General features: G+C 39.2%; 3 protein-coding genes across 11 annotated transcripts; 1 reads left to right on the top strand and 2 right to left on the bottom strand.

The window, feature by feature from the left end:
* Positions 1 to 118,889: 118,889 nt before the first annotated feature.
* Positions 118,890 to 476,515, bottom strand: SUGCT (succinyl-CoA:glutarate-CoA transferase). 4 transcript variants are annotated; one of them, XM_075054354.1, is made up of 16 exons: positions 476,249 to 476,515; positions 472,070 to 472,121; positions 471,904 to 471,977; positions 467,856 to 467,941; positions 467,028 to 467,078; positions 461,160 to 461,280; positions 433,183 to 433,274; positions 425,708 to 425,851; positions 406,804 to 406,899; positions 338,690 to 338,761; positions 333,942 to 334,039; positions 321,757 to 321,859; positions 187,563 to 187,626; positions 128,433 to 128,587; positions 119,118 to 119,184; positions 118,971 to 119,035 (listed from the first exon to the last, which is right to left on the bottom strand). In XM_075054354.1, exons 1-16 carry the CDS (start codon positions 476,424 to 476,426, stop codon positions 118,998 to 119,000), a joined length of 1,491 nt encoding a protein of 496 aa, XP_074910455.1. In that variant the 5' UTR covers positions 476,427 to 476,515; the 3' UTR covers positions 118,971 to 118,997. The 4 variants fall into 4 exon arrangements, with proteins under 4 accessions (XP_074910464.1, XP_074910445.1, XP_074910455.1 ...); XM_075054344.1 differs by having other exon boundaries at positions 118,895 to 119,184; XM_075054372.1 differs by lacking the exons at positions 118,971 to 119,035; positions 119,118 to 119,184 and adding an exon at positions 126,188 to 126,790.
* A 4,307-nt stretch (positions 476,516 to 480,822) lies between these two features.
* On the top strand, positions 480,823 to 489,608 carry MPLKIP (M-phase specific PLK1 interacting protein). Its single transcript, XM_075054329.1, has 2 exons — positions 480,823 to 481,262; positions 485,958 to 489,608. Exons 1-2 carry the CDS (start codon positions 480,903 to 480,905, stop codon positions 486,159 to 486,161), a joined length of 564 nt encoding a protein of 187 aa, XP_074910430.1. The 5' UTR covers positions 480,823 to 480,902; the 3' UTR covers positions 486,162 to 489,608.
* A 19,103-nt stretch (positions 489,609 to 508,711) lies between these two features.
* CDK13 (cyclin dependent kinase 13) lies at positions 508,712 to 558,939 on the bottom strand. Of its 6 annotated transcripts, none has more exons than XM_075054275.1 (14): positions 556,958 to 558,939; positions 545,878 to 546,483; positions 542,072 to 542,239; positions 541,654 to 541,793; positions 539,476 to 539,646; positions 530,047 to 530,236; positions 527,474 to 527,530; positions 524,619 to 524,720; positions 524,422 to 524,499; positions 522,105 to 522,221; positions 521,019 to 521,150; positions 518,544 to 518,749; positions 514,946 to 515,506; positions 508,712 to 513,863 (listed from the first exon to the last, which is right to left on the bottom strand). In XM_075054275.1, exons 1-14 carry the CDS (start codon positions 558,178 to 558,180, stop codon positions 513,007 to 513,009), a joined length of 4,608 nt encoding a protein of 1,535 aa, XP_074910376.1. In that variant the 5' UTR covers positions 558,181 to 558,939; the 3' UTR covers positions 508,712 to 513,006. The 6 variants fall into 6 exon arrangements, with proteins under 6 accessions (XP_074910376.1, XP_074910394.1, XP_074910400.1 ...); XM_075054293.1 differs by having other exon boundaries at positions 514,946 to 515,329; XM_075054299.1 differs by having other exon boundaries at positions 514,946 to 515,326.
* Positions 558,940 to 576,716: the final 17,777 nt, after the last annotated feature.

The following is a 576,716-nucleotide window of genomic DNA, read 5'->3' as shown; positions in this document are numbered from 1 at the left end:
ACAACTTGCCAATGACCTAGTAGGCAGGAGATTGCAGAGGAAACAATTCTGAGTTTCCCCTGGGTAAATCCATGCTTGTCTTTCATATCAAGGTCAAGAAAACTCAGTCTTCATACTGTCACAGGTCTACATAGCTAACCTAAATAAATACTGGAAAGGAGGTGAGTAACTATTTTTAACCTTGGTTTCATAGAGAAGCACCCTGGGGCCTTACTCATCATGACACTGTTGGTTGCAAGGTTGTAATTAAAATGGAATTCCTTTTTTTGTGTTTAAAAGAAGGATCCTAGCTTTTTGTCCGAAAGTTAGAGAACACACAGCACAATTCATTTTGTGATCAAAAAATATCAGTAGAAATGTGTCTCCAAGAAATCTGGTGACTTATGTCAGTCTTCTTTATCCCATGTCATTTAACAACAAAATAATGCAGACATTTGACACCTTCCAACATAAAATCACCAGATGAGAGGCTTAATGGTGGTATCAGTGACATGATCTAGGGCATAAGAAGGTTGACATTATGACATATACATTCAATTTACTCCTTTCATTTGGATATTAAAAACACTATAGCCTTCCTCCTCCTCCTCCTTTTTCAGGAGAAGAAAAAAGACCACACAAAATCTCACCTGTAATAATCAAACATGATGTTTTCTCCAGCTACAAAAATTCTTTTAAGAATTTAATTTAAGCCTTTGTTCAAAAGGCTAGTTTCTCTTGGGCTTTTCTGGATTTCTCATAAGTATTCTTTTATCTGTCTTACTATGTTACATACATGGAAAGGAAAAAATGTCTTGCTCATCTAATTTTAGGGATGCCTTTTTCCTTGTAATTATTATTATAGACCACTTTTCCAAACAGTGACATAATTAATAAGAAACTTGGGAGCTGCTGAATTTCTCAAGAGCAGTCTGCTCTTTTGCCTACAGAATGATTTTTGTAAGTCCTTTTCATCAGGAAGGTGCTCCCAGGTCACTGCAAGGACTAGGAGACTTCACCTTATACAATCCACAACACGACAAACAGAGCCACCAAGGCCTGATTTTCACCTCTTTTACCCTTGCTCCAATCATCAGCACAACTGCCTTGAAGCCAGTGGATCCTGGGCTAGGATAAAAACTGTTAAGAAAGAAAAAAAATACCCAAGCATGCAGACCCATGCAGAGAAGGGAAGGGAGCAGCAGGAACGTAATTGTAATTCACTTGTGATGGGAGTCAGCACCTGCCTAGCTATTGCCAGACAGCTCTAAATTACACCCTGATTTCGAATGGGTGAAGCAGCTCTTGGCCATTCCCTGCCCTTTGACCTCTACCATAGACCCCCATACACCCCTGGTAACAAGGGTTAGGAAAGGGAGGCAAAATGTGCAGAGCTGGGAGCCAACATGCTTGTGCCAGCAGGGAGTTTTTCCATGATGGGGCTGGCTGTTTGCAGCTACTTTCCAGCCCCATTCTTCCTCTGGCTACAGCAGAAAGCTCAGATCTATCGTAGGACTAATGGGTATAAGTGATTTCTAAAGAGAATGCATCTAAGTGATTTCTGAATGACCACCACTATATGTTCTTCAGATCAAGAGGAATCTGCTCCTATACTGCCCTGCCCGATCCAGAGTGACTATTCCCAACCTCTGAGAGGACAACTTCTTTTGGCTTCTGTGGGCTTTCAATCAGGCTCCATCATCAGACAGCTGATGAGAAGGGAAAGAATTTAATCCTTTTGTAGGTTGCACTTCGATGCTTACAGCCCTAAAATGTGTTATTCATCTTACTGATGTGTTTATAGTTCTTAAGGTCTATACCTAAAAAGTCATTAGTCAATTAGTAACCCAAGTAAAGAAACAAACAAAAAAACCCCCTACCAGCAGTGCCTTACAGTAGCCTGAACAGGTTGTAGAGGATATGACAGAAAGCAAAACAAATGGCCTTTGGCACCTAACCTGTAAAGTCATTTTCACTCATTTCAAGGGGGGGTGTAGAAAAAGGAAACCCCGTGGAAGGAAACAAGAAGGGATGGGCTCAGCCAGTGTCTCTGTTAGCCTGCCTGGGCATCTTCTGGGTGTTCTACAGAGACCTAGTGACTGCCCTGAATTAGCCTCCCTGTTGCCCCCAGGTTAGCCCTCACACTTCTGGTGTTCTCTGTGGCCCTGTGAATGATGATTATTCTGCTTTGGCACATAACCAGTACGTTGCATAACTGGGAAGAAATCTAGCGTGCATCCCCGCACTGCGAGGATCATGTTCAAGCAGTGTGGGCTGCCCTCCAGAACAGCAACGTCAATCAAGCAGCAGAAGGATGCTTCTTTCCCATAAGGGGGAAAAGATGGCGGGGGGGTGGGGGGGGACCAGCTTTAATAAAGCTTTGACTTCCTTTTTATGCTGTAGACTCAGAGCAGGGTTTTCACTGACATCTCAAAGAAAAAGAAAAGCTACCTCTATCATTACAATAATGGGTACAAGGGACCTGGCACAAGATCTACTTTGCTAAAGCCAGGATTAAGCATCAGAATTGACCCAGACAGAAACAGATATTCATGAAGTCTGAACTGCCTCAGACTGAGCTTAATGAAAGTGTTGTGACATCTTTCTGACAAACCTGCCTACTGATTGCTTGACTTAATGATATGAAGCAAAACACTCATAGCTCAAAAAAAAAATCACACAAATTTAGGTACCATCAAAGGATCCCATCAAAGAAGCCCAAGTCCAAAAAGCCTCTAACATACAGACAGCATGGATGGAACCAGTAGCTCATGTTAACTGGTATCCAAAGCAAACCAGTTGCAGATATATTTCCTCTAAAGGACACAGAAAACTGCCCATGGGCCTCTCTTCTACAGTGCATCTTCAGTTTCTCCATTTAAAAGCATAAGAGTGTTTTTCAGACAGGATTTTCAGGGATAGATGAGCCAAGGTTTGAACAGTGCTCCATTGATCACAGCTTGATTCTTCTGTTTTGGAACATTGATTTTTACATTTCCTGGACTCATATGATCAGGTGTCCAAGGCTGCGGTTAGCTTGCTTGAATTGTACTTGACTCCTCTTTGTGGAACAAGTAACTGTGGTTTGCTGACTAAGCTGTTTGCTGTTTTTCATCTGCTTTTGTAAAGGAAAGTTCAGTTCCATAGCTCAGCTTTAAATTGTCATGGATGTCAATAACACAGAAGGAAAGGTCCTTTACTGAATATCCTTCCCTGAATGCAAACTAAATGGACAAACTGCAGCCTTGTCACTATGAAAAAACACGATAAATCCAGAACTGAGTTTGGACGGCTGCTGCTTCACACAGTTCTCTCAGCTAGCTCTCCCCCCACACTTGTTTGTTTATTTTTTTATATTGGATTCAGTAGTTAGTTAACAAAGGGAGCAAAGAGACTGGAGGCAGCTGCCCTCCGTGTAACCCATGTGCCAAGTGCAGTGCAGACATGAGCAATGCAGACTCACCACACTGCTCTGCTGGTGCACGTGAGGCCTGGCCAGAAGATACAGCATCTTGTGGTTGGAGAGTGACTGTGATACCCACCCATGGCAGTTACAAGAAGTACCAGATTATCACCCCAAATTTAGGTTGATGATGCCAGTGATACTGTAGACTGCCTTCTTCTCTGGGTAGATAATGTGACTGCATCAAGGCAGTGCTTTTGGAATAGGCAGTGCTTTTAAAGCACATGGAGTATCTACACTTGTTACTACAGGAAAATATAGACTCCTAAATTCCAGCTTCATGAACAAAGTCTGACAAGCACTTTTGAAAACCTAGACTGACAGGGACTTAGAGACTAACCTCAGGGGCTTACACCTGAAATTCTTGACCCTGACACATGAATGAGGTTTTCAAATCCTCAGAAAGCATTTCCACTTGTGAAATTAGACATCCAGTAGTAATAATGGACCCCAAACCAAAACAGTTGAGCCCTTCCTTCTTGTCCCATCAAGGTAATGGTCAATTTAGGGTGCTAATGTAGGATAAACTTAGTATAAGTCACCATATAATCAGCAGCTTCTCCTTTCAGGGCTTGGTTTTATTGCTCATTTTTTCTACTCTCTCCCACTGTTGACAGTGGAAGATTATGTAGCTGAAACCACACAGATGCCCACATACTTTTCTCAGTCAGGTTTTAATTCATAAAGCTACAGAAAAAAAGTCAGTGAAGTGGGCATACTTTGTGACCTCTTAACCATATTTTCTGCCTGTTTCTCCTCTTGTCCCTTTCTGCTTCCCAAACTCCCAGCAGCCCTTTCAAGTTTTATAACACAATAGCAGTAGAGCTCTCCAGCTTCTTTAAACATGAAATTTGTTCCTCCTGTATGTAATGATCTTGCCTTGCCAATTGTATTAGGAAAAAAAAATAAATATTTTTATCTCTTGGCCTGTTTCACAAGTTGTCTTGAGCTTACACCACACAGGACAGAATCTAGCCCCAGCAAAGAGCCAGATCTCCCTTCATAAGTCTCAATAGCACAGAACTGATGTCAAAGACCTTTGCATGCACCAATCATGGGCCCTCCCAGTAGGCCTATACAATGCTATACTGACTATAACCAGGTCTTTATATCTAACTACAGTTACAATTCAGTGACTTTTATGAATTTTGAGCTTTCTTTCCCCCCTGCTCTAACTATAAACCCTTTGTCTAGCATGAGACACGTTAAAGGGGCTGAGGGTTTGGGGGTTTTTAAACCTATTTTTCTTCATGCAAGTCTTAACTTACTGCTGATCAACTCCTTTTTTTAAAAAAAATATTTTTAAGCTAGGCTAGATATTTCCAAGACACTCAAGCTTTTTTTCTTGGACCTCACTTACTTGGAGCACAAGAATTCTTATCCTGAAATAAATCTACCCAGACTAGCTTTTAGAGATGTGTTAATTGCCTTAAGTAAATTGGTACTCAGGTAATTGAAGGCAATTAGTGAAAAAAGAAAAGTAGTCCAGCACAGGCAAACGATGGTTGTCCAGGCAAGTAAAAACCATAATAATTTGGCTTGACTTTGGCTGCTGAGATTTTCACAATTACAATTCATGTGGTCTTTCACTCATCTTACATTTGGTTTCCTAGAATGTAAAGGGCAAGTCTGCAGGTAATTAAGTCCCTTACATGAAAACAAAAAATAGGATTTGAAGCAAAGTGAGAAATTTGACTTTCACTTAATTTGGAAAAATACCCACAAAAGAGAAGTGAAAGAAATTAGAATAACTATTCAAAAATCTTCTGAGGTAGAGTTCATGTTGTAAACTGAGAGATCAGTTATGACAGGAAGAATAAAACTTACTTGAACCTAGGAGAGGCTGAAACCCCCCTGACTTAAGAGTAAAATTTTCATAAAGAAAACTCTGGAAAGTCCAGAAATACATGCAGATTGTCATAGCTGGCAAATCAAAGAATCATTAGAGGCTGTAATGAGACTAGATTGTTCTTAGTTACTCAGGACCTTCCAAAAATACTAGCTAACAAGTGTCAAACCCCTGGCAGCCACATTTTTTTGAGTGTGGCGAAATGTTCCAGTTAAACCCTTGAGCATAACTGCTGAAACAGTGCCAATGATGCCTTTATAAGCAAGTGGTGGGTAGACCATTCATACCAAGTTGGCGCTCATTTCAGCGATTCATGGAATGAAAATTATGAAGAAGAAACTTATAACCCAGCTAGAGTAGATGTTCATCTCAAAAAATAAGTTAAACTCATAAAATATCAAGATGTCATATTGAGGTAGTATTGCTAATACTCAAGAGTCACGGTACAAAATGCAAATCCTCTCCAAAATGTTAACAATGACCCATTCAGCAATGCTGGAAAAATCTTGCTACTACGTCAGTGGAGCATTACGTAAGAGTTAGCAATCTGCACTTGGCCAGAAGAATTATTTTTAAAAACCTCGAACTATGAGTTATGGTAGAGTATTAATGGAAACCAAATAATTTCTTACAGAGACTTAAAGTATGGAACAGTGAAACAGTCCAGGAATGAGTGAAAGAGACTGTGTGCTTTTTCTTGCCGACCCTGAACTAAGAGTTGCTGAATATAGGATCTCACTTTAACTGCATCAGCAAAAGTTCAAGGGAAAACTTATGAATAGGAGGAATTGATTTTTTTTTTCCTCATCTCTATCATGAGAAACTATTTCCTAGGTCCTGATACAGCCCTTCACCAACGCAGTAATCTTTCATTTATGAGAGTACCGAGGAAACCTGAACCCTTTTTACCAGCTCTTCTTATGCTTATGGTGAATCAGATCCATCCTGAAATGAGCAGGCAACAACCCTAAGTACCTTTGCAAATCCGTGTCCTTTTGCCAGTGACATCTTCTGGAGTCTCCTTAACAATGAATTTTTACGCACAAAACATCAGTCACAGATTACAAGCATCTACTGTTAGAAGAACACCCTATAAGCATAAACCTGGGTTTTTACCTGTCTAATAAGCCCTTCTATCACAAGTGCAAAAAAGTTTCCAAGGGGAAAATAACTTTATTTTGCCGCTTTTGTACAACTTTCTTATCCAAAACATCCCAGCTTAACTTCAGCATATGGATTTTGAATGCTGTGCGTTCACTCTCTCCTCAAGCTTGGTGAAACACAAGGAGATGACATATTTTCCAGAAGCTCACACAGCTCATCCACTGTCGGGCAGGTGGACCTCTTGGCTCCTCTTCCTTTCTCTAACCGCATGTGTTCCCTTACTCCCCAGTCTGAGATGACCACAGTGGGACTGGAGAAACGTGAGTCACACTGCAATCCCACCACAAAGTGAATCACAGCATGAGCCCGCTTTACAAGAAATCTTTTTTTGGGATGGGGTTAGGGATAGAAGGGGCTGTTTTGCCCTTGGCAAAGGGATGCAGGCAGGGATTAACTTGCAAGCAGCTAATGTTGTGCTAGCAGTGCCTCCCCATGTGCAAGGAGAATAAAAATATCAAGCTGATCACTACCATAAATCATTGTCCCACCAGCTTCATTAGGTTTGCTTACATTAGTAAATAAAAATATTTGGTAGCATACATAGGAGGATAAGGCCTGTAGCAGCTGACTATTGTGACTGTGTTATTAAAAAGCAGTATAAGTGAATATAGCTAACAAATAACATCTTTAATGTAAAAGCAAGCACTGGGTAGAAAACTTCCAGAGTTAAGGTTGACTATGCATTTTTAGCCTTGACTTTTGTGATAAAGCTTTCAATTAAAGCTTACAGTTATGTAGGGGTTTCCCCCTACATTTGACTTCCTATGTTGTATGCCACAGTTGACAAGAGCTTTTACCAAGTCCCCAGAAGCTTGCCATACTTTCCTCTTTCCTGAGACCCTTTAATGCAGGTGACATAGTGGCCACATGACCTACTTCTTTTTTATTTATTTCTATTTTTTTATTTTTTTTTAATCACCATGTATCATGACCACAGGTAACCCTACACCTGCCAAAATCCACTAAAAACATGTAGAGTCAGGCATTTAGAATTGTAGATGTTACAGAAGTAGCATAAATCTAACTTTATTTGTTTATTTATTCAGACATTCCTTAATGATTATACTTAATGGTTAGAACTTCAGAATTATATTAATTCTTGTGAAAAGCTGCTCATTAATCATAGGTTGTTGCATTTGCTCTGTGTGAAGAAAATACACATTTAAATTAAAGAAAAAAGTTATCTTGGGGTCCATTCCAAATTAAGACATTCCAAGGTGAGACACACTTGCGATGTACATCCCACACCCTTGTATGCAGCTGAACCTCAAACCTGGCCAAAATGGGGGGAGCCAGGCTGTGGGGTGTGTGTATATGAAGATACTCCAACTCTGGAATAATATCACGTCTTTACAGAAGCTAAGCTCCAGCCCTCTTTGGAGGAGGTAAAAGTAATACTGGTCTGCTTTGGAGTCAGAGTATGTTAGCTGCTGTTGAGAAACTCCAGGCAGACACCACAGCCTCCAGGGAGTGTAAGCCTAGAAATATCCAAGGATGACCCACTGGATTTAAACAACATCAAATAGCTTCTCCACTTTCTGAAAGGCACTAGCAAACTGATATCTAGCACCACAAAACCAAACTGTAGATGGTAACACTGAGTCTGAAGGGACTGCCTCAGTAACTATATACTGTAGAATATATGCCACATAACAGATCATGCAGTAACACAGCTTTCAGCTGTGTTATTTTGGGTTGTCACTGTATAACACCACGGTGCTACTTATATGAGCTACCTGTAGCAAAGAGGACTAGCGTTCTGCCTTTCTTGAATACTTTGAACAGGACGCTGTTCTTGTGCCTCCTGTTACAATAAATACACGTTTAAAAAAAATTAGGGAGCTGAGGAATTTAAGCAACTTCAAGAATTCTGACAATACCATGGCATTACCATAATTTGTGAAACCTCTAGGAAAATCCTTTTACAATTCCTAAACAATGGCAAAGTCATGATAACATAAGAGTTCACACTGAATTAAAAGAAGGCAAAAAAAAAGACCCCAAGGATTCTTTTTTTTTGTGGGACTTGCTTCCTTTTTTATTCATTTGCCTGGTAAATTTAGCTTAATTTCTAAGAGATAATTAAAACCTTGACATTACATGCTTGAAGTTTTTCATATTGTTAAAGACTTTCTACAAGAGCAATTCTAGCTTCAAGCTAACTCCTCTAAATGAAAAATTTTGATTCTTAGATCTCTCTCTTCAGCAAGCCAAAACTGTGTATTTTCTTCAAATGACTTTTTAATTACACTTTTTTTTCCCCTTTGGATTAGGAGCATAGATTAGCTTGTTGCTAGACAGCCTTTTCTAAAGATGCCACTGTTCTCAAATCCTAGCCTTTTAGAATTCAACTTTTTCCGCCAAAAGGCTAGCTTGTCCGTAGAAAAATGTGTCTTTTCTTCCAAAACTGCCTTCCCATTAGAAGTCCAGTGTTCCATGGTAAACCACTTCTGACAGTAGGTTTTCAGCTAAGTTTGTAACTAGACGCAGAGACATGGAGAACATTGCCGAAGCAGGCAAAACTCTGCCCTTGCTGTCTGAATGTCTGCCGAGGGGTGCGAGGGGGGAAACCGGCAAGTTAATCAGCTCAGCTCCCTCACTGGAACAAGAGTCTAGGCAACAGGAATACCTCCCTTCCCCCTTCCAGTTTCCTATCATAGTCAATTAAATGACTTAAACCCAAGAATTAAAACAGCATCAGGTCCACTTCACAGGTGAGCTTTGGGTCTGCAGGTGGAGGAGGCAAGCCTGAGTTGCTTTTGCCTCCCCAAACTTCTAAGCAGGAAAAGGAGGATAAGACAGATTTGAATCTTCCTGCCCACAGCTGGATTTTCTTCCCACGTTTCAATGGCATGCACTTGTGCATCCTCTGAAGCACAGACTCTGTACAACCACTGGTGCAAGTCAGCCTGTGGAACTCCTGCCATGCCAGGTGAGATATGAAGAGGAAAGAATCCAGCTTTCTTTGGAGTCTGGCATTTTGTTTCTTTCTATTTGCCAAACCTCACAGCTCAATGCAATTATATTTAGGAATAGAGACTATGTGATATGAAAGTGACAGGGAGCAAATAAATGTGGTATTTTTCCACGTTATTTTTCTCCTAGCAAACTTCCCAGACCTGAAGCAAACTTTTAGTTGTGGTAGCCTTCAAGGAATCCACTCGCTGACCTGCCATCCCCAAATGGCCCTGTGCATAATACTATAATCCCTCTGAGCCGATCAATTATCAGCTGGCAGAGAAGTTTTGCAGGCCTACACAAAAATGCAGCAGCTGGCTGAGTGGTCAATCTACTCCTTCCTGTCTGAACATAGGGAAAGAGAGAGAGGTGTAGCATCCCTTCTATCTCCATATTTGCAGTATAATCTACTGATCTTTTTACTCTCATTACTGCTATTGAGATAGACAACTTCTGAGATTAGTCTATTATGGCAGGCATTGCAATCAGATCCCCTTCTATTAACATATGTTCATTGCAGCCTCTGGCACAATCCTGTTTTTCTTTGCTTCTGACTGACAAATTACAATTGCTTGAATTGTTTACTATTTTCTTTTGTGGGCTGAATTATATATTATTGTTCATTTCAATAAAAAGGTTTTGGCTATTTCCAAGAATGCAATGTTTAGGGGCGAGCAGAAAGAAATTGTTTATGTCCTGTTTGACAAGAAAGAAGTTTAGTAATGTTTCTTGCTACAGCTCCAAGGATATGCCTTTTGCCATACCCATGAAAAGCCACTCAAATTATAGGCTTTGGAATATCAGGTGAGCCTTTTATATGTAGCTTGTCAGGGATAGTTCTGTTTAACTCATTTTCTAGATGCCTAACTTGAATGCTGATTTTTGAATTACATAAGTGCTAGTCACATATGACTGCAGCTACCCTGCATTCCATAGATCAAGTTAATTCATAGTACTTGGAAAAGAAATCAGGTCCTGGGCATCTCAGATTTCCCTAAAATGAATGGATACATTTAGCTTAATCTCTCTGCACATCAGTTTCCAGGATACAACCCAGAGATAACACTTCCATTGTTTCACTCGTATGGTGAGAAAAGAGTTCTTGAAACAATTTGCAAATGCACTGATAAGAATTATTAAAAAAAACCCAACAAACAACAACAACAAGACACACACCACTTTTGAGGAAATTAACAATTCAATATTTGAAGCGCAGCCTGAATGCAGGAAATAACTCTGAACCAAAAAAAAAAAAAAAAAGTCATTAACTAGAACTCCAGGAATATTATCCATACGGTAGCCTGAATAATGCAAAGATTATGCAGAAAAAGAGAAGCATGTGACTGTGTGTTTAAGAAGTCTTTATCAATGTAGATATATAAGGGAATGACCTAAGTTCATGCTGACAGCCTTACAGAATGGCACTTCCTACCATCTGAGTACTTGAATATACAAACTTATTAATACCCTCTAAAAGCAGAGGAAAGGTTTCTGCACATATTTTACACTGCTGAACTTGGAAGACCCCAAGGAAATGTAGATGACTGTGCTAAGTACTGTACAAACATAACCAAAATCTTGATGCTAATAATGCACTGTACTAATAAGTGTTACTACAAGCAAAAAGGGATGCTAAGACCACAGATACATATTTCTTATTTCTTCACCTCCTCCATTTTTTCTTAATTTGTCATTTCTTTAAGTTGTAAGAGTCACCACTTTATTTGTGACAAAGAACAGGCTTTCAACTTTTTCTAGCATCTAGAGTTAAAGATCATGTATTTAAATTAAAAAAAAAAGTCAATCTCAACATCTTGATAAAAAGTATTGCAGGTGTTTTGCCCACTGCCAGGAGAACAAATCTACTACATATGCAGATATACATTAATATATTAATATTGAATTTGCCATTGTTGTATGGCTGAATAAACGCAGTTTCAGCCCATTTTTACTTCTATATTTCTATAGTTGTGCTCACGAAGTTAAGATTGTTCAGACACCCTTTCTGTTACCTATAGACAAGTCAGAAAGAGAATATATGTGTTTGTTTACTGCTTTTTGTATTCAGAGCCATTGTGTAAAAGCTACAGTGATGTATCATCTGAAGTTCCTATTGTCTTCACTACAGTGACCTGTGTCTTCACACTGCTCAGACTGCTACTAAAAGCGATGTACTAGATTAAAGAGCCTAGTATTTTTCAAATCCTCTAGCTGAGGCAATTCATGTCTTTTATAGGTAATAAAGCTATCAATTAATGAACTAACCTCCATAATAAACACACATTTTACGCACACACAAAGGCAAGCTACTAAGCACTGTTGAAAATCCCACTTGCCGTGAATTCTACTTCAGAGTATTTTTGTCGGAACATTTTTCATGTCATCCATCCATATTGCCATTGGAGCTACAAAATTCTCAAGAGAAACAGTCCGAGATGATTCCAACTTCTGCATGAATGCACTTGGATATTTTGAAATTTAAAACCCTACAAACTCCTCAGTAGCGTCAAGCATAAACTGTTTTTACTGTCTGGTTATGAGCAGATAGTGTAATGGACTGTACAGGTGACTGAAAGCTACCGCTGCTTGTTCCTTGGAACAGCAATTGCAGAGCAAAATAAATTTGTCAAACAGATTACAGGGCAGGGGAGAAGAGGGGGGAAAAAAAAAAAAAAAAAGCAGATGACAAAACTAAGAGCATTCCAAAGTAATAAAACTCCCTGGTAAAACTGTGACTGATGTTTCTGAACAGACAAGAAAAAGAAAGAAAATACAGTCAAAATACAGTCACCAAAGAACAGTAGGAGCGAAAGAGGATTTAGAAGTTTTAGAACTGTTTTAGAACATTTGGTGAAAATTAGAGATGGACCATAACCAAAATGCTTCATCCAAATACCTCTAAATGTTGGAGGACACTTGATAGCTTGAACTGGATTCGAGTTCTACAAACTTGCTTTTTTACAACAGACTTGTAGCCAAACTCTGCTTCCAAACTCTGGGATAGTTTGAGAGCGTCTTTGGATTCACATCCTGAATCTTCCACCCATGTCAGCTGGAAATCTTACATTAACGCCATTGTTGAAAAACAGCGTTGCAAGCCAGGTTTCTATTTTCAGTGGTTCAACCTCCAGAGCTGTTCTAGGCCACCACCTTCGTCTGCTGGAAATAGTGCGTGAGGTTTGACCAGGGCAGCACAAACGCCTTTCTGCAGCATGCAGACGGAGGTTTTATTGTAAGCTTCTCTTTCCAGCACTTCAGTCCCTCCTACACAGTTCAGTAACCAGTTAATTTATACATTCTGCCTGAAGCACTCCCTCTGGCTTCATAATACAATCTCTCAAATGAAGAAAACGTACATAAAAGCGGATACAGCCGTTCCCAGGCCACTTACTCAGCTCTAGGCTGCCTGCTGGCATGAAGGCGCTCGCAGCCAGCTTGGTGTCCCGGGGCAGTCTGCGGCTGCAGCCACCTTCCCGCCACACAGACACCTTCCTACATCACAGTGTTTCCACTATATTCCCTCCCTGTTCTTGCCAGGTCACTCTGGAAGATTTTACTTTGGAATCGGCTTGCTTGCAAACAGGTTTTATTATACTTATAGGAGATTAGAGAGAAAAGAAAAAAAAAAAAGGAGAGGAAGGAAGGGTTGAAACAAGTAGTTTATGAGCACTAGAGATAATGAAGCCTTATATCCTATGCATTTCTTTCTTGTGGAAGTTCAAATAGCTGCTTAGGAAAATGTAAACACCAATTCCTTTTTTACCCTGCGATTTTAGTGTTTCTGATGGCTTCTGTACCCTGTGAATTTTCTGATGTGTACTATGGGAAAACTCATACTCCTGCCCTTTCCCTTGTGGGGACATTGACAGGGTCTCTGCTCTTCCCACTGCCTTAACTCCTCTATCAAAGTTGTCTGAAGTGGATCCAAAAGTTATTTGGGGGAATACACTAGGAGACATGTTCATGGACAGTGCAACAAAAATAAAAAAGATGAAGATCAATGTGCTTAATGCACACAACTCCCTCACCCCACTCCCCCCCAACAAACAAACAAACAAACAACAACAAAAACCCAAAACAAAACCAAAAAACAACCCACAAACAAACAATGCAAGAGGAATTGAAAGGACCTTTGAGCACACTTAGGTTTAAGAACTTTCTAATGTCCTCCATATGTAGCACCCCTATAGAAAGGTGAACCCCAGGGACCGCCATTTAAGTTGACAACCCAGCGTGTTTGCTAAGAGGACAATAGCTTTTTCTTAGCTCCTAGCTCTAAGATTCTAACAGTTAACTACCTCATTTCAGGTAGCTATTTGTACATACATTGGTAAAACAATACAATACTAACACAGTGCCTTTTTTCAATAAATAATGTGTGGTACGGCCACAAGTTTGTGCCTCTGCATGTAGGAGTGGAAAACAGATTTCCTGTGTTTCTAGAATGTTTACGATCTCAAAAAGTTATACTGAAAAATTGAAGTATCAGACCTTCCCCACAAGCAAGAAAAAAGCCTGTGTATTCCAACTGGTACTATTGAAATGTTATCAATTTTTTAAAACAAAAAGTCAACTTTGAGATTATTTTTTTTTTTAAATATGAATTGTCCAAAGTTGCAAAATGGATAATTGCTTGAAATTTACAAAACTGATTTTAAAATGTAAAATTGAATGATCGGACAAATTTTTAAAAAAATTTATTTTTAACTGGGAGAGCTGTCAAATCTTATATGTAAGCTGAGACTCTAGTATATTTCCAGTTGCAGGAAACTACCCTTTGGATAACTTCAAAGGCAAATCCCACGAAGAACTGGAGCTACCAGTTCTATCACGCTGAAATAATCACTGAGCAAAAAACTGGCACAGACTTACTAATTTATATTTCTATGTTTCACAATTTCCAAAGCAGCAACTATTTCCGTATATTTTGCATACAAGACATTTTAAATTTGACATCTCTTTTTCTCATGCTGAAAGGATAGGAAAAGAAAAAAGTATTTCCTTTTCTCAGAAAAAAAAGTCACATTCATTTTTGGCACACTTCAGTTTCAGCCAGAGCCCCATCAGAGACTTAGGGGGGCTCTTCTGCAGTGTTTTCCTGTGCCTCCTTTGTGATCCTGGTGAGAGTAATCTATGAGTGGAAACTTCAGGCAGCATTTTCCACAGAAGGTGGCTGAAAGGTGAAGGCAGGCTGATGCTTTCATCACAGGAGTACAACAAGAGAAAGAAAACAAGCTGATAACTTGCAGCCTATGATGTTCACACTACACATGAAGGACCTGGGAATTTGGATAGCTTTGGCTTTAAAAATTAAAAAAATCAGCATGAAGACTGTAGATGACTTTATTCCACTACCTAATAATTCTATTTATAGCAAATAAACAAGAGAACTGGTACTCCAGGACAGTAGGTTTTTTTCTTTAACTGTGGAACAGAAGGGGCCTTGGAAGAGTAATCTATACCAGGGAAAAGGTAAATATAGATTTATTATCATTATTATTGTTATTATTTTCATATAATACATACACTTTTCTTTGCTATCATCTGTACACAACAATATGTAAGCTATCATAGTGCGAAATCAGGTTGCAATTTTTGGTTACTTTTTTTTTTTTTTTTGATTACCTTCTGAGTAATTCCTTTTCAGAAAAAAATGTTTTATGAAAACACTCTGGCAGGAATGCCAGAATATTTTTTTGGATCTCTAATGATATTTTGTCTCCTGATTCATCCTGCACAATCTGATTCCAAATCATTGCTTTTTATGTTCAAATATTTTCTTATGTAAGCAGGAATTCATATACTCATGGCAGGGGAAAAATGTGATAAATCATATTCCAACACAATTCTTCTTTTCACATACAACCTGTCATGATTAACTTCCAAGGATTTTTAAATAGCCCAAAGAAAAACACAAATAAAATGCAATGAGAATAAAGCAAATTCTAAAAGTAGAAAGAAAAATACTGTTCCTCACATATATTCCTGAAATGTTATGTTTCACCAAATTAATATTTGTTATTTATATAATACTTAAGTACAGGTCTTCATAGTTTTATTGACAATGACCAGCACTGCATTTCAATACCCTACAGGTAATTCACCAATCTTCAAAATCCTTCTAAGTAAATAAACATTATTTTAGAAATATGGGCGGGCAGGGAGAAGCAGCAGACTACTTTCCCAAGGCTGAACTTGGAATCAGTGAGAATCAGTTCTAAAACCAAAGGGCGCTGAAGGTCATCTCAGCATTCAAGGCATTGGTTTCTTTAACAGCACACAAGAAGAGAGGTGGATTAACCTTAACTAGTGCACACCCAAGCCTCCTTCTCTAAACAAACAGCACACTCTAGGATGACACACACTGCATGGGCACATCCAAGCCCCTTACTGACCAACACGAAAGGTGGTGCCATTCCAGCAAGCAGGAGGAGGAATTCACTCCCCACCACTTGCTCCCTTTTCTGCAGTAGAAACAGGTTTCTGCAGGAACTGATCCAGCTACTGAGCCTTACCCACCACTCCCTCACCTGTCCCTCTAAAATTCCCCCAAATTCCCCTAAACATTTAATAAGATTAGGTATGTTTAGCTCAAAATAAAGAGCTATTTAGTTTGGATTTCATCCCACCTTAAGGATTGCTTCTGCCACAAGGCCTGCCAAACACTGCCAGCCTGTAACGTGCAGCCAAGAAGAGAGATGCATTGGGTGATAGCTATTCTTCTGTAAATGAGCTCATCCTCCCACTGTCCAATTCTACCAACTTGCTTCATCCACATGTTGTTTCTTGTCATTCATCTAGGTTTTAAACTTCTGGAGGCACAATCAGCTCTTTGCTATATCTTGGTGGAATCCCTACTAGAGTCCCAACTCCAGAAAGGGGCTCAAGGGTGCTCCTGCAACATAAACCCTTACTTTGTCCTCCCCAAATTACTAATATAATATAATATAATGACTGATGCCATTATAACTAAATATCAGTACCTTTCTTTTCTGTCTTTAGATGTGTGTCCCCCTGGACTCCTCATCTCAATGATAGGTGTTTTGTTTGTTTGTTTTTAAAGCTTTAAGTCTGATAGAGAAATAATTTTCCTCCCAGTTGACTGGGCTCAGAAAGGTGTTTAACTGCACAGAACCACCACAGGGCTGGAAGAGATCCTAAGGGCTCCCCCTGCCTCTGATGCAGTCCACAGTAGACCCATGAATCCACAGTAACTCCAAAAGTCAACGATACTTACACTTTTATTGACAGATGTTCATCCAATATGGCTATGAAAACACATCCACAGTGCCTACAGACAATATAAAGTTTCCACCAGTCTATGGCAATTCACCAGTATCCGTACCACTAGGAAAGTTTACCTAACATCTCATCGTCATATTCCTCTGTGCAGTATAAGCTCATTATTTCTCCTTATGCGGGCATATTAAAAAAGAAAATAAAAAAAATTCTTTGCAGTTTGCAGCAGTCTTCCAAATATTTGAAGACTATCATCGTATCCTTACTCAGTCTTCTCTACTTTAGATTAAGCAAGCCCAAATTAAGGCAATAGTCCATCACTGAGAAAGGCCTTAAGTCATCTTACTGTTGCCCACTGGATCCCACCATTCTAGGACGGTAGACCCCAAAACTCAGTACCTTCCTCCAGCTTGAGTCTTACCACAACATGTTTAGCGTAGTACAAGATTTCTTCATACCTTTTCCAAGATATACTTCCCCTCAAGTATCCTCGTACACTTTCCATTCTGCTCCCGCAACGTCAATGTATATTTGACTCGTGTTTAGCTTGTAAGGTGCAACAAGCACTACAACAGCCTTTCATCATTCTGAAATCAAGTTCTCCAATATAGGCTCCATGCCCTTCCCAACTTAACATCATCTGCAAATTTAATGAGGCACATTCTGTATTCTCCTCCTGATCACTGATAGAAATACAAAATTTGACAGACAACCTTGGTGATTTCTTTCAAAATATGATTTTCTGATCAGTTTTGCCTTTAGAGTTTAACCCAACCACATCATTTTAATCTTCTGCCGTGCCTCCTCAGCGAGCTTTAAACCACGTTGAATTAGGTAGGCCTGATTTTCACAAATAATCTAGGGAAATGTTGTTGTCACTATATCTTCCCTTTGTTGCTGCAGTTAAGGTACATGAATCAGGGTCTCAAAAGTGACTGTTGTTTCTCATTGCTCATTTTATTAGGTTTGCATAGCAAGGTTGGGGGGGGGGTACAGGGGTGGCTTCTCTGAGAAGCTGCTAGAAGCCTCCCCTATGTCCGATGGAGCCAATGCCAGCTGGCTCCAAGACAGACGTGATGCTGGCCAAGGTGGACCCCATCAGCAATGGTGGTAGCGCCTCTGGGATAACAGATTTAAGAAAGGGAAAAATACTACTGCACAACAATAGCCAGAAGAGAGGAGTGAGAACATGCGAGAGAAACAGCCCTGCAGACACCCAGGTCAGTGAAGAAGGAGGGGGAGGAGATGGTCCAGGTCCCAGAGCAGAGATTCCCCTGCAGCCCGTGGTGAAGACCATGGTGAGGCAGGCTGTCCCCCTGCAGCCCATGGAGATCCACGGTGGAGCAGATGTCCACCTGCAGTCCATGGAGGGCCCCACACCAGAGCAGGTGGATGCTCCCAAAGGAGAATGTGACCCCGTGGAGAGCCCACATTGGAGCAGGCTCCTGGCAGGACCTGTGGACCCATCAAGAGAGGAGCCCACACTGGAGCAGGTTTGCAGGCAGGACTTTCAACCCCACAGGGGACCCACGCTGGAACAGTCTGTGCCTGAAGGACTGCACCCTGTGAACGGGACCCACACTGGAGCACTTTGTGAAGAACTGCAGCCCATGGGAGGAAGGACTCACACTGGAGAAGTTCATGGAGGACTGTCTCCTGTGGGAGGGACCCCATGCTGGAGCAGGCAAAGAGAGTGAGGAGGAAGGAGCAGCAGAGATAACACGTGATGAACTGACCACAGCCCCCATTCCCCATCCCCCTGTGCAGCTGGGGGGAGGAGGTAGAGAAAATGGGGAGTAAATTTAAGCCTGGGAAGAAGGGAGGGGAGGGGGGAAGGTGGTTTTAAGATTTTGTTTTATTTCTCATTACCCTACTCCTATTTTTGATTGGCAATAAATTAAATTAATTTCCCCAAGTCTATTTTTCCTGTGACTGTAATTGGTGAGTGATCTCTCCCTGTCCTTATCTTGACCCACGAGACTTTTGTTATATTTTCTTTCCCCCGTCTGGCTGAGGAGGGGAGTGATAGAGCAGCTTGGTGGGCACCTGGCATCCAGCCAGGTTCAACCCACCACACTCATTTAAGCAAATCTGGCTTAACAGAGATGAACACTTAGTCCTCTAAAAAGAGTCTATCAGGTTTAATATGTCTTGATTTTAGCACCATAAGGTCACTAAATCTTTTTTGACATGTGGTCTCATTAAACTTTTCTGTTTCCTGTTGTTTGTATTTTCTTTTATGTATGTCTAGTTTTGGGAAACCATTGTTTTTCTACACTTCTTTCCCCTGTGCATCTTTAATTAAAGGCCCAAATGAAAAAGATTCAGAAATTAATAATAATAATAATAATAAAAAAAAAATCTATTCAAGTTCCCAAAATACAATCTTGTCTGTAATACCAAAATGCCTTCTACAAGTGCAGTTAGTAAACTGGCAATGATCTGGGGCAAAGAGATGTCCATTTATACATTGTTTTCTCTTGTCAGAAATTTAATTTTTTTCCCCAAGCTTTGCAAGGTTATTGGAGAGAGAGGGAATTAAAGAGAGGGGTTACATCTAATTAAAATTATGTGACTGATTTTATTGAATTAAGATCTGAGAGTCTTATAAAAAACTTTTTCAGTCTGGATATCATACACAACTTCTCTATGCATTTATGCATTTGAATTTCAAATGCTAGCAAAGTTTATCCCTCCGTTGATCTATTTTGCAATAATCAAAGTTAATTTGACAAGTTTTTATGATCTAAACACCAATACATGTCTAACTAATCTCAACATTCCCACAATAATATGGGATATTAAAATAAAGACAAAGATACCATAGTAGATCATCTAAATCTACCCCTTCTCACAAGAATGTCAAGGTAATATTCCCCAAACACCAGATATTCAAAAAGATATTTTAAACCTAAGAAAAAGAAAAAAGAAAAAAAAAGTTATCTGATGGAGGAAAAAAAGGGATGGTCATTTGGGTCTTCGTTAATCAAATGAGAAACTGGCCTCCTTAGCTCAGCATAACAAAAGCAAAAGCTTAGCAGAACACCCCTTTCTCATTCTTAAGAGTTCTGGGTTTCTTTTTGTTTTAAATTTTTTTTTTTTAATCTCTACATAACCTACAGAATATAAAAGCCCAGTGCTAACTCTTCTGAATCAAAGAATTTTATCTGGGCTTGCATCCTTTTTCACATCTTTTTTGAAAATCAGAAACTATGAAAATAGAAGCAGTGTGTCCTTCGAGAATACAAGAACACAGAAGTTGTTTGTGAATTCCCCAAACATTACTATCATCTTTGTTTAGTGGAATACTTTTCCACCCCTTACTCTGAGCACTGTAACCCCTCTCCAAATGCCCTGAGGCCTAAGATACCTGTTTCAATTTCAGCCCAACTTTTCGCCTGCAGAGTAAATGGCAGCAATTGTTATTGCTAACTGTAATGTCACCACACATATCTGTCATCATTCCATTTATTACACAAACAAGATAAGTGAAGACAGGCAAGAAATACATACATGGCTACCAATTCAGTCCTTGGGAATGAAATCACTCTCTCATATGACTATTTTTAGTGAGGTTTGTTTCCAGTCAAAGGCAAGAAGTGTTATCAAGGAAAGAGTTTATTCTAGCATCACATTACTGCTCATTTCTAGACAAACCCCTGTTGCTTCAGAAACTAACAGTATCCAGCAATAAATAGTCCAAAGGTCCTTTTCATTCACTTACTGGGAGTTTCTGTTTGCGAGGAAAGACAAGGATCTCTCAGAGAGGTACTTTCTTCTAAACTTGTCCTCTTGAATTTAGGCAGTTTAAGGAAACAATGACTGCTGACAAGTTCCTTATTACCAGCAATTAATGGCCAGTTTGTTAATTAGTGTCCTGAGGCAAAGTTAATGAAGCATTTCCAGAATAACCCAAAACAAAAACATAGAATATTTTTGGATATGGGCTAACAGCTCTGTTTTATTCAGTATTTTTCTTAACAAGGACAGATTTTCCTGTCCAAATCAGTGGACTGCAAAGTGCATATACTGGGAAAAGAAATCAGCTTCATTAAAAGGAAAAATAATAATAAACTGGTTGTGGTCTTTTTCCTGACCCAGAACATGGCAAGTTCCCAGTACATTCAGGAAAGAATAAAAATTTTAAAAGATGTAGAAGTGTTTTCTCTGCCTTTTCAATGAAAACTCCAATCAATCCTGGAGGCTTTTCTCACAGACCATTTCCCTACCTCAGTTAATCAAACAACAACAACAAAAAAATCACCTATCAACTACTGAAAATGTCTCCAATAAGCTAACACCTTTGGAGGGGAAAAAAAAAACCCAACAAAAAGCCCCAAAACAAAACAACCCAGAAAGCTCATGGGGTTGTAACTCAAAACTTGGTCCCAAGGAGTACTGCTGCTTTGGGGATATCTCTACTTAATCATTACAAAATTATGAACTTTACAAAGGCAAATTGAGAAGCCATCACATACCCTTTCCCCCACCATGACTCTGCCTCTCAGAGCTGTGATGAAATCTTCATCTTTTCCTCATCTAACCAGCAGAGAGAGACAGAATACCTCCTCTCTTATGAGTAACGGTGCTCCTGAAGCAGTGTCTACACTGGACATCAGTATTTTTCCGGATTTCCCACAGGTGTCCCAACAGGGTGGTGCTCAGATACCTCCAGAGCAGAAACAGAAATAAATCTTGAACTGGCTTTAAAACCCACTGCCAGTTGTAAAGACAACAAAAATCCTCCAGCAACCACATGGCAGAGAATGACAAAACTTTCTAGGTGGGACCTCCATTGCCACTATTTCTACATCCTTTAGACTAGTGGTTAAATTAAGCAAAACTGCCGCTGGCCTCTGCTGTGCATAAGAGACACCTTAAAGACCATGGATTTCTCGTCAACTTTCCATAAGGCTAACAGCCAAAAATGAGAACCGGCCCATCTGGCTCCTCTATGAGCCACGCAGACAGTAGTGCCGAGGCAGACGTGCCAGCGAGAGTGACTCTGAACAGCTCATGGGGAGGTTTCTCCAGCAGAGAGGCTGAACTTTCATGCTGCAACAGCTCATTTCATGACTCTCCAGGAAGAGGTGGGCTACAGCTGGCAGCTATAGTCATTACAGGCATTGCTGAGAACATATTCCCTATCACTAAGTGGTAAAACCTTACACAAAAAGTCAGAATACTATAAATATGAAATTTTGTTCGTTAATAAGGCATAGCCAGGCTGATTTAGTTTCAGACCTTGCATCAGCCAAACACAACTTTCAGACATGAAACATTTATAAAATGTCTGCATTTAATTAAAATGGTAAAACTTCTTAAAATGATTCTCTAAACATGTTAAACCACATGAAATGTAATCAAAGCTGCACTACATTTAAAAAAAGTTACACAAGGTTTTTATTGTATAAACTATATTAAATTTTAATACCAGCAATGATGTACTTACAACAAAAACGAAGCAAAGCACACACAAAAAAAAGCTGGTTTAGCAGTATCTCCATATCTAACTGAACCTAGCCACTCGCTGGTGGTTGAGTGGCTACTTTCCCCACAGAGGAATTGATGAAGTGTGCTGTCAGAATACTTCAGAGAGTAATCAAGGTTTCATTTGTTTGGTTAATATATTCATTACTGCTGAGAACTGTGCTATATATAAACGGAGAATAATCAAGAGCCATCTTTTACATGCTTTTCTCCCTGTCCCATCTCCTAATGACTTGTAAATTGGTTTGAAGTTATGAATGACTTCATGATTAAATTAAGTTAGTTTATATATGCTTTTATACATGTACTTATAGTTGTTATAGTTTATAACACAATAAAAAAATTAGGATTTTTAGGATAGCTCTGTTACCCTTTCCTTTTGGGATAGCTATATCAACACCTTTGGGAAGAACGCATTGTCTTTCAATAATATGTCAAGATTTGGCATTGCTGACATTGTTTTGACACAGTGATTCAGCATAAACTGCTGAGTCCATTTATGTAACGTCAGCTACATTTATAAAAGTAAAGAGGGATAACCTGAGAACTCTCATGTGGTTTATGTACAATTTACTCCCCAAGACTGCAATCATAATATATCTGGAGCTTCACCATCATCCCATTCATTTTTAAATAGAAGGTTGTATTGATTTCAGCCGGTTATGGTTTATACCCATAGTAAGTACAAGGTTAACCTGTTCTGTGTGAACTGATTCAAATGTAGCAAGACAGGCTTACTGCTAATATGTTACATGCCATATGATGCCTCAATGAAAGTCTGAAGCTAGAAAGAACATCTTAAGAGGTAATCAAGTCTTAAACTTATTCTGACTGTGGGTTATATCAGGATATTGTCAGATGGCCTAAATAAAGAGGTTAGTGCAAACAAATGCAGAAGTGTTCTGCATAGCCACTATAACAAATAGCTTCCAAGGAGCATTTGAGTAACTCTTTATTAGACATGCTAGCAAATACTAGTTATTTTAAAGTACAGCACATCTCACCCCAAAGCATCCAAAAAACTCTTTACAAAAACATATCAGTCAGAAGATGAAGACATTTGCTACTCAAGAACATTCTGGGGGGGAACAGCAGACTAGTTTTGCCAAACTGTACACCCCCATAAAGCAAACAATCCTCCCTCCCTGTGCTGCCACCACTTGAGGAGTGGATATTAGGCTAATCAACATATCCTTATAGTCCTGACATCTCAAGGATGAAGCCAGAGCAAAAACCCAAGTCTAATTTTTGCCACCAGGCTTCATCATTTTGGAATGCTGAACTCTCACACTCTGAACTCTCCCGAAACACAGGGTGAGTGGCATTCCTCAGGGGTTGGTATTGGGACCGGCGCTGCTTAACACCTTTGTTAGCAACATGGACAGTGGAATTGAGTGCACCCTCAGCAAGTTTGCCGACAACACCACACTGTGTGGTGCAGTCGACACACTGTAGGGAAGGGATGCCATCCAGAGGGACCTTGACAGGCTTGAGAGATGGGCCCATGAGAACCTCATGAAGTTCAAGGTCAAGTGCAAGGTCCTGCACAAGGGTCGGGGCAATCCCAAGCACAAGTACAGGCTGAGCAACAAGTGGACTGAGAGCAGCCCTGTGGAGAAGGACTTCGGGGTGTTGGTTGACAAGAAATTCAACATGATCCAGCAATGTGCACTTGCAGCCCAGAAAGCCAACCATACCCTTGGCTGCAGCAAGAGAAGCATGACCAGCAGGTCGAGGGTGGTGATTCTGCCTCTCTACTCTGCTCTTATGAGACCCTACGTGGAGTATTGCATTCAGCCCAACATAAGAAGGACACAGACCTGTTAGAGCAAGTCCAGAGGAGGGCCACAAAGATGATCAGGGGGCTGGAGCACCTCTCCTATGAGGACAGGCTGAGACAGTTGGGGTTGTTCAGCCTGGAGAAGAGAAGGCTCCAGGGACACCTTATAGCAGCCTTTCAGTACCTAAAGGGGGCCTAAAAAAGCCAGCGAGGGACTTTTTACAAGGGCATGTAGTGATAGGACAAGGGGTCATGACTTAGAAAGATGGTAGATTTAGATTAGCTGTAAGGAAGAAGTTCTTCACTTTGAGGTGGTAAGGCACTGGACCAGGTTGCCCAGAGAGGCTGTGGATGCCCCATCCCTGGCAGTGTTCAAGGCCAGGTTGGATGGGGCTTTGAGCAACCTGGTCTAGTGGAAGGTGTCCCTGCTCATGGCAGGGGGGTTGGAACTAGGTGATCTTTAAGGTCCCTTCCAAGCCAAACTATTCTATGATAGAAGTCCATGAAATTTTTGTTCAAGTAGCTATTCAAGCTATCTTAATTAGATGTTCCAGCATTACAATAGCTAAATATAGCACAAAACCACACAAAACAGAAATGGCAGGGAAAGGACAAAAAGGGTTTAAGTATAGAAGAGAATCTGAATAAAAATCCCACACCACAGGACTGAGTCTGAGGAAAATAACTTTGCTGGAAAACAGCAATTGGAAGGCAAGACAGACACAATGTGAAAGAGTATTAACAACAGGCTGAGGTTTTAGGAGAGTTGCATCAGGAGTCAAGGATGACATACTGTCTGGGTTCCTTATTCAAAATGATACATTTTTTTAGTTGGACATTTAACACCTCTAAACTAGAGTGTTTTTAGTATTGTTTGCTAAAGCAAGCATGGGTGTGCTTTGCCTTTTGGTGGAGAGGGAAGAAAAATGCCTTTTCACTTTCAGTGCTTTTATCCTATTATGTGGGGTGTGAGAAATCCAGCTTAATCATGCAGGCCTATACCCAGGTGAGTCATCCATGTGAAATGTGTACTATCCCATGTGAAAAAAGTTGTCTATTTTGATTGAGATTTTTTTTTTCCTGTTATTATTAGTATTTTTGAGTCATGTGGTAAATGTCTGGATAATGCTTCTACCCTGGTCTGCATGCAGTTGATCTTTTCCAGGGATTAGAAGGAAAACTCTAGTCAGCTAAAAGGATATGCTGAAAATATAGCAATGTCTACAGACTAACCTGCCTCCACCTGTCCACCGACGCAGCTACCTGTATCAGGAAAGAGGTGAGTAATATTTACTCACTCTTGGGAATTTGTTTAACATTACTGAATGATTCATAGAAAGAGAGATGTGGAACAACAACAACCTTTAAGGACAAATGCAAAACAAAAAGAAATCTGTTCAATAGATATACATTCTTTGGTATGGAATATAATTGAGCTGTCAGCCATGGTCTTCTCTTTTCTCTTCTGTAAAGGTATTTTTCACTCTCAGAGTTCTTTATGCAACTAAAGAAATCTGCTTGGTACCTCTACAGCACCATTTTAAAAACTGCATCTGGTCAAGAGAAGCATAAAATCTCTTCTCCATTCCCAATTGAGAGTTCTCCATGATCACAAAATAAAGGCAACAATAAACCCCTTTTTTTCCTGTCATACTCTAATGGAAATAGATCATGTGCACAATTGTGATAAAGCCATGCCAAACTAAAAATCTCTTGGCTTTTCCTGACCTACATTGCTCCTCAGAAAGATTTCAGTGAGAAGAAATCAATACCAAAGAACGCCCTTCCCACTCTTTATGTGGGACAGAATAGGACCACAGGGACAGAATAGGACCACAGGCTGGTGACAGCATTAGACTCCTTAATGCTACAACAGTCACAAAAGGAAGACTTGATGCTCAATTGATTATAAAAGCACTAAGATCATTTTAATGAGCAAGAGGTGAACAACATGATTTTTTGGGGTGAGACGATAAACCTAAAGCCCACACACTTTTGTGATGCCCCCAGTTCCACTTGAAGCCACTTGTCATAAAGATAATGATGCTTTTTCTATCAGGCCAGCTTCACATTGATTAATGTCACATTCCTCAAAAACTTTATTAAAACGGATCAGCTTCTTGCAACATGCTGTTCCACATAAATAGAAGCAACACAATACAAAATAGTGATGACTTTTTTTTTTTTTTAAACATATTTATTTACTTAGGGTATTTTTTGTAGGCCTGAATTCAGGCCAGCATACGTCCCCAGGAGAGACACTTGTATAAGTATTTGCCTATTGGTAGGCAGGTACTTCAGCACTTCTCTGAATTAAGATGATGTTAAGATTGAGATGCTATGTTGTGTCCTTTGCTTATGTGAAAATGCTGAACTTGCCAGAACAAACATTATACACAAAAATGAAGTTTTTAAAACAGTTCCTACTATTTTATAGCTTAACACTCAGTTTTCAAATCTGTCGGACCAAAGTCCACTCTCAGGCACTTTAAAAAGGGCCTTGTGTAATAACATTAAAGGAACATACAGCCCCCACTAACATCCACGCTCAAGTTGCCGGATGTCTTAGCTTGCAAAAAAAACCCCCAGACCCACAACAACAACAACCACCACCACCCACCACCACCCCCCAAAACACAAACACACACCACCAAAACCCAACCCCATCACCCCTTAAGATTTAAGATCTCTAAACTTAGATTTAGAAGCATGCATTTAGGCATTCAAGTTTGAAAAGTTGTCTCTGCACTTTCAAAGAACAGGAACCTGACATCATGCTCTAAATCATTTCCTCTTAAATAATACTGTAAACTAATGCTGACTCTCCACAGACATTAAATTAGGTGATCAACAGACAGGCTTTTCATCAAGTGGTGCTTTGCACAACTGGAAAATCCTGCTCTTTTATTAAACAGCCTAAAAAATAAACATCCATTTAACTTCTATTCCTCCTTTTTTCCTTTCAAAAACACTTCAATACTTTGAAAAAAGAAAATAAAAAGCAATCTACAGAGTTGCTCTTATCTTTTATAGTAAAAATTCCTTCCATGGTATGTTATACCCATATGCACACAGATGTTTCATCAAATTCACTTGTGGGTATGCTCAGATGTGTTTAATGTCTGGCAAATCACAATGTCCGTTCATAACAAACACCAAATAGAGAACACAGCAACTTGTGGAGTCCAGTTCCTTTCAGAATGTAAAATTGTGTATCAGGAAAGTGCACTTTTGCATCTCATTCTGTTTTCGGAAATACAGTATGTCCTCCTGTTTCACTTGACCTCAGAAAGACCTGAGTAGCCATGGTTCATAATTTCTTTGAATTAAACATTAATATTTTTACCTCTGTTTAATTGCTTAGTTACCTCTGCAATTAAAAATAAAAAGACATTTTTTTATCAGCCCTCACTATCAACTTGAGCCTACACTGGTACACAACTGACAACATCAAAATATTTGAACAAACTGGTTTTGGTTCAACTATTTTGGCTTCTAAGAGCAATTGTGCTGCTCCGCTCAGTTCTGGTGAGGCCTCAAATGTAAAATTCAGTTAAGTTTTCAGCACCATGCCATAGGATCAATGAAGGCAAATTTGTGAGACCAGAAAAATGGCCAGCATGAGAAAAGGATGAAGGAACTGGTCTTGTTTACTCTGGAGGAGGCAAGGGAGCAGAGACATGATGACAACCTTCAAATATGTAAGAAGCAGTTACGGAGACAATGGTGGTCAACGTTTTCCATATGCACTTGGAGTAGCTCAGGGACAATTTGGCTTAATTTGCAGCAAATTTTTCTCTAAATATCTATTTGTAATGGTTATGAAGCACTGGAAAGGCTACTTAGGCTGTAGAATATTCTTCATTGGGAATTTTTACGAGCTGATCCAGGTATGTTGATTCCAAGCAAGGGATAGTCTATATTTTTTAATGTTGGACACATCCTGTCACAGACCATGCATCGTGAGAGCTGCAGGGATTACCTCAGGTCTAATTACTGCATTTCCAATTCAAAGGGGAGAAGGGCAAGAACTTCTGAAATTTCAAGAAGGAATTCTGTATTACATGGATCCTACTGCTCCAGTGAGCTTCTTGTTGGAGAGAGAAAAAGCAGCCAAGACCAGGCTAGGAAAGGTCTGATCATGCAAATCCACTAGCCAAAATTACTACACAAGAAAAAGAAAAGGAAGCTGTAGTCAAGTTTACTTCACCAACAGCAACATCTCCCAAGTTCTTGAGAGGAAGATCACCAGGGAAAAACAGAGTATTTTCATGGAGGGCCCCAAACTCCTGGGATCATTGGCCAATATGTGGATTACAAGCATTATTTGATCAATCATTAGTTGATATGTGGATTACAAATATTATCTGAAGGACTGCAATCCACCCCAAAGGAAAGGAAAAGTTACATATCTCCATCTCTCAGTAGTACCATGCTCAGGCTGAAGCCTTGCCTTTATAACTAAAGCAATTTTAATTCCACCTACAAGCATCAGTGGCTTAACGTTCACAAGCATCACAAGATAAAGTAGTCACTCTGGACTTGAAAAACAAAATGCAACATTTGTGTAACAAATAAGAAGTAGGTTCAATTAAATACTCTGGCAGTATTTAGGTGGAGAAACAAGATACAGTTGTAAGAGAAAAGCTGCAGTACCAAAGCACTTCCATGTCCCTGTTAGTTGGATGTTCTCTCTCAGCAAGTAGCTTGCTTAAGAGAAAGTGCGCGATTCTCCGAAAGAGGACATAAAACTCTGACAGTATACCAAGTTGTGATGACTTTGCCCTAGGGAGGAAGTTATTCCTGACTGCACCTGGTGATCAGCTTATGCTCTTGGACATGAAAATGGATCATACTCTATTTTTTCTTAGCCAGTGTAAATTCAGGTGCTGTTCTTGTCAGTTTTCTATAAATCAGGTAGTCTCAGTTCTTTTTATCTATTTATTTTAATACTAACAGACTTTGGGCTACTGTAGCGTTCGCCGCATATCAAGGTGCCACGATTAGATCACTGATCAACCTCCCAGGCCAGGGAAAGAGACAGATAACACACACAGTGTGAGCGCCAACTTCTGCCTTTTATTGCACGGTTAATTCCTTTTATACTAACAAGGGGAGGCGGGATTACAGGTACATCACAAGGCTGCGACTAACCCTCTAACTTTCCATGACATCACGAGATCTTCCGAACACCGAACCCTACAGGCTACCTCCTCTCCCATTCACAAGTGCACTTTTCCTTCGGTGACTATTTAATACCTGTGTGGCAAATACCAGAGTGGCCATATATATGGAAAGCAGGAGCAAGTAGTTCTGCGCTTGTAAAGCTGTCTTTCAATGAAATTCAAAGAATGAAAATAAGAAAAAGAGCATGCAGAAAGGCACAACCACCTTTTTGTAGGCTCCACAGAGCATCAGACCCGAACAAATCAGGTTTCCCCTTCTTAAATAAGTTTACCACGTAACTTCTGCTACAGTGAATAGTACTTATCACCAGAAAGGCCAGTACTAAATTATTTAGCAAGGAGTCTCATGAAATGTGATAAAGTACAACAACTGAATTCGGCCCTGAAGTTTCCGTCTCACTGATTTGCAGAACCTGCTGCCTAAGCATACTAATTACATGTGCAGTAAACGAAGCATTATTTTTATTTGAATGAGTTGTTCTTGTGACATTATGAGAAATGAAATATAGGACCACCCAGTTACGTTTCTTCTTTATTTGTTATTCCAATGTCAGTTTGTGACTCGGGGAAACAGGCATAAGAACTGAAGTAGATACCACCCACCATTTGATAAAAGTAGATGTTCCAATTCCTGATCACAATTGTAATATGGAAAATAAAAAAAGCAGAACAGAAATAACTATTACTTTCATAGCACCCTTTTTGAAACTGTCAAAGCGATTAGCAAGCATTTATTAGTCTCACAACAGCCCTATGAGACACTTAAGATACAATATTATTTTACTGAAAGACTTCTACACTACAGCAACTAGTCCAATATGTAAATTTATGTATAACAAATATATATATTTTTTTAAACAGGTAACCTACTTTCAGTCACATCTTTTCCACTGTGCCCCCCACCTCTTGGGGAGATTTTTATTTATTTTACATGATCAACTACACAGAGTTCATGTAGTCCTCTACTAATTTCCTACAGCTAACTCCAAACTGTACAAAAGGTTATGGGTATGAATCAAAGAATACAGACTATATTGAAACAAATACGGTATGAAGTAGCAAGCCTACTAATCCCCCTGGAACGCAGCAGGTGATAAATGCTACATTCCAGCTGAATTAGCACCTCTCTTTCCTTTTGGAGGGAAAGAAATGGGGAAGGAGGAGGTCATCTGAGGTGATAGGAGAGGTATGCAATTGGAAAGACCAGTGGAGGATTCCTTTGACTCCGGGATATAAAGAGAACTTGAGCCAAACTCAAAAGATATATCTCATTCACCTCAATCGCATCAGCGTAAGCCTTCTCAGAGACAGTTAATACCTGCTCTACATGACTAGCTAAAGGATTACATTTATTCTTAGAATAACCCCCAAAAAGCTGTAAAGACAGTTCCTTGTTCTGTATTATACAAACTTCTTCAGCTCCTGCCATAAGAGCATGTTTAGATGTATGCAAGTCAAAAGCAATGTTAATGTAGGCCCATCTTATGCATCACGTACAATTAATATGTTTGGGTCTATGGATGAGTTCCAGAAGCAAGGCATATAATCATGTTTTCCAGCCAAAGTGAAAGACACAGAGCTTATTACTGCAAAAGCAAAAGCTAGTAGAGAGCAATAGATCATCTTATTTTTTTTCTTAATTTTCTTTCAGATCATTTAATTTTCTTTATTTTGATGGAGAGATGAAAATTGTCATTGTTTATGTAATGTTCCTTGTGCAGACATCCTGTAGCACCTTACCATATGGCAGATATCCATTCTACAGATACCATATAGGCAAGTTTTCAGCCACAGCCGATGTGCTGTTCACAACAGCACAGGTACTTAACATACTGGCGGTTTCTAGCCACATCACTTTTATTATGCTCAACTTCTCTGAGAATTTCTGCAAGAGCTTTTATTTCCAGCTGAAGAACTGGAGATAATGGACAAGAGGGCAAGAGTGTCACCTCCAAGCTTAGGCCAAAGGTCAGATGGGCCCTTTCTGGCCTCCTGGTTGCCAGTGTTTCTGGTCCTTCAGCAGCAGATATGAAGGCGATACTGACGATGCCAGAAACATGCTGCCGTCACTCAGCCGCAAGGGTGCCACACTGGCTAGAGTCACGCGGTGTACCATGGCACAGCAAATCATCCTTGTAAATCCAGAATTTCCCACGACAGCTCTTGTGGGGTTTACAAGCCTAAAGCCAATTCTTGCCCTCGGCTTCCCTAGCGAAAGGTCCCACTGAACACTGCAGGGCAGCCACCACCCACACCAGGTGGTGTCCTTGTTGCTCTATTGTCACTATTGCAGAAAGGGCAGAGCAGCCCATATCCTTCTATGTCCATCTCAGCTTTCACATTTCCCCCTCTCACCTCAAGCATTAGGCAGCAGCCGCAGCTACAGCGCTGTCTGTATATACAGTATTAGAAGCCCTCCGTTTCAAACACTGACTTGGACGGGTGCCGCGCACCCCCTGGAAGCATCTGCATTTGAATTTAAAGGGGTGGGTGAATGACAGCAAAACTAGCTGTTTCTTCTGACAAGACTTTGGCATATCATTGGTTGTCATCAAACCTATTGCGTTTCTTGCTCACTGCCAAAAATTCCACCTACATGCCTGATGGCAATTAGTCCTTTGTAGGTGCTAATGAATAAAAGCAGCACGCACGTTTTACAGACTTAAAAAGAATATCCCAATCCATACATTAATTCCATATATAAAGTCACATGCACACATGGTCCCCCCTTCCCCTATCCACATGCCTCTGTGCACCCACACCCAAACTCGTGCTTAGAAAAAAAAGCAAGTAGCAGTGAGATGATCATCCAACTGTGTGCAAGTAGGATTTTTTTCATGAATCATTATCTGTTTTTCCATAACTCATCTACTGCAAAAAGTATTGCTGTATGAATGCAGAAGGCGGCCTACATTTAGGATAATGAAGCACATTCATCGCATGCTTGAACCTTTCAAAAGTCCAGACATTTCTTACACCCCCTCTAACCATGATTTTTCTGTGGTGTCCAAAATCATCTGGGATGTGACAGTATGACATAACCATACTTCAGGCAAATACACCAACAATTTCCATAGAAGGGAAAAATCTATAAAATAGGGGTACCCTGAGACTTCAGCATCACAATATTTCCAAATCAACAAACGGAGCATTGCTTTCATGTTTGTCTAATTCTGGGTTTTCTGTTCTATGTCAATATTAGAAGACAAGGCATCAAAACAGTATAAGGAAATATACTCTATGTAAAGCTGGTCAAAGGCTCCTTATTACCTTTTCCCATCAGCAAAAATTTAGTTTTATTAAAGGCAAACCATTTTATAGGACTGCATCAACTCCAAAACCAAAAATTTAAAAGGAAATATTGCATTTTGACTTTCATATTAATGCTATATACATAGACAGAATCAGGTTTGAGAGTCAAAACAGAATAAATTGAATGCTACAAAAAAACATCTAAAGCATCTTGAAAACGATTGCATACTTTTTCCTCAGACTATTTATTTTGCATGAAGTTTTAGCTCTCAATTCAAGCTTACAACATTTTTTAAATAAGGGAATTTTGCAACCATTTTTACAGTACTCATAAATTTATCAGAAGTACTGTTCTGTATCTTACCATGACATTTCCAGACCAGATTTCACAGACTCCAAAAGGCTTCAGAAGGTCAGCTTTAAATCAGCACATCATAGAAGATACTTTAGTTCAGCCTCACTAGATTACGGTGGGTTTTACCCTTCTCCGCTGGCTGGAGTGCAGGCAGGAGCAGTTGGAGAAGACAACCAACAGCTCAGGAGTTGAAGCAAAGGGGGCTCAAGCTGAATGGCACTGCCTATCATCAGCCATCATGGGCAGCAGCTGTTGCTGCATTGCTTTGCCTGCATTTAAATTGTCTGAACCGGCAAGTGCTAGGGTCTTTCTTCTCTCCACTGGATACTTCCTGTGTTGCATGCAGTAGCACCATATTCACAATGGCTACTGCAAATTCATCTTGATTGTGTGGTTGTTTTACCTTTCATATTGGTTTTATATAAACAGATAAGTCAGGCAAGAAGTCTTAAGTACTCCCAATGCAGGTGAGGACAGCATTTGCATGGAGCTACAGAGTAAAGAGCTTCTTTACAGCAGTCTCTGGTCCTCCCTACCACAGAGGTACATGGCCTCTTTTTTGTTGCTGTTGCACCCGGGTGAATCCCTTGCTTTGTAACAGGTTTTCAGCAATGCAGGCAGCAGGTGTGAAGGGAGGGAAGGGACAAATTTCAGAATATACCCTTGTGAGAGGCCTTAGCTGCAGTGTCCTCTTATTTTAGTTTCTAGAAGAGGTCTGTAAGTTTTATGCCCAAACAATACTCTTTAGAATTAATCTGAACTGGGCAGGGAGCATTTTTTCAATTTTAATTTCTTTTAGCCTGTGAGAGGATCACTGTCCCAACCCATTCTGATCCATAGCATATCCACAAATACAGCAGGAATCAACAGTGCACACTCCCCCTGCCCCCTTCAAAAATTTCTCCTCCAACTTCCACTTGCAGCTAAGGAATTCAGGCCAAAAAATCTGGCCATTTCTGTCCCTGTACCATATCAACATTCATTGCACCAGCTACTTTAGCAAACACAGGTGCCCACACATAACAGGGTCAGCTTAACACTGATACTAAACACCTGAACGCTCTGAAATGCCCGTACACTACTACCTTGCCCAGCTCACTTTTCACTGGCAGGCAGGACCTTGCTGCCAGGGTAGGCAATCGGGTAATTTCAGGAGCACTACGACTGTAATTGCAAAGCCATTCTTCAAAGGGCTGTTTCCATCACAGATGTTGAAGTACAATTTCTCCAAATAAAGCTTCACTAATATCCACTGGGGAAAAACCCAAGCATACAGGGATGGTTGTGCCTGCAGGTGAATCCCACCTGTGTGCTTTGAGGATAGCCCAAGGTTTCAGGTGCTCCTGACAGCGCAAGGCAGGCTCCTCTGCTTGTGCTGCAGGGACAAACACCTTCTTTGTGAATCCCAAAAGCTCCAGCACATCTCTGGGAAGTCCTTGACCAGCGTGTTGCCGTCTCTCAGGCTAAAAGGACTAAAACCCCTGCCTTTTGCTGCTCCAGGATGCTCTAATCCCTGGGCTATAGCACACTGCCCCTGGAAGGGCATTTCCTACAGGCAGAAGGTGGGGTTGAAGTGTGGGCAAGAAGACAGGACTCCCCCAGCCGGGCCAGCAGCAGGCAAGACCCCAGCTCTGTAGCCTGATGGGCAGAACACACCACTGGGAGGAGAAAAACTGCTTCCTGAAATTATCCTAGGATAATTTTCTTTTTACTCAATGACTGTTTAATGTAAAATGCATTAAAAGCTTAGGAGCAAAATGTGAAAACATGTGGAGTGAAGATGTTTAGGCAAATTGACAAATACAGCCCTACCTCCCTGGAAAAGTCTTACAAAATTCTTAGAAGCTCCTTGGATTTAAATATCCCCTTGGCTTTTGTTGTCCCCTGTTTTGTTCTAGACAGCTTTTGGGAATATCACTGCTCAGAATACTCTGTTTTATAAGGTTTTGAATATCCCCTGAGTTCCACTTATTTTAAGAATTGTCAAATTATCAAGGTCATAGATATAATCCTAGTGTTTACAGAAAACCTAAACTTTTAACTGGCATGTCTTAATGCTCTGAGGGGAGTTCAGTTGCGGTTGATGTTTCATCTGTACTCTCCATTCAGAATCCCACAACTACATGACTACGTTTGTAATCTCCTGATCTTTTTGAGTTGTAAAAGTTTGCTATTTTCTCCCTCACTGAGTCGTTGGTAAAATGGAAAGATAAAAATAAAACAAAAGGCAAAGAAAAACATTAAATAATATTTCAGGAAAGTGATTTCTTTCAAAGTATTTTTAATTTTTACACGATTCAAAATAACTTCACATACAGTAACCACTCAAACCAACTGACTCATCTTCATGTCCACATGCTTTCTTTAAAAACAGAAAACTTTTTTTTTTTAATGTTCAAAACATAACATTTTGCTGGAACAGATGCCTTATTTGAGCTAAGTGCCACATTTCTGTAGTATTTAAAACAATGTTTCAGTTTAACCAAGATGTGACTAATAGTCAATGAGTAGGAAAAGTTACCATGCCCATGTTTTTGTCCAGTATCAGTGACATGACTGTGAACCATCCTGGTAAGTGCTGTTTGACATCAACTCATGGCTAAACAGTACTTCTTGCTTTCTTAGTTATTAGTTTGGTTATTAGCTTTGCTCACAGGAGCTGACCAGTACAAAGTAATGAGGTGAGGCTGTAATCTTGGGTTAATATTGACTTTTTAATGATTCACTTGTTGTTCTTCTATCTTATTTTTGTAATCTCCATCCTATCTCTTCTGCTTTTAAACCTTGTGAAAAACCACTTACTCTAGTAGCTTAAAGAATCCAGCCCCCTGTGAAGAACTCAATGCTTTTAAGTCAGTTTTTGCTTTTCTATTTTTCCAGCAGCAGCACATCTGTCTCTGAAAGGTTTTAAGTGTCTATGTAACTAATATGAGAGGAACCTTGAAGAGTTTTATTTGCTTTGGCTCAGTTAAAGGCTTTGGTTTCTAGCTGCTTGTTCAATCCTCCTGGAACTGCAAAAATAGATGGGGAATCTCAGGATGTTTCACTGTGTTTTTGTCACCTCCCTGCATGCAGTAGGAAATTTCACAAGAGCCTTCTTTATAGTAAACTGACATTTCTGTTAATGGATCTACCTCTTAGCTGTAGACTTAGCTGCAGACTTACACTGGCCAACTTAGCTGTAATCATCACAAGACCTGGGAGCAGAGATGGAGGAATAACAGGCCATCCTTATCCCACGTCTGCTACTTTGGGGGAGAAAATTTTGTTATTGTTTTGAGTCTAATCCAAGAACCCAGGATTACCATGAAGATGACAGCCACTGTGACACAGTGTCAGTGATTTTTTTTTTCCCCCCCAATTTCTTGATCTTTATAGCCACAGTGTGGTTGGGAATTGAGCCTCTGGTCTTTACTATCCAGAAGCTCTCTAGAGATGTTAAAGTGCAATTTAGAATATATTTTTCTTTTGGTAGCACTTTTTCCCACCCAAATGACAAAACCATAACAGTTTATGCAAAGAGAGACACCTCAGGCCCCATTTGCTGGAGAAGACACATGGAGAAGAGTCAGCACGGTGGTGTCATGAGGTTGCACCACTGTTTCGATCATTCAGCTTACAAACAAGGGAAATGAACATGTGCCACCTGATCACAAGAACATAATGTCTAAGCAGCAAGACCATCTATGTTGACTAGAGGCACAGCTAGGCACATAGGCAAGGCAGATATGTGTCAGGGTCCATAGATTATGAGGATACACTGAGCATTGCTGGTTGGCAATGGTCCTTCCCTGCACCCTTACCTGGGCCATCTGCTCCACCGCTGGCTGATGTCGACTCCTGTCTGAGTAGCCTGCCCAGCAACAATGCAATTGCAGGACTGCCCAGCCTCTGTCACCTCAAAGTCAACAAATAAGTGACATGCAATGAATTCTCACTGTTCTCATAATTTCAATAATCTAATAACAACTCTGGTCATTATGGGATTTGGAAACACATTATTTCAACTTGAAAAGGCATGAGAAATCCATACAGATGTTTAATATCTCAGAGCTGAGCATCAAATCCAATAAATCCTTAGTCCAGAGCAATGTAATTCTGTTAGTCCCTAGGAAATGGAGAAAACAAGAGCTCCTTTTCATCCATCTTTGGTTTCCAAATCCTAATGTCTATGCAAATGCTCTATGTCTCTATAGTTATTTTCTGTACAGTATGTTAAAGGAGTCAATAGGTAGTCAAGAATATCAGAAGATTTCTAAAGGTGGATAGGCACTGACCAGTGCAGGAGAAACTCTGGTAGATTTACACCAGTTTAGATCAGCTAGGAAACTGAATTTTTAATAAATCATACTCATGCTTAGGAGCACTGCCGTTGTTTCTTACTATGAAAATTCTGAGTTATATCCTCTGGTTTTACCTATAGCTAAATCTGCCCCCTGAATACCCATGTCCAGCAGCTGTACTGGCCAGTTCCACACTCAGCTGCCAATGATACATCTCATGGTTATAATGAGATTGAAGTTACCTGGGAAAGAGAAGGCAACCTAGATCATCTGGATATCTGAGATGATAGACTGGTGCGCATCGGCAAAACAGAATAACAGAAAGGGAAGACAAAGAAAAGCTCTCACGAGAACACCTACATTTACATTTATTAAAATCTACCAGATTTAGACTAATGCTTTTACATGTCCTTCCAGTATCTGGCCTGGTTTCCACAAAATCCCAATGTGTACACCTCCACTGCATCTTCCATTAAATAGGAATGCAAATGCTGCTAGTTGTTTTACAATCACTAATGCCTATTTTATTAGAGCTCTAAAAGACACTGTTATTCAGGCTTGTTTCCACCCTAATTTATATCAGTCTTGGGTATAACGGCACAGATACTCGAGGAAGATGCATTAAAGCACAAACAAAAGGAAACAAATAAATCAGGGTTTTGGTCTGTAAGCGACTATACCTCCTGATGATAAGCATTCTCCTTTTACCCTTTTCCAAGGCAGATCTGAATCAGTATGGCAAACATGCATTCCCCAGCCTGCTGAGAGCTGGAATTGGATCCAGAGCAGAACTGAAACACTCTGGCTCACATCTAGCTCAGTGCAAAAGACCTTAATACTTGCACAGGCTACAGGTGAACTCTAATCTTTCTCCACAGAGCAGGTCACCTCTAATCCTGGTGTATTATTTCCTAACACTAAATAACTGGAGCTCTTCAAAGAGCTTAGCACACAAATCACATATAAACAATGAAGTAATTTTCTTACCAGAGGTTTATTTTTGTCATTGATAGAAATATCAACAGAAAGTCTTATATCACCAGGTGAGTCATCAGCAGGGAGGTGTGTCATCATAGGAACTGCAGGGTATCTCCTTTGGCCTCCTTATCTAGTCATTTTTGCTAAGGGGAATTAAAAAAAAAAATCTTCTCAAAGGGCAGGAAAACCCCATAATGTCCCAGGATGATGAAGAAAGGAAAGTACAACTTGTGTCATCAAAGCAAGACAGCCACTGCAGTGCATACTGTGAAATGACACAGAGGGATTTCTCCGTAAGAAAACATATGCTGCCGGCTACTTGCAGTGATTAACTGTCTCACAGACAGGAAGTAAGGATCACACATTCCCCCTTTAAACCATCTTGGTTATTTTAAGCATATCAGATCCTCTTCCTGTTTGCCCTCCAGGGTAGCAACAGCAGTCGCGTAAGACAGATATGAGCTCTATTATGCTGGATTTTTCCCTTCCTCCAGTAGTAAGAAACTTCCCGGAATTGACTAAAAGGTTTGTGTTAGTGTTGTGAATGGCAGCTCTCAGTCAATGAAAAGGGAAGTATTTCTCTGCTTATTTTACCATATTTGGACACCCCTTGAAATCTGTGGGGTTTAATTTCAGTTGTGAAACTGCAAAGATCTTTGCTCAGGAAGGGTCATACGCCTGCCCTGGCTTCACTGAAGTCAGCATGGGTCATCTGAGCAGACCTCATTTCAGGACCTAAAAGCATAATTCAAGACCTGTGGTCCAATTTCCATTTGGCACTGGCCAAATGAGATGCCAAGACTAGTTTATGGTTTCAGATCTTATTTTCCTTGTTGCCCTAAAATCACTCAAAAAAGTGTCTTCATAGTTTGCATAACAGCAGACTCCATTTCAGCAATTTTCAATTCAGAAGGGAGGATGAGAAGGGAGAAACTACGGTGCAAAAGTTGAAGCTGAAATTAAACAAATTTAGGCTGGAAATATGTACATTTAACAAGAAAGGCTTGTCACCACTGGAGCAACTGATCCATCACCATTTTCTGTCTTTGAGCATGTCTCAGATCTCTTTCTAAGAGATACGCAGTCATTCCTGAGCTTCCAAACTGCGATACGGATGGCACCAGTGTGCAAGCCATGCCAAGGCAAGGACCTGCTGTTGCTGACAGTAGTACTCAGTAGTGCCATTAGGTTTGGGACATGGGGAAAAAACAAGTGCACGGACACACACACACATACACATGGAAGAAAAGTTAGTCTGCCTTTCCTCAGGAGACAATGTTACCCACTGGAATGAGAAAGCCAAGGTGATCCATGCAGCTCAAAAAGATTTACCAAGTACAGAATCTAAAATGTAAAACATCTTGAGAAAGTCTATAAGCAGGATATTCAGTAGGTCTTACTCAGTACCAACTCAGAAGTAACTCCCATCGAGGTGGATGCTAAATTTGCTCAATAAGAAGTGACTAAGACATAAACTCACAGGTCTCTCTCCAGCTCCCACTACCATTAATGGCAAATAAACTACATACTGCAGAATTAAAATTTCTCTTCTTTTTATGAGTGATGGGTGACTCTCTGGAGTGGAGGCTGAGACTTTACCCTTCACTACAGACTCTGGCAATAAGGCATCTGAAATCTATTAGTCTATTTGAGGTTTATTTTGATCTTCAAAATTTGACAAGGGATGGGCAATGAGATTCTGCCACCAATTCTACTCTCCCCAGTTACCACCAGAAAAAAACTCCTAATTTTTTTATTTCTAACTTTTTTCTTGACCAGAGGCCATAATGGCAAAAGGCTAAACATTTCATTAATCATTCTAGGTAAAAAACTATCTGAACATACAGCAAGATCTGGATTTCAGTGTCAGGCCAAAACCTTTGCTCTGACTGCCATGACCTTGATGCTATCAGGATCAAAAGCTACTGAACTGTTCTCTCTCAAAATATTCTAAAAGTAGATGGAAGGCCTGTTTTTCAGAAGGAAACAAGGACTCAGAATGGACCTCCTCTTTAAAAAAATAAAAATTATCCATTTCTTTTTGCTAGCTTTTTATATATTTAGCATAAATATTAACTTGAGGTTACAAGAGTGTTCAAAGAGTGTTCAGAGAAGTCTCCCATACAAGTATTTGAGCAACATTTCATTCAGTTGTCTCAGGAGCTGGCACTTTGAAACCAAGAACCCAAAGATAACCCAAAGTTATCTTTTCTCTATTTAAGTGCATATATCTGTGTGCTGGCTTCTGAAAGTGGTAACCAGCACACTTGTCATATATCTGTATGTACAAATATATTTTAATACATTTAGTTCCCATCATCTCTCATATCCTCAATAAAAGAATAAATAAATAACATTGCCTCATATTTTCCCCAAACAAAAAGGAAAGGAAACTTTTGTCTGTGTTGAAGCAGAGAAATATTTTGAGCCCAAATGAATATTTTTTTGTTCAAAGTTCAATACCTAAAACATAGTGTCATAATATTTTGTTTTCACAATAAATATACTGTAACTTTTCCTTCCAAATGATATATTGCTGAAAAAAACATTATACTCCTCTCTCTTAGAGGAAGTACTTACTGAATTTCTCCTTTTTTTCACCAAAATGTAGTCTGTCATTATTTTTTTTGACAGTCACATACAAAGTACTGTACTACAGATCACAGAAGCAGATGAAACATTCAGAAGCACTGAATGCAGATGGGTAAATATTGCAATACTGAAAGACTTTTTTCCTTCTTTCCTTTCTTAGTTTTGCTGCTGGAACAAGATTACTGTATACCCACACCTTGTCTAGGAAATGGACCTCAGCTCCTTTCAAATATTAGAAATCCTTTCCAAAAACCTTTGGATTAGGCTGCAAAAGAATCCAAATTGTGAGCACTTCCCACTCAGTAAGTTACCCCACGCACCCCCCAAGTATCAACACAGACTGAATATACAAATGATCTTCACAAACCAAGTGCCACTTTTTAATGTCGGAGAAGAGCAAACACTCCCATTTGGGAGAATTTTACTCTACAAAATGCTAGAAAAAATTGCTTCCCTAGGAAAACTGTGCGGTGGTACCAGAGGACTGGGATGCCCGAAAGCCACGTGCAGGTGACAGCACGCGGTCACCACGGGAAGTCACGGCGGCACAAGGAGGACCCATCCTGGAGGAGGGCTTGGAGGATATGCAGAGGCTTCAGCCCTGGCCTTTTGTTGAAGAAATGCTCTCACACGTGTTTGAATACTGCATCGTTTCAGCAGAGAGGGAAAGGCTTCCAAGCTGCACAATTATGCTATTGTAATCACACGTCGCAGGCCAAATAAGACAGAGTAGCTCTGTTTTCCTGAATCCGGTTTTATAAGCTAAATTCTAGCGGCGCTCCATTACACTGCTACGCAGAAGTGTCTGGCATTGTTTCCATCACAAACAAATCTTTATGTCCTAAATTCATGTTGGATGGAAACTTGGCTTCCAAGGCCTAAACCTAAGAATTACATTTGTTTGTTTAAACAAATTTGAGGGAAAACATACTTGGCCATCTTTGAGTTATATGATGACAAGATGATTTAGATTTCCCATAAAAGATATAATTCTTTTTCCCTCCTCACGCCAAACAACGATTCTTTCTTATAGCTGGACAGTTGCTGGCTAGAAGAACAAACCTATCGAGAAAAGCCAACTTTCAGCTATATTGATTAGGGCAGCAGATGCTGAGCACCTCACAGGATGTGGTTCTTGCTTTGCAAAAGTGAAGACAAAAATTTATCTCCTACATTTATAAGACTGCACTTTCATTTCTCTGATGCTGCTCTGTGTAAAGTTAAATTGGAATTGATGTATTTTGACTGCATCGTGTACTATTGGAACGATTTTATCTTCCCTAAACTGTGTGTATTTACAAACTGCTGCTGTAATAAGCCATTCTTGAAAGGAAACATCCTAAGAAAGATGCAATTGAAATACATAAGAAATACAACCAAAACTCAATTTTCCACTTTTTCACAACAAATTATCCCTTATGCTTACCTAAAGAAATATCAAAAGAAAATGATGGTGGCATTCTGCACCCAACACCAAAAAAAAAAAAATCAGATCTTTGTGTTAAGTCCTTAAACTGATATGTATAAATTTTTTTTCTTCTTATGTCTTTGTAGAATAAGTAAAATATAATGCTTTATATATCACTTAAGTAAGCAAGTTATCCCTTAGAGAAAATATTGTAGTCTAAATGTATTCATTTTCTGTGTATATTGCAGACATTGTGTCATTTTGGGTTGTCTACATTGATCCAATCCCACTAATAAGTGGCACTGAAGTATCATAGAGGAATAGAGAAGTTTGGGAAAATTAGAATCTTTAGTAACCCCTCCTCTGAAACAAGAGAGAAAAGCAACTTTAGCAATGCTTCTTTATCAGTCCAGCTTTATTACCCATTTTATCTCCTATCACATTTCATTTCATTGTGATCTAGACTATACAAGGCTGTATCAAAGAGGAGAATAAACAGGTACTTCAGAGAAAAAACAAATACATATTCTCAGAAAAGCACACTGGATGATGCTATGTATAGCTCCCTTTGAAGATATTTTAGACATTCCCCTTCTGAATGTCTAAAACCCACTTGCACCTTTAAAAACCACTAAGTTAGGACACAATAGAAGTATATGTGAAAATTTAAAATTTATAAAATATATTGCTTCACATGAAAAGCTGAAGCTCTTCTGCTTTACTGAAATCAAGCCTGTAGTATACCGGTACAAGCAGGTCAGCGATGCAGCTCTTGATAGACCTGGGCCTTGACTGAGCATCTTCTTGCTTAGAAAGATTCTCACAAATCACTCTTTACAACTCAGCCAGACCTACCAGCTAATTGCCTTTTCTAAATTATCTCTTAAGATTTAATTTCCAGTACTGAATATTTGTTCTTGGCAGCCTTAGAGAAACTCAGAAACACACAGATTAAACAAACCATTACATGCTTAGACACCTGCTACTCTATGGTATACAATTAACAGAGAGTCAAGTCTCAACAAATGATTTTGTTTGCTCATTGTTATGTTTAAGCAAGTGCTTGCCATTTAAAATAAAGCAATTCCTAGCAGTTTCCATTATGGAGTTATCTGTTCTTAATGTCATCATTCACTACAGCAGCGGCCAGAAGTGGATTTTCCATCCCGACTAGATCATAGTTTACTTTGACATAGTAATTATCTATTATTCCCATGTATACTGTTTGTTTTTAGGTTCAGTACCACATTCTTTCTAAACAGAAGCAGCACTGTTTGCTGAAGGCAAACCAAACAATGAGTTAGCATGAAGAAATGTACTGGTAGTCACTGAAACTCTCACAGTTTAAAGATCTCCAAGCCAGGCATGCAATTGCTTTTGGATAGAGGAGGGAAATTAAGAAGCTGCATGGTGAGCTAAGAAGCTGACACTAGCCAAGAATGGACTTTGCAAGATATTTGCAAAAGTTTACCCAAATTTTCTAAGCCACTAAGGATCACCTGGACCTCCCACCAGGTTTACAAGCATCTCTCCAAATTCACTGAGTCTTCGACACTTCTCTTTGACTTTGGGATACATACCCGCACTCTTCCCTTACAAAGGAAGAGCCTATACATCTCACCAGCTTACTGTGCAAAATCAACCCATAGTCAACTTCTTCCCAGTGCTACAACCTTGAAATGTACCAAGCAGCATGCCTTACTCATCAACTCAAAACATTGAGTTTTACTCTTCCTTGGGACTTTTTCAGATTCCAATAATTTATCTGGCTGGCTTCTACTAAGAAATGCCACAGCACTTCTCTTCAGAACCAGTCTTTAGTTGGTTTCTCTGATCTTCCACCAATAACAACCACTGCTTTCAGAAAATATCCTTTTCCCCACTAGTGCCCTCTTCCTTTTTTTCTCAAAAAATTTCCAGCAATTGACTTTTATCTTCTTCAAAAACTTCATTCATTATCCATTGCAATACCTGACTCCTTTCTGCATGCACTACTTGTTGCTTCTTCCTAAGGAGGGAAGTCAAAATTGATACAGCTGACATTCAGCTCACTTTAAAAAAAGCCAATTTCCCTTTTTGGGGTGAAGTAAATATGTACATTAAGTCTTTCAGCACTAGCTAAATAATTCATTACAGTTTCCTACCGAAGGGAAACGAGGAAGGTGATCTCTATGTGCAAGCATGACAAAGTAACACCTGGAGATTTGACACGATCAGCCCCTGATATTTGTGAGGAAACCAGGGGCAGAAGGCAAGGCAGTTTCCAGTCAGAATGAATGCACACTGGAACCAGCTCAGGAGCAGCTCACATTGATCTGCCCCTGTGCTTCTGTCAGTGCCACAGTTATCTAGTCCTCATGTTAAAAAAATAGTTTTTAAGTTAAATTTGAAACAGGGAAAAGATATCTTAATAAGAAGCATGTGCATGCACACTCACTTGCAGACACACACACACATTTTTTTGACACTAACTGGCACCTGGAGATTGGTTTCAATATTCAGCATCTCAGTTCTCTGCAAACATTTAGAGGGAAACAGAACGCATGAAGTCCTGGGCTCCAGTAAAATCCATGGCAAAACTCCCACTGACTTCAGCTATCTTCATTATTCCACTCAACCTCAAGTCAATGCGCCTTTTTGTTTATTTTCTTGTTCAGATACTTTCCTCTAATGATATTAACACAGGAAAAATAACTGCTTGTCAACAGAGCTCTACAGAAATTGGCAGGTTCTGTTTGAAGGCGTTTATGCAAGTTTCTTCTTTGGTTTGATGAGAGTAGATTCTAGCCGCAGCATTTGGACCCAGATGAAGAGAGAAATTTCAAATTCTGCCCACAGAATGTTCATGTACGGCATCTGAATTGGGCTGAGGTCATGCTGCCTTCATTTTCATGCCTTGAGGTTTGTTACTAGCTTTAGAACCAGAAATTTGCAGTAAAACTCAGCTAAAGCCATCTCCTTTCACCTAGTTTCAGGACCAAATTACCTAACATCAGGAACTACTTACATTGGTGAATATATGCCAACAGTTATCACACAGTGGTATCTGAGATAGAACGTTTATTTCCTCTTTTAACCCTAAGGAAATATTATGATAACAAAATGTCGTCACCCCTGGAAGTTGTTGACTTTTACATGATGAGCACAGGGTCCATTTTTGGACCAGCTGGTCTGAAATTCATTATGCTAACCAAAGATTGGTGGGTTGGGTTTTTTCTATCGTGTTCTAAGAAACTGTGGAGTCCTAAAAGCTTCATGCCATGTGAGGTGGGATAACAGAAACTATGCAAAGTTCCTCTTAACTGTGCAGCTGTAGCCCAGACCAAGAGAGAGTAGTATTTATGGCAATGTTGATTTGTGGATCTCTGAAAATCAGTGGTCATTTAATTTCCATGGCTTCAGAGGAGCCTGCTGGAAAAGAGCCCATGTGTCCTTCAGGAAAACATTTCAAGCTGCAACCAGTGAAACTCTGAAGTGTACTGTGGGGGCACAGAAGTCAAGCTGGCATGGCCAGTTTATCTCTGCTGGATATGTATTCTGAAGATTGATCCCAAAGGTCTCCCAGAAGCACTAAAATAACCTCCAATACAGTTTTTGCTCATTTCTTGTTATTCTTTTTTCCTTGTCACTCTCAGTATGTAGTTTCTTTTGTTGTCCTTACAGGTGTTTCTCTCTGATACATCTTCCTCCCTGTGTCACAGTGCTAATCAAATACAGTGCTGTCCTCCCAGTGATACCATTTGTCAATTCATATAATGTGGACATGATGCTCAAAGACTGTTATGTTGCTGTATCATCCTAGATATTTCAGAGAAGATCCCCTGCAGCAGCATCCTAGCTAGTGGCCATGCAAAGGTCATCCCCATCTATTTGAATGGAAAATCCATAGCATTGATTCATTGTCCATTCACATATATTTGAAGGGCAGAGAAGTCTGGCAACCTGGTGAAGACCGTCACTTACTTGGGCACGCAGGATCTGGTAAGAGAGTGTTCCCATAGACCTGTAACTCCACACATAACCCTGTTCTGTTTGACTTCCCCCTGCCCCCCTTGGTTCTATTTTCCAAATCAAATTTTAAAGGGCTGGATCTGACCTTCTCACCCTGAGAAACAGAGAAAGTGCTCAAGCAGGAATACCTGACCAGTCACGCTATTAAAACAAAAACAATTACTGCCTTATTTAACAAAACAAGCCACAATCTCAAAATGGTAGAGGCCGCCTATTTTGTTAAGGTCTTAATAGCATATTTTGTGGTTCCCTGAGGAGTAATTCTCCTTATTCAGAGAAACACTTATTAACCTTCATAATTTACTTGTGGCTTCACTAAACACGCACATACTGTACTGCATGGCCATTAATCCTGGGAATGAACTTATTAATGATGGGTTAACCTTAAAAGGTTCAGTTTAGCTCAGATAACCACCCAGATTTCTGGATGCCTTTTTGAAATATATCAACTATTTGAGACTCACTACTACGCTTTTTCCAAAGTCCCTGTTACATAGCACACTGTTTCTAGTCAGCCCTCCCAGAAGGTCTCCAGTTTCCTCCCACCATGTTAGGTGAAGTGTTACCTTGGATGTTTCTTGGCTGACACCACAACTTGCTTATTTGGCATGCTGGGATAAAACCTTAGCTGTTAGCTAGAAGGTCCTAGAGTAAATCAGCCTCTATTATAGTCCTAGTCTTTGGGATCAAACATACATGCTACCTCTCCCCTGTAACACTTGTTTCAATGTTCTTCCTCTGAGTGAGCTGAGAGTGGTGGGACTACAGAAATTACCCCATCTAACTCCCATAAATTGTGCATGTGGCTAGTCTATGCTAAAACCGCATGCAACTTTTGTTGCTTCATCTTCTTTTTTCAATAACCTTCTTAATCAATCAGGTGTTTTTTGATGCTTTGTATTTTGATACAGGGTCTCCTGTGTGTTTCTACTGTCCCTGTCACAACAGGATTCTGAACCTGTTCAGGACTCTAAACACAGTCAGTATTAAAAATAATGATTTATATACAAAGTGTTTCTTATATTTCTCAGTGGTTTTTATGTTTCCCAGAAATATAGTCATGCTACTAAAGAGAACAAACGCCCAAATACTGGGAAGCCAGTGTCTCTACTAGTGCCCACTGTAATCTGGCTTTTGAACACCTTCTTATGCTTTTGACTTTTGCTACTGCTTTCAGCTAGTTATTACAACTGAATACGAAGAACTCCTCCTTAACGTATTCCATAATTTTCAGAAAATGGAAGAATCTGATACTAATGATGTTAACTTAGAGATGTTAACACATACTAGCATACGGATATGTCCGTGGAGCCTGTGGAGGGAACAGCCATACCACGGCTATGTGAGCAATTACTGCTTGAACCAGAACTAACTTTACAGAAAGCTATAGTTATTTCTAGCCAAATTGAGACTGCAATGGCAGAGACTAAAATAATTGCTCAAGAGGCTATAGACCATGTCCAAGCAGTTCATTCATTAACAGGGTGATCTCTAAACTGGCATAAGAGTGGCAGGCAGAGTAGTGGTAAATGGAGCACATTTGATACATCTAGAAAGCACCATACCATCTCAACACCCCCTGATACTTCAAAGTCAGGCTTTGATTGTGAATCTCTACTGTGTATTGCCAACTCCACTCTGAAATGAAACCATGGACCTCAGGCAATTACTATATTGAATTATGTGTAGGATAAGGGTGAGATAAGAAAGTCCCAAACCTATGCCTACAGCTACTACACTCAAAGCCATGTGAAGACATCAGACATTCAACTTCTATTAAAACAAAAGCAAAAAATAAGTGAGCAAACAAAAACACACTAAAGCACCTGGGCTTCAAGCCTATGCTGATTAAAAAGAAAACTTTGAAAACATGACCAGATGTAACCAATGTAACAAGCCTGACTAAATCTGCAGATGGGCTGGAGTAGTGGTGCTGAAAGATGTGAACTGCCCTGTGTATATCAACAGAGAATTAACTACTAGAACAAACTCTCCACAGGACATTATCAGCACTGCTATAATGATACACATCTACTACCAGCATACCTCATGGGAGGGACTGGGGAAAGAGAAAAGGTCTTGTTGCTGCCATCTTTGGTTGGCTGGATAAAGGAGACATGAGTGAAGAGATGTTTCTGACTGCCCTTGGGAAAAGAAGGAAGGTGCTAGTCTGGCCAAATCAGGAAGGAAAGGCTACTTGCTTCTTCTGACAGCTCAAATACTTTAACTTGCACTCAGGCGCAGGGCTCACCTAACTGCGCAAGACCAAACACCCCAATAGGACCAAGCAAGAGTGTGCTACTGTTGGAAGTGTAGCACTTGATTCTGTTTAAGCGCCTGAAAAACTGTGCTTCCCTGTAGGTTGCACTAGCCAATATTGACTCAGTGTGAATGAGCAAGACAAGATAAACATACTGTGTAACGCGTTCATACGCATTGGCTAGCTTTCATGCACATAATTAAATACAAGCCCTGAAATGAAAACACTTCCATAGCTTGCTCATTGGAACGGTAAAGGAAGACAACTGCTATCTATGGTGGGGAGGGCAATATGCGTTTTGCTCGTCAACAAATCACCCCATCTTGCTGAGCAACTCAAAGTACGTTATGGAGTACAGTGAGAAAATCTGAGCCTACCTAACTTACAGAAAATGCAGGAAGATCTCCTGATATAAGTATGATGGGTCACCTCTGCCTGGCAGAGTTGCAGGGAACACTGCTCTGTGTCCCACTGAACGCCAAAGCCAGGTGCCTTCAGCTCATTCAGAAGCTGCTTAGACAGTTGGCTGGAAGAGCAATGGCTCAGGACCAGATTAAAGTCCTAGGAAATCCTGTTACTTGCCAGAGGCATGAGAAAGGAGCTGTAATACAGTTGGCCCAATTGTATCCATTGTTCCTGACACGGTGTATTAGGACCTTTTGGAACAGCATCAGAGAGCTTACAGTATGCTACTGCTTGTAACAGACTACACCAGCCAGTGCCTAGAAATAAGCTTTCTTTCTGCCTTAATTCTATAACAGTGCATCTATAAAATACTCCTGTGTTGCCTTAATTATACACCTATTTGGAATACAAGCCTTGTTAGGTAAAAAACCTCCAAGAATAAAATAAACAGAGGAGCTGACTTGTTCTTTTCCCTCTATTTTCATTAGCCCAGCCAGTTACAAAAGTGAAAGTAGGAAAACACAAACATTTTCCTAGAAATGTTAATTTTTAATTGTAAATATGTTTTTAATTCTTTCTTTTTAGTCACTTCTTCAACCATTTTAGAAACTCTTGTCTTTTATGTGCTTAGAGATTGGGGGCATCATTCTCAATAACAATTATTATTTTCCATTGGAAATGTATACAAAATTACTCTGACAAGCTGTACTGAATAAAATGTGTAAAGTCAGCAAATACTTGCTTTATTTATATCATGGTAATCACCACAGCCTGTCTGGTGCACCTAAATATAAATGCAACCCTATATTATAATTCCACAAGTTCCTGTTTGTTATTATATATACTAATCGCAAAAGAGTGTTTTCTGACTGAAAACACTGTGCACCACTGTAATGTAAACATTAACTACAATAAAATAGTAACGGGCAATTGTTGTAGTTTACAGAGCTAAAAATATACATAGTATCTGCAAAGAACGTGTAACAGAATAGGGCCAAAGGTTTTTCATGGGGTTTCATGTGGGGTTGACTGTGACTGAAAGTTTTGTTAATAAATGTATTAAAATGTAAGTCTCGTTTAACACAACTTGCATCCTATGGCATTTGGGAGGACAGAAATGGTCTTTCACTGACTCGCCCCTCTGGCTGCTGGTATAACAGGATCATGAGCAATGCAGCCTAAGTAAATGGGGAAGACTGACATTTCTATTTATTTACAAAGGATATCTTCCTTCCTCTGGTCTGCCTTCTTCCCTTCTTCACCCCCGCAGTCTAACCCTGCCCTGTCTGGTACGTGGGTATGGTATTTGTCTTCAAAACATAACAAATAGAAGTTAACATTCACCAACTGTGACTTATCTGACAGCTCAGCACTCTGTTTCTAGTTGTTCACCATTGCAACTCGATTTCCACAAAGCCCTGCATCATAGAGTGGCACCCTGCCAGGTCATAGGCTGCTCCGTCTCTTGGAAATGGAAATTTGTTAAGTTTGCTGAACTTTTTCCTCCTTCTCTTAATATGTTTTATATATTAAGCAGAAGAACATGCCAAATGGTATTATTGCAGGGAACAAAGATTCATAGTTCAGCAAAATTGTCCCTCCATTTTTAGCATGAAATTTTACTGCTCTGTTCGGTATAGGAGTTCACCAAGTTCCTCTCCTGCAAAGATGTTGTTTTCCTAATATTCTTCCCTGGACTAGAATGAAAATCCTCCTATATGGTTCAGGTGTCAATTACTCCAGTCCAGAGGTAACATCCTCTCCCTCTCTATAACCAGACCTGTTTCAGACATAGTAGGGCATCAGTCCAGACTCCTGCTATGATCAACTACTTCCTGACCTCAGCTGCACCATAGGAACTCTTTTTTTTAATTTAAAGGGCCAATATGTTTTATAGGTTTTTCCTTCCCCCTTTTAAACTTCGGAATAGATCAAGGACTACTTGACAGTCACAATGTAGCAATCCATAACAACACTGACAACAACAAAACTTAATGAGGAAGCACATTTATGTTCCAATATATGGATTTTCCATTATGGCAAAATTTGTCTGCAAGTGTTTCTTAAGAGAGCTAGTAACAGTTTATTTTGTCAAATGTCCATTCGTATTTGTAACTATTCCAGGAAGAATAGAAACTTCTTACTCCCTTGGTGTAATGTCTGAGTCACATTAAGCCAAATCCTATACCCTGGGGGCCTTCAGTATCTTCATGGCAATGCTAAGTTCCTTTCTTTGTTCCTTGCTCCCACATCCAATCTTCCTGCCCAATTACCTCACATCAAAGTGATACTGGAACCTGCAACTTGCAGGTGCACCCCCAGATGCCTAAATCCGAAAGTGAGCGTACCACATTGAATCCAGCTGCAAGGCTGGATTAGCGGGCTACAGCCTTTTCTTGCTTTCAATGCCTCTACACCACTCCAGAAACTCAAATTAACCTGAAAAACCCGTTATATGCCCATTTTGCTCCACCACCTGAGTGGCTGCGCTATCTGCTACGCTGCAGGTTGAAGCTGGCATACGCAAAGCCAGATCTATGCCACATCTCTCTCATGGTCTCCAGAGGATGGAGTGAGCCAGGAGAAGGTACCAATGGATGGACCATCACTAAACCACTCTTGGGGTCAAATCCTAACAAGCACCTCATCTTACTCAGAGCTGCTCTTAGGAAACTGAGTCGTAAATGTAGGACTTGCCCAAGGATCGTGAGACACCACAGAAAAGCAGAATAAAGTCCTATCTCCCTGCTGCGGTCATGTGCAAATCAAGATAAATAATTTCCTAACTGTATATGGCTATGTTCTACGCTATTTTCTGGTTATTGTATGGCTATTTTCTGTGCTATGGTGTTATGTTGATGAAGTCTTGATAGTCTGAGTAATGGGCAGTCCCCATTGGTTACTTCTATCTTTGCGCCCTCCCTGACAACCAGGAGAGAAGATTTCCTCAGTTGAAGTGAAATATGTCCCCGATGCTATGGCACACACCTTCCGTGTGGAGCTCTGTCTCACAGGGATGCAGTCACAAAGACTGTCCTCCTTGTGTAACACAAAAATCCTCTCCTGTTGCTGGGGGACCTCTCCTTGATGATGGAGGCAAAGCTAGGAATCTGGTCCTATCCATAATTTCATTTCACTGATACCTCTTTCAAAACACTACCTCCTCTCTAATGGAGCGATCATACTGGTATTACTCAGATACAAGCAACAGAGCACCCAGCCCTGACTCACTTTCTTACTTGGACTTTGCTTAGACAGAGGAGGATTGAACAAAACCTCAGTAAAGAGCTAAGGACATGGCCTACGGTGATTAATTCTCTCCCACCAGTACAAGTCACTGGGGGTGGTGCCTCACCATAGGTACCAAGCCCTTCCATCTCTCTCCAGGGCAGGAAATCCTCACCCATGTCCTGAAGAAGCAGGGCACCCCCTGCTGACCCTGCACCCAGAAGACAGGCAGCTTTCCACATCCTTAAACCCAACTGAAAAAAACAAACAGATCAGTAGAGCTCCAATTTTTTGTGCATAGTCTTAATTTTATTCTTTTATGGACACATTTCTTTTCAGTCTTCACAGAAAGAGTTACTTCTTACAGCTCAAGAGCTTCCTAAGGTAGAAAGAAGTAAGACTGCTCTTCTCCATCCGGAGCTTTCCTCCATACTCTTGGCATCTTTGGGGAAATTGCCCAAAGTAACAACTGTTACAGAAGAGGAAAGCTGGCTTTTATACACCGCTGTTACGCCTCTCCACCACTGTTGTCACAGTTGAACAACTGGTCCAGAAAATTATTCTTCATACCAATCAGAATTATTAATCTTACTGGTATAAAGACAGAAAAAAAGTACTTATTCCTTCTCTATGAGGAAGAAAATTAGGACTTTGCCCAAATCAGGGTTCAGAATAGGTCTAATCTCTGTATGTCCTTGTACCATTTTCCCCTGTGGGATGCTGTTGGGGCAAAGAATTACTATTGTTCAGGTCTATGATTATGACCTATCACATTCTTTCTTTTAATATAATACAATGTAATTAATTTAAATTAATCACATATGCTTAAAATTGAAGGAAAACAGATTCCCCTTTACTTAGTTTATGATCTTTGGAAGAAGGGGCAGGCAACAGGACTACAAGGATATTGTGAGGTTATGCAGGGAGAAATTTAGAAGGGCCAAAGCCCAGCTAGAACTTAATCTGGCTACTGCCATAAAAGAAAAAAAAAAAAAAGTTTCTATAAATACATTAACAACAAAAGGAGGGCTAAGGAGAATCTCCATCCTTCATAGGATGCACGGGGAAACATAGTGTCAAAGGATGAGGAAAAGGCTGAGGTACTTAATGCCTTCTTTGCCTCAGCCTTTAATAGTAAGACAAGTTGCTCTCCAGGTACCCAGCTCCCTGAGCTGGAAGACAGAGACAGGGAGCACAATGAAGCCCCCATAATCCACAGGGAAATGGTTAGCGACCTGCTACGCCACTTAGACATACACAAGTCTACAGGGCCAGATGGGATCCACCCAAGGGTACTGAGGGAGCTGGCAGAAGTGCTTACCAAACCACCTTCCACCATTTATCAGCAGTCCTGGCTAACCAGGGAGGTCCCAGTTGACTGGAAGTTAGCAAATGTGACACCCATCTACAGGAAGGGTGAGAAGGAGGATCCAGAGAACTACAGGCTTGTCAGTCTGACCTCAGTACCAGGGAAGGTTATGGAGCAGATCATCTTGAGTGCCATCACACAGCACACATAGGACAACCAGGTGATCATGCCTGGTCAGCATGGCTTTATGAAAGGCAGGTCCTGCCTGCCTAATCTGATCTCCTCCTGTAACAAGGTGACCCACTTAGCGGATGAGGGAAAGGCTATGGATGTTGTCTACCTAGACTTTAATAAAGCCTTTGACACCATTTCCCACAGCATTCTCCTGGAGAAAATGGCTGTTCATGGCTTGGATGGGAATACTCTTCGCTGGGTAAAAAACTGGCTGCATGACTGGGCGTAAAGAATTGTGATGAATGGAGTTAAATTCAGTTCGTGGCTGGTCACAAGTGGTGTTCCCCAGGGCTCAGTATTGGGGCCAGTTCTCTTTAATGTCTTTACCAGTGATCTGGACGAGGGGATCGAATGCACCCTCAGTAAGTTTCCAGATGACACCAAGTTGGGAGGAAGGGTTGATCTGCTTGAGGGTAGGAAGGCTCTACAGAGGGATCTGGACAGGCTGGATTGATGGGCCAAGGCCAGTTGTATGACATTCACAGGGCTAAGTGCCAGGTCCTGCACTTGGATCACAACAACCCCATGCAACACTACAGGCTTGGGGAAGAGTGGCTGGAAAGCTGCCTGGCAGAGAAGGACTTGGGGCTGCTGGTCAACAGCCAGCTGAATATGAGCCAGCAGTGTGCCCAGCTGGCCAAGAAGGCCAACGGCATCCTGGCTTGTATCAGAAATAACGTGGCCAGCAGGACTAGGGAAGTGATCGTCCCCCTGAACTCAGCACTGGTGAGGCTGCACCTTGAATACTGTGTTCAGTTTTGGGCCCCTCACTACAGGAAAGACATTGAGGTGTTGGAGTGTATCCAAAGAAGGGCAACCAAGTTGGCGAAGGGTCTAGAGAACAAGTGTTACAAGGAGCAGCTGAGGGAACTGGGGCTGTTTAGTTTGTAGAAAAGGAGGCTGAGGGGAGACCTTATTGCTCTCTAGAACTACCTGAAAGGAGGTTGTAGTGAGGTGGGTGCCGGTCTCTTCTCCCAAGTAACAAGGATAGGACAAGAGGAAATGGCCTGAAGTTGTGCCAGGGGAGGCTTAGATTGGCTATTAGGAAAAATTTCTTCACTGAAATGGTTGTCAAGCTCTAGAACAGGCTGCCCAGGAAAGCGATTGAGTCACCAGCCCCAGTGGTATTTAAAAGACGTGTAGATGTGGCACTTAAGGAAATGGTTTAGTGGTGGACTTGGGATTGTTAGTTTTGCGGTTGGACTCGATAACCTTAAAGGTCTTTTCCAACCTAAATGATTCTATGATTCCATGATTTAGGGGAAGACATAATCCCAAGTCTTATACCTTCTTTTTGTGTATTCAACACCCCTCACAAAGGCATTTAAAATTGCCATTCTATTTCTTACTACATTGAAAAAATACAAATACATGGAAGTTTTTAATATCAAACATGGTTTGATAATTTCTTGTTGTTAATATTTCTATTATTGTTTGAGAATTAAAAGTTTTAAAGTAGTAGAAATTTCCAGTCTGACCATTCATGGTTTTCAATTCAAGATATTTTTTGTTTAAAAATTTTATGTAAAATAACAAAAAAACTTAGCGCAGAATAGATATCAAATGAAGCACTGTTAAATGTTAAGGAATAAAAAGCTGTTGGAACCATAAGTATGACAGATGGAAAAAAAGACAGCCTCTTTCCTGAAGATCAGTCAGACTCAGGGTTTGTCTGATCTTCTTTGCAAGACGATTCCACATTCTCTGATTAAGAAAGTCTTGTATCCGGTTCTCACATACTTTCTTCTGGGCGATGTGTTCTGCCTCAGTCAGTAGGAGTACTATTATCATGATGGTTCATACAACAAAATTTGGATTTGATTAGCTCGTGTTGATTCACTAACCACTCTCAGTACTGAAAGTGACATCAGAAGCTCACCAAGCATCATGAGAGGACTTGAATTGCTATCTGCGGTGTAGCATACACCGTAGAAGAAGAAGGCAGCAACATATACAGACATTTAACACACCACTGGGTAGCTGCATTAACCTGATCCTGAATGTGAGCATCATTTTTACAATCAGATAAAACACATCCAGATCAAATGAGTTCTAAGAACCCAGAGCTGTGTACTCCTGCTCTCAGGTTATCACCGCCTGGGAGGAAGGAAGCGACATTTCCCAGCTAGCTGTGAAATCTTTAGAAAGCAATGCTACCTGGCCATTGAAGCCAGGCAGGACCCAGAGGCTTTGCACAACTTTGATAAATGGAGGCCATATGTCTTCAACGAATGGAAGGTGGAGACAGTGCCTTGGCCCACTCTTCAAAGCATTCCCCCTTTCTGACTAGCATTGCTTTGGTCCTGCCTGTGTTCAGCTTGAGCCAGCTGCTCTTTATCCAAGAGTTTATTTCCTGAAGGCATTCCAAAATCCTATGGCCAGTGTGAATATACTGTCAGATTAGACCATCTAATAGCCCTGTCTGCCCTCAAAAACCTCAGAATTGCTGAAGTATTAGCACCTACAAGGCTCAGCTGAGATTACAGCCTGTTCAGATTAAGTACAGGAAGGCAGACCTGGCCTGGAATAGTTTCCAGATGAAATTAATAAAGTAAAAGCAAAGGCAATGGGGATATAGGATGGCTACAGGGTTCCCTAGGAGCAGGGCAGAAGCACCAGGCGTGTCATCTTTCCACTACTCCAGTACTTATCTGCACCACCAGCTCCCTGACAGAAGTACTTCCCCTCAAAGAACCTCGTGAAAGGAGAGAAATATTAACCCTAATTTACAGCTTCTGAATCCTGAAAGTACCTCAGTCTTAGAACCCTTTTTGCCCTGTAGAAATTCAGGGTTTTCCAAATGAGACCATTTTAATTATTAAATTATTTGCATCAAGAGTATACCGACATTTTGTTTTGTGCAAGACCTGCTTTTATGAAAATATTGCAAGTATCTCTAAACATTCTCAGCCAGCAATATTCCTTTAATCATTTTTTCTTCTCTAAGAAGATATTAATTTGATGATTTCTTGAGAGTTTGTGTATTTTCAGATCAGAAGCAACCAGTATGATCAGGCAGTCTGATTTCCTATGTAACAGAACTTAAAACCATCTTTGGAAATTTCTCTGTCAAGCTCTATATTCCTGCTCAAGTCAGAGGATTTCTCCCAGATCTTTGGCAAATTGGAAAGGCATTCTTGTGGTCTATATTAAGTCACTGAATCCCTGCAGACATTAAAAAAAAAGTAACAACTAGCTCCTGTATTCTAATTCTCACACATTCATTGTACCCAATATCACACATTCTACTTGAATTTTTCACTCTGTATTTTCCTGTCTCACAGAATTAAATGTCAAACAGTCAACTAAAACCTGTATGAATTAATGTTCACAATGTGCACAGATTCATATTAATCATTATCATGTGCGACTTTCTTGTCTATTTTATGTTTTAACTCATCAAAACTGAGAATGACAGGAGCGTTAATGTCAACCCCATACATCAAAATCACAAAACCTTTCTAACATATGCCTGCTGCTATTACATCTTTTCATGGGAAATTCTTATCTTGGCCAGTAGCAACTGAGGGTAGCTGTTATACCCTGTCTAAGAGAACAAGTGTCTTAACATGGGAAATACGATGAAGGGTGGTGAAGACACAGTTTAAGGTCTTCCATGCATCAAGTCACATCCATCCACATTGGCTTTACCTGGCTTGGCATCTCCATGACTGACATCCAAGCTGATCCCCATAGTACCATAGACGCGTGGAATCTTGCTAGCACCCTTTTCCTTATTTCAAGCCATGTGGGAGCATGGTGCAGGTATATCCCAGTGGCTTTAAAACTTAGATTGTGGCCCTGGGGCAGGCATGCAGAGAGCCGAGCTGCAGAAAGCACTGTGCCTCCTGACACCATCCCCTTGTTCCAGTCCTGTTTATTAATGCAAGCTCCACGTCGTAACAGAAAAAAGCCTATTAAAAAATACTACACTACTTTTGGATTTTTTCTATCCCTGAAAATAGCATGGCTACATGTGAGAGGCAATCAATGTTGCTGGACCCTGCACATGCAGAAAAACCTAGCTAATCTCCATCTATAACTGAGAGTTGACAGTTTTCACCTTTTGCCTTTTTAATCATTAAGATTTAGGTTTTTAAGCTTTTCTTTCCTTTACAAGTGAGATATTGTTCTCTTTTTTAGAGGTTTCCTATTATCCCATGAGTCCAAAAATTAGCACTTAAAAAATTGGGAGAACTGGCAACCTTGCTCACCAAAGTTTTAAGTCAGTCCCACAACAAACGTTATATATGATCATTACACGTTGACAATTTCCACTAGTATATTTACCATGGTGGGGGAAGTTGGGAGCAGAATCAGCCTATCTTTATGAATAAACACCTTTCAACAGTTTATAATTAGGCAATGGACAAGATAACACAGAATGACTGCATACCTTCTATCCCCCTACATTTGGATGAAAAAAATAAATGGAAAAGGCTTTTAAACAGATATGTTTCCCACATTTCCCTAGCCAGTTGGAGAGCCAGTATGATTTTTGTTATGTCTAGTAATAGCTTTTCGATGGCTTTCCGGCTCTCATTTATTTCCTATATATTTAGCATAGATCATACTCAACATTTTGGATGAGAAAAGAACCAGGAAAGTCATTAACTTTATAGATCAAAATATATAATGTTATGGTGGGCCAGTGGTATTAGCCCTCCCCTAGCTGGCACTGTGTCAAGGTCACTGTTGGGTCAATGGATGAGCCTTCTTGAACAAAACTGAGAACAAGAGAAAAGGATGGGTCTCCACAAGCCGTAACTGCCATGTCTATAGGATACTGCTCAGGGGTTTCATGGGCTTTATTATATAAGAAGCAATTGAGTAATAAACATAACTATTCCAAGAAAGAACACAGATCAGGAGCAAGAACACAATATCAGTGAAACCCCTAAAGTATATGTCTGTGTGAAGGCCATAACCATCAGGAATAAATGTGCTTTTCTTTTTTTTCCTTCTTCTGCTCCATCACTCCCACCCCCTACCAACATTTTATCACATTTTTGGAGAAGGGTAGGAGAATTCTCAATCCCCTAGGTACATTAAATTTATATTTAGAGAACAGGCTGAATGAAAATCCTATTTCCAAAGCACCTCAATCTTTGCAGGAAATATGGGGTTAGCTCCTGACTGTCACAGCCCAATCCAAATCTTGTAACACAGCAAAGTTCAGAAAGGGACAAAAATGATGGTTATTGGCTAAAGGAAACAGTTATGAACAGTGAAAGTGCAGATCTCTGTTCCAGAAATGCAATGCAAGACTGGTGTAATCTTGGAGACTTTTGTAGGGCCAAACCAAGGCTACACAGCACAGAAGCAGAGTTTGGAACAGGAGGTTGGCAGCGTTTGCTCACATCTCAACACATTTTTCCACCAGGTCTTTCCTAGGAACAGTTTTACCTGATACTTTCCCCTCAAATAATAAAATTTTCAACAAATGATTTTTCAGTTCTCTCTCTCACTCCTTCCCCCCCACCCAAGTGCTATGATCACTGGAAATAATATTAAAAGTTCAAGTCCTGAAAACACTTAATGCCATGATTAATTTTTACAGCTTAAGGAAATCCAAGATGACATATTGTAATTTTACTTATTCATGCAATTGACACTAAGCATTGTTAAGCTGGCAAAATATTCAAATAAGAATAGTGAGCTCATATTCTCAGGAGCATAGAGCATTCAGGTCCAACATTTTGCCAAAAGATCAAGAAGTTGTCTCTGAATCACACACTGGTTTAATCTATGATCGCTTCTTTTAGGAACGTATCAGCAGTTTCCTTTTTACTTTGCTATTAATCAATAAGTGTGAACCTGTGTCCTGAATTTCCAATGCAAAATATACTCCCCAACCTAAAGCAACTGAGATTTGCCAAAAGAGAAGGACTGCATTCACAGTGAGAGCTAGGCAATACTCTTCAGACAAAATATTTTTAAGGGAAAAAGGCATATTTGGCTGTACTAAAATGTTTCACTGAGTAAAATGCTTTCATAAGCATTTAAAAAAACATTTTAAGTTCTCAGAGGCTGAAGATTTGTTTCAATAATTTCCTGACATTTATAAAATCAAAGTTTGGGTACTTTTAACTTAAAATCAATTTTCTTTTAATATATTGAAAAGCAATTTTTGTAGCAGAAAATTAATTAATATTCCATTTTGTGTCTTTTTTTCCAACCTGTTTCATTCAAAACTTCAAGGTGTCAAGACCTCCACTACACTGGAATATATGTTATTCACAGAGGTGTGGTTGTGCCAGTTAGAGGTTTTGCAAATATTGTGAAGCAAGGACTCCAAAAAGTTTGGAAGAGCACAGAAGTAATTTGGCATGCTTGTCTGAAATGCAGGCATAGCAGGACGATTTTCAGTTTGAAGGATCAGGTTGCTTTGGGCTTGCTCGCAAAGGTGGGCTGACACTCACTGGAGCCACCCTAGTGAATCAATGGAACAAGTTTGGTAACTGCTTGCTAATATAAACGAAACGCTTCTCTGTGTGGTTACACGTTTTAAGTTTACTCCTGACCGAAGCTAATTTGGGTAACAATAATTAGCTCCTTTTCTCTCAAATGTCAAACCACAACATTTGCTCTTCTGCTTCTGTTGCCACCAAAAAAACCCCCCAACAAAACCAAACAAAAAAACTCCCAACCATTCAATGTACCTTTAGCAAAATGCTTACGATAAAACAAGATAAGAAAAAGCTTCAAAACCACTAGAAGAGGCAGCAGAATGAACTCAGACCCCAATTGTGTAAACATATTCCTACCTTTTACTCACACGGATCACTCCATTAATTTCAGCAGAACTATAAGCACAAACAGACTGGTGCCCAGGGGCTCAGAAGACAGCAGGGATGGGCCATTACAAAGCAACTGAAATTTGGGATTTAAAGACTTAACAAAAACACCTCACACTTCAAAAAATACCTTCTGCAGCCCCTGAGAGCTGTAAGGGCATTCCCAATACCCCATCCTCTGTAGAGCGTAATTCTTCCACTACAGAGCGCTCCTGGCAGCAGGAACCTCCTCCCTCCTTACTCTCATTGCCACCAGCATGTTTGTACTCTAGCAGGGGCCCGGACACACAGAGGTAAGCTCCAGTTTGCAAAGGAAGAGGTAATACTGGCTTCTACCCCCTCTTTCTCACACAGCTGGAGAAAGAGCAGGGACACCGTGGTGCTCTGCAAATTGTGAACCCTGTCTCCTCTCTCCATCCAGGGGGAAGCAGAAGAAATGTGACTCAGGTGGCTCCTGAAGGCAGGTGCCATCCTGCTTCTCCTCACACAGAGCTGAGATGACAGCAAAGGTTTAGTCCTCAAAACATGGAGCAGGACCTTCTCCAGGAAGCGCCTTGGAGAGGATGCCCTGTGGCCCATAACACTGAAGCTTCCTCCTTACAGAGGACTGAGCAGCAGCCTACATTATCATTTGCAGATGTATACAAAAATGACAGGGTTGGAGGCTGATATATTCTGCTTGTAGCTGGCCAGGGAATCAGAGTATTCATACCAAGCATTACCTCCCTTTAAAAAATGCACATAACCTCTACCGTTGGTTTCCTATTTGTTTATCCACGGGACAAGTCACAGAGGGGTAGTAATTCATCTCCCACTTAGAGGTGTTCCATCCACGCGCTGAGAGTGTACAGGTCATTTGTGAGTGTACAGCTCATTTGCAGACCATTTATTATACCCATGCATCTCAGCCTCTCCCTGGCATTGCCAAGACACAATAACTGCTTTTCTAGTTCTACCAAGCTCCTCATTCCCAACGCATTTGAGCATTTCGGCAATATTAATGAACATATCCTCACAACGCTCCTGTGAGGTGCGTGGATATTATCACCATTTACAGAAGACTTGCCTATGGCTATATAATCTGTGGCAGACCTGGGAAGGGGACCAAGAAGTCTGGTGCTTCAGCCCAGTGCTTTAACCACAGCACTCTTCCTCTGCTCCCTTTTATGAGCTGGACACCTGTTCGCTGGTTGAGGACCACCAAACAGCTATCACATGGTAATAAACTTTTACAGTCACTACAGACCTGAGCTGGATTTGAACCAGCATCTTAGAGGTGCAAAAGCCTTATGTATAGCCCGTTATTGGTCCCTCGAGCTAGGTATTTCTCTTGTGAATGGTTTGTTACCCACCATAAATGTGAGCTTGGGATGCCAGCAGTCTCCAAAAGCAGGCATTGCCATGTACTCAGCGTTATCTGGGTTCGGAAGAGAATTCATACGGTAAGGATGTGTGTCTGTGCCTGTATGTGTATGTGCGTGTTCTTTTTTTTTTTTTTCCCAAGGAAACATTAGAAATCAACCTTAAGGATGTGAGCTTAGTTTAAATGTCAGCTGAAAAACAGCTGCTGAAAAGAGATATAATCCATGAGCCAAAAAAGCGGGGCTGGGAGGAAGTTGAAATGAGAGATGTTTAGTTTGCTAATGCTCCTGTGTGAGGATAAAAGGGTGAGATGTGGGGAATCTTCTCTGGCACGAGGTCCTGCAAAGTGTTCTGGAAGATTCGGGTTAGCAGAATATGATCTCCCCATATGGCAGGTTTGAAAAAGTGGTGAAAGAAGTCCAAGCATATGCAGCAGTGATGTAACAGGTCCAGAAGGGTCAGGCACCTGTGACTTTCTAGCCACATTAAGTTCTTCAGAAGCTGCTTTTTGACTTAGCAGAGCAGAGTTTTCCATCACATATGTGTAAAACATTTCATCCATTACAGGTTTCTTGGCTCTTCTGGATTGATTTTGTTCATGTGTGGGGAAATTTAAGGAAACAAAACAACAACAAAAAAGCTTCTGAAACACATTTCTTCTCCTGTTTCAAAATTTATCACTCATCCCCTTGAAGCGCAAGACTTGTCTTGCATTTGAAAGGTCAGTTTTTCAGTGCTGCGCTTTGTTACGTGTTTGCATGCTGTTTAGCACAATTAACACGCAGGGCTGCAGAAGCCTTCACCTACTACTAAAGTATCTTACTGCTATAATACAAACCCACTAATAAATCACTGCCTTCTATCCACTCTAAAACTTTACAGACACAATGTGTGAACTCTAGCCACAGGCAAAAAAATAACTGCCTCTCCCTCCTCATATCAAAAATGACTTAGAGCAGAGTTTTCCCCAGATAGCTATAATCCTCAAATAATCCTCACTTACTACAACAAAAATGACAGAAAAAATATTCACTGTTGCAATGCAGCTGACTCCTTTACCTTGCACTGTACTCAAGGAGTGAGAAAAGAAGGATATAGGGGCTCCAGGCAGCTATGTGGGGCCCAGAGCTCATCACAGACCTTAGTTTTTATGCAGGTTCAAGCCATCACCAAGGAGAGAATGAAAATGCAGCCTCTGGAGGAGCCCTGGCAGACCTGGGATTACAGTTGTGGCCACCAAAGGATGGTACTGCAGTCTCTAGAGTGGGTTCCCACGAAGAATTCCTCATGTCCCTCCAGCTCAGATCACTGTTCAGGGTGACAGATGGGCAGGCACAAACAGTAACACTAAAATACCTTAAAAATTTAGGATGTCAGCCTTTATAGTGCATATGCTACTCCCACAACAGATGCAGGAAGACAGAACCTGACACCGCTGATCCTGAATCCTAACCTTTTGAAATTCATCCCTGTGTAAAAGTAAAGGTAATGCTGATCCCCATTTTTCTGCCACTAGGTATCAACTCATCTTGTTGGGCCTAAACACTGAGCTCGTACATGATATTTCTGGCATCCAGAACGAGCTAGGCTCAGCATGGTCCCTCAGCACATTGCCTCTTGCCCTCACCATGGTCACTGCTCTGTCTGTAGTTAGTTCATTTGCAGCGCCTTTCAAGATAGCAAATTTTTAAAATTAAAGTAATTAATTCATTATGCAGCACTTCAGAAAGCCAGTTATCAAGTTTTCCACAGCCAAACAGCCAAAGCTGTAAGACCAAGGCTAGCACCTAGCCCATCCTAAAGACCCCCCCTCCAGCTAGAAGAGGTGCAGGAAACACAAGCCAGACTTTATACATGCTATTACCTCACCTTTTGAACCACCCTGAATTCATGAGTCCCTTAGTTTCCTGAAACTTAGGAAATGTTAGGAAAAAAAAAGCTGCTGTTAAATGAGGTGAATTCCTCTCTTGTTGATCCCCTCCTGCAATTTTAGCAGCTGTATTTTATCCTGAACTGTATCACAACATGGAGTGCCTTATCACAGTGTAATAGGTTCTTTAAGCCAGTCTAGGCAATGTCACAGGCATCAGGAGGGTTGCGCCTATCCGCACACTTTCCCCTACCGTGACTATGACCTTTGTTGCACAATACCATCCATAGGTCAAGGTCTTGGTACAAAATTCCCTCTGATACCAAACCTCATTGCAGCTGATGGAGGCCTTGGACAGAGCTGCTCACCTTGCCTGCACATAGATATAGAGTGGGAGAAGGGGACCAAGAGGTTGAAAAGTTTGCTGTTATTAGCAGCTTCGGGGACAATGAGCATCAGACAGGAGCTGCGCTACAAGCCACCCTCTCCATCGACGGCAGAACCCCCCTGGCCGGGCACCAGTGCAGACCCCCCCCTGCAGCAAACGCAAAGGGAAACCCACAGACGGGTGAGTTGCAACCACCTGCATGCCCAGCAGTGCCACCAGGAGCCCCCACGCCGCTGAGGAAGTGGGGCGAGCCCCCCGATATGGCCACCCAGCACGGAGCCCCACTGGCCGCCCCGGCCCGGGGCGGCAGCGCAGGCCAGAATTAAGGCCATTCTCTGGCATTTGACGTTGTTTGTGACAACGCCCGCAAAGCATCACAAGTGGATACTATGAAAGACTACTATTTGTGTGTTAGTGAGTCACAATACACCAGATTCATAAGAGCCAGATGTCACAGCTGACCCAGACAAGGCACTCAGACAGATCCCACGCGTTTCATGTGTCAGCCTTATATCCATTCATAAAACAGCTCCCTCCCAAAATATAAGTCTTGGGAAAATTTAAGATCATTGTGCAATTCTAAGTCAAGTTTCAATCAGTTTCTTAGGTTTATTCCCCCCCCCCTTTTTTTTTTTGTCAACAGTGGTTAAAAGAAAGGAGGGGCAGGAAATGATGTCCATCACAGAGGAGAATATAAAAAAATGAAAAATATGGGTAGGCAGGCTTGGAAAAATGACGACTTTTTTTTTTTCTGCTTTTCAAAATGTTACAGCTATAGAAACAATCTCCTGGACAAAGTCAGACAGATGTTTTTTTCTTCCCACCTCCCCCCCCCCCCCCGCCGCCTTCGTTGGATGGAGTGACTTTCTCAAGAGCACAGCTGAAAAACCTTTGGAAAAAAAAACACACACACAGTCTCAGGCGTTGGAGATGTCTGGGGCTGAGGATTACAGAAGTTCAAATTGGCTCCCCCTGTCAAAATTACAGCTGCACAAAAGATGGTACAGCATATCAGCCCAGGGCTCAAAAGGACTTTTTCCGGTTCTCAAGAACGACGCAGGTCTTGAGAAAATGCAGCTGTGCTGCGATCAGCCAGGCTGTGCTGGCCCAGCCAGGGCCTGCCCCCCCACCGCCCCCCGCCCTCAGACAAATCAGTAAGGATGCCAACCTGCTAAAGGGTGTGATTAAAGAATACCTCCCTGTGCGCATTTGTCATTTAGGGATGATTTACTGCCAGGGCATACCCTTGGCGACTTCTTATAATATGTTTTCTTTGTTTTCACACTTCCCTCCTGAGACTTGAAATTTAATATCTATTCCAGCAAACAGAGTTCTTGCTCCCTTGCCCTCTCTGTCTCGCTCTCCCTCTCCTTCCAGCATATTATCTTTGTCCATTGCCCAGATGAAGTGAGCTGATTAAAATTTATGTGTATTGTCACCGAGGTGATGTTTTAACTGTACAAATGTGTTTCAAGGCTGTTGCACTATTTAAACCCACCCCACCCGGGTGACCCTGCTAATCTCAAACTGCAGCCCTTGTCAGGTGATGACTGCTGAGGGATCCCTTTACAAGCTGCACCACACCATGGTTTCGTGGTTGTGCGTGTGTGTGCGTGTTGGTGTAAGGTTCCCGTGTGTTGCACTTGGACGCTGCAGCATCCACCAGTTGAGTGCAGGTGGAGCAGTTCAGTGGTCTACACACAGCATGGATATTCTCAGTATGATTTGCCAGATATTTTTGCCTACATGTTTTAAATGCCACGTTTTCCCTTCTCCCTCCTTAAAAACACAGATGAGTTGACTAGTTATGGAGAGCCAGCTACGTAGCTGGGTTTGAAACTCCTGAACAGATACACTGGCATAACATGGTCTGACTCTTGCACATACTGCTGTCTAACACACAGGAGTAACACAAACCCCTTCTAGCAAAGGCTCGATACTTCAGCTACAAATCATGCTGTGGTCCTCAGAAACTATTCAGCAAGGGTAAATTACGTTCTTCCATAGGAAAAGCAGCTAAACTATTCATTTGAAATTCCCATTTTGATCACTGGACAAATGGCAGCAGTCCTGAGAACACAAAGATCCTTCTGACCGCTCACTAGCTGCTCAAAACTTATAGTCTCCTTCTCTGCTGCAACTGCTGTTTCTCTACAGTAAGTTTCAAAGGAAATCTCTGTGTTTTACAGATACAGGAGCACCTGTAAATTTGGGGTTCTTCCCTTGATAACCATTTAGGTCCAAAAAATCTTGCTTCCTCTTAACATTTTCTTTCAAAAGTACTGCCGTTCCTTTTATTATATTCTGCCAACTCTAGAATTGATTAACTGCTATTGCCTTCCCTCCTTCCTTCTCACTCAGTAATACCAATTATGCTGCTAAAAAAAAAAAATAAAAATCACCCTCCTCCCCCACCCATTGAATCACATTCTTCTCTTCAAATCCTTCTGTAGGCTTTTCTATACTCAGACAAATTTTCTCATGCTTCCATGGTAATCTCCACTTCTGCATATATCTCTCTTCTCCCTCATTTGTGTTTCCTGCCCGCTTGCCTAGAATTACTCCCCAGGATCCTTCTGGTGTCTTTCAAGCATTGTTCCTGCCTTTGAGCTCCTCCTGACAACATGGAGCTGTTTCCCATCTAGCTGCACACCAAATGGTCATCACCTTTTCACTCTTACTTCTAGGAGGTATATCAGCCTGGAAACAGCCCGTGTAAATCATGCATATCTAGAGAGGTATATTTTGTATGTAAAATATTAGACTGCTCTCAGGCTAGGTCATCTTCCAGATAACAGACACATTATGTGAACAGCATTTCCTCTGAGAGTTAAAATACTGTCCTAAATTACTTGTAACTTGTTGAAAAAGTTAGCTGTGTACCCAAATTTTTCATTTTGCAGCAAAATTTCTCTCATTCAATTCATGGATAGTGGCAAAGCATAAACCTACCACTAGATACACTGTGCCACCTTTGGCAAGTCACTTTATTTTTCACTCTAGTTTGACTCCCTCTATAAAGTAGATGAGAGCAGCTGTTCTCCAAGCCAGCGGTGATGAGACATCTTATCAATAACCTTTACCTGTTTGGTCTATTTATAAATTCTTCAGAGGCTGATCTAGGTCTTGGTGCCAGGTACAATGAAACCTCCAACCTCAGTCAGTACTAGTGTAGTAACGTATCTATAACAGTGTCATGAAAATTAATTAATATTTTTCCAGTGCTCTGAGCATGGAAAACACTGCATAAGTGCCAACAAGGTGCTTTGTTTGCTTTTGGTCAGGACCACTCTGTGGCAGGAGTAGTAGTAAAATGTGTTGAATAAATCATTCACCAGGAATTGTTAAGTCAGATCACAGTATTATTACTGAAGTCAACTGCATGCAATTAAATATATTAAAACATTTACAGTCTTTATTTCAAATAATATATTCTGGATTACTCTCAAAACATTCTCAAATTCATACCATTGGGTTTTACAGTAGCTATATTGTGTAAAGCATACATTAAGTAGACTCCATAATACAAAGACAGTATTTTTGATCAGTGATCTTGAGAGCATATTGCATGTGGCATATGTTTTACTTTTTTTTCCCCAAAATGATTCTCCTTGATAACAAAACTCTTGGAAACACTTGGAGATGAGGGGGATTTTCTACTGCTGCTAACTCATTTCAAAGCCAACTTGAAATGTAGGCTGACAGTCTTCCGTATCATTTTTCCCTTATTGTTTTCTGAGGAGATAGAGGATTAAATCTGACACTTACTGAATTTATATATTATTAACACCAGTTATACCCAAGGACAATGTTTCCAAATTCCCCTACCACTTTTCTTTTAAGCAATGTGTATAAATACAGTTATGATGGAAGGGGGCAGGGGAAAAGTGGTATCACTGACTAAAGTCAATATAGTAGAAGCAGATGCTATGCTAGCTTCTACTCAAAGCTTTGCCAGTACTTTTGATCCAGTTTGTTATATCCTTTCCTGTACCAAGTCTTATCTCTTTCCCAACTGGATCAGCAATTGTCTTTCAGTCCAAATTATGTAGCAGAGCTCTGTAGTTTGCGAAACGGCCTGTACTAATTAGAAGGAGCTCTAAAAAAAAAAGAAGTAATCATGCTTGTGGATCAAAATTTATAAAGGCCAAACCCTTTGCTCTTGTCCAAGACCTGCTAGCAGGGATCTCAAAGCAGAAGCATATAAATGTGGTATTCTAGTGCTGTTGATCCCCCTTGTTTAGACCTATACTCTGTGTGTGTGTGGACAAGACCTTTCACAAGCCTACTGGAAGGAGCAGGAAGCAGGGCCAGAAGCACAAGTGCCAGATTCCCCATGAATCCCTTACACCTGTACAAACCATGCTACCAGTATGCTACTACACTTAGCATGTAGCTAAGTGCTACCAGGTCAAAATGATAATGTTTTGTCTTGCTGTAAAGTCGTAGATGGTGACTTGCGGCCTCAGCACCGCTCTTTCCTTTATGTCAGTTGTTCTACAGGGAGAAATGGTTTCTTTTGAGTTGTAACTGGGAACTCTACATTGGCCTTATACAAGGATACTGAATGGTGTGCCCTCTTACGCTGCCTTAAATGCTGCACACTTCCTTCTGTCTTGTTTCCAATGTCTTATAATTTGCCAAGCTAATCACTTGTGCTGAACAAGGCAGAGATGTAGGAGGAAACAACTGGCATGTGATCACATAGTTAGAGCCTATGTTAATGTGTATATTCATGGTGTACATGGGGCCAAATGAGGGCATGAGAGGCTGCTTTAATATTCTACTTTCTTTAGTTACCCACATCCAAAGGGCAACAATCTGAGTTATACTAATTCTCAGGATTCATTTAGGGAAAAGACAGTATAGCATATGCTCACTGTCAAATACTGAGGAGACTGGCTTTATACACGCTTTTCCCAGAATTATCACGATAGCGATTATGGACACAAGAACAAATTATCTTGAGTCAGCTGCTCCTTAGTAACCACCCCCGTGAATGCTATCAACACATTATAGATGTGTTATAGCTTATTCTTCTTTCACTTAGGAGTAAACAGCCTTGAATTACCTCATCACCACTTACACAAGGACAGTTACACACTGGATACATGGTAGGCTGTCATCCTATGGAAGCCTTCTGTAATTGGCAAACACAAATAACAGATTTTACATCAATTAGAGTAAGCAAAAGTTCACCTTTGATTCAAGAAAAAAGAAATTCAATCATAATACTTGTTGTGGGTGCACTCAGCTAGCCCCCCTTCTTAGCCACTCCACACAGAAGTATTATCTTCTTGGCCCCACTCCAGGTGGGATTAAGTAAAAACACTACTTTATTTTATTGGTTACCTCTTACTTCTTCTGTAAAGGGCATGGCTCCTGTCAAAGATGACATGGGGCTAATGTGGTTTGATGTTGTATAGTAATTACAGTTTTCTTAAAAATGTTAAAATCCAAAATGGTCAAAGGCACCAGAATAGGCAAAAATGTTCATGGTAACAGAAAGTTTAAATATGCTTTGCTTGTAGGACCTTCACAGAACTAGCAGGTACTGTAAGCCTTACCTTAACCAGAATACCAACCTACTGCAAAGCCTAACTTTTTAAAGAGAGATCACAGCAATAAAAGAACCTTTCATGTTGAATGTGCCTCTGTGTTTTATCTTCCAACACTACCACAAAGAACGTCTGTTAAAGCATTGAAGATAAGTCAGAAGATACAATCTTCAGGAATTCACTTATTGGAAGATTAGCAAACAGGAAAGTTTAATTCTCATTGGCTCCTATTCCTCTAGACTGTGCTAATACAGCTCCCACCCTGCTGCTTACCACAGCTAAGACTGCATCAATATGCCTATTATAAATGTCATATTTCCAGTACTTACAAGCTCAGCTGTTGGTATTTTCCTTTGGACTAGCCATGGAAATTCAAGACTATAACCTAAAAGCATGTATAAATGCTCCATTTACACACAGAAAACCTGTACTGCCAGCTACCTAAACAGAAAGCTTCAGGAACAACAGCTAAAAATTACTCCCTACAATATCAGCTTTAACCACCTGTTACTACAGGCAGTTTCAAAGTATAATCCTAAACATGGCAATAGATCAGGCTACAATATAGCCTGATTAGAAGTGACTTGATATATTTTTGAACCTTCCAAGATAGCTGTTTAGCAGTAGTGTTTTAAAATACCTATGATCACTTCAGCACATGATAACCCACAACAGTTCCAAGGGAGAGTGGTAGAAAAACAGCCCTTGACTCAAGAGCTCTCAGATTAATTTGTGCTGTGGTCACACATGTAGCCACAGCAAATTCACAGTGGTCACAGTTGCCAGACACACAACAGAGTAATAAAAAGTGAGTTTTTACACAGTGGTTGCACACAAAGTCCCTGGTGGCTGCGTTTGGGAATTGCTGGTTTAGCAAATACAACTCTTAAAGAGAGTGGGAGCCTCAGTTCCTCTCTTCGTTCAAAGACAAATTTACTTGGACAAGTCATCTTTGCTTGCTATACTTGCCAGTTCCTCCTTCAGTACAGCACCTCCCTCTATGCAGGGCTGAGCTTTTTCTGTCAGTGACTGGAATTGACAGCAAGACTATGCATTGCATAAGCACCTGTAGAAAAAGAAGAGCCACCTTTGGAGTTAAATATTTACTAAACTCTGAACCAGCTTTTCCTCTCTTCATTTGACAGTTCATGATAAAGTCTGTGCTTGTATGAAAAGCAGAGTTCTTAGATGAGTCCAAAACCAGTTCAACTCAGGAACAGGTACAAGCTTTCTAACAGGACCTCACAGACGTGATTCAGCACTGACCTACATACCCCTCGCTGCAGGATGGAAAAACAAAGAAATAAACCACAACATTGTGTCAACTGGCTTCATTTTGGCACCTACCTCAAGAATGTTGTGAGACCCAGGACTGATGCCTGAGAGGCTTCTCTAATGCATTAAATGCATGTTCTCAAATGACCTTTTGCTACTAGAGAAAACTCACCAATTAAAAAAGCTGATCCCTGCCTACTCAGTCCTGGACCTTGTCACTGTGACTCTCACCATAATGGCATTTAATGCCATTTAATACCAAATGTGGTGACAGAGTTTATCGTTAAAGTCGCTTTTCCAGGACTGAGCCATCAATTCATTTCAGCAGTCACCTTTTCTCATAGAACAAATTATCACAAAAAATGCAAAGTATTTGCCTCTTCCAGTAACAGATGGTCCTTAGACAACAGAGAACTGAGTCTTATCAATAACACTCTCAGCTACACAGGGAAAAGAAAGCTTCCTGAGCTACAGTGTAAAGTACCATTTACTGCCGCAAGGGAATGCTTGGTGGGGCCAGAGCTCCTACAGCATGCTGGCTTGAAACAGAAGATACAAGATCCTGGGGGGGGGGGGGCAGGGCAAATCATGCACGTTTTTCTAACCCATGGAATATGTTTCCATGGGGGGTGGGTGGGAGGGGAGAAGGAATATAACTGGGAGTGAAAAAGGAGTGCTGTAACCTAAAGGGGAGATATGAGTTTGGCTGATGGCAGAAAGGTGAAGGACTCGGGTGCCTTGCCCCAGGAGTGGCATGGCTGGATGTCGTGGTTTAACCCCAGCCAGCAACTAAGCACCACACAGCTGCCCGCTCGCTCACTCCCCCACACACCCAGTGGGATGGGGGAGAGAATCAAAAAAAGGTAAAACTTGTGGGTTGAGGTAAAGACAGAGTAATAGAACACAAAGGAAGAAAATAATAATAATGATAATAAAATGATGACAATAATAATAAATAATTGGAATATACGAAACAAGTGATGCACAATGCAATTGCTCACCACCCACCGACCAATGCCCAGTTAGTTCCTTAGCAGCGATCCACCCTCCCCGGGCCAACTCCCCCCAGTGTATATACTGGGCATGACATCACATGGTATGGAATACCTCTTTGGCCACTTTGGGTCAGCTGCCCTGGCTGTGTCCCCTCCCAACTTCTTGTGCCCCTCCAGCCTTCTTGCTGGCTGGGCATGAGAAGCTGAAAAATCCTTGACTTAGTCTAAACACTACTTAGTAACGACTGAAGACATCAGTGTGTTATCAACATTCTTCTCATACTAAATCCAAAACATAGCACCGTACTAGCTAGTAGGAAGAAAATTAACTCTATCCCAGCTGAAACCAGGACACTGGAGGAGCACTCCTGTGCAGCAGGGAATTAAGCCAGGGTACAGCTTGAGCATGTGATAGCAGAAAACACTGGAGAAGTAGCAAAGACTCCAATAAATGAAGAAACTGCTTATCCCAGCTGTCCCCTAACGAAGGTGCTCGCAATTTCATTCTAAAAAGGGGGAAAATGGGAGGAAAAGGAGGAGGAGTGGGCACTCTTTCTCATTAAAATCCTTCCTTACACTGCCAAATACACACCCACGCTCTACCGGCCTATTTATTTGCCGCGGCTGGGTGGTTTAAGTACATAGAGAGAGAGAACCAACACAGGAAACACAGGGCCTTTACTTGCATTTCGTCTACATGGACTACCAAAGCTGTAAACCAACACATGCCTGCCTTTGCACTGACCCTTGCAGAGGACAGTAGTCCCGGAGACCACAGTGTAAAAAATGTGTGATATTAACATCAGTACCGAAAGTATGGTTGTTATTAGTAGGATTTTACCCTCTTCTGTACTTCACACTCCAAAGACACTTCCTTTCCCTTTGAAGCAGGAGCCGTTCCTCCTCTCTGGCTTCCACACACACAGTGTTGCTTTAAGTCTGTTCCCAGAAAAAGGGAAAGAAAAGACAATGCACATTGTTGAATTAGAAAATATTTGTTTCTTCGCATGGGAAAGGCCTAGTATTTTCAGCTAGCCCAAATATGGTCTATCAAATATCCTTGTTATAGTTGAACTTTTTAGAAGAACCTAAAAGATTTTCTTCCAAGAAGTTATTCTAAATTGAGAGTCCGCTTTCTTTCCAAATCAGAGGCGCAAGTCGTATCAGAATTGAGGCAGACAATGTCTTAATATCCCTACACCTGAGAAAAATCTGAATTTCTTGTTAGTGTCTTCTTTCTACCTCCCTTCAGCCTCTTTTGCTCTGACTGGCAGAAAAGCAGGCTTAGTAAAAGATTTGCAACTTTTCTTACATTTTGATACTTTTATTTCTTTTATGCAGTTGGTTTCAAAGCACACCTGCTTCTAGTAGCCTTCTCCATTAAAAATAATGCTTGTTTCTGACCTGAATTAAAAATGGAGGGCAGACCATCTGTGGAAAATCTCATCGTTTGGTCTTAAAACAAACAAAAAAAACCAAACCAAAACAAAACAAAAAAAGTGTTCTGGGTCTGCTGTAGGTTAGTCCCCCAGTTCTAAGCACACAGTCCTGGGCTGAGCATGGCTGCAGCTCATTTTTAGGCACCTGACTCTCACAATCCAAACTGCAGCTCTCAGTTGATTGCCTGAACTTCCTATTTCATGGACGGAGAGACTTGTGTCAGGGTGGACTCCACCATAATCCACATGGTGAGAGAAAAGCCACCAAAATTAGCTGTGACAGCTATTTGTTATATGTGCCTTTAGAAAGGGGAGTGTAATGAACCTGCAAGGTACAGTAGCAGGCAAGAAGGTCTCAAGTGATGCGGAACTCTTTAGGGCAAAACAAGTAGGCAGGGATCAAGGTGTGAAGAAGCATCTTCTTGTGACCAGCTAACGCTTGCTGCTACTAGGAAAATCACCAAGTTGGCTGGAAGCAACAACCAACCTGGTGAGACACAGTGTAGAGGGAAGGTATATAAACTTTTTAAAATTTCTATTCTGTCTGACATCACTACTTTGAGGTCTTTCTAGTTAAAAAAAGTTCTTGGCTTTTATTCTAATCATATTTGGGTTTGTTTTTGTTGGGTTGGTTGGTTTGTTTAAAAGCCCTTTGGTCACTTTGGGTAGCTCACTGCTGGAAAGAGGTCTAGCTGTGGCCAGCAAAAGGTACCAGCATATTAATCAATGAGAAATGCTAAAGACTGGGAGCAGTTGCTTAATTTCTCTGACTTCAAATTACGTAGGTACTTGGCTTACAAGCTTGACTCCTGCCTTGGACTACTCCCTTATTTCTTAAAATAGTCTTTCTGCTAATACTGTCTTTTGTGCACCAGAAACTACTAAGAAACTACCTGGCATAGGGTAGACCTAAGTTAATTTTCTTTTCACCTTGATAAAGGAATGGAGACTAGATCCACTCATAAGAGGCTGTAGTCTCATCTTTACCAGTACCCAACACCAAAACATCTTCAGATGTCTCCAAACCCAAAGGGAAGGAAGTACCTTCTTACAGACCAGAATTAAAGTCCCTAAGCCTGAAAAGCTTATCCACATTATTCCCAGTCAGTTAGCTTCCAGCTGCATTTGTAGCTAGGAATAAATGTGCAAAAACAGAGTTTACCAACTCCCCTTATAGAGGCACACAAGTATCAGCCCACTTCCAGTCACCACACACATAAATTTGCTCCCTTTTTATTTACTGCTGTATCATTGCAGCTAGTTGTTGTGAATCCCACTTTGAAGTTCCTTTCTACTTGCAGCACATACAGCCTTGACGCCTAACTCCAGGTTGAGGCAACAGTACCAAGATGCCTAAAAATTAGAGCTCCCTTGGTGGCTTTAGCTCATAGCACTCAGAATTACAGTTAAAACCATGGCAGCTATGAGAATTTAAGCATCCCTGATGATAAGCCATAAAAAAGGGTTTACAAAAATTTTTTAGTGATTGCCGAGATAAATCTGTTATTGTCTGGAAGATGCTCAGAGATAGTCCAGAGGAGAAGCAGGGGAAATGTACATATTAAACACATTATATCTTGTAAAACTAAACAATATATCTCCCTGGATCTGAAAACAAGCAGCTTGGCTCAAGTGTGGGAAGCTGGAGACGCTTAAACTATTTAGAACAATTTCTCCATTTATATGTTTTTCCTATATGTTTAATCTAACTAATTTTCCTGTTATTGTTGTGCTCAGGTTGTACTTGGTAATGTACTTAGTAATTGAACTCATCAGTAGCATATACTGCATATAGAGCTTTGCTTTTTTTATTTGCCACATACCATCACTACACACATTTATCTTAGATCTTAATCCAGTCAGAAAGGCATAAAAATCTGTAAATATAAGTTTTAGTGTCCCCAATCCTGTTAACTTTCATAGCAATATATAACCTTGTGTTATTGTAACTCCTTCCAAAACAACAGCTAGACCTGCTGCAATAAAAGCAGTCTCAAACCCCCCAGCCACCTTTTCAGTCACTGAATACCTTCAGCACAACGATTAAAAGTACTTCAAGCACTTTTAGTAGTGCTTCAGTAGTTGATGCACTTATCTATCCTTAACTTAAGGATATATCATCATTTTTGCTTTGAATCCACCCTTTTCAGGTTCATGCCCTTGGTGAACAGTAGAGATAGTTCAGAGTGCTAAACTAGTCTGCTTCTGCTAAACAGCCACCTCGAGGAAAAAAATAAAAAAAAATACAATTTAACTGTAGTCCTGTGTAGCTACTGTTGTCAGGCTACTGTCTCCCATGCAATACAAAGTGCATAGTTTGCTTTGGTCAGCCCACTGAAGGTGGTTTCCTGAGTTTCTCTAACCGTGTTGAAGGCCTTGTTTGTTCACCTTCACAGAAATGATGGTGCTCTGTACTCTGTAATAGGTCTCCTAAGACACTGAATATATGAGTTATCAGGAGAACAGTGAGAGGGAGGAGTATGTGTGTAGGAAGCTCATATTAAGGCACATTAAAAAAATTCCTAAAATTCAGGAGGGAAAAAAAGGACAGATGGATTTTTTTAGTAAATACTGTTGCTTCACATCTCCTTGGCTCCATAAGGGAAAACAGTTTCTGCTAAAAATAGTAGCTGGACTGAAAAGGTACCAATTTATCTGAGGGTATAAAATGAGGTGTGAACTATTGAAAAAGGCAACTCAAACTGCATTTGCCAGAAAACAGCCAGCATATCATACCAGGAGGCCAGGGGTTAATCTGATGGTAAATACAGGGTACATGCCTTGGGAAAAAGATTTGAGCAGCAGAATACTTAAATGATGAGGTGCAAATCTGGTAGCTGCACCTCCAACAACCTACTGAGCACAAAAATATTGGTATAGTATTTCCATTTCCAGCTTGGAGCTCTGATTGGTTTTTTTGGTAAACAACCCTCTCAAACCTTTCCACCCTCCTTCTGTTCCCAAGCCCATTCAAAGTGTCGTCTTCTGGCCAGCAGGCTTCTGCCTTAAGAGTAACTAAGTGGCTACACGTGCAAATAAGCAAGAACACACACAAAACCAGGTAGGTATTGCATCTATACACACTATGGAACTACACATTTATTCTATTCTTGTGACGGCTTTATTGTCTACCTTTTATGTGTTAATCTATCTTCTGTGGCACAGGGACTGAGTTAAGCATGGCTTCCTCTTGAAGCACAGGCTTGTAACTTTCGATGAACAGGGTTTCAGGCCCAGAGATGAGCCATGCAGGTATGTGTAAGCATGCTAAGTGGATCCAAAACCTTAAGGGTAGGAATGTATCTAAATACTTACATAATTTTAATAGGATATGTAGACAGAGAGCACTACTGCTTCATGTGTTTTGGTTTTTTTTTAATAGCACCTGTAGAAATGCAAGGAGTTACTTACAGGTATCGGGAGCTTCCAGGGCTTTGACTGGGCACCACTTGGCAAAAAGTTTCTTTCAGGTCAAAATTTAGCCAATTAAATTAATACACTACCTTGAAAAGCCAAAATCTCTGCTACCATCTGTAGAGAGGGAACCGCGCAGTTGCCCCAGAGCAAGTAGTAGCTGCAATGGACAGGCATACAGGGGGCTGGCAAGTGAATGTTATACATACTGCTGCCTGTGGTTATGAGAGAATTAAAAGCATTTGCTGTGATGACATTTTCATTAACAAGTTTCCACTTTGGTCACAAGGGAATATAAACCAGTTGTCTCCACTGGAAGGATCACATCGTGCGATCAGGAAAACATTGGAAAGGAATAGACATAACATGGATGAATTTAATTTTAGAAGAAGTTACATAAAGACTGTGGGATATTCATGGGAGAGGCTATTCAGATTCTTTCCTCTTCTTGAAAGGAAAAATCTCCCCGTGACTGTAGGTTTAAGGCTCTGGAGGGGACACACATTTATTCCCTGTTTCTTTAGCGCAATTGATATAACAGACTCGGAGAACTGTAACAGGAGACAGGCAGTGGTGGTGTCCCCGAGACAGCTGGGGGAGGAGGCAGCAATGACCTGGTGGCAGATCCATCAGCGCGTGGCTGTGCTGCAGCAAGAGGCAAGCGGGGCGCTGGCCGTCGCAAAGCCTGAGCTCGAAGCACAGAGTGAGGGAAGGCTGACCTGCAGCAAAAGGACAGTCCCGTGAATTGGGGGGAAAGATGTCGAGAGCTTGATGAGCTGCATGGCTTGAAGTGAAGGCATGTTATTATTATTGAAATAGTTCCTTTAAAAGTAGGCAAAAAGAAGCAATTGGCTGTTAATCACAGATTCGTTTTCATCTGCTTTCTCTAAGGACTCTTCATAAACAAAAGAGATTGATTTCTCATTCTGTAGCAGGAGAATTCAATAATGTTCATTTTCACTGTCTAGAAGCTGACACTGGAAATAAATGCTGAAACCCTCCCCACTTGCTTCAAGGCTAGGGAGAGCAGGGAAGATGATGTGATTTATTAGAGCATTCTGACTAATGCAAAGCTGCAAGGTGCATTCACGAAATTTGCTTACTCTGGAGGTTGCATAAAAAAAAATTAAATTAAAAAAAAGATGAGAAGTCTGGGGGAGAGTTTTTCCCTTGGGGGTGGTCTGACTAAGAAGTGACTAAGAGCTCTAAAGGAGAAATTATAGTAAGTAAAAGAGCATCCTAGGGTATCTGCAAAAAACTAGCATAAGTGTAACTTTTAGTTAGGCAGATGACTAACATACACATCACTAAGCACTTTGTGTGGCATGGCTTTTCAGGTCACCTCGTGGTGTGTAGGCTCACACTCTGGAAATCTCCACGAAAACTACAAAGGTAATGAAGGATGTGCAGGCGGAGGAAGCAATAAAAGTTCAAGAGTAGAATGATAGGTAGTTATGGTAATATAACTCTAATTGGGTTGTATGAGACATTGCTGTCCTAGTGAGCCAAGAAGTTCACATGCTCTGAAAGGATAGCAAACTTCAATAAAATTCAGAACTCTCACAAGATACAGCAGAGCTGGGGGAGATAATACACAGTGTACTCATGTTTCAGGCTGTTGTGCGTGATTTATGAATCTGAAGGGATGGCTTGCACTAAGCAAATTGTCCTCCTGGTTTCTATGAGTTCACTAACAAACTATATATGCTTTTAGTTATGGATTTACCACAGCATTTCTTCATTCATCTCACCAAAACTGATATTTACTGATAGGATGTACAATACACACGGTTCCTTGTTTACGATGTCTTTAAAACTAATGTAACAGGGGAATGAAGAATATAATTTCAAGTGTTTACAACAAAGAGTGACGGTGGAACAAGAAAAAGGACCTCCAACTTTTTCTCCTGGTGTACTTTTGTGCAGGAAGATGCATTAGAAAGGGGATTTTATTTTCCTGACACCTCCATCATTATTGGAACTGTTTTTCACATGCCCAGCTGTTTTGAAAGGACAGTACCTAAGTTTTATGCTACACAACAGCACAAAACCTTGCCTAAACCTGAGCTTGTAAACCAAATGACACAGCACTCTGAATAGCACTTTAAGAACTCCACTGGCTAGTTGAAGGAGAAGGATATATACTCTCTATTTCTTGCAGAGATAGCACAGGTACCACTCAAGACATAAGCCTGGGGAGTCCTAGAGAAATTCAGGCTGAGCAAAGTGGGTTCCCTCCTGCAACTTATTCTTAATCTACCGCATATCATCTCTGTCCCTCCACAATTATTAGTACACGAATTCATCATCTGTGTAAATCATGAAGTTGGCATGACCGAGTATGATGTCTCTAACTCACATTTGCATTTCTTCTTCACCTTTAAGCCCACTTAAAGTATTCCTTTTATTGAGGAATGGAAGTAATGAGCATGTTTTGAAGGATAGCCTCAACTAACCCTTGCAGAACAGCAGCAGTCAGGACTGAGAATCTGGTAAAAGACATCCACTGCCATGTCTAAGTGAGAAAGGAAAAGTTAATCAGCTTGACTGAAGCCACTGTGGTCTAAGACTGCACAGAGCTTAGGACCTGGGATCAGGAGACCTAGCATATGGAGCTGTAATTCATATTCTAACCATACTGTTGCACAGGAGAGCTATAGCTGAGGACTCTCAAGGTCCCATCATTAGATAACAACAGCAAGAAAAGCAACCCCCTTCCTTGGGCAGAATAAATATTGTTTTGTCATTTGTTGGTGCAAAGGGTTGGATGTTTTTTTGTAAATATTATTCTGGTTCCAGTGGAGGGACTTCTTTAAGTAGGAAAGTATTGAAATGTTTCCTCCATGCAGTAAAAATTAGCTTTTTACCTGGGATGATAATCATTCCATTCACCCCCCATTGTCTTTTGTCCATTTATATTATAAACTCTTAAGGAACAGGGACTATTCCTTTCTACATGTGTATGCAACATCCTTCATACTATGTCTCCCATTTCAAATGGCACCTCCATTTTTAAATACAACCAAGCAACAGGAAGTTTAAGAACTGCTCTGCAGATGCAAATGATTACTAAGGCCAGTCAGGGACAGAACGAGAAACAGAAATCAGGATTTTCCACTCTCACTTAATTCATAAATCCATACACTGTCCAAGGGAAGGAGCAAGATCTCCTTTGACAGTATGGCTTTGTGTGTATTCTTTAATCTCTAAATGGAAAAAAAATTTTTTTACAAAGTTCGATTAAGAAAATAAAAATGAAACCTATAAAACTGTCCCAATTTTGTGGATATTGTGAACTACTAAACAGCTGTTGAACTGACTGTAAGTCTCTCCATTGACTTCTGTGAACCCTCAGCAAGAGTCTTTATGAACTCAAAGCCAGACAGAGACTGGGAGGTTGGGGGGAATGTTCTTGGTACACATATCCCGCTCTGCCCTGGGGATTTGGTTTCTCCACACAGAGGAAAGAGGGTTCAAGATAAAATAGAAGGGGACCTCCCTCCCATCACTTTATTTTAACAGTCAGAGCAATCTGAGAAACATTCTTGTATGAAATAAATCCTATCCTCACTTACACCCATGCAACTGAAGGCAGCATTTGGCCGCAAGACAAGTGTATTTCTTAACTATTTTGAGTGCCATATGCTATATGAGTGCCATATGTTAGCATTTCTTAACTATATATAGCCATTTCAAATTGTATACTGAGCTAAAGGAGAGAGCACTGCCCTGATCTCCCCTTCACCTCTCCTCAGATCTCTCCTCCCCCCTTCCTTTCCTTTTCTCTTCCTTCTGCACTCCTCCCTGCCAACACTCAGCTTCCTTCATCACACTTCCTACTATATTTTAAAAAACAAACAGTATTTTGTATTTCTAACAAACCTCCTCCTCCCCTCCTCCCATCCGACATCTGGCTTTATCCTCCCCCCTTCCCCCATGCCACGTACAGCATGGGTCCCCATTTTGGCAATGCCAGGGCAATGCACCACGGCTGCGGTAAGGGCAGGAGCTAAGTGGAAGGTACAGCCAGTGCTCCCACAACCCTCTACCCCATTGTCTCAGCCTCTGATCTCCTCTCGGTCCTTCCTCCCCACCTCTCTCCATCTCTTTGGAACTTCTGGCTTTCTTCCCTTCCTTGAGCACTTAGCTGAAAGCAGCTGCTTCCCATCAGGTCTGGTTCAGCAGGTATTTTCCTCCAGACTACCATATTTTATTTTAGTTTAAACCTCCTTTAATTTCTTTCCCTTTCTCAGGCAGCACCAGGAGCTAGCTTCCCCCTTTCAAAATGCAACGGAGTGGGAGAGCCTGACTCTGGCATAAAAACATTTAAGGTTTGAACCCCACGTGCTGCAGATTAAACAGCTTCCACCACACACCTCAGTTTGTTTTGTCATCTTTAAAACCACAGAGCCTGACTGCTGTGGCCTGGTACTCCGCAAAAAGAGAAAGAGAACGCCCTTAGGGGTATCTCCCTCATCCCCCCGACTGCGTGCCCCCTTCTGCACCCTCTGGCAACTGCAAAACAGGCAGAGTGGGCATTTTCACTACCAGAAAGGCACACGGTATAAAGTAGAGAATAGGCAGTGTCTGGAGACTGACACAACATATTGCATAGGAGCATGACCAAGCACAGGCTGTGAGGGAGGAGCCCACTCCTGGGAAAGACCTGGAATAAAAACCCCATAACATCTGCCTGACTGCAAAGAAAGAAGTGGAGCTTTTTCACCAGGTTGTGCTTTAACACAAGGTCACCTGTTTTTGCCATTGCTGGTTTTTAATTTGGTTGCGGTCACTAATAAATAGTGGGAATTATTTTGATTGTTGCAGTGGAACAAGCACTTTAAAGTGTTTGTTCCTTGTAATCTGCACCTCTACAAAGCTACCCACGGAAACAGTGTGGTGAAAAAGGAAATAAATGTTTACAATGCAGTGGAAAAGCCAGGTCCACCATGTAACAAACGTCCTTCACAGCCCATACCAAAGAAAGTCAAGAACAACAAGTATCCCAAGGGAGGAACATTAAAGCAGGGTAAAATTCACCTCCATACACATGATCAGCCCAAAATTATATCAAAATTTGTGCTTTTCTTAGCATAGGTCAAGATGAGTGTGATTCAAGGTGTGCGCAGGCTTTTGCACCGCACAGGAACAGATGTTCCCATTTTTACATGAGATGTTTGTGGGATGCTGGTGCCCTCTGGGACCTCTCAACTCCAGACAGCAAAGGCGAGCCCGCCTGTAAGAGGCTGAAGCAACAGCCCTGCTCCAGCATCCCAGTGCAGCTCCATGCCTGCCACCAGCCCTTCTTCCCTCTTAGCAGCTGGACCCCTTGATGCAAAAAATGTCCTTTATAAGGAGCAGTTCTGGGACAAGGGAAACACCACAAAATGTTGGAACCCAAGCTGGCATGGCCTCTTTTCAGCTGACCCCAATGTTTTTTATAATATATCATAGAGCAACAACGCCCATCTAAATGTCACATTCCACTGCGGCTTAACCTCAATTCATACCTTTTGAAGAGTGTATAATGTAGCTTATGTACTTTTCAAAAAAATTGTAATTTATGATTTGCATGCTTTATTGCCTTGTAATTATAATCCAACAGTGCCATCCACTGCTTCTCCAAATAATCTTTGCTTACAGTTTCTTCCTGAAGTCGTCTTTTGTAAGTCACGGCACTAAAACTGAACAGTTTGACTGTGTATACATATACAGTATATATGAATGCATGGCCAGATGTGGAAAAAAATAATTTAAAAAGCAAAATCAAAATTGTAATCTGGTGATGTTCATAAAGGATTACCAGAGCTGTCAAACAAAACCTTTCCGGGCTGTAGATAACACCACGTTTCATATTTAGAAAAATCACACTCCTGAGTCACACAGAGAAAGCTTTTGTGTGTAATTGTATAATACTTCTTGAAGTCAATCCAATAAAACAATGCCTTTCAAATCAAACTTTTCCCCAAATATAATCACCCAGCTGATGGGAACAGAACACCCTGTGCTGTGAAATGCCAAGTAATTCTTGCCGACTCTTTGGGATCGCTGCTTTGGATGACAGCAGCCAGAGCCCCAAAGAACCATAACCTCTACACTGAAATTTTTCTGGTGTGTCCTGTGACTGTTGGACCTCCAGATCTGTTGAATCATTTGATGCTTGATAAAGATCCCGTGAAGAAAGCAGTGTGTTCCCAGGACACTGCTAATGGTATTGCCTTCCCAGCAGGAAACCATAAAAATGTAGCCTGAATTCAATCAAAGCATTGCTATTTTCTCATATTTTGTATGTGTCTTCATGTTATATTTCAGATACTGTACATGCATGTATATATATGGATATACATATACAGAGGTATATATGCAAGTACCCACACAAACACCAACTGCATGTTCTTCATAGACACCTATAATAATACAAAGTAGTATTTAGATGTACATATTTTTAAATAGCTCTTAAAATTTTGCTTCTAGCTCTGCATTTAGGAGCTCAAGTACACACTGCCTTTAAGAGGTAATAGGCTTTGACTGAGTTTTGTCAGAGCTCCAAATACTCAGCTCCCCTGAAACTTTGGACAGCAAAATTCGGCTAGGGTGGTGGTGGGGACACACGGGATGGGACCGGATGACACAACTTGAAATCTTTCATGCCTTAGTTTCCTTGTTTCTAAAATGCAGAGAAAACAAACCATGTTAAAAGCTTGGTATTTACATACCATAAGCACACCAAAATATCTGAGATCTCATATTCCAGACCCCCAAATCTATTACTTTTGTAAAACTAGCACAAACTAATGTGAATGGCCAATTGAATATTTCTTTTATGAGGAATCCTTACCATGTGGTCCTACAAAGGTTTTCATGGTATGACATAAAAGAAGTCAAGCACTCCCTGTGTGTCAGAAAATCCAGCAAGTGACCTACAAGGTCATTCCCAACTAGCAAAAGGCATGATTATCTTTCATTTCATGTTCAAGTTGGATCTGAGTTTGGGGGCCACTAACAAATGCCGCATAAAACAATAATTCTGTCCCTGCCATAAAAATGTGATGCTATAGTAATGCAGTTAGGCACAATTCATAGAAGGAAGTTTCCAAGTCAGGATTAAAACCAAACAACCAAAAAAGTTTAAAAGTAAGATTTTTTTGTATTGCACTGCATAAAAGCTCCCAGGCAGGAAACTGCATCTGGAAATGAATCAGCAGTCTTAGTGTCAATAACAGACAACTATTACATATAGGTTTATCAACTCTGCATGGATGCACATGGACATACACAACATATCAGCTACTAACAAGTGGCCTATTTACCACCTTAATGCATGAAACTGAAATAAACACCCTTAAAATGTATGTCTGTTACACTCCTTGACGCTGAGAACGAGGATGCAAACGTACTGTGTTTAACTTGGTTTGCTAACCCATTTTCTAGCAGAATGCAACAGAATTATCTACAGTTTAAATCATCCTCTGAAAGCAACTCATGACCAGAAGGGACTTACCAAACCTTATTCCAGGGAATGAGAAAGAACTTCTGGATGTGTGCAACTGGGAGTGAAGTGATTTAGTGGTAGTTTTTATTTTATAACTAAAAGGATCATGTTTATACAAGTATTACTTCTGCCAATACCTCCCACTACAGTAAATTTATCTAACCCTTGAATCATCAATAGCACATGAAAAAACTACAAACATCTATCTGGCTGATACTGAGCCAAAACTCAGGCATATGGACTGTTGTATATTCTGTCATCGGGAATAAAGCATTGCAGTACGTTTCTTCTATTTATAGTTCAAAGAAATTAAGAAGAAAATTACAAAACCTTTAGTGTCAGCAAAGGGAGCTACAAAAGCTGCCTGGGCTTATACTGCTCATGACCACAACTTCACCATATGCAGTTAAAAAATAGTAACTCTGATTGACAATATTTATCAGTTTTGTTTATGTGAAACTAAAAGGAAGACTTGTAATACACTGTAGAATGTCTAATCTGACACTGTATTGTATACTTGGAGGGAAAACACTAACAAAATGTGGGCAAGTTCAGTAGCTAAATGCATGGCTTATGACTGAGAAAACTCTTTTGGAACAAAAGCTCTTTTTTCCTATCATGTACCAGGGCCATGCTTTTAAAAGATGAAACCCAGCATGTTTATGAGACCGTAAAATTTTGGAAAATTATTCCTCAAATATACAGACATATGTATACACACCTAACAACTAATGAAAAGCCTTTTCAATCCCAAAGACCACGCAGAAAGAAGAAACAGCCTTCCCTTCCTACTACTTTGAATTTTGCCAGTCAGAGAGACTCTTTACCAGTTACACAGATCATCATGTTACTCAACTATTCACAGTGAAGACAGTGGCAAAATGCTAGCACAGCAGTGGCAGAAAGCACACTAGCGCAGACGTGAATCCAAAGGTCAGATCCTTAGATGGCCTCAGCTGGAGCGACTCTGCTGATCTGAATAACAAGAAACTGAAAAATGAGCCTGACAAATTTCCACAGACCTTCAAAGACTCATGGAAAACATGGCTGGCAGGGTTCTGAAGACATTATTCAGTACATATTACTGACCAAAGGGAGGATCAGATTTCTTTAACCAAAAGTCATTAGCTATTAAACACAATGGTTCAGGAACATTCTTCGGCTCATTCCTAAAATTTGCCAGAAGCAAGGATGTAATGGGAACGCTGCACTCTCCTTATCTTCTCTTCAAAATACACACTACTCACTGCCACAAGACTCTGAGATATTTGAGGCTCTGGTTCACCTGCTCTTCTGGTCCCCTCTCCTGAAAGTCTTTCAAATAGCCTGTTTAAGCATACTCCATCCCTATCCCTGGCTCTGGAGGTTATAATCTCTGATGCAAAACTTTCTCTCTTTCATCAACAGAAAGTGCAATAAAGTCTCAAAGGCCACCAACATAACAAGCTGACAGCAAAGCCAGACTGGTAAAGAGATTAATTTATGTACAGAGAGATTACAATCTACCCATAATGAGGCATCCAGTGTGTGTTCACAATCAGATCCAGCAAACAGATGTTGGATATGAAGGCACATGAGAAACTACAGTTCAGAGGAAAAGATAGAAGTGGTGCCAAGGAAATAACAAATTTTTTTTTTTCCTTAAATACTCAAGTTTTCTTCCCCTTTTTATGTCTGGGAGAGTAGAGTGCAAAACTCAGCTACAAACAAGTGGGAGAGGGAGCCCTGTGATCTGACCTTTATCTTCGCACTGGCTCTCCTTCCCTCACAGTGGAAGAGGGCAGCCCAGCTCACACCAAGGGCTCAGCATCTAAGGAACTAGGACTAGTTTGGCAGCAAAGTTGGCACACAGCATACCAAAATCTGGTCTCAGGTGCACCTACATCAGTCACTCTGCTAAAAATCATACAGTAATGTGACTTAGTCTTTCCTAGCACCAGAATACCATCTCCTCCGTGCCAGGTAGAGGAAGACAACCCAAGGAACAATGAAACAGTTGCCTTCATCTGTGCAAATAAGTCCCGTGGAGTGATTTTGTTCTTCCAAAACCCACACATGCAAGGAATCCATGGCAGGGCAAGCCATACATTATGAATCTCAGTGGCAGAGATCTGACCTTGTAATTTGTTATCCAACCCAAGACCTTTATGAAGGTCTTAGGCTGGGGAAGAAACAGTGTCACAAGCGAATCCCTGCATCACGCTGATCCCCAGTTTGCATAGCTCTGCTTTGGACACATTGCAATTCAAGGCAAATTAAAGAAGATTGTAAGGTTACAGTCTGCCCCAGTGCATGGGAATACAAATTTTCAGGAGTCAGCTGCACTCTCTAGGTTGTGTTGTGCTTCTTTGTGAGTGTTAGTCTTCCCTTAGGTCACAAGCATGTGCCTGATGTGGGATTTGTACTGGGTTGTCACCACTATCCAGCCCATATTTGGCAGACCTTTACTCATTCTGCAACCCAGATTTGCAGTTTCCACAAAGGCCATATAGTATCTATCATGAAGCGATTACAGATTGGCACTCATTTGCGACAATACCTCATGTGACAGCATCGTGAAGTAATGAGCTTATCCTCAAGGTTAACCTTTTAGTTCAAAATACGTATTTCCTTCTCACTGCTGCTGTAGGAAGATTTCTTTTTTTTCCATTGCTATATCTTCAATATTTGTACGGATTTACATCCTGCCCCAACATATTTTTCAGTCTTATAGCTGTCAATGAGGATCAAGTTTAAGCTTTATAAAAAGCTACTGTACATGCGCCTGGAAACTACAGGCAACATGTGCTTAAGTCCACACCTGTGAAACGGAATGGCTGTGAACGTGTTTTCCTTTCCTTGTCACTTTAAGTGCTGTCCTTTAAGGTTTGGTGGACACTCCGCAATTTGTTATTGCTGTGGGAGGGAACTGTTTTTTTAAATATGTTATAAGTGCATAGCCCTCAGGAGTTTGAGCAGTGGAAAAGGAAGGGCTGCTCCTCTTCGCTATCTCAGGAACTACAGAGTCCCTGTATTGTGCCAAATTTTATCATTTTTGCAGTGATGCTACAACTTTCTCACACTCAACCATCTTACAAGGCAGCATTTGTATGGAGAATGGAAAATTAATAACATGTTCTCCCTCAGCTCAGTAAAGGGTGTACACCTGTCTTTGATTTTGACAAATTTCATTTTTATAAAAACTTCAGCAGTAGGAGAATATGATTAATCCTAAATGAAATTTTATCAGCTAAGCATCATAGCCAGAAGGAAACCACTAGAGCAGAACTTAAACTTGTTGCTTAGAGTTCTAAAGCATAAAATAATGGCTGGATGAAACACCAAAGATGGCTTTTATGATGCAGAAAAAAGGATGTTTATATTAAAATGACAAATTTATGAATTTCAGGATACTTCTGATGGGAGCTGGGGGTAAATCAATTATTAAAATGTGATATTATGTGAAGAGGACTAGTTTCACATCTGTCAATTACTGAAAAGAATAAATGGCTTGCTATTGTGACCTTTCACTTCTGGTGTTCTACAGATCCTGCATTAGATGTATAATTAGCTTCACTCACATGTGCAATTCTAGTAAGTTCAGTGGGAATGTTAAACATATTCGGTTACTGTAGGAGAAAGACTCTTCTTACTCCTTTGAATCTGAATAAAAGTTTACATTTACTGAGAGCTAATACCATCCTAGATGATTTGGTTCATTATATGAATCTATTATCAATTAACTGTCATAAGAATTAACCAGTGGTATTTTCCAAATCTCAGAGTCATTTAGAAGCTCAAATTTCATTTATCTGAATCAGATTTACAAGTTGACATGCAAACCCAAGGATTTCAGCTGGTTTTGAAAAGTATAAATACTCTAGTTCCTTCCAGATATTAGGTAAGTGCATTTTCACTAGCAGAAATGTCATGAAATAATTGGTTGGTTTCCCTTTTTCTCTATTTCCTACTTAAAGTGCGGGGGGGGGGGGGGGGGGACCAAAACCACAAAAAGGAGATAATGGACCTTTCAATAACAATTTTTTAAAAAGGTTGTTTTCTTAAATATGTATATAAATGCATACACAATCAGAAATAGGCACAAAAAAATCAGGTATAATATAATGCAAATCTATTGTTCTAACCTCTCCTTTCTGCAATGACATTTGAAAAAAATGTGATAACTTTTTTTTTTAAAGTGACATTTAGAGAAAAAAATTATTCTTGTATTAAATGACTTTGTGAGTTCCACCAAAGTTGTGAGAACTTGCTGTTTTTTATCAAAATAACGTCACTGACTTCGTTAAGGAGGGATGGCAGCTGCTCCAAGTTTAAGATTGCAACAGAGTCCCCACTGGAATCTCAGTCTGGACCCCACAAAAAACATTCCACTAAAAAGGGGGTTTCCCTTGTGCAACCACAAGAGGAATGGCAGAAGAAGAAAGATTCTATACAATCAGGACCTACAATCATGTTTCCTGTTTGGATTGCAAAATTCTGGCTTTCTTTTTCACTGTAAGAACTGACCAACTTCTACTTCCATGTTCAAGTCCTATCTTGCATTTTGCAGTGAGGAAAAAAAGAAATTAATCCATGGGACACAAATCAAGTTTAGATGCTTTGGTGTCCTTCCTATCAGTCTCCTCCTGCAAAAATCAATTCCATGCTGCTTTCAGTTGTCCAGATTTACCCTCCTCAGACAAGTTCCCTCAGAAATAAGGATTTAAGATACCACACTGTCAACCAGTCATTTTCTCATATCGGTTTCTCCCAACTAAATTTTAAATTCCCTGTTCATTTTCAGCCAAGCCTGACAGAATGGTAAGTGTAGGGTGTGAAAATTGGCACACAGAGCCAACGTGGGAAAGGTTGCAGCATATACCTTTACCATACATCAGAGGATACAAACAGGAGACGTGTGGAAATGAGAGGAGCAAGAGGAGGAGTCTTTTAGAGAAAAGTCTGTGGGAAACAAGACTCTATGGGTTGTGCTATTCATGAACTACTTGTTTTATGAAACATGGAATTTGACCTGTCCCTTGTCTCCACATAAGTGATGTACAGCTTCTCCCGTTTTTTAGCACTAGGCATCACTGCTTTGTCTTTTCTTGGATTAACTCAATGTTTCACGTGCCATTAAATTGCCTCTAAATTAAAAATTAAAATGAAAAAATTAAAAATGAAAAATAAAATTAAATTGCCTTTTGTCTCAAGCTACAATGGGCTGGGCTTACTTATGCTTAACTAGGAAATTTGCCTGGAATCAACACTTGCAATACTCCTCAAGGGCTTGTAACAAATGGTTAACAGAGATAATTACACAGCCTTTTCAAACCAAGATACGGTGCAACCCTAACACTGGGAGCAAAAGATACTGTCAGCACAGAAGTTTTGTAAGAGAAGCTAAGACAAAAGATAAAGCTAAGATAAAAAACCCCACAGTTGTCTTTACATGAAAACCAAGGAAAGCAGGGCCAGGCAGACTCTGCTTCTTCACATCCTAGAGCAAAGCCAAGCCCCGTCAGCATGTCCTGTGTGAACTGGCCCCGGACAGCTCTCCTCCCTCTCTCCACAGAATGGCTTAAAAAAAATATTTAGTGTCCTTTTGATCTTTTGGCTCCTTGCCTTGGCATGTCTTATGACTTCGGCCGGAACCTGGAAGAAGCATCTTCCTAATTAATAGCTCAGGAATTATTTCAGACTGCCACCCACCAGGACTGTTTAGCTCGATGGATTGTGTGACCTTTCAGCTGCTTTTCTCCAGCCTTGTCCCAGGGTGCTGCAAGTGACCAGTTTGTGGCTGTGCCCACCAAAATCCTGCCTACCTCAGGCAACCCCCATTCTATAGCAACCCTAAAAAGGCCTACTAGGGCCTGCTACCACTCAACTTTTCCAGTTTATTAGGACATTTTTATATGTTCTTTTCCCATGCTTCAGACACCAGCAATGCCACAAAGCAATGCTGCAATGCCCCATTCCCTCTTAAAATACTTTGTGTGTGGTTAGTAAACAGCTCCGCATTCGAGACCTAACAGATGAACTCTTCCTAGGCCTCCCTTCCCAATCTTTCAGACCATTACAACCGTGTCTGCTCCTGGCAAAGTGCTTCCACCTACATCATAACTTATAAAACATACTGTTAATATTTATTTGTAGAGTCTGTGTACAAACATGTGAGGAGGATTCACAGACAGATATAAACCAGAAAAAAATGCCCCTATGCATAACTTTATGGCTAACACTTTCAGATGAAAACTGATTTTGATAACATCTGGGTTTTCTTGGTGTCCACCATGAAACATCTGTAAGGACCCTCAATTTTCAGAAGGTTATGGGAACCCGTATGCTGAAGCAAAAGCCCTTTTAAGGTATTTTAATGGAGCATCCAAAGAACAAGACATTGAAAACAATTAGTCACTCTCAAAAAATCTTGACCATTTGTATAACCTTATTTTTCTAGTTGTGAATAACTGACTGAGCTTGTGAACCCACACACTCAAATTCATGGCATTTCTTTGTATGTTCATCTGTCTCTCATATGACAGCTTGGGAACGCTGCATTTACTCAATTAAAAATGTTAGAGACTATTCCAGATGCTCACAGCCAAGGAAAACGAGCACAACAGTTATGGGGAACACAAAGAGACTTCATCATCTGCTTTGTGCTTCCACCACTCCCTCTTAGGTCAAAGGTTTGGCTGACAACATTCATTAACGCTTTCTGAAATAACAGTATCACTCCCTCATCTCTTTCCATCCCGTCTTTCCATTAGAATTTATTATGCTGTCCCCCAACAAATGTCTTATTTTCCCAAATAATGGAAGGAAGTGGAAGGTGAGGGACACAAATGCAGGCCTTCAAAGGAAGATGGAGGCTGTGGGACATAGGTAGCAGAATAAATACCCACAGTACATAACTCTTTATGGAAGCACGATTAGTGATCCTGGTGCAATGGAGATGGAGAAGGCTGGAGAAGGGAAGTGAGAGGGAGGAGGTACACATGAGGTGTCCCCCTGCCACCAGGAAGGATTAGTGTAGAAAAGAGACTGTGGGATGGAAGCCTCCAGACCTGGAGGTACAAATGGAAATAACACAAACGCGTACTGTAAGGAGTTCTGAAAGCTTCCTTCAAACTTCAGGTCAAAACCAACAGTTTGGGGGACTTTATACTCAAATGCTGGAAGCAAGGGCCAATGTCAGTAGTTTTGGGACACAATTATACTTTCAAGTTATTTAAAAAAAAAAAAAGAAAAAAGCAAACATCATATGAAGGCCTACTTAGTACTCAAGTTTGTTGCATTTTTCCCCAGTGTCACTCCAGCTAAAACACACTTAGTCTTTGGTCCCGATACAGAGAGTTTTGAACTTTGCAGAGTTCTTTCAACAGTGGGATAAATTTCTTCTCAGCCATAAGCTTACCACTTTCAGCAAAGGCAAACCAAGGATATTTGTGGCCAATAACGTTTTACCTCCTAGCAGGAGACAATATTCAGCTTGCCATTACACGTTTAGTCTGGGATACTGACTTAGGCTGGTGTAGAAAATGTGGCCACTTAACTTTTACATGTTTAACAGATGCATTGAAGGAAACTTACCTAATGACTACCCTACACAGAAGCCTACAGAAAACAAAACAACCTGATGGAGCCGATGACTATGTGCCCCCACTGATTGTGTTTTCAAACCCTAGAACAGTGTGTACATGTGCAAAGTTGACTGACAATCTTGACATTTTGATCATGGCAAAAGAGAAAACATACGAATGAACTTTCCATAAGTACTGTGCAAGCCTCTGTTTTGTCCACACAAATCTGATAAGTGTGTGCACAGATGAAGAATTTGCATGTGCAAGCTGAACTATGCAATCAACAGTTTCACAACAAATGGATGGTTTTACCGACATACTTGGCAGATGAATCAGACATGGGCTTTGAACTTTTGTCTCTCTAGGCTGTTCCCAAGATGCACTGTGGTTATACAGGTAAGCATAATCGTTAGCTTTATAAGTATTTACACATCCTGTTACAGTATCCTGAAGAAATGTAAGATCTGCCTCTTCAGCACTACTGGTATTGGAAAAGACAGTATGAAACTTACCTGAACAGACAGCAATAAAGTCAGTAGCTCAGAAACTTTAATTTCCACCTTCTAAGAAGTTACTACTAATAATTTTTAAAAATAGTGATCATTTATTATAGCATTATGCTTTTCTAAGACATTCAGAACATTCATTAAAAGGTCTTGTTTCTTGAAATGAGTATAATAAACTGAGCACTGTAAACTGATTACACTTACCAAGCACTCTTGATTTCAGCTGTGAAGCCTACACTGCCTCCATAGCACAAACCGATCACTCCAGCTGTGCGGTGCATTGCAAGGAGGAGCATGATAGCCTGGGTTAGCTCAATAAGCCTACCACAACATCTGTCCAACATGGAGAAAGCCTGATGCCTCCTCAGCACTCTTATTTCAGGTTGGCTAGCAGCCTGAAAGAACCCCAAGATTCACAGGGCTGCAAAAGATGGGCTAGAAGAACACTTTCAATGTTTGGTCTAGTACTAGATTTTCCTGCCATGCTGCAGTGCTGCATGAAATAGGAGCGTGCTGTTGGGAGTGGTAGGTGTGTCTATCAGTGTGCAGGTGTACACTGAAGCAGCAGGCTGCTTTATCTTACACTCAGTCACTTTTCTGCAGGACTAACCTCTGCTGAACTGTCTTTGCTAGATCACCCCCCTGATGTGTTCCTGGGAGTTCCTGTTTTGGCTAGCTTCACTGACCCTCCTCTGCAGACCATCCCACTCCCCATCTCTTTTTTTGTAAACTCTAAATACATTCAGCTGCTTTCCTGAACTCAGATTATTTTTTGAGCACTTCAGCCTGTGTATTTCGCCTTGCACAATTTAAATGGGGATCTCACCAATAATGAATAGATGCCTCAGACATTATCTGCTGCTTTTAAACTGGACATTGTACTACTAACACAGCTTAGTAATGGAGGCACTGATTTCTAAAGATACCTGAAGTTGCTGGTGCCTGCAGTTGGAGCTCTGTGGTCTCACTGCTCTTGGAAACCAGGTCCACCATGCCCCAGGTGAAAAACCCATAAAACTAGTGTCCAGAATTCAAAAATCAGACTTGAGACCTCTTCATACATAGCCCAGCCATCTCAGCTTTGAAGGAATGAACCATCAGTCTCATGGGCAGCTGAAAGCATGAACCCTCATTTCTGATGGACTGGAGGCTCACACAGGGCTGACTTTGGATTCTAAGAAAGGACAAGTTCAGGTAGCAACATCTTGTGCACTGGCAGCCTCTGCATTAGTGCTGGCAGTTATGCATCTCTCTTCCTTCTTCCATTAACTGACCACCTATTTACATGTAACTTATGGCACCATAAACAACTTGGAGACTTCCAGCCCTTTCAGTTATATTTATTGCCTGCCCCCCCTTCCCCCCCCCCCCCCAATGGTCAAAAGGCTTAAAAGTCACAGGGAAGATAGACACAAACATCTCAAGAATAAGAGCCCTCAGTTAAAGCTCCAGGCTGGGATTTTGACAGGATATTATGCTTGAATCCCACTGAAATCCAAACTGAGTACCTGACCTTCCTGAAGCATACAACCCTCTTTTTCAAAAGACGATGAAATCAAAGCAGATAATAGTTTTTATAAGTCTTATTTATTTCCAAAACAGCATGAGCAATGATAGTAGGATGCTAGCATAGCTGAAGATTCAAGAAAATCAATGTTGATTTTAATCTGCCATTGTTGTGACTCTGAGCCCTTAATTTTTCTAGTCACACTGGCTTGACATATTGCGAATGGCTGTTCCACTGACAAAGTCATCGCTGCCATTTAAGTGGCCGATAATACATTTGCTGTCATCACTGATGCTTTTATCCTATTCCTTTCAAGCTAAGGAGCATCCATAAAGACTATGTATTTTATAGTGTAAAACTCTGGGAAAGAACCCTTCCACCTTTTGCCCATGGTTGTGTTTGCATACGTGTAAATGTTACAATTTCTTTTCTGCATCTTTACAATTTCTTCCATTCAATTCTTACTCAATGCAGCCAAGTGGGGAAGGTGAAAACGTAATGTAGCCTGCTTGCTCAGCCGAGCCCAGCCCATAACCTACAATTTCAGATTCAAGCAATAACAGTAAACAGCCATCGTGGACAGAAATGATTATATAACAGAGTTCATCTAGCGGATGAGTTCAGAATCGGGGGAGAGGAGGGGAGGTACACGCAACTTTTCTTCATAATGGAAAATGAACTTGGAAAAAGTGGAAATTTTACAAGGAGACATGAAAATGCGAAATGAATACCCTTTGGTTCCCTGCCCCAGAACTCATCCTCCCCAGGCTTTGTTCTGCAGAGAGGAAGTAGGAAACAAAAAGGAAAATATTTCTGGCATGAACTGAGAGCTAAGAGAAAAGGGGAGTGGGGGGCAGAATGACTGCAAAAATTCCATATTTCCACATCTGCTTTCAATTATACTTATGTCAAGTCATTTTATTATTTGACGAAACCAATCCAAGGAATTAGGCTTTTGTCGGATGCCTTGAAATGTCATTAAGTGCTCATACACAAACACACACACAAATGAAGTCACGTTTTCCATCCGATATGAACGTGATTACTAGCCTGGAGGGTAACAGGAGGACTGAGATGTTACCAACTTGCAAACCATCAGTTCCCTGCTCTCCTGCCAGCCTTGCCCTGTCACGTAAGGCCAAAGCCAGGGTGAGGTCCCCCTTTCTCCAGTATGACCTGCAGTGCATGAGCTAGGACTAGCAAGAGGAGGAAATGGGAGAGTGAGCGCTGCTCAGATTAGACTGGGAAGGGGGGGGGGGGGGGGAAGTGTCCATTTACAAGTTATAATTTTGTCAACAATCCAAATCTGGTTTTAAATTAAATATTAGCAATAAACTCAGAGAGAAAAGATTTCCAAAATGCATGACAAAGGAAGTGCTAGGAGCATATGTCTTTTCAACAACTCAACAGATGTCTCTCTTTCCCTCCCAGTTATCCCAGCCCATCTATTTAAGGTTCTCTATACTTTTAAGAGCTGGAGCCCTCTGACTGCTGTTTGTATATTAGCTTCAGAGGAAATCCCTATAGGCCTTCTGTTCCTTTTACACAACCTGAGGTATGGCTTCGGTGGAGGGGGTGGAATTGCTCAACACCTTCTGGAAAAAAAAAATCAGACCCAGTGGATGTGCATCTCACTAGAAACCCCCAAAGTGTATAGCACCAAGGGTCAACTAGTCACTTAAAACCAAACAAACAAACAAACCAACCCCCAAAAAAAACAAACAAAAAAAACCAACCAAAAACACAGAGAAAGAAAAAAAAAGAAAAAATCTTGTCTCTGATCACTTAATTTGTGGCTTGTTTTAGAAAGCAGCATTGCTTTACTGCTCAACAAGATTGTGATCTCTCATAACAGCTGAGGAAATAAAAATCTCTGTTTCTTTTGGCATTTTCTCATTTCAGAATCTGCAGGCTTGTTGATATGTTTTCACTCATCATGCTGATACTACCGCACAAAATGCCCTGGCTTTTCAGTATCTTATCAATGAGGCAGCTTGGGGAATCCATTACTGACACCTATTTGGGCCGTAAAGCATAATCCTCATCCTGAAGATTTTCCTTCCTCTGCTTTACAGGCTCTCCCATGCAAACTTTTGCTTGGAGAATTTTTTGGCAGAACAACATCATAAACTGCACTTTCTTGCATGACAGGCAATGGTTTGCAAAATGAGACTTTTCAACAGACAGCTTTGTTTTATACATTTGTGTGCAATCTATTTTGTTCACCTTGTAAGTATAGGCTGAAAATATTCTTATACCTCTAACATTCATACTCCTGGAGCCAGAGGTCCCACATCCCAGTCTTTGCTCCCTCCACTCCATGTGCACTAGCTCCAGGTACCACGGTACACATGCACTCAATGGGCTTTTATTTTCCCTGCCTTTCCATAGTGACCCACAGCCATTTTCCTTCTAATATCCTAAGCTACACATCTGAAGCCCAAACTTTGACAGACATGTTGTCTATGACAGAAAGATTGATGACTTGACTGCTCTGCACGTGGAACAATGGGGTTAACCACAAGCAGTAAAATACAGAGCTTAGCACATGATCCTGAAACATGTCACAGTGATACTGCCATCACATCTGTGGTGTAAAGCATCAGGATTTATTCAAAACCCATTCAGGTTTTAGCAGAAGAGAAGCCCTAGCAACCCAGTGAGCTGAATGAATAAATAAACAAATCTCCAAGCAACCAGCTTATATTGAAAATTAAAAAAGCTTATCCTTATTAGTTTTCCTAGAGGCCTTTTCTAGACTAAAGTGATCAATACCCCACCCCCGCAAAGGCAATACATGAGACCTGATGAAAAATAAGGAGGAAGGTATTTTGTTAATATGCACCTAATTTCAAATAAGAATAGGAGCACTCAAATATGATCTAAGATTTTAAAAATTAATAGCAGGAGTAGTTGCTTCCTGTTTGGTTGTTTTTTTAAATCCTAAACAAGGAGGTGGGAAGATCTATCCCAAAATACATGCTTAAATACATGCTTCTCAAAAATCCAGGTGCCTCAGATACAGGACCAAAACAAGGACTTCAAAATTACCTGTCAATTCTTGAAAAATCTGGCTCCAGACCTTAGCCCATGAGCTGACCAGCCCATGAGCTGACCATCCAGAGATGCTCTGAGGTCTTCCAGACAGACTTGAAACGTTCATCCAATATCTTAAAAAAAATGTCACTCCAATGGCATGATTTGTACTTGCTCAACAAAGCTCCAAATGGAAGAGGAGCTTTCCTTTGGCAGATTTTCACTAGTCAGAAGACATTGAACATCAGAAACCTGTTGCAGTGCAATGTCCCACCCAATTTTGCTGATTAGAAATGTATAGAACAAATAAATTTCTTTCCTCTTTGGGACTTTTTATATATCCCATCCTTAATTTTAGCATGTATTCTTATTTTTAAATAGTTAATGAGGCCGCAAAGTCTTCAGGATAGTGAAAACATCTGCAGTGTGCTAGGCACTGTTCATACAAAACATCCAGATGCTAATAGCATACGAATAAGCAATTGTTTTAATAAAAATTGCAAAAGATATCAGAAGTGGGTGACCAGGAATTACTTAGACACATGGAACAATTGGAAATCATTTACCATACTTGAGATGTTTGTGTGTTGCATAAGGCTGTCTCTGGTTACAAATACTGTTGGTTTTGACTGGAGGAAGAGAGGAGGAGGTAGCAATTTCTAGTGTGCTCTCACTGATAGTGCTCATGCCATTTGTCTCTTTTGACTACTGCATAAACAATGGTTGAAAGCAAAAGCACAGCTCAGGGATAGGTTTGAGACACTTCAATTCCAAGGTGCCTCTGCAAGTTGGGGCTGCAAGCACCAGCATACACAAAAATACTCAGAGAAGCTACTTCTACACAAAGGAGAGAAGGGAAGAAGCAGCAAGATGGGGGAGGAAAAAAAAAAATCAAAACCAAAATCAGGCACAGAGTTCATCAGCAGAAGCCCTGGGTGGAAACATGGTCTGTAAGAGTCTGTTGGGCAATGTGGCACCAAAGCTTTCTTTGGGACCAAACAAACTGAAGCTTTAAGGGGGGGGGGGGGATCTGTTTGTGGGTTGCATTCCTGCAATAATAAAGTCATGACTCACTGAATGACTGACAAAGTTATAAATTAAATGGTGATTTAGTGAGTTATCTCACACCTACCTTGGAATGCAGTCAGGAGGACGAATGTTTTTAAAGGGACGAAAAAATAGCCATTGCATGACTAGAACTAATGGGGAATTAAGCCACAGTAAACATTCGTGGTAAACTTCTGAGTTTTGGTATGATCTCATATACAATATCACATTTGCTCAGGAGTATGTGCAGGGTAGGACGGTTCTGAAATTCCTCTTATCACAGCCAGGATTAGTGCTCTCACTTTACAAAGCAAAATTTATTTGGCAAGGCTAAAATGCAGTTGAATTCAAGGACATGCGTGAATTCTGCTGTGCTGGAGAGGACTCAGTCTTTAGCTGAAACAAAGTGGTGCTGCTCCACTACATTTATGGTCATGAATGCAGCACCACTACCCTATTCCAGGTGAGGATGTGGCCCATTGCTCTGCTGGGTCACTCTGGGGTAGCCTGGAGAGGAGTCCTCTGCAGGGACCCAGGGATGGCAGATGAGCAGGAACAGGGCAAAGACAAGCTGGGTGGAAGTAACCCTTCCGTTTTAACTTCTAGCTCTTGTAGCCAAAATTAAAGGGTAGTGATAATCCAGGAAGAAAGATGAACCTGGGGAGAGGACATTTGGAGGGGCTGACAGAGAACAAATATTTGCATAGGACAGAGTTGAAATTTTAGAGGTGGCTCAACCCAGCCAGACCCCTATCAGATGGGACAATTTTAAGGATCCTGCCCTTTTATAGCCATGCATCAGCATCTTAAAAATGGGTGAGTTTGGGTAGTGATTTCTCTAGCTTCTAGCCCTGTTAACTAAACTCTGCAATGAAAATGGACCAGCAAGAGGGATGCTGAAGAACTGTGAAAAAAGTTTGAGGGCAAGATGCAAAATAAAATGAAAACCTAAAAATGCAGACAGCACCTTATTTTTAGAAAATACATGTTTCCTTGTGCCTGTAACACACAAAGACATCAAAGAAATCCAGTGGTCCCAAATCACACTTAGTAATGATTTTGCAGCCATGATTATTTGCATAAAAGTGACTTGGCTAAAGTCACTTTCCATGTTGCTCTCTTTAAGCCACTCAAGTCCCATAAGGGATGAATCAGGTTTTTCTCTCAAAAAGAGCAAGCCATTTGACAAGAGGGGCAGCAGAACCTACCAGCGCTATTTTATGGTCTATAACATCTGAAGCAATCCATCTCATTTACTTCCCTAGCATAACGACAACTGCATGCACTAGCAGTCTGCCTGTCGTGACTTGACCTTAACAAGCACCACACAGGGAGACACTCTTCTTCCTCATGTTCTAGGTCTTGTTCGCTTTGCTCAGGACAGACCCTGTCTCCAAGGACACGTTCACACACATTTTTTGAGCCTGTAGTACCCCAGCTTATCCGTACTCACGTGGTTCCCCTCACGGGCTAAGCACCCCGGATACATTTGTCCTCCGTGCTCTTAACCCTATTTCTCAGCAAGGGAGTTGGAGTGATGCAAGGACCAACACACAGGGAGTCGGGTGTGCATCTGGCAGCCTGTATCTCTGTCACTCCTGCCCGAGGCCGGCGACTCGACCACTGAACCATCCTTCCTCTCCTCAAGTTCAACAAAACTCAAGCATTTACTTCAGAAGGCAGTCCCGCCAGATTCGGTTAACAGCCCTACAAGCAAAACATGATCTTTGCAAGTGCAGCTTTATTCTGAGTGTAAAAATAGCACTCTGGTATTCAACAGATATGTTCCTGATTGCACATACAGTCCTGCTTCTTTCTTAGGAGTCAGGGGGCTTGGAGATTTTTTATTTAATCCTAAAAGGCAGAATAACCTTAGACAGGGTGAGGTAGATATTATTCCCATTTATCCATTTATTAATTTCATCTATCCTACAGAGCCCTGCAAGGCTGTCTGCACTTTTTACTGAATAGGAATGTACTTTAAATTTTCTGTGCAAAAAGAGTAGGCACATAAGCAACAATCAAGGATTAACCAGTGTGCTATAAATTTAGACACTAACTCACCCAACTGCAACCTACTGATGTGCTTATCTCCCTAAACAACTAGTTTTCTATTCTCCCTAGTACAATTTCAGGTCTAAATTCCAGTTGCTTTTTCCTCACAGTGCTCTTTTTCCTTTATTGTCTCTTAAAAGAAGTCAGGAAGGTCAGGTGAAGGCTTCAGTTAGCCATTCTATCAAGTGAATAACAATGCTGGCACCAATGAATGGGGATATTCTGGGGCTCTATAGGCAGAATTAAAACCAGAATCCAATTCATAATTTTGTTTGCTGCATCCTAAGCTGTTGCTATGGAAATTAAGGTAAAATCCTATAATTATAAATTGCCTGATGTCAACATAGTGTCTAGTTTTCATTTGCACATACATTTATGATTAAAATTAGAGCTAGCAGAGTGCAAAGCTGAAAAATCACCCAGTGTGTTTGCTATAGGTGGTTTCAGACTTTAATGTTCCCTTGCTGGTTCAGGTGAAATATGTGTCAGAGTAAGTATCTTGGATACAGGCTCTTCCAAAGCTTAGATCCAGAGTTAGAAGTATGCATATTTAGAACCTGAGGCCAGCTCCATTTCAATGCCAAAACAGAAAACCTCACACTAGGAGCAAGAACCGAACTGGGAAGGCCACACTGGATGCTTTTACCCTGCCCATTGGCAGCAGATGACGACAGGCAACTCAAGGGGCTGCTCAGCACCTAAGGGTTAAGGGTATTGCAGGTTAGGAGACTATATGCAGGTGGATACTGCAGGGTAACCAGCACCCAGTAATTCACCCACAGTTAACCAATGCCAACTTATCTGCTCCCTGTGCTAGGTTACTGTGTTCTCACATGGCACTCTCTCCTTCTTTCTCCCTTGAGCTCCAGTGTGCAAGTTCCCCATCAAAGCACGCCCCTGGTGTGCTACGCTGCATTAAGCAGACCCCATCACCCTGCTCTAGCCTCCCGCTTCAGATGCAAACATTTTCAGGTGATCGCGTACAAGGCCAGCAGTCCCAGGGCTAACAGCAAGCCAGTGCTCCTCTAACCTGAAAGCCTGCCATGTGCCAAATCAAACAAAACCACACAATATGAAAACACTGGATATCCATCGGGGAAAGTGGGGGAGAGAGACATTATCTGTCATTCCCTCTCTGCCATCTATACTGCTGTTAAGCACATACCAAACTAGTTAATGCTCTGGGTCTGTTTAGATATGAGGCACCTCCAATTCTAAAGGCTGCTAATGACCACCAGCGCCACTCAGCTGGAAAAGACTTTTAAATCCAGTTTAAGATGGAGATTGCCACACTAGTGAAAAGAGTATGCTCTGTAGGGTTTTTTATTTTTATGTTCTTTCAGTTCACCTTCTGTAATGACTTTCTAATATGGCAGCTCCCCCTCAGAGCCCATCCAATTTTGTGACCCCTGAGAGTTAAAATTACCTTTTTTTTTTTTTTTTAACCACCTTGTCTTGTCATCCAAAGGAACAGGATGCCATGAACAAAAAGGCAGCCCCACTGTCAGGTCCGCTAGGAAAAAAAAAAAAAAAAATGTATCTAAGAAACTTTAAAGAAGTTTTCCTAAAAAAACAGGAACCTGAAAGATCAAGTTTTCTGTAACTATTTGTTATGTATGATACTTAACACAGTAAAACAATTAGCAGTAGAAAATCTGAGAAAAGGGTAGAGCTGACTGAGAGTATTTGGATAAAACAGGTTTTCATTAAACCATACTGATTCGCTGAATCAGCAAGAACACACAGACAAGCGGCCACTTTGGATTCAGCAGAAATCTTCCCAGTTTTGACCTGAAGCTAACTCTACGGGGTCCCCAAACAGCACCTTGTGAGGGCACAAGGGATCTGGCCTAAGCCGTGTTTGCCTCCTTCAGACCAGAGACACACTGACAGGCTTCATACACCAGGCAGTTATTCCGGCCACCTGCCTACTCTCAGGTGAGACTCTCTGGGTTTCTCCTGTGGAAACTTTTCTACTTTGCTAATCAAAAACTCATTGGGTCTCCTGCATCCCAGGTGACTGCCCCACATCTTTGGTACATCTACAGCAGGAGACTACTGTCTTGCTCTTCACAGGGAAAAAAAAAAAAAAAAGTTGTTTTGGAAGGCCTTGGGTTCACTCCAGTGAACAGAACATACCCATCTAATAAAATAAAAAAAAAATAATTAAAAAAAACCCTGATCATTTTAATAAGAATGGAAAAGTGATCTGTCTTCTGTAATCTGGTTGTCCTGCCTGGGCCAGCTTTTGGGATAAACATAGCTATCCCACAGTATGATTTTCACAAAGAGCATTCATAAAATCCACCACAAAGTAAATAGCAGCATATTCTATTGGGCTGTGTGGCAAAATTAATATATAATATGTCGAATTATACTTGCATGTAGCAAGTCCTTCTAATGATAAATAGCGTTTGTACTGTTTTGTTTGTTTTCAGGGAATAGTGCAAAAGAGAGGGCACAAATTACATTTTGATCTAATGAAAAATGCAAAAGAAAACACAGTTTATAATAATCTGCTTAGTAACACAGGTTGCTATGAACACATCGGACCATTACTCCCCTCTCTAGACTGCCTCCTCACTGAGGCAGCATGCAGCTCAGCACCCACACAGCGGACCCTCGCTGTCCCCACAAGGCTCAGCATCAGTCACTTGAGAAGTGGTCTCTCTCTCCAGGACATCCCACTCCCCTGTACTAACAAAACCACTGGCCAGTAAAGGGGGCTTTAAATCTGGGCAGCAGGATTTCCTCCAGAGCTGGATGCAGACGTCAGGGCAGATGCTCCCTGGTCCCCCAAAAATGCCCCAGAGCAGCCACGGATCTCACCACCATCAGAGCTGAAGACAAAACTTACTTTTTCCTTCCCCTTCATCACATTGATACATGTGAACCTATTCTCAGGCAAATGAAAAAGCCACAGTAATTTCAGCACTAGGAAAGACAGAAGATGGTTTAATAAAATTGTATGTATATGTTCCTGCATATAAATAAATACATGAGCAGCACTCAGATATTCCAGCAGTATATACCATGTAAGTACCTGTTAAGTGTAGATAGGCCACAACCCTGCTTTAAGTGATGAAATTTAAAATCTGCCATTACAGAACAGTGGCCTGAAACATTATACAAGTGACATGAGTTAAGGATGGAGTAACAGCCTTTACACTCAATTTCCTGGCTTTCCTTGGTTTGCGTCACACCCTTAATGTTATTTCAACATTGCGTTTTGTCCTCTAAATTAAACGTACAGTAGGTGTTTTGTATTTAATTTCCTTACTGGTTTTTTTCCCCTCCTAAAGGAAAAAGAATGGAAGAGATTCATGAAAGGTTATAAAACACACATTGTGTACTGGAGAGGCTGGAGTAGCTCTTTTGGAGCCTTTTCATTCTCCTGGGAAAATATGTAATTAGGTAGTTTTTTAACATGTGTATTATGTACTGAATTACATGTATTTATACATTTCTCAAAGGAGTATTGCTTACACAATAGCCTGGAGCAACTCTTTTGGAGCCATTTGGGTCTATCATGTAATTATGTACTTAAGACCCGTTTATAGTAAATTTTGTTGTGCCTACGTAGTAGCTTTTTATTTTTATTTAAGATGAATTTTAAGGCTTGTGAGGGGTGCTACATTGACAGCCCTGGAGACTGCAGGCTTCTGTTTATTTACAGAAAGGGAAAACACAGGTAATGAAGGTGTGGGCATCCCCAGACTACCCCTCCAAAATTTACCTTATTGCTGACTTTGGGAACAACTTCCCAAAGTAAGTGGTAAATGATTCAGTATTCAGCTTCTTAGTAATTTGTTATGACAGGTTTTGGGACGAGGACAGTCATCTGCCTGGAACTGGACTAATACCAAAAAAAAAATAATTTCACATAGGCTGCTAAGTATTTGCCATCTGCTAATCTGCAATTTATCTCATTTCATTTTCTTTTCTTATATAGGAAAAAAAACCCCCAACACTTGCAAGCAGATTTCTGCAAGGATTTAGGCACTGTGAAACAGACACAGGCATTATAGAAAAGGGTATTAGATATGGTTGTATCCTCTCAAGATACAGCTTTCTGAAAAGAATTTAAAGGTTCTGTGGCTTTTTTTTTCCCTGGAAAGAAAGAATGTATAAGCCAAAATAGTTTTCTCCTAAAATCATAAACAAACAAACTCCCCCCTGCCAACACAGTACAGCTAAAATGACTTAATGTGATGCTGCCAAGAAAGCATGGTGACAGCTGTAATGTAAATGCATGGATGGATGTATTTTTACATTATTTGAAGTCCCAAGAAAGAAAATAGCTTGCTCTGAATGACAGAAACTGAAGCCATCAAGCAGCAGTGCTGGGCAAATAATAGGCTTTCTTACCTGAAAAAAAAAAGTTGATACCAACTCTCAGATTAGTTTGACACTCTCCTCCCAAATGTAGTTTCATTTTGCTTGGATTTTTTTTTTTTTTAAACTGTTTTGGTTATTTCAAAGGTGTATGCCAAGGGTTTGTTTGTTTTGTTGGTTGTTGGGTTTTTTTTTTTTAACAGTCTTGTTTTAAACAAAGTATCAGAAACTTTTTCAAAAATGTTGAAGGAATTCTGCATTTTCCAAGTAACATTTTTTATTTAAAACATGTTGAAAGAGACTTAATTCTCTTCCTTTAATTAAAATGTGACTGGAACTCAGCCCAATATGTGAAGTCTTAAAACCTTCCAAAACTTATTTTCGGGAAAATCTTCTATACATAAAAAAAGCCTTCATGCCAGTCTCCTAAGGAGCAGTCAAGAGCACGATATTTAGCTCCAGCTTCCCTTTTCCTTAACACCAAGCTGTGGCGGGAAGGCATGAAATGCAAGGTTAATGATGAGGGTCAGTACGAGAAGTGTTTTTTACTCTGTCAGGGCAGTGTTTTCCAGAATATGAGTAGAAACATCACACATGCTACCTTTTCATTACTGCAGTCCATCGATGGCATAAAACAGTAGCAACCCCGGACAATGTGAAGGCAAGACACATTCCCTATCCTACATTGAAGGATATAAGGTGCAAGGAAAAGCAATCAAAAACCAGGGAAAATTACTATAATTGACACACTGCTGACTGGGTACCACTGCAATCTTTTTTAAGGTTGTTTTTAGCTATGCATTTCACCAGTTTAACTCTCAGTATAGAAAGTACCTTTGTGCACAGAGAGTACAAATTTCAGTGAGTTACAGCTGACTCAAATCAAAGCTACCAAAGTACTACATGTCAATCTGCTTCCCAGGAGGCTATTCCTGTGCCTGCTTCAGCTTTTTCTCCTCAGCTTTTTCGGCAATAGAGAGGTCCACCACCAAGTTTGCATGCATTTACTTTAAGTTTTAGGAAAGAGAGGCGTTCCTAAAATATCACTGATAAATAAAGGAACAAGCCTGGGAAGTTTCAGCTCAAAAGGCCAAAGATTCAGAAAGAAATAAGTAACAGAAAACAGGGGGTGAAAACAGAAACGGTTAAGTCTTAAGGGTGCTGTCATTCAAGAGCATGGATGTTGCAATAGGCAGACCATGAGATTGAAAACCAGAAGACTGGCGTCTTGGCATCATCGTGCTGCCCTCCAAATCCCCAAAGCCTCTGTGCTCCGGTTCCTTTACCTGTTAAATGAGTACCATAGTGCTAGTCTAACTGCAGTATAGAAGGAAATGTTTAATCATGAGCATCAAATATAAAGGTCATAGGAATTTTTAGCAGCAGCAGAACAAAATCATTTGGAGTTATGAAAAAGTCTGTACTGTCATTTTTGAGATACTGCTGCCATTTCCAGTCAGGGAAGCTACTTTTCCTCCTTGGGGTTACATAATTAAAAGCCTAATCCTGCATCCCTTCCTTACAGGGAGAACCTTATTGATATGAAAGCCCCAAAGATACAGGTAAGCATTTTGGCATCAACAGTTACATGCACAGGCACAAGAAGTGCTGGAAACTTCCCCAGACCATTAAAGGACATTATTGACATAGCTGTAATTTAATACTAGTGCTTTCATTTTCAGCAGGAGAAGGTACTTCTCATGGCAGGAGACCACCACCGGGTGGACATGCCTGTCACTCCTGTGCCAATGCATGTGGTTAGAAATGCAGCGCCAGAACAAAGCTGTGCATCCATGAAGCCTGGGTCTCTGTGGGCACAGACACCATGTAGCATAGTCCCTCTCAGCGTCCACAAAAAGCACTTTGTGCCCCTGTTGCTGCTACTGGAAGGCAGTTTCAGGACCTCACTATACTGAGGGGTAGAAACTGTCTGATTTCCAGTTTAAGCCTATTCAGGGCCAAGTTTATGACCACTTGTCTTATGCAAATATTGCTCTTGGGTTTAAATAGCTTTTTCCCCTCTCTGGCATTTAGCCCTGGATGTATTTATAGAGTGCTGTCAAATCCTCTCTCAACTCTTTCTTGCTAAACTAAACAAGCCAATCTCTTGTAGTCCCTTCCCATAAGATAGACTTTCCAATCTTTTAATATCCTCACTAGATTTTCCATAGACTTTACATATTTCTAGCTTTAATTCAACTTTAACATAGTTATTTTTAAAAAAAGTATGCAATACTCTAAATTAAGCTTTCTAGTGTCTTGTACTATGGTACCAATGCCTTGCCTGACATATTTGGCTTCCCTGCAGTTTCACCACTGTCCCATTGTCACCATGTCACTAGCTAGAATGGGACAGACAGAGTTAACCTTGAAGATTTAGTCCAAGACTCAGCCACACATGGAAGTAGCACAGTTAGGTAAGCATGAAGTTAAGAGGGTCTTTCCAACCCTTAGCACTGCAATTTCCTAACAGGTCAGAGAGGCATGACTCACTTGCATATGTGCAACACGTCTCATTTTTAAGACAAACACTAACCATTAAGAGACTAGAAAGTGAGAGGCTCAACTAAGGTTAATCTTTCCCCACTCCACTCCCCCGCCCCCAGCCCTAACTTGAAGTGGCTCTGCTTTTGTTTTGAAACCAGAGAAATGCAAAGTTGCCTCCAGATATTAGTCCGGATGCATCCATCCACATCCACAGATTTAGACAGGAACTAGTTCGGCTTACTGTCTTCTACCATCACTGTCCCCTGCACGGGAGAGCACAGCCTCTGTGCTGGAGGCTAATCAACCTTTTTTGTCACACCAACATTTCAAAGGCTGTGCTAGTGCTGCCCAGCCTTCCAGCATGCTTCTCTTCAAACCACAGCTGAGATACAGGCACTCCTTCCTGCTCTCAGCTGCTGTGTGCCAAAATAAAAATCAGTCAAATGAAATAAAAATCACACAGCAGTAGGCAGCATGCTGTTTGTGTCGCTCTAACTGGCTGTGACAGCCATGCAATAGGAGCAGAGCAGCGGGCAACACGCACACACATATGGCAGTGCTACGGCAGCAGGGTATACCCAAGTGCTACCCACAGGCACGCTCCCCTCTCCTCCCTGCACCCCATTGCTCCTCAAGACCCTGCAGCATTTAGTCTTGCTCTCAATTTTATTTTTGCCCTCCCCAGAAGCTGTCCTGGAGCCAGTGCCCAAGCAGGCAATCTCTCAGTGCCAAAGTAAGTGTAGCTGCCCACACGCTACACCTCTTAAGCATCTGATAAGCATGTAGTCTGAATAAATAGTTCTTCAAGCATCCTCAGACACTAACCTTTACAGAACATGTGTTAAGAATACAAATGCATTAATAGTACCCTTTAGATGTTTCTTCTTACTATTATTTTCCCTTTGGTGGTCACCAAACATGCTCTTCAAGGAACTCACCATGGTATGCATTAGGTAACAAGGTGACATCAGGACAGATGTTATCTATCCATTTTACAGCCTATGGCTCCAAGAAGATAGACGAGGTAAACAGCTAACAGCAGATGGGATAACATACAAGAAGTGATAGTGAGGCACTGTAAGTTGGTAGTTACCATTATTACTTGATGCAATCTGTCTACCCTGTGATCCATTTTTTCTTTTTTCCATTTCAACTCACATACATTGCCTGGGCACCTACCCTGGGAGCAGTTTATGCATGGCAGCTTCTGCAGTGTTCATGGTCTGAGTTTTCCATAGATGCACATAGACACAGGCACAGCCCAGGCCTCATTTCGCCAGGCACAGATTTAAGAGAAGGAACTATATTTAGAAAGCATTCTCACATTTTAATGGCTCAGAAACATGGATTTCCACTCACTTGCTCACACTCCCAAATTTGCAATACCAAAAGCACAGTCAGTGGCCTGCAGAATAGATATTTATAGATACTATAAACGCACAAATATGTCAGGTTAAGGTAGAACTAAAAGCATCATTTGGGCCTTGGTTGTGTCTTTCTTACCTTACCACACTTGGACTTCTTTGAAGCGTAAAGCTACCTCTCGATTACAACATTCCTTTAATGTTTTACCCATGCATCATTGATTTGTGTAAACATACAACTTTCTCATTTTTTATTCTTAAAACTACACATGAAACCACTACACAAGAAATCCAAAGAGTTTGCTGCTGCATCACCAAGTCACCAACAATATATGACAGATAGAGTTCATTTTGAAGTCCCAGATTCACCCACCACCATGTTTGAATGGATAAGTGTAGCACTACTTTATCAGGAACTTTACATTTCCATAGCACTGGAAGGTTGCTCAAGTCCCACTAATACACATAAACACAGCACCTATGAGAGCAACAACAAATTATCAGTGAAAAGACAATGCTGGTGGGTCTCATAACAACACTGACTTAGCAGAACTGTTGCACACAGGTTGGATGCTGAGGGTAGCAGCCATCTTCCCCATGTTATAATATGAACACTAAAATACTGCTGTTTGGCACATTTTATATGCTCTTAGTGATTACATACAACTGTTCATCTACATGTATTTTTTCAAATATAGTTAACACAAACCTTAGAATTAAATTTAATGACACAATAGGTTTGAAGTGATAAAAGAGTATACCTTTATAGCTCAACTTTATTACTAGTTCTGAGAATAGTTATTCTACTACTAAAGAAAAGAATGTGGTGCGCTTCCACTCTTACTTTTCAGTAAAATAAAAAGGTTAAAATCCCAGATTTGGATGAGAACAGAACTCATACTCTTGAACAAGAGATGAAACCTCACTATAAGAACTTCCTCCAGAAACAGCTGACATATCAAACTTACAGGTCCTCCTTTTCATTTAAAGCTCCCTGTAGCTTTTTGGAGGGTTAGTATGGGTGTTATTTTGGGGTTTGGGGTTTTTTTTGGCATTCAGTAAATTTGTGGCAATATTAGCGGAGTCATATCAATATCACTTTATATCACCCCAGCAGCAACTGAAGTGTCTTTGAAGATGCTCTCTAACACAATGTAAATACTTGGCAGTCATCTACAGTTAGAGTTGAAACATTTTAGAAATGCTCAAGGAACAGATATTTCAAAGATACCTGCAGATCTGTTCCTTTCCACAGAACCTCTGAATAAATAAATATTCATAATCGGGAAAGTCAACATTCTGGCATGAACCATTTCCACAAAATCATGACAAAGGATTAAAGTTGTGAGATGCAAGAATTTTAAATCTATACATTAATACCTTTTTCTTCATTCAGCCTTCTTCTTGAACACATAAATCAAGTCTGAGAATCTCTTGCAGTCTCTTTATTCCTGAAACCTTATGGGAAAGAAACTTGCAACATGCCTACCCCCATGGCTTGAAGTGTAAATTTCCATCTGGGAAAAATAGTTACTTGCTTTTATATCTCCTTAGGGTCAGTAAAAATAAAAGATTAGCCATCAATTTTACAGTCTCCTCTTGTCATGTGTCTGAGTATATGCCTCATCCTTCCTTGATTAGATTGTGAAAGTAAAAAGGCCTCCATGGGATTCATGGGGTTCTTCAGCTCTTGCTTCTCATCTTGGGGGAAAACGTCCTCCCCCTCCAAAACCCAGAAAACAAACAAACAAAAAAACCCCCAACCAACAAGCTGTGATTCTAAACCAACAGTTGCTACTGCTACTCAACCAAGTTTTATAAAAATTTTAAGAAAGAAAAAAAGCTACTAAAGTACTTTAATGTGCTTGCTGAAGAAGGTTCACATTCTGACCTAATCTGATCTCTGGGACTTGTTCCACTGTATCTTATTGCAGATAACCAAACCGCTTTCCAGACTTCTTGCTCCTCTACCAAATCATGATCTCCTCTCCAAAAGATAGCCATGGGACAGACCACTGTCACAGAGTGTGGAGTTTTTGCAGCACCAGGGTTATAACTGATTAAGCAGCACTAAAAAGCACCAGACTTCCCAGAAGGTTAGAGATGTTTTCAGCTGCATCATCTAGCACTGAGCTTATGGGCATCTCCATTGATATGAGCAGAATATCAATCCAGGTCCCAGATATTAGATACATTGTATTATGGTTACTTTAAATTATGGTCACCTGTTGGTTAAAACTTCTCCTTTGAGATGACGACACCAAGCTGAGTGGTATAGTTGACATACTTGAGGGATGGTATGCCATCCAAAGAGACCTGAACAAGCTTGAGAAGTGGGCCCATGTGAACCTCATGAGGTTCAACAAGGACAAGTGCAAGATCCTGCACCCGGATTGGGGCAACCCCAGTATCAATACAGGCTGGGGGATGAAGGGATTGAGAGCAGCCCTGTGGAGAAGGACTTGGGGGTACAGGTGGATGAAAAGCTGGACATGAGCCGGCAACTTGCGCTCGGAGCCCAGAAACCCAACTGTATCCTGGGCTGCATCAAAACAAGTGTGGCCAGCAGGTCAAGGGAGGTGATTCTGCCCCTCTAGTCTGCTCTGGTAAGACCCCACCTGCAGTACTGCACCCAGCTCTGGAGTCCTCAGTACGGGAAAGACATGGACCTGTTGGAGCTGGTCCATAGGAGGGCCACAAAAATGATCAGAGGCATGGAACACCTCTCCTACAAGGACAGGCTGAGACACTTGAGGTTGTTCAGCCTTGAGAAGAGAAGGCTCCGGGGAGACCTTACTGCAGCCTTTCAGTACTTAAGGGGGCTTAAAAAAAAGCCAGGGGACAGACTTTTTAGCAGGGTCTGTAGCAATAGGACAAGGGGTAATGGTTTTAAACTAAAAGAAGATAGATTCAAACTAGATAAAAGGAAGAAATTTCTTACAAGGAGGGTGATGAAACCCTGAAACAAGTTGCCCAGAGAGGTGGTAGATGCCCCATCCCTGGAAACATCAAAGGTCAGGTTGGATGGGGCCCTGAGCAACCTGATCTAGTTGAAGATGCCCCTGCTCATTGCAGGAGGATTGGACTTGATGACCTTTAAAGGTCCCTTCCAACCTGAACTATTCTATGATTCCATGATCAGTTTTTTTATAGAAAGTTTCTAAGTCATGTTTTGTTCTGATAAAGAAACTAAATGCACTTAGATGATAAATACAGGCTCAGTAAAAATCAACCATGCCTTTAAAATAAGTGCACATGTCTGATAACAGTTCATAAAACAATATTGTTGTTCCTTTTCTCAACAGAAAGAAATGTTAACAGGGAGCAAGCCAAAGGCAGGAAGGGAAGGGAGGTACCAGGGATTCCTGGTATGTCTGATTTACTACAAGTGGGCTCAGTTCCCCAGTGCACTTTGTCCCACAGCAGATGTAAGGGCAAGAAGGTTGAACAGATTGGCAACGGGCATGGCTGCTGGTTTACAAGAAATATACTGAAAGAGCAGCCTAAGGCTTTGTACAATATTCCAAATAACCCTTTATTTTCAGGTTTTTCCACATGGATAAAAGACTGTGCTTGAGCAGCAGTAGTGACAGTTGCCACACCAATAGTTACCATACCAAATCCAATCTGTTTAGCTTCATTTAAACAAGCTAGATTTCTAAAGGTTTTGTTATCCCTTGAGCTGGAAGAAGAACATCTCTTATTTATATTAGTTGCTTAAGACTCCCCTGTGTTATGTGCTGCACAGCAGTATAGTGAGAGCGTTCCATCCCAAATCACTCACCATATAAACAGAAGAGGTATAGGAGGGAGATATTATTTTTCTTGCTTCTAGTAATACAGACCCAAGTCACGGAATGACTAAGAAGCTTGCTTAAGGTCACATAGGATACCTGTAGCACAGCTGCAATTCTTTTTTTTTTTTTTTTTTAAACTCAGACCTGTCACATCCTGCTGTAGCTGCCTACCAACAGGATTGGTGTCATCCCTAGAGAGAGATTGAAGCTGTCACCGCAGGTTCACTGATGCAATGTTCCTGCTGACTTGCAGTTCTCCATCAGCTCCATCCACATGCAGCCTCAGGCTTATTCCAAGCATTAGCATTATTCAAAGCTCCCAGTGAAGCTGGCTTTCACTTGTTTGCTTAGAAGCATTTGTAACACTTCAAAGGTAGTTCCTCCACAGCAGTCTCCTACCACTAAACCCAGGGTGCCTGTTTCCCATTGCAAGCATAAGAATTGCTCTAGAGGAATACCTACATATATTCCTTTAACCACAAACCCAATGTAATTTTAAAAATATAGTAAGATGAGACGAGACAGTTAAATTCCAAGCACAAACTAGTTACTGCATGCAGTAGAAGGGGAAAACTGTCCATTAGGACAGCTGACATAGCTGCAGTGATACAAATCATTTAAGCAAACCCAGTGCTACTGAACCTCAGTAGTGCTCTGTGGGTTTGGAGAATACCACAAACACCACATGAACATTAATTAAGCACAAGGTAAAGCCATAAACATTTTAACAGTAACCACAGCACTCTGGGAGGCCTGATTACCCACTTTGGTTGTGTGCTCTGATCTGGCAGTTCCCTCAGGACCTTCTTGCCATCACACCACCACTTGCAGGCCATGATGACCAGCATTTCCAGAATAGATATATTGTCAACACTGTATTTCCAGGGGCACTCTGGAAATATGGATACGCCTGCCACTTCCACATGCCATTAATTCTGGGACATAAAAATACGTGAGTGCAAATTCTAGCATTTCAACCCTATGACAAGTACTAAAGAGCCATTTGGTGAAAGTGAGCGTATGTTCAACTGCTTAGCAGAATCAGTGTCTTCACTGTAGACATGGGCAATATTACAGTCATTAAAATTAGGCTTGGTTCCATAAAGGTCTACTGCATACAGAATTTGCTTGATAGAAGGTAAACATGGACTGTATATTCTATTACAGCACATCAACAGCAAGATTTTTTTTTTTTTACCTGTACAACTATTACATATGTACTTCTTGCCAAAAAAAAAGTAAAAATCAGAGCTAACAAAATTCACTTTAAAATGTATTGAAGGATCATTACCACAGTCAGTTTAAGAGTAGGACTGACACAAGTGCTAGCACAAAACATCAACAAAGCAGAGCATAAATCTTTTGAGTCCGGAAAAAGACTCTTTTCGTAGGTTATTTTTCCTTCTACAGAGCAACAATGTAATCATCAAGCAAACAGAGCAAGTGAAGGAATGATTGACGGAAGGCCAGGCTTATTTTTCACTAACATAAATGCATTCACTGCCTGGAACAACCAGCAAGTTATTCCTTTCCACGTTCTTCCTGTTATTTTAACTTCTGTAAGGAAAATCTATTTGAAAAGATTATATCTTTGCATGCATACCTACATTATATACATATATATTCATATTCACAGACATGCACATACACGGGGAGCAGGGGTGTTTAGAAATGCAGCCCCAACATCCAACTTTGTCTGTGAACTGCAACAATGCAGGCAAAGTTTATTTCTTCTTTTCAAAGTATGTGGATAATATTTATTGTCTTTAAGTAGCAACATGAGGCTGTTCTCTGGGACAGCAGGGAAACAAGAGACAAAGAACAAACCCAAAGAACAAGTTTGGAAAAACATGACAGACTTTATACACTGGTGAAAACCACGCCAGTAGCATGAACACCTCTATCGGCATTCACTCGTTTGCTGAGGCACAGTTTGCTGTTCTAGCCGGCCTTTAAATCCTCAGCGAGCTGCTGTCTTCAAATCCCCTATACTAGGCCTTCTCCTAGTAAGGACCTGGGCAGCCTCCCACCCACTGACAAGGGGAAAACATGAAGCATGGGAAATTTCAAAGCAGCAGACAGAAAAGGCTTCGCAGAGAAAAGGAGACAGATCTTTATATAGGCCTAGACCAAGCCAGGTATGTAAACTCTTGCACAGCTATAAGCTATAGGAGTACTCCCGCTGTAATCAACAAGATCTCTTAAACATGCTTAACGTGAGGCTCATGCTTACATACCTGGCATAAATGGAGACAGAACAAGCAACTGTGGGGCCTTCTTACAGGGGGTTTCCAGCACACACGGACAGGGAACAACAGGGCCACAGACCCAGCTCCACGTTTGCCTAAGAGAGACTGATAATTCTGGATGGCCAGTTAGGGTAAGGCTGATATTTAGATACTTATTTCAGCATCTCTAAGAAGCATATATATATTAAAATAAAAATAATTTTTTATATATGTGTGTGTGCACATGTGCATTTTTTTATATATAGTTTTATTTAGAGATATATATAAAAATCACACCATAAGCTACAAAACGGGCACTCACAACTTCTGAGGCTCCTAAAGCTAACAGCGGATGCTGTTACAAACTGGGACCCAAATGTCAAGTACCAACGATGCTTAAGTGCTGCTTAATTAAAATGGGAAAGAAAGAGCATTCATGTATTAATTCAGTTATCCACAAGGTTTTTTACATTCACAGCAAGAACCTAACTTACCCTTCAAGCACTCCAGCAACTTTAGGCACTCTCAAGTTTTCACCTAATGGCTTTTTATTTGTAAAAGTACCACATCTCTGCATGTGAACAAAAAGCTGTCATGATCTCTCTAGCTTTGTTAGGTCAAGTATCTACTGTCTAGGTACACCCCATACCTTCCTCTTATATTCGGTAGCCCAGAGCAACATAGTGCATAGGTCACTTGTTCCATAAAAGCGACTTTTGCTCTCAACAATATCCCACCAAGGACACTAATGGCAGAAGAAGAAATCACAAATCAAGTAGATATTCTGAATACTTCAGTGAAACAGACATATTAGTTAAATACAGTTTAGCATAAAATATATTTGAGTCCCAGACAGAGCTGTGAGTTACAGTTATCTGTGCAACAGGAGCAGAACTTTGACCAGTGCATTTTACTGATGGAAATACTAAAGCCTATACTACATAAAAAGAATACCTGATATATCACATACCATGAAAAAGAATGAATTAAAATTAATGGACATATGGAAACCATGTGTGAGTAAAAACTGAGGGTTAATTATTCATATATTATTATACAATCAATGAAGAGAGTTAAATGTCAACCTGCACTCCAGAATTTCCAAGTCAGTAAGAATCTACTATTAATCTTGAAGAACTAGATTAATTACATGCACCAAAATTTTTTAATAACATTATGAGACAAGAAAAAAAAAAAAAGAATTCATCAAGTCACATCATCCAAATCAATATCCATTTTCTAAAGAAAAACAAGGGAAAGAAGAAAAATATCATGTTTAGAAATGGATTTAGAAAACAACTCTTGCTTTTTCCATAAGAAATTAAATTTTGGTTTAAGGAATTTCTTTGCGTCACCAGAATCCACAAATTCAGATTTAGTTTCTTCAAGCACTAGCTGATATTCTTCTTGAAAAGGGAACTACACCACATGCATTTAGAAGTCTTAAGAAAAAAAAATTGACTCTTTCTTCTGCTTTTTGCAAAGAAAGATCAGGAAACACCAATCCTCTATTTTAGCATGCAGAATTTTTTTCTGCCTCTGTAACTCTTGCCAAAATCCATTCTTTATCTTGAGCAGATAAAGAATGTGTTTAACATAAAGCACCTTATTCTTCTAAACACTCACGTAGTTTTCTGAAGGTTAACAGATGCATCAGAAAGAGCAACAAGAAACAACCTTCTGAAAGGTTTTCAAGGTTTGATCTCTTTGTTATATTGCTGTTAGCTCTCATGCAACCAAACAACAGTGGTGTGGCTTTTTAGGCAAAACTTCTGTCATCTATGTCAAACTCAGAAGAATGGAGTCTCTTGATTTAACTTTACCAGACGATATGGCTGCATCTCTTTAGATATCTTCCAGGGATCTCTTTTCAAAGCAGAAATACATGTTCTTTAATAAGGGAGATAGGAGAGCTCCACTATTGCATCACTGTTACACCAGCAGCATCCTGCTGACAAGGATGGATACTTTTCTAATGATGGTGGCAGAGCAGGAAAGATGGTAGGAGAGACCACAGTTCATGGCTCCACTGCATTTGGGACTAAATGTGCTCTTAAACAACATGCCTCTGACTGTTTTTCACTGGGAGGTTAAGTCTACATCCTTTGAGATCTGAGAAGCTGTACTGGAAGACAGGGCATTACTGCCTAACGGTCAGCGCTGCCATGATGGGTACCCAACTGTTAGCTCTAGTCCTCTAGTCATCATTTGTCTCCGTGGAAGCGCCCTGCTGCACACTCCCATCAGCATCTTGTATGGACCTCTGTGGGCCTCCCACACAGTGGAAGTGCCAAGTGAGCATGATCTCTGCGGTTTCCAGTGGAAGAGTTGGAAACCAGAAATCCAGCCACTGGTGCAATCGGTTTGAAGAGCTAGACTTGGTTAAGTTCCCCGCTGTCTCTGCTCCGATTTGGCAAGAGTTAAAGAAGTTAGAGGATTAGAGAAAACAAATGTCCTGTTATTTTAGAAAAGTTAATTCCTGGAATGATTGCTGCCAGGGGGCCACAGCAACAGAGCCAACAAAGAGGGAGAGATTCAGGGCAATTCTTTCCTATCAAGTTGGCCTGCGCCCCAGAGATTGTTCAGCAATTCTCCAGGATCAGCAAGAGAAAGTCAGCTGTGGGAACCCAGCCTTGCCTTTGCAAACATCAGCAACCTTGTAAACACCCAGTAAAAAGGCTCCAAAGTGAGCAGAAACATGAAACCGGGCTGGGTTCCCAGCTGGTGTGAACTGGTGTCATTCCACCCACGGAAAGCTAACCTTCGTGGTTTCAGCTCTCCTGCTGAGACCGTGCTCCCAGGTACCACCGGGTACCACAGGCTGCGATTTGGCACTGAGCAGGCTTTGCAACATGACTGCATGCGAAGGCTCTGCAGGAATCTCCCTCTTGGGCCTGCGTGGGCAGCAGAGTTGCTCCCCGGCTGCAGCAGATACGCACATTTCTATGACGCTATTTCAGACCGTGTTAGTGATGAGGAACTGGCCTTGGGGCACCCTCAGACTGCCTCAGTAGCACAGTGCCACGGGCCACCACACTCAAAGCACTGGAAGGAGCATATTTGCCCCTTATCAACAATAAAAAGGTGGCAAAGGAAGATTTAGTCTTAAGTTAACCACATAGGACTCCCCTGGGCATCATTAGGCAGAGCTAAAAGCCAGGACAGAAACTGAACGGTTAAAATGCATTCCTCTCAGAGTACCCATTAAAAGAAAAGCCCTTGTCTTTAGCCAACTGCAAATCCAGTATTCTGCAAAAGTGAATTAAAGTGGCTGGAACAGAGCTTTTCTAAAGCAGTTTACATTGGACAGATCACAAGAACAATAATCACAAAACATGCTTTCTGTGAACCTTCCAAATTATCACATTTCTTCTTTTGACAACAACAGAAAACATTCAGAAGAGGAAAAAAAGTCTGAAATCTAAGCAGCAAGTGCAAGGCAATTTTAAGGGTTAAGGATCTGAAATAGGGACAAAAGCAAAGAGAAGAGCCAGGTCTTTTGAGTACAGCCCAAAGTCATAGCAATAGAAGAAATCAGATACTTTCTTGGTGACAAAGTCCAAAAGCACAACAAGAAAGATAGCCAGCTTTCTCAGAATTTATAGCTGATGAACAAAACACTAGTTACTCATATCACTGTAACATCCAAGCAAAATCAGTACCTCATTAGGCTAGTCAAACACACAGACACAGGCAGTCCTTGTCCAAAGTGATTGCAAAGCAACTGAATGAACCAGAGAGCAGGAGGGAGAAGATCAACCAAGATGAAACAGGTCAACAGAGTGCTTAGGGGATGCCCTTTTATGCCTTTGCAAACCACCTGCCATAAATTTCTGTGCATTAGTTTCAGGTGAGACACATCATTGCACCTCAGTCTTTTCACACTTACAGACCTGCAGTGCTGTTAATGCTCTGGCAGTTTTGCTGATTTTCTTTCCCAAAGGTAGGCTTCCTGTGAAGCTTGTGAGTAAAATAAATCAAAGAGCAGTTAATACTCACAGATTTGGCTTGACAGAGTGGCTCAAATCATGTGGCTACCAGCCAGCAAGAGCTGCCCTGCCCCACAGCCTAACAGCCCCCCTTCATCCCTGTATAGCTTTACAAGGCATCTCAGCTGCATTGGGCTGAATTTCAGGAGGCCTTTCCTTTCCAAGAAAAAGAAATAGGGACCAAAACAGCTTTCAGTTTCCAAATACCCTACAAGGCCTCCCTCCTTCATCTGGACCCCCAAATCATTGTTCCCCAGCCCCACACCAAGTCCTCCCTGCAGACCTACTTCTTCCCTCACCAGGTGTAAGCTCTGTGAGCCCAGCTGGCTCCTAACCCACCGTGCTGAGGGGCACAGGTATCCATGTCCCCTACAATGCCCATCACTGCCTTCCTCGCAGAAGAAGGGAGGACAACACTGTGTCCCAGGGACAACCCTCATACCCCTCACCTCTGCCTTAATGCTCTGTTTTGGGGCTGCTCTTAAAGGAGTCAAGCTGCAAATCCACTGCTCGGGCACCCACACCTGGCTGCTCCTCTGGAGCAAATACCCTTTGCATTGCCAGGGTAGTCTGGAGATGTAAAAGCAAGGACATTTTTCAGATGGTAATGTCTAAAATAAGTATCTTTTGAGCCCAAATACTTTTCTACATACTTTCAGTTTCTTCTGAACTTTAAATGGGAAAAAAAAAAAGATTTCAGCATGGCAGGTCAAAAGATGAGTTGCTGACATTAATGTTTGAACAACAGCCAGAGTTCCTGATTTCTCTTCCTTTGCAAGCTGATGCAGTTCCATGCCGACTTGCATGGAAACTGAACTAGTTTCATTTAAACTGTATGGTTTGACATGACGGTGTAGGTCATTTAATTTCTCTTAATTTTTCAGTTTGACAGCAGATTGCAAAACTGGGTATTAGCTGAGATCAAATGGAATCCTTTTTTTTTTTTTTTTTCCTGGGTGGATGATTTCAGTGACTAATCAGCAAGGCTCAAATGACAGGCTTAGCAAGTCTTGGGCAGTTTTAAATTTCTTTATTTGAACGTGCAAGATTTCAATCCACTTTTCATCGCTATTCCTTCTTCTGGAGTTCAAATATTTCAGTATTTCCTGGAATGCATATGAGCATTACAAATACAATCAGACTGAAATTCACTTTCAAAACTTTTTGGCATTACAAATTCAGACCTACTTTTAAGTGTAGGCCAGATTTCATGTTCATTTGTGTCCAGGAAGTTCAGAGGGTTCCACACGCACACCTTGAAAGCAGAAACAAACCATCTGAAATTAATGAGGTAAGTGTGGGTCCCATCTTTCTATCGGGGAAAGGTGGAGTGAAAAGTTCAAAACCAAAACTATTTATAAAACCAAGACTATTAATTAAATGCTGAGCCAAAATGTATCAAAGGCAAAGGAAGTAATTCCATGTGCTCCACTTGGCATGGGATCAGGCCCTTCGTTTGAAATTTTGCAGGGTGAGGAATATGGAAAACAACACAGTGTTACCTTCTGCTTTTCAAAAGGCAAAGTCTCTCGTCCACCCTTCTGGGGAATTTTTCTAACCAAGTGATCAGCACATACCTCCAGATCAGGGAACTGATCCTGAATGATTGCCTAGCTCATTTGAGTATATTTTCCAAGATTTGGAGAGCTTCTGTTTGCAGTCAGTTCTCCCTGGATTCCTCCTTGCCCTGGTGGCAGAGGTAGCTCTGCTTGATACTCTGTCCATGTGTCTGTCCTCCCCTGTGTAATTTCACCCCTGTGCTTGGTAACCACCAGGCACACAGGAGTGACTAAACCATGCAGTGCCTAAGGCCTTCCTGCATCCCTGTTGAAATCCCTCCACTGGGCTAGCCCAGGTCACTGCCAGTGCTCTCTGCCTCTTCCTGGCTGTGGCCATTCACCACAGCTTTAATGCTACCTATCACTATTAGAGCTACCAGAAAGATCAACCACAGCAACATATATGACAGGTTTTTCTCAGTATTCCAAGGCCTGTCACCTCTTCCCTCTTTTCTCTCCTCTCCTCTCCTCTCTTCTCCTCTTCTCTCCTCTTCTCTCTTCCCTCCCCTTCCCTTCCCTTCTTCCCTTCCCTTCTCCCCTTCCCTTTTATCTTTTCTCTTCTTTTCTTGTCTTTTTTCTTCTCTTTCTTCTATTTTCTCTTTTCCTTTTCTTTTCTGCTTTCCTTTTCTTTTTTCTTCTCCTCCTTTTCCTTCTTTCTTCTCCTTTTTTCTTTTCATTTTCCTTTTTTCTCTCTTCTTTTTCCTATTCTATTTTGCCTTGCCTTTCTTCTTTTCTTTTTTCCACCTTAGACGAAAAACCATCTTTTTTTCAGCTTCTTCTGGTGCTGCCGGTAGTTCTTCCTGGGAATATACATTGAAGCTAATCTCCCTAACCTTGAAGTCACTATCCCAGTCACAAAACAAGATTAACTTCCTGAACTTTTTGCAGTCGCTGCCAGAAAGTCCAAACTCTAAAAGTTTGTGATCTCAGTTTTATACATAAGCAACCACTAGGTACAAAGATACTATCTGTTTATACCCAAATGATCTGTGGAGGTCTTTCACAAGCCCTTTGGGGAGGCTTCTCTCTGCTTCACTAATGGGAGATTGGGAAACTGCGGTTGTTCATATTGGTTTTACGGGAAAAATAGAATGTCCTCACTTTGCAAAACAATTTAACTTCTCTGCTATGCTGCAACACATGCATTTTAAAATCAACACAATGGCTCTGCAAGACTGACAATGCATTCCATCTGTCTAAACAGAGATGGCCTCTGCCATCAGGTCGGCTTGCAATCTCTAGTTTGTCCTTCTGATCGGAAAGTACCAAACTACATACAGACAGCTTAAAAGAAGGGAATGGGACTTGCCCAGCATCAAACAGGAAATCCGTGGCATGCAGATTTTCTGATAGCCCTCTGATAGCCCTACTGGACCAGTCTCCTTTACAAGAGGATAAATCTTTAAAAGCTATGGAAGCCAACAAAGCTATAATAAATTCCACCATTTCAAGACCTGCTCCTATATCTGCTGCTATCAATCTTCATCCCACCTTACAAGTTTGGTTTCTGGCTCCTTCTTCTGTAAAGAAATTGAAGAATTGCCTTTGATTTTATTTGTAGAAAGAGGTGGGGAATGCACTTGACCAGTCCAATTAAGACTGCTTTCAATCACACAGTGCTTATTTTCATAACACTGCAAATGTTCATATCCAATCTGTTCAAATGCATGCTGCGTAACATGAAAGAGCATCTATTTCAATTTATCAAGTAATATCAGCTTGATTCCAGCATTCAGCTGCTGACTGAACACCCAGGTAGTACTATCAACAACCAGATATTTAAAAAACCATCAGCAGAATTCACTTCCACCAATTTCCTAAAAAACTTCTGAAAAAATCAGCTCCCTAGAGCCCAGAGAACCAAGCTGGACAAATTCCAGGCCTGCAAGGAAGCCAGCAATGACCTGCATTTTGTTCCACAGACAAATACATGTACAAGAGACGTTGCCAGATCTATCAACTTTATAACAAATCTTCCTATTGCTTCTTTTTCTTTTAAAATCTCATCTAGGTATATTGTTCTATCATATTATTTTAGAACTCTCTTCTGAATTTTTAAACTGCTCCTGATTGTTTTAGGGTCTGATTCTGGGTATTTGAGTATTTAAGGTTGTCAATAGTCCAAATTTCTCACAATAAACTACTCACAAAAAGGGTTAGGATTTCTCCTTTCTTCAAACACAGTTCAGTAAATGAGTCTTCTACTGAGGTCACCTACTAACATTGCTAATAGTATGGTCATTAATGCAAGTACAAATATTGTATAAAGCCTTGTGGGGCATTTGATTTAAGAAACACCTAAATTTTAGATCATATTATAATTTAAAGTGAAACGGCAATGACAAGACAGAGACAAAACACTTTTTAATCCTACCAAAGAAACAAACCCCCCAATGATTCTGGGTTTCTGGATGAGAGCATGGAAAAACATAAAAGCTTTTCCCAATAGGAAGTTAAAGAAATGAGGGTTTATGTACCTGGAACGTCTCTAATTATTTTAAAGCATCTCCAGAGATAAAACATGGTAATAGTTTGTCTATAAGCAAATGACACAATCTGGCATATTCAGAAACATGAAAAAATTCATGATGCTGACTTAGGTTCAGACTCAAAGTCCACTGAAATCAATGTGAATTCCCCTTCATAGCCTTCAAAGGGCAATGGATTAGGCTTTTAAGTCTCCAGTGCTTATGGCACAAAACAGACCTGTAATGTTTTCTAATAGTTTTCATGCTTTAGGAGAATCAGTTCCATGGTCAGAGGTACAATGCTTTGGAAACACGTGCTCTAAAACTCTACAAATGCAGCTCTAAGTGCAAAAGAGATAGGACAACCAGTGCATTAGGAGAGAATTTGAGGAAGGCAAGTCCATACAACCACACAAAATGAGGCAGCAAGCAGAAGAGAATCTTCAAAGGTCTTAACAAATGCAAAGTTCTTAACAAATTAACATTTCTTAACAAATTAACATAATTGACTGAGAGTAGCAGGTCCTCACACCTCACCAGGTCTAAGGTAGTTAATACTGGTTTGCAATCAGGGTCTACTCCCATTCTGTTTGGTCATGTAAGCTCTTGCCAGGTCTGCTGTTACAGCCAGAACTGTTCTGTATGGGGAGACTTGGCCCGTGCAAAAGGGCTGCAGATAATGCATCAGCCTTACTTAGTGTACCACAGAATCTGGAGTTTTCTGTTAACACAGATGTAACTAAGTGTAAGCCGCAAGCAGTGTTTTCTCTTTGATGCTGGTTATTCTTAAGGTCCTTTCTCTATTTCAAGCTGTTCCCCATCAGATATGTCCCTTAAAGGACAGAGAATTCAGTAAAGTGGATATGTTACATGGAGTGGGCAGAACTGCCTAGGACTACAGGCAGTTGGACAACGGGTTTTGCTCCTGAAAACTTGAATTCAGAAGAATGGTGCCCCAGTGACTCATGTATAGAGTGACTGCTTCATGATCCCATTTTCCTCTGGCTAGACTGCATTTCCCATAAAGCAGCACAGTATACTCTCATGATAAACTCATGTGATATATCACAGGAGTCCCATGGCCACCTGGCCTGAAGATCAAAGGGGCATGAGATACTTGAACTGTGACTTGCAGGAAGCTCCTCAGTGGCATTTCTGAATCAGTATTTCCATATTTCAGCTAAAAGCCTTCACTTGTGGGTTTGGGAGACAGGAAGGATTTTGATGAAAAGACCAAATAATTTACCAGAGAACTGTCACTTTTCTGGCAAAATGTTTGCTTTAGTCAGAGGCTCAATCCTCCAGGAGAAGAGAGTGTCAGCAGGAAATGTACACAGTACCCTGTATTTTTATATGCAACTTTTTAATGTGAAATTTTAGCTTCTCCTAAAATGCATCTGCAAGACATGAGAGCTACATATGCATTCCTCTACCAAGTTAGACATCTTCAAATTTCTTCTTGTACTTTAAAGCTCTTTTGGCCAGTTTGGGGTAGTTATTAGACAGACAAATAGTGAAACAGCTGAAGCACAGAAGCAACTGCAGTGAAGTGGGCTCCTCCCCAGCCTGCTTTCCTGAGTACCTTGTAAATCAGCAGTGTGACACTGCTCCCTGTAAATTAGACCATCATGAAGGCCTTTTAAGGCATGAAGTTTAGCGTACCCTTTACCCTATGTTTTTTAAGAATTTCTTGTTAACTAAGAGCTAATTGGTTCTTGCTAATTCACTTTTATCTGTAGCTCTGGAGAACAGAAAAAACCCTAAAAATTAACAACTTGTCCCCACCTCAACCCTTGCTTGGCCCCCCTTCAATGCTTGACACAGCCTGTGCAAAAAAAAGAGATCTTCTTGCAAAAGTTTCATGGGTCCTTGGCATATGTGATCCCAGGCATTTTTCCTTGCATGTCTGATCCAAATTCCAGTCACAACAGAAACGTACAGTAATTGAATTGATTGGCTGTCAGCTTTAAAAAGGTGACTATATCACTGTTTATCAGTGTATTTTTATCACATTGGCTGGTATCATGCAGCCCTCTGTGTAGGGAGGTTACTTGATCCTGCAGGAACTGCTCTGAGGTTGGTTGTTTTTTTTTTTCACCAGCTAATAGCGTTTAGCATTTCACCAGACCATATTAAACTCAATGTACAAGCAGTTAAGAAAAGTACTGTATCTGGCACTGTTTAATGTCACTGACATGAAATGTGAGCAGCTGTGCCAGCACTCCTGAACTCTGAAAGCACTTTACCTTTCCTCCGTCTTTTGGCAATTAAATACATTTTAATACATTTTGGGGAAATAAATACATTTTAATACAGTGCTATGTTAGGAAGGTTAAAGGGTTAACTATGTCTTGTCATTTAGATATTAAGAGAAATCATGACCATTTTAGTCTTAGAGATGCTTAGCTACCTTTTATCTCCAGGTTCACCAGGCTGAGGACTTACAGTGCTCTCTGAGTGGCAGAATTGTATGACAATTTAATGAAAATGCTCTCCTCACTTTTTGAGTATGCATGCACACTCACTGGAGGAGTTATTCTGACTGCTACTTTAGCCTTAGCACATTGTATTAGACATCTTTGGGCAGAGCTTTAATCTTTGAAGAAGCAAGGCCAAAACTCTGATTAATATCAACAGGCATCAAAAGCCTCTATTTCAATGAACTTAGAAAAAGAGTACCTTTATATTTTGTCTGTAACTCAAGAATGAGGATATTTTCCATTTCTCTGCTTGTTTTTATATTAAAAAAAGAAAATGACAAAATAACTTTTTTCTGTTGATTTTGACTTTATAAACCTGAGAAGAAAAGCAGCATTTGCTACCCAGCATAATTAAGTGATCCCTTTCAACAGATCTTTGCATGAATATGGCTTCACTGGCCTTTGCACATGGGCTGGATAGCTGCCGAGGCTGGTGGGCTTCTGCTAGCGGGTAACTTTTTCCTCCTGGCCACTAATCAAAAAAGACCTACTTTTGAATGTCAGTTCTAGGGCACCCATTGCAGACAACTGTGCAGGTACTTCCCAAGCATGTGGGAAGATTCTGGGGAAGAGATACCAGGAACAAGATCCGTGTAGGAGCAAGAAAAATCCATTACTGTCCATGTGCCTGTTGTTTGATTGGAATTTTCTTTTGATGCATTAAAATATCCCTCAGCAAGATCCTCAGGCTATGCAAAACCAGCCTGACTCCACCAATTTTGCAGTTTTCTCAATGATTTATACCTGGTGAAGAGCTTTACTAGCTTGCATGGAAAAAAAAGGAGGACAGTTATATGGGGAGGGCTGAAGAAACATTTTTCATGGTGAAGATAACAAGAACAATGGGATCCCCCAACACAGAGAATGGAGCCAAACGGGCCATGGACCATGGAGTCAGAACAGATGCCAAAATAGAAATCTCCCTTTCCAATGGTAGTTACAGCTTCCTGGCAAACAGCTATAGGTGGGTTGAGTTTTGAACCAGACAACAGGTGTGTCCTGTATCTCTCTTTATTTTTTTAATACAGTGATGTGTAAATCAAGCCAAATTAAAGCCAATACCACACACACATACATCATGGCAGCACCAGCAGATTCCCTTCCAATTTAAGCAGAGAAAAACAAACATTCATTGCCAGAGGCAGCTGTGTGTAGTCATTCCTAACTACAGCCCTTCCTTGAAATTGGAGGGATCTCAGTTTATGAGGGCCAGAATCCCATGTGATGGTTGATTTCCAGTTTCGCAGTACAAGCGAAAACCATTTTGAGATTACAAGATTGTCAAAATGTAATTGAGCTCTAGAGACACGTATTTCTGAAGATTCTTGGGAAGAGTGCAGTAAATTTTGTAAATACTCTTTTTCTGCATTTATTTAGTCATTTTTGAAGGAAAAGGGTACTATAACAGCTTAGATATCATCGTGACAATTATTTAACTATCTTCCAAATCATCCAAAATTTAACTATCATCCGAATCATCCAAAATCCAAATCTTCCAAATCAACCAAGGATCAAGCTTGTGAAAGGGCAAAATTTCATGATCAGACCATGGAAGCTACCTGACTTTTTAGGCTCCCAAACACCCTCCTATTTAAAGATTTCAATTTATTTCTGACTTGAAGAAGAGTTAGCAACAGTCCGTGTATGAGTGTATGACTTAAACACTGAGAAATGGTATCGGGATTTCTCCTGTTGCAGTAAGTACTGGAGGTGAGACAATGTCTCTGATTATCCCTTTAGGCATTTGACAGTCAACAGAGCAGAGAGGAAAACACTTAAAAAAGAAAAAGAAAGGGAAACACTGTTTGCGTGTGAACTCTGCACAAAATATGTTATGGAGTTAATAGCCCAATATTCAGCTGATTTAAACAGTATTGTTACGTTAAAGTCAAACAAGCTCTGCCAATTTACTGTTGCTAAGGATGTGGTGATTAGCTATTTCCATTTTTGGAAAAGCACTGAAAAAAAAAGAATTTTTTAGAAAACCTCGATCAAAACTGAAGATTATTTTACTATATCTTATGTATGTGATTCTTAGAAATGGGAAGAAAAGAGCCCTTAACAAAGTAAAAACAGCAAATTTATTTGTGAATGTTATCTGACAGTGCTAAATAGTTTTCATTAGTAAACAAAGTTCAGTTCAATACCAGATTATCCATTTTACGTGAAGCTGAATTCAAATTGCTGCTTTTCTCATTAAAAAAGAGATGTTCCCCTTAGATTAAAAGGAAGGTGGACTATATCAAAACCTATTCCAATCCAGTTTCAATTCTTCCCCTATGGTGTTCCTATTCTCAATTCAGACTTATTTCTATATTTATTTAAGAAGTCACTCTTCCAGGATCTCATGATGTCTTTAGCACATGGACAGAGTATGGAGTTTGGTGCCAGGAATGCAGTGCAAGAGAAAAAAAAAAAAAAAAAGAAAAAAAAAAAGGAGATGATCTGAAAAAAAGAACACAAAACCACAGAGAAAACAAGCAAACAAATGAACCAAAACACACTGGGCTTCAAAAATGAGCAACCACAGTGGGGTTCCACTGCAATTTGATTATGTAATAACCTCTTTTCTTCCCCCAGAAGGTGATACAGAGTTGTGAAGTTCAAATGTAATACAGAGGATGTTGTTTGTTCGAGTGGAAACAAAGCGACAAGCTAGTTATAATGCCAGGCCTGTTTCTGATACTTTGAGATAAATACGGATGTTATGTGTTGAGTGTCAATTTGAGTTAGTTTTATTTAGTTCTAGGAATAGAAAGGCTTTGCCTCACTCCCAGGGTGCACACAACAAAGGTTAGACCCTTCCCATACGCCGAGTTTACTTTAGCTGTAAATTATATACAGCAATAGAGGAGCATGGCATGTCTTCTGTGAGTGAAGTACTGCAAAATTAGTTTGTAGAGAAGAAATGGCTCTTCTTTAATCTTTTCCTTACTATTTGCCATGGATCAAATTCTTCCATCCTCTTGCAATGCATGGTGCCTTACTCTTAAAAGTGACCCTACTGCAGGACATGGTATTACTAAATTTGAGGAAGGTTTGTCAACTCTCACTGTGTTTTAATCATGGGGGTGGGACTGAGTCAAAAGTTTTGCACAGATTTTAACCTGTGTTTTCTTCATAGCGAAAGTTGCTCTGGATGGCAACTAGACTCAGAGATAGGGATGAGTACCTACCCACAGAACCAGACTGAGAAGTCTGGCAAGTTCTGGTATTTGACATTCAGCATGTGGTTTTGTGTGGATCAGCGTTTAATTAACAGTACTCTGGGCCTTTCTGAATAAAATTACAAAAGACTATTCAATCATAGTTTGTCTCTCAACCAGTCTTGGAATAGGCTTGTTTCATAACTGAAGAACTGTGCTAATTTCAGCTTATTTCTGCTAACACACTGGGATTGTCATGACCATGCAATGTAATATAAAGACATATTGGTAATTGGGAATACCAGGGAACAGAAGTGAGTTTTGCAATGGTTACTCTACCCATGATTTAAAATAGAGATGAACAAAGAGTTCACGATTGATAACTCTGTTCAAAATCAATCAGATCAACCACCAATTTGTACATAAATGATTTTCTACTAAAATAATTGTACAAGGCAGCTTTCTGCAAGTGGAGAGTCTAGTGTACAGATTTTTAAGGTTCTGCTTCTTTTCACTAACATTATGTCTTTCTGGGGACAAACATTTAGGCAATTACTGTAATTATGATAAGAACTCCATTTCCCATATGAAGTACAGAAAATGAGTAGCCACACAGGACTGTATAATTACATTTACCACCCTCCCTCCCAAGAAAATCTTTCACTCAGACAGTATGAGATTGTTTATTTGATACATCAGTGTTAAAATCATACAAACACACATGGAAGAAAATTAGGAATTAAATTATGTCTTCTCTTTGAGTCCCATTAGGGGAGCTGAAGGGAGCAAAGAGAGGACAAAGTAATGTGAACTCAGTGTGAAGGAATGTAGCTAATGTTCCTTATCTGACCTCATGCTGAGCCACAGCACCAGTGCGGAGCAGTTCTTCTATGGCATCATCCTCATACCCCAGCATGCCCTTCAGTATCTCCACTGTATGCTGTCCAACAAGCGGAGGTGGTTTTGGATGTGACACAGAAAATTCACTGTATCTGACACCTGGTCCTGTAAAAAAAGCAGATAGGAGGGAAATTATTTTCAAAAGTTACTGCCCATATTTATATTGAAGTGTCTATGTTAGTTTAAAGGAAGCATCTCATTTTCACAGCAGTCTTACCACAGTCCTTATCGCAGAGATGCTATATTCTGGAATTATAGACTAAAAAAAAATCCCAGTTCACAATAATGTACAAATAAGGCAGTTTTAAGTAGTTCACCCAAACGCAGAATTGCTGAATATTCACCCAAGGTTAAAAAGTCTTCCTATTGTTTCCAGTGGTATGTCTATCAGGGTGCTCTGCGTCATACATATCACATCACAGGTCTACCACTCTCTGCTACGGGAACAACACAGGCAATGCCCAGCCCACACAACAGGATGTGGTGCAGAAATCGCCACACTGTCTACAACAGGAGGCAGCACAAGCGCGCAATGAAATGTCATGTTAACACACTGTTACCGATGTTGGAGCAGCACACCGGATGATGGGGAGCACCATCTCCAGTTAGCAACAGCTCAAGTACCTCTGCAGCGTGCTCCATTATCCTGCAGTGATGTAAGACTGACATCACGCACAGCAATGATATTCCCCAGCTTGGTTTACATTTTCTATGAAAAATATAGGTAGCAGCAGCCGTAAGAAAATCAACAATGGTTTATTTACTCTGGCAAGAATAATTTCAAAGGTGGATGTCACTTAGGGAAGCTGGCAATGATACGAAGACTTTAATGTCTATTGCAGGAAGTCAGGTCTCACTTTTTACCAATCCTCTGTAGGGAACTGAACAGAGGTTTCAGCGTAGTTCCCTGCAGACAGATAGCTGTACTATTACTACCAGTTTCAGAAGACAGAATGAGCTACAAATTTACTCTGGGATCAAAACTGAGGTATGCACTCAGCGTATGCATAGAAAGACTAAGTGTTTTATAGAGAAATAGTGGACAGTAATTTCTCAAATTGTCGGTTGAAACCTTTTCTTTAATACAAAATTCAACAACCTTTGATGCTTTGGACAATTGGCAGAAGGATTCCTCTATTCATAGTTATGGTCTTTATTATATCACCAAAAAGAATTTACAGAAAAAGTTATACATAGTTATGTCTTTTCCTATGACACTACAGCTTTACTTAGAAATGCAAAGAAATATATAGAGCATTTTAACAGGTGGAACAATCTTTGACATATTTCTGAAGACATAGAATATCATCCAGCAAGGGAAGTGAACCACAGCAAGAAGTCATCCTATAAGGGCAGGAGTAGGGAAGTTCACTACTTGAAGTTACTACTTATTTAAGGAGAGATGCTGACAAAGGTCATGCAGCATGCCAAAATGCCATTTTTTCAACAGTCCTCATTGACTGTAATCAAATGGTTAATATGGTAAAGGTATCCACCTCCAAGCAGGACAAAATAAGATAAAGGATGCTTAGAAAAAGAGGGGTTTTTCAAGCTGATTTTATACATTCCTGATGAGTATGCTCCTGGAAGAGGGCAGGTATGGTTCCTCTTTTTAAAAAGGAGAGGAGGTAGAGTTGGGAAATTGCAGACCAAACCATTTAACTTCAAGTTCCATTAAATACTGGAACAAATAATCACAATGAAAGTACTGAGGAGATGAGTAACAGCCAGCATGTATCTATTAAGAACAAATAGCATATGCTCAATCTCTTGTCTTTCTACCAGGAGAAGGGCTGGAGGTGAGATACATCCCATCTAACTTTAGATGCCAATAGCCTAGATATAGATGTTTAGTTGCTTAGACTCCCTTTGGAATCACTGCAGATGAAAAGACAAACTTACAGTGTAGTTCTTCTAAGACACTGGTAAATGACTAAACCTGGCCAGATGAATTGTGATCACCTATGTTTCTCCATAAAGGAGAGGGTAGACAAGTACCTTAGATGCAGACCTCTACCACCCAGACATCTGAAGTCAGGTGAGATGACCCTCCAACCACTAGGATTCCAGATCAAGGTTTGACTTTCAGGAAGAAAGTTCTCTGCTATTTTCCATAAACTCACTAAAGAAACATGGCCTAGGTAAATCTGAAGCCAGGTACAATACTGAGAGGGAAATCATATTCAGAGAATTACTACCTGGGATCTTCTAAAACAGAAGAAAGTTTCAAGTGAGCTCCAGAGGAATCTGTTCAGGATGAAGGACTAATCAGTATATTTTTACTGGGTTGGCTGATGGAACTTGGATCATACCTGCTCAGGTTTCTGAGGACTTCAAGCTAAAACTGACTGTGAAGCAGATTTCACAATGACCTGGCTACACTGGAGAAATGGTCTGATAAAACAGGATGAAATTTAATAATGGCAAAGGGAAGGAATTACATTTAATTATATAAATACAGGACAAGGGACAAATAGCAAGGTAGGAATAGCTAAGGGTTACTCTAGATCACAAAGTGAAGATGAGTCAACAACATCATGGTGTTGCGAAAAAGAAAAGCGTCCTACAGGGATGTACAAACAAGAGAGAAGTCTGCAGGATACATGAAATAATCTTTTTGCTTTAGTTAGAGCTGGCAGGTCACAGCTGGAGCAGTGTCTGGTGTGGGGCCCCCACTGCACAGCCCTCTGGAACACCTGAAGATGTTCTACAGGAGAGCAACCAAAATGATCAGAGAAAAGATGACAGACTGAACGAAGCGGGATCGTGGACCTAAAGAGAAAGGCCAGGGAAAAAGGCCTTCAAAATTGTCTTCAAAAAATGTCAAAAATAACCACCACCACCACCACAAAAACACCAAACCCTGCAAAAATCCATGTGACCTTTCTGCAAGGAGGAAGTAAATCCTTTTTCATGTCCTTTTATTCATGATGAATGAGAAATAATTGATTTAAATTGCAACAAAGGAAAGTGAAGTTAGGTACTAGAAAATAAACTTTTATAACGGTAGGGGTAGCAAAATGCTTAAACAGGCCATGCAAGGAGGCTGCAGAGTTCTTACCAATCAGGTCTTCAGGAACAAGAATTATTCTAGCATAGCTGATTCTGCTGGGACTTGCTGATGGATTAGATGATCTCCCAGTCCCTTTCACCCACTAATATTCATGAAAGCTAAGAAACAGCTCACATATATTAATTCCTCTTCCTAGGACTGACTGAGGGCTGAACTGGCACTAGTGCAAGCCACAGAAATGATCTATCCATGCCAACTGAAATGCTTCTGAAGATAATTTCAGAGCAAAAATGCCCCTTAGAGATTTATGAGTCTAGAAATTCAACGTAGCCACAAAACTATTAGGCAATTTCTATTAAAAAATATAATAATATGTAGATATAAAGCAATCTTATTTCAGGTGTCTGTATCTGAGAACTCTTTATACCAAAAAATCAGCAAACCCTTAAAGGAACTAGTTTAGCAGCTATACACTTTTCACTTGCTTGTGCAAATTTTTGCTAGTGTAAAAATTGCATATCTCAAACCCTGGGAGTTTTTGCAGTGATATCAAAAGACACAGAATAAAACCTCTAATGAGAGAAAAACAAAATTGACATTAAGTGTACAACAGGCATAGAATGCTTCACACTTCCCAAAGAAATTAATCTTACAAACTAGAGCATGCTAGAAAATTGCACAGCAATTATAAAACCAGTGTCTTCCTTGAGCTTTTATTGTTTGATGCATAATTCATCACGCTACTTTTCACTTTGATAGAGTTATAAAGTTATCTACATTCATTCAAAGGAGCTACTTGCTAATGATCCATCATTAACGATTCTCTGTTCTTTCCTTGTGTAACTTCTACTTGGCTTCTGTGTCAATTAGGAGGGTGCAAAGCTTGCCAGTCAGGCTTCAGCAATCCCACGCTCCTACTGAACAACGCTCCCGGAGAGCAACCAGCAGAATGCTATGCAAATGCTAATTAAACACAACTCCCTTATGAGGAAACCATCCCCTGAGGCAGAGAGAGGTGAACTGCTTTAATTAAGGCCAGAAGCATTTGCATGTGGGTGAGTTACAGAGAGCCTTGCAGATGAAAACAGGCCTTTGCTGGGGTAGAAGCAGGGTTACTCGTTGGAGGAGGTAAGACAGCAGCCACCTGTGCATCCTGGCTGTAAGCAGGGCCCTATACTCAATTCAGCCATGGAGTTAAAGGGACACATATGATGACCTGAAAAAAGCAATGAAGGAATGAGTGCTAGCTGTGATTTACCTTTGTCCTGTTCAATTAAAAAAAGCCTGTTTCTCTTTTTGCTTTGATTATCATTGCCAGTAAACCAAAGAGCTCTTTCACCACATTCAAATTCTAGGCTAAACTTCTTCTATTATTATTATAATTTTGACTTTGGCACATTACTAAAATACATGCCGTGCACACCACATAATGTACAAGAGCCAATAGTGCAACAATAAATCAAAATTTATATCAGTAACAACCACAATGACAACTGTACCAAGACATCTTGAAGACTTTCCCTGTACTTGAACTCAACATTGTCATAATAAATTGTATTTCTTTGGTGCCTATCTACTATAGTATTGCTAGGCATCAAACTGAGCTATTAGGTCAAGACGTACTAAACACATTAAAGCAAAAGACAAAAATGAGATAAAACCTCTGAAACAGCCCCACAGGAAGGGCCCTGCAAGAATGAAATGCCTTTGAACATTCACTTTAAACAGGTGAAACATGTGGCAGTCTTTGCAGTGTGTCACTGGGCATTGCTGAGATTTGGGGCTGCAGAAGCAAAGTCAGTTTTACCCTAAAAGTAGCAGAAATTAAAGTTGAATTTGAATAATATTAAAGGTGCAAAGCACAGTATATAAAAGTGGATAAAGGTAATAAACTTTGCTTTGTCCTGACAAATAGCAGTCCTGCAGCATTGTGCAGCAGTCACCGGATAACACTTTTTCTACAGCACAGGTTGGAGCATATTGAAACAATCTAACTCTCAAACTACGTAGAGGGAATCAGACCTGGGGACAGCCAAGCTCAGGGAAAATTCATGATTATTTGTTATTATTCAAGTGGGACAAGGAAAAGAAAGGGGAAGTTTGAGCTAATGTATGTGTATACATATCATCTACATTCGCAAAAAAGAGCAATGAGAAACCCAACACTACTTGTTAGTTAGCTCTACCCTAGCTCTCAGTGTAGCTTATATACATGTAGGAATCGCATGAAAACAAACCAAACACTTGTGCCTCTTCCAATAACATGGTGTTGCTACATAACAGTTTTGCAATTCCAATGAAATATCAACAGTCAACAGTGATGGCCCAGAGCCAATACATTCGCACCCATATCCCGTATTCGCTACAGGTCAAGTGTGTGGAGCATGCAATTGGCTGGTTATGAAACTGGCCTAAAGGAGGATCAGCAGGAAACAAGCAGTGACTTTTAAGGCAATGAAAAGGAAAACAATACAGAATAAGTCAGCAAGAAGGGCTTCATGGCTGCCATGAAGGATATTTGGGCATTAGAAGTGATGTGTACAGGGATATGTTACCAGGAGTAGACCAGGGACACTTCATTTTGAGTGTCTGGTCTCTTCCCTTTGGTCCCAGATGTGACTTCCATCAATGTTATTCACAGCTGAGAAGATGGGGTGCCCGAGCACACAGTACAGCTCAGCTTGGCTACACTGCCTTTACACCAGGCTTCTTCCCCTTGATGAAACACAAAGTAGAAAAGTACAGGCAGACAAAAAAGCTCATTAAAAAGACCTGCTAGTATGAGTACTGCACACAGGCTTCAAGGAAATCTCCAGAATAAATAATCCGCTCCATCTTAATTGGGGAAATCCCACATTTTTTCTATTTCTGGCCACAGATTTGAAAGTTTCAGAGCTCAGGGGACTTTTCAGGAATCTAATTGCTGGGAAAGATCCTTTCCTTTTGCATTACGTTAGAGCTGGTGATTTACCTTTCATGAACAATCTGTAATAGATTTGAGAAAAAGCAATTAAGGAGATAATATTCAAAAACTTGCTGCTCCTTCCCTCACTGCAGCTTCCATTTCCTTCCCCACTTACAGCACAGCCACACAAAGTGTTCATTTGGCATCCAGGACAGCTGAGAGGGTGGAAAACTTTGGCAGGATGAGTAGGAATGAGTAACTGAGAGGATGGACAAACTTTTTCAAATGATAATTAAAAAAAGTATACTTTGTTCTAGGTGTCATACAAACACAGATACAAATAAATTAGTATACAGTAATAGTAAACAGTAAAATCAGTAGGGCAGTAAATAGTATCAATACTAGAAATATCTACAAGCCAGCTGTTTACCTTTTCTCATTTGGCCAATGCTGACTGCCACGGGAGAGCCATGAGGACCATCCAACGTCACAAGAGTTGAGAATGTAAAAACTGATGTATTGTGAGGGAAGTTGACAGACAGAGCATAAATGTAGTTTATGTGTGATAGCCACAGATGGATGTCTAAAAATCAGGCCACTTTTAAACCCACACTTAGGCATTCAAAGCATCCATTACATAATTCATAAAACCCTTTGCAAAGTACATTTATAAAAGTACTTTCTTACCTGAAGCTGCACATATAGAAATGCATTAAAAAACATCTTATGTATTTCCTACCAACCAACATCCTGTATATAATCAGTGTAAATACCACTCAACATTTATATAAAGCTTTACATTTTCAAAGTGTCACCATACTAACTGTACCTAATTAATCTTGCATGACTGCTGGAGTAAAGGAAATCATTTATCAGTCACTCTGGTTGCATATTTGAGAGTAATCCTGCATAATTACATCATTTGAATAATGCAATTTTGCAAGAGGACTCTTGGCACCAAAAAGCTTTAAGAAAGTTGCAGTAAGGTGGTGTCTACTGCTTCCCACATGTATCACCTCACAATGCTGAAAATTTGGCCTAACTTTTTGTGCAGACTCACATGGTCCCACTCCTTCTCGAAACCCCAAAAGTCCATAAGAAAAGATTCAAAGAAAGACAGGAAGGAAAATGACTAGTAAGAATACCCAGAGGTAGCAATTTTAAAGAACCATAAATTCCCTGGGTAATAATCTGTAGCTCCATTTCCTAAGGAAACAAGTTTATGTCTCTGTGCTGTCTTTCTAATCATGTTTGTCTGCCTTGTCCCCACCACACACAGTAACTTCTGAACCTGTCAATCTTGACAAAAGTGTAGAAATCCCAAGGAAAATTAAGTTCTTACCAGTGTTGTGAAAACTGGCAACTGCTGAAGGACAGACACCCAAATTACTGCCCTGATGACATTAAAAAAACCCAAAGAACTCAGCTGTTATATATTCTGTTTGGCTGCAAATGGCTCACCAGTAAGTACAGACACAGCTCTGCAAGGGTCACCTAGCACATACTGCCCTTCATAGGGGAGACAAGGCATAAAGGATATGAGAAAAGTTCAGGTTATCATAAGGATTACATATAGGGTTTATAAAGGCTGCAAGTCTGAAGGAAAACAATATTTAGTTCCAGTGTTCATGGAACAACTTCTTCTAGGCATCTTTTCTACAGTATTGTGGAAGGTGTATTCAGGCTGTGCAAGCTCAAGGCAAGGAAGTTAGAGACTTCTAGTTCAACATAAATTGCTCTTGAAGGAAGGAGCTGAAGAACTAGATGGCAAAGAATAGTAACTGGGAGAAGCCCTGCAAAACTCTAAAAGGAAAAACCTACAGAGGCAAGCCAAAACTACTGAAAACCCAAGCTAAAAATGTAATTTGTCTCAGGTCATAATCTAATCAATACAAAACTCGATATATAATCCCACTACAGGATGCGGGTTAACCACAGGATGTGTACCTAATGCAGAAATTACGGAGTGAGGCTGAAAGGCTTTTGCCACACAGGAGGTCAGACTATATGAGCATAATGGTTGTTTCTGGGCATAAAACATATGAGTTTTGGAAATGCCCATAACCAAAACTGTTTCCACACAACAGGGCTGGGGTTAAGATGGCCTATCTGAACCTCCTCTGATACTTAGCCATATACTGTTTCATGTAGACATCTTTACTGTAAATCCAAAGGTCTAATTACTCTATCTTACGGAGAGTAATTAGTGAGAAGCGTGCTCCGAGTATGGAACAAGAAAAATCAAAATGCTACCTGAAATGAGCCTCTTGTAAGGACCGAGAATTGCCTAGTTGCAACACACTCACATGATCCTGCAAGCTGAATCATGCCCCCAGCTGCACAGGAAGGCAAGAAGCTCCTTGGGGCCCTCCTACTGAGCCTGGTGAAAACTATTGCCAAGTCCCATGCCTTGTGGTTAGTGTGACCCTGCATGTTGGAATAAGATACACCAGCCAACCCAAAAGTGTCTGTATCTCCTCAGTACACCAATTTGTCCTTTCCTGTGTCCCGTCTCCAGCTATAAGTTAGATTCTTTGGCTCTTCAGAGACCCCCAAAGTAATCCTCTTGGCCAGCTGTGCATCATCAGAGTGGGAGCAGATGAGCTCTTCCTTGCAGATGAGCTCTTCCTTACTCTTTAGGCAACCAGCTGAAGCCCAGATACCTGAAGTTGATTCTAGTCTCTTAATTCAGGGATGCAAGACAATGCATGCTGAAGAACATACACAGCCTGAACCTAAGGCTGGGTATAATTTTCTCTCTAATCTCTTACTCACTAAAGCGGCACTTTTTTCAGCGCAGGAGGCTTTAAGCTTTTTCCAAACAACTGGTAAAAATAACTAAAAATTAAACACCTTTGGGCCTTTTTTTAACACAAATTTGGAAGAATATTCAAAACATTCTCCTAAGCCATTTCTGAAAATGCGTTTATCACTCCCAAACACCCTGACAAGGTTCACAGGTCTGATCTTCCAGCCCCTAGGGAGCATTTTTCTGTGGCCCGTCCCGAAGTCTTTGTCTCGTTATTGCTGTACCCTTCTATAAGCATGGACATCAGAACAGGGCACAGATTATTGCACAGAATAAAAAGCATTTTTCTATGTCCCCTTTTTATACCTCTAAAGAGCGGACCAGCTCTTTTCAGTATGCCTTGTAATGGGAATTCATGTTAAGATAATTATCTGTGATGGCTCCAATCATGCTTCTCTAAGTCTCTTTTCAAAACCAGAGGTGTCTGTTCCACAGGTCTACCTGGCATTCCTGTTTGATGCTGTTAAACCCCACTGTAACAGCTCCTTTGGCAGCAATAGTTGGTAGCCAGAATAGAGAGCGAGCTGGGTGGCAAATCGTTCATGACAGAAGCAGTCTATCACATTGCTTTGCTTTAGTTCCCTAACCTCACTACAACCCATCTGTATATTAGTACAGATGATTTATTCATTTATTTAGGATGATTAATGTCTTACAACATCCATCTTAGCCTGTTAAGAAAAAGAAACTGAGAAATGAAAGCCTTCTTCAGTCCACCTGTAGCAGAACTATTTTCAATCACTTAAGACTTTTACATTGACTAATTTTTCCTTGACAATCCCTGGTTTTGGCCAAAGGATTAAGTCTCAGAAGGGGTGTATTGTTATAAAAGGGTAAAGATCAGACATGTAGCTAGATGTCATATCATGTGTCTGCCATGTGCTGTGTGCATATTGCCATGCACATTTATTCTACGCGTCTTTAGACTGTTCCTCTGTGGCCACAACACATAGGCATATTAACCTTCACATTTGGAAAATTCAACAGTCGGTCAATACTTTCTTGCCTAGTTAGTGACCCACACCAAGTAAGTATCTGCTGAGTGAGTATTAAAATAATGGAAAAAGCCATCAGCTGCAGCACAGCCAAGGAAATTCTGGTGGTTGAAATTCTGCAGCACAGACGACAGCCAGGTAACTCTATGTTTGAGCACCATGGAAATATTTGGAACTCGATTCTCAAGCAAGGCATCTGTGATTAAGTAGGGCTGAGCACTACGCACAGCCTGATCATTCTTCCAAAAGCTCTCCCACTCCACCCTCCATTTACTTCTGCTGTCCCTTGTGCAGCAGAATGAGGCCAGTTCCAGTGCAGAGGGACTTTCCCTGGCAAAGGAAGATGGGAAGGGATTTGATACTTTGTTTTGGATTACTTGAAGAACTGCAAATTACATTTTTAGCTCTTTTTGGGTAAGGTGCCCAGACTCCTTGAGGCATAGGCTACTAAAAATGCTGGCTGAGTTTCAAAAAGCACTGTGCAATCTGGGATGACTCTGTTTTTGAGTGTCATACTTGAGACATCTTTAAAGGGGTCCAGTTTCCAGAAAAAGCTGAGGACATCTGAAAATCTTTCTCTTTCAGGATGTCTCAATTTGACTATGCAGAGACATCTGGTATTCAAAGTAGACAAGAAGAGCGAGTATCCCGTCATTGAGCAGAGGAAAGTAAAACTCTAGACATATAACTCCTTTTAGCCACTTCTTTTTTCCTATTTCCTATTTAAAAGCAATCATCAGGTTAATCTTAAATTCTTTAAAGGGAAACAGTGCTTAAATGGGAGTCTGGGAGTGGGACTAGAGGGCACGCTGCAGATTAGACTGCTTTTTTCCACTGATTTGTAAGTGACAATTTGATCAATTCTGTCTCAGTGTGAAGGACTGGGAACAGCTTTTTGGCTTTCCATTGTCTGCTGCCAATCCCTGACATGTGATACTCAGCTCATCGACTTGAAAATATCAAAGCAGTATGGGGCAGGAGAAACAGCCGTTTCAAACCAAGCAGCCTTCAGTTTGGTTTTTGGTTGTGCGGGCATGCCGATGAGAGCGTGTGTATGTCAGTTAAGTATAGGCTGGTTCTGTATCTAAGTTCTTGTGGTTTCTAACATTTGCCAGCCTTTACTCCATCAGGAGGGATTTCAGTGTTGCATTCTACCCTACAATGGGCAAAAGAGTCAGAAATCATCTCTCCTCGCCCACGAAGATTAGAGTAGGATTAAGAAACAGAAATTTAAGTCAGACACACCCATGAAGAGGAATGAGGCAAAGGTTAGGAAGCCATCCAAAGCTCGGTTGCCTATCCCCTTACTAAACTAAACTAAAAAGTCTCTTTTTGCTCAAGAAGACAGCTGAAAAGCTGGTGAACAAAAATTAAAATCAGATTGAAACCAGCCATGCCTAAGCAATATCCCATCTTAAATGTGCGCAGATCAGTTTCATTAAAATATTTCCCAATTCTCTCTTTTTCCACCTCCTAATACTTTGGCTGTTTCCTTTAGCTCCCCTTTAAACTGCAAAGCAAAATGCTTTTACTGACATGGTTTGTAATTTTGAAGTCCTATTCTTAAGCAGCAGGTGCTTAGTTTTAATGGAATTTTTCCATCCCTGAATGTCTGGGAGCATCAGTAGCACCTCCCTCCTACACAGCCCCTCACCTTTGATCCTTTGCCATTTGTACTTGTGGGTTTTCATTTACTGTACTTCTTCTGCTTTCCACAATCTGCTTTTTCGCTGCAAACCCTTCGACCTCTCCTCTCCTTTCTTTTACCTCATATGATTGGCAAGTGCTGTCTCCTAAAAATCCTTATAAAATATGAAGGGCCTTGCTGCCTCTGGCCTCGCTATCTCTGGCCTCATTTTCAGCAGCGCTGTGTCTACTTTACACTGCACTGGCAATTTAAAAGGGCCTTAGAGTGGTTGTAAATATTTGCATCACAAGAACAATTATATTTTAATTGCCAGAGGTCCTAGGGCTTCTCTGCACAAAAAAACCTGGAACTAAAATAACAGTTGAATTTACTTCATACAATTAGTTATTTTGGAGCAAGTCTGTGTGTGGGCACTTTTGTTCCATACTAACAGGTTTTGTTTCCATTTAATTTTAGCTTTTTGGTTAATCTGATTTTAGTTAATTTTGTCTTATAATTTCCTATTTTGAGTTAATGTAAATTATTTTGTACAGGCATAAATGCAAGCAAAATCCAAGGGAAAAGCATCCACCCTCAGTTTGCAATGACATATCTAAAAGCATGGATTAAAAGTAGCTGTGTCAACTCCAGTTTGTGGAAAAAATGGGATTTACATCCTAATGTTAGAACTAGAGATGCTATAGTAAGTGAATGTCTGCTCTGCCTTCGTGCTGGTAGATTGCTCCCAAACACAGCATAGACAGTTTAACAAAGACTAATCATCAGTTCTTTCTTATATCCAGGATTGCACCTCCCTAGTTTGTGCTTTAGTTAGTCTTCCAAGTGTATTTGTATTTGGCTATTAAAGGATAGTTTCTTTTTATCTTCATTTGCTTTCCTATTGCTTATCAGATAGACATGCATATCGGTACATAACTCTTGCTCAAAAAGGAATGACATGCTGCAGAAATGACCATAGCCTTATTCCCTAATAACTTGACAGGAATTTGACTGAAAACTCTGCCTTTTAAAATATGAATCCACATTGTGCAGCAGTAAATCACAAGGGCTCACAGAGCTTTCTCATAACTAAATTTTAATTGAGTTTTCCACCTTAACAAGGCAACCCAATTCCATAAAGTCATACCAGCCACTTCCTTAATCCACAAAGCTCAGAGGCTATCCTCTGCACTGACAGCATGCAAAAATGTTTAATGCTAACACAAATACCTTTCATAGATTATTCTGATTCTCAGGCTGATTTCTAAGCCAGCTGTTCTCTGCCTGATTCAATGTGCAGATTTAATTTTAAAACACAGAATATTCCCTGGTTACCTGCCATATAACTAGATCTTACAGGTGTAGGGCATGTTTGTAATGCTTGTTCATCCACTTGCAGGAAAAAAAATCATAAAATAAAATATGTTGTGTAGCTTTCCTGGATTGTAATGTTTTCTCCCCAACTTTCAGATACCGTATCAACTGAAGAATGCCAGGAATTACTTCATGCTTTATATATGTACCTGTTACAGATTATATTCATTAATTTCAAAGCCAGCTGCTATTTTTGCTTAAAGTAATCTTTGATGGTACACTATATATATATATATAAAAGAAGAACTGCTTGCTATGACATACAAATGTTTAAATCTACCTTGATTATAGATCTATTAGTCCTTTGTTCTTTTTCACGTAAGTAGCGTAACCAGCTTCCTGCTCCTCCTGGGACTTATTCTCTGTATAGCAATTTTGACAAACCAGTAACACTGAATATGAAAGAAAATGATGAAAATATAAGCAACTTATCAGAAGAATCTAATAATCATCTAATAGTAAGGTCAACCACAGTACAGACTGCAGAGCTGGGAATCCAAACGGTTTATTTGGCTTCTTGCTCTATCACCAATCAACACTGTGATCACAGGCAAATCACGTTCCCTTGCCATATCCTTGTATTTCCGGTACAGTTCTGTTAGCCTTGCCTATTTAGATTATAAAATGTTAGGGACTGGAGTCATCTCTTACTATTTGTTTATACAGTGTCTGACACAACAGGCCCCACTTTGTATTGGAATGAAATACAAATAATAATTTTCTGATATCCTGTCTCCCAGAGCTGCTTCAGAGGAGTATGAGCCACTGTCCCAAGTTATATCTGATAAATTGTGCATTACTCTGTTGTGGGAGAGATTTCTTTCTAATCCGAAATCCATCTGTCTTGCTGTGCTGCAAGTGATAGTTTCTGGGCAGAGAGCATACTAATTGCAGGATTAAACTCTTAGCTAACTCTTGGGTGGAAACCATTTCCCATAATGTGGTAGAAAACACATGTTGGTTTCTGTCTGCAGATCCTTGAACATTACAGCCCTGATCTCAACTGCGATATTTAGGTTCTCTATTGAACTATGTCTGTGCAATATAACTCAATTAAAATCAAATAATAACTAGCTATCAAAAAGCATTATTGAGATTTTAGTGGCTTCAGTACTGCTTAGCCTGGTTTAGTTCCTCTTTGAAGGCAGAGACAATCGTGCTGAATGTAATGAATTCTGCACCTTCTCCAAATAAGTAGCACACAAAATTAGAGCTGAAAAATGAACTATAATTTTGGTGAGTGTCTTTGGATTGCTTGAATTTTACAACCACACTGAGATTTGAAATTTCTAAAATCTAAAGTACCTCTTTGTATATAACATTTTGCTATAATATCCCTCATTTCTGTGGATGTGCACATTATTTATTATTCGGTGAGGTGAATGACTGACATTACTGATGTGACACAGACCTCATTGGCAAGCTGCAAAAAACAGCTGGCCCCCAGCACCTTTTCTTCCCATAGGTCAGTAGAGGAGGTAGATACCAGACTGCCAGACACAAATGTGGAGGAAATCTTTCAGAAATTATTCTGCTTACATCTCATCTTCTTAGGGCTCTCCAGTCAAAAGCCATCTTGCTAACAAAATACTAAATTTCCCATATTGTTAAAATGTACTGAAAATGCTGGAGATAACCACACTTTTCAAGAAAAGCTAGATTGTTAGATGAAGTTGCTTGTTGTTTTAATCTAATTTTTATGGTTGTGGTTGCAGTGCAACCATGAGACATCACAGGCAGTGCCACCCAATCAGGAGCTCTCCACTATATTTGGCAATATTTGAACCAAATCCCCTTGTCAGAAAGCATTAGTAAACCTAAGAGCAAAGTTAGCTGGGTGAAGGGGGTGAATGGAGCAGGGCAAAACATGCAGTGGGCTGGGGCAATAGGTGCTTTTTATGCTCAGGAGTTCAGAAAAACAGATCTGTTTGGGAAAACACAACTCTTCCAGAGCATGGGATTAAGGATTCTAGAGCAGAAGCTCAGGAATCCTTAGCTTCTGCTCCCACCACCTTCTAACTCCTCTCTGCCCTTATCCTAAGGTGGCCTAACCAATCTCCTGTTACCACAGTGAGGTCTACCTTTCCAACTAAGCTATTTCCATATTTCTCTGTTTGGCACTACTCTTTGCTGTCCTTTGCCAATTAACCACACATGGGCAAACCTTCACCCTTTCACAGAGACTATAAAAGCTAACATAAAAGCACAAAAAACACCCACAGTGGCTCAGTACACTAGACCACTCTCTGACAATCATCAAAAGTAGATGCTCTTAGAGGAGTATGAGAATACAGCAGGAACATCCAATATTTCCCCACAATACTTTCCCAGCCTCTAACAATTCACCATCTAACTTCAGTATCCCACCCTCCTCTTATGCATACTCCCCTGTTCTTCCCAAATCCCTCTCCCTAGTCTCCCATTAACCAACGCCTACTCTAACATCCTGAGGATAATCACCACAAGGAACTTAATACACCATGAGATAATATATCCCTGTAGCTCAATTACTCATCAACCTTCAATGCTCTTTCTTGTTCCCAAAGCCCACAACTCCCCACGGCACTTTCTATTGAACCCTAAGCCCTATTCTCCCTCATTCCTTCTCCTACTCCTTCTCCAAAACCTTCTACTGACCTGAAATATTAAATAATCTAAATGCTTGATATTCTTCACTATTCACATTTTTCCAGTTCCTTCATTAATCAGTGTACTCCCTCATCTATTTCTTACATAAGCTGACCAGTTGCACATTGTACAATGAAAGCAATGCTTGAGACAGAAAGAAAGATTAGCAAGCGCTTCTGACTAAATAGAACATATTTGCTAAATTCTTTCTCTGGATTTGTTAGATCCCTGCAGCTGGGATTTATCCTTAATGATAAGCCAAGTAACTCCACTTCGCAGTATGCAATTCAACCAACATATTTTAAGCAGGTGTGCGAAAATTCAGCAAAGCACTAATGACTCCTAGAAGTCCTAGCAGAACCTGAATTCATGCTGAAAGATGTAATGCCAATTTAATACATAGAGCAAATATCTGTAATTTCTGTGTCTGGGTTATCCAGTCATCTTAGAGGCCAACCACAAACAAAACTAAAACCAGATTCAGATAAAGAAATCAAATAGGGTGGACTTATTTACTTTTACATTATTTAGAAGTTTCAGTGGAACTATGTCATTTATGTACATGCAACAGCAATCTTAGGGTACCACACACTTCTGTATTGGATATGAGAAACAGCCTTTCTCATCAGAGAGGTCCAAATGCTGGTGTTTTGGGTGACTTGGAGGAAAGACATGACTATGGCATCTTTATTCATTCTCCTAGGTCAACCAACAGGAGTGGAAAAAGTCTAGATACTCAGCTTCTTAAATACAGCACTATGACAGGCTAATCCAGGTAAGCATATGCTTCCCCTCCACCTCTATTCCCAACCAGCTTTGACTCTTAATGTGACTAGAGAGAAATAAGGCCACAGTTTTAACAAATGACTGAGTAGGAACTCAGGATGCTTTTACTTTTGGATCTGAGCTGCTTGTGGTAGTCCTAATTTAAAGAAAATGCACTCTCTGAAGTTCAGTCTTTAATGCATCTTCAGCTGCATGACCAAAATAAAAAACCAAATCACTTATCAACTTTGAAAAGTTCATCTTAATTAGTATTTTTGTGCTGTAGCTGTCCTCTTTTGCAAAGACTTCTGAATCCTTTTGAAAATGTTATACAATGTCAGTCCAGTTTCTGTCAAAATAATTATGTCCTACTTGGTTTATAGACACAGCATACATGGAGAACACACGTCTGCTTTATATGGTACGCTTTCCGTGACATGTGGAAACTGCTGTTGAAATCTATGGCAAATGACAGCACGCAAATAATCCTTACATCTGTGTACAAGCAAACCCACAAGTTTCACAGAAGCTGCTCACATTGGATGTTTTTAGAGTGAGAAAGACAGAAAGAAAATCACATTAGTTCTCATTAGTTTTAATTAAAGCAGTGGATGATTTCCTTATTCCCATTCATACTAAAGTATTTTTTACAACTTGAACAGTTTTTAATAGGATTCAGTTCCCAGTTTTTAAATTAAGCTTTGACTCTTGCTATCCACCATATTTAATTAAAAAACTATAAACAGAGCTGCTTTCAAATAAAAGATTTAGGATCAGATTCAACAAATATTTAATCCTTTAAGCTTAGTGTAAAATCAATGTAAAGGATTGTAAAAGGGATTTAGGAACCAACATGTTTTGGTGAATCTGAGCTATCTTTAAGATTTTCTGAGCTTTCAGAAACAAGATCCCTTTCTGAGAGGCCACAAACTGATAACCTAGGGAAAGTAAACCACTGATCATTTAAAATTCTTTCTTTTGTTATTTCTGAATAAAAATCACAATGAAGATACACAAATAATGTGCTATTTTCATTACAAGCTAGTACCAAGTTAACAATAACCTTTCAGGGACAAACTATAGTTAGAGGAAAGCTCTTAAGAAAGAAAGGAAAAAGAAGGGGGGAAGGAGAGAGCAAATGTGAATGTGGGAAAAAAAGGAAAGAAAATGCTATTAAGCTTTTAGAAGAACTGCTTATGTTCATCCACATGTGAATCCTGAACCAGATATGTCAAAATCAATAGTAATAATAGAACTATGATCATGTGGAAAAATTCTTTGACTGCACTACAGCACTGTAGCATAGGAATGGTAATACATTGAAATCAGCCTCTTTCCAAGATTCAGAAATTTTAAATTAAGTGATAGAAAAAGAGGAGGTCTGAGGATTATTAGAAGACTGAACTACAAGGTGTGATATTTCCCTTAAGTGCAAATCAAATACTGTCTCTGATATAGTAATATGCTCTGTAGAATTATTAAAAAAGGGGGAAAAAAGAGAAGAAAAACACTACAGAATTGTAACACATTGTGCATAAGAATAAGTACTTGTAAAAAACAGTGTTTCTGATGGTATGAATTCAGTATCAGTTCTTAGTCTTACACTTCCAGCATAACTGTGAGTATTTCACATTCATTAGTGGTATAAACTCAGAGTTTGGAGAAGAAATAAATTCCATACTAGAACATCTAGATTTCCATTTCAACTAATTACATGTGGATAAGCATCCTATTTAAACATACAGATGTACTGATATTATATAGACACATAAGGACTTGCACTCATACCATGAGATGGTTACAAGATATATATACTTAGACAGCACACATATAGTCACTTCCATTATTAAGACACTGAAGTTTTCAGATGCTTACTGTCCACATGGAGGATGTTATTACCAAAAGGAGGAACATGGTTTTGGGTTGCTTCCTTCTAAAAAAGCCTGACCCTTATGAAATGACATCTTTGACATTCCTAGTACAAATCTGATGGGGAACAACTATTGGACACAGAGCCATAAAATTGTAGCACTTTCACTAACTTGCTATATAGCTTTACATAAAGTAGTTACTTTATGTAAACTTTATGTGGTTGTGGTCCAGCAAACCATTTCAGCTTATGCTTAAATGACACAGACTCCTCAGCTGTAATACAGTGATAATGGTTATTTGCTGACTTAACTCTTAGGGTATTGTGAAGACCTAGGTAACACTTGCATGGAGCACTGAAGTTGCAGAGCAGGAGCTACAGTGTTGTAACCATTATGACTGTTAAACTTTCCTTAGAACAATGATGCTAAACTTTTTCTATGATGCATGCCAATATGCCTGGCTGCAACAGACTTGGGAACTTTACACTTAGTGGGCATGTTCCCCTCCTGGTGTGTGTCCCCCTCAGTCCTAATCTCCTTACTGTCCACAATCAGGAACCTGGCTAGGCATGGCATTGTCTCCTTCCCACTGATACATCCTCTTTTCTTTCCAAAAGAAAGTAGGGCAGGGAAAAGCAAGGGACAATGAGTCCAGATCACAGAGAGCAGGCATGTTTAGCCAGCTGGATCTGTGAGCTGTGAAGGTCCCTGTGTTGCAGAGAAAGACTCATAGAGACCAGACATAAAGAGCAGGGGAAGAGGCAGTGAGAGACCAGAGCCTGGAACATGTTATTGTTCCTCTGCAATGAGGAAAGGATGGCCCAGTGATGAGTAGGTACTCAAGGACTGCAGCACATGAAACTCATTTATTGTGACCTTAGGGAAATTGTTCTTTGTCCCTTCGAAACAGGGATAATAGTTCTTAAATGGTTCCCAAGATGTTAAGGTTTATGATTTTATCTAGTGTTTTGATACAATGGGAATAGACCCACTGAAGTATCTTAGGCAAACAGGAGCTGTATTTTCCAATTAAACTTATGCAAAAAAATTAAACACTGGTACAAATGAAGAGTCAAACTTGCTTTTTATTTTTGTCTGAATTAAAGTAAATAGTACTTGAGACAATAATGAGATAGACTGCTATGGTTACTAAAAGCGTGCTACTATACCAGCATGGACACTTAACTTCCTTCCTTGTTTAAAAGAAAGAGAAAAGCAAGGCCCCTTTTTCAGCTTCTTTGACATGGCCCAGAAGGCATTAATCTTCTCCTGTAGAGACATACTTTTAAGAGAAAATGGGACTTTATTACCCATACCTACTGAAACTGCTAAAATATTTAGAGACAAGTGAAACTGCTATCTCTGTGATGTCAGAGTCAGTCAGGTACCTGCCTATTACTTACCTACTAGACCAGAACAGTCTTTGAAGAGATTTTATGCAAGCAGCCAGAACTGCTTTCAGATGGATATGACTTAACTTTGAGAAAAGGCTTTTAGCAATTCAGATCTCAATGGCAGTATTTTTGTCTGTCATACATGATGGACTCTGCCTTGAGGTGAAACACAGGTCATGTTTATAAATGGTCTAATCATCATGTTTCAATTAACACCATTTTAAGCACAACTTACTGTCCTTGTCTCAGTTTCCTCTCAACATACAGATGATAAGATCCTGAAAAGGACTGAATATTTTAAAGTCTTCCAAAGGACACCTTGTACAAAGGATGAGATGCTGAAAGTAGAGAAAATGAACCTTCATTTTAGCAGAAAGTGTGCCTTTAAGGCATTAATAACAAATGCTAAAACACCAACAGGAAACTTTTCCAAACTGGTTATGATTAGCTGTTCTAATTCTGTATACCGCCCCAAGGAATTTGAACACCCATTGAAACCAAGGATCTTCCTTTACACAAGGAGACATAAAACATAATCCCATCGACTTTAAGGCAAGTAACTTCCAAGGGATTTGCTACAGCGATTTATTTGCAACAGGTTTGCTGCAATAATAACTTTTCACTGCAAGTACACAATGTCTGTCTTTTGCAAAACACTTCCACTTCATTTTCTATCAGAGGGCCACCAATCCTTCATGCCAGGATTTCATAAAATTAATAAATCTACTTCCATAATCCTTGCTGCTTTTACTGACAAATGTAATAAACTACAGGATGCAAAACTCTGGAAGCCTACTGGGATTTATTTTCCTTTTTTTTTTTTTTTTTCCTTGACAAGCTTTACAGAGTAGCACTTCTGAGACATGCTCATGTGCTGTAAACCTAATCCTTAGCAATTTCCTCTTTTCTCAAATAACCCAAATATTTTATGAATAGTGAAGGATTTCCTTTATCAGACAACACTTTGGGTTTTTTTTGCATGTGAGTTGTTCTAAAGGAAATACACTTTGAAGCAATTGGATGTTCTCAGGTTGACATTCACAAGATACACTCCTAAGGAAATATGTAAAACTTGACTAAGAAGAATGTGTCCTGGAGTTTAAAGACAGTACAAGTGGTGAGAGAAGTGAGGCCAAACCTGATGAGACTTGAGACTAAGGGAGCCTTGTTTTTTCTAACCCCACCGTGGCAGGCATTTCAGTGCTACTTTTTATGGCCATCTCTGTAAAAGATTTGCTTTTCTACTGCAGCAAATCACACATGGATTGATTTTTCAGAGTTGATGAGCCAGTGGGGTCACACAGGCTTCTGATATTTTCTGTTGTTAGTCCTCTTCTCCCCAAAATGTGGGTGATGCCCACTGTTCCTTCTGTAACAGAAGGTTTTGCCATATTCATAGAACAACTACACTTATGTGCCTGTCTTCTTCAGCTAGGCCTGCATCTCTGCCTCCCTTCTCTAAATTGACCCCATCCTTTGGCTGCTGTAGTTTCAGTTGGCAAGTGTGTTAGTGCACACACACACACACATATGCCTACAGTGATATTAAGTACCTTTGTGGAAACAATTCCTCAATGCAAAGTTTACTGTAGCACTGATCCATCTGCTAAAATTTCTGATTTTTGCTGCAGAAAGAGCAGTACAACTGGAATACAGCTGTTAATGAAAAAGCCAGCACACTGGTTCCTATCACCTTCCTGCTCCCCCACATAATGGCTGCAATCACAACTCTGCCTCATCCTTCTGCTGCTGAGAGACACCCTTGATTTGCCTGGGAAGTGGGGAATAGGGCAAGGTAAGCACAACTACTCCATTATTTCTTGTTTATTCTAAAAGGACCAATAAAGGGATAAACACAAATCTTGGCTGAAATAACTGTGAGGAAAAATGGTTGAGGATTTTTTTGACATTTGTTTACCTACAGGAAGTCTTAAGATAGTCTAAAACTCACTCCTCAGCAAGAAGAAAAAATGCTCAAAATTTCCTTAAACTGACAAGCAACATTTAAGAAACTAATCAAATTGAAACAATTTTCATTTTGCTACACATCCAGCTCCAAATCAAATATTACAGGAGCACTGAAAATCTCAAGAAAATGTCCCATGAGGCACAGAAAACAATTAGCGGGCAAAAAAGGAGAAGCATTCAGCACACCCCTCACTCTAGAAGTCCAAGCCAATTACAGTGGAAATAGTCAGTGATTCAGCACAAAGGTTCCTTGGCAGACTAGTGAGGAAAAGGCAAGACTCCAGCTGGGTCACTCAAAGAAAAAAAATGCAATAGTGCATCATAAGGGCAGGATTAGAGTTTGCAGCCCTTAAAAAGGGGGACATTTAATTCAGTTCATGTCATCCCTAAAAGGACCTTCTTCATTTATATTTGCTTCTCAAACCCACAAGCCTAAAGTTCCCATTCGAAGTGGTTTGTTATCATAGGGTCATAGAGTTCTGCAGCCATCAAGGGCCTCTCTCACAGCTCAACTCAAAGAATGACATATTTCTGGAGGGGTGGATCTGATACTTCTGGGGAGGAAAGAGTCCAAACCAAAATTTCACCATCAGGGATTCTGTCATGAGTTTTCCTAAAAGGAAGAGTGGAGTCAAAAGGAGGAGCTTCAGGTAATTGCTCTGAGTAGTATGTTGAAGGAGTCTTTAACTTAATTGATAGAAGAAATAATCAGAAAAGGAAGCTTGGGATTTGTTTGGTTTGGTTTGGTTTTTCTTCTTTTTTTCTGAAAGGGGAGCCAAAACTTTGGTTACTATCAGAGAGGAGACAGGATAAGACACAGACCTTCTATCTGCCCCAAGCTGATCACTCTTCAGTTCTTTAGTATGCATGAACCATTCTTAAAATTAATCTGGGGAGAGCTAGAGATTACAAAAAAAGATAATGGAGAAGATAAAATAGGGGAAGGAACAACAAAAACCTGTGGGAGTACAGAGCTATGGAAGCAAAAAAAAGGAGTTGAATGGTTAGAGCAGAAAATAATAGAGAGCAGGAGGAGCAGAGGAGAGTTTCATGTTAAAAGTGATGAAAAGGTAACTGAGATGCTTATCAATGAGATTCAGAAGAAATGTTGATGGAGCAAGAAGATGGCAGATATGAAGCAGACATCACTTGTAGCTGAGGAAGTTCATATGATCACAAGAATTTTTCATAATGTGCTTGGCCAACTGTGGCTGACTCCATGAATAATGCAGCTAGGAACAAGGGTAAAATAACTGAGCTAAGGGACAGTGTGGTAGGAGCCAACAGCTGATTTGACAAAAGACAGCAAAAAGAAAAAAGGCTAATTTGAATGGATTAAGTCTGAAAAAAGTCAACTGCATGGGCTTGAGCTTCACTGATGGACAACATGATAAAGAAGAGGAAAGCAACTTCAAGAAAGATTCTCAACTTCCTCTGCAATCATAAGGTCTCATCCAAGAAGAACAGCTTTTAGCAATGAATTTCTCTTAAAGATAAAGCTGCAGACAGTAAAAAATATATCCTTTAGGAATATTTTAAAAGCATATGTATGTATGATCTTATTTGCTTAAAAATAACAAGATGCAGTTAAAATAAAAGCTTTTGCTGTTTTTTCAAAAAAACCCCACAACTCCATGTCTTCTAACCCTTTTCACCATAATAGAACCATGACATACCACAATACAAATACTGTTCATGCAAAACTATTGTCCTTACAGTGATACCAATGGTGCCAGAAGTGTGAGGTTCATAAATTTTACTATACAGCTGGAAGAGTATGTGCATATGTTACTGTTCCACAGCACTCATATAAAACATTTAGAAAAGAATCATTTTAAGATGATACTGTCAATTTTTAAATAATGCTAGATCTCTTTTTTGTTTTCCCATAGCATTGTTTCAGATAACACCTGGCAATACCGTAATTGAAAGAGAACAAGGGATTTATTTCCTACTGCTCCAACACCGACTGCCTTCAGAAAACAGGTTTCACGAGGGCTTTCAGATGAGGTTGTGGAATCTCCATCCTTGGAGGTTTTCAAGACTCAACCAGACAAAGCCCCAGGTGACCTGGTCTGAATTTAGCGCTGAGCCTGCTCTGGCCAGTGGGATTCTGGGACGCAGAATGTTCGGTATAGACGATTTCAGTATTTCTCTCCTGGTAGTCAATTTTAGCAAGAGGCCCCTAGTCAAACAGTGTGTTCATGACTTACTTCAGCAAGTAAGATTAAAGAACATGTAAAGGTAAACCTGGTATTTGAACAACTTCACTTGATCAAGGAATGAGACTGGGAAACTCAGTATCTGACACAGGGAAATAGGATAAAAACTCACAAAAACTAGCAGGAGGGATCACAAGTAGGCTTCATCAGTGTTGTATTCGGTATTAGTCAGTATTGCACTTGTCTTTCATATGAAAGATTTTAAACATGGTGCTACATAACTTTCAATAAGATTCAGTTCTACCTGCAATGTATTAGATTAACTGACTAGGCTTCAGATTGGCTTTTGCAATCAAATGTCTCATAACAGTCTCCCTTTCATTGGGGAAAATGTGAAACATGGCCTAAAGTTTTCCGAGGTATCATGGAAAGATACTATCTTGACTCTCAAAAGGTTTATGGTCTGCAGTTCTCTCCCCTTTGCATGGGGGAAATCAGAGTGGGTGAAGCATCTTGCTAACAACAAACTGTGGTTGTGAAGACCTCCTGGGTGTCCCTGTCTCATCCTTCATTGTATGGTTTAGGCCTGTTTCAACAGGCTTGGTTTCAATCAGGCCAGTAAGCAATGTCTAAAAATCAATACCCATGTAAGAAGCACCTCAAATCTGACATGCAAAAATCACTTTTGAAAAACTCACAGTGTTTTACATATACTAAATACTTGCAAACCTGAGAAAAACAGAAAAATGTAAACCATAAAAAAATGATAATTTTTCAGATTTTCTGTCTGCTTATGGATTTACACTGCCCCTGCAATATGCCACAAGCATTAAACTTTCAATTGGAAGCAAATGAGAACAATTCTCAGCCATCTCTCTTTTATAAAAACCATTCAATCATTTGTAATATTTTTTGACCAGTAAATAATAGAGCTGCTTCACTGAGCTATTTAAGTCATATTACTTACAGCTGGAGAAAAATGAGGAACAGTTATTTTCTAGGGAGGCCAAAAAATACGATACACTCATGCAAACTAAATTAGATTAGGATTTTTTTGCCATTGGTTTGAGAAGATAAAGGATAACCTTTTCAACTTTTACTTTGCCTGGCATTGCATTTATATTTTCAAATGAAAGATCTCGAACACGGAACTTCAAGAGTGTTAATAGGTTTCAGTCCTATCACCAGTGCGCTGAGACTAAATACAGATGGAACTACTGCAATATTGCTGTAGTTGGAATGTCCATGCAGAGTCTTTTAAAACAGCATTCAGTGGCACTTAATCTTTTCTTAATCATGTGGTGTCAAATTATACACCACTGTGCAAAGGCTTGTTAAACAGACTACTGAGAAAGCATCTTCGCAGATTTATTTTATTTTTTTTTAGCAGGGGTTGGGGGAGAGAAGGTAAATCCGCAGCTTTGACATTTTCCTATACAGTCTCACTGCTCCCCTCCTGTGTGCACTAAATAAATACCTTCTCAGTGGCTGCAATAATGACAGCACCCAGACGTGTAGGTATGAGCTGGAGGTAGGACCTGACAAAGGTCCATTGCTCATGTTGGTCCTGAACATATACCTCTTCTCAGAGAGCACTTGGCAGAGAGATATTTCAGCTACCTGCTTGTACCATTATTATTGTTTTTCAAATCCTGCATTTTGACCTGATACTTACATTGGATGAAATCTGATCACTGCACAGCATGTCTCAGCACAGCTTCCCCACAGGCAATAGAGCCTTGTTAATAAACAAACAGGGCTACTCTCCAGTAATGGTCAATTCCTATGCTGCAATGCTTGCAGAATCACCACCAAGGGGTTTGGGAAGAAGAAGAAAAGTTAAATAAGGGAAGCATAGTGAATCCATTGTATTCTGAACCTCCTGCCATTTTCCATCACTTTCTCATTAAAAAATGGAACACTTGAAAGCATCTTCAGAGTACATACTTATTTTGAGTTATTGCTAATGTTTTTAATCTAGACAGAGGCTCAGCTGAACCAAGAACTGCACAATTAGAAGAAAACAAATCTTAATTTGAAGAGTTTACAGGCTGAACTTACACTATTGAACTGATAACAGTAAAGAGCCTCAAAAATACAGCAAAAGATATCAAAATACATTTATTAAAATGAAAGGTGGAATAAATAGCTGGAAAATGTTCAGGTTTTCAGCATAATCCAAGGTCTATGCTAAACCATCAGACAGAACTTGCTCTTTGCACCTCACACTATTCCCAAACAGATAGCTTTATGGGAGAGTTACAGAATATATTGGCAAATTACCCAGGAGGTAACAGACAGACATCTAGCCTTTCTCTCCTGCATCTTTTAATTTCACTAACAGAAGCAACTCAGGAGTTTCTCAGAAACCTACTCTTCAGTGAGTAACTAAAATATTCATAATAAATTTCACCAAAGAGCTGCGACCATTTGCTGTATGCTGACTAGTATTGTCTCAATGCTTCTTCACACTCTTTATCAATTTGTTTCCTCCTGTATTACCCTTAAGATTACAAACTCCATGGGGAAGGGTCTACTTTTTTATTCTATTTGATTTAAGCTTAGGGAACAGCACATATGGGCATCTGATCTCCAAACATATATATTATAATGAATATATCAAGAACTTCACTACCACAACTAATTTGTCCTATACAGAATTCAGATTTCTAAGTTAACTTCCTCACCAATTTCATGTCAATAAACTATATTCTCTAATTAGAAATGTTTCATATCACTGTATTTAAGAACAGCCAGAAGCTCTGAAAGGTTTAAGTAATGAGAAAAAAATCCCAGAGAGGCTACTTAACTGCACTGTAGAAACTAGCTGACACGTTACAAGAAACATCCATCTTGCTCTAACAATAGATAATCAGTTTTAGATCCTCTCTTCTGGGCCTTCTACCTCTTAGAAACTTATAGCAAATTAAAGGTGTAAATTCATTAAAGATCTCTATGTCTGAGGACATTAAAGAAGTAAGGCTTGCTCCATTATATCTTAAAGTAGAAATTAAGGTGTTTTTCCAAGAGCATGAGAAGTCAAAAGTACAAATTATGGCATGCTCATTTAAAGAGAGACCATCTTTCTCTGATCAGGCAACCCAAATGTATGCAAGAAACTACACTGTAACAGTTACAGTGAGTCTTAGTAATTCTGATCTCTGTGTATGAGCAATGTATATAAATTAGTTAATAATGCACATTGTATATGCAACCTCAATTAATTGTTTGCCTAGTAACAATTTGGAATATCAGGGAAAAATAATATCTCTCAGCTGTGGTGCTGGCTGTGGTTTCAGTTTGTTTTGCTTTTCCATTAGGAATCTGGTATTTGTGGCTGACATTTTTATTGCATTAATGGCAGGAAACAATATGAAAAGAATGCAGACAGAAGTGGAAAGCATTAACAGAAACATTTAGACCCATTGCAGGGACATTCTAATTATGATGGTGAGTAATAGACATGTAGCGGAAAGGGCCAGGTTCAATAAATGTTCATGGAATGAGCTTCACACTTTAAATTTGAGTTTCAAGTCTAAAAAGCTGAAGACTTGCAAAATGCTAATGAATGTTTGTTCTTTGTAGCACTGTACTGGATATGGGCCCCTTCAGCTCTGCAAACTACAAAGTACAACAGCATGAGACAGCAAAAAAATTAAAGCCATAGTCTAAGTTGTATCATCACACAGCTTCATTGAAAAGTCTGATTATTAAAAAATACCTAGGGCTCAATCTCCAATTTAAGGTGCTGTTGGTTGTTTTAAGCTGTTTGTCTTTGCAAACACAGTTTGCGTTTCTGGCATTTGCAGTTAAAGGCTGAGGCATGATGAAAATTCGGGGTCAATGTGTCATGCTCAATTTGTTGTTATAATAAGAAGCACAGTATATTCTGTACTAATAGCATTTACTCACTGCCATTTTTACTTTCATTAACAAGCAACAACAAAAACAACATCACTGTTTAGTTTTACTCGAAGATGCAACAGATTTTGCCATTTGCTGGGAAACTGAATACATCAAAAAAACTTATCAGAGAATTTATGTACAGTTGGAGATGTATCTAGCTTTGTCTTATTAAATGAGGACCAGATCTAACCACCAGTAAAGTTAACAGAAGACTTACCCTTACACTTCAGCAGGCATTGGATTAAAGCATTGTTTTTCGGTGAGTCACAATTTGCTACAGCTGTCATTTTATCAATGTTGCAGACCTTATTTGTGCATTTCAATACATGTTTTCTTTTTCTTTTGAGCTTTGGAAGTTTTCTTGTGGGCTGGGAAGGATGGCTTTTTCAGGAACTGATGTATTTAAAAATTCTTTTTTGAAGGCAACTGAATGTGAAATATATTGACCTAAATGTAATGATCTTCACAGCTCAGCTGTGAAGGATAGCAGCTAAACTCTGTACAGTGACTGCAGTTGGGTCCTACAAACATTGGTACATGTGAGTAACTGTACATATTGACCCTTTCCATAGGTTCGATGGGACTACTTGCTTCAGTAGTTACTGATGTGCATGGCTGTTTGCAGGATCAAAGCCCCACTATGAAGCAGAAAGAAAACATCTCCTTGGAGGGAGCTATCAAACAGCAGATACATGAGGGGTGAGGAACAAAGACATATTTCAAGATGAGGTACTGCACTGAGAGTAGATGAGTCATGGAAAAGACGCTAAGTGATTCATTAATACTAGAAGCTTAGCCAATAAAGAATGCCCAAATATGAAACTAATGACTGTGCTTTTACAATACTACCAAACTATTTGCTTTTGTAAACTTAACATAGGAATAATTTTCTCCCATTTTGAAAATTCATTATGCAATTAGTTGTCACTTTAATAAACTGTATGCACGGCTGTGATAACTGTTGCTCAAAATACTGAGGACTTTACAGTTTTTGTTTTAAAAAAGAAAAACACTAGGAACTTCAAGTCCTGCCAATTTTTCCTCCCTGCCAAGTCCTATTAGCATAAATGAACGGTTTATTTTAAGAAATGCCTGATAAATTACTCTACACAATCAGTAATGAGGGTACTGTCAGCAAAGGAGAATCATTTCCAAAATTTACTTGGCACAAATGAGTGGCTGACTAGCTCACAATCATGTTACATGGCCTGAGGCCCTGTTTTATTCCATAAATCTGACCACTTCAGGGTGAAAATTAGTGATTCTGTAGAAAAGGTAGCTGGGCAAGCCTGTTCTGTTTGTTTATTTTCTCATTTTTTTTTAAAATTAACACATTCAAACTGTATGTAGCACTACTCCTATAGCTTCTTTTTTTTTTGGCAGACTGAAGCTGCATCTTAAAATTATTGTCATAGGTCTTATATTAAAATTACACATCTTTTTCCTATCACAAATTACAAGAAAAAAAAACATAAAGCCAAGAAGGATACAATGTCTTAAGAAAAAATGAGAGGCCATGAGCCTCCATCCTGCTTCAGTCAGTCTCTTAACATGAGTGTGCTATCTAACAAATAAATTCTCTCTCCTTTTTAGAATATAGTTTCAAAAGTAGAGAGGAATCCCTTGGCACGGATTATTATGTCAATTAGCAACTGAAGCCAATAATCATTCATCATCTCTTCTAAACATTCCCTGGTAAAAGTCCCTAAATACTTTACTCGTCATTGCTATGGAATTCATTACATTAAAGCAGGGGGAAAACCTTTCAAAGAAATAATTTAAGATTATAAGATTTTAAAAAAAGGCCTAAGAAATCATTTATGCTCCCCTCTCCCACCACTGCAAATTATTTCCAATTGTCATTCTTTTTTTTTTTTAAACTCTATTGTTAATGCTTTGTCCAGCCTACTTTTACAAGTCCCAAATGATAGTTTTCCAACACTCCCCTTGAAGACCAATTGACTGGTTAAAAAGTTTTTTATTAAAATTTTTGGAATATTTCTAGTAGGGTTGGTTTACTCTAAGTTAGAATACTAGATCAGAACCTTCTGTGTCCCGTAATAGGATACAAAAGTGTCTAATATAGTTTAATCTGCACACACCTTGTGTATCATGTGCCAAGTTCTTCACCTCTAACCATACATTAAATATACGGTTAAACATTCATATCCAAGTACAAGGTCTAATACAATATGAATACACTATATAAAGTACAGATGAAGAGGGAAGGTCCCACAAGTCTTATGAAGTTTCATAGTAAAAGGATACACATCGACTGCCTCCCAAGAGGTCTGCTGTGAATCCCTCTCTGCTTGTCAATGCACAGCTGTGGTACTGTCAGTGAGATGTTGCACTACCTGCCTTTCGACAACACAGCGAAGGGTCTGGAGAGCTGAGCAGATGGCCCTGAGCTGCAGGAGAGCACTGAGCAGATTGACTTCTGGAGCTGAACCGAAACACTGATGGACAGATCCAGAGTATGAGTTCTCCATACCACATCCAAAGGTATCCAGAACTACTATTAAATCCAGGGTGCAAGCAGATGCCAGCACAAAGCACAGTGGACTAGCAATCATAGCACTTCAAGGCTTTGTTCAACAAAGAGGTTCGGTCCTGAGATGACTGTGAGCCATGAGACCACTCTCTAGCAAGGTTTGCAAGGATAGTTTCCCTTCTCTGGGAGAGGGATTTTAGCCATGGTAAAGTTCTCAGCCCAAGAAACTTACATGAGTTAAAATGTAGCCTGATGTTTCAGAAAGGCTTATCTCTGCATAAGCGTAACTGTGTGAAACAGCAAGAAAAGACGTATTCAGAGACTCTGAAATCTCTCAAGCTTTCTCGCTTTTCCATATTAAGTTGATTCCAGGCAGCTGCCTAATGAAATGATTCTTTCTCCAGAGTGGGGTTCTGAACACATAAATTTACTTAACCTGCATGAAGCACATACCACATGTTTTCTGCCAGAAAGAGCACTGAGGACCAACAAAGCAAACCTGCCAGGTCAGACACCTTCCTGGAAGAAGGTTGCATCTCATCTCTTGGATTTGATCAGAAGGGAGAAATGTTTTTCACTTTTGGGGTGTTATTCTGATGTTGTAAAGGGTACAGAAAGAAAGCAGAAACAAATCTGAAGTGCCTCTAGGGATAAATTTTTATTTTCTCTATTTTTATGTGAGACTTGTATAAACAGCTTATGGGTACACCGGACAGGAATGGGGGAATGTCTACTCCACACCAGTGTTGTGTCCTCCCGCAGCTACAGCTGTACAGTCACCAGTTCTGACCACAGAAAACCTTCAGAACAGCCTGCAGAACAGTTCTGCTGAAACTCAATGAATCCAGAGTGTAAGTTAATATTGCCTTTGCCATGGCCATAGGTATTTTTATTTCAGTTTTCCTTCAAGCAAACTACAACAACTTTTGAAAAAAATGAGTGTATTGGTTTTATGTGGCAAGGTTTTGGTAGCAGGGGGGGTTACAGGGGTGGCTTCTGTAAGAAGCTGCTGGAAGCTTCCCCTGTGTTCGAGAGAGAGCGAGCCCATACCAGCCGGCTCTAAGACGGACCCGCCGCCGGCCAAGGCCGAGCCAATCAGTGATAGTGGTAACGCCTCTGTGATAACATTTTTAAGAAGGAAAAAAAGTTGGGAGAGTGAGAAACAGCCGCGGGAGAGAGGAGTGAGAATATGTAAGAGAACCCTGCGGACACCAAGGTCAGTGAAGAAGGAGGGGGAGGAGATGCTCCAGGCGCCGGAGCGAAGATTCCCCTGCAGCCCGTGGTGAAGACCGTGGTGAGGCAGGCTGTCGCCCTGCAGTCCAGGGAGGTCCACGGTGGAGCAGATCTCCACCTGCAGCCCGTGGAGGACCCCACGCCGGAGCAGGTGGGTTCCCGAAGGAGGCTGTGACCCTGTGGGAACCCCGCGCTGGAGCAGGCTCCTGGCAGGACCTGCGGATCTGCAGAGAGAGGAGCCCGTGGAGCAGGTTTTCTGGCAGGACTTGTGACCCCGTGGGGGACCCACGCTGGAGCAGTCTGTTCCTGAGGGACTGCACACTGTGGAAAGGACCCATGCTGGAGCAGTTTGTGAAGAGCTGCAGCCCGTGGGAATGGCCCACGTTGGAGACGTTCATGGAGGACTGTCTCCCGTGGGTGGGACCCCATGCTGGAGCGGGGGAAGAGTATGATAAGCCCTCACCCTGAGGAGGTGAAGCGTCAGAAAATAACGTGTGATGACCGTAAACCCCATCCCTGTCCCCCTTGTGCCGCTGGGGGGGCTTGGTGGAGAAATCCGGGAGTGAAGTTGTGCCCGGGAAGAAGGGAGGGGTGGTGGGAAGGTGTTCTGAGATTTCGTTTTATTTCTCATTACCTTACTCTGGCTGATTTGTAATAAATTGAGCTAATTTTCCCTAAGCTGAGTCTGTTTTGCCCGTGACGGTAATTAGTGAATGATCTCTCCTGTCCTTATCTCGACCCGCAAGCTTTATGTTATATATTTCTCTCCCCTGTCCAGCTGAGGATGGGGGAGTGATAGAACTGCTTTGGTGGGCACCTGGCATCCAGCCAGGGTCAACCCATCACAACGAGATTTTGAGCTTCTGTTAGCATCAAGATTACACTAACTTCTTTATTTTACTTGCCTTGGTATTGCTCATTTACTTTGATTTTGATTTTGCGTGGGTACTATCTTTAGATTTCTCTGCTACTAACTTGAGCCTTTAGTTTTTGCTATTGCCGCAAGCGGATTTTTGACCATTGGGCCAGACCTGTTCACCTACACAATGGTATCAAATCATTGACTTTTTTCACCGGTTTTCACTAATTCATTGCACTGTCTATTGTTTCCCTTTTGCACTGCAGACTTGATTTAGCTGTGTCAAGGTAAAAACTAGAAAGGGAGATGGTAGAGGGAAGGGGAAGAGATGCTGGAATGTGTTAGTTGAACAATGAAAAGTAAGGACTACTCAACCGTACTGTTCTTGTTAACAAGCTTTTCATTGCCAATTCGACCCTCCTGTTGCTCTTTGAGCACCCAGGCTTGTGTGACCTATTCTGTGCTAAATTGTTTGAAATCTGCTGCCAAGCATGTTTTGTTTTCAGACAGTCTCTGGTACTCCAGGCCTTGCAAAATATGCTTTTAGACAAGCCTCAACTCCTGTCACAGTCTTTGCTCGTATGTCCTCCAGCAAGCCTTACAGCAATTGCAGCAGTAAGCTTGTCTGACCATCAGAACAGGTTTTATTCCTTTTTTCTTGCTTTGCATTTTTACCTGGGCCAATATTTCATGAAGCTGTTCAGTCTCCTGTTGTCAGTCAAAAGTCTGAGCACCTCATATTGCTCTTTCTTTGCTCCCACTTGGACATACATGTTTGGTTGACAAACTGCCCAGCTCATTTCATGCAGACCTTTATCAGTAGGTCTGAAGTATATATACTTCAGGCTTGCTGTAACACCCTCTAAGCATTCTAGGACTGCTGTTCAGTCCCCTTCAAACAAAATCCCATTTTGCATGTATGGCTCATCCCCGACAGGTAAACCGGAGTAACTTCTGGTGGCAACTGCAACTACTCCTTCAGACTGCCATGGTTGGTACACAAGCCAATTTACTGCCTGCTCTTCAGAGGACTGTCTGAAGCCTACCATTTTTGTTCCATAAAATCATGTCTATTGTATTCTGGAAGACATGTCCTGTTCAGTGCATCTACCACAGGCAGCAATTTTCTTCAGAAGTACCTTATTTTCAGATCATACTGCTAAAGTTTTAAGAAGAAACAAGACTGAGTACAAACCCACAGTTTTGTCCGGGTTCCTTCTAGCGGATTTTGGACAAACAAGATAGGTGATAGCAGTGCTAGCTAGTGCTGAAAGGTGAATTGCAGGAACTGCACTTCAGAAAGCATGGTTCTGTGTTTCCTTTTTATTTTCTGTCCTTAAGTAAATGTTCTGGGCTGCTTGGTTTGCATTAGCACTGCTTCTAACCTCCTTCAGACCAAAATAATGTTGCTCTGGCTACCCTAACGAGTCTTAGGAGCAGTCCCTGCCTTCTGATTTTGCTCCCTGTTTTGAAGACCTCTCATGACTCTAGAAAAAAATCACTATGGCTAAAAGTGATTGAGCTGCCTTTTCCAGGGTCTTGCTGCCACCTCCCTAGATGTCAACTAAGAGAGAACAACAGTTTTTCTCAAGTTCTACATGTCTACATTCAATTTCATATTTTGCTTATTACATAGTGACATTGACTGTCTCTTTTGTCAGATCATTAATTTTTAATAGCTCTGTCACCAGCTTCAAGCCACATGTCTGGGAATCCTTCCCAGCTTCAATTTACATTGGAACACCTTAGATGTTGGGCCCAGGTTAAAAGAATTTACACCAGGCGATTATCTTCCAAAAGGTGTAGTCAGTGTTGTCACACAGCTCATGGACTCATTTACCACAATGTGGTAAAACTCAGTCTTAGCCTCACAGTGATGTTAAACAGATAATAGATTATACAGTCTATTATGTATTAGTGGTGATAAGCAGCAACTTCTTTACAATAATATATTTAGTGGTTTGGTTAAATGAAGATCCTCAGTTTACTCCAAATTTTCCTCAGCATTAATTAGGCACCTGAGTCATTCTCTGAAAGTTTCAATGGATATAATGATGTCATTTCTTAGCAGAGTTATCAACTTTTTCTTATTACTCTGCCATTATGAACAAAACTGAATTTTAGTAATCACATTCTATGGGGGCTTATTTCTAACTTCCACTTGATTTCTGTGTGTCTGGTTCTTTGAAATACAATCTTATATTTGCTGAAAATGCTTGAGAAAGCACACAGTGACCACTCTCCTCTATCATGCTCAGGAAATTATGAACTTGCACATGTAACATATCTTGATTTTCAGGATTCTTCTCCACAGGCTGCATTTGCTCTTTGACTTCAAATACCTGCATCATGAATACCTGATTCTAATCCTCCAGATTAATGTTGCCACTAATCAGCTTGGTAGAATTAGGCTGCTGATGGCTTCACCATCCAACTGGAGTCAACTGATTAAGACCTGATAGAATAGTTCCGAAAATGAACAGAATAGCTGGCATCCTTCTGTGAATTTAATTTCTCTGGATCTATGTAAGGCAGCCAGCAGACATGTTTCTTTTAACTGTAATCTCTATGTTCTCCATCTCTATTACCACTTTTTATATTTCCTGAGCTGCAACACAATGGACAGAAAGTCTTGCTACGCTCTCTGCTTTTTACATGTTTTTGCAGGAGCCAGACAGTTTTATTTCTGTCTTCTGAATTGTTTCTCTCAGTGCATACCCTGCACCATGATGCCTGCATCCCTAGTCAGTCTGTCTTTGTCCTGCTTCCTAGTTTCCTTTAGTTTGACCATGTGAACTTGTTCTTCACTGATAAAGCTGTTTTGATCCTTTTCCTAGACAGTTCAGCTGCCCTTCCCATTTGAAGAAATTTCTTTTTCTTTCAACAGCTTCTCCTGTATGCTAGAATCATTTGCCCCATTGTCCTGGTTTCAGCTGGGATAGAGTTAACTGTCTTCCTAGTAGCTGGTGCAGTGCTATGTTTTGAGTTCAGTATGTGAAGAATGCTGATAACACTGATGTTTTCAGTTGTTGCTCAGTAGTGTTTAGACTATAGTCAAGGATTTTTCAGCTTCTCATGCCCAGCCAGGGCACCTGACCCAAACTGGCCAACGGTGTATTCCATACCATGTGACGTCCCATCTAGTTTAGGAACTGGGAAGGGGGGGGCAGGGTTGCGCCGCTCGGGGACTGGCTGGGTGTCGGTCGGCGGGTGGTGAGCAATTGCCCTGCGCATCATTTGTACATTTCAATCCTTTTATTACTACTGCTGTCATTTTGTTAGTGTTATCATTATCATTATTAGTTTCTTCTTTTCTGTTCTATTAAACAGTTCTTAACTCAACCCAGGAGTTTTACTTCTTTTCCTGATTTTCTCCCCCATCCCACTGGGTGGGGGGGGAGTGAATGAGCGGCTGCGTGGTGCTTAGTTGCTGGCTGGGGTTAAACCACGACACCCATATATGTTTCTGTCTCTCATTAAGCAATCTTTTATATCTCCAAAAGTACATGTGGATGTCAGAGTATGTGACTGTAAGGCAAGCATCTATTCCTCCTGATTCTTCGGTTCAGATAAAAACACAGTCACATTCCTTCTAGGGTCACAGTATATCAAATACTTTTTATCAGCTGCTACAGTGTTTTAGGTATTATTAGTACCAACAATGTCTCATTCACTTCTCTTTTTCACCAAGCAATAGTAGAAATGTTTTAATCATACTTGTCTCATCTTTACCCTCCCAGTCAATGCTTTATTCAGTATATAATAGTACTGTTATGTTTGGATAAGGATTTTTTGTATGGAAATTCAGCTTTATTAGTAAAGTTACTGTCTCATGGCTGTTCATTGCCTCATGGCTGCTTGTTTTTTGTCTTTAAACCTCTTGCTTTATTTGTCTTTCAGTAATGCTTTACTCTTGCTGCCTCACCCAGCTGACTGTTGTATTGCACCGTTTTTTGCTGCATAAGGGGTAATAAAATGAGAGTGCCCTACGTTTTAAAGTCCAGTGGTACTCTATTGAGAGAATTACCTGCAGAGATCCTTTAACTGCCATTAGCAACCCATCCACAAGCACACAAACTAGCTCTTTGATGATTTCTCCACATCTCTTTTTCCTGTTAAGATCAGTGCTTCTCTCTGCCAGCTCCATGTCTTGCTCAGCAAGGATAAACTTGAGAATGCCAGAAAGTAAGAATCTAATGAATTTCTCTATACTGGTAAAGTAACAAAAGACTGCATTACACGACATGCCGCCTCACAACAACTGCTGTCTTTATGCCATGGAGGCTGCCCATTCTCTCTTAAGAATGCAAGTATTCCAACCACTTATTTTAAACTAGTTGCTGAGAAAAATGTTTTAATACTTATACAAAGCACTGAAAGCTGAGTGTAGGATGAACTGCAGAAGAACAACTCCCCTGCAACAATAAGACAGAGTTTGTGCCATTCATGACCTTGAACACTGCAGCCAGAACCAAGGGGTGAAGCCAATGTACAATGTTACTGATTGTTGACAGCCTCTAGGACAAGCAGAATAAAAGGACAGGGGAAAAAAATCCCCCAAAGATCACTTTCTTTTTCAGCTATTTGTGCATGAGCTATTCTGCCTGCCTATAATTTCTATGACCTCCAAGCCTCCCTACAATTATGAATACCTATTGTTGACTTAATTGGCAGAATAACAAGAAACATCTGCCAAACAAACCCAGTTTCTTAATCTCTGCTGGTCTTGGACACATTATGACTGTAGAGGAAGAATAATGTGTTTTGTCTCTATGAACAAGCCCGGACTGGATGCTTTCATAGTTCAGGGAGCCATTTCCAGTGTACATCAGAGAAACAATACACAACAGAGATTTCACAAAGGATGTCTTGTTGTCAGGTGCCCAACTCACATAGCCCATGAAATATTTCCATAACACTAATGCTAGTATTGAAGGACAGAATTAAATTGATGACAGAAAAAGGTCTTTTTTGCTAGTAAATAAGTTTGAAGGGAGCAGGGTGGACAGACAGGTAGACAGAAGATATAAGGAAGATGTAAATTAAGATGTTTTGAGAAGAGAAGAGAAGAGAAGAGAAGAGAAGAGAAGAGAAGAGAAGAGAAGAGAAGAGTTGAGTTGGAAGTGACTTACAACGATCATCAAGTCCAACTGCCTCACCACTTCAGCTGGCTGGTGGAGGGCTGGATCTGCTGGTCGTCACTGCGTGGAGCTGGACTCCAGCAGGCTACTGATGGGCAAAAGCCTCATTATCATAGAATCACAGAATGGTTTGGGTTGGAAGGGACCTTCAAGACCACCTATTTCCAACCCCCTTGCCATGGGCAGGGATACCTTTCACTAGACCAGGTTGCTCAAAGCCCCATCCAACCTGGCCCTGAACACTTCCAGGGATAGAGCATCCACAACCTCTCTGGGCAACCTGTTCCAGTGCCTCACCACCCTCAAAGTGAAGAACTTCTTCCTTAGAGCTAATCTAAATCTCCTCTCTTTCAGTTTAAAGTCATGACCCCTTGTCCAATCACTACATGCCCTTGTAAAATGTCCCTCCCCAGCTTTCTTGTAGTCCCCCTTTAGGTACTGGAAGGCTGCTATAAGGTCTTCCCAGAGCCTTCTCTTCTCCAGGCTGAACAACCTCAACTCTCTCAGCCTGTCTTCACAGGAGAGGTGCTCCAGCCTCCTGATCATCTTTGTGGCCCTCCTCTGGACTCACTCCAACAGGTCCATGTCCTTCTTATGCTGGGGACCCCAGAGCTGAATTCAGTACTTAGGTGGAGTCTCAGAAGAAAGGAGTAGAGGGGCAGAATCACCTCCCTCAACCTGCTGGTCATGCTCCTTTTGATGCAGCCCAGGATATGGTTGGCTTTCTGGGCTGCAAGTGCATATTGCTGGGTCATGCTGAGCTTCTCATCAACCAACACCCCCAAGCCCTTCTCCGCAGCGCTGGTGTCAATCCACTCATCGCCCAGCCTGCATCTGTGCTTGGGATTGCCCCAACCAATGTGCAGGACCTTGCATTTGGCCTTATTGAACTTCATGAGGTTTGCACATCTCTCAGGCTCCACCCTTCATGCTTTGCTGTCATCAAATACAGGAAACAGTGAAGTTCATGATCAGGTCTTTTGAATTGAGACCGCAGAAAACCATCGTTCAAGAAATTAGTTTCCTTGTCCACATCATATTCTGGACTTCATGGCATCCATGAGGCAGAAAAAGCTCTATCTCATGGTATAGTTCTACACCCCCATCTTCCCTACCAGCTGAAGCTCTGACAGAAGAGCTATCCCCTACATCAATAAATACTGCGCGAAGAACTGCAGGGTAGAAATAGGTAACACAATGTCAGGTGGAGCGCCATGAGATTCTCCTCCAGTTTGGTAACACTGGAGTAGGCAAAAGTTCCTGGACGCATGAGGAGATCACAGGATAACTATGAGCCATGAATGTGATACGGACAAATGCATTCTTTTGTGTCCGGCAAGGAAGGCAAGCATTATGCAAAGCTCTGGTGAGACCTCGGCTGTACCAGTGTGGACATTTCTTATTCCTCAGGTTCAAGAAGACAAACTCTGCCTGGGATGAAGGCAGACAAAGACTAAGCAGTTGATTAGGGGCATGGAGAACCTACAGAAGAAGATGACAACAGGAAGTAGCAAGATAAAGGCTGAGGGGGCTGCCATCACTTTCAAGAAAGGTATTGAGGATGAAGGCCAAAGGAGGAGAAGAGCTATTGAAGTGCAAGGAAAAAAATGGTAAAGAACACAGAACAATTTAGGACTTCTTTCCAAGAAGACCTCACCATAAACAGTGCAGTAGCAAATGTCCCTTGGTGCATTGGTAAGGAATGGTAAGGAAATCATGCATGCTATGTCTCTGCAGAGTTCATGCTGAGGGAACCAAAGCCCTTTCTTTTGCCTCTGGCATCACCACAACCAAATGAATGTCTATATTATAAATGCCCTTAATTACGTAGTCTGAAGTTACATACCACATTTGGCACCAACATACAAAATGACAATAATAGTACCTTACTTACTCTTTTGGGACTCAAAATACTAAATCCTAAAGGAAAAAGAGATTTGCCAGCATCTTAGACAAAATCTGAACATCTTCCCACAAATCGAGATAGGCAAATAACTCTTGGAAAGGTTAAAGTCACAACTGAGCTGTGAAAGTTTTACCCCGTGACTGAAGCATGTTTTGTATCCCATATAAACACGGACAATGGGTGTGTTGAATAGACGAGCTGCACAGCTTGGTTTCAGTGGGACAAGGGGATGTGACAGCAATAGCAGCAATGGGCTATTTTTACATTTGGAAGAATCATCATTTGCCTGGCTGTGCTTTGGTTATGCATTCAAATGATCTACGTCTGAAAATGACCAACCTTTCCACCACACCAGTGTAACCTCTGCGCACTTGTTTCGCAAAGCCTGAATTATTTCCATGGTGGGACGTTGGCACCGTCCATCCCAACCTATGGCTCTGGTTACACTTTGGCTCTCCTCCAGCTTCTGGCTGCCAAAATCACCTCCCTTAGACCTCAGGAGAAGGGTTTGTGTCTAGCCAGATCAAGTCCCTAGTCCCCCTTGCGGTGGAGGAGCTTGTCATCATAGCCGTTAGCTCTGGTGCAGAGAGGGGACTCCTAATAGGGGTGGTCTCTGGGCTGCAGGGTTGGTTTCTGCCATGGCCTGAGAGAAGAGTAACAGCACCAGGTTTGTCCTTGGGAGCCGGGTGGCAGAGGAGGCGTCAGGGACACCCAGCGGCTGGCCCAGTGCATGGCCACCAAGGGCAGGGACAGCCCCCTGGGCCTCCTGGGCACAGGGACAGCCCCCGGGGCCAGCACCCCAAAGGCCTTCCTCTGAAGGACGCTGGGCGGAGGGGCTGCGCGTGGGGGGCCCCTTCACCCCGGTGTCACAGTGCCACCAGCCGGCAGTGCAGCAGTCACAATGCCCCGGGGCAGTATAAAAGGGGCAGCCTCCCGTGCCCCGCTGCCAGAGATGGCCCGGGGACAGCCCGAAGACATCCGAGAGGACGTCCTTGAGGAGCCGGTGGAATTACTTGGAGGGGGCTGAGGGAGGAAGACCACAGGCTGGAACGGGGTGCTGGATGTTCTCTAGTGCAACACCATTTCCCAGCAGGGCCACATTCAAAGCCCATCTGATGGATGGAAACCCTGCTGCAATCTTCAGGGACAAATGCAAGCCCCTCAGGAGATGAGAAGAACCACCAAGCCCTGGCAGTGCCCAAGGCTATCAGGCCTTTTCAGCTGGATAAGCAATGGCCAGACTAAGGGAATACCTTCTTGAGGAGCACTGCGGAGCTCACTGTCCTCATCACCTGCGGAGCCAGTGGCAGCAGCCGTAAGAAATGCAATGCAGAGATGTTGCCAGGGGTCCAGGTGCTTTGGAGCACCCACTGGTGGCCCAAAGGCACAGGAAGGATTCTTGCCCCCAAGGTCGATCAGGCCAGGGGCATTTGGCCACTCTCGGAAGCCCCTGAGATGGCTCCAAGTTGAGGGAGAACAGGGCTTGGGCATCTCCTGGGAGGCGTGACCAGCCTGTGGGACGAGGAGGCAGGTCTTGCTCACGTGCTCAGGGAATAGCCGATCGCCACCTCTGGGGTCAGGAAGGAATTTTCCCCCGGAACAGATTGGGACTGGTCCCCGGGGGTTTTTTGCCTTCCTCTGCAGCACTGAGCATGACCACTTGTCAGGGGTCCTCCGGTCTGTTTTGGCTAGGTTACTGCCTGCTGCTCATGCACCGCGAAGACGGCCTCTCGTGCCCTGCAGCTGGGGGGAGGAAGGCTTTTTTTTCCCCATGGTGGGCTAGCAAATGTCCCTGGGGTTTTTTTGCCTTCCTCTGCAGCACTGAGCATGGCCCCTTGCCAGGGCTGCTTTGGGCCATTGTGGCTAGGTGCCCGCTGCTCATGCTCCATGAAGATGGCCCTCGTGCCCCGCATCCGGGGGGAGGAAGCTTTCTGACTCCCCGGGCAGGCTCCAAGGGATGCTCCCGGGGGTTGCTTCTTGTCCTCTGTAGCACTGAGCACAGCCCCGTGTCCGGGCTCCTCTGGGCCCTTTCGGTAGGTCCTTGCCTGCTGCTCTTGCACCTCCAAGGCACCGCTCGTGCCCTGCCTCTCTCGGGCTCTCTTGTCCAGTGCCAGTCTCTAGCGGGAGCGAGCTCTGCTCTTCTCTTGGCTCCGTTTCCCCAGGGGTTCTTGCTTCTGCAAAACAGCCTGTGCTTGGAAGGGCTCCAGGCTTGCTGCCCCATCAGGAGCTGCCGCTGTTCAGCTCTCCCGGCGTGCAATACAAGTGCAGGGCAGGTGTGAGAGCGCGTTTCAAGCATCACTGCACAAGCAGCACAGCAGCGGAGCAAGTTCTGGAAGGCAAAAAACTATGCTTGTCATCACTAAATGTCATACTTTGGAAAATACCCCACAGTACCACACACCACCTTCTTCTGCTTCTTCTGCATCTTCTTCTTCTTGGGACTGCTTGGCCTGTATTCCTGCTGCTACTTTCTGTAGCTCTGTGACTTGCCTTTGCCAGGCTGCAAGGGATGGTTTTGAAAGCTCACCTGAAGAACGCGTCAGCCTGCTCCTGGCTGCACATGCGTGTTGTGTTAATGCTTGTGAGCATTGGCTCTGAATCAGAATCAGAAAAATAAAAATAATGTCCTGTTTCCACTTGCAACCTTTGTGTTACGCGTCCTTGAAAGTGGTTTTGGAGCTGAACCCCCCTGGCATTTCAGGCAAATAACAGTCTCATCGTCATTCGACTCATGGTGAGTGCAGGGAATAGAATGGAAGGGAATAGAACAGCACAGAACAGGACAGAAGAGCTATGCTGTGTTGTGCCCAGAGTTCCGCATGAGAAGCTCTGCCCTAGGTCTGAGGGCTCCATCCAGGAGAGCAGCTCTCTGCAGTGCAGGTGCCAGGCCCATCCAGGAGACAGGGGCAGGGACGGGCACACCTACAACATGGCTCAGGCAGGGACTGAAGGCCCCAGGCTGAGCTGAGACATGTCCCCTGGGCCCTTGGCAGGAGACGGGCAGGGTGGGGGTCCCAGGGGAGGCCGGGCCCAGCCATTGAGGCCTATGAGCACCCCCAGGACCCTGGCAGAAGCAGACTTGCACGGCTCATACGCCCTCCTTTAGACAGGGATGGTTGGCCACCTTGGAGACAGAGTTTTGGGCCAGAGGAGCCTTCTCTCTGGTGGACTACTGTTGTTCTCAGGCTCGTGTGTTTTGGCATGTTTTTGCACAGGAAACGGGTCAGACACTTCTAAAAATGAGTCCAAGGAGCAAAAATAAAACCCAGGGGTAATGAACAGGTACTGCTCACCTCCAAAAGGTTTGCAACCCTTTAGTTGAGGAGCGTGTCCTGCTTCAGACTGAGGGCTTGATCTCTGAGCCTCACTCGTGTCAGAGATGCGGGGGGTTGCCATCCTGTGGAAACCCAGCTCAACTGGATGAACACAGAAGACTTTCAAAAAACCGCACTTCACACTTGATTTCTGCAGATTTGTGCGGATGGTCCACTTATCTCAAGACGATCCACAGCTCTCACCCCCGTCAGAAGGCACATGCCTCCTTCCTACAACGTGACAGAGCCAATGCCTAGGCTGGGACGTGGTTATGGGTATTGAATGCCTTCTGCTAGTGCAGGGCTGGGCAGAAATGTCATCAGAGATTTCCTTATCATGTACTGGTAGGGAAAGGCAGATGTGGGAAGGAGAAAAAAGAAAAGAAAAAAGAGGAGAAAAGAGGAGAAAAGAGGAAGGAAAGGAAAGGAAAGGAAAGGAAAGGAAAGGAAAGGAAAGGAAAGGAAAGGAAAGGAAAGGAAAGGAAAGGAAAGGAAAGGAAAGGAAAGGAAAGGAAAGGAAAAAGGAAAAAGAAAAAGAAAAAAGAGAAGAAAAGAGAAGAAAAGAGAAGAAAAGAGAAGAAAAGAGAAGAAAAGAGAAGAAAAGAGAAGAAAAGAGAAGAGAAAAGAGAAGAGAAAAGAGAAAAGAGAAGAAAAGAAAAGAGAAGAAAAGAGAAGAAAAGAAAAGAGAAAAGAAGAGAAGAGAAGAGAAGAGAAGAGAAGAGAAGAGAAGAAAAGAGAAGAAAAGAGAAGAAAAGAGAAGAAAAGAGAAGAAAAGAGAAGAAAAGAGAAGAAAAGAAAGAGAAGAAAAGAGAAGAAAAGAGAAGAAAAGAGAAGAGAAGAAAAGAGAAGAGAAAAGAGAAGAGAAAAGAAGAGAAGAAAAGAGAAGAAAAGAAAAGAAAAGAAAAAAGAAAAGAAAAAAGAAAAGAAAAAAGAAAAGAAAAAGAAAAGAAAAGAAAAGAAAAGAGAAAAGAAAAGAAGAAAAGAAAAAAGAGAAAAGTTCAGCTGGAAGGGACCTACAATAATCATCTAGTCCAACTGTCTGACCAGGGCCGACCAAAGTTCAAGCATGGTATTAAGGGCATCGTCCAACTAAATGCCTCTTCAACACTGACAGGCATGGGGCATCAACCATCTCCCAGGGAAGCCTGTTCCAGGGTTTGACCACCCTCTCGGTAAAGAAACGTTTCCTCATGACAAGTCCAAATCTCCCGACAGACGCAGCTTTGAGCCATTCCCACGTGTCCTGGCACTGGGTACCAGGGAAAAGAGATCAGCACCTCCCTCTCCACGTCCCCTCCTCAGGAAGCTGTCGAGAGCAGTGAGGTCGCCCCTTGGCCTCCTTCTCTCCAAAGTAGACAAACCCTGAGTCCTCAGCCGCTCCTCTGAGGACATGCCTTCCAGCCCCTTCACCAGCTTTAGTACCCTCCTCTGGATGTGTTCAAGTATCTTAACATTCTTTTTTAAGTTGTGGGGCCCAGAACTGCACACAATACTCATGGTGAGGCCACACCAGCATTAAATACAGCCAGATGATCGCATCTTTTGACCGGCTGGTTCTGCTGTCTTTGATGCACCCCAGGGTGTGGTTTGCTCTCTTGGCTGCCAGGGCACGCTGCTGACTTTTGTTGAGCTACTGTCAACCAGCACCCCCAGACCCCTTTCTGCAGGGCTGCTCTCCAGCCACTCCTGTCCCAGTTTAGACTTGCGTCTAGCAGCGCTACTCTGTCCCATGTGCAGATTCTGACATTTGTTCTTGTCCAATTTCATGCCACTGATGATTGCCCAGTGCTCCAATCTACCCAGATCCCACTGCAAGGCCTCTTGTCCCTTGAGAGAGTCAACAGCATCTCCCAGTTTAGTATCATCAGCAAACTTGCTAAGGGTGCATTCAGCTCCTGCATCCAGATCATTGATAAAAAGATTGAACAGAACCAGCCCCAGAATTGAACCCTGAGGAACACCGCTGGTGACTGGTCGCCAGTCAGATGTAGCCCCATTCACTGTAACCCTTTGAGCCCTGCTGCTCAGCCAGTTCTTCACCCAGAACACTGTTAGTCTACAGAATATAAGAAGCAACTCTCAATGGAGCTTTATGGATTATAACCCTTCACGTTAAATTAATTAATTCCTTCTAATCCAAAATGAGAGTATATATGGCACTCTGACTATGGTCTGTTGCACAGGATCTCCTTTGGTATACAATATATCGAGGGCATGTGCCCACATGCCAAAGAAACTTGGGTGGAGGTCAGGCCAATAAACTCTAATATACAAGATTAGAAAACAAAATATGAAAAAATATGAAAAAAAAGCATAAATTTAAACTTACCTGGTTGTTTACACAGACAAAATAAATTTCAGCATCATATAGGTAACACAACCACAATACACGGCTTGAATCCAGCTGAGGCCTATGTAGTAGCAGTATAGGGGAGAGAAGAACTAGTTGGATATATATTCTCATTTTTCTCAAATAGATGCAATAGCATTAGAAAATACAATTATGTCCTATCCCGTATGGTGAGTGGTCACCTAAGAGTGTTAAGTACTCTGGTGAATGTACATTGCCTTAATAATTTGTCTTTTTTCCTATTACATAGCTGTCTTACAGCTACATAGATGTGAATCCATTCAATCATCTTTTTGTTATTATATATTATGAATGTTACCAGTGGGAGAACACCACTGGTAAGTGAACTTTTTACCCGTTATATTTTAAAGTTCAGGACAAAATTGTTTTCTCTGCCAGCATGCCTCAGTCATTACATTTCACAGTTGTAGTATTTAGGAAAGACTGGAAATATTGGACCTGTGGAAGAAGCCAATGTATAATCAAAAGTCTTAAGTCTTTCAAAGGCTGTGTGAGTTGTACACCAATTACATCTGCTCCCAGAAATAACTCCTGAATTAAGTATAATCGCATTCCTGCCTGGATTGGTGTCTTTGGCCCATACGTATTGCTAGTTAAGTAGCTAAAAGCAGCAATGAAGTGGAAATCAGCTATTATCCCAGTATGATGAGCAAACCTATATGCAGTCCTTCCTCCCCAAAGTGGTGGTTCAAATGCCACCAGGAGCAGGATTTATTTCTTTTTACAAGATAGGAGGTGGTAATGATTATACTACTCAAATATAAAAGTAAATTTTGAACTACTAAATACTCTTCAAGTAGAGACATTAAGCACTACAAGACAGAAATTTCCTAAATTATGACTGAGTTTTCAGCCTTAACTCTTGACTTTTTAAAGAGCCTCTACAAATGGATCTTCTTAATATCTCTGTGTAATTATCAGTCAGTATACTGCAAAGTGTACCATGAATTGGAATGATTAAATTTTGTCTTCCATATATTAGGTTCCATATTTTACTGTACATTTAAGTTGATTACTGATCATTACTTCTCATTAATTACAGTAAATTTAGAAAAATTATATGACAAAGCTCCTGAAAATAGAACTCAAGTCTTCAGAAAAGAGCAGAGCACTTTTACTGAGGACATGCTTTACTGTAAATAAGACAACATTTGTTTAATTCATTCATCTTGAGTTTAAAAATTATCCACAACTTTCTAAGGCATTTATCTTCAACAGTGCAATCACCAAAAATCATCAGAGCATGTAAATTCCCTGAATGTACCCAATATTTGAAATCTTTATATAAATAAATAACATTTTTTTCCCCATCAATGATATCACAGATAATTTTAATTACACATAAATACTGCTCAAGGATGAGCAGATAAAAAATCCAATATGATACCATGGCTTAGCTTTTTTTCAATTTACAATAATTTCCTTCACACAACAATTTGTAAAAAAAAAAGTTAATATTTTAAACACAAAATATTCAGATTACTGCATTTTCTGAATTACTTTTGCTTATAAATTATATGCATTGAAACTACGTAATTCTTCTCTCACTACAATTTTATACCAAATAACCTCCATGGGTATCAAGATTATTATGTTCTATAACAGTATATAATATACATTCATATGTGATACGCAAGTGTAATACATAATTATGTAATGGAAATATATTATGTTATTTCATTGGAACTGGTGCCTAGTATAATATTGGTCTCCAAGAGTCAGATAAGACCTTAGACTTATAGTTTCTAAATACAATCAATAAAGCATTTTGATTCATGTATGGGTACACCTGGGGAAAAGAATACCAGTCTCTGAAAATATCTGAAAATTAGAAGTATATGCTATGCCTCACAAAATAGCAACTGACTGCAAACTTCCCTCATTTAAAAAAACCAAACAAACAAGACTTGAGGACATCTAGCAGAAAAATCTTGAAAGTAAATGCAAATTCATGGAAATGGTAACAGATTGCCACATGGAGGTTGGTGGTGGATGCTGCTGCTTTGAGTGATGAACCATTGTCCTGGTTTTGGCTGGGATAGAGTTAAGTTTCCTTCTAGTATCTGGTATAGTGTCATGTCTTGGATTCAGTATGAGAGGAATGTTGATAATACACCGATGTTTTTAGTTGTTGCTCAGTAGTGTTTATACTAAGTCAAGGATTTTTCAGCTTCTCATGCCCAGCCAGCAAGAAGGCTGGAGGGGTACAAGGAGTTGGAAGGGGACACAGCCAGGGCAGCTGACCCAAACTGGCCAAAGGGGTATTCCATACCATGTGACATGATGGCCAGTATATAAACTGGGGGGAGTGGGGCTGGGGGGAATCGCTGCTCAGGAACTAACTGGGCATCAGTCAGCGAGTGTTGAGCAATTGCATTGTGCACCACTTGTTTTGTGTATCCCAATCCTATTATTATTATTATCAACATTTTTTTATTACTGTTATTATTGTTGTTGTTGTTATTATTATTATTATTTTCCTTTCTGTATTATTAAACTGTCTTTATCTCAACCCACAAGTTTTACTTTTTTCTGATTCTCTCTCCCATCCCACTGGGTGGGGGGGCAGTGAGTGAGCAGCTGTGTGGTGTTTAGTTGCTGGCTGGAGTTAAACCACAACAACCATCTAGCGAGAATCTAAAAGTCATATTAAAGTAGTAGACATGGTAAATGATTGCTTTCTTAAAGTCAACTGGAAGGAAGGTTCCAGGGTATCTCCACACTAGCCAACATTTTGAAAGACTTAAAATAGGTCAGGATAATGACTTGTAGAAGGTAAATGGCTTAATAGGAAGAAACCAAGGGTTTTGTAATAAATTCTGAGCTGCTACTCCAATTTCTCCTTTTTCCCCCCAGTAGTTTTCTCTACAGTGTCAGTATTACAGAATTACTTGAAGGATAGGTGAAACTGTTATCTTCCAATCTAACATTGCCATGCAGCTATACCAAAGTTACACTTTACCCATGTATTCTCAAAACACTCTTTCAGAGCTGGTGAAAGCTAGAGCATGGTACCTGAACCTATGACGAACAAAAGGACACTTCAACATTTTCTGATGTTTTTTTCTCAGGAAATTCAAACAAAAATGAGGAGTAGAAGGGTAGACTAACTGTGCATTCAGCTTTGAGATAAAACAACTACTAAATCATACAGTGGGACATTGATTTGTGTGTAGTCAGGAAGTTAGGAAATAAAATTCCCTTTCAGGAATTACAACACTAGTCTTTATTCTAGCAATCTAGGAAGGCAGCAAAGGTAAATACTAGCAACACAAAAATCTATGCCCCATCTTTATCTTCTCTATTCCCCTAAGTATGAATAAATGTGAAAACTAGAATGGTTCCCAAAACAGCCTCCTTTGCCAAACTTACTGATCCCTAAAGTGTTCCCCATTGGGAGGTGAAGGCCAGATTTTAAAATGCAGGCATATTCAAAGGAAACAACAGAAGTGTACACCCTTCATTTATTCACATAAACACCTGGCTTGCACATACAAAATAGTAAGTGGTGCATTCACATGATCAAGTATATAACTCACTATGTCGTTAAGGAAATATCTGATAGAACTGTATAGAAAGTTATCATCTTTGCCAAGGGTTTTTTGTTTTTCTAAATGAAGTACTCTAAGCACTTCCACAAAAACTTGTATCCCAAGAGACAAACCACACATGAAACCAAAAGAGTTTCTAATCATTACTTTGTCTCAGACCAGAATTCAGTTTGACCTATTATTTCAAAGTTTTCACTTAACCTTAACCAGAACTGAAACAGAACAAGTACTACAGAACTTCTGAAATTCAGAATGCTGGTTTGACTAAACATAGACACCAATTAGCAAAGATCAATTTAAGGAGAGGAACTTTCTGCACTGTTGCTTGCAAGGCCACAGTTCATTGTAGTATTTTTCTAACACCTCCTTCCTCAAATCATTCCCCATGTTTTCTCACCAGTGTGATCCTTCAGTGCAAGCCTTCTCTTCTCTACCCTGACGCTATGCCATTTGCTGTGAACCACAGGTTTCTTGGTCAAAGCTGTTAGATTTTGCACATGCCTAAGGTGATCTTTAAGCCCAAACAATGACTCCTGTTCTCCAGCAGTGTAGTCCTGTGTGCTGTAGGTCCTATTTTAATTTCTCTGCTATCAGCACAAGCTCTTCTGATCCCTGGCACAGCACAGATACCACTGATGTTTCCAGGGCAGTGCCCTGCAGCTGTTTTGCTTTAGCTTCTCAAGCTCTTAAGATTCAGGTGGCTGAGAAGATGACATAGAAAGGTGCTGGGAGCCCAGATGGTGGTTAGGTTCTGGCTGAGGAATGAGACCTGAAAACTAACAATTCTCCCTATATGAAACTCATATTTGAGGCATGCCCCCACCATATGAACTTCTTCCATTTTTAAAAGCTGTGTTTTCCAGGGAGAAAAGTTCACTGACCATTTCAGTAACCCAAAATGGCTCAAACTAGGTGACACTGAAAAAACATTCTGCATGGACAGTAAAGCTAGGAAGAAATGGCTGCATGGCATCACCAGAACTCAACCTGGCTCAAAAGAAAAATCACTAGCTCAACTCCAGCTGAAAATTGTACTACCCAGTTCTTTGAGAAAAAGAAAGCAGTTCCCAAATGTAACTCAGCAAATTACAGAGCAGTTTTCATCATAGATTTACTCATATAGGAATCTAAATCTCATAGTCAAAGCAAGGCGGCTTAATTTTTTAGTGCTAATCTTGTAATTTCTTTAGAATACCATAAAATTGCTATGAGTTTATACAAGCTTGTTTAAGTATGTCTGTGTTCATGTGCTGGGAATAGCACATGTGTGCATGCAGTTGTGCTTTCAGTATGTGCAAGTTGGACAACTGGAATTGGGTATTTGTGCATGATTGGCTTTGAAATTTTGTTTGCCCCACATGTTTCTAAATTGTACTGCCTCTCTTCACAAATGGGCCTGATTTTATGTTCCTTGTGATGTTTCTAAAAACAGTTTGCAAAGAATATTAAAAAGCTTGTTCTAATCTGCAAGCCCCTGCCTCATTTCATCTCTGCATCCAGTTCAAAACCCATGAGGAACACTCTACTTACACACTAATCAACATAAATTTTTTATTGGCCCGCCACAGGCACAATCTCTAAACAACTTTAATTTAAAGCAATGAGTTGACACGAAATTTTGAAATTCATTAAGTTATCAATCCCTTTTAATAGAACAATTATCTGCTTTTTATATGGGTAAACTGTTTTTATTTACTGCTATGTTCAGTGTAGTTTCAGACAGCCAAAGAAACAGGGATTCTGTGCCTTCTTAAGGGACTCTGCTCCGTACCTTAACAGACTGTGTCAGGAAGATTTTTCTAATCGGGTCTTGACCCAATGCCTAATGTTTTCAATAGACCTTGGATTAAGCTAGTTCATATCTGTTCTGTCTTGGTTTAAAGCTTTTGCACACAATGATAGGATGGACAAGCTAGTTTTATTTGGGAAAAAAAAAAGTTTATGTTTAGCAAAAACAATAGTTTCAAGTTTGGACCAAATTTGGTGAATAATATCAGCTATATAAAAATCTGGAAAAAAAATTCACATTAGTCATAAAGCATTTGGAAAAACTCTTGGGAATTTCCTACCCTCCCAGAGCCCCAGAAGAGCTCCAGAATAGTTAGCCAAACAGCAGGGGGAAAAGAGGTGGCAGCAATGCTTTATTTTTGGTAGCCCAAATTAGTACGGCACCATTTGGAATATTCAAAACTCAGGTCCAAATCACCATGTTTCTTTTGAAGCAGGGCTTTTATGCAAGGAAGATCTGCTGGTGAATGTATCAACACTAACAGCACACACAAGTTTCAGAATAGGTGAAAAGATTGTTGGATTCAAATTTACCCAATCAAAATGTGTCTTCATTGACTACATAAAGGGATCTAGAGAGATAAGAAGCATCAAGCATATTACTCTCTTTTCTATTCATATTAGGGGAAAAAAAGGTATCTGAAGAAAAATAAGTTGAAACGCAGGCACTTAAATGGAAGTACATATCTGGAAATAGTCATGCTGACACAGTCTTCAGGATTAAATTGGCAAGCAAATTAGACATGAGCTTGAAATGCAGCATGACAGCTAAATAGATCAATGTAATTTTTACTGCATGGGCAGACACCTCATATCTATAAGTTAGACATTGGTCTTTTAAAAAGAGATTTTGATGCAACATGGGATGAACTTCTGGGCGGGACATTACTACAAGGAGTTGTGGGAAACAGAAGGAAAAGGAGCAAAAATAATTGCAAGTTTGCAGTGACTAAGAACTCAAATATGCCCAACTTCAGGAGTTACAGATAAAACAATTAAATATATGTGAATTTACTAACCCACAACAGGTACATTATATACTGCCGGTAGGCTCTTAATCACCTAAACAGTAAAGTTAACTCTATAAGCCTTATTTTGCCCCTCATTTCTACCCAATCCCTTCTTCCATAAATTACAGAGAAAGCATAGCATCAAATTTCACATATTATCATTATTATAATTTGGAAAAAATGTGCATATTTATGCTCTGTAGTTACTTGTGAGTTCCTTCATCTCAATTTTTTGGATGAAGAAGTGAGAAATGTAACTTCATGGGCTAAGGGACTTGCCCAGAGTCAGGCAGGAGGTTTGTGATGCACTCTATACAACTGCAATTTTTTCCTGTAAATATGCAGTACACAGACTGCAATAAAAAACGACAGTTACAAAGCTGCTGCACTTTGCATACACAGTGGACCTGAAAAGACCTGGGCAAATTACCCTACATAGTTCGTCAAACAGTCATCTAGATGTGACTTCTGTCATGTAAGTACTTTCATGGGGAGAAAAAAATAGTTAAAGGTCATGAAAGACAGGAAAAAAATATTGTTGCTCTATAAAACCAGGTAACATTGAATTAGAATCATGGCATGGTTTTTTTAACAATGAATCTGATCAGGCATTTAAAGAAAGAGGCAGATAATTGATGAATTTTCCATCTCTTGAGGACTTCTGAATAAGACAAACTGTAGTCAAACACATGTGACAGGAGTAAAACGATGAAATTCTATGGCCAATGCTGTAAGGCGGAAAACTACATGATCTAATGGCCACTGCTGACCATAAAATTGTTCAGTCTAGGTTCACAGAAAACAGTTTAAGTCCAATCATTCTTTCCATTCTCAGGGAGGCAGGGCTTGGGTCAAGATGACATGGTGGAAACACAAATGAGGATTAGTATACTCAGTATCCTAGGGATTACGTAAAATTGTCTAAATGTTTAAAACATATTTTTACATTTAATGAAACCAAACTTTTTCAGCTAACAGTAGATTCCTTTTCTTATCCAATAATTATTAAAGATCATAAAGATATACTTACAATTTATGGGTGTTGAAGTAATTTGGCTGTTTTACAACGCACCCGAGGCATGCAGATATATCTTTACAATCACACACCCTGAAATGTGTGAGCACCTGGCTGTGCTTGTTACAGATTGAGGGTTAAGAAAGTACTTTCTAAGTTACTGTTACTTACAAAGAAAGAAGTGGGAAACACAGTTAAACAGAACAAAAAAAAAAATAAACAAAGCTGAATTCTAGGCCTGTCACCACTGGTGGGAAATTAGTGAGTTTATTTGGCTATTCAGTTAATACTTCAACTTTTATTTTTCTCTGCGTAACAGCAAGGTGATACTGTTTAGTTTACTCTCCATAAGAAACTCTTATGTCCACTTTAAAGGAAATTCTAGTATATTTTAGAACATATGGAGGAAAATAATAAAGAAAATATTCTCCAGTAAGTAGAAGTATAATTACCAATCAACATCCAGCAAAACTTCAACCATCATTTTACTTGACTTATTAGGTACAGAGTAGGAAAATGTCCCCACTTGTCCACTGAAAAATTTTTATTTCCCCTCTGGATATGGCAGTGTCGGGTCCTCGAAAGAAACACGTGATGCAAGAAAAACAACTCTGATTGCCACAATTTAAAGAAAGACAGAAAAACCTAGGGTCTGCAGAGAGGATAGTCCAGCTCAGGCACCCTGAACAACAGTCCTGGAGAGCCACCGCGTGAGTAAGACACAGCGCTGTTGGTCCCAATCGGTACTGTTACTCAGTTACTCTGAGCCTGACAGAAAAGACTTCCACTATTTCTTAATTTCCCCCCACAACTGAAGTCCCAGAACTAGGTAAGAGAAAGCTGGCTTTTCTTCCTTAAGACATTAACTTTACAAGTATCAACTGTGGCACTAAAACCATTCTGGGACGTATAGCAAATTTTAAAATATACAGTAGAGAAATACTCTGGAAACATATGACAGAGGAGCAAAAATATGAAAAGGTTTGTTGTTTATGTTTTACTTTAAAAAAATCTTAGAAGATTCCAAATTAAAGTATCATTCATTAAAAACAGACTAGACTTTTCTATATAATCCTGAAGCTTATAGCATATTCCTTGCCATTCCCACCATCTCTTTTCTGCTTTTGCAATCAGTACAAATATATTGTTTATATATTTATTAAGATTTTTTAAAGTATTTTGAGGATAGCTAAGCAAGCTGTCATACATCATTTCTGCTGAGTTCCTGTAATGGTCCTGAATTCCTCAAAATTGAAATCAGCTCTGTGAATGTAAAAGACATAAACAGTCAGCCCTGATGACTAAAAAAGGCGAATGAGGTAACGGTAATGCCGGTGAAGCTGTTTGTCTCCAATGTACCATAAATAGTGAAGTGAAATTAAAATTTTTCAATCAACATCAGTTATGCACATGCATGCAAGCACACACGCGGACACATATGCATATGAAAAAACTGCCTGATGAGAAGCAGACAGGCTCAGAAGTTCAAGCAGAGGTTTTTGCAAAAAAAAATTTTGGGGAATTTTTATGTTGTTGTTGTTGTTTCTATATTGTGGGATCTCCTAGCTGCAGGAAACGATGGATTGGAGTACAGACTTCCTTAATTTCCTGCTAACTTCCCCCAAGCAGAAGTCACTTTTCTCTACCATATATCTAGTCCTACTGAAGCTTCCCCCACTAGACTTACATTAGATGATCAAAAAAAGATAGCATGTATCACTAACAGCCATATCTGCTCCCTGTATTGAAATGTACTGATCAAACACATAGATACCCCACTGTTATTACCACAACTATAACTGGTCTTCCCCATACATGGAGAAAATAAGCATAAATACATACATACCTAATAAATAGGAATACTTATTTAAAACAATACATAGAGTTTTTCTAAGAACTTCCTTCCCTTAGAAATCAAAGTATTTTTCAACTATTAACTAAGACATGAAAAACTGCAAACGATTAGTAAAGTGAGACACAGAGAGTGATTTGTCCAAGGTTAAGGAAGAAATCTGTGGCACAGTAAGGAAGTCCTATTAGATCTCTTGCCTCTTTGTCTTGTTCCTTAAAACCATTCTTCTAGGAGATTGATGGCAATTAGTCTCCATGGAACCATGACACCATTTAATGAATCATACAACAGGAAAAGCCTATCTCTGAAAAAAATGTCTTTCCTGTTTCAATAGTATATTTGTAATGCACAGTGACAGGAGAAGACCGGAAAAAGGGACATTTCTCCTGAGTGGGTTGATTAATTAACACAGATTGCCTGAATTCAGTCCAAGAAGTCTATGCCAAGGAGGAATCCTTTACTGCCTTTCCTAACTGAGCTTGGAGCAGTCCCCCAAACACATTATCTCAATAGCACAGAAGGAAATCATGAAGCCAGGTATGAAATTGACCTTTCTGAGCAATAAAGACATACTTGATGCAGATCATCGGCCGAAGGAGAGAAAATAGGGTTTATCAACTCAGGAAATGGGGATGAGGAGAATGTACAATGTAAACATTATCAAAACTAAGGATAGTTGTTTTGTCTGGAAGAGGTGTTTTACATGATTTCCACAGTTATATTGTTTCCTGTTTGATGAGAGATGATTCCGAAGTGTAGGCTTATATCCAAATCCCCAATTCGCTAAGGCTTAGAAGGGGTCAGAAATGAGGTTTATTTCACAGAGGTTCCTGCTAGTTAATAAATTCTACAAAGGTTGGTTTGTTAGGGACAGCTGAATGCATTGTGGTTTTTCCTTTAAAAAAAATCATATCACAAACATTCTTTTGACTATAAAAAACTACTGGCAGCTTTTAAAAATCAATATTAGACACTAGATAATGCAGAAGTTGGGAATATTATTATCTGAGTTTCCTAAACTATATAAAATAGATGATAATGGAAAAGGTTTGGGCAAGATTGCATTGCATCCATTAGCTTTTTCTACATAATCAGTATGGGTTGGTATCCATTATGCTCCACATTGCAACTCAGAATAAATTACTCAGTGGCTCCCAGAAACCCACATGCTACCGCTCTTTGGAAAAGTCCATTACTCTTTGGCAAAGCATTTCAAGACTAACTCAGACGCTAAAGCTTCTTGAAATTTTGTCCTTTCACTTAACTGTATTGTCTCTGTGCCATCCAGCATCATCTGCAATCTGGCACTCTATAAAACATCTCTCCCCTATCATTTCTGGCCCTCAAAAGTACCTTCTGTGTTCTACATTTCACATTTTATAAAACTATATAATTTCTCCTCCAGATCTCTATGGAAAGGGCTAAGCACAACAGAGCTGAGTGAGGAGATACTGAGGTTAGTCACAGAATAAGAACATAATCAACATACTCCAAGTTGGAAAGGACTTCAGGAGGTCTCCAGTCCAAGCTTTTGCTCAAGTCAAGGTCAGGTCTGAGGTCACACCAGAATGCTCATGGCTTTATCTAGTTCTTTCTTGAAAACCTCCAAGAACAGAGCCTGCGCAACCTCTCTGGTCAACCTGCTCCACTGCCTGGCTGTCATCATGACAAAAAAGACTTTCCTGATATTGAGTCTGAATGTCTCTTGTCTCTCATCCTCCCACCATGCACTGCTGTGAAGAGCCTGGCTCTTCACGTTGATAACCTCCCTGTAGGTGCTGAGGGGCTGCTGCCAGGCCCCCCTGAGGCTGCCTTTTCCCCAGGCTGTACCAGCCCCTCTTCCTCAGCCTCTCCAGCTGAGATGCTCCAGCTCCTCATCTCTTTGGAGCCCTGCCCTGAACTAAAGATGATTAAGCTGACTTCAGCTATAAAGCCAGAACAGCTTCATCAGTACAGCCCTGCAATCAGATGAACCAGTCCTGCAAAAAATGAGTGCAGTACAGTGCCAGGCCTTTGGGACTCAAGTGAGGCTCTCTCACAGCGTTGCACCTTCTATATATAATATGTCAAGTATATGTATATGGACACGTACATGTATACGTGTACAATAAGTCAGCTCTAGAGTAATTTCATGACATGAATATACTGAACGGCATATGTGAAACATTGTCCTAATGAAATCACTCAACTACCACAGAACCACATTTTTCTTTAAAATGATCTTACAGTCTTTTATACAGTCACTGTTAGTCAGACATGATGAAATCCCTTTTTCACATCCATTCTTGAATCTAAGCTATCTTGCTAACAGTAACAGCAGTGTATATGTGCAAGGACATTTTTCAGTGAATACTTGAAGCAAGAGATATAAAATACAAGGTCTGTATCTCTCCTACCCCCAATACGGATTTTGAAAAGAAAAGTGAATAGAAATATGTTTTTTATAATGCGACTTCTCCCACTCCAGTTTCATCAGTACCTTATGATGTGCTTATCAGCACACAGTATATCTCAGGCTTGGAATTATAAAAAAAGGCAAGGGGGAAAGCATTGACTAGCTGTGGAAAGAACCCAATTCAATACCATATCAAAAGATAATTAAGTAAAGGAGGAGTATGAATCACCAAGTCCAACGTTAAAAATGTAGCCTACATTAAAGCCAATGGCAAAAACCCTCAGAATTTCAAGATGCGAGATCTACAAGTGAGGATTCATATACAGATTAGAACCCACTCTCATAGTGGGGAGATCCCTGGAGAAGGACTACTCTAAACCAGTATGTTAGACACAGAGGCCAACTGTGATACTCAGAGCTGAAATCTGCCAGCATACTCTCACTGAATAAGTGTATGTCACTGGACTCACAACTTTACTTGGCAGCACAAGTCTGACCTCTGTCAAGAGCCTCAAGTGTGATGTTCAATTCAGTTACTGAAATACACATTAAAATCTGGCTTATATGGTTAAGAAATAACAGTCACCCATTTTTATTTTGGGATCAGTCTCCCCAGTGTCTTTAAGGGGAGACATTTTTAGTCTATTCAGTTTCAACATTCACATTAATATCTTAATCTTGCTTAATAAGCAACCCTGAGCCAGAAACTGAGAGCTTAGTACAGTTGTTCTCTACCAAATATAATATATTAAAATATAATCACATTGAAAAAAAGGTTGTTACTATTTAAATAGTCATTGAGAAGCAGTTTATCTACTGGAGGTCTTCTCTGCACACTCTTCCCTGTACTCTTCAGGTATATCATTGACCAGGACAATTCCAGGGTACTTCCATTACCTACCATCAACAGTGGCGAAACTCACTATGCACTTTAATTTGGGGACAAAGTAATGTACACTCTTTCCAGTGATATCAATAGGTCCATTCAATTCACACTGAATGAGTGTCCTTCACACTTCCCTCCCCTGCCTCTCCCCTCCTTATCCTCCCATGCCAGGAAAGGAAGGAATTCTCCTTTTCCTGCTCAAATATCCAATAATAATTTTAGCCATCTGCTTCAATACAAGAAACTCCTCATAGAAGCCCATCTAAATGGCAAACTGTTAGAGATTAAGATGATTTATTTTAGTTTAGTGCAGTGTCACTGGTTTAATAAAATAAAAAATAACTAAGGATTTGGGAAGTACTATGGCTTACTACCTAGGTAAAAACTCACTCTCTTGCCAATACATTCTATCGCTGCTGACAGACATTAGAACATTCCTTTCATCTCCTTCCTCTTCTTGCAGTTTAACCTATCCCCTTAAGGAGTATTTGCTTTCTCTAAGATAGATTATACATTGTATGCAACATGAAAACCTTACGTACTTTCTCTACCATCTGCAAGGCTTTTCTGCCCACTTCTTTAAAAAGAATTAAATCAAAACCCTTATTAGTCTTTTCATTTTGGATAAATAAACCAGGATTACTTTTCTGTTAGAGACTAAAACAAAAGGATTACTATTTCCAGATACAGGTATCTAAATTAGAGAAGCATTTTTGAATACAATCAACCAAACATCCAAGCAGAGTGGGACCAAATGTGGAATGCAAACTGTGATAAAGAACAAATATGAAGCATACACATACAGACACAAAACACCCCCTCTATTCATGCAGAAAATATGATCTAATACAGGATTGATTTCTTTCAAATAATTCTTTCTGCATCCCAGTATGATTCCAGGATGTGCAAATTAAGATAAATTTTATGGGTCAAATTCTTCTTACCACTACATGTGCTCAAGTCAACTGAAATTGATGACAACTGGATGCTGTGTCAGAGGGTGGAATTTGGCACAGAAAATCACAATGTAAGGAGAATATGTTATAAAAATAAAAATTACATGGTGCTTTGAATGAAGAAGGAAACAATTCTCAGTGTGGCTTGGGAGAGAAAAAAGCATAGAGAAGCAAAAAAAGTTGACCCAATAGCTAGTAGATTACCAGATAAGGCTCAGTTGTCAAAACAGAGCCAACTGCAAGGATGTGAATGAGAATGTTCATAATGGCTCTGGATGAACCTAACCCCATTCCATAACTAACTCCAATGGAAGTAAAGCTACACCAGCTCCATGTCCTGATGCACTTAGAGCTTAAAAGAGGAGAGACTAGTTTATTACTTCTATATTCTTTGGAAATCCAAAATAGCTATTTAAGACTTCATTATTGCAGAGCTTCACGCCTAATCTCATTAAAAGAAATGGTGTGATGAAGCCTCCAGTACGAACTTCCCTCCTCTTTCTTCTTTTTTTTTTTTAATAACAGAAATGTCCCTAAAAGAAGCCTGTGTAACTTGCAAAATAGACCTAAATCAAAAACAGATTCACATATTTATGTAGATGATTTAGCAGTAATATTTCTAGCAGTGGGAGTTTGCAAATATTATCAAATCCATGTTCATGCTTTATGACAACTGACCGATGAAAACCAGAAGCTATTCTGACACACATTTTAACCCATTTTTCTGCTACTGGAATGAATATGAGCACAAATGTCTTCCTGGTTAAACTTGTGTTCATTTGAGTGAAATGTGAAGATGTGTCATGTCCTCAGCTCAGTTCCAGAACTACTCAGAATGTCATGTAGCATTTAATTTCAAGCTCCATTTAGAAAAAAGAATTAAACATCTAACCTGGAACAGCTATCTTCCCAGCTGTTGGATGATTCATTTCCATCACAAGTCCATTGTGCAGCACCTAGAAAAAAAAAACCAAAACCCAAACCACGTATGTAATAAAAAAATATAATCAGTTCCTAAACTCAAGAGGAAAAAAAGAGATAAATATTATCATGTTCTTTCACAGAAAATCTGAAAATACAGGGAGCTACAATTCAAGTAATTTGCTTAATCTGCAAAATGAAAGCCCTGATGTTTGACACTACTCTCTATTTATGCACCTAAATAAATGCTTCAGTAAGACTTTACATGTCTAACGTATCTTTAAGCTCTTATATCCAACATCAAACATAAGAAACTGAGCTGCAAGCATGTCATGCTTTCAACCACCAAAAGACAACTGGTACCAACACGGAATGAGAATTAAAACCTTCACCCACTTTCACTTTTAATCTGCAGTATGTATTGAAGGCCTATATATAACTTATGCTCTCTAGGCTTTTCTTTTCATTGTTACTCAGTTGCTTTTGAGCTCGTGATGGATCACACTATGAAACGCTGTCTTAGTAGCTCCTACAAACATTCAGGAAAGATGACATAATTTTGATGTTATTTCTGTTCTTTCGAGTGGGTATGCCATGCCTTGAGAGCCTTGTGTATATCTGTATGGGATGATATTCATCACAATTTCCAGTTCCTTGTTACTAACACCAAGCAGAAAACAATGTACGATACCAAAATTCTCAAATAATAGAGAAAAAGAAATTCATAAGAGCAAACTCACTGCTATTGTTAACAGAATTCTGCACCAAAGCCAATAAGTAATCTTTATAATTTCCTTACCTATTATTCTGCCATCCTTCTAACACTGTTATCTTAATGACATAATCAGAATTCTTAAAAATTATTTATTTTGTTATTGAAGTATCCTCTACAAATAAAAAGCCTCCCATTAACCAATTATTTTTATTTCCAGTGTAACAAGTCTAGAGTGTCTTGCCAAATGTATCAGCTATAGAAAAGCAAAGATGGGCTAAGACTGTTAAGTGATCATGTAATACATCTACCTATTCACCTTGCACCACAAACAACACTAGCAACCTTGACTATTAATGACAGATGTAGGTCTAATTATTCTTGAAATTTCCAGTTAATGAGATGACAATTTTCTTATGCAGTCTGCACCATATTGTCTATTTTTACTATTAGAAATTTTTCTCCTAATACATAATCTAAGTATCTTTGCTTTGTATTATACATCTTTATTCTTGTCTTTTCCCCAACTGGACACAGAAAACCAATCACTAGCATCTTTATAACATTCTTTTACGTACTAGAAGATTGTAATCACATCCTCCCTCAGTCTGCTCTTTTCTAGACTAAACAAAACTAATTCCTTTAACCATTCTTTCCAGGTCAAACTTTGTGAACCTTTTATCTGTGTAGAATAGGATGCTTAAGAAATTCCCATTCCTGAACAGGTGGTGTCAAAAGGTCAGGTCAGCTTTCTCTTAGCTTGTGGGTGAGCCTATTTAGGTGACATTTAGAAATCCAGATATTTCTGATAATAGATGCTGGTGAAGAATGTCTGTTCACTGGTCTAATTGTTTGGCGCTGTACCAAATCATTAATTCTATTTCTCTTTAGGAAGGTTAATGCCAATTTTGGTAGACGTTCAAGTGAGACATCCAGAATTTTTTTCCAAATGACAGAATTGGAAAATATAATTGCTTGTTTTACTCATTTTTAGAATCTTTCCAGTTATTCTCTTAATCAAACAGTATTGAAAGTTTGGCCTCCTTTCTCCGTAACTTACATGGGCATTCTTTATGCATTTAAATGATTATTTGAGACCTGAATGAAAGAAAACATGCTTATTTGAACTTGAAATCAACAGCACACACAAGTGCATAAGTACTTCTTTAGATGGCAAATGAAGGGCTGTACCTAAAAGTGGCACCATTTGTTTAAAGAAAAACATACAGATTCTCTAGCAGCTACTCAGGGCTCCACAAAATTCATGCTTTCCTGTGTTCTGGGTCTCCAAATTCTTATTCTGGTATCTCTAAATTCATATTCTAATAAGGCAGAATTACATTACTTTTAAAAGTTTTCCTTTTGTTAGACTCCAATTCCATCTCCCTTTTCTTTACAGAATGAACTAAGAAAAACCTGCAGTATCTTTGAGTATCACCAATCTAACATCTATTCCCTTTTAAAAGAATTGCTTAAGATGCAGTCAAGCTTCCTTTCTGTTTTCATGATAACTACGGTGTAGATTTTCCCTCTCAAATACATTATTTTCTTGAAAACACCACAATTACCATTACTCTTATTACTCTTATTTTCTACAGTTATTAAGCCTATATTGGTATACTCAGTTCCATCTTTTCTTTTAAAGAAAGCAACCCCCAAGCAATGAATCTGGCCAAAGACTGGTTTTTTTCCCCCACATCAGCAACACTGTTTGAAAGAACTGTGTCATTTCCTGTTTCACGTGTTCCATTACTAGGATTCCCAAAAAAGAAATTGAAAAAACAACTTCACTGACTCCTCCTCACGTGCATTCTAAAAACGGTGAAGGAAACATATAAGATTACTGCATTCTAGCCTTTGGAAGAATGCAATGTTCAGGTTCATTATCATCAAAGACAAGGAAAGTCTGAGGACAAAGTAAGAGACAAAACTTGAAGGCCTTCTCTTCCTTTGTCTTGTACCACTCAAATGGTCATAATCCTTCTGATGTGGTAGAGTCCACTATGCCCTTTGTATTCACCTTAGCTCAGCATAAGGAACTGATGAATCAAGAGAATCATGTAAAAGATGATGGCCATCAGTAGATCCATTTTTAAATTCTTTTTTCCATATGGCTTACTTTCCAGGCTAGAAATACTCTATTATTATATTATCTGTTACCATTTGAGATTTTGTGAATCAAATTAATGTTTGGGTGGCACTTTACACCGATTATAATGAGATCATTGTAAGGGAATCAGAACCAGTCTTCTGTCTTTCAGTAATAACCTTTTCATGACATTTCATTTTATTCCAAATACAGTCATCTTGTTGATTAAAGAAGGAACCTCTCTTGTCTGTCTACTGGTTAATGAAATGAAAACCTGATATCACCATTTTGTAATCTTATCTCAATAACAGTACTAGCAGTGTCCTGCTGTTATTTGTGACATGTTCATGTAGGATTTTTTTTGTCCTGTTCATACATGTTTACCTTTTTCCTCCTGACACTTAGAACTGTAAAGGAAAAGTCTCTCCTATTTGCAAGAAAGAAGAAATTACACAACATGAAACAGTAAAAAAATCTCTGCATTCTACTTAAGTAAATAGAAGACAGGGTTGCTCTGATTTGTGCCATCTGTTATAACGATTCCTGCATCAACTTTTGCTACATAAACTTTTTTTTTGAAAAATTTTGTGTTTTCTTGCAGACTGGATTTGAAAAACTACATAGATATTATCTACACAATGCAGAATATATGTAATCCTCTATCATTAGTTGCTAATTCTACTTTGGTATTATTTTATATGCAGACAGTATCAGATTTGCCCATGTTACAAAACCAAAATACTGTTTGTTAATGGATAAAAACAACAGAAGTACTATATTTTACATTTATTTAGCCAGTATAGGTTACTACATGACTTTATTCAAACTACAGCAAATAGAACAATTCATATGATTATGTCTTCTAACCACAGAGAATAAAATAATTTAATTAAAAAATTACTTTATTATTATTTTCCCAATACTATATGCAAGGAAGTCCACCTAGAATCTTTAAAGCAAAGACCTTAACGTTTTATTTGTGTCATGCAAACCAAGGGTAATTTACTATATTTCATCATATATATTCTCAGTTCTTTCATCATTCTCTCTTAGCTTGGCCTGAGAAAAACTATGGAGGATACTTACATCAGCTGCTATGAAGCTTACAGAAATTCAGATATAATAAATTCAATGATTAATTTTGCTCTTTTCCCTAACCTCGTTAATAACTGCAAGTTAAAAAGTGGTTAACATTTTTATAACAGGCAGCATTAAATTCCCTTAGCCATCTGCTTTCACAAGGAGGATCAAATATTAACTCTAGTTATTTCTTGTATTCTCACCTTGTTCAAAACAATTATTCAACTGACACTACTTTTCTGCATTAATATTTATATTACCAGTGGGCATGTTCAGTTGAATACTGTAATTTTTCTTTCAGTATTTGAGTCTCTTTTGAGTCTCACTTAAAAGCTAAGTGACATATAAAGAAGAAAATGAGAATAAAATTAACTTCAAAAGAAATATAATTATGATATAAAAATATAATATGGCTGCAGAAACAATTTTAGATTTCATCTTCATCTAAAAGACTTGCAAGGCTGAAAATCTAGCTACAAACAGGGGTTTTATCTTTGACTGTTTGGGAGTTAAGACTCATTCTTTACAAGATCATACAGTACATGCAGTGGTGCAAGACAATTTTTCAACTTTCACAGATCCTTCAAGGAAAAAGGTGAAACTCTCATTTTTCTACAACTGTACTGTTCCTTAAGGTAGCAAGACATACAGACTATTAACGCATATGGTAGCTTTCTTTAGGACTTATGTGTGAGTACCTATTTACCTATCTAAAAAACAGCTAGAAAAACTATCACCATGCAGGATATGGCTTCAGGATGATTTAAAGGAATCTGTTTTCTCTTGGACACTGCATAACTTGTAGGAATATCTGATGTCTGGTGATAGGTCCCTTAATTGATAAATACAATAACAATACATACACAAAAGGGTTCTTTTGATAAAAAGATTATATAGCAAAGTAACAAAAGCTGTGAAACAGAAATTAATCATTAATATTATTATTAATAAGCATTAATCTTGCTCACATCCCTCAAAAATGAGTGGCTCTTACATGCTATGGAAGTAAAATAATTAACTGTATTATTGATGCAGCAGCACAAATGGCGGGCAGGAGAATCAGAAACATTGTTTCTGCCTTTTTTCACGTGGATAATGGGGTGTTTGTCCACCTAGTAAACATCTGGCAAATTCTGCAATGACCATAAGGTTCATTTCAACTGTAATGTAACTGATTATGCACGTAACCAATCACCCATGACAATGCACTTTCTCTTTGAACTGCCATCAAGGTTTCAAATCAGTTCTAGGTACTACCTAAGATACAATCAGCTTCCAAATCCTAATCGAAGGAGATGCTGGAATCAGAATCAGAAACATATCAAACATGCTGTCAGGCCCCTCCTCCTGCCCCCCCCCCCCCGCCCCCGCAAGTTTAAAAAGTTCTATTTAATGTAGAGCCATGCATTCAAAATATGCATTTGTACTGACACCACACTCTCAGTTTCATCTAGAGTTTAGTGAAAAGGATTTTCAGGGCCACAAAGGAAATGATGTAACCATTTTCTCCATATTTTTGTAGCCACAAGATAGCCGCCTGTTGGTAAATATAATTACTACTTGTGCCTCCAAACCACAAGAAAATAATAATACTGTTTTTCCTGTACATGCCGAACATAGAGCTATGGCCATAATCACCCCCTAAAGAAGTAACAGTGTGTGTTGTGAACACAATGCCATATTGGAATTGCATCACACATCCTAAAAGCACCTCTTTCCAAATAAAAAGATGTTAACTCATTTGATATTTGAAAAGGATATTAAATGTATCCCTATCTGATGCCTGGTTCTGCTTGGTCTCATATTTCTAGAACAGTGTTACACAGCAGAATGTTTTGCATATCAGCATGTTCCCCCTCCTCTTTTTCAATGCAATAGTCCCAGTATTTTCAATTCCTGTTGCTAATGAAAGTTGTCTTTTATCACTAATAACTTTACTATTATTCTTTCCAAACACAGCTTCTAACATATAGGGCTCACCTGGAGAAGGTAATATCATCTCTCTACTGTATGAGCCATGTAAGTATTGTTTTAGTGAATCACATCTATCTTCACTTTACCTGCACCAACCTCTCATATTTGAAGTATTTCACCATTTCACACTGGAACAGTACATAATTTAAACAAAAGTAATGTTCTTTACAAATTATTGAATGAGTGAAATCTGGGGGGTTTTGTTTCTCGTTGCTTAATTTACCTCTTTACTCCCAGTCACTTATTCTGACACACTAAATGCTGTGAGTATTAGCACTACATCTGTGATACTAAATGAATACAACAGAAGAAAACCACAGTTCACTGGAATGTCCTTATGCTCCATTTCTGCTTTCTGCTAGGCCTGTGTCTTACAGATTGTTTACTCTGGTGAACTTTTTCTTTTCTTTGTGGGTGTGAGGTGATGGCTTTGACAAAGTCCTTCTTATGCCACAGCTTCACAGCTTTTTACACACATGCTGTAGACAAAATTACTTTTTATTGACATTCCTAGGGATGGGGTTTTGATGTCTGAAGCATATATCTTTGGTTCAAAAAAGTCCTGATCCATGTAACCACATTCAAATACTTCTTGCTTTTCTACTTGCCTGCTGTGTCTCTTGTTCTACTACAGAACACCTCAACTGGATTCCCTGTTGATTCTTAGGATTTAATTTCCTTACTTTTTATTTAGTATCTTTTGCCTAAAGAGTTTTTACATTTCTCCAGTCTAATAGTGGTTCTATAAACTAGCTATTGGCTCTTCAGTATTGAATTTAAGTTTTACAGTGGCCATGACTTTAAACCGAAAAGGCCTGCTCTGATACAGGACTTCAAAGTTTCATACCTGCATTCCTGTATGTCACTTAAGTCAAGAATTGCCATTCTGTTTGCATGCTCTAGAACTAAATGTTTCAAAAAGGCAATCACTCAGAGTGATGAGAAATTGCTTCCCTTATGCTCTATCCCACTGTGACATTTGACCAGCTGAAGGTAGTTGAAGCCACCCATTATTACTACTCATTAGGCTTCGTTGATTCTTTGATCTCCTTCAACGTTTTGGACTCAATATCCGTTTCCTGATCAGAAGGCTCAACAGTATAGCCCTAATACTGCTCCCCCAGCTCTATGACCTAATCTGTCCTTCCTGTTCAGTTTATAGCCAGGTATTACACTCTCCTATTGATTTTTGTCATTCCAACATTCTTCTGTAATGGTTACTATGTCAAGATCCTCCTTCTTTGCCAAGAATTTCAAGTCACCTATTTTTTCTTTTACACATCTCATGTTGGTATACAGATATGTATAGGTTTTGTATGCATTTGGGGAAGCAGGGAGTTGGCCTTGTCATTTTTTATTTAACTCTTAAGTTTGACACTGTATTAGTTTTCCAGAATTTCTCAGTTGTCCCTCCTTCAGTTGTGCTGGACATTTCATTCTTGTCCCTTACACCTTTTGTATGACTGACATCATTAGCAGATGTCTTTAAACAGTGTGAACCCTCATTTGTCAGCTTTTCCTCAACTCCTGTATGAGTAACCACACTCATTAATTTCCTACACCAGCAATCTGTTTTTATTACGGTTCTAGACAACCCCTTCCACAGAGGTTCTTCCTCCTCCAAGCTCTGTGTAAGTATCCCAATGGAAATCCTACTTCTTGTCATCCATTAACTGAAATAGCAAAAATCTTAAATTATGAAACCTGCACATTGGACTAAAAGCAGTTCAGCAGTGAGCATAAAGATGATGAAACTTCACCAGCTTTCCTGGATGAGTTTCCAGGATTTTTTAGTGGTTCATAATACTGGCAATGAATATATCCACCACAGTGAGCTCCTCTCAGGCACCCTAGGAACATCTGTTCTTCAAGTTCTGGCCTCACCCTCTTCTGCTCTGAGAATCTACTCAGCAAATTGTTTCTGTGGCCAACATGAACCAGGCAATTAATGTTTTTAGTAATTCAATTTCCTAAATAATCTTTCAAATTCAATAATGGAAGTAAGATATGACCCTGATACTCAGAGTAGTTCTCATATTAATGTTTTTCTTCCCTTAGCACCTACTGCTACAAAATAAAAAAGTCCTTACTGCTAAATCAGCCACAGTATAATGCACAAAAGAGACATTAAATAATCCAAAAAATATTAAACAATGAAAACCATTTGTGACAGAGCAGAAACACCTTTGCCATTGTCTAATCATCAAACACATACTTATTCTTGAGAAAAAGTACTAAATTCAATTTATACCTCACAGTCTAGGTAAATATGAGACAGCTGCTAAATACGTCTATATAAATCTCAAATGTTTTCATCAGATGTATTGGAAAGTAATGAGAGTAAAAGAAGGTACTTTTATTCTAATAGCAGACCATATTCCAGTAAAGAATCAGTTTATTAACTCTTGTGGAGAAGCAAGTATTTCAGAAGGGTTTATTAGCATAATTAATATTTATAATGAATAGCAAGGAGATTAAGAGAACAAAGATTTATAACTCAGGCCAAAATATAAAAAAGTGCAAGGACAGAAGTCTGTAATTAACTGCATAAATTCTCTGATTTTCAAGGTTCCAGACCTGACCCTGACTTCAGGGGGCTTTCTGGGTGCTCAAAAATCAGGCCCCTTCCCTCAGGTGCCCAAGCATAGCTGCCTGATGACCTCCTGCACCATCAGTCTGGAAACGTGGCAGAGGAGAGAATCTGTCCATATTGGTTAAAAAAAATACATATACTTTTCAGATGTGGATTTTTTCCTGAGAACTGAAATGTTGATTGTAAAACCACATTTTTGGTGGGTTTGTATGTGTAAATCCTAAATTCACAGAAATATTCAAGCAAAGATGGTTGGCTGTACAGCTATTTGGATGTGAGACCTGGCTCATTGTGATAGCAAGACGGGGTGTGGCTGTATTCAAAGCACTGGCTCTGGGATCAAAGAGCCTGCCTTCAGCTGCAGCATACCTTTCATGTATAATACTGGTAACTCCACGCTGATCACCTGGAAGGTGCTATAGAAACATTGATTTTATTACTGCAACAGACTGAAATAGAAAGCTGGTTTTGCTTCTTTCAGTCAGAATTTCAGTCAGTTTTGCTTCTTTCAGTCAGAATTGCCAGTAATGTACTGCTAGCAATGGTGTTGCAAACCACTGGGTTTTGATAATATTTTTCCTACTTTTGATTATTACAAATACTATATTCAGCATTTAAATATTATGTTTTTAGTTTCTCTGATCAAAAAGCATGGACAAACCTAACTACAAATAATTTTAAAATATGCAATTGAATGTAAAAATGAAGGTAAGTGCCCTGGATTGTACATGGGTTATATTATTTTGGTGTCAAGAATGTCATGTGAAAGGCTTTCATTTTATTTTATTTCATTGCAACTTATCTCTCATGTTAAACAACAACAAAGTAAGTTTCCAGATGTTTTCCTTTGTGGAAACTGACTTGTAAATGCAGATGAATGTAACTGTATTCCTACAGTGGTACTAACCTAGGACCACCCCGCCTTCAAGCACCGTGTACTGTAAGTGGGAGACTGGTAGCGAGAAAATACTGACCACCTTTCCACTGCCATTGTTTTCACATCAGTTCTGTAGATATTTCATACATTCATTATATTCAGGGATCATATCCAGACTCGCCTACAGAGCTGGCGATGATGAAGAGAAAATTCTGATGGTTTCTGTGGGCCTTTGTACAACTGAGATTTTTTAGAAGTACCTTTTTGCCACGTGGTATAGGAATAAGTCACACACAGTCACAACTAGCAATCAAAATGTGCAATCTTAGACAATATTGGATATTAAGAACACTTCTAATAATTCCGTTATAGAAATCATGTGTTTTCTCAGATAGGCATGCATGCTATGGCAAGAATACATTTATAGAAGGAAAAGAAATCTCAATAGTCAGGAAGTCTCAAATATTCACAGACTTACTGCTGAACTAATAGTAAGCAAAGGAACCATTAACAACAGCATTGTACCATCATGCTAATATATCACTTAGTTTCTGACGGTCCTTGGGGACCTCACTTGTTTCTCCCAGTACAAAGTACATAATCAGTATAGGTTTTCCAATCTTGCATGCCACACTGAGTTCCCAAGAGCTTAAGTACTCCATCCATCTTTCACCTGCCATGTAAGTGTTGTTTATTTATACAGCATTCGTTGTTTTGTTAGAGCTAGTCTGTCAGCTCAGAGTACTCACCCCTTCCCAGGACTGCAAAACTTGCTCATCCACAGAGGAATGCCACTTAACACTGGCACCTGCTTAGTATTGTAAAGTACATCTAGATGGGAGCATCTCCCTGCAGACCCTCAGCCTGCTGCAGGCAGAGATTCACTACATCTCTCCTCATAAGCAGTTTATTCCTGCATACTCTTGCACTGACCTTTGTAGCCCTTTAGAAAAGGAACTGTGACTGTGGTTTGAACTACAGCATTTTGACATAAGTCAAAGGAGCATTGTGGAGAAACACAGGCAGACTACCCTGGTAAACAGTAGAGATGCTGTTCAGTTTGAGTGTTGGGTTCTCCTTCCTCAGTGCTTTAATGTCCTGGGCAGTCAAAGGAACTTTCATCAACAGAAACTCCAGCACATGGAGATCCTTCCTGATTTATACTCTACCCCATTAAGACTGGCCTTTGTAACAAAATAATTTAGGATCGAGAACTCCTAACTGCGTGTACACCAAGGAACTGGGATTCAAGAGTGCTACTTGAAAGACGTGGAGAAGTGTACTGAGGTGAAAAATAATTTCCCACTTTGTATCAGTAGCTTCCACTACTTTCTAGCAGTTCAGTACTTAACAATTTTTATCCACTTGTCCATTATTAACATTTAATTTCATGAGTTTTATTACCCAGCCATAAAATTTCTCTCCAAGTTGCAGTAAAGCAAAAAGAAACTAAAGCCAGGCAGGTATTTCAGAGCTATCAGTGTACACATGAAAGACCTGATTTCTTTCAGAAACTATCCTTGTTAAAAAAAAAGCAAACCATAGTTTTGAAAATACTACATTTCACAGTTACCTAGTCAATAATGTGCCTTAGTTGCTCTGTGAGAATTTAATGTAAAAAGCAATTAGTATTTGCCTACTATACAGAACTGTGAGCAAAATCAATACAGGTTTTTAAACACAGTGCTTCCTATGAACTTTGCAGTGCTTCCAGACTTTCTTGCTTTGAAGTTAATGATCCCATGCCATTAACCTTAACAATGAAAATACAGGACTTAAATTTATAAAACACCACAGAAATATCACAGTTTTGAGTGCTAATGTACAGAGTTAACAATAGCCTGCAATAATGCCACTGGCTATTATACTACAGATTTTACTGATGTTCCCATAAAGAAATCTCATTTGGCTGGAAAATATACATCAACTACTTAATGGAAACGAATCTTAGGAAAGCACTGTTCATTTCCTTAAGCCACAGGAATGTTAGAAAATTAGAAAGTTCTAGACATACTGCTAAAAACACAGAGAACCCGATAAAGCATTGAATTTGCATTTCTGCACTGATCTTCCACATTATGTTCACATTTGTGGCATATAAGAAGCCTGAACCTTGTTTTGCTTTGTCAGGTTCCCAGTGAGGACGCCTCAGAAAGCAGGCACCAGGGCTAAGCCTCAACAAACTCAAAGATCAGGAATTCCATGTGGAATTACGAAGAACATTATCCCTGAAAACTCATATTCAGGCAACTACATGCTGAATATAAGCCCTATCAGTCCCTTATGACAGGCTTTCTTCATCTCTGTTCCCAGCACAATTGCTATCAGAAATCTGTAGAGTTCACAGTGTCTCTATAGAGACAGAAATTCTCACATGCTTTCCAGAAAAACAGCTTCATACCTTTTACAGATCAGTTGTTTAGAGCACATAGTTGCTGAAACAAGTTGTTATAGAAGCTATGAGGGACCAAGGAAGGTAAAAAAAAGGGAAATACTAAGGACAAATTCTTCCACTTAAAATCTTACACCAGTTTGCATGAACAAAGGCATTAGATAGTTCAGCTGCGTAAATTGGTATCTTCAAATGTTCTGACCTATTTTGGAAGTTACACCTCAACAGTGGTACCTGTTATGTAATACAAGGATCTGATAGCATTAAAAGCAGAATTGACAGTAATCGCTCATGACAGAATAGTACTTTTTCCCAATATTTAAATCTAAGCAGAAGTTCAATGTAACTGGAGATGCAATTTGTACATGTCTACATACTGAACCATTTCAGGGCCTTCATAACACCATCAGTTTGCAACACTTCACTGTATCTGAGTTTATTTGAAGCAGGTTGCACAGCGATTAACATTTGCCAGAAGAAATCTCTCATGTCAAGCCATAAGCACTACTCTGAATATTCACTTTCTATAAGACATTTCATTCTAACTAGTGCTATTTAAGCAGACAATTAGAATGAAGAGGAATCAAACTATACAAAATGTACAGAGGTGACATCTAATAAAATAAAAAAAAAATTTAAAAAAAGGAAACATTTTAGGTTTACAGCTGTTTCGTGAGACTAGATCCAATCTGGGTTAAATTTAAGTATAACACAAATGCATCAAAATTTAATGTTTTGAGCCTTCTAATTAAAATGTTATTTTTCAGAAGTCAGAAAGATTTTTCAGTGATGAGACCCACCTCCAGTATCTAGTTTCTGTGATTATGTAAAAGCCCAATATCATAGTATTTCCTGTGAGGATCAGGTCATGTCAGAGACCTACTAGAAATCCATTCCCATAAAACCTTTAGCTTAATTTCCACATAAATAGATATAAATCGGCTTCAGTTAGACAGGCTTTTCTTTTTCTTCAGAACTGAATCTGTGTACCTGCAAATGTTTTCTCACTCATTCAACACCACTATTTAGTTATGATAAATAGAGAAAGAAAAAAATGATTCCAACATTTCCCCAACCTTTACTTCAATCTTGTATCAGAAGAAATATGCTTTTGGAAGAGCTAAAAAGTTCTGCCTTTGTGTTCATGTATTCCTTAGTCTCCTGAAGATACTACAGCTGACAGTATTCGACTGAAAGCTGCTTTTTGAAAGATGACTACTGTTCACTGCACTCAGCCCATCTTCCAATTACAGGAAACCAGAAATTATCCACACATAGTTGCCACATAAAATTAATTTACAGTTACTACTGATACAGACTGCAATGGAATATGTTATCTGGTGAGTTAGTAAAGACAGTCAAAGAAAGGATTTCTCATTGAAAAATGAGCTCACATTATGGGACTTCTTGCTCTGCCATGCATGTGTGGGATGATTTTGGAAATTAACCTTATGACCCACATTCGCCTCAACTACCATTATATCCTTGACTGAGGGTTGCAAGATGGTAACCAAAGTGCCCTCATTATAGTCAGCAGAGATAAAGACACTTCCAGAGAGTGATTATGACTCTGATATTTGACTATGATTATCATTACTATGATTATGATTCTACTCTATTAACCATGGAGTAGTCTTACAACAAGAATGCAGCTACCTCTAAAATCTGACTTAAATGCTTATTTTTAACTGAGATGTATTCAGGACTCTGTACATCAGTTCCTCATCTGTAAAATGTGGGAAATAATATTTCCACAATTTTTCAGAAGAATAAAAGGTACATGGGACACTGAAAGATACAGAAGGGATGTGGTGTTGGGCTAATTTCAGAGCAGTGTACATAAGTCATTTGCCTTCTGATTTACAGCAGCAGAGGTGAGACAGGCTGTCAAAATGAATTTGCACTATATAATAAAATCCTCAGCACTACTGCTGAAATTCACTGTCACTGCTTCCATATACCCATTGACACAGATGTTCCTTATCAGTTCTTTCCTTTTTACCAATAACAAAATATTAAAAGGCTTAGAGTCAATACTCTTTGGGTTGAAGGAAAAAGCAGTGATGCATGCAGAAAATGTGACCTGAATAAGTGGTAAGTGTATAAGGTATAAAAGGACAGCTCAGATCTGTGTATAATCTAGTTTTCCCTTTCAGCACTGACAAGTGCTCCATCTAGTCAAGCCTCTTTGCTTACAGGCAGTTGACAGTTAGGGCCTGCCTGCATTATCTCTTAATCCATCAACACATACGTGAAAAGATACTCCATCTCCAGAACTAATCTGGAGTTTTTTCAAGTAGGGTTCATGGAGACAGTTTACTTCTTTATCTTGCATAAACACATCACTCAAGAAGACAACATCAAAGACAGCAGAGCTGTCATAACTCTGACGCTTCCTTTTTTGTTATTACAATTGCTCAGATATTCAAGGCAATGAAGTCTTTACTGAACTTCATGAAGGTAAACCATGCTAAGCTGGGACAATTTTCCAATTTAAGGAACATGGTACCCCCCCCCCCAAAAAATTTTAAAAGTTTCACATATGTAACTGATACTCAAACATAGCTACAAGATACTTAGCTTATATTTATTTTGTGTTTGATTACTAAATTGTAGGTGCCTAGTTTTGATTGCAGTTTATTATGGGAAAAAAGCAAATGAGGTAGGAATCCAATCTGCTCTCTCTGAGGTAGCTCCACAACGTGGACCAAAGCATGGTAAATGGAGACTTGCTTCAAAAGCTCTAAAATGCTAAAGTAAATGCACCTGCGGTTGCCTAAAGGTTCACTGTAATTAAGTAGGAATAATTTTACAAAGAGAAGTATGTGACTGGGGACCTGGACAAGGAGCTGTGTAATGTAACCTGGGGTTGTATGTTGATTAGCTTGAAAGACAACAGATCCTGCTTCCACTGGCGCAAACAGGAGTCAGAGCAAAACCCAAAACATGCTGGGCTACTGCTGTTCAGTCAGTTATGTGTTTTAGCCTGTTAATGATGAATCCCAGATGGACATTCATAGTTGTCTCTTGGAAAACTGGAGTAGTAAATACATTTTGTTCATTATCATTCATCTATTTAGGTATAAGTTCTAAGTGACAGGCTGAAGACATCCTTCAGGCATTTAGAATGTTTTTCTTTCTACTGCTAGGCTAGTGATGTTAGACTAACGTGATTCTGTCATTGAAGTTAGCTGCCTGAATCTTTCTCCTGAAGTACTCATACTTTTCTGTTTGTAAAAGCTGTCAGAGTTTGAAACTAGTATTAAGTTCAGAAACAACTGATCTTTCAAATTCCAATTAAAATAACATGCTTGAAAACATTTTAGTGCTTTAAAATCAGCTATTTCATCCTAAAAAATATGTGTAATGACAGAATTATTTGAGACTGCAAATAGAGAACACAGAAAACCCTCAAGAACCTCATCTTAGTCCAGTTCTTGTTCTCACAGCCCATTTCTAAGAGGAACCAATCCAAAGGCAAAAAAAGCTTTCTTCTTTTCATACCAGCAGAAATGGTACAGTTTTATTTTTCAGATTTACAAAACAGTATTGGTTTTGGTGGATTATGATCCAGAAAAATGTTATTGAAATTAGATGTTTATATAGTAAAACAGACAACACACAATAGTTTATCAGCCTCATATTACTGTGGAGTAGCAAGACGTCTTTAGAAGTGTATTTTTCTTCTTTTGCTAATTAATGCCAAGATTTTTAAATTAATTTGAGAACAACATGAAAACCATATGTTAAAATTTGATGGTTGTGATCAAATAACAATAGAGATCTGTTAGTTCTCCCTTTAACTTTGTAAATATGTGTTAAAAATTATTCTCAAAATCGTCATAAGGATTAACAAAACGCTCTAACACATGCAAAGACAGAATTCTAGAAATCAGCAATTAAAATTACTATTAATAGTGTTATCAAGGAAGAAAAGGAATACAAACAAAGGACTTCAGCTATATCTCAAAAATTCAATAGCATAATTCACATTTATTAATTAAAAAAGAGTTCCAATCAAAAATTTAAACCAAATTCTCTATCCCTATTAGCTTTAACTTCCATTTATTGTGATACCAAATGGAAGCTTCAGGATTTGATTTTCTATGTTTAACATTTCTCTTAATCTTTGAGTATCACTAGAGAAACTCTAAATGCTTCACAATCCTACCTTCTGCTTCTTTGCACTGATATCTCAGAGTAAGAATTTTTTTTAGTTTTACTTGATGACGATGGAAGAATCTTCCTTGTAACTTTCACTATAGATCTGACAGCAACTATAGCATTAGGGGCCTGGTCCTCATGGCATGAAGGCCACAGCTAAACTTTTTAGTAGAGCCACAGCTTCATTTTAAACTCTGGTCATAATGAAAGACAAACATGAGTGTTGTTTTCTCATAAAGATGTGTTGGCAATCTGAGTGGAAGAGTTCAACTCCATCATGTTTAAATATATTTGTTGATTAATTCTAGCAGACACAAATTGTTTCTGGAATGCTCTTAAAATTTCTTGAGACTTTTATAACTTAATTGTGACTTGTATGCAAAGTTTCAGATATGTAGTTTCATGTACAATGTATTTTAAAGTTGCACTTAAGCCTTGAAAAGGGATTAGTAGAGCCATCATTCTGAGAAAAATTGTAGCTGTTCTCTCAGCAATCTGAGGAGTCAAAAAAATGTCTGTGTCATTCTGCAGTACTGAAATTATGAGGTTGACTGCCAGTGGTGGCACTCTCTGAGGGACAGAATGAGGATCTAGAGGAAAGGCAGACGTCTCCATGACTCCTGCTTGCTAATGCCTGCTGGTAGTTAGTTTTATGCACTGGCATGATAAGGTCATGAAGAAAGTCTGTGGTTGAAGAAAGTCTGTGGTTGTTCCAGAAAAGTTTTCATCTTAGAGAAGTCTTCAATGACATAAAACAGAAAAAAAAAATCTGCAATAACTTGGACAATATGCAATGAATACATTATTTCTAAAAATGGTGGCATTTAAGTGTTCTATAAGAAAGAGCCCAAAATCAAGACTTCTTGTCTTGCCCTAGATCAATTTAACTAAAATGAGTGCTTATCAAATCACACTGCTGTGCCTATTTGCTTCTCTACTTAAGCTAATTTCACTATGGAGAAAGAAAATCCTAATGTAATTTTTGAAGCTCCATGAATAGAGAATGTACATACATGCTTTTTAACACTTTCCATTGCCATACACACATGTATGGCACGCACACACAATTTGCCTGTAATTCAGCTTGTTTAGGAAGGACAGTACTTGTGCTAATGTAGCTTAATTAGTAACAGCCAGAGTTAACTCTGCTATTGTAATTCTATGAATTCTTGCAAGGTTCTTTAAAGCACTGAGGAGAGGTTTGAATGGGGGGACTAGGAAAGGAGTAAAAAATGAAGCAGGCACATGGTTTTCATTTGGGGGGAGGGAGTCTGTTACAAAATTTACTTGACTGCTGCAGGCAATATTGGAGGATTAAATGGAAACTGGCTGAACCTTAGCTTCCAGTTTATAAAGAGCATTCACTCTATAAAGTTTCCTTATAGCACCTTTTTACATAATGAGCTTTAACTAAATTCTGTCAGCACGGAAAGTGGTTCATATGGTTTAAGATGTGTCTTACTTCAGGAATTCAGAAGCTTTTCCTTTCAAAGGCAGAGAAGCAGATCTAAAGGAGGGCTTGAGTCTTGGAAGCGGTGGAAGATGTTGTACCTTTCCCATGTCTCATGCTTTCAACTACAGACTTGAACAATTCTATGCCAGGGTGTTGATCTTGTCAGCTGCAATTGTCTTTCACCTGATTATTCATATGCCCATAGCCCTCAGCCCCTTCAGAAAGTGTGAATTTTTCCAGTAGTACAATAACTGATAAAAAAAGTAGGAGGGACAGATATATAACCTGATGTCATTTATATTTAAGTTTCTCAATTTTCAATTTGTTTTCTTTATTTCTGTTCTGGGCTCAGAACAATTTTACCTATAATGCTCTTTTCTGAAATCTACTTGACTCATCAAGTTGCCTGCCTCTCCTTTTCCTTCCTCTTTTTCAACCGTCAAGAATTTCCAGCAGGCTCAGTCTTGCATAAGTACCACTGGATGTTATGAAGAAAAGAACACAAGAATATCCAGCATCAAGATTTATAGTGTCAACCCCCCGCCCTCTTGTTGTTGTTGTTGTTTTGAGCTAAATTCAACTCCTAATTATTATAGACAACAATGATAAATGATATTTTGTACAGTTGTGCATAGAGAAATACTGGAGTATGTTGTTTCAGGCATTGCGCAGCTGCAAAACCTCTGTTGCCATTCTAAGTAGACACAAAAGCTTAAGAGACTTAATCATTCAAACACTTCTAGGAACGTAAGTAGCTTTATCAGTGCACAATGTTCCTGGGAACTCGAAGTAGTTATGCTATTCACATGTACAACTTGAACTGAGCTTGTATTTCCAGAACACAAATTTTAAAAACAGTAGAATTAAATTCTAATTTTCTAACCACGAATTGTGGAGATTCTGAAGTCTTCTAGACATAAAGGGGTGTTTTTAACAATGTTATTCTATCCTTTTTCAAACCATATTTCAAGCCACAAGGACAAAAAGAATGAATTCTGGGGTCAAATAAAGTGTTTGTTTCAATTGGAAACTAAGAACTGATATTCATGTTCTGATAAAGTATAAATGAACTTACTCTCAAAATGTTACTTGGAGATGAAACATCAAAAATGTTCTACACTGTCCCATTCGAAATGGCTGCAAAGAAATACTGTGCTTAATTCTTCTTTGTCAGATTAATCTATTTAAAGATTTACCAAACAGTTCAGGTTGAAAAATACCATCATCTGGCAAATCGGCTATTCGTTTGAACTCTTCAAAGGACTCTCCTTGTAAGTACTATTCAAATGAAAACACTGAAATACTTTGTAAAGATTAGGTACTTAATGTCATTTGATTAACAAATCTATGAATGTCTTTACAAAAGTAAGGAAAAGCTATAATAAGGTAAAATACAGACAAATGTGTAATGCTAAATTTGATTCATATTTAATCAATACAGAAGACAGAATGCAGCAGAAATTAAAACTATTTGGACAAAAGGGTTGCAACAATGCAAACAGGTGACAGTGAAAATGGAATCAGCCAAAGAACGTTATAATGACACATGTATTCTTCTTTTGTTTGTTTGTAATTCTGCAGCCAGAATTATCTCCTTGAACTCCATCACAATCAACAAAGTTTCTGGCATACTAACTCAGCAAAGGGGGAAAGAATCAATTTTACAAGTGTAATATAAAATGTGATATTTATACTGTTTTCCGGTAGTAATCAGCACTGTCTGATGTGCAAGTAATTTGTTGAATGCCAAAGACACTCGTGTCTGGCTAACAGTTGTTGGCTGATTTTGCTGAAAGCTGTGTGTCAGAACAGGAATCTGTTTGCGGTAAAATTGTTCGTGCAGGAAGGTAGGCAGCCTGTTTCCACATACTGCACTAATGATGCCTCTTCACAGCAACCACATTTTCCATTTTGGACCCCTGCTCTAAGAAGTCCTAACATCTCCACTGAGGGAACACAGGGGGAAGAGGGTATATCCCCTCCTCAAAGTCTCAGTTCCCAAATTCATGAATTAACCAAGATGAAAACAAGATGAAAATCACTCAGCTAAACTAGTAATTGTTTATTTTACGCAAACTAATAACTGTACTTTGTCTTTCTTGCCCGAAGTTCTCAATATCCTTTGCATTAGATAAACAAGCCTCAGATAATATAAGTATTACTTTTTCCAAATATTTCTAATGGGTTATGAAAGAGAAGAATGAGCTGCCATGTGTGCTGCTTTACAGAAACCTTGGGAAAGAGCTATGGCACTAGCTGAATCACAGCTGCCGCCCGGCAGCCCTTTAACTGGGGTGGTGGGTCAGCATGCAGGATGGAAAAACATGGCAAAGATGAGCCTGACCTCTTCCCAGCTCAACTCCAGGTACCAAACTTGAAAGAGAAGTACCAGTCACAAACCCACTAATCCTCTTCTCTTCTCCTTTCCTCTGATGCCCAACCTGGAACAGTCATGAAGGAAACACTAATACAATCATCCTGGTAGGGGATCTGCTTCATACCCTGCAAGAATGCCCCTGGAGTGTATTGCAATCCAGCCCTCACCTCCATGCCAGAGGCCACACAGGAACTGTGTGGCACAAGCTGGGAACAACCCCAGGCTTCCCAGTACAAAGACCTAACTCTTGATCATAAGACTATCCTTTCTTCTTCCTTAATCCTTTATTTTATTTTCAGTAACGTGATAAAGTCTAATCTACCTCATAACCCCATTAGTGCTGCATGCCAGTCCTTTGCCCATCTGCAGCAGACTGCCCTGCAGTCCTGAAACCACTTCAGATGGCACTTTTTCAAGCCACGCTAATCAAAATGAAATATCTCTCAATTAATTATCTCTCTACAACCTGCATTCCAATCCCACTCCATAATTGACAATTACTTGCCCATTCTTCCTCACAAAGCCTGGAGTAAATTGGATAATTTTAGTATTTGTTTTATTTTGACTGTTCCTAAATTTAACGTGGGAAACTCTTTGCACCCACCCCCCCTTCCTGTTTTGGTAAAACAAGTTAGTTAGAACCCATCTCTTACAATTAAATTTTCAACAACACATTGGGAAGGTCATTGCCTCAGTTGTTTATTGATCTCATTATTACAAAAAGCATGCGGTTATGGCTATGTCTGCCCCTTCATCATACTTTTTCTCATGATTTTAAAATGTACTAAACAATGTATTCAAAATATCATATTTAATGTAAAAACTATATATTAAGGCCTCCTCTCCAATTTCTTCCAGACCAACGTGTTGCAAAGTATTTCCCAGTTCATATTAAACACACATGAGAACATTTGCACTTATGATTAGGAATCAGCTCTTGACCTTCCAAACTTGTATTGTTCCCCGATGAATGCTCTGGTTCTAATTCCCCAGAAGGCCATGACCTGCTGTGTATCCAAGGTCAATTAAAATGAAGTCCTTAAAGCTTTTTCATATGAATTCTAACATGTTTTCTAAGAATTATAGGCTCAGATTTAACCCTCTGCTGTATAAGATTTTTCCAATATGAGTTTCTGGTTATTCTGAGCAGCTGAGTGTGCTGCATTTTCTATCATTCATTCCCTGCACAAAACAGCCCTTCTGGCTTATCACCTTCCCCTTCATCACTCTCTCTTGGAATCACAAGAATGAGAAGTGTTAGAAATCTGGTCAGCCATCAAGGCCATTCACTTACTTAGGCCCGCCTGTTTCTTACAGCACTGTTCATGTTAACGTTTTCAAGTCTCATTTCAATCTCCTATGGTTTCGTTCACAGGGTAATGGGTAATATTCAACAGCTCTTCTCTTGGTATTCAATCTACATTTTCCCTTTCAAAACCTACTGTCATCACCCGCAACTTGACCATCTCCCATCTCACTTAACACTGTTTTGCTTCTACTGTGTAATGTTCCTATTCACACAACCCAAGATGACAAATAATGCAGGAGAAAGTAAGACAAAGAAAAAAAATAAGGCAAATTATGAAAAAAAAAAAAAAAGACAAATAAGGCAAGGCACTAGAGAGCCTCTAGCTGGGTGACTTCAGATGATATCAAGGGAGGGGAGAAATCCCCCACAACCAGAATTCAGAATTCAGACCAGAATCAGCAAACACGGCCAAGAGTTGACTGCCAGAACTGACATAAATGACCCAGCTGGGAAATGCACAGGTGATTAGAAAGGAAAATAGTCGGAGGACTGTGGGAATAGGCTGTGAGTCTTGAAGAGAGGCAGCTGGAGCTGAGAGCTGCAGAAAGAGGGTATGTAAGGTAGAGCTAGCAGAGAGCAGTGAAGAGGCGATAGATTGGATGATTCCTGTCAAATAGCGGGACTGTGGCATGATAAAAAATCTCCACTGAGCACACAGGTGGAACAGTCAGCCAGGTGAAGCTCAACTGGAAATGCTATCAATCTCATTTGACAAACTATGGGACTCAAGCAAAAGAGATTTCTGTTATCCTAGTGAGATTCAAAGGCAGAAACACTGCCTTAGATTATAACACCCTCTTAGAATAAGAACGAAGAACATGGAACACTAATTATTACATGCAGCAGGACTTGGAAAGAGAGGCAGTATCTTTTATTAGCTCAACTGATATAGCTAAAAAAACCAGACAAGCTCACAAGCACGCAAGGCCTTTTTTCAGATTTTATTTTAATTATTAAATCTTATAATTGGTTTATAAATATGTTAGTACAACATTCTTTCCAGTGTTACATCTATTATTTAAAAGAAGGCTCCTAGCTTGATAGAAGTGTTATTTGACTCATTGTCTTTGTAGATTTACATTGTGGCATCACAGAAGGTGACCAGAAAGTGCCAAATATTTCAATGCAGTTAAAACTTAACCCACTGGCCTGACATATTTTTAAACTAAGTTTTCTATTTGTATATGGATTTTTCAGCTCACTTGGAGATTTTCAAAAAACATCTTTTGAGGGGCTAACTAATCATCCAGAAAAGCAGCCAGAATAGCTTTTCACAAAGTAAAGTCAAGAGAATAAAGAAGATGAGCAAGAACACTATATATTTATCAGTGTACTGTGTTTTACTTGTAGTGCACTTAAGTACCAGGGATTTAATAAGCTAGTACTTTAAAAAGGTAGTACATTAAGTACTAGGATTTATGAGCTTTTTTAATCTGTGAATTAATAACACGGGAGTAAGGAGAATCTTACCGTGCTATCACACTGCAAGTTTGTTACAAGTCAGGCTGGCAATAACACTCCTGATATTCAGGAATGTCTGTACATACTCAGCTGGCATGCAGGTGGCTAATAAAACAGAAATGGAAATTTGACGGTTAGGCAGAAAGTTACCAGATGTTTCTAGGGGATAATTAGAGAAGAAAGGAGAGAGATGCACTGGTATACATAAAAAGAAACACCTATCATCTTTGCTTCCCCGGTATTTCGAAAGTTTACATGGTAAGAAGAATTCCTCTTTACATTTGAAAAACAAGCAGGAGACTAATTGCAGCATATTGTATACAATTTTAGGGAAAAGAACGTAGGAGACCCTTATAAAACATAGAAAAAAAATAACTGTAGAACTGCAGCACTATAAGGCAAGTAATTGTAAAGATGGGCAGTTGAGATGGAGGGAAGTTCATGGTTCGGTTTGAAATGTACTGAGTAATGAAGACTTCAGTTGCTTTAGATATTCAGCCATGGTAAGCACAAGACCAGTAGTGATTAATTAAAGTTTTCTTGGTAAATTGGAAATAAAGTTTAATAAAATCTGATCTCATTTATACTCACACAGCACTAGAATAACCCACCTGACTTTATCTCTGAACTTACCCTAGACTAGCAAAAATCTACAGCTCCATGTTCCTAAGTCCCAAAAATCTGCCCCAAGTACAATTTGAAAGAGCATAAAGTTTTTGTGCAGTAGCTTCACCAAGATCTTTATAGTTAATAACGATGGTCCCCCAAGCACTTCTGTTGTTTCAATAACCCTGCCTTTATCAGTCTCATCAAAGCTGCTGTCCAGCATGAGGTTGCTAGCAACTATAATGAAGTGATGATGCTGTAGATTTCCTTATAGCTAAAGAATTTCCACTGCTACGCAGGTGACTGCAATTTCCATCACATCAGGACAATTACTTTTAAGAACGGAAGGAACCTTCGCCCTCCCTCCTTTTCCTCTACCCCTCCCAGCTTAGGTTGCACATCATGATCCACAAACTTTCAGAGAATACTTCGCTTGTGATTCTCAACATAACCAGTACTACAGGAAATTGAACTGCAAGACAGAAAAGTATTTTTTTAAAGAAACTCTCTTTGAAAACCTAAGCCTGGGAAACAGATCATGGAAAATACTGTGAATAAGCCTTGATTTTACCTTTTGAACAGGGAGATGATACTGTAGGTCCCTGTAAAATAGGTTTTCAGAAACAATCCTTAAAGCATGTAAAAATTTAGAGTTGAGAAACGGATTTTAATTTGTGCACACTGCAAATCTCCAGGATACCACAATGTTTTCATTCTTATGGCAAACTGAAAACATACTGAAGAATTCTCTCTTATATTGTGAAGTCCCTAAGCAAAAACTTGAAAGAGCAAATCCATAACTGAAATAATTTCCCTCCCAAAGAAGAATATGCAGTCGAACTGTGAAGGCATGGGAATCCAAACTCGTGCCAGGCACAGGAATCCAAACTCATGCCAGGCACACAAGTGTTCAGACTATCAGCTATAACTATTGTCATAATTCCTTCTTTTTTAGTTGACTTGTAGAACCACATCAAGACTTCAAGAACTATAACGCTGGCTATCCAAGAATGGTTAGAACAAATATGGTGTCATTCATCTGCTCTGTTTTCATATCATGTTCGAAAGAAAAGGAATTACAACAGCTTACATTAGTGTATGGGATATGTAAAATGCAATGCAGCATTGCAAAATATGAACATTACTGCATTGTAATACTGCAAAAGCATTTACAGCTTCAAATAACTGTCATCATTGCCAGACTCTATATCATTTATTTATACTGTATTTTCTTTATGGCCTAAATGTAACACCTAAATTGCAGAGCACAGTAACCTCACAAAAGAATGTAATAATATCTTCAGAATCAGTCTAGACCAATGATTTTTTCTGCAAGTCAACCTATAGCACAGTTAACTGACATTAGGTTATCACTGAGGTAGTGATAGAATTGCTCCTACCTCAGCTGATGCGAGTACGTATCTCCACACATCCTGTTGAGTAAGTTGCAGAATAATTTACTCTTACGCTGCAAATTTACACAAAATAAACTGAGGGGTTCTCCCACTTAACTGAACAGCAAACAGGAGCTGCTAAGTTTAAGCTAAAATGTGGCTGTAATGCAAGGCTGAGGTGAATGAGCAGAATGTGTCTACCCCATATTTGGCAAAAGCAATGGCACCCGATAATTACCAATGGGCATTAATGAACTTAGGAAAAACAGGCCATACTAAGAAAATGGTACAGTAATCTGTCACAGCAGAGATGTTAGGTTCCTGGGAAGTATGCTGTCCTTGAGATGAGCTTCATTCCCATTTGGAGGCAAGTCCCACTGAAAAAGTTTGTTTCATTTATTTGGCTGCTAAATCATGGTGTATGTAAACAGGGCCCTTTTTTCAAGCACTGTATCTTAGACTCTAAATTACTTATTTTGAAGAATGGCTAAGGACATGGGGCTTACAGGCAAATATTAACTGTCCCATTTTCTCTTGCCCTTTAATGTACAATCCCATGGCACAATTAAATTTAAAAAATTATCAAACAGCTGGGAATACTGCTGGACATTAGCAGAAAATATTATTTTCTGTAAGTTAACTGCAATGTTTGAGTAATTCTTTGCAAATTGATTTAGCTCAGTGTTTTACTAAAGTTGGAGAACATGCATACAACTTATATTTTCAAATCTGACTTAGAGAGGTGAAATACCCGAAATGGGGTGCCAAAAAGGGGTCTAATTTCCAGAAAGCAGTCCCTCAGCATTTTCTTAAGTCTTTTTAACTAGGGTAGCCTGCAAATGAGACATTGAGAATCATTATCATATTTCCATCTCTTTCTTTTTTTTTAAAGCATTTTTTGGTTTATTGAGAATGCTAATGCCTTTACTTTTATGACACATACGAGCATGATGAAATTATAGAGAAATACATACACATACATGCAACACACAGCATATGGTTCTGAAGTAACCAACTTCAGCAATTTTAGAAGGGGAAACCTGTCCAAGTATGACAATCTTTAACACTGTTCTCAGAACAGACAAGACTTCTTTTTTATTTGTTAATCAAATATCCTCAGCAGAAACTCAGTATATCTTCCTACCAACTATTGAGTCAATCCTGCTTGAATTTAAAACTGTATCCTCATAAAGTTATAGTATTAAAGCTGTGTAAAACTCTGGATCTTGGAAGTCAACAGTAAAATCTCCACTGACTTCAACAAAGTCATGTTTTCACCTTCATGTTTACTTAATACTATTACACGCTGCATTTCTAGAGGATTGTACTTCTGATACATCTACCGAGACCTGATTTTTAAACATACTTCACTTATTAATACAGCAATTTGAAGAATATAAGATTACTACATCTTGGACTGAAATTATCCTTCCTGTTTCACATCTAGTTTTTGTGTTTGTGTAGTCAGTGAATGCTTGAGCTATTCAGGAGGTTTTACTGCTAAACAGAGCATATCAGCTCTTCTGACATTAGAAAGGAATAAAATGTTTCTTCTTTATGTGGCAAGTCTGGTTAATCCATTATGAATCTACTTTAAAAATGACTTGAATCTTGTTTTCCTGGAAAGTGATCAATCAGACTATGTGACAGATTTTAAAATCAATGTTTGCCTACAGGCTGTAATGAAAGCAAAAGGCCGAACGGCTTTGCCTGCACCAAGAGAACATTTAAAAGTTGTTTTGTTTTGTTTTTTATTAAGGTGGTAATGTTTGAACAATGGTTGGAGGACATTAATAGCATCTTTTTTACAATGGAACTCCCACAACTGTGAAGATTAAAATCATGTGAAGTGTATGTCAAACAGAGACTGCTACAATAATGAACATGAAAGCTGAAGCCAGTAAAAATATAAATCCTCAAAACTAGGATCCTTTTTGAAGGATGGGGGACATATGAAGTGGTATTTGCTAAATCAGAAATTTACACTCCAACAGCAATCCATACCCTGAAGCATGTACATGAGAAAGCAGAGCAGAAAGAACTCTACCAGCACATGCTAGAACAAATGGTTTAGAAGATTCAAACACATCTCCTCAGAAAGCAATAAGAAATTTTCTATTGTGTTGAGATGGATAATGTTTACTGAGCTCTGTTCTCTGCTTTTACCTCTTATTCAAGCAAACTTATACTGAAGGCAATTAGAAAGCACATGTGAGAAAATAACTCAGGTACTGACCTCAGACCTAACCTTTCGGAAAAATGATTCAGGATCCCTGACTCAGTATAATGACAAAACATTACTTGAATAGGATCCCAATCTTATTCTCGGTCCTTTCAGTTTTCAAATATGATGATAACATTTAAAGTACAATTTTAATCTGTGATGAGTCTTTTTCATACTGTGACACAATAATATTTTATAAAGCTGGAAAAAATAATACAGCTTTTATATTTGTCCTTAAGTAGGTTATTCAATAGCACAATAATAGTAGCACAATAATATCATAATTTTGACACCATGACTAATGGTGCTATCAACTAAAAACATCTGTGGCCATAAAAACACAGATAATGATAGACACAAATTCTCCGCCTTGAGTTGTCAACTCTTCATCTTGCCAAAACTCTTCTCCCTTGCACACAGGGTTGGTATAGCACAGTAGCAGTAGTGAAGTGTTAACTTTGTACTAGATAATCATCAGCTGCTATGATGGTGGTTACCAGATGTAAAGCACCACTAGTACACGAAGCTATAAGAAACTAACTTTTATCAGCTCGATTTGCTTTGACATATACAAGATGGGAAAGCAAGATTACTATACCAGTACAGTACTGGTCCCTTCAGTATAGCTTTCTGTAATTACGATAAAAATCCCAGTTGTCAACTGTTCCATTGATTAGAGAAAGCTACTACTGAAAACTTGTTAGATTAAGTTGGATTAAGGACTTACTGTTCATCATGGTTAAATGAAACTCAGATTCAGAGCCAAAATTCCATACTTCTTGGTATTAGAATGTATATGAATCAAGCACAAAACTAAACTAAACAGCACACCAAACATTAAGGCAAAACTGCAAGTACTGCTGTCAGGAATACAGGCTGAAGCAGAGACCAGGCTTTCTTGTCCCTAACAATTGCAAAAAACAATCAGAACCTGCACTTCAGCTGCAAATACTATCAAATGTACTTATTAAACAAAACTAAAGATTCTGCCATAAGAAGAGAATGAGTGAAGACAAAAGAGATTTCACTGACACTGAAAGAAATACAACTGCAGTAGAAGTACCAGCATTGATGAACTTAAATTCATCATACATGGATATTACAGGACCAAAGCAGAGTGCAGAAATAGGTTGCATAGTTCTTTAACCCATGCTTCTTCATAGTAAAGTGAACAGTACAAACTCATATAAACAGACAACTAGATAAGTCAGCTGAAATACTGCAGCTGAAGATGTACATTAGTCACCAATAGGCTGGAAAATCAAAGAGATTGCTTATGTAGAGTATTGAACCTCTGTAATAAAAAGAACCACCTTTGATCACCATAAGTGAATTGAGTGCTGGCAGAAGATGCCGAACTCCTGTTCCTGGAGATACACATGCTCTGTTTACCCACAGAAAGGAAACCCACCCTGGACTCATTGGTTCTAGCCATCTACCGCCCAGTATCAAATTTCCCAAGAGCAAGTCCACAGAGAAGCTAGTCAAAGGCCAAGGACATTCTCATCTAATGGAAATTAACCTTTTAGACACAGCATAGGCTGGACTCAAGCCAGGACACACAACTGACACCATCTAGGAGACTGATGAATATTCTCCACCCTTCAATGGGCAAAGGACAGACATCTGTTCCCATCATCTTGGACCTCTGCAGTGAGAGTAGTGCTCTATAATTATTTGAGTCCTTCCTGGAGAAGTACACCCAGTAAGCAGTGACAGGAAACTGTACCTCCACCACTGGACTCCTCAAACTGTGTGGGCAATTGCAGAAGCCAAGAACTGTGGAAATGACATTTATCCCAAATACCATGTTGTTCACACAGCTTTAGTCTGACACCTCTACCCCACCCTACCCCTGCTTTGTTTGGACTGGGAGCTCCTTGGCTACTGATAATCGACACCTCTTTGTTTATCCAGCACCTCGCACAATCAAGGACCCTGTTGGCAGTTCCTTGCATAACCTAACAAATACTCTTAGTAACAACAGTATTTGTGGGGTTTCATAAGTATCAATTCTCCCTCAGCTTATTTTCACTAGCTACATGGGACAAGCAGCAGAAACAGGACTAAATCAAGTCCCAGCAATATGTAGACAGCACACAACTTTATCAGTCCCTCCCCACACCAGTCATATAACCACTGCCACAACAGACCAGCTCCTGCATGAGCAACAGCCAACTACACTGGAAGAAAGAGAGAAAAAAAATTCAGGACTCTGTAGCCACTTTACCATTTCTATGCATGTGAATGGTTAGTCACTGAGTACTGGAACAGTACACTTTGTTTAAGCTGATCTCTGTTTTGACCAGAATCACCAGCAATGTTCTGTCAGCCTACAGATCAGGTAGAAGACTACTCCATAATTACTGACAATGCCAAGGCCCTTTAACTCCTCAGCTCAACTAAGAGCAAGACAATATATCCAAATATGGATATTTCAGAGACTCAGAAATCCCAACAGATGCAGACTATGTTGTATCTCCTCAGAATCAGAGCTGTTACACTAGATTCCCACTTAATTTCAAATCAAGTTCAGATCTCATTTTTTATATTCAAGGCATTTGATGGCCTGGGCCACTTCAGCACCTTCTTTACAAGAATGTACTTCTATTACTTATACATGTGTATATACATATAAAACCACAGTTATACATATTCTAATCTGAATATGTATCACTGTATTATTCTGTTTATATACCATAGGTACTAATCTGTTAGTGCAAGGCATCCATGAAGGGGATGAGCACAGCACAATAATTTATATAAAAGAGAACACAGGCAGTGACAGGATTTTTCTCAGTAATATAGCAGGGTAGCGTACTATTAGCATATTGTAAAATTTCATTTCAGTTTTGATCCACTAACTTATATGCATTTGTTTAACCAATATTTAATCCCTAACTTAGAAAAAGATCACATTGGTGTTTCCAAGGAAGATAATACCATGTATTTTTCAGGTGACTTTTGACTACACCTTTGTATTTTTAAAAATCTTAATTGTGTCTACATTTGCAACGGACTCTCCTTCACCAGTTATTTGTAGGAAGTGTCTCCGTTTATAAGCTCGTTTCTAAACTATTTCTTTGGGACTGGATGACCATGAAGATACAAGGATCAGAGTGAGAAACAGTTTGTCGTCTTCAAATATAAAACACAAAGACTAAGGAATATGATATGCAGTATCTGAGCTACACAATATAAACTTCAGCTGATCAATTTGGAACAGTTGTTGATGAAAGCTAAAATTATAGAAGGTGTTTGGAGTGTTAATATGATATTCAGAAATGCAGCAATAACGCTATTCAAAGCAAGTGGAGGTAAAAACCCCTAAAATTACAGAGTCTATACAGACCTTATATTGCCTGAACACTGAAATGTTAAGCAGATCACTTTGGCTTTCTTAGCAATGTGTTTTATTTTCAGAAGATACTGGAAAGAAAAATTAACAAATATCATAAACGTTAATATTAGGAATTGTTGTGGTTCAATTTTTTTTAAACATTATGTACATTTGTCTATTGTGAGAGCACTCCAAAACACTTAAGGTCAATTTAGTAAAGATTTAAACTTAGCTTGTTTTGCTCTGCTAGAAGGAATATTTAAATAATTTTTTTTATAAAGGTGACTTTTAAAAATAAAGCAATGTATTGGAATTTTATAACATCTGGAAACACCTCCTGACAACAATACCTGACAGGAGGAGCTGCAATGCTGTCAGGGCTGGATGAACTTGTATGGGAATTTGGGAATTACTGGAGAACATATCTTACAGATGATATATATAATGGTAATGATATCATGAATACAACAGAGCTGTGTGAGTTCCTGAGGGATTTGGGCAGGTAGAAAGGTAATCTTACATGTGACATTGTTTGTTTACAGTTCTCTGGAATTGCAAAGGAAGGAAGAGAAGGGAAGGGCTTTAAATGAACATATGTCTTGATCAGCAATCCATGGATCTCTGCTACAGTTACTAGGAGTAAAGGTAAATGACCAAGACTTTCAGAAGAGATAAGAAAAAAAATAATCAAAGAATCCTGCAGTCATCTCTAAAAAAGTCTGTCTTACAGCCACTACAGCTACTTAAAACATTTACAGGGATGTCTGTAATGATTACATCAATCGGTGTCTATGCCTAATTTCATAGCCTTCTGTCTTAGGCTCCATACAACTTGTAAGCAACCAAGTAAGTGGTTAAAAGTATTATTTTCTTTTTTTAGGGTGCTGTATATTGACAGACAACAAGCAAAAAAGAAGAGGAAGTTTTTGATGTGGCTTTGACTAGAAGGAGAAACAGAATTTTCAATAGTAAGCTAAAAAAACCCCCAAAACCCATGTCAGAGAACTAACATATCCACTTCTCAAGTGTAGATGCAAAGAGGTTTTATGTGATCCCTGCAGAGTGAGGGCACAGTCCTGTTCTTTGCCAAACACAAGAGGCCGACAAATACATGTACCTGGGACACAACTGCAGTGACAAATAAGACAGAACTGTATTCCTCCCACAGGGATACCCTATCATGATCACTTCTGACAGTGTACCTGAATGTATTCTGTGCAGTTGTGAAGGTATGTAAATAAAAACTTAATAAGAAAATACTATCAAGCAGGAATAATGGCTGGTTACCACAGATGCTTGAAACATTAAACAGTTTTGTAAACTTAAGGCTGATGGGAAACACAAGTGCAAACAGTTAACCAATCTGTCCAGACATATGAAAAAAGCTTGGTAATGAGAAAAAGTGCACGTACCAATAGGCAATAGGGAAATTGGTTCAGATAGCTGTCCAAAATTTGGAATGATCTCGGGAGCCTGATCCTAATCCAAGGAAGCCAAAAGGCATAGTGAGCGACTGTCCCTTGAGATCTCTTCCCCAGGTGGATGTTCTCAGGATGAAACATATTTGTTTATTTGTCTCTTGGTAACAGAAAATTCAATTCATCATTGGCCTCTGACTACCCATCCAGTTTCCAGTTCTCACAGTATCTAGTAAGCTATTGGGAGATTTTTTTTTTCCCCACTCAAGAAAATCATCCTTTAAAATGTCAGTGTGATTAATAAGAGATTAATGGACTCAGCTTAGCACCTTGTCTGCTCAAATGTCACCTTTTGTGGTGTTTGGCGGTTCTCTTTTCCTGAAGGACACAGGAGGAGACAGTCTTGATCAGACAAGAGGCGCCCAAGTGCACTTGTTGGCACATAAACACAGACACTAACAATTTTCAATTATACAAGTAAGCCAAAAAACCTGGTTTTATCCTTTCTGGAAGAATGTGTAACTCAAGCCTTTCAGAGTTTGTGATGTTACATTTGGCTGAACACCATTAATTTGAATGATTGTACTTGTTGCATGTTGGGTGATTAAACATATTTGTGTCAAAAGAAAGTCTTGTTAGTGTTGTATGGAAAGGCTTCTTTCTTCCTGCTGAAACCTAAGCTTCATTAAGCCTTCATATAAGTAAGGAGGACTTAATATATGAATGTGTACGCAAAGTGAAAATATCTTATTTCTTACAACCTGCATACATTGAGCCATCAGTCTGCCTAGGCCTCAACTCTGATCTCATATCTGTTATTTAGGAAAATGCAGACAGCTACCAGCATTTCTTAGATCAGAACTGTCTTGCGAAAGACAGTATACACATGCACCAGAAAAATGACATGGCTGAACTTAACTAAAAATGGGAGTTTTTATTTCAAAACTCAAGGTTATTTATACTGGATACCATCAGAGTTTGTAGGATTTAATGGCATCATTATTTTAATACGCATAATTTTGAAGGGAGAGCAAGTCTCCCACCACCAAAGATGAAGGCCAAGAATAGTCAAAATGTTGTTCATGTTGCAGTATGGTATATAAGTCAAGAGGATAAAATGGATCTATTGATTTTGGGGCTTTATCCATATTATTCTGAAGTCAGTGGAAAAAACAGATTAGAAGGATCAGAAATAACGACAGTGAAGATGACAGGTCCATTTCATGGCAGATTTCAAGGTTTCATTAAATTTTTTTATTCTGTACTGGAATGAATGCAAAATATTTTGTGCATTTTTGTCAAAATTATATTGTGCTCCCTTTCTGATTGAAACTCGAGCTTTATAACAAAAAAAAAAAAGAAAATGTATGCTTCTCTCTGTGTGGCCTCAGAGAGGGGGCTGTTATATAGCATATTTTTTAATGTGGATAATGAAGTTGTATGGTCAAAAGATCCAGAATCAAACTCCCTTTCTGCCTTATTTGAAACATAATTTTCAATCCCCCAAACACAAATCAAGGTAAAACGGTTAGATTGATTGCCAAAACCGAGAATCAAAGGCCCAGATTTAGCGCTCCAATTAAAATGGGAGCTGTAATGGAGAGCAGACATAAAAGATTGTGTCTGTTTATGGTTGGAACTACTCTAAAAGATTTTAAATTATTATTCTAATAATATTTTACATTTACATAATTTACATGCTCATTTACATCCATAATGGGATTGCTGGGGAAACTGTAACAGGAAAAAAAACATGATAGCTAGTTTGAGATTCACAAAGTTGCCTTGTTTATAACTTCACCTGGTTGGATCCACGTCTTCTGTTAAGGATGGCTGTACAGTACAGTATACAGTAAAATTCTGACACTGTAATTGTCAACTACTGAATAAATGAAAAAAAGCTTAAATTTGGACATAAAAAACCTATATGCAAGAGACATTTTTGGCACACCAATGGAGGTCTCCTCTCAATAACAAGGGCAGGTGCTCATAGCCTGTTCCATTAAAATGATTTCTAGTACATATAAAAAAGAGTGCTGCATTAATAAAAATAATTTGGTAAAATAAGGAAAAGGCTAATGAAAAACTGTGATCAGGGAAGACAGACAATGAAGAATAAGGAGAGATGAATTATCAAGTATATTTTTACATTTCTGTTCAAAGAATCCGTATTAAACTGTAGGACCAAAGCTACTGGTACAAATGGGTCAAATTCTTCCTAAGTGGAATCTTTCAATTTCTCAGTTGTATCTTTGTGTATGTACAAGAGACCAGACTGGAAAAAGAAACTGAATATGTTATAATACAATAATCAGAAAGGTGGCCAAAAGGGAGTTATTCCACTGAATTAAGCACATGGGTTTCTAGGCCAAGCTTTTCTATGGTTTGTATGATGCTTTTGCTTTTCCTTCACTCAGCAGTAAGGGATCAAATATAATGTTTCCTTTTTTCCATAGCTATCCCAAATGAGCAGAAGTATAAAGTTATTCACAAAACAATTTAAACAAAAAATTAAACACTGGAACTGCAGTTTAGTATGGTGACCATATGCATTAATCCTTGAAAACACAAAGCAAAACATTAATTTCCTTCTCCTCTTGGAAAACTTTTGATTGCTGACATAAGCAACTATTACTGTTAAGTGGTAAATTACGGTGACTATTGTTTAAATATGGAAAGCTATGGATGCAATAAATGACAGATGGAAGAATACTGACAGAATCTGCAGATGTAATCCTAAAATTTTAAAGGCTTGTTTCTTTGGGGGAGCGTTAGTTTTTATTTTGTTTTTCCTTACAGTTCCACAGGCATGTCATGTGAGATTTTACTGAAGAAGACTAAATCCCTGTCACAGAATTTATGGAACAGAAAGAAACAATTTCTTGTCTCATTCCAGAGTGTTGGTAAACACTGCTTTGGGCAACCGAAAGTCTTTGCTAGACAGTGTCATTTTTCTGACATGGGGGAATGGAGTGTTCTGTCATGTGAGGATTTCATATTTATTATAGGCCAAGAGGTTGTGCCAGTAGGAATGTTATTTTTTAAAGCTAGCTTTTCTGCTGAGATTCCTATGCGATAGCTTTTTTTCTTCTTTCCCACTTTCCTTCATTGCTGACACTTTACATAGAAGCCAATCTTTTCTTTTGCAAGAGAACAGAGTTCTTGGAAAGACCATATAACTCTTTCACTAGGAAATCTGTGTTTCCAGGCTAACTAGAGACATAAAACAGATATAAGGAATTAAGTATTCATCCAACTACCCCAGCCCTTCTCTTCCTTTCGACAGCATTAGGTTTTCTGGGTACACCACTTACCATTCAGTGCACATCTAAGGCTTCAGCTCCAACAATGAAGCCTATGCTAGCTGTAGCTGGATTTTCAATCATTCAGTATGCTGAAGTGAATAAAAACAAGAAAAAAATGCAGCACAGAATGATGGAATATGTATTAAAGTAGTTCATGGCCTCCACCAAATACCCCATTTACAATGAGTTTTAAAGAAAACTTGAATTTTGGTCTCAGCACCGTAGAATAAAAATAGCTTATTTTTTCCCCTCCTGGTTGCCAAATGTGAATAAAACAAATCCTATATAAAAATCACATTTCAACATTAATGTTCTCCATGCTGATCCTTTCATGGAAGCTTTTTTCAAAGAATTTTTGTCACATCTGCCATGTCATACTCAGACTGTTCAATTAACACTGCCCTAAAATTCTGACCTTGGGGTTTTGGGGTCTTTTTCTTCCTTATCTATGTAAAACACCTATCAAATATCTATTCCTACCCAAATCCCCTAAATTTAGGGTTTAATTCAGTTAAAGAAGTCAATACTTCTATCATATGAAAAACATAGATCATATTTCATTCGGTGAAATGAGCCATTCACAAAGCTAAAAAATGCCAGTGGAGGACTGGATGCATCTGTTTTAAAGAACCTGTTTGCTTCAACATTAAAAATCATCTTTCTGTTGCCAAGTAAAGACAGAAAATACTCTGTTTACATGACGACATTTTAATGAGGACTTGTTTCATAATAAAGTTATCATTTAAGGATCGTAGGGAGCAAACGAAGGTTCTTAATTATTTTGATAAATTCTATGCCAAGTCAGTAAACAATTTTTCCTTGATTTACCTGTCAAGATGAGAAAGCTGATGTCAAAAATCCAAAGCCTGCCAATATCTGTGTTGGGCTACTTTAAGGACAGGCTATCTTTTTAAGGGCTTTTCCCTTTTGTTCATGGGTAAATGAAAAGAGTTTTCCATAGGGTAAGGAGCTGAACAGAGCTGTCACATAGTTCTCTGAAAAAAATAGATCCCCAAATCCCTAGATTCAAAGAAAACTTTTGTTTTTCCTGTTAGGCTAAGCTCTTATGCCCTGCTCCATTGTTGCACTGCATTGGCTAACATTTTGTGTTCAGATCCAATGGTCTAATTAAGAGGTAGAATCTTTTCTCTCTCCTTTATGTATATACACATACATTCACACACACATGCAAACACGTACAAGGTGCTCAGAATATTTGGCCTCTTAACAAAACCTCTCTCTCTCTAGGATTCCTAGGGCTTTATAGCTTTGACATTCTAGAAGGTACTTGCTAATGTAATGACTTAAAAAATTAGATTTGCCAAAGTTAATTATAGGAAAAGGGGTGGGGTTTTTTGAGGTAACATATGATTTACAGTCTACGTATTACTTCAGGCAGAATATGTTGTTTCCTTATGTGTTGACAAGATTGCTCAGAATGAGATACCATCTGACACTGTAAATCTGTATTTTAAATACAAATTGGTCTGTTCACACTGGCCATTTTTCTAACTACTGGAAAATGCCAACAGCCTCTGTGGAGACAACAACTATATTTCTGGGTTTTTCCACTTTATTGGAATTGAAAGATAGATTATTTTTATGTGTTTTTTGCAGTTTAATACACAGAAGACTTAAAATTATTGCTACTGTGAGACCTTTCACTGTGAAAAAAATGTTGGAATATGACCAAAATCTTTGCTAGCAGCCAGGAATAGCCAACGGCATGGAAAACTAGTGTTCTCAATATGGCTTATGACAATCTATGTCAATGCCAATGCTGTTCATTGTGCCCACTTCCATCAGTAAGAACTTCCTATGGTGATCTGTCATTACTCTCTCTGCTAGTTATAATCTTTTAGTCATCCAACATTTTCTTTTCATAAACACACTGGTTTATGTACTCTATAAAAGATTATCATGACGTGACTCCTGATGACTAAATATATTAATGAATATCCCATGAACATCCACTAACACATTGCCTCTCTCCACTGAAAGGATATGTGAAATCAGTTTAAAATATAACTTCTTTGTGTAGTTCACAGTGTGCAATGTATATAAAACATCACTGAGTATATTATAATACATCACTATCTCTTGACCATGAAGATGATGATAAATCTTCCCTTGCCAAATCTCTTCCTGAAATAGGTCAGTTTGCCCCCAGTTATCCCTTAGCAATTACAGTTTTACACATCTATTCCACAAAAAACTCAAGCATACTTCATATCTCTGTACTGACGCAATGCATCTATTCTGTGCACATACAGAGCCCTGTCTGTGCTTAAGAGCTATAAAAAAATTATAGGGATGCTGTAAAAGATAGCTGTTTTGTCGTAGTTATCCAACAAAACTAAAACATGGTCTCGCAATAAATTTCTCTTCCTTTGCCCCCCACATTTACTGCTGCTGCTGACCAGCGAAGTCTTAGGTCACTATAGCCTATTTGTAACAAAAAGCAAACCCACTCCCAGCATGCAGATGAGGACTGATAAAAGTTGAAAGGCAAGAGTCATCTTCCTCAAATTTAAGTAGACATTAGAAATTTTATAGTAATAATTCTATAATGACTGTGTCCATTTTAGCAACAGTGGACTTCTTTCCTTCAGTATAACTATATATACTAATCCCCTGCCTAAATCCAGATCTAGTTCTAGAAAATAACAATTTTCAAAAAAAATGCCTGACTAACAGGAGGTCAAAATTTTTAGGTCAGTCATAACAAAATAACAACTTATTCCAAGGATGTGATATCACCCTGTATCCAAAATTTGCTCTTGCATTCCCTTTGAACAAGAGGGTGTTGCTGGACCTTTTATCTAATATCTTTCATTCTTGGGACATGGACAACAGCTGTGTATTCCCCACTATCTCCACATTGAATGAGTGTCACAGAGAATACAGAAGAGCAAGATGTACCAAACAGCTGAACAACCATCACATGAACTAACAAAAGTATCCTCTTTTACTTCAGTTAGAAAATCTCCTGTAAAAATAGTTTAGAAAGGTGAGGATATTTTTTTTTCCTCACTACCTGAGTAGTGCTGGACAACAATACTGCAAAATATTAACAGAGCCCTCCTGCACTGTCAGGTTTGCTAGACAGAAATTGTTTGAAGTCTAAGATAACATTAAGTTTAGAAGAAACTTATCCATAATACAGTTCTTTTCCTACTCACTAGAAGAGATGTAGGTTTGTTTAAATATTTGAGGTAAATTCAATTTAATTTTTTAATGCTGCTAACTGGTGAGTGAGTGAACCAAAATTTATTATTGTCTACAATAATTGTTTATTTTTACTTGAGGACTGTATCAAAAGAAATACAAACTTTATGTTCAGGTAAAAGCCTACATTTTTTATAAATTATTTCACCTGGGCAGAAGTGGCAGAACAGGTTCTCTATTATTCATCCTCAAATTTGAACTGGAAGCAAATCTTGGGTTTTGGTAAGAGTGTATAAGTGAGTATGCATGTGAGTACACTGAATATGCATGTGTGTATGAGTGACACAACTGCCACCCAGTTTTACTCTGTTTCATAATGTGGCAATCCATAGGAGTAAAGTCGCACAGCAAAGGTGCTCAGTGGGGAACTTGGAAAAGACAAGAACTAGCCATGTTCAAGTACCACTGTCAGATACTCACTCACACCAGATTGTTCTTCCTCAGATTATGGGAATTAGGTCCAACATAACCATTGAATTTCAACACAAGTACGATACTATGCCACCAACAACTCCACCTAGTCCAGCACCTATCACAAATATCCTACTTCCTACAGGAAGGTGGTCTTAGTGACAAACACTGGTTCCCAGGTGGCTCCATTTTGCCTGTGAATGACAAGGTGGTCTTGGTGAAAGAACACAGCATAGAGAAATCAGAGTTCTCTCCTAGTTTTGTATAGTCTTTCCATGGCCTCCTCAAAGCCCCTGCAGCCACTTTGTGCCTCAGCTTCTTGAACAACAAAATTGTCTTTATTTATGAAATCTGCAATGTACACTAAGGGTAGTAAGTGAAGCAAAAAGATATTAGATTAGAAAGTACTACTGCAGCATAGAACAGTAAAAGCACATAATAGCCTCCTGTAACTAGGAAGGGCATTCAAGTGAGAACTAAAATGTTCTGCAATATTTTAATCATTATTAGATTAAGACCTGTAACTTGAGCCAAACAAAACCCCTAGTTTCTGGGTATCTGACATCAGTACAGAGATCAAAATTTTGTACTCTCAAAAGCATTTTATGAATATCTGACAACTTGTTTTTGCTCTGAAACTCCTTCCTGTACCACAGCCTATTAACTTTTTCTGTAAGCATATGCCCTTTAAAGATATCTGCGGATGCTTTAAAGCCTTTGAGAGTGTGTGTGCACGCATGCATGAACTTTCAGTATCTTCTGTAACATTTGGCCTGCATATGGAGAAACCTGTGATTTAAAACTAGCTAAAGATTACCAGACAGGCCTCTAAGCAACACAGAGATGAATGTGCCAAGGGACAATTATTAGAAAAAGAGAAGGAGGCTTCTAGTACTCAGTCGGGGTATGCAGTTTATTGCTAAAATAAGCATATATTTCTTTGGTTAGGAAACCCATTTTTTTTGTGACTTTAAGCAAACAATTCGGTTATTTCTATTTTCTCACTGTGATCAAGCCAAATAAATTAAGACAGCATTTTTCCTAAGTAACCAGTTACTTTGCCTCCATTTTAAAGAGCCTCATTTTTACAAAGGATATATGACCAGCACTTTCAACAATTAAAAATAGTTTTGGAAGCACGAAACAGCAAAAAATGTTCATTCATAGTCTTTGACACAGCACAAGCTGGCACTCTTTTCTTGACTACGAACAAACAGTCTGAACTCCCACACGATGCAGGTATTTGGCACGCAATTAGGGGCTGAGCACTGCAGGTTGGATCCAAGGCCACTTGGATTAGATGGTATCTACAAGATTTTAAAGCAATTATGCATTGCACACAGCTTTTCCTTCTGAAAAAGTCCCCAAGACATTTCATGATTTGTACAGCTGGGTAGTGCTTTCAGTGAATAATGTACTAGTTTTGAGCCCAACTGAAAATGATTTACAAATTCAGGTTGAAATCAGCGATAGTTCAGCTGAAAAAAATCCCCCAAAACCTAAGACACATCACTTAAAAAAATTCCAAAGTGATTGCTTCTAAATTATGTTTCCACTTAAAGAGAAAGAAGGAAAAAACAATGTATTGTAAAACTCAATAAAATATTTTGATTTGGGGTGACAGGGTTACACCCTACTGACTGCAGGAAACCATTTCAGATGACCAGGAAAGGATTTTACCTTTGTCTTCAGTGAAAATAAAAAATAAACAAATAAATAAAAAATTCAGGGCCACCAAACAATCCTGGCACTCTGGGAAGCAAGCCTCATTTGCCTTCACTAGGATCTTGTCCATTCCCAAATCCAAATGCCTCTCTCCTTTTTTGAAATGCAAAAAGGACGAACTCCACCCTACACTTCTGACCACATTTATTCCTCCATTCACTCTTTTTCTTCATCCTAGGCCTCTTCTCCATCTGCCCGTTTGCAGCAGCTGGATGTCATTCTTTTTCTGGGACTGCTCTATCAATCTGGAAGGATCCTGAATCCCTGAGTCACATCCTCTCCCTAAATCTTCCCTTCCTTTTCCTCTTTAGTTTATCTGTTCCACAGCTCTTTCGCGCAATGAGGATGCTACATAAAAATTACATAGTTCTGTAACTGCCTATTTTGAGATAAAGCATTATATTCAAACTCAAGAATTAATTCACAAAAATCATCCGCAATCCTGGTATTTAAAGCACTGTTCTATGAGGGTGGTACTAGCTTGCCAGTTAAAACCAGCAACTGCAGCTGGCAAAAATGCACACATTTCAAAAAGTCTTTAGCTTATATACACAAACTCACTGCCAGCATTGTTTTTTCTCATAGTATGAGAGCTGCAAAAAGTTTCAGAGAAATACAGAAGGGTGCTTCAAAGTTGAAAAACGAGCTCTCAAAACACACATGAATTTATATAAACAAAGATTAAAGCAGATTAAGCAGGACCAACATTTAAAAGCCTTCCTGTAGGTGTATGGCTTTCTTTTTTCTTTTTTTTTTTCTTTTTGAGGAGCAAGTTTGTAATTACCTGTCAAAGAACAAAATAGCAACGGTGTCTGGAAAGAATGCATTATTTAGAGAGAGTGACTACTTAAGAAAGAAGCTTTCATCATAGGATATATTCCATGGAAACATACAGTTTACCTTGTAGCATGAGCTATTTTACTGCAACTTGACCCCTGTCTTGACACTCAGTTCTCAACAAAATTAGCCAATGACTACCTGCCAAGCAAGCATCCCCCAAAAAACAACCTCCTCCCCTCCCCCAAAAACCCAGAATCTCTGAGCGAAATAGTAAAACTACTAAAGAGAAATATTGAAACTACTTTTTAAATTTGCTTTGAATTAAACTATAAAGCAAAACTCACAACTGATCATTTTCCAGTCACACCACATCATGAAAAAACTTACTTGACAAGATGGATTAACATTAACGTGTATTTGGAGACCCTTTACTGCTAGACATCATGATATAAAAGCACTTAATAAGTAACAATCACCACGATACAAAGGTGTGAAATACCACTTTCCAATAACTGTTTCTTGAATACAGAAAATCAATTACAGAATATTCCAATCAGCGTATCAACATTTTCCATTACAGAGGCATTGTTAACATAACTCAAATTGTTTGTCTTTCCACTTAATGTGGATACATGAGACCAAACTCTTAATTTCAGTGCAGTTGCTGAAGAATATTAGGTCATTCTCATTCTAAGCCATTTGAGTTCCTGCAATGAGCAGCAAGAGGTGTTTCAAGGCCAAATTTGTTGCTTTTTTGAATGCTATCAGGCCAGACACTCTCCTGTGCAGAGTTTTACTTGGAGAAGGCAAGCTGGGGAACACTATCAGGAAGCCATTTATAGCTCCCTAATTCTGTGAGCACCTGGTTGAGACACAGCAGAGCACAGCTGCAGAGCGCCCTGACACCCTCCCCCTTCTTGCCTCTGGTACGTGATCAAGGGGTGGTGAGACAACTGGGTACAGTGGCAAACAGCTTCATGCACCAGTGGGATTCTCAGGTGGTCAGGTACAAGCAGGTTACAGGTCCTTTCATTTGCATGCACATGGCAAAGGTGGCTAGGGTGGTCTTAACGAATTCAGCGTATCTGAATAGGTGCATCTGAAGAGAGAGGATCAAATGCTATTAGAATATAAAGCTTCTTGAGAACACTTTTTGTTGATGTTGCTGTTACAAATAGCACACAGGAAGCGATTAATCTTTGCACATTGCCATGGTACTATTACACACACGAAGCTTCCAGCTTGAGGACTATATATGGAACACTTTTTTCCCCTTGCATTTAAAAATAGGGTATTTACACCATGTTAATAGCCATCTGTCTTACAGATTTTCCTTTTTTCTCTGCTTACAGCATTATAACCCACAATGTACCTTTTCCCTAATGCTGTAAACATACCTTCAGATTGTTCTTTAAAAAAAAAAAAAAGAAAAAAACCCACCTCAACACCCTTCCTCCAAAAATACAAAACTCCATCGCAGGTGGAGTCAGAAAAAAAGCAAATTATTTCAGTTTTTTTATTCACTTTGCAATATTCCCCCAACACAAATGTCAAATTGCAGGTGCATATGAAATACTTCTGTTATGACAAGAGCAGCGGACCTTCGTAACCAGCGCTTCTCATAACGATGTGTGAACTAAAGGCTAACTTGAAAAAAATGGATAAAAGCCAAAAAAAGTCCCAAGTGGCAGTCATGTACAGAAGAGGGACTAAACCATGTGAGAACAAAAGGTCATGTGGCTGATAGTCCAAAGGGAATCACCATTTCCCTTTATTTCTTAAACTGCTAGGGCTCCAGGAATAGTGTTTGCGTAGTAACGGTATTTGAGGTCACAATGCTGAGGGGATACTGGCTGGCATCACAATCATCACAGTGAACCACCACAGTGAAGCAGGGGACAACAGAGATGGGGATAAAAGTTCAAGAGCAGAAATTGACAGACTCTTAAACACTGCAGCTAGCAAAGTTTACATCTTTGCTACTTCCATTTAATAAAAAACAGCATGCCACAAACTATCAAAAAAGCATGAATTGACCCAAGAATTTAGAAGATCAAGACTTCCCAGAAGAAACAATAACTATGCTCTCTTCTACCCCAGGTGTCCAAATCCAGGCCTTTGTACTTCAAGACCATAACCTTTTCCATAAACCTATTCTTAAACCCATCAAGCTCAATGGTTGCTAGAATGCTTCCATCCACTACCCCTGTGGGAATGTTCTACCTTACTTTAATTTTCAGCCTAAATATACTCATGAACAGTTTTACTGTGCCTTTACTTGCAAAAATGCACCTTCCGCTCTGAAACTTGCCCCTTTAATTTATTTACAGGGAGCAAAAATAATCCCTGTAACTTCTGTTTTGTCAATTTAAACAAGACATGCTCTTTATAAAGAGTATATCTAGCTAGGAAAATGGAAGTCTGACTGCAGTACAAGCTGGAAAATCTTAAGGAGTTAACTATAACAGAAAGGAAAGCAGATGACAGCACACAGGGACAAGCTTACTTGGGACCTTAAAACAGGTGCTCTGGTTTCTAATCCATGCTGAAGACTGCCACTGTACTTTCATTGCTTGTTACTTGGTTTAGTGAGAGTAAAGCTGGCAAGGGTATCCCTACTTATCTGACAGTCACACAGCTCTGGCAAAACAGACATGAGAAAGGTTAAGGATATAGGGTCACAGTGCATCTCCTTGGATACTAATGACATTTTGGCTAAGGCAACCCAGAACTTGGAATAAGATTTCTTAGAGGCTGTACTCTTATTCAGCCTCTAAGAAATCTTTGGCTAGGGCACTAGTAGTACTTGGTAATTTGCGTAAGTCTACAGTAGCCCGTGGAGAAGTGCTGTGCCAGTGGGACCATGAGGACAAGAACACAGAATATCCTAATCACCAGGCCCATGATCAGAAATCACCTCTCTATTATGTGTCAGTCCCCTTTTAAAAACATACTTTAACATGACATTTTTCATTATGAACAAAATGTTGCTGATTTTCGCCAGTTATGTAAAAAGAAACTAATACAAATCATTTAACATAACCTTCTGACTGTAGCTAGATGTGTTTTATCTTAGGATTTTCCACACATTTGCAGCATATCTATGAAAAAGGCAACTTCACTGAGTAAAGAGTTCATAGTACTTATCTTTGGCCCTTATGATTTATATACGGAAGGAATCATCTACTCCATTGACTTCAAGAGCTAACGAAGTAAGTCTTACTTTAAATTCATTGGATTGTGAAGCATATTCCTCTGTGCTGACTAGTAAAAGTGAGATTCATCCTGTCTAAACTTAGTCAGATGAAAAGCGAGCACCTAGTCTCACCTAGACAGGTGGGATGAGCTGCCATCTAGAGGTGCTCCTGCTCTTTTTCTCTTCACTGAAAACAGAGGGACTATATATGAAACCTGCTTAGACTATATGCTTAACTGATAGATAGCTAAAATTAGGCAAGATGACCCCCACACACCTCACGATATTTATAAAGACCCCTTGCTTTGGGTTTTTTCTGTGAAGCTTCTGTAGTTATTTCTGTATGACTAGATTTATATCTTTACTAATTTCTATATTAGATTTGTATCCTTACTCACCTCCTACTTCTCAAAGTATCCTCTTCACCATATGCTGCAATGAACTGACAAGAACTTCTATGGAAAATGTTAAAATACCCTGATTATGGATGAATGTTACACAGTAATGGCCTTTCCCACTTTGATTCCTTAACCTGTAAGCTCATCCTCAGGCACAAACTATGAAGTTAACCAACTGTGAAGCAGCTACACTCGATTTACAACTCAAACATTGGACACATACCAGGACTTACGAGAGGGGTTACAGTCTTTCATTCCTGAGAAACTGCATTGTAACCCTTTTAAGAAAACTTAATGCCAAGACTAGTATATCAAGTTAACAGCACAAAGCAAAAAGTTCTAAGTAATCTTTTCTGCAAGAGTCATTTAATAACACCTTTCCACTCAATCAGCCTAGAATCTTCTTCATCTTCCTCATGGAAACCGTTCTATACAGCAGTGTTGCTCCACACCACTGACTTGGCTTTCTTCTTAATTTAGGAATAGCTCAAATCTATACAGACACTATTACTTAACTCTGTTTTGCAAGATTTTCCACAGTTTTCCTTAGAAATTCAAGTTTCTTGTTATGCTGGGGTTAAGGTGCAGTGGGAAGGGTGTGGGCAAACAGGGAAGGGAGATGACATTTTAAAATGCTTTATAAAACACCAGATGTTGCAGAACCAACAGAGTGGAACAATGTATTTGCAATTATCAAAAGAAGAGAGTTGTTTGTCCGCATTTTTAAAAACTCATGGGATACTTTTAAGACACTTAGTTGTGGTCTTTCTGTGTGTGAAGAACATAGCAAACGCCCTTATAGATTTGATATTTAAATGACATGCACAACAAGGGAACCGCTTGATGTGGTTCAGCATTTGCTCTTGTTACACTCTGTACTATGCTGTAAACATTCCAGCTGTGTGAATAATATAAAAACTATGCAAAAGCATCTTGCCCTTCTTAGTGTATCTTTCTTGCGCATGTTTAAGTTCTATAAAGTTGACATGGGCATATTATAAGGCAATGCTGGAAACATACTACTATATAGTTCCAATAACAGATGTGGGTAGCCGACAAGAACATCCTACTTCCTAACTTGCACTTACAGCTTCAGTTTCAAAAATCTGTTAGCTGGAAGCCTAAGAGCTACATAGATTTTCTATTCCATAGCTATAAGCTGGGTAATTTCTGTATTTTTTTATCAATGGGAGAAGTAAATATTTTAACACTTAGGCATCCTTTCCTTCTACTCACTAAAGAAAAGACCACATTAATTTTAAATTAACCTGTTCTTGCACATTTAAAGAGCTGTAGCAGATATTTTATGCAATGTGACAGTTATTTTTGTTTGGAAACAATTCTGCTTGCACATTACATCACTTCTATATTGCTCTAGAAATGTTCTGTGGAGGCTAGGAGACAAGAGTCAGAAATCCTGAGCTCTGTGTTCACTCTGTCATTAACCAACTGTACTCCTTTAGACAAGTCATTTAATCTCTCTGTGCCTTGGTTTTCCCTTCTGTAAAAGACAGCAGTTATAAATACTCAGCTGTCTGACAGAGGTGTTGTGAAAGCCAAAATGTAGTACAACTCTGAAAAGTGACTATGCAAAAAGGCATCTTCTGACTCAAAGAGCCTCTCCCTTGGTGAAATCCACACATGAATTCACATGGCCTATACACCACACAAGCCTCATTTTGAGCACTTAAGGAGAACATTGCTATACAGTGGGCTTGTGTAGAGTGATGGATTTCATTCCCCAGAGGATACTTAGCCACATGTGCTGACTTCAGTGGCAAAAAAATATATTTTTATTGATTTTTCACCCGATAGTCATGCAGAACGTAGCTGAGATTGACACAGCTGCAGATTCCATTCCACCCTGTACTCCTTCGATACAATCATTTACTGTTCTTTCACATAGTGCAGCAACAGTGAGGCAACATTATTGAAAGTGTTGGAACTGCCTACAAATCTCCAAGGGAAAGAATCTGAAGGCAGAGGGATAAAATGAGCCTTGAAGCAAATTGGACTGCACAGGTGTAAATAACTTGGTCAGCAGAATCTCTATAACTAGTGATGATGAGTACATTGGGAAGAATCTGGTCAGCTCTCAGGGCAAACACTCAGTTTGCAAGGAAAAGCTTATTTTTAGTTGCAAGCAACAATGATTTGATCATGAGTTACTGAGGACAAGTAACATGGAAGGTTTCAACACCACTTCTGCAGCAGCTTTTCAAAAATCTTTAATGTATTAATACTTGAGAAGTACTGTAAAATCCTGAGATGAAAGACAATGCAGAAAGTATTATAATGCCTCTCCTTTGGGTTTTCTGGTCATTTACAGGAAAACAAATCTTTGCTTCTTAAGAATTCATCTGCTCCTTATATTCCCATTGTTTGTGTTTATGACATAATCATTTCCACAGCAACTAATTAGGAGAAATCAAGAATTATGGCCCGAGATGAGGCCTTCAAGGAGCAAATGAAATCATACGTGTGTTACATAGGAGATTTTTTAGTGGAATCTTTTATCTAGCTAAAAAAAATTGAAACAGGGAAGCCACAATATACTATGCAAGTTAATTTGTTTAAACTGAAGAGTGAATTTTCACCCAAGACAAGTCTGTGTCTTTTATTCACTGGCCCATTTTCTTCTTGCACGTGTAGTACACGTTTTAAGAAATAGGAATAGCTGGACCAAGTCACATCAGAAGTCCATGCAGTTCAGTGGCCAACAGAAAAACGTCTGGTTGTGGAGAGGACAAATATGTGGAGATACTTTTCCAGCATACTCTCACAGTAATTTTCAGCCAGGGACTTCCATCTGGAAGTTCTTCAATGCAAGAGAATCAATCCTACTTCATGTAACGCCCCCATACGAAAGCACACTAGAGTATTCCTTTGCTGACTCTCCTGGTAGCTTGGGATAAAGTGAGAGGAAGAGGTCCACTAATCCCTAAGGTTCTTTGGCACACTTTATTAGTGTTTATCTGTTATTATAGAAAACTGCTAAACATCAAAATTATAAGTGTCTTAGCAAGATTTAAATTAAAGCTATTGATCCTGTGTGGATGGAATAGGGCAACATGCAGGCTGGAAGGATCACTCGGGCAACTACCATCAATATCAGTTCAGTTGCATCTAAGGATGTGTGTCGTGGCAATTTTGGCCATCAAGTGGCCCACCTACCGTTTTAGCGAAAGGTCGGGGAGGGATACTGACGTACATCAGTAAAGTGAAATTAGGACTAACAAAATTCTGCTTTGCCACATTCTCTTAAAACCACTCTGGCTCTCCTCATAACAAACCAGTGCTTTTCTCTAGAGCTGCTAAGCAGCTCTCCTTTTCACAGTCTCTGAGTCAGAGAGATGTCACGTCTCCTATACTGCTTTGTGTCTTCAGCAAGCTTCAAGATAAGAGGATTGTTAAGATCTATCAAAGAAGGTTTGTCTTTCTCAAAGAGACAACTTGAATAACCAGCCAGGAAGGGGATTAAGCAGGTAATAAAACACCTTCTAGGGATAATCAGTTTGCAACATACTCTACTTTCTTCTTCCTGTCACCAGTACTCTCCTCTGAGACAGAGACCATGGGGAGTGAAACAAGGAGGTCAGCAATGCCAACTGGCCTCCATGTTATGTGAAAGCAAGGAAGGATCTTTATTTTCCTTGTTAGATGTGCTGAACACACACAGGAAAAGGAAAGGGTGTAATAAAATGGAGAGAGGCTCCTTGCCATTTATTATGTTGTGTTTGGCCCTCAGAATGAGAAGGGTGAACATCACTGAAAGAGATAAAACTTTACTGTACAGGCTCCATTTCTGAGGTTAAAGGGAGTTTTTATTAAAGTGAATTCAAAGTTTTGGTTACTCACTATAAACATTTCAAGGATACACTGTGTCAAACACCTCCTTATGTTAAATACATGACACTGATGTTTTCCATAGTTTATCATCGATAGAACTGGAAGTGTAATAGCAATGGGTTTTAACTTTCTGGGCAAAGTCATTTTGATAATGGTGGCCACCAGAGACAGGAAGAAGTCTAAACATTCTTGATCTGTGGGGTTAGTGGGAATTCAGATAAATGTGGAGGGACCACACATGTTCTCTTGGGAGAAGGGTGCTGGCAGCCTTGTGTAACAGTCTTTTTTTGGCTCATGCACAAAGGAACAGGAGAATCAGCTCTAAGAAAGTCACACTTCTGGACAGATGCAAGTCATTGCAACTGTGCATACCATATGTGGGGAATGGTAAGGAAGGGACTGAATACAAAAAGCAAAAAAGGGAAAGTGACAGAGCCCTGGAAAGTGGGTTCCTCCTGAAGCAGCAAGGGACTTCAAAAACCACATACCAGTCCAAGTCAGCTCAGGGAACTTTCCCTGCTGCCAGCTGAACTCTCAGGCAGATGAAACAAAGAAACAAAAATTAACAAAAGGGGATTAACAATAAAAGGACAGGAGTCAGTGTGAGATCCAGCAAAATGAAGCCTTTTGTATGTCAGCCTCCTCTTGTTAACCTAACTTGAACTGGCCACATGACTACTTTGGGTCAGGAAACGGAGCGATTACAAGCAAAGAGCTACTGCTCGACACTAGGTAAGTAGTTTTCCTCCTTGCAGCAATGCTCCACAGGGCTGGAAATGGGAGCCCAGTTCTGAAAAGTGTACCAAAGTGTTTCACATTCATGTGCAGCTCTAGCACAGTGAAAGTTGCCTGCTGAGAAATTTACAGGTGGAGTGGTTTATTCTGCTACCAAAACAGACAGGGATACAGATGAGAATTCCTGCTATAATGTGCCAGATCCTCAGATGTACCCGAAAGGCTTAGATTCACCCATTTGGGCTACAGCAAGCCTTTGTCAAACTGTATCTACTGATACTAGTCAGGATCATGGAGAAAAAAAGCCCATCTCTAACTGAGATAGCCTTGCTAGCAAAAGTGGATGCAGCTAAGCTACAAAATAAAATTCTACCTTTTTATTGGGGAAAAATAGTATGACCTATAGCAACAAAACCCATAGACTACGTTTCTCCAGGAGGATTTGCCAATACAGTTTAGCTAGGAAATAACTTTTTGTTGATAATAAAATTGGGAAACACCATAAGATATTGCACCCACAATGTTAATGGAAATTGGAAAACAAGAAGTTGAACCCTACTTATTGGTTGGAGTTTTGTCACTAACTTTTGTTGGGGTAGGATTTCACCCATAAATACATAATCAGTACAGTGGCTTTTATGCTCTGGGTAGTTAAGACTCAGATACCCAGAACCATCCACACACAATTGCACATAAAAAAATTACTTTATTTTGTAGTCTCCATTCCACATATACATGGACCTAGCATACATAAAATGCTTAACATGCAATTCTGGCTACTTATGTTTTTGATGTTGTGATTCATTTCATACAGGCCTCCAGAGATTTTTATTTTTAATCATAAGACCAATGGTGTATTTAAAGAGATTGAAAAAGATCCTGGATGTGAGTTTCACAACTTCTCAAGAACTACATTATGAACTAAGGTTTCCATTTCATCCCTCTGTTATATACTGGCAGGATACAATCCTTCTCCCAGTAAAATCAATATTATCTTTGTCACTGATTGCCAAAGGGGTATATACTTCATTTAGTGTACTGTCATCTAGAAGCTAGTTGCTGCATCTCACATCACAGATTACCTCAAACTTATCAGTTCTTGCCAAAAAAACCCCAAACCCCTGAAACATATTGAAATAATAAAAATATCAGTTTGGAAAGGATTGTTAACAATCAAATGAAAAGTTAACAATGGTTTAAAAACAGCTGAAGTCTTCAAAATTTTCAACACAGTATCCTGGCAAACCAAAATATCATTAAACTTGTCTTAAAAAAAAGAAACCTCTAACATCAAACAGTACTAGGCATTTATCTTCAGAGCAGTGCATTACAGGTGACCTCTATAGATTGGAAATAGGATTACATCAACAAACCTTTCACTTTAAAGTGGTGGATGGTGCGAGATGAAAGGGTGCTCTCCTTAACATTTTGCAGTGCTACTGGCTCAGGTTTAAAGGAAGTATGCAACCAGGTATTCCCTGTCACATTCTAATCTGCAATACTGACATGGATGTGAAAAGCAAAAGCCTTTGAAAATGATACTTTCATATGATGAAAAAACCTGGAGAACTGTGCGTAAATGGGTGTGAGAAATGTGAGGGGGAATACAGATAAGGAGATAAAGAGGAGCCTTTACAATGAACATGGCCACGTACTTATGCCATCAGCAGTAACTCATGTCTGTAGCAGTGTGGATTAGCATCAGATAAAATGATATTAGAGTTTGAGGATTAAGCTTAATACCTGCATTTGGTGACTCCATGTTTCCATAAAGGTTTCAAATATGCAGGTTTTTTTCACAGCAGGCAAAGCATAGAGTTACTTTCCTGGACTGTATTTGACAAACAAAATAACTAGATATTAAAAGATTTAGCAAACAAATAATAATTAAAAAAATTAAAAGCACCTTCAGTCCTGGTATTCCCTTCCAGAACTTGGATGGTCTCCTGATGCTGAGTTGGCTTGTACAGCCCCTGTTCACTAAGTCAGAAATTCCCATTTACTTTGTAGTCAGTATTTTTGTTCTGCCCCCAAAAAACGTAGGAACTGCTGCCCAACTGTGCTGTATTTTCAGGACCATATTACAATAATTCACATCACATCCAAAAGCCTCCATGTGAAACTGAGGGTGGGGGTTTAGGGTCCTCTAAACCCTTGAGAGGACTCTGTCAACTTCCCAGCACTGCTTTTTAAGGGATCGACGCTTTCCCTGAGGAAGCATTCTGATTTGATAGACCTGAGCTGTGTCTACAGTGTCCAACAGGGACTTAGTCATGTCATATGCCATAGTACACTTAAAGCACTCATGTAACCCTACTTCAGCAAGGTATTATTTTGGAAAAAAGTAGAAATTATGACAGAAGAATGGTGAGCCACAAGGCTTCAGGTAGTGATTTAGCACTGTAAAGGTTAAATGGGCATATTGAAGAAAGTCTGAGCACTAAATTATCCAGTCAAGCATTTGGATAATTAAATACAATCCAAATAAGTTGTTTAACTCCCTGCAACTAAACTACAGTTCCCCAGACGTGACATACAGTATGCCATCAATCTCATTGTCCAAAAGAGTGACTGTAACAAAAATAATCCACCATTTTCTTCCAGCACTATATAACAGTGGTACAGAATAGGTTAAACATATACTTATAAAATCACCATATGTGCCTTACTCAGTGACAAAAAGAAAAAAAGTTCTTAACAGCATTCTATGATACTGTCCAATACTTTTAAAGGCTTTACAACGCCCCCTTAGCTCCGGGTTTGGTGGTACACTGACTGCAAGCCAGTTGCTAGTTCTTTATAAAGGAGGATATAACCCTCTGTTGCCAGACTCTTCCTTAATTCCTCATAATTTGAGTTTTGCTGGAAGAGATTTCAAATCTGACCACAACAGTTAAGGAAAAAAACTTGTACTCCAGTATAAAATATACAAATCAGAAAATATATACAACTAACAAAAACAGTCTCAGTACTACTTGATGAGAGGTATTTGTTTTCCCCTCCAACATTCCAGTAATGTAAAACCAGTGTGTAAGGTAGAAAATCATTTTTCAATTTCAGGAAACATCATTACTAGCTGCCAAAAGTCTATCCATATAATAAGAACTATTTGCTAAAGCTGAACACCTGCAGTTTTATAGAAGGCCTCGGAGGACAGCTGTAAGTAAGTATTCCAGTCTACTGATACAGCAGCCAATCAAAACCTGAAGGTTTTGTCCCAGAAAACAACATATTTTGCTAGCCAGGACTACATGTGTGTACACAGATGTTTTATTTAGACAGGTAGACAGACAGACTGATAGACAGACTTATCTTCTGAACATGATATAATGCCCTGTATGCAAAAGACAAGGCTAATGAAGGAGGTCCTAGTCTAGTCCTAAAAGTACGGTTTCCTGCTCCCAAAACGCTTTTGGAAGCAGTCCAGAGTGCTTGAAATTTGCATCGTAGCAAACTGTCACACAAATATGCCTGCATTAGTTGCCTTCCCAAACACAAGGCAATAGTTTTGAATAGTTCATAGAAAAAGATCAGTACAAATGAAACATCTTCCTCATAATCTGTATAAACAATACATCCACCCCACTAACTTTGCTGGCTTCCACAGTTGAAAGTGCTACCATCATTTCAGGTATTAAAAAGAAGTTCTTTTTACTATCTGGTAAGTGACTTCATTAGCACAGTTTTGCTCTTGTTATTTATTAACAGCCAGGCTGTTACTATAAAGGTTATGCTTCTTTAGGGGAAGTTTACCTCCAAAATATTCATTACTTTATATTTAAAGTATATCCACACCTACGAACTACCAAACTGCTCTTAATTAAGCTCACATGGATGAGGTGACTATGACAGAGCATAACCAGAGTTTAAATATGGAGAAGCCGCAAGAACTAGGACTCTCTTCTCACCCCAACAGTGATAAAAAATATTTCCCGCTATTCTGCTGCCATCCTCCTTGGCTGGTGCAGATTCTGCCTCAGAGCTTTGTCTGCTTTAACCACTGTATGACAAGTGTTTTGTACATACATGGTACATTCGCCTTGAGTAAGCAACCCACAAATGACCAAAACTTTTGGAAATGTTACAACAGAGATAAACAGGCATCCAGATAAAGAAAACACTTCTTTCCCCTTAAATTTTTGTTCTGCTGCTTGGAGATGAGCTGAAACGACAGATACTGCTTAACCTGAGGTTCTGCTTCTCACCTCCTTCACAGGCAGAGGTCATGAGCACAGACATGTGCAATGCAGAACTTTTTTATCCCCTTACCACTGAGCAGAGAAAGCAAACTATCTTTGAAAACATGTTTCTGAGCACACCCGCTTTTGCTAACTGCCAACAAGGCTCCACATCACACAAAATGCACGTAGCATGAATTTTAGAGAAATCAGCATTCGGCCTCTAGTAATCTACTATGTCGAATCTCCTGCAAAGAGAAGGATCTGGAAGGCACATACGTGCACACTCAAAAGACTTTGAGATGGAAATAAATAAAAAAAAAAAAGCCAAAGTATGAAACACTCAATGATTTCAACAGGTGTTTACAAAGCCAGAGCTAGCATTCATTCCTGAATTAAACCCAGAAATTCTTTCCAACATACCTCTACGTAAACGAGACAGGCTCAGCTCTTATCTCAAGTTAAGAAGAATGCACCATCTCCCAAACTTAAAGGCTGAAATGAATGCTGTTAACTGCCCTGAAGAAACTCAAATGTATTCCCTTGTTGGCTGGGGAGTTAAAAATTGAGCCATTATGTGATCTCAAGAAGCTCTCCATGGCATCACTACACATTTTGTATGTAATGGAAAGATGTGAATGTGGAAACAGATTCAAGGAAAGCTTCATTAACTGCATACTCTGACAGAACCTCCATCTATGCTGGGACTTGCCTCCCTCTAAGCGATACGTACAACCAAATGAGAGCAGATCAATCGCTCTCCAGAAGAGCCACTGTGAAACTGATTTGAACCACAAGCTTATCTTCCTGTCAGAAAGACTGGCTATCCTTTTTTACAAAAAGGGGTTATGCCAGATAAGCTAACCTGCTTCCTCAAGTCAGGTTCAACCTATATGGTAAAGAAAGGTCTAAAAGCAATTGAGAAACCTGAAAAGAACACCCACTGAAGCAATACCTATTCTTATTTCACTCATTATGGGCCAAAATCTGCATGCTCATCTATAATATCAAATGACGTAAAATCACAAAACCTGAATTTCAGAATAACTGTTCTGGGTGAAACCCTAGTCCCACCGAAGTCAGTCTCTACTGATTACTTTCCTGAGGCCAGATCTCACCGTTGGTATTTGGAGAAGCCCAAATTCTACACCAAATATCTGGAGATACAAGCACAACAGAACACAGGACAAATAGTGCAGTCTGCATTAAATAAAGATATTGGCTTTTGTTTTGGTTTGGGATGGTTTTGGTTTTTTGCTTTTTTCTAACTTTTATATTCCAGTCTATTTTCTACATGAAAACTGTTGCTCCCTCTTCATGCTGCTGGAACGTGATGCTCTTCTCTTGTCCTAAACTCCATCAATAAATACATTTCATTAGGACTATGAGAAAGATCCACAGAATTTAGCAGAAACTATGTAAGTACTAAACAGGAATGTTGTCTGTGGTGACTATAAATATTTATATTACCTACATTATCAGTCATATCAGAACCCCACTGTATAGTTAGGCACTATACAAACAGAAAAATGACAACATCCAAAGAAATTGATATGGTCATTCCAGGACATTTTTTCTACTTTTTTTATTTTAAGCAAGTAAATCTAATAACTATACCCCTATTATACAGAAAAGACAGTCTTCCACAACAACTCAAAACAATTTTTACCCTGTAATTGTAAATTGTACATCTATATGGCTCATAAATATTCATTGACTCTGTTACTGCTGACCATTTATTTTCTCCAGCAAAAGTAACAAGCTCTTTCTTGGGTCCAGGTTCAGTAACAGCTCAGTAAGATGTTATTATGAATAGAGTTCGAAAGAAACTTTAGACTGTACACAGGCAAAAGTTGAATGTTAGAGGCACCTGTGTTTAAAGGGTTAAGTTTAACAAATTATTTTTAATTATGTTAAAAAATTTTAAAAACCTATCACTAATGAAACATTTCATTCCATAGTTTGATCACAGCAAAAGCAGGAAATTCAGAGCTGACATTCCCACAGCAACCTTAACTCTATCCCCTTGTGTATATTCATTTCAACTGAGTCTTTCTTTCTATGACCTCGTAACACACATGAAATGAAGGAAAGTGTTAGGAAAAAATTCTAAAATTCATATAAATCAGAAGTATGTTGTTAAGTTCCATTATTGTAGCAGTAGCATTTGAGTGGAGATAGCATTCTCAACTAAAAAAAAAAAAACAAAAAAACAAACCAACAAACATGTTGACTAGTCTGTGCATTTATCGAATGTTACTGCCTGTGAATGGACATGTTCTACCAACATTTCTGGTCTCACCTTTCACATTAGGATGGTTACTTTATCCAAGTCTGGATGGAAGAAACCTGGAATCTGAAAGGGTCTGTTAGGTATGGGGCTCCAGACAAATACTACTAAACAGCATCCAAAGTTGGCCTCTGGAGCAATACAATCATTTGTGTTCCAACCCAAAACTAGTAACCTGCCAACCCCAATCTGGCTCCATGCATACATAGACCAAATGTTTCTGCAGTGTTTCCCCAGAATCAGAGCACAAGGAAATTCAGTACAACAACTCTCCTCTGCTAATACACAGCATCAGGACAGGTTCATCTCAGCCTATGAGCTCTAGCTCTGCTACATTTGGACCTGCCCTGCACCCATTTCCCCTTGCTCTGGATTTCATGTTAGACTGGATGCAGAGTCACACAGATATGACTCTATCACAGACCTGATATGTACATCCTAATAAGACTATTTGCTGTATTGAAGGTAAATGTGTTGCAGAGCCTCCCTTGGGATTTTTCAGGAATTGGCCCAAGATCAACAAATCCAGTGCTGGGCTGCACCTCACAAGTCATCATTTTGTGTTAACCATCAGACCTGAATGGGTTTTGTGTATTTGTTGCCCAAACTGGCCTGTGCTGGGAGACACTGCAAGGTCTCTGCATTTTACTTGTCATGGTACATGACAACAAATGGTACTTTCTGAAACTTGAGTGCAAGTACTTCTACACCTATATTTAGGCAAACATTTTCATATAGTGCTGGAAGAAGGCCTAAGTATCTAGCGTTCAAGTTTAAAAACACGGCAGATAAAAACAGTGAAAAGCATACCTAAGGAAAACACTTTCAGCTACAGAAACTGGGTATTTCACACCTGAAAAATCAAAATGGCATCTCACAGCATTTTATAAAGCAAATCAGGCACAGGTCACAGATATGCAGAAATAAAATCCAGCAAACCTAACCACCAGGGAGGGAAGGCAATACCAGTGACTTTGCACCTTTATACTGACAATGGAGGGAAGTGATTTGGGGTCCAAGGGTAACTAAGAGGAATCTCAGGGCTCTCATATCAGTGAGGACTTCTGCTCTTCAGAGTGGAAAATTTTGAGAAATGAATGAATACCAGCACAGCTCTGGTCATAAGGCAGGAGATGCATACCTCCTAGGTATACTCTGGCTATTATTAAGAGAGAAGATATATATCACCTTAAGTTTTGGAGATTTTTTACTGGAATGGTGCATCAAAGGCCTTTGTACATGCCTAGAACCTAAATGCTGTTTCTCGTGGGAAAGTCAAGATGTCAGTCAAACCCAATCTTTTCAACTGGAAAACAGCATCTAAACTAAGATATGTCCTACCTATGGAAACTTGAAGAGAGACTTTAGTCTCTAAAGAGAAACTTAAAGAAGGTGAAAATTCTGATGGCACTCTGCACAGTGCATTCTAGAGTTTACAGCACTGAGCTGCTGCTTTGCAGACTAAATGAGGAAGCTGTTTCTTACTGGACAGTGCTACGGGCAAGAAACTCCAGTCATGAACTATTTGTCTTTCTTAAACCAACTAAATTTTTAAACAAAATATGGCAGGTGCTGTACAATGAAACAAATCACACAATGATATGCATGTGAAAAATGTGCTAATTGGAATGACTTCTGGTCACTGAGAACTAGATACTGTATTTTTCTTGAACTAAATACAGATCTCCCCGCGGCAACAGTGGAAGTTCATTGAACAGATGGAAGCCATACGTAGTCTAAAATTGTTGCAATGTTGCCATTTCCATTGTCTTTCAAAATGAGATACAGTTTACACAGAACATAAAGGCCACATATAAATGTTTTCATTCACCTCTGCAGTTCAGCACAGCTTATTGCCTTGCTTATCTGCAAAAATGCTTGTTATTTCTTAGTACTGTTAAATGGATTGGTATCATACAGTACTACAGGGAGATCATCATCTCTTGCCACAGGGAGCTTGCAATGGGCAACTATACAGTGGTTTAGGTGACCACTGCTCAGAAATTTGGATTCAGTTGCTGTGTTGTTCTGCTTGTTAAACAATCAGAAGATTACAGAAAAAGCATGGCTTGGGAAAGGGTTAGGAATAGGGTAAACAGAGAATAAAATCTGACTTAAGACTACTGAAAGCAGGTGAAAGACTCCCACAAGCTTTAATGACCTTAGCAAATGTGCTGACATCATATAATATAGAAATTAGCTATACTGGATACCATGGTATTGAAGACATGCTGCTCTTTCTCCTGATACCTAAGCAAGTTCAGCTATCTCTGCATTGCATCACAGTAGCAATGTAGATACACCCTTGGTCAGGCTATTGCTACTCAAGAAGGCAAGTCTAGATGTGGAAGATGATGTGAGGAGTGGAAGAAGGATGGAAGGTAAAAAACTGAATATAAAGTACAACATGTTCATGTACCCAAAAGATAAATGTCTCACATAAAATATCTATGTATCAGCTGTTTTCCAATTCTTTCAGAATTTTATTGAAATCTGAGAAGAGGCTTTTCCTGAAAGTATTAGAGGAGTTGTAAGAATAAAGTGTGAATCATAAAAAAGTGACTATTTTCTCTATCTATTCCAGTTACCATGAGGTTTTGGATTTTTTAAAATTATCAAATGCTGTACCGATATCTATATAACACCCTGGAAGCAAGAAGCAAATAACATTTACAGGTGAAGCATCCAGCATGCAGAATTGGTCCTCCTAACAATTCAATATAACCATAACTGTTTACCAACACAGAAAACTATTTAAAGCTGGAAGGAAAAGGATTCTATTTGCTCTGTTTCTTTCAGGTGCAAAAAAAAAAAGATTAATTTAATATGGTTTGTTTCCTCTGTCATGTGATAGGAAGCTAACACAGACTACACGGGCATCGGCTGTGTAAACACACGTAATTTTTAAGCTGTTTAAATGTATTGGCACGGAAGTTATGTCGTCTTTTCTGTCTAGAAAGGCAGCCAGCACAACGTAAACCTCACCTGAATCTAACAGCTGACAATTACATACAAAAGGATGTTTTTTATATGTGATAAAAACAAGCATAATGAAAGTTGCTAATAATCTTCCATGGTGGCATACAAATGTTTTTTTGGTAATAGCAGAAAGTTAGTGAGGCACTCATTCTACCTTTAGCACAGAAAATGTAAGCTTTTATTCAGTATTTCTTACAGAATTAGTAAAATTGAATAATGGCCTCAGACTGGCCCAGAGGAAACAAACAAACAAACAAACAAGTGTTAAATCAGTTTCTTTGAATTCTATAAAAACTACCATAATGGGATATATAAATGTTGTGGAATTTTAGGAAAATGATAGCCTTTTCAGATGTCTGCAGGATAAGGAACAGACAGATAGAATTATTGGGACTCATGTCACTAGAACTGAAACTGAGTGATAAAGACATTTGTTTTTATCTTTCCATTCCAATAAAAATGTTTGGAATTGGTTTCCAAAATGATAAATAACACCCAGCAGAATACTAACAGTTCATATAAGAGCATCACTATGGGGCATTTTTGGGCACATTCATTCCCTATTCCTATATGTTGAAGTGGTTTTTGTTACTGTCCTGTAAAAACTAGTGCAACATACATTTAAATAACATCTTTTAGGAGAGATCAGAATCAAAAAAACTTATGAAGCCAGCTGGAAATTCCTCCTAGAAAACAGTACATACAAAACCAGTACCAACAGAATTCAGTGCATAAATAAATGGATTTAGAGTTTGAAAACTAACACAAAGACACAGCAGGTAAGACTACAGTGACTTTTTTTCCCAAAAGCATAGTGGTTTCGGCATTCAACATAATGTATTTCTACTAAAATGGCCATTCTTTAATAACTTATTTCCACTTCTTTTTGTCTCATAACATTCCAGTTAAGAGGCATAATAATACACTAACTACCTTGCTTGTCCTTCCTTTGGACCACTGTGGTGAATTCAGTACTTGAACTACTAAGTGATAACCACTTCACTCCTGACCAACAGGCTCAGTGGTCATTGGACTGGGTCCCAATGCTGCACGAAATTCAGGCAAAACCACACAAAGTTCTACCAGGTAGCAGAAGGTATGTGGGGTAAAGAGTACACTGGTTGAAGCCTGGAAGCTGAAAGATGTGAATGTATGACTGTGGTCTGTCACTGACTGCTCTGGATAGGTCACTTCCACCCAAACTTACTAACTCCAGGAAACCAGTTTTTTTCTTCAAAAGCAATCATGTGCCCATTCAGCACTAAATCTGGACTTAACTTCCTCTGTGACTTAATTCTCTACTTTAAAATAAGGAACACAGCTTCTTCTCAGATTTTTAGGAGGTTGAGTAGACTAAGGGCTTAGAAACATGCAAAAGATAGAACAAGGGGAGACAAAGAACTTTTCAATTCCCAATTCCTGTATCAAAATCAACTTAACACTCACCTAACAGAGAATTAGGTTATTCTAAATACTTTCTAAAAGAGAATTTAATTTTGATAATCCTGGGTGACTTTTCAGAGTCAAAAAAGACCTAAAAAAAAAACCCAAACAACCTTTAGTTTCTAGGTTTCTGCCTGTTAGTGAACAAAGCAACTATGTTTTCTTCCTGTTCTCTTTGAATTATGTAGTAAAAACAAGTGACTTGTAATTTGAACTTCCACAAGTTCTTCCTGGACGTCTAAATATCTCCTGTTCAGAAAATTAATAAGGTAGGAAATAGTGTACCTTCTAGCTAAGCCTTGACCCCAATCAGACTTACTTGGTACAGCAATATAAAGGAAAAACATAAAATGTGACAAGAATGGAGAACATTTACTGTCCTTGCTCTGGCATTCATTGCTCTTAACAGGAAAAAGAAATAACTGCTTGTCCTGTCACTGGTGGACTCCACTGCACAAGTGTTCAACAATTTTCTAAGACTGTGCATCCTACCTTTCTAGAATTTATTTGACTCCTGTGTTACAAACTGGCGATCACAGGTCTGTCTCACCCTCAAACTATATGATTTTTATTAGTTATTTAAGCACTGTGATAAGACAAAATATACATGTCTTCTGTGTAGCCCAGAGATGGGAATGAAATGAGAAAATCCACTCTAGCTCTTGCTTTCTTTAAAAGACACTTAACAAGAATGCTAGTGCTGCAGCATCAAATAAATTGTGAGGACATCAATTTTTTTTTTTACCAACAGCCCCCAGCCCCTGCCCAAACACACATATGTAAGAATGGAATGCAGAGTGTTAGCAGAAGAGGAAAAAATGAAAAAATAGTAAACGTATTCAGCATATGAGGACTACAGGAGAAAAGAAGGCTAACTACAATAGGAAGCTATGTTTGCATACATATTAACAATTCTGACTATCTAGAGTTCAATTATGTGTTAAGCTTGGCAAATGTACAAGCAAAAGAAAGAAGGACTACATATATATATGTATAAATATAATCCATATATGCTCCTCAGACACTACAGTTTACCATCTGAAATGTCTTAATATTATTACTTATTAATATGAAAATGGAAAATGTACATCAGTTCTTTTATTCAGTCCATTTTATAAATATTCACTCACAACATTTCAGTCAGCTATGGCTAGAATGAAAGTGGGACAAACCAGGTTCTGGGATGCACTCTCAAAATACAGTGAAATAATTTGAAACACAGAGAAAAGGAGTCTCTAACAATCTTTTACATACACTTTTCTAAGCCTTTTGTGGAATACTGGGCCTCCAAGGTTATATTCATCTTCACCAACTCAGAATATGGCCTGTTGCACCTACTGCTTGTCAAATACTCCTAGGGAAGGGGCTGTTGTGCTATCTAAAGTACTATATCTAAGTGCAAGAATATGAAAAATAGTAAGTGGTACCTTCATAAAAGATTCTGCCAAAGACTTCACTAGCGGCACATCACTTTCAGAAATCTTAGTGGGCATATGAGGATCTCACTTAGAGCTGGATCATGAGACCAGGCATCAATCACACAGTTATCCCCTGAAGGCTACACCACAGCAATTAAAGGAGGAAAAAAATAGAAAAATTTAAAAAGTCATGGAAAAAGTGGGATGGAACTGAGCGAGGGCTTCCATATCAGCCAGGTGTAGATAACCCGTCAGGAGCAAGAGGAAAAGCTACACCTGGGGAGGGTTTTAGGACAAGCAACAAGACCTGTATTTGGAAAGAACACCAGAATCTACAACAAGGATTTGCTTGCAAATATGCGTGACATAAAGCAGATCCTATTAAAGGAAGGTACGCAAACTAAATGAGTCTTTATGTATTCACAGGGGGGAAAGGAAGAAAAAACAATGGCAACAGGCACATGATCTGAATGTGGAAGGTGATTCTATTACAACTTCTTCCTACATTTGCCCAAATGGGATTTTGGCCAGATTCTGACCTCTGTCAGCAATGGGACAAGGATGACAAGGAGTGAATCCACTGCACTTCTACTAGGGGTGGTCAGAATTTGTTCTTCAGAAGAGATACAAAATAAAGCAAAAATCCAAATTGAGGGAATTGACACATGGAAACCAAAAGTAAATAACAAGGGACATGGCTCAAGTTAACACAGTGCCAATCTTATTTAAAATTCCTTAAAAGCTTGATGAGGTAAAAAGAAATAACCTGTCTGGGACAAGTTGGAAGGTAAATAAATAAATAAAGAATTACAGGAATAAAAAGGGAATTTAGTTAGAACATCCAATACAATATATCACTCAAAGAGTACTGAGCACATGGAGAGAGCTGCCAAGCGAAATCATCAAAGTAAATGATATTGATGAACTTAAAAGATACTCAGACATTTTTATGGTGAGAGAGAAAGAGAAAAGGGGATTGAAGGATACAGTAAATACAAACCAGGCAGAGGGGGATGTAATAAACTTACAGAAGAAACTTCTTGGTTCAGATGTACTTTTCCAGTTCAGAAATTCCTTTTGTCCATACTGGTGATTAAATGAAACTAACTCCTTGTATGTTAAGTATCTGCTAAGCACCATAATCATTGTTCTAGAAGTTATGATACATGGCTGCATGCGGAAAACCCCAACAACTTCCCTTTCCTTCTGACCACAAAAAGCTACTGTGTTCATTGACCAACAACATAACATACATCACTGAGAACAGAACTCAAAATTCATATCCGAAAGCAATGTTTTCCTCTCATCTGGCTTGCAAAGAAACACTCAAGCAAGCTAGACATATTTTTCAGTATTGACAGGAATAGCCTCACATATTGCCACCCAGTAATATGATAGAACAGCACAGACACATACCAGCAAACATACCATGGCAAAGACCTTGACTTAATTCTTACTTGTATCAGTTTTAACTAAGCAAAAGTACAGAATGGGTACAAAATTGGGGGAAAAAATAAAGAAGTCAAAATTACTTGCTTTAAGCAGAGCAAGTCAGCTTTTATCTCACAGAGGCCTTGTAATCATGATCACGTAGAAATAATAGAAGCTGCTGAGAGGGCTATTACATGGTTATTCCAAATAATAGCTGTTCTGTTGTTTGCTTCCTTAGAGGACAGGTACATACTATAAAATTTGACACACCTTTAATTCTTACATCTCCTGCACTTCCCTCTTTTGCTCCATCTTTCCTAAATAACTCTGCAGAACTCAGAGTATTGCTAGCCACACCATCCTGAGGATCGACAGTGTTTCATGCACTTTAACAGGTAGCCTGACATATGCATGCAGAATTCTCCATGGCTCTAAGCAGTTTGAAACTAAAAGCAAAGAAAGTCCTCGCTGCTCTACTATGGCAGGGATGGACCTCTCAGAAGAAACATAGGCTAGACATAACACCAACACTTGCACCTCTTCCACCTCCACAGTATGTACTACACAGACCTTACTGCAACACGCTAGACTTCTTACATATCTGCTGTCCTTGCTTTAGCAATGGTTGACAGCTTGTAGTTCAAAAGAAGGTGAAATACAAAGACTCTCCTATTTTCTGATCCATTCTGATATACAAGTCATTTATTGTCTGTACACAAAGCGTAAATTTCTGTCTTCTTCCTGTTGGAAATATATTAAGAAGAACAGAAGACTAAGTGCAAGAAGTGATACACACCTTTCTTGTTGTTAGTAAATTTTTTATTACTAGCAGATAATTTTAATTTTTCTTATATATTTCATTATTGACCCAAAAAGCTAGCCCTAAAGTCAGAATTTTGCTTTAGTTAACCAGGGAAATCTATAGTCATGTACAGATACACTGTTGTTATTTCAAAAACCATATAGTCCTATTTCCCTGAACTCCGGACGGATTAGATCAAAGAAGTCCTTTCTTTATTCACAAACCCAGAAATCCTTCATCCTATCATCTGACTGAAAGCCACTTCCTCAAGGCTCTTCTCAGAGTGACAAACTATCTGGTCTGCAACTGATGATTCTTGTCTTATCTCCCCTTGTGCCTTTCTTGTACTCCTACATTTGCAGCCAGCCTTTTAATATTCAGAAAAGCCCAAGCCAAACAGTTCTTGATTCCTAAGGCTATACATGTACGCTTCTTTTTCGTGACAGTGACATATTTCTGAGCCTTAGTTTGAGGCTCCCCAAATGTTCCTCATTTTTCACTCAATGGCAGTATTTTCAATTTACAGAATTGCAAAACTGTCCTGATTTGAAGTGAACTGTTTTCCAGACATTCCACAGCTGTAACAATCTGTCCTTGCCTCATATGTCCACAGGAATTAAGTTGTTCAAAAATAAAAAAATACAAACCCCAAATATTGTTAGGGTGGCAAAATCAAGCATATGTATGACTGACACTGATTTTATTCTCAATCCCCTTTTTTCAAGGTGATTCTCATTACAGTATTAAGCCTGACAGCCCTAAAATCTGAAAACTTCTGTTCATCCCAGAATATCAGCAATGACAGCTTAACTTACTACTCTGTCTTTTCCATAAGCTTCAGGTATGATTTGGAGGAATCGCTGTCAGCCAAAAGCAGAGTATTCAGCCTTCAAAACTATCCAAATGCCCACCTTTCATGCTTTAGACTGTGAAACAAATGTGTCCATTATGCAGATGGCTAATGGGATATTACCAGCAATGGTCACCAGGTCAATGCTTCAAATTTATGTGGCTTTCATAAAACGGCTTGATTTCCCAAAGCTAGAACCAAGCATGCCTTCCCCAGGACTCCAAGACTCTGCTGCTACTTCTGTGGTGACAATCACCAGTAAAAGATTTTCTTGTAAACCTACAGGGAACACTTTTTAACTTGTACTGCTGCCCTTCCAATCCCCCCACATAAAAAGTCTCGAAGCATAACCATGCCTCCAGGTGGTTTTATTATCAGGAGATGCTACGAGGTAACAGGCGAAGGATCATTCTCTATATACCCACCACTTTTACTTCCTGCCTAAACAGTCTCCCACTGATAATTCAAGAAAATAGAATATTAACTTAAATGGATCTTTAGCTTGACCTAGGTTTGTCTGATATTAATCATATTTTGTGGGCTACCCTAAGAGACCTGGAGATTAAAAAAAAAAAAAAGAAAAAGTCCCACATGATTCTTACCACACCCTACATCACACTACCTATATAACTTGTAAAAAAACTAAATAGGTAATCAATAGGGTAATTATGTGACAACACACAAAAAAGACATTTAAAGGGCTGTTCATGCAATACTCAAAGCAAAGCACTGGAATTTAGGAAGATTTGGTTATATTCTTACATTCTAGCAAAAAAATGGTAAGGTTTTCAAGGTGACACTTGCTCTCTGTGTTCTCTGAAGGATACTGACAGAGTTGGGTAGAAAATCCTGGGCTAGTTGAGTGAAAAGCAGACTACACATTGAGTACAAAAATCTAAGCTTCAAATAGCCGGTCTTTGCTCACCACAACTTACATGTTTCTAACCTCCATTTCTCAAACAAATGCATTCACATTTGGCAAAGCACATACAGGATTTCATCCTACAAGCAGTGATGGATACAAACAACTTCACTCATACAGAGACGCACTCACTTCAATGACCTACTAATGCAGGTATTAGATTGATGCTCACTCTCTTGTACTGTGCTTCAGTATGTGATCAGTCCCAAAGAGGCTCTCAAAAGAGCAATCACATGAGGAGGACCTCTGCATGGAGAAACAGCACAATTGCATGGTGCATACTTAGCTTGTATATGAATTCTCAGACTATTTTTAGTTTTAAAAACTTCTAATTTCAGTTTTGGTCACTTTTTCCCTAACTATTCTTCTTTACCACCACCACCACCACCCCCCCCCCAATATGGTAAATGAATCAAAAAAATCCCGAACAACAATTTAAAAAGACTCCTTTTCTGTTTAGTGTCTGGTAACAATATACAGGTTGTTTGGGGTTCTTCATCACTTACTGAATAATTTCTGCAGGCACCCCAGGAATTACAGAATTGTCTTTAAGGACAAACAGCAAATCTAACATTGGTATTTGAGATGGGCTAGTGACTTTATACCAGACACAGATATTGCATGATCTTATGTCAGTTCCCTGATGTGAAGAGCATAATTCTCACTGACTCACACATAAAAAGGCATTTACTTCTTCTGGCTTCATTACCTGAAGGTGAGCAAAAGGCTTCCCCCTTTCCACACAGCTATGTAGATGCTGCTCACAGTAATTTGTTCTCAGAAATGGAAGGCCCATTTATTCCTGGATTCCCAACCCCAGAAATCTGAAGAAAGAGAAAGTAGGCCCAGATGCTACCTACCCTCCACATTAGCACACAGAACAGGGAAATTAATTTGGAAATATACCACACATGTACTTCATTCAGCCACTTGTACCCATAGCAGCACTAAGGGCTTGATCTCCCTGGTTTTACCAGTTTATTCTCTTAACGTTCACTATTAGAATAAACATTCCTGCTAACCAAGTAATTCTGTAGAGTCTCCCATGAACACAAGCATTGCAGGGCCAAATGAAATCTACGATTTTCATTTAAGTGATTCTTTCCCCCCTAGCTTTCCCTTCACCTGGAAGAGAGTAACAACAAACCTGAAGTTAGCCAAGTGATTTCATTGTCAGTGGTAGAAGTGGATGCCAAAAAAGGAGAAAGGAAGAGGGTAGGGAAAGGAGAGTAAAGAGAAGAATGCAAAAATCTCCATTTTAAAGCCTGTCCCAGATCATGTAAAGCTGTCAGTGCATTTGGTTAATCCCTCTAGTGCTTCAGTGGAAAAATCACAGCAGGCAGCTGGATACAACATCCAAGGCTGCCCTTTCTTGTGTTTTTTCCATTTCTGGCAGCATACTGTCATACATGCAGCATCTGTCCATTTCCACAGACTGTGGCTGTACATTCAATCAAACTAAAACAGTTAAAGGAAAAAGCAAAAGCAAAGGTTCAAAGGGCAATGAATAGCCGGGGCTCTTGGAATTCTGCAGGTGTGGGACTCCCAATCCCAGCTAGCTAACCCTGCTGCAGAAATCACTGCAATTGCTTGCAGAGTTTTAACATCTGCCTACTTCCACCTGATTGGCATCCAAATTTTGAAAGCTTGATAATGCTGCTCTCAAAGATCTGAAAAAAGTGATTTGTATAACCTGATCTCTGACCTTGCATTTTAAATGTGGAAGGGGAAAAGAGGAGCAATCATCATTCAGGAAAAAACATTATTACTAACACAGCAGTATAAGTACCAGTAATGTAGACCCACAATGCAGTCTTCAGGATGTATTTGTATGGATAAAGCACAACTTCCTTTTTCTATGACTGCTGTTTTTTCTCCAAGAAATATCTAAATATTACAACTGTCAGCTCAGTCAGAAACCTTGTTTTTCATATGATGGAGCTCTGAGGCACTTATAGACATAACTCAGTATCTTTTAGGGAAATCATATGGAGGGGAAACAGTACAGATGTATAAATCCTGTCCACTACTATGTGGACTCTATATTACTGCTGGGTTTTTAAATAATTTTAGTTCTATCTGGTGGTTTCTACTGAGATTATATCTGAGATAGGTACAGTTAAAATAAATCACTGCTCCGAAGAGCTCTCAATCTCAATAAATAAAATGGAGAAAAAGTAGAAAAGGAAGTAGGATTATCCCATTTTACACAGACAGAATGAAAGCCATAGCTCTATGGTCATTAGTACTAGGTTATTAAAAAAAAAAAAAAACAAACAAAAAAACCCAACCAAAACCAACACCTCCTCCCCCCCGAAACAAGATCAGGATTAGGTACAAGCATTTTTTTCTCAAACTAGCCCCAGATGTGATACAAAAGTTACACTGGCTGTGGATGGACGAGTAAGGTTCGATCTAACATAAAGATCTGCCTGAACACCACTCAAGAAGGATGAGTGCCTTCTATGTCCTGTTTCAGATGCTTTGCCACACAGCCATAAGATCCCCCTAATGCTTGTGCTTGTATTTCATATTTCTTAGAGTCACTGAAAAGTATTCTGATGATGCTGAAGTAAAAATTTATTCTATCTTAAGAAAAAAATGGTAATTTTTTCAGTGCTACAGATACAGTAAAGGAGGAAAAAACAGCAAGTCATGTAAGCATGGGCAGCATAAATATTTGTGGCGTGTTTTGATGTTCATACAACAAAGGAAAGAAGCCCCAAGATGTCTTTAACACTGTAAACACATCTTTGGAGTTACTCACTCTAATACGTAAGTATATTTGACAGGAAAATAAAAACAATTAAAAACCCCATACTTTAAGTGTTGAAGTGCTTATTATAAATATTCATCGGGTTGGTCAAGTGTTTGCATAAATGATGAACTCAGATTAGAAGAAAAGTGTTTTAACAGCCTTTGGTCAGCTACAATATTCACAAAAAAACGGAGGTGTAAACGAAACGGGCTCAACAGAGAAAACATATTCTGCTCTTTCTGTCCAAAGTTGTTGGGTGAATATGTTTCTACAAACTTAAACCTTAATCATTATCATAAGTTAGAAGAAAAACAAATAATACTTTTATTTACACAATGTTTAGCTGCCAATGGCATTTTAGGAGTTTCCTACAGAATAACAAACAGATTAAAGAGACAAAAATAGAGACAAAAATTGCACATGATTAAAACCAGAGAGCCCCTTAAAAACATTCAATCACTACACAGTGCTGAAGTACTCAGAAAGGTTTCAAAACCTCTTCAATTTTGTGGTTCTTTTTAGATAAAAAAACAGGACTCCAAAACCTAAGATGCAACTGTTGCCCATCATGCTTCTAAGTTGTTTTAACACCAAGACACCTTTTCATCCTGCTGGCACTAACACTTCCTCCTTCACTTGAAAATGCAAAAGAAATAACTAGAAATATCCACCTACTGCAAGCTGAGGAATGTGGTTCTTCATTAGTCAAAGAGCGGCCAATTCTAACTCAAAAGACCTCCTTTCCTGGTTAACGCTGATCATACCTTCTGACTGACAATGAATCGGTTTGTAAGAAACTAGCTTTTACTGTACTTCACTGTTGTTAGTTCTTCACAGACAACTCTGTTACACATAAATTTTTGTCACAGGCTCCATTCAGCACACCGATGCCTATGCTTACCTACTTCACTTGGAAGCACATCCCTTAATTTTTTTATCAGCTTCCTTTACAGTTAACTACAGAACAACTCTGACAATAGGCTGTAAAAGGTGTATTCTGGAGCTTCCAAACAACAGAATTTTTAATTAATTGACAAATATCAAATCAGTGCTCTCATTTACATACACTGTAAAGAGTAGGACTGTAGGAGCGCAGCTGAGGAAAGGAGGTACATGAGTTGAGTGAAATCCTTAGTGGTTAAGAAGCAATAGAAGGGAAGAACATAGCTTGCCACTAGATCCTGTTTTCTAACAGTTTCTCAAAAGAAAAAAAAATTACTCCTTTTACTTGTAAATGTAGATCATAATAAAGGTCAATTTAATAAAATTACTTTGATGTAATTTCTTTAATTTTCAAGTAAGATCCACACTATTGATATTGTTGAAATAAAATCTAGGAGAAGCCAGCACCTAGCCAAATGAACAAATACCTTGTCATGGAAAAATGTTTTGCTTGTCGTGTATATGAAGTTACAATCCTCTACACAACTAAACACTTGGGAAAATCTTCAAGTACACTTCAACAACACATCCGATTTGAAGACAACATTCACTATGTTTTTTTAAGAAAAATCTGTCTTGATCACTGTTCTTTAAAGCTTCACTGTGTCTCCTTCATCTTGGAATATTTTCATTTCTAAATCAGCACTGGGGTCCTTGGAGCTATACATCTAGTAGGCATTTTTCATCGGGTAAAAGGGAACCCAACTCTTTGCCTGAAACCTCAAGGTTTGTTAAAAAAATAAAAGGGGGGGGGCACTCTTACTCCACACTTCAAGAGCAATAACAGCCCATAGATTAGCTGATATATTAGCTCTAAGTAGAAAACTATAATATTTTACTCAGAAATAACCCTGGATAGTTGCCTTGAATAACCCAAGGCCTGCAGAGTGCTATCTTTCCTACATTTGCAAAGCAACTTTGTTTGTTTTAACTATTGAAAGTAAAACAAATCTCACACTTAAGTCCAAGCAAAATGTGCACAGAGGCACCCTATTTCATAAACCAGAAAATTCTTTCCATATATGGTGCTTTTTGCCTGTCTTCATTGTGATTTCAATCTACAGACAATTACACCACTAGAATGGACAGAAATTTTGAAATTCAACTGAAAATATTTTTTCTGAAGTTAGAAAAAGAAAACTAATTTAAACCAGAACAGATGTTGAAAATGAAATACGATAACTGTTCCAGTACTTGCTGACTGCCACCAGGATCTCTATGCAGTCAAGAAAATGTGTTCTAAATATCTATTAAAAAAAAACAACAGAAAAACAAATAAGGAGAGGAAGAGCAAGGTGGAAGCAAGGGATATGGGATGGCAGAGCTACATTATTGAAAACTGGGAATGAACTGGCTATTCTTGTCTACTGCTATTCTGTACTGAAAATGTATTAATTTAAAAGGTTCTGGACTGACAGAGGACCAAATCCTGTGTACCTTGCAAAAATCCAGAACAAATCCCCAACCCAAACACTTTCATCAGGTTGCTGCACTGGTCCTATACTCCTTAACTCTCCCAGAAAAGCCAGGGCATCTGACCACCTCCTAATCAGCCCTTTGAGAGAAGCCTAATGCAGGAGTTGGAATTTCCCTTCTCAGTAAAGGGACAGACAGGTTATTGCTGTACGTAACTGAAATGTAATAAAGTTATAATACGTATTTTGCCTGCTCTTTCTGTCTCTAGTGCATTTTTCATGAAAGAACCATAGATGGATTTAAAACCAGGATAGTTCATCCATTAGGCAATGACCTCATCTGTAGGCCAATTTTTGAGGAGAACTAAACCAGACCTTATTATGAACAGGGAAAAATTTTACTGTTAATTTTTTTAGACCTGTCAGCTGCATACATGCCATTGAGAATAAGTTCTTTTTTCACTACTGTAGCCTTAAAAGGCAATGAGCCTACTCATATGGAGGCTACTTTTTGATAAAGAACTTCGAAATAAACATGCCTATTTTGTGCGACAGATTACATGCATGTATACATACTCTGGAGGACACTCAGGGTTATAAAAGCCCAAAACAGGATCGAAGAGAGGGGGAAAAGAAAGGATTTCAGTCCTAGAGTACAATCTACATTTCATTCAAGTGAATTGAAATCTTCACTTCGATTTGAAGAGAGGTTGCATTCTACCCAAAATGAGCTATAGATCCCAATTGTTAAGCACAACATTTGGAAAGCTTCTCAGGCAAGTCTACTGTACACATTACAGTTGGCCACTTTTGAGTTCCTCTTATATTCCAAGACTTGTTTCAGCTGCATGTGTGCATTAGTACTATATTACATGTATGTAACATATACTTACACGAGTAATTTTTATTGATTTAAATTTTGACTGCAATACTTTTTTACATGCATTTTTACAATGAAAAATGCAAACAGTGCTTCAAGCAGGCATTCATACATTTCTTTCAGTAGGATTAGCATTAGGTAGTTGCAATTACTGGGGTATTACACTGTATACTTACATATTTTAAACATTATTCTTAATGCTGTAATTGCAGGAATCTCTCAACTTTACAAACAGGTGGTGAACTTGGAAATGCACATGTTTGGGTATCTGCTTGTGAAAAACTGCATATGCACAAGTTGCAGATTTTGGAAACAAGGCCTATAAACCATGTGCTCCAAATGGTAATCCAATGACAGCCATCTAATGACCAGAGATAATTACAAAAGATTCCCTGTTACTACCCTACCCCTGCAATCTACAATACTGCACATAGTACAAATTAATCTGAAAGGTTCTGGCACACTGAATTACAAGACTCAATCAGAACATGATACACAATAAGACAGATGATTGATAAGAAATGATGGATATTGCAGTGTAACTCACTCTGCTTTCCTTGGCACTAGCATACATGCATTTACACCAGCATAAAAACTCCTGCAAAACATACATCAGGCCATTTCTTCATAAGCAAGCGAAAATAGTTCATCTATTCACTAGGCAAGGAGGAAATACTATAAGCCAAGGAGTGGACAGAAATCAGGATGCCCCAAAGCCTTCCTGGAGTCCTACCAAAGAAACTTTGGTGTGGGGAAATTGGCCTTCCACAGCCAACCTTTTCCAGTCCCTCTGGATTTGAATGAGCAACCTTAAACAAAACCTTAAAGTGCTTTGCTTTTTAAAAGAGGGTGTTGGACTGAAATGCTTAACCATAAAGACCAGCTCGTCTTTTAAATCAACAGTTGTGCCCACTTAAGAGGCACCAAAGGGGCACTGTGGTTTTCTTTTAAAGATTAAAAAAGAGAAGCAGAGAAAGAAATATATCCCCTTATTTCCTTAAAATTGCTGGTGCTTCAGGAGCTTCTGAAGCACTGGGCTGTTTTATTAAAATTGCTTCTTGGTAGCATTATAGTGTTGCCAAAAAGTACTGCTCACTGCAGTGATTAAAAAGTTACTCTTTTTCTTAGGAAAGCTTTGAATTGTTTAGTCTGTCCCCCCAACAGTAGCAAGTGAGCAAAGGGCATGTTTTTAAAAACTAAATTAAGACAAATAAAAAGCTTAGCACAATGGAATTGGATCCCTGTCTTCCCCCAGTAAATATATCTAATATCACATGCCTATTCAGAGTGGGAAGAAGGGATTTCCCCTCAGTAACCTCTATGAGAGAAAGAGAGAAGAGAATGCAATTGTTTCCCATCTCATTGTATGCGTTACTAAGCCATGATGCCAGCCACATGCTGATTATCTCTCGTGTTACATAAAGGGCTCTCCTGCGGTGCCAATTGCCTGCCGTGTGGTCTGTATCCTGTTACATAAAGTGTTATCCTGTACCACCATGCGCTGTGCCAAAGCGCTATTCTTTGCTACCATGCTCCCCGTCTTCAGATCTCAAACGCCCTTTGTTTGCATGCCTGCTTCTGCCCACATCTTAAAAGCCAGCTAATGATTAAAACAAAACAAGAATACTTCTCAATAAACAGTGATTTTGCAGTTACACTGTAAAATGAGAAAGAACACAAATAATTGTTGCTCAGGGATCCTGGAGGCTATGAGAGAGCTGTATGAAAATATCCCATTAAAGACAGAGTCACCATACGGTCCTCTGCGACTCGGACATTGCACCTACATGCTTCTATCATTTATGGGTCATTCTGAAGGTAGCGTTTTATCTGCCTCAACGTTTTTCTAAGGCAATCCTGAGATCAGCTGTACTGCTTAAGATGAAAGCAGCCTTGGAGTAAAACACACTCAGAATAGCTGTCTCCCATGATGTATTGCAATAACACATTGTCAAAGGGCTCTGCTGCTCCAGCGATCTGTAAACATGCTGTATCATCAAAACAGTGCAGGAGTGATGATGTGTTACTGGAAAGATGGCAGCAGTATAGGAGGAGCACATCTAGAAGCAGAGTTCACCTGACTGTAGGCTGACAGCCAATTCACACAGTACAGTGTAATAGAAACTGCTCTTTTGGGTGGCCTAGCAGGAATGAAACTGCTAAATTAGCTGCCCTGGCACTACTGTTTCTGGCAAATGAAAATGGCAAGTCTTACATGCACAAAGATAAAGGTTAGGCAAAGGGTTTCCCAGTTGAGGAGAGAAGAAAGAGAAATTGAATTATCAAATTTTTGTGAAGCCACAGAAAACAGAATCTCATCTCCCAGGGCTCATGGCCTTTTCTACAACTGCTTTGTAAAGAGGGAATGACAGCCAGCAGGACTATATATTTTCCTTTGAATCATTGTATGAGGCTAAGAGGTAATTTAGTATAAATCTTTCAATTTGTTATTTTCACTGTTTTTAAAATATTTCTCAGATCTCAAACAGCCCTTTTTCGTGTCTGGTAACATGTTCATCAAATAACAATGCGATTCATCTTCAGGAGCAAAGAAATCCCCCAAACAAGAGCAAAAATAGCTCTGCCTGGTCAGTCTCACTTATATAAGGGTCAAGATTAACTACAGGGATGAGATTTCAACTTTGCTGAATCAAACAGCCTCACTCCCAGTCACATGATGAAGGCTGCGGAAGGAAGATGCATTACTTCTTCATTTAAATCAGTGCCTCTTGAGACTTTACTACAAAGACATGGGGAAAAGTCCTGATGCCAAGCAGAAAGCATGCAGATAGGTTTGTAAGTATCAGTTTCCCTGCAGTTCTACATCAGACCTCATACTAGAGGCGGCAAATACCAAAAAAAAACCCAACACCAAAACCCCAAACACCCCAAAACCAAACCAAAAAAACAAAACCAAAAAAACCCAGCCCAATACAACCTTTCAACACTATTAGTCTTGGAAATTGGAATTGGTGGATTCAGTTTTTCTGACAACTTGAACAGTGTCCTGCAATATTTGACTTAAACAGAAAGTTTACAAGAAAATAACAGCAGGGCTCTGCTTGAAAAGGTTCAAAAAGTTAAAGATTTAAAAAGCATTGAGGAAAAACCTGAACCCTGCCACAAAGCCTTTAGCTTATACAGAAGAACTAGCAGAGAAACAGTATTATTGCCTTCATCCAAAACTCACAGCAGAGACTTTCCATTTGTTACCACTAGTTTGAATTGGGACAAAATTGCTCCTAGAGTCATGCAAGAAAATACAGTGGCTGTGAAGACAGCATGGTAGTAAAAAAGGAAAAAAATCAATAATAGATAGTAGCCTCATGGTGCCTAAACACTATGGAAGTGATTTTTGGTTGTTTTTTTTTTAAAGTTAAAATAATGCAATCAATGTTTCTTGTCTAGATAAGCTTTCTTGCACTGTACATTGTGTCATACTGCACCATACATTCTTTATCCCCCTCTATTGCATCCCTAGGGTCAAAGGTAGAAGATAGAAAAATTCCTGGAATAATATCTGCAATAAATTATTACTAACTATTATAATGCAACATGGGCATATAAACGACACTTTAAAGAAAATTGAATTTGTTGAAAATTAAACCAAACCTGGTGTTACTTTGAACAAGAAGCGCTCTGATTGTTTTCAGATTTCCATTATAAAATAGGCTTTTTTGTTTTATGTGTTATATACCCTCTGAGGAAAGGAATTGTACCTCAAAACATATGGGTGTTCAGAATCTTTATTTTTAAATACAATGCTCCATGCTCATAAAACTCTGCTTGGAAGCCAAGGAATTTCTAACAAGGTGCATAACAGCAAACCTGAAAGAAGTCTAAAGATGAAGAAAAACAGAGCTTGTATTCATTAATTAAAATAAGTAAGAGAGCATAGAAGTGAAAGTGACCTTAATTTGGGGACAAATATCTGTGGTTTAATTTAGTGATGTCTTCTCGCTATCTGTGGGTGTATAGGCACTGACATAGGCAAGAAGACAGAGTAATAAAGAGACATTTACTTTGTGGAGCAGGCATATTGTTTTCAGTCTACTGCATGGTGCTTTCATTTTATTGCTGTAATATGTTACAGTGAAAGCATGAAGAAGGGACTCTGCTATCTGGATTTTAAGGAATTTTTTCATGCACAGCTTTTCTTTTAAAACACATGTTCTGTTAGAACAACAAGCTTACACATCTTATTTTAAACTAAGTGCTATATAAACTGGAATGCTGTTAAATATTCTCTCATAGTATAAGCCATAACTGAGTGTGCCCCACTAGGATTCAGTGTATGTCTTGGGCGTGTTTCAGCCTTGTGTATTAAACCACCTGTGAAGTGTGCTTATAATCCACTAATGCACACCCGGGATAAGCTTTTTACTATTGGGGGAATGGCTCATTAATTTTACATTACAAAAAAATGTAAACACTCATTTTTGGTTGGGTTTATGCAACTTATCCTTTTATTACAGAAAGTCATTTCCAGTGAGGGGTAAGAGCATGGAAAGGTGAAGGCTATCATTGTTTTTTATCTAGGTTGTCCAAAACCTTGGTTTTTTTATTACCTAATGGAGTTATTTTCCCTCTCTGCCCTCAGCTGCAGAAGCTTAACTACTTGTCTATGGCTGTGTTCTGCATTCATCCTTTCATTAAAAGCTGAGACCAATATGCCAAAGGGGCCACAGAATTGTCGTTTAAAAGGAAAACTTGACAAGACATGAAGCAGCAATTAAAAATATTGTCCCTTACAAAGGACACATCCTGCCTCCACTCCTTGCTCTACTATCTATCCCATTCTGATACATTAATACCTTATGTCAACCCATCAAGACTCCTCCCACGTGCACAAACTTAGTCTGATGGAGACATGAAACTTCTGCCTGCATTACCAAGGTGAGCACTGCTGTGATTTTTCTAAAAAGACTCACAGAACCAGTCAGAGTGTAGTGTTGAATAGTCAAAATTCACATCCAGAATCTGATTGCTTACATTTGCAAATGCTTTCTGATATTTCAGATCTGTCTGTTCCCTCCTGGTGATGCCTCTGAGCCTGGCAATCACCATCTTTCTTGCAGGCCTAAGAGCAGGTGGAGAAGAGGAACTGGAAAACACTTCACTTCAAGGATAGTCATATGGCATGAAGGGACCAACAACCAGTAGTCTGCCTGCATGCACAAACAGCTAGTTTGCCCATGCAAAGTTGCACAATTAAACTGCACGCACAACAGTTTTATGAACAGTCCTGGACTTCACAAGTTTTGTAAGTTGGGCTCTGCAACTATAAAATTATACACTTGATATATATTATAAGTACAGTAAATAGAGTATAATTAGAACAGAATACAATGTACTATTTTTCACTGCTTTTTATTCTTACTTCCCTAGAGCTACAAAATGAGCTTCTAATGAGCTTTGGGTAGTCACATAAATAGAAAACCTAACGTTATAATGCCTGATAGTGATCTAAACTGCTTAGATATGTTTTGTATTACACCACAAAACAGTGGTTTGTTCATGGAATGGAACAAAATTTCATGTTACTCATACTTTGGCCCTAGGCACGCATGTGTTGAAACCATAATCCCCAACGTATTTCAGAATATGTTTGGACAACCGAAGTTGCTCTGTGAAAATGACCCAAAAGGAAAAACCCCTATCCATTAAAAACACAAATTACTGAGACCTCAATGTTTAAGTGTAGCCTACAGCACATAAAGAAAAATTTCCAATACACTGCTAATTTTCCCAGTTAAAAAGAAAACGAAGATGAGAAGGATGTATTGAGGAACCACATAGGAAAGCTGTAAACTAGTTGTATATGGATTAACATTATACCATTCTACCCAAAAGAAACAAAATATTCTATGCCAAGACAGGAAATCTCCTATTAAAATGCTTTCGAACATGACTGTACAGATATACACTGATTTCATATAGATGGGTTCTCCCCTAAGATTTGCAACAGCCATTTTCTTTAATATGAAAAATCAGAAAAGAACACTGACAGTAGCAGGAAGTATTTTCCCCCACTCTAGCAGTTCCTTACAGATACTAGGCAGGGAAGTATCTGTGTATGGGAAGTGTAAGTGGCATTACCCTCACAACACCTCTGTGAGGGAGATGGATAAACAGACAGGTGGACAGACATACTGACAGACCGATAGACAGGTATGCAGAGACTAAGTGAATTACCACGAGTCAAACAAGGAACTTGATGCAGTCAAGAAATGGATCCAGATCCCCCAAGTTCTTATCCAGTGTTTCAAATACAAGCTCATCTTCAAAAAGCGGTAATTCTTTACCAGGTAACAACTAATAGATTTATACTATTTCTGTTTATTATTTTATCTGCAGGAGCTGAAGCTTCAGTAGATTATTTCTGTAGCCCCTTAAGTGCCTATTTTATGCAGATGGACCAGAACTGGATCTTAAAAACAAAGAATGAATAGGTTTGAGAAGGTTTAGACATAAAAGTCCACATTTACATTCTTCAAAAACATGTTTTTATGCATTACCTTCCTTTCCCAAACTGGGAACGCAAACAAAACAGAATCCAATTGACGTTACATATTTGGATTAATCCTTTTTGCTTTTACTTCTTCAGAGTAATTCAAGGAATAAGCAGCCTTGTGCTGTTTATATGAGCATTGCTATAGAGGTAACTAGAAAAAGTGTTAACATTTGATTTGAAACTCACAGGGATAAAAAAGGTCAACTGCTCATCATAAAAGATTTACTGTCAGATGGCATACTGTGCATTAAAAATAAGCAGAAAGTTACAGTGATTAATTCTATTGTATTTTTACAACAAGAAAACAAAACTAAGAAGTGAAAATATTCCCCTGAAATTAAAAAATCCTTTTTGGGAAGGGCTCCATTTTGGTTTACATGCAGCTCCATTTTACATGACGTTGGCTGTGAAAAGGGATTTTCAGCTGGTCTTTAGTGGAATTTATGCTAGTTTTAAGGCCTTTTGCATAGCCAGAGGAGTGTAAGGAGCCTTGATGTAAATGAAAATCTGCTTTTTAATGTCCACACTCCTCAAAGTAATAAAGATTTTATTATTTTAAAAGTTATGTGCACCCACTGTGCAATATCAAATATGCATGTTGTAAACACTGTAGACCAAGTTCAGACATGATGTAAGCATGTGTAACTTGATTGACTTCAAAAGGACCACTTGTGAAACAGAATACTACTTAGCACGGCTATGAGCTGCAGGATCCATGCTAAGTAGTCACGTTATTTTAAATAGAATTTTTTGAGCAGTATAGTGTTACACAACATCAGAAAGTAAAGCAGAATTAGGCTGTCAGTAATCTATGGGGTCGAGTACCAAAAGAATTGTTTGTGACTTCATGCAAGACCCAAAAAACATTTCAAACAAACTGAAAAGAGCAGACATTGAGAGTGCTGAGATGTCATTTCAGAGCAAGAATGGCCACCACTGCTTTAAACAAGAAAAGGCTAATAGTTCATGGACACTGATGCTGCATACAAGAAAAGGAGTTGTTGTGTAGGCAATGTATGGAGAAAAGAGAAAAGAAAAAGGGCAAGGAGCAGGACCCCACAGTCTTGGGAGATGGGACCATAATCGGGAAAATGACAAGAAAGACCAGCCAGAACACTGGCGCATGCACTCATACACAGAGAGCAGAAAACCAGGCAAGTAGGTGGCACTGATCTTGTGTGTCATTTTGCAGAACTGCATTCACTCTTTAACCTGCATCTACTGCACTGCCTGGCTGTATTCTTACCAATCAAAGTGCTTTTGGACAATATAAAATGAAGTTGTAGCTTGCAACATGGCAGACATTAGTTAGTTTCTTTTTTTTTTTTTATAGAAGGACTAGAGCATTAGATGATTCACAACCATGAAGGTGTTTCATCATGGATCATCAATTTGCAGACTGAGAGCTTGAAATCAAGTGGAAAAGAAACTCAGCAGAGAAACCACAGGCAAGCAATGCTGCTGAAAAAAAGACATTCAAGAATGGAACCAAAAAAGATGCTCAAAGAGAAAAGGCCTTTGTGAAGTAAATACATGGAACAGAGCTTCTGACTTTCTACACAGATGAGCCTCATTCCCAGGTGTTGCCTTTTTAGCAACATTGGCCAATGAAGACTTCGTCTGGCAAAGCTACTGCAGGATTTGGGAAGAAGTTGTTCTGACTTACAGGACAAATGTACATGGACTTTTTCTTGTGAAAGTTGAACAAATTACTGCATCCTTTCAAAATCCCACCAAAATCACTGTTTTGCTCAGAAAAACTCCAGAGGCATTTTATTTTGTAAATTTAAAAGTTGCAAAAGCAGTCAAATTTCATAAAACAAGGGCGGACTTATTTCTTTCAGCAACAAGGGAAACGCTGCAAGTGTTCTTTTCTCACAACATGAGCAAGTGGCTGACTTACTGTTCCTTTTCTGTCAAAAGATATGGTGACAGGAATAATCTCTGCCCTGGGCAAGAATGTGAAAAAGCAGCATTTGCAGCCGTTTTGCAACTCAGTTTGAAAAAACCATCTAAGATGGCTTCCCAATTTAATATCAGATATGAATCTCAAAGTGATGTGAAAAAGAACCGCTAATAAATACCCATATAAATATAAAAGCTATTTTTCAAATGCCAAACATATTCATACATGAGAACAGCCCTAAATGGTCACACTGCACTGGAATATACTGTGAGAGAGGACAACTCCCAAAAGTGTCAAATACCAATTCATTTTTAAATGACATTTATTGGCCTCAAGAGGAATACAGCTGATGTAGTATTTGAATTTTGCCCAGAGTACAAGTCTTCTTGTTTGAACACTCGTTTGGTTCTCCCCGTGCTTTGATGATATCCTGAAGTTTGTACAACTTGCTTACTTAACTGATACTTTTGCCCAGTCAAGGACTGCAAGAGCATACAACGTATGGGGGAGTAACGAAGCCATGCTTCTAAACACTGATTCTGGGGACTCAGCAAATAAATGAAGGTAGTTTTGACATGTTTCGTGCTTTGGGAGTGTGCCAGAAAGCACCTTCCATTCAAAATGAATATATGTATTATTCATGAAAATTTGACACTGCTCAAATAACCCCCATATGAATAGTTCCCCAGAGACTAATGTAGTGATGAGTGTATTAGTAAGTCCTTCACAACAGTAAGTAGTGATATTTAAAACTTTTCTTAAGAAACATCAGCTGTCTCTTGGAGACGCTGAAGACTTTATCCAATAACTGACCCCAGGAAAAAGGCCTGTAGCTACATGTATATACTTGGCCGTTACAAAACCAGCCAGGAAATAAATGTTTAATGCTTTATATATTGGCATAGTTATATGACAGTGGGTTTTCAATGTTTGGCCTGTTACAGACAATATAAAGGGTCAAGCCTGAAGCTGCCATAGATCTATTGATTCCAGACACTTCCAGTATCACAGCACATTATTCAACAAATGAAATACATCCATACCCTGAAAGATTAGCACAGAGTTCTAAAATTATTCTGTGTATGCAGCTTTGGGGTGACCACACAGAAAAAAAGTATGTGATCATAAATCGGTTGATAATTAAGAGGCTGAAGCAGACCAAAACAAATTTTATTTTAAATTCTGTATATTTCAGCTCAGACCTGCATTACAATGTGAAGAGAAAGACTGCTGTAATTTGAATCCTCGATAATAGAACACCTACTGGTAAACATTAACATTAAAAATTCTGAATGTCTTTGAATGGCAAATTCTTACCTCTATGTAATCTAATATTCACCTGTTTGCCAGTGTATGATCATTTTTATTGTACTCTCATGCCAATACAAATGCTTGCCTGTGTATTTAAATGTCTTTGAAATATCACAATATTGAATCCTACAAAAAGCTATAAAAAGGAAGCTTGTAAAGAGTAAGATGTTCTTCCAAATTTTGTTACAAATTCACAGTCTTGAATGATTCACGTGATGCTTTACTTTTTCTGCAGTCTTGCTTGAAATAAAGGTGTCAAAAGCGTTCCTAGCTATTGAACGGAACATTACTGTTTGTGCTTTTACTTCTCAGTAGCAAGAAATGAAAGAAAGCCTAGCTTCACCCTATTAGGCATAATTCCCTATGCTCTCTGTCTCAAAGGAACATACCGGGGGGTGGGGTGAGAAATGAGATTTTAAATGTGGACTCAAAGAAGAATTTAAAGTATACATTGCTTTTAGCCTGATGACCGCGCTACAGAGGGAAAGCTGGGGGGTGGGGCGCTGGTGGAATTTAATTCATGTTACAGCTATCCAGAGCAGCCTTCGAAATCACGACCCCAGCCCCAAGGGGAGCAGGCAGGCAAGGGGCGGTGGGGAGCAGCCCCCGCCCAGCAGAGGGAGCTCCCGCCCGGGGCTGCCGCGCCCGCCCTGGCTCCGAGCCTCGCCTCGCCGGGAGGATTCGCTCGGCTTCCAGGCCTCGGGCAGGCCAGCCGGGCAAGGCCAGGAGGGGAAGGAGAGGGGACGGGGAGGTCACTTAGGGCAGCCGCCCGGGCAGGAGGTGCTGCCACTTGTGCTGGGGAGGAGCGCTCCAACCGCCTCCTTGCAACGGGAGTTTTGCAGCCTGGCAACCTGGGCTTGAGTACACGCACAAACGACAACTAAGCGTACGTCGGCAGAATAATTTGGAAGTCATCAGACTGCACAGCTAACTCTGAATCCTCCTGGTATAAAAATAATCCTTAATGAGATGTAACAATCAGGAAGACAAAGAAAGAAAGGAATGGTGCATCCTGCCAGGTTCCTGGCCTGCCTGCCTCCTGTTAGATGCTGGAAAAATACCCTGAAATTTTGTCATAGCTAGTAGCACATCCCAGATCTATTTATTGCTTGTTTTCAAACTCATCTAATGTATGTTGCTTTGCCAAAGCAAGTGCCAATTTCAGAAGCCCCCATCAGCCCTGAAGTAAACAAAATAAGTGTACGATTAATGGCTTGCTTGGATCCAGTTCTGTCACCCACAGCATTTCAACTCTTAGCAATTTTCTTGTGTTTACTGAAACCGGGACGAAGCCCCAGTGTCCTTGACATACAGAAATCAGAAGTATAACAACAGAAAGAAGAGCAAAACAATTATTAGACTTTACAGACTACAGGCGACAACCCATAAAATCCATGTATTGCACAAACAGTGCAACTTTAGGAGATAAGGACATTTGTAAAATTCAGGTTGAGATTTGGGTTCTGAAAAAAACACAGTTAGGAAATGGTGGAATCTACAGCTTTTGTTCAGGTCTATCTCTCTTAAAAAAAGGAAGATAAAGTATCCTTCAATGTAGAAACATAAGAAACGTGGTCAGGTTCAAACACTAAGGGGGACTGAAAGCATAAACACTCTAAGGTGTAACAAATCCTGTTGCTACAAAATGTTAGCAGACATTTGACTTAATTCTTTAGCCCCACATAGCCAAAAATAAATTTGCCTCCTTCCTTTTTGCATGTTTACATTTCTCAAAAACTTGTAGAAACTAATCCTATCCAATCAGATTATCTTTATGGCAAGTATAGCATTCCCAACAGCTGGAAACCAAGCATTCCTCCAAGAAGTAAACAATAGCTAGGAGAGGAATTTCAGCCCATTCTTTGACACAGATAATCCAGAAAAGTTTCCACTTCTGAAGTGTTTTGCGGAATACTGGGAGATATACTCATCTGAGCACCCGAGCAGTAAACCCCTGCATACTGAAGGGACTGGCTATTCAGTCACCTGAAGCTACATACTGTGGGCAAATCCATATTGCGGTCAAAGGGAAACCAGAGCCCATTAGAAATCCTAGCCTGGATACTGCTAACAGTATAGAGGTAGCCTACACCAGACACTGCAAAAGTCATCTACCCTGATATCTGAGACAAGACCCAGTTAGTTTTTCCAAGTTGCCCACGGCCATTTATTAAACAGTTAAATGCTGTGCTAATACATGCTCTGACTGTATCACTGGCTGACCTGTTAATGCTCCATGGCATTCATGACTCCATTTGGTCTCCTGCAATCACCTGTAGCATCTTTAAGCAGTACTGTCTGAAACTTCCCTATCACATTGTTAACAAGAGGGGACCACGGGGGGGAATACAAATAACTAAATTATTTACTCCCTCCTTGTATCCACTCCAGCTCCATTGCCTTATTTTTCCAAACAGCCCACACATACAAGCTTCTAGTGCCTACAGACCAGGACAGACCTAGCACAGTTAGAGCTTTAACTTCTCTACTAGTTAATAGAATTTTTTGACACTACTTGCTTGCTCTGCTCATACAGCTGAAATGATCATACTGTACAACATGGTCTTTGTGTCAGTGATTTAACATTGGTATCCCAGTAAAAGTTTCTATGCAGTTCAATGACTTGGAAGTCTTGTAATTCCAAAACCCAAATAGAAGCCACGGCTGTGTATACATATATTAAACAAATCACAAAATTTACAGACACAGTCATTATGCAATTATAGGTTTTACAAAAAAAAAGTCAGAATCCTCTATCAACAAATCTAGGCACTGCAAACTTCCCTATGATCTCCTTTAAAAGTTATTCCATTTTGCCCTGCAAAGACCATTTCTAAAGGTGAGTTACTACTACTACTGGGAAGTCCAGTAGATGGATATGCTGGTGGTAACCCCTGTTGCACAAACTTTGTTTGTGAGGAATTAATTGAGAATACTTTTTCATTTCCCTGAAAAATACCAACAGCCACCAGTGAGCATGAGAATTTTAAGGCCAAAAAATTGCATCTAGGAACGGCCCCTCAAGAACTCACTCTCCCACTGTGAAACCTAAGAATCCTAAAAGCAGCACATCTGTTGGAGGCTGGAAGAAGATGAAACAAGCAGAGTGCTCATTACTTCATTTAAAAGCAGTGAATATTGCAGTAGGTAAGCATGTTGGTTATATAAAGCAGAGGAGTTTTCTCAGCATGTATATCACTATCTTAAAAAAAAAAAAAAGGCTGTTCAAGAGAACAGAGGGAAGGGACTTCTACACCATTAAATCCAATCCTCTGCTACAATAACCAACCACAGTATGCAATCCCTTTTGTATTAGGTTAAATGGAGACTGTAGACTAAGCAACTGGTATTTCTTGCATAAAAAGGGAGTATGGTGAATACTTCCCTCTGAAGGAGTATGTATGAGCTGCAAGGTCTAAACTTACAGCTGGATCCCATACATGGTGTTAAAAACAAACAAAATTCTCTTTTCTCTCCCAGCCCTCCCTTCATTTCTTGTGTACTGCTGTGAATACCAGTCACAGTCTGGCCTGTAATACAGATAGGGAAAAAACAAAAAAAAAGACAAAAAAAAGACATTAACTCTTCTAAGTAAAAATCAACAGATTTGCAGGTGAAATGAGAAATAAATCAGGTCTGCATGTTCTACTTTGCATGAGGAAATGGTTTTCCTGCAAATAAAAGCTGGATATTCTTAAAAACACATCATAACAAAATGACAGGAGAATTATGAGAAATGAGGTAAACTTGCTAGATTGGTATCTCAAACCTGCTCAGTGATGGCTCATTCCCTAACCTGCACCTGAATTAAAACACAAAGCAAATGCTGGGCTGAAATGGACCTTAAGAGAAAGTTGTAATAAGATGAATCCTGATCCCATGTGGTGACAAAAGAAAGATTGCAAGTGTATGATCTTATCGATGGTAAAATTTAGTAGAAACCTCAGGTATTCTATCCTTCCACCAATACTGGCAATTTTTCCTTCATAAACACAAATGAAGGGAGGTTTTTAAAGTCTTCCATTAGCAGTGTGTGTTGTTTTTGTTTTTCTGCTTTAACTGCTTAAAAAAAAGTTAATTGTGACTTGACGATTGCTCTACAAACTCTCAAAGCATTTCAGAAGGGTATTTTTTTGGTGGTGGTGGTGCAATTTTTTGATGATTGTTTTTGTCCTGCTCTTAGTTGACTAGCCAGATGGATACATTTGGTTTGTATAATGGATGCATCTTATCTTCTACTTTACTAACAGTATTGCTACATCACTGATAAGAATATAGTGTGCATGTATGAACACCAGTTTAACATCTGTTTAGGTTGACAGGTTGGACTATGGAACAAGACAAGTTATTTTCCATCTTTGGTTCTGATTCAGTAACAAAGTTGTACTTTGTTCCCACTACTGCAGGGTAATAGTTATTTTAGGCAGGTGCTTTATTTTTGTATTTTAAAATGATGCAAACTTCAAGTGACTAAAAATAAAGTCCATTGAGGAAAAAGTCAATAGAAATTTTACTTCTAACATCAACAGGGCTAGAAGTTAGCCCCTGACATCAATCCCTGAAGTTACATTGCTTCAGGCAAACTAAAGATTACATCTTTAATTACACTTATTCAAATTGCCTCTAAATGAAGACATAAAGACAAAGACTTTTACCCTAATTTCTTCATAATCTGAATTTTTCCAGGATGCTCATGGATCTACAAGTGTTCAGGTCTCTAATAAACTTAGCAGTTACTGAAGTGCCTACACCCATATTGAGGAGGTAATCTGTACAATTTAGGTTTTCAAAATCTCTGCCCAAATAAACAGCCTACTTTGAGGTCTGCCATCTTCCACAAGGGCCAAAACCTCTCAAAACCATGGTAATATTAAAAGTCTACTTCAATACTGTACTATAACCAGATAGTGATGAACCCAAGTCCTCAACTGGAGAGGTCAACATTTTGAATTGCAAGACTAGAGCTCTTTCGAAGGAGGTGCTGTGCTCTTGTCACTTTTTGAAAATCATCAGTTTCTCAAAGTGACCAGGTTACCAGGTTGTTCGAATAATGATATGCAAATAGATATGTTTATTTTCCCAAATACTCTAAAATATACTGTAAAATGTACTTCTTTCAGGAGACTTGCTGTGGACTGATCTTTTAAATGGATTGTAAGTAAAATCCTAAACTCTCCCATGATTCAAAAGGGGGGGGGGGGGGGGGGCGGCGGGAAGTGTGGATCATATTAACTTCGTTCAGAGAAATGATGTAAAAGCTCCAGGGATTGAACAGATGCATGGAGGCTCTCTCATAAAGTCCCAAAACAGATTTGTGCTAACAAGATTAAATTTCATACCTTGGGATGTTTAAGAGTTGATTTTGCATGCCTCTATTGATATAAGTGGTCTCCTTGACTTCAGTGGGTCTAACTGCATGAGCAACGATGACTCGTGAGCTGCATATGTAAAGGTGCCTTTATAGGGCATAATAAAATATGCCCAACCCTAATATACATTTAACAAGAGCCCTCGAGGAAATTAAGATCAGAAAGACTAGTACAGCAACTGAACAGCAATAGGAATAAACCATGAAGTAGAAAAATTTGCAAGTAGGAATGCTGAAGACAAAAAGATGGCTTATACGTTTGAAAAACACCACATCAATGTGAAAATCATGACTTACACAAAGGGAGGGCTGGCTGCTATTTGATAAAACTAAATTATTTCCATTCTCCATGCAGAAAACTTTGAAAATTAATATATGTTTATCAAATAATTACAATCTGGAGATTAATCCTTCAGCATGAATGCTGACCATGTCATGCCTCCAAAAGTCCCTAAAAATTGTGTAAACAGTGGTTTGTTTTCCAAAATCATCTCTCTTACTGAAGTCTTTCACATCAACTTTCTTCCATTTTCATTAAAATGTTTTTTGCTCTGCTGCGACAGAAAAAAAGCTGCTCCCAGTTTTTGGTGAGCAAAATAAAATTATTGTTAAAAAAAAAATAAAATATATATATATATCAGGAAACAGGTAAAATTATCTAATGTACTAGCATTGTCACTATAAAAGTAACAGCCGCATTTGCCTCAGTGGCTAGTGGTATTTGCAGATTGGATTCTGATTGAAGAATTCCAAAGTATTTCTATCCATCTCAGTGGAGTTAGACTAGATGTGCTCCTTTATAACCAATGGAATAATCTAGTCTGGAATTAGCAAGAGACCTTGAAATCATTAAAATTTATACATATTATCATTAATAAATAATATTTGAATGAAAATATATTGTATCTAACTCCCGCTGCAAGCTTGAATTGTACAGCATCATTTCTGTGGAGTTCAGCTGTTCTGGGAAGTCCTGGATAACAAAGAGGAAAAAAGATATCCAGGTGAGGTAAAGGGCATAGCCTTTGAAATGCTATGTTATATCTCCCAAAGGAATGAGTTTATGTTGTACTTCTACCTTGCATAGGTCGTACATGCATTGTGTATTTAAATCTGTCGAAGGCTGAAATGAAATCTAGCAACAAGAACTTGAACATTCGTATTTTATCTGGAGCTTACATCATTTCTGTCACCTCATGGTATACATGTTCTAAGAGAATCAAGGTACTACAAAGAATGAGTTGCCATCAACTGCTCCGTAATCTTGCTAAAAGAAAGAGACAGAAGATGAGATGAGATAGGAAGCAACATGGGTATAATGTATAAGGGCATTGGCATGAAATGTACATTTCTCCAAAATTGGCTAGACTATTGCATGCTTAGGAATGATAGAATGCTGCCTTCTCTGAAGCTGGCATAGATGATTTCAGTTATTATGAAGGCCAGATGGTCTTCATTACTTTTCATCAGCTATGTGGTAGGCCAGAACTTCCTCAAGGCTTCAAATGCCTTCTCTGTGACTGGCCCAAACCATGTCAACAGAGATAGGCTTGGGATGCTTGTTTTTAGGTTTTAGTTCTTGCTTCCTTGGTCACAGCAAGATACTCATGGATTCTGTTGATCTGATCATAAATTCCAATTTTGAAGGCAGCTGGAGATGTTCCAAGAAAGTCTGTTCCTTGCAAGGAACACTTTCAGATATTGTGATCTGGTGGCCATAATTATGACTAAAAATGTCAGAATTAGTGCAAGTTTCTGAGTAAAGTGTTCACAGTTATTTCAGGACTAGCTACATACAGGTTCAGAAGTCATGGGAACAAACAAATTCACTGAAACCCAGCCTGTAAGCACAGTATCAAGGCCTTCAGGCAAATGCTGCCCACTCGATTGACTTCCATTTAATGGTACCCTGGTAACCAGTTTCATAGCATCAGTCCAAGTACTCTCCTTCCTCATTGTAGAATGAAGTAAGAAGAGAGATAATTTTACTTTAATTTTTTTTTTTTCCAACTTTCTGTTGAATGAGGTCTGTAAGCTGTTTCAAGATGAAGAACAGAGAAAATTAGTTGTATTTAAAGTGATCCTGGTAGACTTTCTACTAAATACCATGACCACTGCTAAATAGATTGATGAATCATGCCTGCTACTGATCACTTGTTTTCTATCCACTCATGAAAACACTTTCAACTATAGCAGATTTTTGAAGATGATCTTTTTTTGTAAATTTTTATAGAGAACAGCATAGACATTTGTTTGTGTTGTAACAGACATACTTTCAAACCAGAAACAGTTTTAGCTTTCTTATGCCAGTATAGAAGTGTAGCGAGTTGGTAAGAATTATTTTAATGTGAGAAATAAAACTGTGACAGAGTATTCCAGTTGGATCATTCTCATGATGAAACAGGAAGGCCTATAGAGAAATATGTACTAAAATAATGAGTTTATAAATTAATAGTGATTGCTATATGTCCCTTGACAGTATCTGAATCAACTGAAGCTGTTAAAAAAAAAAAAACAGCAACCTTCACATAGAGCAGTATAAGGACTGCTAGTTACTTCTGAAACTCATCTAGCCACTCTAAATTTAATTTGTTTATACTTAAAAGATTTTACCAGACTGAAGACATGAGTCAATGCAAGAATTTCATAGTTACAAAAGAAAAAGATTCACTACATTAATTATTTATATGGATTTCTTTGCTCTCCCAGAGACATATGCCTAACTCGGGCTCTGAAGAATGGCAGACTTTCTCAAATTAGAACATCAGAGTTTAGATGTTTCTGCTTATTTTCTCAAGCCCAAAGAACCCATGTCCCTTCATAGATGGAGTTCTTTATGTTATTAGCTGTTTCAATCATGCCTAAAGACTGGCCTCTTTGGCACTGAATTTTCATATCCTGTTTGGTTTTGTGTTGGTTTTTTTGGTGGGGTTTGTTGTTGTTGTTTTTTGTTTAAAAGTACTACAAGATGTTTGTAGGAAGGACACTCAGTAAATGAAAATGTCTCGAGAGGATATACTAGATACTTGCTACATGCACACACTCTCTGTAAAATGTACCCCATATGCTAATTCCCATCCACATACTCACCTATGCATATATTGACAACATTAATGCAAACATTACTGCTAGGAAAAGTTAGCAATCATACTATAAATAGCTATTCCAATGCCTAACTATTTTTCAGCTGTAAAATCGTTAATTCTCCCAGATGGACGGGAGGGGGAGGGAGCCAGAGCAGGAGAGGGAAAAGGGGGAGTGGAAGAGGAAATCATGGGGAAATGGAGTCTCTCTAAAGAAACCAGCTCCACAAAGTCATAAACAGAAGAGATAGAGATAAAAGTGTTTAATTCAACACAGAGACAACTTTTTCAAGTGGGGGAGGGGAGGAGGGAAGCATCCTGGCAAGAAACAAGTCCCCAGTGTTTCAATTTCTCCCCAGAGAATAACCATCAGATCCTAAGCTACTTCTTACGAGCACAATTTCCTCATTGCTAGCAGCTGTTCATTGGTTAGCATTGCACAACTGGCCAGGTGCATTATGAAGGGAATGAAGGAGGAGAGGGGGTTGTCTTCCTCTAAACCATCAGATGGACTAATAGTATTCTCCAATACAGCAGTAACTGGCCCACATCCTAGGCTACATCTGAGTTTTACTGAATGTAAATAAATAGTGGAGGAAAAAGGACACCCACAGTCAGGACAAAGTCAGAAATAATTTTCAGGTATGTGTGGTTTTTTTATGCCCCCACTTCCCCAAAAGCTTGGGACTGCAAGATGATGATTTTTTTTTTTTCCTCCTAGCCTCCTGAGGATTCCCGGGAAAGTCTCAGGGACTTGACCAGTCCTTCACCAACTGCTTTGGGGGCAGGCAGCTAGCTGGCTCACGTTCAGGCCTGTCAAGTTTACATTACATACTGTGGCTGCTGACATTAAAATGGACAAATAGAAGTCATTCTGAAAGCTCTCTGAATCGATTGCTGTCAATTTATATTTTCATCTTTTCTGTGCACTTTTTAAAAGAGTTCTTGATGTGATGGGTATTTATTTTCAGCAGTTTTTCCATATCAGTTCAAAAGCTAAAATTATTTTTACACCGCTATTGTTGCATACTATTGAGCAGATGATTCCACCATGACCTTGTACAGAAATAATTGATGGATGTAAGTTCAGACATGTTTATAGTAATTAGAACTACCGAAATACTTCAACTTAAAAAACATTTTGTCAGCAGCCTATCACTCTTGATATCCTGTCCAAAAAGTATCAGACAAAAACATGACTAGCACCCAAGAAAAGAAGGATCACAAGGATCAAGATACTAATGGTGTATGTAAACATGCACATGTCTTAAATCTAAAAACTTCTCTATAATGATTGAAATTCTAAAACAGGCCTCAATTTTAATTTATTTTTTTTTTAAATTTGAAACTAGCTGAGTTTAACATTATGACTACATTGAAATGGGAAAGATACAAAAATCAGACTGAAACAGAGAATGCATTCAAGGAAGAGTCTGCAAAACAAATTATGTTTCCAAATGTCTAGGATCTAACACATAAACCTTAACACTGATGAAACCAGAGCATGAAAAACCTATTTTAACCCTTTCTTTGACAGAGGATAATGTATCCTGCAGGAACTTTTGTGCAAGTAGTAATACGAATGTACAACAAAACTCAGTGAATTGTTTTCTGAAAGGTATACTATCTGCACAAACAAACACACTATTTCATACCTAGAACACCAAGCACTAAACAAGTCAATGAGAGAATGAAACAACACATGGAGTGCCACTTGCTATACATGCTGTCCCATCCATGTCTTGCTGATCTCCAACTACGTGGATACAGATGATAAACTTCATAATATGTTGAGATTGGCTTTATTGCTTTGATCACTATGGAAAATAGAGAAGCATAAATAAAGATAACTATAGACTATCACATAGTAATTAAAAGCAGAAGTTTGAAATAAAATCTGTCCTTACCATCATAAAAAGCTACCATATTTTTCTATTTCACCTCCCAAATCAAGTGCAAAAATGATATCTAAAGAATACCTAAACAAACTTCTACCAAAAAAAGGAAAGTTGGAAAGAATAGATTTTTTTTTACCTAATATTATGACTTCAAAAGATTTTCGTTTGACTTCAAATCATTTTCTTCTGCTGAATTTTCATCAGTTGTATTGTATTTCTGATTGTTTTCCTATATTCTTGTATGCAAATTTAAACGATATTTTTCCACTGCTTTAACCAAATGTTTCACATTGCTCCTCCTATTTCAGAAATCCCAAATAAAGTTGCACTTGTGATGGGAACCAATAAACAGCTGTTAACAACAAGGAGTTTGTACTTTCAAGAAGTAGCTAAATATCTATTCCCTTCAGAAGTACTAAAACCGAGTACTTTGTTGTTGTACTGCTTGACTCAAATGGGGCCAGATTCGTCACCAAATACAGGAGAATCACAAGAAATAGTTTTGGTCCGTTGTCTTTAACATCATTTAAATGTTTGACTGATGTTTTCCTATTTGAATACCTAAATGAGAACTTTAATTAAATATCTCAATTCATGTTTGTATTACCTAATCAGCTCTTCTGGATAAAGCAGACAAATCACAACACCTATGTTAATGGGTGCTAACAACTGTAAATTTACACAAGTTTTTGAAGTCCAATGATAAAAAATTATTCAGCCTAATGTCAAAATCTTTGGCTCTAAAAATCTTGTACCTCAAGGCATAAAGAACCTGATTTTCATTTTACATTAACTTTACTATATCATGTACAAGCCTTTACGTGGTTGATTTCACCTAGTTGCAATTTAAATTAGGTCCATCAAGTCTTTTTTTTCAGATCATGAAATGAGTAGAGAGATTTATCTCAGCCTGACCTATTTGTCCCAGTGGCCAAGGTGACTATATCCAGCTTCCTGGGACTGGATGGTGACTAAACACTACCCTTAAGCTCTAGATTTCTTTAGAGATCTTACAGTTGGCATCTTTCCCTTCCAGTGGGATGCTGTCACCCAGCTGCTCTGGATCTTGATACCAGTGCCTCATTTTTCTGAGTTCATAAATATTCCTGTCAAGTTCCACTCACTCTGGGCTCTCAGGTGGTTTTGGGAAAACACAGCAAGCAAGCAAAGACTACCAGCTTAGCAAAGCAATGTGCATTAACCATTGACACGTCTCGTCAACAGTATTTAGAGCCACAGATGACTAAAAGGAAGAAACAGTCTTGAACTTGCCTCTGCCCCTGTTCCCATTCCAGAATCTATTGTTTCTCTGGATGGGCTCATCAGAGGAAACCATTAAAGGAAGAAGTGCTAGAGTGTGCTGATTTTTCATGAAAGGTATCATCCCAGAACGAATGTTTTAATCCAAAATAAAATAAAATAAAATCCCCAGTACAAACTTGATATGGAACTATTGGTCCAGCAAAGGACCACTATGATGATTAAAGGACTGGAGTATCTCTCATATGAGAAAAGGCCAGGAGTGCTGCAACTGTTTAGCCTGGAGAGAAGTCTCAGGGAGAATTTTATCAATGTATATAAATACCTGAAGGGAGAGTGTAAGAGGCAGTGTAAGAGGGAACCAGGCTCTCTTCAGTGGTGCCTAGTGACAGGGCAAGAGGCAAAGGGCACAAACAGGAGGTGCCGTCTGAACGTCAGGAAACATTTTTTTACTGTGAGGGTGACTGAGCATTGGAACAGGTTGTAGAATCTCCCACCTTGGATGGAGATATTCAAAAGCCAGCTGGACATTATCATGGGAAATTTGCTCTAGGTGACCCTGCTTGAGCACAGGGGTTAGACCAGATGACCTCAAGAGGTCCCTTCCAACCTCAACCCTTCTGCAATTCTGTAACAAAACTCAAGGTAATGCTCTGAAATGGAGGTTACAACACCAAGTGGAATAAAATGGAATACAAAAACCAAATCAAGTTCATATTTCTGATATAGATACAACCTCTGCTGTAGCACAGATTTCTTGATGCTAGTGTCAAATACAGTCCCTTTTTCAGATTTCCGCAAGAAAGGAAGCCTAATTGTGTAAGAAGAGGAGTGGATGAATTAGAGATTTTTAGTATTATTATTTCCCTCTTAGATTATCAGATGAAATCTAGTTTATATCCAAAATATTTTTAAAATCACTGTCTTAGTGGCTGTTCTGTTATCTGCAATGAGTAGGGCTTTAATAACAATACATTAATGCATGCTCCATCCTGCATAGTAATTAGTTACAGAACTTTTTAATCCTGTACTTTCCATGGTGTTTCCAATGAAAATAAGTTGTGACACCACAATATTACATTACTCTCTAAGTGGAATACAAATGCAAGTAAGGCCAAAGCTGAATATGAGAAATACTGGCCAGTTATTGCCTTGGTCCTGAATATATGCAAGTAGTAATGATAAATGGAGGATCCTTGAAATATCCTTTTAAAGTCTGAACAGGATCAAAAACATTTAAACTGCACTAGTGGAATCTTTAAAACAGGATGTTATACTTAAGGTATAATGTAATGTGTTTGTCTTTCATGGAGCAATTAATCACTGGATGGAGGAGTTAAGACCCAATCAAAACGGAAAGGTGTTTATTGCTGCAGCTGGTCATTAAATTATTTCTATAAAGCTTAAACACTGGATTTTATTGTTTTTATTACAGATCCGCTCCTATAAAAAATACATTTAAACTTCCCTTTTTAGATTTTGTGGTTTAGTTTCTTGTGCTTCTGTTAACCAAACATTTCTAGTGAAACACAAATATGTTTCCCCACCCAAAGAAAGGGCATGCTATTCTGTTATCAAGTCAAATTACCACTAACAATAGAAAGCAGAACTACCGAAAAACATCTCACCTTGAATTCCAAGACATGAACCTTTTATCTATGGAAAAAAATACAAATGATGGCAGTAACACAAAATAATAATGATGTGAGGTTCTTTTTCCTTAGGTGGGAATTATTTTCATTCAAGACAGGTAGTTGATTAAAAAATAACAATATTTATTGATATATGGAGGTACTTAAGATTTTTCAGTACTCTGAAGATACCAACTTGCACACGCAATCCTTTTAACAAAGCATTTGTCATTTTGGATGGACACATTGGCTGGTAGGGAAGGAATGAAGCAAACTTCTCTGCTACACTTAACCCTTCAAATGACAATACTAAAGGAAACATAGTTGGGGAAATATCCAAGGGACACCCATCCTCTTTAGTGCATATCAAAGAATTTGTTGTCTTGTTTGTTTCGATGATGTCTTTCTAGCAGATGCAGGTGCTTTGTGGAATTACGTGTTTCTTCCAAGATGACAAGTGGAGGTTCATGTCTTTGGTCTGAAGCAAAACCTACAGACTTCCCCAAGAGAAAATCTGAATCCCAAATCTCATCACCCTTGAAGTGATTGCCATGATGAATGTCATAGTGTCACCACACTACGGCAAATAAAGCCATAGCATGAGTTTGGATGACATCTTAGAGAAGCCAACCTGTAATTAGAATGTTTTCTAATCAAAATGAATGGACTACAAAGGGCATACTGAACTTTTAAATATTTTAAAATATTTTAAAAATACTGAACGTATACACACTGTATTGAAAAAACATATTAAATGCTTTAAATAGCAGACCTGACACTTTCTGGCAATTGGGCACTGACAAAATCATGTTTTGCGGAATGAGTCAGAAATATTGAGGCAAAAGCTGGCACCCTTCTCCTGGGGCTGGAGCAAAGCACAGAACTCCTGTGATATGTGCACAAGGATTTTACTAACCAGAAATCTTAAAGTTTAACTATATGGCTGCAAACAAATCAATAGCAGAACATGTACACATTCTCTAAGAAGCAGCAGCAAATACTGTCAAGATTTATACAAGGTCCTTTTCATGTCCTACATGCCTCCACTTAGCACGTCAATCAAGAGGAATGAATTCCTGATAAATTTATTTGTAATGAGTTCAATGCTTTTACTACAGTATTAAATAATTAATTTCTTTCCTTGGAATCTGAATGTAATTTATTTGCATTGTTGCAGCCGGCATTTTGAAAAAGGATCCTTGAGTATAAACCTTGTAGAAACAGCTTTTTTACTCTGATTCATATACAATTTTTAAGGGTAGGAAACACACACACATAAATCGGCATATACAAACTAGTATAGTTCAGAATCTGAGATTTTGAGGAAAAAATATTTATTGTCAGGCCATCAAATTTCAGGGTGGAAATGGATAGTAATCTAACATCAGGAAAAGAGAAACTGGCAAAGTCTCTTCTGTGTTGCAAAAACCATGTCTTTAACCTTTTGGAAACATTCTTTGCAGTATGAGGAGAAAGTTATATATTGGACATCATATTGCTTATGGGAAAAATAGAGTGGATTAAGCCACACCTGGCTAAGAGGGAAAAACTGTATTTGAAATGTCTGCAGAGCTCATTAGTACCTTGATACCAAATGATTCAAAGCTATCTTTGGCTTTAACTCAAGCTGTTGTCCTCAGCATGGCAACACAACAACAACTGAGAAAGCTTCACAGATGTATACTAGAAAATGATAGCATTTTATTAATTAACAAAGGAAAAACTTGCTAAATAGGCTCTTAGATACCAGCACATTTTGGAAAATGAAAAAGAAAGCGACTGTTAAAACCAGATGGGAAATAGACTACAGCAGCCATTCATTACCTTCACATGCAACCAAGAATTGAGTATTACCAGAACAGTTTGTTCATTTGTATATGGAATTCTATGCTTCTATCACTGCATTCAGTTTTACTTGAAGTTCTTTGTAATACCTAGAGGATTATGTTGAATTAAAAAAAAAAAAAAGTAGCATAAAACTTGCAATAGGTACAGTCTCTCAAGCTGAGTCAAATTAAGCATAACCTAAGACAGCAATGGATTGGTATTTGATGCCTATGTACAATACATATAAATCTACACAATTACCTGAACTTCTACTCACTGTAAAAGGTAATGATAAAATCTTTACAATACTAATCTGTAGCACTGCTTTACTCCTCATCTTCTGCTTGTAAGAACCGTGTTCAAAGTTTGAGCTTTTTTGGCCAGTAGTGCCACTCAGAGTAATGTAACGTGTGTGTTCCCATGCTGTGCTCAGCCTAGTAGTCCATTAGATGAAGAAGGCAGAGGAAGAAAACACGTTACTGCCACAGACCTGGAAACTGAAAATTTTACAACCCAAGACTTTCCTTTACAACACAAAAATCCATGGCTGACATGAAGGACACAGCTCTTTGGCCTCTTGGCATAGCTATAGGAACAAGACAGGCCAAAGGAATTATGCCCTAAGTCTTTTAAGCTGACTTACTTCTGTAACCTCTTCGTTATATTCTCTACCTTGAAAAGCCCACAGACTACTTTAAAACCACTTTTTCTAGTTTGTTTATTTATAATGAGTGTGCCTCTATTTTTAACAAACAGAATTTAAAAACAAAAAATGAACTCAGAGTTGACTAAATTATTTTTGTAAATTACCTCTAGAATTGTATTTTGAGACAGAAAATTTCTGTTAAGTTTCCCTCGTACCGTTAATTTCATTTAAATTTAAATTATTGCTATATTTTCATTAATTCATTCCTGTATTTGGGAAGAAGAATAGATCCTGAACCTACTTAAGTCTACTGTGTGCTAAAGGTGAGCTATGCAATATACTGGTGAAAAGAAAATTAGCATGTCTCTAAGGCCATTCTCCTGTATCAGAGGTCTTCCAAATGGGCTAAAAGTGTATATGGCTTCCCAGAATCATACCCTTCCTCCAGGAAAGATTTCTTCTACAGTCAGAAAATACTGCCATGAAACTCAATAAATTTATTTCAATCATCTGACTAATACCTGAAGAGATATTAGCTAACCTAGGTCTAGCAACAGCTGCTAAAGCTAGGAAGAATATGTGGGGTGTTTGTCCCAACTCACCTGTTTGAGACATGGAAGAGGGTCTTGACTGGTTGTTCTCGATATACCAATGGTCTTAAAACATTATCATTAATATATCACACTCAGCCTTTGCTGTTTGAGTCTGCGTTCCAGTTTTGGGATGATGGGGTGTAACAAAGAAAATGCTGCCATTTCCCTCATTAAAGGGCCTAAACCCAACAAATCTATCCATAGATTTTCTTCTTTCTGGAAAAGAGTTTCATGGGAAAATGCAAACATATATATTTCTTCAGTCCAATATATGCAATTGCACAAATTTTGTGTTTTCCCTATGAAAAAATGAGTTAAAAAATACTAAGGCATTTCATTCAGATTTACTCCTGGGAAGCCACATATTTAAAAAAGATAGTAAGTTGGCCAAGCTAAGGTCTTGTGTAATGCTAAACAGACTTAATTAACTTCTCCACCTCATTAAGGTTTATCCTTATAGACTCTAGCTGGTCTCATGGATTTAGCCAGAACTACCATACTGGCCCAAATATAAGGTGACTTCAAATATAAGGCCACCCTCATTTTTCAAAGGATACATAGAAAAATCAGCAAAATTAAAAAAAAAAAAAAGAAAAAAAAAATCCCTCCTGGCAGTTCTTAGACCACCTCCTCCAGCCCCAGCCTCCTTCCTCCTCATGGTCAGCTTGCCAGGCATGCTGCTGGCTGTCAGCAAAGCTGTTAGTTCAATAGCTCTTTAAGCACAGGGACTAGACTGACCACACCAGTTGTGCATGTCCACAGCTGGATCTGGACTTTGGCAGAACAAACAGGCAGGGAAGAGGGACAGATTAACTACTTTCCTGCAAGGCCTCCAAGCAACGTGGTAGACTACCAACATGTACCCTTCTTCAAAACCCTGAACTGAGTGGGTCTGGGCTGCTGCCTGCCCTACCCCTGCATCTGCTGCCTGCGTCAGGCTGGCAGGTTCAGAAGGTTCATCAATTAAATAGGGTTTTAAAAGGGGCCACACAGTAAACCCATGCCTTACAAATACAGGAGTAAGTTGTTGTGGGGCTTTTAACCTTAAGTTTTGCCTTTCAACCAAGCTTCATAGAAATGTAGCAGAGTACTGCTAAAGTACATTCTACAGTACTTCTACATTTTGCAAAGCAGCATGGGAAACACTTTTCCTTCTTTTACTTCGTCCCCCAGCAACATATCTAAGCAAGTATTGTTTTACACCACTCCATGAATCTTACAGATTCAAATTTTTAATCTTTCAGTTAAGTTTATGATAATTCTTTCATTAGCTACTGATTTGTTGTTTCCCTCATTTCCCTTCAGAGGTATGACTGTTGTTTAAACTTTCATAAAGGCCATGATCATATCCTAGCTGAGGGAATATGAGAACAGTTCTGCACTTACTACCAAACGTAATAGCTACTGAGATCAACAGATCTGCACAGAGTAAGAAGCTTGCAAGATTAAATCCTCCAGCTTTAGAAATAAGAGAAAGGCAGAACGTGGACAGGCACGTATTTACCAAAACATATAAAAACCTCCTTATACAGCAGTATTTACCTCCTTACTGCAGGCGTCAACTAAACTGTGAAGATAAACTCAAGAGGTTGGATACGATCCTCCATGTTCTCAGAATTCGCTGCCTGGCTGTCAGGTATCTTTCTGGTTATTGTGCCCTGCTTCATTAGGATAGTTAGCAGGAAATCATAAAGTAGCCGCTAATTATTTTCTAAAGTAAACCTAGTATCACTTCTTGCAACCAAAATTTGCTGAGATACACACAATCAGAAGCGAGATAACTTCACCTCTGGGACAGAAAAATTAGCCAATCTCTGAGTGATATCTGTGATTCAGAGGAAGCAATTCATTTTTTAGATAATGCTATTTGCAGATAAAGGGGGAACTGCTTTTGGCAAAAAAGGACAAAGACTGCTTGTTCATGACCTTCCATAAAGATTCTGATCATGCCAAAGCCACTTCCCTTTACAGACAGGTGGGCTAACGCCTGGTAAACAGCGGGGGTGGAAACATTGTAGTCAGGCTGTATGAATAATGCCAGTGATTTCTCAGATAGTATCTCAGAAATTTAATGGCTACAGTGTGGCCCGGAAACGAGCCGTAATGAACAGTGTTGAATCATTTCATCTTTAAATACAGCAAGAACAAAGTCTAATAATTATCCACAGCAGCTTAAATTGAGAAAACCACAAATGGATTTGCCATTCAAAAGGTAGGGAAAAGGCTAAGAAAAGTAGCAGCCGAATGCTGAAAGAGTTAATTTAGGTCTCAGTATCAGACTCCTGCTTTCTAAGCACTGGCTCAGAGGTTTCTGATTCAAGTAGATGGCAGAAAAGCCAACATGCTTTTATCAGACACTAGTGTTTATAGAAGCAATACAAAACAGGATTTTGTTAAATGTATATATTACACCAGATCAAACTATAAATTGAAACATCTGTGTCCAAGTTAATCTCAGATACAGCAAGGAGATTACGTGAATTGTGTGTTTCCTTTTGTGACCTTTTTAGATGTGACTTTGTTTGAAAGGGGGAAGGGATAATTTTCTTAAGTTTTTATTCCTAAGCAACAATGCCGATAGTCCAATGTAACAGCAATATCTTTTAAAATCACCCAGCTGAATAGCAAAAAACCTTTAGTAATTTCCCAGTATTGTTATACAGGGAGCTCTAAAAAATAAACTACAGTCATACAAATAGAGGCATGTAGTTTTTAACATGCTACAAGCCATTCATGACATAAGCATTCAATTAAAACTGCTTTTATGAGCAATAATCACATTCTGAACGGCAAAAATGGATGGTTTGCAGATATAGCAATAATGCCTGCAAAATTAACTTTAAAAAACCAGGTAAACATAGTTCAGTCTCTATGCTACTTAAATAAAAGATTTTAAAAGTCTTTTGTTCCTGCCTCCAGGACACAAGGAACAGGAAGAAGAATTATGGATTTCTTATTATTGTTATTATTTTAAAAATATGGTAATTTTTTGCCTTTATACAGTCATATTATCATAAACCAATCTTAGATAACTGAAACAACTTCAATATACAAATTTCAGTTAAGGAAGTAATAGAACAGAACAGCTGTAGTTTCCAATAGTATAAATCAGGCTAACTGGCAACAGTATAGCAGTTTAAAGAAGTAAGACAGAAACTTTTAGCTTTATAGGTTGCTCCCCATTTACTTTTGAGCTGCGTCTTGTGATAAAATTTTGCAGTAGGCACCTCTCCTCTAGAAGCATATATTGTTTTAAGACCCACTCTTAAACCCATAGAAGCCACTTTTATTGCCGACACATTATCTATGAAACAGCCAACAAAGTTTGCAGGGAATACCTCTTCCCCCATTGTCCTCACTCTCCTTTAATCCCTTTAGTCTCTTTGTTTTGAATGCTACTTCTTTCTCAGCTCCTAACCCACTCCCTATCATGCAAACTCTCAGATTACCTATTGTAATTTGTCAGAAACAGAATGAAGTCAGGGCTGAAAAGGGTTCATGTAAAATAAAGCAGAAGATCAATGTTTTATGAGCTGGACTGCGAGGGGTGATATTTGGTATTTCAGAATAGAACTTTTCTGGACCACAATTTAAACATATTTTACCTCAAATATATACAATATATGTACAATATAGAATATAAAACAGAAATCCTCTGAAATTCAGCTGCTTAAGAAGATCATGAAGGGCCTTCTCCTCACCTGTTAAAAGGCATTTTCTAGTTTTTCATATCGTACACTGCATCAGCCATGGTGTCAAACCTGCCAGCAAAGCTACATTCATATTACTGTGACATGAAATACAGCTACTTGAGGCCACTGACTGTTAGCACTGCATACCATACTGCATAGCGTTGAATAAAATGGTGACTAATTTCATCCCTAACTTTACTTCACAAATTCTTCACCATTCAGAGCGCAACAGATACAGAAACAGTTTAATGCACAAAAAAGCATAAACAGTTCAAATGGAACTTTAATGCTGACTTGAACAAAGGGGGACAGAATTATATCCCATTTCCTTTCACTGATCTGCTCTTAACTTGTGTAGGATGGGTGATAGTCTGTATATAAGGGCTATTTGAAGGGATGCTTTGCTTCTCACACCTGAGGGAATGGAGCATTAGAATCTATATTCTCCAACAGATGACTTTTTAGCTTCTCAGATTTTGGGGGAAAATTTTTAAATTTCCAAATGCTTGGAAAATTTACTTGGAAAGAGTGGTAGGGGAGCTTACAAACTTCTGGCTGTAGTTTCTCATATTGATGATGTTTTTCATTAGAAAAATTAAAATTGATCAAAACCATACAGTTTTCACTGACAAAACTGGTTTCAGTCAAAACTTAAAAGCAGACTCTCTATCTGAATTAGATCAAACTTTACTCTTTCAAAATGACAGCCTGAAATCTATTGGTCTCAGTTCCTCCACCTCATAGCTAGTTACAAAGTCAATGAGTGCCTTGGTATGACTTATGTCAAATGAAGCTCCATATCAATAAATATTTGGAAAATCTTCCATTTTTTAGGAAAAGTTGTACTACTACTTAGGTTCACCCTCCCATTTTGCGTTGAAGAAAGTATCGCCTTCATATCACAGAAACATGGGGGTGGGGCAGGGAAAGTGTGATCATCCAAATTTAGTATACAAATCCACCACCAAAAATGATCCATTCAGAATCCTATACCAGCACTGAACTGAAAAGATTCTCGCAATATCTGAAAGACCAGCAGGGCAACAAAAATTCAGGGGAAACAAATAGCTCCATGATCCACTCCCTATTTGCAAAGAGACCTCTTACACAGTAGTTAATTATTGTGTAGTTTAACATATTCCCCTAAATGTGAATATAATATGAACTGGAACTGAACAAGAGCAAACTGAAAGACACATGAATAACAAAGTTTATCTCTCATGATCAGTTGGATTAAAAGGTTTTGACAGAAAGCCTTCCACCCTGAAGTCAGGGCTGCAAAGGCAATGATTTTACGGAAGGAGATCCATTGACATCAACACTGAACAACAACAAGCAATGTTCACTTCACAGGGGTATCACAGTAACACCTTATTTGAGACTGTCTTATGTCTACTAAAAACTAATTTTAACATTCTCGCTAATCACTTCCTGTACACCAAGCTTATCACAATAAGCTTTCTGAGTGGATTTAACAACACAATGTTTAATCCTATTTGATTATTTTTTCAGATTGTATTTTATTCATTCTGTATTTCAAAAACAGAACTATCACTTTATCTGGAGAAATCTTCTGGCATGGAAAGCAGTAGTTTCAAAGGCATTGGGTGGGTGGGGAAATCAGGTTTTTCAAAATCCATCCAAGGAGTGCCTTTCCTATCTTTTCAGATAAAGTAATAATAATCTCTTTAAAACATGAAGCCAAATTCTGACAGATGCTGTACAGCATACAGCCATGTGAACTTGCAGGTAGAACGGTGAGGACAGAGGGGTAATTTTACAACCCCTTTCTGACTCGTTGCCATAGTTTAGGCAGAAAAGACATGACAGGCCATGAGATCATGAGATCTGGCAGCATAATGTGCCAGGCACAGTGTTTCCATGACGAGTTTCTACATGATGGTGACAGAAGTATGACAGACCCACTCCAACCAGTTAAAAAGTGGATCAGATACCCTAGCGCTTGGTATGTAAAGTTTGCTGTAAAAACTGCATTGGCATTTAGAGAATCAGAACCATCTCCAAACAGCTGACTGTTGAGTTCAACTCCACAACTCATGATCATTTCTAACAGCCTAAGTAGTATCTAAATGAGATTTTGAAGTATATTTATGCGACTTTTCATCATCTTCTCTCTATAATGCAAAAGCCATGGGTTTCCATTGCTCTGGATCTACACCTGTACAGACTTCTTGCATGAAGCAGCATTCAGCACTATTTGGCCTAGAACTAATGGGGACAGAAGACACACAGAATTAGAGTTATAACCTGAAGTTTTCAAGAGTGTCAACTGGTGGAAGCTAAATGGTCACTCTGCAGAACTGAACAGTCCAGTTCTTTTCACCACTTTTCAATATATGTGAAAACAAACTTCTTTGACCTTAGCTCCCCAAGATACACCTAAAATAAGATAAACATGTCCAAAAGCAAATATATGAAATCATACATTATTCTTAAGCAACTAATCTCTTCCTCAACAGAAGATAAGTCAAAGAACAAAAAACATGTGGCAGATGTTAGCCACTTTGCTTAATGTTGTACTGGAAGGTTCTCGGTTAAGAAAAAAGGAGGTAGAAGATTCTGCACACAGTAGAAAAAAAATAAAATCCTGGCAGGATAGCACAGAGAACTGCAGCAAACAAAGTAAGGGCTGATACCAGCATTCTTCGAAGCTATTTCCGAATTGTGAAAAAAAAATTCTCAAATTTAAGAAATATTCATAGTGTATTTTTTTGTGACTGATGTGCTTTTCCTCTGAATTCAAGAAAAAGAAGATGGCTAATGGACTGCTAAAATGTTTCAGTTCCAAGTCTGTAGTCATCTATTCTGAGAACTATGTATTATAACTAATTTATCAGGATTTGCAGTTTTTACCTAGCAGCCTTGGGGCTTTAACAAAAGCTTATTATTTATGTGCACAAAGTTCAGACAGTAAAGTTGGAGCTTTTCTGAGGCCTGGGATTGCTTTTAAACTTTTTTTTTTCCTCATCTTATGTTCAACAGTGGTAGTCTATATCCATCAATCCATCTCTCCAAGGCAATTTGAAAAACTCAAAATGAGAATTAAGCAGTTTCTTGATTTGTCACAGAGTCCTTCCAAATACAAAGGAAAATCTTATGGAATATAAATTCATTGGAAATTATTAGAAGAATGAGGTTTTCTTTCCTTAAATAAATAATAAAGCACAAAGACAATAAAACTCCTGGGGATACCTCTGGTCCCCCCATTTGTCTTTAGTCCTGAAATAAAGGAAATGTCGATTCAACTTGACAGCATATCAGATGTTTCACAGTTATATGTCCTGTTGTTTTCTTACCCTGCACCTCACCTCTACTATTTCAGCACTGAAGAGTAAATACAGTCTTATGACATGTAGATGACCAGATGTTCTTCACTGACATAGCTGGAGCCTTCACCTGATTCACTTGGTCACTACCAGTCGACAGTGCTACTGAAACACAAGTCAAGCCCACAGGTGGCAAAACCACCTGTGGTCAGATCTACACCATGACAAAGAAATATGAAATGAAAATCTGTCCAGAACAAAGATGGAGCATGGTATGCTAATGAAGATTTAGGGCTTGAGAAAAAAGGTCAGTAACTGGCAAAAAAACCCCAAACTCAAACCCAAACAATTATTGAATAGTAGCTCCCTCTGCAGACATGCTTACTTCAAACAGTGCATCTTTATATTGTTTCATTTAGTCCCTTTGAAAGGGAAACCACAAAATGGCTGCCTTTGAGAATAAAAGCATCCACATGGCACGTTAGAATGAAACACTTATGAAGCTTTACTGTTGCTTCTTTTGCCAACAGCTTTCTTGTCAGGAAAAAAACAAATTTCAACTTTTTTCACTCAAAGCAGTTTTAGTCTCTAACAGGATTTGTAGCTGTATAATACAATTAACCTCAACAGGCTCAGAACACCCTGGGGTCCACAGTGGCTAAAAGCAGAAGAGATGGCACAATCAAACTACAAACATTTTCTAGAGCACAGCCGTGAAAGCACAGGCAATGCTGGCTGAAGAAGGAACAAAGCAAAGCATCAAGAACACCCAGTTCATTCCTTAGGTAGTATCTGTTGTGAGACAGAAAGCGTGAAAAGTGCGAAGGCTGTATTTGCCTGCACAATGCACGGGGGAACACAATAGCACATATTCGACCTATCCTCCCTCTATAGTAGGACAGTTTGCGTTTCCCTGCTGCCATAAATTGCTCCAACTCCAAGCTGTGTTTAAAAGGAGCTAGACTCCTGAAAGGAAAGAAGAACAAAGGAAAACAAAAATTCTCAGTCAAACCTTGATTTGAACTGTTTCTGGAATTTCAGAAAATGTAATCATTCCCCCTCCCCCTTCAAAATTAACGTGCATTTCCTGCTTCTAAATAAAACAAGAAAGAGAATTCCCAGAATACTATAAGAATAGTTGTTACAGTGCAATCAGAAGAAGAAAGGTCAGAAACTTTACAAGCAAGTATGTTATGAAATTTCCAGTATGGTTTTGCAAACTTTGTGAAGTCCAAATATTTTGGAAAATGATCCAAACTTTTAATGGTAATAAAGCAATAATACTTAACATTTACCCTTTGGGATTGAATAAGTACACTAGAGTATTCTAGAGAACATTAAGTAAGAAGAAACCTGATGATTCCCAGTCTTGATCTTGAGTATGAATCAGATAAAATGAAATTTTACCGGGTATTTTTTAAGGGGCATTTCTGGGTTTCTTCATATGAATCTATAGATAAACAGTTTAGAGATTACTTGGCAGAGTATGGATTATTTTGCATGTGCCCAGTTTTGTGATCCGATTTTAGTTGAATACTGTTTGTGTGTATTGCTTTGCAGACTTACATCATCTCAGCATTTTTCAACTTTTGCATATCTACATAGTCAACCTACACTGCACACAAGAATGGAAGAAACAACCATCCAGAAAAGCTCCAGTCTTTCATGCACACACTTAATGTCTGCATCCTGTACAATGATCTATGCGTGCTTTCTCTCAGCCCTGGCTCCGTATTATGAAAGCAACTCCCGTGATTGTTCTAATCCCAGTATCAGGACTGGGTTGTTGGAAATTAGTCTATGACCCAACCACCTGCACTACATGCAGTCAGAAAACCCACACACTCTTCTTTGCTGCCTTCAAAGCCCTGCAGGAAGGTGGAGAACTCACTACCATCTTAGAGGCACTCCATGTTTTCCACAATATAGTGACTTTTTACCTTGTTAGATTGCTTTGACAAAGAGGCACAAACCTCTGTGGCTTACTGGGGCTTGCACAGTTTGAAAGAGCCATATGACATGCAGATCAAACATTGAGCAGGCAGAGGCAAAACAACAGGTTACCATGGTGGAAGAAGAGAGGAGAATTACATGGTATTCATACGAGGCAGGGGGGGAAGAAAACATGTTTCATTACAAGTATGTTGTTCAGATTAGCCAAACTCTACCTTCTTCATTCAACCAATTCCTTGTTGGACATTGCCTCATAAAATAAAGCACTCCTCCTTTATATTTCTCTATTTATGATACAAATGAGGATAGCTGGAGCTTTGGAGGAAAGAAAAAAAAAAAAGAAAAGAAAAAAAAGGAAAGAAATCTTAACCAAAATGTGACCTTAGCAGATGTAATCCAATCTGATTTCCACTACATTAGCCTACGGATGCTTATGCAACTGCATAGCACAGCAACTGAGAGACAAAACAATGGAAGTTTTAAAGCTTTATTTATTGCTCGTTCTCAAAACATTCAATCGCCATCATGCTTCAACTGCCAAATCTAAATTAGAGAGTTTTTAAAAAAAAGAAAAAAGTACTCTTCAGGGGAACATTAGAGCTCTATAGAGAGGTGTGAGCTCAAGGAGATGGAGCATCTGGCTAGAGACCAACTTGCCTATAAGTCCAGACCAAGTGGACCCATATGGATAGCTTTTAGAAAATCTTAAGTGGTAACAAGCAGAAAAATTCCCTCCCTTCCATGTTCAGCCTCCTTTTTTGGCATTAGTAATTAAAATGTACTTACTGCCTTTAGCAGATTACAGAAACTTCCATCACAATCTAAACAATTTTCATATAATCTAATCACTTCCTTATTTATTCAAGTTTACCCACAATTTTCCTCCTCTTTCAGCTGGATTACTATGTAATATTACAAAGGATAACAAAAGCTGTTTTGCTACCAATTAAGTGCACCAGAGGAGTATATTAATCTCTTCTTTCAAAAGCACAAGGAAAATGCATCAACTCTCACCCTAAAGGTTTAAGGCATATTAGAATTAGCAAAGTAAAAGGTCAAAAAGATTACCACTGAAGTTTTCTTACATCCGACATCTACAGACTGCCACAAGTATTTCATTACTTACACTTTTGCTAACCTACTAACTGTATACAATATTTGGCAACTAAGTTATAAATCTATGTGAGCAACCACTAATACATTTAAACTCATCTCTCGCATAAATTTGGCACTAGCCACACATTTATAATTTGCACAGCTGTTATTTCCTTTTATTTTCTTACTCATTATGCAACTGTGCACTGCTTCCTTCCTTTGGTATTACCCAACTAGTGAACACATGCAGGACATTACTCAAACTGTTAATACCAATATCTCATAGAGTACCCTGCAGAAGTCAGGATTTATCAATATTTCCATTGTAGGGGAAATTGCTCATTTACTTTGGTTGTAAATTTTCTTTTTTCTCACCAAAACTTAGCAGAGGAAATAAATTTGGGAACTAAATTCTGTAGGTTCATTACCTGCTCTCTGATCTATCCTGCTTTTGCATAAGATTAAAAGTAATAATTTTCATAGTTCTTAAAAACCTGTGTGCGCTTCATGAAAATGAAAAAAGTAATAAAGAGAACGAGACAGTTATTCCCTAAAAAAAAATAATAAAAAAAATTCCTCCAACCAAACCCCTCTCCAGTGAATTTAAGAGGCCTTCACATCAAGAAATTTGTATCTTTTTTCTTCTCTGCCACGAATTTTATATATAATAAGTGTTATGTATACACACTAATAAATATATAAGTATAAATTCTAAAAAAATAACTGAGTTATGAAGTACTGTACCTATTTTACAATGGGAAAACTGTATTTTACAGTTGTTCATATCTTCATAAGGAATAATATTGTTCTGTTCCAATTGCTCATGAATGGTAGTTAACACATGGAAAAATTACAGTGAAGACTAAGAAGCTTGTACCAATCGTACCATGTTAATGATATGAGCTAACGCTAGAATCATGCCTACCATTTATCTTACATTTCTTCCCACCTCAAAGCATAAAAAACTATAAACTGCCACATCTCCAATCAGCATCTCAACATAAATTAACGTTATTATGTTCTTTCTTATGTTAACTAACACACCTTTTTACCTTTTGGGGTGCATTGTTAAGTGATTTTCCTAATGTACATCACCCTCGGAACCAAATCAGAACCCACAATATTCCCAGACAGATTTATGCTTAATCCATCAGATACCGCAGTCCCCTAAATAGCATACAGTAATAATCTGTCTGTATTGCTAAGCTGGAAAACAAATACAGCAATCAAACCCCTGAAGAAAGAAAAAAAAATGTGATAGCCTGGAGAAGAAAAGGGAGCAGGATGCAAACCCAGTGGAAGCTAGACTATGATTCAGAACGAGGTACATTCTCCTTTCCTCCCCCTAAAAGAGTGTTACTGATAAAAACATTGCACAGACAGGCATATGTATTAAGATAAGCCCCAGTTATCATTTATGCACTTAAAACTATTTAACTATGCAGGCAAAAGGAAAGAAACAAAAATAGAACAACTAGGGCAACCCCCATGGCACATCCTGGTCACAATGGATGAACAATGAACTGAGTATTTCCAGCTGGACAGGAGTGTCATCTCAGCACTATGTGATGTATTAGCCAAAAGCCAAGCACAGGTTTCTCGTTTCAGTCCAGCATTAGACAGTCAAGTCAACTCTTTGAGAAACTGGTTTTCATAGGAAAGCAGATTTGAAAGTCTCAAGTTAAATACAGTAAAAAAATAAAATAAAATGTAAAAAAAGTTAAAAAATCAGTCACTGCCTGACAGAGTTGTCATAACACGTTCTCTCTCTTCATTTCCTTCATGACATGAACTGAGAACACAGAATTCTCTGCTGAATAGTTTTGATTCACTTGCACACTGCTCACACTTTCTTTATTCAACAGAAAGGTATACTATAAAGTTGAGTGAGGCTTGGGTATTTTTATTCCCCAATCACTGTTTCTGCCAGTTTTTTCATACTCTCTCATTTTGCTTAAAGCATCAGATGCAAGAAAACTTAAATGGTAAAACCCAAATTGAAACCACTATGTTTTATTACATGAACAATCAAAATCAATGATACTTGGCAAAATTTCCGCTCACAGCAGTTAGACCTTGCTGGTTTAAAAACTGACCAGTGTGTAGACAAAAACTCAAACCAAACCAAAACCCCAATAAACAAAATTTTGAAGTATCCTGTACCTTCCCAGAATCCTAGAAGTGCAAAAAAATACAAGCAATATTCTCCTGTAACACAGGAGATCCCATTTCTTCTCCTGACAACCACACGCCTGATGTAAAGCCAACCCAGTGTCCCAGTGCTTCCCTTTCCTGATAAGTTACATGGGGATACTGACACTTACCTCTTCAGCAAAGAGCTTTGAGAGGTACAGATAAAAAGTTCTAGGGAACAGATAAGTGATATTATACAGATCATTATTTCATTTTAAAGTATATGTTTATATCAAACATAGGTGTCAAAACAGTAAAGTGGGAAACCATGAACAAACATTTGGTAACAGAGAAAAAAGTAGTACATTACATACTTTCAACTTTGTCTTTAAAATTTTCTACACCAACCGCTCATATTTTTGGTTACTTAGCAATACCGTATGGCTTCTAGGAATGACTTCATACTAGAAGTTTTGGAAATTTGGGGTCTGACTTCACAACCATGACCAAGAAAAAGGTGTTCTTAAATTTAAGATTGACACAATTGCAGTACGAAGTAATTTTTCTTCCCTTTTGTGACATTCCTTTGTGTATACCATTCTAGATACAAAGTCACAGATAGATCTTATGACTGCTTTTTGAAAAACAATGGCCTTCCTAAGTTCTCTGTGTTGGGTTATACTAATTGCATAGCCAGGCCTTGGAGGGGTGGGGGGAAGACTGCACACTAACATACTGAAATCTTTTTAACTGGTGATGAGTTATTGCACATCAGATGCTTCTCAATTAGTCTCCTTACGTGCTCTTGGCCATGGTAAATGTGATGCAAACTTGCTAACTTTTGTGTCAGTGAGTAAGGTACACTATTGCCTCACTCAAAAAAGAAAACCTCAGCACATGGGTAGAACAGAACACAATGTGTCAGCCCTCAGAGGGGAAAGCCAGATGCTGGGTACAATCCACCCATTCCGTTCTCACCAACAACTGGGACTCCTGAAGTTCCCATGTAGTAAATGTTATCCAATGGCACTGATCAACACCAAAGACTTCCCTCCTATTTTGATGCTCTTTAATAAGTGTAATCTGAATAGCAACTAGGCAAAGTAAATTGAAATATTGGTTATTGTCTGCACATCAAAAGCAGAAAAATGAAATATGGAGGAAACTGCATCTTTTGGGGACTGTGGGTAAAATGTGTCCTACTACAAGAGTAATAAATTTTATTATAAGCATTTCCCTCATTTTTCATTTTTTCTTACCAATTGCAAGGGTCTTAAGGGCAACATGTTGCCCACAGGCCTTAGACTGGGAAGCACTTGCCCTAAAGCATCTTTTCTCTGAATGTGTCTCTCTTAATCTGCAACAATATGGTCTGATTTGAGAAACAGAACATTGCCAGCTTCTATTGATTTCAGCAGAGACTGAGAATGCATTTTCCTTAAAGTTTTCTCAAACTAACTTTATTAGTTCGTCTAATAAAACTATTGCCTTTCCCTATAAATCTCATCTCTGAAAATCAGATGCTCAGCCTCTTTCAGATGCCTTTGAACTAACTTAACTCATAGTGGATATTTAGATGAAGTCTGCAAAACATTTGGCCCTTCCACAGGCTACCTACAATCTGAATTTCCTAAACTTTACAGACAAATCTATACAAGGAGGTATTTCTACCATGCATCTAGGACTAATAACAGTTCACATCTCCTCCTGTATACCTTAACTTCTTGTTAATCCTCTTTGCATTTTGCCCAGAGACAGGTAACTGTAACCTAGGTCTGATACTCTCAAATGAGACAGTAGGGGCAATGTGCAGCCATGAAGGAGAACATGTATGGCTTCCAGATTAAATCTTACTCCTTCTGGAAAGACGAAGCTATAGCTGTTTTAAAAAAATCATTCAGGGTTCATTAGCACACTGTATATTCTCACACTAAACAGTAAAGGGAAAATTAATTTTCTGCTATAGCACAGCTAAAGTTCTAATAACAACAGGCAAGTAGAAGAATCTACTTTTGTATATATATATACACACACATATATAAACAAACTTTACATACACACACACATATATATATACGTACACATACATATATAAAATGTAAGTAGTGGTAAATGCTATTCCCAGGATGAACACAGGAAAAAAAATGAAATAAAAGAAGTACCCAGCTTCACCACAAAGATGCCTTTCTATGGCTTTCACATTACCTAGATCCACCTGTCAGAGCAGACACTGCAATAGGTCATGTAACTGATACATCAAAAATTATGGCTCTGATTCAGAAAAGATTTAGTTCATCCCTGTCCAGTTAAGCATTTAAGTATTTTAAGTACATGCTGAAAGTCCTGTCGAAGTTATGGACACGCCCAAGCAGTTTTCTTGAACAGGAAATGTTGACTTGAGTGAAGCTTATACGAACACATTTATTTTTGTGAATTAATGTCCTCCCTCATCTGAAAACAAGATCATGAATAACACACAAGACTGAGGATCAGTGATGACAATACAGCAAGTGTGAGAGGAAGAGGGAGAGATTTATCTTGACAATCTGCAGGAAAACCTGCATAACTCTAACCAGTGCCAAAAGTGCCAGATGCAAGACTTTACAGAAATGCAATATAAACTGGAGAATCTTAAGGTAGCAACGACTTCAGCCTCCAAAACGTGACACAGGGAATGCATGTCCACAGTGAACCTTGCAGTGCAGCTGCAGGACAGCTAAACATATCCTATTTTTAAACTAGGTCAAGCAATGATGGTACCTGGCCAGGGTGTATGGTGGCTCTATGATTTGTTAGATGAAAGGTAGGAACTGATGTGCATTACAATTGCTTCCTCAAGCTGAAACACAAATAGTAAAGAGTGGGTATATACTGAGTCCCCAGCTGTGGGACTATATTATATATGCCACCTATGTAAGGATGTGTCATCAGAGCAACACCTTTCACATCTAATTTACACTACACTGCAGGAATGAAGCTTCATGAGGAACAAGTTCAAATTGAAAAAAATGTTTGAGTTACCCTTCAGGAGAAATATAGTACTTGTGAGGGAAAGGAAAAGGCCACACCAAAACAAGGCTCTTTACATGGCTTGGAGTCTGTGACACAAAACTCCATTTGGGGAGGAGAGTCACAACATAAGCAGTGGTCCCTAAAAAATTTTAATATTACAGCCTTGGACCTGCCCATTCCAAAGATGCCAGACTCAGCATGCCATTAAGTCTGAAGCAGAAAGCTCGCAAGAGAGGAGATGACGACAAAAATTCACACTGGTACCTGGAAAATTGATGTCTTCCTGGAAACCATAATTTAATTTGAATTAATATACATTTCTACCAAAAAAAAAGGGGGGGGGGGGAATGTTAAATGAAAAAAAAAAGGTCTGGCTCCTATCTGTTTTTTTCCAATCACAGAAAAAACAGTGTATGAGAATAATAAACCAAACTACAAGTAAATCCAGTTTATGGATTTACGTATAGTCAAAAATGAAGCAGCTTCAGTGCTTGTAAAAGAAAGGAAAATTCCTTTCTTCAACAACTTCCAAAATTCTGTGAATTAAATTTTAGCATTCATCAGTGTGAATTCTTTTCTTGCAAATATACTACTGGTTCCTGGTTAGCAACTAGTGAGATCATATATAGTGGTCTATATACATTAAAAGACAAAGAAATGCCCAAGAGTGATTAAAGATGTAACAATACAGACATTACCAAGCCTAGAAGACAATGAAGGAGCCCTGTGTCCTTTCACAGGCATTTTGTTATACCAATCTATATGCATATCTGTAGGTTAGATTCTGCTCATGGCAGCATCAGAAAAACAGGAATATTTTCCAATAGTCAGCTTTGAATGGGCTACCTCAGAAACAAATTCATATGAAAAAGTTGAGCAAGAATCCTTCTCTAGAAAAGCTGCAGTTTACATTCTGCTTCACACTTGGCCTACATAAAATGTGCTCAAGGCAGAACCAAGCACTGCTTTCTCCCCTGGTTTTTATCTTGTGAATGCTACAGCATCAAGTATGACAAAGTTAGCTAAAACCAGAGAAAGTGGAAATAATACCCAGGCCTCTGCTCCAATGCCCAGCAGGAACCTAACAACGAGGAACACAGAACAGGGCTCTGCTTTGCTGCTCTGCCACCAGAAGGCCCTATACACAGCAGCGGGAAGGCTGCCAGAAGGCAAGGGAGAAACCAGACTGAATTTCTTCCGGCCAATATACCCTCTTACACCAATTCTTCTAAGAGGGTAGAGGGTAAGGAACCAACAGAAAGTCCCTCAGTGCCCTCCTGATTCAGTGGGATAAAAAAGCTCCTGCAAAGTAGGGCAGTTCTCTCTACTTCCATTCTTCAATGCCATGCTCTATATGACCAGTCCACCTAAGGCTGGTCTCTGATTCTGTATACTGACTGGCACAGCATGTTGCAAGTGGTGGGGGCTGCAATTCTGCCATTATGAGCTCTATTCTGAGAAAGAGCTACATTAAAATCCCAACACCTCTACAAGCAATTTTACTGTAGCTCCTCTATGCCAATTACATAATGCAAATGTAAGTTTTGAACTTTGCTGGCTGGGGGGAAAAAGAAAAAATTTGAAAACAGCAGCATTTTCCAATTCTTCTACCAACCAACTTGCTCTCTGAGCCTGGCTGTGTTACAGCAGTCATCATGTTACACTCACTGGGAGTATGCCTAAGCATACACATGTACATGCATGTTTGAATGCATACACACACACTAAAGTTATAATACATGTGTAAATTTCATTCTGTATTTACTCATTTGCTGTAAGCACCATTCCTAATGGAAAATAGACCATGTCTCCTTTTTAAGGGAGTGATTAGGACCACATGTTTCACTGACTTATGTTGAGGACCTTGCCGATATTTTCGAAACCAAATTACTAACAGCATACTAAACTTATTTCCCTGGTGGAAACCACTGGCTACTAACTTAGTGAATATGAATACATTTGTCCCTAAACATGCAAGTAATCATCATATAAAGCCAGAGGCCTAAAATGAGTAGGTATGGGGCAGATGAGAGCAAGGTTCATAAGCAATAGTAACATATTCTATAACGGAATGACTTTGTTTATCTGAGAAACCCAGTATTACATCACTTTTCCTAAAGAGAATATAAACAGCGCATTTTTGAAGAAACAGTTACTTAATGTGCAACTTGTCACCACTATCAGCTTTAACATAATAAAATACATGTGGAAAATCCCTTGAAGCAAACCTTCTGCAAAGCAGATTCTTCTCTAGTCTAGGTCAGAGGGTGTGTATGTCTATGAAGGAAATGCTATCTCTCTCTCTTTCACACACCCACTCACTGTAGGTCATACAGCAGAGCTTACTGCTGTGATGTGTCTGCTGTATGCGTGGCATCAGCTCCTTGAGGTAAAGAAATTACCATTGTTTCTTGGGGAGCATCTGTGCCTTGTAAAGAAAACCAACAAATCACACTTCAACATATTAAATAGCAGCACTCATTGAAATTTCAACCAAGGATCTCTAAAGTACTTTGCAGACAATGAATAAAGCATGTTTTAGCAAGGTAAATATTACTCTCCATATTTTGTAAATATGAAAACCACAGCACTGCCTAGCTGAACAACTTAACCAAAGTCACTCCGAAAAAACGTGAAAGTGACAAGCATTACAATCAAGCTCCAGACTCTCTAATTTTGGAACCACCAGAGTTCAACCATTAAGTTTGAATGAAAGTTTGCGCAACCTGACCTGGCTGGGTACAAAGCATCTCTGGACAGTAGATAAGCCCCTCATTTCTCTTCAACTCAATGAGCAATATTGGTACTAATATGTCAGGGGCAGGCAAGCGAGGGCAGTTTGCCCCAAACTCTGTTTTAAGAGGTTAAAGGAAATTTTCCAGTAAATGGATCTTAGCACGCCCTGTGCTTTGCACTAGGCTCCTAGGCAATTGCTGTGTAGGACCCTGGAGACCACTCTTGCACTAACCGCACTTTCTATAACTAAGCAAACTTCAGCCTAGCCTGATGAACATTTCTAGCACAGCTCTGTCAAGAAGATTTTGACAACACAACTTTTATACTATGGCTATGAGCAAAGGTTAATAAATTTTTCAAATTCTAAGAAGCAGAAATAGTAAATATTAAAGAGAAGGCAACCCTTACACCCTTATTTCTCTTAACTTCATAGCCTTAAACTCAGACCGCTGAATTGAGAATACCATCTTTAAGCCATTCCACTATTTTATCCCTTATGGTATCATAAATCTTGAAACTGTTCAAATTATTCTGTGCTACTCTAATTGTTCTCAAAGTTTACGTCAGAATTAGAATAACCTGTTTCATTTCCTTAATCAAAGAAAAAAAAATATATAGCTGAATAACATTAAGAGCAATAGAGAAAACAGATGAAGAGGTATACAAATATGTAAATTTGCCATTTACATATGGCAAATAAGTAATTTAATGCCATTACAGAACTATTTTTGCAGTCTGAGTTGACATTTCTTTCCATCACACAGTAGAATATCTCCCAAAACTGCTGGCAAAAGAGAGTTATAGGTGAGCAGCAGCAATGGGTTAATAAAAGATGGTATGCTATTAGATAAACCTTTTACAGGTTTGCATCTGAAAGTCATAACATAACCTTTTATTTCATGTGTCACTGTGACAGAAGGTTTTCAAGGCAGAGTTCTTGAAACTGCAAGATGTTAAACAGATGTACTGTACAGCCTTCCAGATTTAAATCATGAGAACTGCATTTGCAGCCTGTGTGTTGTATCCCCACTTTTTTCCCTTATCAGGTTTGGTTGCTTTAAATAAAACCGTCTGGTTTATGCACCTTTTTTTTCTTTTTCTTTATACAATGGACCCTAAAAATCACTTCTTCCCCCCTTTCTTTTTTTTCTTCAGACTAGAAAAGGTTATTCAAAAATGTGTCTTTTAGGCAGGGAAATCTCTCTTTCTCCTTATTCTGCAGGTGCTGGCAACCCGATCCAATTTGTTACTGTAAAAAAGTCATCCACTGTAGAAACAGGCAGGAATGATAGCAGTAAAAACAAATAAATAAAACCAGACGTGCTGAAATTTCAGCTTGAACATGCCTCTAAACTACCAAAATATTGATAATCCCCTACCTTTTCAGTTTCAGCTGTTGCTTGCGCTCTGACAAACCTCCATTAAGAAATGTTTGCACAGTCATACAATTTAGCTTGCATGCCTAGTCAGATGCCACCACTTGTACCTTTGAAACAATTAATGCAATCATACTTTAAATACCTAGTTAGAGTAATTCAGATCATCAGGGACCTCTGGTAGTCTTCTGGTCCAAATCCCTTGTAAAGCAGGGCCAACTGTAAAGTCAGATGAGGCTGTTCAAGATCTTATTCAGTCAAGTATTGACTGTCTCTAAGGATGAAGATTTCACAGCATCTCTGATCCAAAGGCTAACTAACTCCACTGCAAAGTTTTTCTTCCTTGTATCTAATCAGAACTTCCCTTGCTGCAACTTGTGTCCATTGTCTCTTATCCTGTCAACATGCACTGCTGGTGCTACAATTTTACTAATTTACTGTAACACGTAATTAGTATTTCTCACAAGGGCACACTGCTGACTCATGTTCAACTTGATGTCCATGAAGATCTTTGGGTCTTTATCTGTGAAGCTGCTTTCTATCCAGTCAATCCCTAACCTGTACTGCTGCACGAGGCTATTCTGTCTCAGGTGCAGGACTCCAAATTTGCTTTTCTTGGACTTGAGGATGTTCCTGCTAGCTCATTTGTCCAACCTCTGAAGGTCCCTTAGAATGGCAGTCCTACCCTCCAACATATCAGCTACTCTCCCCAACTTGGTGTCACTTGCAAACTTGCTGACGTTCACTCAGTCCCACTGTCCAAGTCATTAATGAGGAGTTTAAACAGCATTGGCCCCAGTATGGACCCCAGGGAAACAGACTGTATCATATATACCACTGGGTAGACAAAGGCTGAACTCACAAACCGTGTTGTATGTTCCATGCAACACTGCATGAAATAAATGGAGTTTCCAATTAATAAAAATATGCAAATTCACTGAATTGGACAAATAATTTTGTGGTAGTTAGCATAGTATAACAGCTAGAATTTACACTATATCATAATGGCATTTATGCTTTTTTGCACTGATGCGTATTTTTTAATTAACATTGCTGCTATTGTTCCTAGGTATTCAGTGCTAGAGAGAAATGTGGCATGTAAACGAATGGAGGAAGCACACTCCCTGATGCAAAGAATTTTAAAAAAATCTCAATAAAATACACTAGAAAAAAAAGACAGCATCTATTAAAATCGCAATTACTCGCCTGCCCAGGAAAAAAAAAAAAAAAAAGCCTAAAGAATTTGCACGGCAAAAAGCAGGAATAAAACAGACAGTATTTCCAGCAGAGGGAAGGAAAGACTAGGCATATATGGATGAACACCATAACAAACAATTCTGAAAAAAATGCAAAACAGCAACACCACCTAGCTTTTCATCCATGAAGAACACAGACAACGCATTTGAAGCAGGCAGCTACAACAGAAACAGAAATATGAAAAGAAAACCCTTTATGAGAGGAAGAATATATGAAATCCAATAATGAAATTGAAACTATTAAGTGTTGTAAAGTGTACACTAGTACAAAATAAAAAAAGCATGAGTAATCACACTGCTGTGAATGTAACATTGCACGAGAAGCACGCTGTTGATGGATTGGGGTCAGAAATGCTCAGCACCTTTCAGATTCAAGTCCCTGAAGCCATTTGAGTTTAGGAAAAGTCCAAAGGAAGTGCAAGCAGGTGGAGATCCCATCTTGCTCTGAAAAAAAGCATATATAAATTGTTTCTATTGTAGCTATCTCTGTCTTGGCGTTTACCTACTTAGAAACAAGAAAACATATTCCAAAGCCCTGCCATGCTAAACTGCTCATAAAGCACTCCTCGCAGAAATTTCTGTTTCTCAGGTGCTTGGAAGCAAGGAAATGCACAAAACAGTCAACTCTTGCCACTGTATGCAAAGCCTTGAAGTTAGCCACACTGCTGAAGCTTTAAATCGTCGACTTACTCAAGACAACCAACTTCACCCAATGTATGAAGAACCTTCTGCCTAAAACTGAATGTAAATGAAATAATAGTTTCCGTATTCTGCCTTCTGCTGTTACTCATCATTAGACCTCTCTTGATAGAGAAGTATAAACAGTATAAAACAGCACCAGTTTAAAAAATAGAGAAGCATTTTTAAACCTGTAATATTTAACTGAGTTCAAGTCAAAAAAAACCCAAAACCAAAGCAACTGTTTCAAAAGCATGTATTACTTCTGCAATACAGAAAGATGGATTATGAAGTCAGGCTTTCCATCTGAAAGTCGAATTTTCATTAAAAATTTTTGTTTTAAAAGTAATATTTTACCAAAAAACTAGAGCTGTGGCATAAATCCTCCAAAGATTATGGAAAGTCAGAAAGCTCATTAATATATTTGGAGCAATAAATGAGCAAGATTTCATTAAATAGATGAACGTTATATTTGCTATGAAGTTACTTTTAAAGTTTTTCTAAACACCAGAGCTATGTGAAAAATTGCTAGCCAATCTCGTATCAAAAATTAGACCAATTAGATTTAGAGGTCCAGGGAGGAGGGGGGCAGGGAGGGATTCTCCTCAGTATGAAGAATAAGGAAAGATCTTTGGACTGCACGAGATGTTCTAACTGAACCAAAGACACCCATTTATATATCCCTGCTGTGAACTGCTTCCAGACTCCCTCCATTGACCCTCTCCCTGCTCAGCTTGTCCAAAGTAGCTGGTAGGTATCTTGCAGTTTTCAGCTGTTTGGTAGGCAGCTCATTAGATCAGAAAAATGAATTAATTTAACCTCAGTACTAATATCATTCCTCTTTATGGAAAAAAGTCCCATCTTAATATTATCATAATCATAATAGAGTATCATTATAATATTTATGCCAGTGATCATCCTTCCAAGCGGAGGGAAACATTTCTTCAGACCTCTCTTACGATCCAGGATACAGTGTATTTAAAGAAAATGCTTCATCATCTCCTTACTATTTTGTTCACATCTAAGCTTTTGACAATATTTAAAACTAGTTAGTGAATTTGATACAAATTACAAATAGTTTTATCTGTTCCAGAACCACAATTCCAGTGAACAATTCACCAAAACAGTATTAGCCCAATTCTATTTAGCGTAATTGTCATATAAAAAACCAAAAGCCTAAGACAAAGAATATGAATGAAAAAAACAACATGCTTTTAAGCTATATTTTCCTATCAGGAGAGAAAGTCAGGCCCATACATTAGTGTTTTTCAAGGAAGCAGTGAAGAAATGTTTCTCTCTTGAATACTTCTTTGCTAGGAAGGGTACACGTCAGTACGAGGCTACACACATTAGGAAAAATCCTTTGCTTTGGTAACAGAAAACATTGTTAGGTCAGCAAAAATACTTAGTATTTTACTTTTCTGAGAACAGCTGCAATGACTCCAGTACAAGGGAGTAAGTGGGAGAGGGGAGAACTTCACCGTTTAACTGAATCAACTAAAACACACAGTCACTAAACAGAAAACATGACAGCCATTATCAACTACAGCAATCTCCCTATGCATACTTTTATTACTTTCTGTAACTTCTTTAGATATTTTGAACAAATGCTAAAATTAGAAATAAAACAGGAATTTGGGACATAGTATCTTTGAGGAGATTATAACTTACTTTGTTTAGCATAAATAAAAAGATGGAGGTTTTCTAAGCAAGAACAAATTTCAAATTATCTTTCACCCTCCATCATTATTTCAAATATCAAGCTGCAATGTATTTTACGTGCAATTTTAGACTCTTTCAGAACTTCAGGCAAATGTGATATTTTACTAAGTAATCAAACAGAGCAGCAGGCAAGATTCCTCTTCAACAAGACTATGTTCTCTTATTCTATTTTTCGTCAAATAATTCCTAATTACACTTTATAGATATAAATTTCAAGCCTGTAATTGCTATGTATAGATTTTCATACTTTGGTATAACATTTATTTCTTCCCATTTAATTACATAACATGTACAAATGCAGTAAAAAAGTTCCTGACAAAAATCCTGAAAAAATACTTTATTTTAAAAACATAAAATCTATTTATGAATCCTTAGTTACTTCTGTTGTCACCTGCTGAGCAGTCAAGAATGAGTAATTAGCACTAAACTCTCTGTACGCCCTCCAAAAAAATAGTGGCCTCTATAAATGAATTGGTGATCTAATCTTAAATACTCATGTTGAAATTTATTTCTACCCCCCCAAAGGCTGGCCTACCTACCGGCAGTTTCATCAGAAAAAAGCAAGCAGCGAATTAACAAACCAGTGGCTATCTGTAGAGCAGTTGCTTTTTCTGTAATATACCTTGAAGTCTTTTTAACATCCACATTGCTTGGATTCTGATATTTTATATTCATTTTTAATTAAGGGCATAGCTAAATACAAACCCTATTCATAGCTAAGCAAATACTTAATTTCAGTCGCACCTATCACCCTACTGACTTCTGAGATTATTCAGATGGTCAGTGAGACAGCTACTTCAACTAAGATTGCAGCACTGTTTTTTGATCCTTTGATTTGACACAGGTCAAACTGATGCAAAGGCAAGAATCTCCAAGAAAATACACCTACAGTGAGTGCATCTGCCTTTCCTTTTGAAGCAGCTGAAGGTTTCTATCTACAGAATTTGGTATGTTCAAATCAAAAATTCACTTAAAACAGCCAAGAAGGTTGAAAGCTTTGTATTGTGAAATGACAGTAACACTTCTTTCTACACCCTTTCCTAGATGACTTGTAAAGATATAAACTATCTCCACATGCTTTTCTTTCATGTTTATTTTTCCATCACTCATCTAAAAAGAGAAGTAAGATGTACACAGTGAGAGTGAATGTGTTTGCATTTTGCTCTAAAATAGGAAAAATGCATGGATTGAAGAGTCTTCTGCAATAGCAAATACATCACAAGGAACCTATAATTTGCTGTGATTTTTATAAACCTGCTTGTAATATAGGATAGAGTTAGATATTTACCTGATTAGCAATTGCACTGTTCTTGCTATGCCTTTAATTTCAATTAGCATAGCTGTTTAGCCAAGTAACGTTTTAGTTTTTTAGATTTTGAAAGGATGTATTCAGAGGATAAAGACATGAAAGTGTGTCATTTAAATTTCCAAATATTTTGAAATTTCACTGTGGAGACACTGAATGTCATCTTCCTTTAATAACACATATCTATAACTGACACTAGTTGTAGCAGCGTATTTACTGGAGTTAGAGCTTATGACAGAAAAAAGGCAATAAAACAAAAATCAGTCTATATTAAGGACATATCTTCTGCATTTCAAAACACGTGACTTACAAAAGCCTCAAGTATACATTCCTATTCATATTCTTACACCCTAAGAATAGGATTGTAACACTGAAAAATCCAATGAGTTCTTACAATCAATAGGGCTCACCACGCCAAGTATCTCTCTTTTCAAATATACGAGTTTAGGGTGAAGAATAAGGAATACCAGAATACTGCATCAATATAACTTAAGTTCCCACTAGACTATACCATGCAATAGGATAAATTGTGTATAAATACTGATACTGCATCCAGAAAATACACATTGTATGGACAGTAAAACACAAATTCCAGGTTTAATGTTAGATTCACAAGGGAAATGTTAAAGAATCAATAGTTTGAAAAATACATAAAGATGAAAAGCAATGCCATGAAAGCAGAAAGTAGTAGGAATAAAGCATCTGCATGCTGCACACTGTTACCACTTTTCAGTATCGAGGTACACGTAAGAAATAAAAATGGAAAGTGTAATTTGCTACTGCAGTTCTCAACAAGAACAAATAACATATCCAAAAACAGCTCAAGAAAGTCATTGAAAGATGGCTGATTCCTACATAAGACACATACATTAAAGGTCAGATAGAAAACCTATATGGGAAACTGTGGGATGTAACAGGGATTCCTTTATCAAGACCATGATCTTGATGAATTTGGTACAAACTACCAAACAAGAAGTCAGGTTTATCTGCCAACAGTATCAATAGAAATGAATATAATGATAATAATATGATAACATCTTGATAATTTCAGAGCCTGAAAGATGCCATCTCCCTTCTGAAAATAATGATGCCAGTCTACAACTTCCTTATACCCTGTACATGGTAGCCCCAAAATCTAAAGGAGCATCATGACAGGAATTTGCGAGGGGGAGGTTTCTGCACACTCAAGTTGTCAGTAAATATTCTTCTCTTTTGACTTCATGATAGCTCAGGGGTAGGGGAAGAAGAGGGATATTTTTTACAAAATCTGTTATTACATAACTTATTTAAACATCAAGGTTTCTCTAAAACTCAAAGCCTGTATCTTCATGACTGGAACAGAAACATCAGCTGTTTTACAGAAATGGGTAGCCTTGAGCATCACAGGAAGGACTAGACAAACCCTAACTTCTACCTTTTTCACTTATGACCCTGTGGAAATACAGTATCTGAAAGAACAAGATGTGCAGATATTAAATGGTGTTTCCGGTCATGCCTGCTTCGGCTGTGACTTGAGTACTGTGGGAAGATGCATTTCAGTTGCCTGCTCCAGGCCAAGGGAGCATCAGACTGCATTTGGAAGAAGCTTCTCCCCAAAACCCAGCTCATGGAAATAGCAACCCCTCAAACTGGCCCTCACAGGTTGTTAGGAGACATAGCCTGACTCCTGAAATTCCCAGATCCATGTGTCAAACTAAATTGCAATACATACAGTTCATTGTGGATGATGAATACAAATGTTTAAAACATTGGCATCAAAACAGCAGGGAGGAACTGCTAGTAGGGGTTTTCATTTGTTTTTAAAGAGGCTCTTTTTTTTACTTCCTTGTTTTTTCTTAGAAATTAAACTGGGATCCACAGTGTAAATACCATCTGCTTGGCATCTCAATTCACCCTTGTGTCTTTCTCATGCCATTCCTAAACCTGCCTGAAATTTGGCTCAAAACTCAATTCTCTTTGTCTTCTCTCACATGCAAGTCAGGATCTCCATATTAAACATTACTATTAATCATCTTCAATGCATTACCTTCACAGAGGTGACTCTTTCATTGCAGGAATGTTTATTTTAATAGGCCATTACAGGCATGCATAAAAATAGAAATACATTTTCCTCTTCTGTGAGTTATGATGTGTTTCAGGTGTCATTCTAGACAATTAAAATTCAATTGGGTCATCCCAAAGGCCTGTCTGTAAATCTGAACAAAATTTGGCTTTTTTTTTTTTTTTAATTAACAATACACCTACATCATTTTTCAGAACTTCAAAAAAGTTTTGCAGAACACCCGAGATCACCAACAATATTAATCAAGATTTATAGGTAATTCAAAAGAAGCTCTACCCCTAAAACATATACTACAAAATAACACAACTTCTGGTTTAAATTGTTATAATTAAATGCTATGGTTGCTAAGTAGCCAATTGAAATTGTGTGGAGAAAATTTCAACATGTGGCTGGCTGCTCAGAGTGTTGACAACTGAACACTGTAGCCAGTTTTAAGCTTAGGATGAGTTCTTTAAAACAATCGTAATGCTCCTAGCCTCAGTGACCATGCAGAGTGAGGAAATACTTCCTGCTTCTTTACAAACTGTCTACTTGAATCATACTAGAAACTTACATGAAACCAGTCAGAGATGAGAAGGAAAATGGTAATGACAGAGAAAGCTTGCCTGACTAATTAATGCCTTTTTGTCGTGGATGGAAATCTAAATCTTCAAATACCTACTCCTACTCAGCCTACATACTTGCCTTTTCATGGCTGAAATATTCCTCCTTGTTAGTAAGAGGCATAAAACTAGAACAGTATATTTTTTAAAATGTTATTGCATAAGTACAGTGCAAAGTGACTATCTCAGCATCTCATCTGAAAATATATTTTTTTTTCAGCAGTGAGTGGGACTCCAAGATGAACTTAGGCTGAAGAGAGTGGGAAGTCTGGTAATTTCAAGATGACAGGCCAGGGTCGTAGCTTGAGCTAAGATTTTTAAATTGAGTATTCAGGAAAAGCAGCTGAAGATCAAATGGTAACTAAAGCCTGATCTGCACAGTTTCTGCACTTTTGGTTGTTGTTGTATTTTCCATTTTAGTTTCTCCCTCGCTGAAGTGAAAGATGCCAAATATTTATTCTCCAGATTATCATTAGTATTTTCATGCCTACAAAACATAACACACTACAAAGGTCCACCATGCTACTTGTACAGATTACAAACGAATCTATTTAAAAGTGAACAATACCTATGACAAAATCTAGCCCTTATGGTTTCCAAGAAAGAAAAAAAAAAATCCAAAGTATCTTCATATGAACTACAAGAAGACAAGGTGGAAATTAATTTTGAAAACATAAAAATACAGTAAGAAATGTTAAAAGTGACACTTTGTTAGAGGGAGTTATATAAGAAGCATGTCTAAAATTTAGTCTGAAGTCCCAGTGTTTATTATTGATTGTCCTATAAATTTAGCTTTGTAAATGAATCCACATCTACTTAAGAAAAATATTTTAAAACAAAAAATGGTGGTTTCTTACTTAATTTGGTATGGTCTTGTGAGTCAGGCAACCAAAAGGCACAGACAGTCTCACAATTTACATACTGTGGGAAAAGCAAAGAATAGCAATTTTTAACTGACCATTACTTTCTGACAATGATTCAGTGAATGCTCAGATGAAAAAAACCACCAAACTTCTAAAGAATCAATTGAATCAATTGCTTCAGCATATAAACTCTCTTCAGGCTGCGAGACTTGATGACATAGACATATACATGTATTTTCCCCCTTCCCATACATATAACAGACTTGACACTCATCAAACTTCAGATAAAGGCAACAACTGGGTTAATTAAAAACTCTCTTTCAACCCATAGTTACAAAGTTTATATGAACAGAAGTGAGAGCTAGCCTCACAGTCTGCGAGGGATTTCTAAGAAGTTACACATCATCTAGCTCAGTACATCCTAAAGCTGGATGGGCCTTCTCCTAAGCATACTTTGGTACTGTGAGACGCCAAATAGATTCTTTGAAACCAACTGATGTCACTTTGATGAGCTGCAAGGTTAGGGAACCAGTGTGTAAATCCTGCAAGCACAGAAACTAATCCAAGAGTTTGAGGCGCAAGGGACATGCATTACTGACTCCTAACAATGAGGCCTAACAAAGACTGTGAGGTTTCAAAAATAAGCTCTTTGCTTCAAAACCTGAGCATGGCTTTTTGACAGGTCTCCTCCTAGAAGGGTGTCCTGGATTTGGCTAGGATAAGAGTTAATCTTCTTCCTAGTAGCTTGTATAGTGTTGTGTTCTGGATTTAGTATGAGAAGAAAGTTGATAACACACTGATGTTTTCAGTTGTTGCCAAGTAGTGTTTAGACTAAGTCAAGGATTTTTCAGCTTCTCATCCCCAGACAGCAAGAAGGCTGGAGGGGCACAAGAAGTTGGCACAGGACACAGCCAGGACAGCTGACCCAAACTGGCTAAAGGGGTATTCCATACCATGGGATGTCATGCCCAGTGTATAAATTTGGGGGGAGGCTGGCTGGAGGCTGCTGCTCGGGAACCAACTGGGCATTGGTCAGCGAGTGGTGAGCAATTGCATTGTGCATCACTTGTTTTGTATATTCCAATTATTTATTTATTATTATTGTCATTTTATTATTATTATCATTATTTTCTTCTTTTTCTGTCCTATTAAACTGTATTTATCTCAATCCACAGGTTTTACCTTTTCTTTTTTTTTTGATTCTCTCCCCGATCTCACTGAGTGGGGGGAGTGAGCAAGCAGCTGCATGGTGCTTAACTGCCAGCTGGGGTTAAATCACAACACAGAATGCTCAAAAAGGCTAGGTGACTCTTTGTACCTTTGAACGGCCATGACTGCAATGTAATTCTTTAAACACAATTTAGTATTTTATCACAACAGACCTCTAATGAGGTGCTTCTGAGAACGTAATATTCTCCGTAACCAACAAATATTTATGTTAATCTTTTCTCAATGGGATGCATACACAAATACTACTAGCTAAAGACATACCATTCATATATGTACACATTTAAAAGACCTTAAAAGAGAACTTTAAAAATGCTGCTACTAAGCCTCATCTGCTTGCTTGTACAAAAGAAATACAGTATAATCTTTAAGTGCATGCTCGTTTTTTTTCCTGTCAGGTTCCTCCCTCATTCAGTGAAGCAGAAGATATTCAAAAGTGGGTTTATTTCTCATGAATAAGGTGTAGCTCCAGGTCTTATTTTAATATAGATCACTCAAATCACACAATACAAAAAAAAAATCAATTCCCAAAGGGTTATTTCTCTCGTACTCTCACATTAGAAGCTATACTTTCCAGAAGCATAACTACTGCATCTTTACAACACTGCTTTTTAGATAAGTCCCAATTTCATGGCTAAGAAACCAAAGTACCGGGAAAACTAAGGGTAAAACCACTATTTTAGGGTTTCCAGCATTTTCAACAATATTCCATTTTTAAACAACCAAAGAATACTTTAAAAAGTTTTGTTTATGTCCATGAGAACTCAGTGCTGCTGCGTATTTAGCATACAGTGTCACAAGGCAGCCACTCAAAACATAAGGCACACACATTTAATGACCATCTCTTAACATTTTGATTGAAGTGACTTACCCAAAACCATGTGTGAACTGTGTGGCAGATGCAGGAAGAGATTCCTGTCTGGCATTCAACTTCTCTAAAAATGAAGCCATATTTCTGCAAGCTCTTACCTCTTTCACTACTTTTTATATTCTGAATCAAATGAATTAAGAATCTGACAGACAACAAATTCGTTCACAAGACAGACTAAATGCTCTCCTACTGAAGAGTCAAGTCTATCCTGCACACTTCAGGAAGAAGTTACAGCAGAAAGATGTTACTTGATTTAAAAATATCAGTCTTTCTGAATTAGAGGTTCTTCTACAGCTAATAATGTTGTTGATGAATTTTCTCATGTTTGTGTTGTTCTTACTTATTTATTGTGACATTTTTAGAAATCAAAATTCAGGTGTTGAAAAAGCCTAACCATTTTATCTAGTGTAGATATACAATTTCTAATCCAGGTCTCGAGCAAAGATGACACCTTTGGGCTCATAAAACACATAAAGGACCAGAACATGTGGCAGCAGGTGAAAGCATATCTTTTGCACACACTGCCTGGGGCTCCATTCCTCTTTATTCACAGCCAGCTTCTCTCCCCCACCCTTGAAAACATGGGACAGCAAAAGAGCACAGCTATAACACTGTAGTCAACTTTCTGCCCAAGTCTCTTTGAAAAAGAACTAATTCTCCAAAAATGAGCAGCAGAGCTCCCAAGCAAAAAACAGCTGTAAGAATATGTTGATATAGTAGACAACAGGTTTCTGGAAACTTGTTATCAAACAGGAGTGGATCATTTTATCAGCAATGTTTCCAAACGTACTTCAGACTTAAGCAGACAATCAGCACTGGAAATTTCAGATCAAACCCTGCAAAGTTATAGGCAAGTGAAAACAAAACCTGGTAACAGAAAATGTTGAACTACCTCCTTTACATTATATTTTTTATCTAGACAATAGAGGTATATTAAATGTGTGTACAAACAAAAGCCTATCATTAATATAAACATACATTTTCATTTATAACGCCATCGTATTTCAAGACTTCTCCACTCTAAGCTCTCTACTAGTCATTGTAAGATATGCAGGCCACACAAAAACATGGCATAGCCATGGACCACATTTCACTACAGCCAAAATTTAAAAAACACTTCATATTACAATATTCCTCATACCAAAACACAAGTGTTGTCTCATTTTGAGCCCTTCCTATAACATCTGGATACAGAACTCTCTCATAACACATATAAAGCCTGCATAATTGTGTATATGTGGGAATCACATACTACAAACAGTCTTAGAACTGGATTTTCCATTTGACTTCTTCAAACTATGTTCCATTCCTTAATGCTTTCCACTTTAGAACAGAATCTAAGTCCTAAAATTTCCCACAGACCAAAAGCTTGAAAACATTTGTAATTTAGTATAAAAGAGCTACTTTTGACAAAATTAAAGGGTTGGGTATGTTTGGTGATGTGGTTTCTTTTCATTACATAAAATTTAAAAATTGAAGTAAAAAGTTGGCTTGAAACACTAAATCAAAGTTAGGCAATGCACATTTTCAATATAGCAAGACAGGCAATAATAGAGCTGTTTTCTGTTTCAAAATAGAATTTAATTTTAGACACCTTCATGTGGATGTTTCACTTTCAATGAATTGGCATTTTTAAACGTAAAAACATTCCATCGGAAAATTTCCAACCAGTTTTAGTACTTACTTGATAGACACATGCAAAATTTAATTCCTCTCTTTCTCTTGTCTGTTAGGAATTACTTCCAGACACATTGTATTACCTCAGGCCTTCATCAACTCCTTTTCAGTTGCAGAAAACTCTACATATAAAGAAACTCCCTGCAGTATTATGGACATGAATATAATTTCATTTGACTTGGGACAGCCCTCAGTGGGCCACAGAACTCCATTTCAACAAAAAAATAATAATTAAAATATGGTCATTTTTAAGAAAAAAAACCTAAACAACCAACCAAAACCAAACACTCAAACCAAAACCAATCATGTATAAGATGATTTTAAAAAAAACCAAACCAACAAACATACAAAAAACCAAACAACCAACAGACCAATACACTTGATATCTTTTGCTGTTCTCTGTGTTCACAACACTGATTCTAGAAGCTTCTACCAGATGCTAGGAAATTTTTGCCAGGATGCGTTCAAATGAAATTACTTCCAAAACAAGAGACAATCTGGAGGTTAATAAAAATCTACCACCTTCATAAGTTTCCACAAATAATAAACTTAAAACATCAGATAATTTCCAGCTATCAGATATTTCAATACTCAATATGTGGAGTTTTTTTCTGAGGCATATTCAGAGAAATGGCTAAAGGAACTGTAATGGCCTTCTGGGACAGGAAGACTAAGGTTTCTGTAAAAAATGTTAAATTAATTTTTATAGTGATGCAAAGTCAGGGAAGGGTTGTTAAGGGATGGCCTCTTGCCACAGGGTGGAGTTTTGTTTTGGTATCCTTTTAGAGTCTGCAGGTGTTTGGCAGGAGCTGAAATCAGGGCCAGCTGTGATATTTCAGCTCCGATATTTCCCTCCCCATATTTCTCAGAAGTGATGCATCAGGGTGATGTCTTACACCTGATGTACTCAACTTGTGTGGTATGACTGTAACTGCTTTGGGGGCAGGGGTGTCAGGGAAGTACCACTGCATGGCTTCCATTTTTATTTTCAGCTGGCAACATTCATATAGTAAAATTCATCAACATGAATGGATTTAATCTGGTAAAACATCAGATAACAATTTATTAAACTGCCCATAATATTTCTGGGTTATTTTGTTGCTTCTTATAAATGCCAGCCATTTAATTAAAGTAATAACATTGTATAAGAACAGTGAAAGAAATTACATTGTGAAAGGGGGGAGGGTAATGTTTTAAAGAAAACAAAAAAAACCCCTCACTTAACCAGCAAAGATCTTTGCTCTTTCATACTTAGCTGCAGTACAGCACGTACCTGTTTTTGTTTTGTTTTATCTTTTGGGAGAATTTGAATAGTTTCTATTAAAAATGGTATTCTCTTTTAAGTTTGTTTTGTTTGGAAAACCTCAAACCACATTGTATTTCATACACATGTTCCCCAGGGTATGTTAAATGGGACCATACTGAGGTCACTAGTAAGTTTTTTAAAACGTTTTAAGAATTCCTTTAATGTTTGTACTATGTTGGCCTGGTTAAACAACATATTTTTTAAAAAATAGCTTGAAAAAGTTTGACTATAAAAAGCTTCATTAAAATAGTCTATACTGTACTATTAAGAGTTTCTAAGAACTTCTACAAACATTCTTTCCTCCCTCTTGCTTTTAAGAAAATTGGTCCCTTAACTAGCGAATCTGCTCCTCTTTCTCTCAGCCTTTTTATCCATACATGCACAAGTAGAAGTACACATACACTTCTATCTACAGACTGACTTAGCAGTAGAAAAGTCTGTGGTATTCATTTTAACTTCACAAATGAAGAAAAGATAATCAGTGGGAAAAGTGGACTTTTCACTCCATTCATGGAAAAATCAGTATCACCTGGCACTCTAACTTAGTAAAAAGTTTTTCATGTTTTTTGGCAGCTCACTTGGAGTATGATTGAAGCTGTTAATGATATTAACAAAATGTCCTGGGATCAAAAATGTTTTGTTTTACCTGAGTTTATAGAAGAAGTTATAAAAACCACTCTTGGCCTTCAGAGTTCTGAGGTCCTTTTAGTTAAAATAAAATAAAATAAAATTTGAAAACATGACCCACCTGTAGCTGATTAAATTCCACTAGACCGTTTCAATCACCTCCTTTACTTGTCTTTCCTATCTCCTCAGACTTGCTTCCATTCCTCCTTTGCGTTATTCCAACCCCTTCCCAGGATTTCTGTCTTTGGATTCTACCAGCCCAGTGCACCCTTTGCAGCATTACTGACAGCTGAGCTGGCATATGCTTTGACAATTGTTGACATCCATGCAGCACATCTTGGTCACTAATGGTGCAAGACTGCACTTATAATGAATGATGGTTGCATTATGGATATTAAAATCCGTAGATCAAATAGGAAGGCAATAAAATGAAGTTAAAAAATGGAATTGTGTTTAGGTCCAATTCTGCTGGTAACATCCAAAATAGAAGAGGTTAGCAAAACCCAAGTATTATCTATTAGAGGTAGATTAGAGTTTGTCTGTACTGAAGTATCACTGGGTTCGATGTTTTTCTGGAGTCTTTGCAATGGTTGAAAGCAAATGAATATGAAAAGCTGATTACTACGTTATGATACACTCTTTCATTTTACATAACACTGTTTGTACTTGTTATACAGTATTAGTAAGTAAGGTTATTAAATGCCAGCTGAGTGACACCTTTCCTAGAAATATATTTTCTGATCTAAACTGAGCCTGAAAAAAACCACCATATTATAATGGGAGAACTGTGAAGAATGATTACAAAGTTCTTATATTTAATGATTGGGTTCAGCTTTACATATGAGAAAAATCTTGCTGCTATTACAGTATGTTCTTGTTGGTGGGTGCTGACTTTTCCCTCTTACAACTGAGATTTCATAGCACAGAGGACACCTAGATTACAGATTCTCAGGTGTTGCTAGACTTCTTCCCTAGACTTAGACATAGTCTCAGGACACTATCATGCTTCTTGAGGTTTCAGAAACCAAAATTGCAGGCTGGCTTATGAAAGAGCAAAGCTATACACAAGCATGTGTGTTTATCCCAGATGCATGCTGTCTATACAGCAGCACAAAGATGAGCAAGTGGAGGGAGACTCAGAAAAGTACAACAGCAAAAAACTACAGTTCAGAAGAAATGTGAAGGTGAAAAGGTTTGCTTGAACTGTCCCTAAAAGCCCCTAAATCCAAGCTATGGATAAGTGACTCAGGGCAATGAAACCACCTGTGAAGGTCTGAAGCCTTCACCATCAAAATAAAAATTTGTGTAGAAATTAGAAAACTGTACTTAGGAGGCTGAGTATGCTACTCTCCAAATTCCTGGTCTGCTGGATGGTCTCTCCTATACATGAAGGTGGAGTGGGCGGGGTTAACTTTATATGTGAAGTAAATATCTGGCCATAAGAGCAATACCTTAAAATGTCAACACTTTTCCATATGTCAAGAAAGAAGAGGAAAGAACTGCCATCTTTTTTTTCCCCTCCCCTTGAACAGAACAGTAACTGTGAGAAAATGCTTAAGGAGGCAGGCAGCACAAGAAACAAAACAAACATATAACATGCAGCATCGCCACAAATACTGACAATTCATTTCCAATACTAATAAGAATACAGTGCCTGAGTGCCACTTATTTTAGTAAAGGGTGTAGAAAAGACGTTTTCAAGTAGTTTCATCAAGAAGAGATCAGTATGCCTGTTAACAGGAAAATAATTTGAAAACCCTGCCATATGGGGGTATCTGACTGCAAAGCACTGTGATACCTTTCATAGATAGCTAACTATGTCAGGAAATAACCTGACATATATATATAAATAATATATATAATATAACATATAAATATAAATACTATTTAGGTGAATTCTAGTAAGAGCAAGGTAACCAAGCTAACCTCTCCAATTTGGGAGGTAATGGCCATCCCATTACATACTGTTTTAAAAAGCCATCTCTTTCAGAGTGGACCTGACTTCTTACAATTTGCAGCATCAAAAAAAAGCGAAGAATATTTTTCCAATGCTGCCCCAAGTCAACGACATTCTAAGTAAAATACTCTTGCTGTATGTTTTTCAAAGCCCAACCTTAATCCCTGTGAAAGTTAAGAAGTGAAAAGTTTGGCACATGCATACTTTACAGCATGGTACTACATCATTTTAAGGAGAAAGAGCATATTTATTTAGAAGATAAATAGAAGTTTAGAAAAAAAACTTCTTTCCTTGCAGTAGCCTAAAAAATATTGTCTTATACCTCTAAAAGTGTAATAAACATATTTATAACAAACACATTTATTATATACGTATTCCCTTCTGATAGAGATTGTTTTGACTGTTCTTCTTTCCCAAAGAGTACAATCATATTCAAAATCCTGACAAACGCTGGACATGTACGATATTGGCTGCCTTTTTTTTTTTCCTCCAATGGTCAATCATTTTCCCTGTTACTCTCATTATTAGAAATTAATTTAAAGGAGATTCATCACACAATAGAACAGCCATAAAATACTCTGTTACACTATTCAAGACAGTATAAATTGGTTTGTGCTGGGCCCTTTAACCCATGATAAGCCAGAGGATGAGAAGATGGGGAGGGATCAGGGAATATCCAGGTAATATAACTCTACAGATACTCAAAAGTAAAATTATTGTTTATAATTAAATATAGATGTTATCCAGTGGAAGACTTACATTTTAAAATAAATAAATAAAAACTGACACCAGGGAAACCACCAGGCCAAGAAAAGGTTAAAATCTTTCTGCATTTGACTTTTGTGCTTCCTTTTTCTGTTTCCAGTCAAAAGTTGCCCATTTTTTTCAAACAGTATAGATTCTGATTATCCATACTCCATACAGAAAATTGGTTGCTTGTGGACAGCAAGAAAGGTACTTTTCTGCATATTAACTGACAAAATGCAATTACATAACATATTACAGTTTTTTTCCCCATTTTACCAGCCATTTTTGAAAGACAGACGCCATACAAGACATGGAATACCTATGGTTTAATGCGTTATGGCAAAATCTGTGTTCCCAAGCATATAATTCATTTAAGGATCTGTATTTTTTTCTTATTATGCTATATTATTGGCTTAAACTCAATCCACCATATAACTCTCAAAGTCCCACTTTAAAGTAGGTCTGAGTGGCAGGTACAGTGATCATTACTCAGCATTTGTAAAACACATGTAATAATGTATAGAAAACATTTGGTGAGAACCAACCTGAGGATCCGAGAATACTTGCTGCATATTGTTGATTCGGCCGTATGGAACCCCGCTACCTTCAAAGAGCTGCAACCATTCAATCGTTGCTTTTTCTGAAATCCTAAGAGCAAATAAGAAGCATGTGGTTTCAACTCCATGCTTTCAGATTCTGAAAAATGTATAGCATGTCTCCTCCCTCTCTCAATGCTTCCATACTCTTCCCCACTGATTTCTTCCCAGGCAGTGAATAACATAACGAAAATGTACTACCTGAAATGTAGTAATGTGTTCTTCAGAAATGCAAAACCCAAAGACATAGGGGAAAGAACATAGCTGAAATGATATCTATTTCTACCTGATCATCTGAAGCAATCCAGCAATGATGTAAAGCTAAATTTATCAGCAGTTTCAAATAAAGATCAATGGGTTTCCTCCAGTCCTCAATTACACTAATGTGCTTCAAGTTTGTTTTCTTTTATGTACATATTTAACAACAAAAAGATAGCTATAATGTGGGTGTGAGTTTAACATATTACACTGCTCACTAAAAGCTGACGTAAAGCATCACAATGTTTTTCCTCCATTACACCCAAAATATATGTCAGGATTAACAGCCACTTTTTTGGTCAGGTAACAACATTGATTATACATTTATTTGTTGTATGATTGTATCACACATCCTGAGGACAACTGGTTCAGCATATATACGCTGTGCCTACGCTGGTGAACACAGAGTTCCATGTCCTCGTATCACATACAAAAAGCTCAGCTTATCTCTTTCTAAGCATTCAATTCCATAACTGGTAGCACCACTCTATTTCCCCTCCTTTGCTAGATACTTTTTCTTTCCTTGTCTGCCCGGTAGAGTTATATACATGAAGAAAACACACTTGAAGCAATACCAGTCACTGAGAGATGGTATATTCTGCAGCCATATGGGATTCTGAATCAAAGGTGAACTTATCTGGAGATCGTATCTTAAATTTCATGAAGGTAAATAACACTGAGGTTTACCAGATTATTAGAAAGGAAAGATCTACTTCATGATACGTACAACACAGAAAAGAAATTGGGTGTCATTTAAAGACTTGATGGAAATGAAATTAATAGAAACCTTGATAAGGGACACACAATTACTGGTATGCTATAGCTCACCAGTTCAGAGTTTCCTAAGCATTATCTGGAACAATGTCAGTAACATTCAGCTTTACTTCTAGCATGTTATTATGCAAAAAAACCCTTCCAAGTTTCTGACAGAAAGTTAATAGAGACGAAAGCACAAAACCCCCTAAATCAGTACAAAGTCAAACTTTGTAAACTTCCTTTTATACATATGCAGAGATTGGCTGCAAAGTATTTCATGCTACTTTTAGACTAAAGAAAAAAAAATAGTGATGGCGACAAGTTACAGTTATATTAAGTATATGGCATAGGTATGGATCCAAGCTTCACAGTTAATGTCTTTCTCCCTGTTCAGGAACGATTTCCCCAAACTTTGAGGGAATAAATCCCAATACCCAATGCATTTTGCACTCTAAATGAATAAGAAAATGCACAAGTTTTGCATTGTATTATAAAATGTGTTACATGGTATAATATATTGTATTATATATGTATTATAAAATGAAGCATCACTTCTGAAGAAATGACACATAATGAAGCATCACTTTTAAAGAAAACATGTAAGATTATTGCACTGTTCAACTATAGACATCATCGAATATTATTTCAGGGTATAAATGTAGTCAGCCATAAAGATACTGCCACTCTTGGATACATCTAGGGTCCATCTAATTTAGTACTCTATTGCTGACCATACCTAGGATCAGGTACATTACAGGAAACTTGGGAAAAAAGGTAACTATGGAGAGGTAGATTACCTTCCTTCCTCAGTGACTGCAGCTATTAGGAAAGCCAAAGTAAATATAATTTGTATTTCCCTTCAGTACTCTCTGTTTGGCAATAATTCTCATAATCCATATATTCTTGTTATTCATAGCCTTCTATTATTAAGGTTTGGGGCTCAAACTACTTCACAGTATAAATATGATTCATATGAAAAACTGATTCCCATCAGTTATTGGTCCTGCTTATACAAAACTCTGCTGTTCTCTGCTAGCAACTGAGACACTTCCCTCATGAGATGCTTCATAATTCATGGCCCACTAACTCCCTTTTTATAAATTAAAAGTTTTTTTCAGCTACTACTTTTTTCTGACACCTCAACTTCCACTACTATCTCTTTTCTAACAAAAGACAGCACATCTACAACAGGACACTTGGACGCAGCATCATAACCATGGTGCTGAAGACCATCACTAAGAAATTATTGTAATTCTTAATATGTGTATCATCATTCCCTTGATCTATTAGTAATGAGTAAGACCTGCTGTGTTATGTTCCTTGTACTGCTTTTTAAGAAAGAGTTTATAAATATCCTCCTGAGTTTAAAAAAAGCAAACAACTTCCGGATTTAAAGGATAGTCTGAAAATGAAGACTTTTCAATGGGAGTCTCAATTATCTACATCTACATAATCAGTATGCGACTTCCTGATGTCATGGTAAATCTGAATATGTTTCAAGACATACATTCTTCTTCAGTATCAGTGATTCAATATACAGTGAAGTGAGTGCACATTTTGCAAAATTTCTGTGGGGTGTATGAATATCTAAAATTTTAGCTTCTGCTTTGATTTCTTCCTTCCTATGTAAGAGACAAAAAAAAAATACCACAATTTTTGTAGAAAACAAGTGATGTTCTGTTTTAAAAAAATAGTTGTTTTGAATGGACCTAACCATTGTCTTAGTCTTACTTATTAATTTGTTTATTGGTGGTTGGAGAGAATTCCTAAAAGCTTTAAACTCAAAGATGGAAAATCCCACATTCTATCACCCTCAAAGGAGACACACAGCATTTTCTCTTGAAATTGAAACTCTTGACCTAAATCTGATGTAGAATAGCTTCCTTTATTTGTGGTAAAGAGAGGCTGTTGAGAGCATATTGTTAAGCAAACTGTTTAAAAACAAAACAGAACACCACCACTGCCAATAAAGTACTATTATTCAGATTTTGAGAGCAACAGCCTGCAACTATTTGGTTCATTCAGCTGTGTTTTATATATTGAAATATCTGTTGCACAGCATTAAGGGAGAAATACTGTTTCAAAATCTGATAAAAGATAACGTGAGGATAAAAAAATGCCCAAGTTTACCTCTCTGAAGTCAGCTGCACAAGCTGCACAAACTTTGAATGTTTGGGGGGGGGGGGGGGGGCAGGGTTGCTACCCTGTATGCATCATTCCCTCCATCTAAATGCAACTGTTAATAGCACTTACACAAATACCATAAGCTTTCCTTATAGAAAAAGGCTGATGTTTAGGTTGCTAGGTATCAGTTGATATCATGCTGAGCACTCCAAAACATCAAGTAAAGACCTTCAAGAAAAACTTCTCTTGGAAGCAGAAGACTGAAATTCTCTCCTGAAAATGAAAAGCTCTATCAGGAGTAAATTACTAGGCCTGGCCAATCCTTTTCCCCTTAACACTTGTTTTAAAACATTTTTCTATGCTTTGATATTGTCTTTTATAAATATCCTACTTAGTATATAATTTCCTTTTTTTAACTGAAAAATTTATAGTGTCATCTGCTGTCTTTCAGTGGGAAAAAAGTAATTTTTATATACATATATAAACAAAATAACTGATGGAAACACATACAAGGCTAAACAATGGTCCATCTCCCAAACGTAAGCTAGTAAAAAGCCATCCGAGACTGTACAGCATCTGAACTCTGAAGCATGACACTTGCAAATGAATCTTTATCTGTCCATGGAACCTCAATAATACTCAGTGACTGCAGGAGAGCTCAACCATGTGATTCACACTACAGCTTCACGTATTTGCAGATGAGTCCCTTTTCCCTCTAAAACGTTCCATCTGCTATAATCACATAAATGCCATTTAAATTATCTATGATTTATTTGTAGAATCATTTTAAATCTGCAGCTTAGTTTTCTACAATTACTACCAGTATTTTAGAAGTTCAAAAGGGTTTACTTTTTACCATACTAGTCTGTGGTATGAAGTTTGAATGCAGGCTCTTTCCCAAAACACCTCAAGAAAAAAAGGATATGTACCCTAACAGAGAACAAACCTACTGGTAGGACCTTTACCACAAAGCCTGCACTAAAGCTTACTTCACTAAAACAGGTAGTAGTCTCCATGAGGTCTTATTTGCATTTTAAGCAGTACTCTAAGCCTCCTCTGCACTGAATTATACAGCACTCTTGAAGCTACTGAAGCTGCAATATTGAAATGAGGCATAGGATTCTGAAACATTTAACATTAAAGATATTTCATGCTTAAAAATATTATAAGATTAGAAAGTGTAGCATGAGCTGAACTAATTGAAATGTTATTTCACAGGAAGAAATCCAACTAAATATATTTTTCCTCAATTCGTAAATCTAGCAGGCACTATTAAATGAAAATATCTAAATTTAAACTATACACTCAGTAAATTAATGAAAAAACATTACAGCACAATATAAGGCAGAGCTTTCAAAAGTCCAAAAATTAAATATCAGATAAAAAGGGCTTACACCTTATTTCCTTACATAAACCACAAGTGTAGTTTTGCTTCTTAAAAAGCAAGACATAAATCCCCTTCTGCTTTCTAACAAATTCTATAAAAAAAAAGAGAATGGATTATTAATTGCAAAAAGGAAAGAGAATGTCTGCTTGACTTGCACAAGTTGGATGAAAGGGCTTTAATGAGTTAGAAGCATACCCGCATTCTATTAAAACGTACTAAGTTTCTCATCCTGTTAGTTATTAATGTAAACTTTGTTTCTTTTTTAGCAAATATTCTGTCTTTCAGTGAAATAAAGACTTCTAAAGCATGAATGGATCCACTTTGTCTGCATTCTTTGCATATATCTCCTTTTCCATGTTTCCTAGGAAACCTTCAATCATTGCCACATCCTATGTGGAAGGGCACCCACATTTCTCTAACGGATAAAACCATCCAATTCCACACAAAGTAAGTTTAGAACTACTGAAGCAAAATACTGCTCTTTTCTATAGGAAGCTTATGGCAATTAATTCAGACAAGTAATTTGGACAGCTACCAAATGCAGATGGAATGGCAACATCTAGAATTAGTAATAGCTTTTTACATGCAGTCAATCACAAAAATCTTCTCTGTTCTTGCTAAAGTCCACAATAGCATTCTTGTGTTTTCTAGCACAACCCAAGTTTGCATTATGGTTTTTGCATTGGTTTGTCCTATCAACAGTCTATTTACTTTCAAACATCTACAATATTTTCTCCCTTCACTGCTAATCATCTCTTTAATGCTAGTTAACTCAGTAAAATAGTTTGTACGGTTTCTTACAACAGCCTCTATGGAAGACACTATACAAAATAAAAGTCATAGAAAAAAATTTATTTGGAAAATTCAAATAATGGATCATTATTCCTTAGTGTACAGTAAATATACAATTAGAGTTTTCAAAATGAATACTATAGTATTTACTCAATAGTCTGTAAGCATCTCTGTGTTAGTGTCTAATTAGTCTCCTCTTGGTTACTGATTAATCACTCAGCAAACCACAACAGACCCTTAAAATCTTTGGGTTCAACATGATTGTACTGACATATTTTGCTGATGGATATGCCAACTATTTTAAAAGATGTCACATATAGTAGATTGTAAGTGGTAGCTACATAAAGTACAGTCCAGATATTTGTAGGTACCACAAATCCACCCTGAAACTTGTTTTATATTTCTGCATACTCTATAAATATTACCAGTTTAATAGAACTATTAATAAACCTTCACCTTTATTGAAGAATTTGTGATAGAGATGAATGGACATTCATGCTCCTTTTTGAAGTTTTGCATGCTGTTTTAAAACCATGTATGATTTTTAAGGAATAGCATATCAGAGAGAGGGAAACACCTCCATATTGTAAAATGTGTTACTTATGGTTCCCGAATAGTAAATCCAGCATATTCCAGAACTAGTTCTTTTTGGATTCAGATAATGTTAAACTATGCACATTAGAAATGTACTCCTTTTCCTAAGCCTTCCTCTCTTTTTCTCAAGTAAGCAAAAAGACTGTAGCTTCTATAGTTATGACAAAGGAAGTGCAAATTAACTGAAAATCAGCTAGGTAAACACACATCAGTAAAAAGCACATTGGGAATAATGGAAAGATGTATTGATTTTTGTTTCTGTTCTTTTAACTACTCAAGGGGAGTAAAGAGCTAACAAGGGTCAGGTCAAAAAGCTCATTCAAAAATCAATGAAAAGATGTCCCTTGATTTCAGCAGCCTTGTAGCTAGTAACGTATGTCATCAGAAAAAGATAGCAAGTTCCTTTTCAGGAAAGATCTTGAACTTCACACATGTATGAAAATGCTTAGAGGTGAAAAGAGAACATCGAAAATACACAGTAGCTTACACAGTCCAAAAATCAAATGTTTGAGACATTTTGGATCTCTCTCAGTTGCACACATAGAATTCAACATAAAACTAATAACAATTTAAAACAAAGCATTTTAAATCAAACTGTGACAGTTCGGTAGCTGATGACTACACAGGTCAACCATCTTTGCACTGATGGTGAGGTAGATGACTAGGGAAAGTAAACCTCACCAGCTGTGCCACATTGAAGTCAATTAACTTTCAAACTTCAGATACCTGTCTTGCTGAAGCAATAAACAACCAGATGCTCATTCCTGTAATGTTATCAACAGTGACTTTAGTTTACAAGGCTCTTGGTTTAGAAAAAGAAAAGGTGGGGATGGGGAAGGAGATTTACAGAGACTGGGTGTGCCTCAACAAGTGTGAATTTAACAGTACTCCTCATCAGGCAAATTAAACATTTTACAATACACTTTCCCCTTTAGGTGCTCTCCTCTTCTGTTACTAGGTGGAAACAATTTAGCAACGATCTCATTAACTGAGGATCAGGTTCCTCTGTGCTTCCTTCCTGCTCATTCCTTTTCCCTTCACACTTATATACACAACATGCAGCTGTGGTGCACAGTCAAGAATAAGGGCTTTAAAATATAAGAGCTAGGAATAGAAGTTCCACTCTGAATTGCTTCCAGCCCTAACACTTCTGAATTTAAGTCTACAATAATTTAGCTATAGCTGCAGGAGCACTAATCATGATGAATTTATGTGTTCTTCATCATGTGAGCTGCTTCACTTTTAAAGGCTGAGAGCATGTCTGCTATTCCCCCTCCCACTGCACTCATACAACCCCACACCCTCTGTTCCATTTACAGGTTATTTCCCGAAGTACCTTTGAGTACGTGTTTAGCTGCACTGTCTTAAAACGTGTCTACATTGCTGAGGTGCAGGGTAGGATTAACATTCAACTTCTGGAATAATTTGAAGGAGGAGGTCAACAGATTAAGTCCCCTTCCTCAAAGCAGTTTCTCTTAAAACTGGCATTATACCAGCTTTTGCGCAGATGCATCTCAAATTTCATGTGCACACTATATATGTAAGTCTTGACATATGTATGTATACACACACACACACAAAATAATCCACATTGTGCCTGGTACTATTCTGTTCCAGAGGAAGCAAAGGTAAAAGTGGAACAGAGGAGGGGGGGAGAACATTCCAACAGTTAAAACTTGGTTCTCTTGGATATATGTACATTTAACTCACAAACCAGAAGTTTCCACTGGAAACATAAAAACCAGAGCGCTCTGTAGTCTGTCAGTTCTCACATGAGCTGGGAGTCTCGGGGGCCTCTGTAGTAGCCATTGAACCTGACCTCCACCCAGGTAGGGTCATTTTAAATTTGACTCTTGGCACACACCCAAGAAAGGAAGACATTCAGAAGCAATTTGCTTTTGTCAGAGTTCTGCTTTGTTGTCATTTGGGGAAAATGTAACCTAAATAAAGAGGAAGATACAGAAGGCACCAAAACTTCCTTTTGTGTAAAGCAAATGTAGTAGATGTCCGAATGTCAGCAGTGGGAGGAGAAAGAGGAAATAAGAAGCTGGAGGAGCCATAGGAAGTGGAGGAAGATGATGGGGACAGGAAAAAAAGAGCATAGCAGGAAGAGGACCAGAGATGGAAAAGGGACACCACCACCAGTAGCCAAGCAAGTACAAAATATCGCATAGACCTATATTCTTCTTCCCTGTGAATATCCTATGACCCACTGGTCCTTGCAGCAGTGTACTTATTTCCCTATAGAAGACAGAACTGAAAAACACTCCCCCTCTCAAGATGTCTGGGACTGGTTTCTGTAATTCCCTCCTCTTGCCCCAGTGTGAGAGCTGGGTCTCTCAGAAGCAGCATACCACTCCAGTAGTCTACCTTCCAGTCCCTTTTATCGAGATCTGACAATCTCTGTGGATATGTGAGTTTATCCTCCACTACCTGCTCTCCCCCTCTCCCTTTCATGTGTACCCTACAGAGGGAGTTGAGATGCTGTAAGCAGACAGCAAGCTGGAGTGAAGAGCTAAGGACAGATGTGCTTCACTCTTCATTTCTGCCAGGGAAGAGAGAGGATGATAAAATTCTTCCTGAAATGAATGGAGCAATTCACACCTCTCAGAGCTGTTGTTTCAAGCTACATTTATGTCTCAAGCCATATTCATCTCCATCTTGTATTGTCACTCAGCTCAGGACATCTGACTGTGATGAATAGGTCATTTCACACCTTTCTGAAAAGTCTTCTGTTTAAAGGTCAATTTCTTCTAAGTGCTCTATAATCCCCATGCTTATCTAACTGCCTTGAAATCTGGCACAGTTACTGCAGGTGGTGAGTAGAATTATTGATCTAAATCAGAGGTCATCTGAGTCGAGAATTCCGAAGATACATCCTTTTTTAAAAAAACAGTGTTCCTTAACGTTGTCCAATTGTACCAATGTTTCCTTTGTGCACACATCTAGAACAAAACTGTGGCCAAAGAGTCTCAGTTGCTTAACATTTACCCTAGCAAATGAAAGGCATCAACTGTTTCCTTGGTATTCAGAGTTCAGATGTTTTTAAAAACTTCAGCTCCACACATGCAGCGAATTAAATGCTCCGGACTTCAGGGAGTTCCTGACCCTTTGAGTAGGTCTGAGCATCTCCTTCTATTCCTAAATAAAACCTGGGAAATCTTTTTCCTTAAGAGGAGGAGGTTAAGAATCCTTCTTCCTGCACTTACTAAGTGCTCAGAAGTTAGACATGAATTGCATTTTGAAAATCAAGAAAAATAGGAAAAGAAAAGGTATGTCATACCTCTGAAAATAGTTCAAAAGAGATAGGAGGAAGGGGACAGGTTAGATAGGTCAATGGAAGCCTACTCTAGGCTCTGGTGGCACTCAGCTCAATAAGGTTATAACAGCATCAACAGCTTAGAAAAAAGTATGTACATATCTACCATGCAAACAACTGTAGAGCACCAAATATCTGCCATACAAATGGTGCTTAAAGTACCAATGACTTAGTGAAACAGGAAGGCTGTATAAACTGAAAATGGCAGCAAAAGAAGTTGGGGGAAAGGGAAGGAAACACAAATATATGTTTCCTCTCATGTGCTTCTAGTCACCATAATTACTGTTGAGATGCTGAGACATAGACCATATCCGTGAATCTTTTCACTGGCCTTATCAGCAGCAACACTCTCAAAGGATTCCACTCCTGGACCATAATTCCCATTTATGTTTCCAAGCATGTACAAAAGAGAAGGAACATTTAGGAATGACCAGATTCCTATACATAGATGCAAATTTTTACCCGCTTTTTACTGCTCAGCCTGGCACACCAAACAAGTTTGCTGACTTTTTCCATTGCAACATCACTGGAAAAAAAGCTGCTTTGCATCAAGTTGTATGCAACCTGCCTGGCACAGCATCAAAATGAGACATGGTTGAATGGCCTGACTAATTCCTTAAATGACTTTCATGTTCCTTTTTGCCTTCCACGACACAAAGGAGGGGCTCATCTCAACAAAAGTGACTGTAGTAGAACCCATGTCAAGAAAATCACAACTCTGCTAAGCTGCTCCAGTTCATGTCTCTACAAATTTATTTTGAGGTGGATACCGGTGTGCCTATAGTGAGTGAATGGGAGGGTCTGCAGGTGTTTCTTTCCAACTAATGCACCTTAGGTTTATATTTTCCACATGCTGGAAGCTGCAATACTATCAAGCAATCAGTGATTTAATTAAGGTATTTTCAGTGAAATTCTGCCATTACTACTTTGTCACTTCCCTTCATTTCTCAAGGGTTGACATTTTTCAGCACTAAGAAACTATTAATTTAATTCTCTAAGTAACTTCAAAAATGAACCACATATAATGCACATAAACAACTGTGCATTAGTGAATAAAAGTTACCATGGAACGTGTATGGAAACATACATTAGAATGCTAAAGGTGTTTGTTATAGTCAGTGTTTTAAAATTGAATGCAAGATGAATTCACAGTAATATGATATAATAGAATACTATTGGAAACATCTACTCCAAAAGTATGCATACAGTCACATACTTGCATAGAAATTACACAGAAATTCAGCCTAAATGATGCTAATAGAACATAAACTCTGACAAAAAAAGACATAAAGCAGTAATTGAAAGAGCAATGAGGTAATCTGATGAACTAAACACTACAGATATAAAAACAAATTAGAATTCTAGCAATTCATTCAAAGAACAACTGCTCCTTGAACTTTATCTTCTTATTCAGATATTGCCCATAAAAAACCCCCTGCATTCAAAATTAACCACAAGCAACAACCTATGAAGTAATTGATCTGTGGATGGCAAAACATCACTCTCATAAGGTACCAGACTACATCAGATAAATGCCATATTAAATAAAATGAACTCCAAGTAATAAGTCAACACGAACCAACTTTGATTAAGTGTCAAGAATGTGAAAGCTCAAAAGTAGGTCAAAAGATAACTTTTGCCTTTCAAGGGCTTAAAACTCATAGGAAAAGTGCATTCATCTGTGCTATCACAACACATTTATTATATGAAGGCAAGTAAAAGATGAGTTCCAAAAGTTCATCATGAAGAGTTGTACCATAATTATTTGAAAATGCAAAGTCACCTGATACTTCAGTATTTCATCAGGGGCAGGACACCTGAAAAGGGACAGGTAAGACAGAGACAAAAGTGCACCTGCAACAGGAATACGCAAAGTCACTTCCTCTACAGCCTTTAATGTAAGGTGATTCTGGTTCTCAATATCCAAAAAATGTGTGGGGTTGAGAGGAAGGGGAGGGGTGTGCTACTGAAACTCTTTTCTTAGATAGAATGAAAAGGGGGGCATCTGACTTAATGCTCCTGAAAAAACAAAAAAAATTGCCTGAATGATAACTGTTACACATTTGTTGACAAAGACTCATACGGGCCAAGTGTCAAAACAATAGTGTGAGTTTTCTTGAATCATTGACAACAGTAGCTATACTGTCTCTTCTGCTTGTCCCCCAAAGTATGAAGTGTTGCTGAAACCACCTTTGGGTAGCTTTAGACAGATTAGATTTTTTCTTATGTTATATAAATGTATCATCCTTTCCATTAAACAGAAGAGCACTCCACAGAAATACGGCCTTCTCAAACAGAATGAGGAAGATAACTAAGCTATTTTAATCTCTCAAATAAAAGGTTCCTGAGCTTCCTCTTAAATAATTTTTAATTAAAGTATTTAATAGGATTATTCCCACATAGAACACTAAGCATATATCCCTTCGATTTCAAAAGGATTAACCCAGGGAGAATTTGGGGCACAGAGTACCACAATACAGAACCAGTAGTGAGGGAGTAGCATCAAGTGGAACTCCCTTAGATACAGCAACTCTCGGTGAAAACTTTAAAATCCCAGTCATAGCAAAAGCAAATGGTGCTCCAAGCATTTTATTTGCAGGAGTTACATTCATCCAGGAAAGCAGAAAGCACTGGTTGTTTCGCTAAAATTCAAGTTAACGGTTAAAAATAAGTTAAAATGGTTTCTGAAAACTTAAATCTGTGGTCTGGCTTCTTGCTAGTCCACACTATAGTCTGTGTGCAAAAAGCAGTATATTTAACATCAGTAAGTGTTCCCAATGCCCTTTTTAAAAAATAAAGTATCTCAAAAGAGTAAAGTAAAATTTTCACATGATGAGAGTTTCTTATACATGACTATTTGCATTAACAGACTAAATGTCATTTCTTCCCTTTTAATTAACTTACCGGGTTGACAATATGTCAATAAGTTCTTTTCTGTTCTGGACTCTGAGTGTATTAGTTCTGTATCTGGAATCCTTACTAACTTCAGGCAAATTCAGGATCTAAGTAAAAATAAAGGTGAGTAAGAAATGTGCTTGGCAGAAGATATTTATATAGCTAAGGAAATTCATTACTGATTTAAGATAGCTTTCCAAAAATCCTTACTTCTCATTAATCTTTTAATATAGAGTAGTAAATTAAGAAAAGATAATGCCTCCTGTTTAATGTTACATAACAAGTACAGAAAAAGGCATAAATTAAACTGAAGATCCAAATCTTAGTTGATAGCTTTCACCATTAGCTAGGAGAAATTCTTATTGTAGAACACTAAAAAGTTTGTAAGTTATTACTGTGAGCTTGGAGAGATCTGTGGGATTATCCTGCACTGAGTTATATGTCACAGAATAAGAAATATGACTGTACTTCATATGGTAGACTGAGAAAAGCTAGGACAATGTCTAAGAATACTTCTTTCCACTTCAGCAATTTCTGTCAAAAAGGCAAAAAAAGTGAAAAGATGTTTTTCTATTGAAATGTCATAGTTTTTCTTTATGATTTCTTCCAAAAGAATTAATAAAGAAAATAGGTGGTATAACCTCTAAGAAAGGAGAAATATATCTTCTATATGTAACTCCCACCTGGCACATTAGAAATTTAACCATCATGCAAACACAATATGTATTATACTATAAAGGGAATTAAATGTGGAGAATGAGTCTTAGAAATTTGTAGAGGCATTTATGAGACAGAGTAGCTGTGTGGACAATCAATAATTACTATATATCTATTCATGCCACAATGGATTTATATAGGACATAAACAAACAGAATGAATTGTGCTTTCTAAGTCTAATAAAAAATATCCCAATAACATCAGCTACAGAGGAAGGCAGAATAGAAGCTTACAAAGAAAGAGACTGTCATGTATTCTTCACTTATTTTTACTCACTAACACACACTCAAGATCAATGATTCTTATGATGAGTCTTATAATCATTCTAAACATGCTACATTTTTTTACAGGGCCACTTCCAAGATGGGTTACAAAAAACCAGTACTGGCTCAAAGCTGACGTCCCTATAGCCCATCATCCTATCTCTGCCTGTGGCTGAGTGCAGATGCTTAGGAAGAGCTTAAGAACGGGGCCAGTCCTTAATACTCATCCAAACTCCAGCCATCTTTAGATTAGGGCATTTCTGAGTTGGAGCTGTTTTCTATGTATTTAGCAATCCTCAGTGGATGTTTGGTTTATTAATATGTTCAGTTGCTCCTTGAATCCATATGCCTATGTACTACCACATGTAAGTGATACATAGATTGGTGTCAATCTCTCTGATATTTGCCTCAAACCTACAACTCTACTAATTTCTCTGAGACTGGTTCAGACCAAGGCCACTACCATTTAATTACTCCTCACTTTGCTGGAGTGAATAAGGATATGGCTTCCCCTCCAAGTGAATAGCTGTTGATGACATAAAACAATCAGCAAAACAGATAATCTTTCAACAGATATTTGGAGATATTCAAAACAGTCACCTTTGACATGGTTGTCACCTAGAGTGACAAAACTAAGCATGGAAACAAAGCTATCAGTAAGTTATGTTAGAACAATGACCATATTACATAACTTTTCTGCAGATTTTTATCTGCAAGGTAACATAAAACATCAATCTAGCATCTTCCATCAACACTTAATTCACAGCATATTTTCTTTTCCTTCTATTTTTACACAATCCACTTTATGAAAATCACAACATACCATAATTTAGCTTTAGAAAATGTTCTTTTCCCACCTGAAAGTTTAACAATAATATTGGTAGCCCCTTAAAATTATCTCTTTTTTTTAATACTGCCATTTTGGAGTCACAAATCACTGCTTCAGAGAAAAAAAATCATGCAACGTTGTTCAAAGTAAATGATAGTGAATACTTATTTATGAGAACTGAAAAGAAAAAAAAAACACAAAAAATTAATCAGAAACCTACGGTTCCATTTGATGAGTTATATGAAAAATGATCATATGGAGTTGCTCACTCTACTGTTTTAATTAATGTTACTGACTTCAGCTTTAACTTAATCTCCATCTGTTGTAAAGCTGCATTTCTATATATGTTCTTCTCAATTTTTTTGTGACTAACAAATGCACATTTGAGAAGTTATTCACTAATGTGCCATTCATCTTTCTGCATCACACTGTTATTTTCTTTATTTCACTGTGACCACTTGGAATGAAATTGCTGTTCTCTGTTTCTAGGCCTCCTTCAAGCTCTAACATGCATATTCAGAGTTTACGCTCTCTGCATTTTGTCCCCCCAACACTAGCAAACCTGTTTGTACTCTCCTTTGCTGTACAGAAAAGCTCAGTCTTTTGAAGACTCACACTCAGTATTCCTATTTAGACCAAAGCAGCCACACATTAGGATGTGCTTTTCTAGCACTTGACCACTATGTACTTCAGCCAGCAATGTTACAAAATTTCTTCTGCAGTTATCCAAGTCCTCAAACAAGCTACAGTTAACTGTCATTGATTTTGAAAACACCATAGTGAATTATTCCATGTTTTTTTCTGCTTGCCTGAAAAGATATGGTTGAAGCAGAATGTTTGCAATTGTTTACAGCTTGAGCCAGCTGTTACATCTCTAGAGTATGTGTCTTCCTGTAATAAAGTCCTCTTCCTTTATTGGCTCTCCCCTTCACGGTGTTTTAAATTCCAAATCACCTTCAACTTAGCACAGAACATAACTCTAACAGGTTTCACAGCGTTCCACAGACTTCTGCATCACTCCATTTCTGGTCAACCTAACAGCCCAAATCCATACCTACAATAACTCAATAAGGGTAAAATGACTGCTCTTTTTAAAAACAAATATGATAACTGGTTTAGAGAAAAATCTAACCATTACCCAAAACTTGAACTCTTTTTTCTGGGTTTTTAATCCCTTTGAAATGAGAGCAATCATCATTTTTCCATGTTCTGTACCTCCCACTTTCAATTCTAGAAATACCAGAACACATTTATAAGGATGAAACAAAAAACCATCAGCCTGCAGACTAGGGCTAATATTCATCTCACTTAATTTTAGCCCTACAGATTCTGAGGGAACACAAATCGTAAAAACGTTGCCTCACCTTCTGGGGTACCATTCACTCCTTATTGATTACAGAGGGAGTACATAGCACAAAGTCACACCATAAGTCCCTCAACTGTACCCTGAAGTGAGGTGAATGCATGGTCTGAATTTTTAGTGCCTTCTAACTCACACCATGGTGTCAGAACCTCCTGGGCCAGATCTTCAGCTCTGCCTCACTCAAGGGTGGCAGGATGACCAGTGTTTGGTATGTAATTCTTCAATTCAGGTGACAAAACACCAAGAAGACATTCACAGCTACATCCTGGGACTTTCTGGAAAGATTTCCTTTATGAGTCTTTGATAAAACTGAGTTCTGGTAGGTAGACACTTATGCAGTCATTAGTCTTCATTCATTAAGATAATGACCACAATGTAGTGGTTAGACACCTGTATGAAGAAAACCCACTGAGCAAACTTTGAAGAGGTTAACTTGTTACTTATTAAGCGAGCCAATTCAAGCAAGCAAAAGAGACCCCATCCAGATAGCAAGGTGAGGATATGTACCCCAAACTGTACTAAGAGAGAATCACAACAGCACTGTCTTCTTATACATATTCCAGTTATTACTTGTGAACATCCACAGAAATGTGAGATGTCTGACATGAAGAAATGGACAAACATAATGCTCAATCTCCTAGTGTGATTAATTTAGGTTAAATATCCAATTTCCCAGAGAAAAACCACAATGGCAGGAATAAGGTAGAACTCTCATTTTTAAAAATGCTGTCTAATGGTATATAGAAAACCCCTTACATATTACTGGGGTCTTTTGTTTGGAACGCTGCTATACTTTATTTAGAACACTTTTTTCCCTACAACCACTCCTTCTCTTTTAAAACGTATTCACTGTATAGGGAAAAGCAATTCCAGGTATTTAAACAACAGGAAAAGAGTACGTGAAAAATCCAAAACTATTTTACAACTTTCCAAGCTACTCTCTGTGAAAACAGAATTGCCAGTGCTGTGTTCCTTCAGTTCAAATACCAGATTTTGAATGCAGCAGTCCTGTTTGAAGATTTGTTCTTCAACATCGTATCTCTGCACCACTCCAAAGTCAGCCCACAGTCCTGTAATATTTCTTTTCTAAGAAGTCCACAAGTTTCTCTGTGAGCACAGACCAGCACATACTAGCATTCAAAAAGACTATGCACCCAGCTACGGATTGAAATGGCACAAGAACCATCCATCCCCTAGCTTTACTTCATTAATAGCTGTGCCTACCGTGTATTTTATGGAGAAACAGTGACACATTTCTTCCTGAAAAAGGCACCAGTGTGACTTCTGTGACATTCACCATTCCAGAACTGGAAGGTTGTTAGCTTGTTCATTTTTTAGCTAATTAGCTGTGCAGCTGCACAGACTTCAGAAGGGGTTCAGCACCAACAAGTTTCAGAATTAGGGTGTTCTGAATACAGAGGCAAAGCACAGAACCCGTATCAGTCCCCTAAACTACCAGCCAGAACCCCAGGGTTAGAATTTATACTCGCTACTTATTTTCACATTAAAAGGGAATTAAGAAGCAATCGGTAGTCCAAATGGAAACTATTACACATTTCTGTACTGTCGCCTAACACACCATTACCTTGCACACAGTGACAAACTGCTGATCATTTCCAGCTCCCACCACAATGTAGCCATCCTTGGTCTTGAAAGCCTGGAAGAACAAAGATAAGTGATAAACTGTAACTAAACTATAAAATATTAGCACATGTTTTAAGTGAACTTTGTAAATAATGTTCAAATGACTTCCTTAAACATTTCCATCCAGACCCAATCTCTAGTTCTACAGAAGTGGCTCAAAGTCATCTATAAGGATGGATACGGCCCTACTGATTTTTCTCCAGTTTTCTAGAGTTGAGAAGGTACCTTGGTTAATAGTTTATTTGCTGAAAATGTGCCTTGAGGCATCCTGAAATTTGCAAATGTGTCCCACACTTACAGGGACTGAGAAGGATTTACCAGGATAACACTTACTTGCCAGGAGTTATTTATTCAGCTTCGCTCTTAGCCTGACTGAGAGCAGACAGCTACACTGAGGTGTCACAGACCCTGACCAAATATGCCAAAAAAAATAATTGCCAAATAGCAATGACAAGTTAGGGACTCTCAAGGGGATGAAAGGGATAGACTGCATCTTTCCAGCTCTTCAGCTGGAGATTAAGCTATCTCTCTGGTCAGTGGTCTCAAGACTGAGCTCCTGGAGAAAATGGGACTTCTCTTCCAGCTTTGAGGATTCATTACAGTGGCCTTACTATCACATTTCATGGTGAACAGAGTATTTAACTGGTGTCCTGGTTTCAGCCGGGATGGAGTTAACTGTCTTCCTAGTAGCTGGTGCAGTGCTATGTTTTGAGTTCAGTATGTGAAGAATGTTGATAACACTGATGTTTTCAGTTGTTGCTCAGTAGTGTTTAGACTATGGTCGGGGATTTTTCAGCTTCTCATGCCCAGCCAGGGCACCTGACCCAAACTGGCCAACGGTGTATTCCATACCATGTGATGTCCCATCTAGTTCAGGAACTGGGAAGGGGTGGGGGGGCAGGGATTCGCCGCTCGGGGACTGGCTGGGTGTCGGTCGGCGGGTGGTGAGCAATTGCCCTGCGCATCATTTGTACATTCCAATCCTTTTATTACTTACTGTTGTCATTTTATTAGTGTTATCATTATCATTATTAGTTTCTTCTTTTCTGTTCTATTAAACCGTTCTTATCTCAACCCAGGAGTTTTACTTCTTTTCCTGATTTTCTCCCCCATCCCACTGGATGGGGGGGGGGGGGGAGTGAGTGAGCGGCTGCGTGGTGCTTAGTTGCTGGCTGGGGTTAAACCACAACAGTCCTTTTGGCGCCCAACGTGGGGCACGAAGGGTTGAGATAACGACAAACCTGACCAGAGCTCGTTAAAACAGATTTGTTCTAAGCATTCATTATGTTGATTTATGTATTAGAGTTGTTGCTCTGGTTTTTAAGGCTCTGTTATGTATCTCCTCGCTTGTTGTATGTAGTTCCTCTTCTACTGCTTATCATCTGTGGGAGGTGGATTAAGGTTTTCGCTTTGATGTATGGTATAACTCTGGTTTATGGTATGATAAAGTCATCAGCTGTGGGATTAATCCGGTATTTGCACTTTAGCATTGTCACCTTTATACTGCGGGAGCCGTTTGTGGGAAACTATTAGTAATTATACCATTTACCTTTCCTCCATGGAAAACCAGTCTATGGGTGGGGTACCTTTCTTCCCCTCTCCTTTCTCCTTCAGTCCAGTTACAATGGTGTTTGAGAATTTTGAGAAATTTGAATACTCCTGGAGTGTTGGGACTAGCACGGTCCTAGCCCTACTGCTAGGAATTAGCATACTTCTGAATGTGGTTCAGCTCTCGGTTAAGGTTAAACAGCTATTTAAGAAGATCACCCAGAGGTGTGCCCCAAGGCTGGATAATTATGAGTGGCAGGTGTGTGGGGTAGTATGGGCAGGTACCTAGAAAAGTGGGCACCTCCAATGTTTTGGAAATTCACCTCTGAACAAGTGCAGGATCCAGAAGAACTAGTAAAATATTTGGAAAAGGTATGCTGTCACCCCGGCAGCTCCAGAGAGATACAAATCACTGCAATGTGCTGGGGCCTGGCCCATGCCTATCGAGCCCTGTTCGACACCATCCAGTACCCTCAAGGGGAAGAGAAAGTCTCTGGACCTAACAACAAAATTATGAGCACCGTGGCCACCCAAACCTTGGCAACAGGCGCTGCGGCCCCTCCAGCCCCGACAAGGAGCATTGCAGGCACCCAGACCTTGGCGACAGGCACCATGACCCCTCCAGCCCTGGCGATGAGAACTCGGGCTACCCAAACCTCAACAACAGGCACTGCAGCCCCTCCAGCCCTGGCAAGGAGCACAGCAGCTACCCAAACCTCGGCGACGGGCACTGCGGTCCCTCCAGCCCCAGCGACGAGCACTGCTGCTACCCAAACCTCGTCGACAGACACTGCGGTTATCCAAAACCTGGTGAGCGATACTGCAACTGAACCAGCGGACCAACCTGCGCCAGCATCAGTTGCCCCCATACAGAAAAAGAAATATACAAAAAAAATCAGTTCGCTTAGCGAAGGATGAAGATGAACCAGGGTCATCACGGGAACCGGAGGAAGAGGCAGAACCAGAGGTAATAACCCGGTCCCTATCCTTGAGTGAGCTGCGGGATTTGCGAAAAGACTTTGGCCGCCGTATAGGTGAGCATATTATCACCTGGCTCCTCCGATGCTGGGACAATGGGGCTAATAGCTTGGAATTAGAAGGTAGGGAAGCCAAGCAACTGGGATCGCTTGCCAGGGAAGGTGGCATTGACAAGGCAATTGGAAGAGGGACACAAGCCATCAGCCTCTGGAGGCGACTCCTGTCAAGTGTGAAGGAAAGGTACTCCTTTAAGGAAGATTTATATGTCAATCAAGCAAGTGGACCACCATGGAAAAAGGTATTCAATATCTGAGGGAATTAGCTGTGCTAGAGACAGTTCATCATGACCCGGACAACCCACAATTACCCAAAGATCCAGACGAAGTCCAATGCACACGACCCATGTGGCGGAAGTTTGTACGGAGCGCACCATCATCCTATGCCAACGCACTGGCAATAATGGCCTGGAAGGATGAAGAGGCACCGACAGTGGAGGAAGTGGCTTGCCAACTCCGTCAATACGAAGAAAATCTCTCCTCCTCCCTACAAGCTTGCATTGCGGCTGTGGAGAAGCTGTCCGAGGATTTCCAGCAATTCAAAGAGGATATGTCCTACTCCACACGTGTAAGGACCAATGTCTCAGCTATTAGGAGCGAGCATTCCTCTGCCCAAGAGAGAGAATACAGAAGGTACACACCGCGAGGTGCCCTGTGGTTTTACCTATGTGATCAGGGAGAGGACATGAGGAAATGGGACAGAAAACCTACCTCGGTCCTAAATGCACGGGTACACGAGCTGCGAGGAAAAACCACCACAAAAGGGGATTCTACCAGGAAAAATGCCGCTCCAGTTTCCAAACAGAGTAGAAGGGCTGATCTTATTTCCGATCCTCTTGAAGGAACTTCTGAGCCAATTTTACGAGAAGTGAATACTGGATAGTCTGACCAGAATTAGAGGGGCCCTGCCTCCAGCCAGGTGGAGGAAAGGGATAACCGGGTCTATTGGACTGTGTGGATTCGATGGCCTGACACGTCAGACCCACAGGAGTATAAGGCTCTAGTAGACACCGGCGCACAGTGCACTCTAATGCCATCAAGTTATAAAGGGACAGAATCCATTTGTATTTCTGGTGTGACAGGGGGATCCCAAGAGTTAACTGTATTGGAAGCTGAAGTAAGCCTAACTGGAAAGGAATGGCAGAAACACCCCATTGTGACTGGTCCAGAGGCTCCGTGTATCCTTGGCATAGACTACCTCAGGAGGGGGTATTTTAAGGACCCGAAGGGGTATCGATGGGCTTTTGGTATAGCTGCCTTGGAGACGGAGGGCATTGAACAGCTGTCTACCCTGCCTGGTCTCTCTCAAGACCCTTCGATTGTGGGGTTGCTCAAGGTTGAAGAACAACAAGTGCCAATTGCTACCACGACAGTGCACCGGCGGCAATATCGCACCAACCGAGACTCTCTGATTCCCATCCACAAGTTGATTCGCCAACTGGAGAGCCAAGGAGTGATCAGCAAAACTCGCTCACCCTTTAATAGTCCCATATGGCCAGTGCGGAAGTTTAATGGGGAGTGGAGACTAACAGTCGACTATCGCGGCCTGAATGAAGTTACACCACCGCTGAGTGCTGCCGTTCCAGATATGCTAGAACTTCAATACGAACTGGAGTCAAAGGCAGCCAAGTGGTATGCCACAATTGACATTGCTAATGCGTTTTTCTCAATCCCTCTGGCAGCAGAGTGTCGTCCACAATTTGCCTTTACTTGGAGGGGTGTCCAGTACACTTGGAATCGATTGCCCCAGGGGTGGAAACACAGCCCCACCATTTGCCATGGACTAATCCAGACTGCACTGGAAAAAGGTGAAGCTCCGGAACACCTGCAATACATTGATGACATCATCATATGGGGCAACACGGCAGAAGAAGTTTTTGAGAAAGGGAAGAAAATAATCCAAATCCTTCTGGAAGCCGGTTTTGCCATAAAAGAAAGTAAGGTCAAGGGACCTGCACAGGAGATCCAGTTTTTGGGAATAAAATGGCAAGATGGACGTCGTCAGATCCCAATGGATGTGATTAATAAAATAGCAGCTATGTCTCCCCCGACTAATAAAAAGGACACACAGGCCTTCCTAGGTGTCGTGGGGTTTTGGAGAATGCATATTCCAAATTACAGTTTGATTGTAAGCCCTCTCTATCAAGTGACCCGGAAGAAGAATGATTTTAAATGGGGCCCTGAACAACAACAAGCCTTTGAACAAATTAAAAGGGAGATTGTTCATGCCGTAGCCCTTGGACCAGTCCGGACAGGACAAGATGTTAAAAATGTGCTCTATACTGCAGCTGGGGAGAATGGCCCTACCTGGAGCCTCTGGCAGAAAGCACCTGGGGAGACCCGAGGCCGACCCCTGGGGTTCTGGAGTCGAGGATATCAAGGATCCGAGGCTCGCTATACCCCAACTGAAAAAGAGATATTGGCAGCATATGAAGGAGTTCGAGCTGCCTCAGAAGTGGTTGGTACTGAGACACAGCTCCTCTTAGCACCCCGACTGCCAGTGCTGGGCTGGATCTTCAAAGGGAGGGTCTCCTCTACACATCACGCAACTGACGCCACGTGGAGTAAGTGGATCACATTGATCACACAACGGGCTCGCATAGGAAACCCCAGTTGCCCAGGAATTTTAGAAGTGATCACGGACTGGCCAGAAGGCAAAGATTTTGGAATGTCACCAGAGGAGGAGGTGACACGGGCTGAAGAGGCCCCGCTGTATAATAAACTGCCAGAAAATGAGAGGCAATATGCCCTGTTCACTGATGGGTCCTGTCGCATCGTGGGAAAGCATCGGAGGTGGAAGGCTGCTGTATGGAGTCCCACACGACAAGTTGCAGAAACCGCTGAAGGAGAGGGTGAATCGAGTCAGTTTGCAGAGGTGAAAGCCATCCAGCTAGCATTAGATATTGCTGAAAGAGAAAAGTGGCCAGTGCTCTATCTCTATACTGACTCATGGATGGTGGCAAATGCCCTGTGGGGGTGGTTACAGCAATGGAAGCAGAGCAACTGGCAGCGCAGAGGTAAACCCATTTGGGCTGCTGCACTGTGGCAAGATATTGCGTCCCGGTTAGAGAATCTGGTTGTAAAAGTACGTCATGTAGATGCTCACGTACCCAAGGGTCGGGCCACTGAAGAACATCGAAACAACGAACAGGTGGATCAGGCTGCCAAGATTGAAGTGGCTCAGGTGGACCTGGACTGGCAACATAAGGGTGAGCTATTTATGGCTCGGTGGGCCCATGATACTTCAGGCCATCAGGGAAGAGATGCAACATATAGATGGGCTCGAGACCGAGGGGTGGACCTGACCATGGACACTATCGCACAGGTTATCCATGAATGTGAAACATGTGCTGCAATTAAGCAAGCCAAGCGGTTAAAGCCCCTGTGGTATGGAGGGCGATGGCTGAAATATAAATTTGGGGAAGCCTGGCAGATTGACTATATCACACTCCCACAAACTCGCCAAGGCAAGTGCTATGTGCTGACAATGGTGGAAGCAACCACCGGATGGCTGGAAACATACTCTGTACCCCATGCCACTGCCCGGAACACTATCCTGGGCCTTGAGAAGCAGGTCTTGTGGCGACATGGCACCCCAGAAAGAATTGAGTCAGACAATGGGACTCATTTCCGAAACAACCTCATAGACACCTGGGCCAAAGAGCATGGCGTTGAGTGGGTGTATCATATCCCCTATCATGCACCAGCCTCTGGGAAAATTGAGCGATACAATGGACTGTTAAAGACTACATTGAGAGCAATGGGGGGTGGAACCTTCAAACATTGGGATACACATTTAGCAAAAGCCACCTGGTTAGTCAACACCAGAGGATCTGCCAATCGGAGTGGCCCTGCCCAATCAGAATTTTTACATACTGTAGAAGGGGATAAAGTCCCTGTAGTGCACATGAAAAACATGTTAGGGAAAACAGTCTGGGTTACTCCTGCCTCAGGCAAAGGTAAACCCATTCGTGGGATTGCTTTTGCTCAAGGGCCTGGGTGCACTTGGTGGGTGATGCGAAAAGATGGGGAAGTCCGATGTGTGCCTCAAGGGGATTTGACTTTAGGTGAAAATAGCCAGAATTAAACTGTATGATATTAGTTGCTATATAACCCTGCTACTGTATGTTATCATTACTATAATTGTTATATGCTATATCCATAGTACTATAGTAAGAATCACTTGGATCAAGCAAGAAAGAACTGTGATAAAACTGAGCAAAGCGCCGTAGAGGTGGAACCAGAACTGACTCCAGCATGCAACAATCCAACGGTGCACACCATCCTCCTGCTGCGTCAAATGTCATCTGCTCATCACACCGCACAGAAGCCCAATTCTGCTCTACCGACTGAGAGGACTTTGCACCATCCCTCCTGCCCAGACAGACTGGTATGACAGATGGAGCCCAGAGTCGGAAACTAAATGAACTCAACAAACATTTTATGAACATAACCCATGAACTAAAGAACCGTTATCTCTGTGTGTATATACTTTTATATATATATATATATATATATATCATTATTCATATGTCTCAAAGGGATGGAAAGGTGGTGATGATTGATCAGAATGTAACTAAAGGTATGGGAACTGAGCATGACGTCAATGGTATAGAATGAGGGGTGGATACTGTCCTGGTTTCAGCCGGGATGGAGTTAACTGTCTTCCTAGTAGCTGGTACAGTGCTATGTTTTGAGTTCAGTATGTGAAGAATGTTGATAACACTGATGTTTTCAGTTGTTGCTCAGTAGTGTTTAGACTATGGTCGGGGATTTTTCAGCTTCTCATGCCCAGCCAGGGCACCTGACCCAAACTGGCCAACGGTGTATTCCATACCATGTGATGTCCCATCTAGTTCAGGAACTGGGAAGGGGTGGGGGGGCAGGGATTCGCCGCTCGGGGACTGGCTGGGTATCGGTCGGCGGGTGGTGAGCAATTGCCCTGCGCATCATTTGTACATTCCAATCCTTTTATTACTTACTGTTGTCATTTTATTAGTGTTATCATTATCATTATTAGTTTCTTCTTTTCTGTTCTATTAAACCGTTCTTATCTCAACCCAGGAGTTTTACTTCTTTTCCTGATTTTCTCCCCCATCCCACTGGATGGCGGGTGCGGGGAGTGAGTGAGCGGCTGCGTGGTGCTTAGTTGCTGGCTGGGGTTAAACCACGACACTGGGTACAACATAACAGCTTTCATTTCAGTCTAAATCATCTCTACTTAGATTTTCACTGGAAAAAAGAAAATCCATAATTGGCATCATCCTCAATTTTTACCACTGTGTCATGGCATCTTCTAAAATTGGATAACACAAACAGATTCCCCTTTCCTCCACGCCTCTCCCTTACAAGGGTGTGTAACTGCAGTTTCAGTCATACGTGTTACAACCACAATTTTCGCAAGCATTTGGGAAAAATCCTTTCACTGTTAATTTGACTATAGTGCAAAAGGCCAGCACAGGCTGGTACACTAAGAGTGATGAGGCCTTGCGCTACTTTCTTGCAGAGAGCAAAACTCATGTTCTATTCTTGGTTTGGGTTTGTGTGGCGCGTATTTTCGGTAGCGGGGGAGGGGCCGCAGGGGTGGCTCCTGTGAGAAGCTGTTGGAAGCTTCCCCGGCTCCAAGTCGGACCGGCCTCTGGCCCAGGCTGAGCCCATCAGTGACGGTGGTAGTGCCTCTGGGAGAACAGATTTAAGAAAGGGAACCGGCAGTGAGTAGTGGGATTGGAATGTGAGAGGAGCCCCTCTGCAGACACCGAGGTAGGTCAGTGCAGAAGGAGGGGAGGAGGTGCGCCGCAGGAGGTTGATGCCCCTGCAGCCCGTGGTAAGACGGCGGGCTGTCCCCCTGCAGCCCACGGAGAGGAGCGGAGGCCCCCCAGGATGGCCGGGACTCCATGGGAAAGCCCACGCCGGAGCAGCCTGTGGCTGAAGATCGGCCCGCGGAAAGGACCCATGCCAGGGAAGTTTGGGATGAACTGAAGCCCACGGAAAGGACCCACGCCAGGGAAATTTGTGAGGAACTGCAGCCCGCGGAAAGGACCCACGTTGGAGACGTTCATGAAGGGCTGTCTCCCGTGGGAGGGACCCCACGGTGGAGCAGGGGACGGGTGAGGAGTCCTCCCCCTGAGGAGGAAGGAGCGGCAGAGACAAGGTGTGGGGAGCTGACCCCAACCCCATCCCGTCTCCCTGCGCTGCTGCAGGGGAGGAGGTAGAGAAAAGCGGGAGTCGAGTTGAGCCGGGAAGGAGGGAGAGGTGGGGGGAAGGTGTTCTAAGGTTTGGTTTTACTTCCTAATATCCTTGTTTTGATTTGATTTGTAGTCAGTTAAATTGATTTTGTTTCTTCCCCAAGTTGAGCCTGTCTTTTGCCTGTGACCATAAGTTGTGAGTGATCCCTCCCAGTCCTTGTCTTGACCCACAAGCCTGCCTTTATATTTTCTCCTCAGCCCACTGTGGGTGGGGCAGGGAGGAGCAAGCAAGCAGCTGTGTGGTGCTTTGTTACCGGCTGGGCTGAAACCATAACAGTTCTCAGAAGTCACTTTTTTTATGAGCTATCATGTCCTGATCTACAGGTGTGAGTGCTTACTATAAATTTTAGTAAAATAACACCGTGGGAACATCTTAATAATAAAAAGTGTTCTTAAGCCACTATGGCTTACTCTTCTTCACGAAAAGGAATATGCTGTTCCAACTGGCAATCTTGCATACAGATACAACTACATCCACACTAAGACTCTTTCACCATCTGGCATACTCAAAGCTTCAAAACTATATGTGGAAAATTATGTCCACTGAAATGCAAGTAACTGCACATCATCATTATGGTATCACTTGTTTGCTCTTGCTATGTTTCATTTCCTGGTAAATAGTATTGGTCAGTGATAAAGTTTAGCAATTTATTTTTCGCACATTTAATTAAGCACTTCAGTCTAAGATGCTTAGCAAGCAAAGATGAAATTCAGCAAACATTTAGTCCCAAGCATGCAAAAAAAGTCCCACTGACTTGGCCCAAATACAGTAAAAGTCTAGAAGCATGCATAATAAAAAAGGTACTGCATACTCACGCTGAGGAAAGCAATGAGCACAGAAAAAATTGGGGAAAAGAATACAGAAAATAAAGTTGTATATGAATGCATAAGCATTTTTTAGATGTATCTCTTCATGCAGACTTCTGTTTAAAACAATTGTGACAGAATCTGGTCTAAGAATATGTAAGACACTTCCCCCCTGCAAACAAATGGCTTTTTGTAGGAATACCTAGGAACTAAAACTGTCAGTATAAATTTACTACCTTTAGTTACAGGCAAGATCTTTTTTCTGAACACCCTGCCCAAATCCTGACCTGTCTTTGCTGATGCTCTGAATTCTAAAACCAGCCACACACATTTCACACAAATTATGGGTTACACACTACATGTATCTGTGTGCATGTGTAACACAACATAGTTTTTATTGCTGTGACCACCTACTACTAAACACAAATTAGAAATTCTTTTACACATTCTTTTAAACTTCTAGTCTGGATGCCTGCTACAGATTGCAAAGCCTACAATATATGTTGTATATACTTATATACAGATCCTCTTCCTCCGCACTCCAAAATATATTTAAATTGGTAGTATGGGCAAATCTTAAAGAGTTAACTATTTATCAGCAACTTCTTTTGAGACTCACATCTCTGTAAGATGACTGCAATCGCACAATAGCTGCATACCACTAGGAAACATGCATCTGCACCCGTGGGCTGCCCCTGCAGCAGCGGAAGTCACTCTAAATTTAAGGGCCTGGTTATTAGCATGTGTGCTTCAGTTGCTTTGCGGAATGTGTGGGAAAACTGATTATTCTTAATTGCATTGTATGTCTAAAAAGCTAAAACAACAATCATGTCATCCTTACACAACAAAAATGGTATCATAATAAATGCAGCAATGTCTTTTTCCATGAAGCTTAACTCAAATATCTTCGGCTGCTATTTTAAGCTTCCTGTTACAAAACAGCTGATTATTTGCCAGTCATTGCTGCTGATAAAGCAGAAACTTCCAAATGTTATTAGCACAATATTGATGCCAACATTTAAGGGTGATAACAATGGTTTTATTCATCACCCATAAATGTACGCACACTACAGGTTACCACAGGTTACTGGTCTGGTCACAGAAAACTTCACAACCTTATTATACAAAGGAGAGTAAGGGCAAAGTGCAGACAGATTTTAATGAGATTTTGTTTTGATAAACTGCTGTCCATCACATCGAATCATTTCACATTAGCACAATAAGAGGCACTACACACACAAGGCAAAAGTCTTTTTCCCTTCCCCGTTTTCTGAAGAACGAGGCCTCTGATAAGATTCTTGAGAGCACGAGCATGATTTAACCTGCTACTCCCATGTGGTATTCTGAGCAACAGGACATCACTCCATGAAGACAAGAAACCTTTGCTCACCTTGAGTACTGTGTTCAGTTTTGGACCCTCACTACAGGAAAGACATTGAGTTGCTGGAGCGTGTCCAGAGAAGGGCAACCAAGTTGGTGAGGGGCCTGGAGCACAAGTCTTGTGAGGAGCGGCTGAGGGAACTGGGGCTGTTTAGTCTAGAGAAGAGGAGGCTGAGGGGAGACCTTATCGCTCTCTACAACTACCTGAAAGGAGGCTGTAGCGAGGTGGGTGCTGGTCTCTTCTGTCAGGTGGCTGGAGATAGGACAAGAGGAAATGGCCTCAAGTTGCAGCAGGGGAGGTTTAGATTGGATATTAGGAAAAATTTCTTTACTGAAAGGGTTATGAGGTATTGGAACAGGCTGCCCATGGAAGTGGTTGAGTCACCATCCCTGGAGGTATTCAAAAAGCGTGTAGACAAGGCACTTCAGGACATGGTTTAGTGGGTATGGTTGACAGCTGGACTAGATGATCTTAAAGGTCTTTTACAACCTAAATGATTCTATGATTCTATAAATAAAAAGGAGACAAAAAAGTTACTCCACATCTTATTCATGGAAAAGGCAGAGACAGACTGCAAGCATCCAAAGGTGTAGCTTTTCAGTACGGTGTGAAAATGCATTCAGGTTTCTAAGAAGATAATCTGTAAATTCACATTGAATGATACATAGTACATGACATTAACGTATGCATGTTCAAAGCCAGATCTCAAGGTCCAGTGTGCATGAGTCAATACCTCACACTGACTAATGGATCTTACAGGACCTCATTAAGACTCCGCGCTTTTCCAAACTTGATCCTAGAACACTGTGTATACCTGAGATACTTTGTGTACTGAAACATTTTAACCTCCCTAAACACATTGAATATAATATAAACTCTATCCACCTTCAGAAATGTCCTAAATGGTTTACAAGTATTGTCCAAAAATGTTATACAGACTGTACAATAAAGATGAAGGCCAAACTTAACCTTAGCTTATTATCAGAGCGGACAAAGACTTGCTGAGATAATGTGAGGCCAGACTAGCCAGCCTTTGCACTGCCCTAAGTCAATACTCTTTCAAAATCTGCCAGCTTTGATGGTGTTAATGAAAGACCATCAATCTCTTATATTTATTGCCTGCTTTATGAATTTTAAGCCTATATATGCTATGCCAATCATCAATCATACATAAATATCTTTGCATATGTTTCACTTTGCATGTTGATTCTACAAATAAAACTCTAAAATGTAAGGGACCAATTAAAAGATATGCCAATTCCAATAAAATGATCAAAAGTCCAGGTCAGTTTTCAGTATTTGAATCCAAAACACAGAAATCAAAACAACCTGAACATCTGCTGCTACATATGGTGATGCTTTATTCCACCAGGTATTTATACACATTCATAAGAGCTCCTTGAGCCTCTTCTCCATTCCTTCAGGATAAACAGTCCTAGCTCTCTCAGCCTCTCCTCATATGAAAGATACTCCAAGCCCTTAATTATTTTCATGGCCCTTCACTGGACCTGCTCCAGTATGAGCACATCCTTGTCCTACAAACCCCATAAGTGGACCCAATTGTGGACCCATAACTGGATCCACTGGTTATTTGTCCTCACCAGTGCTGAGCAGAGGGGAAGGATCACGTCCCTCAACTACTGGCAACGCTCCTCCTAATACAGACCAGGATGCTCTCTTCATCACAGGGGCACACTGCTGGCTCATGTTCCATTTTTTGTCCACCAGGACCTCCAGGTCCTTTTCTGCAAGCTCCTTTCCAGCCAGTCAGCCCCTAGTCTGTACTGATGAACGAGGTTATTCCCTACCATGTGCAGGACTTCGTACTTCCCTTTGTTGAATTTCTTTAGGTTCCTGTTAAGCCATTTCTCCAGCCTGTCAAGGTCCCTCTAAATGGCAGCACCACCACCTGGTGTATCAGCCACTCTTCCCAGTTTTGTATATTCTGCAAACTTGCTGAGGGTGCACTCTGTCCATCGTCCAGGTCACTAATGACCATGTTAAACAGTACTGGCCCAGCGTACCGCTGGGGATGCCACTAGCGATTGGCCTCCAGCTGGACTTCATGTCACTATTCACAACCCTTTGAGCATGACAACTCAGCCAGTTTTCATTCCACCTCAAAAATCTAAATCAGCACTGTTGAGGGAGGGCAGAGTGAGGACCCTTCATGGTCTAGTCTCAAAAGCTATTGGCAGATAAATCCAACACATGCCGAAATACAGCCTCCAGCCATCACAATTATTAGGCAGCTTCCCAGTGCCACAAGGACTGTCAAGGTCAAATGCAAAGGATCTAAGTGCCACCCAGGCAGAAACTAGATGTTAATTCCTCAGAGACTTCTCAGGAAAAAGAATTTGGACGCCAAACAATACTTGGAGAGACCAACAGAACAAAGCATTGGGTTTTTGAAATTGGAGGATTATTCCATGTTTAGGAGAGGTTAATAGCTTTAATTATCTGAACAAGCTACTGATTATTTTCATTACCAGTTACCGTATTGGCCCCTCTACTGATAATGGCAGTCAATGGTCAAAATATTTGAAACCTTCCAGGCCTCCCCTTGGAGGAAGATTTGCACTACATCAGGTATGGTAAAAGGGATGTATTACTCATCTTTATGAGTTTTCTTATCTGATGTTCCCATGTGAATAACAGTTGGGATCTGTAAAGATACTTACAATCCCTTTTCACTGGCAATAGCTGATGTTAGAAACCCTCAGATTCGAAGTATCTTGCAAGACAGCACTGCCTTTTGATTCATAAAGTTGAGTAGTAGCATTTCTAAAAGCATCCAATGATGGATCATGAGGGGAACAGCTGAGGGCTTCCGGATAGTCACTATGTATGGGTGAGTTCTGGAGCAGGGCTTAAAGGGTAGTAACTTTTGAATGCCCTCTAACTGCTGTTGGTTTTACAGAGCAACAAGCTGATTGGTCCAGCTGGCATCATGAAGCAGCTTGCTTTGATTTTGGAAAGACGCCATCCTTTTATAAAGGCTAGATACAGTATTTCTGTAAGGTAGGTGTTTGTCAACACAACAAGGAGCACTTTCAGGTGGCATTAAGAGAGAGCACTCTGAGCTCCTTCCCAAGGTTGGCATAGGAGCAAGCAGCTTTGTATGAAGGCTGAACAAATCTTTGGGACTAGCTGTGGACAGTTCAGAACAAAGACACCTACTTGAGAAGTTTGTAAGCATAAAACCAGAAAACGCTAAACCAGTTTTTTCAAACAAAGCTTTGAAACATATCACCAACATTTTTTAAAAAGAGATATGCCACTCCTTCCTCTCCCCTCCATCTTCCCATTTACAGCAGTCTCTTCACTCACTCACAGAACTGGCAAATAACTACTCAGTAAAACACTATGTGACCATACATACGTCTCTCTTTAGGTTCTTGAAGTACTTCCCTGGTATTAACGGGTGTGGTCAAAGAGAAAAGCTGGTCTCTTACAGGCTTGGAACCACAGAAAAATTGCAATGTTACTTTTAATTTACTGCTTAATTTGTCTTTGGTTACACTTTGAAGTTTCCAGTGTGATATTTGATTCAATGCAAAGGTTGCTTAAGGACAAGCATTCTCTAGTCTTAATGTAGATTAAAGGCTGCAATTAAGAAGGTGATGTATTCAGGATTTCACTAACCTGTACACAGGCTCTCTTCTCCTGGCAACCAAATGTATCTACAGCACATGTTGATTTTTTTCTCTCTCTGACCCTATCAAACTCTGGTTCCCAAATACATTGAAGAGTAGGTGATCCTCAGTTTTTCTTCAGATCCAGAACAGTTACATTCCTTCCAGACGTGATAAACTTGGCACATCATTTCTCTACCTTTACACATTGGTTTGAATAAAATGTCAGCTGTGCCACAGAACCATGGAGTGGCCACATTCTTTTTTTGTTCAAGGGAAGGGCACAATCCTTTCATAACAACTTAGTATTTAATTACTGTAACAAATGGGAACAAGACCAAGAAGTTTGGTCAGCGGCAGTTCTGAGCAATACATATAAATCATAAAGACCACACACTTTGAAACTATTTGCCTACTTTGCACTCTCTTCCAGTGAAAGCAAACAGTAAAAATAAAAAATGTAAATTTCATGGACTGGATTAACGTATCCTAAATGCTCTCACTGAGCAAACTGAAGAGCAGCATTCCACACAAAGTTTTCCTTTTTCCCTCTGGTCTTCCCAATCTGCACTAGTCTCTCTCTTCACTGCCATGTTGCAGGACATACTATCCTGCAACTTCACAGCTATCAGTCTACCAGACAGATCAGTATTAAGAATATCTGCAATAATCCTCTTGCAGAGAAGAGAAGTTTGAGTGGATGCCACGAGCTTGTGTGTTTATAGTAAGACTGGGAATGATCACTTTGGTCTCTGAGATGAGACAGAACACTGGCACTGATGTCAAGGAAAGCACACCAAAGACTACCAACCAAGGAGATCATTCGCTTCTACAGAACCCATGATCCATCAGACAATTTTTCTGATCAACTTTCAAGTTCCATATAAGTGTGAGCACAGAAAAAATGACTTTGCCTAACTGATCCAGGAGCAAAGCAGATGAGAGCCATTAAATGTGCTCTGAATGCACCTTACTGAAAGAGGCAGCAAAGTTAACACAACATCACAGCATCAGACAGGGTAATCTACATTTGGCATTACAGTGTATTACTCTGAACACTCACTCAGGAAGCAGGACAGCCTAGTTCTGCTCTTCAGACCGTGTCAAGTTTTTATCCAGTTGCTGCCTAATGTGAGAAGTATAAACTGCTGGGAACAGACTGCAACTGAGGCCTCTCCTATCCCAGCTCACCATCCTAATAGGTTGGAGACAGGATCCCTCTCTCACTCTTCTTCTGGTCATATGATATTTGCACTGTTCATTTCCCAGTTGACTGGATGCAATAAATAGATTTGTATCAGTTGGGCATGCTATTTACCAAAAAGACTTTTATAGCTTTTATTTCATATTCAATAGTGCAATGGATGTTAACTTTGGATTGCATACCCTTATTTTTAGAGATGAGACTTTTCTCCTGATCATCTGAAAGAACATATGCTGCAAGGAAATGAAACCATTTTCTTAATTTTCTAATGAGAATGCAATATACATCTAGCCTTTCCACCCAAAAAGCCATTTAAAAACTCCTGGAAACGCAGTGAACAACTTTAAAGTGGGAAACTTGTCACTTTCCCAGATTTCTAAAATTTTAAATACCTAAACTATACGTCAATTAAAAATAAATTCTCTGGTATTGTAAACTGTCATTAAAACTGTTCCTTGCTGTTGAAAAATAAAGTATCAGGCACAGAATCACATTCTCCATTGCCACATTAGTTTTCCATTCGTTTTTCAACAATGAAATTACACACACACAGACACGCACACACAAAATAAATAAACTTTAATCACAGTATCACACTGGAGCCAGTGTAATTAATGTTGTGTCAGCATTTCCATTTAAGCCACCATTTGCAAGAGGTTTATAGCACAGCCATAAAAATTCAGTTAGGTTGAAATTAAGCAAACAAGGTCTTATACAGCAAGAAACATTGAAGTATATATACAGACAGCAGCCAGTTACTACTTATATGGGAATTAAAATAGACGCTTACTGATTTTAAAGGGCACTGCAGAGCTATTTTTTTAAACAATATTTTTCTCAACATTTTTTTTTCTCAACATTTATAATAATCTCTCAAAAGCCTGAATCCAAGCTATGTTTCCTTACCCTTTTTCCTTCTCACACAGTAGTTCACACAATTTCTTCCAATTTGGGGATTGTAAGCATTGTTTTTTTGTTTCACTTTTAAAGTAAAAGAATGCAATGAAAACATTTCTTTTGAAAAACAACACACATGACCACAGTCTGATCCTGATACAGGCCTCCAAGCATTACTGAAGCAGAAATGACAAACAGTCCTTACACCTTCCAAAAATCATGAAATATAGCCGTCTGGAAAATCTGAGTACTCAGATATGAGGTTTTAAGAGTGCTATTTAGAATTTCATTCTAAATGAGGTCCTATTTCTGTTTTCAGTAGAAATCATCAGAGCAGTATTTTTGTCACTATTTCTGTCCCTTTTCCCTCTCTACTCTTTAGCTTTAACTGATGTAGTGGTACAATTTCCAAAGGTGAGCTTTGTAATACTGACTACCTTTTTGGTAACTCGTACTGAGCCAATCAGCCTGGCATTTTGAGCTGCAGATAGAAGACCCAGTGCAAGCAACCTAGAACTCAGACTGGGCATGCAGTGCTATTAACTTAAAGGTCCTAATAACTTAATGCCCTGCTATAAAGAAGGCTCTTCAAAAAGCTGAGCTGAATCATTTATGAGTTTCTCTGATAACCAGCCAACTGAGAAGAATAAGGGATCAAATTAGCACTGATGCTGACGAAAATCAGCAAAAACACCGATGAGGACATAACAATTACAAGGGTGCAAAATTGGCTGCATTTCACAATTTGACACTTTCACAACTTAAAATAAACAGCACTCATATTTGAAATCTGCCACTTAGCTGCAGAACAGGATGGACAAAGGCAGCAGAAACTCTATTTCATTCTGCCAATGTGCCTTTGCCCTGTTGTGGAGAGTTTTTTTCAATTAATATATCTCTCAAACAGTATGTGATCCTACATACTATTCAGTAGACACAGTATGGTGAACTCGGTTGAAAATATTTCAACCTTGAATCTTCAGTATCCTTGATTTGTGGCTTTAAGTCAGATTCATTGAGGTTTGTTGCATGTAGGTTGTTTTGGTTTAAAACACTACTTTATCTCTAATCAAGGATTTAAAAATTGAACTGGCCAGACATCCAGGACGCACACTACTTAAAGTCCTGAATTTATGCCAAAAAAATCATTGCCAGGCTATAGGAATAAAGCTAGTGAGATCTATTTTAAAAAACTGAAAAATAATGCTTGATGAGTGGAACACTTACATATGTCTAAAAAAGTCAGAAGTCCCCTTCCTCTTCACTTTCCTGTAAATTTCTATTAGGTTTCCTTAAAACTACAAAATTCAGACTTCTGTTTTTCTCTTTTTTTAGCATTCCCCATTAGTCTGAGAAATATTGAAATATAATACCACATTACTACAATTACAGTATTTTATCTACCTCAAATTTCGCATTATTCAATTGGTAAAGTTTGAAAATCACTACAATTAGAAATTAAAACCTTTTGAAGGTTTTAATTAGAAAATTAGAAATTAGAAATTATACCTTTTGACAACTTAAAACTGTGCTGGCCAATATTTAACCAACTCTTCATTCTACCAACTAATAAGTCAAATTATCTGCTGAGAAAGAGCTGAGGAAATCTGCGTGGTAGTAGTTACTATTTTGGTTTTTAACACAGATCTTTACATCTACGGCTTGTAGAGTGCTTTTGCATAATAAACCTAACTATCCTTTACAAAAGAACTTGTTCTGGAGAATCAACACAGTGTAAGTGTGCTTCTACTATCACAGCCTAAAATCTACATCAGATTTTATCCACATTTGTACAAAATCATCTCCTTGCACCCCTTGCCCCTCCCAAAGTCTGACAGACATAGCTATGCCAGTAAAATGGTGGGAGAAGGCAATAGGAATAGACAAAAGGAGGACAAGTAGAAAATCCCACTTTTCAAAAAAGAACCCACATTCTTCCCCTGCAGATTTGAAAGGAAAAAAAACCACTTAGTTTCCACCCACAGGTACATCATGCTGTTCTTTAACAAACATGCTTGCTTCTTATTAATTGCTAGGTTTATTTTGAGGTTTCATCTTGCTTTATGCTGTCATAATTTTGGGGGGGCTCTGGGTGGCCGAGGGACAGCCTCTCTCTCATACAAGAGAGTATGAATACGCAAACGACAATTTTGATTTAATCATGCGAGAATCCTAGGAGCCTGGGGCTTATTTAGGGCAGGATCCTGACTCTGAAGGTCACCCAGTGCCACAGAGTTTTAATTTCTTGGCATGACCAGCCAATCTACTTCCACTGTCAATCTAAACCCTTACTTTTCACTTTCTTAAAGAAAGGCCCAATTGCAAACCACAGTGGCAATTTAAAAGGTTAAGAACCATGACTATATTCACCTCTGCCGAACACTATGACATTAGGAAAAGTGCAAAATGACTGCATTTTTGCCACAGATAATTGCCATGAGTTGATACTGAACACTGTACCAGCATCACTGTACCTCAGTCAACTGACAAATGAGCATGAACATACACTAGTCTTTTGCAAAAAACCCATATTTTTTTACATATTTTCATAATAAATAATTTACAGAAACTAAACCAAAGCAAGTGCACATAGCACTGGAATTAAATTAGATGTCAATGTAGTCAAACAAGTTTAAAGCTACCCGCCTACTGCTATCCATATACCATAGCACAGCCACATTACAGTCTACATGCTAACACCAAAGATCTCCAGCGAGAATGAACATCTCAAAGAACAGACGATCCTTGTTACAGAAATGATCCCAGCTATCGAGGGGCCCAGTCTGGCTATGGCTGAGGGGTGGTGCCAGCAAGTCTGGAGGAGCAGCCTGGCACATAGCCTTCATCATGCTCTCGCCTCCCTCTTTGTTGAGCTAGCGAAGTCAAAGGGCTGGCCTCCTAATGATCCAGATGGCCTTCTGGTGACACTGGGGTTGGCATCAAATGGGCAGCAGCAAGCCTGGCACCCAGACCTGCCGTTGTGCTGGGAAGGACTAAAATGGGCCACTGGCAGCAGCTTGGCCTGTTCTTGCACCCCTGATAACTGCCTGAAGTGCTGCCTGCCCACTGTTCCCTGGAGTTGGCTATGAAATGACCTTTCACAGAAACAAGGTTCTTGTCCCTTGATTATATGAAGCTGATTATCTGATTGCCTCACTTGGGGAGGGGGAAGAAGGAGAAAATAGGGAGAAGAGGTGCATGGATTTGTAAGGGCACTCCTCCTTCCCACAGAGTGCTGATGAAAACACTAGGATGGTTTACAGCTTCCTTTGTAACAGTACCAAAAAATAATTGTGGTGGGTTGACCCTGGCTGGAGGCCAGGTGCCCACCAAAGCTGTTCTATCATTCCCCCTTCCTCAGCTGGACAGGGGAGAGAAAATATAACAAAGGGCTCATGGGTCAAGATCAGGACAGGAGAGATCACTCACCAATTACTGTCACAGGCAAAAAAGACTCAGCTTGGGGAAAATTAACTCAATTTATTACCAATCAATCAACCAGAGTAGGGTAATGAGAAATAAAACCAAATCTCAAAACACCTTCCCTCCACCCCTCCCTTCTTCCCACGCACAACTTCACTCCTGAATTCTCTACCTAACCCCCCTCCCAGCAGTGCAGGGGGATGGGGAATACGGTCAGTTCATCACACGTTATTTCTGCTGCTTCATCCTCCTCGGGCAGGACTCATCACACTCTTCCCCTGCTCCAGCATGGGATCCCCCCCATGGGAGACAGTCCTCCATGAACTTCTCCAATGTGGGTCCTTCCCACGGGCTGCAGTTCTTCACAAACTGCTCCAGCATGGGTCCCTCCCACGGTGTGCGGTCCTTCAGGAGCACACTGCTCCAGCGTGGGTCCCTCGTGGGGTCACAAGTCCTGCCAGAAAACCTGCTCCGTGGGCTCCTCTCTCCACAGATCTGCAGGTCCTGCCAGGAGCCTGCTCCAGTGTGGGCTTCCCACAGGGTCACAGCCTCCTTTGGGAACCCACCTGCTCCAGTGTAGGGTCCTCCACGGGCTGCAGGTGGAGATCTGCTCCACCGTGGACCTCCATTGGCTGCAGGGGGACAGCCTGCCTCACCACAGTCTTCCCCACGGGCTGCAGGGGAATCTCTGCTCCGGCGCCTGGAGCATCTCCTCCCCCTCCTTCTTCACTGACCTGGGTGTCTGCAGGGCTGTTTCTCTTACATGTTCTCACTCTTCTCTCCGGCTGCTGTTTCCGTGTGCCCCAGCAACGTTTTTTCCTCCTTAAATATGTTATTCCAGAGGCACTACCACTATCACTGATTGGCTCAGCCTTGGCCAGTGGCGGGTCCGTCTTAGAGCCAGCTGGTGTTGGCTCTCTCAAACACAAGGGAAGCTTCCAGCAGCTTCTTACAGAAGCCACACCTGTAACCCCCCCTGCCCCACTACCAAAACCTTGCCACACAAAGCCAATACAATAATACATAGAGACGAGCAACAAAATGCATTTAAATGGTTATATTAAGACAAACAGAGACAGCTTTCAGTAACAGTAGGATACTGGTACAATTAATTTCTTTCTAATATATGTTTCCTTTCACGGTTACAAAGCTTGGGCACTTTATTAGACATTGACAAAGCTGTGTTTATAAGTGGGAGAAATTGCTAGTGAAAATTATGCAGGGAGGCATATCAATTTTCACATCAAGTTACATACTGAAGCATAAGACTTTTTAGACAAGGAATATATTTCTCCAGCTACTTGATTTGTCTTTTTCTTTTCAAAATCTGCACAAGTTAAAATAAAATACACCAAGTAAGCCAACAAAGCAACCTTAAACTGCCATAAAGAATGTAAAATCAACTGAAACAATTGGGACATATGGTTGTCCACTGGACTTCACCTTCCAAATGAAAATGGAGGTTGTATAGAATAAGATTTGTGTTCTTTTCACATACAAAGAAAACCCTGGTTTTCAAATGTATAAACCAGGAGGACATCCTTCCCCCCCCCCCCCCCCCCCAAGAAGGTTAAAGCCCACTCAAAATCTTTTTGGTCTTAAAATCTGATGGAACAGGAAAAATAAAAGAAATTCTATGGTGACATATGATTGCCTACCCTGAGTGTTTTGGCATTTCAAAGTTTAAACTAGACAATCTGTGTTCCTCTATAAGAGACTCTGCAGAAGTACTGAGGCCAGCTCAGGCTAACTGCCTTCATTATTTGTCCTGGTTTTCAACGCATCACAGAACATGAACTGAGCCTCATCTTCCTAACAGCCCTTTTTGAGCTGCTAAAAGTGCCATGATACTTGTAAAATGCAATCCACAATGAATACACTGCTAATAGTACCCAGGCTGGGACCTAGGGGTACTTCAATAATACCTGTTTGGACACCAGTGTACATCTCTTTGTACAGCAGTGGTCATCTCCTACTTGGGTGTTTCTGAAAACCCCATGCTGCTAGTCTGCTGTTGACATCAAGAATCATGAACTTAGACAGCAAGAAGAAACGAATCACGTTTTCCACTGATCATTATTATTATATTTACACTGTTAAAATGCCACCTACAAAAAACAGTTTGCAGGAAGACAACTAGCTTCAGAAGGCATGGATTCTTTCCCTCCTCACATCAGTTAGCAGAATGTAAACTTAAAGTTCAGAAAGCAGTTATGTCACAAATGTGTGTTAAAACAAAGGTCACACGAGGTGGGAAAGGCACAGGCATGTCAGGAGAAAGGAAAGAAAAAGCATTATTATGTACCAGGGATCATGTTTGCTCCCATTCAGACAACAACAGAAGTAGCAAACAGCAAAAGTAAGAGGGCTTGAACATTTTCCTGGACAACTCTTCTATCCAAAACACCTCTTCACATAAGAAAGGGAAGGAAGGAAGGGATGGGAATTCTGTGAACCCTAACAACCACAGCTGCCAGTCATTCTGCTAACTGCTCCACAGGCTGCACTTTCCACACAAGTGTCCACAGCCAGATGTCCAAGATGGCAGTTTGGCAAAGAAGTATTTTTTGGATATGGACCAGCATCAGCTTCAGTAATGACAGATGCAGAAGTCCCTAAACCTCATTAGATCCACAGAAATGAGCAAATACCTGATTCAAAAATGGTGTACTCATTCTAAACATGACAGCTGATTTCAGATTTAGACCTGGATATTTTCGAAGAAAAAGGAAAGAATTTAGTTGGCGGAAAAAAGAAAGTGTGCAGTGATTTAGATTAAACTCTCAAACTAGGACAACCTAATCCAATGAACTGTTGTTTTATGTTCTGAGGAACCGTAATATGATTTGTTGTTCTGAAAATCACTGTTCTGTTTTAAAGTATCCAACAGTTTTCCTCCTGCTAGAACCAATAGTAATAGCTGTAGAATTAGTAGCAGCAATGACTTCAGGGGTCATTATTTTAGCTATTAGCATTTTAGGGAACATTTTAACCCACTGAATGCTAATGGACTTAGCTTAAAAGAAGACTAGATAGTCACTGCATAGAGCACATCAGTAGCCTGAAAATCATCTACAGATAGATCAACACCACCGTTCCATGTTAAGTCATCAAAACAAAAACCTAACTAATTCTGACTGGTATCTCCATCCTAACATGACATTTCTTTCATTTTCCCCAGCAAAAACACAGTGCCTGACTCTCCATACAGAAATGATCTCTACATGCTTTTCATGCTGTTCTGTACCCTACTGGCTAAAAACAGATTAATATGGAGTCTATGGAAAAGAGCTAAGGAACCAAAGCTCTTAAAATGCGATAGCAGGTGCGAATTGAGGAGTAGAAGAACAAAGATTGTCCTTTTTGGGAAGAATATGAATGTAAGTGCCTTTGCTGTCTAAAGCAGCACAGGGGTGGCAAGTACTAAACAGAAACACAGGGAAAAAGTATATCAACATTGCAGGGCTAAATGTGGCTCTAATCATAAACTTGGATAGAAGGTTTTGATAAGTGTTCAGGAGATCAATTTGCTTTCTTGGACCAGCTGGCATTTAGACTGAACTAAAACACAAGCTCTATCACTGCTTATTTTTTAGTATGGACATAGTCATAAACAGCCCATAGCAAGATTACAGGCACCAATCTACTCCTAATGAAATCCATCACTGCCCCCCCTCAGATATGTCACAAAGTTTGCATATTTCAAAAACAAGCAGACATATAGGGACTTTATTTCCAAAAGCTTTGTTGGCCATGCCATTTTGCCTCAGTTGGTCAAATCATACCAACAACTTGTAATTATATACTGCTAAGAATACAAAGAAATTTTCTGCTGCCAGGTGTTCTCACGTTTTGCTTCTTTTTGAGGCAGGGTAGCTGAGAATGGTCTAGGTCCGTTAAACAACTGTGCATCTAGTGACTCCACATTTGAGGCAGAAATAAAGTAAACTGCTCTCTAAATTTAAAAATTAAAAAAAAAAAAGTTGAGAACTCCAGATTATCTCTATGTCACACGTTCTTCCTCCTACCCCCATTCATGGACCTTCTATCTGGATTTCCTCAGCCTGCCTAACAGGCAAATATTATCCTTTCTCGATGAAGGCTGGGCAAATTTGTGGCTTCAACAGACCTCTCACACTTTCTCTCAAAAAAACAGATGTTATTGCAGGGAAATCAACATTTTTCAGCCCTCCAGATTTGAAGAAATCACTGAAATACAAAATTCCACACTCTGGGCACCAGCAAAAGACTGGCCAAAAAACAAATCACAGTGAAGCAGCAGAAAAGGCTCGCAGCAAGCTTAGGTATTGGTAAGTACCCCCTTCATCTCTAAGTCCTAGTTATGCACAGGCACAGCAAGCTCTTTACAAAGGTCTAAGAGGCTGTCCTCCATGCTGGAGAATCACCCACGCCACATGTGCAAGAAGATGCATGAGGATTCTGCAGCTATTCAACCTGCATCAGCTGTCTCCATATCTACACAAGAAACCTGGCAAAACATGCTGCTGACTTCTTAGGGCAACAAGCTACTCTTGAAATGCTTTTGCACTGCATTTCATGCCCAGAATTTTCTGCTTTTCCTAAAATGAGAGTTGCATTCATGCCAACAGATGGAAAACATCATCATCTAGAGTTGGACCCATGCCTTGCTACTGGCTGGAACAAAAGCCATGGAAGTACTTTAGTTAGTTGAGTTAAAACTTTTTTTTATAGTGGCCTGTGGATGAAAAGTTCTCCCACGATACACTGCAGAAAAATTCATACAGTGATGTATCTTAGTGAAGGACCTGTAGAGGTTTCTGTGCTTAACACAGTGTCAGTGTAGACACGGTGCTCTGGTCTGACTTACATATGGATTTACAAGTAAAAACATGGTAAAAAAAGTTTACAGCAACTATGCCAAAAAAACCCAAAACCAACCCAACGCCCCAAAAAACCCCAACAAATGGAGAAGCTGAAAAAAGAGACCACCATAAGCAGGTCTGTTACAACAACAGAAAAGAGAATACTCTAGTTCAAATGGAAAAGACTGCATCAGAAAATCAGAGGGAAATCCCTAGTCCTGGAACTTGCAGTCTCATAGACAGACAGAGGAAATCAAAAGGTCACATATGTATGTCAGGGAATATTTGAAGAATCCAAGGATGGGTGCTGAGATGGGAAAGGGGGTGGTTTCCCTTTGCTAAGAGACAATGCCAATAAATGCTTCACTAAAGAGATTACAGGAAAACTAGAACAGAGAAGGGACTGCCAAATCCCCAGCCATGAAACTCCAACATTCAACAGTTCTCTGAAGCAATATCTTGATGGTTGAACTGTACTGTGGGTCTACCATGGTACTATCATTCTATGTAGCTATTATCTATGCTGTTCAGTGTAGCGCTATCATTCATATTCACAAAGCAGTTTTCTTTCTCCCTGTGTCTTCAGACTTTTCTTTTTCATGTGCAAGTCTTTTTTAGCGATATGGTCTGTTATACTGAAGAGCAAAAGATTTATCACCGAACACTTCAGCTCCCTCATCTCATGGACTGCAATTTTTCAGACTGTGGGTCAGGGACCTTTCCATTTTGCTGCAATACCCAAGAGACTAGTTTATCTGCAATGTGAATTTCCCGTACCTTTAGTAATTTCTACTCAAGAGAAAATTTAAACTACCATTCAAAACTGACTAGAGCTCCATCTGTTGCAAAAAAGCTACATTAACTTAGACTTTTGTCTCTTCACCACCCAGATCCTGTCTGCTGCAGCCCTCCAAATCTCAAATAAAGACAAAAAGGGTGCAAGTGACTTGGACACTGTTGAGGTTTCTTCCCACCAGTGAAAGAACAGAAATACCTCTGAGAAAACTACAACCATCCTTCTCTCAAATCAGCCTCAGCTTATCAGATACTAGATTTTACTTTTTGACTGTTTGGCAGGTTATCTCTGGCTTTTAAAGTGCTAAAGACCTTTCCCTGACTTGACTGGAGATTGCTAAAGAATTGCTGATCCTCCTCTTTCGAATCCTTGAAGCAATGTCCTTAGGCTAAAATGTCAATATAAAGTTTGATGTCATTGTCTGTTCTCCTCTGCATTTTGCATCCACAGTCTGACATCCTATAAAGCACAGTTTCTACTACCTTCAGTACAATTTCTAAGAACCAAGGGGGAAACAGAACTTTTCTTAAAAAGTAGGACAGAAATTCAATTAATTGCTACTTTAAAAACTCTGGAATACTTTCATTATTCTGCGTTAACAGTGCTATTAACTACTTCCTTCATCAGTTAAGTGTTTTGGGATTTGGGGCGTTTTTTTAGTCAAGCTTCTGCAGGATTATAGCCATTATAACTTACCACGAATTTTTTAACATTCCTGAAATCCAGGCATGACACTGGCTTCTCTTCACAATTTCCCATTTTCATTTTAACAGAATGTTGCATAGCAGTTTTAAGGATAACTTTTGGAAAAAAATACTATTTATTAGGGATTTGTTTTATTTCAATTGGCAAGAAAACATAAAGAAAACAATTACAACTGTTCCAAAAAGTCTATTCACCAAACAAAGGCAAGCATTAAAATAAAATTATTTTTCTGGTTTCAGCTGCTAAGAGCAATGTAACTCATCGTTCAGGATCAAACCACCAATGTCTACTCATAACAGGGTACGGTTATGTAAAATTAAGGCTGGCACTGCATTGTGGCCAGATATTTGAGGTTTGGATCCTTAACTATGAATTTCCTTCCTTTTATGATCTTAAGCCAGAGAACAATAGCTGTGTTTTAATCTTGCCTTTTGTGAATTTTCTTGGTCTTTTCTTTCAAGTGTTTACATACAATGATACAGCCCTGAGTGATGCCACAAAGTAACACATCATCCAAATCTAGCTGTTTACCACATATGCTATGATATCATTCAAGGTTGAACGAATCAATTCCCCCCCCCATGGAATGATAATGAATTCATAACAAAGAAGTGGATTATTTTTTTTTTAATGTCATTCACCCATGTCTGCATCAGATGGAATGCTTATGATTAAAGTCTGCAATATTATGATTCCCCAAACTTATTCTAAATTATTTTCAAATGGTAAGAGAAAAGATATCTGGAAAGAACCTTCAGCAGCATTACCAAGTCCCTTTGTTCTTCTCATTTTATAAAGACTACATGACTGGAATTCTGCACCAAATTCTCTTCAGCCATTGCAAACCGATTTGACTTTACTACAGTCAACAAACAATAAAAAAACTGTTTCAGGAAATAAAACCAATTTGCACAAGCTCATTATCTCCTCAATCTCATATTCTCTTTTTTTATTACAATACTGGCCACATAAAATATAGGTGCATGAAAAAGAAAACTATAAAGATGATGAATAAGGATAAATTCATCAGTTATTACTGAGAAATTCAACAATACAGAAGGTTTTAGAATTCACATTTTCCAGAGGAACTTGAATAAAACTGTTAGCTTTTATTAAATAAGATGGAAAGGGAACTTTTTTTGCTAGTTGGGCAGGAAGACCAAACAAGTCCCTCCTTCAAACATGCCTGGTTTCATCTCAGAGACACAAAGGAACAGAATTCTAAAAAACAGAACCTTATGTTACAAATAATAACATACTATTCAAAATTACACCATTTCTGGATATCTATCTGATATTTCACCTTCCTGTTAAATGTATTGGATCTGATCCTCATTCTACACTAAATTTAAGTACAATACATAAAGATTCAAGTTTCCTTAATTTTGTCAATGTCACTCCATCTTATGGATTCAGAACTAAGATGCTGGTGCTCTTCAAAGCATGCTCTCTCCCTCTTTATTTTGCAGCTAACACTTTTTTTAACAGCTAAAACAGCACCCACTGCAGAAATCCAGGTTAAAAAAGCTTTTGGTCAGTTCTGACACCACAGTATAAACAACCCAGCACCTTAACCCCCCCAAATTTCATTTAAAACCATACCTTCTGGAATGCAACTAAGAGTAGCACAACCAGACTCTTTGCTTAGACTGTCATTCCTTTGTTTTGCAGCCAGGTGAACCTCTGGACACACTGTTTCCAACACTACAACATTTTTAAACAGAAGACAGAGGCGCCCATTTCTTGCCTCCATTTCTGTGGCATGCACAGAGAAATGCAGTAACAGTCCTGTTGCTCAAGGAATACAAAATCTGTCTTATACTAGAGGCACCCATAGTATTAGTATTGCCAAAAAGGAGGTGAGTTGCAGTGTGTTATTTTCTGCTCTCCTCTTTCAGGAGGAAGAGAAGGCTCCACCCTGGTCTGCATACTCCAGCATAACACAGGATTGACATTCAGATCAGACACAATCAACAAATCTGTGTTGCATCTTCAGTGCTGCTCTCAAAATCAAATTCATTGTCACTACAGAGAGACTGCCTCCAAGTACAACCCCCAACAGAGTTGGGCAGCATGCTCTGGGGTATGTGGGACATCAGCAGCAGACCCAAATATACCCAGGAGCTTAATGTAGCTCTGGGTGCCCCTGCCAAAACCAAGAGATGATCTATATGGATGCGAGGCACACTCAATACTTTGGGAATTCACAGAAGGATGTACAATAAAAAAACTTAAATTAGGATTAAATAGTTCGGGGGGGTTTTAATGGGGTTAGACTTTTCCTAATAGAAACTTTAACCTTTATTTACAACACACAGGGATTGCAGCCATTCTAACAGGTATTGTCTCTGACAGGTAACACCTACCTCCCGGTAGGATCACAGAGGACACTCAAGTCTATGGCAGGATTGGTTCTTCTGCAGCTACTGATACAGTGCCACATAGTAACCTTACATTTTCAGAGGACTACCTTCTCTCTTGTTTTTGCCATGCTTGGCTTTTGCTTGATTTCATTAATGTTTTCTGACTATCTGTAGGGTCCACACAGATGCCATAGTCTTGCTTATTCCTAATATTGTAACAATCAGACAAAGTTTTTAAAAACATTCAATAAAACAAGATGGCAAAAGGAAACGTCTAAACTTTAAATAAATAAAAGAATATTAAGACCTGAAAGATATTTTGCTTTTTAGGTTTTTTTCCACCTTTCAGTAGTTTTTATTTATTGCTCTCAATATATTGCTCTTGATTCCAAATGCTTAAAAGGCCAAACATCCAATAGAGAAAACAGTAAAAAAAAAAAAGAATACATTATTGCTGCACAGAACGTACATATTGTTTTTAAATATCTAAGTCCCATAAATTAATAAAGCTGAAGGAATAGGCTAAGGTGTAAAATAATCTACATAACCAAGCTCTACTGTATTTGCATTCTTTGTGGAAAAATAGACTTTCTAATCAGAATGAATTTGACACTGTTGTCAAAAAAAAAATACTTATCTTGCCTGCATCTTTTCAATACACAAAAGAACACATTCATACTGGTTTGCTTTCCATAATGTATAATATTATTTTGCAAAGTGAAACACAATCTTTCTAATTTTTTTTAAGTAACTATTTATAAAGGAAGCTAAATCTAGCATTAAAATTAAAGTGTGCTTTCTGTCTACAGAGGAGACTTCAGAAAAGTAAGGTCTTCCCACACAGATTTCCTACAGTCAACCCAGCTCTGGAAATACTATACTTCCAGGATGTTCTCCTTGGCCACCCTACTGTCAGGATACCAATGGCCACAGGGATTCATGTAACCTCACTATTTAGAAACCTTCCTGAAAAAAGCCAAACCTTTTTTTTTTTAATTTGTTGTTAATCTGGAGCACTAATAGCTGTTGGATGGTAACAATTGACCTAACCTGGGAAAGACCGATTTAAGGATGTTCTAGCCCCCTTCTGGTTTTGTCTTATTTACATGAACATTTATATGAATGTAAGATGTTAACACTTTATTCTACTAAATAAAAGTTTTTGTTATTTCATTTGTTACCTCAACCACCCTTTCAAGCTATGTTAAACAAAAGATGTTTAAACAAATGGCTGATCAGCAGCTAAGCAAAAGAATGCTAATCTAACACAGCTTCTCTCATCTGCTTCAGGATAAACTTTGTACAGTCTTTTTTTTAACAAGCACAACCAACAGTTTATGTGGCAATCCAAATTGGCAGGAAAGCCTAGAATTATTTATTTTTATTAAGATAAATGGAGCTATGAACACTTGGTGGTCAAATGACAAAAATCTAGGGGAAAACTCACTTCAAAATTCTTTAAAAGTATGTTTCTGTTAACATTTTTAATTTTATACAAGAAAATGCCTCTTAGTTAAAAGTAGGCTTCCACTGAATAATTATTTAAAGAAATTAACCATATCCTAGAATAACTAATGATCTCAACAGACTTAATGTTTCTTTTTTAAAATGAATATCTTGCTCTTTGTTTAGACTGTGAATCCCTGTCCCCTTTGGGTAGGTACTGTCTGTTATCCATGTACCGGAGGAGCCTCTGGCACTGCCACTCTATAAACCAACAAATACCACTGAAAGCACACCTGATCATCCTCTTGTTTTGTTTTTCCTCAGAGGCCAAGCAAGCTATGTATATCCTAACACTTCTACCAACAGCTTAAGAAACAAATTCAAGACCTCCCAGATAGCAGAGCGATGGTAGACCTATGCAGGCCATTTTCCTGGTGGGAGAACAGCCTATGCTGTCAGAAAAATTATTTTGCTGGTACAGCCCATTTGAGTTCCTGAAATACTAACATGCCAGATAAGTGACCCCACTTCCAGTACAACTGTTTACAGTAGAGCTTCTGCCAATATGGCTACGTCAGTTGAACTGTGATTTTTTTCCCACACACCTAATCGATATAACTATGCCAGCAACACTTTAAGCATAGCCAAGCTTAGCATGTGAAGCAATTGCAAAGATCATCTTTTTCCATGTCTCCATGTGATATGAGGTTAATATGAGATGGAAACGTTATTAAAAATCTGTCAACCCAAATGCCCTGTTTGTCAACTGGAAGAAAACACCACAAAAGATACAAGTAACAATAGTCAAAGGAAAATGTTGCTGCATTTTCATCATATGAAGGAAGATTAGGGGGTGTGCAGTATCTTTTTTTTTTTTTATATTAACAGTGTCTTGCTTGCATTAATTACAAGAAACATTTGAGTCAACTGTTCCTGGCTTTGATTAATTTCATGATTCAAATTATCCTGAATTTACAACATATTTGTGTGTGTTTCATATTGGGACAGTTTTAATCTTAGTAAATTAAAAGCTACAATCTGTTTCATTTGATTGTATTCCATTACACTTTGTCCTCATATAATAACTACCCTTCAGAAATCAAAAGGCTTATCATTTTGAGCTGCAGTCAAAAATAAGAAAGACTGACTTCAGTAGCGAGTGGTACAGAGCTGGATTTTCTGATCCTCTTTATTCATGAAAAAGTACCAGCTAGCTTTGGGGCTGCTCAGATTTACATGTGCACCAACCTTGATGGAAAAATGTTCCAAATGTTTTTTTCCCCTAGGATATATATCAGATATGGAAGATATGGAAGAAGCATGAGTTGCTTGACATAAAAATAAAACAAAACAGTTCTATGCAGCTGTAGTCTGCAATAAATACAGAAAGTCACAGACCAGCAAAATTTAGTAGCAAAATGTATCTATGTGCATGGATCTTTCCTGTGCATAATACCATTTGGCTTCACAAACATGCTGCTTCCATGGATCCCAGTAACATGGTGGTTACAAAATAGTCTTGTGACTGTGTTTCAAGAGAAGGCAGGCCTTCTTTTAGGCTAGTGCTCCTACCACTGGAGAAAATCCAGTAGTAAATTAAATCAAATGAAACCTGTCAGAGTAAAATATAACAGTTCTTAAATAAACAAAAGCTTAGACATACAAATTTGAGTTTGAAACACCCTTTACACATTCTTTTCTCATTATTTGCTCTGAAAAACAAATCAGTTCATTCACTATGGGTCAGATGCCCAGTAACTCACACAATCAGAACATAATACAACTCATAAGCAAGACACAGAACTGCCACAGAACCCAAGCCATTTCATGTCCTGAGTTATTTTTAGATTTGTAGATTATCATCAAATCTTGATGATAAATACTTCCACGACAGTGATTTTTGTACAGCTGTGAAAACTTTTGTGAAGACTCAAATGCTTTTTTGGAATATAATTAGGCCACTGGATCAAATGATGATACTTACATACTCACCATCTTAATAAAAGTTTACCTGTCACATTTAATAATGAATCAGCTTTGATACACACATTTAATGAATTACAAAAATATCTACATAATTTTATGAATTCCTTCCTGCATCATGAAACACTATTTATGACTGTAACTTGACTGGAAATCTATATGCATACTCTTCCCATGAGGCTGAAAAGAGTATCGTGAATGATTTCACCACTGTATACTTCTCTCCTGGTAGAACATAAAGCTGGCTCTGAGATTAAAAGGTCAGACTTGATTGCCTGTCTAAATCAATTCAATCAGGACTGTGACAATCACATTTCAACTTCAGATGAAATCATTTGTTTATGTGTTATATTTATAGGTTTACCTGGATACTGAGAATACAAATACATAATGAGATGTATTTTAAGAAAAGCATACTCCCTTACATAAGCAATCAAAAATCCACTGCAGTAGTCACTCCTATGCACTACCAAAACTGTAAGCTTTAGTGTTTTATATTATCATTTTAGAGAAAGGACTTAGCAACATTTTCAGTGTAAAGAATTACGCTATGCTATTACATGGAAACATTTCCAAGGACCTGGATGACCCCTCTGCAGTCCTTAGAATTTTACAGTACAGCGATACAATGTTCTCCCACAAAATATTACTCTCTGAAGAGCCTGATAAATGTTTATCTTTGGCTCTTTTCCCTTCCTGTTTAAACAGTATAGTTTCTATACTCTTCGATAAATATTCCTGTTCAAATTTAATGTTTTCATACCCAAGCTTCTAACTTTTCTACGCTTTTGAAATTCATTCTGTTGTCTGCTGTAACTACACAGATATCACTAGACAACATTGTTGGCTTGACTGATTAAAAATTTAGCTGTTCCTAAAACACCAAAGTCATGCAACTCTATCAGATAAATTCAAAGGTCCCGTTATTTCATCTTGCAATACAGTATCTTTAATAAACTGCACCAGGCTGCATAGTCCAGATGAAGTCTACATGCTTTTTTTTTTTTTTTTTTAAACTGACAGGCCCTATTTTATTTATGAGTACAAAACTTGGATGGGACTCCTTAATTTTAGACAGAAGGACTTTAATGATGTTTGGCTTATCCACATCTTTGCATTTTCCACAGGTCAGCAGCTGAAGGCCTTGCACTTTTGTACAAAATCTAATAAAATTATGGAAAATGACAATGAAGAGAAAATTAATACATCTTAAATTTAAACATCATACAGTCCAAAAGAGAAAAAAGAAAATGGGAAAATGTATGTAAGAAAAGGGGCAGGCTATGAGGAACAAGAAAAGAAAGTCTATGGGAAATAAGAAAGTATATTGGGAAAAATATCAAACCAGCTACACAGAAAGAAAAGATAACCATTTTGAGAACAATAATTTCTTAGGCTGCAGCTTTATACAGTCATCCCTAACTGATTGAAAAGTTGATGTCCAATCTGATGTCTCCAGTGGAAAGCCTATAGTATTCTCACCTCAGTCCCTAGAAGACAGTAGTCCTCAACATTAAAATCACATACGGTTCAGAGAATTGGCCATTCTTGTTCAGAGAAGTCTAGGACTTAAGCTGTTTGGGAACTGAACTTCCTCTCACCCTAAAGAGCGTGCTTCCTGTTGAGCCCTGGTGAATCAACATGGACAACTTCTAGAGGCTGTCAGTTTAAAAAAAAAAGGACTTATGCTTTCAAGCTCTACCTTCTTTCTTCTCAACAAGTGTTTACCATAACTGTTCAGAAACTGGATCTATACTAGTAGAGTTCTGTACTTAAACTGAAAAACAAAGCACTTTTGAACATATGAGATATCTAGCTGAGAGAAAAATGCATACTGCTGCAATGGCTGGAAAGCAGCTGAACTTTGCTTATTTTTAAACATCGTTATCAGGAGCTACGGTGATCCAGTTGGGTAGTTTTTTTCTGCTAATCCTATTTTATTCCTTATTTCTGCACATATGCTTAGGGGTACAGCAGCTGTCATCTGATATATATATTCAAAAGTAGAACCGCCAGGAACACCTAGGATTGAATTTTTTTCCCTACAGAAAATGTTTATTCACCAACAGCAAAACTCACTATAACACATAATGTCTAAGAACAAGGTAAGTTTAAAATGAAAATTAAAATCAAGAGTTGCAGTAATTTAAAAACATTCATTATTTTGACATTTTCAGAGTTAAATGTTTTCAATTTTGAAACAAACTTCCATTTTACCTTCCTTTATATTTTTTGGTTTTGGCAAAATATGCTATGTAATGGAAAAAGTAAAATCAAAGTGAAACATTATTTCAGTAGCTTTAACTTGTGGAAAATAGTTTTTTGTTTGGGGACTGGGGGCATGGAAGTAGGAGAGGAGATGGGTCTTTGTTGTGCTGAGACAAAAGAAATTTTGAAATTGCAAGAATCTCACCACATGAAAGGATTCAGTTTCTGTACAACTGCACACATTAAGTGATAAACGCTACAGATAAAACACTGAAATGATCAACCCTGGCACATAAGCAGCGTAACTCTGTAGCAAAGCATGTTGGAGAGCCTGAGGGAGTACCACCTTCCAACAGGCGGAAAGCTGGGCAAGCATGCAGTCTCCAAACAATCTGCATGTTATAGTGACAGGACTGTTTACAATTCTCTTCTCTCTGCTCCACCACGCTTCCCTACCTGCAGTTTAAAGCTATCAAAAAATAGCGCTCTGTCACATACAGACTGCAGCATTACATCGTACAGCCTTTTCTCATTGCAGAGTAGAAGCACAGCAGGTCTGCAGCATCCCCCTCTGCCATATTAATGGCTTTCACACCATTGTACGCTGAGCCAAGATGCACAACTAAATTACAACTATGCTGGAGCAGGGGTCTGGCTCACACCTCAAGTAACTCCTGATCTTTATTGCACCTTCTTTCCAAAGGGCTGGAAACAGCCCTTATTTCCCATTTGTTCCCTATAAAGTCTCCATTCAAAAATGTATTACTGAAGCATTGTCATGGAAACAGTAAAGGCTAAAACTTTACTTTAAAAACAATCTTGAAGAGTATTGGGCAGTTTTTCCTCAAACCACAGTTGCTATATGTTTTCAAGCAGAGCCATAACAGACATCACTGGCGATTAAAGAGAATCTCCAAATGTTTTTTTATACAACAGGTATGGTGACCCTCTTTATACTACAGAAGGGTGGGGACAGTCTTTTGTCTTCCTGTCTCCTTTTCCCTATTTGTCCAATATTCTCGCCTGCTCTTCCCTCTTAACAACTCGTTTCATGGTGCACGTCATTTTGCTGCCTTTGCCACTCAGCACCAATTTGTAAAACATCACTACCATCAGCTGCTGCCACTGGCACTGCCTTCCCTGTAAAATGATACAACCAGAGTAATCACAGGGCTTGCTCTGCAGTGATTATTCCCTTCTCCTGTTGCTGCACCCAACAACAGAATTGAGGAGAGGGGGACATTCTATTTATCTGCAATTCTGATCATAGCATCATTAGGTAAGTCAGGTTGGAAAGGACTTCAGGAAGTATCCAGTCCACCCTCCTGCAGGGTCAGCTATGAGATCAGAACAGGTTATCTGGGGTTTTATTGAATCAGTTTTTGAAAGTCTCCAAGGATGGAGGCTGCACAACCTCTCCAGGCAACCTGTTCCACTGACTGTCCTCATGGTGAAAACATAATTACATTTGAATATGTTCTTACTGGAACATAACCTTAGGAACATAACCTTAGGCTAAACAATCCCCGCAATAAGCATAAGAAATATAAACTTATTATTTCGATATCATGCAGTTGACCTTACCAAATGAGATGTGGTGCTGCCTAATGGAGAAAACCATAAAATAGACTGGTGGCTTTTGGGGTACTTCTAACAGGACTTTTGCTAGCCTGGTGACTGACTTCGGACAAGTTACTTCATTTCTGTCTCAGTTTCCTCATTTACACAGTAAGTATAATGAGATTTACTTACTCTGTAGAACCTTCTGATGTTGAGTAAAAAAAGTGATAGAAAAAAAGGTAAGTTTGATAACGATGGTGCCAATATTGATATAAGTATTTATTATTTCTAAAGCAAAATATCTAAATATACATATATATGTACAACTATATGCCTATGTATATACAGATGTATATCCTTATGTAGCTATAACCATCCCTAACAGTAACTGCCTCTGAATTAACCTCAACCACGTAGGTAATACCTATATCCTATAAATGTAAAAGTTTATATATATATATATACACGTATATGTATGTATGTATACATGTATGAATGCATATATGTATATATAAAAGCTATATAAAAACTTATTCTGTTTCATGTGCGTATATATAATCTCCTAACTTAACCTTTATCTTTAAACTGTGATGGTCCTAGGAATAAAGTTGCTCACTCATAAGACACAAATCAGATTTCTTCACATTCTACATTCCCAGAAAAAAAAAAAAGTTTCTACAATTGCTGTTATTTTTTTGTTTCCAAGGTCACTAAAAATACAGAAACTGAGCAGTTTGATCAGAATTCCACAGCACTACTCCACCCTTATAAAGGTGTGTGTTGAATAGATCTTTTACACTCAGCCCATGAAAGACCTTTCTAGACAGCTATTGTAAAATATCAGACAAACTAAGCCTTCAGAAGAATGAACATATAAAGCTTATGGGAAGTGTTTATTCTATAAGGGGTTAAACAGAGGATGATCTGAAGAAAACATTAGCTGCTTTGCAGCCTGTACAGAAAACATTTGCTTCCCTGCAACAAGGTTGCAGTAGGAAGCCAAAGGAAGGAGCCAGATTATTAGAAGATAGAACAGTGCAGATGAAACCCTAATTCAACCAGCAATACAGAATCACAGTACAAGATGTTATGAAGGCTGGGTTAAGTACTGTTCCCTCACTTAAAGCATTGCTTTATAAGGTTACCACTGAAAGTGAGCTTGTACATTCTGGCTCCAAGATCTAGTCAAGTACATGGTACAGTTTTCTTGCCAATTTTGCTACACAGACCTTATTATGGAACAAAAATACCCCACCCATAATCAACAAATACTAGACATGCTGAACCATACTAATAATATATGTTCATGACGAATTTTCCTTAAAAGAGTACATGTTGCTTTCAAGCACACTTATTTGTATAAAGCTTATAGAGTGATCGCGCTGTTAACCATTAATTTTACACATGAAATTGGATGCTGCACATCCACCTTTTATCAACTTTTTCCCCAAGAGAGACAAGGATTATTTCCTGGCGTATAATGGGAATGACAGGGAAAATTTATAAGTACAGATAATTTATCTATCAGTGTACACTTCACACCATACATATATGTGTATATGTATATATAAGAATGTGCTTATTGACCAGAATTCCATTTTTTCTTAAAGATTATTGCTTCATCGCTGCAGGGATTGTCCATTGTCCATGCTACCTTTTCTCAGTACTGAAGGAAAAGAAAAAAAAAAGCAGTATCCACTGAATTTCTCTTCCACTGACCCAAACCTGCATGCTTCCCAATTGGATGGATTCACAGGAAAAGACAAGCAGCCACAAGAGGGAGGACTGCTGTCAGGTAAGACAAAAGGGATGGCAGCCCACTTCCAGATCTTCCCCCAGCATTGCTGAAGCAGAGAGGGTCTGCAAATAGTCACCTTGGGGAAGGCGTGGGAGAAAAGCAGCTCTGATCTGAAAGCGCAGAGTACAAGGTGTGGAGGAGGGCCCAAAAGATAGTGCCATAGGTTTCATAATAGTGGGATGAGTGACAGGACAGGATTTGGTTCTAAGTGTTTATAACGACACTATCAATCAGGTAGCAAAGCACACAACGCTAATGTGTATGGGATGAGATACTTGGATTGAGCCAGTAGAATCAACTAAAATGTCAGACAAACTCTCATTATGAGAATATGTTCACAAGACAAACAGGAAACGGAGTCTGATGTTTCCAAAGTGAAGGTGGACACCTAATTAAAATATTTTCATTGCCTGTGACCTCTTAGCACCCACACTGTTCCCAACGTCAGTGGGAGCAGCAGGTACCAAGAGCCTAGGAAATTCAAGACATTTTTATTGAGGTGTTTAAATATGGCACTCCTGTTTGAAAAAGCTGACACTGACTTCCATAGGAATTGATCAGTTTGGTTAAGTAGACGGATTTTGGACAAGTGAGAACATTTTGATGAATGCTTCCCAAAAGGAACGTGAGGACAAAGAGGGAGTTTAAGGGAAGTTGTGAGAGAAACTCAGAATGAAATGGAAGGGGAGAGGAAGGACACCGGGCCCCAGCCAAGCCCTAGTTACTGCTTTTAACATGTGCCTGGAACTGTATATATGTGAGTATAAGAGGGAAATGAGCCAGAACAAATAAAATTGCAAAGCAAATGCTAAACATGTTTTTCTTCCCCACCTCATGGGAGAATAAATATTTTATCCTGCTACAGTTCTATTATTTATCTTCTTCATACCACATCCAACTGGGAAGTGAAACTGTTAAGACTTAATGTCAAGGTTTAAGGGAACTGTTTCATTTTGAGTTCAAATGCTTCAGTTTGGCAGTAGAACATCTGCTTCAAATGTTTCAAAGGCTCTTGACATTTACTACACTATGCCCCCAAAAATTCAAGCAACTGAGAGTATCACTGTGTACATTGTAAAACTGAACATTCTTTGCAGTGTGTCCCTCGTACACTGTATGTCATCCCAGTGCAGAAAATAATGTACCATTCTACACTAAGAATTTTATTTCCACAATGTAGTAATAACACACTCTTTATTACAGTGATAAAAATATCACTCATTTCTGAGTATAAAGAAAGATGACAGGTTATACAAAAGAGAGAAGGAAAATAGGAAAAAATGAAAAAGTTTTACAAGAACCACAATCTGCTCTTCAGTATCACCCTACAGCACTTTCTTTGTGTGTCACTATCTGACTGCAGTTCAGAGTTGTAGTTTTTCCTCCGTGAACACCACTTTGAAAAAAAGGATTAAAAAAATCATGTCTTTTTATGCATCTTATGGACGTTTCTGAGATCACAAAACAAATAAAAAGAATGGAATTTTCTCATTGTATTAACTTTTTTAATTTGCTTGCAAGTGACCTTAGAGCTCATAAATTTAAAAACTGTAGAAATACATTTTAATTGAATCTTTTATATAGTAAAAAGCAGCCAAAGACTCTTAGCATCAAAAGAGGGCAATATGTACTTCAAGGCCAAATTTACTGCATTTGCTTACACTAAGTAATGAAAAACATAATGTGAAAATTCTTTGTCTTTAAAGGATAACAAATACAAATCACAAGTCAAAATGATAACTAAAACCAATCCCTTCCTTAATGTGACAAAATCAGTAAAAAGAACAAAGTCCTCCTCAAATTTATGTCCCACATGCACTGGGTGGGTCAACACCAGATATATAATTTATTTCACGCTATGAGTGCACAGAGTAAGGTTGAACAGCACCTGCAGGCTGCTCAGTGGTCCCAATAAATATCTTATCTACATTCAACAGGGACTATACAAAATAGCAAAATTGTGAGTCTTAATTGCTACTTATCCATCAACCCCACGTGAAAGTTCTCAATCCAAACTGATAGTCCACACCAAGAAATAATGTAAAAAATTTTCTGGGATATTCATCATTTGTAGATAGATATTCCTTAAAATCACAGCAAGAAGGAAAATACAAATATGTGAATATGGTCTTTGGACTTAACTCACTACTACAGTGCGTCCTTTGTGGATCATAAACCCAATCAATGGGAAGACATGAAGTGCTAGAAAGATCTTAAAAGCGGGCAGCTCTTCCCTGGCAGGATGGCAACTGGTCACTTTAAGGGTACGGAGAGAGAAAGATACACAGGTGTCAGAAGAAAATGCTTCCATTGTCTAGAGAACTGTGACCAACATTTAATTATAATGGCATTGATATATTATCACTGGAGTAAGAGTTGCTGCAAAAGACTGTAAAACTGGTATACCTGGCCCTGGCTTTAGCTTTCCAGGAAGAAAAACGAGCCAAAAAGGGCTATTCATAGAAAGTTCAAATCAGTACTAAATTTGGATTTACATTATGCAACCAAATAAAATAGGATATTTTTCATACACTCAGGCAAATGTCAGAGCAGGGAAAAGAGATGCTGACCAGGACGTGAATGAAGCCAAGTCACTCTTCCAGAGAACTCTCAAAAAAATGACTTCATAAGAAGGATTCCAGTTTTCAAACACATATGTTACCAAAAGAGGCTAAAAAATGAGTTAAATTTGTTGATCTAAAGGAAGCTCTGTAGGTTAAGTATCCTGCCAGTGTACTTAAAGTATTACAGTGTGGAAAACACATCTTTGCCTCTTCTAGAGTTCATACACATGGGTGATTTGGATTCTGCTGCCTATATACCAGTTCTGTGAGATACAGACATGATACCTGAGGTGGAACTGGGTCATCAGTTACTGATACTGGACGGAACATGTGCTACAAAGGCTGGATGTGTAGTGCAGCTGCTGTTTGCCATAATCCCACCAAGGCCCTGGAAAGCAACATGCTACCTTCCCCATTTTTAGACACCAAAGAATTGAGTATGAGATGTAAAACAGCAGGTTCAAACCAAGTTTTAGATAATAAAGATAAATATAGGGTACTAATGACCATTTATGTCTCTATAGTACAGAATGAACTACAGAAATGCATTTGCATTCAACTTCAGAGACACTGTTCAGCTATTAATCCCACCTGTATAAAAAAATTGAAAGTGTAATCTAAAATAACCTGATTTGTCCTAACAGTTTAACTTTGGAAAATGCCAAATTTAAGCAAAATTCACCATAACCTTTTTTGACTCATTACTCAGGTTGCTATCTTGGGTCTATGCCAACCTGTTAAACCCCAGATACCACATTTAAGTAAGATGGGATATTTCAAGCAAACGACACAGTGAAAGAAAAGGATGTTGACCAGGTTCTGAATGAAGCTGAGTCATCCTTCCAGAGAACTCTCCAAACAGCATTTTGTAAGTCTAACTACTTCAACAGCTCCAACATAAACTATATTCACTTTGAAATAAGAATCTCAACAACGTATCACAAGATCAGATCAACTTTCTACAAGAGATGAATATACATCAGCTAAGAAGAAAGATACAGAAGTAAAATGAGAGAAGCTTGCCGCAAGTATTTCTTGGGAGCAAGCAGGTATGTTATGGTTATCACAGTAGAAATTTGAATCTCCACTCATTTAGGTCTAAATTTATTTTGTCCTTCTTCCTGTAACTGAAGAACTGTAACTGGGAGAAAAGAAAGATACTGCAATTACAGAACAAACTGCAGGTTAAATACAGAGAACCTGAGCTAGCTTTCAGCACAAGTACTGGCAGACTAGCTGCCACTACATGAATATTCCCTAGTGCTACAGCAATACCAACAATTAGAGTAACTTGTCTTAGAATCAGAAAATCATGAGTATCATGATCCTACAGGCTTAAAGCAAAATCTTTTTGGCCTTAGAAACAAGGGTTATTTCTTTGTTGATAAGTATCATTTAACATTATAAAGATTTTTCTTTCATATTTCTGTTTATTGGAACATTTTCAGGTGAATCCATGTGAACGAACAGTTTCTAGAGCTTTGCAAGTTTTTGATTAATTTAATTGGACACTGAGGAACTGGTTTATATTTTAAGTATTCACATAGTATTTCAAAGAAACTGTGCCTGCTTTGCTTTTAAGAATCCCTTCAAAAATACTTCTTTAGCTCTTTACTGAATTCTGAACTTTATGTGTCTTCACAAGATGAGTATGAATCCCACCCCATTATCTGTAGTTTAAAATGCACTTAAATATATTCTTAGATCCATTTCTGTTCTGTGCAATACTTAAACAAATGTAGGTCCCTTCCAACTGAAAATATTCTATTCTGTTTTGAGTCTCATTGTCTTCAGTAAGAATTTATGTGAATCAAATTAAGCATGTCCTTAAGTTCATCTGAACAAGGACACTTTTCTACATCAGGGTTGAAATGCTACCACTTTCAAACACTACTTGACTGCAAGAACATATTGCTTTATAACTTGACACCATCAGATTTTCTAATGTCTCTGTGCACTGAGTGCGGGGCATACACACAGAGTCCTTATGTCCCTTACATGTCAAGTGACTTAGGAAAAGAGGTCAGAAGTAATTTTCTCTGTCCATAAACTTTAATGAACTAAACAATTTTTTCAGTTACTCATTTTCAGGGTCACAGTGGCCAAATAGGAAATAGAGGCATCCAAAAAACAATTTGTAGCTCTTCAGACCATACTCTCATTAAGAGTAGCACTCCTAGAAGTGCTCATACAAGTGCACAAACTAATTCCAGCAGGAGAAAAAACACATACCTCTGTCAGTGTTACACTCAACTTTTGGTAAACCAAGCAAACATACACATGGATAATCTTACCCACGTGTTAAAACTTCCCAATATTAAGGCAATACACCACAACAAGTGTAAATGTAAGAATAAGAATATTTTCATAACTGATGCATGCACACTCCAGGACTGACACCACCAACCATATATCCAGAAAATAGGTAAAGGACTTCTATATAAGTTTGTACTACTTTGGACCAAGTCAGCCTGGCTTAAGGACCAAGCAGTATCTAAACAATCCAGCATCAAAGCGCTTTGGTTTAGCACTGTTATTAGACAAAGAAATTGGACTTGAAAATGGATTTTAAATAAAAAATGCTATAAATCATTAATCAAAAACTTAGGAATTATGTTTTTCAATAAATTTTTGATAGATGTCAGTTCCATGCAAGACTCAGTACCATACATGCAAACAGATACCATGTCTAACAAAAAAATCCACTATCACTGCCTTGAAGGACTTCAATAACCTTACTTCAAAACTTGTTTTTCAGAAGTCTGTAATACAGCCATTAAAAAAAAAATACACTCCAGGCTGAAACCCCACGTTCAGAAGTTTCAGTCCACAAGCATTCTTTCGGTTTAATTTGGTTTAAATTAGAGTCTTTTCAAGTTATAAAATAGTCAAACAAAAGCTCTATGGTTTTACTTTTTAGAAAAATGTTCTTGTTACTCAAAAATAGCTTTGAATTTCCCTACTCTATTTGATTTGTAAATGAATGAATATAACTAAATTCAATGTGATATTTTATGTTAATTTACCCCTCAAGCACTCTCAGTGAAATGAAACCAGGCTATGCAAGTCAATGACAAATGGAGTCTATGCATCTTCTGTAGATTAAGAAATTAATACTGTTGAACATATATACTTGCCACTCTTCTATAAAGATGTCAAACATTGTTCAGTGTGTACAGTTTTTTCCAGCTATGTACTTTTCTTTACTTCACCTCAGCAGTCTCCTCCATTTTCTGCTCCAATTTCAATGGACAGTAGTTGTTTCTGCCCTGACATCACTTCCATGTACCCCTCTGCCATACTATACGTGTGCAATCAACAAGTCCACCACGCAAGTTCATAGTGTCTAAAACCATTATGTTATCTTACTGCGAAGATCAAATGAACTCTTTACGACTTGGAGCCCCAGTTCCACCTAGACAGAGAATTTTCTACAGCTCTTACATAATATGTAATACAAGAATCATACTTGAAGTTAGAAAAGCCGTTGTTCTGTACTTGACACACAGCTCTGACTAAGCGGACCAGGTTTACAGCATGGAATGCTCCAGCTGGCACATGCTAGAATGCATTAAAATATTAGCCAATGACTCACCTCATTTTGCCAGTTAATAAAGTTAGTATGTACTCTACATCACACAGAAACAATCTTTTCCTTCAGAAATCACTCATGGTTGGGAATCTATCAATACTGCTTAACTTAACTGCTCCTTTTACTTTTACATTATAGTTAATAAAACTTGACGAAGCACCTGTTTTCAAAGGGATCTACCTAATATACTATTTTTTGATTCCTGGCATTAAAATAAAAGCTTGAGTATTTGTGGCACTTTCATAGCCCCAGAAGAATTTCAGCCTTCTTCCGACTAAGATACACATTATAATTCAGAACCATTTAAATTACTACTTGCAAGAACAATTGAAAGCTAAAAAACAAAAGTCACATAGCAAAATCATAAATCATTCAAGAGACCCTTCATATATTGATGGAATTCTTATTCTGTGTACTGAGTGGTTTGTTCTTATGATTACACTATTAAAAGTGGTATTCTTGTCATTCAGATTTGCCTATTTTTCCTTCTTTTTGCCTATGCTTTCTTTCCTTCATTCTCTGTATATCCAAAAAATAAGTGTGTCATAAAACACACTCAAAACCAGAGAAGGCGATTTATTTACTCACATCTTCCAGAAGAGAAGTTTGGCTCCCTTTAAGTCTTCCCCCAGCGAGTAAGAACTGTTTATCACTTACACTTTTTATAATTTTGCTTATATTTCAGTATTTCACTCCAATTAGGCCTGCCTCAGTACAGCTCTGGATTTATGAACATGAGAAAGAAACCCACTTCCATCAACTTTCACGTTCTGCAACTCAAGGAGAAACCAGCCCAACTTAGCGTTGCTCCTCAAGGACTCTACAAGGCAAAGGAACTTTCCAGCAGATTTTTCTGTACATGGAATTCTGGTTCATACATCACTATAAGTAGTCCACAATACAGATTTACCAGTATCCTTCAAAGGGCAACTTGCAAGCCTCATTTCACAGTTCATTCCTTTAAGAAGGCAGAGTTGGTCTTGCAGAGTATCCCTCAAGATCTTAAATGAGTGGTATAACATGTACATAATGCATAACTATCACTCTACTAAATTTGGCTTGAGAGAACTTCAAAAGTGGAGAGATAGCAACACTTCATCTGAAGTGGAACAGGGTATTAGATAAGGTAGGGCAAGGGAAAAAGAAATTTTCCTGGTTTAAGTCTCATCCATACATTCAATCAGCAGCTTTATATGTATTTTATTATCGCATACCTGCTTCAAGATTCTAACAGGCTACATATCAAACTCTTACTAACCACCTCTTAATCATGTCCTAGTATGTCAATAGGATAATAAAATAATTTCCAATAAAGCAGTTACTTCCATTTGTCCTAGTTATGCAGAGGCTTCTGAGAAAATATTTTGGCCATACCTAAAAAAGCATAAATATTTTAAGTCTGTTGTAGCCCATAAAATTGTCTTTTTTTTCTTTGTTTTTATTTCTCACAAAAATACAGCTGCTTAATTATATGTCTATTATGCACCTCCATAGCATTCTGTCCAGTTATTTTTTGGCAGTGCAAAAGGCAGTAAGATGTCATAAGTGAAAAGAACTGATGTAATAAGACTTAGCATACATACTTTATCTAAACCAGATATATAAACCTCATCCCTTTTCTATTCATTTGCTCCTTCCTGTACACCTGGGTCATATTCCCTTCATTAACAGAAAAATCCTAGCTATATGTTCCCATTATCCAATAAACAGAAATGGAAGTGCCAAATTCTTCAGTTTGATAACCTCATCAGAGGTCAGCTGACAAATGGGATATACTCACTTCTACTTACAGGTACTTCTTGCTTTCTACTTGTGTTTTTTAGCAGAACAAAAAATCCCTTTCACATAGCCAATCTTCATTATTGTTTCCTAAGCCTACTCTATGTAGCTTTAATTGATGCTACTATGACAAGTTCTCAGAAGCAGTGGACAGAATCATAAGTCCTCCATTTTCCTGTTTTTTGTAAATATACAGATTTTTGCAGGATGCCATAGAAAACTGGCAAATCACAGCAATACATAACTTATCCATAATGATAACAGAAATCATACACTTAGTCAAGTGCCTGAAAAGGTATTTTAGTCTGAAGGGAGGAGGAAATGGAACTGACTTGATGTTAGAATCCCATAACAAGAAATAAGTTTTCTAGCACTAGCCCACAACGCAGTTCCTTAAGTACTAAAATAAATATAACTTAAGTAATTACTTCTGATATACTGCAGTAATACTAGATAATTGGTTGCAATTTTATTGAGAAAATGTCAGAATGTACTGAAAGAAGAAACAGAAGAGTAAGTCAAATTTTTATGAAAAAAGGGCTGATCTGTTCAAAATATGAAAACACCACTACTTTGGCTAGACATAGGAGTAAATATTTCTCTTTGTAAGAAAAAAAGATGTTTCTGCTTAAATAGTCCAGCATCAATTATTATGACAGCAGTTTAATTTAGTTTTATTCATTGGTTCTTTTATTTTGATATAAACTAACTTGACTGAGCAAAAAAACATCCTTTTTGCACACCAGGATGAAAGCCTAGGCTTTCAAGCTACATAAATGTCCCTACTGCAAACCCTTGCCTAAAATGATGTTCCACTTTTAAATCACAAGTAATCTGAGCTGGCAATTCTTAGCTACTCTTCACTGCACGTTCCTGTGTTTCTTTCTGGTCAACATTTGTTCTTCAGAATACTATCACATTGCACCTCCAAAATAAATCTGTATCATACTAATTTTTAAGCGTCCACATAGAACATTTGAAGGAGACTCTGAGGCAGAATTATCTAATGTAATGCATGCTTAAAACACAAAATTTTTTTACAAGCATACATAGCTAAGAAAACTCTTCAGATGAAAAATCTGTATATCTCTTGATGCAAACTGGTCATAGTATGTACCATGCCTGTAAATCAAATTAGCAAATTTAACAAACAACAGTTGGCAGGAAATGTACAGTACTCCTGCCCCTGGGCTGCTGTCCTGTAAAATAAAACAATGATTTATTAAATATATTAACCTACATGAAAGCAGTCATAACAGCCCTCCACAGGTTCAATCCACTTTTTTTTAAGAGATTGTTTGCTCTTTGGATATAGAATAAGTACTGTCCATAGAAGATGAACACAAAACTATACAGTTACTAAGCCTTGATAATTTATTAAGGAAGAGAAAATATACCCACTAAAAACTATTACTAAAAAAACAGAGCAATCAAAGAACATCTACAGTGAGTGCAGGTTACACTTGCTTGTTCTGTCTCCACCACTCTATTAAAACAGTCACTATTGCCTTGATTCACCAAGTTACTTAAGCATATGTCTAATTTTAAGAACGTGAATAATCCCCTTAAGTCAAATGACTACTCACTTAATTAAAGTTAGACATATGCTTAAGTACCTTGATGAATTGAAGCCTGTAATTGCCTGCAGTTGTTTCTGCTAATTTTGCTGCAAGTAAAAAAAACAGAGTTTTGCCAGTGAAAATCATTGCAGAAATTAACTTTATTTAACATTTTTTTCTCTCACGTTTGTTTTTCCAGCCATAGTTCTAGGCAAAGAGCTCATTAAAGTAGATATGATAAAGAAAATTACATTTTAAACGTAAAATAAATGTGAGGGTTTGGTTTCTCTTCCATTCATTTAGGAAAATCTTTGCTGAAGTATGAAGTGTAAAACTTGGAAAAGACATAGGAGATTTGCTATTTCAAGTAGCTGATACTGTATTTATTGGGCAGAGTCATAAATTGAAAGAGCATGATGATGGATGGAATGAATACAAAAAGAAGCTTCACTTCAGAGGAGTTTTCCAAGATAGGAAGCTCTGCAGTGCTTGCAAGAATTAGGGTCCTGGGCTTACTGCAGCACCCTGTGAAGTCTACAGGAAGATTTACATCAAATTTTGAGAGGTGGATTGAACTGTTACTCCTCACAAACTATCAGCTTCCCCTTTTTTGGAAGAAACCACATACTTGGCAATACCTGCTAAAAGTTGTTATTTTTCAATGGTTCCTAAAAAATAGGATAAGCAATAGAAGAGAAGGGGAAGGAATATAAAAAAGAAATACCTCTATTTATAAACAGAATGAAATCCTTGTAAAGTATGTTACTTAGATCTATTAAGACCTTTATAAACATATTATTAAAAAACACAGCAACTCTAAACAATTTATAACACCACAATTCGCAGCCTTCCTGCCTGATCTAAGGCTAAGGCAGAAAACGGCTGCTGGTTTATGGCTACGGCTTAAATAATTTGCACAAGAGAGATACAATTATCAGTGGCCAAAAGGTGAGAACCAAACAATTTGCTATCCCATCTAAAAAGTCAGTATTCAAGAATTTGCCAAGAACAGATTTTGCTGGTAGAGCAATAATTTTGGTGATCAAGAACTGCATAGATAAGTTGTTAAAAATGCCCACAAAGAACAAATAAAAAAGCATAAATTCAGAAGAGTTTGAGGGATTCTGGTCCCTTATTTTCTGGAAAACATCCTTAAATAACACCTGCGCTAGACTCACACCTGTAAAATACAAACACAAATAGGAATGCTAGCCTACAAATTTCTTCCCTCAGCTGAAGCTGTTGATAAAAAGAATTGTAAAGGCTTTTCAACTCTTCATAACAAATTATTGGGACATCTGCTTTTTTCACTTTCTCCCTGTGACTCCTAACATTTTCTTATATAAAGACAAACTGAGTACAGCTCAAATTTGCCCACAAGGCTTAAAAACATTTAAAATATACCCAGAAGGTAACTAGTTCTACTTTTGGAATTATATCCAAGGGTTCTGAATAAAATTCATGTTTGTGGATAAAACATGCACCCGGCTCCCACTGGGATTATCCACCAAAATAAAACCACTAGCTTCAAAAATAATAGAAATAGCTACAAAAATCACAGTGTGATTTGAAAAAATTGTTTGGGGGGGGAAGGTTAACCTGACCTTATATATGAAAAAGAATAACTACTACTTCCTTCGAATTGCTGTCGCAGGAATTCACCATCAGAATTCAAACCCCACTCCTGAATCACACAGGAGAAATGTGAACATGCAATAGGAGTTTTCAGGAATAAGTACTTATAAAATGAATACAATAAGAAAAAAAGAAAGGGGGTGGGGGGAACTGTTCTGTAGTAGCTTAACCTGCTTACCCCTCCAAGATTACCTAGCAGAGGTAAATATGTTATTAATCTAACACAAGTATGACTTCACCAAGCATACATTTCAAACCATATTCTGTGCTCCTGAGAATACCCTTCCACTGCAAGTCCTCGTACGTGTAGCTATGTAACACACAAAGTATTTATCACTGCAACATACAGTCACTTAATAATTACCATTTTGGGTTAAGATTCTTAAAATACCTTTTAGAATGATTACGGAATAAATCTGTTCCACTGGATTAAAAATCTACAAAGAAATACATGTCATTTCATTGCTACTATATTAACTCACAGTTTTCCCTTGAGAAAACAAAAGAGGAAACTAACCTGATTTTCCACTTTAAACTATGTTCTCTGAGCAACTGTAGTGTTAAAATTTCTGCCAACACAATCATTGCTTCCAATTTTACCCTGAAGCTATGACCATTCATGACCACAGTTTGTTAGAATGATACAGTGAACTTTAAACTTTTAAGAAAATGCCACAAACAAATCCAAATAAAGTAAGAATGCACCTGCTTCTATACTTAATTCTTCTCTGCATTTGGTGAGGTTGTCGAGTCCTCTTGTTCAATGATAGTCTGAATCACATCCTGGTTTAAAAAAAAATCCACAAATAGTTCCTCAAAAATCTCTGGGTTTTTATTTCAAAACTTTTGTAACTAAACAGGGTTCAACCCCTGCAATAACTCTACAGATTGTTTCCACCCACACAAAAAAATCCCATCCTACTTACTGTACAATTTATACTCAAAATGTGTAACACTATTTTGCAACTGAAAACAAAATCAACAGTGTGAAGAAGTGTAGAGTTCATACTAACTCTAGAGAAAACGAAGCCCAATATATCTTGTTCAAATGGTAAGTGAAATCAGAAAAGCTCACAAGGAACAGGAGGGGAAGTTCAACCTTTAACTGAACTATTACAAATGGCAAAAGTAAATTTAGGGCCTTGAGGGGGTGAGAGAAGAGAAGGATGTGAGGGTTGAAATCCTGCAGCAGTTTTACAGTAGGTTTTTACAATTCATTCACTTCCAGATGATGAAGAGCAACTTTGCAGACAAGGCAAGAGCACCTGAAGAGGAATACAAAGATACTCTCACTACAAATTTGTCATCTTTTCTTACTCCCATTAATGAAAATCAGAGATTAAATAAGAACTCATAAAGGAAAAAAAATCAAGCATTTTAAAAGCCCTCATACTAGCCCATCTATGACCAAACAGAAAATCACCTTCTTTGGAACATGTTTTCCTTTATTCTAAAATATTTTCATTAACACATTGAGTTCCAGAACCTACAGTATTTCTGTGCACCCCCACATCCACACTAACAGAGCCCCATGCAAATAATTACTTTTCCTGTTTACGTAAAATAATTATGCAGGATTTCCTGAGAACATGATTTTCAAATTAGGGACAAACCAAACTGAAGAGTCTCTGTTTCCTTTACCACAGGAAATGTAGTGGATTTGGTTTTAAACTCAATTTATATATATCAATTAAAAAGCTGGAAGTTCTTATCTGTGACTGAGTTGTGGCAACTTTTGAAAGTTGGGGAAAACAATGCTCTAACAAGTATTTAGCTGTTGAAAATATCTTTTAGAAATGTTAAGTTTAATAGCTCTCTAGTGCATGTCTGGGATTTCTTTGTAATCTTCTTGAGCAATGTGTAATATTTTGGCAAAATCCCAAACCCACTCGGTTAGTAGTAGTAGAGAAAAGGAAAGGCTATAAAGTGAATTTGTTGTCTCTTTTTTTTATTAGTTTTAGAACCTTTAAACATAAAAGAAATCTTGCTTTACATTAACTTCACCCTGTTGCTGCATTCCAGAAATTTAGTGCAGATTTACATGTGCTCCATATGTATCTTTCCATATCTGCCCTACCTGGCCTAAGCAATTACTGTGCATGTGCTGACCAGCTGTGAAGAAAGAGGGAGGGGGAAGGGGAAAGGGGAAACAACTGAGCTTTGGACTTGGAAAGCAGAAAGCTGAATTTCCTGGCTTACCCTGTGGCCTACTTAATGTCTTTGGTCAGGTGACCAAAAGAGGCAAGTAAATTACACAGGAGCAGGCACTGGATGTCAGACAATAGATTATAGCCACACTATATTCCAATTTCCTTTTCTGATCAGCATAGCATCAATGTGCACGAGCTACGTCCTAGCTAGGCAAATTTTTATGGTTGCTTCTTCACATGCTTCATTTCCAAGAGAAGCAAGTATGATGCTGCAGTCCATATTTTCCTTCTTGTTTTAGGAACTCGGTATTCTTAATTTTATTGATGAATTAATCTGAAAGGACAATATTGGCCTCAGAATGTTTCCCTTACTACTTACATGTGATGTAAAGCAATACAGCTCAATGCAGTATGATAACAACAGATAAAATCACAGTTACATGTAATTGCACGAACAATGATAAAGAATTTGATTTCTTATAAAGTGTATTTTCTACATACTGAAAAGAGGTTTTTATAATCAATCCACTAGTTTTTAATGCTTAACTTCCATTTGCAGCAAGATATTTTCTGTAAGTGAATATCAAATATTGGCTACATGGAAGTTACAGAATTAAAGAAAAAAAATGTATAGTTTGCTTCTGAGTTTATTCTTAGTCTTTAGTACACATATTAGGAAAAACAGAGAACTAGAATGACAGAAAACAAATTCTTAACTTCTAGCACTCAAATTATCACTTCCAGCATCCCTTTTCCTTTAAAACATTTTTCCTATTTTATTTTCTATTGGTGGTTGATATTCATAAAGTATACACACAGAATTACAGGGAAAAAAAATTGTAATACAAATTGCTGTTGAGCAGGAAAGCCTAGTCCAAATGGCATGCAGATATTTTTGCCTCTTTCTTTTTCTGGTTACTTGTCTGAAGGGCATAGCTCTTACCTGGTATTTTAAAAGTCCCATCACATGCACTGGCAGTGTTATAATTTCAGATTTGATGCTTCCCAGGGATAGCAGAGTTTTAGCTCACCAGCTCAAAAAAGCAGCTGTCTGCAATATGGGTTCATCTATTCTCTCAGTCTTTTCTACTTCAAATATTCTTTTTAAAAAAAAAACAAACTGTGCTAATCCCTCAACAGTAAAAAGCAGCACTATGTTAATTCACATGTGGCAAACACAGCATCTTCCCTGCCTGAGCTAAAACTGCCATCATACCATTACTCAATCACCAACTGTTGCCAGTTCCACTGCAGCCACTTTCATAATGGTTCCGGAGACATTCAGTCTGCGGTATTTCTAATTCTCATTACAACTCTTTTACATATATGTTTTAAGACATTCTTGGAGTGCGGCATCAGAACAACAACTACAATGGATTTGAATAGCATTTTAAATATAGCGGACATGAGGTTTGTCTCTAACGGCCTTTCGGACTTGTTAAAGGCCTGCTTATCCACTAGAAGTCATGAGTGCAGAGCTTGGAAGCAGGGTTATCAGAAATGTTTTTGGGGTAGGGATGTCAAGGGGAGCATCTCTTGCTGGAATTACAGCAGATGGTACAGTGAATGATTACACTATGCCAAGCCACATATTCAAAATCACTCGGATCTCCCAAAAAATTTAAGGTTGGCTTAAAAGCCATGAGATGCTCTAAAACAAAAACAATCAGTATTTTTCTCTTTCAGGATTTTTGGAGCTTCAGGGAGAAGCTGCCTTCCGTTCCAAGTCCTGATGAATTGATACATTACCGATGAGTCTGGTGAGTCTGATATATATTACCAAAAAAATACCATTTACATCCAGACAGTAAAGTGTCACTAAATCAAGAACAGGGTCTTGATTCCCTCAAGGAGCTGAAATCAAAGATGCAAAAAACAAATAACTGAGTAGGTTTTTATTAAAATGGCGGGCAGAAAAACACAAAGCCTAGCATGCTGCCAAATCAACTTGGGTGACTATGTGAAAGAGTCAGCTGTCTTCCTTCTTTTTCCACCAAAGCAAGTTTTGGAACTCATAATATAGGAGAAAAAGGGGGCAGGAAGGCAGGAATCAGAAGACTGGTAAAAGGACACAGAAGACATCAATTTTTTATGAATCTCATTATTATTATTATTATTATTATGCCACTCATGCTTTTCAGGACCTAGTACGCTAATTTAATGCTAGGCAAGGAGATAATTGGTACATCTGTCAATATTTAAATATCAGAACCTCGTTTCCACAAAGTTCTATTTCATAGTTAACATGCTGTCTATCCAGTGTCTTAAATTCATCACATTATTGATTACTATTTTACATAAAACCTGGAACTGGCACATTCCTCAAGAGGGTATTGTTTTAACTTCTATTTCCAGACGAAATTCATTAACTCTAGCACAGAAGTTAATCAACAGGTCTTACATGTCCCTGAAGTCATACTTAACTTCTACTTTTAAAGGATTAAATTGGATTTGAGTGTTAAGTCTTCTGAAGATGCTCAGCACAGTAATCAATGCCATCTGAAACTAACTCATAACCCTCTTGACTCCTATGAACATTCACAATCTCCAAGAGCAGCCCATCTGCCTAGTGTTTACAGTAAGCACTGTGTTACTATTTTAACTGCTTATTATTTGCATTAAAGTAATACCTACTGACTCTATTATGCACTACACAAAGATATACTCAGTGAACTCATTAGCAAAGGAACAGTACCACACCAACGTGGCAACCTACAGGTGAAACTTGGGCTAGATTATGAAAAAGCAGTGTTGAGAGTGTACTTCTGAAAACCCAGTGTTTTCAAGCGTCATGACCTGCTAAGATTTCCTTTAGAATCCTTGCAAAAGAGTCTGAGGAAGCTGCACACTAGCAGCTTGGGGACAGAAGTGAGATACTAGAGTTTAGAAATGTGCAAACACAGTGACTGGATTAAAAAAATAATAATAGTAAAATCAAGCAAATTCTATGTCAGCACTTACCTCCCAGAAAGACACACATGCATCCCCCCAAAACAACCAGAGAATGGGTAGCAACCAATATTGACTTGCAAAGTACAAGCATTAACTTAGATGTCTTCGCCTGTGAGTCTACAGCAACGGACAGTACCAACATAAATAAGGCCATATGAGAAATGGGGTTTCCAACTGATTGGGTATCACCCAAAGGACTTATGAACTATTTGTAAACATGAAAGAATACTATCAACTGTTCATGGATCACTTCAATATTCTCATTAATAACCCAGATACTGAAAGAAAGGATGTACATCAAACTTGAAGATGCCACAAAACTAGAAGGAACTGCAATACTGGGCATACTGGATAGAACTGAAAATGTTTGTAACTAACTGGGAGATGAAGTCTGCAAGCAAGAGGATGAAATTCAGTAAGAAAACTCAAGTGGAAGGTTTTAGAATTAGGCATGAGTAATTCACTCATGTGAATAATACACATACAAGAGAAAAGGATCAAGAATTTACATGTTTCACAAACTGAATTAAACAAAGGCTCCTTTGCAACAGCAGGGTAACATTAAAGTGCCATGAACACACAAGATTAATGAAATAATCTTTCTGTTGCACTTCAAGATGATAAAACTGGAGCTGGAGTAGTGTACTACATTTGGTTCTGGATGCCACAAAAATGGTGTGTTCCAAACAAAAAAAAAAAGTACAGAGAATAGCAGTAAGTTCTGGAAAGCGTGATCTCAGGGAGAAGGCTAAGCAAACCGGGAATCTTCAGCTGAGAAAAGACTGAGACATACCAGTCCATAAGGCCATAAAAGACTACTGAAAAGAAGAATGAATCTGGCTTCTCTGTTAGAAAGCTTTTCCTAATGTCTCCTCTGACTCTTCCTAGCTGTAATTTAAACACTTCTTGCCTCGTGTTCCACTGAGATAATGAATAGCGAAACACTAAAATGAACTGCCTGGGGGGTTGTGGAGTCCCAGAACAAGTCAGGCAAGTATCTATGGAGAGCAATATTGTTAAAGATGATCTTACATGGAGAAGGGATAGCCCTGTCCAAGACTGTTTTTCTATGACTGGTCCTTGCTTGCAGCATTGAAACTAGCTCACATACTTTTACATTACACTGTTCAATGCCATGCAATCATACCCTGAAAGACAGGAATAATTTCTTTTAAACTGCCTATGAACAGCTTACTATTTAAATAGACCAAACAGGAGAAAAGTAGAAGGAAGAGGTCAGCTTTTTTACAGAGGAGGGGCACACAAAAGTGGCCTACTCAAATCACAACAGCAGCAGTCAAATCTCAAAGCATAGATAGAAATGTGATAGGAAATACAGCAGTAGAAATTCTAGAAGTAACTACCACTCTGTTACTTGCTGCAAGCTTGAAATGGTGATTTCAAGAAACTGCTCTACCTTGTATTAGAAATGGATTGCGAGCACTCACCCAAAAAGCAGCATCACATTAAATGAGGTTGCAACAAGCACCCAAACCAGAAATAATATAGCTATTTTGCAAGCAAATGCAGAGCTACATTTCTGAGTTTCAGTGCAATCTCTTGACCAGAAATCACTTATATTATCTTTTCAAATCTGACAAAGGCTTATAGCATGAATGTTTGAAGAACCTCACACAAGATGCACAGGAAACCACTATAAAAACCACCGACATTCTCAGTTGCTTTCAGCACCTGGTACTTGAGAAAAGAAACCATTTAACTGTTTTCTCCTCATCATTATTACTCAAAACTGTTAAATGGCAGGAAATAAAATTACTTCAGAATCTCCAAGGAGTTTGAAAAGGTAACAGTGAAAAGATAGCATAATTATGCATGAGTGCTAAGAGGTATCACTAATAACATTCTCTTAAATGAGCTACCTGATCAGATTCTTAATACATGGAACTCTGTTCCTGCCCAAGGCCCTCCTCCTTGTTCGTGGATTAAATACATCAGTAAAAACTGTATCTGTTAAACACTTCCCAGATTCTTTCATGATTCTGACAATCATGTGATGCTCATTTTTGCTTCTCATTTATCCTCCAACTTTGACAAATTGGTGAATGTAAACTGGGTATGTAAAAATGGGTAACATCAGGAAAATCAAGTGAAATCCTAGAATTACTTCAAAACATTCACTCCTATATTTAAAACGCTCAAACAAAATAACATACTGTAAGCTTGTACACAAAAGAGGAAGAAATTATTCGTGGGTTTGTGGAAGCACTAAAATAAGACTCGGGGTCCATTGTTCTAAGCCTCAAGCTAAATTAAAATGCAGTCTCTGCCCCAATGAGCTAAATTTATAACTTGTGTGTACTACAAAAGGCTTTGTTGCATTGTTACAACTATTATTCATGGTCAAAACTCCCTAGTCATTATCATAACCGCATACGCCAAGGATACATTTGACAAGGTCAAAAAATTGTCTCTGTTTAGAAGAGACATTATCATACAGACTAACATTGGTATTTATAATATTTTATATTCCTTGTCTTTATGTTAGGTTTTAACTATGTTACATAAATTCAAGTAATGCTTCTCACTTGAAGTCACATCAACTTCCTAATTGTTTATTATTATGGCCATTCCACATGACAATGGATTGTTCCAAGGCAGAATCACAACTAATATTAACTGACTGCATATCCATTGGACAGCAAATTAAAGGTTAACCTTGTGTCTGTTTTTTTATTTTTATCTAGCAAAGAATAGCCTTTCTACTAAGATAATTTAACTTCTACTCTTTACCTTGATAGTTTTCTAAAATATAAAATAAAGAAAATATAAAATACAAAATACGAAATGCAAGTTGGGTCTTCCTTATCCTTACAAGACAACATTTTGGAATCCCAGACTTCACCTACCTAGAAACACTCAGAAGAAGAAAGATGACTAACAATGTAAAACTAATGTGCAAAAGTTTGAAAAGCTCATTAAACTCGCACATGGACATACTCATTCAAAATTAAAGTGCCCTAAACTTTCTGTAGCTGACATAAATCAAGATCACGGTCAGACCAATTGCTTTGGCTGCTGCTACCTCAGATTCACAGGTCACTCCAGCATTGAGTGACTTCACGTCTGCAGGTTTCACTAGATCGGGAGTCATCAGTGAAACTATTCTGTAAAATGATGCATGGTGAAACAAAGCAAAAACCATGGAACACAGACAAAGGAACCCCAAGAACTTTTTAATAGTAAATCAAACTGAAGCTGTAGCTGGTAACTAATCAGCAAAGTTTAGGCATAGAGCTATGTGCTGTTCTCCTACCCTGGCAGCTGAACACCTGAAAAGAAGGAAATACAGCAATGCGATGCTGTTAAAAAATGAAAGCAAACTATTCTCAGGTGTTTTAACAGCATGTGAAAGCTCTTCATGTTACTCAGAAACATGAAGATCTCACCTAAGGTACTCACTAGATCTAGACACACCACTTGAAGAGGTGACCAAAGTGGAAATCATGTCAGAGAAAAACAAAAAATACAAGAGGTTTAAAATACATAAATGAGCTGGCCTCACACAAACCAGAAAAGAGAACACTGTAGATGAGCTCTATGTATACTTTATGTATGTAAAATCTTGCTATAGACAATATGGCAACCAACTGCCATAATACATCACTAACTATATAGCCAAACACCTTTTCCAAAATCCAGGCTCTCCTTATTGAAAATGGAATTATTTCTTTTCCTCCGCTCAGTGAGCATGGAGAACTAACTAAGCAAGACTGTAGCAACCATTTCAAAACTTCTGGTGTTGAGAAATTGGGACAAACATCTGTCAAAACTATCCTAGATAAGTGAGCAAAGGTGAGGTTATAGACTAGTTAAAACTGGTTGACAACCCCTTGGGGATACAGATATAAGATCAATTTCTCTAGCTTAATTTGTACTGTTACGGTGAATTCCAGTCAGCAAATATTGTGGTTTAGGTTATAGTCAGGAAGTATGTTTTTGTCAAAAAAACTTTATCTCTCACCTTCACCCTTATCACTCTCAATACAACTGAATTAAAGTCTTGTAGCATAAGTCCTGCTTACCTCAAAAAGTAAGCAAATCAAAACAAATTCAGTAATAATAGGGGTTTAATAATAGACAAAGCCTTAGATTGCAATTTCTCAGTCTTTTTTACCATCAAGTTTTATTAGTGAGAGTATTGGTAAAAGTACCTGTTTTAGCATCATGCAACATTATATCTGAATGTAGCCAAGGGCATGAGAAACAATACTAAAAAGCACTGCAATTTAAAGCTTATTTTCGTAAGTAGATTTAGCATTTAAAACGTCAATGTTTTAGTAAGGCAACAGGACTGAGACTTCTTAAGTGCATATGTCATTTCTGAAAATAGAATAGAAGCTCTCAAAAATTCTGCCCTTCCAATTAAATTCCCAGAAGCTGCCTGTGTACTGGAGGACCACAGTTGTTACTCCAGTGGAGCTAAGCTTATTGTAGCAGTAATGAGATATTTTTAGAGGAAACAACATAGCCCATGCCAAATTTATTATACATCAGTGGTAGGAAATTAACTTAATAACTGAATTTGCATGGTATGTCAGCTCACTGTGGAAAGAAAGAGTCATCCTGAAAAGTAGCAATTGGGTTCTACACTACACCTTTATGAAGTAGAACTCAATACCAAATACATCTAGAGATGCCAAACAAGCTTCATAAACTCCACTCAGAGATTGATCCACTCTGTGAACATCTTCACAAGGATATCATAAGCTCGCCCATCAAAAAAATGAGAATAGACAAGATTTATATAGCAACTCCATTCATTAAACTAGCTCTGGATAGTCACGTTTCAGAGTTTCATGGTGACAAAGCACAGACCTCAAACAGATGCATTAATTGTGAGCAGAAATGCAATTCTCATGATGAGAGAAGAAAGAATGTTGCAATGAGATGTGGGGAACAAGCATATTCTAGGGAAGTAAATGCTATGTGAAGTGTTTTACATTCTTGAGGACAATAAGCAAAAGAGTTAAACAGTTTCAAACACTGCTATGTTTCTGATGGCAGATGGTTCCCTTTTGGCTGAACCGTGGTAAAGGTTCTTAACCAGGTCTACAAGTACAGCAAACCTTCACATTGCTGAAAGAGAAGCATCACTCCATTAAAAGCAAGTTCATAAGCAAGTGTTAATCCCCATGCAATGCAGCATTTATCATTTTTCATGCAAGCGCTCATTCCAAGAGGATTATCACTTCCCCATCCTGCCCTCTGGCTGACTACACAGGGCAGAGAAATTCTTTATTCCATATGGAAGGGGAGAGGGAGGTTGGAGGAAGCTGTGATCTCTAGCTTCCAGTTTTGCTGTAGCTACTCCAAGTTGAAAGTGGGAAAGAGCACAGGCCAATGTTGCAGCAGTTGCTCTTCAATGAAAGTATAGATATGGCTTCCCAGAAGCTGTCTAGCAATTAACACATCTCATACTACAAAGATGGGGGAGGGAGGCAGGGGGTGCAAGCACTCTTTGCTAATATCTGTACAGATCCTACCAACCCACCTGACTGCTCAGATGCACCTTTGATTTGTCCACACACAGAGTATTTCATTTAAGCTTGATTAAAGTGATTCTATTTGAAATGCCTCAGATTATTAATAAAGTGACACAAATCAAGTACTGTAAGCACAGTTCTACAGCTAAGATCTGTGAGTATGTAAATCCAATTGGGTAAATTTATGAAATTTGAGCCACCTTTCCTAATTAGATATGTACTTTTCTAAAGAACTGCCCTTTGAGGTGTAAAGAGCTTAGAAAAGAACATTATTTTAGGTGGAATTACATTAGTTACAGGATACTTTTACTTCCCTTGGGGGCATAACGTCCTTACCTCTATACTCATGTCTCCCCTTACAGAACAGTTGCAGACTACGCACAGCTCACCTGGGTGCTCTTATGTAACAGATCTACTCATGGAACAATGTAATTGTAGGGAAAAACATGTAAAGACAGAAGTTCTAGACTAAATGGTATGTCAAACCCATCACAGAGACAATCAGAATATTATTTTGTAACATGCCACACATATATAAAATCAAACCCACTGCATATACACAAAAGCAGCTAATAATGCTGATAATTTGTATCTACCATCCCACATAGCTCCTTAGAAATAAATGTTGCAACAAAAACTGGATTACATGAATGACATCTAGTGGACATACCCTTCCATAACAATCAGTATTTTCCTACCAAAACTGTCATGAGCATCACATAGTAAAAGCAAGCACCTGAACATCAGTTAAACAATGGTAAGAATTTTCCTGGGTTTTTTATTTATTAATTTTTCTATCTTCATAAAGTTAATATCATCAGGTGGACATGCCTTAATCTCTCCTATGCCCCAAGAGTGAATAATTTTTTACCATAAATCACCAAATCCTCAAATTCTTAAGAAAATACAGCTTTAAAAGATTGTGAATACTGCCAAAGTCCCTACTCATTTCAGTCATTTAAAGTAATTCTCTGTGTTTCATTCCCCATTACTGACCAGTAAGAGCTGTTTTGTCCTGCTTGTACAATACCTTGCACAAGGGACTGTGGTGTTTTATTAGGGTTTCTAGCTATGATGGCAATACAAATCACTATTTATATATGCAGGATGATTATGTCAGAAGTCATTGAGTGATACTGCTGCACACAGATTTCCGAGTTCTCTTTCTGACTGTTTAAAAACATGTTTCAGCTTTTGAGTGGCTGCACTGTATAGTTATACAATGACTATGAAATATATTTTCAGAAAAGGAAAAGCAAAGTTTATTCTTCTGCCGATAAGCAGATTAGAGGAAAGCAGTGATCCAGCTACAGCCAACATCTCCTCTACAAGTCCACAGATCCTACTTCTATCACTTTCCAACCAGCTACAATTTGAAGAGCTATCTACTGATCAGGGCTCTGTTATGCTGCCCTTCCTAAGATTTACAATTTGACATGAATATACAGATCTCTAATATTCAGTTACCCTGCAACATGTTTGGAGGCTAACGATGCTGCTGTAAATAATACAAACTAGATCCCTCACCCCAGCAATAGATGAATATGGAAGAAACAATTAACAGCATACATAAAAGACAAATACAACCACTAAATGACACTGAACTTCAGTACACCTGTGTTCTGATCCTAGTTTCATTAGAGTTCTTCTCATGTGACCACAGACAAGTGACAGACTAATAATCTCAACGTACTCCCAGTTTAAATGAGCATAAATACATATATAAATTCAAAACCATTTATAAGTACATATATAAGAACATTTTATGATGGACACAAAATAGTCTGTGACATTTCCCAGGAGGAGATTAAAAATCAGACAGGTCTCAATTATCAGCTACCATTCCTTAACAATAGTTGTGATTATCCATATCTGTTTTGCAAATTCAAAGTATAAGACACATAAAATATCTTGCAGGCATTGCATAAAGTAGCAGGGTGCAGGAGGATTTCCTTCAGGAAAAGAAGTATCAGGTTTTAAATTAAAAATGCATTTCATTTCCATCAGAAAAGGTCCTTTGTACAGGTAAGAAGCTGTCTATTCTATGTGAATATAAGGTCAGCTTCTTTAAAGTGCTGTCTCTGTGACAGGATAGGATATATAGGAATGAAGTTATAACTACATCTCGCATTATACGCCAAGCACGTATCTAAAACTGCCTAAGGCAAACCTACTGATTTGGTTTCCAGACACCTGCTCTGCCCAGGAGAGAGGTTTGACAACTCACTGAAGGACGATCACCAGAAAGGTATCAATATAATGTTGTCAGGTTTGAATAACTAGAATTCATTCCTCATAAACAGGAAGCTTTCTACACTGGTTCCCACAGATGATTACTCTACCTTTTCATTGACTAAAATGGCAAGGAAACAGAATCCCTACTCCAGCACTTCTTACCAAGTGTGGTCACTTATAATCACAATAACACGAAAACGTTTGTGCAGTCAGTAGTTAATCTAGTCATACCACAGTAAGCCACTTCCAAAGAATTTAGTAAGGAAATCTACAGATAGAAACAAAAAGAAAAGAAGAAAAAAAGTCCTGCAAATGATATCCTTATTTTCTTGTTTTACAGAATCCAGGATGACACAGGCCTTTCTGGCTTCTCATTCCTGTGCCTTGTAAGATAAAGACAGAAAGGAAGCAGCTAGTTAAAAAAACAAACCTGTAGGTAAGTAGTTCAAGGTGATACACTAGGCCACTAAAGTATCTGGGAGATTGGGTATTCATCATATGAGTTAAGACATGTGCCTTGAGGATGGCCAAACTGTTCTTTGGAAACTGAAACCGTACAGTGTGAGAGAGCACACTTTTCTGCACAAAGTTTCTATTCAGTTGATCTGTGAATACGTTTAATTTTCATGTCAAATGGGCAATACTTTCAGCAGTGATATTTTACTGCTCAGAACAACAATATAGGACAACGGGCCCCCATGGCAGTCTAAATAGTCCAGGTGAGTATTATGGAGATAAGTGTCCTGGGTTCAGCTGGAATAGAGTTAATTCTCACAAGAAGCTGGGAGAGGGCACAGCCAGGACAGCTGACCCAAATTAGCCAAGGGGATATTCAATACCACATGATGTCATGCTCAGTATATAACTGGGGAGCAGGCTGGGGGTGGGAGGAATAGCAGCTTGGGAACAAGCTAAGCATCAGGTTCCAGGTGGTGAGCAATTACATTGTGCATCACTCACTTTATATATTCTTTTATTAGTATTACTGTTGTTATTATTTCTTCTCTCCTTGTGTTGTCCCAGTAAACTGTCCTTATCTCAATCCATGGGGTTCTACCTGGTTTTTTTTCTTCCAGTTCTCCTCCCCACGCAGGGAGGAGTGAGCAAGCAGCCACATGGTGTTTTGCTGCCAGCTGGGGTTAAACTACAGCAATGAGGTTCACAAAGTCAGAAGGGTCATCTTGCATTTCCTGAGTCTAGAACTCCCCCAGAAAAATCTGTATTTTACTTCTTGCCTGTGCGTAAGTTCCATCCTCTCCTAGACTGAGCCATTACAGAGCAGAAATACTTTCTTCCATAACATCCATTTTGGACTTATTTAAGGAGAGTTTCATGCACAAAACAAAACATTGCAAATGATCCAAGTTCTATCCTTGTTGATTTGGATTCCAAGACACATTAACTGCAGAATTATCCCAATAAAATCACATAAAGAGAGAAGAGAAAATGACTACACTTCACCATTCTTGTGTGGAATAAGCAGTTTGCAATTTCTGAATGATTGACAGTATTCTGTTGCCCTCTGTAATAAAAAAAAAAAGTCGTTAAAAGTTCTCTGAGATTCTCCAGGAAAAGTTGGTGCACACTGTGCCTTTGTGTGAAAAGCATCTCTGCAAGATAAATCAGGTAATTCAGGTAAGTAACAATTTATTGCATTTCTCTGTTCCTGTGACAAGTGACATGAGCGGAATTTTCTTTGTAAAACTCCTGGACAGAATGAAACTCCACAAGCAAGAGGTATGAAATGCAGATGCTAAAAATAATGCAGAGATATTTATACCTATGACTATACTCATCTTCCTACTACCTCATACCTCTCACTTCCTTGTGAGCTTATACTTTGGTTTTCATAACACATTTCAACCGCAAGGCCTTTGACACAGAGACCGTTTCCTCATATGGAGGAAATTTTATGCCTAGTACAACATGAAGTTGATGCTTAAAGAATTTAAGTGATGCTCTAATATAAAAAACATTAATGTTGGGTCTGATGATTTATGACAACGCACAGGTCAGTCAACAGAAAACATAATTGGTTAAAATAATAATTTTCCTGTCTTGTGGTTTCAACTTCTGCGCAGAATAGTTATGCCCTTTGTGTATTCTGAAAATATATTGAAGAATACTTGAGAAAACCCTGTGAGTCTTAGGATCGAATCTGGAACAGAAATAATATCATATTCATTGTGGGTGAAGATATCTGTAAGAACTTGGGTTTCTCAGTTTTTAAAGAGACTTTCATCTTTATGGCCTGAGAGAAAACAGCCCTATACCTTTTGCTGAATGTTTGCCTCTGAAAATGCTATCCAGTTGTCCAGGTGTTTGATGGCAGGGTAATAAGCTGCCACAGGAAACATCCTGTAAACATGCAGGTTACAATAAGACTCTCTCAGGAGAATGAATATCCATTCCAAGTGGGCTAATTGGAAGATGAAAAAGTGAATGTCTAGATCTCACGCGTGGTACGGGCAAGACAGCTACATTGCTCAAACCACAAGAATGAGGGAAGACCTAACCACCCCAAACAAAAGACAGTAATACAACTTTACTTTTCAGCAAATTACATAAACCAGATGCTTTTAAGCCTCTGATTTCCTCTGGATAATCATGGAGCAGCTGCAGCTAAACAAGGTGTCTCATTATAAAAACTTGTTTAAAAAATTGCACTAAATAAATTTAAGATATAGCCCAGACTCAAGGTTTGTATTTTAACACTTGAAACCAAGCAAATTGGGATCTGATTACATGTAATATCACAGGACCAACCTATTCAAACTACATCACTGATTAAAAAACATATACACTCAAAGTAGATAATTTCTCAAGAAGTGTTCAGCACTCAAAAATCTATTTCTGATTTTGGTTGATTAGAATCTAGAATTCTTCATCTTTGTGGCACTTTGCAAAGTTCACCTCCATTGAAAACCTATGGCAAACCTTTACAGGAACCCTGAAAGACATTGTACACTCAAAAGAAGTTCAAATCCTTTCCTTTGGGTTCTGGTGATGAGCACACAGAACTGAAAACTCAGACATTCAGATGATCATGCCACAAAGTCAGCACATTATCAGCAAATGAGAAAAACTTTAAAAGACTATGAAAGTCTTTGCACATGAAACTTTACATCTCTTTATTAAGAGCTTGTTGCTCAGACCAGAAAAAGATTTTCAAAGGTGCTACACATCTTGGTAGTTTCAGGAAAGAGAAAACCCATCTGCCCATTAATGCTCAATTTTTATGTTTTTAAATACAAGGAAAAGAAAAGTCAACCTAGAGAACACATTTAGGGACAAATTATGCTGCTAGTTTTTCAGTCAAGAAGCAACAGGGAATTCAGTGAAGTTAGAGATATACTCAAAGTTAAATTTGGCCCTGTAAATAGAAAAAAAATTGAGCCATTTGCAAAGATATTCTGAACAAAATTATTCAATTGAAGCTCAACGAAATAAAAGCTACAAGAGCATTCAGTATACACTACTGAATGTGCTAAACAGAGCGCTAGAACACTTACTGTAATAATTGTAGGTAAAAAAGTACTATTTATGCACATAATTAAGATGCTTTCAACATATTTTTATCAGATTAAGTACTCTAGCATGACTCTGATCAGAATTCTGTCACACAGAAAGGTGACATAGATTTACTTAGATTTTGCCTTTTTAATATATATAAAAGGAGATCTCATGTTTACCCAATCTTCCATGATTTAACATAGTCTGGTGCTTTTTTGCAGATTGGAGGCTCTGTATCATTTCAAAGTTATAATTTACTACCTGTGTGAAAACTCAAAATACAGCAGATGAAAACAAAATAAAGTTGAAGAAAAAAAAAAACCCAACAGTTTGCTACCACATACTTGTTCTGAAATACATAGAAATTCAATTTTCTGAAATACGATTTTTATTATTTGAACAAATTATAGTTCTCTTGCACAAAATATCTTAAAACAAAAGAAAAATAATTTGTAAAAGTTAGCACTGTGATAGTCACAGTTTAGTAAGCAAAAGACAGTATATTCAATAACTAGGATGAGGGATGAAAGTGAGGTTTCATAGTTCTGTTCTAAACTATATTACAAATGAGCTATGGAAGCAACTATAAAAGCAGCACGATAGCAACAGTGAGGGTTAATTCAAGTTTCTGAAGAGCTTTGCAGTCTAAGTATAGCTTATGTTAGTAAAGCGAAAAACAAACTCTAGAAAGCATAATATACTTATGGTTACAATCAGAATTACAACCACGCTAGCTGATGGAATGTTAACAGATGAGCCATAAACACACACACACACACACACAACTCCACCCATAATAAATCCACCCTAATAACTGGTTTATGAACAAGAAAATTCAGATTAAAATTGTTTATAATACTGAGGCAACATTTCTAATATCTACTACAGAAACAGCATACAGAAACACAGGAACCATAGTTTAGATAAGTTATTTACATATTGACTAATCTAGATTAAACCGGAAGATAGCTAAAACAATCTTCTCGAATTTTGTATATCTAGAGAGCTGTCTATGAAGAAAGAAACAAAGGATACTCAATGTATGCTTTTCTTTTCATTCTGACTGTGGAAAAACAAAGGCAAAAGGACATAAAAGAATGCAAGTTTCACTTATTCAGCCAAATGCAATATGGAGAAGATAAAATGTTTTGGTTAGTCAGGTTTTTGGTTTTGCATATACAAACTCAGACACTTCAGGTCTGGTTTATACTTTCAATATGCCAAAGTTCAAAAAGGGTTGCACCAAAGGTCACATCACAGAAACACAGCAGAATTTAACTACTTGTATAGTGGATGCCTGGTTACCCTGAGTCATGCAGAGCTGGTTCTAGAAAATATGGCCATACTGCTATACCGTGCCAACCAGACAGTAGCACAGCCATAGCTGTGCTGCACTACACCTGACACAAGAATACTGCAGGACCAAACTCATCCTTGCAGAAAGAGCCACAACAACTCCCCATCAGTCTGAGATAATGTGCAATCTGTTCTAGCTAATTCATAAGACAACAGTTGACTATGCAGTGGTATGTACTGGAAAAAGTCTCCTAGCTTAAGTAGATGTAGCTCTTACAGAAACAACTTATTTTTGTTTTAGACCTGAGGAGGCCTGACTGTGACACTATCCAGTCATAATGTTCTGTGTAATGATGGAAGATTTTTGCTTCTATGGCCACAAGCAGCAAATCTTTTAATGTTATGATCACCACCATCTTCACCACTGGGAAGAAGACAACACATCAAGCTTCCCTCACTTTCTCTAAAGAGAAAAGAGACGGTAGAGAAACTGAGTGGTGTTTAGGTGCAGTTCTCCCAGAAAAATGCTGGAAACTCAGTCTCAGGATTTAAAGGACTCCAGCCAGAAATTAAGAAATCCAGGCTCTGCCTAGCTAGTTGCAAACATGACTATTTGATCAGAAGTGCCAAAACCTATGAAATAAAGAATAGACTTTTTTAAACTAAATATGTCTAAGTCTCCATAAGTTAGCATGACTTCCATCAAGAACACAAAGTAATCAGCTAGAAAAGAACAAAATTTTTGTTTACTGGAAGAGTTTCCCATACTAGCCAGAAGATAGATAAAACTTGCCGTAATTTTTTTTTTCTGTGCTTCTTTATATGATGAAGGTCATGTTATTTTAAGGAATTCAACCCTTCAGTAGATGTAACAGACTATGAATGCCACTGGGGAGGATCTGAGGTCTGGTTAATTCCTTTTGCCAACCTGTTGTCTTCACTGAGCCACAGTGATTTGCAGTAAAATCAATAGAAAGTGACAAATATGTAGAACTCCCAGATCTTTATGGTCATTCAGATTGTTCTTGTAGACTCACAAGATAAAAATACTAAAATATCAGAGGCAAAAGTTTTCAGTTTATAACTGGAAGTCAGGTAACCCTTAAAAAAAAAAAAGTTTCTCTGTCCAGTGAAAACCAATCAAGTCATCATGCTAGCTTTAAAGTCATCCAATTTCAGCAAACACCTTTGATCTATTTCAGTGTTCTGTTACTAATCTACGGCTGATGAAGAAATATGCAAAATGCAGAAATGACAATGAACAACAGAACCTTGTCCTACTTAGACACAGACACATTACAGACTACAGCAGGTCATGGGAAAAGTAAGTCAGTTCTCAATCTCATAAGACACAAAATGATGAATCTAAGAGCAAAAAAACCTAATGCTTTCTGCTTACCTGATATGGAACAATACTCCCATGAGCAGTACCCCAGCGTTTTGCTTCAATTTTGCAATTAAGGTAATTGGCTGCTACATGAGTGAGACATGCTACCTGGAAATGGAGAAAAAATAAAGTATTCAGGAAACCTGAAACTTCATTGACAACTTCTCTGAGATTTCTGTCTATTTATATGTGCTTCAGATATGTAAGTTAAAATATTTTATGTCACAAAAGTATCCTTTATATATTACATATTATGTACACTTTTTTTAATATGAAAAAATTCAGGCTACGTCTGCATCATGGAAGTGCTTGTAAAAAAAAAAAAAAGAATGTGTCCTATAACATGAGTAATCCTAGACAAATCTAGCATTAAACTACCCTAAGAGATAAGATAGTATTACCTAAATATTTTGCAGCAAAGAAAAAAAATCAGTATCTCGTCCAAAGTCTAGTGGGAAGCATGATGGATCTGTGGGATAGAACTCACCATTTCCTGAACCTCAATCCCATACTTAAATCACAATGACTTTTTCTCAGTTCCAAGTTTATCTTTCTGCTTTCTCCTATGCTTCTCATTTTACATGTCCATGGAAAATACTTCTGAATTCTTCAGCTCCCCACATGCTCTGTAATATTAATTAAGTAGTAGGCCTTGATAAATCATCTGCCATTAGAAGATAAGGACAGATTTATCAAGTTATTAGTCAGACAGACAAAACTGGAAAAAGATTAATTCTGTGAAAAATATGGCATGATAATTTAGTAACCATATTTTGAGGGGATAAATACATACTTTGTAAGCACAAATATATCTTAGGAGAAAGAAGTGAACATTTATGATGCAGTAATGCATGAAAATTGGTGGTTCTGTTATAATCAATGGCAGATTCTTTATTCTTATTTCTTTGAGAGAATGCAATGTGTGACAACTAGCATGCAAAGTTATCACTAGACCACCAGACACAATGTATCTGTTTTACGCTGTTAACTAGTTGTGCAAGTGCAATTGCTTGCCTAAAACAATAGGCCATGTGACCATTTTTTTCCAAAAATATTATTTTCTTCATATCTCTCCCCTAGATGGAAGAAATTTGCTATAACGATCCAAGTGTTTACACCATTCTGTGCCTCCTAATGAGTCTCATCTATATCAAAACATGCAGTACTTAATTCAGAGTTCACTATTCACATTCCAATATGTGAATTATATCAGAATTTCTACAAAAAGAATGCCAGCTCTTTTTTTTCTCCTTTATTCATGTATGCTGAAAAGGCAATGTGAATGTATCACTCCCATATTCAAAGCAAATATTTAACTGTAAATCATGGATACAGTGAGTTAGTCCAGCAAAAAACCCAGGAAAATATACAGCAAATAAGAATTTAACTGCTGTCAAAAACTATACCCATACATACCAACTACAAATACAATGCCTTATTCCTGAGTACTGTTGGAAAACACTTTGTAGATGGATTTCAGTTGCAGCTTATTATATAGTCCAGTGTCAGCGTCACTTCATTCAGCTAAAATGTTGAACAATGTCTAGTCTATCATTCAGTCCCCAGGAAAATCTCAGCAATTAAGGAAATGCATCTGGGAGTACATAGAAAGGACTTGTTTTTCTGGTTTGCAACTTTCCTCAGCAACACAGAATGAAACACACAGTTATTACAGAGAGAGTTTAATGAGTCACAAAAGTGTGTCATTTAGTAATAACGTATAGCCTAGACCCATCGTTCCTGTCATTTTTCAATTTGGGGTCACCCCATAGTGATATTTTTTTCTACCACAGCAAATGGCTATGCAATGATGATGAAATATTAATCGTTAGATATTCTTCTGTATTTGTGGGCAACACTACACAGCCACTGTATTCCACAAAAATTTCACTGACAGGTGAGATGCACCCACTACAACAGGCTTTTATTTTTAAACACACAAGAATGCCCTCTGTGATACATGCATTTAACTTTTCACACTTCTGAAAGGAAACCAAACTTAACTCTGGGAAGAACATGGCGAATTAAAACCTAGTGAAACAGAAATCCTAAAATATTGATACTGAATATAATGAAGCCAAAATTTCACTCCATTTATTTGTTTGTATCCTATGCTGTAGAAACAGAGCTATGAGTTTCATAAACACAATTCTTCACATGAAGTTTCACAAGAAAACTATCCTTAAAAAAAAAAAAAATCTTTTTAACACAGTGTTGCAAATTGCCTCAGCTTTCTCGATGAGATGAATATAATTCTTTCAATGGTGGAAAACGCATACATCTAGATTTCTCCAAAGCACTTGTTCACATTAAAATATGAAAAAAAAGAATTAAAACATAATACTCACTAGACGTTGGAATTGCTCCATTAAAGCTTCTGCTCAAAGACTTGTTTCAGTAGCAATAGACAGCAAATGCCGGGGAAGTCAGAAGCTTAGTAAAGACAGCAAATTTGGAACTAAAAGTTGCTTAGACTATATCAACGCCTCAGTTCAACGTGATACTTAGTCTGAAGAATAATCCCATTTCAGTCAATGTACTGATCACTTGCTTGAATCCATATGCCTACGTATCCTGCTGAAACTGGTTTACTTATTATTGTTTTTTCAATAAATGATGAAGGAAAAAGGCTTTTGTTTCCCTTTGACTTCCTTCTCCAAGTTGGTATCTTGTTCATAGTCAGGTGAGCCAGCCGAAAAGAATTAGTAGTAGTAGAAGTAGTAGTATCATCATCATCATACAAATAAATGTATTAACTACATAAAAGCAAGTATTTCAGTGCTTTGTGTTTTATGACTAAACACACTTAGTTGAGTGAACTCTGTGGCCTTTCACCCTGTTCATAATAACTCTCTGATGAATTCAGCAGACTTAAAAGCCCATTCTGTTTCTACTGTCCCGTGAAACCATTATAGACAGTCCCAGGACTACTGTGTCTTTCCCTTTCCTCTCTTCCTGGCTCAGTTCATTCTCTCTGGTCTCTCCAAAGATTTACTCTCACTAAAAAGACACTATCCAAAAAAAGCCTTTCAGCATATACATTTGATGTCCTTAATAAAGAACACAAAGAATTTATCTACCTATACCTTACGGTTATTAAGCAAACTGCTGAACTATAAGCATAAAAAAAGATATCCCAACTGAATATTTCTACAGACATTATATCCCCTAGAAAAAAAATGTTATTAACACAATAAGTCTATTTCTCCAAATTCCCCTGTAATTCAAGACTCAGTTAGGACCTCACTACTAGACACACTTCTTGCAGTAGGAATGTCTATAGTACAATCAATCTCTCAAAATGAAGTTTGGGTATATCTGTATTACATATTCAGTTAAGTATTTTTAAAATTATATTTAAAACTGCTGTCCTGAAACCTTATAGACCCATTTCTTTTCTCCTTTAATTAAAAACTAATCCTTAAAAGTAACCTTTGGACTTGTAACATTAAAGCAGATGTAATACTGTGATACAGACAGACATCTCTGTATTCATTTGCTTGCAGACACAGATCTATACACTGTAAATACATATTATCAAATATCTACAGATAAGTGTTTCTTTTTTTCACATCAATAAAGGCAACACACACTTCAACATTCCTTTCCGATATTACTGTTGACAGCCAAATCGCATATTTGCGTTACATACTTACTTAAATCAGAACAAAAATAGAGCTGCATTAAGGTCTGAAAAGTTATGCTCAGCTTACGATGGAATCAGACAGATGGGAAACAAGATATTAAATGCCACAAGGTGAGCAGACAAAGAAAAGAGACAGAATTTCAAAAGATTTTTTTCAAGATAGCACATCAAACATAATTTATTACAATGAGTTCACAGAGTCAGTCAATCATTTACATGCAAGTTCAGCAAGTGTATACGAATAACAAAAGACAAAAGGTAACTGGAAAGAGGAGAAAATAACATTTTAATTATATTCTTTACTTTCTTCTCCCTCCAATTTTGTGTCTGTTTTCCTGCCACTTATCTTAACAAGGCTTTGACTGTCAGCCAAATTAATTTATTTTCTTTCTCATTCTTTGTTTACTTGTCCTTGAAGTAGGTATGTAGAGTGTCTTTTAGGAAATTTGAGACACAGGCATTTTACAGCAGCACAGATCACTTATTTTAGACTATACTACTGAACTAGTAACCCAAATACTAATTTATAACTTTGTAGAAAAAATCATCATACAAAAATTTCAGTGCCTTCTATTGTGCAAAGGCCAATAATTTTCCACTTATGCCTTTTCCATACTTCTGGTGACATGGAAAAAAAGATCTTTACATGAGAAAAATTTGAACATAAGACCATAATCCTCATTTGCTGTACACTAACACTCTGAAAATCACTGATCCTATGCTGGTATTTACCTAATGACTGATTTTACTGTTTTACATGTTTTCCCCTTTCCATGCTCCAACTAATAGTTTGACGCTAATAAATCAACATTCAAGTTTGATTAATTTTGCTTTTGCAGTTACCCTCCCCCCACCCCCGTCACCCTTCTCATTTGTATACTTGTATTGAAGCTGCTTCCATGGACATGTGCATGGGGTGACCCTTGGCTCTTGCTTCTTCAGTGGTTTTTTTTCATTAAAAAAATCAAAAACAAACCCCTCTATCAAGAAAACCCCACTCTTCCAGTTGAAGTCTAATTATGTTTAGCCACAAGGCTTAATGAGAGTAGGATAAGTTCTTACTAGTCTGCAATCGCCTCACTGCTGCCATAGACAGTGCACACATGTTCTGTGTTACACCCTAAGTGTTGACCCAACTGGTTCAGGACACTGCACCACGCCACAACGAATGGTGCTGTTCTACCACTTTTTAAGCAGGCAACTGTATTTCAGACTCATGCAAGAATGAAGTGGGCAGCAGGAATTGCAGCCTTGCACAGAGACAAGCTGCCACGATTCAAGGCAGCCCATTCTACAGCAGGAAACCACAGTCTTCTCAGGAGCTGTCAGCGAACATCACCTTATGTCTGGGCACGTAAGGGCCTCCCATCTAACCTGGAGTTGAAAGCTCTGCAGGAGCTAACAGTCAACTCAAGAGTGCCACACACCAATAGGCTGGGCAGACATCCCTACCTGCAAGTACACAACAAAGCCACTGCCCACAAAGGAACAAGACTTTACAAATTCTTCAGTAGTGTCCCCACATGTGTGCAAGGCAGCAGGTCTGACCTTCTCCTGAATTCAGAACTGTTGTCCCATAATCCCTCTCCACTAGTTTTTTCCCTTCCCCTTCAAGAGCCAACAGTACTGTAGCTGCTTTCAACCAGTGCTTTGCAGACCAGCAAATTCCATGAATGACTTTGAAGAGGTCTGCAAAAGCTAACTAAAAAAGCAAGACTACCATCACATAGGCCAAGGCTTACTGTTAAAGAGTCTACACCCCTTTTAGAAAATGTCTGTGGTCATGTTATGAACACTGTGCTCTGGGTAAAAGGTGTTTTCTTACCAGTGATGCTGATTCACCCTTCACAAAAGAAAACTCCTGGCATTGAAGCATCAGTAAACAGTATAATCCCAGCTACAAATATAATCTTGTAAAGATAAAAATCAAATCCTTAATGACAAATAACTACAATTTTAGAACGGGTCTCATATTAGGTCCTGTTTTAGAGTTTTCCAACCAGATGCTTAAGCAGGTATCCAGTAATCACATGCAGCTTGTGGGACTTGCTGATTAAAGTTAGCCACTTGATCAAATACCACACAGCAAATCACACAGTCATAGAAATGACATGCTAGGAGGTGCTTAATGAGCTAGAAACTAAAAAAATACAAGCAATGAGAAAACCAAAGGTAATGTATTTGAAAACCCTATCTTGAACACGGATTCTTGGAGGGAAAGAAAGCTGAAGAGAGCAAAACAGACTTTAAAACACACAATTGTGTAGATATTTTTTTAGTGTGAAAATGACGGCTGAAAACAACTTTTGCTTTATTAAAAAAAAAGTTTAGACTACATAGAGAAACTGAGGCATCTTCAAAAACACAAAGCATCTGCGTAGCAGAGAGCTGCTAACTGAGTTCAGTGAAACGCAACAACAAAAAGAACTGACCTACAAATGTTTTTTTTAATGAGCTACTTAGAGTTTATGAAAGACTAGAATGAACACTTCTATGCTTCCCACAGCATGGAGATAATCTTCTGATTAAGATTCAGTTAGCATTAACAATAGCAAAGATTGATGCAACTAACAGATGTAGGACTTGAAATTTCAAAACTATATATTATTCAGCAAACATTTTCAAGAGAAAGTAAATGTTAAGTGGACCCCTATCCCCCCTTAGTCTCCACTTTAAAAAAACAAAACAACACACACAACAACACACACTCAGATGAATTTTAGGTGAAGGATCAGAAATAAAAATCCTGACCATAAAATCTATTAGAGAGCATTGGCAAGAAAAAAAAAATTCTTTTAAATGAGTTCTGATTGAAGACAGCAACATTTTAAAATGAAGAATAAATTACATTTCTTCATTAAAATAAAATACTAATAAGCTCTTTTTCTGAAAGTGTAAAAAAACATACTACTACAACCACTGAAAAACTCCTGTTTCAGCTTCACAGTAACACAGAACAGCTCTAAGAAATCTGTCACTTTAAAAAAAAATATTAAAGAGAATTTTCAGGTTAAAAAACCTGAGAACTCCAAAGTTAGTCTGTACACGCTGTACAAGGTCTTGCTGCACTTATACACAAACCTTAATCATATGGTCCTATCCTATTTTTCTATCAACCTTCTGACTCATTTAATTAGTAGGTACTTATTGAATATTTCCTTTTAACTTATTCGGGAATACACACCAAACACTCCACCAAATCTCCTAGAGAGTCCCTACCAGCCTTTATGCACATCGTATGTCATACACATTGCACCTTCTGCCACCCTGAGTTCCTTTCAAAAGACACTTCCCTGAAACAAGGGTGATTCATCTGCTGGATTTCAAGTTTCCACTCCAAAGAATGAAGGCACTGAGTTTCTCAGGGAAAAAAAAAAAAAAATAAAATCAACGTATTTTCCCATAACTTGTTCCTGGAAACAGATGAATCATTTTAACAGTAACTTTGAAAACAAGTCACTTTCTGGCAATTCCATGACATGGAAAATTCAGCCAAAACAGTTAAAACTTTGGCAAAATTATAAAAACTAGAATCGGACTCTGATAACAGACATATCAGACAACCTTAACTACGACACTTTTACAATTGTTTCCTCAAGTCTCCATCTTCTCTGAAGAAAGGATACATATCCACAGAAATATTAAATGCATTACACTCTGTATTTTCACACAAATTTACTAAGTCGAGGCAAAATTCAACTTACAGAAAGTTTCTTCCACTATATTTTATACAGTTTTTTTAATATTATAACACATTTTCTTATGTTATTCCTTAGTTATAGCCTTTGCCACCAAGAATCTATGCATTTAATATGAATTACAACTTATATGTTTTTTAATTCTATGTAACCATGTTTGGCCGTATTTCTTTGTTTATAAAATAGCACAGATCAAGTTCTCTGAGTGGCTTCTGTTCATGCAGAGAACAGCAAGCACACCTGCAAAACACAGAACAATTTGAGTTGTGGGAGGTGCGCCCAGGGAGAGGAACTCCTCTGCTTGGTGACAGGGCTCTGGGAGGAGGTGAGTGGCTTGAGGAGTGTCGGGGAGTGCGAGAGAGAGACTGACTACTGGAATCGCACCCTACCTTCCCTGAGACAGGCACAACAGGCAGACAGGACGCATGATATGGAGGATTCCCTATCCTCTGTCCGCCTGGCTGAACACGGTGACTCAAGGGATAGGGGGCAACGCCGACAAGTTCCTGCCCGGCGCAGCAGGCGCGTCTCGTCCGTGACTACCCCGTCTTCCCAGGTGCCCTGGCATAATAGGTATGAGGCTCTGCAAGTGGAACCGAACGAGGATGATGGTTCATCTAGCACATAGGTGTCACCGAGGTTAAGTCAGCCTATGCCCTGTGTCAAAACTGCTTCCATAAAGAAAAAAAGACTGGTCATTGTCATAGGAGACTCCCTTCTGAAGGGAACAGAAGGCCCCATACGCAGACCAGACCCGCTTCTTAGGGCAGTCTGCTGCCTCCCTGGGGCCCGGGTTAAAAGTGTGAAGAGAAAGCTTCCTACCCCAGTACGGCCCTCAGATTATTATACATTATTGATTTCTCAGGTAGGCAGCAATGAAGTTGCAACAAGAAGTCCGAGGGCAATCAAGAGGGACTTCAGGGCCTTGGGACAACTGGTTAAGGGATCAGGAACACAAGTAGTTTTCTCCTCTATCCTTCCAGTTGCAGGGGTTGATGAGGGAAGAAACAGGAAGAGCCAGCAGATCAATACCTGGCTCCAAGCCTCATGTCACCAGCAGAATTTTGGGTTTTTTGACCACAGGTCAGTTTACAGGACACCAGGCCTGCTGGTGACAGATGGGGTACACCTGTCTTCAAAGGGGGAAAAGGATCTTTGCACAGGAGTTAGCAGGGTTCATTGAAAGACCTTTAAGCTAGATTTGAAGGGGGAAAGGGATAAAAGCAGGCTCACTAGAGATAAGCCTGGGGGCGACATGCCGATGTTTGAGGTACAGTGTGCTAGTGAGGTCCTTTGCTCTGCCATCTCAGTGGAGGTAGGGGATGGAGATCCATGTGGCAGCAAAGATGCAAGGGTTATTCATGTGTTAGAAACCATGGAAGCACCTAAGAATGGTAATGTAGGAATTGGGGCTTCTCCCCCCAAAAAGGTGGCGGGATCAATAGCCCAACTGAAGTGCATCTACACCAATGCACACAGTATGGGCAACAAACAGGAGGAGCTGGAAGCCACTGTGCAGCAGGAAAACTACAATATAGTTGCCATCACGGGAACATGGTGGGATGAGTCGCACAACTGGAGTGCTGCAATGGATGGCTACAAACTCTCCAGAAGGGATAAGCAAGGAAGGACAGGCAGTGGGATAGACCTGTATGTAAGGGAGTGTTTTGATTTTCTAGAGCTTAACAATGGTGACAACAGGGTTGAGTCTTTATGGGTAAGAATCAGAGGGAAAGCCAACAGGGCAGATATCATGGTGGGAGTCTGTTACAGACCACCCAACCAGGATGAAGATGCAGACAAAATATTCTAAACACACCTGGGAGGTCTCTCAATCACTAGCCCTTGTTCTCATGGGGGACTTCAACTTACCAGATATCTGCTGGAAATACAATACAGCAGAGAGGAAACAGTCTAGAAGGTTCCTGGAGTGTGTGGAAGATAACTTCCTGACACAGCTAGTGAGCCAGCCAACTAGGGAATGCGCCTGGCTGAACCTGTTGTTTGTGAACAGAGAAGAACTTGTGGGCAATGTGATGTTTGGAGGCCATCTTGAGTATAGCAACCACGAAATAATAGTCTTCAATTCATGGAGAAGTAAAGAGGGGGGTCAGGAGAACCACTACCTTGGACTTCCAGATGGCAGACTTTGACCTCTTTAGGAGACTAGTTGACAGAGTCCCTTGGGAGGTGGTCCTGAAGAGCAAAGGAGTCCAGGAAGGCTGGACATTCTTCAAGAAGGAAATCTTGAAGGCGCAGGAGCTGGCTGTCCCCATGTGCCAAAAGATGAGCTGGCAGGGAAGACAATCAGCCTGGGTGAACAGAGAGCTTTGGCTGGAACTTAGGAAAAAAAAAAAAAAAAAGAGAATTTATGACCTTTGGAAGAAGGGGCAAGCAACTCAGGAGGACTACAAGGATGTTGTGAGGTTATGCAGGGAGAAATTTAGAAGGGCCAAAGCCCAGCTAGAACTTAATCTGGCTACTGCCATAAAAGAAAAAAAAAAAAAATTCTATAAATACATTAACAACAAAAGGAGGGCTAAGGAGAATCTCCATCCTTCATTGGATGCGGAGGGAAACATAGTGTCAAAGGATGAGGAAAAGGCTGAGGTACTTAATGCCTTCTTTGCCTCAGCCTTTAATAGTAAGACAAGTTGCTCTCCAGGTACCCAGCTCCCTGAGCTGGAAGACAGAGACAGGGAGCACAATGAAGCCCCCATAATCCACAGGGAAATGGTTAGCGACCTGCTACGCCACTTAGACATAAACAAGTCTACAGGGCCAGATGGGATCCACCCAAGGGTACTGAGGGAGCTGGCAGAAGTGCTTACCAAACCACCTTCCACCATTTATCAGCAGTCCTGGCTAACCAGGGAGGTCCCAGTTGACTGGAAGTTAGCAAATGTGACACCCATCTACAGGAAGGGTGAGAAGGAGGATCCAGAGAACTACAGGCTTGTCAGCCTGACCTCGGTACCAGGGAAGGTTATGGAGCAGATCATCTTGAGTGCCATCACACAGCACACATAGGACAACCAGGTGATCATGCCTGGTCAGCATGGCTTTATGAAAGGCAGGTCCTGCCTGCCTAATCTGATCTCCTCCTGTAACAAGGTGACCCACTTAGCGGATGAGGGAAAGGCTGTGGGTGTTGTCTGCCTAGACTTTAGTAAAGCCTTTGACTGAATGCTGTTTCCCACAGCATTCTCCTGGAGAAACTGGCTGCTCATGGCTTGGATGGGAATAGTCTTCGTTGGGTAAGAAACTGGCTGGATGGCCGGGCCCAAAGAGTTGTGGTGAATGGATTTAAATCCAGTTGGCAGCCGGTCACAAGTGGTGTTCCCCAGGGCTCAGTATTGGGGCCAGTTCTCTTTAATATTTTTATCAATGATCTGGATGAGGAGATCAAGTGCACCCTCAGTAAGTTTGCAGATGACACCAAGTTGGGAGGAAGGGTTGATCTGCCTGAGGGTAGGAAGGCTCTACAGAGGGATCTGGACAGGCTGGATTGATGGGCCAAGGCCAGTTGTATGACATTCACAGGGCTAAGTGCCAGGTCCTGCACTTGGGTCACAACAACCCTATGCAACACTACAGGCTTGGGGAAGATTGGCTGGAAAGCTGCCTGGCAGGAAAAGGACTTGGGGCTGCTGGTCAACAGCCAGCTGAATATGAGCCAGCAGTGTGCCCAGCTGGCCAAGAAGGCCAACGGCATCCTGGCTTGTATCAGAAATAACGTGGCCAGCAGGACTAGGGAAGTGATCGTCCCCCTGAACTCAGCACTGGTGAGGCTGCACCTTGAATACTGTGTTCAGTTTTGGGCCCCTCACTACAGGAAAGACATTGAGGTGTTGGAGTGTATCCAAAGAAGGGCAACCAAGCTGGTGAAGGGTCTAGAGAACAAGTGTTACAAGGAGCAGCTGAGGGAACTGGGGCTGTTTAGCCTGGAGAAAAGGAGGCCAAGGGGAGACCTTATTGCTCTCTACAACTACCTGAAAGGAGGTTGTAGTGAGGTGGGTGCCGGTCTCTTCTCCCAAGTAACAAGGATAGGACAAGAGGAAATGGCCTCAAGTTGTGCCAGGGGAGGTTTAGATTGGCTATTAGGAAAAACAACTTCACCGAAAGGGTTGTCAAGCATTGGAACAGGCTGCCCACAGAAGTGATTGAATCATCAGCCCTGGAGGTATTTAAAAGACATGTAGATGTGGGACTTGGCGACATGGTTTAGTGGTGGACTTGGCAGTGCTAGGTTAACAGTTGGACTTGATCTTTAAAGGTCTTTTCCAACCTAAACGATTCAATTCTATTTATTCTAAAAACAGTAGCTATATTTGACAGCTGAGAATGAAAAGAGCAAAACATAGAAATAAAATCCAGACAAACAGATTTTGCTCATATAAAAATTAATTACCTGTGAGGACAGGCATCAGAAAAACTATAGCAATTTTTCTTATTATTTGTAATAGGGTAGCATCCAGAGGCTCTAATTGGGATGCTACACACACTTCATGAAGGATTCTATTGTTTTATTGAATCAGTAATAAGGATGCTTTTCCATAGAAAGCTGCTAATATCCAAAGGAAGCTGTATTAAGGCACTTTTCACTTTTGTTCTTATGATTAGAAGCAGTGCCATTTACAATTAAAATATGTATACACCTAACCATTTACAGCACTCATCTTTTTGTCTCCACATTTATCAGCATTAATACTTGCACAGAAAAAAGAGTATTAAGTGTGTTTGCTCCTGACAATGTCATTTTTGACTTACCTGTAGAGAATTGGCCCTCCACAAAAGTAATAATTTCAACAAGCTTGTGCTGCAGCAGTGCAAGCAGATTTTTAGACTTTTCATTTGATACATAGGGAGGCACGTACAGAAACAAGCCATGTCTATTTGTTTGGGTGAGAAATGTGCAAATATTCCACCCCTTTTATCACAGCCAAATCTCCTCTGGTTGTAACACTATTATCTCAGCAGAACAACACTGGCATTAGTTGTAACACTGAAAGATCTCTGGATACTGCCTATTAAGTACTTACATGCTAATGCACTACAGGGATGACACAAGAAATAAACCCATGCAGTTGAATGAAGTGTTTGAAATGGGATGTTTTACAATGCACAAGATTGTATTTCTGTGCCTCTGCAGTGTTAATGAACGCCCACCATCCAGTCATCCACAACGCTTTTTTTGAGGATTTTAATGCTGTCCACAATGCAGATGTGGTTCATCTACTGAGCTGTTAAACAGCATACAAGTCAGAGAAACGTGGTCCAAAGTTCTATTTGATTTGAGAAATAAATGAGTCTGGAGTCAATATGGCACTTCTGCCTGATAATGCATTTTGAATTGTGACAACAAATTTGTAAATGATTCTCTGAAGAATGAAGTTTTTCCTTAATTGATCTACAAAAATATTTAAATAGTACCACAAAAAACCAAAATGTTATATTACAGAGTAAGCTTGAATGAAAATAACTTCACATATTTTTTTCATAGAAATCTAGTACTACAAATATTCATCCCAAAGAAGGCAAAGCATTTTTACAAATAACTGAACTCTTTTATAAAGGAGCTTAATGGATACCTGGTTTTGAAGTCCTAAACCAGAGTCTGAACACTTTTTTTTATAGCTTTCACTATAATGTAATACATAACTAATGAATTATGACCTCTGGCCTAATCACATGTCACTACTCTGAAGAGTTTGCAATTTAATTGATGAGCCAGAAACAATACAGTGCTGAATAATACAAATATGGAGAAACACAGAGTCACGGCAGCAGAACTCCATCAGATCAAAAACAAGTCATTAGTCCAGGTTTGTTTCAGCATCATCCTTTACTTCACCTTTTTTATAAATTATAATCTACAGAGAAATTTCAGTCAGAGCTATCTGAGGCAATCAAACCACGCAGTCTTAAAACCTTAGCTAGCGTTCCATCAGCATACCCCAAAATGACATACTTGTTAAGGTTTATTAGATTTCCAGAGGTTCAACAGCACACAGAAATCAGTTGTTTTGCTAACTTAAGATTTTCCATGACATAAAATTGAAACCTATTCCATCAAGTTACAGCCCTTTTCCTTGCTATTTACATAAATAAATAGCGCATAAGGTTTTGAAATACCCTATCCAAATTTGGCCAATTTACAGAATGACTTCTGAAGGCATCCATGAGTTCAGAGGGAGGGGTGAGCTTTTGGGGTGCACTAAAAATGCTTATTCTGCTACTAGTTGCTTAAATCATTCCAATTTCTTTTGAACTACCCAGGTTATCCATCTTCTCCTAATACTTAGCATGATCCCGAAATATGATCTGCTGGTAATAAACTACAACAAACATCTTGATTCCATTTCCAGAATTACACCCTTATTCAAAGGTCATCTAAATAATAAACACATTAAAAGAAATGTCTTCCTTTGTCTTCAAACTCTTTCCCCTACCCACTCCAGATAGCCATTTTACTTTTTCTGTGTATTAAAGGGGCATTTTTTTCTATCTCCTTCCTAGTCTTTCTCTAATTGATGACAGAGGTAGCTCAACACAGAAAAATGAAGCTGCAACACATTCAGAACACAAGAACAATAGTAGCAAAGACAAAAAGGCACAAAATTTACTGTCAGATAGCAGCTAAAGAAAAAATTTTCTTGCAATCTGGGTATGTAGTCTGTTTACAGAATAAAGAAAGCTACTAAATAAATCCAAGATCCAGTTGGAGTATGATCTACCAACAACTTTTTGCATAACTAATCATTAGAAATCACAACACACATTCCACAGAGGCCAATATTAAATTGAGTAACTGTCATGTTAGTATGGTCTTCTGGTCTATTCAATAAAATTCTGGCTACTTAAAACCCCGAGGGATAAGTTCTGGTCTTAGTTATACTGATGTCCTCAATGGAAATTATCAAGAATAGTAGCCAAGAAAACTGTTTAATGCACAGTATATATTTAAGGAGATGTTCACATTAATTCAGATTTTACTATCTTTCCATATCAGAGCTATGCTGTGAAAGAGACATCTCCATACAGTGCATACACAATTTTTATCATGACAGTGGTTAAGAATACAATGTTTTGCAAAGATGGTGCTTTATAAGCTTGTAAAAAAGAACCGCTTATTCAAACCATACCCAAAACAAGACAACTGTGTAACAGTCCTCCTAGCTGGCCTCTGAAATCACCAGCAGCAGTGACCTCTAAAAAAGCAGTTTTTCTTTCCATATTCAGTCAGCTTGCAACTCTCAGTTAGCAAGCAGAGAAGCGACAAGATACAGTCAAGACACCTGAACAGTATTTGAGTTCCAAGATTGGCATTTCTCACAAAACTTACTGCTCAGGGATCCTGTGATACCATATATATCCTACAGAGAGTATCTAATTGTTACCAGTTTCACCTATACTCAATAATTTGTAAAAAACATGCCATGAAATCCCTGAATAGAGAGCACTAAAAGCACTTTAAATAGATAAGCCTTAAACACAATCATCTTGGGAAAAAGTGATGCAGAAAAAAAACACTAGTAGTTTCTAAACCTCACCATTATCTCACTATACTGTCAAACTAAAGCACAGAGATGGAATACAGAAAATAATTTTTACCAATTTGCTAGGTTTTTCTAGGGTCACTTCAAAATTTTGAGAAGATTAAGAATTTGCTCTGGCAAACACATAAAACATATTAATCAGAAGCAGAGAAGTGTCTGATGAATAATCATATAATACAAACAATATTAACCACATTATCCTGTCTGTGGAATCTGGGAAAAAAATACAATCCAAAACTGCAGAAATGTTAAACGTAAAATACTTCTTGCAGATTTTTCAGTCCAAGAGAAACCAACTTATTACAGTATTTTTTGAAGCCTGGTTGTAATTAAATACAGGAAGGATATTAAAACTTCCAAGAGATTTTTTTTTTTAAGCCACAACAGAAGAAAAGGCACAATTGCATAATTGGAACCAAATCCAAAACCCACTTCCTTCTTATTTACTAGCATCATCTAAAGGACACTATTTAGATGCTGAAAGGTCTGGAGCTGAGAACTGTAAATCATCTAAAAGTCAAAAATTTCAAAGGAATTGTATGACATGGGTTAAAAGTTTATAGATGAGAGATACAGAAAGCTAGTGCTCACTGCAAAACCACATCCTAGTGGTCACTGTATCTCCCTCATCAACAAAATCCTAGAATTCTATTTTGTTCTGGGGAAAGAAATCCTCTTAGGTAGTAATAAGCTGCTGTAAAGCTATAGCACAAAAGTGTTTGATATACAGAATTTGAAAGAAAGATGTCTTTTTAAAGATATTCTAAAAATAACATTTCTTTAGAGAACAGGATTTCATTTATCATTTGGTTCTACCCAGACCAGTTAAATACTAAAACTTGCCAGTCAGTGGGATATTTCTTTAAAAAGCTTCAGATCATTTTCATTCCCAGTTGAATTCAGTTCAATGCTCTTTGTCATTAGCATATCTGTGCAGAAAATTAATATCAAAAGCATCCTCCAGCTGCCTCCTCCCCTCCCCCACAAAAAAAAAAAAACCAGAATTTAAAAATCCTCTTGCACTTCTATAAGGCATGCAGAAAAGGGATAGCACAGACATAGATGGACATGTTTCAGGGATTTCTAATTATTTGTTTAACCCCTGTTGTTTTGGGGTTTTTTTCCTTTCTGACATAGTCAAAGTCATCAACACTGCCCAAGGAAGATATATGTACAGGCCAGCTTCACAATTCTCAGTTCAGATGAAGGAAGGATGGACAAAAGGTGCAAGCATGCTGCTATATTAGCTCAGTGCATGAAATACTGACAAAAGCCGAAAGTTTCATAAAGGACCCTGCTGTCATAACGCTACTAATAGCAGTACAGTTCAGTAGCGCTTTTGTTTTACACACAGAAAAAGATCCCTTTTTTTCATTAAAAATTACTACACTCCAATGAAACTCACACTGAAGGAAAAGTTATCATGATTCATCTGTTTGACCTCTAGATCCCACCATTAATCAATTGCAACAAGAAGCTAACAAACTAAGTCTACAACTTTTGGTTCCTTATTGTTTTGGCAGCATCCATGAGAGACTTCAAAAGGCCATTGTTTTTAAACATTCATCACATGAGGAAGAGCTAGCTGTAGATATCTCAGCTTGGTATGTAAAACCATAACCCCTTTGAAAGCATGGATATTTCAAGAACCTGATCGTATCACAGTAATTGTCTAACTTTCCTTCAAAAAAAAGCATTACCACCCAAAGTACCACAAGAGCAATTTCTTTTTTTTGTGCTACTCTTTCTTAGTACACTCACCCTTAAAGACTTAAAAGTAACCACCAGTTTTGCAAAAAGAAAGAAAATGAACCAGGAAAACTAGGTTCTCAGAGGGACTCAGCTGTCAGTTATGTTTTTCTTCACTCATTTTAACACTTTTTTTTAATGGGATTGATCACATGGATTTATTTTTGGTACCCCAGCACCTCATCCATAAATATTTTTTCCAATTTAATAGATGTCTTCATTACAGTCTTGGGCCAACACCCTAAAGTTAATTTGGACTGAAGTAATAGGATTATCTAAAACAAAATAGCTGTTTTCTGATTAACAGCTTATACCCATACTCTATTCCAAAATACCAACTTAGTTTAATTTATCCAACACTGAAGTAAATAAAAACACCTATTTTACAATAATAGTATGCATGTATGGAATTACTTCTTAATGACTTTTAGATAACTGTAACTTGATAACAAGCATGGAATGAGTTAATGTTTAAAAAAAAAGAAATCACTAAACTGTTCCTTCATCATTACTTCTTCAGCTAAGCACATAGAAGTCAAACATATATCATGCTTTGTTCACTAACATGTGTCCAAGTCTTCCTTCCCTTTGTGTATGCCAGTGAGTGGCCTAAAGGATGATGATATGGAACTTCAGATAGAAATTTTGCAATATGAGAACACTTGTGCATAGCCAAATCTATCCTAACCAAGGAAAAAGATTCTAAAGACAAATGAGGTGACAAAGTAAGGTGAAACAAGAGAGTTACAGCAACACCTAACTTCAACTCTTCTTACTTTCAGCATTTGATAAAATACCAAATAATAATCAAGAAGGCTCCATTTTAAAAAAGCCAAAAAACAGTGGAACAAGGAATCAAAAAATAAGAGAATTATTCTGGAAATTAACAGAAATTAATGGAAGTCCTTCCAATAAAATTAGTAATTAAAAAGATAATGGAAAAGCTGCTATAATATAAAACACTATGATACGTTAAACAAAAAAAACTGCCATATATATACAAAATACTTATTAAGAGTTTAGCATATATTTAAAATATTTTTCTAAACTGCTTACTACATTTTTCAAATACAGACACAACATTTACAAGTATACATAAGTATGATGAAGAGTTCAGTCCTTCCAAACATTTCTGAAACAAATGAGAAATTCTTTGTTGATTTAAGCAAGGGCTTACCCTCCTTTCCAAATCTGCTTTCAGTAGGCATTTAATGCAGAGAAGTAGGTATTAAAACAAGAGCAACCTCAACCATTAGTCTCAATCATTATTATCATACAGTGATATAGGTGGGAGGGAACCTTTAGAGGTCATCTTGTCCAACCTCTTGCTCACATCAGGGCCAACTATTTGTACAATGGGCACTCTATCACCTCTCAAATGTACTGACAAGTATAATGTGAGGAAAAACACAACTGAATAAAGATGAAAATTATAGAGCACTGCAGTAGCTTTGAGTAGCACTGTATACAGTTTTGATGTACATTTTAAAACATACACAAAAATCCCTATGCACTATATATCCACTTGCTACGAGCAGGGATCTACACCATCAAGACATTGTATCATCTGATCATGTGCAGTTCATACCAACATCACTTTCTTTTTGTGAGTTATAAATCATTGCACCAATGGTGCTTAAATGTTCAAAGACAATTTAAATTTCTCATTATTCATGGTATACGGTATACCTTTCATGATCAAAACATCTTTGTCTTTACAATTTTGATGAGATTTCTCTTTAATGTGCCTAGAAAATGCTGCATCTTCAAGCTTACTTTATTCTTTAATTCCCGGAGCCAAAAGGCAGACCTCATGGATTACATTACTTTGACACTTGGGTGATACTTGATTACTGTGGGTGATTTTGTACAAATCATTCAGTCACTCTGGTAGCAATGTTACCCAGTGCGTAGACCTCCCTTCCAACAGTGGTTTCACCATTTATGCTTGTCTATCTCAATTTATCTACTCCAACTGTTACTTACAATCTCAGGGATACTATAAACCTTGATTAACCCATGCTTTCAAAGAACATGGAGGTCCTTTGTAAAAAGTGAAAACCAAACGTAATGCAGTAGTAACTATAACCACGTCATATAAAATGGTCACTACCAGAGTGGCAGAATAAGAAAACTGTCACTAATGCCATTATTGTCATTTTTGTTGTCTTTAGTTGTACTAATTTGTACTAATTTATGTCAAAATGGTATTCTTAGGTTCAAACATCTACACAACTAAAAGCGATTTTTTTTAAAACTCCTACCTGAGATGACAAGAGATTGCAGTCAATGTGCAGTCCTTTCCCCGTTTTATGTCTCTGAAGTAAACCAGCCATAATTGCTCCATATGTATACAACCCAGTAGCAAGATCTGTCATGGCTACTCCTGGTCTAACTGGCTCACCATCCTAAAGAAAAAGATGACAACACCCCAAACAAAACAAACAACAACAAAAAAAGAAGAAAACAAGCAAGAACAAAACATCACTTTTTGTTATAGTACATTCTACACAAGACTCATCTGAAAAAGTGTTTATGTGTTTCTGCATTGCAAACTGAATATTTCTGAGTGAACTGAAGTATGAAAACTACCACTGAAACACAAGATATTCTTGCAGTATCTACACAATACAGTAGCTTCGCAATGCTGCAGACTGCAAACTGTGAATGATTTGTTATGCTACTTTTGCCCTAATAACATAATGCTTCAACTCATCAATGCAAAAAGAAAAGAGATGATGTTAGAGACAAGGCAATCCAGTGAAAACTGAATTCCATTATGCCTAGAAGCCAAAGGTCTAAAGGACTTCCACAATATGCTGACCCAGGTGCAAGTCTGTTTGAAAGGCAGAACCATATTGCTTTGCTCTTCTCACTCTCTTTTCCTCCCTCCTCTTCTGGCCCTCCCCCAGCCAAATCTCAGTATACACACTCCAGGCTTCTAGTGAGAAAACAAAAACAACTTTGTTTTGTTTACACATGTAAATACATGCAAATTCTTGACGTTCTGACCAATAATCACTGGAAAGTTGCTCGTTCAAATATCCTTTTTCAGTATGTCATCCCTTTTTCTGGCATAAAGGAAAGAATCTTCATTTTGCATCATGTGTTTCAGAACTCTCCTAATCACTGGCATGAAACATGGCCCCTCTGCAATCAATGGCAAAAAGAACTTCTAATTTCAGTCAAAGTAGGCTTTTATCATAGACACTTAAAAGTGCTTCTTCTGAGACATTCTCCCATTTCCTACTCTGAAAAATTTGAGGTCGGATGCTCAGATTCTGACAGCAATTGCGTGCCCTGAAGTACACTCAACGAACAGCAGCACCAAGCTAATGGGATTGTTTCAGAGTTTAAGCACCTAAGTAAGCCTATCATAAGCCAACTTAAAATCAGTATAATTGATAAATAATAACTGTCTGTCAAAGTTCCCATAAGTGCCTTCAAACTAATCTAGCATAAATTCAATAAAATTGAATTTACAGAATTATTTTAATTAGTCATGTCTAAACTGTGAAGTGTAATCATACTTGAAGATTGCAAGCGAGTTAAGTTTACTGATAATTATAAAACAAGTGTCTTGGCTTCACGTAAAAAATTTAAAACTTATCTTCACCATGGTTTTTTTTCTTTTGCACTCCACCAGAATTTACATAATTGATATCAAATCATATACGTTAAAAATTATTTTAAGAAAAATAGTATCATATTGCATTATCAATTGCATTAATAGGTCAATTCTGGGATAAAAGTGTGTAGTACAATATTTTCTATGTACAATGGAAAAGGCTTCTATTTTATTCGTATCATAAAAGTAACTAAACAAAATTATAAAATCTGTTATCAAATATGACAAAATTTAAAAAAAATCATCTCAGTTACTGTCATTCGAACCACAGTAAGGATTAGTCTGTGACTATCTATAGCCTAGACATTAAGGATGATGTATAAACTACACATCCTTAAGGTTAACACTGCTTCAAGAAGTACTTTTTTGAAGAATCCCTTCTTTCTTCCTTCTCCACACTCTACACTAAGCTACTTCACCTTCCCAACAGAAAGGGCAACTCTAAGGTTCCATCCATTCACCGCTCTCCTTGCACCCAACTCTGAGGGAAAACAGGAAAGGAAGTTCTTTATTTTTATATACATAGGCCTCCTGAGAAAACTAATTAGCATATGAGAAGGTTTTTGCTCCTCAGAGCTATCACTGAGAAATACAAATTAAAAAAAAAAAAACACACATTTCCCCCACATTATCTGCTGCAAGTTCTCAGTTTGTTAAATTGTTCTTTCCTCATTACAACCAAGACACTGGGATGACAAGAAATGAAAGACTTAAGTTTTTGCAAACAGATATGCAGCAACATTCTTAGTTTGAAAACACTTCCCACTATTTTCAAAGTGCCATTAATTTAACCCTTGATGGAGAAAACTACACTTTGAAGATATAAAAATCAGGACTATTTTAATTTTTAATAGATTTTTAGGTATGAATTTGTCTTCTCAAGCCTTGATTCCAGCACTGTCCTCATCAAGTACTGAACTACTTAATGTTTTAAAGCAAACACTTCCTTTGCCTCAGTAAAAAGCTCACCTTTATTTCTAAAAATACTTTCACAATTTCCCCATACAGAACAGCCCTACAAACTACTAGCACTATACTGCTACATTATTTTTAACACATTGGCTTTAGTTCATCCTAATGCTCCACAACCTATAATTCTGCAGCAGCCGACAATTTCTAGCCTTCCTTGGTCTTTCTACCAAGCTCCATGAGTAGCTGCCATTTCTCACCCTTTAATCAGCTTCTAATATCCACCTGTGCAATAAACCAGCCTTTCTGTGACAGGATGCACAGCTGTAAGTACTGTGAAATGGGTTCATTCAGGTTTTCATCTCTACCCTGCAGAACAAGGAATATGAAGCTACTTTATATGAAGGACAAAGTTACACACACAAATACCTTCCTTTAGATGGAATTTCTGACAGCTCAGCAGTACTTTTGTGTAGCTAGCGTTATACTAGTTCCCTGAGCAATGTAAGGATCTATACAGTTGCACTTATTCAAGCAAATTATTTTAAAAGTAACACACACCACCACCACCCCTGCCAGCCAAAAGCAATATTACTGTTCTGGTAGAAGGATAAAAGGTAGCCCTAATCACATAGAAAGTGCTTTAAGCAAACAAAGCTGCCATCCAGGCTCAAGGGCTGGGCTGAACCTTAATTAGGGGCAGTACCAGGACACTCCCTTTACTCATTTGAAAAGATGAAGAATCACTCCAGTAGCGCAGACTTTCTTCTGTCACTGTGCTTTGCTATTGTTCAATCTTACCACCAGTTTATACTTTTATTCCTAATTTTTGCTGTTTGCTAAATTCCTTACAATTTGTCAACACATTCTGGCCCGGAGACAGCCACAACACATTTTGGAAGCTTCTTTTCCCAAGCCTTTTTTTTTCCCTCCCCCCGCCTTTGACATAATTTCTCTTCCCAAACTGACATCAGTAACATAAAAATGATCCAGTAAAATTGGAAATTGTTCCGAAATGACATGCTTAATAAAAATATTCTAAGTCCAGTAGTCTTTACAAATGGGAAATAGCTGCTGAAGCTAATATGAACCAGCAATGGCTATATTTTTCAACAGCTCTGAGCTATATACCATGTGTACTCTTTTGTTGCAGTTTGTTTGGTTTTAAGCTGAAGAATGGCCCCTCTGGTATTGTAGATGCCAATCATGTCTTGCTGTCTTGTGTTCAGTAAAACTAAAATGTTTCTTCAGCAAGAAAGAACGCACACCATAAAGATACTCTGAATATCAAAAATTGCACGTAATAATCCACTTGGAGGTGAAAGGGGATTTGTATCCAAACTGGGTTTTATTTAATTAATTGCAAGTTATTGCCTTAATGAGTCATAGAAATTTTCAAAGGGATATTCATCTGGCACTAATGTATCTGAATATATTAAGTAAAAGCTTTCTGTTCATCAAATATGAAACTTAAATGTGGTACTTAACCAGGAAATATCTATAAATTATGTCATCCAGGACAATAAAAGTGTCATCAGTGTAAACTTTGTCCTTTTAGCATATTTTAATTTATGTAAAGAAAAACTGAATGTGGCCTGAAGCAACTACTTTCATTCAAAATGGGTTTGTGGTACAGATTTACAAAAAAGAGATTCACCACTATTGCTTGTCAGTTTTCATAAGCACACTAGAATTTCAAATTTCACAGGTATCACACATTTCTAATACAGAAGTAATCAAGTACATGTGTAAGAGCTTGAATTCCATGCAGGTTTCTGCACATGAAAACATGGCTTAAAGATAGCATTCTACTGTACACTGAATGTGTTTGGTTTTGTACAATCAGCAAAAACAACACTAGCACAAATGCAGTTGTTTGTGCCTGCAACCTTGCAATATTGCATTAGTTATAGCTTGATTTCAAGGTTCAGAACTTTCCTCAGAAGCACTGCAAGATAATCAGCATTAAGTCATTTCAGTAACAACTATTTTCTAGCAAAAAAAGCAAGCCGTTCAGAATTTCTTTATACAGGAATCTTCTTTCAGATCTTAAAAATCAGATGGATAAAGCATACGATTCATCTCCCTTTCAAAAGACTTATACTGTGTGCCAAATGTAGTATTATTGTGTATCTTTGGTGCATTCCATATTTGTATTACAATAACTTTATCTCCTTAACAAAAAGATAACTTGGATAAAATACACACATTTTAGTCAGAAACTTCCATCTCTTCCACTGTGATCTCTTTACTGCTTCAAAAATTATAGTGTTACATGAAATATAAAGTATTGAAGAAAATGAATGTTACATATGTGACAGAATTCATGAAGGTTTAAGTTTTGCTCAAAATCCAGTGCTGGTAATGTATTGATTTCATGGCTTAATATTAAGACTACTGACCAGAGGCATGGCCTCAGTACCCAATAAAGTTATGTGATCTGCAACAACAAACTGCTTTTTGAGACACCAAATCAGTAGCCAGAGGGTTGGAACAAACTAAAATTCACAACATGAAATTTCTCTAAGCTAAAATGGAACATATGTTGCTATTCTATCCATTTTAAAAATGTCAGATACAGGAGATAATTTTAGTATCCTATTATTAAAAGGCTTTGTGAGGAGCTGTAAATATGTATTAACATACCTCAAAATTAAGCACCTCAGTGATATATGTAAATGTTTTGTTGCTGCTGCTCAAATTCATTGTAATTTGTCTGCTGCATCAGCAGATAACTCTAAGACCATCCTGCAAGCACATTCAATGGCTTGTTTACTGAAGGGAAGTTTCCCCAGAGCGCTGCTACACTGATGTTATTATGCCAATTATCTATAGCTACCGCAATGCAATACAAAACCAACATCATCTGTTATAACTTTTCTTTTTTTTTTTTTCTTCCCAGTTCATAAGTCTGGCATTTGTAATTTTATTTAAGAAAAAAAATTCATCCTCTAGCTTACTAGGGTATGCTTCAAATGATGTTATTTTTAGTATACGAATTCCATGTTATCTGGTCAACAAATGATTCAAGGTTTAATAAAGAAAAACAGCATGAAAAAGTGAGTAAGATTCTTTTCTCTTCTTTACTTTGGCCACTTCTCTACATGCTGACTGAAACAAGGTTTTTACTTTTGTCAGACCTAGTTTTGTTGAATTTTAAACACAACCCAGTCACATGAACATAAATGTAGAATGTGGAAGTTTTTACTATTAATAATACATTGTTATTTTAAAGTAACTTTCAAACAAGCATACAATATGATTTTAAAGCCACTTGAGCAAATTTTCACTACAACAACAAAAGACACATTTGCTTCTTTAGAGTCACAGACCACTTAAGTCTTTGAAACTAAACTGTCCCTCTATATATCAGACAATGGTTTTGAGAAACTGATGAATATATGACCAACTTCAAATAAATAAAAATAAGAAGCAAGTTTTAGCACATTTATTTTAATCACGCAAGAGAATGACTAAGTTTGAACGATTGTTGAAAGCCCCCATGGAACTTACTAACGGTTATTAAATGATTCCTATGATTACATTGCCTCGAGTCCTGGTGAGGTGATGCAAACATCTGGATTTCCAGTGTAGATCTTAATACAATCTTTTAATAAAATCCATCTTCATAATAGCCACTGAGGACTATTGCTCTCATAATATAACTTACATACAATTATTCAATATAACTGAATAACTTGTATTTTCTGTCATTCACATATCATTGAAAAGCTTTACGAGACTCCTAGGTTTTTTCAATTTTTCAACATAATTTATTCATGTTGTACTAACAACATTTGCCCCTTTCTAACAGTTTATACTCCCATTTAATTTTGTTTGGTATATTTCGAGGCATGCATGAAGTTTCTGGCATTGAATTGGAAGTACTAACCTTCACTCTACCAGGATCAGAACGTAAAAATTACTTACACTACAGTTACCGTGATCAGTCAGTGCTTAGTGTGTACGTGCATTACACAATTGAAGAGAAGTACCTGTAAGGACTGCACTCAACTTCATGTCTTCTCATGTTGTGAGATGGGATATCCTGTGACTATGTGTCTTTAACATAGCAGCAATGGGCAGACAGTCGCAAGACACAAGATGTTTCACTTTCCTCAGTCAAATGATGCTTGACATTTTTTATTTTTTTTTTAATAGAAAGGAGGACTCTGGTAACAATAATTGCCACACACACAGAGTTCTGATGTTTGCCATTGTTCTTGGCAAAAAACAAGTCAATTGGCAGACTATCAAACCTGCAGTAGAGTTATGTTCAGATCATGCATGGTTAGCTTTCAACAACCTACTCAAACATCAGTATCTGACACCAAGTACAGAAACTTGATAACTCCTTGTTTATCTAGGGCATGCAAGTGTCATACTCTAAAGATCTGCACTACTGCTTCCAGAGTATCAGGAGCACCACCACAGAAGACTATCTAGTGTTTATGATGCAGAGAATAGACTTCTAACACTATCTCATTTGATAAGTGACATTTGGAGACCACATTCCCTGCACCTGTCAGTGATTCAATACAGCTTAAGTAAATGCCTATTTGACCAGCATTTTTCTGAGGTGAAGACACACATTCTATGTATGCCTGAAATCCAGATACTAAACTACCTCTGTAATGCTTCCTGCACTACTGCAACTACCAAAGATCTTGGATATCACTGGGAATAGCAGCACATAAAGCTTTTCCAGAACCACTAATGGCATCTCTCTGCTTATTTTCAGGCAGGATGATTGAAAAGACAGTTTGTCAGAGTTATCTGGATGGCTTCACAATTCCCTCTTTTAAAGAGGGAATATCAAAATCAAAGCACAGGTGAGACTTCCCACACATATGTATGGTTCCATCATACAGCTGGCAATAATGTGTCTATTACAGCTCTTGAAGTGACTACAAATGGCCATTAACAGGTTAGCATAAATTGTCAATTTATTCACTTGAGATTTATAATACCATTTTTCTTCCATTTTCTGTTTCTCAGGCATTGGCTTTGCCTGGAGCCTGGAGTGAGATACCTGAAGGACATAAGCACTATCATTTTCTTAGATTCCCAGAGATAAGACTTGTTGGGCTCAGGAAGGCATGCATAACAGATGTGTTAGCATAGGCTAACTTGCTCCATGCAGCATCAAATTTTAGTATATGGCACAAAGATTCTGTTAAATTTATAAGTTGAGCACCATACCTCATGCCCTGTGATATGCATGAGACCAGAAACAGCAGCTGCAATGGAGTCATATCCACCTCTCTGAACCATTGGACCAGTCTGACCATAACCTAAAACAGAAAGAAAACAACTAGTAATTTAATCAAGGACAAGTACAACATAAACACATATTACTATTTTAGTACAAAAAGGAACCAACTAGTATTTCTCATTAGCTTTTGTTCACAAGTTGTCCAGACTGTACAACCAATGAATGCTATTGTATTCTATTTATTCCTGCACATTTTTAAGAGTAAAAGTTGGATTTATTCTGTGTGGGTTGACGATGTGTTTAATCTTAATTCTAGACAGATTCCTGGCCCTGCTAGGTTTCATTCACTTTGGATAGAATTCCTTCTTTTAATTTGCTGGGTCAGCTGAAGTGGGATTCAGATGTCACTTCAGAGGCTCTACAGTATCTCTACAGGCCTCCAACTGCTGTCCAACAGGCCCCAAGTTGCCTGTGTTGTATCTCCACTCTGCCATAAAGATATCTTGAATACCACAAACCATACTAAAAACATGACACTATGGTTTAGACACATTAAGTGTTCCCGCCTTACTTCTCTCACTTTATTCCACATCTATACAGAGCTACCTTCAAAATAAAACATTGTTTAGAACAGAGGGCACGGCTGGCCCTCTACAAGTACACACAATCTCTTTGCCCAGAGTTAGCAACAATGAAATGCAAAAATACAAAAGACTTTTGTATTTTAAGACTACAGTCTTAAAATTTTTTAAGACTTTTAGACTACATAAATACAGTTTTGTTCAGCTACAGAATTAGCTTAGAATTAACAGCTTGTCATGGTTTAAGCCCAGCCAGCAACAAAGCACCACGAAGCTGCTCACTCACTCATTCGTGGGTTGAGACAAAGACTGGGAAGGATCACTCACCACTTACGGTCATGGGCAAAAGACAGACTCAGTTTGGGGAAAAAACAAAATCAATTTAATCTACTACAAATCAAATCAAAACAAAACAGGATAATGCAAAGTAAAGCCAACTCTTAAAACACCTTCCCCCCCACCTCTGCCTCCTTTTCCCGGCTCAACTCCACTCCCGCTTTTCTCTACCTCCTCCCCCCCAGCAGCGCAGGGGAACAGGGGATGGGGGTTGGGGTCAGTTCATCACACGTTGTCTCTGCTGCTCCTTCCTCCTCAGGGGGAGGACTCCTCACTCTTCCCCTGCTCCAGCATGGGGTCCCTCCCACGGGAGACAGTCCTTCACAAACTTCTCCAACATGAGTCCTTTCCACAGGCTGAAGTTCCTCACAAACCTCCCTGGCATGGGTCATTTTCGCAGGCCGATCTTCAGTCACACACTGCTCCAGCATGAGTTTCCCATGGAGTCACGGCCATCTTCAGGGGCACCCACCTGCTCCGGCGTGGGCTGCTCCCCAGGCTGCAGGTGGGTATCTGCTCCCCCGCTCACCTCCATGGGCTGCAGGGGCATCCCCTCCTCCCCCTCCTTTTTCACTGACCTTGCTGTCTGCACAGGGGTTTCTCTTGCATCCTACTCCCTTCACTCACTGCAGGTTCCCCTTCTTAAATCTGTTCTCCCAGAAGCCCTACCACCATCACCGATGGGCTCGGCCTTGGCCAGAGGTGGGTCCAACTTGGAGCTGGGGAAGCTTCCAGCACCTTCTCACAGGAGCCACCCCTGCAGCCCTCCCCCACTACCAAAACCCCATCACACAAACCCAATACACAGCTGTAGCCAGAAGGACGCTCTCTTGCTTTCCTTTGCTTTAACTCATCATGTTCTTCCAACAAAAAACACAGAATCTTCCAGTTGAGGAGGTCTTGCAGGATCAACTGAAGAAGTTACAAATCCAGATATCAATCCTATTCCCCTACAAGGGATTACTGCCTGTCAATCACAGTATAACCTAATAATTTAGGGCTGAAGTTGGAGGTAGTTAATGTACTAGGCCTGTACAATGTAATGACCGTAAGTGGTTAAAAAGCCAAGTCTGGTTTTCTCTTATGGAACCAGTGACCACCAGCACAGAGGTGAGAAGCCAACAGGGAAGGAGCAACATGTTTGATTGTTATTATTAGAACTAATAGAAACAACCAGAGCCCTTACAGATCACTTAAGTCTCTCCTCCTCCGAGGCAGCAAATTCAAAAGCTATCCTCATGCTTTCTTTTCCCTTTTTAGGTATCTCTAGGAGAAATTCCATAATTACAGGAGCAAACAATTAGGAGATATGTCACAGACAGGATTCCTAGTTTGGCTGGCACTTTTAAGGCAATGTTTCTGTATTACTCTTAGCTGTGAGAACAGCATTAAAATAAAAATAGATCAACAAAAACTGCAAGATAAAACTCCCTGAATCTCCTAAATTCTTTTTAATTATTCTCCTGGAATAATCTTCTCTATAGACATACGGTCTGTTTGATAGACGTGACAGCCTAAACATTGGCTTTGTTGATTACAGCACACAATTAAAAATCATTACTCATTGGGGTAATCTTCCTCAGTTCCTCCGTTTGGACCAATGTTGTTATGTACAAAATTCATAAATTACTTCTAAAATACAGTGCAAGAGAATAATGATCACTTCAAACTGGAGTCAAATCACTTTGTTACTCCAATTAATATTTAGTAAATCAACCAAGCAAAACAACGCCCTCTAGCCATGCAAAACAATATCTACTAGCCATACTGATTTCCCCATTATACCACAAACTATCTTAATTACCTGATATTTTTCTGGAGACATCAGATCCGCATTGTGCAAAGCTGAGGAGGAACTCAACTTCCACACTCAGTGTCACAGGGAGTATCAGAATACTACAGCCAGCACATTGACTTTGTCAACATAGCCTCAAAACAAACATATTGGAAGAAAGGATTCAACGCTTTTCTTATGTTCAAATCTGTATCTTATTGACTTCACTACTCACAAGACAGAAGAAAAAAAACCTACCAGTTTACTCAGTTTTATTTGAAATCATGTCTCTGACAACAGCTGACTGAGACCCTAAATAGCAACTGGTAACATTTCCTTTCATATTTACACACTTAAGTTTACAAAAAATAACAAAGTTTTCATATTCAAACACAACAGGATTAGCAAATAAAATATGGTGGATCCACCCAAAAATGCTCTGAAGGGCTCCAACTAGGCATATACCATTATCTCATTGGAATGAACTGTAGCATTAAAACCACTTAAATGTGCGGGGCCACTTCAAAAACAAAATCTTGCTCAATAAAAAAAATATACTCAAAACAACTTTAATTGAATAGTGAAAAGCATATTGAAGTAAGTGAGAAATTATGTACTGGCCTCGATTATTAACAAAGAAAAGACATCTCAACACGTCTGCTCACACAAATGTTTTCATAAACAGAAAACATCTGAAAATTAAGCATTTGGTATGTAGACAGAACAACTATAAAATGCTTTGCAATGCTCTTCTGGCAAGGACAAACACCCATCCCTCAAACACTATATTCAGGAAAGGTGGCAGGCAACAAGTCATGCATTTTTCAAGTGGTATTTTAGAAATACAATTTTACATCCTATTCACACATTATAACAGCCTGGTTTCAAAATAAAAGTTATTATTTAATGGCTTTCTGGTTAAAATTAGAGGTTCTAAGGAATGTTTAATTAGTTTTCACAAGTCACAATAGATTAAAATGAAAAAATACATAATTCTGCTTTTGATTAGAATTCTGAATTGACAAAGCTAGTGTGGGGACAAAATCTGTTGCCACTGGAAATGGTTTGCCCCAGGAACTATGGACATATAAAATGCCTGGAAGAAGAGGTAGCCATTTAACTGTAAGAGTTAAGTGATTAATAGCTATTTCTAAAAATGAAAGATCTCATTATCCAGATAAAAATCAAAGGCTGAACATTATTATTGTAGTAAACTACACAGGTCAATGAAGCAACCCAGTGCAGATGTTTTAGAAATAACTATGTACACAAGCACAAAAAGTTTGAAGGAGAGCACAAAATTACATTCAGAAAATTTGCAGCCTTGGGCACAGATCTCACCATAACTGTACTATATAGACATACATATATATACACATATATATGTGCATGTATGTGTGTATATATATATAAAAATATATAAAACATCTTAAAGATACAAAAATGCCACCCAAAGTTTATGTTTGTCCAAATAACCTGCATTCTCTCACACTTGAATTCAGCATACAGAAGCGTAGATTTGCAATTACATGCGCTTAACCCTAAATATAGGTTCCTGTTTAGTATAATGTAGTTAGTGGCTTATCAAGTTTAGATATAGTGGAAAATACTTTAGGCTCAAAAGATAATCCCTGTTGAACACAGAAAGAATAGACTTTACAGAGATGGTCTCTGAAGAGGAAACGAGGCAACTGATTACACTCTTGCTCTGAACTGCCCTCTAGTGGAGTCTACCTCCTTAGGCTACAGTCAGTATTTAAAGTCTCTTTCTACCAGTAGAGAATTTATTTCAGTCCCTTAAGTCCAGAGAATTTTTTTTCCGGGGGGGCGATTTTATTTCAGAGGAGAGACAAAAGGATTTTAAAAACTTAATTAATCAGAGTTTTCTAAATCATTTCAGCTGGAGAGGGAACTGCCTGATGCCTAATTTCATGTAAAGCTTTAGATTTGTATAAAATGGAATCTGGAAAGAATAAAAGAAAGTTGCAGCCCCCAAAATCTTATTCGACTCCCAAAATCCCTACTCTACACTTGCACTAGGAAGGCACAGTTTATTCTGATACCTGCCACATCCTCAAGTACCTAGATCTCAAAATTGTTGCAGTATGAGCTGTTTTGCTTTACTGCGAAATGTACGCCAGTTTCACAATCAAACTGGTTACAAGACACAATAACCCCCAGTCAGATCTCCAGGTGCCTCCTAAAAATTGTCATTGTCAAAGCATCATTTAGACTGCATAGCAAGCATTTGGAACCACCAGAAACACAAACTCCACCTGTCTACTAAAGGACTATTTGCTTATTCAGCATAGTCACACCTAATCTTCCTGTTCCTGTCCTGACCCTGCAGCCAAGTCTATCTTCTACATAAGGAAGTGTACCTTTATTGTCTTTACCTTTTTGTGAGCAAGAAAAATGAACTGGGTATGAGACAAGTATGAAAGAACAAGTTGCACTGGCTACTTTGTATAAGGGAAACAGCCTCAATGGTAGGCATTTACAAAGTGAATGCCACAGCTTTCCACCAGCAATCCTGTATCCCTCACAATTTCTGCCAGCAATCCTGTACCCTTATCTGAGACAAGAATGGAGAAAATGACCTTACGAGCTATATTTAGCATACCATTTTCAGAACTTTCCAACTGGTTAAAGATAAACTTGCAGCTGAAAATTTTGAAAGAATATCGACTAAGATCTCTACCATCTCTCTTTGTTAGTCTGCAGCATAGCATACAGTGTATGAATATTCGAAATGAAACATGCTTAATGTGACATAAAAAAAGGATATATCTCTGTTCCAGTATCTGTTTTATTCATTTTTGGGGGAATATGACAATTAAAGTTTCAGAAAATAAGGCAGCTAATACAGAATAATGCAGCTCACAGCTGTTCTAAAAAAGCCTCTAAAAAAGGTTGTCTGATGGCCAAATCTTTGACACAGAGCAACAAGACTCAAGATGACTAAAAAATATTTATCTAGCAAAACTGAAAGATAATCATGTCAATATAAACAGTAAATTATAATAGCTCTAAGGTCCTCATCACTAGCTGGGGGCTTTACAGAAGTAACTTTATGCAAGACACTAATTGCTACTGATTGAAGATTAATTTGGTAAAAAGAATGAAAATAAATAAAATTCCCATAAATATTGGCAATATATACCCATTCCAATTAAAACTAAGAGTGAGACTACTGCTATTATCTGATTAAATTACATTGTTATTAATACATCACAATTCCTGACAAAGGGAAGGCCTGAAAGTATTTCTTTCCCCCAGATTTCTCGAGTTGGATCAGAGAGACCTAGTAAAATAAAGACACTCCTCAATGGGAAATAAATCTTATTTACTTCTCTAGGGTTGGTGTGACATTCCTGCTCTGATGAAAGGGGGCCAATTAGTCTGAAACGCAGAAGTCACCTCTGACACAATGAAGCTAATCATTTCTGTGCTTAAGTGTACAAGTGCCATGTGACGGCACTCAAGCTTTGGAACATACCACAGGAAAAATGATAGTAGTTGCAGGCATCATATTGGACAAAAGTTTGGGAAAAAATAATATGTCATAACAAACTACTGCTAGTTTATCCACTTTAAATTGGTCAATATATTTATCACGAGAGACATACTTTGCTTTGGAATCCACCCTAAATGATTCTGTTCTGAGATACAGAAATAAATATTATGAAGTGAGAAAGGTCAGGCTGAAGATTAGGAAAAACATAATAACAGTAAAAGCTGTTAGACTGCACAAAAGTGTTATTAGTGAAGCTGCCAAATGCCAGATGCTCAAAAATGTCACACTAAATTTAAAAATGCTAGCAAAAACTGTTTCCAAAAAGAACTCTGTTAGAAAAACTAATGTGTCTTTCCAGGTTTAGCTTTATAATACCATGTCAGCTACAACATAGCTTTATTTCATTTTTGCCAGATGACAGTGGGATTTTTAGCTACATCTATGGCAGACATTCTTCATAAATTTTAAGAAAGCAGGCAAACCAAATAAACAACTTTGTCCCAGACAAAGTTCCATGTGTCCGTAGATCCTATGCTATTCCAAGACGTATACTGAACACACATTTGGACACCCCGTTTCCTTGCTTAGGAGTTACTGACAATATGATGACAGGATTCCCAACGTGTATAAAAACAATTCATTTCAGCTAGGAGCTGCCTGAAAGCATCTGGGATAAAGAGACACTAATGTGTTGCAGTATCATCACTTAAAGGACAATCACCGTAAACCCAATACGTTTACATAAGTTATCTTAGATTCATTTGGGATTTTTACAAAGGTTAACAAAAATGCTTCTTCATTTCTTAGGTTTTTGTGCATTTGATTTGTATTTGATGAAATTTAACACTTTCCCCAGGATAGTGGGTCATGAACACAGTTTGCACCTTCTACAAAACAACAGAGAAAGAAGTAAATCTTAAAAAAAATTACTAAAAGCACAGGAACTGGGAGACAAAAGAACTCGTGCAACACCTGAAATTGCTAGTCTCATTTCTTCAATACAATTTGCTTTCAAGCTAATGATGGCCCTGTAATTAAATCCTACAAGAAAGTCTGAATGTGATTTTCTGTGTCATAAAAAACAAAGGTCAGCATTTCTCATTATGACCTTTGCCCAAAATATTTGTATCACATGCTAGAGAAAACCAAAAGCCATCATTTCTGCACTTCTTCATGATTTGATACCATGATAAAACTTTATAATACCAAATATAAAACACATTGTACTAAAAGGAGAGGAAAAACCAACATGGAGACATGCTGTCAACACAGACCAATTCCCTGTAGCTCAATTCCCACATGACAAATGACATTATAAAGTCAGCCTGTATATGATATTCTGGGCAAAACACAGAAAAATATGTTTGACATAGGCATTTCTACAAATAGGGACTAAACATTGTCACAAATTCAATCCAGATAGATGGCTATCCCTACTGAATAACAAATTAATGAGAAACACCTTTTGACTTGTTCTATTGCCAAAAGAAAACATTCAATTAAAGACAGCTTACATCTTTACTTAATAAAGATTAATGAAACAAGCAGAAGAACACAAGCAACTCTCTGTGATGAGAAAAGCCAAAATGTAACAGACGCATTATATGAAACTTTGCAATGTCAGAGCTGCCAAATACGTTAGCAAAATGAGTAACGACTTTTGGAAAATGCTTGCCATGTGTTGGTCAGAAGGAAAGGAAGTACAGCTTCCTGGTTAGGCAAGCTTACAGATCAGAACCGATATGAAAAAGGTGAAGTCAGAGCAAACTGTCAAGAGAGATGAAAGTATTTAAAAAAACAGCCACCTTAAGTCAGCAGGCATAAAATCCGACCAACAATCTGATAAATACATTTCATTTTCCAATTGATGATTGTGAATGTGTACAATATATCAATTACTTTATTGCTTCTACACATGCTGATTTAGACATTCTAAACCTGTATTTTAAACAAAATCAGGTGTTATAAATTGGAAGGCAAAGATAAAATTATTAAATCAAACACAAAACTTTCTGCTACAATTTAGCTACTGAAAGACTAGAAGGGGACAAACAACAGACTCTGCCAGTTATCCAATTCCATTCAATTTTCATGTGATCTGGGTACCCAGCCTCACACAACTCCTCTGAAAACACCAACCACACTTCTGGGACACAGCCACAGACCATTTCAAACAACGCAAGTCTGGTTTTCAACAGGCTTTTAATCAGGCCTGCAAACTTCTGGGCCATATTTTCTAGCTTTTCAACATGCCAAATATAAGTTACAAGAAAGCAGTTCTTCCCTCCATAACCTAAACTGTAATTACCTAAGAGATGCTACTATCACTCTCTTTTGCTAAGTCAGCTAAAGTTTAACTTGTCACTCTCTGAATTTCAAGGCAGAAACAGCTCCCCAATCTAAGTGGAGGCACTCTGCTACATGATCTCAGAAATTAAATGCCACATGGTGACCATTTTCTGAAAACAAAATTTCAATTAAAAGCTTAAGCTTTTAGATGGCACTCAGATTAAGTACTCAAACTTTTCTCCACACCTTGTAAGGAGACTGAGAGACACCCTAATTCCCCACCATTATTTTGGATTTATTCCAGTATTCCTAGCTACACACTCTTAAAGGTAACAATTCACTCCATGTACCCTGTTTGGTACAGATTCAGCTGATCTTATGACTCCAAATACTTCCACTGTAAAAGCTAATTTTAAAACAGTGAAGTCAATTACTCCTAGCAGTATAGCAGTGGCATTCCCCCAGAATCCATCCAGGTTGCAAAACTTGCACAAAAACTAGCTAAATACTGGGGTGAACTGCCTGTACTAGCCTCTGTGTGTCCTCACCTACTTTGCTAGAACTCCTCCACCCATGTACCTCTGCCATGCTATTACTACTAAGGTAAGGGAGCAAATGCTCGTGAGAAACAGCCGGCTAATGCTGAGAGTCAGCCAGGAGTCACCAGGAAGATACCTGACTTCAGCTCAACAGATACTAACAATCATGCTATTTCTGTAGTGAAAAATGTGTAAAACTGAGTACCTGCAAGGTGTATCTCCCATGAATATTTATAATGCTATGGCCAAGCAGTACAGTGTCAGGATAGCCTCAGAGAAGTCTCAATTCTGAGGCCACAGATACACAGTAGGTTCTGATAAGGACATGATTATCCTGTGACCCTACAACAAAAATTTAAAGTAACTACTTAATTACATAATTATTTCTCATCTGAATCAGACAACATTCATTCTAAAGTTGTATTACCTGAACAGACCTTCATTTGCTGTGATTGTACATAGTTATGTTGACAGACAAGTCTGTGCAGCAATGTCCAGTGAAGAAGCTGACCTTGACTAAGCACTCCACTACACTCGGGGGTTGCAAGTCCACATGTGTGTGCATGCATGAGCATGTGTACTATGACCCTGAATTCTCCCTCTAAGGTCAAATACATGGTCCCTCAAGGGGCTGAAGCTGGAAGAGAGTGTCACACTCAAAATCAGTATGGAAATTTTTCTAAACTTTCCAAACACTTCCTCAAAAATTTCCAAAATAAATCTGTAACGTTTAATTCCCAAAGAGGATTAAGTTAGTTATATGGAATATGACACATTCTTAAAATTCCAGGCTGTCCTTTCAACCCAATAACTTTACTGACATATTCTGAGCCTGATTACAGGTCTCTCTGGTTTACGCACACAAAATATATAAACAGCAAAATCCCTACTCAGCTCAAAGAATGAGCATGCACCTACCTCCTGTTTCTGAAATCATAAACTGTAACACGAATTTCATTTGAAGTCCTGATACAACATTAATTTTCTATGCAACCTAATGAAGGTGTAAATCCCAGCTTGAAGTATAAATGAACTGTTCTTGCAGACCAGATGGAAGTGGAAAGTTGCAGTGACTTACCAGTACATTAGACTAAGTGAACATAAAGAAAAGTTGAAAGAGCCTTTTCTTGGAAACACATATGAAAGTGATCTTGAATATTCTTAACATTAACAGATTCCCTGATTATACAATGCATAGTTAAATATAATAGTTGTTGATCATTTACAGGAATTTAATATGTGGAGTGGTGAGAAGTAAATGCATCTGGTTACTTGAAACAGCTGAATCTAATAACTGATTAATTCAATGTATTGCCCAACTTGAATATTTTTCTACTAACAGATTTTGCCAATTGGCTCCTTAGGAAGGGTCATACATAAAAAGAAACTCTGCCTTCACAAATAAAATCTGTAGTGGACACAACTGATTTCACATACATGGGTTTTTCCTCTCTGTAAAGATTTTCCTAACACAATTACCTCTAATCAAATCCTCTGAGTCACATCTCATTGATGAGAAACACCTTCTAAATAGATAAATACAATACAAAATATAACAAGATACCCGTTGTTCAGTCCAAGCAACTGAACAAACTTTTGATTGGACAGAGTACTCAAACATCTCAGAACATCACTTTGTGAAGGCTTTCAGAACTACAATAAAGTTAAGAGCATCAGAGCAATTTATAGCAGTGATGGTATCATTACTTCCAGACCATGTATTTTACTATATTTAGGTTTTTCAGTTTGAATGTTAAAAGAAGTTAGGATTCATTACCAAATTCACTCCCACATATCTTAAGATCATGACTTTAATTTGACAGAAATAAAAGAAACTAGCAAACAATCATATGTTATATACCCTTAGAAGGTACATGATATATAATACCCTTTCTTATTGTACAAAGAGGATAGTTTTATATAAGTAAGCACCTTGTAGTCGCAGTTCCATAAAATTATTTTGAAAGATGTACTCTCAAAAGAGGTTACAAAATTCTGGCCTCCCATTCTCCTCTTGAAAAGGTGGTCAGGGTTCGCTGGAAGACATGATCACAATGGCACTAGATATCCCTATCCTGACTTTGCAATATCCACAAGGACTCTACTCCTAGACAAGAACATCATCCTATCTATTAGAAAGCTTTTCTTAATGTTTAATTAGAATCTTTTTTTGCTGGAATTTTAACAGTTACTTCTTGTCCCATGTATCGCAAACAGATTATTCTCTTCTCTTTACAGGAACTTTTACTTATGGGAAGGCTGTTATCCACAAACATATTCTCATTACACCCTCACTTTGCAGTAACATCTACAACTTCCAATGACAAAGTTTTCTCTACAAGACAACTTATAGATCAGTGGGTTTCAGCCAATGTTGACATAAATGCTGGGATACAGAATGCTTTTAACATTCAAGTACATGGAGAAGCGCCAAATACTGCCACCATTTTGGTTTCTAAAAATGACAAAATACAGGCTGTTTTTCAATAGTTTGTGTTTTCTACACCCAAAACTGTTTTCTTTTTCTTTGTTAGCTACTGACAAAATGTTTTATTTTATCACAGTATTTTAAAAACAGAAGAAATTAAGACCATATGCTTACTGGGAAACATTTTCAAGTCAATACCAGCCACTTGCAGTCTTTCTACCAATCTAACGACACCCACAGAAAATACTGTGAATGGGCACCACAAAGACACTGGATTTTTGTACCATTTTAATAAGTCATATTCATTTTGTTGGTGAAGTCTCAAAACCTCACCACTTTAAACAGTAAAGCAAAAAAAACCAAACAAACAAAAAACCAAAACACAAATTCCTGCAATCTTCATATGAAGTAAGTCCATCAGGCAAGGAAAAAAGATTAATAAACCAACAAAGCAGATAAGACAGCTACAAGACAGGAGATCCCTGAAGAAATATTTCCTTTGGAAAGCAGCAAAGAAATCTTTAGTAATAACAAATAAAATGTTTGGTGATCTTTTCTTGGGTCTTCTCTTTAGAATATTAGAACTCAAACACAATAAATACTGCTTTACAAAAGCCTACTGCAAGGCCTCTGAAGCTACCTAAAATCTTCCAGCTTTATTTCTGTTAACTTAGCTTGGCACCAGTCCAAGTATAATAGCTACTGAAAAATAAACATTAAAACATCAGTGTCTCCACAATTGTACTGTGTTGCTATGCTGTTCATATCCAGGATTTCAGTGCCTAATGTGGTTTCATTCACTGTAAACTAATCCAGTGTCAAATCTTACAACTCACAGGCTCTCTGTCTGCTATAGTATTCTTCATTAGGACAGAGTCCAAAATCCTGAAGTTTGAGATTTTGTACAAAATACTGCTATTTAGATGAAAGAACAAGCAATGAGTGTGAAGTCATAAGAAAAATATTACTTCTATGCACAGCTGATAGTAAATACTTAATTTTAAAGCAAGGAAAAATTATGACTTAGTCATTAAGCTTCATATATGCCTTATATTGAACAACTAATGGGAACACAGTGTTTCAGAATAGCACTCATTTTCAACTGTTTCTTATTCCTAAACTCACAGTATTTTGGATATTCAAGCTATGTGTGACTGAAGAAATAACAGTGGAAAAAACAGCAAGGCCCTCCTGCTGGGATGCTTAATGCCAGTGTAAAAGGCTAGCTCAATCATTTACAATAAAAAAAAAAAACTCCGGCTGCTGCTCTGCTTATGACAGAAACAGCACAAACTCAAAGATTTAGTGTCACTCAACTAAAGCCCACCTTCCTGGAAGTGCACAGCAGATCTGAATCATGCAAGGATATCAATCCTACCAACAGAGAGGCAGTCCTGTCAGCTCTCATCTGTTTTGCAGCAACCTTTGTTTCAACACGCCTCCTTTCAGCTTCCACCCTTTTCACATTAGTTTGGATTACAGATACATTTTGGAAGTTTGGTCTGTCCTGATGCCAGAGCCCTTTAGTAGTCTAGAAGTACTGGCAAAGCACTGTAAATATGGGGCAAATATAGCTTTCCGGACCAAATTATACTTCATACTAAAAGGTAAAACCATTTATGAAGACACATCTCTGAGCAGACCAATTTTACCAGCAAAAGAAAACTTTTGTTGTCAATATAATAACATATTTGCTAATGGCCTGTGCCAAAACAGCTAAACAGGTCAGTGTTCACACCTCTTCACATTCCTGACCAGCACAGCTGTGCTGACAGAAGCCTGCTGTATAGAAAAACAGCCTCATTCTCAGTTCCAAAAAGTTTGTCAACCAGCTGAATTTTGCAGAAGCCTCTTTTGAATAGGCCTGTTTGCAAAATTAGCATACTGGGATCCCAAACAGCAGAGAAAAACATATAAACATACCAGCAACACGAATTTGTTTTAAGTAGGAAAATTATCCTTTGGTTCTGCATCTTGATAGATCATAACCACATTAGGGCTGTAGAAGGAGTTATCTTTAAAGTTTGGTTTTATTCTGAAATACCCTAAAAATGCACCTTTGTGATACTTACATTTCAATCAGTCCTGAATTGAATACATACTTTTTGTGTATAATACTGATTAAAAAGCACTGCTGCCATCATCACTAGAAAACTTAGACTCCAAAAGTCAAGTCCATTTGCTTCTCCCACAATTAAGAGCTACCAAGCTGAATTGCTCTGCAATACACCTCTGTCAAACCTTGCTGGTTCACAATTTACTCTGCGATCTTTTGGAAACTCATGTTCCCCAAATGGGTTGTAAAGGTGTATTTAAGGGGATTTGGTCCTGCAGTTGGTATTTCAGCAACAGTTCTATTGACTACACTCTGGAGGAACCAAAAGCACAGCAGATCTGTCCTTGTGTTGTCTGAGCTGTGCTAATGGGTGTAGAAGTTTAGCTAGTGTCTGAAAAACTTAGAGGAGCACAGGAATATGAAAACAAATGCACTAGACCAGACTCAAGGCCCAGCTAGCTACATATTCTGTCTCCAGGAATGGAGAAAAACAAATGCCAATATGAACAGGATAAGCCTATCTAACATTTTTCTTAAGTACTCTCACAGCTTCCAACAGTGTGCAGCTGAGAGTCTTCCTGAATAAGTAGATATGGTTTTAAGGTTTTGGGTTGGGTTTTTTGTTTGTTTTGGTTTAGTTGGGGTTTTGGGTTGGGGTTTTTTGTTTTGTTGGGATTGGGGGGGGGGGGGGGGGGGGGGGGGGGGATGGTGGTGGTTTGTTACCGCAGTTCATCTTTAGAGCATGATAGAATTAAGAGGTAAAGTTATGTGACACTTCCCAAATCAACTGTTTAGGGGTAAGCCACACAGAAAACCTTTGCAAGTTTCAGGTGCTTTGACTAAGCAGACACTTTCAACTTACTTAATTACAACATAAACAAGAACAAACAAAAAAAAAAAATCTAAAATCTGTGAGAATTTTGAACAACATTACAATATTCTAACAAGCAATCCCAAAAATTCAAAGCCTATTAATCAGGCTTCTAAAACATATGACCCTTAAAAAGAAGTATTAAAAGACATGAACAATAACGTAGAAGTAATTCAAAGTAATCACATTGTCATCTGTTTGCAAGTCTGATTAACTGTGGAGTCATTGTTTCCCAGTCTTCCTCAGAATGATTAGGGTTTAGGTTTTTTTCAGTAAAAGTAAAAATTATCACAAAATAACATAACTCTGTATTAAGAAAAAACACCAAATACATCACTAAGCCCAGTACGGGAAAAAAATACTGGGTCTAACACACTCATATAATGTTTTTCATTTGTGTCCAGAAAAGCAAAAGAGAAACACCCGATTTCAGATGGATCACCTATGATAGAAAACGAACAGCAGGAAAGACTTCAGAGATCTTCATAAGCAGCAGAAATGAAGATCAAGTTCCTTGTACAGCATCAGAAAGAACCCCCTGCTTGTGTAGCTGTGCTTCAGTAGGATAGTAACTGGCACCACGGGCTGGGAAAAGAAATTAAAAACTCCCACTGGTCCTCATCATTTATTTCTGAATAAAGCAGTCAACTGCTGGAAGGTTATAACAATTTATTTTATATATAAATAACATTTACAAAAATTAAATTTCATGTGGTTAGGATTGCAGTTTATACTCCATACACTAAGTATTTTACTCTGGGAAGAAATACTGGCCACAAACTGCCAATCCTAAGGCAGCAGACTCTGTTCTGGAACAGGTCTTATGCCAAGCAAAATGAGGTTTGGGGACTTTACAGGTGACTTTCTACAAGACAGAGTGAAGTAGAGGCACAATACTATCTTAACGTTTACTGCCAAAATGAAGCAAGTCCTCAAAACATGACAGTCCCTAAATACATAAGGGCAATTTTCAGAAACCTCAGCTCTAGTGCTATCTTCCTTTAAATCAATGGGTATCTCAGAGTCTCCTTCCTGAATTTTTGCATTTACACAAATCATCTTTTGGTCCTAAAGAAGTACTGAGAGTACATCAACACCACATACTGCTACACCATGATAAATGACTCAACCAGTACAGCCACAAAAACAATGCAGCTATTGACCCTACAGCCAATTTACCATGCTGGTTTAGAGATCGCTCCATTTTTTCTTCCTACACAACACTATCCAGTGACATAAATGTATCCTCACTAGCCTCAAAAATTCCCTTTTGTAAAGGAAAGCAGCTACATAAACAGATCAATGTTGTTCTCTCAGGGAATTTACCAGCAGAACTATGTACCACGTAAGACCACCAATGCACCACCATGGTGATTGATTGCTTTATTCTTAGAAACAAGAATTGTTTCTTCATTCACAGAAACAAGTGTTTTTCTTCTAAAGTACTCTTCATTATAATTTTTTTATATCATCAAAGTAATATTTGGACATCTGTATTTCTGCCAATTAATTTCCTCACATAAGCAAATTCTTTGCCTTCTTACACTAAAGTGTTCTGGTTTGATGGCTCAGCCAAAAGGAAAAATTGACACAACTTGGATACTCAACTGACAGATGACTAGAAGTTTTTCAGGGTGAGGCACAAATCTGTTTAGATGTCTAGAAAGAAATCAGGTATCTTGGACATGAGAATACAAAACTCTACCTCTTGCACATTAAGGTTTTTTTTCAAATATTAAATCGTATAAATTCTGCTTGCAAACACAGTATAATACAAAGATCAAAATTTTCATATCAGGTTCTTTAGCTACTTTATTCATATGGTGAACACAAGAAGTAAGGAGTGATAGTTTGAAAAATTGTCCTATTCCCTGGCAGCACAGACAGAACTAGCTCCTTGGCTTTGATTTATATCAAACAAACTTCAATCATAACTTTTTAACTTCTTTATGAGACTACTGCCTTACAGTATTTAACCCTTGTGCTTTATAAATTGAAACTGTTCCCAATTTTCACAGAAATTCATATTTAGAATTAATATAGTCTTAAAAGCATCAGTACGTTTGATTATATATTTGTGGCCACCTCAGATATCAGAGTTACTACACATGAGCAGCATAATAACCTCTTAAAGCTCCTGCTGCATGCCATAAAGCTAGTTCTTTATTGCAAAAGGAACCAGTCACCACTCTGTGCAAACAGGTAGTTTCCACTGAGGATTACAAAGCAGAACATCAGCGCAGGGCAGAAAAGCACTGAAGTGTTCAGTTAATCTCTCTGTATCTAAAAACTGCAAGGTCATACTGTAACGTATCCTCCTCAAAATCAGACCATCATTAAATTTGATTATTAAGTTTCTTTCACATATAGGTCCTGAGGTATACAACAAAAAACTGACACCACTTAGTTCAGTATTTGAAGAAGTCAGTAATTATCTGCTGGCTTGTTCCAAACTCCCTGAGTGAATATCTTAACAATTCTGCCTGTTCTCCTGACCTATATAATTGTCTACTCCATTTTTAATTCTACTAGCATCTTGATAGGCAGCAAACTCTGCAGAATATTAAAAGGCAAAATTTTCTCTGGAATGCACTACCAATTTTAAATATCCAATCTTCCAGTTTCACAGCATGCCTTTACTACTCTCGAGAAAGAAAATGGCTAATAGTAAATCTGTATCATTACTTTGTATGCTGCTCTTGTATTCCCAATTACTTAACTCTCTGAAAATCAAAGACAATCCACTTCTCCAACTGTCATGTCTGAACTTTTATTATTTTAATTACTAGCTCCCAAAATTTTTCTAAAGATTTTTTTTCTTAACACCCTTATCCTTTGAATACCAAGTAGCATTTTGGCTACTTCTACACATTAAGGATTTTTTTTTTTTTTTTTTTTTTTTGGCTTTCGCATACTATCAGGATCTTCATTTAAGAACGAACAGAATGCTTTAGGTTAGACAGCTGCAGTAGTTCCTTCTGATCACATCAAATTTATTTTATTTTTTTTTTTTTTTAGGAAAAAGATTGAGGTTTCCAAGCTACCTTTCATATGCAATGTTTTTGACCTATAGATGGTTCTTCTAACTCTCTTCAGCTGCCCACATAATTTTTTAAATACGGTACCCAGAAGCAGACTTAGCCTTCCAACTGAGACCTTACCAATGTGGAGCAGGGCAGAGAAACAATCATTTAGGACTTATCTGTCTTTATATAACCCAGTATGATACTAGTCTTTCATCTAACAATATGACATCATTGACTCATCTTCAACTTCAATCATGCCCCACCATTACCACCAAGTCTTCCAAGAACCCTTCTCTAACCCAGTGTTCCCCATACTATATTAAAAGGACTTGATTATTTTCGATTAAGCACAGCACATTGGACTTGCTTCAACCTTTAATTCTACCCTTGCTCTTTTATTTGTGTAAACAATTTGGTCAAGGTAATTTTAATTATAATCCTGCTGTATAAATTTACTCCCTTACAGCTTTATGGGCCTTCAGAGCTGCATGGAGATCTCAGGCCACTGAAGTGCAGCTTTTACGCTAGGACTTCATCACATGACTGCACATAGGGCTGTGCTGACACAAGGACTGTTGGGAATGCTTTAAATCCCTGGCTTCAGGAAGAAAAACTGAGCAGAGTTGCTGAGGCCAGCCCTCCAGGACTCTTCTGAGATTTAGCCACAGCCCCAGAAACCATTTTAAAGGACAGTATAAGGCTGTAAAAAAGTGATGTCTTCTACCTGTAAATCAGCTTCAGATTCCTCCTACCCCTCAACTATAAAACCCACAACAAACACCCTGTGATCACAAACACTTATGATCACATGAGGATTTTGGGCTCATCCACATTCTATTTCATCACCTATTTTGAGAAAAAAAAATACCCAGCAACATCAGTTCTGAGGTACTGCCTTCCATGTCAATCATGAAATGCCAATAGTTATTCTTTATATAACAGAAGAGCTAAGATACCAGGGAGTTTCTGATCACTCTTGAACCAATTTTTTTAATTATTTCTTGTACATCACATTTCCCTAACTTATCTATGAAAGCTTACTCAAAAGTATCAAAAACTTATCTACAGTCAAAATATATAGCACAAGGGTTATTACCCTGTTATGGATAGGTAATTATACTGTCCCAATAATGATTTGTCTCCACAAATCCAGTCTGCTACTCAACTCCTCAAAAGCTGTTCTCCCAGAATATTTTATTTCTAGACCCTGATTACTAACTTCTCTTAACTGCCCACTCACAGACAACTTCAAGCTATTAAAAAAAAAAAAAAAAAGACAGATCAAGTCTTTAATCCATCCATCTTCCAACTGCATAATGCAAAAATCTAACAGATTGGAGAGGCTTGATTTTCTTTTCCAATGCTAGAAGGCTCTAGTTTTATCAAATCAAGCTCAGGTAGAAGCTTCATATTTTTTCCCCTCAAAATGCTTTATTCAATCACTGTCAGCACTAAAGTTCATACCCCAAGGCCTGAAAACCTATGATTTTTGTGTTTATTTAAGACAGGCATAATGTTCACAGTTTTCCAGACCTGCTGCCTTGTTCTTAAGCCACATTAAGAACTACTGGAAGCACAACACCCAGTTTGTTCTGACAATGCCTCTTTTGACATACCAGTCTGACAGTGCAATATCTTCTATTATTAGAAAAAAATACCTCTGTTGAAAATTTCTCTATGAACGTCTTTTATTGAAGATTTGGTACCAAGACACCAATCTTCTTTGCAGTTTCCAGCTTCATTAACAACCTCATTCTCCAAATTGCTCCTGCTTTTAATATACTTAAAAGACTGTTGTAACTCTTTAAATTCTCAGTTAATTCTCTTAATTTCCATTTCATTCTGTACATCATCCTCCTTGCATTGACTATTTGGCTCAACCAGCCTAGGCATTTTGCTATGTAGGCTTTCCTCCCACCCCCCCTTCCATTTTGTTGTGCCTAGTTTTAGTGTCATTTTGCCTTTTTGTAATTACAAAAAAAAAAATCCTCTTTCTAGTAACTTTGGGTCACAAATTTTCATAACTTTTGAACAGATTAATAATCAAGACCATTTCTATAGTTGCTATCATTTAGTGACAACTGCAACCACTGCTTGAGCCAGCTTCTGAATACAACTTCCCTATTTGCATGCTATCAATAAAAAATTTACAGCATCAAGAAATTATTTTGCCAAATGATATCATATTATGAAATAAACATCATTTTTTAAGTAGGAGCTATCATTTTGTTGGAGGTAATCTATCAATTTGTATCAGATTATTATATCCAGAATATAACCATCTAGAAACCACAAGAATATCATCGGGGAAGGAGTGGGCACAAAGACACAGACACTCCAAGTTATCTATAATTTTATAGGCCAGAATCATTTGGTAAGGAGGAGTGTGCAAACTGTATCTAATCAAAGGCAATTCCACATCTTACCACAGTTAGTTCACAAATTAGAGGATTTGAAGAACACTTTGGCTAGCCTTTGCCCAGCAAAACACACTGCAGTTGGCTTTTCTTTCCTGTAGTGAAAATACTAGAGGCAGAGTAGGATATGCATCAAAATTGTAACATTACATCTTCTCATGAAAAGTCGCTACAAAATATCAGCACAAAACAAGACCCACTGCAAACTACCACTGCCATTCTTTCCACTTAATTGTAGCCTTTTTACAAAAATACTGTTTGCCAACAAACAAATTAACAGTTTAGTACAGTCAAAGTATCTGTAAATTCAGAGTTAATCTTAAGTTCTTCGGGGTAGAGACTGCAAATTCCCAAGAAATGTAATCTGTTGCAGTAACACAAAGTTAATAAAAATTTCAATCCCCAAAATCTTATCTTTGTTGTTTCTTTTGGTTGAACTAAGAATATTTCTAAGATTTTCCATGATTATCATTATGTATTCAATTTCTTTCATGCATAAATACACCAAAAAGTCTTTACAGGAGTAAAATTTCCTTAAAAGGCAGAAAACTAAGCATCACAACCATATTTTAAGATATGAAATGACAGAAAATATTGAAACAAGGTTTTGTAATGTCAGAAGCAACAGACAAAGCAACCTGCATATGATACAAAGTATTACTTCCTAGAAAAGGAGGAGGGAAGAAAGGGAGGAGACAAAAAAACCTGAGGAACTCTATCTTCCACAAAACCTGTACACAAGAGTAAGCACAATTCACTCAAATTGGCAAAGCAAGGGGATGGGGCAGAGAACCTCACAGGAGTAGCTTTCATCACTCAAAAAAACCCTACAAAATTCTTTCAAGACATAGTGCCTTCAGAGGCTTTAAGAAAAGGGGGGGGGGGGGGGGGGGGGGGGAAGCGCTTTGATTTGAAAACAATGTTGTCCTTTTAAACAGTGCCCCCTCCTGTTCAGAAACAAACTGTGACTTTCTTAGTTGAAGCGCTACACGGGCCATACCAATAGCAACAAACGGTCACTCCCTTGTGACCTGTACATGATTTACTTTAACCAGCCAATTTTCAAAAACTTCAACCAACCTCAACCACGGAACTGTCAAAATATATTATATTTAAACTAGTTCTAAGATTACTGTCATCAGCAGAGCCAACTTGTGAGAACAATTTGGAGCTCAAGAACACTCAAAGCAGTACGAACATTGGGAAATGTCCCGGAGATCCTCGCAACCCTGCAACAGCCACTGCAGGGCTGGATACATTCAGTCAGAGCTGTTTGGATAAGAAACTCAGTTTGCTAATCATGACTTCCAAAATGCCATAACAGAGACAGCATCTGGCTTACCCATGTCTAAACTCTTCACCTACATATGACCCTGGACTTGGCGGGGGGGGGGGGGATATCACACTATTTTTCTATCACTAACAATTTGCAACACTGTAAAATTTGGAGAGGCAATTCCATACAAACATTATTCCTGTATTTAAGAAAAATCACTCAATTCTGGTTAAGTTAAAGTAGCATATCTTCCGACTTCTAAGGAGCATGTCTTCCAGATTTTATATTCTGCTACAATATGGGCCTATTCAGCTGAACCAGTCACCTGCATACATGTTCCATTAACAAAAAGCATTTATGTAAGAGTCCAATTTTGATCTTTAAGCTCTATAAGAATGAGAATTTTGAATGTTTTCAGAATTTCTCACAGAATGTTTCTGCTGTTCTTAAGCACAAAACCAGAGAGAGAAGCAGGTTTGTTTTGCTATATTGGAAAAAACAACTTACAGCTGTTTGCTTAAAACCTCAAGAATTTCTGTCCTTTAGAGCGAAGACTTCAAAGAATGGGAAACCCTTTTGTCATGGCTATGCTCAAATCCAGCTTTAAGGTACCATAGGGGCTAGGAAATACACAATCTCAAAGGAATATTTGTTAGTGCTTCAAGGCTAAAATCTCCAAAGATTCAGTCCATGAACCGCATGCTCCATCATATCACACATCCCAGCAGTTTGTTCTGACGAATGTATGTACGCTGTACCCACAGACCAATGGGGCATGCTCTAGCCCAGCTTTTATTTATATTTACTGCTCACACTTACTGTGCATGAGGATAGCACACAAAAACCAAGCATAGAAAGATGGTATCCCCTCTGCTTGATTCCTACTAGCATTGCAATGCAGAAAAGGAGAAACAGAAAAATATGAAGGTTAGAATGAAGATTCTGAAGGACTGGAGAACACAATTAGCTGGAAAAGGAAGTTGGTAGGAAAATGTGAGCCTGAAGCCAAAGGAGGTAAGGGAAACCGATGTCTGGTGAGGAACTGAACTGGACAGAGGAAAGAGTCTCAACTGGCTGAGGTGGGAGAAGATACAGACTGAGAAGGAAGGGAAATAGATCTGACAAAAAGACCAAGAAGAGGGCACATACAGGTGGGAGGCTGAGAAGAACAGAAATACCAGTCTATAGGCCACCAGAAGTGAGGAGAAAGAGAGGCTAGGAGGAACCATACAGTACTAGAATTGTGATTGATTAGACTAGATTTCATGGTGATATCACAACTTAAAGCAAGCAGGCCAAAGGAAATAATAAATGAAAAGCAAGCTGATGACATCTCTATGATATATTACCTGCCAACCAGAAGGAGAAATAAGTTTAATAGAATACATACAGGTGTTGTTATATTACAGATGGCACATACAAAGCATTCATAACCACATGACCAATGCAATATACTCTGACGACAGCCCAGCCCCATCTGGCTCAACATCAGGCAGTATGAAATAGAAATTCCTATGTAACAGGACACACAAGAACAGTATCACAAGGACTGCACTCATTCAGCATCTGAACCATTTCAAGGATCTGGCAAATAACCTAACCCATAACCGGGTACTGGCTACTATCACTGTAACCACAAATGCAAAATGCAGCCAGCAGGTACAGAACCAGCCAGTGACTGGGATAAAAATGTTCTAGAAGGTGAGTCCTTAAGAAGAAAAGGTTATCAGGTAGTGCTGACCATCAATTAGCAACTCTGAGGTTCGAAGACGAATTCAAGACCCATATTTTCACACAAATCTTGTCACAAATAACAGTCTTTAAAAAGCAAAAGCACCACTCCTCCAAAATGTAACAACCAAGATAACAATGATAAGAATGACAACTATTTGAGTACACTCTCTCTGGAGTAGCACAAAGGAAGGATACAGTACAGTCTAGAGTCAGAAAATTACTTACCATATTTTTGGATGGCCCCTAAATTTAAAAAAGTTTTAATATCCAATTTGATTTATTTATACTTACATTCAATAACTGAATGAGACAAAAAAACCCAAGAAAGTTAAATACATCTTGATCACAGCTGCTATAAAAGTTATGCTGTAGGGTGAAACTGATTCCTTCAAATTACTTGTTCATTAATTGCATTCCATACCTATCAAGTTTAAACTTGAAAGGTAATATGGTTCCAAAAATAAGAAACCAGAACATTCCAGATGATATCCAGCCTCATTAATGAGTTAACTAAAAGGATAAGGGAAGTAGTGTCCAGTAATTATTTGTAATTTATTAAATGAATCAGCTATAATGTCTTCAGCATATATACTAACAAGAAGAAACAAGAAAATCAAAAATTAAAGTTGGAAAAACAGTGTGATTCTGACACACTGAACATGTTTATTTCTTGATTACTTATTATCAAATGTTATGCCAAAATGTCTGTCTCTACATATTCTCACATTTAAAATGTAATACAGCTCATCATAGTCATTAACAATGACCAACATAATTTTGTCTGTCAACAACAGTTATGGTACATAAAAAACACACCCTTAAAAAAGCATACTCAAAACTGGCTGAGTTAAACAGTCTAAACCATTCCTATCCTCTGTTCAGAGACCTCAGAACATAATTCATGTTATATTGTGCATCCATCATCCTTCACAGGACTTGCAAACCAGAAAGGGCTTGAGAATTAACACATTTCTATTATCTCTTGTACAGCCTGTACACGAGATGGCAAATGATGGATGCAATCCCACTGTTTAGATATAAAAGGGGTTGCTGTAACCAAGATAATTTGTCTCAGCAATTTTCAACATTTGGGAATACAACTAGTCCATTTAATTCAATGTTCTAGGCCAGAACATCTCTTACATCTGACGTCTTCCTTAACTCATATCTTCCATATCCCTAGCTAAGCATTTAAATACACATAACTTACTATAGCATTACCAAAAAGCCTTGTGTTCTCAGTCTCTTCCTATCTGAAATATTACATCTGAGCTCTCAGGAACCTACTAGATTCAGTGTGTCTCAGTTCATTTCACTTCAATACCAATCCTTATCCTCTTACGTTGTCACAAGCATAGCTCCTGTCTCAAGTCAGGGGAACTGAGCACTTCTTGACGGCCTTTCAGATTGCAGTTACCTGCTTTCTGCACCACGGTCTCACAAAACCAGCCATCCAACTTGGATGCCGCAACTTACATAAACCTGTTTTTTGGGTCAAACATTGCAATGCCCAGCATTAAAACATCCAAGACACTGCTTGCAGGCAAATTTCTGTGCCCAGAGTACCACTATTTTTAATAGGCCTCCACATCCAACAACCCAGAAGAAAAAGAAGAAAAGCACTTGAACACCACGAATAGCAAGCAACATGGGTGAGCGGTGCTTTGCAAAAGCAAAGGATTGCCAATTAGGTCTGTTTGTTTCAGAAAAGGAAAGTGAACTAATTCCTATGTTTACAAGAACAGCTTGACATTTTCAGTTACTTTCTTGTGTGTGTGTTTTCACTGGCAATGTTATGACATGTCTTAGTAACAACACAGGATCAGACCAAAAGTTCACTTTGCTCGGATATACTGCTACAGGTAATTTATAAATATTCATTTACCACTTTGTTCTAAAAGCCTTTTATATTGGATATTCAGAATAACAAAGTTTCTCTAATTGATCCCTTGCAGAAAATCACTCAAGTATCGACTCACTAACCTTCCCTGTAATAAACAGTAGCATACACAACTTGGCTACCATAAAGATGTTTTAATGCTTTTACCAACCTCCTTTGCTGTTTGCCTAGTCTTATTTGTGATGGAAAAACAAAACAAAAAAAACAGAGTTCTCTCTCTGTTTCCATAGGCATTCATGTTTTAATCTGAGCTGCTAATCTAAGCAATTATTATCAGCAAATATTTTAAAAACTTGATCTCCTTTTCACTTATTTTTAAGTTAAACAAGTTAAACTTTACTACATCAAACCTCTTCTAGCCTCTTCCCATCCCCCTTTGTGCAAAAAAAAAAAAAGATAAACTATTTGAATGCAGTAGACTCAATCACAGCACAAAATGGTTTTGAATTGTAATATCTAGAATCAGGCCACAGAGCTTTTAGAAATCAATCAGGAATTCTTTCTTCTTAAATCAGTTTTCTGCCTGATTCCGCCAAAAAAACCCTTACTGCCTAAGTATCACCACCATGCCCCTCTCTGTGACAGTAGTACATTTGGTCCTAATCTGGTTGCTTCTTTTAATATGCTTAGATTGTGGCTTTGCTATTTCCTGGCTTAATTGATTTCTGATCTTTTTTTTCTTTAAGGGTACTAGAGATTTTATGTCTTTATTCCTAGAAGCTGCATCATCCTTAAATAGATGTTCCTTGTCACCAAGGCTTAAGAAACCATAATTTAAGATCCCAAGTTGTTTTATGGGTGCCTGACAAACATCACTTAGCTCTTACCTCCTGACCACCTTCTGCCTCAAATGATCATAGTCCACAAATAATTTAAAAAAAAAAAATCTTTAGTTATGTATTTGTGGTTTTTAATGTTTGTATGTTTTTCATTATGTATAACAACTGTAAACTATGTGTTACACAAATCTTTAAACAGCAAAATTGTTTGAGCTTTCTCCACCTTGTTTTGACAGTAAGATGAAAGCGTGCAAGAGGTGGAAGCAGAGGCAAGTGACCTAGGAGGAGTATAGAGCTGCTGTTTGATCATGCAAGTATATGGTTAGGAAAGCCATGGCTGATCTGAAGTCGAATGTGGCAAAAAATGCGAAGAGAAACAAGAAAGGATTCTGCAAGCAAATCAGCAGCAGAAAAACAACTAGGGAAGACGTGGACCTACTGCAGAATGGGGCAGGGAAACTGGTGACAAAGGACATGGAGAAAGCAGAGGTATTTAATGCAACCTTTGTCCCAGTATTTACCAGGAAAGATGGGCTTTAGGAGTCCTAGGTCCCTGAGACTAGAGAGAAAGTCTGCAGCAAGGAAAACTTACCTTCAGTGGAGGAAGTCGGGGAGCACTTAAACAGAACATACAAAAGTATGCATCCTTGTAGCAAAGGAGACAAACAGTATTTTGTGATGCATTAGGAAGAGTGTCACCAGCAGGTTGAGGGAGGAGATTGCCTCTACTCAGCACTGGTGAGGCCACATCTGGAGTACTGTGTCCAGTTCTGGGCTCCCCAGTACAAGACAGATATGGACTTACTGGAGCAAGTTTAACACAGAGCCACAAAGATGATTAAGAGACTGGAGCATCTGACACATGATGACAAGGCAAGACAGGTGAGACTCTTCAGCCTAAACAAGAGAAAGCTCAGGGGGATCTTAGCAATGTATATAAATACCCAGTGGGAGGAAATGAGCAAGAGGAAGCCAGATCCTTCTCAGTAGCGCCCACTGACAGGTTAAGAGGCAATGGACAAATTTTCCTGAACATGGGAAAACTTTTTTACTGTGAGGGTGATCAGACACTGCAACAGGTTGTCCAGAGCAGCTGTGGAAATACTCAAAACCCAGCTGGACACAGTCCTGGGAAACCTACTGTAGATGACCCTGCTTGAGCAGGGGGTTAGACTAGATGGTCTCAAGAGGTCCTTTCCACCTAAACAATTCTATGATTCTGTGAAATTAAATAGTACCTTTCCTTAGGCCCTCGCTTCAAGTAAGATTTTTGCCTATTATCAGTAAAATACAAAAACATTCAAAAGCTGACATGTAGAGGGAATGGAAAAACAGATTTACCAAATCAAAGGCCAAGCTACCTCACATAAATTGGATATAATTTTTATTCTTTTACATCAATTACGGGTACAGCAACTAAACAACTTCCAGTTTTGAGATTACATACACAAGCAAATGTGAAAAACATTGTGGTACCCAGCCACTGACCAACCTAAAAATGTATTTAAACAAAGAGATTCTCAGCAAGCCCTGGATATAATTGCTTTTCTGCTCTTAACTTCTTCAGATATTTGCCACACAAACGTGATAAATATGTCACAAAAAGCTGTTTGGCTCCTATTAAATTACATCAATACACAGTAAATAAAAAGCCAAAGCCATTTATTATTCAGAAATTCAGAGGCATAGCAGGTTTGTAACCAAGATTTTAAACCAGTCTAAAAATACCTGTAACTTCCGTGTTTTAATTTAGTTGTATTTTAACAGCAGACTTTACATGCACAGACCCTTTAATTTCAGTGCTTGATCAAGATTTTTGGGGGTGGTTTTTGTTGGGTTTTTTTAAGCGATTTTTCAGACTTAACATTATTTCTACACGTATGCAATTCCTGATATTCGTATGTCTACTTTCTTTTCATTCTCCCCAGCATTTATATAGTACCTACAACTCTTCTACCATTTCAGTTACCAGGCAATAGACTGTAGCAAAGTAACATAAAACTTCCATGAACATAAAACTGCATAATTCTGAAGAGAGAGATGCTTCAGGGCAGTAGAGACACTGAGATAACCAGACTGGAAACCTGCAATATGCAAACTAATACAGTAAAACCATTGGGAAAAACAAATTCTGACTTTTCAACTAAAAATAATCTGAGTTTTCAACTAGTTCAAAGCAAAATCCAAGGAGCCCAGCCAATCCTGGCTCCTTTGAAATCAATAGGAACATGCCAAGCTGGAATGTTAATGCCACTGTTGAACTGGTTGCTGCCTCCCAATTTTTCTATACCTATTTTTGAACTGAACAGTCAAACTCACTTAGTCTTTCAGTTTACCTTAACTGACATCAAAATAATACACTTCTGTATTACCACATCACTTTTATAACAGTTGACTGGAATAAAGGAACTAATGAAAACAAGTAATTGAAATTAAAATACCTGTTATTGAACAGTACACTATGTGAGGAGCGATCTTTTTAATGTCTTCATAACCTAGACCCATTTCAGCCAGTTTCCCAGGGATGTAGTTTTCCACAAAAACATCAGACACTGCTGCAAGCTATAGAAAAGAAAAGAAGGAGTAAGATTTGTTAATGAGCTTCCAAAAGTTCAATAAATTCCTCACATAATTTCATTTAAAAATGTCACTAATCAAAATGGCTCCAGTCTTTCTGACAAAAGAAAACTTACAAACCTAGAGACATGGTTTTGGCCTGTTAGAATGTGCATCTCTGCAAACTACATAGTAGAGATGCTGCATATCTAGAAAGAAGACTGTCAAAATCCTAAAGCAACTAGACAAAACTGTAATATATTATCAGTATCACATCAATTTCCCAAGACTTGACAATAGTTTACAGAACAATGATCACCTTTATACCTGCACTTAACTGGGGGGGGGGGGGGGGGAGAAAGAATGCATCTTTATCCTTCACACTTTCTCTACCTTAGAAATAATTTTATAAATTGTTTTTCATTTTAAAATCATTGATTACAATTACTGCCACAGAGGCCATATATCTCACTTCCTGTATGTAGAAGCAGAATTGGGAGCCCAAAAATTTTATTAAGTTAAAATTAACACCTTATAGTTACCTCAGTTAGAATAGTGCTGTCAAGCTCTGCAATGTGACTTTCTCCATCACATATAAATGAATGACCTAGTCCAAAAATCTACTGAAGGTAAAGATTATCATATAAACTTGATGGGCTTTAAATTACTTTCTTTTTCTTATAAAAATTATAAATAGATACGCATCTACATGTTTCAATAAGACTAAAACTAATTAAGAACTCCTGAAGCAAGAGAACTACATATTAAAAGAAAAATGTATGCCTTGGGGAAGTTGGAGGTTTTTTGCTTGGTTGTTCCTGTCCCCAGGAATTTAACAAACTGTTCCCTTACAGGTACACATGTTTGTGCACACATTTTTAAGCATAACATAAAACATTTAGGTTTTTAATGCTATTTGCAGCTGATCAGTCGCATTCTCTGAAACTACCATGTCACTGTCTGATTAATATATACAGTATATTAGACCAGGTTCTATAAACTAGTGTCATCATAACAGCAATCACAATCACAATCATTTTTGTTCTAGCATGTAGGCTGTTCAGCTGAACTTAAGGTCAAAGAAGCTGCCAAGCCAGCAAGTATTTAACAGGAAAGATAGAAACTAATTCTTATTCAGACAAGGCAGCACACAACTTCTAAATAGTTTAACTGGATGCATGGAAGCGACATTAATCAGAAACTCAGTTTAGCATGCAGTAAAGGTACATTTTAAAACAGGTTATTAAGTATTTTTGAAGTGGCTATGTCAAGAACCTATAGGACTACAGTAAAATGAAAAACAGTCTCCAGATTCTTAATAAGCATTGCAGGGTTTCAGTGTGGACAGCTGGCTGGTTTGTTAATTCATGATTCCATAGAAGTGAACAGAACATAACTTCACAGAAGTTATTAAAAAACAGGCATTTGTTACAGGAAGGTTCTCAAGAAGATCCAAGTTTCCCCAGAGCTAAAGCATTTGCTAGTAAAAACAGAAGTAGGTCAGACAGATCTACAGCTGTCCCAATCCTCTATGCAGGACAGCAGATCAAGCTACCAAAGTAAGGTAAGGGAAAGACAATAGGGGCAAGCTATTTTTTTTTAATAGCATGCCCTTATGAAAAATAACTTAAGGGGGTTTTATTTTCTCTTTAAATCCTTCATAGTTCATACATAAATACTCTTCAAACTAATAATACTACAGCCTTAGCTTAATTCATTCAAGAGACAAAATCAGTTACAACTTGTGTATTGCTTTCACTGGTATTTTATAATAATTCAATTTACAGTGATTGTACGGGCTAAAATGGTTTGAGAGTTGTTGTCCATCTCATACTGAAGAACTATCATCTCCTAGAAGCCACTGAGGAATAAAGCATGACATACAGTACTGTAACATAAAAATCACCATAACCCTGGACTTGGCAACATACATGGGACAGCAGCAGTGCTAAGTGGGGATACAATGACTTGGGCCCAGTTTAGCTATGTATATATTCTCAGAAATGGACATGAATTTCTAAGACATCTTACAAGTGCTGTCAGCTCTGCCACTGAAGTTTTCATGACACTTGGAAATAGTCTTTAATGTGTAAAGGCAGCACTCTGTATAGTACTTTTTTTGATGCTCACTGAATCAAGCATAGGTACCCAGGGTTCTGCCACTGTGGGGAACTGAATTCAGACTCTGATCCAAACAAACTGTATGTTATTAAAACTCAAAGGGATTTTCAGTCTCAATGGGATTTTAAGTCCACTGTCAAATGAAATTTCACACTTCATGTCCTACAAGTCCTCTGAACATATCACTTGTATTTTAACCTCTACTAACAGAGCAATACAACGCAAAGTTAGAATACTATGTATTCCAGATAGGACACTGATATGCTCAATGTCTATGCCTCAGAAAAGAAAAAAGGCATCATGCATGCCAAAGTAGTCATTAAATTGAGTAACAAATAATGATGCTACTAACTTTATAAAGCAAACTCTTCATACCTTTTGGCAGTTTTGTTTGGGGTTTTGGCGGGGGGGGGGGGGTGTAGGTGTGTTTGTTTTTTACAAAAGCTCCACACAGAGGAGAATGTGCATACACACACATATGAACATATACATACACACACACGTGTGTGAATAGTTTGCTTTATCAAGTGAGAAAGCACACATGAGACATGCTGACCTATCAGCTAAAGGTAATAGAAGGGAAGAAGGAGTGCCATCAGCTCCCAGCAAACTGAATTCTCCCAAGTTCTTCATGAATAAAGAGAAAAGTTAATTAGTTAAGGCTAAATACTCCAGAGACAGGTATCCTCAAGGTTCTTAAAATGAGCTTCTAACAATAACTGCTGAATAATGCTCTAAAGAGATATTGAGCCATATTACAACAAAAGGATGTCAGAGCATAGGACTGGTGCGCATACCATCACTGAAGAGAAAAAAAATTAATTTTCATTCAGGAAGACATACAAATATTTGAAAGGCAGTTAACAGTAAGCCAAAAGCATTAGTAAGGAAGACAGGGCTACAAGTGACACAGAATAAAGAAACATAAAAAAGACCAACGAAAAATGTTGTGGGACTCATGTAATCATGTAATTATGAAAGAGCAGACCCTTGGACAAGTATTTTGTAGTGCTGTGCCAAAGGAAGAAAAGCAGTCAGGACTCCCGATTAACAGATTTCTTCAGCTCACTTGATACTACTGATTGAATTATAAAGGCTGTGCTTTTGTCATATACCTGAAGACTCTCTACTCCCTTGTTTTTAATATGTTTCTAGATTCTGAGATTTGCCCTCTTCTACCTATATGGATTTTACGAGAGGGAGAAACAAAATTTATTCTAACCATGCTACCTTTCTTAATAAAAATATTATAACCTTATTACTTTTCTTTGTAGGCCTTAGGCTCAGGAGACAATTCTTATTTATGTATGAGTAGCTAGTGTCACAAACTTGTATTTCTTCTTGCCATCAATTACTTTACAGACATGAATGCTACCTTTCATAGTAACAAATAAATTGCTGAGCAACACTCAATTCTATACACACCTGTCCTGATGTTACCAGGAGACAAGTGAAGACAAAAGCCTGTTATAGATAACTTCCCTTTACATATTCCTTTTGATAAAACGCCAAACAGAAGAAGTTATATTCTGATTCCATTTGAGATGCAATAATGGAATGTCAAGACCTCTGCACCAAATACTTCCAAAAACTATCACTCCAAATCAAGCAGAACAATGAACAACTCCACAAGTAGAGTCACATTTCAATAATGCCTTATCACTTCAGTCCACAGTGTTGCTATATCACAGATGGGGATGCCCTTGATTTAAGGAACAGAAAGCTGTAGTGGTTATGAAAGCAACTTTAATAAAGGATAGAAACTATAAGAAACAACTTTGTCACAGGAGATCCCCTCATTGCCACAGCTAGCATGGTAAATACTTAGAGTTAGTTCTCTCACTGGAAATTTCATAACGTCGCATCTTAGGAACTAACTCTCATACATGCTTGACTATTTCAGTGACATCAAGCTAAGGGAAAAATTAATATTGCTGCTGGCAGGAACCGTTTGTTTGTATCTCTAAGTACTCTTACTGCCAGCTATCCTATCTTCAGCATCATGGTTGCTCTACATTACAGTGATATAAGAGATCTTACCAGTAATAAAAGGGTAGGAAGCCCAGCACTGAGCTGACAGACAGGATGCTGCTCATGTCTTGCATGACAAACAAGGGAGAAGAAAGTTGCTGCTTTGATTTAAAAATTATGTAGGATTTGAACTCAACCAGGCACCTGAGCCTCAAGCACAAAGGTTATATTGCAAATTCTTAAGTCACCAGCCATTCAACACCACAGACCATAAAAAGGTTCTCCATTTTGCAGGCAGAAAGTTATACAATTAAAACCAGAATCAAGCAGTAATCTTCCTGCACAAATGTCAAGATGAGACAAGGGGAACTTCCTAGCCACAAATAGTGGCAGTCACATAAGAAGCTTATGCTGAAGCCATCTTTTCTCCAGCTCACCCTGACTCATAGGCCCAGCTGCCTTTAACTCTTCAAACAAGTCCAGCCCGCACATGCGGAATCAGTGGACATTTTGCATAAAATAGTTTTTCTTTCACCATTTTTAAAGATCAAATAACAAGCTAGCCTTCTTATGCAAGGGGAACATTTTTTATAGCCCTTATTTAGAATATCACTAGTTTATCCAAAAACACATCTGTATTATACCATGCAAAACTATTCCAAATGACAGTGTCTGTTTCCAAAACCTTTAGAAGACAAACATATAGGTTCATAACAAATCAACAATAAATGGTTCTGTTCTGCAAAGAGAAAAGGTACTGCAGAATCCTTGGCTTATAAACTCCAAAGATTTCCATATAAAGCTGACAGGGAAGAAAAAAGGTCAAAAGTATCAGACAACTTTATCTATTTCTATTTCATGCAATATTCCCAACAAAAAATACTACCAGATAAATTCCACTTATTGCAGGACACATACAGCCTCACTGTGAAAAAGTGATAGGAACTGATACTGAAACAAACTAACAGAAGCCAGCTCACCCTCTTAAATGCATCAGTACTGCAGAGTTAAAAACACAGCACTAGCAAGTAGCAGGTCTTACATTTCTCAATAAATAAAAAGGGATGACAAAGCACAAGTTTCACAGGATGTGGCATGGGATGTTTTTATTAATTTTTCAGTGGAAAAATGGATCACCCTTAAAAGACTCTTACATTCTGAACAAGAAAACAAATATTAAGTTTGACCTACAGGACAGTATTTCTCAGAAATATGCACAGCAACTGAAGTCATGAATACACAATAACATTCAAAAACCTGCAAATACTGGAGCCCACTATCTCCTCTTTGTAAGCTGCTCACTGACTTCATTAGATCAGTCCAGCTTGACTCTTTCTAATGAAGTAGTACAACAAGATCAAATACAGCAACAGTAAAAGGAAAGCACTAGGCTGTTAAGATCTTTTCCTCACAATATTTCATTTGAAGCTTCTGATGACATTTTCATGTAGATTTTATATCTATAATCATTAGAAGTTACACTGAACATTCATTCCAAAAATCACAGAGTACAGAGGCTAATACTGTAATTTAACAAATTTACTGCACACATTTTTAATTATCAGATATCAAATAAATACTTGAAATGCAGAGTTTATTCTTTATTACTTAGGATCAAAACAATACAAAACAGGCACAGTTTGCATGCTATCAAAACATACCTCTCTGATTAGCTTTACTCCTTTTGAATCCTTCATGTTGATAGCTATACTCTGGGGATTTAAAAAAAAAAAAACAGTAATTTATGTAAAAGCCCTTCTGGTGATTGTCAGCCTCTTCCAGACATAACCAACAGTCAAGTTTCACACCACAGCTAAATCAATTAAGTAAATTTTAACACAGACCCCACCTCCCCCTACAAAAAAAATTCTGCTGGTAAAACAAAGTGAACTGTCTCACCAATGGATCAGACAAGCACCAAAACAAGTCTGACAAATGTGCAGCTCGGAGCTGCACTGCAGTCTGTTCACTGTATGTTTGCACAGCACCTACTACTGCAAGTACACATGGGGACACCACAAACATTTGTTTGAATAACAACAAGCCATTAAACAGCTCAGACATATCAGGAAACCATCTTAATCCTGAAGTTTCACAAGCTTTAGCCAGACTAACTGTGGTATGATGCCTGCTCTCCTCCAGCTCCAGCTGATGCAGGTCAGGTGAGTTGATGCACCTGAAAAACCTGATCCTTCAAATAAAATAACCCTTAATTTCAACAGGGTTAATTTTCAGTCAATTTGTACCAGCAGCTGAGGACTGGCAGGACCACTCTTGCTTTTTGAATTTGCCTCAGCTGACCACAGCACCACACCAGAAGTTTGCAGCCTTCTTTGTTCAAAAGAACTTTGTTCTTCTCCTGAAATTTATTCATAACTTAAGGCCAATTTAACTATTGCTCAGTTACATAGAATAAGAATCAAAGTGTTATGTCTTCAGTTGTAATTATAGAAAACTTAGGTTAAAGTTCAATACCACACTCCATTTACCTTTTTATTTCTATTGACACTGAGAAAATAAACACTTTCTGTTCCAGCAAAAGGTGGGCCCCAGGCTCTTGTATCATCACCAGCTCCTGAAAGAAATACCATCACATTTTCATAGCTGCCCAATATTATACTGCCAACAAATAAAAAGTTTTCCTCCCACATCATATTTAAACCACCTAAGCTTCATCTAGCAGGCACAACAAAAATTAGTTTAATATATATATTTTAGGATATTTATGTCAAAAAAAACACCTAAAAGTGAATGTGATTAAGCAATGTGAACATAGCGTTTGCTAGTGCTGGGACTACTTTTAGGCTTCAAAATACTAATAGAGCCACACACCACCAATGTATTTGTGGGTTTTTTGGTTGTTTTTGTTTGTGGGTTGTTTTTTTGTTTTCCTTTTGGTTTGGGGGGGGCAGGGCACAGTGTTTGTTTTTAACTTAAAGCAGAGCTACAATGCCATTCTTTTAGGCAATCCGGAAGAATTTAGTAGAAGCTCTTGTCCTGCACCAAGTCACAGAAGGCACATGCTTAACAAACTGTTCCTGAAACGCTCTGGACACAACATCAAGATACCACTGATCAGCAATAACTTCTTAAGCTGCATGCTGCAGAACACCAACAAAAAGAAGCACTTGCTATAGCTGGTGCAATCCCCCACCTCCAGCCCTTCCAGATATGCTGCTGCCTTACAGAAAGGCAAGATGGCATTACAGCTGCTGCAGACACTGATGTCGTTGTATCATTTATGCTTAATTTCCAAGTTTAAACTTTTCTTAAAGGTCACAAAGACTGGCAATCTATTTTAATTTGAACTAAAACTAAGACTGGCAATCTATTTTAATTAGAATTAAAGCTAAATTTAAATTCAGATATAATCACGATCCCAAGTGCTAGCAAGCATGCACATTCCTAGATTTATTTCAATATCTAGACTTTTATCTACTTGCTAACTTCACAAGTGAAAACTTTCTGTAGCGAGGCAACACAGAAGACTCTTTGATACTAGCATAGGTACAGAAACAAGCTGAAGGACCTTTGGTCTTACACAATATAGCCACTGTCATAATTATACTATGGTAATACAAAGTCTACAGTCATTTAAGATCAACTGTGGCAGAAGTTATACAAACATATAAATTATTCATCAACATTTGTCCTGTTTAGTGTCTCAAAGAACAATTTTGGTTCAAGCAGGAAGCTTGGGGAAAATAAAAAAAACTCCCTTCTGTATGTTACCAGTTCAAGCCATTCAAAGCAACACATTTCAGTAATACTTTCCACGTAGGATGCTAGTGTGGCTACTATCCTTTATGGATTAATACTCCTGTGAAAGAAGACATCCTCTCATGTAAAGAGCCGAGTACTCACATTCTAAAATGTTTGAAACTCAGAATTCTCAGGCTGCCCTTCTTCACAAAACAAACTCAGAGCTGGAATGCAAATCTCCAAAACCATTACTTCATACTTAATCACTGACACTGCTCCATTCCTACTACCTAAATACTTGGAATAATACCGCTGTCAATCTCATCTGATAGTACAAAATTGATGCAGTAATTGTCACAAAAGTGAAAATGTTTGAAATTTAATGTTTGAAACAATGGTGAATGATTAAGGATGACCCATAGGTTGATGTAACAAAACTTTTGTTAGACATTCAATGTTTTGTTAAATGTTCAAACATTCAATATTTCCTATTTAAAATAAAAATATATGGAATGTAATATGTTTTAGTATCTCAAGTGTGTAATTACCTTCACCAGCTCTTTTCAAAACTAATAATACCAAATGAGAGAAACTTAAAATATGGAAACCTAAAGAAGGGAAAAAATGCCTGACATAACGTGCAGCTGCCATGGCATAATTACATGCCTCAAATGCATAATGATGCACAAAACTGAAAGCCAAATGCAGGGAATATTTCTTAAAAAGAACTGAATGCCATGCAATTTGTTATTCTTCTTGTATGGTCTCATGAACTAAAAAGTGTAGCTATTCCATAAGAATGAAGCATTTTTTTTACCATTACCCAATCCTCAACAACCCTGAATAAGTACATGTGCTGAGTGGAAAAAAAAAAACATTGTGTTAAGCTAAAGTACACAAAAATAAAGTAAATACTATTTATAAAGCTAATGACCCAGAGTCCAATCTGACTCAGAAGGAGCTACACAAGTTTCTGCATCTGAAAACACACACTTGAAGATTGTTAACTCAGACACTTTCAGCACTAGTATGAAGATTTGCATGCAAATTCAGAAATCTCCCTTTTCCAATGAACTCCCATCTCCACCTACACAGGGATATCAGATCCCAGACTTTAAAGACACAACTACCTCATGCAGAAAATAACTTTTGTCACTCTGCACAATTCCAAAGAAAGATTTCTCTGACAAGCTAATTTTTAATTAACAAGCTGCAACTGTACTGGAATATTAAAACTATTCTACCAGTGTCATGGTTTGACCCCAGCCGGCACCAAAGCACCACACAGCTGCTCACTCACTCCTCCCCCACCCAGTGGGATGGGGGAGAAAATCAAAAACAAGTGAAACTCATGGGTTGAGATAAGAACAGTTTAATAATTGAAATAAAAATAATAAAAATATTATAATAATAATAATGCAAAGGAAGATTAGATGAGTGAAATATAAACCAAGAAAGACAAGTGATGCACAATGCAATTGCTCACCACTTGCCGACTGATGTCCAGTTAGTTCCTGAGCAGCCATCCACCCCTGCTCCCCACCCCAGCCAACTCCCCCCAGCTGATATACTGGGCATGACATCCCATGGTATGGAATGCCCCTTTGGCCAGTTTGGGTCAGCTGCCCTGGCTGTGTCCCCTCCCAACTTCTTGTGCCCCTCCAGCCTTCTTGCTGGCTGGGCATGAGAAGCTGAAAAATCCTTGACTTAGTATAAACACTACTTCGCAACAACTGAAAACATCAGTGTGTTATCAACATTCTTCTCATACTGAATCCAAAACCACAACACTATACCAGCTACTAGGAAGAAAATTAACTCTATCCCAGCTGAAACCAGGAAAACCAGCCAAAATGCTTGCCAACCCCACTAGATCTGTATAGTATTACACAAAAGCAGTGCTAACAAAACACATATATATTTTAAATGCTCATATTACCTTTCTTCCTTGTAATAGTAAGGATGAAAATAGAAGGTGGAGTTTCTGTTTCAAAAATTAAAGTGCCTGTCATTTTATCAATATTCTAATCCTGAGTAGTAAAACGTATTCCCATTTAAAATTATTTAAGACATGTTGGCTCAAAGGGAAGTGAGCTGAAGATTCTGAATTCCCAAATGGGAAAAACATGTTTTCCATAATTCTTCTGTAACTAATTGTTTGAAGGATTTGTATGTTTGTCAAATTTTACACGTCAAACACTACACCTAAAACCCTGTTTCAACCCTCTCACCACATTACAAAGAAACACCATACACCTAAGCATTCACAAGCCCAATTTAAAATCTAAGCAAAGTCCAAACAATTCAAACAAAATCAATTTAGTTTTGAGTGATAGAATAAGGCACTTTTGTAAGGGGTGACTCATTACTGGTTTGTACATTAATATCTGAAGAAGTTACCTGACCTTACAACTTCAACCTTCTCACACTCTTTTCTAAATATAGACACAGACTACTTCTGATCAAAACATACATATGTGGAGCACAGTGTTAAGCTTTAAGCAAACAGATCATACATGTATAAGCAAACCTACTAATACCTAGCTCTCTACCATGCCAGAAATAGTACCAGGATGTAAAATATTCTCAAAACTTGAAAACTGCTGGCTCAAAAAAAATATACAAATACCTACATAATTATCTCTTAGCACAGTACCATACACACACTCTCACCAAAAACATACCATTACCAAATAAAGGTAGTATTGTCTTTCTAAATATTTTCAAAAGTTTTCAATCTTGCATTCTCAGTCATATTACTTAAATTACATAAAAAAACTATTTCTTAAACTACCCCACATTCTTATATCTAAAATAGATAAACAAAAATCTTACCTGGTCTTTCCACTTTGATAACTTCAGCCCCTAGATCTCCTAAAATCATCGTGGCAAAGGGCCCTGCAAGCACCCTGTAACATTAAAAAAGATTGTTTTCTTAGTTTTCCCTATCAGAATATTTGCATCTAGACAGACTGTTCCAAATTACAGACAAAACACAAACCTTGTTAAATCAAGAATTTTCACAGCATCCAATGGCTTTACATTACTAGCACCTGATAAGAAAGAGAAAACAGTTACTTACTCCTGAATTATTTTTTTTGTAAGATGTTTCTCATTGGTAGTCTAAAACACTGTTTTTATGACACTCTCCCATAACCCTCCCCAAATAAAGGATAATAAAGCTTTCTGCACAGGTAGGTTACCAGGAGTATGTTATGTTAGTAAATCCTTTCAAAGTTGGAAAATGTTATGGTTAGCATTGCAGAACCTATTCTAAGCACCTAGCAATTCTACAATTAAGCTACTTTTTAGAGATATTTTTGTATGTTCCTTCCATAAACACTCATATAGCTTTTAAAGACTAATCTGAAGAAAGATCCAATAAAAGCATAGCAAGCAACATCAGAATGACACAAACTAAAACTAATGGGTAGCAGACCCATGTGAAGCATAGTATCCTCACAAAGTGTTTTGATCTGTGTAGACCTATGCACTTGCATCACACACACACAAAAAAAAAGAGTATCTGCATTTCAAAAAAAGAGGTTACAAAACTGAAGACAGAATACATGAACTGAGGAAATACTCAATCTTTAACTTTCAATGGCAGTCGCATACGCAAGATACTAAGAAATCACAATGCTTTCCTCCTTTCCAACGTGAACAGCTCTAAGAAACCACAGCAGTGGCAGTAAGTGTCACAGACAGAGCAAGCAATCTCATAGTCTAGACCACAGGTTTACCAACTCTCTCTTTGGTGACCTTGGGTTATCTTCTGCTAACACAGTGTCTTTAATTGCAGGCTGGGGATGCAAACACTTCACCACCCCATGTGGATGGTAATTTCATTACTATTTGGAAAGTAGTCTCATACCACACACACCCACAAAAAAAAAAAAGGCACCTAGCCAATAACACCACAAAGATTACACAATACTAACCCATGGCAAGCATATCTTTTTGGTGTTTGTCCAGGTAAGAGAAAGATGTAAAAAATGTGGGAAAAAACACCACAAAAAAAAACCCAAATAATTCAAGCATAGACTTCCTTACAGAACACGAAGGAGAAAAGAACCACAGTCCCTCAAAGCATGCAGGGCAGTGTGGTGTGTCTCCTGAGTAATGCAGCATTGAATGCCTGTGTCACCTGATCCACACTCCCTCCATCAGACCTGAGCAACCCTTCAGTCACCCCCATAACTCTCCCTCCTACCTTACTGTATATATGGTAAGAAGGAGATGGATATAGAGAGATATACATAATAAAAAAGCTACAGAGATATGAAGCAGCATTAGGAATTCAAGACTTCTGCTAAAACGTTTTCATTCACCATACTGCTCTCAGTGAGAACACTTGCATCCCATTCTTCATCTTCAAGACATTTTCCTCAATTATTACCAATCACTCCAGAGGGATATGATCTTAACATGTTTTGGTTTTTAATACGATATGCACACCAAACAGCATGTTGAAAACAAGCTCATCTAGGACTGACCATCTATTTCGCACATTTCAAAGCCTTTGGGAAAACTCAGGCTGCCACCTCTCTTCAATGCTGCGCACCTCAGTGAAAGTTCCAAGAAAATACTTGTGCTTGTGCCACGTAAACACCACAGATCCTCCAGCGTAACCTCAATTTTATCAAGTTGGCTCTAGTTGAGCAAACACTTAAGCATATGCTTGTCTGTTAAGGAACTGAGTGCACCACTTGCTTCACGATGGCATTACTCTGTGTTTACACAAAACAGGTAAAAAACAGCTTTACTGAAGAGCGCAGCTCCCTAAAAAAAAAATATATCATTTTAGTTAACAAAAAGGGTCCATCTTCCTCTATTCTCTCCACACCTTTTAAAGCTCGTCCATCTTCCTCTATTCTTTCCACACCTTTCAAAGCTCCACTCTCTCACTCAATAGCTCGCTTATTCTCCTCCTGAGCCAGCATTTAGTGTTACTTATATTTCTTACAGATACACTACCAGAACAGCAAGTTTTCAGAGCCAACAGGTTCTCTGCCTGGGCTGAGTTGCAGGAGTCCATAAAGATATTTCTCAAAGAAGCCTATAAAGTGTTAAGATTAGTCTGTAAATATGCATTTAGGCATAACTAAGACTGATGAATCCTTACTAATTATTATATCACTCACATTATGGTAACATCTAAGACTCCATTCAGGGATTGGGACTCTTCTATAGTTGGAACAGAACAGGGGAGTACAGTTGTTGTTTCAGAGACAAACAGACCATTGTGATTTTTTTTTTAAGTTGGTAAATAACACTGATGTCCACAATGATGAAGAAACACGAGAAAAAGGAGAGATCAAAAGCTTGTGTTTGAAAAGCTGAGAAAAAAAAATAGACCTGTGAGCCTCTTCAAACCAGAAGAGCCCAGACATTCAGAAAAGAAAACATATAGGACCTAGACTTGCATTCAAGCAAGACACTAATTTGCTGAAACAATTACAATAGAAAGCCTTCCGACTATCAGAGAAACAGCAGTTTGGGTACACTGATCCTGAGTACCAGAGCACTACCAACCCCTTATTGCAGGAACAAAAAGAAACAAAACCACACCACAAACAGAAGAGATCAGAGTTGATCAGTATCGACCAGAAGCGTCTCCTCTTGTGGTGGTGGTTTGTTTTGGGGTTTTTTTCCCCTCACTAGCCTCCTATCAGGCACATACCCAAAGTTAAACTTTTCCCACAGAGTGTTGTTGGAATTCGGGCTCAATAGTCTAAATTCTCTAAAATGCAAACTTACATTTTTCTCTTGTATTTTTGCCTTTAATTATTCCAGTAATTTGATGATTGAAAGAAAAATCCACTCTCTCAGCTTTAACTACATCCTATTTCTAAACTCTTTATTCCCATGATGCTTGAATTTACTGTAAATTAGACAGTCATATGTATCTTTTATAAATAACTTTGATGAAGAATAGATCCACTGACTCTCAATATGATTTAAACTCTTTAGTTAAGCTCAGAAGGTTGTCCCAAGGTTGGTACAATGTAACAATATGAGTAAGCAACCAAAAGAGAGATCCATCTATAGAACAGAAATTAATTTGCATGTCATATTCCCCCAAAAAAGCTTTCCTTTACACTTGTAAGTGACAGAAGAGGGCACTGAGAAGAGAGCTTATTAGTACATTTAATATTCTGGCACCAGTGCAAATTAACAGTAAATAGATTCTGTTCCAACTACATCCAGTTCCGGAGGACACCACTCCTTAAGTCTATTGTCTCTACTTTGATTGCACAATCAATATTTTTTTAATTTATACATGCAGCAAGTTACCATCAGATCCATCACTACCATGGATTAATTCACTATCGATAGGTATACTCCAAGCAGGGATGCACTTGGTACGTTCATCTTGGGAAACAGAACTCCAAACTTCCTCCTATTCTAGTGCAATCAACACAATTGGTAGTATTTTTCTATGTTTTTAAGTAAGAGAGAAATCTGAAAGCCAGAGGAAAATCACTTCGTTGCAGCTCGGTTTTATTTTTCTTCGTTAAACAAACAAACAAACAACTGTATTAAGTCACGAGTTTTGTAACCTTTGAAAAAATCAGCCCTAGAACTGGACAGCAGGCACTTCACCCCCCCCCCGCCCTCACCAGCCGAAGCTGCCCGCAGAGCCGACCCGCTCCCTGCCACCCGCCAAGCGGGGCTGCCAGCAGCGCGGCACGGCCGCCGGGCAAAGTCCAGCTGCAGTTCCACTCGGCAAAGCCCCGCAGCCCGGCAGGGAGCGGAGCAGCGGACCGCGCCCACGCAAGCGGCCGCGTTTGCCCCAAGCGCGGCCGCGAGGCGACCCCTGCTCGCCGCCCCACGACGATCTCGCCCTGGCGCCACAGGCCCCGCGGTGCCGGGGAAGGCAGGGCCGGCAGCGAGCTCAGCACCTGGCCACCGGCACGCTGCAGCCCCGTCCTCCTCCTCACAGCGGGCCACGGGGCGGCCCGCAGCGCTGCGAGGCAGCGGCGGCAGCCGACCCCCCTCAGGTCTTCATCGTCCCTCCCGCCACCCCAGCGAAACGGCTGCCACCCCTGCCCGGGCCGCTCGCGCGCCTGCGGCACCGCCGCAGAGCCCCGGCGGGACCTGCGCGGGCAGAGGGGCCCGACGAGGCGAGGGAGGGAAGGGGAGGCTGAGGAGGAGGAGAGGGGCGCGGCGCGGCTACCTGCCGGGGGAGCGCCTTCGCCCCGCGCCCCGCCGCCGTTCCTAGGGGAGGCGGAGGCGCCGCTCGGGGCGCCGGGGCGGCGCGGCGAGGCGCTGCCGCTAGCAGCTGCGGGGCGAGGGCTCCTCCGCAGCCCGCCGCCACAGAGGCGGCTCCTTCTTCCCAGCCCGGCGCGCAGCATCTCCGCGCGCCGCCGCCCGCGACTCGAAGCAACGCCGAGCGCCGCGAAAAGGTGCGCGCTTCGCCACACGGCGCAGGCGCCGCTGCCCACCGCCCCTTCCCTCCTCCCGCGCCCGGGTGGAGTGCCAAATTGTTCCCGGCTCGGGGCGGTGCGCAGGCGCGGGGCGTGGCCTGCCCGCCGGCGCTGTCCCCGGCTTTTCCCGCCGCGAGCTCTGGGGCTGCCGTCGGTCGCCGTGGTCCTCCCTCCGCGGCGGCGGTTCGCGTCTCCCTCTCCGTCTCCGTCTCCGTCTCCGTCTCCCTCTCCGTCTCCGTCTCCCTTGAAAGGGTGCCTGTTTTTCTTAGCGTGCAGGACGCAGGCGGCTGGACTTCATAAACAGGGAGGTGTCCCGCAGGTGTTGCGGCAGTAATTCCAGTTCCTGTGTAAAAACCTTGCTCTCTGTACAAAATAGACTTGGGGGTTTTTCGCTGCGACATCTAATTCCTGGACAAGCCAAATGGTTGACAGCTAGAAACTTGTACTGCCAGTTCGGTGTATGGACTGCGACATAAAACATTGCCAAGATGGAATAAAAGTAAAACACATCCCCACAACGGCTTCCCGCACTGACAAGATAGGCGGTTGCACTGGTTGCCATTAAATCCTCTTGCTAGCACGAGGCAGATCCTTTATCTCAAGTTTGGCTTCACTGAAGGTGCAATGCTACTTACGCTGTACGCTATATCTTCAGGTGTATATAGCAATGGAAGGGTCAGCTTGAAATGACCTTTAAGCAATTCTTCCTTGAGCTAAGTACTTTCAGACTATTTTTAGTTTGTGTTAGGACAGAGTGGAAGGCTTGTAACAGGAACACTGTGGTGTCTTCTTGCTCTGTGATAGAATAAAAGAGCCTGCACAGAGGTTCACTATTTCCTTGTGAGAAATAGGCTGTGAGGATAAAACAACAGCTGCATCTCAAGAATAGCTGAAATTTCCAACTGCTTGAAAATGAGCATTACAAATAGCACAGGCTTAAGAAGCACTGCACGTCAGACAGCCTGAATGCTGAGGAAGAACATAGAGAAAATCTTCTGCATGGCGGGTTTGTTGAGCAGACATGCTATGTGTAATGAAAAGCATGACATGGATGCTTAAAAACCTAGAAGCAATTAGGATTCGTCAACAAGAAGAAATTCATCAGCAAAACTATCCCACTATAACTCACCATGTGTGTAACAGTACCTACTTCTAATTTGTTTGGTGTGAAAAGGGTTTAAATTAAATGAAGCTGTCCTTTTCTGGAATAAGACTGATCAGACAAATTGATACTTGCATCAATAAACTGTCTTGTGTAGACATGGTATTCCTTGTGTACACAATAATAATAGACAGAAAATTGGTCTTCTAGAGAAGATAAAACAGTAATGGATTACTCTCCATTTTAGAATTGCAAGGATATTGCCCCAATTTTCACAGGGAGATTGTAAAACAGAGTGGAGAGCTGAGTTCGCTGAGAATATAAAGTTGGTTATCGCCATTGCAAAAAAAAAAACCAAAAACCTGCAAACAAACCAACGACAAAAGAACAACCAACCAAACAACAACTCTTTAAAGCCAACGAAAAGCAAGACTGGTATACAAACTATAGAAATATACTCTTATTTTATTGGCTAACTTTTGTTCACTGCAGTTCTGAAAGCCCTTTTTAACTTTCACACTTTGCAATATCCCAAAACCAAGTAGTGCTTTGTTGCACCGGTGAAAATAAAATTAAAAAAAAAAAAATCTTTACTATTTTTTACTGAGCTGTTGAGGATTTGCATTAACATAGCTGAGAACAGAGCAGGAATGCTAATAAATAACATTGCTAAATTGAGTTTACGTTGCACAATATGAGCTTCTCCTCCAAGAGACCATTTTCCCATGAGTTTGTATACGTAGGTCTCATTGCCTGAGCTACCACTCTGCTGAAGAATTGCCGACAGTTCAAACTGATTGTATTGGGTTTGTGTGGCAAGGTTTTGGTAGTGGGGGGTTACAGGGGTGGCTTCTGTTGAGAAGCTGCTGGAAGCTTCCCCTGTGCCCGACAGAGCCAATGCCAGCTGGCTCCAAGACAGACCCGCCACCGGCCAAGGCCGAGCCCATCAGCGATAGTGGTAGTGCCTCTGGAATAACATATTTAAGAAGGGAAAAAAAAGTTGCTGCAAAACTGCAGCCAGAGAGAGGAGTAAGAACATGTGAGAGAAACAGCCCTGCAGACACCCAGGTCTGAAGGAGGAGGGGGAGGAGATGCTCCAGGTGCCGGAGCAGAGATTCCCCTGCTGCCCCTGGTGAAGACCATGGTGAGGCAGGCTGTCCCCCTGCAGTCCATGGAGGTCCACAGTGGAGCAGATATCCACCTACAGCCTGTGGAGGACCCCACACCGGAGCAGGTGGGCTCCCAAAGGAGGCTGTGACCCTGTGGGAAGCCCACGCTGGAGCAGGCTCCTGGCAGGACCTGCGGATCTGTGGAGAGAGGAGCCCACGCTGGAGCAGGTTTTCTGGCAGGACTTGTGACCCTGCAGGGGACCCACGCTGGAGCAGCCTGTGCCTGAAGGACTGCAGCCTGTGGGAAAGACCCACGCTGGAGAAGTTTGTGGAGGACCGTCTCCCATGGGAGGGACCCCACGCTGGAGCAGGGGAAGTGTGATGAGTCCTGCCCCTGAAGAGGATGAAGCGGCAGAGACGTGTGATGAACTGATCATAACCTGCATTCCCCATCCCCCTGTGCTGCTGGGGAGGTCAGTAGAGAATTCACGAGTGTCCTGGTTTCAGCTGGGATAGAGTTAATTGTCTTCCTAGTAGCTGGTGCAGTGCTATGTTTTGAGTTCAGTATGCGAAGAATGTTGGTAACACTGATGTTTTCAGTTGTTGCTCAGTAGTGTTTAGACTAAAGTCAAGGATTTTTCAGCTTCTCCTGCCCAGCCAGCGAGAAAGCTGGAGGGCACAAGAAGTTGGCACAGGACACAGCCAGGGCACCTGACCCAAACTGGCCAACAGGGTATTCCATACCATGGGACATCCCATCTAGTTTAGGAACGGGGAAGTGGAGGGGGGGGGGAAATCGCCGCTCAGGGACTAGCTGGGTGTCGATTGGCAGGTGGTGAGCAATTGCCCTCCGCATCATTTATACATTCCAATGCTTTTATTACTACTGTTGTCATTTTATTAGTGTTATCATTATCATTATTAGTTTCTTCTTTTCTGTTCTATTAAACCGTTCTTATCCCAACCCATGAGTTTTACTTCTTTTCCCGATTTTCTCCCCCATCCCACTGGATTGGGGGGAGTGAGTGAGCAGCTGCGTGGTGCTTAGTTGCTGGCTGGGGTTAAACCACGACAAGGATTGAAGCTGTGCCTGGGAAGAAGGCAGAGGTGGGGGGAAGGTGTTTTAAGATTTGGGTTTATTTTTCATTACCCTGCTCTGGTTTGATTGGCAATAAATTAATTTTCCCCAAGCTGAGTCTGTTTTGCCCGTGACGGTAATTGGTTGAGTGATCTCCCCCTGTCCTTATCTCGACCCACGAAACTTTGTTGTGTTTTCTCTCCCCTGTCCAGTTGAGGAGAGGGAGTGGTGGAGCGGCTTTGGTGGGCACCTGGCATCCGGCCAGGGTCAACCCACCACACTGATTTTAAAAAAACCTTTCCGTTAAGGTACTCTTTAAATATGTCATTGTATGTGTTTTCAGTTGGGACTGCTGTAACGTATGCCGTATTTGCAGGTTCATCTATTAAAAGGCTACGCAAGAAAGGAGTACAAATAAGCATATCTGAAGTGCCGTGAAATGCGAGGCAAATACTTGCTTTGCTTTACAACAGTTGATTTTGTTGATTTTTATCTACTGTCGTACCGTGGGCATTCACTTACAACTACACGGAGTTCACAAATACCGGCTTTTATCACTACGCCTCATCAGCCGAGGTAAGAGGCACAGCTGCTACACAGCTTCTAAGGCACTCTTACTTCAGATGGCTCCCCCTCAGCTTGAAAATGCACAGAATTCCTCAGGGCCAGCGTGACAAATCGCTGTCCAGGGCTGACGAGCCGGCCAGCCGCTCTCCCGCCCTCCCGCTTCCAGGCGGGCACCGGGACGAAACGGGCCCGCGGAGGTCGGAGCCGTCCCCCGGGCTAGGCCCGCTCCTCACCGGTCGGAGCGCTCCGCCCCTGGCGGGGGCCGAGCCCACCCCAGCCGGGGCGGGCTGGAGGCCGCGGGGGCGGGGCGCGGCCCCGGGCGGGCGCGGCGGCCGCTGCCGGCCGGGTGTCGCTCGGCTCGCCTTCCCCGGCCCCGGAACGTTTGGAGCCCGGAACCTTCCGGCCGCCCGGCGGGGAAAAGGGGGAGGGGGGCGGGGAGCGGGGAGGAGAAAGCCGCCAGAAGTGACGTCGCCCCGCCGAGGCGCCTGCCGGGGGACGCCGTTGCGCAGGTTTTATTCCTCGCCGCCGTCGCCTCGCCGGCCCGGGCCATGTACCGGCAGAGCTTCCGCCCCCCGACGCCTCCGTACGCGGGCGGCGGCTTCCGGAGCCCTCCCTCCGGCGGGGGCCCCGTGCCACCCTCCCCGCGGGGCTACGGGAGCCCCCACCACACGCCGCCCTACGGCCACCGGCCTGGGCCTTACGGCAGCGGCCACTCGCCCCGAGGCCACGGTTTCCACGGCGGCGGCGGGCGGTTCGGGAGCCCGTCGCCGGGGGGGCAGACCCCGCGCAGGCCGCAGAGCGTCAGCCCCCGGTACCCGGCTCCCTACGGCGGCAAATCCCCGGCTGGAGCTGCCCTGCACCCGCAGCAGCACAAGCGCTCGCCCGGGGGCTTCCAGAGGCACTACCAGGTATGGGGCAGGGCGGTAAGGGAGAGAGGCCTGCGCCTCCGCACAGCGAGGCGTGGGCGGGAGGGCGGGAAGGAGGGAGGGCGGGAGTTGCTGCTGCTGCTTCTGCTACGCGGGGGCCCTCAGCCCGCAGGGGAGAGCACGCCGAGGCTTGTGACGAGGCGCAGCATCCATCCCCTCCGCCAGGATTTTGAGGGGAGAGCGAGACTTGCACCGCACTGGGCAACATCTGACTTTCCCACCGGTAGAGAGAGTGGAGAGACCCCAGCTCAGGGAGGTGTGTGATCAGGAAAGGGAGGAGGGCCCCAGGCCTGGCTGAGGCCTGTTGTGAAGACACAAGGACTCGCAAGAGTGGAGCTTTCTTCCTTTTCATATTCTGGCGTGTGGAGGTAGAGAGAAAATTAAGCACCACCCCAAACCGCAGCAAACGCCTCTTTTGCTTGTATGTACCTCCCTTTGATCAGTTTTCTTGAACACAGTGGTGAAGTGCTGTGTGCTTCTACTTTGCCTGTCTCATCTTGCATCATGGAAGCTGCCCTATCCACATGCAGAGCTTTCTGGGACAAGAGTAGAGAAAAGGAGTGCTCTATTAAAGAGAATTAAGCTGAAGCTCCTTGAAGCAGAAATGAGAGCATCTGTTGGGATAACAGAGTATTACTTTAAAGTCTTTGTATTGCACTGAAAATTTCAGTTTATAGTACTAGTTTTCCTGAGAGCTATCAACAACAGGTTCTGTGAGTTATGCTTTTTTCACATGGTTTAGTTGGGGCATGTGAGAGGCAATGCAGATAGGGATGACAGTTCTTGAGGTGATGCCAACTTTATGTACATAGCTGGCTTTATGCAATATTAGAGAAACCTTAAAAGCATAACAAATAACACATGCAGTACAAACAGCAATAAAATTTTCAGGTCCTCTTCCTGACACTTTAAGGATTAGAGTGTAATAATGAAGTCAAATCTTAATAGAGATTAGTAAAATCTTAATGTGCCCACACTGCATAGTCATGTTGCCATTCAAAAATAGTCTTTGGTTACTTTTTTTATGATGCAGATAACTATCTTACAGGAATCTCGTAGTTGGTGGAAGGGGACCATTATGAACTTTATACATTTTCTTCAACATGCCAGCAAAGGCTCTCCTAGTGTGGAAGCCTACAGATTGCTTAACCTCTGTACCTGTTGAAAAGGCAACGGATGTGGGGTTTCTGCTGCAGATTCTGGAGGGATGGTTTATGTCACTGATGTCTGATTTCCCTTCAGAAGACCACTCTTTGGATATTCAATTAAGTGTTTTTTAAAAGTCTGCCTTAAATTAACTGAGCAGAAGAATGCAGGAATCCTTTTGCCTCAACTTTTAGTCAGAAGTGTTTCATGTCAGGACCTGTAGGCAGGAACAGTCTCACAGGCTCCATTCTTGGTGTTAAGTAAGAAACCTGACATAAAGAAGGTACAAGTTTGAATCCAGTCTCAGATTGTCACAACATTTTCCCTTCTCCTCTTTCCTTCTGTAGACCTTGTGAGTAGTTTAGGAGCATTTACCTGATGGTGATGCTTTCTAAGACTAGAAAGACATTGTATGTCTGTAGCTTTGCCTAGGACTAAAGTAATATGTATGTGTGTACTTTTCAGTGTATACACATGGGTTTGTTTTGCCTGGGAGGGCAGTAGAGGTGATCATGGAGGGAGGAAGTCTCCTAAACCGTGAGTCCCCATTTTCTTCGATGTGGGCAGCAAGAATCTCGGTCCATGAGGCCATGAATAGATTCAGGTAGAGGAATTTTTTTGCATTTTCTAAGCATCAAATTTCTTTTGAGCTATGTGGATTGTTCCCCTCTCTTCTGTAGATGCTATTGTTAAGAGAACTACAGTGCTTTTTAAATTTATGATGCTACTGTCTGTCACCTTTGGGATGAAAATCATAAGTGACCCTTTAAAATCTTATAAGGAAATCCAAAAGACAGTTTATATTTACTTTAGTGTTCTATTAATGTCATGTCATTTGTATTCTGTGCTTATTTTGTGCTTGTAGACTTTCATTTTTTTAAATTAACAGAAAACTTAAAGAAAAACATAGTAAGCTGGATTTTTCCGAAATGGCTGACTTAACCGTTATTTGGCCAATACTTTATGGAGCTTTCTATTTTTTCCACAGAGATGCATTTGCTTTACATGTTATGAAAACAAATTTGTTGTATTTTTTTAGTATCTCTTAGAATTCACTTAGCAGTAGTGTTTCCCTTTCTACACTCAGCAGGAGTTAGTGAACTAGCTAGTAGCAGTAGCTAGTTAGTGGTGATGGGTTGAAAATTATTACAGAAAGTAAAAAAACAAATCTTTTGAAATGGTAGTCATGATTTTTGTGTTTCTGTGCATCTGCCAGCAGCTAAAATTACATCAGTTGAAGGAAGCTCTTAAAGGGAATAACTGTCCCCATTTTCAAGGCAGTATTACCATATTCAGTAACATGTTAATGAATAGCACCAAAAGACTTTTTTTTCCCCCTACTGTAGAGAGAGAGATTTGTTATCTGGGAAAAAAGTATTGAGAATAGATTGACTGTTTCTTTAGGGAAAGTTCTGTGAGAAAAGTGTCACTGCTGTTGACACCAGTGACAGTAAAATATAAAGTTTTTTGTAAGGTATCTTTGGCACCAAACAGTTTCACTTGCACAGAATCGTTTCACTTGCACAGGTTGGGCTATTTTCCTTTTCCACAGGCCTATAATATGAATAATAACATTTTGATTTTTTCTTCTAAGAAAAATACAGAGGGGAAAAAACCCTATAATGACTAGTATTCTAAATTTAAAAAAAATAACCACATGCTTAAATATAACACTTATTGAAGGCCATCAATCTTGTATTGCATAATAATAAATTTCCTAGATTTCACACATGCTAAAATGTCAGTGTTAACTGATAGCCTGCATTATACTGTAGTGAAATTTAATATTATAAAATAAATCCATCCAAAAGAGCCTTACCATTGAATTATTTTGTTCTGTCACTGGATACTGCAGATCATTATGTCCATTCAGCTTTCTTTTGAGTTCTGCAGATTTGACATAAACAAACTCCACACTCAGACCGTTTTACAATGTCAAAGTTACAGGGTCCCCGTTAAACATGGTGTTTTAAAGAGTTAATTTTTTTTATTTTGAAGATGGAATGCACTGTGTACTACTGTGTTACTACTAAATGTGAGTGCTTAACATAAATGTCACTTTTGCTAGTGCATGTTGACTTGCTCTAGGAAACTCCGCGGCCTTAGGAAGTTTTTTACATGTATTCTGAGGTGATTCTCTGACCTTACCCTCATGTTTTTGATACCATAAAGTAGTTATCTACCTTTTAGTAATTTTTCTGGTTTGAGATCATCATCTTAGCTACCTAACCTAATTGTACGACGATGAATCGTTAGAAACAAGTGCCCCATAAATAAGACATGGCTGTTCCCACGTTTGGTTGTGTATCCATTATCATCAAGCTTTAGGAGTTCTAGAAGAGTACTTACTGGGACCACACAAGCAGGTTCCTGCCACAGCACATTTTCAGAAAAAGGTTCACACGGTTTCAGTGGAATCTGTTCTTCTGGCTAAGCATAGGGGCCTTCACTATATGGCATCATTTCTCAGTTTTACCCAGCAATTGTTTCATACTATCTATTTACATAGATTCTGTAAGGTTTATTAGTCAAATTCAAATACCATCACTGCTGGCCCAAAAAGTCAGGTGAGTGGGGAAAGCAGCCCATGATCGGTGCTTTTTTCCTCCTTTACAAAGTCAGAGGCTGGTAATTAGCTGCAAGGAGTCCTGTTCTTCTAGTCATACAGAATGCAACAGGCATAGTTTGGAGCCTAACTGTTGTGTACATGTAGTATAGCTTGTTTAACTTCGGTTAAAACAAATTAATTTAAACTAACACAGCTTTATACAAAACCTTACTTTTTAGGGAAGTGAATCTGAGGGAAAGAACAGTAGATGCTAACAGCAGTAAATGGTTATAGTGATTTCCTTTATGTCATAGCTCTTTAAGTTGCAGACTTGTAGCAGGTTTGCAGAAGCCATTGTTGTGATCCTTGATCTTTAAAAAAAAAATCAAATATCAAAAGCTCCATGCAAAAGGTTTTTTCTTTTGCGCCATATCTGCTTAATCACTGATTATCATCCAGATTGTATATCAGATAAAGTCATCTGTTCTCAAATTTCACAGAACACTAGTTTGCTTAAAACAGGGTGTTTTTCCCAGTAAGTTCTTTGGGTCATTTATAGCTTTTTGTGTTATACAATGCTGTGTTGAATCTGTAAGTACTTAATATCTGACTTCTGCTCTTGTAAACGTTATCAGCTCATTCTCAGCCTCTAACTCCCTGTTTAGTTGTTCAGCTTTTGAGTTAGACATGTTGTTGACTCAGGCAGCTTACGAAAAATAGTGTGAGGAGCTTTTCTGTAGTTGTATGCCAGAGCAACATAAACAAGTATTTTGGAGAAGACTGGGTTTTTTTCTTAACCTGGTAAATCATCACTCATAATTAAAAGTATAATAAAGTTAATATTTTCTGAGGAAGATGCAAGTGAGGAGTAGTAATTATCATTAATAATCGGCTTCAAAGCTCTGCTACATTAGAAGGAAACTTTTTTTTTTGTTTGAATTAGTCTCTTAAATGTTTCTTTACCTGATGGTTTTCTTCCAAAGGGATCACCCAGGACATCTACTCCATTTGGTACAGCGCATGGCAGAGAGAAAAGAGTGTCTAATGATGTGGAAAACTATTACAGACCTTCAATGCTTGAGGACCCATGGGCTGGCCTAGAGCCAGTTTCTGTTACAGACATAAACCAACAATACAGCAGTGAGCAAACAACATATACTGGTAAAAAAGGGAGGTATTTCAGCTAACACTTTTAAAGGCCAAATAACTCCATCTTGTCAGGAAAACTTTGGGACAAAATCTTTACACTTACACAAGATGAACAATAATCAAGACCTTAGATAATGCTTTTATTTGATCACACGTCCACCCTTTTATCCTACTTTTTTTTAATTGCATTGGATATTTTTATGTATGGGAGGGAAAAGGAGTGGTAGGAAAACTTAGATTTCTGGCTACGTGGAAGTGCCTACCAGCTTTGAAGAACAAAGTGTTCTTTAATCACCAGCGACTGATTTGTGACTGTTAAAACAGGTTTCCATATATTTACCTCTTCCATGCCAGATTGTTAGCCTTTTATTGTAAACTCCTTTAGGAAATGGTATTTTTTTATGTTTCAACATTTTTAGAATGAAGTACCTTGGAAATAAAATAAAGTTTTGTAAATTCTTGTTTTGTAATGTATAAAGATTATTTTAGGACTTTTGTTAAGGTGTACACATGAACACAAATAGTACTAGTGAAATTAGGTGACTTCTGTAAATGTGCTTGTATGCTGTAGTTAAGCTCTGATTTTGTGCATAGTATTTTTTGTTAATTGTAGTGTAACATGAAGTTGAGACGTGACTTTCAGCCATCTCAGGAAACAAATGTATTGTCTTTGGAAAGTTTAATTTGTTGAATCAGCTCTTGAGTCATAACCATAATTCTGTAATCATTTGCTTTTGTATTTTTAAAAAAAAATATTTGGAACAAAATTAGACATTTCTGGATTATAGTAACAAGTCTGTTCAGTGGCAATTTAAGTCTAAGGAGCACATACAACATAAAGATTAAATAAATGCAAATGTACTTTCTGGATCTACCTGTTAGAATAGCATGGAATGAATGACAGTTTATTATACAGTTGACATCAGTACATGCATAGCATCTTTTTTTTTCATCTGTACAAGATTTTTCAGAATTTTTTAAAATTATTTTTTATTTTTACCTATGGCAGGCATCTTTGTCCAGAGAAGTCTTGTTTTGTGTGTGTGCATGCTATATTTTTATACAGAAGAGGAAAACAATGAAGTTTTTTTTTTAGAGCTTGTCTATATGTAGAAGATCCATTCTTAAATTCAGTAGTGAATGTTGTAATATAGCGTAAGAAAGACATAGTTCCAGCTGCAGGCATGCTCTTAACATGCCATGTTAAGCCTGCAGTAGATATCTAAATTTTTGTTGAACATAACATTATTTGTTTGTTGATCTTAGTTTTTAAGCAGTAGGTAGAGGGTGAAAACTTAGTTAAAAATAAATAAAAGCATTAGTTCTGTTTTTAAAACATATGTTTTGTTTTAAGCTTCTTGCATACTTCACAGAAAACATATTTTTGTAGTCCTGAAGCATGGTTAGGTAGAAAAGCACAGGGAATCACATTAGTCTGTTCAGTAACTTGTCTTTTGTTGAGGTAGAATAGTCCTGTATACTGCTTTATCTGTTTTAGCATAAAATGTCTTGGGTTAATACCACCTTCAGGAGTAACATCAAACTGGAAGGGGGGTTAACGTTGAAATGCACTAGCTGAGTCTCTTGTGCTTCTATGACCATAATCTGAAGTTTGTCACTTGTGTCTTCCCCCATTGACCTTACTGTTTTAGTATTATACCCAAAAAGGCTGCTCAGAGAACTGAGAACATAATGCCTGCTTGATATCAAGAACGTTTAAATCTTCATCCCAGAATCAAAACTGTGCCTTAAATGGCAGCTATCAGTATTGTTATCTGTAATGCGTACCAGCAAAACTGGATGACTTGACAAGTTGTAGATAGTATTTAGAATTTATAAATCAATTAATCAATGTCATTGTGAAAAGTGAAGTATAAAGTTTTCTTTCTTCTTTTTTTTAACCTTGTCAGGTGCTGTAAAGCTCACAAAAAAAGTTGCAGGGTGCTTAACTGAGTCAGCTTTTTTGTTACTAATATTTCCTTTGTAACTCAATGCAGTTTACTTTTTGTAATTTTTGGTGATCTTGGGGAAGCAGATACGATTTTATTTAAGAGACTAAAGCTATGACATGTCCCCAGTTAGACATGAGAAGAAACTGGGTTTGGAAAGGAGAAAGGAAAGGAAAAGGATTCATGACAGAAGAGAGACTGTTAGAGGTGGGACTGCTTATACAGTAGCCAGTATCGGCTGCCCTTGCACATTGCAAAGATGCATTTTTCCACTTGGGCTTTGCAGCTGACCCAGGGATCAAAGCCAGCCTCCTCTGGTAATAACTGTTAACTCCTGGAACCGGGTGTCAGCCATCAACAAAGGTAAATGTTCCAGAAAGAGAATTGAGGAAATAATCTTGAAGCATTGTTTAATTAATACAGGCCTTCCACAATGCCATCTGTTAAGCTGCTGCTCCAGCGCACTTCAGGATATGACCCAACAATTATAAGTACATCATACTGCTAAAGACTCCAATAATTTGGTCAAGAATCAGCAAGGAATTAAAATGTAGATGTAATAAACTTAGTAACCTCATCATACTGTACCAAAAACTTAAGAATGATTCACCTTTCTGGCTCCTAGGAGAAATTCTGCAATTACAGTAAAATTTCAAAATGTCATTGTTGAATAGCTGTAAAATGCATGAACACATGTTCAGAACTATAAATATAATGTACTTAAAGCCAATTTAAACTTTGCCTTTTTTGCTATGATATCCAGGAAGCTTATGCACTTACTTCCTCACTGATTTTTTTTCTTCCTTTTTCCCATATGGCAAACATTCTTTATCCCCACATGTTTCTAATGGAGATAGGATATATCATTTCCTCATTTGTTAATGAAGCCACTTCATAGTAACAGTATGGCTCTCGAAGTAGCATTTGATGATAAAAAGTACAGCACAAATACATCCTTTCTTCATGATCCCATGAAACAAAATAGTGCCTGTGTCTTGTAAATGAAGGGATTCTTCTGTAACGAACACACTAAGAATATGGGCATTGTTCTTCAACAGACTTCTTAGATTTTAAGGTAAGTCATTTAGCTCCTTTTTCAGAAGTTTGGATTGATGTACTACTTTTCCATTCAATTTGTTTCCATTGTGTTTGTCCGTCAAGTCCATCTGACCTTCTATTCAGTTGTTGTAAAGGAGTTGTAAAACTCATGACTAACTCTCTTCTAGCAAAATTTAATTTCATTTGTTCCCATTTGCTACTGTGTTCAACAGTGAACTGCATTGCTACTATATTGTGCTTATATCACAGTAAGGTAATTTAAATCAGCCCAGCACAATTCTGTGTAATGGCAACACACTGGTTACCCCAAGTTGTGTACTGTAATTCTTCAAAGATAATTCAGGTTTGGGTTTTTGCTGCGACTTTATAATACGGAATATTCATTCTTCTCTGCACTTTGTACACACTATTTTACACTGAAATTGTAAAAACAATTTAGAATGTTAAAATTTCAATTAAAACAGGATTTAAAAAATTCATATCAAGTTACTTCTCTTTAGAATTAGCAATAAGGCATTGCAATGTAGCATTTTTATAATGTCAAATCTGGGAACACTTTGCAGGGGAAATGCTTCTGGTCAACAGAATGGGTAACTGCTTTTGCAGTCAGGTTGTTTTTCTTTTCCTGTTCAGGATATCTTTATGTGCTCTTCACTTTCATATAAATGTGGGGAGGGGAGCATTTGAAACATGCATTATATGAAAAGTCTATAAGTAGCTCTTCAGCTCCCTTCTAAAGAAAAGTTTTTGTAGTCTGGGTTTCAAGTTGTGCTTCTGAGTAATCTCACTGATGTCAGAGGATTTACTCATGCAACCAAGATCTGTAAGTATCTAACTTTACAGTTTGAAAATTGTATCATCCATTTGTCTGTCAGTGCTTTTTACCAACTCTGCAATAAACTGTTCTGTTTAGCAGTTACTCTGAATTCAAATTCATACATGTGCTTTTATATATGAGCCAAAGTCTTCCTTGCAATTAATTAAACTTGTTTTTACAACATTTTCCTTAATTCTCAAGAGTAAAGACTTTGTTCTCCTTTCCCTAAATCTTGGCCCTTTGCCTTCCTCCCATCTTCCTTGAACTAGGTGAGAAAAGGGAGGTTTGCCTACACTGATTGATGAAGAATCATGTAATGATTTACATCTCTTAGGCTTTCAGAAGCTTGTGTACCAGTTGACATAGGTAACTAGATAAACTTTTTTATCATTTGAGATAGCTCAGACAACTTCTTACATGACAAGAAAGGAAAGAAATCACCAAGTTGTGTTAATGCTTAACAGTAGTATAGTTCCAGCATTCAGTCATTAGTTCACAATCAAACTTTTTGCCTACAGTAACTTTTCACTAGGCACAGATTGAATCAGTTACATTTTCATCCTATTTTCACAAAAGTATGTGCTTTGCTGACTTAAAGAACACTTTCTCAACGTGGACTTCTGAATCTACCTTTACAAAATTACTAGTTCTTGAGTGTTAGACCTCAAATCTAGGCCTTCCCTTTAAAACTTTTTAGATCTGGCTAAAAGAGTTTTATCTCATCCTCATTACTTCCTTGATGACAGTAGGAAACCTTTGACTACTGGGCTAGAAACAGTTGGGCAGGGTAGATGCTTGGTGCTAGAACAGGGTAATCAAACTACCCCTCCTTTCCTAGAGCTTACCCCTAGTTTTTTGACATTTCACTGTAGTGGGGCCCAGGTGATGCTTTGACCCAAATAGTCATCCATTTTGTTTCACCAGCTCTATGTGCATTGCAGCAGCATTTTAAGTGGTATCAGTGGTTTGCTTAGTGTATATCCTGGATTTTAAATTTTATCAGCATTACAAATTCTAATTTTTATTTTAACTCCTAAAACTGTTGCACAGTCTGTTCTGCAGTAAAATCACAGGTGAATTCTACTGCCCTTTGTTCACTGATCTGTGGCTGTTGCACATTCCTTTTCTGAACTATAATTGTAAACATTTGTTTACAAGAAAGTAACTTCTGTGGCTAGAAGGGGTCATACCAGTACAGTTTCGGAGTGAAATTTTTAATACTGCTGACACTACTGCTATTAAAATAAGAGCTTCTCTATCCCCCTTTAAAAGGACAAAAATGAAGCAAAAAATAACTGTTGAGATGCTGAGCTGGAAACTGTGGTCTGCACAATGTGAGATGGACTACATGACTAGGGACATCATTAAAATTCAGCATAACCTGTATTAGCCCCTTTCCAGATGGCAGCTAGGTTCTTAACAGAGATGAAAAAATACCATCCCACTCCCTAATAAAACAGAAAAAGATATCTCTCAAAAATTACCTTTGTGGTAGGTTGACCCTGGCTGGAGGCCAGGTGCCCACTAAAGCTGTTCTATCATTCCCCCTTCCTCAGCTGGACAGGGGAGAGAAAAAATATGACAAAGGGCTCATGGGTCAAGATCAGGACAGGAGAGATCACTCACCAATTACTGTCACAGGCAAAACAGACTCAGCTTGGGGAAAATTAACTCAATTTATTACCAATCAATCAACCAGAGTAGGGTAATGAGAAATAAAACCAAATCTCAAAACACCTTCCCTCCACCCCTCCCTTCTTCCCAGGCACAACTTCACTCTTGAATTCTCTACCTAACCCCCCTCCCAGCAGTGCAGGGGGATGGGGAATACGGTCAGTTCATCACACGTTATTTCTGCCACTTCATGTTCCTCAGGGGCAGGACTCATCACACTCTTCCCCTGCTCCAGCATGGGGTCCCTCCCATGGGAGACAGTCCTCCATGAACTTCTGCAATATGGGTCCTTCCCACAGGCTACAGATCTTCACAAACTGCTCCAGCATGGGTCCCTTCCATGGTGTGCAGTCCTTCAGGAGCACACTGCTCCAGCGTGGGTCCCCCACGGGGTCACAAGTGCTGCCAGAAAACCTGCTCCGTGGGCTCCTCTCTCCACAGGTCTGCAGGTCCTGCCAGGAGCCTGCTCCAGTGTGGGCTTCCCACAGGGTCACAGCCTCCTTTGGGAACCCACCTGCTCCAGTGTAGGGTCCTCCACGGGCTGCAGGTGGAGATCTGCTCCACTGTGGACCTCCATGGGCTGCAGGGGGACAGCCTGCCTCACCATGGTCTTCACCACAGGCAGCAGGGGAATCTCTGCTCCGGCACCTGGAGCATCTCCTCCCCCTCCTTCTTCACTGACCTGGGTGTCTGCAGGGCTGTTTCTCTTACATGTTTGCACTCCGGCTGCTGTTTCCGTGTCTCAGCAACTTTTTTCCTTCTTAAATACGTTATCCCAGAGGTGCTACCACTGTCACTGATTGGCTCGGCCTTGGCCAGCAGCAGGTCCATCTTGGAGCTGGCTGGCATTGGCTCTGTCGGGCACAGGGGAAGCTTCCAGCAGCTTCTCAACAGAAGCCACCCCTGTAACCCCCCACTACCAAAACCTTGCCACACAAACTCAATACACCTTAAACATGAAAGAAGAATTCTTACGCATCCTCAAATTCTTACACAGCCTCACGAACTGAGACCTGTCTTGTTGTTCTTTTTCTTCTGGAGAAGCACTGACTTGTTACCGATAACTTCAAGGCTTGCCGTGACATGAACTTCAGTCAAAGCCATCAAATCACCATTTGACCTATTCTCTGACAGAAGTAAAAAGTCTGTTCTACATAGAATATTGGACATACGCAATTTCACAAAACTAAGGCTGTATTATTCACTGGGTGTGCAAAGCTTCTGACACTAGATTAGCATGTATTTCTTAAATTTTTAGAGTAAAGTATTCCTGCATTTTTATTTTGAATGTCAGTATTTTGGGGCAGTAAAAAAGTTATAGCTTCAAGTTCCACCAGGGAAGTAATTTTCAAATATTAAAACTAATTCCCCAAATTGCTTAATTCTGAGTATTCATTTTTTCCAGATAACAGCAACAGGATTGTGGAGGATGTATTAAATTTATACTTTTTTTTTCTGTACAAAAGAAAATAAGTTTAACTAATTTCATTGGAATGTCAATCATAATTCAAGTAGTGGTGGTGGTTGCATAGTTCAAAAGAATCTGAGGTTCCTTCCTTTCTTACTTGAAAGAGCTTACATTTTCCAGAACTGGCCAACACAGTTCACCCAGCCCGTGTGCTAGGTCAGAGCTTTTGCAGTTGAGATGCTGGGATGGAAATAATGGTCTGCGCAGTGCCAGATGGACTACATGAGTAGGAACATCATTGCAGTTCAGTGTAACCTGTATTAGCCCATTTCCAGATTGCAGCTAGAATAGGATTTTAACAAGGACAAAACAAGTAAGGCCCCTTCCCTCCCATGTACACATAAACACACCTCAAGGAATTTTTCATTTTCTAAGCCTATGGTGAGCCACTATATTATAGGGAGAATGTAAATTATTCTTTTGTTTATCCATTAGTGACAGCATCTTAGGAGACAAAGAATTTGACATCACATCAAGCTGTGAAATTTTTAACACAATTGGTTTAAAATGGGCTGCACCAAAAATCTGCATGTCCTACCCTGCCTTTATGGGCAGCAGTAATGCTGTATTAAAATACACTTAAACCTTCTGGTATCCATATGTATTTTGCCACAATCTAATTGCTGTGTACTCAAGATGATAGTTAAAAGCTGTTAGTGTAGAGTCAACAAGTGTTTGCTTTGTATTTCTGTCTTTGTAGTTTGCATGAGGAAATTCCTAAGAGTTCAAACTGCTGAACATGATGTTGATGCAACTATTAGTATAAATACTAATAAATGGAAGAACAAAGCCTCTTTCATGCTGATGCAAATCATTCCCTTTTCAAGCATCACACAAGCTAATGCTGAAACAAGGGAAGAGGGATCAAGCTAATTGACAACTTCTGCAGATGACTACACAGCATAAACCACAAAAAACAGAGCAAACATAAGCTTTAAAAAACACTGATTGCCAGCTGGGGAGTAGTATCAACAGTAATTGGATTGTAAGCAGTAGTTGCACAGCATTTTTTAAATCAAACCGCTACCTCCTGTGGCTTAATGAAGATTTTTAGGTTAATGTAAAATAAGGCTTTGAGCTGTATTCCCTTAACAGATGTTGGGAATTAATGTGTTACTATTACTACAGTTGAGTTTGCAGAAGAGAATAAGTATCTTCACCACCTGTCTGTGAAGTCTAGCATCATTGCATAAGTCTCAACTCATTTCATCAATATTTTTTTTTAAGCTAAGATAAAACCATACATTTGAAAATCTCAAGGGTCATAAAGATGAAAGGGAGAATTAACATCTGCAAGTGGTCCGAGCGTACAACTTGAGTTGGTAACTGTAAGAAAGCACCAAGGGTCCATCTATTGATTACTTGCCATTCCACTTCCCTAAAGCTATTTCCCTTGTCTGTAAATTTTTAATAGCCTCCTGGTTGCTATGGCAAGTAAATTACACCAAGGAAAATTATTTGGTTGTTCATTTCCAGATGTTAAGAAAGCAGTATGTGCACCATGGACAACAGGTTGAGAAACTGCGATAACTTTTTTCAAATAAATGAACTGCCAAATTGTGTCCCTGTTGAAACTGAAGACAGCTTACGCTACCAGTGGTGTTCCTGTACTTAGAATAGCTTCTAAAATAAAAGTTCCAAGTACGTGGAAAGCTTGCACAAAGAACCTTTAAATCCCTGTTTTAAGGCTATCATCTATTGCAACTGGTTGCATTTTTCTGACACTATTTAATTTCCTCTCAGAATAATTGCTGTATGTTTTATACATTGACTCTTCTGTAGCCTATCATCCTCACTGCTGTGAGGTGAGGAAGGAATAGTTGTGGTCTATACTTTGTGAATACCCAACTGATAATAGCCCAGTTTAATTTCTCTCTGTTACTAGATCGCCCCAGTAAGCAGGTGACAGAACTTTCATTAACCAATATCATTTATCTTCTTACAGCTTGAAAACAGAATAAACACATCTGCAAGGCTTTGTGTACTTTATATTTCAGGCAAAGAGTTTAAAGGGACCTACCAAAAGCAAGTTGTTTTTCTTTACACCCCACACCACCCCCAACCTTAACTCCATCCAGAGAAGATAACTTAGGTAGTCTTACCATAATTTTTCCTCTCTGGTGAGTCTTCTATTGTCTCTTTTTTCCTCAGAACTGTCTGTACACCAGCTATATGTTAAGGCTTTTCCATGTAGGTTTTCCATGGAAGTAAGCCTGCCTTTCCTGCCCCTTCCATTGGAATAGGCTTGATCCACCCTTCAGGGCTCTGCTACCAATAGCTGTCTGCTGGAGGGTTTGGTGGAGTCGGTGCCACTCAACCACCCAACATACCCAGTCCACTAACGGTCCTGTTAGTTTACATTGCTGGAGATGATGGAACTATGTCAACAAGTAAAAGTGCACAAAAGTCCTCTTGACTCATCTAAATGAGCCTACGTTGGTTGAGTGGTGGACTTCATTGTCAGATGTGCAGTGAGAACTGTACAAGGCAGACATGGCCCTACCATAGCAGCCACCCTTTTCTCTCTAGATTAAGAAAAATTCTCTTCTGCACATGCAGACAAGTGGTGCTCAGATCTGTGCTAAACATTGCAAACACGGAGGCAAAGTCACTCTGAGAAGACAACAGAAAAAGTGCGTAAGGAAAGGGTGTAGGAAAACAGCGTCATCTTGATCCCAGTTCTTCCTGGTAGCTTCCCAACACAACCACCTCTTAAATACTCATATTTCACTCAGCTTCTCCTTGTTGATGATAGTACACCAAGTTGGAGGGAAAGCATAAAATCAGGTACTCTCTCTTCAGCAGCCACATAACATGTTACTGTTTTTCAATCCATGAATGACAAGGAAGCAAATATGCATTTACAAGAGAATTGAGCTTCATAAGCAGGAAAAATAAAAAGCCTGTGTGCATAGGCACCTTTCCTATTCAGTATATTTAATCACTTACTCTCAATTAAAAAAAGATAGTTCAGCTTCAGTCCAGCCCCAGTTACTTCAGTGCTAAATTCTACTTCAGAAGCTTTTAAACAGCCAGAAGATCTGCTAGGAGCAATTATTCTCAGTCTTGTAACCTTTCCAATGAGCCAAAAGGAAAAGCAAGATTCTGGTGTCACTCTAACTGTATTGATGTATCAGAGAAGAACAGCAGAAACACATCTAATCAAAGTCTACACCTTTACCAGTGATTACTTTGTTGCTATGTAAGCATCCCAAAACAATCCAATTCCTGGTGTTCCTTATGGGCCTGGGGAGGATCATCAATATAGCAGACTTCCCCTCTGGCACCTCCCGGCAAGGAGACTCTCTGGTGAAAGGGTCTGCACCTTTATAAGCACACTGTTTGCCTTGAAGTTCAGCATGAACCTTTTTCAGTTGTTTGCAGTATCAAAAAGCATCAGCACAGAACATGGACAGGAGTCCAGAATGTGTTACGAGTCTCCCCATAAGTGACATGGAAGAGTAGAAAGCTCAAGAAGGATATTAAGACCTGCATTCATTTCTTTATTCTGTTTCTTTACAGGCTCCATGTTCTTTGTCGCCAAGTCTTGCCTTTGCTCTGGACTCCTTTTCCACGAATTATTCCCATATTCTTTCCTTGGCTGGCACTCCATTTGAACCAGATATTTCGTGACTTAAGCTGTCCATAAATGCTCTTCTTCAGAGCTATCTGTATCACAAGAAACTTCTTCCATCCTGAACTGACTACCACTGTTACCCTAGTTCTCCTGACAAAGCAGATGTTGCAAGTGCTTTCAAATCAAACGAGTTTGGGCTTGGATAGTTTAACTCAAGTGAGCTTTTCCAACAATGAGTCTCAGGACAGAAGCTGTCAGTAACCTCCCTAGTAGTAATAATATTGCTGTTGCAACATCAATTGCAAAGTGATCTGCAAAGATACCTCCATCTGTAACCTGTCTGCATCTTCCTCCTTTTTTCTTCCTGCAGATTCTTTTCAGACTCCTGTTTCATTATCTTTGTCCTGAGGTCCTGTTGGATTTTTTTCTTTATTTTATTATTTCTTTTTACTAATTAATTACGGATTTTTAAGCATCTTTCAAAAAGGTAAAGAAAAATCATTTTTAAAGTGCCAAGCAAAATCTATACATATTGAGTCCCAAAGAGTGGGTATATGAATAGCTTCAATGATGCTAGTTTGTGAAGAGCTATGGGATACAGACCTTTTCAGTAAAATGTGGATTCCATGAACTAAAGCAGTATGTATGGAAAGTATGTATGGAAAGCAGTATGGAAAAATAGATTTTTCCTAAGAAACTGTACATAGATTTTGTCAAATCCCAAATCTCACTGTCCATTGTTTGGTGCTAGAAAGAAGTATTTATCCTGATATCCTGCACAATGTTAGGTCTAAACCTCATCTGGCAACTCCCACATCAAACCAACAACTTAATTTACACCACAACACATATACCTAATATTTAAAGATTTCAGATGGCAGACAACATGCCAGCATCTATCAGTTGAAGTTGATCCCAAGCCTAACCACTGTCACGTAAAAATTTGCTTTCTATCCAGGCTGGCTTTGTCTAACATTAGTTTCCATCAATGGGTTATATTTTACATTTTCATGTTGTATTAAAGAGTCATGTATCAAATTTCTATTCAAGGTCGGTGATCAAATAGCATTTGAATATTCTCTGCAATAATTAAATACAGCCATTAAAGTCACATTAGGACATTTTTTCTAGAACTGGATTGTGTCTCTGTTTTCTGAAGCTTTTCTAATAAGTTTTAAAGTAATTGTTTACTTTTATTGAAATCATGTACTAGTGTCCTACTGATTAATATTCCTCTGCTGATGTTGCATATGAACCCTTAGTTTCAGCATCACGCTGGAAGGTAGCGGTCCTTTTCACTGTCACTTCATTCCATCTTTTTGTGTCTTGTAAATGTGACCAACTTCACTGATCCTTTTATGTGTGATCTTACATTTCACTGCATTAAGGTATTAAAGTACGTGCTCCATGTTTCTCTGTGTTTCCTCATCTCTTAGGGCAATGGTTAAAATAGCACCTAATATAAAAACTCCTTGAATACCCCAAAGACAAACATCATAATGCTCCACATACTAACCCTCCTAAACTTTAATCATTAGCTACCACGTCTTTGGCATCTTCGTTACATTTAGGCCTTGGAAAACAGCATTTGCATTTGCTGTCTTATGGGCAGAAAGAGTTAAAACAATTCACAGCCTTTTCTTGGAATTTCCCTTTCCTCTCCAGAGAGGACTGTCCTGGAGTAATGTAAACACAGACATCTGCTTGCTGTCACTTTGTCCTTCTTTTAAATTCTTAAGAATAAAAAGCATCCCACAGGGTGGTCAGACCAGTCATCTAGTCCAGTACTTGTCTCTCCTGGTGGACCTGTTGACTATGAGTTTGTATAATCCTTCTTTGAAGCTAGTGATACAACTCATTCTTTTAGGATATATTACCAAACCCAATTTACTTCTTTTATAAAAAATCACCAAAATTGTCCAAATTTTCTATACCTAAGACAGCTAAGTATGTACGGGAAATTGTGAAGCACAATAAACATTTATGGCATGAAGACCATTCAACTAGAGTTACTACCTGGAAAAAAAAATCAAACTGATTTTAAGACAAAGTATGGTATTTTATTGGACGTCTACAACTCTCCATCTCTTGTGTTTCTGTTTGGAGGTGCAAACAACCCCTTTTAATCTGATTTAGAAATCGGGGCTCATCTCTAATTATTTAGCCTCTCTGTTGCTCCACACAACCCAGTGTGAAAGATCTGTGCAAATAGGAGAACAATAATGCACAGTTCTAGAAATAGCTCTAATCCCTATATCCCTCTAAACAGAAATTCACCTTACAGTTGTAAACATTGCTTTTAATATAGAGTTAAACCAACACACTAATTACATTTCATTAAGCATCACATCAACCTTTAGAGAGCATAACACTATTATTCCATAATTTTACAAATGGGAGAATTAAAGAATAGAGAGCATAACACTATTATACCATAATTTTACAAATGGGAGAATTAAAGAATAGCAAGAGAAGGTATCATGGTTAAACCTTATTACTACTTAGTGGCAGAAGAGAGCCCAGTGTTTTCTGCTCTCCCTGTTGCATTCCCTAAAGCTGATTGGTGAATAAAATTTTCAGAGCAAGTTTCAAATGCATCACCTTCCTGGGAAGAGGGATGCCAGCAGAAAAGCAGCCATGCTTTCCAACACATACTAGCAATAAATTATAGCTGTTTAATTCTGTGAGCATCTCTTTCTGCGTATAACTATTCATTAAATGTTCCAGATTCTGATACAAGACTGCAAAACCGCTTTCCTTTCCCTGAGCACCTTTCAAATTTGCTGTAGAGAATACAAATAAACTCAGAAACATTGCTCTTAACAAAAGAAATCCACTTCTGATGTCATTAGCGTGCAAGGGCTTGGAACAACTGAGACCTCCATGATTTCTTTGATAATCCACACATTTGTGTGATTCACAGCTCTCGAGGAGAGCTGCATTTCAGGTCCCTCTGTGGCCAAAATAAGTATATTATATTATACATAATTTTTTTAAATGGAAGGTAGTTTTATCAAAAAAGCAAAATTTTGTTTAAAAGGGAAATTATGTCACTGGAGAACTAAATGGCAATCCCTGCTGAAGTTAACAGGGGGTTTGGTTTTCATCCTTTATCTGACCCAAAATCTGCAATGACAGCAGGAGCAATTTCAAACTGAGGTAACCGTCAAGTTTTCATGCACAACACTATAGCAGTGGAGGTCACAGTCTCCTAAGAATTAAAGAGGGATACTTGTACTATTGTATTTCACTGCAGATGGAAATGATTTATCAAAGGTGTAGCCCCTTCCACTGGAAGATTCTCAAGCAATTATCATGGAGTAAACCAGTCTTTAGCTCTACTAGCCATTAATTTAATGAGACTTTTTTTTTTTTAATGACCAGTATCTTCATAACTGATAGATACCTAATCTGGTAAAGCACCTGTTCTCTCGTTTTCTGGAGACAAATGTGGTTCAGCTTTTCAGATTAATGAATCAGAAAGCAAAATGTGACAGTTTTCTAAATTGTATTGTAATAAATTTTCTGTGTTTCAAAATGGAATAATAATCCACAAATTCACTTCCAGAGTTGAGGTTTCAGGTCTTGAAGTTTTTTTGGTTGGGGATTTTTTGGCGGCAGGATCTTTAGGTGGCATAATCTCTTTCTAGAGCATAAAACTGTCACCATAGGAATTACAAGTCTTTCCATGCATCTTATTTATAAAAAGCTACAGAAAATCAAGCCTAAAAATGTTAACGTGTTGCTAGTAGTGGTCAAGCTGTGGAAGTGCTGAATTTAATATTCCAGCAATATGTAATATATTGCATGATGTAGATGATTTTTGCAAAACACAGGGTGTGTAATACAAGCATTAGAAACCTGATTTGTTACTTTTTCTGACTACTGAGCATTTACTGTCAACCTGAGGAGATTTTTCCTTCCCACTCACAAACAGTTTTAGAACTCCTCTGAAGAACAGTAGTAGCTGTCAGCTTCCCCACTACACTTGGGAGCACCCGCTTTACAAAAATCCTAACGATAAGAAATCTAATCCAGTGTGTTGGGTCTGTTTATGTGCTTATGAATTTAATAATGCTGCTGTTGATGTGTTACCTCTCCTTCCCTGTGAAATCCTCCGACAGAGTTACACAACTTGTCAAAGCGTCGTGCAACCAAATGGTACTCTGTTGGAAGAGGTCGAGCCAGTGTCCTATTAAACAGTCTCCGCGCAGCAAAGCGCAGGCCTGTATATTGTTCATCTTGATTTTGTCTTGCCAAATTGTCGTCTCTGCATTGTGTAGAAACTTGGTCAGTTATCCCCTTTTCCTATAGCAGAAGCTGTTTTGAATATCGATCGCACTTAAAACACAACTAGAAATAGATTCCCTCAAATTGAGTGTCAGGGAAGCATGTGCATTTGATGTTCTTTCTACTCTGTGTTTGAAATCCTGACCTTTTCCTGTTATCTGCAGCCTCTTTTGTTGTCAGGAGGAGTTTTAGAAGTTTTTATTTTTTAATTAGTCAATATAACTGATCCCTCTCATTCTCATTACATTTTTCTTCCCAATTCTATAGAGGTAACTGATAATCTCACCTAATATTTAAGCTACCAACTTTCTTATTTTGTTACAGACTGCAGTGACTATATTTAATTCTGTTGGATGCTGTTTGCTCCCCTTCTGCTCTTGCCACCACAAACATGTCATACGGATGAAATATTTAGACAGAAACATATTTTAACCAAGACAGGAGGAAGCCTCATATTGGGACTGTATCTCAAGTAATCAGATTTTTTTATAACTTGATGGAAATATATATTCAAGAAAAAAAGACCATTTAGGCAGTCATGCCAGTTTCACCAAAAGATTTCAGTGAAAATTATGTTTTCTTTTAGATGTTGACATTTTCTCAATCAAGTATTTTTTTCACTCATCACTTCAAGGAGAATAACAGATGCTTTTAAAGAAATGTTGCTTCAAAAAAGTAATTTAAAAGAGTAATTTCTTTATTTACCAGCCTACAAACGACATACTGTGACAAGGTATGGCTCCTTTCTATTTTTACATATAAATTTCATGCATACGTATCCTTATTTAAATGAATTGTATGAAATGATGATTTCATATAAATTGCATACCTGTGTGCCTATCTCTGCGCATACTAAAATAATAAGAGATACAGTTAAAATGGATTTCCTGTCACAGACTTCATATTAGCATATCCTTTCTGCATCTCACATTTATCCTTTCTGAAAAGTCAAGAGCACCTTATTTTCATCATACTGTATCTAGCCTTATATCTACATTTTGAATAAACCCAGAAAGCACTGGATTTCAGATATGAAGTGATGCTTTGATTTACTGCTTCACATAATGAAGGGCATAACATAATAGTTTTTAGAATACAAAAGCTCTGTAATGCTGAAACCTTAATACAGGAGTTGAGAAATGAAAAAGATGAGTCAAGAGGCTGCAAGGTAGCAACAAGTGACAGGTGCTTCAATAAAGCATGCAGAAGGTTTCCCTGGATGTCAGTAAAGAATTTGCATTCTTACAGTTAAGACTTAAAACATTGTACTCAAAGGAAAAAAACAAAACAAAACAACAAAACCAAAACAGCAACAACAACAAAACAAACAAACAAAAACAAAAAACCCACAGCAACAACAAAAAATAAAAACCACCCAAACAACAACAAAAAACAAACCAAACTGGAGCCTCCCAGGAGGTCAGTTAAAAGAGAAGGCCATCTCTGGTTTATCTGATGCTAGAAGCTGAAATTGGGTTGAATTTCTGATAGAACAGGTCTGCAAAATTCTGTGGTATTTGGGTTTCTTTGTCATTGTTCCCAAAAGGCAATATTGTAATTGCAAGTACAGTTTGCAAATAAAATTGTTACTACTACCTGCATGTCGTCTTTCACTGTCTTGCATAATTGTATGTGCTTGCTTGGAAGTCTCAGAGCAGGATCTGCAATCCATAACAAGAAGCAATCTGGGGAGAAAAATGTACATAGCTTCTAATAAAGCCTGCCAGGTTTAGAGTAATACTTACCTGATGTGGAATCACCAGACCATCTGCAAGTAAGTTTTTAACTATCATTTACTACCCCACTTCTCATAGACATCTTTAATCGATTTGTGTTCATTTCCCATGCCTTTTGTAGTTCTTAGTCTATTTTTCTCCCCCCACAATGAACGATTTTCACAAAAAAGGGTATTAACATAAATAGTCACAATTAATCTTTGTTCTGCAGTAGCAGGGTAGAAAGCAACAAGGTTGCTTGCGCAGCCAGATAGCCCACTGCCTTCCTTGTCTTGAGGGCAAGAACTCCAGCCCAGAGATGACATGAGCTTTTAAGAGTTATTTGTGGTGTGGGGAAGGTTACAGGACTGCACACGGGTAACTTTGGCTGCTGTTTTTGTGCACTGCGCACAGCATCCTTTCTTTCCAAGTATGGGGATGTGTTTTCATTTTAAACTCCAGTGCAGGAAGGCAGGAGATGGCCTGCTCCTCTTCCGTAACTTCCCTGTATTTTTTGCCATTGGGTCAGCTGCAAAGCAGAAGTTCTGATCTCTCAATTGTGTATTGCTTTGCAAGGGTGTAGATCAGAAAGTTGTGAAGTGAAGGAAGAAGTTCAGCTTTTTTCTAATGATCTTTAGCGCTTACCAGCATTTTTGAGAAACTCAGGCAATGCTTTTATCTGATGTTGGTCCTAAGGGATGGCATACAACTATTTATTCGTATTTTATGGGCAAGCAACAAGGCACAAAGAGGCTAAGCAATTTGTCCAGGATGGAACAAGAAACAACCTCATCTAACCTAAGCCTTGGTGCTCTATCTTGTATTTTGAAAAAAATCAACATCCATTGGCCTGGTGGAGGAAACTCTGGAATAGCAAATGCTGGAGCATCCAAAAAACCATTTTTCCAGAAGGAATAATAAAACCAATGTACAAAAGGTAGCATCAGCAATGCTGGCTTTAAAGATACTACACAGCAATATTTGGGTTTTTTACACTATAATCTAAACATCATTCAGTGAGAATAGCAATAAAATTGGAAAAGCATTTTGGAGCTTCCTCTGATTTTTCAGAGCAGATGACCTCCAGTTTACCTTGTCTTGGAGCTTACAACTTGGAGACAAATATTGGTGCGGCATTACGAAACCTGGACCATCTGTGTGCTCATGTCTGCACTCGCTGCTGTAACCCAGGCAAAACAAACAAAAGACACCCATGTTCGGCTCCTTACTTTGCTCTAGACATCCTGTGTGACCTCAGACAAGCCCCTTCCTCCAGATTCCCATATGAAAACTAACAGCATTTTTCTAAACGCCCTCTCCTCCAAGGTAAGGTGAAAAGAAGGGTCGTGGTGTGCTTACCAGCTGTGCTGATGAGAGGCAAGTATTCCCTTCTTATAGGGAGGGGGTGAAGAACTATGCACTCCACTGGATGCTGTGTGGTTACACACCCTAGATGACCAGCAGGTTGCTGAAAATGATTGCCTCATTGAACCAGTGACACTATTTCAACTATTCCAGGAGGCAAACAATGCTTCTGACTGGGAACAAACAGATGCATACCTGGGGCTTGGATCCAAACACTCTGGATGCTCCGTGAAGGAAGCTCGGATCAAAGCCAACCTCTGTGCAAGGCAGCAGGACCCCGCAGTGCCACCATGTCTCTAAGCACTCCCAGGCCCCTGCCACAGCAGAGCATCGCCTCCTCGCCGTACCCTGCCCCTCCGACCTCCTCCTCCTCCTCGGAGTGCAAACAGCACCAGCCCTGCATAAACCGTGAGCCCGAGGGGCACGGAGGCAGCAGCGGCCACAGCGTCGCACTGCCAAGAGCAGGGCTGCCACACACAGCCACGCTGTCAAAGAGGGGGAGGTAAACAAAACCATTGTGCTCTGCTTGGGTTTTGTCATTTTACGGTTGGGTGCCCATCCTCCAAAACACCCACTAAAGACAACAGCATTTATGCGCCCCGTAAGGTGCACTGCTAGGTCACAGCCCTCAGCAGGCACCGCCTGGAGAGACATGAGTTACCAGGAAAGGCAGGGAGCACAGAGAGCTTCTGTACCCTCAGCTTGTCCTTCCCACAGCTCAAAGAAGCAGCAGCACTGCTGATGCAAACGTGAAGACAACGCTTTGTAGCTCAGGAAACCCCCATTTCCAGTCTGTTTCAAATTCTCATCTACTGATTTTCTCACATTGAAATACAAGATCTATTCTCCCTACAAGGAGAGATTTTTAAAGCAGGTTAGGGCTCAGTTTGGGGGGGGGGGGGGGGGGGGAGCAGGGAGGAAGAGAGAGATTGTTGGATGAAGTTCCATACACGGTGCTTTGTCTTTTGTAGAAGCTGAAGCGGGTCACTGAAAAATGTGTAGAAAAAAAATGTTGGTAAATGATTCTGGCCTTCTTCAGGCAAGAGCATGGGGAATCCTCGGCTTCACAAGTGTGGGAGGAAGATGCTTCCCTTGTATTTTACCTGAAAGATACTCTGAGCTTTTCAGTGTTAGGTACAACATACATTCCCCCAGCTAGAAATAAAAGCTGATCCCACCAGCGAGCATATTGCCCGGCAAAGCCAAGTTCAGCTGGACAGATCAGGTTGTTTCCTTCCTCCATTCTTGTTCCATGAGATCTTCATCAGGGAATGGATCAAAGGAGAGAGCTTGTGTACAGCTCTATAGCCTGTTGTATACACTTTCTTCCCTACATCCTGGTACATCAAAGAATTTGAAACAATAGCTGCGGAAAAAAAGTGTGGAATATTTCTAAATTATCAACACAGCTACGCACTTACCTTGGTGAAACAGAAGGGAATCAGGCTTGGACAAGCAGATGTAGTGCAGCAGGAGACCTTACCAGAGGGCTGGGCCATCTGGTGATTCAGATTCTGGTGAATTATTGAAACCGATGGCATTTTTTTGGCTGATGCATTATTCTTCTTAATCTAGAGAAGCATCCCAGGAGACAGGTGTATCAGTCATGTCTGCAGCATGTGAATTCTTGTCTCCTTCTTAAACAAAAAAATAAGACCTGTGTAAGAGGCATTTTCCTGCCACTAGTCTTTGGGGTCAGAAGCTGTAACGTGAGCTACTGGAGTTCAGCTTTGAGAGAAGAGGGAAACATTCTGTCCCAGCCCCTGAAAGTTGCCCTACATATTGCCCACACAAGAGAGCTGCTAGTGAAGAAAGCAGAAGGGCTGTGCCATGGAGTCCAGGAGGAGCAACGCTCAGTACTTCAGCAGACCTAGGGAAGTCTCATGGTGGTTTCTAACATCCAAAAGCTCCCTGAAAAGTAATACTGGCAAAGAAAAACAGAAAATATACCCCAAACAAAACCAGGTCCTGCTTTGAAACCACTCCCATAGATCCTTTTTGCAATTGGTGAGGATGGAGGAGAATGAAGGTAAAAGCACCCTTGCTGGACACATAAGTAATGATCCCTCCCTTGCCCCTTGTTCAGGAGAAATCCCCTCCAAACCAGGCTTCTGTCTAATTCTCTGCACAGCCCATTCCTTGCTCAGGGTGATGCAGACACAGAGCAATGAAGCAAACCAGCATCGGCTCTTGTGGCACTGATGCTCAGAGAGGCCCCTACAGCAGGGCAAGCAGACATCAGTACTTCCCTACTACTGCCACCTGGACAAAACCAAGATCCTCAGAAAACATCTGAAAGGCAGGAGAAATACTGTTTTTCCGCCACGTCAGAACCTGCTAACGTTTTATGCATTTGTAAAACAGGTCTGAAAAGAACTTGCAGGAGGAAAGAAAAAAGGCACCTATGTGTGCTAGACTTGCACATGAAACACTTCCAACAACATCCTCTAGCAACGATTACCATACCCTTACATGTAGGGGGGGAGTAGAGCAGAGACACACATCTGCACAAGTCAAATACTAACCGCAGAAACCAGTTAATCCCCCCGAGTTACCTTAAGGGCAGCACACAGCTGTCAGATCTACTTGCAAGTACCAGAAGCTCCCAGGCTGGTTTCTGTAAAGCTTACACTCAAGTATTCCCTTTTCTATGCAGTTATGTCTCTTCTACACTGTATTTTCTAATATTGAAAAAAATCTTCACAAAGCCTCTTTGGAAGAAGTCCTATTAAAGACGCATTCATCACATTATGAGAATTTGCCATATCAATAGTACAGCCAAATAACCCACAGAGGAATTGTTGAAGCAGAATCGAAGCCATGCTGTGAAAAGCGATCCGAGTATTGCCTATTAGCAAGGCCCGCCATACCTGAAGAAAAAGAAAACATTACCGTATGCTCAGACTCAAAGTTCCTTCTCATTTAAATCACACTGACTGCAAGTTTTCTCCACGGGCAATAAAAAAAGCCCAAAATAAGCAGCCATAATGAGCAAGCGGCTTTAAAAGCAAAACCCTCAAGCTCCATGGAAGCGAACACAGTTGACTGGGAAAAGAAACAGTTCCCCTCATTTGTCAAATGAAGCTCGCTCTCCCCTTGCTTGTTGTCACTGCCAAGAGCTCTGACTTGCATTTTCTTCCACATGATGGGGGAGTTTGGTAGCTGTAATCCCCTTCATCCGGATGGCCTGTCAGGATTTACAGGCATTCCTTAAAAATAGAAGCAACCTAATCCTGGTTCAGCTAATTTAACAGAAGTTTCTGCAAAATTGCATGGTTCTTTCAAAGCTAACAGTCAGTAATTCACAGCTGTGACATGAGATGGTTTGTCTCCTCTCTTGCCACTGATTTCACTGATTGCTCTGTGTTGATACAGGCTGTTCCGCAGTTATTTGCATCTCTCCCTTTCACTTCATGCTATTTTATTTGCAGCTGAGGATATTGATTCACATGCATATCCCACTGGAATTATTACTGGTAGCTTTTTGCATAGTTTGGTGGCCGTACGGCACCAACAGCTGAATGAATGGGATGCAGCACCGTTCTCAAACAGCCACAGCTTCATACTCCAACATAAACCAGAGCCAACTTTGTCACGTTACTAGTTGCAATAGCAGTTTTCACAAGAAAAACGGAGCAGACAACGAGAATTGTTTCACCAACTGTCTGATCTACTATGTGCAAGTAGTACACATGTACATCCTACGTAGCACAGCCTGACTTGGTCATCAGAAGTAAAATCCAGGCTTTAATTGTAGCTGCCGCCGAAGTATTGTCTCCAAAGTGAGAAGATGCTTTGGGCTACAGCTAGGCATTTTGCCAGCCTAACGTCAAATGACACCTATGTAACTGCCGTGAGCCCCCGTAACTTCCTATTGCACCTTCACCGCCCATCTTCCGACTTCATCAATGACAAGTTATTGAAGCGATGACAGCACCAATCTGTCCAACCTGGAGTTTAAGAGCACTGAAGATACAGCAAGTGCCTTATTTTTGCATTGAAGTATAGCATTTATTGAAAGATGCAAACAGTTTCATTAGATTAGCAGATACAAAAAAGCAGAAAAAGGAAAAAAGCAGAGAAGCCTCAGGCATTCAAAGTGCAGCTGCTGAAGCCACGCTCGGTTTACAGTGCTCCACCAGCAGCGTACACGTGTAGCCAGACACTGAAAATACCTGGCTCTTTGGGCCTGATTTCCCATTACTTCTAACACACGCACCGTCCTCTTTAAAGAGACAGCAGTGGGGAATATTAACGACACCTCTGCTTGGACACGCTAAGAAAAAAATGTCACATTACACTAGCCCACCGTCCCGAAAAGCTCACGCAAGAGGTGCTGGCAACAGCAGCATCTTCTCACCACGGGAAGCGCCCGCTTCCCCTAACCGCGTCCCAGCACGCCACCGGCTTCTGCTGCACCGTCAGCGCTCGCTGGCTGCGCCTCGGCTCCTGCATTAACCAGGAGCCCCGCTCTGGCAACGAGCGCTCGTACTGTCAGTCGCTGCGGTTTGCCTTTGAAAAAGTACCGCAGCAGCAGATTTTTTTTAATAACTTGCAGAAATTTAACACACTGAAAATTATATTAATTTGGACACTAAAAAACCCACCTCAGTTTAACCCAATGTTCTCTTGAAATGCTGTTTGACAACTGAAGAGGGAAAACAATGAAAGGCTTCAAGTTTTCATGTATTTTATTTACAGGCCGCACAATACATTTTATATACAAATGGCTTAAAATAACAAAGAGTAAGCAGGCTGAAGCATAACAGTTTAATTATCTTAAATTAGGTTGTCTTGAAATAACTCCTGCAATAAAGTATTCTTCACCCTGATAAGCAAAAGTTAGTTCGATTTTAAGTCAACCCAAGGTCATTTCATCTTTAAATACAGAATCCAAATCAGTTTTCTGGTGATTCCTTATTTCATGACACACTTCCGCATATATAGAACATCCCAAAACTATCAAGAAGGGAAATAGCCAAAATTTCCTTATGTAAAAAACTGTAACAGAATAGACTGGAGAAATGTATGTAAAACACTTGCGTGTTTTATTAACAAAAAGAAGAATGCAAGAAATACATCTGAGATTTTTCTCTCTTGGAAACAGAACTCATGGTCTGAGATCTAATTTGCCCACAGACAAGAGGTATCCTATGTTACTTCAGTCTTTACCTTACAATTATCTATTAAACTCATCCAACTGTAAACTTCACCAAAACGGAAACTGCCTCCTGCACCAAGCAAAAGGAGAAGAGCACTCAAAACATTACAGCACTTACCGCCTCTGCTTCTAGAAAGCACCTTACACTACCATGGTATGGAGAAAATTTAACATGGACCATGTTTGATGGAAACATAAGAAAATATAAAGTTTGACATTTTAAAATTATTTTTCCAAGAAATTATATTAACATTTAAGGATACATGTATTTTTACACCTCTTCCCTAACACTGCTCCTCTGTTCAAGATAACAACAACAACCAGCGATCCATGATAAAAGCCGTTTCCTTTTCTTTTGGCTGATTTTAAGTATTGTAATAGTCTAAGCGTTTTAAGTCATGGTCATAAAAGTCCAGTCGTGCTCGCTTTCTTCCTCTTGGTATGGCTAAAGACCACTTAATATAAATAATGAAGTACTTGCTACTTGATAGTCCATGATTACAGTATTTTGCTATGTTTATTTAGAAATACAAACACACAACACTTACTTTTCGATGTAGTGTCCAGGTCTCTGTAGCACACTTTGGAATTGCAGCACAGAAAATGTAAACCCAAAGGAATAGGGGCGGGGGGGGGGGGGGGGGGCGGGGGAGTAACAAAAGCCACAGCTCCACAGAAAAATAATGAGGTTTTCAGAATGTCTACTACTGCATCAAAAATGCAAGAGCCACATGATGTAAAATGCCAAACTAGCACACACTCACTCTGCCAAGTGAAATTTGTTCAAAAGGGTAAAATTCTGAACTGACATAAGCACCTTGTCATGTGATTTAATTCAGAAGAAATTTCAATAGATAACACACAGGTCAGGTGCAAATGAACATGGACCTTCAGTCCTTAGATCTAGCCAGTTCCCTGGCTGCTAACCTGCCCAGGGGCAACTCTGGGGCCAGGGGTGTGTGGCCACAGGGAGAAATTCTCCTGCCATGCACCCCAAGGGCTGCACTGCGGAGGGAGGGCAGAGCTCCTTACCCACATGCAGCCCATGTGCAGCCTCTACCTGCCCAGGAGGAAAGGCTGTCAGCAAAAGAGCCAAGAAGATCCCCTGGGTTGCAGAGAAGGTAACCTCTTCAGAGTTACCATATATGGAAATGTTACCTTTCCCTCCAAATTATCCCAACGCTGTTGTCTCAGGCAAATATAGTGTTCAAAGTCACAGGCTTAAACTGAATTTGGGGAAAAGTCATTGTGCAGTACGCATCTGCCACAGCGTGCCAGAGTTTTGTTTCTGATTCATCTGGAAGTCAACTGTCTATTGCATCTCCTTCTCTCTCTCCTCATAGTCAGGATTACTCGTGCTGTTTTGGGGTTGTTTTTTTTCACGGCCGAAGACTGAAATCCATTTCGGCGGAATGATGCAACATCAGAGTACTGACAGCCCGTAAGGAAACTGCACTGTCATTTACACATGCAGAGGGGACTGACTTCTCTGCATTAAACGAGGTGAACTAAATGACTTGAAAATTTACCTCCAAAAGGGAAGCAGTAGGAGACACAATGTCTTCCTTGCATTTTTGTATTGGAAGTCAAATCATTTAGTCTGCTGAGATCTACCTTCCATTTGAACTTACCTGCTCTTTTTAGCCAACTATCACCTGCAGTTACATTTGAAGTGCAGGAAAGTAACACCAGACTGCACATTTTTAGTGAAAGCAACTGCTTAAAAGCTTTGAAAGTCTTTTGCTTGATTCTGAAAAAAGCAATCTGTGTGTATCACTGTGGGATTGTTTTTTAAAGAGTAGTAAACAAAAAGCCTTAGCTGACACTGTCCATATCTAAATGACACTAATGATTTTGCCTTTAAAATTGTACTAGCAGAAAAATGCTATGGGGGTGTCCTTACTCAAGGAAAACTATCCAATGCACTGTCATTCACAAATGAAGCTTTTGTTTTTCTTAAGCACAGGCTATTCAGGTCGTGAGTATTTGTTTCTGACCAGGCCGCTTTTATTTTCAGATCGCTGGATTTTCTGTGTGTAGTGAAGGCAACTGCCAGACTTACAGGGACATCGTAAGCAGCATGACTCTCTCCATTTCTCATTTGCCAGATCCTCAAACGCTACACAGATAGCGAAGTGAGTTTCTCCATGCTCTACAGTGTGATAGTTAGCCATATACGAACCAGGATTTTCAACTAAACCAAAACAAAACACCAACAACTTTGGCTTCTATTCTGAAAATCCAAAAAGTCACTGACAAGACTACGTTTGTAATAGTGTAAGTAGAAATTTTACTTTTTAAAAAGTAATAATTAAACACTCAGTTACATAAAGTACCGATTCGTCAACTGGATAATCAGTTGGAAAATTGTTTCCAATATGGGCTTTAAAACATTCTTTTACGTACATGCAAAATATAACCATACCTCCTCTCTGCAGGAGAGAGACCACTTGTTGTCAAAGGAAAAAAAAAACATGCTGGAAATTGTAATTAATATGAGGAGTGGCTCTTGGTAAGAGTTTTAACTACAGTCATTTTATCAGTTGTTCAGAGAGACTCGATTCCAATATTAAAATATTCTGTGGAATAGCAGATATAAAATCGATTAATTGGCACAATCATAAGTTTACAGAGAATTAGAACTAGTGTCAAACATTTGCTGTGGTTTAAATACTGGTCATTCTTCCTTTGGTTACTTCCTATAATGCAGTATTTGTGGTCAAAAGACGACAGCGTCATCTTTTCACACAAAGTCAAGTCATTACTGCTGTTGACATTTAAGAGAAAAAAAACCCTATTTCATCACTTGGTAAGGACATATAAGGTATAGTTTATTTGGCAGAGGAACTAAAACACTACAACTCCAAGAGGGAGCTGAGGAAAAACTACACTCTTCATTCTTCTCAGCACTTTCAACATTTCTCATGAAATTCAATTGGGAAATTATGATTTCTTCAAGATTAGGTCTCTAAATAACTGGCCCACCTGAAGTAAACAGCACAAGGTTATGACCTATTTGAGTTGCCTACTATTATCTGAATTTTCATGTTAACTACCTAGGTTTAGGTATTTTCATGTTGATCTATAAAGTACTTCCAAATTTTTGCAGACCTTAAGCTTACATGTTAAGGCACTTACCATTCAAGTAAAACAGTTTTTATATAAACAAGCCTGGGAGATGGAGAGAACATTTTACCAGAACATCCTTTTTTTTTTTTTTTTCTTGAAAGAAAAAAAAATAACATTGACCAAATATTTATAAAATTTTGCATCAAGAGAAAGGTTGTGTTTTATTATCTGAAATGAGCACAAAGTACACCTTCCACAATAACACTGAAAGCAGTGCAAAGACTGACAGTGACCTTTGACTAAAGGTAGTTCTGTAAAAAGAAAAATACCAAATAAATCAGTGCCCTGCTTTGATTGTTGTAAAATTATTTTTTTTTACATAAAAGTTGGTCCAAACTTACAAAAAAAAGCACAAATGTGCATAGTTCAGAAGATCTGAAAGAGTGCCATAAAAAGCTGATGTCCCTAAATTTAGCATCCACTTAAAACTGCCAAAATACAAAATAAAATTCAGAACTAGAGTTTGTGAACATGTACAATCAATTTATCTAGTTTTCAGACAGCATGAGTTTTAAGCATTTTTAATTTTTCCTACTGTATGCAAGACCCTTTTCCACATAAAAATAAAGCTGTTGAATTAACATTTTTCAAGTCTGTTGAACTGCTGCTTTAAACTGCAGCTAGGAAAAAAAAAAAGTTTTTCCAGGTAAAAATGATGTGCCTGAGGAAAAACAGATACTCAATATGGTAATCCTCTGCCTCGCCCTCTCACTGCAGATGTGCTAATGTGTCCCCTGTATCCTTGGGAATAGCCAGGTCCTTGGGCAGGAGAAGTCCAAGTCTGTCCATGCATGTGGCTGATGCCACTGGGATTTTCCTGTAAGTTACTTCCATAGCTATAGTTGTGCATCTTTGTGGGCAAAGAGTGCGTACTCTCTGGCCCTGCAGAAGTGTCACCGCTGCTCCCCAGAACCTGGATCGGGCCGTGGCTGTATTCAAACCTATGGTCTTTATCTCCACTAAATAGCATAGGGCCAGTATTGAGGTAAATGTCTCCGTAACCAGTTACTGAGCTGGGAAAGGATTCTGAAAAGGCTGATGGAGGAGGGGCAGCACCAGAGTGAGATGAAGCAGTACTGTAGTTATCCAAAGACTGAATATCTGAGTTTCCAAGGAAGCTCCTCCTTTCTAATGCTCCTGATGATCCACTTCCTATTCCATCGCTACTGCCATAATGGGCAGATGAGAAGGAAGATGATCCAAAGTTATCCTTGTAGTCTGGGCCTGTTACGTAGGAGTCTCTAGCCTGATAATCCACGCTTGTTTGTACTGGCTCCTCCGTTGTCGCCTGAGCTTGATGCTGAGCAAGCAGCTGCAGAAGAGCTGCTTTCACTCCTGCGTGAGGATCTGTTCCTGAAGAGTTAGTTATAGGCAAATGCTGGTTCTCTGTCCGATAATCAAGGTCTTCATCAGTGAGAGGTGGAGGCTCTGGTGGCTCTGGAGGACGCTGGTCTGGAGGCAAGATCCGAGGGCGTTCTTCTTCGGGTGTTCGGTTTAGAAGCCTCATCTCAGACTGCCTAACCAAATCCTCTTGACCTAAGCAGATGAAAAAGAAAAGCTTTGGAATAAACATATACAATAACAATACCAGAAAGGAAAGGACTCTTTCCTGGAACAATACAGAGGTTTGTTACTTCAATTCTCATTAAGTTATTAGTTAAATGTATTGCTAGTTGGACAGACTATTTTGGAGAAGACAACAGCTCATTTGCCTCAGAAAGGTGATGGAGGTTTCTCCTCAAAGTAAGATCACCAGGCAAGCAGTTAAAGAAAAAACGGTACAAGTTCCTTAAAAAAAAAAAGCCCAAAACAAAACTCAAGCAACACACAAACACAAGAAAATTCAAAGAGGGATCAGAAAAGATTTGCAAACAGGGATAAAAGTCTTGAGGGACAAAAGGCCACCCTATCAAGGAAGAGCAAAACTTAAGGTTAAAAAAAAACATGAACAAAAAAACACCACCAAAAAAACCCTCAAAAACATCCCCAAACCACTTCAGAGTATTTCTTTCAACAGCTGCAAACACCACAGAGCAATACATAAACCACCATACAATAAAACTGAAATAGCAATGCAAGAAGATCAACAACAGACCTCTAAACTTCGAGAAGACCAAGGAAGCCACTACTATACCCAAATGAAAACCTTCAACCATGTGCATTAGTGACAGTTATGGGTAACCAGTTACAGAATTTGACACTAAAATTGCTCTAGTCAGCATTAAAACAAAAAATAAAATACCCTCTCCCCCAAAATAGGCTTTACCTAAACACACAATCAAAATTGGCAAACTCCATCTATGAATTTGCTAGAGAAGACTGTCTTCACCAAAAACACCACTAAGAAAACCCTAAACCCTCAGAATAATGATCAATGTAACTGCTTCATCAGAAATACTACCGGCACTTGTATACCTCTTAGAGTGGGGAACATCTTTTGCTCTGTCTGCATGGCACCTGTTACAGTAAGACACAAATTCTATGATCCAGACGTAAAACATAACAAAATCAATTTAATAATCTCTCCTATACTCACACAGACTCATATCATTACATGTTAACTCTTTATCCCCAAACTATTACATCTCCACTGCTCAAGGCACAAAGACCTTCAGTACCTGCAGACGTATATAATGACTTGATCAGATGCGGGTAGCCGGGTGCTGGAGATTCCACGTCGTCCCGGCTGACAGACACAGGAGTGGTGGGCTCTGGAGGCTGCCTGAGTTGTAATGACATTTCATTTCCTGATCCATTTTCCTTCTCCTCCAACACAAAATCTTTTTGTTTTGTTTGCTGAGCCTTTATTAACTGAGACAACAGAACAGCAAATGCACTCTGTACAGCTGCCTGGGCAGCATCAGTCTCAACTTTAGGCTGACTCAGCTGAGCAGGTGGTACAGGAGGCTGCGTGACCATCGGCTGTTTTAGGGACTCCTGTTCCAGCGGTGGTGGAGGAGGCGGCGGCGGCTGCTGCTGCTGTTCTGACTGTTTTTCACCTGCTGACAAAATTCCAGCAGGAAGATTTATTTTATTTAGTTGCTGCTGAGTCTCTGGGTTTACCTTAATATTCAACACTTGAGCAAACTGTGCCAAACTAACACTTGTTTTAGACTGTAGCAGGTTTAGCAGGATTGCCACTTCATTCTGGTTTAACTGCTGTCCAGTGCTTGTTTTTGCTAAAGACAAAAAAGGTGTTTTTAAGTATTATTTAGAACTCACATATTTCAGAAACTCAAAAGTAAGACTCATCTAGCATGGCTGACAACCGGCAAAGCATGGGTTTGGACAACATAGAAATGGAATGCTTTTACGTATTAACTGCCTTTGGGGGAGCATCTATAGGAAATGGAATTGTAAGATCGAATATAAAGAAAGTGACTTCCAAGGGCTGCGCACATGCACTTGGACAGATGAGAAACATCAAGCTGGAGCTCAATTTTCCACAGTACAACTAAGCTGGGGCTTAAGGCCACCTGCTTTAGGCAGCTGTAAGATTTACAATCCCCGCAAAGTTTCCTATCTTTGACATATCACATCCCTCTGTTAAAAAGTGGCCATCTGCAAAATGCATTTCTAGTCATATTCTGGCCCATTCTAATTCAGCATCTGGATTCTAACACCTGCTCAAGTGACCAGGCTCTAGGTGTCCCAGAAGCTAGTGGTATAAATGCAAAAGCACGGGCTGAGTTTGAAGGACAAGAAGTAAATCACTGAGTAGCAGGAAAATACAGGTTTGTGATGATATACAATTTCTTCAATGAAATGGAGTTTGCCACAAGTAAGAGGAGATTATGATGATGCAGAGGAATATGAATAAGGAAGTCAGAATATCGAAGTAGTTTCTTAGTTTCAAACACCCATTGTGGTAGTTTATTTTGAAAGAAGTGAAGCAGCATGGATTTCAACATGCCCTATGAGTAGATGACTTAGAGAAGAAAGTAGTCAAAAATTAAAAAATTACTGTGTGTGACTGTGCTGGCAGAGCCCTGAATTTTTTATCAGATCAACACGGACACATTCTTTCCTCTTCTATCCCTGCTGTTCTGCTAATTCATCAATATATTAATTCACAGCAGATTTAAAGTCATGCCTGAAAAAATGGTCACACACACAAAAATATTAAGTATTTGCCTTGCAAGACTAAGAGCAGCACAGCTTCAAAGTGCTGCAAAACCCACAACCCACTAACCTACTTGTGTATGCACACCAGGATACAAGCACTTGGAACCTACTCAGGCAGGATCCAGGGACATCAATGACTTTATATATTTATAGAAATATAAAATAAAACCACCTTTTATTTGGCAATACAGAAAAAAACCATCATTTCTAATGCCTTGTACTGCTGGTTCTCACTGGGATGTCATACTTAACAGTTGATTTTGTAACATCTGAGAATGGTATATTCAACACTCAAACTTCTCTCAGACTCTCAGTGAAAATTCAGCAGAAAAATGCCAAACAGTGAAACTAATCTACCTATTCCATACTCTTTGGTTACTTTTAAGTCCATTCAAAGAGCAAACTGTATTCTGGGAAATCTGGCAGTTTTTACCAGAATAGAATTACTGAGCTTTACATGGCTCCTGTTAAATTTTAAGATGCAACAACCGGGGGTCCCATTCATGAATCAGAGCGTTAGCAATTGATCCAAGGTGTTTTTAACCTCTTCTTTTGGGGTGTTCAGAAACAAATGCACCAGTTTTGTTTAAAGCATGCATTTGTACATGGAGTTCTTTAGGGTGCCTTATTGATGATAAGGTGCATTATGGCTTCCGGAAGTGTTTTGCTTAATACAGAAAACACCTCTGTGCTGAACTGTCTAAGCTCCACTGAAAATTAAATTGTTGTCTTTTCTACCTAAATATATTTTTGTCTGTACATATGGGCAAACAGCAATATAGGTCTGAATGATTCCTTCTCTATTTCTTTACTTTATTTTGCATGGTTAGTATTAATGACTAATAAACATAATAGTGTCTTATTGGGCTACTTGTTATAAAAACACAAAGAAAATAACTACTACCCTTTGGACTCTTCAAACTTCTATAACAGTTTTCAGGTGCGGGGGAAAAAATTTTAAGGGCTACAGGAGGTCATGCTTGAAAATGCTGCCAAAACTTCAGCCTAAACATACGGAGTGGCAGAAGCTCACAGCTGGCTTATAGTGAGAAACAGGATGAACAGGAGCAAGAGGTAATAAATTGCAATAAAATATGACCAAAAGAACTATTTTATATATATATAAATATATATATATATATCTCTTTGCACAGAGTATTTGGAGCTCTGCTCTATTGTTAAATGAAGAGTTGATTCAAGATGGTTGGTATTAATGAATTTTCAGGCCCTGTGAATGCATTTACTGTTTTTCTTCAGCTGAACTCCTGTATCAGTGCCATAGGATTTATAGTCACTTTGCACAATCAAAAATGGTCTAAATTAAACTTATCACATATCCATTTGGTATTGTTACTTGTATATTTCTACATATTATGAGGGAACTATCACCGAACTGCTTAGTATCTCAAACGGTGTCCACACAGGAAACCATTACTTTACACTTTGTATTCTATTCATAAAATTGGTCTCCAAGCAAGATACTTTGGTTAAGTTTCAGAATTAATGGCTGTGCAATCTACAGAGGCAGCTAATTCTTGTTATACCAGGTTTTGGGGGGGATCTTTTTTTGTTGTTGTTGTTGGTTTTTGTTGTTGTTGTTGTTGTGGTGGTTTTTTTTAAATTTTTTTTTTAACAACTTGGTTCAGCCCCAACAACTTGCAAATCTGAAGACTAACATAACATGCAGAGGGAGTCTGTTTCATTTGAAATTACGATTGTTCTAAAATCTGCCTTCTGATTCAGCTTATCAATACCAGTAAAGCTCCTCCAACCTATGGAGATTGTGAGGAACTTAGAGCAGCAGCTGGCTTGTGGGATTACAGAAGAATTATAAATGAGCAAAAGATAAAATCCCCTCAAAATACAGAGCAAGTTAGTTGCTCTGACTAGATTGAAAAAAATAAGTAAAAATTAAAAGGAACACCTAGTTTCCAGAAGCAAGGGTAAATCTTTTGTAACAAAGATTTAACTTACAATACTGTTCCTCCCTCAAGAATCCAGGAGATGTCAGTATTCTGAAAACAACATCTAAAATTTCTAGAGGTGCAATCCAAGTAGAAGGTAATTATAAGAACCGAAAATATTACTGACCAAGTGCTACACTAGAGTTGCCCTGAGTTTTGAGTTGGGAAGAAGTTTGCATGCCTTGTGGGGTGTTGGTTCTGCTCTCATCCATGCCTAGAGACAGATCCTTCCTAGGGACTTTAGTTGCTGTTGAGTCATCAGTCATGCCCATCTGCTTCTGTCTTCTACGTTTCTTACTCCACAGCTCATGGCAATCCTGCCACAAAGGAAGGCTGCAAAGAATGATTAGAGATAATCAGTTTTATCCCATAATTGATTTTTTATAAAATGTTTGGGTTTTTTTAAACCATGTTGGTAAAATAAATGCTCAAATTGTACATAACGTAACTTCTGAAAGATGAACGTACTGGAACTCAGAAATACATCAGAAAACACTCAAAGCCAGCAAAATCTCAGATCTGCTTTTTCTGGCTGAAATCTCTTCATTGATTGCCTATTTCAGAAGCACAGGCCCCTCTGGCAGAAAAGGGGAACATATATCTTAAAATGAGCATCATGTTACTTTCTTGCATTCATACTTATGAAAAGCCTAATTACTTGTGTAATTCAAGACTTCAAAGTTAATGCCGCACACCTGCTATAGAACAGAATTTGCAGAGTAACAGATAACAGAGTTATTATTGATACAAAAGTGGTTTTTTTCAGGGTCTGGGTGACCAATTCCTTTTGTCCACTTGTAAAAGTACTACTGCCTCATGAGTTCAAATATTTGTCCACAGTAACAGACATGGCTATCTAGTGTTTATAGTTGTACAGAACAGACAATGAAGAAAGTATGAGGGAAAAAAAAAAGTTGGAGGAATAAATAGCACTTGACACTAGCAAAGTTAGGATACTAGGAAGAACAAAGCATATTTAAGACAGATAAAAGCAGAGGCAAAAAGTCTCCTAAGGAAGTCATCTGCCACCAGTTCTGTCCTTCCATTACTGTTCCCTGCAGGCATCCCAATTCTGATTTCCTGAGGAACACAGACTCATCCCATAGATAATGGAAATACTGAGACACGCAGTAAAAATAGTGCCTTCTGTTTTCCTATTACATATTAATAACTGAGTGGTTCCCTCACCCAGGAACATGGAAAAATTAGGTGACAGATGACAAGAACCACTGGAAAGGCAATTATGACAACTGCTTCCTTTATTCTGTTCCTTCACATACCAGGTCAAAGACCTGCCAAGTATTTAGTCAGAAACAACTGGAAGCAAGCAAGAACTCATTGCGAGAAGTACCCTACAGTCCTTGCAATCAGCACTGTCACTTTCTTTGAACGAACAGCTGTTTCTTCCCAAAGCAGAACTTTAGTCTTTCATGAGAACAGTCAACACTTTCCTGTGCAAGCTCTGTCAGAAGTGAGTGCGGTTCCTCTTAATTTCTAAAAGGACCCCAAGGCCTAGTTTGTTTTGAATTTCCATATATCAGCTTCTAGAATGGATGCGTTACCAAGCTCCTGAAGAAAACCAAATTTCTTCCCATTCACTTACTTTAAAATGCATATAAGCAACATGCTGTACAAGTGGTTCTGAGATTTTAGTGAACAGCCTAAAATTGCTGATTACTGATATTCAGACAGTGATATATATAGTCATATTCAGGCAGTGAAACCTCTTAGCCTTATGCATCAGGAGCATTAGTAACAACCGTGTGTATGTAACAGGTAAGTCTCAAAAGATTTTAAATAAAGTTCTTAGATAAAACTCAAACATTTTTACCAGTTAGTAATGAATTAAAAAGAAGTCTGTACAGGCTGCCTTGAAGGTACAATTTACTCAAACAATAATAAATGTTCTATATTGTGACAGCTAACTTGAGAGAAGAATGAAACCTGCAGATTCTGTAATACCTTTTCATTGCTTTCCTCAGGGCCTGTTCCAATATGAGTTGTCATTTTAATCAGTACAAATAAGTCACTGCTAAAACCCTACTGGACATTGCAATACATTTCCTCTCAGAGAAACTGACTGGAAAAACCCTGCACAAAGTATTTCACTTCTCCTTGGTGTAAAATCAAGAATCTCATTTGGCCCTTTGGATTTATGGTATTTCACTTTAACTCTCAGGTACCTTTGCAGAATTCTATACCCAGTGTCATTCTACCATCAAAGGCGGCAATTCAGATTCATGGAGGACCTCAAAGCCCTTGGAAAAAGTAGACACTGATAAACAGAGATAAAAGGGAAATGATGGGGGTTTTTTACATTAGAAACATTCATATAAGTATTTTTTTAAAGGTACTAACTCAGTAACTAGTACTAGGAATAACAAATGAACAGTTCTCAGATCCTCACAGTCACTGCTATCATGGTATAAGAGTCACTCAGCTGCACAACCATTTTAGTGCAGAATCACCATTAAACAACTGTACGTATCAACATTTTTGTTCTGCCACCATCCACTTTAACTGAAACACAATAAGCTTAATGAAATCAGTGCATGTTAACATTTCATAGAGATAAGGATCATTACCAAAGGAAATTACTTACTCTGGAGGAGGCATTTTAGATGGTTCCACATCTCGCAGAAACTCGCACTGAAGAGCTTGTTCAGCTGTGCAGCGCTTGCTGGGATCCAGAGCAAGCATATAATCGAATAAATCTAATGCAGCTGGTGGGATGCTACAAAAGAGCAAAATGGAGAAAAACATCACATTTTTATTTTGAATCACACACTTCTGTGCAAAATTTTAATAAACACATCCTTTCCAAAATAACTGATCATTAAGTCCTCAGTTAACTTATGTCCTAACAAAACCCACTCACAACTTGAGCTTGGTAGTAAGAGGCAGACATAAACTTCACCTTTTATTACTCGTGCAAGCATATAACCCAAGCTTTCTTTCCTTTGTGTAGTTTAATTGCTTGAAACATTGTCCTTACAAAAAAACCCAAACCACATTTTTAAGCCAAGACTATACTGTTACTTTACACTTTGGAATTTGGCACCCAAGGAGTTGCAGTTTTGATTGGTCCACAGACAATAGTTCTATTGCTTTAAAGATATAGGTCTCTTTGGTACAAACAGGATGATACATTTCTCCTGAAACCCACAGTAACTGAAGGAGGGGAACAAACCCTTTAAAATAAGCTTACAACTGTTTTCCATAACTTTCATGTGTGATATTTGCACAAAACTAGTGTAACGGTAGTACTTTAAAATACATGGTTCAGATAACTCCTCTGTGTTGAATGAATTTATGACTCAAAAGACTGTAATGTTAACCAGACTACATATTTAGCTGTAGCCAGTTGTCCTAATAAAAACCAATTAAGCACTCTGAGCTGTTTTTTGGACAGGGACAACAAGCAGGTGTACCAATCATGGAAAACAAATGTTTCCTTAGGTGAAATCTGACAGGTGGCTGAAATTTAGGGCCACCTTCCCTCTTCTTGAAGCTCCTATTAAATAACGGTTAATACAAGCTCTGTGGGTATCATGGGAAGGATAAGAACCTAAAGCCACTTTTCTTTACACTTAATCTATGTTCCTTCTCCAGAAAATAGTGAAGTTCATAAAGTCTCCAGGAAAGATTAATGCTATTATAGTTGACTAAACTAATTCTTCATCCTTACAAAGCAAACTCTTCTCTCAGTTTTCGACGATACTGCTTCTTTGGTTTCATTGTGTTGAAATAAGCTAATTTTATAACATCAGGCCACACTGCTGGACAAGGACTCCCGCAAATTCGGCTGTACCAAAAAAAAGGGAAAAAAGCATATGAGAGCCAAAACCACAAGTGAGCAAAGCTGTCATATTATTCTTGCATGTACAGTGAACACAGAAATAATGTTTTAATTTTAAAGTTCAGGTTCTTTTAGCTAAAAAGTCTCTCTACTGTCCAATGCTCAACACCACTAAATAATGGTGAATTGTCTACAAAAGGTATTCACCCTGCACAGACTAAACTTACTTTAAGAAGTCCACTGTTTCTTGCCTCACCCTATCCCAGGCATCCTCCACACAAATATTTTGAAAAACTTAGCCAACTATGTCTGGACAGTAGTCCAGATATTTGACTTGGAGAAATGGATAGTCCAGGCTTAGAGTACTAATTAACTTTTATGTCCTTAGCTCCCAATGCCAGTGAAGAAAGAGACACCGATTAGCTGAAAAAGCACTCCTCACTGAGAACTTAGTTGACACTGAAGACATAAGAGGGGGGAGTGTGTGTGGGGGTGGGTAGTGGTGGTGGAAATCTCAGTAAGGCCTAAGGGCAGAAGCAAGATCTGACCACTAGAAAATCTGTGTATTTTTTACTTCACTTATGAGTTTTATGTCTCAAGCCTCATCTATCTCCACAAATGGAGTTGCCCATAGTCTTATTCCTCTCCCTCCATCCCCACCTAATTTGTCCAGCCGAGGATGGCTAAGCACAGATTGACCAACACCACACTTCTGAGCAGAACTAAAGAGGCATTTTACCATACATGCAAGGTTTCAAACTCTGATGCAGGCAGTCATAAAAGGACATTTTGCAAATACATTTCCCTAGTTCACCCCTCCCATTTATTAGATTTAAATGGTTGGTGTAAGAGACCTAATGATCTAGTAGTTACGCCCCGAATGCTAGGCAAACCAATATGACTTTACGCTGGTTGGGGTATGCAACTTTCAGGAAGGAAAAGAAAATAATAAATCTATCTTTTCCTATCAGAATTTACTTCAGCTCTACCTTTGAACATTAAAGTTAGAAAGGATAAATGTAGAATTGTTGACTCTAACATGATGGTGGTAAAGATGTTGATAAAAATGATATATTACATTTAAACAGCCAAAAATGCATAGCATCTGTGAAGAGGAAAAATGAGCTACAAAGAGGAGCTTCCAGCAGGAGAAGGAAATTGCAAAATTTTAGCATGCTGTCCCAGAGGTACAACACAAATAGAAACAAAACTTCAAATGACTGCACTGTGACATGCGTCAATGCCATCTAGTGCTCAAAAGCAAAAACTTCCCAACTCAGGAGTTTAGTTCTCCTCACACCGAGAATGACCACTGATATGCTTCACACCTCCTAAAAACTTCATTTTTCCAGGCCAGCTAATAACACATTACACAGAAACATGCTACTGTTTAATCTCTTTTGAAAAACATCTCAATATATAACTTTGTAATATTTTTTTATTCATTTAATTTTTAAAATAACGTTGACCATTTACTGTTCAGGTTCTATAAGTTCTGTAGGACTCACCCTCTTTTCCCCTTGTTTCTAGGAAGAGGACCTCTCCTCACTTACGAGGTCAATTATGATATCAGAATCAAGAGCAATTTTTGTTTGCTGAATAAAGGGAAAAAAAAAGATGCTCTGGTTCCACTGAGTTATATACATATCACTCTATGATTTACTGAGATAAGGAAAGAAACAGAATTTTTACATCCATAAAGTGTCTGGCAGTTTGTAAGGGAACAGAAATATTCCCACAAAAATAATAAAGCCCAGGTGCGTTGTGTGGAAGGCTTGAAACAAAAACTCAAGGCCAGTAGCATGCAAAGTACCTACTCCTCCCAAATCCCACTTGTCATAATTGTCCACATTTTCATTTTGATTTGCTCCAAGGAAGCTGTAACATTATCTTAAAAAATAATGGGCATTTTGACTACTCTCTCTTTACAACTTCAGTCATAGGCAACTCCAGCTGCTCTACAAAAAAACCCTCTTACTACTCAACTATACATTGCTAGGACCACAGAATACTCACAGAAAACCCTTCTCCATGTCCGACCAAAAGTAATTTGCTTTACATGCCCCTCAAAACCTCTAACATCTCACTTAGGGCAATCACTGAATACTTGTAAATGCTCGCAGTGCGTCATCTCCAATTTTAACACGAACAAAAGAAACCTGACAGTTTATGAGGCACCTACTATATGGTAGTGCTTGCAAGTTACCTTATAAGTTCCAGTTGAGCAAGTTCTTGATTTGCTTGAAATATTGGCTTTTTTGTAAAAAGTTCACCCAGGATGCAGCTGTAAAACAGTTTTGCACAATTCCATCATTATGGTTTTCAATATAGATTGATAGAAACTTTTAAGGTTTATTTTTGGCTTGGTTTTATGCTTGCTACACTTCCGTGCCAAACTCTTACCCACAGCTCCAGACATCGATAGCTGGTGTGTATCTTTCTTCTCCAAGCAGAAGTTCAGGAGGCCGATACCATAATGTAATAACTTTGTTGGTATATGGTCGGCTGTTGAGGGGAGGAAAAAGAGAGGACTATCATTTTACTATTATCTCATTTCTGAAAAAGTGATACTTTGAGGACTTTACTTCTGTGGTGCTGTTTAAGAACAGTACAATCTTCCACTCCCTTTTCCTAATTTTAGTTCTGCAAAGCTGCAACTGCACAAAAGCAAACATAACCATCTGGCCAAGGCTATCAAAGGACAGATTGAAGATATAAATAATAATCACATAGCCATCTTGATGCTATATGAATCCTGTATCTCAATTATTATTCAGAGAGCAATACTGTTTATTTATTACATTGCTAGTCATTTCAGGAGAAGGACCTGACTGGATAAAACCAGTAATTTCTGGGCAACTATTGATTATTAGAATACTAAGTATAGGACCTCTACAAGCATTTTGAAAAGAAGAAAAAAAAGTCACTTTCCCCTCTGTAAGTAGGAGCAAAAGAGACAAAGCCTTTTTCTTGAACCACATCCTTCAACGATTTTGATTCCGAAGCCTGGAATGCTTCCAATATCTTCCTATATTTCACAACATCTTTAATTCTCTACAGCTCTAACCTGAAGTTTTGGTCACTGGGAATAATTCTTTCGACGTTCACACTAAGGCAAGGATTTCCACTATCTTAGACACACATTTTTTTGTGGCCAGGCCAAAATACAGCATCAACACTTCAGAATGGAAGGCAGAAAACAGATGTTAGGTTTTGGTTTTGTTTCAATCAGGGTGTCTTAAAAGTGATCCCAAAATTCTTTCAGTTTTAATAATTCACTCTTACCAACATTAGGTAAGTCCAAATAGAAAGCAGAGTAACATTAAGTGCAGAGTTTGAATAACCGTAGCATGAAGTCTAACAAGCTCTTATAACATACTAAGTGGTACAGGTATCATTTCTGCAAAATCACCTGAGTCTTTTTTTTTCATTAAGAAACTCACCAATTCCTTTTTAAAATGTAGTATGTTTTTGGAAATAATCCCAGCATTTATATTTATCTCTGAAGCAAGCATTCCTCCATGAAATGTTTACATGGTATGGACTTTCTCTACAGATACACCACTCATATATTAGTATATGGTGCTTTTTACTTGAACAGATGTCTTCTTACACAATCTGTCATATCTCCTACTCCAAACACACTAAATCCACCAGAACAACATTTAAAGGAGCACAACTACAACAACTGATGGGAATTTACTTCAAATTAAATTTTTATTTCATTATGCTCCTACTAAATTCTGTACCCTATTGAAAAGTATATAATTCTAAACAACAGTAAAACAAATGCAAAATATATTAATTTAAAGCAGCAGCTATTATACACTTGTTGGTATATATTAATTATGTACATTACTGCAGGCCAGAAGCTACTCAGAAGGAAAATAAATGACAAAAGAATGGTCAAAAATCTACTAATGAGATTCTAATTATCCTTCCAAGTTCAACTGGCAATTCTATTACCTAGCATAATTACATTTTAATCTTGGTTTCATTTATGTACAATGGTGTAATAATGTTGTTGTTTGATGTAGAGTAAAAATCTGTTATTTGCACTATAAAGACACTGAAGTTTCAATCGTTCAATTCTTAATGAACAATTAGTTTTTCAAGTAAAATTTAAATTAATTTAAAAACAGATGTTAAAAAACCCATGGTAAACCAGAGGAAAAAAAATTAGGTCAGTTTGGTGCACGGTAAAATAAGAAGGTAGGATGGCATCAATCCCTTTTATAAGTACATCCAAACCAAAAATTAATTACCCAGCAGCTGCTTAAGATTATTTTACCCTACTACTATACTCAACAGTTTTCATAACTGTACTTAAGCATATGTTCCTGAAATAACAGCTCCGAAGACAGTGAAACTAATGCTATCAGATTCAACAACAAGCTCAGAGCTCTGTGAGAAAACAATAAACTCATAAAGCTAACATTATGGATATTATTTCCCAAATTAGGCATGCAGAAATCAAAGTAAGCTCAGGTAGCCAATATCTCTGTATCCAACCACCCGATGTACATACTGTAATGTACATAGTGCAATGAACATTCAGCTTGAATTTTGAAAATCCAACTCCACATGACAAACACATGACATTACAATATAAATACTGAAGTTCTTAACCATAAAAACTGTGCACCTGTTTCCTGGAGTACAAGCATAATGAAGCCAAGAACAACAGAAGCACAAGTCACAAGAAGTTTCAGAATAACTTTTATTTAAACTTGTATCTGTTTCCAGCAGATTCAACAGCACTGACTGCCTAAAGAATACAATGAACCTCTTCAAATGTAAGGTTAAATCTTACACGAAAGTAATGCTTTTTTAAAAGAAACTGTATAGTAATTTGTGTCAGCAAAATAATTTTGCTTTCCCTAAATAAACTTTTCCTAGGTATACCAACAGAAGGAACGTACTTTAGGTTTACAGGACCAGAAACTAATTGTACAGACCTACATATTGATGCAACCTACTTAGGCCTGCAACTCTTCATTTCCAATCAATACATGGCCACTCTCTACAGTTGTTTACCCAGGACACTTTGAAAAGCAATACACTTGCACAAAGACAGCTTTGTGTTTTTATGCAGTGTAAGACAACATGCACTTGTCTCCATTTCCTAAGCAATTACTTGTATTACAGTACAATAACATCTCCTCTAAACAAAAGAATCTTCTGGCCCTCATAATACCTAGACTTATGCAAAAAGATTAAACTTCTGAACACTTTTTCATAGTATAATTATACCTTACCTTTCTTCAGAGTTGTACAGCCGAGCAAGCCCAAAATCTGCAAGCTTTATCTGCCCTCTGGTGGAAAAAGCAAAGAATTATTTAGTGGTTAATCCTGTTAGATCCCCTCCCCAAAAATCAGGTGAAGTCTGAGATTGAGACAGCTGCAGCTGATCTTCACCAAAACACATTAATGAGGAGGCAACACCTTATAGTCTATGCATCTCTTCAGTAAACAAATACACTAACTTACTGAATAGCAAAGACAAGTAAGCAAAATTAGGTATGCTCATCAAATGGCATTTACATCACCAGATGTCAGTCAAGGTTTAGGTGTATATTATGAAGTATTCAAATCAGTAACTCTGCAGGAAAAAACTGAGGGAAGAAACTGCTATTTTCTGATGCCTTACTGCTAGCATAAGCATTTGTACAACAAACAACTATCAGCAGTCATACTTCCTTCTACGAAGCCATCAAAGTCCTGTTCTGCTCTTGTAAAGTTCAAATACAGCCTTTAAATCAGGGTGACCAACCAGATAAGGGCTTCTATTTTTGCCAGCAGCCAACTTGTTGAATGACACAACCCCTATCCTCTTCTTGAGTGTTCCTATATATGAGGGGAAGAGTAGAAGATACAGAGCTCTTGCTTGGCAGTTTCCATGGCTAAAAGGCACTGCTCAATGACCAGAAAAACCCACCATCTGTAAACACTGGCTGATTTAAACAGAAATCTATCTGCAAGCTTCTCTAATACACAAACTGAATGTTGGAATGTTACATGGGGTTTTTGTTTTCCTGTACTTATGAGCTCTTAAAATTCCCATCACTTTCAAATACATGCAAACATCACTTTCAAATAAATTTTATTTTATCAAATCAGGGCAAGACTTGCTGATGTGTGTAAGAATAATCATTTTGTGATAATTAAATACACAGGTGATAGTTTCCATTCCATTTTTCCCCTCAGATGTGTGCTTGGAATTGCTGTAACACTTGGAGAACCCCCATAAACAAAGAAATGTTCCCCTCAAATTTACATGCTTATTCCTCAGAGAGCATACTTGTGGAAGATTAATGAATTTTTGAGAAAGGCATTTAAATTGCTGTAGCGGATATATAATCCCTATGTTTAGCTTAAGGCTGTAACTGGTAATGGGATTTTAGAAACATTGGCTTAAAACTATTCAGATCAACTATCAGCTTTTTATTCTTCCAGTGGAAATGTCTAAGGATGCTCAAAAAATATCCTAGGGGAAAAAACTCTGTATCCAGGACTGGAGAGAGCATAGTACAACAGAAAGCTCTACCATTAACGCACTCTCCTCCACTGTCAGGTTACACCTCAGCTTCTAAGCTCCCCAGAGGTGCACAGAGACAGCACCACCACTGGAGATTAGCAGGCAAGAAAGATAATATGTTTGTGGGCACAGCGAGTGATGTGGAGGCACGTGTACATCTGTTTAAGAGTCTGTATCATAATCTGGCAAAACTGCAGTGGGGTCCAGAGCTGAAAATAGTCTAATGTTAGTTTGTTATATGAAAAAAAAAAGAGGAAAAAATGGAAAATTTAATTTGGAGAAAGCTGGGACAAAACTAGGGCCCTAGCAAAAGAGGCCCATGATCCATTTTGCCCAGTATTTCATCTCCAACAGCAGCAGTACATTTTTAGGAAGAACATCTGAACCTGCTTGCTTTGGGGCTCATCTTCCTTGTACTTAACCACCATCCACAATCATTTTGTTAAGGATGCTAAAACAGATATTCCTGTCTATTCCCTTTAGCAGGTGTTAATGATCCTATCCATGAATGTGTCTCATCTTTTTGAATCTGACACTACCCAGAAAACCTCCTGTGACAACAAATCCCAGAAGCTGACTACCTGCTCTGTAAAGATACTCTTTTTTTGCTGTTATAAATCTCACTCTTACAGTTGCTCCCTGGTTTTAGTGTTGCTGTATTTGACGAACAACAGCTCTGTACTGAAATTATCCACCATCTTCACAGAGTCTTTTCATTCGCTGCTGTTGCACACTGAACAAAAAAGCATGTTTACTAATATGATTTGTATTACAAGTGGTTAAAGAAGAAACAAATTCTTCTCCCCATTTGACTATGGCTATAACTGCAAGCCAACGCATGTTTGAACAAGTCTGATCAAATATCCTTTTAAAGCATTATCCTGACTGATGAAAATGAGAACCTCAGAACTATGTCATGAAGAACCAGCCTACCCCCACTTCTTCTTGAAATGAGATGGCAAATAGAATACACATCAAATGCTTATGTCCTAAAATTCTGGTTTAATGTATTTGAACTCAGATAAATTTGCCCCATACTCTGACCTAAAAGATTCACGTTTTAATCCTGCTGTTTTGACACAGAGAAATTTAACAAACAATTGCAGGATCCAGTGTTAAGCAGTAACATTACCAGGTTAGTATTTTACAAATAATTTTAAAGAAACGAGGCAATCTTAAAAAAAAAAAGTTTTGCTAATGACTTAAAGCAGGTGAACTGTGAAGATTAAAAGAAAGATTTAAAGATGTGGTTAACATACAAATTTTTTTACATACTTTAAGTAATAGGCATACCTATTATTTAGTAGAATATTTGAACATTTGATATCTCTGTGCAAAAAGTTCTTCTTATGGCAATAGGCCAAGCCCTCCATCAGCTGTCTCATAAAAGATTTAATATGATTTTCATTAAAATGAACCAAACCAGATTCCAGCAGTCCCATCAAGTCATGGTCCATATATTCAAATACCAGGTAAAATGCACCTAGGAAAAGAAAGGGAAAGGTAGGAGAAACAGAGAGAAATTGATTTAACAGCAGTCCAAAGCATTGCTGCTCCCTACTTTTGAAAGTTGGAAGTATTTTTCACACAACTATTTAAATTTTCTGCAATATTTATAGCTGTACCTCATGTCCAATAACAGCACTGAAATACAGTGCAGTAAAATGTTTTAATAAAATTGCTTTTCCATGTAAACAATTATACTAGTCAAACATTTGTGAAAACAAATATAATGCTACCACATGGTGCTTTAATCTAGACGGACATGTACTTTCCCTATAGCTCTCAATCTCCATCCATTTTATTTAAAGAAAAATTAACTGGGTTAATATTCCCTATGTAAAGTTTGGGGAGAAATCTAGAAACAAAATATGTACAGCATTAGTTCATCCGCCATGATTCGGTGACTGATTTTTTTAAGCTTTCAGTGCGGAATTGGGTCAGAAATAAGCCTGCCTTTCTCAGACTAAAAATACCTATAAGACAAGACAAAATGAGAAAGCAGAATTAACCTACTAGCAACAACAGCTCTGCAAAGGCAGAGTTCATATTCCAAGTTGCCACATACATACATTAAGCATAATAGAATCTGGTCTTATCTCACATTAGCCTGTGTAATTCCACAAATAAAGCTATTAAAGCCAAGGCTCTGATATATATATGTGTTCTTAAAGAGGAAAAGTGCTGAGTGCTTCAAAAGCAGCAGTAACTAATCTCCAGCACAACCACTCCCAGTACGATCTACTTTTTAGTACTTAATTCTTCCCCTTCTTAACTTTGGGGCAGAGAACACAGTACAGTCCCCACAGAGCACTGGTGACAATGCAGAAACCACATTCAAGTGGGTCTGTCTACCTTCCATTTTCAAAAGCTCCCCCAAAGAGATTTCAAAGCCACTACTCTAAAGTACAAATAGCTTCTGCCCAACAAGAACTCATTACAGGTTCTAGTTCCAAAATAAGAAGTTTCAATTCAGAAGCTAGTGAAAGTCTTGGAGGAATAATGAGAAGTCAGCTTGCCAGAATGTACACACACATAGAGCCAAATGCTAATGAACTGACTTGTTTTCTTGCACAGTAGCTGAAAAGGGAAGAAAGAGTGCTAAATCCATCTGCTATTTAAAAAACAGAAAAAAGATTACTCATACAGTAAGCGTTAAACTCGTAACAAAGATCAGCGTAGAGTAGCTAAACCATAGGCCATTGCATAAGACACTCAGAGTTCATTGTTTTTAATTTAGGTCTTTTTGTCCTGCTGTATGTTGTATGGAGGAAGCAAAATACTGATCGTAAAATACCCCTGTTGGTGTGTACAGAGGAGGTAGAGCAGGAGGTAAATCAAGCAGGTACAATCCGATCCCACCACTTCAAAAGGAAAGAAGAAAGTATTAAGAGCCATAAAGAACCGAAAGTCTGCTGTGTTACTATTTGCATAACTGAGTTCACCAATGCAATTCACCAGTTCAGCATAGTAAAAGCACAGAGGCTCCTAATCCTGGTCTTTTAAAACAAGATAGCTGGCAACCTAGTGTTAGGTCTACTTCACTGACAACTGCTGAAGTATGAACCATGACATATTTTAAAATGCCTTGAAACAAAACACCTGATATTAATGCTGCAGTGCCAGAATAATCTAGATATGCCCTTCAAAGGATGTCAGCTCAACAAAACTGAATACCAGATCTTGGTATCTTCTTGCTTTGGAATACAAAGGAAAGTTAACTCTGTCATGGCAGCAGTCTACACTGTGTGTACATGACAATAAGAAAGACTGGGAAGGGTCAGTGGGATTGCAGACCTGTTAGTGAGAACAGCTGAACACAGTCATTTTGTTTACATGCAAAGTAGTATCCATGCCTTGAGCAATTTCCTGCTCTGCCCCTAGCTCCCGCGATTTTTCACCACTATTTATAACCAGCAATCACAACTGGTACCCTCATGAAAGAAGGAAAGCTGACAACATTGGAGACAATTCAGAAATAAAACAGAGTAGTACCCAGGAGATGATATCCGATTATTTGTACTGTCTGCAACTCTCATTAAGAAACATACTTTAAAACAGAATGAATGCTAAATGTTCCTTCCATATCAGAGCAAGAGCAAATGCATGGATCCATTACACTTGTGCATTACTACCTATTTACTACCTACACATTATACAATGTTAGAATTTGTTTTAAAAAGAAAAACCATCAAAGCTGAATCTTCTTCACTGGTTATGAGAAACTATTAAAATTAGTTTACTCACCTTGGCAGTCTAACCGTTAAAATCTGATTTTTCAGTATTACTCAAACTACATTTGGAAGTGATTGTAGCTGCAAAAAAGGTATCAAGCAAACTGCAGTGAAACTTCTGTTAGTTTATTTCTGGACAAACGTGGTGCCTTTTTCTGACAGAGATCTACAGTCTCAGTTAACAATACAGTTATGTTATTGCACCTGATCAATTCAAATCTCCATCACTTTTCATCAGATTGGGGGATCTGATCCTTCATAACGGGGAAAGAAACTACAAATACCCAGGAAGAAGAAAACAGTCATGGAAGACTTACAAGTGAACTATGCACAGGCAGAAGTCTCCTAACTACAGCATAGTCTGAGTGCAAGTTTACAGCATCCTTTAGTTCTATCAAAACAAATGCCACACAAATATCCATTTCTCAAAAAGGAAAACATAACAGAAAAAGTAATCGTTCCTTCCTTTATGAGGCCAGACATTTGACAACTTGGAGGTTGTTTTAAAACAACTCTTTGTTTCATGCTAGCTTTGTCCAGTATCCGCATTTCTGGAAGCAGTGTCATAAAAACACCTAAAGCTCTGTTACAGTAAAGCAATTCACATGAATCCAGAATTAATTATTTGACTTTAATGTTACTCATCTTACTGCTGTTAAAAACCTGCACTTCCCAGTAATTAAGTACCTGTGGGCTGGGAGGCAGCCTACAGTCCATTTCCACATGCTGCAACAAAGCACTATCAGTGGGGTTTATGTGTTGGCTGCCCCATTTCCTTTGCTAATACCACGCAGCTCATCTCCATTCCTTCATATACTGGGATAATAAGAAACCTTAATGTCACTGCATGTTTGACGGAGCAGCAGCTGGAACAGCTGAACAGTAGTAATATTGCCTGCTTCTGAATATGGGCTAAGAGCAGCTGACTCTGTTAGTGAGGTACACAATAAATAAAGGAGACTCATGTGGATGGAAACAATCCTCACCTTACTCCTTTCTTTCTGTTTGCACTCAGAAGAATTCATCTTTTTGACCATTTTGTCAGTTAAGATTGATGAGAGTCAGAAAGTGAGATACTGGTTTAGAATAATTCAAGGATTAACACATAACCTCCTCCTCTTCATATATTTCAAGTCATGGAGCTCCAACAGTAACAGTTTTCTTAACCAAACACAAAATGTGCTGGGGTATAAGGTGTAAAGCTATACATACAAAATGGGTAACTCAACAAAACATGGCACGGATGATCTGTAATAAAGGATTTTCTGAGGGGCCAAAAAACCTAACAAAACATACTTTGCATTTTTATGACACAGGCAGGCTCTGGGTTTTTTTTGACTGTCATCAAATCACACAGATCCAACAAAGCACAACATCAAGTTACACATTTGTTCCCAAAGTAAGATACAAGTGCTTCAGCCGGGGCGGGGGCGGCGGTGAGGCAGGCAGAGCAGCAGGGGAGAACTATCCAAAAGCCTACATAAATGACAGCTTTTAAGAAAATATTTTCCAAATGTAATTTCATCAGGAGGACGTTTGGGGTTTCTCAAAATATCTGATTAGATAGAGATCTGAGGAACCAGGAGACCAGAAGTGCCTTATTATGTGCAAATTTTAATTCAACCATGGTATAAATGCATTACAGTAGTATCTTGAAATACAAAAATGCTTAAAAAAAAAAAGGATCCCTTCCCTGCCTCATTCAGTGCATGGTATGTACAATGCTGAGCTGTTGAACAGGTTTTCAACATTTTGTTCTGTACCTACTGTTCAGAATCAGACTCCAGCAGATTTTCATTTCCCTAATAAGCCTCCTCAGCTTCTTCTATGCAATACATAAATATTTTTTTCCCCCTTGATTAAAGATAATTGGTTTATATTTACTCTTCAATTTCCTTAACATTTCTCTTCTGGTACTCATGATACACTATATTCCAAGACAGTTTTAAACAGAATTTTATCAAACAGAGCTTGAAAACTAAAGAAGAAATTGTCCGTGATGTTTCTTACATTTAAATTCCTTGAAGTCCCTTAAACTGACATTCATCTCTTCTTTCTACTCATGTTTTACAAACCTATTTTTTAATTTGTGAAACACCAAATAAAGGCATAACCACTGAATTAATCACCTTAAGACTAAAGAAATCATCACTGCTATACTCGTTTTTCCCATTTAGATATCACAAAACTTACTGTTTAGGACAAATTTAGTCTAATAAAACCAGAACATCGCCTTCTTTTTTTACATTTTTACCCAATATTAAGTTTTTATTTGATGACAGTGTTATTCTCCCATTGCAAGATCAATTGCATTTTCCCCTTTAAACAAATCCAACCCAAACTCCACATACATGGAAACATGTTGTGAAATAGGCACATCAGCCAAGGGCATACAGAAGCCCTGGGAGTAAATACTGTCCTTGTTTCATCACATACTGCAAGGAAATAAAAAAACAAACAAAAAACTTAAAGCAGAGGAAAAGTAAACCAAACATATCAGAAATCTTTGATTAAGAATCAGGGATTTTTCTCATTTTGCCATAACATGGATCAAGTTGAAAAGTCACACGATTAGGTCTGCACTCATTCTAGACCAGAGTCCAGTACAGCAGACACAAACGGGAAGCACCACTCAAGCAGTCACACTATTCCTGATAACTTAGTTGTAGCATGAAAACTATTTGGGTAAGAAGTTTCTATCAGCTATTTCGGGAGCAGCAAGGCAAGCTGTAGATCACTAGAGGTTTCTGAAATTCAGATCCTTTTGGTTTTACTAAGCTTCTCAGGGAATGCAGATAAAGCTAGCTAAAATACAAGTAGAGAAGGAACCCTGCAGTGAAGTATTCTCTGAGGACTACATGATTGCTGTCACAGATACCTTCCAAACTACAAGCTTTCACGCAAAGCACTCCTTGATGGCTATGAGAAAGTAACCTGCTAGTCATACAACCATGTACAACAGGCAGTGTCCTTTTGACACATGTACTACAGTACTGTCAAGATAAATACCAACTTCACACCTAAAAAGGTTTGTTAATTTGTACTGCAAATCAATTCAAATTTTAATCTATCTAAAGTAAACTTAGATCTTAAAATTAATTACAGAAACACACACACACACAATCCAAACAGATAATCCATACACAGAAAAAAAACCCAACAAAACTCCAAGCTGCGATGTTAACCAGGTCTTTTTTATTAAGAGTCTCCCATGCAAATTTTTACATCCTCTCTCAGGTTGGCAATTAAAAATACCTCTTTCAGTCAAAAGAGGAAGAGATGTCAGTCAGTACACCTACTGGTTTTACATTCACAGCAACAAAAACTAAGTAAGCACTCTCTATGTGTTTAGTAAAAAGAGATCATGGAAGTTCCATAGCTAGATTGTTGAGCATTTGCAAACAGCTTCTAGCTGATAAAGAGGCAACTGAGAACTGAAGGACCATCTCAGGTCCCCAAAGAAAAAGAGGGAGACACCTAAGTCATATAAGTGATGGACTCACTAAGAAAACAAACCAGAGCTGACAAAAGTTCAAAGAAAGAAGGGCTTTTTTTCTAATGATTCACTTTATAACTGATGAAGTGGCTCAACTAAATTAGCTTATGAGGTATATAGATTTGAATATACCTACGAAATAGCTCCTTGTTTTCAACTTCTGTTTTAAATCTTGTTTTCTTCAATTACCGTTGCACAGGGAATATCACACAAATTTCTCGGACAAAAGAAAATTCTAAGACGAAAAGCTTCTGCAAAGTACAATCCTCCTGCTCCAAACTTTGCTCCAAAAGGACATGAACTGAAGTTCATGAACATGAACTGCAACTAATTTGAACTACTATCAAGTAAAGAAGGAAAGTTTAATTGCCCTCAGACTTGGTTGTAAGCACCAACAGCGTCAAGGCTGCTTCTACTACTGTTGCAGACTGACACCCACAATTGCTCCTGCACTAGCTCACTAGAAGAAAACATTTTCAACAAAAATAACCAGAGTTCTGAGACTTTAGGAAAAAACTGAATGGAAACTATAGCTCATTGGTGCTATCAAGTCAAATGAGGCTTTATGTCCTGAGAGAACCAGAGGAGGTTTTAACAGTAAGTTCAGCAGACTTTTTTTTAAGTCAGATTACACAGATCACACACAAGACAGAATACAAACCGAGTCGCACGTTCGCATCCCCAAGTTTGTGTGCTCACCTATCTCCCTCTGAATGACAAGTAGGGGAGAAAAGCCTACATGAGAAACATAGGAAATGGATACTCCTCACCACACCCAACATACACATTTTACCTGGCAGGATCATGCCTCAGAATCAAGTAGTAATTAGTAAACAGTAATGCTGTTCAACTCTATCATCAAGTATGTCTCATACATAATGAAGACTGCAAATGTAAAAACTTCAGATCTTCAGTACAGCAGACATGTATCACCTACTCAGCTGTGTATGTGCCCAACCTATACAAAAAAATTGTTCTGTCTGATGTGCTGTATTTCCACTGATGGAAATACCCTTATAACATATGTATAACACTGCTCCAACGTGCTACATTACTTTTTCTAATCGTTGGTCTAGAAAGAATAAAACCAATCGTATCCATTAAAGCTGTTCCTATCATTAAGCTTATACCCTAAGCTGGCCAGGATTAAACACAGATATATTTTTCTTCCACTTTCTTTAAAAGTAGAACACAGTTGAAAATATTGAGATAAGTCAGATAATCCTGTGTCTTCCAAACTTCTGAATATATCACTTAAAAACACATAACACAGCTCAAAGCATCAGGAAAAGTTGTACAAGCCAAGCCATTGCTGGTCTGCAGGCCAATGTTACTATCTTAAAAAGCATCCTTAAAGCAAGAACTGTACAAAGTGTGCCCAATATTTACATAAGTGTCAGAAAACTAAATTTGCCGCATTTTAAACTACTGAGATACAACAAAAAAACCCCACCCAACCCTTCAGTAAATAAGTAGATGAGTCATAGGTCAGGATATGGTAGGTGTCCTTAGACACAAAATTAACCTTACTCATGTTAACTAGAGGAACATGTGTTGACAGAAACGTTCTCATTCCCTACTTTTACAAATGGGATATCAGCAGGGTTTTTAACTATATTTCAAAGCTAAGATAGGTATGTAACACCTTAAGCATAGGCATGTTCATCAGAGGGCAAGACACTTTGTCTCTACTGTAAGCTGTGCCTGAGTAAGACATCACTACCACTTTTATAATGGTTCCTTCTTAACCCAAGCAGCCTACTTTTGTGTTTGCAACAGTTTACCGTGAAAATGACCAAACTTCCTCCCACTTGCATTGGTAGACTACCGTTTGGACACAATGTCTCAGCTATAAATCCCCATCTTACAATGAACTACTCATTAGAGAAATACAGAATGCAGTGCCTGAAAAAAAAACAACTTCCATCTTGTCACAGACAAATCTTAATAGCACAGTCTCATTAGCATGCTAATGCTTTCAAGAGACTATCTGAAACTAATTTTATTCTAGCATCTCCAGAGAAGCCCTTTCCCTTGCAAATTTTCTAAAATGTAATTGTTTTAATAAGCTGTTAAGTAAGAATGAGAAATAAATTGAAAGCAATATCAAAAGCACAAATACAGACTTGGACAAAAAACCAAAACCAAAAACATTTGAAATTAATGAGACACACAGTTTGAAGCACACCAAAAAAATTTAAAATTCAATCCTAGACATGGCACCAAACAGAAAGGGAGAAAATTAATTAATGAGTCATTAAGTGTTAAGTCAAGGCTCAGTGTGGTCTCATTAGCCAAGTGGGTTAGATCTAATTAAAACTCAGTACAAGATTCACATGAAAAGCCTAAACTGGCTGTTGCACACTGTCATGGTTCAGAGTGGGTACTGACCACTGAACCTGCACATATCTAGAGTCTTTTGCTAGATGTGTCCTACTTTTAAACACAACAAAAAAAGCCTCTCAGTGCTGTATACCCTTTAAGGTATTATACTTTCTGAAGATGCTATGAAAAAAAACCAAACTAATTCCTGCTTAATTTTGACAGCCATCTTCTGACTTATCACAACATCACCTGGTGTTTCTGCTGGCTATGCAGTACATAACAGTGTTTTCAACCCACACTGGTGCTGGGCATGCTGTATAGCAACTCAGGGAGGGAAGAAGAACAGGTACCACATTCCAAACACCCTCCTCAGCCAAACCATGTATCAAATTGCCCACGGGACGCTAAAATACCCCAAAATGACAGGTTTCTAAGACTTAGACCTAAAAGGAAATGGCCTCCAAAGACAAAATGACAACTCTGATATCAAAAGTACCAAGCAACAACACTGCATGATTTTCACTGTGTTTGCTTGATTCTCAAGGCTAAGGAGGTTGCAGTAACTGAAACAAGCCAGGCTTAGCACTGAAGGAACCAAAAGAGTAAAACTCTGCATGCCTTCTATTTGTGGAAAAACACCCCCCCCCCCCCCCCAAATCTTGCTTTTCATTTATCCTTCTTCTAACCTTCAAGACACACATGCCCAATTAAGAAAAAAATAACTGAAGCACAATTCAAATATAACCAAGGCCTACAATGAAAAACATGTCTTCAGCATTGAGCCTACAATATTCCAAATGATAAAATACTACAAGGAAAATAAAAGCCTAAAAAAGCTCACAGTTAAGAACTTCCCATTGTTGCTGGCCTCCCCAACCCGTGAGTGTCAAGGAGTCAAACATCTGCTCCTCTCCAGCAAAACTGGAATCAAGTAATAATTTTTTTTTTATCCTACAGAATATTTGCAGAACTGTTTTTATGAGCAAAAGGCATAGCTGAGTTAAATAAAGGACTTCTGTTAGTAATTAAAACAAAATTAAAACCCTTTGTCAAGCATCATGATTTGCAAACATATTTTTAAATGAAGCTTAACTTCAAGTCCAGTGTAGCAAATTACCGTATTAAGAACAAGACCAGAAAGAGCTACCCCTGTGTTAGTGTACATACCTTTGTCCTTCTTGAAGTCCAAAGCATCTTCCTTATCTGTCACTATTTCCTTCATGTTGATAATGCTTTGGTGATTAAGCTGTCGAAGAATCTTAATCTCCCGAATAGCTGTAATTGGAAACCCTTCCTTTTCATTATCCAGACGTACTTTCTTTAGTGCTACCATTTCCCCTAAGAGAAAATTTAAATAAAAACCATTAAGATTAGCAACCAAACTATGGGATTTAATATTAAGTTTGCTCGTTTGTTTTTAAAACCCTTCCCGTTTGTTACTATTTCTGAATGGATTAAACAGTTAACATTTTGTTGCTTGTACCGAACACTACGCTAAATAGAAATAGAATTAACCATTGTTGGGAAACAATCACATGGAGAAACAAAACTATAAATGAGAATTTTCAGCTACCCACTGTAAGGCCTGTCTTATTCCTTCTGCATACCTCACTCACCTGTGTCCTGATATTCCACACCAGGTCTATCAATAAACCCCCATACAAGAGTGATTATCAACAGCAGCTTTAGAGACAGAGGTCTATATCTGCTCTGGATTTCTGATTACTACATCACCACAGGTCAGAATGCATATACTTAGCCAGAAATACTACATAGTTCAAGATACGAGACAAATGACTAAAGAGTTCTCAAATTCATCACTATACTTTCTACAAGCAGAAGTGTCACCACCATGTTTACAGTGAGGAGAAATTTTCTTTTTATTTTACTGCAGGCTGGGCTGGATGAAGCTGGATTCTGCAAAATGGCAGGAGCATGATCTACTCATGATGGAGGATATCTACAGACTGTATGCCAGCTCAACCATTTTGTTCTTGGAAGTTTATTGCTGTGTCTGGGAAGTTTACTGACAGCGCAGATATCTTTTTTAGCTCTAAAAAGGACTTACCCTACACCAGTGTATATGATACATACACAATAGATCACATTCCAGTATGACACAACATCCACTTGCTTTGAAAGGTATGTCAAAGGCCATAATGCCACTCTTCACACAGGATTTGAATCCAAAGCTAATGGAAGATTTACTGTAACTGTATGGACCCATTCAATACAGACAGCAACAACTTCTACTGGAGGTTAAGAAATGACTGCCACACACAAATAACCTGAAGCTTGCCAAAGAGGCAGCATGGTTATGATAGGATTAAAAAGTTAAATGTACGAAGAACAGAATCCCAGGAGAGCAGGAAGAAGCTCCTAATGATGATTTGCAATGGTTCCCAAGGTAGAGTTAAAATCTGTGATAGTTCACCTTAAAAACTAAAGTTTGCAAACTGCAACAAGCACAGGTGAAAACTGAAGAAGGAATTATAATTACACTGCTCATTCTTCTAGAGATCAGAAGGAAGGAACTGAGGCTGGTATGTGATGCTATGTGACTCAGTTACTGCTGAAGTAGAAAGTTATCCAGCATTCAAAGCATGCACAAATAACCCAGAAGGGCAAACAGTCACAGAAAGAACTACTAATTGAACATAAAACAATCAAGCAACATACAGCACATACAAAGAATTGATTTTAATGCATTATTTATTTAGAAGTAGTGACAACATTCTTATGTATCGTAGTGGTGACTGCTTGCTCTTTAGAGCAATAGTTTAACATGAAATTTAAAAATTAAGTCACTGTTGTAAAGTCAAGTTATACTGCAAGAAAAATACCCAATATACAACACTTCAGGGCTGTGTTGCACAGACGCAGATTCTCTTCCTACTATCAGCTAGTGACTATTGGGAGTATGATGTAGAAAAATGGCTAAATCTCATGCATAGCTTCCTCACCCTTACACCCCTTTACAAACTTCATTATTCTTTGTCAACCTGTCTAGGGTGCCATTTTGCCTCCCCAGAGTATTTACCCTCTCTTCTTCACTAGCTCAATTGCATGTAGAACGTCAAAATTCAGGAAATATGAATTAGAAATTAAGACTACTCAGCTTGCTTTCAGCCACAACTTTACAGATAAATGATTTTCCAAGGCAGCAAAAGAGAATTTCTGGTTTAGACAAATGCTAGATTTAAAACTAAACAAACAAAGCAACAACTAAAAACTTTCCCAACATTAGAGGGCAGAATACCACAAATTTTACTCAATATAAAAACAAACCCAAAATACCCTGTTCATTTTAGAACTGCAGGACTACATTTACTTTTTTGAACTTACCTGTGTCTTTATCTCTGGCTTTGTAAACTTGCCCATAAGTGCCTTCACCAATAATACCAATGATATCAAATTTATCCACACAGCGCTTTCCCCAGTCTATTTCTTTTTCTTTTGTTTCACCATGTCGTGGTCCACATATTCTAGAAAACAACAAGCATTTCTAAGAATACAGCTAATATATCTAAGTATTGTCTTAACTCTGAAAAAAACCTCAATGCTAAATATTTCTGAGACATTATTAGATAACTGGCTTACTACCATTAAGTGCAACCAAATAAACCATGCAGTTTGAGTCAAGCCTCATTAATATTAAAAATTCATTAAAAAGCAGAGTTCTTTTGAGAAGAATGTATTTTAAAGAAACTATTATCACTTCTACTTGCTTGATAGGCTTTTAAAAAAAGTCTAATAAGCATACTTTGGTCTTCTCTTGCTGTGTAACTGAACTGCTGGTTTCTTTTCTTCAGGACTTTTGGATAAGTCAGCTCCTCCAGGCAACTCAGGTGGAAGTGGCAAATCTGCAAGCAGATGGCGAAGTTTCTTCTCTGCTTCTTTAACTGACTTCACTGAAAGATTCTCTCGCAAACTATTAAAAAAGACATAATTTTGCTAATAAGTTGAACACAGTAACATACATAATGGAAAACCTATTGGAATTATTTTTTTTAATACATTCTAGGCTGTCAATGCATCAACATTTGAAGTCTCTGCTCTTAGAATTTGCAGGACTTTGATTTATGCTTTACAAATGGCTCACAAATAGCTCTCTGCAAGATGCACAGCTAACTACCAAAATTCTAAAGAACCTATGCAATCAGATCTTTCTGGTGAAAGCTGAAGTTAGATGATACAGCAAGCCTTACCAGGCCAGACTTCTGCCACACAACTTCTTCTGAAGCTTATGGTCTAGACTATTAAGAATATTCAGAGTTCAGGTGCTGTCAGACATCAGAAGTATAGTGGTAAAGTCTGTACTCTTACTGACTTTTCATATAAAAGAGAAGATTACACTGATCCAGTTCTCTATAAAGTCGGTCTCCAGAGATGAGCTTCACGGTCACAATAACACTGTAAGGCATTACGACACAGTCCACACCATCTCATTTACAGACTCCAATCTCATACCTCTGGCTGAAACATGCCAGATTCAACATGTTTCTAGTGATCAGCATGCAAATCAAGTGGAAAAAAAATCAGATAAAATGGTTTTCTTCCATGGGTTACTGATATCTGACCATTTTTTAATCATCAACCATAATTAGGTAACAGATACTGACAATCAATCTCTGTCTTTAGAAAAATCCCCCAGACACATGTACAGCAATGTATTCCTTTAACAATTACTATATGCAATAACTCTAGAGGTGCTCTCTCCATTCTAATGTGGAAATTCTGAAAACATCATACTAGCTGCAGGATTTTTTACTTTTTTTTTAAAACACATGATTGCATTTTACCAGAACTTCCTTTAGTTTAGATAGATTTGTGCAGCTACTGCATATCCAGCAATTTTAAAGCCATGACCATCTCTAAACTTTATATAATTACATAACTGTTTCTCCGCACAGGACTCTCATATAGTATTCTCTCTTTAAATTTCAAACTTTGTCACTGCATCAAGAAAACTTTCTGTCATGCTTTGAGGGGACATTTCCCAAGACAGCTGCATTTGCCAAATCACACTATTTTACTGTCAGCTTCCTTCTCTGGGAACCTTTTCTGGAGGTTTTTCTACAACTTCTTACCTATTTAGTTTCATAGATAAAGCAGGAACTTCTGTAAATGGAAAGATCTTGCTATCTTCCACCATGGAGAATGCATATGTTATCTCTTACATTAATTGCAATTAGCAATCTTTATATATATAAATAAAGCATTGCAGTGTTTTGCATATGTCTATGCTTCCCAATGAAAACTGAACACTTGAATATCTTCTACCACTTCTCAAGCTGCCACTGTCTGAATTTAAAGCAGCACCTCAAGGAAGCATATACTACCCTCATCACAAATGTAATGGTTAACATGCTATAAAGAATAAAGCACCTTTGGACAGTGCATGTAATTATCACAGTAAGGAAAAATCCAAAATTTTGAAGTTCATATAATTGTATTTCCTCTCACAATTTTGCCCTCAAACTTTCAATATTATATGAGAGGTTCTGAAACAGATTTTAAAAAGTGGTATATGAAAACGGAGGCAGTCAAAAGCAGCCTTTTTTTCAGGTCTGTTAAATCACACATCATTGACCACCAGAACAGTTTTCCCTCTCAGTTAACCTACACAGTGATTTTGCAACACTGCTGTTCCTTTAGGTAGGTTTTTTTGTGGGTTTATCAGATTCTTACTGAACTTCACAACTGACACGACATTAGGAACCAGCCAGTTCTGCATAGCATCAAGCATTCTTTGTTAGCACAATTTCCCCACAGTAACTCTGAGCCCAAGGTAAATACCTCTGCCCTCCTCTGCCCTAAAAAACATTGATCATTTTTCTTTGATGACTTAAGCTTTATCATGACTTTTAATCACAACCATCCTGATCTGAAGTTTATACCATCCTATAGGCAAAACTAAGCAAAGCATAAATAACATTCTATTACTTGTCATTAATCTTTGTAATGCAGCTGTCTGCAAGCATTAAGCTTTTTTTTTTTTTAATGAGAATGAGCCCAGTGCTGATGGAACCAAGCTTAATTGTAGCTTAACTCCTCTGTGCAGTTTAGCTATACTTAAAACAGGTATTACATTAAAAAAATACTAATACTGAGAAGCAATTAGCCAGCTTCAAGATGAAATCTCATTTCATATTATCGCAATCAACACTGCAACGCCAGTCATATATTTTAACTAGTTAGCCTAGTTTTTAGTTAAAACAGTAAATCTTGCTCTCAGATAACAGTGTCAGAAATCCCATTTACCTAGAGAGGATGGCTTTGTCATAAATTTAAATGCAACTGTACATTCCCACACAGATGTGATTCTGAACAACTGGAATGATATTTGCTAGAGTCCTGAAGGGCAAGAAACAAGATTTCTCTTTTACTACTTAAAAAAAAAGAAGTATCTCTCTAATACCTGGTTAGGTTGTATTTATTGCCAAGGCCTCCTGTGCATCCTAATGTTTAACATAGCATTAAATTACTAGCAAACATGAGAGAAACATTTACACCTCTAGTTATAACTACTTTTAGTAATCAAAGAAATACTACACGCTTCTCAAAGAACAAGAGAAGACAGGCTAGTTTCACAGACATTGAATACAAATAAAGTACCTCATAAGGTTTTGAATTTTTCTTTTACAGTTTGATTTTTTACAGAGGTATATCACACTTAAATTACTTATTACTCCAATGCTACGAAATTTTGTTTTACTTGTTGTGAGAAGTTCATTTCGTGTATACATGCGAGAGGCATGTAACACCATGAGTAAAAACAGAAGCAATTTTTCTCAGCTTCATCACCAAACCAGAAGAAAAACAGTAAATTACAGCTCAAGAGCATAATTTTCCTATACAAATCACAGCACATATTCTCTGTTAGGACTATGAAGAGACAATGTAGTCTAAACTCAGATGACACTTGGAATACAGACATGAATTTCTTCACTACAGACTAATTTTTATGCTTCAAAAGTGAACACAAATGACAAGCTGTGAACCTCACTTCCATTATATACACTTAAAATAATACTGATCTCTGAGATAATTATACTAAAATAACACAGAGCTATGAAAACAATTGCTTTCCAAAGGGAAGAGAATCTTTACCTCAAACCCCAGCTAATTAAAGAATTTTCACGTAATGCTACTGAATTCAACTTTTCCCCAGAAGTATGCACATGTTCGCACCGAACTTGAAATCTTGCATCCTTGAATGCATCCTTGCGTTAGTCCCAAAGCTATGACGTACCAGCAATTTTAAATCAACTCTTTAGTGTACTTTTTATTAAAAGATTCCTCCTAGACTAAATCCTTCTCTTTTCAAGAACCAGTTAAATTATTTTTATTTTAAGATCAAATTCTTTCAGTTCAATAATAATTGCCATGTTAAACAACTGAAGAGCAAGAACAAACTACCTAATGCATCAGCCTGATCTGGCAAATACGTTTATATTTATTTTCCAAAGGAAATAACCATGACAACAATAAAAAAAGTACAGACGATAACAACACTAATAAAAAGGAACAGACAACACCAAAAAGCAAATCTATGTCACAACTCACCTATCAGTTTCTTTATCTTCAGGCAGCGTGGGAGGCAAAGGCAAGGGTGGCAGTGTGGAGGTTGGTAGTGCAACAATTCGATCCTTTTCCTTGGTTACTACACTTGGTGTACTTGGTTTGCTTTTCTCTTTTACAGTGACCGGTGGCTGTTTTACAACAGTTAATTTATTCTCTTTTACTACTGTAGGTTTCTGTTTAGTAATTTTGTCTGCAATTAAATTATTTTCCCCTTTTGTTTCAGGAAGTGAGACCTTTGCTTTTGCCTTGTCATTCTTCAAATTTGCACTGCTTGTAGGAGAAGGTGTATGCTCAGTTTTTATTTTCTTCAGGTCCTTTACGTTGTTCACTTGAGGTGCACTTACAGCAGTGTCAGTGTTTCCCTTAGTAGGTGTTGAAGTATTGGAAGCTTTTGCACTGGCTTTGGCTGCCTCAGCAGCTCTTGCTTTTTTGTTTTTGTTCAGCTCAGCAGCCAGGCTACTCTTCAGAGTCAATGTACTAGGAGAAATACTTGAATGACGACTTCTGGATCTAGACAATCTGTGTCTGCTACGAGACCTTGAGTGCCTTGATGAATATGGACTTCTGCTTCGAGATTTTGCTGATCTCCTGTTTCAAATAAGTAAAGATTTACCCAGTTAAAATTTAGTCTAGCTGCTTTCCCAGTATATCTGCTTTTTTGACAAACTACTTTCTTTAAACCAACCATTATCACCATGCTTATAAACAGAAGTCTATGAAATAGTAAAGATCGTGCATAGAAAAAAAAAAATATCTATAATCAATCAAGATCCTACACCTAAACAGTTTGTTAGAAAATGTTAAAGCTCTTAGATGTAATTTTTCCCATTAAAAAACTGCAAAATACAAGTATACCTATAGAACAGATGTTTCTTTTTCCTCACTACTTATCAGAGATATTTTTCTCCTTTAAAGAAAATCTGATCCTATGCAACTTGTACAAACACCTTTAGTATATGCAGTATTTGAGAAAAATTCAGCTGGCTACATAACCAGAACTCAACAAAATTAAATTAATGTTACAACATGACAAGAAAAATCTAAATACAACACTGAAGCAGTAATTGTATCAACTTAAGTTTTACTTTCACAATTGTCATTAAAATAAGTTAGTTAAAACAAAAAATACTGACTACTAAAGGCTGCAATGTAACCAACTGAAAGACAGCAATAAATCTTATCTTTCCTTTTTTGAAATTTAACTGTATACTTTTCCCAAAAAAATGAAAGTACCCAATACTTGCTATAGCTACTGATAAGCAAACATAATCCACAAGTAGGCCTGTGCTATGCATGCATCAGAATACAGAAACTAACAGAAAAAAAAAAATCTAAGCCATCTACAAAATCATAGCAGAAAAACAACGTAGAATGAGGGTGGGGGTGGGGGGGGAATCTTAACAGTTAGAAAAGCAAACTTTAACTGTGCAGAAATACCATTTAATATGAATTATTTCTCATTCAATTTTTCAAAGGGATATCCTAATTTGCCTAGTAGCAGTTTTGATTCAGTCCTTCGTTAAAAAAGCAAAAAGGAAAAAATTTAATTGAGGTGAAGGGCATGGAACAAGTACGGTAGCCTAATCCACTGCTATCACACTGAAACATTATGAAATAAATGAAATTAAATGGGGGGGGGGGGGTTTAATCCATTTTACCATACTAAGAATAGCAAGAGTATTCACCAGATTTACAAGTATTTTCTTGATTAAAGTTTGGTGGAAATCTATTTTGCTTGAGTATATCACTTGAAGGGGAAGAAAAAGTATGATCAAGATAAAAAAAAGTATTCATCAGCTGGACAAAGAAAAAGCATCAAGGAATAGCAAAAATAAGGCTTCTTGGAGATACAAGAATTTCAGAGTTCGAAGGATAGCACCAGTGTATGGAGACTGCCAAAACAAAACAAACAAAAAAGCCAATTACAGTCATTATGGTCAGGATTATCCACCCCTATGTCAAAATTAATTTTAGTAACAAATTAATTCAGTTTGAATTATCAACACAAGAAATTACATTTCAATGCTTCAACTGAACAAATATTTAATATAGTACAATAATGTTTCTATTTTGTGTGCAATATTTAGTAATTTCCAAATTTATACCTTTTTCCTGCATTACAAAAAGAACTCTTTTCAGTCATCTTTCTAAAGCAACATAAAAAGTCATTGAGATGAATCAAGATTATGTAGGAGTGATTGAAAACAATGTGTAGGTATGCACACTGTATACTACAGCACAAGCTTCAAAATTCTATAGGTAAAACTGAAATTGATCCAAATGGCTAGACACCCTTGAAAGGAACAAAAAACAAACAAACAAAAAAAATCAAACCCCAGATGAGGACAACTCTTGGAAACGAATACAGTTTAATTCTATGCCAGGGAGCAGGTTTTATAGAATTTTCTGGCACCGCAGGATAACAATGACAGGCAGTAATAACAACAACAACAATAATAATAATAGAAGTTTTTTACACTTAAAAAAAAAAGCAAGCTACACAATTCTGTTCTCTGAATTTTCAACCAAAATTTAAGGGTTTGGTTCACTCTGGTAAAGAGATATTAACATCCATGTCCATTAAAAAATAAATAAAAACATAACATTGATCAGAAAAACTCCCTTGAAAACTCACTTCTGCTCCATTATGAATCATGTTGCTGAAGTCATTTTTCTCATTATTACTTTGGAAATCTAAGTACTAAAACCCTCAGAAAATTTTCAGAGGTTTGGCCAAATCAGACTAAAAGTAAAGAAGCACAAAGTTCCATAATACAGAGTCAAGATGGCGTAGTAGGAAGAAAAAGGAGGGCTGAGACTATCCAGACAATACCTACACTTCAAATGCTAGGCCAGAGCTCTCTCTTCACACTGTTATCTCACTTTCCAAGAGGAACTACTATCTCAGGCAAAAGTATACTGCTACAGATCCGCACCAGCTGTAGAATCAGTGTAATTATATTTCTCCAGCATCAAGCACAAGCTAGTAAGTCCCATTAGTCCTAAACTGACTTCTATAAATGGCGCATCATTTGCGAGGATGTCACTGACCTGTCTTGGAAAACATATGCTTGCACAGCTTGTTCCTAGATGAGCTATTTTAAACTGACACTCACTCCAGTTACCTGTAGAACGCAATCTCCATCCCAAGGACCTCATTGCAACCTGTACTAAACTTAAACCATGCCCCAAAGGTCTCAAAATCAGTTATATTTCTTTCGTAAGTACAATTTCTGGTTTGTTTGGGGTTTTCAGGGTTGTTTGGTTTTTTGTTTTGAAAGATGCCTAATATAAAGAAAGCAATCTATGTCACAAACAGAAGCATGGACGTTAATTCCTCATGCACTTGATAGGAGAAGTAGCAGCTTAAAACACTACAGTTGCTGAGACACCATACCTGATCATAAGACTGTTTCTGTTCCACTTTGGTTCAAAATAAAACAGGTTCATTTAGATCTCTACTAGGATGAAATGAGAAAATCTGTTCAAATTAGTGACTAGTAATGCTCACCAAATCAGCTACCATAACTTGGTGGGGAAGAGGCAGTTTTGAAAAGCAGGGGCAAAAATAACCTAAATCTTTATACTTTCTTCAAAAACAAATGTGTAAGGAAGCCAAGCATTGACAGTGGATTGATGTACGTATTTTACCAACATTAATCAAGAGAGTGTGGGATGTGAACACAGATTTATGCAAGCTCAGCAAAAAAACCCCAACCATTCTGCATCCCAGGTTTCACACCCCAAATGACAACAGCATAACTTTGTCGTGTCAGAACTGCATCCATGTGGGAGACAGCAAATACACATGCACACAGATATTTAAGTTCCAGTACATACTACAGCCCTTAACAGCAGATCAAAATTATCGTAGCCTAGTTATTAAATATGTTGACTGAGTACAGTCTCTGCACTGGTTTAATTTTTCCAAAAGTTTTTCATTATTTAATTTTATGTCAGCAAAAGAAATTATGTTGCATTAGCTAGTGCATGCCTGTGCTATTAATAAACTAGAACTTCCTTTGGCATCCCAAAGACCTTTGCAAGAATCACTTACTGTATGTACCTTGTCCACTGGGCTAGACCCAAGAGAGTTACAGCAAAACCATTAACACTTTCAACTAAACAGACATGTTGAATCTTAAGTAAAAGGCAGCTTTGTCAAAGTGCTAGTTATTCAAGTTACAATGATAAAATCTGCTGTTTTCATAAGCCTAATGATTGTTTCAAATATTCAACTATCACTTGCTTTCATCAGCATTAGTTCAAAAGTCCCAAGAGAACCTTCCAGGCTAGACAAAACTTATGTACAAGTTTCTATCTATAAAAATGGCACAAACCCAAAACTGTGGATGTTTACGAGTTTTCCGTCAGAAGCATATACAGAGCTCAGAGTGGAGAAATATTGCCTTATACATAATAAAAGCAGCCAATTCACTCTGTTCAGAGCTAACACTCATTTGACATAAAAGATGCAGTCACAACAGCACAGAAATAGGCTCACACAATAGCCAGTGTCTGCCATTTAACAGGATACTGACATTTTACTGGGACCCTGAAAAAACACCAGGAGAGACATCTGAAATATACAGTACTCCCTAAATCTTCACACAGATTTCTATTAAATGTATGCGCATGCATAGGCACTTATATAAAATGCCTTATCTGACATTCATTCGTCACCAACTATTTCATCTTTAGTTAGGAGTTTGTTTTTAACACAGTAAACAGGAACAAAAGAACAGTGGCTACAACTGCACAGAACTGCATTGCAAACAGCAAATAAATCCAACAAAACAATCCAAACTTTTTTTCCCCAAGCTAGGACAGATCAGGAAGTGTACTAAACATAAGGGCCACGTCCCAGTCTCCCAAACCAGAAGCACCAGCATCTGTTGGTAACACACATGGGGAGAGACTACTAAGAAGCCACTGTTTCAGGTAAGTTTCCTCCAATGCTTCTTCCTATTTGCACCCACAAGTTCTGCATCATTTGCAAGTACCTTTGCCACACTTAGCCATTAACAGTCTTCTACAAGCATCTTGAGTTCACTTCACACAGGTCTATGTCCCTACAGACAAGATAACTGCCAGACTTCATGCCATTCATAAAATCACTTCTGAACCATACACAGATTTCAATATGTTTTTATATACGGAGGGGAAAAAAGAAAGAAAAAAAACCTGATTTGCCTAAAAACAATAAGTATCATTAGGACTAGCCTGCATTAGAGCTAAGAAGTTGTAAAGCTGCTTTTTCTTCTTCCCCACACGCAGCAACAAAGGAGACTAGGAGCACAACTAGATTAGCTGCAAAGGGAAATTGAAGTGATTACATAATATTATGTGTAGCTATAAAATAAAACCAGAAAAAAAGTTCAAGACATTATTTACAAAACACGTACAAGAAGCAGCAGATTTAAAGAAACTGATCCAGGAAGAAAGCACTAATAAGGAAGTCACCCCAAAACCAAAACTCAGCACTGCTTTCCTCCATTTTCCAGAACAACAAAAAGAATGTTTTTTTGTTTCTTGGGGGGGCGGGGGGGGGATGTTGGTTTAGGTATCACAATTTTTTCTTTTTAGTATTTTTTTTGCCTAGCACTCTAGATTTCATAAAACAAACCAGTATTCATTTTTTTCTCTGCTTAATTAATACAATGTACTTATTCACTGTGTAAAAAAAACTACTTAAGATATCAAAGTGTTATTAGGTGCAAGTTTCAAAACTGTTACAATGTTCCTTCTCTCAAGGCAACATTCTATTGCACTTCACTGATTAACATATCATTACCAAACAACAGATTTATTAATGAATTTAACAACAACAACAAAAAAAGAGTCTACTGATGTAATACCACTTACATCCTCAAGCACAGAATGAAAGAATTCCAGAGAGTAACTGAAAACTTAGCTATATTTTACTATCTTGATATTTGAAAGCACAAAGAAAAAAGTAATAGTGTTCCACATGTCAGATTTCCAGGAATACAGGTCTCACTCAGCTTGCGTGTTTTTTCTTGCCAAGCTACTTTTCTAGGTCTTCTTTCTTTCCCATTCCAATCCTCCTTTTATTTTAATTAAAAAAAAAGCATTACATTTTATTGACAAATCAGAACAGTCATGTGTTATCTTCTCATGTTTGTGAACTTGAAAACCTCTTTTCTTCTTAACCGCTTTAAGAGCAAGCTAAATCCAACATGCTAGTAGCCAGCTATGTGTGTTTACCTAAGTGCAAACAGTATCATACTTGGAATATATCAGCATCTACAGAGTTGAACAAGGGAACTGATTTTGCCAGTAACTTTTTGACAAGACATAGCACAAAAGAGAGCAGAAAAACAGGAAACCAAACAGACCGGAGGAGGTTAAAACACTGACTGTAGCCCAGCTCTTTCATTAGCTACCAGTGAATGCTGCATTACTGACTAAGCACTGCCATCTTCCCCTGCACAGTAAGGTCACAGTGTATTTGAAAAGGGAGGCCTAAATTTAATCAATTGGCTTCACTGCAGATCTTCCAAGACATTTATAATCACTCAGTAACATAAACCACCTTGACAAAAGATTCTAGTTCATAGTATAGCTTTCCCATGTTGCACTAGCAGGTAAAAGTATAATTCATTTCTTTAAGCCATAACAGTAATAATGCTCTCTCACTTGATACCTTATTAATTAATTTTATTTCTCTAACCCCTAGTTCAAGGTTATATTCTCAACAGATCTGCAAGCAACCACCTACTCAGGTGAAGTGTGAAGACTACATAACTTGCCTTACTGATTCGAACTGTAAATCTTTGAAATGGTCTCCAATACATACAGCATAGGAATATTGAAAAATTCTTAACATTAATTTTATTTGTTTCTTAATTCTGCTTTATAACCCTATGTTTTCAGATGAGAACTCCGCCTACAAAGAAATCAAGTAGCAAAAAGTCAACTCAAATGCTGTGTTCTAAGCACATTAAAAGTTAATTTTTCTCAAATGAAGTCCCTTCCTACAATAACGAAAGAAGCAGTCCAACGAGGAAAAGGAAAGGCACATCAACATGGCTGGGCAAAAAGCAAAGTCCGCTGCCAAGTAACAAATCTTAATAAATTCAGAATATGTACTAGAGTGAGAGCACTCAATACGCACTGGAAAAATTAGCTATTCCAAACAGTGAAAACCTACAGTTTCACATTTTAAGTTCTGCAAGATACAATCTTACTAAACAAGACTAGAGAGCTTTATGTAAAAAAAAACCCAAACCTGTTTTCACCAAACAAGGGGGAAAAAAACGACTGAAAATCTCTCCTACTCCTTTAAGTCCAAAAGTAGCAGAATTACTGGATTCAAAGTTATTTTTATATCAGTGTATGAAACCATGTCTTCTCCATGAAGTAGGCATTTACTAACTGAATATGTATTTTACCATTTTCCCTATGTTTGTTTTGGTTTTGCACATAAATGATCCATATTTTGCAGAGCCTCACCACTGCAGACTAGCTACAGCTAGAGAATGAGATGTCCCTACAGTACCAATAAGAAAAGAAATCTTGTGTTTTTCCTATAAGCAACATCCACACATACTGTAGTACTATGCTAGTAGTGCCCCACCCACTTACTTTTATCTAAGCAGACGGGTAGGTGTATCCAACTTCAGAAAAATGCAATTACTCATCTATACAGCTAACTAAATTAAATGTGCGATCACATAGCATATGACCTGACTGAAGTTATGAAAAATAGTTCTTCTCTTCCTACAATTTCTTCTTAAACTAGTTTCCAAAGAGAGACTTTGTCTGCTTATTTTGTCAACCATGGGGGTTTCTCCCCCGCCCCCCCCGCCTTTTTTTCTTGTGAATTTGTTAAAAAAATCCCGTGAACTTATCAGTGGAGAAATAAATACCTCATACTTTGGTATTATGGAAGAATTTCCATTTTGAAAACGTGCATGTGCTACTTTAGAACAGCTGTGTTACTATCCACAAGAAAATATAGTAATACAAATCCACCAGCAGCAAGCAAGTAAAGAAGTTTTGTCCAACAAGTAGAAACAGCTCAAACAATCAGTTTCCCCAAAACACAGACGTTTACTGCTATTATAATGGAAATGGAAATTAGTCTCCCATTCAAAGAGAATTTTCCAAGTGTGGAATGAGTATCTAAAGTCTTTGCTTCTCTTCAGAACCAACCTCCAGGCAACATCACCGAAAAACAGCAATCAGTCACTACTGCAATACAAAACTCCTAACTCACAGCAATTGTACTGTTGCTGCTGCTTGAGAAAACCAGGGATTCAAATGAGTGAAGCTGACTTCACTTGCTTCTCTTCAACTGTTTACTAGAAGTTTCTCCCTAAACAGCTCAGAGACCTAGATGAAAAAATCAGCACCCTAGACACATGAGCTTTCCGAGCATGCTAGAATCACTTCATTCTCCTTTTCTACATACCAAAGTAACTAGATAATTTATATAACATTATGGAAGACACATATATGAGATACAGAATGAAAAGAGCAAAAAGACTTGCAGCATGGAATGCTCAATCACATACAAAGTTCTTACTGTCTTGACACCATTAGAGCTGGATACAAGCCCAGAATTAAGTCTTTAAATCATCCAGATGAAGAAGACAGGTGCTGTAAGAAGCTGTTGCCTTCATGAAACCATAATATTCTATCAAGTCTAAGGCCACTATACCATTATCTAAACAGCACAGCTAAAATTTTCAGCGTTTTGGGTGTAGTACCACAGAGTTGAGCAAAAAAAGCAATTATGACACAGTTTTGAATGGCTAAAACAATCATATAAATACTTTCCATCTTTATTTCCCCACCGCCGCTGCAATACACATAATACGTAATAGCTGTATGGGAGCAAAGAAACACTAGGTCGCATTTCTCAACACCAGTCAAACATTATGAACAACTGAGCTTATCTTCACACTTTTGGTTTCTTTCGTTTTCTGTGCAAATGACATTTTTACAATGAATGCCACACTAGGACAGACCAACCTTGCTTTCTACATGTAGCAACCTCTTCTTTTCACTCAGCCATTCCAATCCCTCTCCAGTAAACCTGACGATCTGCATTTGTTAACAAAGTAATTTATCTGTATGCAGTTAAAGACGGAATGTAAATTACAAATTACAGTTTAACTGGAGGAAGGAAGGCGTGAAGTCACAAAGCTAACTCCTAGGAACAGATCTGCAGCTCAAAGAACATTTACACGCTTACCACAGAGACAATACAAAAATCAGGAGATTTAAACTCTCATGCTTCAAATCACAGGCCCATTACCAACAGAAAAAAAGAAAAACACTCCTACAAAATTTTGCTCTGTAACCAACCCCTATACAACATCTCCTGTACCTTCTACTACAGCCCTATCAGTCAGTGCGTATAAGACAGGATCCTTAACTAACTGGACTGTCAATCTGACTAATAGAGCTATTCATAAGTGCAAACCTAGCATACATAATTTTGCTCGTCATTATCAGCCTTCTTATTCAGGATATAAGCATCTACAGAAAATAACCTGATTCCTAGAGTGTTTAAGTCAAACTATGCATGTAATATTCCTGCTGTTATATTACCAAATAATCTTGAAAGAGTATCCTTAACCACTCTTAACAGGATCTCACGGAACAACAACGACGATGATGTGCTGTTTTTCAGATCACTCAGTGTTTTCTACCTGAAACACCCTATTGTTTACAAAATTATTCCATACAACCATACCTTAAAACAATCACTATTTTTTTTCCAAAGGCACCTTTCTTCTATCCCTCTGAACAAAGCAGGACACAGTTTTGTTACTTCACTCTTTAAACAGCATTCGACGCACACCCAGGACATCAGACTCTACCAACGGCCAATGAAACACAGGAACGGCTTCAGCATCCTCACTGGATACACTGTGGGATGGCCCAAACGGTAACCGATGCAAAGTGCTCATTAGAAACAGCAGAGAACAACAGTTCTCAGACAACCCACCAGGTAATGCCTTGTAAATAAAATTCTTGCCAGTGGAATGGCAAATCACCTGATACATGTAAAATTGAGGTCCAGATGTGAATTTAAGTAAGCCTGTAAACAATGAGGCAACAGTTAAGATTCCAATATGGAAATTAAAAATCTTAAGTTATAAAAACATACTAAGCAAATACTTTAAATTCCCAGTGGTTTTGCTGCAAGTTAAAATATTTTGAAGAGCTTTAATTCCGCAACACGATTTGTATCTGATTAGAGAGATACAGCCCATGTTTCCTCTCCATATAGAAATTCAAAAAGTCAGAGCAATGCTGACCTTTACACTCTGAGTTCCCACTAACAGTAAGAAAATGATTTGCAAGACACGTCAAATATATACACATACATAACCTTACTGGGAAAAGAGCTTACGCACGTTTTCAGAGGTTGTGTAAAGCACAAAAGACAATTTAACAAAACTTGACATTGGCTCCTTTTCCTAGCAAAACAAAGTCTAAGTCTTTCTATAGACCTCTAAAAAGAACAAGAAACACTTGTAACACAAATTGCCTGCCAGCTTGTTTGCTCTTTAGATTAGCGGGAACTAAACCGAACACAAATATATTTAACACGCATCCTTTTATACGGGGGAACAGGATACATAAAAATGTACCCGAGAATCTCCGTACTCCATAAACAAAGATTTAAAAATCAAAATTGGTCCTTTGGAAAACCTGTCCTGTGAGAAGCATCTTAATTCAATAAATGTTCTCATGTTCTTTAATATTTAAAAAGCCTTTTTTCAGCTAGGTGGTCTCCCACAGAGACAAACAGGCTGCAGAAGTGTTACAGGCACCCGCGTCTCCCTTTCTCCCCGAGACAGGACAGGAAGATCTTTGCACATGTCCCGCTCCCCTTCCTCCCCACCCCAGCCCTCTGTCACCGGGAGGGCAAGAGGCAGAAGGGCTTTTGTTGCTAGATGCAAGCCTCTCCAGCCTGCCCTCCAGCCCAGCCCCAGCCGTGACTTCCCTCCTCCACACGCCGAGCCCCCCCCCCCCCCCGCCACCCCCCACTCCCTCTCTCCTCCCCCGGGCCCGGACTCACCGGATAACGGGGCTGTAGGGGCTCCGCGACCGGCGCCAACTGCTGTAGGGGCTGGGCGACACATCCCCGCCGCGCTCGTAGGAGCTGTGCCGGCTGTAGCTGGGGGAGCGGCGGCGGCTGTAGGGGCTGAGGGGCGAGCGGCCGCCCACCGGGCTGAGCGACTTGCGGCTCCGCTGGCTCTGCGAGGAGCGGTGCAACGGGGGGCTGTCATCCCGGCCGGGGCTGGGGGACGAGCGCTGCCGCCGGTAGGCCTTGGGCTCGGGCTTGTCGTCTCGGTAGGCCTTCGGCGGGTCCTTGTAAGCCGACGGCGGCTCCTTGGCCGCTTTAGTCCGGCTCCGGTGCGCTTTGCTCTCCCGCTCTTTCCTGCCGCTGCCGGGCGAGGCGAGGGAGCCCTTCCTGCGGCCGTCGCTGCTGCCGCCGCCGCTGCTGCTCTTGAGTCCCTCCCGGTCCTGGCCCCCGGTGTGATTGTGGCGGCTGCGGGACTTGGAGGAAGACGAGGAGACCTCGGGTCCCCCGCGGCCCGCCGCCCCCTCCTGCTGCGCCTTCTCCTCCCCCCGCCGGCGGTGCTCCCGGTGCCGCTCCTTGGAGCGGCCGCTGCTGCCGCGGTGCTCCCGGCGGGACCGGCCGCTCCGCTCCGCCTCGCCCCTCTGGCGCTGGGTCCCGCCGCCACCGCCCGAGGAGGAGGCCGGGCTCCCCCCGCCGCTGCCCACGCCGCCGCCGGCCGCGCCGCCGCCCACCAGCCCTTCGGACTGGGAGCTCACGTCGTCGTACTCCTCCACCAGCGTGCTCAGCCCCCCGCTACCGCGCCGCTTCTCCGCCTCCTGGGTCCCACCGCCGCCGCCGCCGCGGCCCCGCCGCCGCTTGTGCCGGGAGCCCGAGCGCCGCTTGCCCCGCGGCCGCTTCCGCTCCCCCCCGTCCCCGCAGCAGGAGGAGGCGCCGGTGGCCGCCAGGAAGAGCAGGGACTGCGGCGGCAGCGGCGGCTGCAGGAGCGGGGGCTGCAGGAGGGGCGGCTGCAGGAGCGGGAAGAGCAGCGGGTGAGGGGCCGGCGGCGGGGGGGGAGGCTGCGGCTGGGCCGCGAAGCGCTTCCGTCTCCGGTGATGCAGCCGCTTCTTGTCGGCCGCCGCCTCCACCGCCGAGCTGCTGCTGCTGCCGCCGCCGCCACCGCTCCCCCAGCCCCGGCTTCCCCCGCTCCCGCCGGCCGCCGCGTCCGAGGTGCTCGGCATCGAGCTCACTCACGGCCGAGGACGAGGACGCGGCCTAGGGAATCCGCTGCCGCCGCCCTCAGGGCGCTGCCGGCGCCATGGAGACCCGGCGCCGCGCAGACACACGGGGACACCCGCCGGCCGGCCCCGACCGGGGCCTCCCTCGCTCCCCGGCCGGCTGCCGGGGCCCGGCCCGCCTCGCAGCCCGCCCGGCCGCGCCGCCTCACATGGGGCCGCGCCGCCACATAGGGGGTCGCGCCGCCCGAGCTCGGGGCCGCCGCCGGGGCTGGGGGCGGGCGCTGGCCGGCACGGCGGCGGGAGCCTCCCGCGGGCCCGGCGCGGCCTCCCGCAACGCGGAAGTGTCTCCTGGCGGCGGCCTCCTCACTCCATCCCGGGCCGCGGCTGCCTCGTCCGGCACCGGGCGGCGCTGCGCCGGGGGTGGGGGGACGGGGGGACGGTGGGCTGCGGAGGCCGGGAGCGGACCGCGGGGCCGCCGCCTCCTCCTCCTCCTCCCTCACCCGCTCCCCGGCCGGGCGGCGGGGTCAGGCCGTGCCGGGCCGCCTCCGGGGGAGGGGGGGTGGGGTGTCCGAGGCGGCGCGCGGCCCTGCGCCGGCCCCGAGCCCGCTTACCCTGCCCGGCGGGTCCCAGGTGCCCGGTCCCGAGTCGCCGGCGGCCGGGAGCGCTCGCGCGGCCTCCGCGCTGCGGGCGGGTGACACACGCATACACACGCACCGGGGGACACGGCCCGGCGGCGCGCGGCGCATGCGCGGGGCCGGCGGCGGAGGGGGGGCCGCGCCCCGCCAATGGCGCGCGGGGCTGCCGCCCTCGCCCGCATGCCCGGAGCCGGGAGAGCCGCCCAGCTCTCGCGAGACCTCGCCCCTCCCCCGCCCCGGCGGCTCTCGCGAGAGCGCGCCTCTCGCGGTAACTGCGCGGCACTCGCCCCGCTGGGCGGAGGGAGGGAGGGGGCGCTTCCGGGCGCGAGGGCCAAAGGTCGCTTCCGGCAGGGGGGCGCGGCGGCGCTGAGGGGATCTGGGATCTGGGATCTGGGATCTGGGCCGGGGCTGCCCGCCCCGCCGGGGCTTCGCGCTGCCCGCCCGCGCCGCCGGGGCTCTCTGGAGGCCGGAGCTGGAGCGGTGGAGGCCCTCGGGGAGGGCGTCGCCTCAGGCCGCGGGCGTCGCGGGCAGACAGGCGGTGTTTCTCCGCTGAGGGACCGCGAATCTTGAGGCGCAACTCCGCGGGGTGTGCGGCGGAGGGCCGGCCTAGGGCCTCGGCACCCCCGCGTCTCTTCCACAGCCGGGAGCGCCGGCTGGCGCCTCCTCGCGCCTGCTCTCGCTGTGCGGACCTCTCGCTGTGCGGGCGCGGCAGCCCAGCCCCTGGTGGCTGCCGCGGAAGAGCTCCGTTTAAAGTTCCTGACGCTCGAGCCGTGTATACTATAGTTATACATAGCCCTTACAGGTTTTATATATATTTATAAACACATAGCTAAACCACGAAATACTTTATGATGGCTGCACGCCTGCCCTCTTCAGGTCATATGCCTGAGCAGTGTAGGAGGAATTTTGTTCTGCCTTACCATACAAAGTGTGTTCACGTTTTCCTAGTGGCTTACAATTTAAAATGCCGTAGTAGAATCTAAATGGCCTGTAGAAACTACAGGAAAATAGCAGAAAAACACCCAAGCTCAACCTTTCTGCCTTCCCCCGATTTGCAGTGTTACTGTGCTAAGAGCTTTCCATGGCTGAAATTGGCATTAAAAGCATGAGAGCCTATAAAGCTCCAAGAATCGGCACCCTTTGGAAAACCTCTGAGTGGAATGCTGTGGCAGACAGAATACCGAGTTTGCAGGGGGACTTCTTTGTTATATGAAGAAGAGAGGACAGCGGTGGTTTTAAACAAAACAAGGTATTTAAGGGTTTTGTGTATTACTTCTACACTGAAAGGTGTAATACAGGTCACCTGAGAAGGCAAAATTCAGCAGAGGAGAGCTATTGAAATTTCCTTTAAAGGGAATTGTATTGGAAGAGAAAGATTGATTTCAGCTACAAATGTATAGAAAGGCTTCTGCCACACGTGGTAAGAAGTAGCTCTGAACTCTCCACTAGCTAGCTAAAGCATAAATTCCTGTCCAATTAGTAATTTTCATATGAAGGATGTAATTTAATAACAACGTTTTAATTCCATTTGGTAGCAAGTCTGTTTTGCTCTGCTCAAGCCCAGTGCAAGCAAATACCCAACTTGTGCGTGCCCAGCCTTACGTCATACCACGCGGTGATAGCAGGAAGGGTATGTCCCTCTGAGGCCTCAGATGAAATCTGGGGCCAGAGCAGAACTGCAGCAAGCAGAAATGCACACCATCTTGAGATCTGCAGGTTGAAAAGTGATGGATGAAGACATTTCAGAGAAAGAGCCAAAGTATTCGACTGCTGGCTTGTGTAAGCACAGTGGGACCACTAAAATGTCATTTATAAACTTCTCCCTTGAGTGAAATTGAGTGAAAATTTAGTATTTATAGTATTCTAATGAAGTGTGGCAACTTGGGCCATAATCTGTAATTTTCGGTTGAGCCAATTCAGGTAGAGGCTATCGGCTCACCAGAATTTACAGCACGGTTAAGTGAGATGAGAGAATAATTACACATTTCATTTTCAGGCCCCTGTCTCAAATGTTTGGAGTCTGAAAGGGAAGCGAAAAAACATACAAACTCACAGGTGAAGGACAAAATTAATTTTTGCCTTAGATAAAGGCAGTGGGTTAAACGAAAGGTTTAGTGATGCATGCAAGAAGATGTAAACAGACTGCAAAGAAAGGTTTCCTTCCTGCTAACAAACTGCTCGGTCATTGCTATCGTTCACAATCAGCGGAGTTGCTAAAGATGTATTAAAAAGTGAACATGTGTTGCAGTATGTTGTTTTCTCAGCGATTCAGTTAAGAGCAGCAGTAGGAGGAGAGCTAATAAAATACCAAGTTCGCTAAAGCTGCCTAAAGTGTCCGACTATTTCATAATGCTTGTCCACCGTTTGAAAGCCTGCGTTGGTGGGAACTGCCCTAGCTGCGCAAAGATGTTTCTAGGCCACAGACACAGGATTGGGATCGACTCCGCGTAATCCTCTCTGCTAGAGCTCTCCCCACAGCTCACCTCCCTTTTTCCAGAGGGGAAAGAAAAAAATGCCTTTATTCAGTCTGAGGAACTGTTTCAAGAGATTGCAGGAATACAGGACTGGGGTGGGGTGGGGTGGGGGAGCTCACTGCAGTTCCTTTTGTATGAATATCCGTCCGAGGTTATGAGCAGGGTGGGTGAATGTTAACACCCGGCTAGTTGCTGACAAAGCATGTGATAAACCGCTTTTATTTTTCCCCACAGAAACCAGCGCACTACTGTCACACCACCCTGCAGTAAATTGAAGCGAATTTAAGTGCTGGTGCATGGTATTACTAAAGCAATTCAGACCAAGTATATCCTCTGATTGCTGTTAACAGCAAAGGGCATAAGGCAGATTTAGGATTACCATCTCTGTATCCTTTGTTCTACTTTAAAAGTTGAATGCAGAGAATCTCATGTGAGCAGGTCTCCTCTCTGTGCTGCTTTGTTCCACAGAGCAACACCAGTAATTTCTTCACAAAATTAAGAATTTGCATAATTGCAAATCGGGTAAAACCAAATGGTATGCTACACACAGTATAATAAAGAGTTTTTTTGCTTTAGGAAGATCATGGGAGTTACACACTTTGTCCATTTACAGTATTGCTATGAAGTGGCCTGGTCACTCTAGGAGAAGTGATGCCCTTCACCCTTCCCGGTTTACCCACTGTACTAACTACTATTAGTTCCCAATTGCCAAAGCAAATCCAGTGAATATATCGTGATCATAATTTAAACTGTTTTCAGAAGTGAGTACTGAACTAAAGGCTGATTTCTGTACCATGAAAGCTTATTTCTAGATGGGCAATGTTCTTCTCCAGTCTGACAGTGGAACTAGGAACAGGATAAAATTGGTTTCTCCATCCAATCAATATTGACTGAAACACTCAGGGTATTCCACAGTAATACAGCAATTCCTTCCTGGAACAGCCCATAGACTAGGAGAGATGCTGGAGAGTTAATTCAATCCTTAGGATTGATCATAAGGAACAACCTTAAAGTGAATCTTACTTTGTTTCCTCTTTCTTAACCCTGTGAAGCAGAGTGGTACCCTGGCCTCACCCAGCCTCAGGGCAGGGCTGTATGGCACTTTGCCTGCCTTATGATGGTTCTTCGACTGCTCAGCATCAGCTATGAGAGTGGAGAATGGCTGCGCAAGGCATTAAGGGTTCAGTCAGACCTACTATGTCTCCTATAATTATGAATGCATGCATTTTTGTAATGTTCAATATTACTCAGGATGCCTGTTATTTTGACTTGCTTTAGTCAAAATAGTCACTGGAAAAAAAAACCCCATACAATGCAATCAAGGAGTGATAGCTGGGCCAACTTGAAATGGTGCTCCAGAAGGCAGTGTAGAAAAGCCTACAGCCAGGTGATTTTTCCTGGTTTTATTTTACATAGGTCCTGATTATTAACTCAGGGGTGTAAGAACTCTTGCTGACTAGAACCCGGGAGGAAATCACTCCTATTACAAGGCATGCTTAACTCTGAACAGTAAAGCAATTTCATTGCTTCCTGAAAAAGAAATATTTTTTTTGCTGTCTTACGCTACTGAAACTAACTTCAATTTAGGGTGTTTCAGGTTTCCTTCCAAACTTCTTGACTTCTGATTTCAGACTCTTAATGAAGTCTCAAGCTCTTTCTTCCCTTTTTTCTGCCCTCTCTACCTTGTTCTTTTTCATGATTTTATTGAATTTCATGACTGGAGCTGCCACTCTGCTGCCTATGCTTAACTCAGCTTCTTGAGCTGATTTTGTTTCATTAGATGTATCTGCCATACCATCTTAAACGTCATCCTAAATGCTTTAAAAGCAGAATTTGTTGTCTTTTCTTAGCGATTTAATAGTCTTCTGGCCACCTTGCTATGTAATTGTTGTTAGCTAGCTTACTTACGTACTAGTTATTCTATGTAAAACATGACTTAAAAATAAACAAAACTAAAAAACCACACCTCTTTTCCACTGTTATATCTCAACTCCTTGAATCCCTCTAATGGTTTCTTCCCTTTTTCTAAACTCAAGCAATAATATTCATCCTGTCCATCACCCGCTTCCAGCAAGCCTCCTTTTACAAGTGTGTTATTTCACTCCACCCTTCATCTCTCTCTGTTTCAACTCACATTTCTTACAAACATTGTCATCAAAGCATTCATTACATATTTCTCTAGTTATGCGCACACACACGTGCACTTTCCTTCAGGTTTTCTCTTAAGATGCATGTTGCATGGAGAACAACTGCATTCATTTTTTCTCTTCTTTAATGATGTCCCATCAGATGGTGAAGGAAGGAGCCTGGTATGCTGGCCCACCTGCCATTTCAGGAGAGGAGGTCACTGTCCAAGAAGGATTACTCTGACCTAGACAACAATGCATTTATACTTTCTCAAACTGTGTTTATTTATGAACATGCTATGCATCATGAAAATTCTGCACAACTTAGGGGTCAGTAGCAGCATACCTCATATCTTCCCCACTGTGTTAAGTGCCATATATCCCAGACTTCATCTGTGGCTATTGTGGAATAGCTTATCTTTCCATAGTGGCCTGGAGGCTGTTCTCAGCTTTGCTGATATCCTTTGCTGCTCATTGTGTATGTGAATATTCAGCAACTTTGAAGAGGTTCTCCAGTGTGTGTTGTGGCACACACAGAAGCACACTCAGCAAAACAAGTACATCATCAGGCTTCTGGCACATTAAAAAAAACAAAAGCAAAACCCAGAATGCCAACAACCCTACATCACAGAGGCAGTTGTAGAGACTGTGGATAATTACACGGGACAGATCTGGACAATTCAACACAAGCTGCAATTTCCAATTTACTCCCAAGCATTCACTAGCTTTTCTGGAGCAAGAATATATTATTTGAAAGAGTTGTGTGATTAGCAGTAGAGCACTGGCATTTTCGCATGTGGAGCGAGCCTCATGACTTGTCAGAGAAGCTTCTTAACTAGAAGCTAAGCTGCTAATGACAGCGAGTTTACTCTGCCTGGAAATTGGCTACACCAGGTTATAGAAGGATTTGCCAACAGCAGTCGTGTCAGTGTTGGCAGCGTTCAGCCATCAGGTGATGGCGGCATAGGATTTGACAGTGAAAACCTATAGAAATCCATAGGTTCCTGACATTACAAAGCAGACCCGAAACAGATTCCTTTCAGAGTATGAAATGCTTCAGAAGCATTGAAGACATTGATGGCATAGTGCCAATTGTTGGCTTCCCAAAGAGCCAGAAAATTTAAGAAGCATTACAACTTGTTGCCACAAGGCTTAGTGGGGAAGAATAAATAGGAGGGAAATGAGCACCAGATTAGGTTAGAAGATACATTTTGGCAGTGGCACATGCGGTGGTGTGGGAACCAGTGCTCTGAAGCAGTCAGGTCTTGGTTGTTCCACAACAAGCTGAAATGCCATAGGAAGGGTATTTGCAGGTATCTCTTATCTTGCAAGGTATTATCATATGGTCAGCACATGAAAACAGTGGTAAACACTGGAGAAAAACACACTTGGAAAGGTGCAGCCAAAATAATATTGGCTCCAAAAGTATTTGGATGCCAGCTCTAGAAAATGAGCCCTTAGAAAAGGACTCCCCTAGGAGCTATCCCATGGAGGGAGCTTGGGCTAACAGGTAATTTTCAACTTTTTTTAAAACCTCAACTCATATTCTCGTTTTTACTCAAATACTTGTTGGATCTGCAAAAGTGCATTAAGGCTCCCAAAAGTCTGTTCTGAGTGGCTGTCCACCATCCTTAATGTAATACAATTGATAAAAATAGATGCTGAGCTGGTCATGCACTAAGGAGGAGGCTGTGTTACATGCTTCATGGGCAATGTTACCGCTTCTTTTTTTGTTAAGGTTTTTGTTGTACTTTCTTCCTTCCTTTTTTAAAGTTTCTGTGTCCTGTCTTTGTCACCATGATGTGTAAAGTCCTTAGCAACATCTTTCTGGTGCAAGACAAACTGTCAAGCCATCAAGATAAAGAGAGCTAGGAAGAGTTTTCAGTAGTTTGAGGATCTTTATTTTTTAGCAGAATTCCTCAAGGCTTGTTTGTTGACCTGGCAGGGATTTTTCCTTAGGGTTGGGTTTTTTTTGTTTGGTTGGTTTTTTGGGGGAGTGGTGGTGGGGAAAGGTGTCTGTTTTTCTCCTGTGCAGTAACATTTATCTAAGTGTTCTTTGAAGTTTTGTTTCCCGTCTTCCAGTATCAACCTGCTTTTTCTCTTACAAACCCAATATCATTCTGCCAAGCACACAGAGCGCTAGAAATTAAAATTTCTTTGGTGTCTCTAATATCTGGCCTGAATTTAATCATCTCATTATCCTAGGGGGCTTGGGTTTTTTTAGTTAAGCGTGGAAGTCTTAGAAGACATCTTATTTTTACTCTCTGAAGTACTGTATGCATTCACATGTTTTCTAACCATTTTACAAAAACAGTCTGAGGTGTACATACACTGACTTTTGTTTAGTTTTGAGGGGGTTTTGTTGCTATCTCTGCTATTTCTTGACTGCAGTTGTATTTGTATCTTGCCCTAAGATTGTCTAGTAACTGAAGTGCAATAATTCATGTTTCCCAAGGCACTGTGGAAGAGCCGGCTAGATTAAATATGTCAGTGCTTGTTCTTCCCAACCCGAAGAGTGTTTCTATGAATGAGGAACTCAGCTGTTGGAAAAAAACCAAAGAAGGATAAAGACCTGTGTATTGGTTGATCAGGACACAAGTGGATTTACCACTGAAATGGCAAATGCAACCCATACACTACAAAAGAGTTGAGAGAGATTAATGCTGTCTTTAAGTCACTGTTAAGACCATTGGGTCTGCATCTGTTCTGGTCATTCTCATTCAGAGAAAGATGAATTCACAACAGGACCAGAAAAGGCTATGAAGATCATCAGTGATACCAAGATCTTAATTTCAGGGGAGACTGGCAGAGCATGGTTAGTCTAGCATAACAAAGACAAGGAGGAAATCATACTGTTCTGTAAATTTAGCTTGAGGGTAGGAAAGCAGATAAACTCCTAGGATGAACAATTGTTTGCACAAAGAGACAAAGTTAGTGCAGACAGCTATAAACAAACTGTCAATAAACACAGCCTGGAAATGTATGGGTTTTATTCATTAAAAGAATAGGCGTTTGGAGTCATCTGCTAGTAGAAGAAACGAAACTGAAATCCAGGAAGGGATGGAGTTTGACCAATTTATGAAAAGGATTTCATTGTTTATGAAAGTGATATAGTTGCCTGTGATAGTGGGAGCCTGAGCTTAGTGAAAAATAAGAACCTTTTCCATCATATGCCTTCATAGCTAATTAATTACTGTTAGGGTTTTGGCTTTTGTAATAGTCTACTACTATGTGTACAAAACTTTGCACACTGGGATGGTGTTCAGACCTTCCGCTTGAGAAAAAAAATGAGGTAGGAGTCTGAAGCAGGCTACTTGAGAGAGAAAAAATTCACTGCTCTAGAATGGTCATCATTAGCCAATATGACTCACCTTCACCCTTTTGCATCTAGAAGAAAAATGCTCCTAGTCCGCAACTGTCAGCAATTTTTCCGTCTTTGAATATCAGGAGAAAAAGATCTCCCAAGGCTTCTCCTGTGGAATATGCATGTGTCTCTTAACATCTCTTCTCTCCTTTAAATGGTCCTTTCAAAACAAACAAACAAAAATCTCTTCCATGCTTTAGTCATCCATTTCCTTTCTTCGGGCTTCATTGATAACTAGCATCAAACCGAGCAGAACTTTCTGGCTTTTCAGCCCATGAAACGTCCCTTCTGAAGCAGGCTTATTGCCTGCTGATGGGAGACACTTGCACAGTCACCATGCACCCCAGCTCCTTTGGGAAAGCAGTCTATTAATTCTTCCCAAAGCTGTCATGCTAGAACTTAAGTGGTTGATACCAACTTCATCCATCGATGAAGCAGTCTTAGCAATGGATGAAAAGGTATATGCTGCCCTCCACAAACTCAGAGTGCAGAGTTCTTTTGAAATTTTTAACTTCCCAGTTCAGAAGTATTCAGAAAAATCACCCCATTTCTTAACTCAGGATGCATTTTCTCTGCTGACAGAGCCCTGCTCAGCTGTACCCAGACCTTGACTCACTCAAGTGTGCTGGAAACAGCTGAGGGAGCAGCAAAAAGCTTGCAGCTTCATGCAAATGCCTACTTTGGATTTCACACTAAATGCCTGGTCCCTAGAATAAGAAGGGCAGTGGCTGGTTTGAAGCCACAATAGCTCTCTATACAAATGCTTTGGCAAATAGTTCTGCAGAAAAGTTTCCCTAGAGGTCAGCATAGCAAAGAACATGAAACCAGAGTCTGAATTCACACAAGTACTTCTGCTGCATGAAATCAGTCATCCTCTGAGTGTGCTCATAGGCACTGCCTCTGAGCTACTGCTCTTGGGACAGCTCCCAATTCTAAAAGTAAACTAAAACCATTCATGCTCTTCCCCATTCAAAATTAGGGGGGAAAGCTAATGTTTTTAACAACTTGGTACTGCCTGGGAAGGTGACATGATGATCCCACAGGTAGTAAAGAATTATGCCTCAAAAATTATGGGGATTAACTTTTCAGAGGTGCCAAACATTTGAAGGAGAGATCCTGTATGATGTGCAACAGGCTGCCTCACTGCTTTATCACGTTTTTTCCAATAATAAATGTGGGTAACAGCCTAGTTTTTCACATGAGCAAAACACATTTTGTTTAAAAAAATCCCTTCCTTTCTCTTCTTCCCTTGTCATCTTCTTCCCACCTCCTCCTTTCCCTACCAGTACATGCTGAGGAAACCTCTGATGACATTTCTACCCAGCCCTGCACTAGCAGAAGGCATTCAATACCCATAACCACGTCCCAGCCTAGGCATTGGCTCTGTCATGTTGTGGGAAGGAGGCATGTGCCTTCTGGCGGGGGTGAGAGCTGCAGATCGTCTCGAGATAAGTGGACCATCCGCACAAATCTGCAGAAAGCAAGTGTGAAGTGTGGTTTTTTGAAAGTCTTCTGTGTTCATCCAGTTGAGCTGGGTTTCCACAGGATGGCAACCCCCCGCATCTCTGACACGAGTGAGGCTCAGAGATCAAGCCCTCAGTCTGAAGCAGGACACGCTCCTCAACTAAAGGGTTGCAAACCTTTTGGAGGTGAGCAGTACCTGTTCATTACCCCTGGGTTTTATTTTTGCTCCTTGGACTCATTTTTAGAAGTGTCTGACCCGTTTCCTGTGCAAAAACATGCCAAAACACACAAGCCTGAGAACAACAGTAGTCCACCAGAGAGAAGGCTCCTCTGGCCCAAAACTCTGTCTCCAAGGTGGCCAACCATCCCTGTCTAAAGGAGGGCGTATGAGCCGTGCAAGTCTGCTTCTGCCAGGGTCCTGGGGGTGCTCATAGGCCTCAATGGCTGGGCCCGGCCTCCCCTGGGACCCCCACCCTGCCCGTCTCCTGCCAAGGGCCCAGGGGACATGTCTCAGCTCAGCCTGGGGCCTTCAGTCCCTGCCTGAGCCATGTTGTAGGTGTGCCCGTCCCTGCCCCTGTCTCCTGGATGGGCCTGGCACCTGCACTGCAGAGAGCTGCTCTCCTGGATGGAGCCCTCAGACCTAGGGCAGAGCTTCTCATGCGGAACTCTGGGCACAACACAGCATAGCTCTTCTGTCCTGTTCTATGCTGTTCTATTCCCTTCCATTCTATCCCCTGCACTCACCATGAGTCGAATGACGATGAGACTGTTATTTGCCTGAAATGCCAGGGGGGTTCAGCTCCAAAACCACTTTCAAGGACACATAACACAAAGGTTGCAAGTGGAAACAGGACATTATTTTTCTGATTCTGATTCAGAGCCAATGCTCACAAGCATTAACACAACACGCATGTGCAGCCAGGAGCAGGCTGATGCGTTCTTCAGGTGAGCTTTCAAAAACATCCCTTGCAGCCTGGCAAAGGCAAGTCACAGAGCTACAGAAAGTAGCAGCAGGAATACAGGCCAAGCAGTCCCAAGAAGAAGATGCAGAAGAAGCAGAAGAAGGTGGTGTGTGGTACCGTGGGGTATTTTCCAAAGTACGACACGTAGCGATGGCAAGCATACTTTTTTGCCTTCCAGAACTTGCTCAGCTGCTGTGCTTCTTGGCCAATGATGCATGAAAAGCACTCTGGTGTCTGCCCTGCACTTGTATTGCACGCAGGGAGAGCTGCAAAGTGGCAGCTCCTGATGGGGCAGCAAGCCTGGAGCCCTTCCAAGCACAGGTTGTTTTGCAGAAGCAAGAACCCCTGGGGAAATGGAGCCAAGGGAATAGCAGAGCTTGCTCCCGCTAGAGACTGGCACTGGACAAGAGAGCCCGAGAGAGGCAGGGCACGAGCGGTGCCTTGGAGGTGCAAGAGCAGCAGGCAAGGACCTACCGAAAGGGCCCAGAGGAGCCCGGACAAGGGGCTGTGCTCAGTGCTACAGAGGACAAGAAGCAGCCTCCGGAAGCATCCCTTGGAGTCCGCCCTGGGAGTCAAGAAAGATTCCTCTCCCCAGATGTGGGGCACGAGGGCCATCTTCGTGGAGCATGAGCAGCAGGCACCTAGCCACAATGGCCCAAAGCAGCCCTGGCAAGGGGCCGTGCTCAGTGCTGCAGAGGAAGGCAAAAAACCCCCAGGGACACTTGCTAGCCCACCGTGGGGACAAAAAGCCTTCCTCCCCCCAGCTGCAGGGCACGAGAGACCATCTTCGTGGTGCATTAGCAGGAGGCAGTAACCAAGCCAAAACGGACCGGAGGAGCCCTGGCAAGTGGTCATGCTCAGTGCTGCAGAGGAAGGCAGAAAACCCCTGGGGACCAGTGCCAATCCACCCCAGGGGAAAATTCCTTCCTGACCCCAGAGGTGGCGATCAGCTATTCCCTGAGCATGTGAGCAAGACCTGCCTCCTCGTCCCACAGGCTGGTCATGCCTCCCAGGAGATGCCCAAGCCCTATTCTCCCTCAACCTGGAGCCACCTCAGGGGCATCTGAGAGTGGCCAAATGCTCCCGGCCTTATTGACCTTGGGGGCAAGAATACTTCCCGCAACTGGCAGGACACCAGTGAGTACTCCAAAGCACCTGGACCACTGGCAACATCTCTGCATGCCACTTCTTACGGCTGCTGCCCCTTGCTCTGCAGGGGAAGAGGATGGTGAGCTCTGCAGTGCTCCTCAAGAAGGCATTCCCTTGGTCTGGCCACTGCTATCCAGCTGAAAAGGCCCAAGAGCCTTGGGCACTGCCAGGGCTTGGTGGTTCTTCTCATCTCCTGAGGGGCTTGCGTTTGTCCCTGAAGATTGCAGCAGGGTTTCCATCCATCAGATGGGCTTTGAGTGTGGCCCTGCTGGGCAATGGTGTTGCACTAGAGAACCTCCAGCAGCCTGTTCCAGTCTCCAGTCTTCCTCCCTTAGTCCCCACCAAGTAATTCCACCGGCTCCTCAAGGACGTCCTCTCGGATGTCTTCGGGCTGTCCCCGGGCCATCTCTGGCAGCGGGGCACGGGAGGCTGCCCCTTTTATACTGCCCCGGGGCATTGTGACTGCTGCACTGCCGGCTGGTGGCACTGTGACACCGGGGTGAAGGGGCCCCCCACGCGCAGCCCCTCCGCCCAGCGTCCTTTGGAGGAAGGCCTTTGGGGTGCTGGCCCCGGGGGCTGTCCCTGTGCCCAGGAGGCCCAGGGGGCTGTCCCTGCCCTTGGTGGCCATGCACTGGGCCAGCTGCTGGGTGTCCCTGACGCCTCCTCTGCCACCCGGCTCCCAAGGACAAACCTGGTGCTGTTACTCTTCTCTCAGGCCATGGCAGAATTTGGACAATGCCCTTAAAACCATGCTTTAACTTTTGGGCAGCTCTGAAGTGGTCAGGCAGATTGACTAGATGATCATTGTAGGTCCTTTCCAGCTGAATTATTCCTTCCCTTCTTCTTCCTACCTCCTTCTTTTTTTCTAGTGTCATAGGGGTGTGTTTTTGCTATCCTGTGGAAACCCAGCTAAACTGGATGAACAGAGACTTTCAAAAACCACGTCACACATGCTTTATGCAAATTTTTGCTGATGGTCAAAGAAATTAATAACAAATGTAACTGGCAGAAACAACTAACCTTGTGATTTCTTCTTGCAACTTCTTTCCTGAGTTTTCTTAGAAAATAATAATGACCAACTGTGATAAGCATTTCTGAGTACAGTAGGGACAATCTGGTTTTATTATGAAATGTTGAAATACTTGTGGGTTTAATCTACTTTTTCACATTAAAGCTTCAAGATCTTACCATCAAAATGAAATATAATTTAAATTAAAAACATTTCAACATTTCCTTCTGAACTCCATAGTCATAAGGGTACTCATGTAACTAGAGGATTATAAATCATAAACCAAACCTTATAGCAAGGAGCTTGCTCTACACCATGGTTTCTTCTACGTGCTGATACTCTAGCAGACAGAAGCATTTAATGGACAAACTGCATTGTCCCATTTAGACTTGTGTATTGCCCTAGTGATGACCACAGCCGTTCTTGAAGCAGGATGCAATATGTCCTGATCTCTTGATGCAACAAAGGAAACCAGTATCAGAAGAGCAACTCCACAGTGGTGTCTGTGGACGGCTGCCCTCTGCGTAGGACTGTGTGGCCTCACTCATTAACACCCACAGTCTAGGCACCTTGTCTATGGATATTTAGCATTTACGAAGTCTTTAGGACATCAATGAAAAATATCCATGTTGCATTGCAGATTTAAATCACACTGCAAAACCAGAAGCAGTGGCACACCATTATTGTTCTGTACTTTGTCTCACAAACAAAAAATATTACTCCTCATCTAACAGCACAGGGGCAGCCAAATTCTCCTAGCTTCTTTCATGTTAGATGCAGCATTAAGTCTGTCACAAGCAGCTGAGGGCAACTAGCACCTACCTCTTCAAGTCAGTTCTGACACTCACAGGAGTTACAACCGCCCACAGCAAACTGCTATCCATAGACATGGTACATTATTTTTAACTGCTCTTTTGACACTTCCCCAGGCTATTTCAGTAAGCATTTTGGCATTTATCAAATAAAATATAAAGATTACTGTTTTAGGCTTATTCTTTAGAGATGACTAATATTTAACACATTAGTCTGGCAGCATTTCAGCCAACAAGTCTCCTACTTTGTTTCACTGAAAAAAACCAACCCTTATCTCTTAAGTTTTTCTTCACAAAACAAGCAAAAAGCAAAAATAACTGTACCAGAAGCATACCACACATGCTGAGCTCAATTGAAGGCAAACACCAATTCATTACTTTCAGGACAGCAGTCAGTGCCTAAAATATAACACTCAGACTGCTGGTTATCATCATGCCTCTACTCTTAGCCAGGATATCCATGAGGCACAAGCTCCATCTTACCACGAGATCCCCCCCATTGCACCTGGGACATTGACAACCAACAAGTTGTCATGGCATCAATCAAGGACAAGGTGGAAAACGGACAACTTCTAGCCTTCTCCACTCGTAAGAAGCATGCCTCCAACCTCTTTTTACTCTACACTCACAGCACAAGCACAGGAGGCAGCATTAAAAACATCAGTGGCTTACAGTCTGTAATTATTTATTGCCCACCCCCCTTTCAGAGAGGAATGAGAGCAAGCTCTGTCAAGAGAAAGGCAGAGGAGTGGAGGAAACATAGGTCTAACACTACTGCAGGTGCTACCTCACCTGTTGCTCAGACAGTAAGGAAATACCTGAAAATCAGTACTGATATTACCAGGAAGAGGAAACGAAGAGACAGTGTGTATCTGGTTTGCAGCTTGGCACTGTCAGTCCTGGGGGCCTCGCTGGCTATTTGTCCCACCTTGCTTTTGGCAGCAGGAGCATGCCCGTGCTTTGTTCTCCCATGTCTGGTGTGTGCAGTTTTGGTTCCCGCTCCTTGTCTTAGCTCCCAAAGCATTGCAAAGACCACCTGAGTTTCACCTGGGTTCTGGCCAGTTCCTGATTTCTCCATTTGCCTGCCATGTGCTTCCTCAGATGCCCATGGATGATGGCTGCTTCCCATCAGGTGGTGCAGAAATCAGCTTCCTCCCTCCTCTCCTTACTCTCCTGCCATAAATACAGTCAAATCCAAATAGAAATGGACAAGGAGAAAAAGTATCTGATTGCTACCAAGCTTAGTAAGTGAATAGATATGTATTTCTAAATCAGTATTTCAGTATGTCTTCCCCCCTGCATTTGCAGCATAACAAACTGGTTCCTAAAGAATCTGTAATTAACCTCCAAACACTGCTCAATGTCATGTATCCACAGGCACCCAGGCATGCCATCCACGATTACCTTAGTAGATGGATGTAGTTTTGCCTACCCCGATGCAGCTGCAGCCACCTTCCTAACAGACCTGATGCAGCAAAGGTGGCCTCAACACCTCACTTTATTAGCAAACAACAGATTTTGTTCCCAGACCTGGCAAGCCCCTTGCCATTCCACTGGCTCACCTACCTCCATCTGTAAATATCAGGAGGGTGGCTATCCTCCAAACGTGCTTTGAAATGGGCGCTGTATTGTCAGGTTATTACAAGAAGTGACCAAACTTTTCTTAAAATGTCAGGTATTAAGGAAAATTAAGCCTGCAACTAATGCCAAACCACTTAAGAACTGAGATTTCTGAAACCACAATTTACAGCATAAGGCATAGAAAAATGACTGAAACTATAATACTAACAGACTACCTGCTACAGGCTTACTTTTTTCCAAGAAAATTTCCAAACTGGTTCTCATAGAAAGAACTTTAATGGAATGTTATTAAACATGTATCCTCCTCCTCACCTCTGTTCAGCTAAGTACAAAGGAAACAGTGGAGTGATGAAATACTTCCCAGTATTCAGACACTTTTAAGAGCATTCTGGAGTCTGCTTACCTTTAGCACAGTTTTAGGTTGGAAACAATCCTTCCCCCATTCCTTATTTTGCAACACCATGTCATATTAATAAAGCAGAAAAGGGGCAAATGCCAGAATCCTGAATACTGTAGGACAGTGTTACACAAAGCAGAGCACAGACTCAAACAAGCACTAGTGCTGCAGAACTACAGTTCACCATTACAGGTCTGCAATGCAACCAACACCACTTCCTTCCTTCTTTTCTCAGATTTGTATTACATTACTCAATTCCCAGGGGCTTTCAAGAATCTCTCACAGGTGTAAATTGTTCTAGAAATTATCTTTGTTTTACATGCAGAAATTATGTCCGCATACACAGTGTAACACAATTATCCACTTTCAAAGAGTCATGTGTTCCCATGCTATTGGGGTGTAGACAGGACCTCAGTTTTTAACACTTCAGAGTCCATTGGCAGGGGATGTCCTTGCAAAAGTTGAAAAGCATAATTAGATGCCATGGTTTGGAACCCCATCACTCAGGTTTTCAGAGACTCCCATCTTGACTGCTTTATGGTACATGTACAGCTTCATACACAGTCTTACCAGATCAGTAAAGAAGTCAGCAATTGCCTTGCGTGAGGCAGAATGAGGCATCAAACAGGAGTGCTACGCCTGCTAATACTGTTACTGGCCCACTGAGTCAACTGGCTAAATTCTGCCACTGTTGTTTGCATCTGTAAGACAGAACAGTCTTCTGTAAAACTGGAACTGTCCCACTGAAATCCACAAAAAACAGGTATCACAAAGTAAGTGCTCTGGGAGTGTTAAATATTACTGAGTGCGATATTAATCAAGAGGATGGTGGAGGCAAATCAATTTTTCCAACAACTTAAAATCTGGTATTTTTCCATTCCGCACAGAAGAAAGGTGGGGAAAAAAAAGACCCTAGCACACAGAAACCAAATTATATCTTCTGAATATCTTTGCAAAATGGATTGTAGCAGTTAGATGGCTGATTAGATCCAGCCACGTTCTCTTTGAAAATGAGAAGAGTCTTGGCATCTGTCTGATGCTGGGCAGATCTTGAGTGGTATACATTTCAGTATTTCTTTGACAATGAAGCTTCAACCAAAAATATTCCAGTCTGGTTAATGTATTTAGATCAAAGATTAGCCTAGACTCCAGTACTAGCAACATTGACACCTTTCCTACCATTCAATTTTAATAACAAGCTGAAGCTCCCAGAAAAACATGCAAGGAGAGGCTTCTTTCATGAGTTATCTCTTAAAAACATATCCAGTCATTTAAGTTAAAATAACAGCCAAAAATTGGCAAGACCAAGCCTGGAAAGAAATACAGTTTACACACATGACTGACTATGCATCCATGTGCCTAGAAGGGCTGACGTGTCTGACAGTAATGGAAGGAAGTTTAGAAATTAAGATGCACTATTAGCTTTCCCTATTCATTTCTCAATTGACTTACCTTCTGATCCAGTTCTGGTACAGCTAAATGTATTATATGCATTCATGTAATAGCAGCCATCTCTCAGCTGCTCTGTCTTTTGCATTGGACTATAATCATGTAGACAACATCTACCCTCTCAGACTCTGGAACCAGAGAATCATTGCAAAGCTTGGTGTCCCAAAAAGGAACCCAAGATTTTCAGTAAGCCTATTTCACATATTAATAGATAAAATATTTGGTTCCTGGAGACCACAAGGCTCAGATACGGAGTGTATTTTATTGTATTATGGTTGCCACTGGAATTGCCAGAGGGGTCACTCTGCATGCTACTCTGATGCTGACAAGATCTCTGTGAATGAGAAAGCACTTCCTGCACACCATGATGCTGTTGCAGAATAGTCAAAGAAAACTGTTGGATGCTACTGTTGTTAAGCTATTGTATGCTCATCAGGAGGCTACAGAAACTACCAAACAGAACACAGATTCTTAGCTAGCATTTTCAAAAGTCAATTGAGTTTTTAATGCTACAAAAAGCTACAGGAAAAAATGGAGTTAGCATAAGAATTCAGTATTAGTTTCATACATAATGGAAAACTGAACTTTATAGCTTGTTACTAATTAAGGCATCTCTCTCTGGTCTGCAGTTTTACAATGCCATGCATTTCACAAAAGGTAGCAACAGTACTGCCAGTGTTAGGCTAACTTGGAGGGAAATACCATGGAAGGCTTTGATCCTGCCAACGTAAGAAAGTATCTTCAACTTCCTGGAGGAGAAATGGGAAGAAAAGTGCTCTCGGGCACAGAAGCCCTCTGAGCAGATAGACCTAGGAGCTTCAGACGCAGAAGTAGGGTAAACCAAACACTCCTCTATGATGCAAATGTATCACTCAATTTGGAGGACTCTCTCAAGATGTACCCAAATCCTATATACACAATTCAAGCTATATTGCCTGCAAGTTGAGGAAGCATACTTATGTTCTCCCCGAGCGTGCTAAAAGAAAATTACTTAGAAAGCATTTTTATTTTATTATTAAAACTTATGTAGGTTAGTTTTTTGTTTGATTTTGTTGTTTGGTGGGTTTTGTTTTTTTTTTAAATCTCACTTTCCATTCTTAGGGAAAAATACTTCTGG

Source organism: Buteo buteo, chromosome 2 (assembly GCF_964188355.1).
Source record: "Buteo buteo chromosome 2, bButBut1.hap1.1, whole genome shotgun sequence".
NCBI lineage: Eukaryota > Metazoa > Chordata > Aves > Accipitriformes > Accipitridae > Buteo > Buteo buteo.
This window is presented reverse-complemented; position numbering and strand designations above follow the sequence as displayed.

What these genes read in the sequence shown, in the direction of transcription:
- MPLKIP (XM_075054329.1), top strand. Translation starts at nt 480,903, where the DNA reads ATGTACCGGCAGAGCTTCCGCCCCCCGACGCCTCCGTACGCGGGCGGC. An exon ending in GCTTCCAGAGGCACTACCAG is followed by an intron (nt 481,263 to 485,957) that starts GTATGGGGCAGG and finishes TTTCTTCCAAAG; the next exon opens with GGATCACCCAGGACATCTAC.
- CDK13 (XM_075054275.1), bottom strand. Translation starts at nt 558,180, where the DNA reads ATGCCGAGCACCTCGGACGCGGCGGCCGGCGGGAGCGGGGGAAGCCGG. An exon ending in AGCCAGAGATAAAGACACAG is followed by an intron (nt 539,647 to 541,653) that starts GTAAGTTCAAAA and finishes ATTTTCTCTTAG; the next exon opens with GGGAAATGGTAGCACTAAAG. An exon ending in CTGAGAGAAGAGTTTGCTTT is followed by an intron (nt 521,151 to 522,104) that starts GTAAGGATGAAG and finishes GCTCTTTTGTAG; the next exon opens with CATCCCACCAGCTGCATTAG.
- SUGCT (XM_075054344.1), bottom strand. Translation starts at nt 476,426, where the DNA reads ATGCTGCGCGCCGGGCTGGGAAGAAGGAGCCGCCTCTGTGGCGGCGGG. An exon ending in AAAATTCTTGATTTAACAAG is followed by an intron (nt 471,978 to 472,069) that starts GTTTGTGTTTTG and finishes TTAATGTTACAG; the next exon opens with GGTGCTTGCAGGGCCCTTTG. An exon ending in AGTGTACTGTTCAATAACAG is followed by an intron (nt 433,275 to 461,159) that starts GTATTTTAATTT and finishes TTTCTGTTTTAG; the next exon opens with GTTATGGTCAGACTGGTCCA.